At 48.9% G+C, this 549,864-nt stretch overlaps 14 protein-coding genes, 1 long non-coding RNA gene, 1 other non-coding gene and 1 pseudogene across 55 annotated transcripts; 8 read left to right on the top strand and 9 right to left on the bottom strand.

The window, feature by feature from the left end:
* Positions 1–14,389: 14,389 nt before the first annotated feature.
* On the top strand, positions 14,390–34,048 carry LOC102999583 (SEC14-like protein 2). Of its 7 annotated transcripts, XM_057527240.1 has the most exons (14): positions 14,415–14,540; positions 14,942–15,136; positions 16,713–16,788; positions 20,729–20,772; positions 21,175–21,234; positions 21,468–21,656; positions 22,696–22,791; positions 22,947–23,007; positions 23,407–23,490; positions 26,609–26,715; positions 26,798–26,937; positions 27,085–27,254; positions 32,038–32,084; positions 33,893–34,048. In XM_057527240.1, the coding sequence occupies exons 2-14, from the start codon at positions 15,089–15,091 to the stop codon at positions 34,031–34,033; spliced, it is 1,263 nt and encodes a 420-aa protein (XP_057383223.1). In that variant the 5' UTR covers positions 14,415–14,540; positions 14,942–15,088; the 3' UTR covers positions 34,034–34,048. The 7 variants fall into 7 exon arrangements, with proteins under 7 accessions (XP_057383222.1, XP_057383225.1, XP_057383224.1 ...); XM_057527239.1 differs by lacking the exon at positions 14,942–15,136 and having other exon boundaries at positions 14,390–14,540; XM_057527242.1 differs by lacking the exons at positions 14,942–15,136; positions 33,893–34,048 and adding an exon at positions 33,568–33,721 and having other exon boundaries at positions 14,390–14,540.
* Positions 34,049–34,556: 508 nt separating this feature from the next.
* MTFP1 (mitochondrial fission process 1) lies at positions 34,557–38,378 on the top strand. Its single transcript, XM_007170690.3, has 4 exons — positions 34,557–35,039; positions 35,811–35,938; positions 36,312–36,544; positions 37,744–38,378. Exons 1-4 carry the CDS (start codon positions 34,973–34,975, stop codon positions 37,814–37,816), a joined length of 501 nt encoding a protein of 166 aa, XP_007170752.1. The 5' UTR covers positions 34,557–34,972; the 3' UTR covers positions 37,817–38,378.
* Positions 38,379–48,594: 10,216 nt separating this feature from the next.
* On the bottom strand, positions 48,595–57,781 carry LOC102999041 (SEC14-like protein 3). The gene is given in 13 exon segments (XM_057526799.1): positions 48,595–48,716; positions 49,543–49,712; positions 49,812–49,978; positions 50,346–50,452; positions 52,040–52,123; positions 53,316–53,376; positions 54,054–54,149; positions 55,092–55,280; positions 56,259–56,278; positions 56,281–56,317; positions 56,453–56,496; positions 56,782–56,857; positions 57,728–57,781. Coding segments are annotated over 13 exon segments (1,227 nt in total).
* Positions 57,782–70,924: 13,143 nt separating this feature from the next.
* Positions 70,925–76,590, bottom strand: LOC103016101 (putative SEC14-like protein 6). The gene is given in 11 exon segments (XM_007171220.2): positions 70,925–71,144; positions 71,236–71,375; positions 71,451–71,559; positions 71,904–71,946; positions 71,949–71,984; positions 72,091–72,151; positions 73,346–73,441; positions 73,950–74,138; positions 74,228–74,287; positions 75,206–75,249; positions 76,479–76,590. Coding segments are annotated over 11 exon segments (1,110 nt in total).
* Positions 76,591–82,287: 5,697 nt separating this feature from the next.
* GAL3ST1 (galactose-3-O-sulfotransferase 1) lies at positions 82,288–97,399 on the bottom strand. Of its 2 annotated transcripts, none has more exons than XM_057526965.1 (3): positions 97,277–97,399; positions 84,506–84,645; positions 82,288–83,723 (listed from the first exon to the last, which is right to left on the bottom strand). In XM_057526965.1, the coding sequence occupies exons 2-3, from the start codon at positions 84,634–84,636 to the stop codon at positions 82,583–82,585; spliced, it is 1,272 nt and encodes a 423-aa protein (XP_057382948.1). In that variant the 5' UTR covers positions 84,637–84,645; positions 97,277–97,399; the 3' UTR covers positions 82,288–82,582. The 2 variants fall into 2 exon arrangements, with proteins under 2 accessions (XP_057382948.1, XP_007170750.2); XM_007170688.2 differs by lacking the exon at positions 97,277–97,399 and adding an exon at positions 88,522–88,585.
* Positions 97,400–99,704: 2,305 nt separating this feature from the next.
* On the bottom strand, positions 99,705–116,302 carry PES1 (pescadillo ribosomal biogenesis factor 1). 2 transcript variants are annotated; one of them, XM_057527078.1, is made up of 15 exons: positions 116,190–116,302; positions 113,529–113,608; positions 109,919–110,072; positions 108,658–108,767; positions 107,067–107,238; positions 106,892–106,981; positions 104,325–104,441; positions 104,132–104,206; positions 103,843–103,932; positions 103,563–103,690; positions 103,046–103,171; positions 102,730–102,914; positions 102,104–102,270; positions 101,802–101,960; positions 99,705–100,223 (listed from the first exon to the last, which is right to left on the bottom strand). In XM_057527078.1, exons 1-15 carry the CDS (start codon positions 116,211–116,213, stop codon positions 100,140–100,142), a joined length of 1,761 nt encoding a protein of 586 aa, XP_057383061.1. In that variant the 5' UTR covers positions 116,214–116,302; the 3' UTR covers positions 99,705–100,139. The 2 variants fall into 2 exon arrangements, with proteins under 2 accessions (XP_057383061.1, XP_057383060.1); XM_057527077.1 differs by having other exon boundaries at positions 101,802–101,963.
* A 277-nt stretch (positions 116,303–116,579) lies between these two features.
* On the top strand, positions 116,580–165,485 carry TCN2 (transcobalamin 2). 9 transcript variants are annotated; one of them, XM_057526011.1, is made up of 13 exons: positions 116,636–116,709; positions 119,863–119,978; positions 135,746–135,854; positions 151,546–151,751; positions 152,054–152,264; positions 155,260–155,452; positions 156,192–156,349; positions 157,386–157,547; positions 158,769–158,941; positions 159,066–159,252; positions 160,015–160,267; positions 162,658–162,773; positions 164,913–165,485. In XM_057526011.1, the coding sequence occupies exons 5-13, from the start codon at positions 152,201–152,203 to the stop codon at positions 164,972–164,974; spliced, it is 1,368 nt and encodes a 455-aa protein (XP_057381994.1). In that variant the 5' UTR covers positions 116,636–116,709; positions 119,863–119,978; positions 135,746–135,854; positions 151,546–151,751; positions 152,054–152,200; the 3' UTR covers positions 164,975–165,485. The 9 variants fall into 9 exon arrangements, with proteins under 9 accessions (XP_057381996.1, XP_057382002.1, XP_057381997.1 ...); XM_057526012.1 differs by having other exon boundaries at positions 152,057–152,264; XM_007170685.2 differs by having other exon boundaries at positions 116,646–116,709; positions 160,096–160,267.
* TRNAE-CUC (transfer RNA glutamic acid (anticodon CUC)) lies at positions 125,302–125,374 on the bottom strand. The gene has a single exon. It is a non-coding gene; the product is annotated as a tRNA-Glu (tRNA).
* A 109-nt stretch (positions 165,486–165,594) lies between the features above and the next one.
* SLC35E4 (solute carrier family 35 member E4) lies at positions 165,595–176,873 on the top strand. The gene is made up of 2 exons (XM_007170682.2): positions 165,595–171,301; positions 175,871–176,873. The coding sequence occupies exons 1-2, from the start codon at positions 170,686–170,688 to the stop codon at positions 176,302–176,304; spliced, it is 1,050 nt and encodes a 349-aa protein (XP_007170744.2). The 5' UTR covers positions 165,595–170,685; the 3' UTR covers positions 176,305–176,873.
* A 12,624-nt stretch (positions 176,874–189,497) lies between these two features.
* On the bottom strand, positions 189,498–191,039 carry DUSP18 (dual specificity phosphatase 18). The gene has a single exon (XM_057526021.1). It carries the CDS (start codon positions 191,037–191,039, stop codon positions 190,473–190,475), a length of 567 nt encoding a protein of 188 aa, XP_057382004.1. The 3' UTR covers positions 189,498–190,472.
* A 2,684-nt stretch (positions 191,040–193,723) lies between these two features.
* Positions 193,724–374,856, top strand: OSBP2 (oxysterol binding protein 2). 8 transcript variants are annotated; one of them, XM_057526007.1, is made up of 14 exons: positions 193,724–193,799; positions 198,789–198,976; positions 342,424–342,680; positions 356,124–356,316; positions 356,866–356,983; positions 359,964–360,012; positions 360,261–360,407; positions 361,280–361,525; positions 363,883–364,003; positions 364,254–364,357; positions 364,430–364,525; positions 364,611–364,795; positions 373,291–373,517; positions 373,781–374,856. In XM_057526007.1, exons 2-14 carry the CDS (start codon positions 198,904–198,906, stop codon positions 373,924–373,926), a joined length of 1,962 nt encoding a protein of 653 aa, XP_057381990.1. In that variant the 5' UTR covers positions 193,724–193,799; positions 198,789–198,903; the 3' UTR covers positions 373,927–374,856. The 8 variants fall into 8 exon arrangements, with proteins under 8 accessions (XP_057381990.1, XP_057381992.1, XP_007170742.3 ...); XM_007170680.3 differs by lacking the exons at positions 193,724–193,799; positions 198,789–198,976 and adding exons at positions 207,140–207,797; positions 238,840–239,048; XM_057526003.1 differs by lacking the exons at positions 193,724–193,799; positions 198,789–198,976 and adding exons at positions 207,140–207,797; positions 238,840–239,048 and having other exon boundaries at positions 373,784–374,856.
* Positions 374,857–388,956: 14,100 nt separating this feature from the next.
* Positions 388,957–429,525, bottom strand: MORC2 (MORC family CW-type zinc finger 2). 9 transcript variants are annotated; one of them, XM_057525997.1, is made up of 28 exons: positions 427,942–429,525; positions 419,504–419,557; positions 417,272–417,306; positions 414,283–414,453; positions 411,137–411,205; positions 410,532–410,622; positions 407,335–407,443; positions 403,820–403,979; positions 403,604–403,715; positions 403,018–403,143; positions 402,393–402,472; positions 401,715–401,797; positions 401,083–401,168; positions 399,780–399,920; positions 399,531–399,685; positions 399,309–399,437; positions 398,703–398,808; positions 398,276–398,408; positions 397,067–397,141; positions 396,601–396,981; positions 395,918–396,049; positions 395,437–395,491; positions 394,898–395,039; positions 394,569–394,793; positions 394,384–394,477; positions 390,501–390,689; positions 390,315–390,377; positions 388,957–389,220 (listed from the first exon to the last, which is right to left on the bottom strand). In XM_057525997.1, the coding sequence occupies exons 1-28, from the start codon at positions 428,007–428,009 to the stop codon at positions 389,152–389,154; spliced, it is 3,333 nt and encodes a 1,110-aa protein (XP_057381980.1). In that variant the 5' UTR covers positions 428,010–429,525; the 3' UTR covers positions 388,957–389,151. The 9 variants fall into 9 exon arrangements, with proteins under 9 accessions (XP_057381980.1, XP_057381979.1, XP_057381982.1 ...); XM_057525996.1 differs by having other exon boundaries at positions 390,315–390,407; XM_057525995.1 differs by lacking the exon at positions 388,957–389,220 and adding an exon at positions 389,348–389,740.
* LOC103021020 (40S ribosomal protein S27-like) lies at positions 426,688–426,934 on the top strand (annotated as a pseudogene).
* Positions 428,551–439,181, top strand: TUG1 (taurine up-regulated 1). Its single transcript, XM_057526207.1, has 5 exons — positions 428,551–428,572; positions 428,789–429,074; positions 429,175–429,302; positions 429,520–431,901; positions 433,050–439,181. The coding sequence occupies exons 1-4, from the start codon at positions 428,551–428,553 to the stop codon at positions 429,969–429,971; spliced, it is 888 nt and encodes a 295-aa protein (XP_057382190.1). The 3' UTR covers positions 429,972–431,901; positions 433,050–439,181.
* A 59,644-nt stretch (positions 439,182–498,825) lies between these two features.
* LOC103019710 (uncharacterized) lies at positions 498,826–518,171 on the bottom strand. Of its 2 annotated transcripts, none has more exons than XR_450028.2 (3): positions 518,045–518,171; positions 516,554–516,731; positions 498,826–500,732 (listed from the first exon to the last, which is right to left on the bottom strand). It is a non-coding gene; the product is annotated as an uncharacterized LOC103019710 (long non-coding RNA). The 2 variants fall into 2 exon arrangements; XR_009005039.1 differs by lacking the exon at positions 498,826–500,732 and adding an exon at positions 507,599–508,222.
* Positions 518,172–518,324: 153 nt separating this feature from the next.
* SMTN (smoothelin) lies at positions 518,325–540,392 on the top strand. Of its 8 annotated transcripts, XM_007170675.2 has the most exons (21): positions 518,325–518,458; positions 520,172–520,302; positions 524,931–525,079; positions 525,452–525,545; positions 525,632–525,710; positions 525,819–525,916; positions 526,834–527,154; positions 527,243–527,315; positions 527,916–527,987; positions 528,068–528,589; positions 528,784–528,956; positions 532,043–532,195; positions 532,282–532,357; positions 533,435–533,599; positions 533,699–533,761; positions 533,968–534,034; positions 534,931–535,104; positions 535,308–535,425; positions 536,107–536,258; positions 537,217–537,380; positions 540,088–540,226. In XM_007170675.2, the coding sequence occupies exons 2-20, from the start codon at positions 520,252–520,254 to the stop codon at positions 537,359–537,361; spliced, it is 2,745 nt and encodes a 914-aa protein (XP_007170737.2). In that variant the 5' UTR covers positions 518,325–518,458; positions 520,172–520,251; the 3' UTR covers positions 537,362–537,380; positions 540,088–540,226. The 8 variants fall into 8 exon arrangements, with proteins under 8 accessions (XP_007170737.2, XP_007170735.2, XP_057382543.1 ...); XM_007170673.2 differs by lacking the exon at positions 537,217–537,380 and having other exon boundaries at positions 540,088–540,392; XM_057526560.1 differs by lacking the exon at positions 537,217–537,380 and having other exon boundaries at positions 535,311–535,425; positions 540,088–540,392.
* Positions 540,393–540,563: 171 nt separating this feature from the next.
* SELENOM (selenoprotein M) lies at positions 540,564–543,272 on the bottom strand. Its single transcript, XM_007170671.3, has 5 exons — positions 542,916–543,272; positions 541,670–541,705; positions 541,430–541,464; positions 540,990–541,068; positions 540,564–540,906 (listed from the first exon to the last, which is right to left on the bottom strand). Exons 1-5 carry the CDS (start codon positions 543,033–543,035, stop codon positions 540,748–540,750), a joined length of 429 nt encoding a protein of 142 aa, XP_007170733.2. The 5' UTR covers positions 543,036–543,272; the 3' UTR covers positions 540,564–540,747.
* Between the last annotated feature and the right edge of the window lie 6,592 nt (positions 543,273–549,864).

Genomic DNA, 549,864 nt, shown 5'->3' on the forward strand with positions numbered 1-549,864 from the left:
AGCCGGAGGCACGATTGGGGCCCCAGAAGGGCAGCAACGAGGAACTTATGGGGGTCTGGACGCTAGCCCTTGCTCTGGAGCCGCCCGACGGTCACACGGTTGGCCTGGTTCTCCATTTCTCCACCAGACTGAACTCCAGAGACTGGCCTGACAGGCGTTCGGGGGGTGGGGAGGGACGAGATTGAAGCAAGGGTCCTGGAGGGGCAGAGAGAGGGGCCAGGGACGCCCAGCTAACACAGTTCCTCAGTGGGGCCCAGAGGCTGGGTCTTCAGGCCTTGAAACGGGCACGATAGAAGACCAGCACTGCCTCACCCCCAACAAGTCATGTCTGATGCCCACCGGAATGTGAAAGTTCCATGGACGGCCCTAAAACTCGTCCTTCTCTCCCAGGGGTTGCTGCTGCTGGAAGCTGGCTCAGTCTGAAAACTTTAAAAAAATTGTGTCGTGATAAAAGGGCAAAGGCCTGAGGAGCCATGACACTCTTTCCCCCAATATTTTATTATGAAAAATTTCAAGCATGCAGAAAAATTGAAAGAATTTTACAGGGAACACCTGTATAACCACCAACGTTGAACTATCAAGATGCTCCTGGGCTTCCCTGGTGGCGCAGTGGTTGAGAATCTGCCTGCTAATGCAGGAGACACGGGTTCGAGCCCTGGTCTGGGAGGATCCCACATGCCACGGAGCAGCTGGGCCCGTGAGCCACAGCTGCTGAGCCTGCGCGTCTGGAGCCTGTGCCCCGCAACGGGAGGGGCCGCGATAGTGAAAGGCCCGCGCACCGCGATGAAGAGCGGTCCCCGCACCGCGATGAAGAGTGGCCCCCGCTTGCCGCAACTAGAGAAAGCCCTCGCACGAACCGAAGACCCAGCACAGTCAAAAATAAATAAATAAATAAATAAATAAATAATAAATAAAATTTAAAAAAAAAAAAAAAAGATGCTCCTGAAGAATAAGATGGAGAGAATAAGACAGTCTGAGATCAGCCTGAAGTCAGACAAATAGGGCATCAAACGCAGAAGCCAGAAACTGACCCGCACACAAAAGCATGGCTGTGTAAGAAGAAGCGTTGCATTTGAGGAGAGGGGAGGAGGCAGTAGGATGGACTGTTTGATAAATTGTGCTAAGGGAATGGGTTACCATAAGGAAAATAAATGGTATTAGACTCCTACTGCACATCATACACAAAAAATCAATTCCATGTGGATTAAAGACGTAAATATGAAAAGTAATACCCTAAACATTTTTTAGAAAAAAAACATAGGAGAATATCTTGGTTACTTCAAGGTCAAGAGAGATTTTTTTTTTCTTCCAACTTTATGGAGATATAATTGACATACAGCACTGTATAAGTTTAAAGGGCTACAGCATCATGATTTGACTTACGTACATTATGAAATTATCATAAGTTTAGTGAACATCTGTCGTCTCAGACAGATACAAAATTAAAGAAATGGAGGACTTCCCTGGCGGCACAGTGGTTAAGAATCTGCCTGCCAATGCAGGGGACACGGGCTCGAGCCCTGGTCTGGAAGACCCCACATGCCGCGGAGCAACTAAGCCCGTGTGCCACAACTACTGAGCCTGCACTCTAGAGCCTGTGAGCCACAACTACTGAGCCCGTGTGCCACAACTACGGAAGCCCACGCGCCTAGAGCCCGTGCTCCACAGCAAGAGAAGCCACCGCAATGAGAAGCCTGCGCACCGCAACGAAGAGTAGCCCCTGCTCACTGCAACTAGAGAAAGCCCGCACATGGCAACAAAGACCCAACGCAGCCAAAAATAAAAAATAATAATAAATTAAAAAAAAAAAAGAAATGGAAAAAAATTGTGATGATAACTCAGGATTTACTCTGAACAACTTTCATATATAATATTCAGCAGTGTTAATTCTACTTATCATGTTGTACATTATATCCCTAGTACTTATTTATCTTATAACTGGAAGTTTGTAGTACCTTTTGACTGCCTTTATCCAATTCCCCCTCCCCCAGGAGAGATTTCTTACTACATAAAAGCAGATTATAAAGGAAAGTACTGAAAAAAATTCATCCACAATAAAAAATGAAAAACTCTGTTAACCCAAACATTGTAATAAAGCGGCAGGGAAAGCCACCAAATGAGAAAAGGTATTTGCAACCAAATGATTCATATGCAGAATATACAAATACATAGATATGGGCACAAGATACAAATAGGCATTTGCCAAAAGAGGAAACAAGAATGGTCAATAAATATGAAAAGATGCTCAACCTAATCATTAATCAGAGAGATACAAATTAAGGTCTTATGAGAGATCAACTGGCAAAAATTTGAAGTCTGACAATGCCAAGTGCTGGTAGGAATGTGGATCTGTACACTGCTGATGGGCATACAGCCTGGTTGTGCTGGTACAGGACAGCCACGCTGGTAATAATTGTACATCAAATAAAACTGGAGATGCACACTCTCAGGAATTCCACTGCTGGGTATACAGTGCACTCTAGAATAGTGGTTCTCAACACAGACTGAACATTAGAATCATTTAAGGATCTTCTAAAAAATACTGATGCCCAACCTCTACTCCAAATCAACTGAATTGTTATCTCTGGAGTTGGGGCCTTTATTGTTGGAAATGAAAAGAAGCTTGCACACCAGGTGACTCTGCTGGCTGAGAACCATTCCCTGGGCATGTGTAGAACATCCCTATTTGAATAGTAAAAGACTGAAAACAGCCCGACTCACAATCACTAAAGAGATAAATCGTGATATCTTCATGTGTAGCGTACAATGCAATAGAGAAAAATGAATGGACTAGGTATGTGTATCACCATGGATAATTCTAACAGAATGCTTAGCTCAAAAAGCAAGTCTCCAAATAATACATGCTATTTAAGTTCAAAAAAATCGACTTAAGGTCAACATACAAAAATCAGTTGTGTTTCCACACACCAGCAATGAATAATCCTAAAAGGAAATTAAGACAACAATTCTATTTACAATAGTATTCAAAAGAATAAAAATATCTGGGAGGGACTTCCCTGGCAGTCCAGTGGTCAAGACGCCGGGCACGGGTTCCATCCCAGGTTGGGGAACTAAGATTCCCGCATGCTGCGCAGCGCAGCCAAAAAAAAATGAATTACCGTCTGATCCACTTCTGGGTATATCCAAAAGAAGTAAAGGCAGGGACTCAAACAAGTGTTTGTACACCAGCATTCATAGCAGCATTATTCACAATAGCCAAAATATGAAAACAACTGTTACTGAACCAGGTTTGTTTTGCCCGTTGCACAAGCCGAAACGCTGGGACACTGAGGTTTGCAGCAAAGAGAGGGTTTATTCATAAGGCAGCCAAGTTAGGAGATAGGAGAAGTCTCAAATCTGCCTCCCTGAAGGCAAGGGGCTCCGGGGTATTTATGGGATGAAGATAAAGCAAGCAGGGCAGTCTGAGGCATGGGGAGTGTGGGGAGCATAGGGAAAGGCGATTGGAAAAAGGGGCGGTAATCTTCATTCTGCACAGGCGTAACTAAACTACAGGTCTCTGCACGTTCATAGCACAATCTGAGGGTGGAATTTTGGCCCTCTGACATCAAAAGGTCACCAAGCGGGCACTCGAGCATGCCCAGTTGGAGGGTCAATGGTCCTATCCAGTCTTAACCAGCTCACCTCAAATTAGGCACAGCTGACTCTAAGTTTCTGGAAAACAACTCGGGCAAATATCTTATTGTTTAGGCCACTGCTGCTTGGAGGACATGCATCTTAAAATGACCTTGATTAGTGAAGGCAGGTGAAATGGATTTGACTCATTACCCACAGTTTTGCAACCAAAATGTCCACCAGTGGATAAATGGGTAAACAAATTTTGATATGTTCATATGCTGGAATAGTATTTAGTCATAAATAGGAATGAGGTGCCGACACCCATGACAACATGGATGAATCTTGAAAACATTATGCTAAGTGAAAGTAGCCATACACAAAAGGCCATGTATTATTGTATGATGTGTCCAGAATAGGTAAATCCATAGAGATGGAAAGCAGATCGGTGGCTAAAGAGAAGGGGAAATGACAAATGACTGCTTCACAGGTACGGGGTTTCCTTCTGGGGTGACGAAAATGTTTTAGAACTGGATAGAGGTGCTGGTTGCCCAACGTTGTGAATGTACTCAATACCACTGATTTTCTTACTTTAAAATGGTTCATTTTATGTTGTGTGAAACTCACCTCAACGGCAAAAAAAAAAAACTGCAGGACTGTCTGTATTTTTAAGAAATGCATTCACTTGTAACAAAACTCTAAAACAATCAGGCAAACGAGAAACACAAAGTTCAGTTCACCAGTGTGGGATGTAATTGGGGAGGGACACCCTCCCCAGCGGTCTCGGTGTTCTGCTTTTTAAGTCACATGATTGTTCATTATATCATTCTTCTTTGTATAGGTTACTAACATTCTTTTGTATGTTCTAAGTTGCAAAATGCACGGTGGAGGCCCCTTGGTGTCCACGGAGAGTCTTGCTTCTCTGATTCTGTGAATGTCCCAACCCGTCTGTCAGCCCCAATGACAAGGTTGCAAGGACACACCCTGTAATTAGCCAGACCATTGGCTCCACTGTCTCCCTATCCCTGTTCCCACCACTTTCTCCCTACCCCCCCCAGGCAGTGGGTCCTTGCTGCCCCCCAACACACACACACCTACCAGATACAGATCCCAGCTCACACCCGTCCCCCACCTAGAACGCATCTCTTCTTCCCCACAAATGTCCACATCCTAGCCTTCAGTCAGTGGGAGCCTGAGGGCTGCTGTAAACTTGGTGAGTGAACAGTGTTACCCTGAGGTCTGTCCTCCCACGGGGTAACCCTGGTGATCCTGGAAGAGACAAAGGCTTGAGGATACAGTCTCAACGTGGGAGGGTGTAGCCCAGGCCAGGCCCTTCTGCTGCTGGGTGGGGTGGGGTTGGGGTCAGTAGAGGAGCAGTAGAGATCAGCCTTGCTACTGATGGGGGAGTAAGCCCAGGAACAGAGGCAGCAAAGGACCAGAGATTGACTACAGGGAGGTGAATGCTCAGAGAGGCCCTGCTTGGGAACAGAGCATCTAAAGACAAGAGAGGGCTTCCCTGGTGGCGCAGTGGTTGAGAGTCTGCCTGCTAATGCAGGGGACACGGGTTCGAGCCCTGGTCTGGGAGGATCCCACATGCCGCGGAGCGGCTGGGCCCGTGAGCCACAATTGCTGAGCCTGCGCGTCTGGAGCCTGTGCCCCGCGACGGGAGGGGCCGCGATAGGGAGAGGCCCGCGCACCGCGATGAAGGGCGGTCCCCGCACCGCGATGAAGAGTGGCCCCCGCTTGCCGCAGCTGGAGACAGCCCTCGCGCGAACCGAAGACCCAACACAGCCAAAAGTAGATAAATAAATAAATAAATAAATAAGAAAATCCTTTAAAAAAAAAAAAAAATGTTTAAAAAAAAATAAAAAAAAAAAAAAGACAAGAGAGACCAGGGCTTCCCTGGTGGCGCGGTGGTTAAGAATCCGCCTGCCATTGCAGGGGACACAGGCTCGAGCCCTGGTCCGGGAAGATCCCACATGCTGTGGACCAACTAAGCCCGTGCTCCACAACTACTGAGCCCGTGCTCCACAACTACTGAGCCCGTGTGCCACAACTACTGAAGCCCGTGCACCTGGAGCCCATGCTCCTCAACAAGAGAAGCCACTGAAATGAGAAGCCCATGCACCGCAACGAAGAGTAGCCCCTGCTCACTGCAACTAGAGAAAGCCCGCACGCAGCAATGAAGACCCAACGCAGCCAAAGATAAATAAAATAAATAAATTTATAAAAAATAAATTAAATAAATAAATAAAGACAAGAGACCACAGGGTAAGAAGGGATCTCAGAAGGGATCCCAGCTGGGGGAGGAGGCGGGTCACGGGGCCTGGTGCTGACCCTCAGGCCACTCTACTCTCAGGGATGGACGGACAGGATGCTCAGCCCTGCAGGCCCCTCCAGAGGAGCAAAACCCCCAAATCCTGGCTTGCTTCACTTCTGGGGCAGGGTAGGGAGCTGGTAGGGACAGAGCCATCAGTTTCTCAGCCTGTGTCTCCAGGCAAGCCGCTTCCCTTTTCTTGGCCTGTGTCCCCAACTGGGAGTTGGACTAAAAATTTGGGGAGTGGGTCTTTTCACCAGGCATGCTGTGATCCCAAGTGGCTTGTGTCTTGGAGTACAAGGTTTCCTGGCTCTGGGCTGGGCTGTGAACTGCGTGGAGGAGGCCCCCCATCCCCCATCTTTCCTCATCCCCCCTAAAGTTGCAAGGGGACAGAGGAAGAAATGAAGCCATTAATGAAAGTGTGAAGCATGGGGTGCCTTACCCCAAGCACTAATGGGGCAGGGGCAGGGAAATGGTTTAGACTTGGTACCAGGAACGTGATATGTGGTGAGGCTGGCATGAGCCCAGGGCTGCTCTTCCTCTGATGTGAAACGAATTCTTCATTGTGATTCCAGGCTGTGCATAAAATGGTCAAGCACCCCATGAGTCCACGGATGGTGGTGCTGGCAGAAGGATGAAGGGCAGGGAAGGCAAATCCATGTTCAGAATACAAGTCTGCTCCAGTGAGCACGAACCTCGGCCCCTGTGATGGAGGAGCGCCAATGTGACCGAGCTGCCACCAGGTGGCAGGCTAGTCCCCAGGGAATGGGGCCACACTGGGGCCCAATGTTGGTCTCTGCTGTTTTTACAAAGGGGCCTTGAGGAAGGCAATGCCTTGCTCACAGGAATGTACCACCCATGGGGGTGTGAACTAAAAAGGCTGCCTGCCATATCAGTAAACAAAGGATGTCGCAGCCATCAAGCCACCACATTATAGCCACCCCACCAGTGAGCCCTGAGGGAACTCAGGATGAGAATACAAAGGATGCTGGCCCCATGTAGCTGAGGTGCATATCAAAGGAATTATTTCAGTGAGCCCAGACTCTTCCCATACACAGAAAAGCGCCACATTCCTTAACTTAAGATATCTGGTTTTCTTATCTTAACAGGAATCTTCTGATGTTCCAACTACCTGGTCTTTGTTGCAAAAACTCCTATGTATCCTTGCTTCCCCACCTTCCTCTTCGGAACAGTTTCTCAGAATTATCTGAGATGCTGTGTCCCGGGTTTAAGTCATCAGATTTGGCCACTGAATAAAACATAACTTTTAGGTTGTGCATTTTTTTTTCAGTTGACAGGGCTTCAAGCCCAGTTGCAGCAACAGAGGACTAGGCTGGTGGGCGGACTGTATTTCCAGAACTCAGAGGTCCCTGAGATCTCTTCACCTTATAGGCACGAGCCCCAGAACACATAACAAATCATCTTAGAAAAATCTTAGACTGTCCCTTCGTTGCCTGGTTTCATCATCACCCCCCTCTACTCACCCAGATGCCCAGCGAGGGGTGTTGACCCACCTGAGATCACACAGGGCAGGTGCACATAAGGAATGTAACTGTGGTGTGGCAAGAGGAGGGGCTGCAGAGTAGAAGGGGGGTCAGGGTGGTCAGGGTCCAGTCCTAAGGGGACAGAGTGAGTGTTGGGTCATGCCCACAAATGGATGTTGACCACCTACGGGGTTCTAGGCACTGGGCAGGTAGCCATGACTATGACCAGCAATGGCTCCTGCCCTTGAGAATAGATGGTCAACCATAACCATGTATTTCAGACCATGGTAAGTGCCACCTGAAGGAGATAAAAATAGCATTAGAGGGTGACCAGGGCTGGGGGCTGCTTCAGCTTCAGTGCCAGGGAAAGAAGGACTGTCCAAGAGCAGTGTAGTGAGGGTTAAGACCTGAATGGCAAAAATATATGGGGGAAGAAGCAGGAAGTTCAAGTAAAACAGCTGATACATTTACTATGTTCCAGGTACTGTTCAAGTGAATTGCATGAACTAGCTCATTTAATCCCATCAACACCACATGAGGTAGTAAGATTGTCATTGCCATCTGATGGAAGGGAAATTGAGGGACGGAGGTCAAGTAACCCCAGTAAGTGATGGACCCTGGACCTGAATGCAGGTGGTCTGGCTGCAGAGTCGGTGGGCTCACCCTGAGCTGTCACGCTTCTCAAAGGCACTGGCCGGGAATGAACAGTCTGGCTGTAGAATCTGGATTCTGTCTTGGGTGTGGGTAGAAATGACAACCCACTCCTCCCAGGGGAAGCCTCCAGGCTTGTGCCAGTTAGTGGCAGAGCCAGGGCAGAGTCTTCAGCACCCCTCCTGCCCTCCCCTCCCTTCTCCTCCTCAACCCGCCCCTCCAGGAGCCCTGAAATGCCTGCTCCCTGCCCCCAGCCTCTTGGTTCACAGCTAACTGGGCCACCTCACTCTAAAGGGATTTGACTTCTGGAGAGAACTGGAGACTGGTGAGAAAGGGCTTAGGGATTAGACAATGATACCCGGGAAGGTAAGGGACTTAATTAGCGGGGTTCGGGTGTGGGAAGTGGGGCAGGGAGAGGATTTGTGTCTTCGCAAAGCCAGGGTAGACTGTGGAAGCGAGGAGGAAGTGGGCTCCTGGGGAGGAGCCAGGCGGGCTTGGTTTCTCACGTTCTGTTGTGCCTTCAGAAATAACACATAATAGATTATAGTACTGATAATCCGTCTCATTTGTGCACCCACCACATTTCCAGCCATTATTTCGGTTGGAAATCTCACAGCAGCCCTGGGAGAGAGGCAAGGATTATTTTTCTCCCCAGGTGACAGGCACCCAGAGAAGGCAGGTAGGTGACTTTGCCACTGGAGGAGCTGGGGTTTGGCCGCAGGCCTCCTGGCTCCTGGTCCAGGTCTGCTGCCTCTGCTTTCACAACATCAGTGCAGGGGGAGAGGCAAGAGCAGGGGGTCAAGAAGCTGCAGCAGAAGTCATCGGGAACTCAGGCTGCCACCCTCCTAGACGGAAGTCCCTGAACACCCCTGGCCTCCTTATTTGGTGGGGTGGGTGGAGGGTCAGTGGGGAAAGCAGGAGGGAGAACAAACCGTAAGGTAATAGACAGGTTGCCATCCTGTATTCTGGGCACCTGGGCAGGGCTGCAGCTGGAACCCGAGGGGCCTGCAAAGAGGGCTCCTTATCCTGCCCCCTCCCCTAGATATAACCCTCTCCCCAAGGGAGATCCACGTGTGTCCCTTCAACCTACAAAGGCACTCTCGTCCACAGTCTGAACTTACCCTGGTGGATATTCTACTCTTGTTCAACATCAAGGATGCCCAGTTCCGAGAAGAAGAGAGACCACCCCACTAGCTCAAAGATCTCAGACTAGGTTCTCCCCACCACTCAAAGGTCCCTCCTGACGCCCGGCCCTCCTACAGCCACATCCCCCCATGCCCTGACTCTTTATCTGGCCCCCACTGCCCCCTCACTTCTCCACAGCCTGATCTCAGTCTGGGCGTGCCCCCCACCAATACTGTAAGTTCCCCGGGCGCAGTTTTTGACTCCATGATTAGCACAGCGCTCAGTTAAATAAGTGCCGAATGAATGAACAAACGTATGAATGAATGAATGAACGTTTGAATAAATGGATGAATGGTTCCCAGGCCTCCGTCTCCCTCCAATCTGGCCGAATCCTGCTCAGCTATCAGGTCTCTGGGAAACCAAGGACTGGATGGGGACCCTCCCCTCTGCACCCCCTATGGCAGCACTGGCCACTCTGTAACGAATGGCCTTTGGCCTTGGCTGTCCCCCTGTGGACCAGGAACTCCAGGAGGGCAGGGCCTGCTGGCCTCATCCTCTGAGGTGCCCCCGTGCCTGGCCCCATGCCCGCTGCATAAGTGCTGGTGGAGCAAAGGCGTGAAAGGTACACTAGCTTCAAGCTCCACTCAGGAGCGGAAGTCTGGGCTGCCTGGGTGCGGGGGAGGGGCGGGCACAGGAGTGAGTCCCTCACCACTGCTTCCTCATTCTGCTGCTGTCACCTCCACTGTCCGGGCCATGTAGTCCTGGGTGGTGCAGATTTCTTTATTCCTTCCCCACTTTGCTTGAAAAAGACTTGAGGCAGCATGTGGGCAGGGCTGGGAGGAGGCTCAGAGTCAGGGCCTTTCTGCATGGCCACCCACAAGTACAAGGGCTTTCCAGAGTTCCAGCTGCCCCAGCCTCCTGGAAGTAGAGTGTTCCACAAATATTTGTTGAAGGGTTTAAAGGACTGTTCTCTCCGACTCTCAAATCCCCGTGCCAATCTCCGCACCACCCCTTCCCCGTTGGCACCACAGAATCAGAAGGCAGGGCACCCAGGGGCCTCCAACCTCCTGGTCAATGCCCTTGTTTTAGAGAAGAGTCATCCAAGGCCCAGGTCAAGGGCAGATGGCCCCAAGGAGGCCCCCTGCTGAATAGTCACTGCAGCACATTCACTGAAGAATGTGGTCTAGGGACTTCCCTGGTGGTCCGGTGGGTAAAACTCTGCAGTCCCAATGCAGGGGGCCTGGGTTCGATCCCTGGTTGGGGAACTAGATCCCACATGCATGCTGCAAAAAGGATCCTGCATGTCACAACGAAGATCCTGTGTTCCACAACTAGGACCCGGTGCCGACAAAATAAACAAACAAACAAATAAATAAATAGTTTAAAAAAAAAAAAAAAGAATGTGGTCTAAAGTCCAGGCTCTGGACTCCCAGTCCAGTGCTCCTGCCTGTGTTCAGAGCCGCCTCCCAGAGGAATCTCAAGCCCTGGGCACTACCTCCCAAGACTAGAACTGTTACCCAATATGCCTCCTAAATCTCTGGGTTCCAGCAGTCTTCTTTCAGCTGTCCATATGCCATGCCCGGCAGGGTATACTCAGAACAGCACACCCATCACAAAGCTGGCAGGTGGCAGGGCCTGGATCTTGCCTCCGGCCTGCCTGATCTACGAGGCTGGGCTCTTTCTCTTGGGCCAGGCTGTTGCCTGACAGTCACCACTACAACACAAAGCAGTCAGTGTCAAGGCCAGGAGAGAGGGGCTACTGGCTGGCAGAGGTCATGCTGGGTTGGGTGGATCAGGGAGAAGTTCCTGGAAACATCCCTGGATCAGGCTTTGAAGGCCAGGGAGGATCTGGCAGGAGGAAACAGGAGAGGGAAGCAGCTCTGAAGAGGCAGGAGGTCAGAAGTGCATCTGAGGAGCAGCTTGGAGCTTCTCTGACTGAAATTAAAGTGTGCAGTGGGGAGAAGTGGCAGTCGAGGCCACAAGGGATGCTGGGATGAGCTGGGGGTAGGCCTTGAATGCAAGTCAGGGAGGTTGGGCTGACTCCTGAAGGAACTAGGGAGCCATTGCAGATTCTTGAGTAGCGGAGCAACATACCTAACAGGGAGGGAGAATTGCCAGACCAGGACTGGGGGGATAGAGAAAAGGTGGGGATGTGGAGGAGGGAGTTCTCTTAGTAACCAGCCTGGAGGAGTTTAATTATAGATAATAAATATATAATAAATAAATAAATATATAATCCAGATTTTGATTCTAGGATTTATTTGATCAGATTAGCCGCTCCATAGTGGGGCTGGAGATAGGTAAGTTTCAGTGGACAAAGGAGAAGCAGGCAGCCCCAGGGCCTGGGAAGGGCAGACTGGAGGAAGTGTACTTCATTTAGGCCTTTATAGTGGGTAAATCCAGATTCCTTGGGAGAGGGGGCTTGTTTGGGGCTGGGGACTGTTTCCTGTTGGGTGAATGTTTTCCTTGTGCTTTCCTGGGAAGCCTCTCCAGGCAGTTCCCAGGCTAGTCCAAACCCCAGCCCGTGGGCACCGGGGAGCATTTGGCCTAGAAGCCCAAGACTTGGGTTCAAGTCACAACTGCAGGCACTCTCACATGACTGCCTCTCTCCCTCAGAGTCCTCAAGAAGTCACCTGACCTACCTACCTTAGGGGGTCACCATGGGCTTAAATGACAAGCTAGGTCTGAAAGTGTCTTGTAGACTGTAAAGTGCTGAACCAACCTAAGCAGTTGCTCTATTTTCCTTTGAGTAGGTCCTTCACTGAAAAGAACATCTTGCCCCTGCAAGGGTCTAAAAGAAAGATCTCAGCCAGGCACGCAGCAAGGAAGTCGCCTGTGCCCTGCCCTGAGCCAAAGCCGATGAGTCTGTAATCAGGGCAGCACTGCTAGGACTGCCTGAAAATGCTTCACAGGGGTGGGAGCGGGGGCCTCTCAGACACCAGGCTGGACCCAAGACCCTCACTCTGTGCCTGGCTGCAGACCTCCATGGTGGAGGCCTCGCCAGGTGCAGAGCGAAGTCCTCCCAAGTGTCTTTAATGGGCCTGCTGTAGCCTGCCTCTGCCTTCTAACCCAGAGAGCCAGGGGCAGTCTGCTTTCCACTCTCCTGGAGTGCAGAGTACAGAGGTGGCAGGGGTTTTGCTCTGGGAGGTGTGATGCTCACAGGCTCCTAGGCCTCACTCTGCATGAATTCCAGGCAGTAAGAGGAGGGCGCGACTCAGCACCTTCCACGTGCCAGGCACCCCGCGAAGCTCTCTACATCTGTCACGCCACTAACGACTTTGGGCAGGCCATGGCCTCTTTGGGCTTGTTTCCACGACTGTTAAGTGAGGTGAGCTGCTTGATCCCTGAATGATCTATGTTTGAGTCTCTTTCCCAGGGCTCCCCCAGGACCTAGCTCTGTGCCTACGGGAGTGTTTCTTGCATTCATTCATTCATTCGGCATTCATTTATTGAGCAGCCCCTGAGTGCAGGATGCTGTGCTGGGGGGAGGGGCTTGTGGGGATTCAGGGGTGAGTAAACAGGGTCCTGTGCCCAAGGACCTCATGGTCTAGCAGGGCAGATGCTCCTAAGCAGGGCCACGTCAAGGTCCTGCTGGTCCTCCTGGCTCAATCCTTCTCTCCCCTCCTCTCTAGTTGTAGCCATGCTTCCTACCTACCACCAGAACTTTGCTCGTGCCATTGTGCCAGCATGGAATGAATGAATCTCCTTTCCATTTCCTTCCCATCCCAGATTTTTAGGGCCCAGTCCAATGTCGCTTCCTCCATGAAGCCTTCTAGGATTATTCCAACCCAAAGCAAATTCTCCCCCCTTAAGCTCCCAGGTACTTGCCGGCTCTCTTTGGGACATTTGTCTCGTCCTTGTATTCTAGTTGATGGTGCCTGTGTCTTACCTTTGGGAGTGCAGGATGGCATCTGACTCATTTTGGGATCCCCAGAACAGCGCCTAGGGCCTGGCACGCAGTAGGAGGAAAGAATGGCCAAAGCATGTGACCAGCTGCTACCCTGGAGGTAGGATTAGAGTAGGGGAGGGGGGAACCCAGACAGAGAGGGAGGGCTGGTGAGCTCAGAAAGTAGGAAATGGCTTCATTGTATGGGGATGGGGCATGGCAGGTCAGATGGCATCTGTCCCACAAATTAGACTTGCAGCTAGCTACATGGGAACCCACAGCTCCGGCCCCTGGGTGTGAGCGGGGGGAAGCAGATAAGCTGATAGAAGGTCCGCTTTCTTTGGGCCATCGCTTTCGCTGTGGCTTCCTCCACGTCCACCCTGCATCTCCACCCCGAGGCCGAAGCCTGGCCAGGCAGGCAGCAAAGGGAAGCTCTGCAGAGTGGACAAAGGAGTGGTCACATAGGGGAACCCTGTGCTAGGCACTGCCCTGAGTGCAGGGCAAGCTATGTACATTAGCTTGCTTTATCCTCCCATGCTGACTCAAGGTCCAGATCATCCAAATCCATTTAGTGAATGAAGAAGCTTGGATTCAGAGAGGTGAAGTTGCTCCCTGAAGTCTCATAAAAACAACAGGAAGATTTAGGATTCAAACCCAGGTCTTCTGATTCCCAGAGAGGAAGCAATCCTCCATGCCAGCTGAGGGTGCCAGGACCTTATGAGCCTCTCAGAGAGCTGCGAAGGTCAGAAGCAGAGGACAGGGCTCTGGGTGGGGAGATGGGGTCTGGGTTTCCTTACCCCCCCCCCCCTCAGCCTGCCTGCCCCGAAGGGGGAGGGGAAAGGCTGTTAACACTGAAAGGCTCCAAACTGGGTTTGCAGCAGTGGTCCAAAATCCATGGCAGGACAGGAGGAGGGCAGGGGCCCCAGAGAGAAAAGGCCAAGGCCACTGTCCTAGAGGCAGGGCGATGGCTAGACTTAGGGGACCTGGTCCCCTACAGAGGCTTCAGTCAAGCTCCCTCCCGTATTGGAGGGAGATGTCCTGCACCGTGGGGACCTGATCTTAGAAGAGCTCATTAGATAGCACCTAGTTGGGGACACTAAGGCCTAGAGAGTTCAGGTGTCTCCTCCAAGGTCACAGTGTGAGCTAAGGGTAAATTGGGGACTGGAACCCAGACTTCCTGTCCTCATGTCTCCTACCGGCCTCGGCCCGCGTGGGCACTCGGGCTCGCCTCCTGCTCAGGTCTCCGCTTCAGAAGGGCGGAGGGTACCCGCGTCAGACGCTCCTGCGCCCAGCGCATCTCTCCCTACTCCGCCCCTTGGGATCCTTTAAGAGGCGGGGCTTGGCTGCCAACCGCGGCCCCGGCAAAAGGCTGGGACTTTACTCCCGCGGCGGAGAGCGAGTCCGTGCTCCATCTGCTGCCGCAACCGCCGCGCCCGGAGCCTGGGCCACGATGAGCGGCAGAGTCGGCGATCTGAGCCCCAGGCAGAAGGAGGCACTGGCCAAGGTGAGCCCTCACCCCGGCCCGGCCCGGCCCCGCCCCGGGCGCTGGCCCCCATCCTCTGGAGGCAGCGGGCTGGGAAGGGGCTGGGTGGGGGGCGAGCGCGGGTCTGCGGCGGGCGGCGGAAGGAGCGGCAGCTACCGCACCGAGAGGTCCGCGGCCGCCGCCTCCCTCGCTCCCCTCCGTCCGCCGAGGGGACCCCGGGGAAGTTTGGCCGTCCCGGCCCCAGCCGCAAGCGAGCCCTTGGCGCTGCCACCTGGGAAGAAGTGGTTGCTTGGAAGCCCACGGAGGCAGCTGAGGGCACAAAGGCAACGTTCATTCTCGGGACTGGCAGCCGGGCCCTGGGGGCAGGGGCAGGGGCAGGGCCCTAGGTTTCCTCCCATTTCTGGGAGGTTTTCCTCTTGCAGGGGCAGTGGCACGATGGAAAGGGCCGGAGGGCTTCTTAGGAGACTTGGATGGCTCCTGCTCTGGCACCAAGTCTCTCTGCGACCTTGGGCAAAACCGGTCCTTCTCTGTTCGCTCCTTGAGGAAAGGAATTGAGGAGGTTGGACCAGATGATATGGAAAGGAGCAGCTTCAAGTGCAAAGCCTAGGATCCTACCGGTGACTGACTGGGTTGGGGCTAGTTTGAGCTGAGACCAGCCCCCCACCCCGTCCTGCAACCCAGGCCCCTCCCTCAACCCAGGCCCCTCCCGGGCTGGGGACTTGGGCTGATGCTCTTCAGAAGGCAAGGAGGTAAGCCTGGCTTTGCCTCGGCGCCTGGGCAGAGGAGGGGGCAACAGTTCCAGAGCCGGACCCTCTCCCACCAGCTGGATCTCCCCTGCTGCCCTTGGGGAGAGAGGGAAGGTTGGCTGTTCTTGGAGCTGGAGCTGTTTGGGTCCAGTCTTAAGGTCTGGAGGCTCCACAGCAGTTTTCCATTGCTGAGAAAGTGGTGGAGGGGGCGGGTGGCAGGTGTCTTCTGCCATGGTAGTGGGGCAGAGGCTCCAGTCCCATGGAGGCCTTGCCCCAGGCTGGGCCTCCCCATCCCAGGGAGGCCGGGTAGGGAGGTTTCAGATTTTACTGCTGACCTGCAGGGGAAGTCAGGCAGAGAAGGGATTAGGTAGTGATTAAACTAGATATCAGGGGCTGGGTAGTGTCCTTGGTAAGGGGTGGCTTCATGCCAGTCTCCCTGGGGGTCTGGGAGCTGTTTGGGGGATGGGATGGTTTGAGTCCCTGGCTGACCTAGGCAAGGGGCAGAGGTGGCGGGTCCTCATTGGTCCTCTCTGTGGCTGCCCTGTAGGTCAGTGACTAGGGAAAGGTAAGTGGCTGGGAGCAGGAGGCTTGGGGACAGCACAGCACGTGGGGGCATGCTCACCTACAGGGTAATGAGCAGTTGGAGGGGGTGTGGCCATCCTTGGGGTCACGTCCAGCTCTCTTGTTTGGCACTCCCTACACTTTCCCCCTTCCTGGCTTCTGGCTGGAACTGTTCCCTCCACCTGGATTGCCCTCCTTCCTCCTCCTGCTGCCTTTGGAGTCCTTCAAGCCCAGCTCAAATGTCATTTTTTATATGAAGTAGTGTGAGACCACCCTCTTCCTGGCCCCAGTCAGCATCAAACTCTTCCTTCCCTCTGCTCCCTGGACACATTGCTCACCATTCCATTACTAAGGGGACAAGCCATGGTGGAAAGAGTGCATGCTCTGGCCTGGGACAGACCGGGGTTTGCATCCCAGCTCTGCTGATGACTAGCTGTCGACCTTGGGCATGTTACTTGGCCTCTCTGAGCTCTAATTACTTCATCTGTAAAACGGGAGCAGTAATATCTCTAGAAGAATGAATAAGCACCGAGGTCGGTGCTGGGCACACGAGGAATGCTTGGTAAACTGACGCTTTTACTGTGGCACACCCCAGAGTGTCTACTGTGGCGGCTAGCTGGGGGCAGTTCTGCCCAGCCATCACACTGGAGCGTGTAAGTGCACACAGCCAGGCAGGGGCAGTGTCTTACTCCCTTCTCACCTCCTCCTGCTACTCAGCTCCCACCAGCATGACCGACAGAGTGTCCCATGCTGCCCAGGTGCTCAGCCAGTGTCTGCAGAGTTGACCCGTGTCGAGCAGGGGTCCAGCAAAAACCTCTATGGAGAGTCCCGGGCAGAGGGTGGTCAGGGTGGGACCTGCTACTCACCCAGCTGCCTCTCCCTACAGTTTCGGGAGAACGTCCAGGATGTGCTGCCCACTCTGCCGAATCCAGATGACTATTTTCTCCTGCGCTGGCTCCGAGGTGAGGAAAGAGGGGCTGCGGGAGGCTGGGGCAGGGGCTTGGGCTGGGGAACAGAATAGCACCCTCTGGAAACCCTGCCCCAGGCAATCTCAGAATCTGGAGTATTCAACCTTCAGAACCAAAAGCGTTCTTGGCAATGATATAACCTCAACCCTCCTGTTGGATAGATAACGACACTGAGGCTCAGAGAGGTGAAGTAACTTGCCCCAAGTTGCACAGTGTTGAATTGCAGGCAGGGAGAGGACTAGAGCCAGGTCAGCTGACTCCCAGCCCGGTGCCCTTTCCATCCACTCGATGAATCTACTCTGCCGATGGATGTGGGGAAACAGGTTGAGGAAAAGCCAAGAAAGGCCCCAAGCTTGTGGGAAGTTGGAGGCAGAGCCAAGTTTAGAACCAGAGTCTTGGCCCGTGGGAGAGACTGGCCCTCTCTGTGGCAGCTTGAAGGAGGGGCAGAGTGCACGGGGAACACGGGGGGTGGGGTTCAGCCTGACCTAGGTTAACAAAACTCCCCTCAAGCCACCATCTGGCTCCAGGGCCCTGAGATCTAATCCAGCTCTGCCCTGGCCTGGCTCTGGTACCTGGTCCAGGGGTGAACATCTGTCCGAGGCTCCTCTCTGGGAGAGCAGGATGAGACAGGGTGCCCTGCCTATGGCAAGATGGGACATGACAGTGCTATGCCCGTGGTGATGCAGTGTACACGTTTCTACTAGCATCAGGGTCAGACTCAACCCCATGCTCCAACTCCTGAAATCCTTCCGTTCTTTTCTTTCTCCTCCTCTCCTGTGATTCAAGTCATGTGCCACCCTCTCTGGTTCTTGTGACACACTTTTTTTTTGGCTTTGTAGAAACTTTATTGCCAGACATAGAAATAATAGAGAAAATTCCTCTGTGTTAGATTAGCAGAGATTAAATCGTGATAACAGAATCAGAGCCCAAAATATTAAAGTATAAGTCATGGCCAATTACTTATTTATAGACACAGACACACACATGTATACCCTGCGAGTCTTGGGACAGGGGAAGAGATGTATTTTCCTTTTCTGTCCAGAAACCGAATAGAGCTGGCACACTCTTGAGAGGCTGCTAGCTAGCAGGCCACCCAGAGCAGGCCCTGTGTGCCTCTGAAAGTGCCACTTGCCCTTTTCCCCCTAAAAAGCTGTGAACTCCCCCCACCCCACCCACTCAGAGAGGGTGGAGAGGCAGCGAAGGGGCGGCAGTGGAGTCAGTCCAGAGCTGGAGGACATTTTGGCCCAGCCTTTGCTGAAGGGCTGTAGCTAGAAGGGGGCGGGTGGGGAGAGTGGGCAGACAGCACTGCATTAAAGGGCCAGCTGCAAGATGATCAAACAAACTACCCAGCTACTGTGAGGTGGGGGAAGTGTGGTTTCAGAGAGCTGTTGAATTGAACAGCTTCGCAGCTCTCTTTTTATCTGAGAGAAGGCTGGCCTGGGGCCCTGGTTTCCCAGGCACCCCAACTCCCCAGTCCTGGGATAACCCGTCTCTTTGCAGGAATATAGAAGAGTGCAGTTATCCTCATTTGCCAGATGAGAAAACTGAGGCTCAGAGAGGAGAGGGCACTTAGCTGAGGGCACACAGCTAATGCGAAGGGGAATCAGGGCAGAAACCTAGGGCCCCTGATTCCCAGGCCAGCGTCCTCTCCAGTAAGCCACAGCTGCCTCCTGAAACCAAGCTCTGCCTCTTCAAACCGAGGAAGTATCTCCTCTGCACTTTGTGCCTCACATTTCCCTGGGCAGGAGCTCAGGCCTGGTCAGACTCTACTGTGAATTTCAGTTAGGGTTTTTGTCACCTTGCTTTGCTTTTCTTTTCTGTTTTTGCCACGCCGCGCAGCTTGCGGGATTTTAGTTCCCTGACCAGAGACTGAACCTGGGCCCTCGGCAGTCCTAACCACTGGACCACCAGGGAATTCCCCTTTTTTTTTTTTTTTTTAGAGAAACCTTTTCTTTTTCTCCTTTTCATCTAAAGGAAACATTTGCAAGGCAAGTGCCAGCCGAATGTCTTTGTCTAATCTAGGTGTGAGTGAGCTCTGGGTTCCTCCCTTTCTCCCTTCCCCCAACATGGGCTTGGCTTTCTGCAGGCCCCCAGGCCCGAGAGCAGGCACACAAATCACTGCCTCTGCCCGAGTGGGCCTGAGCTCTGGGCACCCCAGCGAGGGGGCTCAGATGGCAAGATAAAACGAGGAAGTGGAGGAAACCTGTGAGCCCGGCAGAGCTCCTTGTTTTCCAGGACAGGAAGAGATCAAATAAGAACCCAGGACAGCTTGCTCCCAGGCCGGCCTCTCTGGCAGTGCCCTAAGCCATGCTTTGAGCTGCCCCTGACCAGGGTGGCAGGAGCCCTGGAGAGGCCTGACCCAGCAGGCCTGGGGAGGCATCAGGCCGGTACTGCCAGGGGCAATGGCAACTCGGGGAGGGCCCTAAAAGACCCTGGATGTTGGACCCCAGCAGCTAAAGGTTAACTGGAGAGCCTCCCTGAGATAAGGGGGCCCAAAGTTCACCACCACTCCTGTTCCCAAGGAAGATGACTCTCCTCACAGTTGGGTGTGTCCCTCCCACGGAGGATTCCCACTTTCAGGTCCAGCTGGGCTCCCCCATCATGATAGCATGGTGCCATGCATCACACGGCATCTTCCAAGTGTTTCTAGCTCACTGGATGATTCGGCCAGAGATGTGCAGTATCTTGTCCAAGGTCAAACAGGAAGAAGGTGGAAGGGCTGAGATGCAAACCCAGATGATATTCCTCTGAAAGCTGCCCCCTGATGCTACAATGGCATGTGAAGGGTGACCATGAGAAGGAACTTCCCAAGAGGGAAGGCTGCTCATTTCTGCAAACATGTGTCTAGCACACATGACTGGGTATGGCATTGGTCAAATCTCTTGTCGCATCCTTGGGTGCAAGAGAGTGGACTGCATTTCAGGGCAGCAGAATCAGGGAATGTGCTCGGCCACTCCCGAAGAGCAGTGATTAAGGGGCCGGTGACAGTCCAGAGGGCAGCCTGTCTGGCCCAGGTTCCAGGGCTGTCAGCAGATCTGGATGTCAATCAGACCCACAGAGGACATACAGCTGGGAGGGACAGTTCATAGGTCAAATGGCAAAATTGGTCAGAATCTGGATCTCAGAAACTCTTTAAAAGATGAAGGGGCTTCCCTGGTGGTGCAGTGGTTAGGAATCCGCCTGCCAAGGCAGGGGACATGGGTTCGAGCCCTGGTCCAAAATCAAATACATAAAAATAAATGAATTTATGTAAAAAAAAAAAAAAAAAAAAAGATGAAATGCAGGGGCTTCCCTGATGGCGCAGTGGTTAAGAGTCTGCCTGCCAATGCAGGGGACACGGGTTCGAGCCCTGGTCTGGGAAGATCCCACATGCCGTGGAGCAACTAAGCCCGTGCACCACAACTACTGAGCCTGCGCTCTAGAGCCCGCGAGCCACAACTACTGAGCCCGTGTGCCACAACTACTGAAGCCCACGCACCTAGAGCCCGTGCTCCGCAACAAGGGAAACCACCGCAGTGAGAAGCCCGCGCACCGCAACGAAGAGTAGCCCCCGCTCGCTGCAACTAGAGAAAAGCCCGCGCGCAGCAACGAAGACCCAACACAGCCAAAAATAAATAATAAATAAAATAAATTAAAAAAAAAAATCTTTAAAAAAAAAAAAAAAAAAGGACCCTTCACCTGATTGCATCCACTAGGGTAAAACTCTTTTGACCCTGAACTTGCGATGCTGCCCCCACCTGCCCTGAAGCTTGACCTGCTCTCCCCACAAGCCCAGGGGCTGTGGTGCTCTAGAAGCAGTGAATGCCCTCACATTAGCTTCTATATGTGGGGTGATCTGAGAGTCAGTGGGCGTTCCAGCACAGGAGCAGGGAAATCTTCCCATTCTTGGCGCCCAGGCTGCTATCCTAACCCTGACCATGTTTCCCTGTTACAGCAAGAAGCTTCGACCTGCAGAAGTCTGAGGCCATGCTCCGGAAGGTGAGACCCATTTGGCTCCAAAGCCCACTGTTGCCTCCATTCCTGCCCATCAGAATCACACCGTGCTTGGACTTCTGTCCACCCCCTCCCACCCCGATCACCGCCTGTGGCTTATGTGACATATCTGAGTATTAGCCGACCCATACTGCCTTATCCTCCAGGGCAAAGTGCATTCCCTTCCCTGGAAACAGAGCTTTCATAGTTCTGGGCCAGCCAAGAATTATAATCTGTTCTGCTGAGACCTCTGAAACAGGCACTTCCTTCTTTCCCATTCCTGCTGGTTGCCTTCTCGTGACTTACCTGTGGTCCGGTGGTCTGTTCGTGCTGTCACCCATTGCTAGATGCCTGTTAAGGACCACCCCCTCCCCGCCCCGCTTTTTTAAAGCCCTCGTGTGTTTGCAGCATGTGGAGGTCCGAAAGCAAAAGGACATTGACAACATCATGAGCTGGCAGCCTCCAGAGGTGAGAACAGATTATCCCGCCCCACACCACGTGAGGTCTGTTAGACCCACGATTTGTATCCTGGGTCTATGGGACTGGGACCCTCAGAGGAAAGGTCTGACAACGCCAAGTCATTGAATGAGTATCCATTGGCACCCAGGGGCGGATGAACCCAGAGGAAGGCCCTGGACACCGGGAAGGTGTGGCCGCCCGGGGCCTGCTGACCAGGCGCCCCCATCTCTGTCTGGGCCCAGGTGGTCCAACAGTATCTCTCAGGGGGCATGTGTGGCTATGACCTGGATGGCTGCCCCATCTGGTACGACATCATTGGACCTCTGGATGCCAAGGGTCTGCTCCTCTCAGCCACCAAACAGGACTTGGTCAAGACCAAGATGCGGGACTGCGAGCTGCTTCTGCGGGAGTGCGCCTGCCAGACCGAAAAGGTGAGGGGACCAGCATGGCTGAAGAGGAGTTACGCCCGGTGGAGGTGGTCACGCAGAAGTGTGGGTGTCACACGTGGCTTTAAGGGCAGCTTTAGGCCCCGACGTTTAGATTTCATAGACCAGTGAAATTGCAAAGTTTTAGGGAGTGATCTATGTTACTGAATTTTTATTTTTCCAATAAGGACTTAGAAAACACTAACCAGCTATAATTGCCATAATTAACCCGCCAAACTATAGGGACAGCATTGTCTCAGAATAAAGGGCCGTCCTTTAATTGAGTAAGGTTTAGCTTCATAGAAAACGTGCTACGTTATCATTACTTTTCTTCTGTTATCTGGGCACCAGGGGAATCCTTGTCAGGGACCACTCTATCCTTGGACAAGTATTTGGGTGCCGCTGGTGTCAGTGAGCTCAGATTCTGTGCTTCCCTAACTCTGAATTCAGACAAATCTAAGGACAGCTGATTCTCTTACTGGAAAAAGACTGAAGAGCAAGGCGGAGCTGCCATGGTCCTCTCCCCTGCCCTCCTCCTCAGCAGTCGTAAAGATCCAGTGAGACCATGTGATACATTTGGGGACATTTCAACAGTGTCATCCACATTCACTGAAAACCTAGTGTGCGCAGAGGCCCTGTGGGGCTGGGCATGCAGAGAAGCGTTAGAGATGCACCTTAAGGGCTTAGATTGGACAGAGAGCATCTGTGCCTGCGAGATGAGTGGCTGCACGGGGTGCAGAGGACGAGGGGGGCCACCAGGTCAAACTGCAGAACAGAAGGGACTTCAGATGTAATCTAAGTTCACCCAGTTGTTTACTGGATGAGAACACGGAGATCTAAACGGGAAGGGTGACTTGTCTAGGCCACAATTCTGGCCTGGGGTAATTACCTCGATTTGGAAAACCCTAGGTACGGCACTGCCGGATCTGGTTGCAGTATGGGCACAGGGTACAATCAGCATTTTCCCTGAACCGGGGTGGGCTTGTGTGTGTGTGTTGTGTGGGGGGCAGCCTGATGCGACTTTCTGTTCCTCTGTCCCCTGCAGACGGGGAAGAAGATAGAGACCATCACCCTGATTTATGACTGTGAGGGGCTTGGCCTCAAACATCTCTGGAAGCCAGCTGTGGAGGCCTATGGAGAGGTGAGGGCCAGGGCTGGGGGGTGGTGGGAGGGTGAGAGGTGAGGGTCGGGGGGTGGGTCCCTCTGCTAGGAGGCCCTGTGGGGTGGGGGAAGCCAGAGGAAGCAGGGCCTCCCTCCCTGGCACAGAGTTCTGAGCCCGCTGGATTCTTTCCACAGTTTCTCTGCATGTTTGAGGAAAATTACCCCGAAACACTGAAGCGTCTTTTTGTTATTAAAGGTAAGTTGGCATCTACCTGTGATGAAGCCCAATGGGAAAGAGGGGCCAAAAATATTACTGGGACAGATTAAGGAGAGTGAAATAGAGTGAGCCGAAGTCGGGGGTGGAGGGTGTGGTCTTAGGACCTGTTCAGAAGACCGACCCCTGATGTATGCAGACCGCTTTATAATTCACAAAGCTTTTAGTATTCGTTACCTCCTTCGAGCCACCCAGCCCACCCCGTGAGAAAGGAAGACCATCCCCCCATACAGACAGGAAAGCCGAGCCTCACACAGGGCTGCCTGTGTGGGCTCCACAGCACCAGGGAGTGTGTGGCCAGACACTGGGGGCTACGGTGGACACTGTTAGGGACAGAGTGGGGACTGCTCCCGGCCTCACGTGGCCTGGTCTCTGTTCCAGCCCCCAAGCTGTTTCCTGTGGCCTATAACCTCATCAAACCCTTCCTGAGTGAGGACACTCGTAAGAAGATCATGGTCCTGGGGGGTGAGTAGCCCAGACTCTCCTCCACTCCATGGCACAGCTGCAGCCCCGCGGGGATGGCGTTAGAGGTACGGCCAGAGCTGCCGGGGCAAAGGCTCCCTCTGCTGGTTTGGGAGCAGTGGGACCCAGGAGCAGGCTGGGCCAGAGCAAGGGGCTTCCTGTCTGTTTTCCTAAGAACTCTTTCTCTCAGACACTCTGGAGAAATTCAAAGATGAATGGAATGCCAGTCCTTGTCCTCAATGAGCTTGCAGTGAAACAGGAGACCTTTAAGAGAAAGCTAGGACACAAACTAGAAAAGGCACTAGATGCGGCAGAGAAGGGAGGTCACAGGAGCAGAGGTTGCTTTCAGTTGAGGGCAAGTACGCATGGCTTCATTGGATGGGTTACCTGCTGTGTGCCTGGCCCTGAACTAGGTAGGTGTCAAGGCCACAAAGGTAAGACAGAGTCCCTTGAAGAGCTTGTGGCCTCTCGGAGAAGGGAGACACAAACAGATGTATATCAGCGCGAGATGTTACATGTAAAAGAGAGGAGTTACATGTAAAAGGAAAAGCCCATGGGAACACTGAGCAGGGGCGCTCACCCCGCCTAGCCTGGGGAGGGGGCGATGCCTCCCTCAGCTGCAAGCTATGGAATGACTAGGGTAGCCAGGTGAAGCAAGGCAGGAAGCTGTTGGGCAGAAAGAAGAACACTGAGCGAAGACCTTACACACCATGGCACGGGCAGCTGAGGAGGGCGCACGACGGGGTGTGCAAGAGATGATGTGGAGAGGGAGCCGGGTGCCAGGAGCTGGGTCGCAGAGAATCCAGGGCACTGTGTCGGGAAGCTGGGACACGACTCTACAGGCCACTGGGCACCAGAGAGGAGTTCCTGAGCCGGGGCAGGGGGTGGGGTACCAGGATCTGATTCTCAGGACAGATACCAGTTTGTACACCACGGCCACAGCCTGCGCACCAGGTGTTGCAAGCCTGAGCCAGGGCGGGGGCTGTAGGGACGGAGAGGAGAGGGTGGATTTCAGACTTCCATAGGAAGTGGAACAGCAGAACTCAATTGACTGGATGTAGGAAGGGAGGAAGAGAAATCTAGAATGGCTCCCTGGTGTCTGGCATGAGTGATAGCATTGCAGTCACTCTGATGCAGTTAGTTCCACTGAGGAATAATACAATCAGAAGGAAAGGCTTGAAGTTGAGTTCTAGGAGTCTGTGAGATGTACACATGTTGGGGATGCCTGGGCCTGAAGCTTAGGGGCAAACTCCAGTCTGGAGATTTCGAGTTTTAGATAGAGACAGCACCTAAAACCTTGAGAGGAGATAAGACTGCCCACAGAACAGAGGCTGAAGCCTGGGGAATATCCAGGCTCAAGGACATGCAGAGAAAGAGGAGCCCACCAGGGAGTGGAGAAGCGATTGTGAGTTTGGTGGGGAAGCGGGCAGACGGACACTGGATAGGCAGGGCAGCAGGAGAACATCAGGGGACAAGGGGAAGCCAGCAAGGAAGACCCATGGGAATCAAGCCAGCCAGGGACAGGCAAGAGTCGAGTTTGGAGCGTGATGTGGAGTGGTGGGAGACAAGCCTAGAAAGGTAGATTGGGACTGGCTCGTGGACGGCTTAATGCCACCTGTGGAGTTGAACTGGGGGTAGGGAATTCTGAAGGTTTCTGAATGTTCACCTTCAGGCACCACATTGAAAGTGGAGGTTTTCCAAATGTGTGCTGAGCCTGGGTGTGGTGCAAAGCAGTCTGGAAAGCACAGGACTTCTGGGTGCTGGTCCTGGCTCTAGTGCAACAAATTCTGTCCTTGTAGCCTCAGTTCCTCTCTGTGAGATGGGAGGAATCCTTCTGGCCTTATTCCAACCCTACAGCTGAACTGGGTGAAGAAACACAAAGTCTGAGGAAAAGGCTCTAATGATTTTTGGCTTTTCTGTGGCTGCCACCCACCATGAGCATGAGACAGTTCGGTTTCCTGGCAGCGGGGCTGCAGAGGAGGTTCAGTCAGTTCCCCCACCCACACCTGAAACCCTTTCAACCAAACCCGCCTCGGGCTGGGAAGGTATAGGATCTTCAATAGAGGAGGGGAGAAATTCACCCTGGGCTGGTCACTGGTACTTAGCACAGATTAAAGCACCCCTGGAGTTGCATGGTCTCAAGTCCCTAGAAATCTGAAGGCTGGGAGACCCTGGACCATCCCTGTGGGTTTACAGGCATCTCCAGCCACAGAGGAAGCTGGGTGGTACCCTGTGACCTGGAGCTGCTCCCTATATCTGGTCTCTCTCATCAGCACGGAAAGGTTTCCAGTATCAAAATATTGTCCTTGGCTGATACTTGTTTAGGAATCTGGCAGAGAAGTGGATCTCAGCCTTGGTTGCGCTTGAGGCAAACTCTCCTAGTCAGGAAAGGGCTTGGTTATTTTAAAAAAAAAAAAAAAAAAACAGCCAAATCACTGGTAGCCAAATAGCCTACAAAACAAGAGCAGAAGTGAAACTGTGGCTGGGGTAAAGCCAAGGGAGCCCATTTAAGGGGTCAGTCTACAGTGATGCATTCATTCAATAAATCACGAGTGAGCACAGTAGGTGACAGTGGTCATGCCCTCACGCTCAGTCTAACTAGGGCAGATCATGTTGACTGCCCTCCTGCCTGCCACATGCGCTGTTCCCTCTGCGTGGAATGCCCTTCCCTCCTTTCTTTGTTCCCTCCCACTTGCACTTCAAATATTTGTATCTCCTTCCTGGGAGTGATAATACACTCTCATACAGGTAGGGCATTCTACAGTTTACAACGAACACCCTCTCAAGTACTTAGTTCACTTCACTCCCACCATAACTTTGCAGGGCAGGAGGAACTAGGCTCAGAATGAAGTGATTTGCCTCAGGTCGCTTCGCTGGCCAGAGGCAGTGGGGACAGGACCTCTGTATCCTGCTTCCTGGTCCAGAACAGGGCAGTCATCTGGGTGACAGCTCCTCTTGAACCCCCTGCAGAGCTGTGCGCACGTCCTGTGCTCCCAATGCCCGTGTTTTGTGTGCAGGGGCAGACGGGTTTTTTCTGCCTCTTTTGTGTAGACTGCCAGGGCTGTGATGAAATCCTGCCTAGTGGTGATCCTATTTTCTCCTTCCTTCCCTCTCCTGCCAGCAAACTGGAAGGAGGTTTTACTGAAACATGTCAGCCCTGACCAGCTGCCTGTGGAGTATGGGGGTACCATGACTGACCCTGATGGAGACCCCAAGTGTAAATCCAAGGTATGGGCTGCCAGGGGCCAGAGGTGACCAGGGACGCCTGGCTCAAATGCACATTCCAGCTCACTCCGTGCTCTGCTTCTAGATCAACTACGGGGGTGACATCCCCAAGAAGTATTACGTGCGAGACCAGGTGAAACAGCAGTACGAACACAGTGTGCAGATTTCCCGGGGCTCCTCCCACCAAGTGGAGTATGAAATTCTCTTCCCAGGCTGTGTCCTCAGGTAGGGTTCTGGACCCTTCCAGGAGACCTGAGCCTTCTGGCCATAGGTGCCGGGGGTGGGCTGGGGTGGGAGAAGCCCTGGTGGCAGGACCCCAGAGAGGGCACATGCACACGGAATCATGTCTAAGTGGGTGGGTGTCCCCTGCAGGTGGCAGTTCATGTCGGATGGTTCGGACATCGGTTTTGGGATTTTCCTGAAGACCAAAATGGGGGAGCGGCAGAGGGCAGGGGAGATGACAGAGGTGCTGGCCAACCAGAGGTACAATGCCCACCTGGTCCCTGAGGATGGGACCCTCACCTGCAGTGATCCTGGCATCTGTAAGTCTCTGTCTTGGCTCGAAGCCCCTGCTCTAGCTGTCTGCCTGGGAGGTCCCTCTTTCTCCATGGATTTAAGGTCTCACACTGTTAGAACTAGAAGTGGAGCTCCATCAGTTTCAACCTCTCTTGCATAGGTGAGGAAACCTAGGCCTGGAGAGGTGAGATGACAGGCTCAAGGTGACCTGGTCCAGGTGTAACTGGGGCTGTGACTGCCATTAGACATTTCCTGGGGATGCGCCTTCCCCAGATATCAGAGAGGCAGAACACGTTACGTAGGTGTAGGGATCACAGGGTGAGCAAAGTGCTGACAAACCTAGCCTTGACTCTGCTGAACTTCACTCATCTCCAAATTGATCAAAAAATGGCCACAGAACATGAACAAGAAGTTCACCCAAGAGGAATAAGAATGGCAAATAGGCATTTGAAAAGGTGTTTAACCTCACTTAGCTTTGCAATATCAATTAAATTCCCTTTGACTCAGCAATTCTACCTCTGGAAATTTATCGTACAGAAATATTTACACAAAGACACAAAGATATAGGTACATGGATGTTCCTAGCAGTTTGGGAAACTGACAATAAACTAAATGGCCTTAAGAAGGTCTTGTTAAATGAATTATGGTCCATCCATATAATGGAATACAATATATGCATTAAAGAGAATAAACTGACATATAAGATGTCTGATACATGTTAAAAAAAAATAAAGCATGAGACTTAGCATATATGGTATATACTCACTTTGGCTAAAAAGGGTCAACGGAATTCTGGGGTTGGCCGCTTTCACCTTCTGAGATGGCCCCACTCCGTCTGTGGAGTATGTTTCTCTAAATAAATTCACTTCTTACCTATCAGAAAAAAAAAAAGAATTTTCAGGACTCTGCTAATGCTAATGGTGGTTATCTCTGGGGTGGTAGGAAGCTTATAGAGGGCTTTCATTTCTTTATACTGGCCCTGCAAATACAGGTTATGTTACAAAGAACATGTACTACATTTATAAGCAGAAAAATCACATACACACACACACAAAACCCCCATCAAATCTCCAGTTTCCTCTCTGTCTGAGCCAAGGGGCCAGGCATGGAAAATCAGTGACAGCAAGGGCTTTGTCATCAAGCTGAGATGGACTTGACCACTGACTAGTCCTTAGGCAAGTGACTTGGCCTCCCTGAGCTTCAGTTTCCTGATTGCTACAATGGGGATCAAATTCTCTACCTCATAGGGACACCTAATGATGAAATGCGATCAGGTCTGTGCAGCACTTAGCGTAATGCCCGCCACGCAGCACTCAGCGCACTGTGGCCACCATTATTATTATTAGGGCAAAACCTGGGGGAGAAGGGCCACTGGGGAGATTGTGCCAGAGATGGGAGAAGCCCTCCTCCCTATTTCCATGGCAGCACTGCCAGAAGTCTGAACTAGCCCCACAGATGTCTTGGCCTCTGTACTTGTCCACACCATTGCCCCAACCTCAGATCCTGTGTCCTCTCCCAGAGCCCAAGCAACCTCAGTCTCCACCGCCCGCTCCTCACATATACTCTGTGGTCTGGCTCCCCAGGGAGGAGAAGTATTCTTGTTAGCGAGCTGCCGGGTCCTGAGGGAGAAGGGGGTATACTGTGTGCTTCATCAAGAACAAGGCTTAGGACCAGCCCAGACACTGTCATCCTCAGAGCATAAAGCATTTCGTACATATAAGCTTGAATTTCTCTTTTAAAGGACAGGGAAGCTGAGGTATAGAGAGGGGATGTTATCTCTCCCACAGTGTAGCCCGCATAGACACCAAGAAACGGAGACAGGAGAGAATCCTAGGGTCCTAGTGCAGGATCTCGTGACCATAAACTACCCTAGAGATGATCATGTGACAGAGGAGAGAGTGGGGTCCCAGACCTGGGAAGTAATTTACCCAAACTCAGTAGCAGAGCCCAAACCGTTTTCCAGCACTGCCCACTACCTCTCTGTAGTACCATGAACCCTTTAACATAATCAGGCTTAGGTTTGCAAATCCCAAATTATAGTTCCCCTTGGATATATTCCCAGATGGAATGTTTATCTGCCTGTGGGGCCTTGACTGGGAGCTACTTATTGTCCATTCTCAGGAGGTGAAAAGGCCGCAGCATCCATGCCCCCTGCCCAGGTATAAAGACAACCAGGTGGGGTCGGCTGTTGCCTGGGCCATGGCTCAGGTTAGAGTTGAGCCCAGTGAGAACCCAGTGTTAGGTTATAAGCTCACCTGTGGGCGGGTGATGCACTTGGAGAACCAGGCGACCCCCTGCAAAGTGGGACATAATCACCCAGTGGAGAAATTAAAACTCTGTGCCAGCTTCCAATGCTGAGAGCACATTAACCCTCCCTGGGCTGCTCTGGTCCTTTCCCAAGCATACTCAGTTACTGAGAACCAAAGTTTAAACTGATTCCACTTTTTTTTCTCCCAACTAATATTTCCTGAGGTCCTGAGTGTAGAGTACTCTTCTAGGAAAGGAAAAGATTCAGAAAAAAAGATCTGGAGCATGCAATGTGGTCTAGAAGAGCTGAAGCACTGTAGGAAGGTTAAACAGCCCCTCTAGGCACCAGAAGACCCGGTTTCTGAGTCCAGCTTTGCCAGTAACTCTCCGAGTGTCTCTAATTAGATTTTGCTCTCTTTTTCCTTAAAATGAGGGGAGTAGGCTAGAACAGATCTTAATCTGGGGTCTATGACTCCCCAGAGCAGTGATTCTAAATCTTTAAAGACCAAACACTTCCCTTTTATAATAAGTGGTGTCTAATGTCCCCTTTACTACTCTGAAATGAAATTCATAGATATTATAACCACCTACACACATAATTAAAAAGTCAATATACTCTCCTATCTGGAATATAAGAGAGAAATAAAAGGACACTAAGAATATATATGTTTTCTCAATACATAAATGAGAGGGCACAGTTACCCCCAGCTCCTCCTCTCTTCAGAATGGTAACTTCCCCATTGGGAACCACTGCCCCAAAGGGTCCATGATGGGCTCCATGGGATCTGAAATTGTATGCTTTCATCAGATTCTCAGGGGGGTCAGTTCCCCAACAAAAGTGAAGGAGCCCTAGCCTGGAGGATCTCTGGGGCCTCTACAAGTCTGTGAGTACATGATTAGTGTCAAAATGAACCACTTCCCTCGGGCCTGGGTGTCACAACAGCCCCTTCCTTGCTTCTGAGGTTAGAACGTCGTGCTAGGCAGAGTCATCTCAATCCTGATGCTTGGTCCAAGGAGCTCAAAGACTTCTTCTCTAGCATGACTGACTGGTTGCTAAGGCTCTGTCATCCAGGTCAGAGAGGAAGCTTCCCTCTTTCCAGAGGCACCATTGGTCCTGAAAGACCTCTGGCTCAGAGAGAAGATCAATGACTAATTACTCACTTCACACCATGAAGAAAAGGGTGAGTGGTGTGTCTACCCTCAGTCTAAAACTATGCATTTTATCCAGGGGCAGAAAAGGGGAAAGATTAAATGCACAGGGTTTTTTTGGCTGGGAAAAGTTAGAGAAGACCAGGATAGGGAAGGGGCAGAGCTAGTGTTTTTGTTTTCCCACTCTGTTCTTTGGAAGGGGTGTTTGACTGGAATGGAAAAATTTCTAAAAAAAAGAAGGGTTAGATTAAAAGCAGTCTGTTCCTTGGCCAAGGGTTGGAAGCCTTTTCTGCCAACTGCATGTCCATTTTCTCTCCCCAGAGGAAACCACTAACAGATCTTGTGTATTATCCTACCAAATATTTTCCATCCCTTTAGAAGCATTATGTGTTTCCATAATATACAGGACATGTGCCCACCCATATACATTCATAGGAATTATATCTGTTATTCAGTGTATATTTGAAGGAATTTTTAAATTGTAAAACTTGTCAATGTAGGTAGACCAAGTAACAAAGCCAAAAAAAATTTTTTTACATATATTAACAAAAATGTTAGAAATGGTTTACAAATTGTTCTGCAACTTGCTCTTTTTAGCCTAAGGATATATTGTCACTAGTTTCCCCAGTCACTTCTATGAAGCTCACCTCTTTCTTTTTATACAGAATAGTATTTCAATAAAAACTTTTAAAGCAATTCTTCTTTGAACATTTTAGTTTTCCTCATCTTTTATTACTACAAATAGGGGTGCATTGAGCATCTTTGTCTATTTATCTTTCTGTGGGATAAGTTTCTGGTTCAAAAAGTTTGCATATTTTACCTTTTGTCAGAAACTGAACAGGATTAGGCTTTCTAGGGCCCAAGTCAGGCAGCAGTGCAGGCCAGAGGGAAATTCCAGCTCCATCCCTTCCTCACTGTGTGACACAGTGACTTTCTTTTTATATAACACAATACTAATGCTGAACTCAAGAGTTATTGTGAATAATATATATAGATTGCCATCCCAGTATTGAGTCACATAAATAGCCATTGTTACCATTATTATTATTATTATAATAATAACTACTGCTGCAACTAATTCTCCTCCCTCCTTTCAAGACCCAGTTCAAGCTCTAACTCCTTTAAAAAGCCTTTCACATGATTTCAGTCTACAGGGCCCCCTCCTTCCAAGCTGTTACAGATGTGACTGTCTCTGCCACTCATCTGGCACTTGGCATGTTCTGTCTTATATATTTTTCTCTTCATGAACATCTTGTAACCCAGCTAGACTAGGTTTCAGAAGGTGAAGGACCATTGCTCATGCTACCTTCATCCTCATTACCTACCACACTGCCTTGCTCAGTCAACCAAAATCACTGTCTCTAAGCTCTTTGTCAGAATTGCCTGAATGTCTGTTTTTTTCCCTCCCCTCAGATGTCCTGCGGTTTGACAACACTTACAGCTTCATTCATGCAAAGAAGGTCAGTTTCACCGTGGAGGTCCTGCTTCCAGACAAAGCCTCAGAAGAGAAAATGAAACAGCTGGGGGCAGTCACCCCAAAGTAACGCCTCCTCCCACAGCAGGCCTGGCTCCCTCAGCGTCTCCCTGTCAGTTTCTATCCCTTGTAGCAGTCATTTTCCCAGCGCTCTGACGCCCAAAGAAACTGGGCTAGAAGAAAGACCTCGGGGCTGGATCTGGGGAGCCTTCATTTCAGAATTAGGAAGAGGGAGACCAGATGGAGTGGGCCTCCTTGCCTCTCAAATTACTAAGAAGTCCCCAGGGGCTGGGCATTGTGACAGCATCTGTCTTAAAAGCTGTGCCAACTTCACCTGTCCAGTGACAGATGAGACAAGAAGAGGGGTACCATGGGGTGGCAGGGAGGAAATTAGGAAAAAGGGGAGAGATTGAGACCTAACACTTTAGCGAAGCTAGCTGCAGGGGAGGAACTTGCTCCCAAATGAACATGTAAGTCTAGATCATAATAAGGAGTAGCAAGGTAGCCGGTTGCTAGAGTTACGGTGGGGGTCTGAGGCTCTTCTGAACTTTCTACCGAGGCTAGGATCTTTTGGCTTTTCCCAGGTCTCGGGAGGGGGCCCGAGTCAGCACAGGTCTTCCGTTTCAAGGGTAGACAGGCAGGCCTCTCCCTCACCTTGAGGAATCCACCAATTCCTGGGTCCCACTGGCTGCCTCTCTAATTACTAATGATTGTCAGTGACTCAGAGCTTCCTGGGACAGTGAGCTTTGGTACCCAGCCATTGTCCTTCAGTGCAAACCAAAGCACAGAGAAGTTACCTCCAGGGATCCCAGCTCCGTGAAGGGCCAGGGAGGCTGGCGGTGGGTGTGAGTCCTGAAGCTTCCACCCCTCAGAAACCCAGGCCCTGACCCATCCTGGGGAGATGGTCTGGCCAAGCTGAGGGAGCAGGAGTCAGGGGCAAGGCTGGCACTGACAGGAGGCCCCGAGGCCGCATGGGTCCCAGCCAGACCCCCCAAGGAGGATATCCCGACCTTGGTTTACAGCGCTCTGTTAGGAAAAGTAACCAATTAATAAAGAACGTTCAGCGCGCAGGGCGTGGAAGTTAGTACCCTCCGCCTCGCTCCTCACAGTTCCTCACACAGGCAAACTTCCGCCTCGGGGTGCCCGCGTCTCCCCGCCAATAAGCGGGGCGCATGCGCAGAAGCCATCTGCTAGTCTTCCGTGCGCTGACGGAGTCCCGACGGCCTGCTCGCCCCCTGATTGGCCCAGCCGGTGGGCTGTCCTCCGCCATCTTTGCTAAGGGCACTAAGGGTGCACCCGACCACCTTCACGGTCAGGACGGAGGCCCCGCCCAACTCGGGCTTCTCTGAGCGCGCCAACTAGTGCGGGTCTGGCGAGCGCGCGCGGCGCCTGCGGTGGGCCTGGATTGGGAGGGTGACGGAGAAGGGACGATCACGTGGTGTTAGGGACCGTCTCCTAATTCCGTGCAGGCATTGGCAGTGTTTCCGGGGTTGAGGATCACTTTGAGTCGCGATCCCAGCTTCCTGCGAGATCACAGCTGACCTGGCTGCCCTACACGATCCTACAATGATGAAGACTCCCAGGGCTGAAATCAGGGACCTCAACAGGGAGGCTGTGACCTTTATTTGATGATAATAAAGCTAATTCTTTAATGAGCGTCTCCTGGGTACCAGGCAACAGCCCTGTGCTTATCGCCTTGTTACAAGGATTCAAGGAAATAATACACTCAGAGCGCTTAGAAAGCCTGGTACAAGTGTACGCTCAGTAAATGTTGGCTACTCTTATTTCTTACAGACGTGGCTGACCGTTCATAGGCGGCACAACTGGCATTTGAACCCAGGACTGCCTGTCTTTAAAGGCTGGGCCTTTGCTCGCTGGTACCCCCAAAGGATTCACAGAGCTTTAGTGAAGTGCACTTACTCCTCACATGGGTAAACTGAGGTGCAGCAGGGGAAGAGTTTCCTCTTCAGTAATCAATAACCCCACGTCCTCTCATTCTGTTCTGCTCATTTCCCTTAAGTCTTGTACCCCAACCCTGTTTCCCTGGCCTCATTCGTTCATTCGTGTTCCTGCCCCGAAGAGGCTCGGTCCAGTTAGACTCCAGTGCTTGATAGATGAGGATGGGGTAGGGACTCTAAGAGTCCAAGCATCCACATCACCAGGGTTCTCACCATTCGCTCACCCAGCCTCATTTACTCAGCTCACCTTAGGAGCATGGGAACCGGAGCTGCACTGCCTGGAGTCAATGCCGGCTTCACTACTCAGCGGTTATATGTCCTGGGAAAGTGACCTATTAATATTTTTCCTGTGTCTCTATTACTCATTGGTAAAACGGGGAGGGGGGGGGGCGGTGTCCCAGGCTGGTGGGAGGGTTTAAAGAAGTAATCCATCTAGAGTCTTTAGCCAATGGTCTGGCCGGTAGTAAACTCAATAAATGACGACTGTATAATTAATCCTCGAAACCGTCCCAGGACTGAACCTGTCCTGTTCCCCACAATTAACAAATGAATAAAGTGAGGCGCAGAGGAGTTACAGGCTCTTGCCCGAGGTCACAGAGCCAAGAAGTGTAGCATCCCGTATTTGAACCTCCGTCTCTCAGGTTCCAATACTACAGCCAGTGCTGGAAGAGGATCGCGCCAACCGCTCGACTCCCGAGAAAACGTGAAGAAAATTAAGCTGTAAAACTCAAACCTGGGAGAGGGGCTCCGGTGCGCGGGGGGAATTTGCAGACGCTCCCTGCTGGCGGGGACTACATGACCTGTGCTTCAGTTGGGGACCTTCGGCTCGGCCCGTCCCGCCGCTGCGAACGGGAGTACTGGTGGAAGCCGAGGCGGTAGTACACGCTGCAGCGACTGAGGCCAAGGAGGAAGCGCCATGTCCGAGCCGCCCCCGCGGGGGGCCGAGTGCGACCTTTTCCGGGACACGTGGGTGCGGTACCTGGGTGAGCGCGGGGCGAGGGGGACAGCGACCCCTACACCACGTGTCTGGGGAAGCAGGGGTTGCCAGACGCCGGTCAGGGACCTGGAGAAGGTGGGAGGATCTTAGTTCTCATTTAGCCAGGGAAGAGACTGGGCTCAGAGAGGGTTCTGAACTTGCTCAAGGTCACACAGCTCTGGTATTCCCAGCCCTGCCCTCGGGGTTTCTGCTGGTCAGATGCCCAGGTGGAAGCTGCAGCTCAGCTAGGAGGATGGACCCGGGTGATCGGATCGCCTTCTCTGGCATGCCTGGCACAGGCTGTGGAGTCAGGGCAGCTGGACTCCCATCTTGGCTCCTCACTGGCTCTGAGCCTGTTTCCTCCTCAGCAAAAAGGGATGAACGCAGGGTCTGTCTCATTGGGTGGTAATTGTAAGGGTAGAATGAGATAAAGTACATAAAGGCCTGGCATATGGTGAGCCCCTGGTCAGTGGGGCTGCCCTTAGTCTCTCTCACTGCCTGTTCACCCATCAGCTCAGATGCTTCTAGAACCCAGGCTGTGAAGGCAAGTGAGTGATGAGAAAGGTGTCTGCACTCAGCTCTTCCACAAGGGGAGAGTTGGGGTGGGCATCATGAGTGCCATTTTATAGGCTGGGAAACTGAGGCTCAGAGGGGTAAAATCACTTGTCTAAGGTCACCCAGCTACTGCTCAGCAGACTGAGATAAGAACCAGCTCACTCCAGTGCTCCCTTGTGAAACAACCCAAAGGCTCAGGAATTAAATATCCCCTCCCCACCAGGCTACGCCAATGAGGTGGGGGAGGCCTTCCGCTCCCTGGTGCCTGCAGCTGTCGTGTGGCTGAGCTATGGTGTGTCCAGCTCCTACGTGCTGGCTGATGCCATTGACAAGGGCAAGAAAGCGAGAGACGTGAGTGTTAACCTGCCCCTCAACCCCCCACCCCCGTCCACTCCCCTTGTGGTCAGTCCACAGCCTTGCATGTGGTTAAGTCCCTCTGGGACAGTCCGATCCCCACAGCCTGGCCTGGTGGACTCCATACCCCGGTACCGTTTGTAGCATAGTGCACCCTGTCCCCAGCGCAGGTGACATAGTCTATATCCTAGTCCTGGATATGAGTGAGTCCACCCTCAGCCCTGAATTGGTGGAGCCCAGAACCCAACACTAGCGTGGCTCTGTCCCCAACCCCCTTCACTTCCCTCTCCCTGGTCCAGCCTCGTGCCCCTTGTCCACAGGGTTTCCCACCTCTGCCCCTGCTGGATTAAATGTCTCTTGTGCCTGCCAGGTGCCGAGCCCTGAGGCAGGCCGCAGCACCAGGGTGACCGTGGCCATGGTGGACACCTTCGTGTGGCAGTCTCTGGCCTCTGTGGCCATCCCAGGCTTCACTATCAACCGTGTGTGTGCTGCCTCTCTCTATATCCTGGGCACTGCTACCCGCTGGCCTCTGGCTGTCCGCAAGTGGACCACCACCGCACTGGGGCTACTGGCCATCCCCATCATCATCCACCCCATCGACAGGTAGGTGCTCCTCCCAGCCCCAGGGATCATCCACCCTACAGGCAGGGATAACCTTTGAGAGGTGTGGGGGTGTATCCACTTTTCACAGAACAGTTGTAGCGGAGGCAGGGCTGGCACTTGGGGCTCCTGAGGTAGAAAGGACAGTCTAGGCCCTTGTCATATGATCTGGCAGGTACTTTGGCTATAAAGGTAGGAGGTGCCATGAGAGTATGGGACACAGGACAAGTAAATTCCCAGAAAGAAAACTCAGTGTTAGAAAACAACCAGAGGTAGGCAGGAACAGGTGCACCCTGGAAGGGATGGGTTTTGAGAAGTTTTGGTGACAGAAGCCCAAGTGAAACTGGGTTAAGTAAAATAGGAATTGATTGTTTCACATAACTGAAAAGTCCAGAGTTATGCTACTTGGAGGCATGACTGGATCCAAGCACTCAACTGATGTTATTAGGGGTCTGGATCTCTCTGCTGGCCTTCTCCCCGCCCCACCCCGTGTTGGCTTCAGTCACTTTCCCTTCATGGGAACAGAGATGGCTCCCAGCAGCTCCCAGCTCCCCTCCTCCCAGCTTAGCAAGCCCCATAAGAAGCTTCTTTTTTTTTTAAATTTTTTTTGATGTGGACCATTTTTAAAGTCTTTATTGAATTTGTTACAATATTGCTTCCGTTTTGCGTTTTTTATGTTTTGGTTTTTGGCCGCGAGGCATGTGGGATCTTAGCTCCCTGACCAGGGATCAAACCTGCATCCCCTGCATTGGAAGGTGAAGTCTTAATCATTGGACTGCCAGAGAAGTTCCCCCATAGGAAGCTTCTTAATAGTGACAGCAAAAATCCCAAGGAAGGCTGTCATTTGTCCATACTGGACTGGGTGCCCATCCCTGAGCCAGTTTCCCTTTTCCGACTGGCCCGGCTTGGGTCATGTGCCTTCCCTTAGAACCAGAGGTGGGGCCAACCCAACTAGACGAACATAGAGTGGGAGGAGGAGTCTTTCCCCTCAGGAACATAGCTGACCTTGAGGTCCTGTGTGAGTCTTTTACCCTCTCTGTGCCTCAGTTTTCCCAACTGAATAAAGAGAGGGTGATGGCTGACACCAGGATGGCACTTGTGTCCTGCATCCAGGAGTCCCTTTCCTAGCCCTGACCTCCTGCCTCCCATTCCCCCATTAGCACCCCTTGGTTGCCTGCTCATGACCCTCCATTGCCCCACAGGTCAGTGGACTTCCTCCTGGACTCCAGCCTGCGCAAGCTCTACCCCTCTGTGGAGAAGCCCAGTTCCTCCTGACCCCACCCCAGTACCTGGCCTGTGGGTTGGCCCACTCCCTGCTCTGTTCCAACTCCCTCCTCCTGCCAGGGGTTGCGGATGCCTAGCTCTCTGGGATCCAAGGCCCTGGCACCTGAATGGTTTTAAGCTGAACGGAAACTGAGAGACAAAGACCTCAGAGCAGCAGCTGCAGTGACTCACAGACAGGACCTGAACCCCGTCTGCTTCCATGGAATCTGTGATACTGAGCCGTACTGGACTGTCAGTGGGCCCAGCCCTGTCTTTTGACAGGACAATAACATACTCCCATGGAGGGTAAGGAGACTAAGGCCCAGACAAGGCAAGGAATATGGCCAAGATCACTTGGCAAGCTGGGGACCTACAGGATTCCCAACGGCTCGGCCAGGTCACCCCATGGCAGTGTGGCTGACGGAGAAGCAGCAGGCAGTTGGAGAAACGCAGGAGTACACTAGTGGGGACCCTGAGGACTGATTCTCTGGCAGCCCCTTCCTGATGGAGGGGCTGCTGGGGCCTGGCTGGAAGGCAGCACAGCCCCCGGTCCAATAAATCCTCAAGAAGTTGAGTTTTCTCCTTTTCTATTGGGGATAAGCAGGGATGTGGTGATGGGGAGCGGGGCTGGGGGCCCTCAGAGGTGGAGGCCTATGTCTCTGGCAATGCATCACTCACAGTGGCTAGCACTGGGCCTGTCTGGTACCTCCCCGCCCATCAATGCCCCCCTGCAGGTGCCTGGGATTCCACCATGGTGCTGCCAGCCTCCTTTGGGGTAGGCATTGCCCTCTTTCTGCAAGCCTCCTAAAACCACACTGTGGTTAGGTCCCTGTTTCCTGGAGTTGGAGTCACTCCAACCCCCACCTCCTCCTTCCCCCCCCAGCCCAGTACTGCTTCCTTGCCTACTGCCTTCCAGCCTATGGCTCTCTACAGAGTCAGAGGCAGAGCTGATTCACAGGCTGTGTGACCTTGGGCAAGTTACCTGACCTCTCTGAGCCTGTTTCCTCACTGTACAGTTGTCTGTAATGACCCTCTGAAGCTGCTGTGAGGGTTACAGGAGAAATGGCTTGCAAAGCAGTTGGCCATAGTGGGGCTCACAGAGTTATTTAACCACTATTATGATTGTGGCAAGAGACATCCATTTCAAGGGCAAATAATTGGTAATTGTGCCATCAGATGACTAATCTAGAGAGAAAGTATGCCAATTTTATGGTTCAGGCATTCCAATCCTAAGAATTTATTCAGAGGAAATAATTGGATGATGATTCGAAGATGTGCATCTGAGGGTGATCATCATGGTTTTATTTTTATAAGCGAGAAAGTCTTGGGCACTCCTTAAAGGTCCAGTGCATAAAGGAACATGCTTCTTTTTTGTTTGTTTTTTTATAAATTTATTTATTTTTTATTTATTTATTTTTGGCTGTGTTGGGTCTTCGTTTCTGTGCGAGGGCTTTCTCTAGTCGCGGCAAGTGGGGGCCACTCTTCATCGCGGTGCGCGGGCCTCTCACTGTCGCGGCCTCTCTTGTTGCGGAGCACAGGCTCCAGACGCGCAGGCTCAGTAGTTGTGGCTCACGGGCCCAGTTGCCCCGCGGCATGTGGGATCTTCCCAGACCAGGGCTCGAACCCGTGTCCCCTGCATTGGCAGGGGGATTCTTAACCACTGCGCCACCAGGGAAGCCCAGGAACATGCTTCTGATCTGATTCTGCTGCTGGCTCAATCTCCCCAAGTCCCTTCTCTGTTCTGATACCTTCCTTGACTCCTGACAGCCTCCAGGATCCAGTCTGAACACCTCAGCCTCGCTTTCAGAGCCTCTGGGCCTACGCAGTCTCATCTCTCACCGTGACGCATCCTGCACCTCTGTTCTGCCTCCCCTGACTCCTGCACATCCAGCCTCTGCGCCTTTGCTTAGGCCATGCCACCTGCCAGGAATGCCCTCCCCGCCCCCATTTCCCTCTGTTCTCAGCCTTCAAGGTCCATCTCTAATGGTACCTGCTCCTTGAACCCTCCCTGGCTTCTGCCCCCCAGACAGAATCATCATCATGCTTCTCCCTCCTCTTGAACAAGAATCATCAGATGACACCCACAGAGAACATGGATGGAGTTCTTACTATGTGCCAGACACTGTGCGAAGCGCTGTGTTACAGAAACTCCATAACGGCCTGTGCGGTAGATGCCACCATTATCATCCTACAGATGAGAAAGTTAAGTCCACTGTGCGGTGAGCCTTCCACCAGCCTTATTAAATCCCACGTGAGTGAGGAGGGCTTCAGAACCTTTTCTAAAATCAGAAGGCATTGCAGTTGGGTGGGGGGCCCCTGGTGGGGGAACGTGGAAGTGCTGGGCCTGGCCTAGCTCAGCCGTGCCCTAGGCTCACGTGTGGGCTCCAGGTGAGGCTTGTTCCTTCTCCAGCCTTCTCTGGGCCAATTTAAGGAGGCTTGTGGGGGGTGGGCAATGTTTCTTCTCATTATGGCTGTCCCCAGGGCGCTTCTGCGTGTTGCTCGGGTCTTGCTTCTCGGTAAGGTCTGGGCAATGGGTCTACCTTGGGAGCTGGAGTGGCGGGTGGTGGGTGGCGGGTGGCGGGTGGCGGGTGGTGGGTGGGGGCCCTCCCCACGCCCTCCCCACCCCTGAGCTGAGCTGAGCCTCCCTCTGCCAGCTGTGTACCTGGGGAGCCCCTGCGAGGATAACTCATCCCCCCATGCCTGGTCTGGGCCACCACAGGAGCTGGACTTGGCATCCTGGGGATACTGGGAGGAGGGGACTTCCCTCCTGATGGCCTGTGAGTCACTCTGTCAGGTGCCCTCCAACACTCAGCCCTACCTCCCAATGCGCCCTGACCTGGGAGTCCCTTGCTGCCTCCTCCACTGGAGAGCCCAGGACACCAGAGCCCCAGGTTACCTCTTCCTCCTCCCTGACCTTCACCCTATGTCTGGGGAGCCAGGCTGAGCAGTAACCTCCAGAGTCCAGGGTCCTCTTCTTAAGGTTTGAGCTGTCCAGCCAGGCCAAAATCAGGGGTAGGGGCCCACCCCCACCCTGCACCCCTGGCCTCTAGGACAGAGCTGGCATGCAGTAGATGCTCAGCAAACACTACACAACTGCCTTAAATTCTTCTCCTTTCTAAAAAACCTTTCAACTCCTTTCTGGTCCTTGGTCTGCTCTAGGTGCTCTGGGTCAAGATAATCCTTCTTCGAAGCAGCATGGCAAGGTGGTCAGGAGCCCAAATGGTAAAAATAATTAACTGGGGACCATTCAGGGATGAGTCTGCTTACACACAGGCCAGCTGCTCACACTGACACAAAGCAAGCAGTTACTGGTAGGGACAGGGTAAAGGTAAACTCAGCTTTTATTTTAATACCATTGGTATCATCCAAATCTTGCCATGTAACTTCAATCTTTAAATAGTTTTGGAAGAGCCCTTCATTGGGAGTTTGAATCTAAGTTCTGCAGCTGATAGCTGCATGTAACTATGGGCAGATGGTAGCAGGACTTCCCAGCCTGCTTCCACATCTGTAAAATAGGGGCAGTTGTGCGGTTCATATGGGGGTATATGGAATAGCCCCTAATGGCAGCTAGGAGGATGCTCAGTGCTGGTCAAGCTTATTTGAGCAGCTTCCCTTCGGTCCTCCCATTCCCATTCCCTCCCCCTAGGGGAACTTGCTCAGGGCTTGCCCTCCAGTCTGACTGTGGGGACCCACTGGACCCCCTTGACCTGTGGTGCCTCTTCATTAGCAGCTCCCCAGCACAGGCTGCTCCTTGGGCGGTAGGCAAACAGCTCGGCTGCAGCTGGCCCATCATGAACCCTGCCTGGCCCCCCTGAAGGACCCCTCCAAGAAGTCCTCAGCCCTCAACACACAGCTCCTGCAGGTGGCCCTCCAGGTACTGCATGGTGAGGCTTGGCCTGGTGCCTATGGAAGGGATGGAGAGTGAACCCCTGAGGGCTGCCCAAGGAGGGCAGAATGTGGGCCATGTGTACCATCCTGTACCTGGCCTCAGCCTTCCACCCCTGGTGGGACAGGTGTGCACCCATTTGGTAGACGAGGCTGGGGTAAGAGAACCGAAGTTCTCTCTGAGCCTCCATCACCCCATCTGTAAAATGGGCATAACACTTCTAGGACCATTCAGGAAAGAATGGAATAATGGCTGTGATTTACCCGGCATGCAGTAGGTGCTTGTTAGGGGGTAGCTCTGGCTACGTACCAGGAATAACCCTCTTCCCTTGGGTGCCTCGCCACTTCCCTTATGTGGAAGGCTTGTGGCTGACCCTCGAAGCCGGCATCCAGCCGGTGCTAAACTGGGCCATGAAGCTCTACATGGACAAGTGTGTGAACCTGAACCGCTCTCAGAGGACATACACCCTCGTCTTCAACTGGGGGTCTGTGGGGTTTTGAGGGGTGGGGAGGGAGATGGGGGCAGATAGCTCATCCCTATCCTGGGGTCTTGCTTAGCTGGGCCACTGGTGTAATCATGTGTAGAAGTCTGTTTTTTGCACTTGGTCATTAGTAACCATTTATGGTGCCTGGCCTGAACTTGCTGGGGTCTGAAGCTGCCCACCTGGGCTGTGAGTAGCTTGGCAGAGGACGGACTGTCCTTCCCAGCCAGGGTGCAGGCCATTGAGTGGTTGCAGGGGCCTTAGAGTCTTGTCACTCGTGGCTGACTTTGTAACTTCTGCCCTTTGCTCAGGCTAAATACATCTGTCCCCAGACTCTAGTAATGGGGTGGACATTCTTTAACGTGGCTTTAGGGAGCAAGAAGGTCCCAGAGTAAGCCTCTCCATGGCTTCCCAGGAAACTTGTTATGGCCAGTCTCCGAGGTGATGGTCCCTTGGGATCCTTGTCTGTCTCCAGACTCTAGTAATGGGGTGGACATTCTTTAACGTGGCTTTAGGGAGCAAGAAGGTCCCACAGAGTAAGCCTCTCCATGGCTTCCCAGGAAACTTGTTACGGCCAGTCTCCGAGGTGATGGTCCCTTGGGATCCCTTGTCTGTCCCCCGGGTGCTTCTCAGTAGGCCCCGGTTCTGCCCCTTGGTCCTGGCAGAATAATGAGACATTGCGGTTCAGCGTGGAGGCCTTCATGCTCAACGATGACGTGCAAGAGGATGAGGTGAGGGCGATGCCCCAGGTCGAGGTGGATCTGGGGATTCTCTTCCTGTCACTGCTTCCCCTCCCAGGGCTATCTTGGGCAGAGTTGGGGGTCAGCCCAGGAAAGGAGTGCTGGATCCCCTGATAGGTTTTCCAGATTTAGCAAATCAAAATTTAGGCCTTGCAGTTAAACATGAATTTCAGATAAACAATGAATTTCTTAGTTTAAATATGTCCCAAATATTACATGAAATATATTTATACTAAAATTTTAAAGAATTAACCAAGCATCCTGTATTATCTGGCAACCCTCACCCTGAGAATGGCAGTGGGATAGGCATCCAGAGCTGGGACTTGGAACCCACAGCCCTGGATTCGGCTGAGCTCTGACCAAAAGGCAAGGCCCTGGGGGTCTCGGATTTGCATGTGCAGGAGCAAGTCTGGGATCAAGCCTGGCCCAAGGATCGCACGGGGGGCTGGGAAGGCCCACTCACCCCAGAGAGATTTTGATAGATGTGATTAGGATGGAGGAACCTGGGAACTGTGGCCTGTCCCAAAGGATGCTGGCAGCCTGGGGCAACTTGAAGCTTCCTTTCTTTACAGTAAGATACTTCCATCACGGGAGATACAGATGCACAAAGGACAATTAACGCTGCTTGGAGATTATCCCAAGATGACACTAGAATTTCCTGTCTGTACGTCTCTTTATAAGAGTCATACGCTACGCTGACTTCTCACTTCCTTTTAAGAGCTGTTCTCAATGTTAACTGTTAAATCATATATAGAACAGAAAATGAAAATCCTGAAACCCTGAGAATCACCAATCCTTGGGCATATACTAAGTTAGTGTTTTATAAAATAGGTCTGCATATGCCACGATAGAATTTGTTTTCCTCCCACTGAATATCCCATTTCTCTGCACGGGAGAATACTTTTTTTTTTGACCATGCCGCATGGCTAGTGGGATCTTAGTTCTCTGACCAGGGATTGAACCCATGCCCCCTGCAATGGAAATGCAGTCCTAACCACTGGACTGCCAGGGAATTCCCAGGAGAATACATTTTTGTATTCTCCCATGAATGTTAACAGCTATGTAGAATTCCAGTCTGGTCGAGTTGTAACTTAACCAGTGCCCTATAGCAGAAACTACCCATGGGTTCCAATCTGCCCCTGTTCTAAACCAGGGTTGCAGTGAGGAAATGCCCATGGGTAAAGGAAAATCAGGAGAAGAATTTTCTCTCCCTCTAAGGACCTATTATGGGCTGGGGCTGTGACAGTCACAGGCTGACCTGGCTTCTCCCTGCAGTGCCCAGTTGGATAAATGAGGCATAACGTAGTTCAACACAGGTGGTTGTGTTGGGGGGCATGGGAGCTCAAGAGGAGCCCTCTCACCTGGGGCTGGGGGCCTAGGTTCTTCCTTAAGTATATACCATCGGGCTTCCCTGGTGGCGCAGTGGTTGAGAATCTGCCTGACAATGCAGAGAACACGGGTTCGAGCCCTGGTCTGGGAAGATCCCACATGCCACGGAGCAACTAGGCCCGTGAGCCACAATTACTGAGCCTGCGCGTCTGGAGCCTGTGCTCCGCAACAAGGGAGGCCGCAATAATGAGAGGCCCGCGCACCGCAATGAAGAGTGGCCCCCACTTGCCGCAACTAGAGAAAGCCCTCGCACAGAAACGAAGACCCAACACAGCCATAAAAAAAAAAAAAATAATAAAAATAAAAATAAAAAAACTGACTCAGTAGAGTCTTTGTAAATTAAAAAAAAAAAAAAAAAGTATATACCATCTGCTGGCTGAGCATCTGGAGTTGGAAGAGACCCTTTGAGCCTGGCCAGAAATCCTGTTTTTACAACACCACCTCCTACAGGTGAGTACTTCCTGTTTCAAGCTGTGGGAACCTGGGCAAACTCCTTCCCCATTTCTCTGAAATGAAAGTGTTGGCCGCCATAATGCACAGGGCTTGGGTTCTGGAAGCTGGGTAATTGGGAGAGATGAAAGGCCTCAGCTAGCTCCGTAGCTGGATGCTTCACCCACATCATGGGAAATCCTTATCCTGGAAATGTAGGTGGCCTCTCCTTGGTACAGGAAAACCAGGAAAAGGACTGAGAAGACAGGTCCCACCACCATCCAGGTTCACAGACACTCGTTTGTGGTCCTGTCCCCTCTGCCCTGTCCCATCTCCAGCTTCCCTGCCTGCTCCTGGCTTTTCTTTTTTTACCTTGATGAGTAACTGTGGGCTCAGGGTCACTTCTAGCTACCCCGCACGGCCTGCCCCACACCACTGGGCAGCCCTGAGGTGCTTCCCAGCCTCCTGTAAGACGTGGAAGGACTTGCTGGCAGTGCTTCTGGCCATCAGCTGCGTCACTCTGCTGTAGATCCCGATCCTGCTGTCCCTGAGGAAGGTGCTGGAGGCTTTCCAGCTGAGCTGCCCTCGAGGTTGGCTGGGGAACACACTGAGGCGGGCCTGGACCAGGCCAGACACCGAGGAGAGGCAGCCTGTGGCCAGGGCAATGGAGAGACTGTCTTTGGAGAAGGAGACTGATGGAGTGTCCCAGACAACCACTGAGGAAATCAGGGAGTCAGGGGGCCCTTCAGAAGACCACTAAATCACCCTTTATATACACACAATAAAGCTTTCTACTTCTCTAGTGCTCTGGTCTTAACTCCCTCTGGTACTTGTGTGTGTGTGTACCATGTGCTGGGGGGCAAAGCTGACCTTAACTGTGTGATGTGAAAGTGGATTCTCTGGAAAGGCTGCAGCAGTGCTGGGTTCCTGGGGAAGAGGATGGGGTCTGGTGCCTAATTAGCATCAGGACAGAAGGTTGCCCTGGACTGGGGTCTACAAGGTTAACTGGCCCAGACTTTCGGCCTCAGCTGCCAAATTTGAACCCCCTCTTTTAAGGGAAACAGGCTGTGGTCACCATCTTTGCCTCCCAAGGGCAGCTGAGGTCTTTCCTTCCCCGTCTCTTCCCTGGCATTTCTGGGCTGTGGGAACTGGGAGTTCACTTCCCTTTGCACACAGTGGGGAGCCTGCAGGCCTCGGTCTTCCTGCCACTATACTGGTTGCTGACTGCTGCTGGAATGAGGGGGCCCATTAGCCAAGGCTAAGTGGGGTCTCCTTCCCTCCCCAGCCACCTCCTGGACACTCAGAACTGGAGCAAAGCATCCTGCCCCTGGGTGAGACTGGAGACCTGGAGGCTGGGAGCTGGAGGGCTGCTTCCCACCGACTGTGGCTACGGAGTAGGAGTGGGTTTGCTGTGGCTGGGCATCCACAGGTACCAAGGGGCACTTTTTGGTTCTTGGCTCCAGTCCTAGCCTAAGCTCCCTGCGCTGCCCCTGCCTCCTGGTAGCAAGTTCCCCCTTTGTTCAAAATGGGGTCTGTGAGCTGCAGTAGAGGAGCTTAGACAAATGCAGATAATCCAACAGAACTGCTCACAGCTGCCTCAGCCTCAAGGGTGCAAAGGGTCCACCCCTTCATCCTCTGCCCCTGCTGCAGCCTGGGGGTGGGGTCTTTACCTCAAGGGGCAAGGGTGAGACCCCCTATCCCTCCACGCTGTATCCCTGGGGCTGAGCCATCCTCCCCCCATGACATCCTTGCCCCAACTGCAGCTGCTGCCACCATCTTCCAAGAGTATGAACCCATCCTCCTCTTCTCTGCCTCCCTGCCTCCCTCTCCTCTCTCTCATTCCTTATTTGTAGGGTGGCCAGATAAAATATAGGACACTCACTTACATTTTAGTTTCAGATAAACAATACATTTTAAGTATGTCCCAAGTATTGCCTTTTTTCTTCTTCTAAATCTGACAACCTTTCTTCTTTTCCTCCTTCCTATCCACACCCCCACCCCAGCCCCCAGCTCAGAGAGTTGGCAGTCTTGTCCTGTTCTGGCAAGTTGCTGCAGTAACGTGAATTAGTGGTGGGAGGAGGGTGCCTTTAGCTCCAGTCCTATTTCTGCCACCCATGGGCTGAAGGAAACAAGGCCAGTGCATTTTGGGAGCTGTTTTTCATCTATAAAATGCGTCCATAAGTGCAGATGGAAAGTACTAGCTGCTGTTGAACATTAGCTTGATTAGTCTGAGAGTCAGGCCTCCTGTTCTGCCCATGGGTGGGCTCACCCCAGCGGGCTCGGCCCTCAGCTCATTCCCAAGGAATCTCAAGTCCTTTGGTTCCCAACCATCCACAGTCTCTGTGTAATTCGATGACTCCTGTCAAGAGATGTGTCAGGACCTGGGGCTCAAGCCAGCCGCTCCATGTCCCTGAGGCCATGTCCCTGGAGCAAGAACGTCCTGGGACCCTGGTGTCTCCTCTAGTCACCCAGGGTCTTGGTGGATGGCAAGAGGCCATGCTTCTCAGAGACCATGCAAACAGTGGACGGGATGCTGGGCTTTGAAGCACAAGCCCTGCCCCCTCTGCTGTGAGTTTCCTTGGAGGAGCTGCTTAATTAGCATTGTGGGTCTCCATTGTTCCAGCTGCCCAATGGGCATAACACCTCCTCTGCCCACAAACTGAGATTGGAGAGGGTGACATCCAAGACACTTCCACTGGACGATCTAGGACAAACAAGTCATTCCTCCTCTCCTTCTCTGTAAAAGTAGGGTCTTAGGAAGCAGTATTATAGGGCAATTAAGAGCAATGTCTTTAGAGTGAAAAAATAAAACAGGTCTTGGATCTGCCACTTAAGAGGGCATGGGTTCGATCCCTGGTCAGGGAACTAAGATCCTGCAAGCTGTGTGGCGCAGCCAAAAAAAGAAAAAGAAAAAAAAAAAAAAAAAAGAGTTGTATGATGTTGGGTGAGTGACTTCACCTCTCTGAGCCTTGGTTTCCTTATGCATAGGTGACCATGATACGTGGCCTCAGGGCAGGCGTGAGAGTGAAATGGGCTAAACTCATAAAGCACTTGGCACTGTGTTTGGTACATAGAGAGCACTCACCGAATGACAGCTGTGGGTTTTTTTTATTATCGCCAGGCAGCAGCTAGAGCCAGATGTGACTTCCTTTGCTTCTAGGAAAGTGCCTTTAATTGCTTAAAACATAAGCTGTGAGTTGCAGCGGAAGGCGGTGAGGGTGGTAGAGATGGGTTGGGGAAGCTGTGTGCTCTGAGTCAGACAAAGCCTTCTCTAGGCAGCTCCTACCTACCCAAGGGGGCAGCCACTGCCATAGATCTGGGGGCTGAGTCACCTGGGTCTCCAAGAGAGTCCACCCCCTCCACGGCTCTGTCCCTGTCCGAGGTGCTGAAATCTCCCCTAGTACTTCTTATCTTGCACACCCATGAATCACTTGCTCCCGACCTCCATTCAACTTCACAAGTATATATTGAGCATATACTATATAAGGAGTAGCAGTAAAAAGAATTTAGATACATCTCCAACCCAGGTTGCTGATAACTCATGGAGAAAAAATTCAAGCACACAAATGCCTCGGAAGTGAGGACAAAGGCTAGGAGACTCGTTTTGCTATTTTTTGGGTTTCAGGGACATCCACTTGTTTTTACCCTTGCTTCTTCCTTTTCTGCAACCTCGGCATTCTCCAAAGCTGTGCCTCTCGTACCTTTCCTGATCTGACCACAGCATATGCATTTTCCCCAAGGCAGCCTTTTCTTTACTTACTAGTGTCACAGAGTCAAGAGGACTACTGAGCAATTTCTGGGGGAAGAGTAGGATATATAGACCGAAAGCAGAGGGTCAGGGGTCTCTGGGAAGTGAGGGAGCTGCCTAGACAGGGGTGAGCTCCTTGTCATATTTCTGCATGCCCTCATCCGGAAGCAGCACCTACACTGTGTAGCTGACCTTCTTGGTGTGGACAAAGCTATAGGTGTTGTCAAAGCGCAGGACATCTGGGGGGACATATGGACAGATGGGTAGTTTGGCCTGGCTTCACACTCCCTGCGCCCTGCCCTGGCCATGGGGGAGAACAGGCTGTGTTCCCACCTGTTGTGTTTGCCAAGCTGGACCAAGTTCCCCCGACTCCTGTTCCCTTCCCCATGGGAACTGCCATTCCTGAGCAGGGCCTGTAAACAGAAACTGACCTCCTCCTGGCATGTGCCCAGCCTGGCTTTAGTTGCACCAACTGGCAATGAGAACAATAGCCACTGCCCCCCATTGTGTCCACACCTGGACAGTCACATGACAGGTGTGCCAGGGGGGCATTTCGGCACATCAGAGGCCTCCCAGGCCCCTTGATGAAGTGGGGTGCAGGGCGAGGCCTGTGCATGCCTTCTGCCTCATTACAGGCACCCGAGAGGTAGGAGTTGTAGCCTGTGCTTCACAGGTGAGCAAACCTGTGCTCAGTAAGACTTTTGCTCAGGGTTATGCAGCTACCACGAGGCTGAAGTGGGACCCTGGTACCACACTAAGCTGTGTGGCTCTGGGCAAGTTGATTTACCTCTCAGAGCCCCAGTTTCCTCCTGGGGAATGTCACTGCCCTATTGTCCCTTGCCTGTGTCCTGCGGCCTGAGTGCTCTCAACCCCTTCTGTCTCTGGCTCTTGGCACCCGATAGGTGCTCTCAAGTGTGGACCGAATGAGTGACTGTATGGATGAATGGCACTGACCTAGGGTGTATGTCCGTGGGGGGTGGTCACTACCCCTCTGTTTCTTCCTATAAACCATGGCATAGGTGGCTCCAACCTTCCAGGTCTGGGGCCCAGCCAGGGCAGACTTACAGACGCCAGCTTCCGTGCAGGTGAGGCTCCCATCCTCGGGCACCAGGTGGGCGTTGTAGCGCTGGCTGCGCTGCACCTCCGTCATCTCCCCAGCCCGTTGCCACTCCCCCACCTTGGTCTTTAGGAAAACCCCGAAGCCGATGTCTGCACTGTCCGATGAGAACTGACACCTGTGTTGGGGGAAGGAGGGGAACAGGTCGCTGCTCAGGCTGAAGGGTCCCTGAGGGGCTAGGGCCCAGCCAGGGGTGGGTCGGTGGCCTGTTCCTTACCTGAGGACACAGCCTGGGAACAGGATCTCGTACTCCACCTGGTGCGAGGAGCTGCGGCTGATCTGCACCAAGTGCTCGTACTGAGTCTTCACCTGGTCCTGCATGTACATGGACTTGGGGATCTCCCCACCATAGTTGATTTGCAGACACAGAGCAAGATGGGCTTGCTCTGCCCCTCTTGCATTGTTCATGCTGTTTCTCCTGCCTGAGGTATTTCCCCATCTCCTGGAAGTATCCTGCTCATCCTGTCCTCCCCTACCCATCCCCCCACCCTGGGAAGCCTCCTGTGTCCCTCCATCCTCAATCAGGGCCTCTTCTGGGAACTTCCCCTTCCAGCTCATCCCTCTGGGTCAAAATTTCCCCATTTCTTGTTTGCCTGCACAGCTGCTGAGAGCTCTGTTAGGGCAGGGCTGGGACTAACTCAATACCTGGCTCACAGGGGTTTCTCCATTGCCATTTGTGGAATGAATGAGTGGGTGAGAAAGGAACCCAGCTCTACTCCTCTACCCTCCCCTGTTCTGGGGCTCTTCATACCTTAGTTAAATATTTGGGGTCCCCATCTGAGTCGGTCAGGGCCCCCCCAGACTGGGCAGGCAGTTCCTCAGGACTGATGAGTTTCAGCAAACCTTCCTTCCAGTTGTCTGTGGGGAGAGGGGTTGAAGGGTGACTATTGAGCATGGAGGGGACCCATCAGCCCCCCTCCTACCAGGAGGACCTGACCTTGGGGAGAAGCCCTACAGGAGCTAGGCTGCCAGGGCCCATTCCCTAGGCCCCCAGGCCTTAGGCTGCAGAAATGTCTTCCAGCATTGTGTTGCTATAGAAACATCTTTTCCCTGGCTGATGGGTTTGCACATTTTTGAGGGTCTCCCAGTCATGAGCAGTCAAGATTAGAGTTGTTTAATTGTTTCAAGGAGCCTAATGAGGTCAAGGACCATGTCAGGGGCCACACTGTGTGCAAGTGGCATACACAAGTCAGACCTCTGGGTGGAGAGGGACAGCCCTGGGTCTTTGAAAGGACCTCCCCCTCTCTGCTGCTTAATCACCACAATCATAATGCCCGTTATTGTTCTTCATGCCCTATGCAAAGCTCTAAGTGTTCTGGATCCTGGGGTGTCACCATGGCCCCAGCCCTATAACCAATTCAAGTTATCCCCTGCTGTGGCCATGGGAGATACCAGTGGGATGAGAAGAAAGACCATAATGCTTGGCATCTCACAGCCAAATGCACAGAACCCTGTGCACCACCAAATGGGGCAGAGGCCTGGATGTGGGTCTGGAGTGTGGCAGTTACCCACACTGCTCCAGGATTTGGGGGCTACCTGTGATCCACCCAGCTCCCTACCCCAGTGGATCTAGGCAGAGGCAGAGACTCAGGTATCAGAAAGGGAGAGAAAACAGGGATTTGTTAGATTCATCCCCATCCCCCTGGATTCTCAGATCTCCTGATTTGATGATCTGATCATTCTGATTATGAGATGTTATCCTCCAAGCTCAGGGTCACCAGTTGAGTTTAAGAACTATTTCTCTTCTCTATTTCTTTTTTTCTATCATTAAAACATTTTTTTGCCCACTTATAAAGGTAATACATGTAATTCTGAAAGTTTAGAAAGTACAGAAATATATTAAAAAATTATAAACCACCTGATTTCTTGCTAACCACAAAATTATTTTGTTGTATTTCCTTCTAGAAATATATTCTTGTTTTTATAAAAATAAGACCATACTATCCACACCACTTTATAATCTATTTTTCTTTTAACTTAATGACATTTCCCATGACATCAAATCACTTTTCATGGCTGCCCAATAATTCATCAAATGGATGCATTGTTATTTACTTATCCAGTCCCTTCTTACTGAGCATTCCTTCTCTGAATCACTTCTCCTCTTCCTGCTCTTCTTCCTCATCCTCTTCAGCCCAAATTGCCTTTAGAAGCACTGAGGCGATGAGTGTTGAAAAGAAACTGATGCCCATAGCCCAGAGGTTGACTAGCAACCAAACTGAAACTGATAAGGAGAAAGATGTGGAGGCTTTAGTCACCAAAGATGCATGGCAGGAAGTAAGACAGAGGTAACAGGATAGACTCTATAGTGTAAGGCCCATTTCATCTTTGAGAAGGAGGAGCCTCTGACTTTAGGTGATGTGTGGATCTCTGGAGAGGGTGATGGACCAAACTTACTCCAAAGTTCATACGTAGAGCTTAGGCGATGGAGCTGGAATTACTTATTTCCCAACACTATAATTTTCCTGTGAGTGTCCTCACTCAAGAAGGGCTTCATGAGGTTGTATCCCACAGGAAACAGTTTGGTGGCTGGAGAGATATAAGCAAGTATAATGGGGAAAAGATAATTCCACTGGGCCACTCTCTCCATAACAGTCATAGCCAACAATGTGGAGGAATCATGAGTTACCTTGGCAAGTTCCAATGCCCTGCATCTGACAAACCATCCAACCAACTGGTCAACTAAAACAACAAGCAGCCAACTAACCAACCACCCAATCAATCATTCAATGTATCAAACAGCCAGCAAACCAGCCAAAAAATAGCCAATCAATTCACCTTCTCACCAACCCATCAATCAGCCTACCAATCAAAGAGCCAACCTACCAAATAGTCAAACAACCAATCAACATGTCAGCCAATCAGTAAACCAATCAGCTAATTAAACAACCAGCTAACTGCCCAACCAACCGCCTTTTCCAGTCAGTCAACCATTCAAATAACCAACCAGCCAACCATTCAAACAACCAGCAATCAACCATCCAAGATACAGCCAAGCAACAAATCAGCCAACCAACCAACCAATCTGCCAACTAGCCACTCACCCACATAGGCAATCAAAATGCTAACTAGTCACTCAGTCAGTCTACCAAGCTAACAGCTATCCAACCAGACAACCAGATATCCAGCTAACCACCAGTCAACCAGCCAGCTAAACAACTGGCCAAATAGACAACAAACTAAGCAATGAATCAACCAGTCAACCATCAAACATACATCCATCTTTCTATCCACCCACCCACCCAAACAACAACCACCCAAATACCTACTGAGTTTCCACCTGGCCCCAGGCCTGTGAGGGATACAACAGAAGTGGAGAATCAGAGGCCCTGCCTTCAAGGAGCAGACAACCCAAGGAAAACAGGATGAATACACACAAGACAACTGGAAGCCCCAGAAAGCAGTTGACAGGAAAGGCCAGACTGGGCTGCACCAGCTGCCAGTGCCAGAGGCAGTTTGAGGAGGGAGAGATCAACATGGGTGGGAAAGGTGAGGGGGGATTCCTGGAAGAACTGAGGTTGGAGCTGCCTCTTCTTGCAGTAAAGCCAACCATAGAAGTTACCATTTATGGAGAAGTTACTCTGTTTCAGGCACTCTGATTTGCATGCAGCCAAGCAACCAACCTGCCTCACTGCTATCCAGGGAAAAAGGTGCTAGTATTGTCCCCAGGGTGCAGATAAGGAACTGGAGGCACAGGGGAGTGAAGTCACCTGCCACACACCTTCCACAATGAGCATGAACTTCAGGGTCTCTGGGTAATTCTCTTCAAGGAGGTCAAAGAACTGTGGAACCAAGAAAGACCCCATGAGAGCCCACACCTCTTCTTCTCCTACCCCCATTCCCTTTGCAACCTCCCCTCTGGAGGATTCAGAGGGCTGTGGAGGGTTTCCCTTCTTTCTATCACCTCTATGGCCCCTGGAGGAAATCTCACCCCAGACTATTGCAACCATACCCTAATAGTAATTACACAACAATAATCATTTTTAGAGCAAATGTTATAGCAACGGTAGTATATAATAATAATTTATGTAATAGTAAATAAAACATTTACTGTTTATTAAACGTTCACTATTTGCCAAGCGCTTGTGTATACACTTTACATAACAACTCACTGAAATATCCCTACATCCCTTTGAAGTGCAATCAGTATCCCCATTTTGTAAGTGAGGAAAATGAAGCATGGAGGGATAAAGTGACTCGCCTGAGTCACAGAGCTAGGCATGACAGGGCTGGGCGGGGTTTGTCTGAAGCTGGCCCCTATGGTCTCAGTACAGTGTTGTCCCTGAGGCCTGTTCTGTGGGATCTTCCAGCGAACATATCTTTGGGTCCTGAGCTGCAGGGATGGGGCCCAGGAAGGCCACCACCTTTTACCAGATCCTGGCTCTGAGTGAGCAGCAAGGTCACAGCAGGCCAAGCTGGTCGTTAAAGCAAGCAGGGGTGCCCAGGGGCCTTTCCCCACCTCCTGGTACACTTCCACCAGGGGTTTCCAGAAGTGCTTCAGCCCCAGGCCTTCACAGTCAAATATCATCACGATGGTCTCAATTTTCCTCCCCAGCTGTGAGGATGAGAGCAAGGATCAGGGTGCAGGCTCAGAACTTGGGAGATGGTGACCCCAGCACATGACCCTTCAGGGCTTCTCCCAGATTCCTACTCTGCCCTCAGATGAATGAGTGGACAAAACAGTGAATCCATTTACCACCCATCCATCCACCATCCATCCATCATCCATCACCCATCATTCATCATCCATCCACCCATCATGTCTATCCATCCATCCATTAATTGACCCACCCACTCATCAGTTCACCCATCCATCCCTTCATACTGCTGTTTATTCAGCCAATCATCCCTCTATTTGTCCAACTAATATTTATTAAGCACCTATTTTGAGCCAGACACTGAAAGTATAGCATGTAGCTCAATAATCCAGAGTTCTTGTCCTTAAAGAGTTCACAGTCTGGTTGGGGAGACTGACAAGCAACCAGATCCCCATGGTCCTGAAGTGAGAGCTGGACAACATGGGAGCTGTGGAAACACACGTTAACCCAGACGGGGGCCTCAGAGAAAGTGACAGTTTGAGACCTGAAAGATAGATAGGAGAGAGCCAAGGAAGTGTAGGAGGGAAGTGTGTATGCTGGAGGTCGGGTTATCCAGACAGAGGAACAACAGGGGCAAAGACTCAGAGGGAATAACAGTAGCTAGCATTCTGAGAAATATGAATTAGGCCCTGTATGCCAGCCATATACTTGCATTATCTAATTTAATCTTTGCGACCATTATTATTGTCCCTGTTCTATAGGTGAGGAAACAGGCTCAGAGAGGTGAGGTAACTTTCCAAGGTGGCAAAGTTACCACCACCAAAGTTACCACTTTCCAAGGTGGCAAACTCTTCCAGCTCGGGGAAGCGGCAGAGCTGGTGTTTGACCACAGAGCCCTCTGACTGTGACAGCAGAGAGCACAGGGGTGTTCCTGGGACCACGTCCCCTGGCAGCCTCACCCGCTCTGTCTGCAGGTCACACTCGCGCAGGATGCACTCACAGTCCCTCATCTTGGTCTTGAGCAGGTCCTGCTTGGTGACGGAGAAAAGCAGGCCCTTGGGGTCAAGTGGCCCGATGATGTCATACCACACAGGGCAGCCGTCATGGTCATAGCCACACAGGGCCCCAGGCATGTACTTCTGGATCACCTGGGCATGGACAAACACACGAAACTTGGCATCATGCACCTCCCAGAGATACCCAGACCAGGCTGCCGTGGGTTGCCTGAGCCAACACACACCGTGGTACAAGCACTGTCTCTCTGCTGGAGGGCGGCACTACTGTCCAGGTGAGAAAACTGAGGGGCTTGCAGGAGGGGGTCTTGCTCACAGCAGGTACATGGCCAAGGCAGGTCTCAGCCGTGCCTGCTTGAGGCCTCTGGGCTCCTTAGTTCTGCCCCCAATGTCTCCCGTGTCCCTTTCCATGGGAAGGAGTTGGGCTTAGTGATGAAGAACATGTATTCTGAAGGTCACAGACCTGGTTCAAAAACAGATGCTACTGCTTCCCTCCTGTGCATCCTTGAGCAAGTGACGCCACCTATCTGAGCCCCATTCCCCCTCCTCTGTTGGGGAAAGTCCCCAAGATCACACAGTGCCTGACTCAGAGCTTGTGCTCCACAAATGAAACTAGGACCACTGCTTTACTAAGACGCCAGTGGTGGGACTCTTCTCCCCAACTTCTTGGTGAGCTAAGTTTCTTTCCCACCTAGACAGGATGCTTTCACCAAGGCCCTAGGAGTGAGAGCTCAGATCCACGAGCTAACTGTGGTGGTGAAGAGCCTGGATTTGGAGGACAGACAAGCTTGAGCTCAAATCCCAGCTCCACCTTGGGGCTGTGGGACTTTGGGTGGGCTGCTTAACCACTGCTGGGCTTCAGTGTCCTCATGTGTACAATGGGGACAACGGTACCCACTTCATGGGGTTGTGAGGATTAAATGAGATCATGCAGATAAAGTCTTAACTCAGGCTTGGACCTCATAAGTCCCCAGGAAATATTCATAATTATTACAGGAGAGGTGCCTGCACACTCATGGTCTTTGCTGCCCTCCACTCATGGTCCCGATGATCCAGAGACTGCTCAGGTGGTAAGTCTGTAAGAGACTGGGGGGTGTGTGGGTGTTGGCTCACCTCGGGGGGCTGCCAATCAGTATGTGGTCAATGTCCATGGTCTTCCGGAACTCCATGTACTGAAAGGGAGTTGAGTGGTAAGATCTCACTGGGCTCCCAGCACCCCTGAGGAGGGGATGGAGGTAGGGGCTGGAGGCCGGGATTGCCCCCACAATGCCCCTTGCCAAATTTCCAGGAAGGGGGATGGGTCTCACCTTGTGGAACATGGCCTCTGATTTCTGCAGGTCAAAATTCTGAGCTGTGAGAAGATGGAAAGAAGGCATGAGGTGGGAAAGAGGTTGCCTTGCAGTCATCTTGCCCTGGTCCTGGGCAGTGGGGGGCTATGGAGGGCAGTGGGGGGCTATGGAAGACACTGAGGGCCTGGGTGGGACCTCCCTTTCCTGTCCCCTCCCCTCTCCTGCATCTGAACATGTGAAGCAAGATGGTGTGGTCAGATCCTGAGAGCTTTGGGTCCTTCTGGAGCAGCTGGGACAAGGACCCTCTCACTGCCCCTTCACCCTGACCTCCCCACCTCTGCCCTCACCTCAGAGCCAGCGCAGAAGGAAATAGTCATCTGGGTTGGGCAGGGCAGGCAACACATCCTGGACATTTTCTCGGAACTGGGAAGAGAGACGTTGATTGAAGAGGTTTTCACACTGAGCCTTGGCCCCAGACTCAGTGATTGTTTTCGTCTTGCCTCCTTCTCTTCCAGTGCAGTCTGGCCCACAGTGATGGAGGATGGGTGGGTGGATGGATGGGTAGGTGAATGGAAGGAAGGATACATGGGTGAGTAAATAGAAAGAAGAAAGAATGGATGGATGGATGGGAAAAAAAGGAAGGACAAATCAATGAATAGTGGATGGACAGAAGGAGAGATGGGTGTGTGAGTAGATAGATGGGTGGGTGGGAGTAGGAGGATGGATGGAAGAAAAGATAAATGGGTGGATGGGTGGGTAAGTAGATTGGAGTATGAATGTATTCTTAGTTCTTTTCATGTGTTAGCCCACCAAGGCTTCTGTCTTTTTTTCCATCCCATTTTCTACAAAAACATGGTTAGTGATTATCCATCCTCTTCCCCATTGACCGTGGGGATGACAACACACTCTACTCCATCTCTCAGCTCTTACAGACAGGTCATCTTTCAGGGTCCTGGGGAGTGAAAGGGAACACAGTCAGAGTGCAGACCATCAGCATCTTCAGCTCCCACCTAAGGGGAGATGGGGAGGGGCATGTCAGGTAAAGGTCTCTGGGTCTGGCTCCTGGATGAGAAGTCAGGCTTGATCTGGCACCCACACTATTGCCCGGAAGTGGTGCTGTTCCCTCAACCTCTGCCCTGGACAGGGCTGATGTCACCGGGCACTGGGAGACCCGACCCTGGGTGAGGTGATGGCAAAGAGACAATGTCAAGGACATGCTGAGCCAACAGAGTGGGGCAGTGTTCCGGCCACCGCCCTCCCTCCTCCTCTCAGCCCTTTTCCCCTGGCTCTCACCTTGGCCAGGGTCTCTGCCTGCTTGGGGCTCAGGTCTCCGACTCGGCCACCCATGGTGCTGGGTGAGGCTGGAGGAGTAGAGGCCACTGCAGGCAGAGGCCAAGCCTGGTCTGTGGTCCTGACCAAGCGGAGCCTTTTGCCCCCCGTCCTGGGCATGGCTCCAGGCACCTCCTCCTTGGCCAACTGTTGGGTTGCACATTACATAATTGGGATTAAGTGAGGTCCCGTGCTTGGCTCTGGGATAGTTTAGGGTGGGGGGAGGCAGGTAGGCATGGGAGGGCGTGTCAGAGGTCCCCTGCCAGGTGGAAGAGGCTGGGAGGAAATGAGGCTGGCTTCCCATGGCATGGGAGTCCAGGCTAGGTACCTGTAGAACCCCCCTCAGTGCTCCCCAGGCCTCCAGGGAAGGGGGGATTTCAGGGGGAGTGAGGACTGCTCCCTGCAGGCACCCCTTCTCTCCGACCCTCAGTCTCCCCATCTCACTAAGGAAGAGACCCCGCACCTACGGTTCTGCAAATGTCACCCTCACCCTGCTCTGATGGCTAGGAGTCAGGGACTTAGTCTAGTAAACAGTTCATTCATTTTGTCGGGGTGGGAGGCTCATGTCTTTTTGCAACAAATGTCCATATTCAAGAGGAGACAGGCTGGGGCAGAAAAATGGAACTCGAAAGGTGTCCTTGCTAAAGGTTTTTTTTTCCCACAGGGCTGATGCTGCTTTTCCTGTCTTTCAAATTCTATCCTGTGGTGCTGGTCCCTCACCTTCAATACGGGGAAGGGTTGAGCTCCCCCAACCCTGCTTCCCTCCCTTCTCATCGCTGAGGTCATGGGGACACAAGGGTCCTTGTCCAGGACCTCGCATCCCCTGGGTCCTAAGGGAGAGGTGGGGCATGTTGATGCCCTTGGGGCGGTAAGGGTGCTTCTTGGGATTTTAAACATCTGATCAGTGAGGGGCGTCCACCACTTGTGCCAGGTGATGAGGGAAGCCCAGAAGGCTTCCCTGTCCTTTGAGATATAGACTGTCAAGGGTCATGCACGTCTAAGGGATTCTCCAGCTGTCAGAAGCTCCAAGAGGGCAGAGGCCACATTGTCAATGACTGTCTATAAGGAAACCAGGAGTGCATCTGTTTGAGACCACAGTACAGCCACATGGCCACATCTTCCAGGCCTTGAGGGGGTTCACATGGGCTGAAAGTTTCCCCTGGTCTAGCCTCGGACCCAACAGCTGGGCTAACTCAAGCCCCTCTTCCCAGTGCTGTCCCAGGTCCCCTAGCCCCAGGGCATTCTTGGTCCTCACCCCTGGGCTGTCTTGGGACCTCTTTACGCTGATGTGGGTTAGTGCTGACACCTCCTTGCTCTGGGCCCGATAGAATTGGGTCCAGAAGGAGAAGGGGGGCCGTCTTTGGCGATCTCCCTCCATCCAGGGTGCCTGCCACGTGCACTCAGGAGCAGTTAGGTACCTCTCCACACCCCAGTCCCGCCCCACTTCACATTCCAGCCTCTTTCTGCAAAGCCCCCAGCTGCCACCTACACCCACTTCCTGCCAGGTGGGCAGCATGCAGAGATTGGGTTCCTCCACTGCCCTCTCATTAGCCTCTAATCCTGCCTGTTTCTCACCAGTCACCTTTCTCACCCTAATCCCTCTAACGTGAGGGGCCCCAGTTACCTCTGGGGACATCAGAGGCTGGGCAGGGAGGGCCAGGAAGAGGAGTTGGGGTCCTCCCAGGAGTTCTGAGCCTTCAGAGATACCCCTAAGTGCTTCTTCTGACCCAGACCACAAATAGACACAGAGCACATACTGTGTGTCCACAGCATCATTATCGTTATCATCATTATCATCATCATCATCATCATCAATAGTGCTATCTAATGGAACTTTTATTTATTTATTTATTTATTTATTTTTGGCTGCATTGGGTCTTCATTGCTGCGTGGGGACTTTCTCTAGTTGTGGTGAGCAGGGGCTACTCTTTGTTGCGGTGCGCGGGCTTCTCATTGCAATGGCTTCTCTTGTGGAGCACAGGCTCTAGGCACGCAGGCTTCAGCAGTTGTGGTGCGTGGGCTTCAGTAGTTGTGGCTCACCGGCTCTAGAGCATAGGCTCAGTAGTTGTAGTGCACGGGCTTAGTTGCTCCGCGGCATGTGGGATCTTCCCAGACCAGGGCTCGAACCTGTGTCCCCTGAATTGGCAGGTGAATTCTTAACCACTGCGCCACCAGGGAAGCCCCATAGAGGAACTTTATGAGGTGATGGAAATGTTCTTATCTGGGCTGTGTCCTATTGAACATCACTGGTAGCCAGTTGTCACATGTGAAATGTGGTTAGTGAGACTGAGGAACTCAAGTTTTAAATAAATTAAATTTTGATTAATTTTATTTTATAATAGATTGCCCCGTGTGGCTTGTGGCTACCGTATTAGCACAGATCTACTGCATTTATTGAAGGCTTATTACATGCCAGGCCCCACTCTAAGTGCATCACCTTGTGGGACTTCCCTGGTGGTTCAATGCTTAAGACTCCCCACTCCCAATGCAGGTGGCACGGGTTCGATCCCTGGTTGAGGAACTAAGATCCTGCATGCCACACAGCATAGCCAAAAAAACAGAAAAGAAAACAATGGGATTTCCCTGGTGGTCCAGTGGTTAAGACTCTGCACTTCCACTGCAGGGGATGCAGGTTCAATCCCTAGTTGGGGAACTAAGATCCCACATGCCTCACCGTGAGGCCAAAAAAAAAAAAAAAAAAAAGCATCACCTCATTTAAACCTCAGAGCCCCCGTGGGATTAGCTACCATTATTAAGCCCATTTTACAGACAAGCAAACTGAGGTAGAGAGAAGTTAAGTATCTTATCCAGAGCTAAGCCCATGCAATTAACCACTCTGCTGTCACACTGGAGGTCATCCCACAGTCTCAGCTCTGGGGGCTTCTACCTTAATTGGGGAGAGGACCCAGGCACAGAAGTCACCCCAATGGGATGTAGGTGGCATTGAGCCAGACCCTGAAGAAAGGGAGGATGTCGATTAGTGGAGATTGGGGTAGAGGAAAAGGCATCCCAAGTGGAGAGGACGGCATGGGCCAAGGTGTGGAGGTGCGCAAGTGAAAAGCACACGGAGGGCAGAGCTGAGGATGTTACAGTAAACAAGATGGATTGGGTCCCTGCCTGCACGGAACTCACAGTCTCCCATTTGTTGAGCATTTCCTCTGTGCTGAGAACATTACATTGTTATCAAACCATTTGGAAACCTGTAGGGGTATCTCCATTTTACAGTCAAAGATATGAAAGGTCAGAGAGATAAAGAAACTTTTCTGAAGTCACACAGCCAGGAAATGGGAAGCCAGGATTTGAACCCAAGCCTGTCTGACTCTGGAACCTGTAGTGGAGCCACTGCCCAGATGTGCCTTCCCCCGGAGGGCTTAACACTGTGCCTAGAAGATAGTAAGTGCTCGATAAAAGGTCTAAGATCATCATCTTGTGTTAGGAAGCCTGGATCCACCCACCTCAGGCTGCAGGGTATTTTGAGGCCAGGAGAATTCATTTCCCTCCCTTGAAACAAAGGCCTCGGCAGAGGAGAACCACCCCCACCCCCACCCACCGTTTTCATCTTCTCCACGTCCTAGTTTGTCAGGCTCTCAGGGGACCATGGCTACAACCAGGACACCAGCAAACAACTGCAGGGGGATAGACGGGGCCACCAAGTCCACACCCAGGAACCCCTCCTTTCTGGGGGTTGGTTGCTAGGAAATGTGAAATGCTGTCCTACCAGAACCAGCTGGGTGAGTACAGAGGGGGCCCCGGGGGTGAGGGAGCCTCACCATGGGGCAAACGTGGCTGGGACGAGGCAAGTGGGAGTGGGGTTCAGGGCACAGTGAGACGAGGTGGGGTGGCCGAGAGGAGAGGGGAATTGCGGGGGTGGGAGGCGGGGAGGGGTGCCTTGCTGGAGCCCCAGTGGTGATCTCAGCAGCGCCCTGGGACGGTCTGCCTTCCCTCTTTTACCCTTGGGCAGTTTCATCTCCTTTTTTAATTAAAATATGGTATAATTCACATACCGTAAGTTCACCATTCTTAAAGTGTACAATTCAGTGATTTTTAGTATATTTACAAAGTTGTGCAACCAACTCCACTGCTTAATTGCAGGACATTTTCATTACCCCCGAAAACCGCTGTACCCTTTAGCAGTCATTCCTCATTTCCTGCACCCCTGCTCTTGCCTCTGGCAACTACTAAGCTATTTTCCAACTCTATAGATTTTCCTATTCTGGATATTTCATAGAAAGCGAATCATACGGTATGTGATCTTTTGTGACTGGCTTCTTTAACTTAGCATAATGTATACAAGGTTCATCCATGTTGTAGCAGGTACCAGTATGTCATTCCTTTTTATGGCTGAATAATATTCTTTTGCATAAATATACCACATTTTGTTTACCCATTCATCAGTTGATGGACATTTGGGTTATTTCCACTTTTTTGGCTATTATGAATAATGCTGCTATGAAAAGTTTTTGTACAAGTTTTTGTAAAAACATGTTTTCACTTCTCTTGGGTGTATCTTTAGGAGTGGAATTACTGGCTCATATAGTAATTCTATGTTCAACCTTTTGAGAAACTGGCAAACTGTTTTCCAAAGTGGCTGCATCATTTTATATACTCCCTAACAATGTGTGAGGGCTCCTTTTCTGTTTTCTTATTTTGCTATTATAGCCATCCTAGTGGGTGTCACGTGGTATCTCATTGTGGTTTTGAATTGCATTTCTCTAATGACTAAAGCTCTTGAGCATCTCTTCATGAGCTTATTGGCCATCTGTATATCTTCTGGGAGAAACATCTATTCGAAATTTTAAAATGTCTTTACCTAATTTTTTTTTTTTTTAAAGATTTTATTTATTTATTTATTTATTTATTTTTTATTGATTAATTGATTGATTGATTGATTGCTATGTTGGGTCTTCGTTTCTGTGCTAGGGCTCTCTCCAGCCGCGGCAAGCGGGGGCCACTCTTCATCACGGTGCGCGGGCCTCCCACCACCGCGGCCTCTCCCGTTGCGGAGCACAGGCTCCAGACGCGCACGCTCAGCAACTGTGGCTCACGGGCCCAGCCGCTCCGCGGCACGTGGGATCCTCCCAGACCAGGGCCCGAACCCGCGTCCCCCGCATTAGCAGGCAGACTCTCAACCACTGCGCCACCAGGGAAGCCCTACCTAATTTTAAATTGGGTTGTCTTTTTATTGTTGACCTGTAAGAATTCTCTATATATTCTGGATTTTAATCCCTTATCAGATATATAATTTGAAAATGTCTTCTTCCATTCTGTGGGTTGTCTTTTCACTTTCTTCAGTGTCCTGTGATACACAAAAGCTCTAAATTTTGATGAAGGCTGACTTACCTACTTTTTCTTTTATTGTTTACACTTTTGGTGTCATATCTAAGAAAGCATTGCCAAATCCAAGGTCATGTAGATTTGAAACCTCACACCTGGTCTCAGATTGGCCGAAACAGCACAACTCAGATCAGATTGGGACTTGAACTCAATCACACCTCAAATAGTATTCAAACCCAGCTAAAACTCAGATTGGGACTTGAACCCATGGGCTGGGACTCAAACCCACTTGTCTTTTAACTGAAATCGCACGCCTGGTCTTAGGACTTAATGAAGCTCAGATTCTCTTTGCCTCGGCGCAGAAGGAATTCAGTGAGAGGCAAAGCAATAGATAAGAAGTAGTTTCATTGAGAGAGACACATGGAGAAAAAGGAACCCTCTTGCACTGTTGGTAGGAATGTAAATTGATACAGCCACTATGGAGAACAGTATGGAGGTTCCTTAAAAAAACTAAAAATAGAATTACCATATGACCCAGCAATCCCACTACTGGGCATATACCCAGAGAAAACCGTAATTCAAAAAGAGACACACAGGGACTTCCCTGGTGGCACAGTGGTTAAGAATCTGCCTGCCAATGCAAGGCACACGGGTTCGAGCCCTGGTCCGGGAATATCCCACATGCCGTGGAGCAACTAAGCCCGTGCGCCACAACTACTGAGCCTGCGCTCTAGAGCCTGTGAGCCACAACTACTGAGCCCGTGTGCCACAACTACTGAAGCCCATGAGCCTAGAGCCCGTGCTCTGCAACAAGAGAAGCCACTGCAATGAGAAGCCTGCGCATCACAACGAAGAGTAACCCCCGCTTGCCACAACTAGAGAAAGCCCGCGTGCAGCAACGAAGACCCAACGCAGCCAAAATAAATAAATAAATTAATTAATTAATTAGGAAAAAAAGAGACACACACTCCACACAGAGTGTGGACCATCTCAGAAGGTGAGTGGCCCTGGGAGATACACATTCCATAGACAGAAAGGATTGAAAGTGGCCCCGAAATATGCAGTGGTTAGTTCTTATGGTCTGGGAAATTTCATAGGCTAATGAGTGGGAGGATTATTCCAATGATTTTGGAGAAGGGGTGGAGATTTCCAGGAATTGGGTCACCATCCACTCTTTGGCCTTGGAACTGTCATGGCACCTGTGAGCATGTTGTTTAGCATATGCTAATGTATTACAATGAGCACATAATGAGGCTCAAGGTCAACTGGAAGTCGAATCTTCTGCCATCTTGGGCCTAGTCGGTTCTAACCAGTTTGTGTCGTATCCACAATGGCTAAGTCATTCTTTTAAAGGTTGTGCCCTGCTCCCTTCCTTCCTGTTTCAGATTTACCTCCATGTTTTCTTTTTAGAGTTTTACGTTTTAGCTCCTACATTTAGGTCTTTGGTTTTTTTAACTTTTTTAAAAATTTTTTAAAAAATATTCCTAACATAAAATTTAACATTTTTAAAAGTACAGTTCAGGGCTTCCCTGGTGGCGCAGTGGTTGAGAATCTGCCTGCCAATGCAGGGGACACGGGTTCGAGCCCTGGTCTGGGAAGATCCCACATGCCGCGGAGCAACTAGGCCCGTGAGCCACAACTACTGAGCCTGCGCGTCTGGAGCCTGTGCTCCGCAACAAGAGAGGCAGCGATAGTGAGAGGCCCGCGCACCGCGATGAAGAGTGGCCCCCACTTGCCGCAACTAGAGAAAGCCCTCGCACAGAAACGAAGACCCAACACAGCCAAAAATAAATAAATAAATAAATAAAAATTAAAAACAAAAAAAAAGTACAGTTCAGTGCCATTAAGTAGATTCACATTGTTGTGCAACCATCTCCAGACTTTTCATCTTGCCAAACAGAAACTCTGTACCCGTTAAACAGTAACTTCCCATTTCTCCCTCCCCCCAAGCCCCTGGTGTCACCGGCAAAGCCCATGAACAATTCTCGGGAAATAAAAATAGAATCTGGGTAATAAAATAAAGTCTAACCTTTTTTCCTCTTTTCCTCTGTGCTTAGTCTAGTTTCACTCGCTCACAGGGGGCCACCTGCAGAGGCCGTGCACCCGGCACTTCAGCCCAGAGTTCCTGGTGCAAAATGGCTGCACGGACACCTCAGCTCGGTGGGCCACGTGCAGAAGTGCTGCACGCAACACTCAATTCAAGATGGCGGCAGGGGGCTGTGTGCACAGATGCTACGCCCAGCACGGCTATCTGGAGCCGTGAGAAACACGCCTGCGCCAGACCCGTGAAAACCCCGCCCCCTTCCCACTGACGAGAGCCCTATAAAGCAGCCCCGCTGAGGGCCTATTGGGGAGGGCCTAATGGAGAGTACTCTAGAGCAAGCTCGCACCTCTCCGTTCTTTGATCAAAGAATGATGCTTTCCTTTGCTTCTGAACCAAACTCGGTCTCAATCTTTTGGCTCAAATGACACCAGGTAGAGGGACCCCTGTTGGGGCCCGACTAGAAAGGGCCAGTAACACTGGCAAGCACCATCCTACTTTCTGTCTCTATGAATTTGACTACTCTAGGTACTTCTTGTAAGTACAATCATGCAACATTTGTCCATTTGCATGTGGCTTATTTTGATTAGTTTAAAGTCATGCAGGTTCATTCATGCTGTAGCACATGTCAGAATTTCCTTCCTTTTTAAGGCTAAATAATATTCCATTGTATGAATAGCCCACATTTTGTTTATCTATTCTTTTTTTTTTTTGGCCTCATCATGTGACATGTGAGATCCTAGTTCCCCGACCAGGGATCGAACCCATGCCCCCTGCCTTGGGAGCATGGAGTCTTAACCACTGGACCACCAGGGAAGTCCGTATCCATTCATTTGTTAATGGATACTTCAGTTGTTTCCATCTTTTAACTATTATGAATAAAACTGTTATGAACATTGGTATACAAATATCTGTTCAAGTCCCTGCTTTCAGTTCTTTTGGGTATATACCCAAAAGTAGAATTTCTGGATCATAAGGTAATTCTATGTTCAATTTTTTTGTGGAACTATCATATTGTTTTACATAGTGGATGCACAATTTTACATTCCCAGTAGCCATGCACAAGGGTTCCAGTTTCTTCACGTCCTCACCAATACTTACTATTTTCTGTTGTTTGATAATAGCCATCCTCAGGGGTGTGAGGTGGTGTCTCATTGTGGGTTTGATTTGATTTCCCTAATAACTAGTAATGTTCAGCATCTTTTCATGTGCTGTTGCCCATTTGTATATCTTCTTTGGAGAAACGTCTATTTAAGTCTTTTACCCATTTTTATTGTTTTTTTTTTATTTTTTATTTTTAAATTTATTTTTGGCTGCATTGGGTCTTCATTGCTGCCCGTGGGCTTTCTCTAGTTGCGGTGAGCGGGGGCTGCTCTTCCTTGCGGTGCACGGGCTTCTCACTGCGGTGGCTTCTCTTGTTGCAGAGCACGGGCTCTAGGCACACGGGCTTCAGTAGTTGTGGCGTGGGCTCTAAGAGTGCAGGCTCAGTAGTTGTGGCCCACGGGCTTAGTTGCTCTGCAGCATGTGGGATCTTCCCGGACCAGGGCTTGAACCCATGTCCGCTGCATTGGCAGGTGGATTCTTAACCACTGCGCCACCCGGGAAGCCCTTTTTTTTTTTTGGCCACACAGTGCAGCACACAGGATCTCAGTTCCCCGACCAGGGATGGAACCTGTGCCCCCTGCAGTGGAAACGTGGAGTCTTAACCACTGGACTGTCAGGGAAGTCCCCTTTACTCATTTTTAAATGAGTTTTTGTTGCTGTTGTTGTTGTTATTATTGACTTGTAGGAGTCCTTTATATATTCTGGATTTTAATCTCATCAGATATATGATTTACAAATATTTTCTCTCATTTTGTGGGTTGCCTTTTCACTCTGTTGATAGGTCCTTTAAATCACAAAAGTTTTAAATTTTGATGAAGTCCAATTCATCTATTGTTTCTTTTGTTATTGTTTCTTGTGTTTGGTGTCATTTTCAAGAAATCATTGCCAAATCCATTGTTATGAAGCTTTCCCCTTATGTTTTCTGCCAAGATGCCCCTGTTGCTTACCATAGGAATGGGTTGCTATGGTGATAAGAGCATGGGGGAGGATTATTAAGGAGGCTGCAAAGTGGAGAAGCTTATACACTGTCCAGGGCTGGAGCTAGCACACCCCTTCTCACAATACCACGGTGTACCCTAAGGGCATGGAGTGTTCCAAGTTCTTCATGCCAAACTGGTCTCTGATTTCATTGCCATTCTTGGGCAACGTGGAGTGCCCAAGACTACTGTGGGGGAGGCTGAGTCTGGGGGTGACTGCAAACAAACTGCCAAGCAGCTGTAATGCCTCTCCCAACGTTGAGAAAATAATTCTCAAATAGTTAAAAAATGTATGGTTCTGAAACACCAGCTTGGGTAGCTGGGTTTGAATCTTGGCTTCCCCTCAAATGTACTATGTGAGCTTGAGTCTCAGATTTCTCATCTGTAAATCGGGGCTAATAACATTCCCTTCTTATAAGGTTACTGGGATGGTTAGAAGAGGCCAATAAGGTACATCACCCACCACCTGGCACATGGTAAGCAATCAGTAGTGTTGGCTTTTATGGTTATTATTGGGCTGCTCACCCAGCCTGCCTTCAACTCCAGGACAAGGGCACGGCTAGGCGAGCCCATCCTTTCTGGTTCCTTGTCTGTTCTGTGGCTGCCCCACCCAACCCTCTCCTTGGGTCTCTCCAGAGTGCTGAGTCACGCTGCCAGCCTCTGCCCTCTGGCTGTGCTTCTGGTATGACCCAGAAGGTGGACGGGTGAGGGGGACTCAGGGCTCTGGAGCCAGACATCCTGAATTCCAATCCTGGCACCACCACTGAGCAAATGACTGTGTCTCTGAGCCATACTTCCCTTACTTTCCAGGGATGACTATATTTATTTCTCAAAGCTGACACAAGATTAAACAAGAGAGTGTAGATGGGGCAGCAGGCCGACACAGGCGCTCAGTAAATGATATCACATTTTTTGCAAGGCTTTATTGAGTGTCTGGGAAGCGCAGTCTGGCCTGGTGGGCAGGGGTGAATAGGAGTCAGACACGAGGCAGATGATGACTCCTCTGCATGATGTGCACTGGTCCAGCTGCTCCGAGAGTGCAGAGAAGACACCTGAATTCTGCTGGGGGCTGGGTGGGGAAGGAGCCTAGGGAAGGCCTCCCAGAAGAGGACTCCAGGAACCTTGAGGGGGCACAGAGCAAGATTGGGGAGGGAGTCCAGGCTGAGGATACAGCATGAGCAAAGGCAGGGAGGCAGGAAGGAGCTTGATGAACTGGTGAGTTCGGGTTGTTGGGTGGACGGGGGTTAAAGTGTATCGTGGTCAGTTCCCAGAGGGCCTTGTCAGCCACCACTGACAATGGTCCCTCTCAGGGGAAAATGGGGAGACAGTGAAGGGCTTATGCAGGGAAGGATGTGATCAGATTTTCATTTCAGAAAGATTTTTCTGGCTGCTCTGTGGAGTTTGGATGGACGGGGGTAGCAATGGGCATAGGGAAACTCATGGGCTCCTTTCTAATAATCCAAGCAAAAGACGACAGAGGCCCCAACTAGGGCAGTGGCTGTGGGGAGGACGAAATCCAGAAGTATTTAGAAAGCAAGCCAGCAAGCGGCAGAGCCAGGATCTGAATCCCGGTCGGACCACCTCTTTCTGCTACTCCAGATGGCCCCACTCAGCCTGGGCCTGGTGAGCTTGGCTTCTTGGGCCTCCACCCGCGCTGCATTCATGAGCAGAATGCTGAGGGGCCATGTTCCTGCTTTCTCGGGGACAGAGGCACTGCTGGCCCAACACCGCCCTCTGATGGCTGAAGGTGAGGTCACCATGGTCACCAGATTGCCCTGCAACCCAGGCCCGTTGCAGCCGTCTCCTCTCTGAAGTCTCCAGTCAAGCTCCCGTGCTGTCTGCACAGATGGACTTGGGTTCACATCTTACCTCCTCCTCTTTATGTTGTGTGACCTGACAAGTCACTTCCTGCCCTGATCCTCACTCTCCTCTTCTGTAAACTGGGATGATGTTTCAGCTCAGGCCTGGTGCACAGTAGGTGTGGAGTGGAATTGGTCCCTTCACGTCCCACTGAGAGGCACAAATGTCCAAGCAGCTTTGTCCAGACTCTGGGCCCCTAACCCCCACCCCAGGAACCCAGCTCCTTGCTCTGTCCCACTGTGTGCCCTGTGCCCCAGGCTGGCCTTCCCTGGCGGGGGCCCACCTGCCCACATTGACCCTCTCCTCCCGCAAGAGGCAGGGCAGGGGCATCACTGGGAGCTCACCCGGGTTTACCTGGCTCCACCTCTGCCATTGCACACGGAGCCTTTGGCAAAGGCTCTCCCCCTCGGTGAGCCTTGGTTACTGGACCTGTAAAATGGGGCTATAATTCCCATCTCCTTCAGGGTTGCATGTAAAGGGGCTGTGCAAACTGTAGAATGCTGTGCCATGGAACTCTGGTGAAGCTGTGACTGTCCCACAGTGGTGTCCCCTCTAACCTGGACTCTTGGAAGGTGAGCTGGACTGGGGTGAAAAGTTGGGGGGCAGGAGAGCCTTTCCGACCTCATTGAAAAAAACCCCTATAGGTCCCTCACCTGCATCCCCCCCCTCCCGCCACCAGAAGATTGTGGGGCTTTCCAGCCAGAAGATGTGCTGGGACCAGGAGGCCCCTTCTCCATTCCTCTGGACAGGTGAGGCCTGGGTATTTCCAACCACCTCATTCTGAGTAAGAGTTTTGATCTGTGGTCTCCTGCCAAGATTCTGCCATTCTTTCCTGACAAACAACATGGCTGTTTTGTAACCTGCCTTATAAAATGGTTTTATTAATAATTATCAAATGTGTACACACAGTAGTTCACAAAGAAATCGTAAACATCAGAGAGCGTCGCCCAAGAGCCCTTCTGGCACCCCTCCAGCCTCAAATACCCCACAGCCACCCTCACCCCATTCCTCAGTCTGGAAGGCTCGTCCGCACCTGGTCACCCTCCCACATCTCTCAGTTCTCCCTTCAAGGGTCCCTTCCTTGGGCAAAGTACATCTGATTCCCCATCAGGCTTCTTTGCTGGGAGCTCCCCTAGAATTTGGCTCCTGCCCCTCCAAGCACACGTGGTGACGACACGCCCACTTGATAATCATTGGAGTCACTTCTGCCTCCCTCAATATAGGCGAGCTTCCTATTAGCAGAGTCGGGTCAGCCCAGTCTCCCCGAGGTCCCCAGGGCCTGCAGTACCTGGTGCTGGGCAGACACTCAATAACCGTTGATGAATGAATGGATGAACAAAGAAACAAGCTTCGGTTAAACAGCTCCTTTCTGGCTACTTCCTTTTTTTTAATTTATTATTTTTTAAATTAAAAAAATTCTTTTTTGGCCTTGCCACGCAGCATGCGGGGTCATGTAGGATCATAGTTCCCTGACCAGGGATCGAACCCGGGCCCTTGGCAGTGAGAGCATGGTGTCCTAACCACTGGACCGCCAGCCTGGGAATGGGGGAACAAAAACCTGGAAGAGTCATCTCCTCAGGATTCCCAGAGTGGGGTGGTCCACACATGTGGACAGGCTGGGAGCCCTGATGCTGAGCCCACGGCTGTTTTCCAGTTGTCTCTTACTTAGCCTGTTGAGTGCAGTGAGGGGGCTTCCCAGGAGCTGAGTCCACGGCTGTGAACCCTGCTCTCCACCATGTGTCTCTGCCCTTGTATCCACACCTGGGGGCCACTCATAAGATCCAACACCTGAAACCAATGTCCCTGGTGCCCGTGGGATCTAGGAGCTAGCACAGACTCCCACACCCTCCCTGAGATCTGGAAATAGGAGCAAACAGAGAGGCCAGACTGGCAAGAGATGTCAGATCATTTCTCCGCCATGAGGAGGAAAATGACTCCAGTGAACCCAATAGATCTTACAGATGCCAGCCTGGAGGTGAGGCTCCCACCCTCGGGCACCAGGTGGGTGTTGTGGCGCTGGCTGGGCAGAACCTCCATCATCTCCCCGGCCCACTACCGCTCCCCTGTCTTGGTCTTCAGGAAAACCCCGAAGCCGATGTCCGCCTCGTCCGATGAGAACTGCCACCTGCAGGGGACAGGGCCCCACTGACAACCACCTGCCTGGGCTCTGGGCCCCTCCCAACCATGCCCAGGTGTGGAGTGGCCGCCATCCCTACCTAAGCACACAGCCCGGGAACAGGATCTCGTTCTCCACCTGCAGGGAGGAGCCTCGGCCCACGGTCACCTGGTGCTCGTACTGCACCCTCACCTGGTTGCACAGGTAGTAGCTCCTGGGCACCTTGCCCCCGTAGTTGATCTGTGGCGAGGGTGGGTGAGTGGGCACTAGACCATGGCCGTCTCCCCTCCCTCCCCATCCTCTGGGCACCTGCACCTTGGTCAGGCACTTGGGGTTGCCATCGGGGTCAGCCATGGTCCCCCCAAACTCCACAGGCAGCTGGTCAGGGCTGATGAACTTGGGCAGCTCTTGCTTCCAGTTGTCTGTGGGGGCAAAAGTGGGGTTCCATGTGGGATCAGGGAGGCTCAACTGAGGGCAGTTGGGCCAAGCCCAGGGCTGTCCTGTGCCATATGGCTCCCTCCCCCTATTTCCCACATCCTCCTGGTGCCCCCGGGGACGGACCCCTCCTGGCCCCTCTGCCCTCTGGCAGGTGGACACATTGGCCTCAACAGTTGATGCCATAACGGAGTGGGTCCTCCAGAGCAGTGGGTCTGGAAGAGTGGGTCCCCGAGCCTGGTGCCCTCGGATGCAGGAGCTGTCAGGTCTGCAGAGGGGCAGCCCCCAGCTCAGACTCTGGCTGCAGAGGAGGCCAGAGCTGCTCACTCATCTCCAGGAATCACCACCTTCCTGCGCATCACCTCAGTTATGTAGGCTTGATCAGGTTGAAGGCCACTGGGAACAGCTTGGAAGCTGAGAAAGGCACTGTTTCAGGGTCTCCTGGGGTCTCAGTTCCCTGCCTTGTTGCCTCCACATCCCCTGCCCCCGACTCATGCATATCCTGGGCTGGTTCACTCACCTCTCACAACAATTACATTCTTCAAAATCTCAGGGTAATTTGCCTCGAGTGCTGTGAGAATCTGTGAGGCCAAACTCAGGTCAGTGCACAAGCTACAGGTGCCTAAATGCTGCCCCCTTAAGGCCCCCAAGGCCCCCCAGACACCCAGAACCCACCCAGAGAAGCCGCTGCTTTCCAGTTTGTTGGGTCCCAGTCACAGACCCTCCTGAAGCCACTAGTGCAAATTCTTGACAGATTTCAAGGGGATGACCCCACCTACTGCAGAGTAAGAAAATCCCCCTCAGGACTCTGGAAGGTTCCCCTCCATGTGGTTTAGACAATAGTTCAGCTTCAGAAACAAAACACTTTTAGTGTAAGAAAGATTCAAAGTTGCAAGACATGCCTTTTTTTTCTTAATTGGGATAGAATTTACACACCATAAATTTTGCCCTTTCAAAGTGTACGATTCAGTAGTCTTCAGTGTATTCACAGAGTGATGCAGCCGTCACCGCTGTCTAGTTTCAGAACGTTCTCACCACCCCAAAAGGAAGCCCATACCCGTTAGCAGTCACCACCCCCACCACTTCCCTCTCCCTGCAGCCCTGGGTAACCCCCAGTCTGCTTTCTGTCTCTATGGATTTACCTATTCTGGATATTTCATATCAATGGAATCACACTATATGTGGCCTTTTGTGTCTGGCTTCCTCAATTTAGTATGTTTTGATGATTGTTAAAATTTTTTAAAGTTTAGGTTCTCTGCTATCCTGGGTTGAGCAGAAAGAAAAGAAAAGGCAGGCTGGCTGCCCCGGGGGCCCAGGTCTTGTCAGGGCCTCCCTTCCCTCCTTAGGGCTCTCAGAGCACACTTGCTTCCAGCCGCCTCCCAGAGGAAGCAGCAAATAGGATGGGGGGAGGGGCTCAAGCCAAGGGCAGGGGGTGGGGCCGGTAGGGAGGAGCGGGGAGGGAGTATGAGAGGGAAGGGCATCCACAGGGACCCTGGCAGGCCTGGGGACCATGTCCAGCAGGTCACCTGTTGTTGTGACCTGCTGGACATGAAATGGTGACATTGGGGTGATGAGTATGACTTAGCACAGCCCCAAGAGATTGTGGGTTTGAAAATATCCCTGCAAACAGCAAGTAAGGAGCTGCAAACGGCAAGTAAGGAGCTGCAAACCTGTGGGCAGAGCGAGGACCCCCCCATACACACTCCACATCAGCAAGCGAGGGGCAGAGGCCCAGGAAGGTGGAGACCCTGCCCCCCTTGGTGGGGTTCCCTCACCTCCTGGGCAAACTCCACTCCTGGCTTCCACAGATGCCTCTGGCTCAGCCCCTCGAAATCAAAAACAGCTATGATTTTCTCTACTTTCTTCCCCAGGTGCAAGGGAATGATGGGAAGTGAGACCCCCATGAGGGTCAGTGGCCCCCACACCCCACCAGAGGTGGGGCCGGGCCTGAGCCCAGGGCACTGGCCTGGCTTATCCCGGCTCCGCCTGGCGTGGAGGTTTCATGCCAAGAAGCCAGGTACAGGGGGATGGGGCCGTCCCAAGGGACACCCTTCCCACATCTGTCCATGGGGAGGCAGGTCGCCATGCCTCAGTTTCCTCCTCTGTCCAGTGGGGCTGAAATACCTGTCTTCCTCCATCAAATGAGGCCACAGAGGGCAGCATGGCCTGGTGGGTGGAGCTGGGCTTTGGGGGCAGTGAGTCCCAGTGTGGACCACTTAGCGGGTTACTGGCCTCTGAACCCTGTGTACGCTCAGAGGTGCTGGGAGGAGCCGAGGAGACCAGGGAGGTGGGTTCTGGGTGCCCAGTGCCGGGGGCTGCCTTGGAGGGTGCCAGGCTGCGGCTGCCTGGGGGGCTGGGAGGGCCCCGTGGGACCCTTACCTCCTGGCTCTGCTGCTCACACTCCTGCAGGAGCAGCTCACAGCTCTGGAACTCGGCCCTGAGCAGCTCTTGTCAGGAGACGGAGAGGAGGAGGCCCCTGAGGTCCAGGCCTCTGATGATGTGGAACCACACGGGGCTGCCCTCGCTGTCGTGGCCGCAGGTGCCGTTGGCGTTGTACAGCCTGACAACCTGGATGCACGAGAGAGAGGGCTGGGGAGGGGGTGTGGGTTTGAGGGAGACCTGGGTTCCGAGGCGGCTGGGGGCGCCGGGGGTCTCACCTCTGGGGGCTGCCACGCAAGGATGTTGTGCAGATCCTGTTGCTTCCTGAACTTCACATGCTACAGAGACACGGGAGGAGCCGAAGACCCCTCCTGAGCCAAAAGCCTCTGCAGGGACCCAGGGACACTAGGCCAGGCCCCTCTGCCTGCAACCACTGAGGGCCTGCCAGGGCATCTGGGGCTCCACGGGCACAGAACTGGGGATGTGGACAGGAGGGGAATGGAGGAGACGTGGGTCTGACATGGATGAGGAGGGAAAAATCTCAGAAAGGAACAGGTGAGGCCTACAGGTGCAGCTGCTTCTCCCTGCATCCTTCCACCTGCTTACCACCCTCCATTCCCCACATGGTCTCCCAGGGAGTTCTGGGAGTCAGACTTCACCCCCCAGCTTCCAGTCCTCCTTAGTCAAAAACCTAGACTCCTACGGTGGCCTGCAGTCCCCCCCCCCGCCCCCACCATGGGCCTGCGCCACCCACGCAGCCGCATCTCTCCCCTTTCTCTCTACAACACAACCTCCTGTGCTCCTGGATTACTCCAGCTTGCCCACACCTCGGGGCCTTTGCACGGCTGTGCCCTCAGCCTCCGATCGTCACCTGCCTGCCTCCTTTCGGGCATTCGTGCCACAGCCAAAATGTCGCCCTTCAGCAAGGAAGGCCTCCCTGACCTCCCTCACTTCCTTCCATCCCACTGTCTTGTTACACTTTCCACTCTCAGGAATCGTCTTGTCTACTTATTTATCTGGTTTCTCTTCTCTCTCTTTCTACCACTGCACTCTCCCCAGTGCCAGCACCAGCTAGACTCACCTTTGGGGCTCAATAAACAGTCATTGCATGAAAGAAAGAAAGAAAAAGAAAGGAAGGAAGGAAGGAAGAGAGGGAGAGAGGGAGGGAGCGAGGAAGGAGGGAAGACAGGAAGAAAGGAAGATCTCAGAAGACTTGGGGTAGGAAACAGGGCCGGGCGGGGTGGTGGTGTCCTCACCTTCCGCAGCATGTCATCGGATTTCTCCAGGTCAAAGCTCCGAGCTGCAACAAGGGGACAGACTATTGGTGTAGAATCCTGGGGGCCTGTTCCAGGTGTCTGAAGAAAGAGGCCCCACTCCACCCTCCCACTCGGCTTTGCCTCCTCTTGCTCAGAGTGTCCCTTTCCTGACATGGGGAACCACAGTGTGGCGGGGTAAGAGCTGAGGTACCCAGAGCCCCAGGAAGACTTGGGTACAGGCCCCCTGAGTCCCTGGGCTGATGGCAGTGGGTGTGCCCCTGGGCAGGCCTTGGTGATGGTGGTAAGTGGAGAGAGAAGCCACCACCCAGGAGGAAGATAGGAAGAGAAAGTGTCCAGAGAAACAGCACATCGAGTCCCTGTCACGCCCAAGGCCACTGCCAAGGCCTTGGGGACCCAGCTGTGCCCGGGGCCCTTTTCCTAATGCTCCAAAAAAGTTGTTAAGAGATCAGACTCTGGGACTTCCCTGGTGGCGCAGTCGGTAAGAATCCACCTGCCAATGCAGGGGAGACAGGGTCGAGCCCTGGTCCGGGAAGATCCCACATGCCGCGGAGCAACTAAGCCCGAGTGCCACAACTACTGAGGCTGTGCTCTAGATCCCGCAAGCCACAACTATTGAGTCCGCATGCTACAACTACTGAAGCCCGAGCGCCTAGAGTCCGTGCTCCGCAACAAGAGAAACCACCACAATGAGAAGCCCACGCACCACAACAAAGAGTAGCCCCCGCTAGCCGCAACTAGAGAAAGCCCGCGCGCAGCAACGAAGACCCAACACAGCCAAAAATAAATAAATAAATAAATTTATTAAAAAAAAAAATAAAGACAGTGCAAAAAAATCTCAGCGATCATTTTTGTATTGATTACATGTTGCAATGATACCAGTTTGGCTCTGTAAGTTTAAATAAAATATATTATCGGGAATTCCCTCGTGGTCCATTTGTTGGTACTCGGCGCTTTCACTGCTGTGGCCAGGATTCAATCCCTGGTTGGGGAACTAAGATCCCGCAAGCCATGCTGCATGGCCAAAAAATAAATAAATAAAATATATTATCAAAATTGATTTTACTTGTTTCTTTTCCCTGTTCTCATGTGGCTACTAGAAAATTTGAAATGACATATGTGGCTTGCATTTGTGGTTTGTGTTATGTTTCTATTGGACAGCGCCAGTGTGGACTCTGGCCACCAAGACCCTCAGAGTTGAGAAGAGACCCAGGAGTGCAGAGCTCAGAAGGACCTCAGGGGCCTTGGGGGCTACCTCTCCTGGAGCAGAAGGAGAAACTGAGGCCGGTGTAGGGCTCTCTCCCCCACCTCACCTGGGCTAGCGTCCTCTCCTGCGATGGGCTCAGCTCACCCTCTTGCCCGCTCATTCCCCCTACAGTGGTGGGTACGGGGTCCAGCTGGCTGGTCCCGAGTGCGGGCCCCACTCTGTGGCTCCCTGCAGAACACCTGTCTTCTGCCCAGCTGGCAGCCCCGCCCATGCCTACCCCTGCCCAGAAGCCCCGCCTCTTCCTGCCAGGCTTCTTGTCCCTACATGGCAGGGTCCATTCCTTGCTGGGTGCCTAAGGCACCAAACCTTGACCTGACTGGCCCAGATTCAAATCCTCATGCGTGAAACGAGGACAGCGATGCTTGCCCCACAGCATGTTGAAAGTGACACCACCTGTTGTCACGCACACAAGGGGCTGCTCTCTACCCTGCCTCTCAGTCCCCACCCTCTACTCCTGCAGTCCCATCAGATGCTTCCTTGAGCCAGGAAGGCCACCACTCACACCCAACAGAGGTCTGAAACCACTGTCACTGTGCCCCGACATGTCCCAGGCTCCAATTACCACCCCACGTATTGGGAGCAACTGCCTATGATTCATCACAGCCTTTAGGGCATGTGGCATCGGGGGTGAGGAGAGACTTCCCAGACCCAGACCCAGCAGGTGGATGTGCAACCCTGAGCTGGGCCACACCTGGCCTTCAGGTGAGGGGTGACAGGAGACTCCTGGCTACAGTCAGCTCCGCCACCCCTGGACAAGCAGAAAGCCAGAGCCCAAGACGAGGATTCGTGGGATCATGCTGCATGAACGGGACCTGCACACAATAGGTACTTGTCTGGGATAAGCACTCCAGTGCAAGGAGCTTATTCCGGAGGTGATCCGGGGAAACACAAATAGGAGAGTGAGGAAGTGAGACAGAGGTGGGGAGGTGGCTGTACAGGGAAGTAATCAAGAAAATAAGGACAAGTCGATCCCAACGGGGATAATGGGAGACAGTGTGGAACGCTCACCTCAGAGTCCCGCCCAGGGTCTGAGGGTCTTTAGACACCTTTGCTTGAGGGCTGCTCCAGAGGCTGACAATCCTGCTGGCACCTGTGGCCCTGGAGGCTGGAGAAAGGCCTCGGGGGGTGGTGAGGTTGAGGGGATAAGGGCAGGGGACACGGGCAGGGCACCAGCAGTTTCAGCTCTAATCTGGGACCATGTGTTGGGCTTTGTGCCTGCTTCTCGGCCAAAGGCATCCCTGCTCTGTGAACCCCTTACTGTTCCTCCTGGAGTCTGGAAGACGGAAGTGGAGTGCCCGAGCCATGCAGCAGTTGGGTGACAATCAGGAGTGTCTGAACTTGGAGGTTACTCAGGACTCTGTCTCTCACATGCCGGCACCAGGCAGAGCACACACCTGGGGCGCCTCGCTGAGCCCGAGATGCTCCCTCCTTGGCCTTGCACGGGGGTAACTGGAGTGGATCTGCCTCTCCTGTAGGGCGAGGTCTCCCTAGAACCCCACAGACCCATAGGCTAGAGCTTTAGCCACAAGGGGCAAGTGTGGGCCACCCTCCCCTGCTCCTTCCTTGGCCCAGGCCCCCATCCCTCTCCCTGGTTCCCCACCCCAGCACCTCTGAAGCCCACCTTTGAGTAGTCCTGTGCCTCCTCCAAAGCCTCCCTTGGCTCCTTGTCACTCTCAGGAGAAACTGCAAACTCCTTAGCCTAGAGCGCAAGAAGATCGTTTGCTGTCCTTGCTGAGTGGATTTCTCCTGCTCTCCTCCTTATTCCAGCCCCCTTGCCTCTCCACTATTACCTGTCCAGCTTTTTCTTATGCTGTTCCCTCTCCCTGGAATGCCCTTCCTTGCAACACCCTGCATCCAATCCCTGCCTCTCTCAAGGCCTATAATCAAAGCCCTCCTCTTCTGCAAGGTCTTTTCTAATTGGTTCTACTTGCTGGGAAGTGAGTCCCAGTCAAGTGAGTGCTGTGGGCACGGGGCTTGCACACAGTAGGCACTTGTCTGAGAAAAGCACTCCCACTGTGGCACGCTGTACACAGTAGGTACTCAATAAGAGTTTGCCAAAGATGTGATGGCAAGGGAAGCTGGGAGCGGCCACCTCTCCTTTTTCAGTTCTTATATGGCTCTCTGTGCTCGCAGGTGCCTAGGTCCACCCACTCTCCAGACTCCCTGCCTCTACCTGCCCCTGTCAAAACTTACCTGACCTGTGTCCCGCCCCAGTGTCATGTGAGCTTTCAGCTAATGAACTCATTCCAGCACTTGTGTGCCTTGGCTAATCTATTATCTTTCCCAGGGACATAGGCCCCAGTCAGTAAGGACAAGTATGAAGAAGGCCCTCAAGGGCAAAATAGCTCCCTTTCTCCCCTCTGCCCTATTTTCACTCTCTCTTTTTTACCTGTTCCCTCCCTCCCTCCTTTCTTCTTTTCTCTCTTCTTTCCTTCTTTCCTTTCTCCCTATTTCCTTTTTTTCTGTCCTCTTTTTTTTTGGCCACACCATGTGTCATGCGGGATCTTAGTTCCCCGACCAGGAATAAGACCAGAGACCCCTGCAGTGGAAGCACAGAGTCCTAATCACCAGACAACCAGAGAATTCCCTTTCCTCTGTCTTTCAACATTTATTAAGAACTGACTGTGTGCCAGGCACTGGTCTGGGCACTGGAGGCCTATTGTTTCCATAAGACCCGGGCCGCATCCTGGAGGGCCTCGCAGACAAGCAAATCCACAGCTCTGGCCCTGGGCGAGCAGAGCTGAGATGGGGAGCCTGGTGGTCCTAAGCTAGCTTGGGGGCTGGGCTGTCAGGGAAGGGCACCCAGAGGAAGAGGCAGAGCTTGCTTTGAAAACACATAGCAGTATTAGGCCTCCAAAAGTAAGGGGGCCTTATCGTAGAGGGAACAGCATGTGCGAAGCCCCAGAGGCATGCAGCTGCCTGGCTTCTCCCCAATGGAAAGGAGGATAGTGGAGGGCTTGGAGCAGAGGACAGCCTCTGGCTACAGGTGGAGGGTGGCTCCTAGGGGAGAGCCTGGGGGAGGGAGGAAAGGAGGGGTTCAGGTGAGGGGGAGATGCCTCACCCAGGAGAGTGTGTTAGTGTCCTGGGGCTGCTGTAACAAAGTACCACAAACTGGGTGGCTTAAAACAACAGGAGTTTATTCTTTCACAGATCTGGAGGCTGGAAGTCTGAAATCAAGGTGTCGACAGTGCCACGTTCCCTCAAACTCTGGATAGACTCCTTCATTGCCTCTTAGCTTCCGGAGGTGGCCGTCACCCTTGGCGTTCCTTGGCTTGTTGCTATATCACGCCAACCTCTGCCTGTCTTCACGTGGTGTTGTCCCTGTGTGTCTGTGTCTTCACATGGCATTTCCATGTCTTATCAGGACACCAGCCATATTGGATTAGGGCCCACTCCAATGACCTTGTCTTCACTTGATTATATGTACAAAGACCCTATATCCAGATAATGTCAGTCATAGGGAACTGAGGGTTAGGACTTCAATGTATCTTTTTAGGGGATACAGTTCAACCCATAACGGAGAGGAACATGTGGTTTCACTGAATTTCTCCCAGGGGGCAGCCTTGATCCCTGCCCTGGCTCTCACGTGTCCGGTCTACAGATGCCTGGTCACCATGGGTGCCCCCAGCTCCCACTGGCCAGGAAGGTCAGAACTAGGCAAGACCGAACTTGGTACCATGGCGCCCTCTGCTGCTCAGGTATAACAAGAGCAGTCTGGTTCCTGAAGGCTACCCCTGAAGAGCCCCTTGGAGACCTCATACTTTTTCAGCCATGGGACAGCCCTCAGTCCTGAGGCTGAGGCAGCCAACTGGAATGGTGCTGAAGGTCTGGAGGCCGCAAGCACCAGCCTCGGCATCTGACTGACCTAGGTTTGCATCCTGCCTCTATGGCTGCTGGCTGGGTGACCCTGGGCTGGTTGCTCTGCCTCTCTGTGTTTCAGTCACCTCCTCGGGGGAGCAAAGGGAATTGTGCATGTTCCCACATGGCACAGGGCTGTTGCTCAGTACCTGGCAACTACTCATTATCAAAGTATTAATTACGTTAATAAAGGAGTTAATAACTATAATGCTTTTAAAACAAACCAGGCAGATAGTAAATGCTAATGAAGTAATTTATGTTCTTAGCATCTACTAACTGCCAGATTTGTTCTCCTTGGACCTCAAAAGGACCTAAAAGGGCCAGTACTAATGATAATAAATAATGTAATCATATATAATATTATTATGGGCATTTCTAGGCCCTTAGGGGTCCAAGGAAATAGAATTATGGGGTTCCACAAACCCAGGAAGTTATCATATTGCACTAAGTCATGTCTCTCTTTGATTAATAAAAGGAGGGAGAATTCTCTAATAAATGTGGGGTCAGTTACATCTTTTCCTGCAAATAGTCTTAGCTATTGTCAGTTTTATTTATTTATTTTTGCTTATTTTTCTCCCTATGAATTAAATAAAGACTCCAAGGTTGTGCTAATTTCTTGCCACAAGGAATATTATGAGGGTGTAGGCAGTGGTCCCAGGGGGTTGCTGGGGTCAACAACCCCATACTGACCAACCGTCTTGGTTGCCCAGGACTGAGGCACTTCCTTCAATGTGGGAACTTTCAGTGCTAAAACCGGCACAGTTCTAGAAAAGTGAAACAGTTGGTCACCCTAACTCCTTCCTACCCTCCTTGGACCAGAAGCTCACTCCCAGGAGGAAGATTGACTCAAGCCCAGGGAGGTTGAGTGATCTGGCTGACTGATCTGGCTTCGAATTCTGACCCTGGCCCTAATTAGCTGTGTGACCTTGGGTAGGTCACTTAACCTCTCTGAGCTTTGATCTATAAAGCTAGGCTGTTGTAGGTATTTGGATAAGATATGTAAGCACTTGGCTTGGAACCTGGCACAAACAGGTCTCCAGTAAAGAATCTCCTGGCTGTGGTTTCTGCCTTTCATATCTGGCTGCTGGCTGCTGGTTAGAGACCTGAGGAAGGGTCTCTGTCCCCCGGGGAGGCTGAGGGAAGCAGATGGTTAGAGCTGACACATTCCTGCCATGGTTGATCATACCCGACATGCCTTGGTTGCTCTCTGGACATGAGCTCCAGGAGGGTCTAAGCCAACTTGCTGACTGCTGTCTGCTCAGGGCCAGCTCAAGGCTGGGGTGCACTATAGACATCTAATGAATATAAAATGTTTTTTGGATTAATTAAACTGAACTCCAGGTTGGAAGGGGAAAACCCAGGACTTAGGTAGGGTTAGAGCGCAAGCAGATGGTGAGGCAGCCTGGAGTGGTCAGTGGGGGAAAGGGGGCAGGCAGGGATGGGGTGAACAGACATTGGCTATGGAAAGGGTTTGGGGTCCCAGGGAGATGGCTTAGTACTGGGTCTGATATATCTTGCAACGTGACCTCAAGCATTTCCCTCTTGCTCTCAGAATGTTAATTCCCACATGGGTAATATGGGATGGTAATTGTGCCTACCTCAAAGGATTATCGTGAGGATTAATGAGATTGCACGAGGAACTGTTAGCCTGGGCCCTGGGCCTGCTGTTCATGGCTCCACCAAGTTCTCCCCGCCTCCCTGTCACACACACACACACACACACACACACACACAGTCTTCCAGGTCTTGGTAGCTCATGGGACCCCTTCAACCACACAGGGCTTCAGCATGTGACACATACACACCAAACCCTGCCATACCACTGGGCTCTGCCCCACAGACACACTCAGGTGCCCACCATGCTCCCTTGGGGTCCCCCAATCCCCACCAGTCACCCCACACACACCAGGGCCCCACCAGTCAGCACCACTGAGGCTGATTAACAAAAACACATCAAATTCTTTTACTTCTGAAGTCTCCCCTTTAAGGGGAGCCAGAAAATAGAACATTCTTTTTTGGAGGGAAGGGGATTTAATTTAAAAAACCAAAAACCCAAAACCAAAAAACTATAATTAGTCAAATACTGATCTCAGGCCCTGTGTGCGGTGGGCCCAGTCCTTGACTGGTTGCACCCCTGCAGCAGCCCCGCCTCACCCCAGGGGCTGGGGTGGCACCAGGAGGGCCGCGGGGGGAGGCCAGCGGGCCCCTGCCCAGCCCTCCTCCACAGGCGGGCGTCACCACTGCAGGAAGTCCCGGATGAGCTTCCAGAGCTTGGTGACCCACAGGTTGACGCCCAGGTCCATCAGGTACTGGATCTCGGGTGTGAGCATGCGCCGACAGAGCTGCGCGTGCCGCCGCCCAATGCTCTTCTTGAGGTTATAGCCCAGGATGGATTTGGTGCCCAGCGGCTGCCAGGGCTGCATGGCCGAGTCCTGGATGGCGGTGGCGTCCACCGCGTGGCCGCCGTCGATGCAGATGCGGCGCATGCGCTCGTTGGCGCGCCGCAGGGCGGCCACCTCGCGGGCCATGCGCTCGCGCCCAAAGGCCTCCACCTTGCACCAGAAGCTGGCGTTGAAGTGGCGGTAGAGGCGGGCGTCCAGCACGTTCCAGGCCGTGGCGCGCCGGTACAGCTCGCCAGAGAGGCGCGGCACTGCCGAGGCGCGGCGGGCATTGAGCTTGAAGTAGAGCACGTCCTCCAGCTCCCAGCACAGCAGGTCCTTGAGCAGCACCAGCGACTCGTCGAAATACTCCTGCAGGAGCACGAGGTGGAAGCGGCGCTCCACCTCCAGGATGTGCTCCTGCACCTGCGGGCTGCGGGGGTCCAGGTCGCTGTCGTAGCCCAGGTCGAAGAAGAGCAGGTTGCGGAGGTAGTGGGCGTTGTAGCCGTGGGGGTCGTAGTAGCGGTCTGGGTCCTGCAGGAACTCGGCCAGCTTGTCGCGGCCCGAGAGTTTCCACGTGAAGGGCACCACGGAGCCGAAGTAGTGGAAGGAGGACTCGAAGAGGCGGGCAGGGTCGCGGAGCACAGTGATGAAGGTGGCGTTGGGCGGCACCAGGCCCCGGACCTCGTCGTAGTGGAAGCGCATGTGGTTGCAGATGATGTTGAAGCAGGCCCCGGGCCGGTAGTCCTGCACCAGGCTGCGTGCGAAAAAGGCCGGGTAGTCGAAGTCGTTGCGGCCGTTGGGGAAGGCGAACTTGAGCCCGTGCTTCTGGCCGAAGCGGAACAGGATGTTGAGCAGCGTGCTGCTGGCCGTCTTGTGCGTCTTCATGAACACGATGTCGCGCCTCGGCTGGCAGCCTCCCGCCGAGCCGTTGGCCGGGGTTGGTGCCTCTGGCTCACTCAGGGCCGGGGAGCAGGGTGCTGCGCCCTCGGGGGTCCTGCCGGGTATGGAGTGGTGGCAGAGCCTCAGGACTTAGCACCCCGGGCCCCGCTACCCCAGGTCTAGAGAGCGGGCTGCTGGGGGTGGGGTGTGTGGCAGGGGAGCCCAGGGACCCAGATGGGCCTGCGTTCAGGCTGCAAGGCCTGGGTCAGTTGTTTGGCTTCTCTGGCCTTTCTTTCCTCATCTGTGAAACGGGGACAATAAGCCTGTTCGTGGTGTTGCTGTGAGGACAATAACACGTCTCATTCATGGCCACTGTGAAGTACATTTATCATGAATTAGCATTAGGTAGGACCACGTGAAACTTTGCAGGCCGAAATGGTCAGTTATTAGCAGTTTCCTCTAGTTCAACTTAATACCTCCAATTAAGGGCACAGGCTGTGCTGCAGCCTGGGCAGAACAGCCCCGTGGGGAGGTGGGGTGGACTCATGGTTAGGAGCCAGGCTTGGAGGCAGACAGACCCCAGTTTGAATCCAGGCCTGTGCCAGCTGTGTGCTCTTGGACAGGTCCTCCCCACCTCCTGGCCCCATTGGAGCCCACCGTGCAGATGGTGTTATTTGATTCTTATGTTCCATGTCAGGCTCTGTTACTATACCCACTTCACAGATGAGGACACTGAGGCCTAGGGTTCCACAGGGTGTCCTGCTCTCAGTGGGATTTCTGCCCAGCACAGCATGATGCAGGGCACAGTGTGGCCAACCAGGAGGTAACCGTGATCACGGGGGCAGGAGCCAACCCTCCCCCACCCCAAGCCCTCGGCTGCCCAGCAGGGCCACTCACGTGGAGGCCAGGCCAGTGTGCAGCGGGGGGACGGCGTAGGAGTACAGCAGTAGCAGGAAGCTGGTGAAGAGTGCTCCCAGCACCAGCCCCTTGGCCATGGACTCCCAGCGCTTCTTCTGCGGCAGCGGCATCTCAGACACCTGTGGGGAGTACAGAGCAGGGAAAGCATTAGGGGGCTGGCCCCAGGGAGCCCCCACCACCATCTCAGGCCTGGCTGGCTTGAGAGGCAGCCTTCAACATTGGGACCTGCCTTTGCCAGCTCTGTGGCCCCCCAGCAGGTCCAGACAGGGACAGAAAGACACTGGGCTGCAGATGGACCCGCTGGGCAAAGCCAATGCAAAGAGAGGCTAGGGAGTGTGGCAGGGAGAAGGTTCTGCTGCCTGGTTCGGTTTTAACTTTTAAGCTGAGTGCTGCGTACGTGGGTGTTCATTAGTTTATTTTTTACACCTTTTGGGGCTTCATAATGAAATCATGTCCTAGGTAAAAAGGAAAAGAAGACCCTTTCCCAGTGCTCTGTCCCCCCAGGCCTGGGGCCAGGTTTGTCTACAGGGAGGGGCCTGGGCCTGAATCCCTCACCTTTCAGAAGGCCCAGCCAGCCCACCTGTCTCCCGTGCCACCCTTCCCAGCTGCCCAGTGAGGGGCCAAGGCTCCTCATCTCTCCTTACTGGCCCCCGTGCCCATGGGGTCTGTAGGGGAGCCAGATGGAGAAACTGAGGCTCAGAGCGAGGAAGGAGAGGGCTCAGATCACACAGCCGGCCTGGCCTCTGTCCACACGCCATTTTTCTCCAACTCCCGGCAGGCAGGATTAACCGGATAAGTATGAATTTCAGATAAACAACAAATAGGGACTTTCCCACATGCCGCGGAGCAACTAAGCCCGTGTTCCACAACTACTGAGCCTGAGCTCTAGAGCCCGTGTGCCACAACTACTGAAGCCCGCGTGCCTGGAGCCCATGCTCCGCAACAAAAGAAGCCACCGCAATGAGAAGCCCGCGCACGGCAATGAAGAGTAGCCCCTGCTCATGCAACTAGAGAAAGCCCGCGTGCAGCAACAAAGACCCAACGCAGCCAAAGATAAATAAATAAATAAAATTTTTAAAAAAACCCACGACAAATAAAACTGTTTTTAGTATACATGTGTCCCAAATATTGCCAGGGATATAGTTATACTAAAGATTATTCAATATGTCTCTGAATATCAAACTTAACTAGGTGTCCTGGTTTTTTTGTTTGTTTTCAGTTTGGGGGGTAGTAGGTTTTAGGTCTAACTGTGGCGACCCTGTCGGCAGGGGGCTGAGGGCTGAGCTGTAATGGGGGCAGTTCAGGCTAAGCCATGGGGGGTCCAGGAGAGAGCTGCGACTTGGGGGCCTTCCCACTGCCCCTTAGCTGCAAAGCCAAGGTCCAAAACTTTCCACTGCTGCTGTGGTGCATGCTGCACTAGGCCCTGGGCCCCAGAGGCCAAGAGAGATCACGCGTGCTGCCCCGTGATCACACGCATGGCCCGTCACCACTGACCCTGCGGCCAGAGGTCAGCCAGTCAGCCTGGAGGAGGACCCCATGTAATTCCCCCTGGAAAAGTGACCGGAGGCACGCACAAACCTTTCCCAGAGAATGGGTACTCCAGGTCTGCCTGACCAGTCCATGAGTTTTCCGCTTCTCATCTACAAAGTTGTCCTCACAGGAAAGGACATGAAGAAGAAATTTGCAGAGGAAGGAACTATATAAGAGGGAATTTGGCTTCCCTGGTGACAATGACATATCTCTGTTCACTCTTAGGTGGGCAAGGTGGACAGGGTCAAGGGTGGACGAGAGTGTGAGAGCGTTTCCGGTACGCCTATCAAAGGAGGAAGGTACAAGCTCTTCCAATTCCAACTATTCTGCAAAAACACTTGGGCAAAGTCACCCATGCCAGGGTGTTCATGGCGGTTTGGTCAGAAAAAAGTTAGAAACAACCTCAGTGTCCATCAGCAGGGCACCTGTTCCACAAACCAAGGCCCCTTCCTAGATGGAGGCATCTGTACCTGCTGAACAAAAAAAAAAAAAAGGAAAAGAAAAAGAAACAAGGTGGAGCTGAGTGGACTGGCTCGAAAACACACCATGATTTACTAATGTGGAAAAAGAAAGTTCTGGAACACTATGCCCCCAAATCCATATAGGCAATAGGTAAATATACATAGGCCCAGAAAGAAACCACTGGAGGGGCATATTCTAAGTTTTAACAGTGGTATTCTCTGCGTAGCTGGGGGAGGGGTATAAAAGGTAATTGCTTTCTATATTATGCATTTCTGTAAGGGTTGCATTTTTTTTAAGGAGCACGTATTACTTTTAATCAGAAAAAGGCAATAACATGTATTTACTATATTTAAATAATAGATAAAGCTTGCGAGGTGGGAAAAGTCAGCTAGCGAAGGTCTGGTCACGAAGAGGCCTCAGGAGAGGGGAGGGGCCAACCTGGAAGCCCCGGGCCTGTGTTTCAATCACAGGAACCCCTTGGACCCTCCGTTTCTCATCTGTTAAGTGGGGAAGCTGGTAGTGCTGGCTTTTCCTGAGATGGGGCTGGCAAAACAACTAGCGCATAGTTATCGCTCAAAGAGCGTGGGGACCTGCTCCGGGTTCCTGTCTTTGTCGCCCTCAGGGTGGGCTCCCCCTGAACAAGGAGTGGCTGCCCCCCACCGCGACCAAGCACAAACCTGCCCCCTGCCTCAAGTGACCCCACCAGCCTCCTGTTCCTCAGCGGTCCCAGCAAATATCAGGACAGAGCCCTGGGCCAGGCCAGAGCCTCAGATGTGAGCCCCAACCCTGAGTGGGGCCCTGGGCCTCGGTTTCTCTGACTTTAAAACGGAGAGGGGTTCAGATTGCTGCCCTCTAAAAAACCCTGGGGCCCACTCCTGCCCCAGGAGCCCCACTCACCAGGGCACTTTCCAGAACTCTGGGAGGCGGCTGGCAAGGCTCTGTGTGCAGGTCAGGCAGCAGGGGGCAGACCAGCCTCCCAGGACCACCAATCAGGCTCTGCCTGGCCCCGCCCAGGACCGCCCCCTTGACCCCCATCACTGCTTCCCTCATTCGTTTGTTCATTCCCCCACTTTGGCTTCCTCAAAACCAGCCGGGCCTTGCCCTGCTAGGTGCCGGGCCCTGGGCCCTTTCCACCCTCTGGTTTCACTTTTGAGCCCTGTTACGAGCCAGGCCCTGGGATGGGGTCTCCTCAGAGCATCTCACTGACTCCACCCAGCTATCCTGGGAGGCAGACCCCACTGTCACACCCATTTTGCAAATGCGGAAACCGAGGCTCTGGGAGGTGACGTGACTTGCCCAGGGTCGCAAGGCAACGGGCAGGCCTGGGATTCGAGTTCAGGTCTGTTGGCCTCCAGTGTGCATCTTCCCGTTTGTCCATGGCGGCCTCTGCCTGGCATGTCCCAGGCCCAGCCCAAGCCCATGGGAAGGAGGGTGTGCACAGCTGGATGTTCCATCACAGAAGGCTGAGGCTTGCAGGCAGCTGACGGTCCCAGGTCTAAGTCCATGGGGTACCAAGGACAATCTCAGCCTGGCCCGAGCCTCACGGCCTGTAGCCTGGAAGACAGTGCAGCAGGGAGGCTGAGGCTCAGAAACGGCAGAGCCACCATCAAGGTCACACAGTGCAGCAGTAGCAAAGACAGGGCCAGAACCTGAGTCTCCTTCCTCTGCTATGGTGGTGACAGTCCCCGGCACTCAGGGCAGACCATACCCCCTCCCTAGCCCACCCTACCTATTCCTCTCCTCTGGGTTACCCTAGCCACATCACCCTCCATCTGTGCCAATGGCTGGCTCCAGGCCAGGCCCAGCAATCCTCCTGTTTGGCTGGACCAGCACACTCCAGGGAACAAAGGAGAAACAGGACTCATCCCCCACAGCATGCACACGGGGAAACCGAGCCCGGGATGGTGAACCTTCTGGCCTAGAGCATCACCACCAGGCAGGCCTCAGTCCCAGTCCTGCTCCCCCCAGGGGCCCGTGCACGGGGCAGAGGAAGACACACTCACCCCCGGCCGTGTCTGGATGCCCCTTTCCTCTCCCTGACTGAGCCACATCTGACTCCCAGGCTGCCTCTGCGGTCACTGGGAAACAGGAACGCTCCAATGACACTCAGGAGTGTGCTGGCTGGCTCCCTCATGCTCTAGTGGGTGTGAATATTCATGAGTTCCCTCCCTGGGGAGAGCAGGTGGCATGTCCCTGTACCCTGCAGGTGCTGCCCTGGCCCTCTGCCCCCTGGGTGGTCCCCAACCCTCTCTGGACCTCAGCAGCCAGGCAGCTCCTTCATCCAAGGGCTCAGCAAGGTCCCTGGCGTCCTTGGGCCAAGGACAAGCAGCCGCAGAGCCCTGCAGAGAGCCTGGGACTGGCTTGAAGGCCACGGGAGGGACAGGGAGGCAGGTGAGTTTGGGGAAGCTAATTTCTCCTCCAATCACATCTCATTTAAGTCTCACAGCTACCCTATGAGTCAAGTACCACTGTTAGCCACTCCCCAGGTAAAGATACCAAGGCTCAGAGAGGTGAACTCACCTGTCCAAGGTCACACAGTTAGCAAAGAGCAGACAGAACCAGAGTCAAAACAGGGACTTAACAAACTCTAGGGCTTAAAGATGCCAAGACACAACCTGAGACCAAGGTTTGTCTAAAATCTGTGAGAGCCCAGAGAGCAAGCAACTCAACCTGGAAGGCCCCCTGGAGGAAGAGTACCTGACCAGGGCTGGGAGGATGAGTCTGATGAGATTCCACCTCTCTGACCTCCAAATCCTTCATCAAAGAAGTACAGTACGGAATCCTGCCTGTCCTGCCTCCACCCTGTGTGAGGGATGGTGGCACAGGACACCCTGGACCAGCCTTGAGGGATTTGGGCTGATCGGAGATGCTGATCCTTCCCAAGGTCTCCGTAGGAAGAAGCAGGTCTGGGGGCCAGAGGCCCTCGGGCTCAGCCCAGGCACTGGACTCTCTCGCATCCTGTTCTTAGCTGGGTTCAGGTCTGTTCTCGCTCAGCCTTGCCCATGGACAGAGGGTGCCCAGAAAAGCCCCCCGCATCCTTCCGTCAGCAATGATGCCCAGAGCCCCCAGCATGGCCCATGCGTGGGGCTCTAGGGACCCAGGTATCACCATCAGTTATTAATAATCACTACTGTGACGGTCATTTATCCCACATCGAGCACTTTCATAGGACGAGCAGCTGCCAGTCCCTCCCAAGGAGCAGCAGGCGTCTGACAGTGTGCTCTGAATGCTCCTTCCCCCAAAGCCCCACCCCGCCGGGGTGCAGCCCGGCAAGCACCCACGAAACAGGGGAGGCCCAGAGTCCTGATCTCCCTGAGCGCTGAACCAGGTCCAGGGCACGGGATAGAGATGTTTTATCTTTTCTGGGCTGAGCTAGCTTGAAGACGGATGCATGGGAGAAAGTTGGGGCAGAGCTGGCATCAAATAGCAGACATGCTGGTTTATGAGCGTGGACCCTGGACCACAGTCCAGTCCTGTGCTCAGGACTTCCCATGCATCATGCACCCTCATAATCTTTGCAGGGAGTCCTTTAGATCCCCCACTTTATTGTAGATGAGGAAGCTGAGGCACAAGGAGGGGAAGTGACAAGCCCAATGTCACACAGGGGTAAGAACCTCGTCCATGTAGGAGTGGAGTGAAAGCTTTTGAGCAAGAGGTGAGATTGTGGGAGGAGTGGGAAGCTAGTAAAGAAGAGCCACGTAAATATTTTATTGACACACATATATATCTGTAACAGTAATATATAGTTTTGAAAAAATTAAACATTGAAATTTTCATATTTCTAAATATTGTTTTTGTCATAGTGGATCAAGGCCAACAATAAGGAAGAATCTGTTTGTTGCTTCTGCTCTTAATATTTCTATTTGGAATTTGATCACTTCCTTTTCTCTTTGATAACAACCCTACTCTAGTAGCCAATGTATACATTGCATTGTATACACTTTATTCAATTAATTTGATTCAACTGATTTTCATACAGTTCTTTATTAGCTGGCCTTTGGGGTTAGACTTCCACAAGCACTAATGGTACAAAAACTTCATTTTAGAATGGCAAATGATCATCTAATGAGAGTTTTGCTAGGAAAATTATTTGAGGAATGCTAGAGGATGCCTAAGGAACATTCTGATCCAGTGACTCTCAAAGTAAGAAGCGGAATATAAGATAAACTGGCAAAGATAGAGGGAAATTTCAGTGTAGCATAACATAGGCTTTTACTTTTTTATTATATATTCATTTACATCCAGAAAAACGAAGATGAAATTCTAAAGATGCAAATGCATACTAATGCTCTAATCCTATTGTCAACACCAATTAATTTTGTATGCAATTTTTGTTCCAGAAATTTACATTTCCTCTCCCATAAAATTAGTCTAGAGGCTGGACAAGTTACTAGTAACTAGTTTTTCAATTATGATAAGTGACCCACAGCCTAAAACTGGCTATAATACACACATAACACTCTGAACAGCTTCCTATACACAACCAGTTGTAAGGCTTTGTATAGATATGCCTTACCATCTTGCAGACATTCAGTTTTAAAATGTAAATGGTACAGGATATTGATAAACCAATTAGTGCTGATGCAGAGCAAATTCCTCTTTTATCTCAATTACATGATAATAGTTCAGGATAGCTTAAATCTGAGACAAGGGCAACTCAATAAAACAACAGCATCTTGACACGGTAAAGAGGAAAATGTGACTCAATTACTGTTTTAAAAAATATCTCAAGAACTTTGGCTCTTTTCATTGCTTTTATCAAAAGCTATGATATAAAACACTACTCTGATTTTTTACATATTTAGTAAGCAGTTTGGGGAAGTATGAAGAAAACACCTCAATAAAAGCATTTTCTAAAGTAAGAAGTGTTTGGGATTAGAAGATGCAAACTATTATATACAGAATGGATAAACAACAAGGTCCTACTGTATAGCACAGGGAACTATATTCAATATCCTGTAATAAACCATAATGGAAAAAGAATATGAAAGGAATATATATATTATATATATATAGATATATGTATAACTGAATCACTTTGCTGTACACCAGAAACTCACACGACATTGTAAATCAACTATACTTCAATAAAATAAATTTAAAAAAAGAAAAGAAGAGACACATGAAGCCAAGCTTTCCAGAGTGGGAGCGTTGATTGCAGAACCTGCACCTCCAGCCCTGCCAGAGGGGTCTCTTCCCCCAGTGTCAGTGACGTCGGCTCCGGCTGGTTCTGCCCCCACCGGAAAAAAATTGTTGTAATTATAAAAGCAGCACATGCTCAATGAAAAAAAGTTCAGACAATTACAGAAAAATATAAAGAGGACAGTGAAAAGAGCTCCATCCCCAGAGGGCAGCACCCTTAAAGCTTCGGCACAAGCCTCCTCACATTTTTTCTGTCTATCCATAGAGGCAATAGGAGGGGTCTCTGTTGGGGAGCACATTTTGTTTTTTTCACATATCAATAGATTGTGGACATCATTTTGTGATCACAATGAGTTTTAAACTGATCTGTTCTGTAGGTATTTACTGAGCACCTGCACTGTGCCCAGCACTGGGGTGCAAGATGCCCGGTGCACGGAGCTCGGGCTCTCAGTGCTGGACATGAGAGAGGAGCAAGCTGACAGCTGCGGATGCTGTGACAGAGGACACACTGGCAGGGCTTCCTGGAGCACGGAGAAAACACCTGATCCAGCCTGGAGGCGGGAGGAGCGTGGCCAGGGAGACTTGCTGGGGTAGGGGGCCCCAGCGGCAGAAGCTACAGTGTGTTTTCCAATTTCCAAAGGCAGTTAGTTCCCTTTCTCCCTGGGTACATGGCTAAACTACATTTCCCATCCTCCCTTGCAGTTCAGTGTCCTCATGTGACTGAATTCTGGCCAGTGGAATATGAGCAGAATGAGAGCTAATGAGGTTAAGTGGTCAGATCTTCTCTGCGGTCTCCTTTCCCACTTGCTGGATGAATGCGGGGGGTCTCTAAGGATCTGGAGGTGGGCGGGGCCATGAGATGGGAGGAACCTGGGTCTCTGCATCCCTGCTCACCAAACACCTGATTGGATTCAGGAAAATGACAACTAAACTGCCATTGTGTTAAGCCTTTTAAAACTTGGGGCTTATCTGTTACAACAGCTAGCATTACCTAACGCACCTGTTACCCTAGAATAAGCAGGCAAAGAGAAAAGCATGTGCAAAGGCCCAGGGCAATTGAAAAACTAACAAATATTCAACCTGGCTGGGAGTGTCCAGTACGTGTGCGTGTCAGAGGTTGGGTGGGCAAAGGAGATTAGCAGTACAGCCAGAAAGGGGGCAGGGGCAGGCAGGACATTCAGGGCCTCAGGAAACATGCTAAGGAATCTGGCTTGGATCCTGTCAGCAGTGGGGAGCCCTGGGAGGGTCTTCAGAAGTAGAGTGAGGAGATGGGCTTCCCATCAGGCTGCCGGATAGAGAATGAACTGCAGGGGTGGGAAGGAGTGGCAGAAGCAGGCACACCTAGATGGTGGCTGTTACAGCTGTCCAGGTGTGAAGGGACCTGGACCAAGGAGAAGTCTGGGAACGGACGGGAACCATCTGTAGGTCATGGCATGGACAGCATTTGGTGGGTGACAGGGTGTGGAGAAGGGGAGGAAAGAATCTCTGCTGGAGTGACTGGCTGGCTGGGAGTGGAGCTAGTTCCTGAGTTAGGGGAGGCTTTGAGAGGGGCAAGTTTAGTATTGGGGTTAGAGGGACAGCGTCGGTTTCAGTTTAGGACACATTGAATCTGGGGGATGTGTGGGATGCCCGTAGAATGTGCAAAGAGCAGGAGGAGCCCCTGCTTAGAGCACAAGAGATCTCGGGGGAGAGAGGTTGGGGGCCATGGGCACAGAGGTGGGAATTGAGGCCAGAGGAGGAGACGGAGTCACCAAGGAAAGGGTGAGGAAGGAGAAGACCCCTGCACTTATGGGAACAGGGAGGGAAAGAGCCCCCCAAGGAGATAAAGGGCCTCCAAAGACATCGGCTGCAGAACATTCTGTGGAACCACTGCTCCTGTGAACCATTCCCTGACTGATGGGCATCCATGCTGTTTGTTCAGTGCGCACACATAGGAACAGGGCTCTGGCAGAGAAGGTGGTGGAGTGAGGGTGTCCTAGGGCTGTTTCCTGTGGCTGGAAGGGAATCTTACGGGGACAATGGAGGAGACTTTAAGAATAGAGCAGAAAGACTCTCCCTACAGTGCTTAGAATGCATATTTGACAGCAACTGTTATAGCTCTAAAAGTGCCCGTCCTCAGACCCAGCACTTCTACCTGTGGGAATTTGTTCAAAGAAGAAAATCTAACAAGAGAGCTGAGACGGAGCACAAAGATGTTCACTGTAGTATTATTTAGCAAAGGGGAAAATTAGAAACAACCTAAGTGTCCAACAAGAGGGGATGGTTAAAAATATGTGACATTCATCCAAATGGTCTAATATGTCCTCATTAAAATGATGCCCATAATAAAAAAAAAAAATGATGCCCATAATATATAATGAAGTAAAAAAACACATATATACACACATATGTGTACACACATACACACACATAAATATATACTTACACACATATAATTTTGTTTTACAAAGAGTCTGTATTACTTTGGAAAAAATTAAAATTAAAAATAGCAACATTTCTATTTTGAAAAATTGCAGTCTGGCTGGAGGAGGAGGGAACCTGGCTAGTCTGAACCATGCCCCACCTTGTTGTGTGACCACGGCAGGCATGCTGCCCTCTCTGAACCTCAGTGTCCTAAAATGGGGAAGAGACAGCAAGGGTCTGGGACAAAGAAGAAGCTGGAAAGTGTGAGCTGCACAGTTGAAGGTGCAGATGGAGAGGTTGGCCCTCCATCCAGGAGTGCTGGGGGACTGACTTGCAAGAATCTGGAAGCTTCCTCCCTCTGAGACCCTCTGGAGGGGGTGCCGGAGTAGAGATGGGGAGGATCTCCCGAGGGGCACTTGTCAAGGAGCCCTGACATCTTGCTCCTACTGCCCCCTTGGCTGGGGGAATGGCTGCAGCTGGGTACCGGGCCTGGCAGCTGATTAAGAAAACTTTTTGATTTTGCGGGGTCAATCACCTATTCCCACGGTTCCAAATGGCAACCACACAGACATGCTTAGTGTCACCTGCTAGCTCATGTGACGGCGGGGAGACCGAGGCTCAGAACTATGAGCAAGCCCACAGGTCTTGCCTCGCTGCTTTGTCCAGGCAAAATCACCACCCCTCCTGATGGCAGATTTAAGTCGCCCCAAAGTAGCTCTAACTGAAGAGTGGCAAAACACACGTTAAGCAAGTAGTCAGTTCCTTCTTTATTAGCTTCAAAATCACCGAGAACCCCTCAGGTGAGTATGTGAGAGTTGGTAGTATCATTCTCCATAACTTCTAGCATGACTGAAATGTTTTTTAAAGGGATGTCATGCACTTGTTTGCATAAAAATATGTAAAATATAAAGGTTTTTAAAAAGGTGCTGAGCACTTGCTATGCACAATGCCCTGGATTTGCCTGCCCGTCTCCCTAATCCTGGAGAGGTTTGCCTATAAATCCCAGCTCCCCAGCTGGGCGACCTTGGGCAGGTGACCTCCCCTCTCTGAGCCTTGGTTTCCTAACAAATGGGGATACTTCAACCTTCTCATGGGTTTGCTGTGAGGATCAAACGGGATGAGGCATAAGGAGCCCTTTGCACACACCTCGGGTTATTATCATGACCCTTCTAGATCCACCTGGCAGGACAGGCAGGACCCGCCAGTACCATCTCCTGGAGGGCCACCCTCCCCATCCAAGCACCCATACTTCCCATGCTCCAGACCCAAGGTACCTGACTCCCAGATTTCACATCTGAGAAAATCAAGGCACAGAGAGGGAAGGACTTGCCTAGGGTCCCATGGCAAGTCTGGGCACCACAGGGATCAGATCTGGGGGTGCCCAAGCCACACCCCATCTCTGCCCTGGGGCTGGCAAGTAGGAAAGCATGTTTCCTCTGGAACCCCACTTCCTCTGAACCATCGCTCCTCACCTGGCTATTCCCTGACCCCAGCCCGCTGACCCCCATGGGCGCTCTGCTCCATCCTGCCCTCCCTGTCTGGAGTAAGACAGGGCTCCTAAACAGGGATGGTCCATATTCCTTGCTCAGTCTGAGGGAAGCAAGAAGCCCTTCACAAGCCTGTTGCCATGCCTGGAATTCCAACATCTGTGTATCGTTCTCCCAGGTTAATCATTGCCTCTTTCACCAGGGTGACACAATTAGTCCCTTAAAGCCTAGAGGGAAGGACACACTCCTCCCTTGCTGGACTGGACCCATGCCCTCAAATATCAGACCCATGCGCATCAGACAAGGGGATGCACAGGAGCAGGCGTGCTTCTTTGTCCACAGGGATTCCTTCAGGCAGGGCTCTGCCCAAGTGAGAAGCAGGGAGGAAGCAGTCCGAGGTGGCAGCTGGGAACAGGGCTCCGTTGTCTCTGCTCCCAGGGTAGCAGCCTGCCCACCCCCCGAGTGTCAGGCAGAGCTGGGAGCTAGGGAGGCAAGGGGGGAGGGGTCCTGAGCTGGGGGCTGGGGGCAGCCGTGGAAGATCTAAGAGGCTAGGACCCCAGAAGGGCAAACAGATCTTCAGCAAGGCTGGGGCCCTGAAATGGGGACTCGGGCAAGTTACTGAATTTGGAGTCAGTTTAGCCACATTTGAATTATGTGACCTTGGGCAAGTCACCGAATCCCCCTGAACCTCAGTTTCCCCCCTTGGATAATAGGGTTAGTAACAATGCCTCCTCTGAGGGGCAAGGGACAATGCAGCAGCATATGGGCTGCTCCAGCTCAGGCCTGCCCATGGCCTTACCCTCTCTGGGCCTTGGGTCACCCTCTTTGTAAAGGCAGAGGTTGGATTCTCCCAACTGCACTGTCCTCCTGAGGATTTCCATGGCACCTGTCACCGGGGCAACCCAGGTGATCAGGTGTCAGGCCTGCCGCCCTCTCTCCCTCCCTCCCACTGGTGTGGGTTACTGCAGCCAGATGTGTGCCCATCACCTCTCCTGCTCTAGGCAGGTGGGAGGGGGTCCCCGCTGGGAAGGAACCACAGCCTTGCTCTGTAATGTTACCAAAGCACCTTGGCTTGGCACCAATGGGCGCAGGCCAAGCTGGACCCCCTTTCTGAGCACTGGTCCAGGGAACAAGGGAACTGTTGGGTTACCTACGGGGCCATTCCTGGATACCAGAGTTCATCCCACTCCCACAAGCCTTTCCTTGGTGGCCTTGCACCCTAACTGGTAGAGGACAGGGCCTTCCCCAGGCAGAGGGGATCCATCTTTTACCCTGATGCCCAGCCCCTGCTCTGACGGCCCCTCTTCTGGGGAGGGCTGGTGGGAAGAGGGAAGATCCCCGCCCCTCCTCCCCCAGGGCTCTGGCACCATGCCCAAGATTAATGATTAATGAACTCCCAGTTCCAGCCCAGCTTCAGCCCCACCCGCCCCAAGTCCAGGGACTGGGTAAACCCTGGAAATGGGACCCTGGGAAAGAAACCAAGGGCCAGGCGAGCACCAACCTGCGCCCCCGCCCCCCAACCCCAGGCCCCAGCCTTCCCACCCTCTGTCAGCCAGGACAGGTGCGTGGACCCTGAAGCGGTAGTGCAGCACTCCCTCACCACTCAGGTCTAGAGTCTGGCGCGCGCAGCCCCAGTTCCGGGCGTGGGCAGCGCGGGCCTGGACCCCAGGGGGTAGACTGAGGCAGGGCGCAATCTGGTGATGGGTGCTGGGCCCCCAGGACGTACCTTGTCCCCGTCCTTCTCGGCCTTGGTGTGCAGGCTCGGCCCCGGGCCGCGCCGCCCGGGCGCTTACTAAGGCGGCGGGGCGTACCCGCCGGGTCCCCCAGCTCGGCCGGGCCTGGACCATGCTCCCGCCCCCGCCGCCGCCGCACCCTCTCCGGCCAGGTGCTGCCGCCAGCCTGGCCCGGCCCCCACCCCCCCCCACCTCCGGCGCCGCGGCCAATGGGCGCCCCGGGCCGGGGCCCCCTCCCCTCCCCTCCGCGCCCGCCCGGGTCGCACAGAAGCCGCATTCAGCGCGCCGGGGCGCAACATCGCGCCCCCGCCGCTGGCCCGACAAGGCGCGTTTGTCTCGGATGTGCCAACGGGGCCATTGTCCTGCCGCCGGACTCTGAGGCTCGGCCGAGCTCCCAGCTCTGTAGAGGATTCGAGGGTGCCTGGGAAACGGGGTGGCGTGGTGATGGTGAGGGCAGCCCAGCTCTGGGAAAAAGGAGGAGGCTACACTAGCTGCTTAACTTTATTCATTGGAAGATATGGCCTCTGGCTCTAGAGTCAGTGCAAACTGGGGACACATTTTTGGCATCTGAAATGTGGATGAGAGAATTAGGGGCGGTCATACCACTGGGAGGTCTCAGCTGACGCCCCCCTCTCCAAGGTGCCCATCACTGAGCACAGTGCCATCAGGATGCAGGTGCCGCATTCAGGATCTGACTCTTTCCAGTCCCAGGCTTCCCTCCTTCACCCCAGAGGAGCAGGCCCAAGGATGGGGATTAGTGCCTGCCTGGAGTTGAGAATGCTCAGCTCTAGCTGTGGGCAGTGCAAAACCAGCTGGCCACCCAGTGGGGCATAAGCCACGTCAGAGCCCCACTGCCCCCGCCATTACTGGGCGACTCCGGAATGGGGAAAATTCCACATCAGCATGACTGCCAGGGATTTTTCCATATCTTTTTTTTTCCTATTTATTTATTTTTGGCTGCGTTGGGTTTTCATTGCTGCGCGCAGGCTTCCTCTAGTTGCGGTGAGCAGGGGCTACTCTTCATTGCAGTGGGCGGACTTCTCATTGCGGTGGCTTCTAACGGAGCACAGGCTCTAGGTACGCGGGCTCCAGTAGTTGTGGCATGAGGGCTCAGTAGTTGTGGCTCGTGGGCTCTAGAGCGCAGGCTGAGTAGTTGTGGCACACAGGCTCAGTTGCTCCGCAGCATGTGGGATCTTCCCGGACCAGGGCTTGAACCCGTGTGCCCCTGCATTGGCAGGCAGATCCTTAACCACTGCGCCACCAGGGAAGTCCAGGATTTTTCCATAACTGATGGGCCCGCTCTCCGGCCTTGCCCTGGCACCCCTGCCATGGCCCTGGGATGTACATGCACCCAGGCAGGACCAAGTTATCCCCTAGGGCTGCAGACTTTGGCTCCAGAGGCCCTGACCCTGTCCCTGACTCTAGAAGACCACCCCCCACACACACCATGAAGAATGTCAGAGTGGAACATAATCTCTCTCTGACACCCACAGCACACCCATGGCGAGGCCCAGTGAGACAGGAGCCCTAGGTTCTCCACTCCCTCAGCCACAGAGCCTGCCCAAGCTCTTGCCTTCCCCCTGCACAGGCTGGGTCTGAAGACACTGCCCAAAAGACTTCTATAGAGCCTGGGCACTTCTACAGAGTGAGAGGCAGAGGGCCAAGGCCCTCAAGTGCCTAGATTTGGCGAAGGAGGAGCCCAGTTCCAAACCCATACTTCCCCATCCTGGGCCCTGCTCCTGAGAACACTCGGCCCACAGGAGCACCCTGGGGGGGGGGCATTCAGAATCTCCCTGCCTGACCTGGGAGGGGTTGAGTGGCCCTGGCTCTGTCATGAGGCACCGGCAGTCCAGGCAAGGGCATGTCCCCTTGGGCTACTGCAAGGGCCCTGCCAGGGTCAAGTGGGAAGCTATAAGGATGGCCCAGCCAGGGTTACAAGTCAGGCTGCTGGCAAAGCCACACTGGGGGTCCTTGGCAGCTCTGCCCATAAGCCCACAAGGTAAAGCTAGGTACCCTCAACTCAGGCCCCACAGATCCTTCAGACACTGGCTTTTACCTCCCGGGCTGACTCCAGCAGGAAGTGATGACAATCACGGTTGGTGTTTGCTGAGTACTTTACCTACCAGACACCTGACACTAGTGACTCTCTGAAACATTATCACTGAACCCTTCACACATGCCTGGGAGGAAGGCTCCAGAATTTCTACGCTTAGCTTACACGTGAGGAAGCAGGATCACAGAGGAATAGTCTCTGGGCTGGAATGTGCGCCTACCTTCTGGCACCCTTGGACCCCAGGGGATCCACGGGTAGCCAGAAAGCTCCGAGCAGTGACCGGCTCCTCTCAGTGAACACCGAGGGCTGGCCAACCTGGAGCACTAGGTGGCCCTTCTCCAAGCCCAGGAAGGCTCATGAACACAGAATTCAACTGGCTGCAGAACTCCAGCCATTTAATAACAAATGCTTCCCCACCCTACCCCCCACCAGAGCACTGGGAAAATCGTGGGTCCAACGGTACGTGTGGGGGAGGGGACACAGAAAGCCCAGGCAAATGGGAGCAGTCAGTGAGGGGCTGGTCGGGTCCCGCCCCGTGTCGCTTGACCCCTGGGAGCATCGTGTCAAGCCAGGCACAGAGGCCTCTCCTCTGCCCAGGCACCAGCAGGGAGCTCCGTCCGAGCGAGGCTGGGGCTGTCCATGGGCCCAGCCAGAGATCGTGAGAGGAGGCCAGGGCCAGCAGAGGGAGGAGAAGGATGAAAACAGAAAAGACGCTGGTCTGTCACCAAGCCCAGGCCCTCTGGGTCCCTGTGCCAAGTCCAGCCTCTGGGAGCTGGCCTCACCCATGGCAAGGCTGCCGCCACTCACTCCGGCCTTGCCTTCTTGGCCTTCTTCTCAGACCTTGCAGCCTCATCGTGGGCTTTCCGCTTCTCCAACAGTTTGTTGGCCTGTGAGGAGGAAGGGGAGGATTACGCTGTGATGGCGGGAGGAGGACGGGGAACGGAACTCCCCCTTCTGCCACTCAAGGCCACCCCTTAAAAGCAGAGCTTCCAGGAAAGCTAATAGGCAAATTACCAAGGGGGAAAAGCAAACCCCTCTGAAGAGCCTCAGGTGAGGAACCGTGCCTTCACCCCTGCCTTTATGACTCTGTGAAGTTATGGGCCCACAGCAAGTCAGGAGGATTGCAGGCTCCCAGAGCTGGAGGCAACTGCCCCACTGACCCCCTTCACCTGGGAAAGCTGGGGGCCATTCAAACCTTCACCAGGAGCTGCTAGGGTGGGGTCAACCTGGAACAGTCCTTCCCCGGGGCCACGTGGCATGATCTATTCCAAAACAGGTGGCCTTTCAACCTGGCAATTACACTCCTAAGAATTTACCCTGCAGAGACACTTGGAGGTAGGAAGAGAGGTGCTCAAGACTGTTCTCTGGGAACAACTATAAAAGGGAGACGGCCTAATTCTGTCAGCAGGGAACAGGCCATGCACTGTACGACACCATGGACAGTTCATGCTATGGTTAAATAACAAATACACCGCAGAACCACCTACAGGCAAACCTCGGAGATATTGTGGGTTGGATTCCACCCACCACCCCAATAAAGCGAATACTGCAATAAAGGGAGTCACGTGAATTTTTTGGTTTCCCAGGGCATATAAATGTTCTGTTTTTGCTATGCTGTTGTCTGTTAAGTGGCAATAGCATTATGTCTAAAAACACCGTGCAGATACGTTAATAAAAAATACGTATTGCTAAAAAAAACTAACCATCGTCTGAGCCTTCAGTGAATTATAGTCTTTTTGCGACAGTAACATCAAAGAACATTGATCACATATCACCATAACAAATATAATAATAATGAAAAAGTCCGAAATATTGTGAGAATTACCGTCACTGGTGACACAGAGACATGAAATGAGCAAATATTGGAAAAATGGTGCTAAACAGACTTGCTCGACATAGAGTCGCCACAAACCTTCCATCTGTAACAAACTCGTTATCTGTGAAGTGCAATAAAGCGAAGTGCCATAAAACAAGCTCTGCCTGTATGTGTAGCACGATGCCCCCCCAATAACATCTGTGTTATTACATGCACAAAAGAAACCTGGGGGGCTATTACTACAGATCACCCCAAGGGCAAGACTGTGAGCCACTTTTGCGTCCATTACAGAGTTCTGGTGTGCACAGAACTCTTAAAATTTTTTTTTCTTTTATATTGAGCATACGTGGCTCTGTGAATGAGAGAAAACAAAACAGAAGCTAAACCAAAACTTCCCACAGTCCCTCCAGCTTCACGCACTTCTGTGAAGTGCAGGCCCCGAGTCTGCTGCAGCAGCTCTGGCCCCCAACCCCAGCAGACTCAGAAACCACCTGGTGCAGGAAGGAGACTGACACCAAGATGCCCAGGGCAGGCAGACAACGTCAGAAAAACGCTAGAAGAGGGCCCAGAGACGGCCTGGGAGAGCCAGCCGGCCTCGAAGCTCAGCTGTGCGGCCCCATCTGGAGCCTCAGGTGGCGGGGAGACTCACCTCGCGGATTTTGCGCCTCTTGCCAAACATGATCTTGTTGTAAAGGTACTTCTCCCGCTTCTTCATCATCATGATGGCCAGGCGCTTGGCCTCACTCTCCTCCTCCTGGGCCAGCCGCTGCTTATCCTCCAGCTTCACTGTGCCCGCCATCACCCTGGGCTTCTAGGGACACAGGGGAGACACTTGTGGATGCAGGTTGACCCCCACCCTCCACCCCCAGCCCCCTGGCTCCCACCCTTCTGGCACCAAGGTGGCCAGCGGGGCTGCTTCCCAGGCCAAGAACCCAATCAACTCCCCGGTACCTTCCGCTCCATCCTCGGCTCCTCCGGGGCCGTCAGTCGGGCCTCTTCCTCCCTTTCCGAACCAGTCTCCTTGTCTTCTTCCTCCTCCTCTTCTTTTCCTCCCTCTTCATCACCATCACCTTCATCATCTTCCTCCTCATCCTCCTCTTCAGATTCATTCAAATTTCCTACAAACAGCCAAGGATTCCGAACACTCGGGAGCCTGCTCTTCCCCTTGCGGCGTGAGAACTGGCGCCAGGCACCACCCTCTTTGGCACAGACGTTCCAAAGGCAGAGCAGGGCCATCCCGACCACAGGCCCTCTGGCGCCTCCTCCACAGGCCCAGCTGCCTTCAGAGCAAACTCCAGGCCCCCAATCCCTCAGCTCTGCTGCCTCCCGCGGAACTTCCGGGCCATTCTGCTCAGTCACTCTAGACATCAAGTAACATTATAAGACACAAACGTTTCCTCCTCCTAAGCCACATTACTCCAACGAGAGTTTAAAGGGCTTTGTACCCCTGCTGCCCTGCTCTCTGGAGCTTGCCACCTTTGTAGCCAAGAAGGGAATCAGCTAGGTGAAGCCCCCGGAGCCGAGGCCAGCCTGGAGGAGCCTGCCCACCCCACCCTGCCCAGCTTCCTTGCACTCACCTGGGTGCTCCCCCCGCTGCAGGGCCAGCAACTTCAGCTTCTCAGGGGGCATGTAATCGCCCTCCTTCTCTGACACGAAGGGCGAGAGGTGTGGAGGCAGCTGCACCCCGGGGAAATAGTCTGCCACAGGAAGGAGGAGCCGGGCGTTCACGGAGTCAAACACCCACTGGGGCTGCACGTAGTACCTGCGCAGGGCGAGGGCAGAGACAGTCGTGGGGCCACCCGAGACCCCACTGCATCTGCAGGGGCCTGGAGACAGACCTCCGCCCCCAGAAACCCAAACAGGCGGAGGAAGACGAGGGCTTTGGGGGCCTACCTGCCGATGACGGGGGTCTGTTGCCCAGGCCGGTCGACAATCTGGTGGGTGATGCCAGAGTCTGTGACGTCGTATGTGGCCCCAATGCACAGAGATTTGTCCCAGGACACGTTCCCCCCAAAACTCCTACAGGCACAGGGGGAGTCCATGAGGGTACTGAGGCATGAGGTGCCCACCCTGGGACCCGCTGGCCCACAAGCTCACCCTCCTAGGACACACCTGTCCCCTCCCCACCCCAGGAATCCCCCCTCCAATTGGCTGACGCCTCCAGTGCTGGCCCAGTGGAGACCTTCTGCCCTAAGCTGGTGAGGAAGTGATGCCAGCTGCCCTCTAATGGGTGCTTTCCATGTGCCTGGGGTGTGCTGAGTTTTCCACACCCATTCTGTTGAATCCTCACAACAGCCCTAAGCAGCGGATACTGACGCCAGCCCATTGTCACCGATGGGCGTCCAGGGCTGCGCTGTCCAGGGCATGACCCAGCCCAGTATGGCACAGCCAGTGCTGTCAGGCTCCCCACCTGATGACAAAGGCCAGGGCCTCCCGGGGCACCTCACGGTTCAGGAAGAACTTCAGGCCCTCGAAGAGCTTCTTGTGCTTTTCCTGCGCCTCCAGCTCCTTTCTGCAGTCCTCCTGCACCACCATCTCCTGCCGAGAAAAGGGGCTGCTCACACTATCAGGCCTGCCTGCACCCCACTGGAGGCAGAGGCTGGAGATGAGCCCCTCCCCAGCTTCCTTCTAAACCCCTCAGTCCGCCCACCTCCCCCACCCCCGCTTCCAGAGGCCAGCGCAGTCCTCACCCCGTCAGCAGGAAACTCATCCACCTCGGCTTCCTCCTCCTCCGCAGGCACCACCACACGGGCCAGACTGGCACTGAGAGAGGCCAGTTTCTGTGGGAAAGCAGCAGGGTTTCAGGGATGCTGCTTGCGGGTGGGGAGGGGTAGGGCTGGCAGTTCTCGGCTGGGTATCAGTGGGTGTGGGTTCTGAGGGAAGGCCTGAGACCACCTATCTAGCCATGACCGCCTCCACCCCCGGGCCAGGAACCACCCTTCTGGGGGATGCAGGGCCAATGCTGGAAGCCACTCTCACCTCCATAGAGCTCTCGGAGTCCAAAGCGTAGGTGTCCTCGCTGGCCTTCGCTTCTGCATGGGCCTGACCCTCGAGCTGAGAGGCAAGGGGAAGGTCAGAGGAAGAGGATGCCCCTACCCCCACCTCCACGTGGGGAGAGAGGCCGTGGCCTCTGCCCGGTGAGGAGAAGGCGCTGCGCTGGGCCGGGGCCTACCTTCGGGGGGTAGTGCAGGTTAAGCGACTGGTAGAGGCGGAAGTTGACGAACCCCAGCAGGGTGGTGTAGAACTCGGTGAAGGTGGCCATGACCCTGTAGTCCACGTCTGTTGGGTGCTGGGTACACAGGAGACGCATCAGCAGTGTCAGTGCAAAGATAGCACCGACAAGCCATGCGGGGTGGGGGCTCCGGATGCCCAAGGACCAGGAGCTCCCCCAGGGTGGCCCTGCCTTCAGAGCTCTGCCCCAGGAGAAGAGGCCGTGTGGTGTGGTCCCACCCAGGAGCATCCTGGGCACCAGTGAGGCTCTGGACAAGGGTCCCAAGGAGTGTCCTGGAGGCCAGTGCCAGATCCCCGTGCCATAGAGGGGATGCTAGGAGTGAGAAAAGGGAAGCCTTTGTCACGAGGTTCCCAGGACAGGCTGGTGTCCCCGCTCCCTGCCCCAGCTCTCCCCCTCACCCTGCAAGGCAGACTTCTGTTCTTGCAGAAGCCGCTCACGCCTGCTCCATTAGCCAACCAGTAATTTCCATTTACCGTCTTTTCTGGGGCCAGCCCATGAGCACCTGGGGGCCTGGCTGGGAAAGGTGGCCCTGGATCAGCCCATCTGCCTGGGTTGGGGTAGTGGGCGGGCGGCACTCAGCGCCTACGAGCCCTGGCAGGAGCCTTCTGACAGATACTCAGAATTCAGCAACCCTGCCTTGGGCCCGAGCCAGAGACAAAGGCACAACCCGAGGACCCAGGACAGGCTGGGCAGCTGCCTGGCTCAGCCCCAGGGAGCGCCTGAGAAATGCTGCCTGCTTAGGGCAAAAACACAGAGCAAGCGGGGGACACGGGAGGGCTCGTCTTAAACCTTGAGGAGTTGATAAAACAAAACAGGGCAAGGATCTGAGACCCAAACCAAAGTGCCTCGACCCTTGAGCAGCACTGCCTGGCACACCAGAGAGGCCAGGCCAGCCTGGCCGACTTCTGAGACCTGGACGGGGGGGATACGCCAAGCGGTGATGAAATCAGTAATGATCACAGCATCCCTTCTGTGCCTGTGCGCCTGTGACGCTGAGCTGTTTCTACATCCTGCCAACAGGCAGTGACTGGGCTGTGGGGGTACAGGGGCCAAGAGGTGCCTCACCTGTCCCCCACTGATACCTCAGTCCTTCCATGAGCATCCACCAGGGCCTTCGACTGGCCTGGGAGCACGTGAGCAGTGACTGCTCCACAGCACAGCAGCCCCCTGGGCCCCGCTACCTGCCTGGGTCCTGCTGCCAGGAGCCCAGCACTGGCTGCACAGGGGCCCCAACCATGACCCAGGACTGGTCCCCCATCCTCTTGCTGAGAGGAAGCAGCGGCAGTGAGCTGGCCAGAGAGGAAGGAGGAAGGGGCGGCCCGTGCCCATCCCCGTTCCTCCAGGGCCAGCTGTGTGGAGGCCGGCCTCCACAGGGCCCTAATTCACCACTGGCAGGACAGACAAAGACCAGTCTGAGCAGTGCGGGGGTGGGACATCAGAGAGAAGGAAGGAGAGGGAGGAGCAGAGAGGAAGGAGGGAAGGCAGGGCAGAGAAGGCAGGAAGGACAGAGGAGAGGAGGGACAGAGAGGGGAAGAAGGAAGAGCACAGACTTGCACACACGCCTGCCCCCAGGGAGTGGGCACAGGGACTGCTGAGGGCCGAGCGCCTCTCACCCACAAAGACCACAGGCTGCCACCAATTGTCACCGCTGCTCTGCGCTCAGCGGGGGTTCCGGCCTGTGGCCTCCAGCCCAAAGTATTCAGCAGCGGCCTAGGGGACCCAGACCACCAGCTCATGCTGGAGCACCCGCTGCCCGGCCAGCAAACCTGCCATCCAGCTGAGTCTCCACTGAAGGCACCAGTTCTCACTCAAGGCACAAGCAGGAAGCAAGGCCAAATGCAGGCCCACAGCAGGATAAGTCAGGCACCAAGCCTGAGACCCTGTGGGAGACTAGAGGCTAACAACCCTCATACGGAGGCCAAACCAAGATTTCTCTCGACGGATCCTGCCAAAAATTCCCCCCGTCTTAAAAAGAAAGATGAGTAAGAAATAGTGCCACTAATAAGTAGTGCTCCTCTTGTGCTCATCCTCCCCAGTCTCACCCAGTCCCCAGCTCTGGGGGGGGGCACAGGAGTGGGGGTGGCAGAGCGGGGTGAGGACCCAGCAGGTTGGAGGGCAGGGCCGTGTATGCAGGCAGTGCTCGGCCCCGGTGGCCGCTCACTGTTCGTTCTGCAACCCCCGAGGGCCAAGCACCAGGCACTTTTAAAGCTTTTTTCCCTCAAATTCTCACGACAAGGCTTAGAAGGTGGAAGCACGTTATTAACTGGGCACAGAGAGGTAAGGGCACATGTCCAAGGACAACCAGCTAGCAGGTACTGGAGTCAGGCTAGCTCGGGCTCTTGTTACAATGCTGTACCACACCTCCGCACCGCCCCGGCCGGCACTCAGGAACCCAGCTGGTTCTGCAGGACAGGAAGAGGCCCCCTTCACCTACACCATTATCTCTGTCTAGGAAGCAGAGAGGGAGCAACGGTCCCTGCACAACCCTTCCCTGTGGGCACACTCACGTCGTGGGAGAAGGTGTAGGGTGTGATCCACACGATGGGCTGGCCCAGCACCTCGGCCTGGTAGTAAATGCCTTTGATGGACAGGAAGACCTGCGGTGGAGGGGGGACAGCGTGGTGAGGACACGGGGGTGGGTGGGGCGGGGGGCTGGGCCCCACTGGGTGGCCCCGGGCTCACCTTGCGCAGGGCACGGGCGGCGATGACGTAGTGCATGAACTCCACGGCCAGCCGGTGGCACAGCTGGATGGTGTGCACGTGGCACTTGCCGGTCCGTGGGAAGGTGGAGAAGAGGAAGCACATGGAGAGGGCGTCGTCCAGGTCCCGCAGGGCATCTATGAATGTGGGGTACCTGCGTGGCCAGGAGGGCGGCGCTCACAGGGTCGTTCAGCCTGGGCTCTGAGGGGCCCCCGATCTCGTTGCCCCACCCCAGGCCCTGAACACGCCATCTCCTAAACAGGGAGCTGGGCAATGCCCTGGGGCCTGGCAGTGCCAACCTCCCCACAGCCTCAGGAAGAACCACAGAACCAGGATGTGCCCACTTGGCTCTGAGGGTCAGAGAAATCTGAGTCAGGAGGGGCCAGCCAGGTCTTCAGACACAGAGCAAAACAGAAGAAAGGTCCGCAGGGACCTCTCAGAACAGGAGAGGCACTTGGTTTCCTGGTTCAGAGGCCAGAGCCTCAATCAGCCCCCTCTTGTGCCTCGAAGTTTCCTCGCTCTGCACCTCACAGACAAACCCAACAACCTGGGTCCTTCCTAGAAACAGCACCGGCTATTCTTTCTTAAGCAAGGGCTGAGGAGAAGGGGGTGACACAGAATGGGAACGCCACCATACTGCCACCTAGTGTGCACATGAATCCAGACACTTGCTTTTTTCTTATGCATTTTTTTTTTTTTTTTCATTTGTTCCACAGAACAGCTGTGTCACACTCGTCATCTCTGTTACAGGAGGACCTGCTCGGAGCAGGAGCAGTTCGCGGACTGCCCAGCTCGTGGCTGTAGGGCTGGGGTGAGAACACCTGCTGTCGAGCTCCCAGGCCAAGGCTGTTGCCCTGCTAGCCCATGGCTGGCCCGACTCAACGAAGCCAAGTCCATCCAGCCTGGAGCTAAGTGTTCCCAGGGCCAACAGCCACCAAGAGAAGGCGGACATTCAGTTAGCCCAGAGTTTCTGCACCTTACCACCACTGACACTGTGGACCAGGTTGTCCCGTGTTGTGGGGGCTGTCCTGTGCACTACAGGGTGTTGAGCAGCATCCCTGGCCTCTACTAATTAAATACTAGTAGACCCCCTGCCATCCAAGTCAGGAGAAGCAGAAGTGTCTCCAGACATTGCCAAGTGTCCCCACTGATTTAGTCAACGAATGACGGGGACTGCTGAGAAGGATGGGCAAGAAACAGTTGAGATCAGAGGTGTCCAGCCACATCTTCCAGGACTGACCATGCACCCCACGCATACCCCCAGGACTCCGGCTCTCTCTCACCACAGGGCCTTTGCACTTGCTGTTTGCTCTGCGTGAACCATGCCTCCCCTGGCTGGCTCAAATGTCTCCCCCCAGAGACCTCCTTTGACAAGCCTGTAACTAACATGCATCCTCCAGCTCCCTTCCTGGAGAGCATCCCTTGTGGCACTCGTGTGGACTTGCAACCATTAGAACAACTTGCCAGTTTGTTTTCTAGTCTGCTTCCTCCAACAGGACACCAGCTCTGTGAGCAGGGTCTCGGCCCCGTTCCCCACTGTACCCCCAGCACCAGGTCAGAGCCCCCGGCTCACCGCTCCTTGACGATGTGGTCGAGCTTGTAGTTGGGCTTGTTGTCCTTCAGCCGCTCCACCGTGTTCCACTCACTCTTCCCGTAGGCTTTCCGCAGCTTCCGGACGAACACCTGGGAGAGAGGAGGAGACTGCTGATGTGGGGCCAACGGCTCCTGGACACCCCTTCCGTGGAGGAGGGATGCTCGGGGCAGGAGGGCTCTCCGACCACGGCTGTCTGCCGGCATGATGTGCCCCCTCGGCCCGGGGTTTGCACAACAGCCACCTCCACGGAGCAGCGAACCTGACCCAGGCTCACGACAGAGCCACCCCACTGCACCCCGCTGACAGATGAACAGGGATAAGCATTCAGACGGGCTGACTCCACATGTTTACGTGAAAGTATAACGTTTTCAGCCCTATTTTCCAACTGAGAAGTGAGACAGACCAGGGCCAGGAGGCTGGGCCAGAAACACCAGTCCGCATGTGTGTGAAACAAGCCTCGGGCCCACGTGTGGGGCTGGGCCACACGAGAAAACGCAGTTGAGGCCAATGGTGGCCCCAGAAAGTCCTCTAAACTGACCAACTGCCTCCCCTGAGCACTTCTTCAGAGGCTCAGAGGCCACCTCCGCTGAGACTGTGAACAGCAGCTCTGAGACAGCCAGTCCCACAAGGGGCCCAGTTCCAATGCAATGAGCTGGGGTGCCTGGAAAACCCAGCAGCAGGACAGGTCCAGCCACCCACCTCGGCCGGCTGTGGCGACAGGGCTGCCAGCAGCTGTATCCCACAGCCTGGCCCTGCTGCTCAGCAAAGGCTACAGTAGCAGCAGTCTACTTTCAATTATTTGCATTTGGTATAATTAGGTTTCTACTTTCCCTGTGGTATTTAGGCATTTAATCATTTCTATTTGAGGAATGAAAAGCTTGGTCTCCTGGGAACAATTCCAGAAAGAACCTGAAGAGGAGTGGTTTATTTGGGCAGAAAACACACCAGAGAGCCCCTGAAAGACCACAATCTTTGCCTCAGAGGCAATACATTTACTCTTTTCCAAAAGAACCAGGGGAAAAGTGTGACAGGTAACGCTTAATCATTGGCCAGGTTCTACGTAAATGATTTCCACACTTAAGATCTCAGTCAATCCCCCCGACACACTTTTGAGGTAGAATTACCTCACCCAATGTACAGGCTTGCTCAGAGAGATCAAACAATTTACCCAAGGTCAGTGTTAGTGGGTCTGCATAGAGCTGGGAAGGGCCCCATCCAGACCCTAGAGCCCAGGCCTCACCTTGTACTCCCGGAACTTGTTGACAATGGGTTCATGGAGGAGGAATCTGATGTCTTTGATAAGGTAAAAGGTTCGGGCTGCCGTGGAGCCCTTGTTGACCTTCTTCTTGTGTTTGGGTTCATGGGGATAAATGCCCTTCAGGATGCACAGCCGCCTGGAAGACAAAGGCCACTCCTTCTATCAGCAAACGTGCTGAGAGCACTGGGCACGCTGGGCCTGGAAAACTGCAGTGAACAGAGAACACAGGAACCCTGCCCTTTGGAAAACTCACATCCTAGTGCAAGAGTCTGACAGTGACAAGTTCCCAACAAACATAGTGCAGACAGTCCCAAGCACCAGAAAGGGAACAATCAGGATACTGACAGGGGCCAACTGGCAGGTACCTCTTTTAGCAAGGAGTCAGGAAAGGCCTTGCTGACAAATCAACATTTCAGCCACATAGAGGTATACCTCATTTTATTGAATTTCACTTTATTGCACTTTGCAGGTAATTGCATTTTCTTTTTTTTTCTTTAAACAAATTGAAGGTTTGTGCAACCCTGCATTGAGCAAGTCTATCGGTGCCATTTTTCCAACATTTGCTCACTTTCATGTCTCTGTGTCACATTTTTGGAATTCTCACAATATTTCAAACTATTTCATCATTATTATGTTTGTTATAGCGATCTGTGATCAGTGATCTTTGATGTTGCTATTGTAATCATTTTGGGGGCCCCACAAATAGCACCCATACAAGATGGTGAACTTAATCAATAAATGTTGTGTGTGTTCTGACTGCTCCACCTGACCTGCCATTCCCCAGTCTCTCTCCCTCTACTTGGGCCTCTCTACTCCCTGGGACACAATATTGATATGAGGTCAACAAATAACCCTACAGTGGCCTCTAAGTGTTCAAATGAAAGGAAGAGTCCCACGTCTCTCACTTTAAATCAAAAGCTAGAAATGATTAAGCTTAGTGAGGAAGGCATGGTGAAAGCCAAGACAGGTAGAAAGCTAGGCTTCTTACACCACAGCCAGCCAAGTTGTGAATGCAAAGGAAAAGCCCTTGAAGGAAATTAAAAAGAGCTACTCCCGTGAACACATAAACGATAAGAAAGCAAAACAGCCTTATTGCTGATATAAAGTTTTAGTGGTCTGGACAGAAGATCAAACCAGCCACAACATTCCCTTAAGCCAAAGCCTAATCCGGAGCAAGACTCTAACTCTCTTCAATTCTATGAAGGCTGACAGAAGTAAGGAAGCTGCAGGATAAAGTCTGAAGCTAGCAGAGGATGGTTCATGCGCTTTAAGGAAAGAAGCCGTCTCCAGGACATAAAAGTACAAGGTGAGGCAGCAAGTGCTGATGTAGAAGCTGCAGCAAGTTATCCAGAAGATCTAGCTAAGATAATTAACTAAACAACAGATTTTCAATGTTGATGAAACAGCCTTATATTGGAAGAAGATGCCTTCTAGGACTTTCATAGCTAGAGAGAAGTCAATGCCTGGCTTCAAAATTTCAAAGGACATGCTGACTCTCTTGTTATGGGATAACACAGCTGATGACTTTAAGGTGAAGCCAATGTTCATTCACCATTCTGAAAATCCTGGGGCCCTTAAGAATTATGCTAAAATCTACTCTGCCTGTGCTCTATAAATGCAACAACAAAGCCTGGATAACAGCACATCTGTTTACAAAAAACAACGTCAGGGGCTTCCCTGGTGGCGCAGTGGTTAAGAATCCACCTGCCAATGCAGGGGACACAGGTTCGAGCCCTGGTCCAGGAAGATCCCACATGCCGTGGAGCAACTAAGCCCATGCGCCACAACTACTGAGCCTGCTCTACAGCCTGCAAGCCACAACTACTGAAGCCCGCACACCTAGAGTCCGTGCTCCGCAACAAGAGAAGCCACCGCAATGAGACGCCCACACACTGCAATAAAGAGTAGCCCCTGCTCGCCGCAACTAGAGAAAGCATGAGCAGCAACGAAGACCCAAAGCAGCCAAAAATAAATAATAAATTAACAAAACAAAACAAAAAACATGGTCAATGACTATTTTAAGCCCACCCTTGAGACCTACTGCTCAGAAAAAAGTTTTTTGTTTTTCCAAAATATTACTGCTCATTGACAATGCACCTGGTCACCCAAGAGCTCTGATGGAGATGTACAAAGAGCTTAATGTTGTTTTCATGCCTGCTAACAAAACATCCATTACGCAGCCAACGGATCAAGGACTAATTCTGACTTTCAGGTCTTATTAATTAAGAAATACATTTCATAAGGCTATAGCCACCACAGACAGTGATTCCTCTGATGGATCTGGGCAAAGTAAATTGAAAACCTTCTGGAAACGATTTACCCTTCGAGATGCCGTTAAGAATTTTCGTGATTCAGAAAAGATAAAAATATCAACATTAACAGGAGTTTGGAAGAAGTTGCTTCCAACTCTCATGGATGACTTTGAGGGGTTCAAGACTTCAGTGGAGGAAGTAACTGCAGATGTGGTGGAAACAGCAAGAGAACTAGAATTAGAAGTGGACCCTGAAGGTGTGACTGGATTGCTGCCATCTCATGATAAAACTTTAACAGATGAGGAGTGCTTCTTATAAATGAGTGAAGACAGTGGTTTCTTGAGATGGAATCTACCGAGGAAATTGCTGCAATGACAACAAAGAATTTAGAATATTACGTAAATTTAGTTGATAAAACAGCAGTAGGGTCTGACAGGATCGACTCCAATTCTGACAGAAGTTCTACTGTGGGTAAAACGCTGTCAAACAGCACTGTGTGCTACAGAGAAATGGTTCATGAAAGGAAGAGTCAATCGACGTGGCAAACCTCACTGCTGTCTTATTTTAAGAAACTGTCACAGCCACCCCAGCCTTCATCAACCACCTCCTTGATCAGTCAGCAGCCGTCAACATCGAGGCAAGACCCTCCACCAGCAAAAAGATTACGACTCACTGAATGCTGAGATGATGATTAGCACTTTTTAGCAATAAAGTATTTTAAATTAATGCATGTTCATTTGTTTTAGACATAAAACTTCTGCACGCTTAATAGAGTACAGTATAGTGTAAACGTAACTTTTATATGCACTGGGAAACCGCTCCATTGTGATATTCACTTTATTCCAATGGTGTGAAACCAAATCCACAATATCTCCAAGGTCTGCCTATAAAGGGCAGAGGAAAGAGAATCTTAAGGACAGAGGCTGTAAGAGTGGGAAGTGCTGGGTGCGTTTGGAAGATGAAAAGTGAGCCAGGCAGCAGGACGCAGGCTGTGGAAGAGTCCGGACTGGACTCTCCAAGGAGCTGAGAACCACAAGCTGCAGGATCAGGGGTCACTACTGCCTGAAGGGAGAGGATGGGTGACAAAGACCCAGATAAGAGAGCAGCAGTGCATTGAACCAGTGGGCCCATTTTGATGACTCAGGGTGGCACGACCCAGTTCTCCGGCTTCCCCATGGACCACACCTGGCAAAGCACAGCTCACTAAAGCAAAGCCAGGCAAGAAAGAGAAGGAATATCAGAATCCCAGACAGAGTTTGCAGCAGTGCAGTTAAGAGAGGGATGTGGCTGAGTTTTCACTGGCCAGGCACCCGAAGTCCCCCTTTCCTCTCCAACCTCACCTGAAGTCGGCCAGGCTCAGCTGCAGCTTCTTCCGGGCTTTGTTTCGGGTGATGTAGTTGGTAGCAGAGCCTCGTTCATACTTGGGGAGGATAAAATCAATTCTCTATTAGCAATGATTACAATGACAGAGATCAACCTCTGGACATTGCTCATGCAAGAGGCGACTATTACTCTGGATAAATGGCCAAGACGCTGTGGGGAGGGAGCGCTCCTGCACTGTCCCTGCAGTTGTCAGCACAGAGGAGGACACATACATGTGCACAATGCAGGACCATGAGGTTGCTGTGGATCAGGTGCTATGCCAAGCACTTAGTAGTGGCTGTAAGTACTGACCGTTATGATTTGCACACATTATTCATTTAATCCCCACAACACTGTGAGGTGGCTGCCATTAAAATTCTCATTTCACAAGGGAGGAAAACAGGCTCAGTAAAATAACCTGCCCAGGTCACATAGTTTTTTAAGAGCTGGGGCTGGATTCAGACCTAGGTCCAAGTCCAGAACCTGAGTGCCTCATCCACTAAGCCAGTGTTCTCAACTTCTTTTTCATTATAACCACCCCTCCACCACCAGAGGCCTTTTTAGACCTTTTCTCCTCTTTAATCGCCCTCTCTCACAGCCCCATAAAATGTTAATACCACAGATATACTGTAGATGTTTCTGTAATGTGGTCCTTCTGAGGGCTACACATCATTGTAATATCTAAGATGTCCCCCAACCAATTTCTGTTCCCTTCGGGATGACACCATCCAGTTGAAAATGCACGCTCTAAGCCACACAGCCTCTCTCCTTCCTCATTCATTCAACAGACAATAACAAGACCTCTACTATGTTCCAAGTGTTTAGCTAGATGCTAGGAGGGTAATAAAGACAAAAGGCCTGGTCTCTACCTGCCCCCAAAGAGCATGTTGTGTTGTGCAACCATCTGGACATCTGTGGTGCTAAGACGCTGCCTCACACTCACACCTCTGTATCCCTGATAGAGCAGCAGTGCACTGCATCAGCTCCGTCCTTCCCAGACGAGGTCTTCCTCTGGATTAAGACAGCATAGGCCTCGATGGCCAGGTCCAGCTCTAAAGGGACAAACCTGTAGCCTCCTGAGGGGTATGTTTATGAATAATCCCACAGTCACGAAACATGCCCTTCATTCATTCTTCCCTTTAGACATTTATTAATTGTCTACTGGGGATCAGGCCCATGCCAAGTTCTGGGGATACAAAGATGACTTTCAGACTGTCTTAGGGAAGTTGCTTTCATTAAAATTGTTTTCTATTGCCTTACACTGTCACCATTCTTATTTTTTCAAACATTAAGGGGATAATTAAAGTCAACTGGGGTGACTTTACTCCCTGGGTGTATGGGGGTGGATCCAGCATTTTGGGCTGTTAGATGCTACTGGCACCTAGCGGGTAAGAGGCCAGAAATGCTGCTAAACATCCCACAACACACAGGACAACCCTCCCCACAACAGTTATCTGGCTCAAAATGTCAAAACGGTTGTGAAACCCTGCTTTAAAAACTGTCATGATTTGTTGGGACTTCCCTGGTGGTCCCTCCAGTGGTTAGGACTCCGAGCTTCCATTGCAGGGGGCCCGGGTTCCATCCCGCAAGCCGCTGGGAGCGGCCAAAACAAAACAAACAACAACGACAAAAACTGTCATGATTTGTTTACATATCTGCACCTGTGTCTCAAAGTCAGGTTTTCAATGTTATATCTTTGTAATTCCAATCACTAGCACTTAGCTCAATAGCGTGCTGGATTAAAAACAGATTGGCAGCAGAAACTTTCCAGCTGATGCAAACAATCGAGGCAACTACATCTTCCTCATCCTCATCCCCATCCCCTCTCTAATCTCTTCATGCCATCAGGGTGATTCTCCATGCAGCAACAAGAACAACTCCTTGAAAAACGGATATTACTCCCCCTTTAGTTAATTCTTACTGCTTTTTAAATAAAATCCAGTCTCCTCACTGTGCCTGACAGGTCTTGCATGACCTGGTCCCTGTCCAATCCCAACTTCACCAGATGCCATTCTCCTCTTGGTTTACTATACCCCAGCCAAGCTGATATCCTTTAATTCCTTGGACACAGCAAGCCTTTTCCACCCGAAAGCCTTGGCACTTAGTTTCCGCTGCCAGGCTTGTTTGTGATTGTTTTATTTGGTTATTTACTTTACTGTCCAACTTCCCCACTAGAAAGTGAGCTCCACGAATGCAGGGACCACAACTGGTTGTTTATGTCTCCATTCCCAATGTCCAGGACAAGGCCTGATTCAGCAGAAAAGGGAGTCACAAGTTTTAGAGATGATGAGCTCGAAATAATGGTGAGCTCTACGTAATGTTCATCACTTTCAGTAAAGCTATCCTCCGGCTCGGCCTGTTTTGGGGTGCAGCTTTGCTTGGTAACCTCAACGCTCTTTCACAGCTCTACTCCAGGGTTCTTTCCCCTATTTTACAGAACAAGTACTGCTGTCCTCGCCCATCCTCGAACCCCTTCTGCCTGCTGTCTCCTGTCGCGTTGATCCCAGCCGGTTCTGCACCCACGAGGATTCAAGGCCGAGGAAAGGCGCAGTCCCCGGGCTCCATCGCTCCCGTCTCCTACCTCCTGGGGCACCCCCGTCCCCCCTGCCCCGGCCCCGACCCGGCCTCTCGCCCATCACCTTCTTCTTCTCCAGGCCTCCCATGGCTCCACGCAGAAGGATCTACAAGCACCGTGCGAACACCACCACTTCCTCCCGCATTTGCCCTGCCTAGGGCCCCGAGGCCCCCACGCCGCCGGCCTGCGCGGTCTGTCCAAGGAGGTGCCTGAGCGAGTCTACTGAAAGATGCAATTTTTCTCCTAGAGATTAAAACTAAATCCTCTGAAAAAAATCTCTAAGACAGCTCTTTCGGGCTCTTTCTCATCGGTGAGCCTGTTACAGACATTTTTAATGTTTAAGCAAGGGCGTATATTCAGGCATTTCTATAATCATCCTGATGACGAGCGCTTGACGTTATGAGCCCCGTTGCATGTTGGGATGGAACGGGGCGGAAGGCTTAGAGGAGGCGCAGCGCCTTCTGGGATGCAGAGGGGAGCTGCACTCCGAGGTGTGGGAGCACGAGTTGCGTTGTCGTGGTAACGGTAACGGTTGCTGGGCGTCGTCGGAACTTATCTCCCTTGTCTGAGAGGCCGCCTTGGCGGTAAGTGAAGCTGGACTCGCTTCGCCGTTGGCCATTGGCTTTTACTTTTGTCCGTTCGCTGTTACCGGGATAAACAGAACAAAAGCAGACTTTTTTCTTCACAGAGGTGGAGAGACTCGAGAGGCCACTTAGATTTTATGAGCCTTAGCGGAGGGTTGAAAAATGACGAAAGACCAAGCAGCATTACAGAACTCGTGGTATATTTAAAATGCACATTTAACACGTTTGAGCTTTTAATATGTATACACAAATTTCGTAGTGTGTTCCTCAAAGAATAATTACAAGATTTATACAAATATTCACACCAAGTGGTGTGGTCTGGGAAGACGGTAAAATTTGTAAAATTTGATGTTTTCTTCTTTCAGGCCTCTAAACTCCATTTGGAGATTGCCTCAAATTTTTATTTATTTATTTATTATTTAATTTATTTTTGACTGCTGCGGCACATGGGATCTTCACTGAGGCATGGGGGATCTTTCGTTGTAGCTCACAGGCTCCCCATCGTGGTGCGTGGGCTTCTCTCTAGTTCCGGCATGAGGGTTTTTCTCTCTCTAGTTGTGGCGCTCTGGTTCCAGAGCGTGTAGGCTCTGTAGTTTGTGGTACATGGGCTCTAGTTGAGGCGCGAGAGCTCCGTAGTTGTGGCGCACCGGCTTAGTTGCCCCCAGCATGTGGGATCTTAATTCTCTGACCAGGGATCGAACCTGTGTCCCCTGCATTGTAAGGTGGACTTTTTACCACTGGACCACCAGGGAAGTCCCAATATTGCCTCAAAATTTTAAATTTGAGGCCCTGTGAATGTGACCTGACCCAAGGTTGTGGTCATAGAACTCGCCCTTTAAAGGTAAATACAGACATTAAGCACTGGCTAGTGCTTGTTTTGAACAATGTGCATTTTACTATGTACTTTCAATTAAAGCTAAAATAAAATAAAAACCTAGTGATTCTACAAACAGCGAAAAATGAAATGAAATGAAAACCGGGTAGGGGAAGGTGAGCTGGCAAAACTTTGAACGAACTTGCCAGAGAGGTGTGAGGAAAACCAGGGTCATGTGGTGCTCACAGCAGAAGACCAAGGAGTGTTCCAGAAAGGGGGCAGTAGAGAAGGAAGGATGGCAAAGATTGGTGCCACCATGAAAGTTATAAAAGGTGCAGAGGTGGTGGTCTCTATCACATCTCTGTTTAATTCATCAGTCTGGTGCCTGCAGAAACTGGATTGATTCTGGAGAATGACTATAGATTACTGTGCACTCAACCAAGTAATAGCCCTGATCACAATTCATGTGCTTGAAATTGTTTCATTGCTAGAGCAGATTAATAAGGCTTGAGATTTGTGGTTTGCTGCCATTGATTTAGCAAGTTCATTCTTTTACATTCCACTTAGAATAGAGGATCAGGACTTTCCTGGCAGTCAAGTGGTTAAGGCTCCATGCTTCCAATGCAGGGGGCGCAGGTTCGATCCCTGGTCTGGTAACTAAGATCCCACATGCTGCGTGGTGCGGCCAAAAAACATAGAGGATCAGAAATACTTCTCATTCTCATGGAACTGACAGTAATATTCATTAGTTTTACGTTGGGGCTATGTTAACTCTCCTGCCCTCTGTCATAATACTAGTCTGAAGAGATCTGGATCATTGGAACAGCCCACAGATGTGACACTGATCTGTTACATTGATATTATGCTGATCAGACAGGACATGTAGAGAGGGCTCTGAAGCAGGTCCTGGCTGCAGAGCAAACCGTGCCCCACTTGGACCATCGGATCCAGCAGACCCTATGGTGTTGGTGGAGTCAGCGGAGGGAAAGATGCAGTATAGAGCTTATGGCAAGCCCCAGTGGGAGAATCACAATGGAGAACTCTGGAATTCTTGGGCAAGGTCATGCCACCTACTGCAGAGAAGTATACACCATTGAAGAAATACCTGCTGGCTTGTTACTGAGCCCCGGTAGAAAACAGCTGGCCATTGGTCATCAAGTGACCAAGTTCAGAACTGCCAAATATGAGTTGGGTTATTTTGGACCCAGTGAGGAATAAAAGTAAATGGGCCCAGCAGAGGTCATTGTAAATATAATCAAGCCCTCCTGGGACCAGATGGCACAAGTAAGCTGCCTGAGCAAGTAGCCTAGGCCTCCTGTTGCACAGAACAGTTGCTCCAAAATCCCTTCCCTGTTTGCACCTAAGCCTGTATGGAGGTCCCACATGACTAGCCGAAAGCGAGGAGGAAAAGACTCAAGCTTGGTTTATGGACAGGTTGACTCAGTGCACAGGTGCAAAGCAAAAATAGACCACAGCTACATAGCAGCCACTTTTCAGGGTTGGTCTTGAAAGACAGTGGAGATGGAAAATCTTTCCAATGGGTGGAGCTGCAAGCAGTCATCCGCTTTTTATGGAAGGAGAAGTGGCCCAAGTTGAAAATACAGATAGGTTCCTGAGCAGTGGTCAGTGGTCTGGCTGTCTGGAAGGGGTTCTGGAAGGGGATCTGGAAGGAAAAGGACTAGAATGTAGAGATAAGGAGGTCTGAGGTAGAGGCATATGGCTGGATGAGAGAAATAGAGAAAACACTGAGCCCCCAATATGCCACTATTCCTTGAGGAGACCAACTGGCCATTTGATAATTCAGCTACAGTGGGCCTTTCTGTCCTGGAAATGTCACCAGTTTGTCCTCAGAGAGAGAGATACCTAACCTGGGCAAGGGTCTGCCTTGTCTGCCTGCAGAGTCTCAGCCAGGCCACTATTCAGCAGCCTATGGAATGCCTGATCTACAAGCATGGAATCCCACGTATCATAGCCTTCAACCAGGGACCCGTTTTACATGCAGGGAGGTGTAGGAGTAGGCCCATGGCCTTGGGATCCCATGGATATACCACCTACTGCACCATCCAGAGACATCCAGCATCACAGAATGCTGGAACAGCCTTCTACAAGCATAGCTGAGGTACCAGCTTGGAGGAAATACTCTGTGATAAGCCAACCCACTTACTCCCAATGACTCACTGGGAGAATATTGTGCTTCCCATTCCTGTAACTCTGAGCTCTGCAATGTTGGAGACCCTGGTCCTCAAAGAGGACATGCTTTTCCCAGGGGACACAGAAAGGGTTCCATTGAATTATAAGTTATGGCTACCACATGGGTACTTTGACCTTCTTGTGCACAGAGACCAGCAGGTTTGAAGAAGAGTCACTGTACTGCCAGCGGTAATTGACCTTGAGCAGCTGGAAGAGGTCACACTGCTCTACACAATGGGGATGGGACAACACGTGCAGAACCCAGGTGAGCTGCTTGGGAGCCTCCTGGTACTCCATTGCCCACTGCAACTGAGAATGGATACATGAATTACCCCTGGCACGAAAAGAGTTAACATACCAAGGGTTCACGACCCTCAGCAATAAGGTTTGGGTTATGCTATCATCAAGACCTGCTGAGGTAAGAGCTGAGACTCAGGTGAGTTTAGGATGGATGGTGGAAGAAGATGAATACCAACTGCAGCCCTGAGCCACTGATCAACCAAAGCAATGGAGGTTGTAGTTTATTCCAGTAGCATCCCTTTTCTTAGGTTCCACTCAGGAAGAGAGGCCCATGGAACTATCCCTGAACCTGTGTGGAGAAGTAAATGTATGTGGTGCAAGGGGTGGACTGTAGTGGCTTCAAAACATGCCTCTCAGGTCTCCTACTGTGGGGAGCACAATTGCCCGATCGCCCCAGCTGTGCTCTGAAATCCATCGAGTGCTAGTGCGAAGGCTGTGCTTCCCATGGGCTCCCAGCCAATGACTGAGCACAGCAAGGATACTGAGGGAGGCCTGGTCCTTGGAGTCACAGGACTCCTCTGCTGGGTGACTGTTTTTTGTCAGTCTCAGCCTATCATCGATAGTGATGCTATAAGCTAGGAGTGCCTGGGGGGCCTGTACTACCAGTGGGAGCCCCCCCCACCCCAGACGTTTCCCCGACTGGAGCCAGTGTCGTGGATGGACCAGTCCTTGTGGTTCTCACTGTGATTGCAAGATACACCTCAGCAACAACCATTAGGGAACTTTGGGGGGAAGAAAAAGGTTTATTACTCACAAGTCCTGGAGGGTACCTGGCACGTCTGGGGCCACACAGCAAGGTCACAGGAAGAGAGAGAGAGAGCATGCACCTGGGGTTTTGCCTTTATTGGGGTTGAGGATGAGGTGCCTAGGGTTTCACAGGTTCACTCTTTATTGGCAAATTTAAAACAGAAGAGCCAGGGCTTCCCTGGTGGCGCAGTGGTTGAGAATCCGCCTGCCAATGCAGGGGACACGGGTTCGAGCCCTGGTCTGGGAGGATCCCACATGCCACGGAGCAACTAGGCCCGTGAGCCACAATTACTGAGCCTGCGCATCTGGAGCCTGTGCTCCGCAACAACAGAGGCCACGATAGTGAGAGGCCCGCGCACCGCGATGAAGAGTGGCCCCCACTTGCCACAACTAGAGAAAGCCCTCGCACAGAAACGAAGACCCAACACAGCCATAAATAAATAAATAAATAAATAAATAAATAAAAAAAAAAAAAAAAAAAAAAAAACAGAAGAGCCAGAATTAGGACACGGGAAGGGAAAAGTGGGGTCACTCAAGCAGTCAGTTATATAGGTTACCCAGGACTTTCTAAAAGGGGAATTTTGGGGAATTCCCTGGGGGTCTAGCAGTTAGGACTCTGCGCTTTCACTGCCGAAGAGGCAGGTCCAATCCCTGGTCAGGGAACTAAGATCTCACAAGCTGCTGGGCTAAAAGAAAAAAGGGGGGGAGGGACTTCATGGGTGGGGGCAGCCTGTCTCCTTATCTATTTGTTTAGCTAGTAACTGTGTCCCGCAAAATGTTTGAGGTGCATGTCTTTGAAATGAACGCCTCAGCAATCGAAAGCTTAATGTCAGGCACTTACAATTAAAAAAAAAAAAGCTTACTGTCAGGCACTTACACTACAGTAACTTTTTTTTTTTTTTAATTTATTTTTATTTTTGGCTGCATTGGGTCTTTGTTGCTGTGCTCAGGCTTTTCTCTAGTTGCGGTGAGCGGGGGCTACTCTTTGTTGCGGTGCGCAGGCTTCTCATTGGGTGACTTCTCTTGTTGCAGAGCACGGGCTCTAGGCATACGGGCTTCAGTAGTTGTGGCACGTGGGCTCAGTAGTTGTGGCTCGCAGGCTCTAGAGCGCAGGCTCAGTAGTTGTGGCGCATGGGCTTAGTTGTTCCGTGGCATGTGGGATCTTCCCAGACCAGGGCTCGAACACGTGTCCCCTGCATTGGCAGGCGGATTCTTAACCACTGCGCCACCAGGGAACCCCCACTACAGTAACTTTGATCCCAGGGCTTGCCGTAGGCCTTGCTGAAAGTTTCTTAAATCTCTACAGCATTAATTATTAGAGAAATGCAAATCAAAACTACAATGAGGGGACTTCCCTGGTGGCACAGTGGTTAAGAATCCGCCTGCCAATGCAGGGGACATGGGTTCGAGCCCTGGTCCGGGAAGATCCCACATGCGGCTGAGCGACTAGGCCTGTGCGCCACAACTGCTGAGCCTGCACTCTGGAGCCTGCGAGCCACAACTAATGAGCCCATGTGCCACAACTGCTGAGGCCTGTGTGCCTAGAGCCCGTGCTCTGCAACAAGTGAAACCACTGCAACGAGAAGCCTGCACACCACAACAAAGAGTAGCCCCTGCTCGCCACAACTGGAGAAAGCCCATGCACAGCAACAAAGACCCAACGCAGCCAAAAATAAATTAAAAAAAAAAAAAAAAGAAAACTACAGTGAGGTATCACCTTACACTGATCAGAATGGCCATTATCAAAAAATCTAGAAACATAACTAATAAGAACCTGCTATATAAAAAATAAAATAAAATTCAAAAATTCAGAAACAAAAATATCTAGAAACAATAAATGCCAGAAAGGGTGTGGTGAAAAGGGAACCCTCCTGCACTGTTGGTGGGAATGTAAATTGATACAGCCACTGTGGAGAACGGTATGGAGTTTCCTTAAAAAACTAAAAATAGAACTACCATATGACCCAGCAATCCCACTACAGGGCATATACCCAGAGAAAACCATAATTCAAAAAGACACATGCACCCCAATGTTCATTGCAGCACTACTTACAATAGCCAGGACATGGAAGCAACCTAAATGCCCATTGACTGACGAATGGATAAAGAAGATGTGATACATATATACAATGAAATATTACTAAGCCATAAGAAGGAACGAAATTGGGTCATTTGTAGAGATGTGGATGGATCTAGAGACTGTCATACAGTGAAGTAAGTCAGAAAGAGAAAAACAAATATCGTATATTAACGCATATATGTGGAACCTAGAAAAATGGTACAGATGAACCGGTTTGCAGGGCAGAAATAGAGACACAGATGTCAAGAACAAACGTATGGACACCAAGGGGGGAAGTGGCAGGGGTGGTGGTGGTGGTGTGATGAATTGGGAGATTGACATATATACACTAATATGTATAAAATAGATAATAAGAACCTGCTGTATAAAAAATAAATTAAATTCAAAAATTCAAAAAAACAAAAACAAAAAGACATGTACCACAATGTTCATTGCAGCACTATTTACAATAACCAGGACATGGAACCAACCTAAATGTCCATCAACAGATGAATGGACAAAGAAGATGTGGCACATATATACAGTGGAATATTACTCGCCATAAAAAGAAACGAAATTGAGTTATTTGTAGTGAGGTGGATGAACCTAGAGTCTGTCATACAGAGTGAAGTAAGTCAGAAAGAGAAAAACAAACACCGTATGCTAACACATATATATGGAATCTAAAAAAAAAAAAAGTACTGATGAACCTAGTTGCAGAGCAGGAATAAAGAGGTAGACATAGAGAATGGACTTGAGGACATGAGGTGGGAGGGCGAAGCTGGGGCGAAGTGAGAGTAGGATTGACATATATACACTACCGAATGTAAAATAGTTAGCTAGTGGGAAGCAGCAGCATAGCACAGGGAGATCGGCTTGGTGCTTTGCGATGACCTAGAGAGGTGGGATAGGGAGGGTGTGAGGGAGGCTCAAGAGGGAGGGGATGTGGGGATATATATATACATATGGCTGATTCACTTTGTTGTACAACAGTAACTAACACAGTATTGTGAAGCAATTATACTCCAGTAAAGATCTATTAAAAAAAAATATCTCTACAGCAGTCTCAGACCTCCCTTACCTATTTCCTTCCTTCCCTCTCTCCTTCACAGGGGTCAGACCTGCACCATAGTCTAACAGGTCTGCTGGCTTCCTCTGGTTCCCTTTCCCTTTACACTCACAGAATTTTCCCCAATCAATCCTATGCACATCTAATACCATCTTGGCATCTGCTCTTGGAGGACCAGGACTAACAAACTAACACAACCAGTCATAGATTTATAGCTTGATTTTTCACAAACCAAATACACCCATATAAGCAGCACCCAGCTCAGGAAACAGAACATGACCAGCACCCAGGAGCCTTCCCTGCAGTGCTCCCTTCCAGTTCCTATCCCTCAAAGAGAATCACTAATCAAATTCCCACATCATACCTTAGTTTTGCCTATTTTTCAACTCTATCTGAACAAAAAAATGTCACCTGCTGTATCAGTAAAAAAAAAAAGGATGTTCCTGCCATCAGGCCATCAGCCACTGCAGCAGCCTCACTGGGCATCCTTGCTGCCAAGTCCAAGCTCATACTGCTCACTGCACGACAGGCCAATAAATTGAGAGATGAGTTGTGGGGGCAAGGAATAGCGACTTTATTCAGAAAGCCAGCAGACCGAGAAAATGGTGGACTCATGTCCCAAAGAACCATCTTGTCTGAGTTAGAATTCAGGCTTCTTTTATACTAAAAGGGGAGGGAGTAAAGTCAAACATTTCCTGGTTCCGGTCAGCCTCAGGAGGGGATGTGTTAGTTTCCTCCTTCCTGTAGTCATTCACAGGTGGGCCTGGTCAGGATGTGAGCTAAACAAAGGGATTTTAGCTTAGTGCTCATAACCTGGGAGGCAGGGGTTCCAGAGGTGGGCCATTATAATTCAAGCTTATAGGCAACATCCCTTTAGTGATTAACTTGTAATAGAATTCCCTATTACACCCTGAGGGGATTCAGAATGGAGAAAAACAGGATACTGGCCCTAGATAGCTAAGGTGCATATCAAAGGAATGATTTCAATGAGCCCAGACTCTTGCATCTTCCCATACATAGAAAAGCACTAAATTCATTAACTTGAGATGTCTGTTTTCTCTTTAATTAACAGTAATCTTTTGATGTTCCAACTACCTGGGCTTTTTGTTGTTTTTCGTTTGTTTGTTGTTTCTTTGTGTGTTTTTTGTTTGTTTATTTTTTTGCAAAAACTCCTCTATGTATCCTGGCTCCTCCCTTACCTCTTCAGAACAGTCCCTTAGAGTTATCTGAGAGGCTGTCTCCTGGGCTTAAGTCCTCAGAAAGTCTGCTAAATAAAACATAATTCTAAACTATTTTTTTAATACTTATTTATTTATTTTATTTATTTTGGCTGTGCCGGGTCTTAGTTGTGGCACGCGGGATCTTCAGTGCGGCATGTGGGATCTTTAGTTGCAGCATGCGTGCGGGATCCAGTTCCCCGACCAGGGGTCGAACCTGGGCCCCCTGCATTGAGAGTGCAGAGTCTTACCCACTGGACCACCAGGGAAGTCCCAATTCTAAACTTTTAGGTTGTGCATTTTTTTCAGTCGACAATTATATCAATTGAATCTCATAGTATGGTTTGTCAAGAACTGTGAAGGGTCTGAGATGTTACTCCACTCACACAGATACGTAACTTTTATATGTGAATACTGCAGAAACATGAGGCTTCTGGGTCAGGGAACAGAGCTCTATCTTGATACTCACAACCAGATTAACAGCCAGGGTAACATTGCAGCATCGTTCCCCACACCTAGACCCACAGGCAGTGCAATGAGAGCTGATGGAAACTTTGTATATGAGTGCCAAGTTACACCCCGTAAATGAAGGATAGAGAACAACAGATTTTCTAATTTCTACCTGCAGGAGAAAAGCAGCTGCCTCTCCTCTGCTTCTTGGAGATTGAATGAAAAGTATCTTAGATACTTACCCTAACCCATTCAAATGTAAATGAATTGCTTCAAGAACTGGATAAGCCCCAGTGTCTGGCTTCTGTGACCTAGAGGTGTTTGGATGTGTGGACTTCATCCCTTTTGACAGGGAGATAGCTCTCTAGTCTTCCTGGTACCTTTGGGAGCTTAACTCTGGGCCTAGTCTGGGCTGTAACCATTTGACTCTCTCAGGGAGATAAGTTCTATTATCGTTTTGTTTCTGTCTCTCCCCCGCCCCCCTGCCCCCGGCCACAGCATGCCGGATTGAACCCGAGCTTCTGCAGTGGAAGAGTGGAGTCTTAGAAATTTCATGTAATGTCTGAAACATTTATATTAACATATTTCCATACATATTTCCATACAAATACAAATATAAGATTTTTAGAAATTTCATGTAATGTCTGAAACATTTATATTAACATATTTCCATACATATTTCCATACAAATACAAATATAAGATTTTTAGAAATTTCATGTAATGTCTGAAACATTTATATTAACATATCTCCATACATATTTCCATACAAATACAAATATAAGATTTTTAGAAATTTCATGTAATGTCTGAAACATTTATATTAACATATTTCCATACATATTTCCATACAAATACAAATATAAGATTTTTAGAAATTTCATGTACTGTCTGAAACATTTATATTAACATATTTCCATACATATTTCCATACAAATACAAATATAAGATTTTTAGAAATTTCATGTAATGTCTGAAACATTTATATTAACATATTTCCATACAAATAACCCAATGAAAGTTTAGTATTAGTTGTTTTGTTTGTTTTTTTATACTGCAGGTTCTTATTAGGCATCAGTTTTATACACATCAGTGTATACATGTCAATCCCAATCGCCCAATTCAGCACATCACCATCCCCACCTCATCGCAGTTTTCCCCCCTTGGTGTCCATATGTCCATTCTCTACATCTGTGTCTCAACTTCTGCCCTGCAAACTGGCTCATCTGTACCATTTTTCTACGTTCCACATACATGCATTAACATACGATATTTGTTTTTCTCTTTCTGACTTACTTCACTCTGTATGACAGTCTCTAGATCCATCCACTTCTCAACAAATGACTCAATTTCGTTCCTTTTTATGGCTGAATAATATTCCATCGTATATATGTACCACAACTTCTTTATCCATTCGTCTGTTGATGGGCATTTAGGTTGCTTCCATGACCTGGCTATTGTAAATAGTGCTGCAATGAACATTCGGGTGCACGTGTCTTTTTGAATTACGGTTTTCTCTGGGTATATGCCCAGTAGTGGGATTGCTGGGTCATATGGTAGTTCTATTTTTAGTTTTTTAAGGAACCTCCATATTGTTCTCCATAGTGGCTGTATCAATTTACATTCCCACCAACAGTGCAAGAGGGTTCCCTTTTCTCCACACCCTCTCCAGCATTTGTTGTTTGTAGATTTTCTGATGATGCCCATTCTAACAGGAGTGAGGTGATACCTCATTGTAGTTTTGATTTGCATTTCTCTAATAATTAGTGATGTTGAGCATCTTTTCATGTGCTTCGTGGCCGTCTGTATGTCTTCTTTGGAGAAATGTCTATTTAGGTCTTCTGCCCATTTTTGGATTGGGGTGTTTGTTTCTTTGATATTGAGCTGAATGAGCTGTTTATATATTTTGGAGATTAATCCTTTGTCCGTTGATTCATTTGCAAATATTTTCTCCCATTCTGAGGGTTGTCTTTTCGTCTTGTTTATGGTTTCCTTTGCTGTGCAAAAGCTTTGAAGTTTCATTAGGTCCCACTTGTTTATTTTTGTTTTTATTTCCATTACTCTAGGAGGTGGATCGAAAAAGATCTTGCTGTGATTTATGTCAAAGAGTGTTCTTCCTATGTTTTCCTCTAAGAGTTTTATAGTGTCCAGTCTTATATTTAGGTCTCTAATCCATTTTGAGTTTATTTTTGTGTATGGTGTTAGGGAGTATTCTAATTTCATTCTTTTACATGTGGCTGTCCAGTTTTCCCAGCACCACTTATTGAAGAGACTGTCTTTTCTCCATTGTATATCTTTGCCTCCTTTGTCATAGATTAGTTGACCATAGGTGCGTGGGTTAATCTCTGGGCTTTCTATCTTGTTCCATTGATCTATGTTTCTGTTTTTGTGCCAGTACCATATTGTCTTGATTACTGTAGCTTTGTAGTATAGTCTGAAGTCAGGGAGTCTGATTCCTCCAGCTCCATTTTTTTGCCTCAAGACTGCTTTGGCTATTCGGGGTCTTTTGTGTCTCCATACAAATTTTAAGATGATTTGTTCTAGCTCCGTAAAAAATGCCATTGGTAATTTGATAGGGATTGCATTGAATCTGTAGATTGCTTTGGGTAGTATACTCATTTTCACAATGTTGATTCTTCCAATCCAAGAACATGGTATATCTCTCCATCTGTTGGTATCATCTTTAATTTCTTTCATCAGTGTCTTATAGTTTTCTGCATACAGGTCTTTTGTCTCCCTAGGTAGGTTTATTCCTAGGTATTTTATTCTTTTTGTTGCAATGGTAAATGGGAGTGTTTCCATAATTTCTCTTTCAGATTTTTCATCATTAGTGTATAGGAATGCAAGAGATTTCTGTGCATTAATTTTGTAACCTGCAACTTTACCATATTCATTAATTAGCTCTAGCAGTTTTCTGGTGGCAGTTTTAGGATTCTCTATGTATAGTATCATGTCATCCGCAAACAGTGACAGTTTTACTTCTTCTTTTCCAATTTGTATTCCTTTTATTTCTTTTTCTTCTCTGATTGCCGTGGCTAGGACTTCCAGAACTATGTTGAATAATAGTGGTGAGAGTGGACATCCTTGTCTCGTTCCTGATCTTAGAGGAAATGCTTTCAGTTTTTCACCATTGAGAATGATGTTTGCTGTGGGTTTGTCATATATGGCCTTTATTATGTTGAGGTAGGTTCCCTCTATGCCCACTTTCTGGAGAGTTTTTATCATAAATGGGTGTTGAATTTTGTCAAAAGCTTTTTCTGCATCTATTGAGATGATCATATGGTTTTTCTTCTTCAATTTGTTAATATGGTGTATCACATTGATTGATTTGCGTATATTGAAGAATCCTTGCATCCCTGGGATAAATCCCACTTGATCGTGGTGTATGATCCTTTTAATGTGTTGTTGGATTCTGTTTGCTAGTATTTTGTTGAGGATTTTTGCATCTATATTCATCAGTGATATTGGTCTGTAATTTTCTTTTTTTGTAGTGTCTTTGTCTGGTTTTGGTATCAGGGTGATGGTGGCCTCATAGAATGAGTTTGGGAGAGTTCCTTCCTCTGCAATTTTTTGGAAGAGTTTGAGAAGGATGGGTGTTAGCTCTTCTCTAAATGTTTGATAGAATTCACCTGTGAAGCCATCTGGTCCTGGACTTTTGTTTGTTGGAAGATTTTTAATCACAGTTTCAATTTCATTACTTGTGATTGGTCTGTTGATATTTTCTGTTTCTTCCTGGTTCAGTCTTGGAAGGTTATACCTTTCTAAGAATTTGTCCATTTCTTCCAGGTTGTCCATTTTATTGGCATAAAGTTGCTTGTAGTAGTCTCTTAGGATGTTTTGTATTTCTGCGGTGTCTGTTGTAACTTCTCCTTTTTCATTTCTGATTTTATTGATTTGAGTCCTCTCCCTCTTTTTCTTGATGAGTCTGGCTAATGGCTTATCAATTTTGTTTATCTTCTCAAAGAACCAACTTTTAGTTTTATTGATCTTTGCTATTGTTTTCTTTGTTTCTATTTCATTTATTTCTGCTCTGATCTTTATGATTTCTTTCCTTCTGCTAACTTTGGGTTTTGTTTGTTCTTCTTTCTCTAGTTTCTTTAGGTGTAAAGTTAGATTGTTTACTTGAGATTTTTCTTGTTTCTTTAGGTAGGCTTGTATAGCTATAAACTTCCCTCTTAGAACCGCTTTTGCTGCATCCCATAGGTTTTGGGTCGTCGTGTTTTCATTGTCATTTGTCTCTAGGTATTTTTTTATTTCCTGTTTGATTTCTTCAGTGATCTCTTGGTTATTTAGTAACGTATTGTTTAGCCTCCATGTGTTTGTCTTTTTTACGTTTTTTTCCCTGTAATTCATTTCTAATCTCATAGCGTTGTGGTCAGAAAAGATGCTTGATATGATTTCAATTTTCTTAAATTTACTGAGGCTTGATTTGTGACCCAAGATGTGATCTATCCTGGAGAATGTTCCGTGTGCACTTGAGAAGAACGTGTAATCTGCCGTTTTTGGATGGAATGTCCTATATATATCAATTAAATCTATCTGGTCTATTGTGTCATTTAAAGCTTCTGTTTCCTTATTTATTTTCATTTTGGATGATCTGTCCATTGGTGTAAGTGAGGTGTTAAAGTCCCCCACTATTATTGTGTTACTGTCGATTTCCTCTTTTATAGCTGTTAGCAGTTGCCTTATGTATTGAGGTGCTCCTATGTTGGGTGCATATATATTTATAATTGTTATATCTTCTTCTTGGATTGATCCCTGGATCATTATGTAGTGTCCTTCCTTGTCTCTTGTAACATTCTTTATTTTAAAGTCTATTTTATCTGATATGAGTATAGCTACTCCAGCTTTCTTTTGATTTCCATTTGCATGGAATATCTTTTTCCATCCCCTCACTTTCAGTCTGTATGTGTCCCTAGGTCTGAAGTGGGTCTCTTGTAGACAGCATATATATAAATCTTATATTTGTATTTGTATGGAAATATGTATGGAAATATGTTAATATAAATGTTTCAGACATTACATGAAATTTCTAAAAATCTTATATTTGTATTTGTATGGAAATATGTATGGAAATATGTTAATATAAATGTTTCAGACATTACATGAAATTTCTAAAAATCTTATATTTGTATTTGTATGGAAATATGTATGGAAATATGTTAATATAAATGTTTCAGACATTACAGGAAATTTCTAAAAATCTTATATTTGTATTTGTATGGAAATATGTATGGAAATATGTTAATATAAATGTTTCAGACATTACAGGAAACGTCTAAAAATCTTATATGTTCTGGTATAATGTTATAAGTAATAATCCTAGTTATTACTTTAAAATGTATATCTCAGAAATAACTAATTTTCTTGTCAACTGCATTATTATGAACTTTCATCAAATCTTTAACCATGGTCATTTTTAAGTCTTTTGTCATTTACAGACAGTTCTGGGTGTACTCTGATGATTTTGCAAATATGTTCCTATAAAAGAGTTTCATCTTCAAGAAATTCATGGAAAAGACTCTGACAAGTACAGGTTTCTGGTAACTGACTGTACTGCTGAACTGAATGAATAAGCATTTTCAGAACTCTAATGAAAAACTGATGAACTCATAAAAGTGCTAACAAAAGATCAAGATGAAAAAAAAGAAATTAATTACATGGGACTGAGTGAACTGATGAGGATGAGTATAATTTTTGTGACTTTCTGTCTGAATTAAAAAAAAAAAATCCCACAAGGACTCAGAGGAAAAGAATATACAAATCAATTTTCACTGCAAAGTAAAGGAGCTGTTACAGTGGAGGATTACTGGACTGAATGTCAATGTTATGACATAGTATAAGTGTGTTTCATGTTTGGTAATTGCAATCATTGTTGCTTTTGTTGTGGTCATCCATGTACAATGCTTGGTGTCAGTCTATCTATCTCTTGTAAAAATAAAATACAGTGTGTGTGTGTGGAAAAAAAAAAAAAAAAAAAAAAAAAAAAAGCTATATGTTAAAAAAAAAAAAAAAAAAAAAGAAAACATTCAAGGTGAAGAGCTCAAAAATTTCAAAGTGTATTTGAAATTATCAAAGGATTGGGTTAGTCTGAAGGACGAACTGCTGAGATTCCTTCTGGCTCTAACATACATTGAACCTATGCTTACCAGATGCTGGCTTTGAACACTTTATCATTTTCCTGTTTTCTCAAGGGCGTCTAAAGAAAGTGCCCAGAACAAAATGAAACTTTTAATATATCCTAATTTGAAAAGTAAAAAAAAAAAAAAAAAAAAGAGTGGAGTCTTAACCACTGGACCACCAGGGAAGTCCCTATTATCCTTTTGGATAAGACCAGTTAACTACACAAATGGCTACAGATTAAAGTCTTATGGTATGTGGAAAGCAAAATGCTTTTAGGGGAAGTTAAAGCAAGCATTTACTCTTTATATTGTATACATTTCCACATCTCAAGAGGCTAGGGCTTTTTACAGGAGGACTGAGACATCCATGGAGATTGTAGTTCCCTACATGCTGTGTTTTCTTTTTTGTCTGGCTTCTTTCAATCAACATTATGTTTGTGAAATTCATCCTTCTTGTTGTGTGAATGTTCACTCATGCTAATTGCCATATAGAATATACCATACTTTATCCATTCTATTCTTGGTGGAGATTAGGTAGTGTAAAAATTCAACCAATTGTGGAGATAGGGAACAGTCCACAAGACTACTCCCACTCTGACACTAGTTGCAAGTGCACGGGTCCCTGAGATCATCCTCAGTTTTGATAATTCACTAGAAGGACCTTCAAAACTCAATGAAAGCTGTTATACCACAGTTAACAGTTTATTACAGGGAAAGATACAGATTAAAATCAGCCAAGGGAAGAGACACTTGGGACAGGGTTTAGGAAAGTACCAAACTTGGAGCTTAGTCATCCGTCCCCTAGAGACTCAGGGCAGTGTTACTTTCCTGGCATCAATGCATGACACTATGCATGGAGTATTGCCAACCGGGGAAGCTCACCAAAGCCTTGGTGTCCAGAGTCTTTACTGGGCTCCATCACTCACGCAGGGTTGACTACCCATGTGGCTGATAACAATTTCCAGCCCTCTGGAGGTCCAAGCTGGTGTCACATGAACCAAAGTGCCCCACCCTAAAAAACCGTTATCTGTCTGGCTCAAGGCCCCCAGTCAAACAAGGACACTCCTATCAGGCATGACATTCCAAGGGCTTAGAGATTACCTCCCAGAAGCTGAGGGCAAAGGCCAGTCCTCCATTTCTCCTTGCGGTTTTATCAGAATTCACCTTTTATTTTGTAGCTATATTATTAGGTTTAGAATGGTTTAAAAAAATCTTAGTGAATTGAGTCTTTTATCAATATGTGGTAACCCTCTGTTCTGGTCATTGTTGTTGTGTAACAAATTATCTCAAAATTTAGTGATTTAAAGCAAGAATCATTTTGTTATCTCATGGTTTCTGTGGGTTAAAAATTCGGCATGGGGGAATTCCCTGGCAGTCCAATGGTTAGGACTCTGTGCTTCCACTGCAGGGGGCACAGGTTCAATCCCTGGTCAGGGAACTAAGATCCCTGTGTGGCACGGCCATAAAAAAATAAATAAATAGAAATTGGGGATGGGGTCAGTTGACTGTTTCTGTCTATAAGTCTTATGCAGTTGAAATCACGAAAGCTGGAATAGTCTGAGGGCTGGAGAAGCTGGGGGCTGGCTGGACATGCTTCTGTCTCTTCAGGTAATCGAAGGGCTTCTTCAGGTAATCATGTGGATTACTTTCCTGGGCCAATTTAGGCTTCCACCCAGGATAGCAGCCTCAGGGCGGTTGGACTGCTTACACAACAGCTCTCAAGTGTTGCCACGAGCAAGGTGGCAGTGCATTTTCTTTTCTGACTTGAAGTCATATATTATCACTTCTCCTATATTCTGCAACTTACAAGCAAGTCACAAATCTGCCCAGATTCAAAGGGAGGGGACTTAAGACTTTGTGGATGAATGACAAAATTATAGAAGACCACAGTGGGACAGGGGGTATTGTTGCAGCCATCTTTGCAAAATACAATCTGATATATGCTCTTTGTCTCTATTAATGCTTTTTGCCTAAGACTATTTGATCTGATAATAATATAGCTAAGCCAACTTTATTTTGGTTGGTATTTTTCTGGTATATCTTTTTCTAACCTTTCACTTTTAATCTTTTTGCATTTTTATGTTATAGGAATTTCTCTTGAAAACAGAATGTAGCTGGGTATTTTAAAAACCAACCTGATAGTCTTCACCCTTAAACTGGATAGTTTAATCCATTTACATGGATTGTGATGGCTGATATATTTGGGTTTCTGTCTTCTGTCTTATTTTTGTTCTACCTATTCACTTTTTCTGGGTTTCTTTTTTCTCCCCCTCCTTTTTGTTTTCTTTTAAATTCTCCCCACAATAATTCTGTTTGCCCTTCTACTAGTTTACATACTCTGTTTCTGTTCTTTAAATGATTATCCAAAATTTTTAACTTACACATTTGAGTTAGCAGATCCTAAAGTTAATCATTATCTTTGTCTTCTTCAGAAATTTTAATAAAAGGATCTTAGTAGACTTTAACTCCAATCTGAACCCTCTAGACTTACATACAATTGTTGAACTTTACCTTAATTTTAAACCCTGTATGTTACACATTATTGGTATTGGTTTATGTACTCAATATTTGTTTACATTTATCTGCAGCCTTGACATTTTCTTTGCTCCCATTCTTACATCTTAGACTTTCCTTCTGGAATCATCTTTTTTTCTCTTCTGGAAGTATGTTAGTCAGGTTCTAGTGCAAGTAAACTCTCAGTTTTTGGGTGTCTTAAAATGTCTTTATTTTACTCTTATTTTTGTTTTTGAGTGATAGTTTCACTGAGTATAGAATTCAAGTGACTAGTACAGTCTCTCAACACAATGAAGATATCATTCTAGTCTGATCTGACTTTCATTGTTATTACTGAGAAGATATCCGTCAGTAGAATTATCATCTCTCTGTAGATAATGTGTCATTTTCTGTCTTCCTATCCAGCTTGAGATTCACTGGGATTCCTCATTCCAAGGACTGATATCTTTCCTCGATTCTGGAAAATCCTCAACCATTATATTTTCAAATATTGCTTCTTCTTTCTCACCATTTTTTTTCCTCCTGTAGTTTCCATTAGACTTATGTTGGACCATCTTACTCTGTCTTCCATGCCTCTTAACAGCTCACATTTTTTTGAAATCACATTTTTATTGATTTAACTTGCAAAAAAGAAGCATGAAATTAGTATGTATGGGCTGATTGAGACAAAATTGAAGTCAATCAACTATGATATTTGATAACCTATCAAAAAGATGATACTAAGATTTTAATTTCTACTAAGAACAATTAAAATCAAGATGTGAGTCTTTGAGCAACTGGTTAAAGTAGCATCACTTTTAACCTAGTCTCCCAAAAGAACCCCCATTCTCCATAAGTTGCTTAAAATCAGTAGACCCGCCAGAACATAGGATTATTTATTTAAGGACACCAGCAAAATACCTTCAAATTCCACAGAAATGATGAGGTGATCATTTTAAGGACTCCTCCTTTTTTTTAAAAAAAAAGTAGACTTTATTTTGGGGACTTCCCTGGTGGTTCAGTGGTTAAGAATCCGCCTTCCAATGCAGGGGACGTGGCTTCGATCCCTGGTCGGGGAACTAAGATCCCACATGCCACGGGGCAACTAAGCCCACGTGCCACAATTACTGAGCCCACGTGCCACAACTAGAGAGAAGCCTATGAGCCGCAACTAAGACCCAATGCAGCCAAATAAATAAATAGATAGATAGATAGATTTTATTTTTAATTTTTTTCCCCCCACGCCACACAGCATGCGGGATCTTAGTTCCCTGACAAGGAATCGAACCTACACCCCCTGCATTGGAAGCGTGGAGTCTTAACCACTGAACTGCCAGGAAAGTCGCCAGGACTTTATTTTTTAGAACAGCTTTAGCTTTACATAAAAATTGAGTAGATGGTGCAGAGAATTCCCATATATCCCACAGTCAGTTTCTCTTATTATTAACATCTAACATTAGTATGGTACATTTGTTACAGTTAATGAACCAATATTAATACTTTATTATTAACATACATTATTCAGATTTCCTTAGTTTTAAACCTAATATCTTTTTTTTTTTTTTTTCTGTTCCAGGACACCACGTTACATTTGTCATGTCTCCTTAGGCTCCTCTTGGCTGTGACAGTTTCTCAGACCTTCCTTATTTGTGATGACCTTGACAGTTTTGAGGAGTCCTGGTCAGGTATCTCGCAGGATGTTTGGAATTTGTTTTTTTACTCATGGTTAAACTGGGGGTTGGAGGGACTTCCCTGGCAGTCCAGTGGGTAAGACTCCACACTCCCAATACAGGGGGCCCAGGTTGGGTCCCTTGTTGGAGAACTAGATCCCACATGCATGCTGCAACTAAGACCCAGCATAGCCAAAATAAATAAATAAAATAAATAATAAATAAATTTTTAAAAAACTGTGGGTTGGAGGAAGAAGACCACAGAGGGGAAGTGCCATTTTCATCACATCCTATCAAGGTTGTATGCTGTCAACATGATTTGTCATTGTTCACCTTGGCTTTGGTCATTTGGTTGACCAATTGCTTGTTGGGCTTCTCGATTGTAAAGATGCTCTTCCTCCCACCCACTTTCCGTACTGTATGTTTTGGAAGGAAGTCACTCTGCACAGCCCACGCTTAGGGAGTGGGGAGTTATGCTCCCCCTCCTTGAAGGCAGAGTATCTACATACATTATTGGGAATTTTTCTGCATGAGAGATTTGTCTCTTATCCATTTGTCTTAGTCTGTCTGGGCTACTATAACAAAATACCATAGACTTGCTATAACAAAATACCATACCATAAGTAGCTTACAAACAACAGAAATTTGTTTCTCACAATTCTGGAGGCTGGAAAGTCCACGACCAAGGTGCCAACAGATTGGGTGTCTGGTGAGGGATTGCTTTCTGGTTCATAGACAACCAACTTTTCACTGTGTCTTCACATGGCTGAAGGAGTGAGGGCTCTCTCCGGGGTCTCTCTTTTTTTAAAAAATTTTATTGAAATATGGTTGTTTTACAATGTGTTAGTTTCAGGTGTATTATAAAGTGATTCAGTTATTTTATTTATATAGATATATTTATAGATATATTTATATATATATATTCTTTTTTTAACATTCTCTTCCATTATAGGTTATTACAAGATATTAAGTATAGTTCCCTGTGCTATACAGTAGGTCCTTGTTAGTTATCTACTGGGGTATGTTTTATAAGGAGTCTAGTCCCATGCATGATGGCTCCTAATTTACCTCCCAAAGACCCCACCTCCAGAAAACATGGCATTGGGGATTAGATTTCAACACATGAATTTGGGGGGACACAAACATTCAGTGTATATCAGTGTTTATTTATTTGTTGAATCATTTATTTATATCAGTATGTAAGCATGGATATTTATTTATTTTTTTATTAAAATTTTATAGCTTTTATTTTTATTTATTTATTTTTTTTATTTTTGGCTGTGCTGGGTCTTCGGTTCGTGCGAGGGCTTTCTCTAGCTGTGGCAAGTGGGGGCCACTCTTCATCGCGGCGCGGGGACCGCTCTTCATCGCGGTGCGCGGGCCTTTCACTATCGCGGCCCCTCCCGCTGCGGGGCGCAGGCTCCAGACGCGCAGGCTCAGTAGTTGTGGCTCACGGGCCCAGCTGCTCCGCGGCATGTGGGATCTTCCCAGACCAGGGCTCGAACCCGTGTCCCCTGCATTAGCAGGCAGATTCTCAACCACTGCGCCACCAGGGAAGCCCTGGATATTTATTTTTTACTTTGGGTTATAGTCTAATATCACTTTTGTTGCTCAAATTATTCCAGCTTTGGCCACTAGGGGCCCCCCTTCAGTTTGCTCCTGTATCCCTTTGGCATACTCCATCAGTGTGGGTGCACATGTGCATGTGTGTACTTCCTTACCTTCTGGCCCTATAAGATGCTCCAGGCTCATCTTGCATATTTCTTGTCCCAGTCCTAGTATCAGTCATATTAGGGGAACGTGGTTCCTTTTATTGGAGAATGGTTATTATAAATCAAAATCTGGGCACTGGGTAATCTTATTGCTACTGTGCTGTCTTTGCTTCTAGACCCTCTGAGCTGACAGCAAAAAATATGTTTGTGTATACTGTTCTGTTGTGTACACACATATCTATAACTATTTCTGGATGTAACCATCTTTGTCTGTATTAAGCTAAACATGAATTCATACCGATGTCTCCACCACTACCGTCGCCACACAGATCATTCTAGCCTCCTCCCCTTGCTTGTCTGTAAACCCCGACTCCAACAGTGAGAAACCTGCCTTCTGTAACCTGCCATCCATTTGCTTAATTGTTCAATTCCAGTATGCATGTCTGCTAGCATCAGAATTATTAACTCTCACCCTCATGATATAGTGCTTATGTGCAGATCTTTTTGCCTTTATTCTACAGACCCCACTCATCATCAAAGTTTCTTAGGTCAGCACCCTTTCCCCCACTCTTTTTTTTTTTAAAATAAATTTATTTATTTATTTATTTGTTTTTGGCTGTGTTGGGTCTTCTTTGCTGTGTGCGGGCTTTTCTCTAGTTGCGGCGAGCGGGGGCTACTCTGTTGCGGTGTGCGGGCTTCTCATTGCGGTGGCTTCTCTTGTTGCAGAGCACGGGCTCTAGGCGCGCGGCCTTCACTAGTTGTGGCTCGTGGACTCTAGAGCACAGGCTCAGTAGCTGTGGCACACGGGCTTATTTGCTCCACGGCATGTGGGATCTTCCCGGACCAGGGCTCGAACCCGTGTCTCCTGCATTGGCAGGCGGATTCTTAACCACTGTGCCACCGGGGAAGTCCTCCCTGACTCTTTTGGTGAGGTTGCTTCATACATTTGTAATACAATTAGATTGTTTGTCGCATTCTGCATTCTATCCTGGGATCCCCTCGTCTCCTGAATAATTTTTTTTTTAATTTGCATGCATTAGGTTCACTCTATTTGCTGTAAAGTTCTATAGGTTTTCACAGATATGTAGTATTATATATCCAGCATTATACTCATACAGTTTTGCCATGCTTGCTTCACCTATTCACCCTCCCTTCCCCTACTCTTTCCCCCCAGCCTCTGGCAACTACTGATCTTCTTACTATTACTATAGTTTTGCCTTTTCCACAATGCTGTGTAGTAGGAATAATTGGAGACCTTTCAGTCTTGCCCCTTTCTTCCCTTGGCAATATGAATGTAAGTTTCACCCTTGTCTTTTTGTGGCTTAATAGCTCATTTCTTTTACTTTTTAATTTTTTTTGGCTGTGCCACTCAGCATGTGGGATCTTAGTTCCCTGACCAGGGGTCAAACCTGCACGTCCCCTGCATTGGAAGTGTGGAGTCTTAACCACTGGACAGCCAGGGAAGTCCAACAGCTCATTTCTTTTAATTGCTATTTTCAGTCATATAATATTTCATAGTATATATGTGCCAGAATGTGTTTATCCATTCACCTATGGAAAGACACCTTGGTTGCTTCCAGTTTTTGGCAATTATGGATAAAGTTGTTATAAACTCTCACATGCAGATTTTTGTGTGGACATAAGTATTCATATCTGTTGGGTAAACAGCTAGGAGCACGATTGTGGAATCTGATAGTGAAACTATGTTTTGCTTTGTAAGCAGCTGCCAACTGTCTTCCAAAGTGGCTGTACCATGTTGCATTCCCACCAGCAGTGAGTGACAGTTCCTGTTGCTCCGCATCCTCGCCAACATTTGGTGATGTCAGTGTTTTGGATTTGAGCTATTCTAATAGGTGTATAGTGGTATCATTGTTGTTTTAATTTGCAATTACCTGGTGACATATGAAATGGAGCATCTTTTCATATGCTTATTTGCCATCTATATATCATCTCTGGTGAGATGTCTGTTCAGGTCTTTGGTCTATTTTTAAATTGGGTTGTTTGTTTTTGTATTGTTAAGTTTTAAGGGTTCTTTGGATAACCATCTTTTATCAGATATATCATTTGCAAATATTTTCTCCCACACTGTGGCTTGTCTTCTCATTCTCTTGACAGTGTCCTTAGCAGAGCAGAAGTGTTTTGTTTTTTTTTAATGAAGTCCAGCTTAGCAATCATTTCTTTTATAGACCATGCCTTTGATGTTATATCTTAAAAGTCATCACCTCTTCCAGAAGTTTTTTTTGTTTTGTCTCTTACATTTAGGTCCACTTTGAATTAGTTTTTTGTGAAAGGTAAAAGGTATATGCCTAGGATTAATTCTTTTTTTTTGATATATCCGATTGCTCCAGCACCTTTTGTTGAAATTACTGTCCTTTCTCTATTGTCAGTTGCCTTTGCTCCTTTGTCAAAATACCGGTTGACTATTTTTGCGGTAGTCTGTATCTGGGCTCTCTGTTCTGTTCTGTTGGTCAGTCTGTTGATTCTTTGACCAATAGTACACCATCTTGATTACTGCAGCTTTATTGTAAATCTGGAAATCAGGTAGTGTCAGTCCTCCAACTTTGTTCTTCTTCAGTGTTTTGTTGGTTATTCTGGTTTGTTTTGCCTTTCCACACGACCTTTAGGATCAATTTGTCAATATACACAAAATACCTTTTTTTTTTTTATTAAAAGATAGTTGATTTACAATGTTGTGTTAATTTCAGGTATACAGCACAGTGATTCAGTTTTATATATATATATATAAAACTGAATATATACGCACACACATATATATATGTGTGTGTGTGTATATATATATATATATTCTTTTTCAAACTCTTTTCCCTTATAGGTTATTACAAAGTATTGAGTATAGTTCCCTGTGCTATACAGTAGTTTCTTGTTGGTTATCTATTTTATATATAATAGTGTGTATCTGTTAATCCCATACTCTTGATTTATCCCTCCCCTTCCTTTGGGATTCTTTGAGGCATAGGTTTGAAGTACATTCTGAAAGAGATATCATTTTTTTCTGCCATGTACCAGGCTGGTTTTTAAAATATTATTTATAATAATAATAATAATAAATCACTTTTAGTCTTCATTATTATTGAAGGTCTTAACAGTGGGAATGGAAGCGCTCCCAGAAAGGCAGGAGCAACAACAGAGGAAGGTCCCTTGGCCACTGCCTGCTGTGACCTCAGTCAATTGTCCCCTCTGAGCCTCAGTTTCTTCATTAACAAACTGGAGGATAATGGAGCAGTTCTGAGGGCTAATTGAAAAAAATGTATGTCCATTGGCACACAGTGGCCACTCAGTTTTTATATCTTGAGTCAGAATCTGTTTCATGAACACAGATTGCGGGCCAGTTTCTTGACCTACTTGAATCTTCATAAAAACTCTCCCATGTGTGGGTATTGTTATGACCCCTTTAGAGATTAAAAAAAGGAGGCTGAGAAATTAACATGCCCAAGTCCACACAGAAGTAAAGGGCATATTTTGCGTCTGAGCTCAGTTGGTCAGATGCCAAGTGTCCTTCTAGCTCAGCTATTGCTGGCCGCACCGTGCAGCATACGGAATCTTAGTTCCCGCGACCGGGAATCGAACCCTTGCCTCCTGCAGTGGAAGCATGGAGTCCTAACCACTGGACCGCCAGGGAAGTCCCTAGCTCTGCCATTTCTGATCACCAGGACCTGGAGGCATTGCCTCTTCCACTGTTTCCCTGCCGATCCTCTTTCCTCGGCTACCTCCAGCCTTTACACATTCTGTTCCCTCTGCCTGGAACACTCTCCTTTGCTGGAGAAGTGGCCAAAGGAAAGGAAGATGAGTCCTATATTAACTTTGAAACTGGACCCAGACCTCTGCAAGAGTCGCCTGTAAATTCAAAACAGTTCCAAGGATCTGTCTGAGCAGCTCTCCTGGGACCTGCAAGTAGGAATCCAGTGTGTCCCTTCCTGAGGTCCTGTCAAGACCGTTAGCCTTTGAGGAGGGAGGGGGAATGCAGGGGAAAGAGGGGAAGGCTGTTGGACAGGATTACTCCAATCCTGCCACAGCATCATTTGATGTTTCCCAGCCTTGTGTTGGGGAGAAAGAATTTTCCTCTACCCTTCAAAGGTTCTTTTGGCTGGTCTGATGATCAAATTGACATGAGACAGAGTAGCAGGGGAAAATCAAATTTAATTTTGTCAGTACGAGAACCCCACACACATGAGAGGTTAAAGTTAGAAGGGTAAAAAGAGGTATTTATGCTATACTGAGCTAAGGAATGGGATAGGGACCTGGGGCTTCAACAGGAAGGAGGGCAATTCACAGGAACAAGACGCAAAAGAGCAGACATTTGGTAATTAGATGTTTGCCCTGCCATACAGATGGGTCACTCAGATAAGATTCATCTCTGGTAATAATTCTCATTTAGGGAGAGACTTCCAATTTAAATTCTTCCAGGTAGTTAAGGGAGGGACAGATGTTTCTCTTGAGCCCACAGGGTCTTGATTTCCTTTAGCTCAAAAGAATCCATATGCCATGGCGTGTCTGGGGGAGGCTGGAGCTGAACCTCTTCAGTTGCATGGCTTAAGATGGTCCAACAGTCTTGTGTTACATGCAAGGCTCTTTTCTCTTACTTAGCTGGAATCCAGATCCTTAGAATTTGGAAACTTGCTAAGTGGACACTGACTGTTCCCTGTAACATTCTTTCCTGGATTTTGACAGGTAGTTATTGATAAGAGCTGAAAGTGTAAGAGCTCGAACCACACACTAGGCACCGTGCTAAGCATTTTATAAGCATTCTCATTTGATCCTCATGAGAAACCTATGAGCACGGTGCCACACGCCCATTTTACAAGAAACAGGCTTAGAAAGGGTGTCTTGCCAAAGGTCACAGAGGCAAGACTAGAGTCCAGGTCTGTGGGATGACCCCTTTTTTGGTGTTGCTGTTGAGATTTAATAATTTTTTTTTTTTTGCCTTATCAAGGACATTTTTTTTTTTAAGGATCACAAATCCTGCTTTCTTTTTTTTTTTAATTAATTAATTTATTTATTTATTTTTGGCTGTGTTGGGTCTTCGTTTCTGTGCGAGGGCTTTCTCTAGTTGCGGCAAGCGGGGGCCACTCTTCATCGCGGTGCACGGGCCTCTCACTATCGTGGCCTCTCTTGTTGCGGAGCACAGGCTCCAGACACACAGGCTCAGTAGTTGTGGCTCACGGGCCTAGTTGCTCCGCAGCATGTGGGATCTTCCCAGACCAGGGCTTGAACCCGTGTCCCCTGCATTAGCAGGCAGATTCTCAACCACTGTGCCACCTGGGAAGCCCAAGGACATTCTTAAGTGAAACCAGCTTTTCCCCACCCCGGAGTGCACAGGGGTAAAGAATACAGTGACTACTAGTACAGTTTGGTGTCACTGCCTTGATTCCTGCTAAGGCACTAGCAGTTTTAGATGCCACTGCTTTACACCATTGCCGCAGACCGGCTGCAGAAAGCTAGAAGTTCCTGGAGGTAAGGGGTAAGGAACTGAAAAGCACCAGTATGGGATCAGAAGGGCCAAGACAACTGATGGTTGCAAGGCAAGTTTATTCAAAGAGCATGAATGTATATATAGGTTTAGTACGGGAACGAATATCAGACAATAAATCAGTAAACCTTGTATTTCCACATAATTCTATCGCCACTATCTATGCGCCACTATCTATGCGTCAGCATGCCTTATGGGCCATTCTTTGGAGATACAGACTTCCCCCTCAGGGCAGCACGTCCTTCTTCTGGGGAACAACCAGGGGCTCTTAGATCCAGAGCAGGCACCTGGAACGAAACTGGCCGCAAGCCATTTTCCTTTTTTACGCTCAATACCGCAGCGTCAGGAGTGCATACCAAGAAAGAGACAAGCAGTTCTCCAGAAAGCAGAAAGCTGAATAAGCTTACAGCTTGGGGGCCACCACATTTCCCCCCTTTTTATTATTTTTTAAAGCTTGATAATGTAGTTTTAAGCCATGAACATCCTGACGCAAGACAGCGAGGCGCCCCATTACAAATCTGACAACACAAGGTAATAAACCGATCACCAATAAAAGTAGTACACCAATTGATATCAGGCCCGAGACCCCTCCATGAATCCATTGTATCGGATTTAGCCATTGTAGTTGATCTAATAATCCTTGAATCAAATTCTGGGGTCCATCTTCGTCCAGGTGGGCCTCTTGAATAGCTTGTATTTCGGCATTTAACTTTTGAATATCAAGGCTAATGTGTCCATCAGTCCATACACTTAATATATGCATTTTAACTTTTTCCCAATCCCATTGTGAATCATTATATAAATGTTGAGTTACACAAATCCAGGTATATTTGGCATGACAGATCAAACGCATTTTTAATTTTAAAGCCATAACTTGATCCCCTATTCCTATTAGAACATTTTTTAATTCATCTACTTCCGTTTTTAGTTGGATATCAATATGACTTTGTAGGGCTAATGCTACACTAGTATTTTTAGATAACTGATTAACATAATGAGCCTGGTGAATAGTTTGTGAAAGAGCAATCCCAGCAGTGGCCGCAGTTAACTTAGCAGTTAAAGCTGCTAAGGCTAGGATTGCACATATTAGAACACCAATAAATCTCTTTGGTCGTTTTAATGCTTTAGGCAATTCCAGCCAGGCTTGCATGCCAGTGTTATGATACCATGGTTCAGACAAATTAACAGGTAACATTATATAAGAAGGTTGCTTCATAATCATAACAGATGCAGATCCTTTAACGGGCAAAACACAACTACTAAAGATACAATTAACACAAGTAATATTATAACCTATAGGATTCATAGTGTTTTCTACAATTAAATCTCCAATCAATAAAGCATAAGGAGGAGCGACGCAAGTAATCACCGGTCTATAAGAAAAGGATAAGGCAAGTTTCCAGAATTCCCATTGCTTGTAAAACACAAGGCTGTTATTATTAACGGGGACAGAAGAAACTAGTATGGTGCCATTATCATAATCTAAAGTACACCAGACAGAGGCTTTAGTCCATGTATCATTACAAACAGGAAAATCAGACTGCGGGAATTCAGAAGCCATAAAAGCAGGAAATTGTAGTCCTGTGACAGTCTTCACGACCGTAATTTGATGTCCAGCTAATAACGTCCCTTGATTACCCATGGTAGTTTCAATACACAAATAATGTCCAGTATCTTTAATCCTCAAGCGATATATGCATAGAGAATGATCCAACGAAGTATTAGAAGCAAGCTTAGTTACTCTAGCATTCGTGTGAATGGGAACGTTATCCTTATACCAAAATACAAAGGTGGATAAATCTCCTCATCTAGAAACAGTCTGTTTGCAAGGAAGACATATTAGATCCCACAGCTTTATAATTTTTACGTAAATGAGTAAAAAATTGAGAATTTACAGTGGTTTGGTAAGAAATAGCATGTTCTAAAGCAACAGCCTTAACACAACCCGAATTGGTACTCATAGGACTTAAACAAACAGGGGGAGTATTAAACCAATTAGAGTAATTAACAGAAGTATTAGTAATAGGCAAATTTCCTAGCACTCTTCCAAAAGTAGAATCATTATAGAAAATTGGAAGGTCAGCTTCAGACCATGTAACAGGTTGTAATAAAGGAGGATCGGGTACATAAGCCCAATAAGATTTAGCCTCTATAGGTGGGGCTGCCAATACAGCTATCATGGCCAAAAAAAAGGTAAGAGGAGAGCGAGGATGAGCACTCTCCTCCATAATCCTACGTGCTTGAAATACTAAACATTGCAATATTGCAATTGATACCAAGTAATTTGATTTCGATCTCCCCTCGCCTCCCTGACAAGTTGTCTCCTACTCCGTCGCCGCATTCTTCTCGTCCGCCGGGGGAACCGGTTGGGGTGTGCTGTGGTCGATTGCGAGAGACTCAGGCGACGCATTCTTCGAGTCAGGGTGTTTATTGGTGATGGCATGATAATGTCGAACCAAGCGCTCCGGGAGCCACCGAGGAGAGTCTGCCTCCCTAGGGAAAACACAAACATGGCCTCGGCCCCATACTAAAACAGGGTCTGGTCCATGCCAAAGGTTAGTCATGGGATCTTTCCATTTAACAAGCGCTTTTTCAGGAGGGGTTCCAGAAAGACCTGTAAACAATCGTTCATAAGGCGTGTGACTAAATGCATCTAAAGTTAAAAAATTTAAAATAAATAAAGCATGATTAAGCATAATCTGAGGAGATCTATCATATTCCCCCTTTTTTATTTTTTGTAATGTAATTTTTAATTGTTGGTTGGCACGTTCTACAATACCTTGACCCTGAGGATTGTAGGGAATGCCTGTTTTATGTGAAATATGGAAAGTTGCACAAAAATTGGCAAAAGCTTTACTCGTATATCCTGGAGCATTATCTGTTTTTAAAGCTTTAGGAATTCCCATAGATGCAAAACAATGAAATAAATGAGTAATTACATATTTAGTAGATTCCCCAGCCAAAGGCGTAGCACATATAAAATTAGAGTAAGTATCAAACAGTTACATGAACAAATTGTAATTTACCAAAAGAGGGAATATGAGTAACATCCATTTGCCAAAGATGATGAGGGAGTAAACCCCGAGGATTGTCTCCAAATTGTGGAACAGGAAGGTGGGGTAAACAGCACCAGTATCTAATAACCCAGAAAAAGGCCTTCCATTTATTTTTAATACCAATTGTGGTCTTTCCCTACCAATTTGTTGAATCCAATAAACTGCATCAGAGGAACCGAAAGCCCCAGTTCCCCTTTTGTTATGTTGTAAAATTTTTCCTTCTGGTATGTATGGAATTAATAGAAGCTGAGCTATTCGCATACCAGGCGTGATAAGAAAAGATCCTTTTGATGTTTGAACCATAACCTTTAATTCCCCTTCATAATCAGCATCAATCACCCCAGGAATAATAGTTAAGCCTTTCATAGGCATACTACTTCTTCCAAGGATTATACCAACTGTTCCCTGGGGTAAAGGCCCAAAATTTCCCATAGGAAGGGCTTGGGGTCCCATATCTGAGGTTAATAAGAATTGGGTGGAGGCACAGAGGTCCAGTCCTGCACTATTTGGCGTGGCCCTTTGAAGGGAGGAGATTCCATTCCCTGAGGAACAAAGGTCTGAGCTGGAGGCGGTGGAGCAGGTTGTGGGGGGGTTATTGACATTGCTCCAATTGTTTGATGGGGCCGGAGCAGGCCCCTCCGGAAGTTTCCCAACAAGGGAGTTCCATCTTTATGAGTCACTGATCGACATTGTTTAGCCCAATGCCAACCTCTTTGACATCGGGGACAAATTGTGGGAGGAGGAGATTTACCTTGAGGCACAGAATTTACGATAGGCATATTAGGAGTATCAACAGTACAATTTTTTGCAAAATGACCTGGCTTCCCACATTTAAAACAGTTTTTACTTTTAGCATTTGGCCCAAATCCTGCCTTAGTTAGGGCTGCAGCTATAGCTGCTCCCTGTAAGATGATCCAATATCAGAACAAACTCGAATATAATCCTCTAAATTTCCTTTCTTTTTCCATGGACGTATAGCTGCCTGACAAATATTATTAGCATTTTCGAAAGCCAATTGTTTGACGATAATTGCTCCAGAAGGACCATCAGAAATAATTCTATTAACAGCCTGTAATAATCTGTCCACAAAATCAGCATAAGGTTCATCTGCCCCTTGCCTTATTTTAGCAAGGTCTTCAGTCCTAGTGGAGGCAGGTAAATGTTTCCATGCATGTAGAGCTATATGATTGATCTGAGCATAAGCCACAAAAGGGAAAGCTAATTGATCCTGTAATAACTGATGTTGTCCTTCCCCAATCAACATCTCATAATTTACTAGCACATTATGTGCAGTATTTCTTTCAGCTTGTTCAGCAGCCTTTTCATAATATTCTGATTTCCAAAGTAAATAGTCGTCATCAGTGAGACAAGCACGAGCAATAGATTTCCAGTCTGCTGGAGGCAATGCTTCTGTTGCAATAGTATCCAACATAGTAATAGTGAAAGGGGCTATAGGCCCATATTGTGCACAGGCTGCTTTTAAATCTTTCAAAACCTTAAAGGAGAGAGGCTGATATTCCCGATTATTTTGTTGTGGATTTTGAGGATTGGGTCGTTCCACCACCGGACAGCAGAATAAAGGATCCTCCCCTCTATTAAGAGCTCCCCGTACTGCTTGTTGTAAAGGACTGAGCTTAGGAGGGATAGGGACAGAGACATGTAATTGCTGTAACCGTGGAAGAATATTTTCATCAGGATATTTTTCAGCCTCATATTTGGCTTCTTCATCTGCTAGATCAAAAGAAAAGTCATCATCATCAAGTGAATTAACACTCTTTATCCTCGGTGGCAATGGAGGAGCAGTAGCTACTGCAGCAATATGTTCTACAGATTTAGCTGTTAATTTTGGAACTGAATCATAAATTGGATTAAAACAATCTCTTATTAAATTCCACAAGCTAAAAATGGAAACTGAAACAGAAGATGGTCCATGTGCTTCGTGATATTTAGATAACTCATCTCCTACACGAGTCCAAATTGCTAAGTCCACTGATCCTCCTTCAGGGAACCAAGGACAAGCATCATATACTAATTGCAAAAATTCCAGAAGTTGTGAGGTAGTTACCTTAATTCCACGGGCTTTTAACATTGAAAGCAAAACCTGAGCAAATAAATCACGCTCCTTAGAGCCCTTTTGTCCCATATTATTTTACTTCTGACTCTTTCTCGAGTTACCGTCTTAAAAACGAAATTATTGGGGCTTCCCAGGTGGCGCAGTGGTTGAGAATCTGCCTGCTAATGCAGGGGACACGGGTTCGGGCCCTGGTCTGGGAAGATCCCACGTGCCGCGGAGCAACTGGGCCCGTGAGCCACAACTGCTGAGCCTGCGCGTCTGGAGCCTGTGCTCCGCAACGGGAGAGGCCGCGGTGGTGAGAGGCCCGCGCACCGCGATGAAGAGAGGCCCCCGCTTGCCGCAACTGGGGAAAGCCCTCGCACAGAAACGAAGACCCAACACAGCCAAAAATAAATTAATTAATTAATTAAAAAAAAAAAAAAAAAACGAAATTATTTCTTGTGGCCACACTATCTCACTCGAGAGTTCTACTTACCTGAAATCTTCCGAAATGCCTCACACACTCAGGTCCCTGTTCGGGTGCCACTTGCCGCAGACCGGCTGCAGAAAGCTAGAAGTTCCTGGCGGTGAGGGGTAAGGAACTGAAAAGCACCAGTATGGGATCAGAAGGGCCAAGACAACTGATGGTTGCAAGGCAAGTTTATTCAAAGAGCATGAATGTATATATAGGTTTAGTACGGGAACGAATATCAGACAATAAATCAGTAAACCTTGTATTTCCACATAATTCTATCGCCACTATCTATGCGCCACTATCTATGCGTCAGCATGCCTTATGGGCCATGCTTTGGAGATACAGACTTCCCCCTCAGGGCAGCACGTCCTTCTTCTGGGGAACAACCAGGGGCTCTTAGATCCAGAGCAGGCACCTGGAACGAAACTGGCCGCAAGCCATTTTCCTTTTTTACGCTCAATACCGCAGCGTCAGGAGTGCATACCAAGAAAGAGACAAGCAGTTCTCCGGAAAGCAGAAAGCTGAATAAGCTTACAGCTTGGGGGCCACCACACACCATGAGTGCAAATACCCAAAAAGCGAACAAGGCAGATAATGTCTTAGTATTTTCTAAAGAAATTTTGAACTCACAGACCCCCTAAAAGGGTCTTGGAGGCCTCCAGGGATCCACAGATCACACTTTGAGAACAATCCTCTGGGTTATGGGACTATCAGGGATTTTCTGGTTTTTCTTTCCCTCTTCTTCCTCTACCTCCTTCTTCTCCCTTAACACGTTTTCTAATTTTTCATGCAATCCACATGTCTTACTTATATAATTTTTAAAATTTAAGATTAATTATGAACATCTTTCTACGTTAGATGGGCTCTAAGATTTTAATATATTTACATTTTTAATTAAGAAAATAAAAAAAAAGAAAATGGATATTCCATATGTAACGATACAGCCATGTATTTATTATATTCATTCTTCTCATGCCACCTTCACACATACAATTTTTTTCACTTCACCTTTCTTTTTTTTTTTAAATTGAAGTATGGTTGACGTACAATGTTATATAAGTTTCAGGTGTACAACATAGGGGTTCAAAATTTTTCAAGGTTATACTCCATTTATAGTTCTTATAAAATATTGGCTATATTCCCCGTGTTGTACCATATATCCTTGTTCATGCATAAAATTTAATTTTTTTCCTATTGGATTCTTTCTTAGGCTGTATCCTAGTCCAGTCATCCTGAGACCACCAAGAACAAATCTTTAGTCTGACAGTCAGCTCAGTTGATCCACTGCAATGAGGGGGAGGAACTGAGGGGGTCTGACTACACAGAGGGCAAGGCGATTACAGGATTTGGGTGAAGAATGGGGTTAGGTTAGGTGAAATGTAAACCAAGCAGTGCTTTTTTTTTTTTTTTTTTTTTTTGGCCATGCTACGTAGCATGTGGGATCTTAGTTCCCTGACCAGGGATCGAACCTGTGCCCCCTGCAGTGGAAATGTGGAGTCTTAACCACTGGACTGCCAGGGAAGTCCCAACCAAGCAGTATTTTGATAGGCTCAACACAGCACAGGGCTGCGTGAGAAGTGTCAGCTTCAGGTTTGGACAGCAAAGTATCCTGTGTAAGTGGAAACTACAAAGTTGAGACAGGCGTGGAACGTTGAGTCCAGGAATTCCATGCTGGGGCAACTTCTCTGTGTCAAAGTGACTTGGCGCCTCCGGGGTTGTTTCTTTCTTACTAACATAATTTCAGACAGCAAATTCCTGATAGTTTGTGATTGTAGGGGAAAAAAAGAAATCCCGGTAAAAAAGTACAAGTAATAGTCACTCACACAGCATGGTTATCAGGACACTTTACAGTTGTAACATGACCTTGGGAGAAATAATGTTTCCTGTTTACATTGCAGCTGGCTTTGTCCGTGCCTGTCTGGACAGGCAAACTTTTACCTGCTCATTCCAAGCTAATAGACCCCCAAACAGAAGTTCTGAACCAAATGATTTAGTCGTTTTTCTTTTTCACTTCCCCTGACCGCATTACCTAAAACAGTCCAGTTCCACCCCCAATCAGTCACTCTGTTTCTAATAGCTATGGAAATGCACCTCGTCCCCACTGGTCACTGCGGTACCTTCGAGTCCTCAGGGATCAGAGGTGACTCTCCCAAGGAAGCTGCTTCTCACCAGAGGCTGCTGTCCTGGAGGTGGCAGGAAACAGAATCATTGCCACCCGCCACAGGCAGAGGGTTGGGGAGCGGGGCAGTCCCATCTCAAACCAAGGCAGCTCCATTGCACACAAATTTCCAAGGCCCCCGTGGAAGTCTGAACCCAAGAATCTGCAGAAGATGGGCCTCTAGCTGGCATCCCTCCTTCCCTGGAACTTCACCTTGATGGGCCATGCCCAGCCTCCTTGCACTAGACGATCTAATTTTATATTTATAAGGTACTTCCGTAAACAGATGCACGTCTCTGTATTTACTTATGTCTGTATTTATTGGCTTGTGATAAGTCAGGCACAAAACAAGATTATCTTGAAAGAATGAACCGTGGCAATTTGCCATAAAATGATTGCAATAAAAATTTTATTTAGAAGTGATTAGAGATGTTTTAAGGTCATAACATCTTCACAAGTTGAGCTGGAAGGGAGCTTAATTAGAATGATCTTCTCCAACCCTTTCAGCTCACACAGGAGAAACTCTTTCAAACTCAGAGAAGTTAAGTCACCTGGCCAAGGTAACACAGCACCTCCAGAGCTAACTCTTGGACATAGATTCTCCTGTGGGGCTAGGCAGGTGGGGAATCCTTTGTTCTCTCTCTTCCTTGAAGAGATTTTTTTTTAGGTTACTTTCCTAGTACTGACAAGTGGCCCTGCTAACCGTGGCTTTGTGTCTCAGATGATTAAGTCTTGTTCGTTAAATGGATTTGTTTTGTCTCCAGGAGGCTCCCAGCTTTCTGGTTGGCTGAGAAAACTGGCCTGTCTGGTCCGGTTCGGCTGCACTCCACACCCCCCCACCCCCACCCCACCGCCGTGCGCGGGCCGGCAGAGAACAGCTGACTCCAGCCGCTGCTCATGTGACCGTCGCAGCTCCCAGTCCCAGGCCAGGGTGGACACTTTCAGGGGCTCCTTCTGGGAGGGGTACCAGGTAGGCACCCCAGCCCTGCCCGTCCACCGCTGGAACAGCCAAGGGGATACAGGACAGGAGTGGTCGGACAGACTTGGGCAGATCAGAAGTCAGACCCCCTGCGCTGGTCCAGGGCTCTTCGGGCAGCGGGGACAGAATGTGGTTGGCCTCGCAATGTCGCACACCACCCCTGCTTGCCCTCCCCCTCCCCCTGTCCCTGACCTCCAGGAAGGCCTGCTCTGCCCTGCCCTTCCTTCCTTTGTTCTTTGGCCTTCCTTTCCCCTCAGCTACAGACCTTTTCCCCTTTCTCTCTGCTGACTTAGCAGCGTGCCGCCGGGCGTGGAAGGATTAATCAGTGACAGGAAGCTGCCTCTTTCGGAGCAGTGACTGCTGTGGTCAGGAGAGCCTCCGCCAGCCCAGCCCTAGGAATCTGTCCTGCTCCCCGCCTGCTGCTTACCCCTGCTCCTGCCATGGGGTGCCTTGGGGCCCTCCTCTTCCTGCTTGGGGGCCTGGGAGCTCTTGCCCAGATCTGCGGTGAGTACCTGGATCTACTCCGTGCCTCTTGCCTGCTGGGTCCTTAGGAGAGAGGACCATCTTGTCCAAGCCCCTCATTATATAGCTGGAGAAACAGGCTCAGATGTGTGTGTGTGGCGGGAATAACTTAGCTGCCCCTCTGGGCTCCCACAGCAGTTTGGACTTAGCTGGACCTCAGCGTTGTAGCACATTGTATTGAGATGAATTGTATGTCTGACTCACCGCCAGACAAGATCACTTCCATCAATTCAGTCATTTGTTCATTTATTCATTCAATACACATTGATTGAGCCTTCTCTGTGCCAGGCACCATGTTAGGCTTTGGGGAAAGAACAAAGAGCAAGACAGGTCCCCCCGCCTCCCTCCTAGAGCTTCCGTTCTAGTGAAGGGGATGGCAGTCAAGAGACAAGTCAGTGCTGTGTCGGGGGCTGTGATGAGTGCCAAAGGAAGCCCAAGGCCTGGAGGGGGTGGGGAATGCCAATTCAGGGAGAAGGGGTGGGAAGGATTTCCAAGGACCAGGGGGTGATGCAGGAACTGAGACCCAAAAGAGGAAAAGGAGCTGGCAAGGAAAGGAGTGAGGGGCGGGCACCCCGGCAGAGGGAAAGCGAGCGTGTGGAGACCCTGGTGGGTCAGGGCGGTGGCAAGGCATTTGCTTTACATTCCATACAGGGGCCTGCCTGCTCTGGTGTCCCCGGAGTATCTCGGGAACTCTTGGGACCTGTCTGGGAGTTGGAGCGCACAAGCTCAGGGCTGCTCGTGCCCCGGAGCCCCATGGGAAGCAGAGGCAGGAAGGGAAGGTGGGCCGCCCGCCTCTCTTCATTCCTCCTCGTCCTCTGCCCACAGCTTTTCACTCTGCCTACACCAGCAGGGTCTCCTGTGACCCTTGGAGAAACCGAGAGGCAGGTTCAGTCGTGTGCAGGTGACACATGAAGCAGTCAAGGGTTGAAGGAGCCAGGTGACCTGCCCAAGGCGCCCCAGCTTTCCAGGGCTTTGCTGGACTCAGTTCTCAGAACTCCAGGTCACGGTCTTCCTTGGGCACCAGGAGCCTCCTGCCCGGCTTGTTCCACAAGTGCCACCAGACCCCTAAGCCCTTGGCTCTTGGTTCCTGTCCAGGCAGTCCCCAGGGGAGACCCGGCACCCTCAGTGGGTGTGAAGCTTTCAGCAGTTGGTCCATAGGCTTGACCCTGGACTGGGTTTGGGGGTGCAGCCCACTGCTGCTGGGCCATTTAGTCACCCCCAGTCTCATTCACTCATTGTAAAATGGGCTAAGAATGCTCCCCTGCCTTCCTCCTTGGTGTGATGCAAGGATCCCACCACCTGCTTTACCAGGTTCAAGCCCTGTGTGGCTGTGAAACTGACACAGATCTGCACTAGTGCCCATGCAGGGTGGGCTCCCGTCCTTCCCCTTGTCAAAGCCAGTCCTCAGCTGGCGGAGCTGGGCGGCCCCGTGAGCTGGAGGCCCTGAGGGGAGGGAGCTCGCCCAGGCTCACCTTTATTACCCCGGGTGAATCTTAGCAGCTCCTTCCTGCTAAGGAGGCTGAACTGTGTTTACCCACCTCTCTTTACAGCACCAGCTCCTCTTCCTATCACGCTAATCCCAGAGCTGACTCACTCGCTGGAGGTCAGAGCCCAGGGTGGGGGCAGGGCTCCCTCTCCAGTTTGAAGAAAAGGGAGAGGAAAAGAGAACTGTGGAGGGAGAGATAAGGAGAGAGACAGGCTGAGAGATGGAGAGAATGAAACAGATCCAGAGAGAGAGAGAGAGGGAAATTCCTACAGAAATGGGGGCAGACACACAGAAAAGCACTGAGAAAGAGAAAGGAAAAGAGAAACAGTCCCCTCCCCAGTTCCTTTGCTCCGTCCCCTGGGAGGGGCGGCCTGCCCAGCAGCTGGAGCCCCACAGCAACTGGGAGGCATTAAATGGGGAAAAGTCTAAAGTGGCTCCAAGGCCACCTACTCGCTCAGGTTCCCTCCCTGAGGGAGGAAAGCGCCAGTCAGCTGGAGCTGGGAAACACCCCTAAGGCTTCTGCTTCCCTCGTGGGTGGGTAAATCCCGAAGCACACAGATAAATGGTCGCAAAGGATGATGGCTTTCTAACAATTCACCTCACAATCTCAGGTCCTTTTCACCTAAACTGAGGGGGCAGGAACAGCGTTATTCTGAGATCTGCCCAGAGGAAGTTCACCAGGCAGCCCCAGTTAGCCAGTGGGCAGGCTGCAGTGTTTTTGTTTTTGTTTTTTTTTAAATTAGAATATAGTTGATTTACAATGTTGTGTTAGTTTCAGGTATACAGCAAAGTGAATCAGTTATACATATATATCCACTTTTTTTGAAGATTCTTTCCCCATATAGGTCATTACAGAGTATTGAGTAGAGTTCCCTGTGCTATACAATAGGTCCTTATTACTTATCTATTCTAGATACAGTAGTGTGTATATGTCAATCCCAGTCTCCTAATTTATCCGCCCCCCTTCACCCCTGGTAACCATAGGTTTGTTTTCTACATCTGTGACTCTATTTCTGTTTTAAAACTGGGTATGTAACTTGTTCCCAGTGTGGGTTGAAGTTTTTGTAAATGGGTGGAACACGCCCACAACTTTGGACTTCTGTTTCCTCTTTTGTGCAATGCAATGATGACAGTACCTACGTCACAGGGCTGGCCTGAGGACCGAGGGAGGTGGGGCGCAGTGCCTGGGGCACCCCACGCCGCTCAGCATCCAGTCTCTCTGTCACTCCTGATGGGCAGAGTGGCTGCCTGGCACCCGCGTCCTCTGCCCTGGGCCCATCACCTCTCCCTGGCCCACTCCGGCTGCTCTTTCAGGATACCGGCTTTTCCCCTGTTACCACTGCCTCTCGTTACAGTCGGACTCCCGCATACGAGTAGGGTGTGTGTCAGGTGACAGTAAGGTGGGGATGTTTATTCCCTGGAGAAGACCCTGGTAAGGTGTCGCTGGTGGCCTGGCCCTGCGACCTCACTTGGCCTGTTCTCTTTCCTAAGAAATAACAGAGGTGGACAGCACGCTGGTGGAGAGGCTGGGCCAGCGCCTCTTGCCCTGGATGGACCGGCTCTCCCCGGAGCAGCTGAACCCCAGTATCTACGTGGGCCTGCGCCTCTCCAGCCTGCAGGCTGGGGCCAAGGAGGCCCACTACCTGCACAGCCTCAAGCTCAGCTACCAGCAGAGCCTCCTGAGGTCTGGCCACGCTCTCTCTCCTCTTTTCCCCATGGCGTGCTCCACATCCTAAGAGACATGAGATCTGCGTTCCGGTTTGGGCCTATCACTGCTTTGTTGGGAGACCTTAGGGCAAGTTTCATCTCCTCTGGGCCTTTCTCCATCTGTGGAATGGGGTTGGTCTGACTAGATTGGAGATGCCAATCCGGGGCCCTTGGGCGGCTACTGTACCCTCCGGTACCTGAGGCAGACATTACTAATCCATGGCTGCACTCTTTCATACTGAGCCCAGCAGCAGTATCGGACTATCTGTGCTCCCTTTCCAGGGGGCATTAAGAGGAAGCCTGTTCTGAGGTCCAGCACTGGAGTCTGAATGAGAGGTGAAGGGTCAGGACCACCATGGAGCATCTCCTGCTTGGACTCCCTCTTGAGAAGTGGATGCAGGGCAGGGAGAGGAAAGAAAGGGGAGAGTGTATGGGTGAAGTGTGACCAAAATGGTGGGGCAAACAGGTCATTTGGATGCAAGAGCCCTCAGAGTTTGTCCTTGAGTTTAATTTCTCATCTTTATGAAATAAGCGTGACATACACAACTTACATAACTGACTACATCTGCTTTTGGCAGGTCTTGGAAACGTTCCAACTGCTAGGATTTTTTTCCGCTTCATAGTGGTGGTGGTGGGGCACCCCAAGCCAGGCTTACCAGGGTGGCACTTTCTCACTGAAGTGTTGTTAACTGGCGTTGTCCTATGTCTGCCTCCAGCAATGACAACAGTGACTCCGAGGCCAAGCCCTCCATGGGCCAGCTGGCCCTCTACCTGCTTGCTCTCCGGGCCAACTGCGAGTTTGTCGGAGGCCGCAAGGGGGGCAGGCTGGTCTCACAGCTGAAGCGGTTCCTGGAGGACGAGAAGGGGGCCATTGGTGAGGAGGCGAGGTCTGCTGGGGCGGGGGAGGGCGCATCAGACAACATTGTCTGGTGAAACGTCTACATCAGAACTTTGAGTTTTCTCCCCAGGCCTCTTTCCTGCCCTCCATTCTGCCTGTCTCCATATCCGCTAGAGGTTTGGGCCTGCCCCGGTAGCCATTCTTGATCAAGCCTTTCCTGCATCCCACATACACTCTGTTGACAAGCCCTGCTGCTCACCCACCAAGACTGGCCTGATTACCCACCTCTGGGACAGCTGCACACACTGTGCAGTACTAAGGAGTACTACTCACTCCTTACCTCTCTCTGCTAACTTTCCTGCCTCCTACCTCAATCTGGCACACACAGAGCGAGTCTTTAAATATAAATCTGATCTTGTTAGTGCTGCTTAAATCCTCCAGCAGCTGCTCCCTGCTGTGTTCACAGCCCTCAGGCCCAGCCTGTCTGCCCTTTTCTCCTCTCCAGGCCCTGCCCACCCACCCTCTGGCTCACCCACTCACCTGCCCCTCCATGGGCCCCGGCCACCCTGGCCTTCTCTCAGCTCACAAACCAGCGTCTTGACATATGTTCCCTCTATCTGGAAGGTTTCCTTCCCCTTCTAGCTCACTCCTACTCCACCTTTACCTCTCCCCCGCCCTTTCTCCCCAGCATCCCTGCCTCAGAGAATCCTTCCCCGACTCCCCAGCTACTCAAAGACCTCTGTTATTTGGCCACATGGACCTCGGTCCACAGTTTAGTTATAATCACAGTCTCGTGAGCGTGGGTTGTGTTATTTCCGGAGGCCCTGGCTGCACTGTGCCTGGCCTGTCATCACTGTTCATACCTCCAAGCACAGCGCCTGACACTTAGTGGGGTTTCAGCAAGTATGAGTCAAGGGAATGAAGGAAAGAAGGATCCCACGACCCAAAGGAGGGTGTCAGGAAGTGCAGGCAATGGGTCCAGTGCTGGCGGTGCTGGTTGCTGGGAGGGGGCAGAGAAGTCACCCCTCAAGCCCAGCATGACAGCCCCACCCTGTGGTTTTCTCCCTCCCAGGGCATAATCACCAGGGCCACCCTCACACCAGCTACTACCAGTACGGCCTGGGCATCCTGGCCCTGTGTGTCCACCAGAAGCGGGTCCATGACAGCGTGGTGGGCAAGCTCCTGTATGCTGTGGAATACGAACAGCATCTCCAGCAGGACCACTTCCCTGTGGGTGAGTGGGCCAGACCCTGAAGGCCAGGCTGGCACTCCTCCAGCCCCCTGCCCCAAATGAAGGCCTCCACCCCTAGTCCCATGCTCACCTTTCCTTGGGACCCCTCCTATCGAGTCCACTAGGAGCACAATGGTGAGGGTTCGTTGTGGTACAGGGGCTGTGAGCCAGCGCTGGGGCTGGACCAGCTTCCTGACCCCATCCTCCATCGCATACTTACTGTAGGTCACCCTGGACAGATCAGCTGGCCTTTCTGGCTCAGCTTCTCTGGTAAAATAACCCCCCAGCAGCATCTCAATAAAAGATGCCTTATATGTAAAGGGCATAGCATGGTACCCAGCATGGAGAAAGTTCTGGATACACAGCTATGATGTTCTCATCAAATGAGCTGAGAGGCCTGAGGCCTGGATTCTGGATCTGCTTCCTCACTGTGTGACCTTGGGTTTCCAGTGCCCTTTCCTGTCATCATGATTGCAAGGTCTCTTCTAGGCCTGGCTGTGTTCTGTGAGTGTGTGTGCCTCACATAGGGCGGGATAGGATGGAGTAGGTTGGAGTTGGGGAGGGTAGGTATCCAGAGAGAAGAAGGCAGCAGGACCCCTGCCAGCAGAGAGCTTGTTCTGCCTCAGAGGCTTATAGAAAACCCACCGTGGACACATTAAATCATCCCGGGGTGGGGAGCTTAAAACCCCCCAGGGCCCAAGCAGCTCCCTGGACCTAATAAACCAGACCACCTGCGGGTGGACCCAGGCACCTGCTCCTTTAAAAGTCTCCTGGTGAGGAATTCCCTGGTGGTCCAGTGGTTGGGACTCCGCGCTTTCACTGCCGAGGGCCCAGGTTCGAGCCCTGGTTGGAGAACTAAGATCCCACAAGCTGTGCAGCACGGCCAGAAAAAAAAAAAGAAAAATCAAACAAACTCCCCTGGTGATTCTAAAGTGCAGGCAGGTTTGGGAACAAGTGTGTAGGCTAAAGTCCTCTTGGCCCTCCCTCCTCCAGTCTCTCTCCCCAACCTCTAACCCCCAGGCAGCAGACAGGGATACGGTGACCACCCATCCCAGTTTGCCATCCTGGAAACTGGGCAGACTGGGCTGTTGGTCCCCCTAGCTGGTGGAAACTTTCTGAAATGCTGCTCTGACCATATTGTCCCCCTACCTCCAGCCCTCCCGTGGCTGCCCGTTGCCCCAAGGTCCTGCCCGGGCTGACCCCACTTGGCTCTGTCCCTTGCAGACACACTGGCCATGGCGGGCTTGGCCTTCTCCTGTCTGGAGCTATCCAACCTCAACCCCAATCAGAGAAACCGGATCACTGTGGCCCTCGGGAGAGTACAAGAGAAGATCCTGAAGGCCCAGACCCCAGAGGGCCACTTTGGGAATGTCTACAGCACCCCTCTGGCACTGCAGGTGGGAAGGAGACTCTGGGCTGGGCTCCACCCTGGTGGCTGGTGGGAGGTGGACCGGTGGGGTGCTGGAAGACCTGGCCCTCCCCGCTGGCTGACCCGTCTCCTCTTCCCCATTCCGTCACCAGTTGCTGATGGCCTCCCTTAGACCCACGGTGGAGCTGGGCACAGCATGCCGCAAGGCCAAGGCTGCTCTGTTGGCCAGCCTACAGCACAAGGCCTTCCAGAACCCTCTCGTGATTTCTCAGCTGCTGCCCATCCTGAACCAGAGGAGCTATGTGGACCTCATCTCCCCAGACTGTCAGGCACCAAGAGGTAGCCAGGCCTTTCATAGAAGCCCTGCTCTTTTCAATCTGCAATGAGGTCTGCCTGTCCCAGGAAGGGAACTTGCTCCATCTTGATTTGCTGAGTCAACAGGGGTTTGCAGGTGTGCGTGGGACACACGGGCAGCTAAGATGCAGTCACAGATGCTAGAAGCTCACAGTGTGGGGAGGGAGATATCAAATGGTGAGCTCTGGGCGGGCCGTGAATCTCCAGCCCCTTGTGTGATACCCAGTACAGAAGTGTTCGAATGAATGAATGGGGAGAGACACATTTTGGTTAGCTCTGATACATCATAATGAGTCCCAGTTAGCTGCTTGAATCAGGGCTTCATCTGGGGAAGGACTGGGGTGGGTGGGTGAGATTTGCCAGTGGAGAAGAGGGGAGGAAAGGCAGAGCAGGGAGGGGGCAGCAAGGGCAAAGGCTCAGAGGTATACAAGACTGGAGTTGGGGGGAAGGGTCTCACTAAAGAGTGGGGTCTGAGAGAATGAGCTGGAGTGGCAGGCAGGAGGGTGAAAAGGAGGGGAGGCCCTCAGAGGTAACATGTATGTTCTAGAAAGAACCCTGGGTGGGGGGTGCTTGTGGCAGAGAGGTGGGAGGGGGATACTGGAGGCAGAAAAACCAGTGAGGGGCCTGACCTTGGGTGGCGAGGGTGGTGGGAGCTGAGGGACAGGGGAGGCTGGAAAGGCAGCCAGGTGGTGGTGGTGTTGACCGGGATGGGACCGAGGGGAAGGAGGAGGTCTCAATGGGCCACAGTGTCTTCCAGGGAAGAAAGGAGGACTAAGGCCTGGCCCCCTGCCCTCAGACCAGCTGCCCCTTCCCCTCTCCCTGGCACAGTCCTGTTGGAACCAGCTACGGAGACCCCTTCACAGACCCAAGTCCCAGAGCTCATCCATGTCACGCTGAAGGTCTCCAGCATCTTTCCTTCGTACAGACACTCCGTCTCTGTCCCTGTCGGCTCCTCTTTGGAAGATGTCCTGAAGAAGGCCCAGGAGCACAGCAGGTTCAGGTGAGACTGCCCCCCCATCTCCCAGCCCTCACCCAACTCGACCCCACATCCCCAAAACGGGACATGAATGGGGCAAGGGATGGAGAGAGGGTTCCCTTGGGAGAGGCCCCGGCTCTCTTCCACCTTCTCCGCCCCCGACTCACCCATGCTGTGGCGGAAACAGGCATCATGATTAGGAGAGCAGGCTCCCGAGGCAGACCCTCCACATCTGGAATCCTAGCTCTGCCGCTCTCCAGCTAGGGACCAGCCAGTTATTTTCCTGCAGCTCATGAGGATGACAGTTGTGCTCCCCCCATCCACCAGAGCCCATGCAGGAGTCCAGGAATTAGTGCACAGAGAGGGCATGGTACATGCTTTTTGTGTGCAGGGTCCCGCACTTAGAAGTGCTCGATACATGTTAGCTTTCAGAAGAATAAGAATTTTTACTATCAAACAATCTTGGTCTAATCCCTGTGATGATTTAATTACCTGGGCAAGCCCTCTGCAGAATGTGGAGGTGGGACAACAGCCTTAAACTTGCTTCTCACCCTGAGATTTGACAGATCTGAGGACAAGCATTTCCAGAGCATTGCTCTGTGCCAGCTGTGTCTGTGCCTAAATAAGATGGGAGGGATCACCAGTGGTGATCTGGCCCGGAGAATGAGTACCTTCCACCAGACCCCACTAGACCCCAGACTTCTCTTCTAGAAAAATGTGCCTCCGTTTGAGAGGGTCCCAATTTCTGTCCCCAACTGGAGCTCCCAAAGGACAGCATCCTGCTGCCAGGGAGGACCCACAGCTGGCACCTTGGGGTCATCTGGGGCAGGGAATTTCAGGCCAGAGATATGCAAAAACCCCTATAAAGGATGAAAATTCCCCCAGACCCCAGGTTAAGTTATTTCTGTAATAATATGACTTATATGTGTACTAATGTTTACTATTTAAAGTCCTTTCTCTTTTTGGCTCTTAGGTGGCTATAAATCCTAAACAGCTTTGCAAATTAAATACAAAGAAAACTGTGAAACCAATAACATTCAAATAGGGACTGTCTGCTGAGGAGCAGGTGTACACACCAGTGCCAGTGAGCCCGACGTGCTCAGCACTTTCTCGGGTTTGAGCTGCCGTCAGGCGGAGTTTGCACAGGCAGCTGCAGCTTGTAGACTCTTCCCTGGCCCCGAACACGCCACTTATTACCAAGCCGACCTCAGTCCTCTGGGGGCCACACACCCTGGGCACCCTTGGGAGGCCTTAGTCCGGCAGGCCCTGGGATTACCTAGAACCTGCTGGTATTCGTGTTTGGATATTGTCATCAAAATGGAAAAAAAAATTGAACTTAACATTTTTATTCAGAACTCCAGGACCTCTGAGAAAACGTCAGGGATACCAATCTGAGAAATGATTCTCTTGGTGGTGGAGGGGGTGTCTGAGACGGGTTCAGGGGCTAGAAGGGAGGCATATTTGAGGCACGTGAGTGCACAGCAGAGAAAGCTGGATTCTAGAAGGAGAGAGAGGAAAAGAGACAGAGACGGAGAGAAAGAGACAGAAAGAGGAGAGAGAGAAACGGAGAGAGGCCGGTACAGAGCGGTTCTCCGGGCAGCCATGTGGCCCCGCACTTAAGGGAGGACTGGGGACGGGCTGCTCCCTAAAACCTTCCCTTTGACCAGGTCACCCTGAGGGTATTTCTGTTTCTTAAAACTATGAAAACGCTCCCTCTCTAAGAACAACACCATTGATAAGGAGACAGGAAGGACAGGGCCATAGTGTTTTAAGAGGATCCCTTTGGGGACTTCCCTGGCGGTATAGTGGTTCAGACTCCAGGCTTCCACTGCAGGGGGCGCGGGTTCGATCCCTGGTCCGGGAACTAGGATCCGGGATCCCTTTGTGTTTGTGGCAGTGGCATCACGGAGGGATGGCATGAAGAAGGAGTCTCTTGGTTGCAAAAGCCAGGAATCTAATCCAAGCCTCTCTGGTAGTGGGGAGCGTGGGGTGTGTACGGTCGGAGAGAAGACTGAGCAACCCAGCCACAAGGATGGGGGTGCCCCTGAGCCACAGAAACTTCTGGAACCAGAGACCCAGAGCCACCACTGGGCGTCTCTGCCTCTGTCTTGCCTGTTCCTGCTTCTTTCTCACGCTGGCCTCACTGTCTCTCGTGGGCCGTTGTCAGCTTCTGATTCCCACCCCCTGCAATGTCAGCCCCAAGAGGGGATGCAGTCCCCCGAGCGGGCGGTGTCCGTGGGGCTGGAGAGGAGGCGTGGAGGAGAGACCCACGGTGAGGTGGCCCAGGAAGGGTTTGGCTAGCGCTGCCCTGGGAGCGAGGGCAGGACTTTCCTTGTGGGGGTGGTTCTACTTCTGCCCTTGGGTCGAGGGGAGCAAAGTCACCTTTTCTCCCTCTTTGCCTGTCCCTTTGGTAGGTATGGAACACAGGCCTCCTTATCAGGCCCCTACCTGACCTCCGTGATGGGGAAGAAAGCTGGGGAACGTGAGTTCTGGCAACTCCTCCGAGCCCCCAACACCCCGCTGCTGCAAGGTGAGTCTGGTGGCCAGCCCCCTCCGGACGTGTCCCCCAGCCCAGCCCTGTCCCAGCACTGAGGCTTTGTCGACTCACGCCAGCTTTCCCCTGGACCTTCCTGGGCCTCAGCCTCAGATAACCACTGATGCTCAAGTTTGCATATAATATATTTAACTGTATTCTGAAGAATTTTTATGTACGTTATTGTGGCAACTCTAGGAAAGCAGATAGGCAAAAAAGAAGAAAATTAAAATTGCCCGTAATCCGCTACCCAGAAATAACTTCTTTTAACTTTTGGTGTATTTTCTTCCAGATAATTTTTTAAATATGTATGTTTGTTTTTTCATAGAAATGAAGCCATACTCTATAGCAGTGCTCTCCGATAGAAATAAAATGTGAGCCACATGTGTAATTCTAAGTTCTGCAGTTGGTGAAACTAATATTAATAATATATCTTATTTAGTCCAATACATCCAAAATATCATTCCAAGATGTAATCAATGTAAAATTATTAATGACATATTTTGCATGCCTGCTTTTTGTACTTTTCAAGTGCTCAGTAGCCACATGTGGCTAATGGCTGGCATATCGAATGGCACAGCTCTATATACTGTTTTGCAATTTATTTTTTTCAGCCTTAACATATTGTAGCCATCTTTCTATGTTGGTATATGTGGATCTTCCCCTTTCTTTGTAATAGCCACATAGGATATCTCATCCAGCAGGGTGCTTTGGGCTGCAAGTAACAGAAATGTAATATAAACTAGCTTCCACGACATCCATTGGCTCATCCATTGGCTCATGTGACCAGATTCCAGTGGGAGCAAGGATTTCAGCCTCAACCCCACCTCCCTGTGACTCTCCTCCTCTCTTTGCTGGCTGCCTACCTCCAGAGAGGCTACTCTGTGTCTTCCTGGGTCTGCTCCCTTTTATGACTTGGGAAACTTGTCTCTGAATCCCCCAGCAAATGTCTCCTGGCATCCTGAAGGCGGACTTGGGACACAGGCGCGTTCCTTGACCCATCCCTGTTGCTAGGAGATGGCCCAGGTTCTGCGCCCATCATTGGCTAGAGGGAAGGGACCATGGCAAGACTGGCTTAGGCCAATTAGGGCCCAGCCCTGGCGTGGAGTGGGATGGGTGGACCACAGCTTATCAACTCCTGCTGGACCTTTAGGGTGTCTCCGGTTTTAACTCTTATGCCCCAAGCTGTCATAAGCATCCCTGAGCATCAGCCCAGTCACCAGACAGACTCTTAAGGGTCATCTGTCCCCACTCCTGCTACCTGGAACTTCTAGTGGGCAATTGCCATAGGCCAGGCATTGGGCCAAGTGCTTTACAGAAGGTGGGACTTGCTGAGGGAGCCCAGTAAAAAGCATTCTCTTTTCCTGCCTGGCTTCTGAACAAATTGAGAAATAAAACCAAGAGGTGACAGATGGAGAGACCAGATCTGGCCTCTATTACTGATGAAGGCTGGACAGAGGAGGTAGCTGACGGGGAGAGCCCAATGGACTCGGCCATGAGGCAGACATGGGTGGTCGTGTCCTCTACCTACCCACCTCGACTCCCACTCCAGCAGGAAGCCCACTCCCATGGGGAAAAAGGAGGGCCCGGTTGTTGATATCACTATTATCCTCATTTTAGAAATGGGAACACCAGCACTCAGAGAGGTTAAATAACCTGCCCAGAGTCACACCCCTAGTGAGTGCAGAGCTGGGGCTTGACCGAGGTGTCGTGCTGGAGCCTGGATTGTCCCTAGTGAGCAAAGGCTGACTTCGCTCATGGTCCCCAGACCACACCGAGCAGGTCCCTCTTCCTGAAGGCCCTTTGGGGGACTATGAAGACAGTGACCCTGCCGGTCAGGTGTTGTCAGGGTCTCTGGTTCCTTTGGCCCCATGTTGGTTATCCGGCGTGCTGTCCCATACCCTCCCACACCCTCTGGGGGTCCTCCACTGCAAAATGAGCCTGTGGGTCTCAGCGACCCTGAGGTTACAACTGAGTTCAGAATCTCCAGACTGGCTCTGGACAGGCCCCCAGTCTCCCACCACCAAGCCCTGAGGCCATCTTACAGACCATGGCCTCAGGGCAGGGGTCCAGAAGGTGAGGTTGGTGGGGGGAACACTCCGCCCTGTTAACTCCCATCCCACAATATTTCTGCAGGTATTGCTGACTACAGACCCAGGGATGGAGAAGCCATCGAGCTGAGGCTGGTTGGCTGGTAGACCCCAGGCTCACCACCCCAGCTGCCTCCCACACTTCCTGGGCTTCTGCACTCCCTTCAGACATCCCTGTAACAGGCACACGCCTGACCCTGCTGCCTCCTCTTGTGCACTTGTCCCTGGATCGCCACAGCCACCACCCCTGCGGGGGTCCTAAACCACCGCCCACCCTGGAGCAGGGAGCCCAGCACCTTCCCCGGCAGGTCTGTCTGCCCAGGTCTGGCCCCACCTGGCCCTGCAGGTGTCCCGTGAAGGCCACTCATAGGCTGGAGAGTGTGAGCATCTCAGACTCCTTGGCACGAGGAGGCCACCGGCCACTGGCGTTGTGAGTACCGCTTGCTCTAGGATGGGGGTCCTGCAAGGAGAGCTCTGTGGCCTTGGCCCTAGCTTTCCACTCTTCACTCCATTGGGGCTGCTGCCCCAGAGCCGACTGCGGCATAGCAGTTGGCGAGGGCTCTGCAGGGCTGCTGTCAGCCCACCTCCAAAATGATTAAAGAATTAACTTGGCACATGCCCCAGGGTCCTGATGCCTCATGCTTGGAGCCAGTGCGGGGGCTGGGAGCAGAGAAGGGGGAGAGAGGCCCGTGGGGAGCAGAGGAGGGGGGTGAGCATTCTCCTGGGTACGGGTGGGGGGTGCACAGGAACGGTGCTGGCGGTGGTGACGCTGATTACTGTTTAGGGAGCGTGTACTTGCTGTTGATGTTTCTATTTTCCTCTCTGCTTTACAGAGGGAGAGTGGTGGGGGGGCGTGGCTTAGGAGACAGACAGACCTGGCCTGGGGAGGCCTCCTGGCTCCTCCACTCAAACACTGAAAATCAGGGGCTTTCATGATTGTGTCGACTTAAAAAAACAAACAAAAAAAAGCATAACGTGAGAGTAGCGAGTTAAGTTTTATTTGGGGCAAAATGAGGACTGTAGCCCAGGAGACAGCATTTCAGATAGCTCTGAGAAACTGCTCTGAAGAGGTAGGGGAGGGGTCAGCACTATATATGATCTTAGCGAAGGGGGTACATGTAGTCAAGCGCACATTTTGGCAGAGACCTGCTGCTCGTCTCGTGAAGGTTACTGCTAGTCTCCAGGAGCAGACGGCTCCATTAATGATTTTAGTGCTTTTCTAGATAAGAGAAGATGCAAGAATTGGGCTCATAAAATCTTCTCCTAAAAATATCTGCCTGTTCTGCCTGTTTTTCCCAGAGCACAGAGTGCCTCATTCCTGATTTCCACCCTGAACTCCTTTCAGGGTGTGTTGAAGGTCAGCGGCTACAGGGGCTAGTGACCTAATCCTTGCAGAGGTAGATGGCAGTTGACAAGTTTTAGTTGGCAATTGTTAGGATTACATGGCAGAGTCCAAATGCAACTGAAGGCCCAGGACCCTAGAGCTTTTCCCCAAGGCACAGTCAGGCGTCACCCCAGGCCTCAGCGGCCAGTGGGGTGGGGACCCTGCCTCTCTGTGGGAGGGCCTGGGCTCTGGGCTGCCCTCTGGGAAGTAGGGTTCAGGCCAGGCGGGCACCCCACAAGCCCCACCCCACCGAGGTTAGGAAGGGGGTCTGCCCTTGGAGGGGCCCTCTGACAGCATGTCAGGTTTCACAGTGACTCTCACAGAGCCGTCCACGCCATGGATTATAAACATGTGCTTCTTCCTCCGATATTTAGGGTCTGGGCAAGTAGGGGAAGTAAGCGATTTAAAAAATGCATTACAGACATCCAAGTACCTGAAAGCCAAATGAAAAAGCCGCCTCCGTTTTGAAGGTGAAATGTCTGTGCCCAGATCCCCAGAGTGCTTGTTCACCTGTCCTTTCTTAATCTCGGCCTTTAGAGAGGGCACTTTAGAGAGGATTCAGGACCTGCCCTGGGACCCTCTCCTCACAGAAGGGTGGAGGCTCAGAGAGACCTGTGGCTTCCCTCAGGTCACACAGCCTGTGGGTGTCAGAGCCAAGGTCCCCACCCACTGACCCCAGCCCTTGCCCCTGCACCGCCTTGCTGCCTCCCCACCTCCCGAGGAAGCCAGGGCCCCTCCCATATAGGCGAGGCCAGCTGTGGCAGGTCCCAGGCCAGGCTAGGGGGAGGGTGGACTTAACTAAAGGGAGCACCCCTGCACTGGGCTTTCAGCGTCCACGGTCTGGATGTGATCCTCCCTCTGGAGGAACTGTCTTAGTCGGGATGTGTTTGGCTCTGAGCAGCAGGGAGCTACTGAATCCTGCTCAAATCAAAGGATATTTGCTGACGGACTTTCCTGGCGGTACAGTGGTTAGGACTCCATGCTTCCACTGCAGGGGTCGCAGGTTTGATCCCTGGTCAGGGAACTAAGATCCCACATGCTGCTCGGGGTGGCAAAAAAAATAAAAATAAAAAATAAACAAGGATATTTGCTGAAAAGACTCAGCCCACCAATTTAAGGGTAGCCGAGGGCAGTAGGGAAATGGAAGTTGGGGCTCAGGGCTCCATCCCTCCACTACCCTCAGGCTCTCTCCTCTCCGTGTCCTCCCCCTCCGTCAGCTTCCTCTGAACGTGGCCCCAGCAGTGACTCTGCTGACTTCCAGTTTAATTCCCCAGGCCCTCTTATCTTCTTAGCCTGTGTCCCAAAGCCTGGAAAGGGGTCTGACCGGCACAGCCCACTTCTGGGCCCTGGGTCATGTGTCTAGTCTGGCTCCATCAGCAGGGACCCCGAGAAGGGGCATGGGTGGGAGGACAGTCATGTCCACAGTAAGAGTCTGACAAGCAGTGGCCCCCCCTGGAATGGGGGCCCAGGTTTGCGTCTGGCCTGCATTTAGAGCTGTGTGACTCCAGACAAGCCGCGTCCCCTCGCGCAGCCTGTTCCTAACTCACAACTGTGGGGTGGCGCCTTGGTTTACGTTCATGCCTGTGAGCTCATCATAGATCACAGATGGGGAGACTGAGGCCCCGCAGTGAAGTGACTGGTCTAGAGACATGCAGTGACATGAGGAGAGACCCGTCCCAAGCCTCTGCAGCTCAGTTGCTGGAAATGGGTTCTTCTTCCCTCCTGGTGCCTCCCAGGGTCCCGCCCTGAATCACCTGCTTCCTGCAGCAGTGGTGGGGGGCGGCAGGTGAAGGGCAGCACTCAGACCCAGACCGGAGGGATATGAGAGCCTGTGGGCAGGGGCAGGCTGCTCGGGGCTGCTCTGGGCTTTCAGGTGGACCCCAAGGGGTGCGAAGGAGCCCCTGCTGCCCTCTATGAAGCTGGGTGCCCACCCCCGCCATTCTCCCACAAGGGAACATCCTGTGGAGAGTCTTGCTGCCTGCAGGTCAAGGCAGGTTAAAAACTGGGGCTCGGGAGCCAGGTAGACCTGGTCTGAATCCCCCACCACCACTCAAGCTGCACAATCCCTGCTTTGGGTTCTGCCCTCAGCCTCCCCCTCGCCCCCCTCCCCCCCCAAGGGTGTACAGCTCTCTCCCTCCCACCAAGGCCAACACAGGCCTCATCTTGGTTAATCCTCATTCCTCATAGCTCACCCCTCACCAGGCCGGGCAGGTGGGAGTGCTTTTTGGCAGTCTTGGAGGAGGTGTATACACTGCCTACCACTCCGCAGTAGCTCAGCTCTTAGAAGATTGGGGGGGTGTTTACTATTTTTTAATTAATTGCTGTTTTTTTAATTAAAGGAAGCTTAACTGGAAAACTGACAAAATCTCAAAAAGAATCTAACCCTTAGAGGTCCTGATTCCTCCTCTTCAGGAAATGTGGGGCTAGGGGGGCTGCCCCCTTGGCTGGCTCAGTTTCCCTCCCACAACCCCTCCTGGAAAAACCCCATCTAAATACCTGCATATTTTGGTCTTTCACCTGGAAATCTCCTGCCCTACAATTTGGACTATTCAGCAGTGATTTGCAGGCTCATGCGGGTGTCAGAATCACCAGAGGCAAGTGAAAAAAAATTCACATCCCTGGGCCCACCAGAGGGTATCTGAATTCAGCAGGTCTGAATCAGTAGTGAGGCTGGGGAATTTTAATCCCAGTCCAAGGATTGTGATGGGGATTAGGGGACACTTGCAGCCATTCTGTGTTCTGACCACCAGAGGGCGCCGTGGACGGAGGTGAGCGGTCTCCCTTTGAGGTCTTGTTTCTCCAGACAGGTTGCTGGTTTCTCCATCAAGGACTTGCTGGTCAGACGACAGGCTAGGGGTGAACCGTGTCCCAGTGGGAAGGAGCTTCCACAGAGAAGGAAGCTGGACGTCAGGAAAGAGGCTCACAGTGGGCAGTGATTCTTGCACACTTGGACTCCTGAGCTCAGAGAGGCCAGGGCCCAGCCTGGAATCCCTATCAGCCTGTCCTGCTCTGGGTTGTGCTGTTTACCCAACACCGATGCAAGGGCAAAGGCTTAGTGGCAGCTGCTCTGGCTCCCAGCCCACCTAGGGCTCTTTGTCCTGCCAGGGATGGGGGCAGAGGGTGGACCCCAGGAATTTCAGCTATGAGTCAGCTCTGAGCGCCCAGGGGATGGGACAGGGGCTGCTGGCCAGGGATAGATGCTGGCCGGCGGGACCCTGCTTCCGCAGCTGTGGGTGGCCTTGGTGATTCAGCTTCCCTCTGCCTGCCTAGAGGGGGCCCGCCCTGGGCTGGGAGAGGGAGGAGGTGTTGGGGTTAGGGAGGGGCGAGCGAGGGGTATTAAGGGGCCCCGTGGTCCAACTCTTCCGGATGCTGAGGACCCATGGGATAACTGTGGCCAGAGATTGGGTGGTTCTGAGACTGGTCCTAGGATGAGGTCTCCTGGGGGGAGGGTGTCCTTGAAAATGTAATCTCCTGAGAGGCTAGGGCTTTTTATCAGGCTCCCTCAGAAAAATACCCCAGGGTCTCCAGCCCTGTGTTCATCTCTATGGAGGGCCTGCCTTGGCGCTGGGTGGGGAGGGGCCTGATTCCCCACCGGTGTGGGTAGTGGGGACGACAGGCTGACCACTCCAGCTAGGAGGAGGTCTGCTGACGGAGGTAACGCTAGGCTGATGGAGGAGGAGCTGCGAGCGGGCGGCGTGGGGGAGGGGCGAGACATCCCTCTCGGCTTCGGGGGCGGAGCCTGGCCGGAGGTGGCGCGTGGGGCTCAGCCCAATTTTCCGGGTGAGGCTCGAGGGGCTGCCGCGGAGGCGGGGCCTAGAGCACAGAGCCTCGCTCTCCGCCAGAACCTGGCGAGAGATCCCGCCGCAGCCTGAGCCGCTGGGAGAAGGAGCTGGCGCGCAGGCCCTGCCCGAGCCGAGCTGAGTCGAGCTCGCCGTCTGACACCGGCCGCAGCGCAGGCCGGCGCGTCAGCCCGCCGCGGGGTCTGGGCACTGTCGGAGGTAGCGAGCCCGACCACCGGGACCACCGGCACCACTGGGCGCGGGAGCCCGGATCGCCCTTGCAGGCCTGTCCTGAGCACGCTGGAGGACCTGGGGTTTGGACTGAAGAGAAGAGGGATGGAGAATTCCATGTAAGCATAACGTGGGCGCTAGGAGGGGAGAAGAGTGGAGACTTTGCCTGGCACGGGGCAGAGGTGCCCGGCGCTTACTAGGCCAGGCTTCAGCACCAGGGAGCCTGGCATCCCAGCAGAAGCGACCTAGGCTCTGCCCTGCCTGAGCCGGGGACACAGCATAGCTCTTGGACCTCGGCTGCCGCAGGCCGGGCACAAGAAACAGTGCCCTCACCTGAGACCGAGCGGGATACAAAGTGGGGCTCTCTGGTGGCCCAGAGCTGGTCGCTGGGGAGCCGGCCTCCTGCCCCGGCCCCACTGGTACGGATGTGCCGCTGCCCGCGGGAGCGCCATGACGGCAGGATGACCTCAGCTGAGGCAGTGGCGGTGGCTGGCGGTGCTTGGTGGGCGTCCCCTCAGTGGCCCCCTGACACCCCGCAGGCCCTACGGCGGCCTGGCCGGGCCTGGGTGGCCGTGGCAGCGCTGGTGTGGCTGCTGGCGGGAGCCAGCATGTCGAGCCTCAACAAGTGGATTTTCACGGTGCACGGCTTCGGGCGTCCCCTGCTGCTCTCGGCGCTGCACATGCTGGCAGCTGCGCTGGCGTGCCACCCGGGGGCACGGCGCCCCATGCCCGGCCGCACCCGCCGCCAAGTGCTGCTGCTCAGCCTCACCTTAGGCGCCTCGTTGGCCTGCGGCAACGTGGGCCTGAGCGCTGTGCCCCTGGACCTGGCGCAGCTGGCCACCACCACCACGCCACTGATTACGCTGGCCCTGTCCGCGCTGCTGCTCGGCCGCCGCCACCACCCACTGCAGTTCGCCGCCATGGGCCCGCTCTGCCTGGGGGCCGCCTGCAGCCTGGCCGGAGAGCTCCGGACACCCCCAGCTGGCTGTGGTTTCCTGCTGGCGGCCACCTGCCTCCGTGGGCTCAAGTCCATTCAGCAGAGTGAGTACCCAGGACACTGGTTGAGGAGGTGGGGTTCGGGGTGGGAGTGTGGCCTGGGTGGCCCTGTGAGGGGCTATGGCCATTATCCAGTTTTACAGATAAAGAAACTGAGGCGCATGGCTTGGGAAGAGTCAGGAACTGAGGCTCAGAAAGGGCCAACCGCTCAGTGAGTTCCAGGCCCCAGACTTAGGCTCTAGAGGCCCAACCAGTGTTTCGTCCAGTTGGCTGCCATAGATCTGTGGTCCATGTTTTGTCAAGCCTGGATCTCCATACCTGATCAAGGAAGTCACTATATTGTCCCCATTTGACAGGTAGAGGGGCTTGCCCTGGGCCATGTGAGCAGCGGAGGCAAGATTTGAACCCAGGCAGGCAGACTTCATGCCATCCGAGTGATGTGGCATAAGGCTGTGGACCCGAGGGAGGCCTGATAGTGGAGACTGGAGAAAGAGAAAGAGGGCAAGGCCATGAGCTGGAATTTGGAAGTCGAGGGCTTTTGCTCAGTCTGGGAAGGGCTGGTGTTTACTGGGAGCTGCAGTGTAACTGGTCTCATGCTAGGTGTTGACCTTGAGTCGTCATGGCAACCACCACCTTCATCCCCATTTTAGAAGATGATGGAACTGAGACCCAGAGAGGTTCATGATTTGCCCACAGTCACACAGCTCCTAAGGACTGGAATCCTAGTCCATGTGGCTCTGGACCTCAGCTCTGATGAAAGGGGGTTGGGGGCTCTGGACAGAGGGTAAGGTGGAGGCTCCAGGCCTAGACCCTGCTAAATCACTCTGCCTGAGGGTGGAGACCACCTTCCTGCCTGTCCTACTGAGGGTCCTTTGAGTCACAGCCTCCACCATCTCTCTGCCTCAACCCAAGGGCGCCCACTCAGGATGGGGAGGCTTGGGTTCCAGCCACACCTGGGCTCGTGCTTCCTGGGCAAACTTGGGCAGAAGGGGAGATCTGGATCCTGTCTGGGCCTCAGTCTCCCCATCTGTTTGGTGGAGGAGGTCAGAACTGATAGTCCCAGGGCTTTCTTGGTCTCCCTCCCTTGCAGCTCTGAGATCCTGTGACCCAGGCCTGGGAGAGAGAAGGGGCTGCTCCAAGGGCCCTGGGCTGGGGTTAGGGCAGCCTGCAGCCAGGGAAGGTTGAAGTCAGAGCTCAGCCCTGCCTTGCAGTCATCGGAGCCAGGACCCAGAGTCCCTGTACCCATCCTCCAGGGCCCTGAGGTGGGACCAAAGCCCAGTTCTATTTTTGCCTTCAGGTTACATGAGAGCTGGGACCTGAGCTCTGGGCATGAGTCAGTGGGAAACTTGACCTTGTACCCTGCCCTGGGCAGGGCCAGAAGGCTGGGAAGGCCCCAGCCTCAAGGCTCACATCACGCCTGCTGAGGCCCAGCGCTTCTCACACAGGAGGAGCCCCAGCCTGCAGGACAGGCTATGGCCGGCCAGGCCTCGGGCACATGGACATGGGGTGGCAGGTGCCTGGCATCAGGCTGCTCCTTGGCTCTGCCAGCTCTCTCCTTGTCTCCTGCCTGCCCCTGAGGCGGGTTGGATGCTTGCTCCAGGCTCCCACAGCATCCTCTGCTTCCTCCATCAGGACTCCACATGCCTTGTATTATAGCCTCTTGTTTACCTGTCTGCCTTCCACCAGACAGGAGCTCTGAGAGGGCATGGCCTGGTTTTGAGGCAGCTCCATGTCCCCAGCACATGGCCTGGGGCCTGGCCCAGGTAAGGTACCCCTTAATGGTGGATTTATTAATGGTCTGATGGCAGACTTGGCAGGCTGGTTAAACTTCTTGGCTCAGCGTGCTAAGGAGGGAGCTTAGGAGGCTGGAGGCCCCACCAACAGAGATGGGAGCCCAGCAGAGGTGGGGAGGAACAGACTGGAGATAAGGGGTGAGATGGGTTTTGGACAAGAAGAGGTTTCTACTGCCAGACTTTCCAGGAAAGTCATCAGGGCCAAATTTAGACTAGAGTGTGAATGGCTGACACCAGCTCCTTCCCTGAGGGCAGACTCCATGGGAGCAGAGGATGAAAGTCCAGAAAGAGGAGTGCCCAGCAGCCATGGGCAGGTCCAGCAGCTTCTCTCCTTCCTGAGCCAGTTGTGGACCTGGGGGGCTACATGGGGAGAGGAGTGATGCCACCTTCCCACTCACAGAAAGGCTGGGAAGTGGGGTGCCAGCGTGCTGAGACTTGTCCTCAGCTACATCCACCCGCATGAGGGAACAGCCTGACCCTGCCCGCTAGCTCTCAGGCTGCTGGGGAGAAGTAGAGATCACAAGGCAGGGGAGAAGTGCTAGAGCCAAGGTGGGCATAGCTGTGGTTGGGTGGCTACTTCTAGGTGAAACCAGAGAAGGCTGCCTGGGGGAGGAGGCAGGCAGTGATGGTGACGATAATGTAATAATAGTGGCGAACACTTGCTGAGCCCTCAATGTGTGCCCACACCATGCCCAGCTCTTCATACAGCCAGAGTAGGAAGGGGTGTTCTGGGAGGGAGAAGCAGGGCTTGCCAGGGCACGGGTGTCAGCCAGCGGGGGCAGCATATGGGGGATGGTGACAGCTGCTGTGGCCAGCACTTGCTGCTGGGCACTAGGCCCTGCGCTCAGCACCTCACAGGCCCCCGTGAGGGGCATGTTGACACCTTGCCCATGCTCCCACGAGGGGACAGGCATAGAGAGAGGGCGACTTGTGTGATATCACACAGCTCGTGACGGAGCAGAGACGGGATAAGCCAGAAGCCAGCGGAATGGGGTCTAGAGAACATTTGTCCACAGGTAACTGAAGCTTGGCGTGTTCAGATGCTGAAACAAAAGTGTCTTTGGAGGAAGAGAGGTTGTTTGTTTTTTGTTTGTTTGTTTTTGGCCACACGTGTGGCATGCGGGATCTTAGTTCCCCAACCCCACGCCCCCTGCATTGGGAGCACAGAGGCTTAACCGCTGGACCTCCAGGGAAGTCCCAGGAGAGGTTGAAATGCAGGGTTTGGTGGGAGCTGGCAGAGGAGGCGTCGCTGAGGAGGCAGGATGACAGGCTGGCATTTTGGGGCCCCGGGTGGGTGGCCTCTGGCAGAGGATCCCTGCTCTTTCCCTGGACTGCAGCAGAGGGAGGCGGAGGGCTGGGTGGGATGCAGAACAGGCGCAAGGGGCAGGGAGAGAAAGTTAGGACCTTCCTGCCTGGCTGCCTCTCAGAGGGTGAAATTTGCCAAAGGTGAAGTTCACCTGAAATCCTAAACACCTTCCAGTGATCGCACCTTTAACACGCAGGCCACGGGCAGCTCGTAATGGTGCTAAATTTGGAGCGGACGAACAGGAGCCATTCCAGTTATCTGTTCATTTCTAGAAATGCTTGACAGAGGGACTGTTGCCTAGAGAACAAAGCCAAAACATCAGAATGAAATCGAGAGAGAAATAAGATTTCCTATTCTAAGCATAGCCTACGAGTAAGCACCTCTGTGGCTCTTTGGAAAGTGTGTGTCAGAAAATGCATGGAGGCTCAGAGAGCCCTGGGAGGGTATGGGGAGCCATGACTCATCTCTCTCCACAAAAACTGTCTCGTTGCCTTCATACAAGTACTATCATCTCATCTGAGCCGGGTGTGATTTTATGATGGGCACCGCTGCTTTTGTGAACCAGCTGTGTGGTAACATGAATACACACACACACAGGCACACATGCACAAGGTGGTAGGATCCCCTCTTTCCTTGCAAAGACTAAGGTTTCCTCTGTGTCCTGGATTCATCTTGACAAGCCCCAGCGTTGGTAGCAAAAGATGCTGATTATCAGTGATAAACAGTGAGTGACAGCCGGGAGCAAACAATGACCTTCTTGTTGTTCCCTGTCATCCCAATGGTCATTGAGTGATCGAACATTTGATTCAAACGGTTTTTATTATTTCAAACTCTCTTTTTTAATCTAAAAGCCACATAGCTAGTAAGTGGCAGAACTGGCCTGCTGGTGGCCTGTCCCTACTCTGGCGTGGGAGCTGCACTGTGGGGCTGAGAGTGCGAGAAGGGCTGAAGCCAAGAAAGCTGGGTCGGGGCCGCTTGGTTCAGGGCCTTCAAAGTTGGTTAAGAGCCCAGGATGTTTTTCTCCAGGGCCTGGGGAGCCCCTGAAGAATTTTTTTTTTTCATGTTTATTGATCAGTGGGACATCACAAGCAGATTATTGTTTCAGCCTGTGGGAGGAGTAGGTGATAACGCTTATTGATCTTATCTTTCTACATTTACTGAGCACTTACCTTCTAAGGGCTTTATGTACATTATCTATTTTAATCTTTACAACAACCCTGCATATTTAAGGTTTTATTATCCTCCGATTTTGCAGGTGAGGAAACCTAGGCATATAGAGGTTAAATGCCAGGTCACAGGTAGTCAGGAGCAGACCCGGGTCACCACGGGTCACCACTCAGGCAGTCTGACTCTGGATTCTTGACCTTCCCGTTACAGAGCGGGAGCCACTAATTCCACCTGAGGGGTTGGGGCAGGCAGGCTTCCTGGAGGATGGGCAGAGGAGGAGGTCGTGCCGGGTTGGCCTCGTGGGGGTTGTCTCGCGCCGGGTGCTGATGGCTGCTGTCCTGGTTGCAGGTGCCCTGCTGCAGGAGGAGAGGCTGGACGCGGTGACCCTGCTGTATGCCACCTCGCTGCCCAGCTTCTGCCTGCTGGCAGGCGCGGCCCTGGTGCTGGAGGCTGGCGTGGCACCGCTGCCCGCCCCCACCGACTCCCGCCTCTGGGCCTGTATCCTGCTCAGCTGCCTCCTGTCTGTGCTCTACAACCTGGCCAGCTTCTCCCTGCTGGCCCTCACCTCGGCCCTCACTGTTCACGTCCTGGGCAACCTCACTGTCGTGGGCAACCTCGTCCTTTCCCGGCTCCTGTTTGGCAGCCACCTCAGCACCCTCAGCTATGTGGGCATTGCGCTCACCCTTTCAGGAATGTTCCTTTACCACAACTGCGAGTTCTTGGCTTCTTGGGCTGCCCACCGGGGCTTCTGGCGGAGGGACCAGCCTGGCAAGGGTCTCTGAGACCTGAGGGAGCACAGGGACCACGCGGGACTGCCTCAGCCTGAATCCAGCCTTGGCCAGTGGCCATGGGAAAACGGGGAGAGTGGGCAGCCGCTGGGGCTGTTGGGGGAGGTGGGTCTTCCTGCAGGGCCACCTTGGAGGCTGGAATGGGGACTCCCAGAGAGACCCACCTCCTGTCCCTGCCTGCCTCTCCTTATCAGAGACCCCACTCACCACTGGATGGTGGGTCCAAGCCCGGCACAGTCACCGTGCTTGTCAGAGTAATTATTACGATTAGTATCAACTACTACGCCGAAAACTGCTGGCCAAACTTTGAAAACCTCACCATGTTCTAATGATGAAGATGATGATGATGGTGATGATGATGATGATGATTCTTGGGGGTCGCACAATCCTTCCTCCAGGAAATGGGGGAGGCAGCTAGGAGGCCCAGGGAAGGGCTTCTTTGCTGCTGGGCTTCCCTAGGGAGTTGGGGTCGTCTGTGCCAACTCCAGGCAGCTGCTGTGGCCTCAGCCCTGGGCCCCCCAATTTTGGGTCTTCCGTCCTCAAATAAACTATTTTTGCTTGTACACCTGTGTCATTCCTCGGGGTGGCAGCCAAGGGCTGATGGCTGCCAGCTGCCCACAAGGAAACGAGGACCCCCTCCCTTACCAACCAGGGCCTGGCCAGGCCCCCACCCCAGCCCTCTGCTCCGGCCCCTGCACGCCATCTTCCCACAGCCCCGGGGGCATCTCCTAAAACACACGCTTTCTGTGGCCCCACACTGCTCTTGGGACAAGGTCAGAGCTTCCTGCCCCAGACCACAGGGCCCTCGGGGCCTGGCCCCACAGCTTCACCAGGCTCCTCTGCCCTCTCCCCTCTCCCCTCCTTGGGCTCCACCTTCCATCTGCACCCGCTTCCTTCAGGTACCACCCCCCCGACACCAAGCCTCCCCACCGGAGCCTCTGCAGGTGCTGGTCCCCTGTCTGCTCTTCACTTCCTACATCTGCTTCTCCCTTTCTCATGGCGAAACCCTTGCCTGGGGGTGAAAACCCAAACATGCAACCCTCCTCTAAAAGAAAAACCAAAAAAGAAGCCTGAGAAAGGAAGGGCCTGGACGAGGGGCTATGCCCAGGGCTGTGGGCGCAGAGGGCAAGGAATCGGGTGGTTCCATGGAAGGAGGAGCACTGGGGGGTGGGGGCACCTGGAGGGCTGGCTGGACTCAGCTGCATCACGTCTCATCCTTCCCTTGGCTGTAAGCACTTAACTCCCGCCACCTACCTGCCTCTGCTGGGGGCCGCCTGTTAAAAACCATAAGGTCCCTGCCTGGGTTAGAGAGACCTGGGGCCTAATCCTGCTCCGCCTGCCTCACTGTGTACCTGGGGTAGGTACCTCCCCTCCCTGAGCCTCAGTTTCCATATCTACAAAATGGGCTGATGATCCCTGTGGAGAGGATTCCAGTGAGGAGCCTGGTAGGCAGGGCCCGGGGAGGAGAGAGAACGATGGGGCCAGTGGGCTTGGTCCCTATCTTGGGCTAGTCATCCACTCTCTCTGAGGCTCTAGGCTCATCTGGAAAATGGGAGGATGGGAGCTAGACCAGGCCGGGGTTGGGGTCTCGGGGGCCTGGGACTCAGGGAGGAATCATGCATTCCTTCACGTAGCCAGAATTCGTGGAGGACTGCTGTGCCAGCCAGTGCTAGACAGGGCTGCATGGAGGGTCGGCCCCAGGCTGGGGGTGGGGGCAGTGAGGGCCTGGGAGGCACCCGGCCGGGGCAGGACAGGCGCAGGGTTTCCTGGCTGTGGCCTCAGCCCAGGCCAGTCTTGCGGAGGGGAAGTGGTCCTAGGCTGAGTCACTCACCACCCACCCTCCCTGTGACTCAGAGATGCTACCGGCCCAGCCCTGTCCTGGTGCAGCCTGGATACCTCCGGGCTCCGCACTGAGGCTTGGCCAGACAGGACAGAGGATGAATGGCTTCAGGTGGATAGGGCCTCCTTGGTCCTCAGGACCCTTCCCCATTCAAGGAGCCCCCTGCCAATAGTAGGAGCCTCCTGCAGCGCCCTGGCCCTGGCTCCTGGGCCCCAGGGAATGCTTGGCTTTAGAGTGAGCCTCCCATCTGATCAGAGCCAGCCCCTGGCGGTTGTGGGGGCAGAGTGGGGGGACTTGGAGCTGTGCTTGACCTGGGGGCCACCCAGCATTGAGGTGATTCCCTCAGGGTCAGAGTTAAAGCCCTCCCTACCACCCCTGCCAGCAGTGGGCACAGTGAGCACTGGCCTGGCAGTCAGAAAGCCTGGGTTTGTGTCCTGGCCCCCTTTCTCACCTGTCTGACCTGTCTGGTCTCTGCCGGCTTCACAGGGATACTCACAGGGAAGGGCTTATCAGGTGATTCCCATTGACAGCCCTCTGGACTCTGCTTCTCACTTGTTCTGTTTCCTCGGGCGAGACACTTCACCTCCCCAGCCTCCCTCCTTGTACCCAGTCCCTGCTGGGAAGCCATCTCTGGATAACAGATGTCACCTTCCTTCGGGGGCATGGGGGGGTCTCTTCCCTACCCTCACCCCTGCCCTGCCCCATGCCAGGCTGGGTTGAAAGCCACAAAGCTCACCCCAGCTCCCTGCACCTCTCCAGGCAGGGCCCTGAGCACATCCCACTCTCAGAACTGCCTGCTCACCGCTGTCTCCCCAGCACCAGCACAGAGCCTGGCGTGGATGGAGTAGGCGGGAGAGAATACCAGTCAAGAGCAGTGTTTGGACCCGGGTTCAAACCCCAGCCCTGGTGTGTCTGAGCTGTGTGACTTTGGGCGGGAGTCTTCCCCTCCTGTGGCTCTGTGTGTTAAGTGGGGGCAGTGGCAGAGCCTCACCCCGTCTGGCTCTGGGAGGCAGCAGGAGCTAACGTACATGCCCAGTGCTTAGTGACAGTGCCTGAAACTTGTGGATGAAAAATTAACCAGTCGATCTAAGAAAGAAACGGAAATTTTATTCGAGCCAATTTGAGGATGATAACCCAGGATGAGCATCTCAGAAAGCTCTGAGGACTGTTCCGCCCGTTAGCAGTCCAGGCACAGTTATGTAAGTTTTTTTTAAGACAGAGGGCTGTACATCAAATGACATATTATTGACAGTTTACATAATCCAGATCTAAGCATCATCGTGGTGGGTCATGTGACCCCTTACAAGATCAGGAAGGGGTGTTATCTTTTAAGGAGTTGCCTGGATGCTGGAAGAATGTTGCTCTTTATGGAGCAGGTATTCCTGCCGATGGGGGAGGTTTGGTCGATGCATAAATGCAGATACACAATGCACAGTGTGGGGAGAGAGGAGGCCAAAAGGCAGAGAAGAATTTTATGTGTTTAGGTTTATCCTGTCTTGCCATTAGATATGAATTTTATTTCACAAACCTAACAGGTCCTCGAGACATGTTAGCGGACTGGCTCACTACAAACGCCTCCCAGTTCCTCTCCCAAGACTTCCCTTGCTGCCCCCACCCCCAGGCTTCCCCTGCACATCGAGGGCCCCAGGGCATGCTCTTGCCCCAGCTCCCACCCCCTCACCCTGCCTTGGAGGAAGCTGGGTCTGTGCTGGGCATCCTGCCATTGTGGATTCAGAACAAAGCTTCTGCCTTGTCTCAGCCCCAGCTGCCAGGGGGCCCCTCCCACCCTCCCCAGGGGAGCCTTGAATTGTCATTCCAGGGGGCCAGGGTAAACAAGGACTCTTGCTCCCAAATCAGCTCAGGGATGCCAGGGACTCCACCATCACACTGTTCCTGCTCAGTTGTAAATACTTCTGAGAAATAACTCAAAATACAGTGGAGAGCCATGGAAGGTTTTGAGCAGACAAGGACCGTGATGGAACAACAAACGTTTTTTGATAACGGCCCTTCAGTTTAGTCTGGATCCTACGTGGAGGAGAAATTGAAGGGGCTTGGGACAAGAGGCAGGGAGACAAGGGAGGAACTATTGTTGTGGTCCATTGAGCAGATGACAGTGGGGCCTGTGTCTTGGGCGTGGTGCAGAGTAGCATCACTTGTACTGATTTGGGGTAACAAGTTATCCCCAAACATTATGGCTGAGAGCAATGAATATAAATTATCTCAGCTTCTGTGGATCAGGCATTTGGGAGTGGTTGAGTGGAATAGTTCTGACTCAGGGTCTCTCATGAGGTTGCAGTCAAATGTCAGCCAGGGCTGCAGTCATATAAAGGCTTGACTGTGGCTGGCAGGTCCACTTCTAAGATGAATCATTCACATGGCTATCGGCAGGAGACCTCAGTTCCTTGCCATGTGGGCCCTTCCACAGGGCTCCTTGAGTGTACTCATGACACGGTAGTTGGTTTCCACCAGAGTGAATGATTCAAGAGAGCAAGAAGCCACAATGTCCTTTTTGATCCAATTTCAAAAGTCACACTCATTTCTCTAATATCTTCATTTATTAATTCAAATTATTGTCATTTCTCTGATGTCTTATTGGTTACAAGTCAACCCTATTCAATATGGGCCCTCCCACCTTGACTACATAAGGGCATGCACCAGGAGGAGGGGATCATTGAGGTCAGTTGAGATCATTGAGGTCACCTCTGAGGCTGGCTACCACATCAGCTTGTTGAGTGAGTGAGTGAGGACACAGCCTGGGGCCATGCGGAATGAGTCTGGGAGCTTCCTGCTCCAGGTGGGATCTCATCAGCTACACTTCTGAATCCTTCCTGACACAGTACTATACAATCCTGGCCCACAGCAGGCACTTGGCAAATGCTTGTCTCTGTGACGGCTGGAGGCTTCTTCCTCTGCTCCCCACTGCAGACAAGGAGAAGGCCTGGGCTCCTGGGTCTGGTAGGTAAAGCTCTGGTTCTCTGATGTTTCCAAGCCTACTCCCCGTGACCTCTCCAGCTATATGAGGCCACCCCTGCTCCCTGTGCCTGATGGAGCCTTCCAGTACCTAGGCCTCCTTCTGCCCCCTCCTGACTGCCACACCCTCATGTGCCCCCTCCCTCCTTCTCCGAATACTGCCAGCATCCCAGTGGGTAGATTCTGGCTCAGCAGTACCTGCTGCCTGAGCTGGGCACTTCTCTTTATATGTTTAAATTTTCTTTGGTGGAAGAACCCTTGTCCATGCTTCTTATGCTGGAGCCCGATATCAAATAAGCCAAAGCAGAGTTGCCCTAGATGAACCAGGAAACCCGCACACCTCTGCCAAGTTTCCCAGGTGAAAACCACAGATCTTGTTCAACCCTTATACACATAGAAAACTGAAGCCCAAAGAGATGGCCTTGGTCCACTGGGCTGCTACAACAAAATGCCACAGACTGGGTGGCTTATAAACAATGGAAATTTATTGCTCACAGTTCTGGAGGCTGGAAGTCTGAGATCAGGGTGCCAGCATGGTCGGGTGAGGGCCCTCTTCTGGGTCACAGGCTTCATTTATAAGGGCTTCATTTATAAGGGCACTAATCCCATTCTTGAGGGCTCCACTCTCATGACCTCATCACCTAATTACCTCCCAAAGGCCCCACCTCCCAATACTATCACCTTGGGCATTAGGTCTCAACATGTGAATTTTAGGGAGACACCAGCTTTCGGACCATAACAGCGATCTTGCACAAAGAGGGAGCAGCAGGGCGAGGTCTTCATCTCCTAATTCTTGGGATTCTGCCGTTCCTTGCTCCCCACTCTGTTGTGAAGAACAGAGCCAGGGTGTGAGGTTATAGGGGTGTGTGGGGTCCGGCCGAGGTTCACAGGGGGTGTCTGCCGGATATTCCCCAGCTCAGTCAGCAAAACATTTTTTTCTTCAGGGGAAAGGCATTACAGATATTTTGCCAAGGGAAGTCTAGAAAGATCTGTGGTAAGAGGCTTTTATGTGTATTTAAATCTTTCTGCTTTTGAGTGTCTCTTGGCACCTGTGAGAGGGGGAGTAGGATGGTGTATTAGTCCAGGTCCTCTGAGAAGTAAGCACCAAGATGGGATTAAAAGTGCAAGGATTTTATGAGGGCAAACATTTGTGAGAGAAAATGGGAAGGGGGCTGGGAAGGCTAGGAGAGCCCATCAGACTGTGATGCAAGTGGAGGAGAGAGGGAAGGAAGTTTGGCGGGAAGCGTTCTTGACCACACAGCTGACAGCAAGGAAGCCAATCAGAAGAATCCATGTCTCCCAGGACCGGACCTGCCTTAGTATCTCTGCTATACTGGGGAATTGGCTAGAGGGAGCCTGAGGGAAGTCTAGTCTCAGCATAAACATGGCGATGGATTTCAGAGTGTCACGGCGGGGCCCTTGTTCGGTATTGCATCCTGTAATCGGAGCCCTGTGGGACACGTTCTTATGGCCACCCCAGATGGCATGGTGACTCCCATTTTACAGGCAGAATTCCAGAAAAATTCCAGGGTCTGCCTGAAGTCACAAAGCAGAATGAGAATCCTCACCTCTCGACTCTCATCCCAAGCTCCTTCCTGTGTGACGTAAGTCCTCAGTCCAGAGGTGGTTGATGGATTCTTAGTGCATCTGGACTTAGCATCCCAGGTAGGTAAGCAGGGCTGTGTGCTTCAGGGTCAAGAGCTACCTGTCCCTAGATTTGTAATGAGATCACCACCTCAACAGAGGCTGTTTAGGAAAATCCTCAGGGCCACCGTTTATCTGGCAGGGTATTATGAACTTCACAGAAACGTCTCACACCAAATTTAATTGACTTTAATTCATCATAAAGAAAGAAAGTGATTCTGTACTTTTGGAGTAGGAAAGTTAAAAGTTCATGAAATCAGAGGCTTGGAATCTCTGCTCCAAGCCAGGCTGTTGGGCTGTGAGGGACATTTCATTTTCCCCTCTTACAGGATTGCGTTAAAACTCCAACATGACAGGAATTCCAATGGTCAGGACTCCGCGCTTCCACTGTAGGGGGGCACAGGTTTGATCCCTGGTCGGGGAACTAAGATCCAGCCTCTCTACTCTGAATCCAGAGGAACAGAGTAGACTGTTTGCAAAAAAGGACTTGGACCCTCTCAAGAGCTTTCAACCTCAACTTCTTCCACTTGGGATGTGAAATGCTGGTCCTGCCATATCCAAATCTGAATATTGAAAGAATAATTTAAAAAAGAGGATCCAAAATTATATTTTCTCAACTATGAACAAAAAAAAATGCATAGAAAGAAGGAAATATATCACAATACCTAAGTGTTGACTTGGTTACTGCTTGAGGATAGTATTGTAGATGGCCCGTATTTATTCTCCTTTTTCCACAAATGAGTATGTAGTTTTAAAAATACATTTCTTAGGGTTCCAGTTCTGACTAAGATGGAGTAAACATAGTCTGTCCTTCCACTGAATGCAAATAAAAACCCTGGACAGAATGCAGGAAGCAGCTCTCTGAGGACTCTGAAAAAGAAATGGTAGCAGGTGGACTGGGAAAGGGAACCAGAACTTGGAGTATAAACAATCTGGTGGCGGTCTCCTGTTTTGCTTTTTGCTCCTGTATCTGCTGGCCTGGTCTCAGAGGCAGCGTGAATCCTGGAACTGTGCAGTAGACATGGAAAGAAAGAATTCCAAGAGCAGCCCTGTCTTTCTGGTCTGAGGAGTAGGAAGGAAGGCCTCTTCAGGACAGAAAGAGTGAGGGAAATCTCTTTTTTTGTTGTTCTTTTCTCATATAGTCCTGTCCCCGGGCAAGCCTCATATTGAAGTTGAAACTGGGCAGCAGAAGTAGCAGTAACAGTGGAAGCCGGGAAAGCACCTAAAGCTCGGAGGGGAATCCTTTTGTCTGACCAAAAGAACTGTGGCTTGAAAGGTGTGTGTGCTGGGGAGGAATCCCCTTGCTTTTTTCTGTTCGTCCTGTCTCCTGTCCCAGAGCAGAACCGGTCACAGAATGTATGCAGGAGAGCAGGGAGACTAAAAGCCCTGATTTCTAGCTGGAGGACCAGGGAAAGGGTGGTCTTGAAACCTGGGGAGTGTGGGAGAAACTGTGGAGAGGAGGAAGCTTGAGAAATGGATCCCATAGGCTCACATGTATGGATCTGACCCTAAACAGTATTCCAATGACTTTGAGAATGAAACTACTATGCAGACCACCCAGATTTCAGACTGGGCCCTGGGTGGCACAAGCTTAGGGCAGATCTGACTTACGTTGCAAAAGTTTTGAAAACTGATAATTGAACTATGGCCCTGTTAAAAAAACAAAATTCAACTGTGTAAATTTTAAAAATCTTATTGGCTTTATTCAGTGATTCATGAATTGGGCAGTATCCAATCTAGCAAACAGAAAGAGCTCTGAGGAGCCGTACAAAATGAAAGACTTTTATAGGCAAAAGGGAGCAGAAACGAGGAAGTTATTCTAGGCAGAAAATCGCATTGGTTATTGCAAGGTTACTTTCCTTTAGGGGATGGCAGGGGTCTATCAGGCAGATTACCTAACTAGTGCTGATCAGGTGATTCCTGTTTGACTGGTTTAATATTCCATTTCTGGGATAGCTGAAACTGTAGTTAAGTCTCAGTTTGGTGATGTGGGGCTTAGCATAAGTGACTCCATTTGGGGCCTGTTGTCTTGTTTTTAACAGACCACAGAAGGCAGACCAGAACTGATCCTAAATGGATCAAATGCCTCCTAAAACAAAGACTCAACATTTTCCATAGGATTTAACCAAGACCTAGAGTCTTACAATATAATATTCAAAATGACCAGGATACAATCCAAAATTACTCTGCATACAAAGAACCAAGAAAGTCTAAACACTGAGATGACCCAAATGTTGGACTTACCAGAAAAAGACCTTAGAAATGAAAATATAGAAAGTCTCAACAGAGAAATAGAAGATATAGAAAATAACCAAATAAAAAATTTTAAACTAAGAAAATACATTAATCAAAATCTGAAAATATATCAGATGGCCTTAGTAGCAGAATGGCAGAGGAAATTCAGCAAATTTGAAGTCAGATCCATAGAAATTATCTGTAATAAGCAGAACATCCACCTCTGCCAAATGCCCTGTTCCCTGGAACATGTGAACGTTACTTTACATGATAAAAGAGAGTTTGCAGATGTAACTGAGGTTATGGACTTTAAAATCCAGACTATCTAGATTATTGGGTGGGCCTAGTCTAATCACATGAATCCTTAAAAGCAGAGATTTTTCTCTGGCTGGATTCGGAGGTGCAGCAGAAGGAAAAGTCAGAGGTATTCAAAGCATGAGAGGGACTCAACCCACTATTTTTGGAGGGGCCACATGGAAAGCATTAAAAGGACTGTGGGCAGCTTCTAGGAGAACAGAGCAGCCCCCAGCTGATAGTTAGTAAGGAAGTGAGGTCTTTTTCAACTACAAGGAACTGAATTCAGTCAACAATCTCAATAAGCTTGGAAGCAGAATCTTCCCCAGAGCCTCCAGTAAAAAACACACATGATTTCAGCCTTAGGAAATGCCTTGATTTTGGCCTTGTGAGACCCTAAGCAGAAGACTCAGTCAAGCCCAGCCAGACTTCTGACCTATAGAAATTGTGAAGTAATAAAAAGGTGCTGTTTTAAGCCACTAAGTTTGTGGTAATTTGTCATAGCAGCAAGAGAAAACTAATACATTTCCCAATATGACTAGCAGTGAGAAGTAGTAAGATATTAATTTAAGTGGATTATGAAAAGTTATATGTATATTATAATCTCTAGTGCAACCTCTAAAAAAAACTATACAAAATTAAAGTGGAATACTTAAAAATATTAATAATTCAAAAGAAGGCAGGAAAAGGGAAATAAAGGGATGAAAAACAGAAAGGACAAATAGAAAACAATAAAATGGTAGACTTAAATCCAAATATCAATATTTTGGGCATAAACACACCAATTAAGAGACAAATTGGATATATTAAAAAAGACCCATCTACATGCTGTCTACAGGAAACACACTTTAGGTTAAAAGTAAATGGATATAAAAAGACGTATCACGCAAACACTACTTAAAACAAAACTGGAGTGGTTATGTTAATGTCAGACAAAATAGACTTCAAAAAATTAAGAAGGATAAAGAGACAGTGCATATTGATAAAAGGGTCAATTCACCATGAAGACATAACAATCCTAGGTACGTATGCACCTAAAAACAAAGCTTCAAAATACATGAAACAAAAATTAATAGAATTGCAAGGAGATGTACACAAATCCACAATTTTAGTTGGATACCTCAACATTCCTCTCTTAGTAATCAATAGAACACGTAAAAAGAAAACCAGGAAGAGTGTAAAAGAATTGAAACCACCATCAATCAACTGGTCCTAACTGACGTTTATTGAACACTCTATCCAAAATAATCTTTTTTCCCCCAAGTGCATATGAAACATTCACTAAGACAGACCATATCCTACATCATTAAGTAAACATTAACAAATTTAGAAGAAATGAAATCATACAACATATGTTCTCTGACGTTGATGGAATTAAACTAGAAACCAATAACAAAGAGATGGTTGTAAAATTTCCAAATACTTAGAAGTTAAATTACACATTTCTAAATAATACATGGGTTAAGGAGGATATTACAAGGGAAATTAGAAAATGTTTTGAAATGGACAAAAATGAAAATGCAGTATACAAAACTTTGTGGGATGCAGGTATCAAATCAATAATCTAAGTTTCCACCTTAGGAAATTAGAAAAAAGAGCAAAATAAACTCAAAGCAAGCAGAACTATGGAAATAGTAAAGAGCAGAAATCAATGAAATAGAAAAGGGAAGAACAATAGAGAAAATTAAAGACACGAGGTAGGTAATTTTTTAAAAAGATTTTTTAAATTGATAAACCTCTAGCCAGACTAACAAAGAAATAGAGAAGACAAATAATCAGTGTGGAGAATGGAAATGTGATGTCACTATAGACCCTGCAGTTAATAAGGATATTAAGGGAATACTATAAACAATTCCACATGCATAAATTTGACAATTAGATGAAATGGACCTATTCCTTGAAAATCACAAACTACCAAAACTCACCAAAGATGAAATAGATAATTTGATTAATCCTTTAACTATTAATGGAATTGAATTCTTTGTTAAATCCTTCTGAAAAAGAAATCTACAGGCCCAAATAGTTTCATTGCTGAAGTCTACCAAACATTCAAAGAAGAAATAACACCAATTCACATATCTCTTCCAGAAAATAGAATAGAGAATACTTTCCAACTCTTCCTTAACCTAATAAAGGGCAACTACAAAAAGACCTATAGCTAACATCATAGTTAATGGTAAAAGACTGAACACCTTCTAAGATTAGGTATAAGGTAAGACTTACTATAAAAGCTACAGTAATCAAGATAGTGTGGTATCGGTAAAGAGAAAGACACGTAAAAAACAGAATGAAGAGTATGCAAAGGTGCAAAGGCAGCTCAATGCACAAAGGACAGCCTTCAACAAACGGAGTTGAAACCATTAGACATCCACATGAAAAAATATGAACCTCAAACTAAACCTCACTCCTTATACAAAAGGATCATGGAAATAAGTGAAAATTTTAAACTCTCAAACATTAGAGAAAATCTTTGTGATATTAGGTTAGGCAAAGTGTTCTCAGACGTGACATCAAAACAACAATCCATAAAAGGAAAAACTGGTAAGTAGCACTTCATCAAAATTTAAAACTTTTGCTCTGCAAAATACACTTTTAAGAGAAATGAAAAGACAAGCTAGACTGAGGAAAAATATTTACAAATCCATATCTGATAAAGGACTTGTATCCAGAATATACAAAGAATTCTCAATATTCAATAGTGAGAAAACAACTCAATTTAAAAACAGGTAAAAAAGTTGAATAGACACTTCACCAAAGAGGGAATGTGTAAGGCAATTAAACACACAAAAATATGCTTAACATCATTAGGGAAATGCAAATTAAAACCACAATAAGCTAATACCACACACCTATCAGAATGGCTGAAATAAAAAATATTGGCAGTTCCAAATACTGGTGAGAAATTGGATCTCTCATAGTGGAAGGCAAAATGGTATTGCCACTCTGGAAATCTGGTAGTTTCTAAAAGTTAAACATAACCTTTACCATACAACTGAGCAATCCCACTCATAAACTTATGTTCACATAAAAACCTATACACAAATATTTGTAGCAGTTTTATTCAAAATCGCCCCAAACTGGAAACAACCCAAATATCCTTCAATGGGTGAAGGTAAAACAAACTGTAGCGCATCCAACAATAGAATACCACTTAGCCATAAAAAGCAACATGTGTGAATCTCAAAGACAGAAAGTAGCCAGTCTCTAGGTGTGACATTCTCTATGATTCTATGTATGTGACAATGTGGAAAAGACAAATCTATAGGGAATGGAGAACAGATAGGTGTTTGCCAGAGGTTGGTGTGGGGCAAAGGTGTGACTGCCAAGGGGCAGCGTAAGGGAATTCTTTGGTTGATGCCCTGTGTCCTGATTGTGGAGGTAGTTACACGAATGTGTTAAAAAACAGAGAACTTTACACAGGAGAAAGTTAATTTTATGGTATGTTAATTAAAAATTTTTAAAAACTGAAACAAAAGATATTCAAATAAATTTCTCTTTAAAAATGTTTTCAAAGAAATTTTCCACCTGGGTTTCTTCCTGATGGGTTTCTTCAGCTTTGGGGGGGCTCTGCCACACCAGCCCTGGTGTTTGTGGTTCTGTTTATTCATCTGTAAAATGAGATCAGTCTCGAGTAGCGATTTTCCTTCTCCCCCGACCCTAAAATTACACCCCTGGGCAGGCCCTTTGCGGAAGTGAGGGTGGGGCAGGTTTGGAGAGAAGGAGCATTTGGCCTCCAGTGGGCTCTGACCCACAGAGCGGTTGTGCTCTTGACTGGCCCATGTACTGTTTGTCTGAAAATCTCTGGATTAGAATTGCTGCTCTTGACCCAGATCCACACACACCTGGGGGGTTTGAACAATCCTGGATTTTAGGGCCCACTCATTTATCCCTTTGGCACATACCCCACTGGACCCCAGCGGTCAGCCAGACCAGGGCACTGACTCTAATGATCAGCAATCTAAACAAGGCCCTTTGGGGGAAGCTGGAAGTGTGCTCCTCGTTCTAGGAGTCCCAGATTGCGCATGGATTAAACATTGTGCTTAATCCAACGGGAAGTCTGAAAAGGCTTCGAGGTCTAGTCCTCCTTAAAGGCAGGGTCTGAAAGGACTGAAACCATTTTTCTTCCACACAGGATGACTTTTTGGAAGAGCACTTTCTAAGCAATAAAGGGCTGTGCGCAGATCGGGGAGCTGCTGTTGTGAAGATGACTTGCTGGCCCGGGCCAGCAGGGCCAGAGTATCATTCTTGATGAGAGCTGCTGGTTACACCGAGCACCAAGCACCTACCATGTGCCAGACACCGTGCTAAGGAAGCACTGAATCTTCACGACAACCCTGTGAGGAAAGGGCTGTCATCGCCTGGACGAGGAAACTGAGGCTCCAAGAGGCCCCAGATCACACAGGCAGGAGGTGACAAGGCTGGGTTCCAGTTCCCAGCTCCAGCCATCTGAGCCGAGGCTTGTGAGAGGAACCTCTGAGCCTGATGTCAGGCCTGCTCTCCACACGTGCCCCGAGATGGAGACCAATACCACCTTTCATCAAAGGCTGGTAGGGGATCTTGCCACGTACAACAGCGCTCAAAAAGAAATGTTTTTAAAGAAATTTTATACAATGGAATGCTTCCTTTGAAAACTATCTTATGCGTAAATCCAATCTAGAAAACCAGAGTTGAAGGTGGAAGCAGGGTTGGCTTGGGGCCCCCAGGGCTCCTGGAGTACCGCTTGAAGGCTACTTATCCAGTAGGTTGGCACTTACTGTGAGAAGCATGGGAGGTGCCATGATGCTTAAGGCTGGCTTCGTGTTCAAAAGAATGAGGCGGGATTGTGGCAGACTCATTCCTGGGTTGGTCGGTCGCGGGGAGGGCTGCAGAATACCAAGCTTGCCATATGCGTTGGGTGCTGGTCCATTTGGTTCACTCTCCCCTCTGGTCAGCAGCTATGAGTTGTCACTCGCAGGGTAGGAAACTTATCTTCACCATCTTACATTTAATAAGCTGAATCTTTAAAGATATGAGTTATAAGATTAAGAGCTGCAGTACCCTTCCTTTTTTCTTGCCCTTAAAAAAGGCATCATCTAGTTTTTCTGTATCAGTGAAAGTAGAATGTTTTAAGTACAGATCTTGGTGTAGGATCAATGGCAGATCTGTACCTCTGACCTGGGGCAGGGGCTGGTGGAATGGCTCACAGTGGAATCATCAGACGGACCTCCTTCTCATAGATGTCGGGGATCACTCCCATGGGGGAGCTGACCATGTGCACAGTGTTCTTGCCAAACAGCTGGAACTCATAGTGGATGAGCTGCTCCCAAAAGCCATTGTTGGGTCGGATGATGGGCCGGCATGACTTGGTCCATGTGTGGGCATCCAGCAGGGACATGGCGTGGTACTTCATGAGATAGGCAAGGCAGAGGGCGGCCGAGCGGCTCACGCCGGCGGCACAGTGCAACAGGGTGCGGCCCTGCTTCACCTCCACGCTGTGGATGTGGTCTGCAATGGGGTCGAAGAAGTCACAGAGACGCGACATGGGTGTGTCAGCCACAGGCACCTGCATGTAGTGGATGTCCTCGTATAAGGTGTTCACCACCTCCACTGAGACGTTGATGACCGTGGTGATGTGGTTGCTGGAGAGCATGAGCTTGTTGTTGGCGGCTACCCCGTTGCTGATATACAGGCTGCTGGTGATCTGTGAGAGGCCGCTGACCGAGGGTTGCCGGAACTGAACTGGGAAGGCACATGGAGATGCTGTCATCGGGCCGGTGGGTCAGCGGCCAGTGAGACATGGACACTGCACCTTCCTGCTAGGCTGTGTCCGTAGAAAACTGCAAGGAGGGAGAAGGGACAAATGAGGAGCCAAAGTTCTGTCCACCCACTTAACATAATTCAGTGGCTGCCCACTGTCACGATGAGATGGAGCCCCTAAGCTTGGCTGTCAAGGCCATTTGTGGCCCAGCTCCTGCCCATCTCTTCAGCCTCCTGTTAACCTTTCCCGCGTCCTGAAGGGCTCGGCTGGGCTGAGCCACTTACAGTTCCGTATGGACACTGGTCCTTTCTGGCCCAGGGCCTTTCCTGCTCTCATCCTAGAACCCCCTTTCCTTACAAGCCTGTCAGGTCCTAATCTGTTCCATTCAGCAGAGGACTGTTGAGCATTGGGATCTTAGCCAAGGGTCACTTCCTGAGGGAAACCTTCCAGAACTACACCCCTCACCCATATATGATCAAGTCCCAGCTCCAGGCAGGCCCTATGTGCCCTGCTTCCTAACATTTCCTGAAGAAGTGCTTTTGCCGTGATCTGTCTGTGAGTTCTCTTGGGATATCACTGTGTCTATCTTCACTCCTACTATATCACCAGTGCCCAGTTGGGTGTCCCCACAAGTAGGTGCTTAAAAATATTTGCTGAATGAAGAAATGACTCCAACAACCACAACTCTGCCTCCTGAGAGGTTTTCTGGAAAAGATGAGGTCTCTGGCCATGTTTCTCTAGAATTTTGGGGAGGAGCTGGGTGGAGGTGAGGGTGGTTCTTAGGCTGCTGGCGAGGAAGGCCAAAGGCTGCATAGACAAATCCTACCTGCCAGTACCCCAGAGTCCAATGCAATAGGCTCACCCCAGGTAGGGCAGATGGGGCTGGTTTGTTCTAAAAGTCTTGTGAGGGTAGGGGAAAAGCCCCACCCCCAACCTCACCCAGTTGGAAGCCTAAATGCTAAGGAATGTTCCGGATCCTCATCATCTGAAAACCTAGAGAGAAATGGACTGAGGGCCCCCAAAACTAGTACCCAGTGGGCAACAGGAATAGGGGAGACTGCTGTTCATCACACGGACAAAAAGTGTGCAGAGGAGATACTGCTCTGCAAGGTGAGGGTAGTAATGAGAGGAAAGTCATTTTCATGCTAGTCAAGAAATATTTATCAGGCACTGTAGTAGGTACTGGGGATACTGAAATGTACAAGTCAGCCATGCCCCCCCCCCCACCAGAGCTCAAAGTCTAGTGGGAGAGACAGACATTAAATAGGCAATTATGGGCGCAACAGAGTTGGAAAATAGGGATAACAGTGCCTACCTTATAAGAATCTTCTGAGGATTAAATGAGGTAACCCGGGTAAAGTGTTTAACAACAGGGCCTGGCACATTTATCTACAAATGATAACTACTGTTGCTGTTGTTAGGGAAGTTAAAATGCAGGGCATTATGGGAATGAAGAATGGTATTTATTTCAGGCTGGGGCTAAGGAGTTGCGAAGATCGCCTGAAGAAATGACACAAAGATCTGAAGAACGTTTAGCGTGAGGGGGAGGGAGAGGGAGAAAGAGCGACTCGGCAGCATCTCAGTTTCACCATTTTATAGCGTACAAAGCCTTTGGTTCGATCTCCAAAACAGCATAACGAGCCGGTGTCTGGAGTTAATATCTACATTTTACACACGGGGAAGGTGAGGCAGAGTGGGGAAAAGGACCTGTCTAGGGTCACAAAGCAAGGTTCAAGAGCCGGTCTTTCTGGCCTCATTATGTGTGGGAAAAGTGGGCAAACACCTCGGAGTTTTCGTTAATACTGGGTTATAAACGTGGAACAAAGTCCAAGGGTTGACGGGAGAAAGGGGCCGCTTCCAGGGCTGAGTCAGGTAGGTTTCCTGGGGAGTTGGCGTTGGAATGGGCTTCTTCGCCCGCTCAGTGTCAAGACCTCGGTGTCTTACCTCTCTCTCGCGGGCGGGAGGGCAGGTTAGTTCAGGAAACAACCTTGGGCGAGGGTCTCCAGGTGAGAGAAGACCGGTCACGACCCAGGAGCCGCAATCCCCGCCGGCCCGGTGCTCCGATTTCCATAGCAATGGTCCCTCGTCGCGGGGAGGAATGGGCCGTGCTGGGTCTCCGGAGAAATCCAGGCCTCGTCTCCCCGTCCCGGAGCTGCCCCGCCCGGATTCACCCGGTTACCCGCCCTGCGATCACGCGGGGACCACAGCAGTCCTAGTCAAGAAGTAGGGTCTGCTCTGCGCGCTGCAACCAGCAGCTTGTCACCCAGCCAGTCTCCATGGCAACGCGCCGGGCCGCACCACGGCGGCCGCCGAGGGACAATCCTGCCGCGTCCGCAGCCTTCCGGGCTTTGCGCACAAGGCCCGCCCACCCCACTCCCCCATCCCCCACCCCGGTCCCGCCTTCCTCTCGCGTCTCCCGGGCAACGCGCGGTGTACGGCGCCTCGCGTCTGCGCAGAGGCTCGCTTCGCGTCTGCGCCAGCCTACAGAGCTTGGGTACCGACCTGGCTCCCGTTCTCCAGTCGCTCCCAAAGGTGGAAGAAGAGAATCCTGCAGTTAGCCAGCAGCCCAGGCCCTCCGTCACATGGAACCTAGGCTCGCCCATTGCCTGTGCGGTGGCCCCCCCAGGCGACCACCAGTTCTGGCACCAGCCCGGCCTCGGCCTTCTTCCGGCGTAGTAGGCTCGGCAGCCGCCCCGACATTCACGTACGGACCAAGCCGCAGATCTGCTTCCTGCGGCCGCGGACCGCTCAGCCGCCGGTACTCTTCAGGTGCGGCCCGGGGGCCCAGAGCGTTCGTCAGAGCCCGGGCCGCCCGGGGGAGCCGAACTCCCTCAGACCCCTGCTCCCTAAGCCGGCCGAGGGGACCTTGGCCCTGGCTCTCCAGAGCCTCGGGCCCCTCAGAGCCCGGCCCTTTCTTAGACCCCAGGAGAGTCTGAATTTCCCAGCCCAGCGCCTCGCCCGCCGTGGAGCCCGAACGCCCTCAGTCCAGACTCCAAGGGAGTCTGGAATTCCCACCTCCAACCCACATATCCTCCGAATCGCCGCGGGCCCGGCCCTCTAGTCTACCAGGTTTGACGTCGTGTATCCCGAGGGTCCCTAGCGCCCTCTGGGCCGAGCCTTGAACTTCCTTAGAGCCTGATGAAGCGCAGGTCCCCTCAGGCCTGACACTCCCCTCCTCAGCCTCTACTTTCCGCAGTGGCCCAGGGAAAGCCCCCAGTTCCCTCAGCCGGGCCCCAATCCCCACAGACCCCCGTTTCCCCTCCCCTCCTCCATTTCACAGCCCCCTCACAGCATCCTCCAGCCTCCCACAGAGGCCTTGCTTTGGAAAGCAATTTGGTTCAAAATGATCATTATTTATTACTTGAAAGGGAATATTTCCATAAAACTGCCTTTTTCCCCCCTTCCCAGGAAGTAATGGTAAATTTGGTGCACCACTGAGTGGGTGAAGACTGTTTCATGTGTCTTTAAGTATTTTAGGTCTTTTTTTTTGTTTTTCTAATGGAATTTGGGAGACTTGTTTTGTGAGCATCTTGATCTCTAAACTAGCCTTTTCCAACCCCTCATGTCTTTGCTGTCAGAAAAAACATAAATGGGAGATAAGGGGTGTTTGTTTCTACTAGTTTGTAAATGTAAAAACATTCATAAAACCACAGTTCCAAACTGGCTGAAAATGAATTAGGAAAAACAAATTTTAATCCTTCAAAATGTTTTATCCTTTAAAAATTGTCCTAGTTTTTGTCCTATCAAAATAATATACACTTATCATAGAAAAATCAGGCAAGGAAAATGAATGGCTAGAGACAATCACTGTTACCATTTTGGTGTATATTGTTCCAGATCTATTCATATATATGTACTGCAACATGCTTACACATTTTTTTTGCGGGGGGGTGGGGGGGTATATGTCACAAAAAAGTTTACTATTTTGTAATCTTTTTTCCCCCACCCAATACACTTTGGATGTCTGTTTTATTCACAACTGCATAATATTTTATTGTATGACCTAACCACAATTTATTCATTTGCTTCCCTATCGTATATTTAGGTAGTTTCCAAATTTTAGAAAGAAAATATTATGAGTAATTATTTTTAAGTGGGCAAAAATATGTATGTAGTTGCAAAACCACTTCACGGTGTCACCAAATTATCAAAAAGTGAAAACTCAAGGCCTGGTATTATCCATTTTTGACCAATTCCTCATTTTGACCAAATTGTTATCTCTAGTTTGTCCTGGAGCACCTGGCTCCATTCCATCACCCCCATCCCATCCCAACTTCTGCCTCTCACTCTCCAGAGTCTCCTCAAGTCCTTGTCCACCCCAAACTTCCTTCACTTTTCTAGACTTTTCCCAAACCCTTTTCCCTTAGAATTCCCCCATCAACCAACCTAACCTCTGTCCAAACACTTTATTCTCTTTTTTCCTGTTTCCTCTGACCTCCCCCACCCAGATCCCCCTTAGACCTAGGCTTGAGCAGTGCCCCCCCATCTCAACCCCCCTCAGATTCATCCCTCTGACTTTGCTTCTTTCATCTAAGACCCTCCCCTCCCATTTCAAACTGCGTTTTCTTAAGATGACTGCTCCTGTGGACAGTTCTGAATCCCTGTTGACACTTCTCTTGTGGATTACTTTGACCTTTCTACATCCTTCTCAGGATGGTTTTCCCTCTCAGCATCCAAGAAACACCCATTTAGTGCACATTTCCTACAAGAAGAAACCTAGGCCTACTCCCTTGCTCCTCTGACAACTATGACAGGGTGGTGCCTCTCCCAAGAAACTTGGGGAAGCCTCAGCCACTACCCCAGGATCCCATCAGATCAGGTCCTGTCCTAGCCCTGGCCTAGCTATCAAGCCTGTACCACCTTCTCCTCCCTCTCCAGCTTAATGAATTCCAGTGAAGCAGCAGTGAAAAAATTTTTACCCAAGAGCCACTTATCTCGGGTGATTATTCGTGACAACCTCAGTGCACAACGAATCTATGAGATGGAGGTAAAGTTGTCACAGGCTTTTGCATTAGAGGGTGTTAGTGGCTTGATCCATGTTCATTTCATTCTCCCCAAAACCTTGCGGGGAGATCACAGATCTTAGAGGTGATAGGAAGCCATCAAAATAATCTAATACAAGCCCATTTTACAGAGGAGGCAGTTGAGACTCAGGGTTACTGATTTGCCCAAGGTGTCACAGCTGTTCCTGGGCTGAGGGAACCAAGGAGGACTCCATGTCTCTTGGCTCCGGTGGCATTTTTTTCCCTCAAAGTACATTAGCTTTCTATTTAGGGACTCCCTGAATGGATTCCTACTATCTCCCATAAAAAGAAGTCTTGGCGCTTGAAGTGGCATTGACACCATTTGGTCATTTTTTTCCTTCAGGGATTATCCCCCACTTTCCACATGAGAACTGAGGCTCTTCTACTTTTTGTTTATGGACAAGAAGGGTTTGACCTGCTTACCCAGAAGCCCTCAGAAGAAGAGGGAAACCGCAGCATCATCATCCCACAGACCCTGATTAATTCATTAAATACATCTTTGGGGCCTGTTTGGGACAGGCACTGTTTTGGGCACTAGGAAGAGGCTAGTGAACACGATGGACTCTGAGAATGTACTTGTTTCTTCCAGCAGAGCAGGCAGCCCAGAGTTGAGCTGCTGTCCCCTTCTTGACTCTGTTGAACCTCCCTCCATGTTCCAGGACCAAATCTGGATGGGCGCATGGGATTCTGACATTGAAAACAGTGGGAAAGATGTAAGAGATGGTGTCAGATCCTCTTAAGGGTCACAGAGACCAAAAGAAGACTGGAGGCCTGGATGTTTCTCCCTCTGCTAAACTTCCAGTGGCGTGGTGTAGTGGAAATAGGGTGGACTTGGACATGGGCAGGCCAGCTTTGTGTGAACTTGGGGAGTCACTTTTCCTCCAGGACTCTTTTCTCATTTGTAAAATAGGATCTGTTGGGATCCTCTCAGTTGCAGGTGACACAAACTGAACTTGAACTCGTTCAAGCAAAATAGAGAATGATGAGTTTACATAATCGAGGGTAGATAGGGCAAGGTCACCAATGTTTGGGATGAGAGATGGCAGGGGCTCCAATGCCATTGGATGTGTTTTCCACTCTCCCTATCAGCTCCCCTTCTGCTTCTTTCTGCATGTTGGCATCGTCATCAGGCTGGCTGTCCCTGGGGAGCATGGCCACAGGAAACCCTGGCCTGTAGCCCAGAAAGGAAGTGGAGTGCTTCCACTGTTGGTCAAGTTAGACAAATCCTGGAGAAGGACTCCAGCTGGCCCAAGTTGGGTCACGGGCTCATCCATGCCCCAGTCACTGTGGTCAGGTAGTGTAGGCTACTCTGACTGGCCCAGGATGGGTTGGGGGCCAACCCCTATAACCAGTGGATTTGGAGATATTGCACCTCTGGTAAGTGGGTTGAGGATCTGTGAGATATAACTGGAAACTCTCTTGAGTTGGCTTTATATGTGCCATCCTCCAGCCATCCAGAAGGTCTCCTTCTGAAGCCGTATTGAGCCCTTACATGTTTTGGGTACACAATGTCCATTATGTATTATTATCCCATTTAATAGTTCAGCAAACCGAGGCTCAGAGATGGAGTAACTTCACTAAGGGCTGTCATTGTGGACTTGTAAACCCAGGTCTGACTGACCATGGTGCAGGATGTTCTCCCTAAGGACAGGGACTGTCTTCTCTGTAGACCCAGTGACTTGCTGAGGGCCCAGCTTGTAGGAACTCAGTAGATTTGAGAGGCTTGAGTGGCAGCGTGGCAGTCTTTCTCTCTCCCCTGCAAAGTGCTCCCAGCTTTGGCTAGCTACTGGCTTCTCAGGGCCTCCAGGAGGGCAGCTAAGAGCTAGTGTCTTGGGAATCCTCTGAGCAACGCTCTGAGAACAGTGGATGATGGCCGGTATCCCTTTATCTATGGCCACAGTTCTCAACCAGGACAGCTTTGCTCCTCAGGGACTCTGGCGCTGTCTGGAGGCCTTTTTGGTAGCATAAGTGAGAGTGGGATGGTGCTACTGGCATTTAGTAGGTGGAGGCCAGGGATGCTAATGCTGCTGAATATCTTACAATGCACAGGCCAGCCCCCCCGCCACAAAGAATTGCCTGGCCCCGTGTCAGTAGTACCAAGGTCAAGAGACCCTGATCCATGGTAAAAGTGCAATCACTCTGTGCCTTGCTTAGAAATATCTGGGCATGTGTCCCACCTTCCTGACTACGTTGTAGTTGCTGTGAAGACCTGCAGCTGATTTTTCATAGTATCCTCTCCACAGCTACCTCATTGGAATAAGTAAATAAGACAAAGGATATGCCTTCCCAAAGCTAGCAGTCTTGTTAGGGACAGGGTAGAAATGGTAGAATAGAATAAATAAGTAGAGTTCAGTGTGACATAGGGGGAGTCACCAACAATATGTGGGGGGCACCAAGTGAGTAATAGGGACTGGGTGATAGGAGTTAAGGAAGGGGGTTTACAAGATGCACCCTTTCTCCTCCTCCCCTCCCCTCTCTTTCTCACCACTCTTCAAATAGAGATGTTAGGTCAAAATCAGGCTCTGAGGCTGCAGACTGTCAGAAGGTTCCATAGGAGTTACCTAGCTCAATGCCCTCACTTTAAAATAGGGAAACTGAGGCTCCCTGTGAGCCAAGTTATTGATGAAATATTGGGTCCAGCTGGCTCCTTTCCCACCCTCATATCCGGAGCACAGATGCCTCTCTTACTGTGAAGTAGCTTCTTCATCCTAACCTCATCTCTGTTTTTTGTAAGACAAGAGCTTCAGACAAGACCAAGAAAAAGATGGGCCACTTGTATGACCACCTGAAAAAAAAATTCATGACAGACCAGCTCAGAAAGCTGGGGCGCTGGCGACGGGAATCCATGAATGTCCGGCAGTACCTGGATAGCATCCGAGTGTACAAGGAGCCTAAGAAGAAAGACCAGCCACCCTAGTCAAGGTAGAGTGATCTGCCCTGGGGCCATGACGACACTAGGCAGACGGGAGAAGAGCTGGAAGGGAGCCAGTCTACACCGTTGTAGAACAACAATAAATGAGACCAGTGGACAGTGGAGCACAAAACCCCTTAGCAATTCTAATATTTCTTGCCCTGTCCTATCCCCTCTTTTCTGGTGAAGGTGATTCTGATAGTCCTGTAGCTGCCCAAGTGGAAACGGCTGAATCGAACCGGCTTCCAAGGTTAAGGCATGACCTTTGGTACCCACATGTCTGTTACAATGCCAGGCCAGGTGCGCTGGGACAGTGGTACCTTGGATGGGAAGGGCTGGGTAATGCTGCTGCCTGGCATTCCAGTGGTAAGGAGTCAGGGTGGGGCATCAGGCAGACCTGGGTTAAGGTCTATTTCTGCCATCCATCAGCTGTGTGACTTTGTAACCTCTCTGAGCCTCTGTTTCCTTATCCTAAAGAATGGGGAAGTAGTGCGGGAACCTACCTCCAAGAACTGGCATGAGGATGTGGAGCGCTTGGCCCGGGGCTTGTCATTCTCAGTGGCTCTCATCACGATGCCTGCAGTTAGCTTCCAGCCTTGTCAGTCCCCACCTCCTGGCCTGCCTGCTGTCCTAGCTACGCCCTGACAGCCCATGACATGCCTTTACTTGCTCAGGCTCCTCATCTAGAATGCCTCTTCAGCTCCCCAGGGCTCTCAGGAAGCTCTCTGCATCCTTCAAGCCTTATCTCAATGCTATCCCCCCCACCCCACAAGCTTCTCTGACTGTCTTCTGCCTCCTGCCTGCCCCTCCCCCACCCTGCCCAAACCACATGGGTTCCCCTCCACTCTGAACTTGGCTTACCTGTGGTGGCTTCACTCTGCCTTCCGTGGTGGATGTTTGGGTATTTGTCCCAGCCCTTGATTAGACTGTACAGTCTTTGACAGCGGGGGCCAAGGATCCCCCAAGATTTAGTTCAGGCCTCTTCCGTGCCATTTCCCCCGCCCAGCCCCACCAGAAAAGGCTGCTTCTTCCTGTGCCAACACATCTGTCTGCACTGAGCATGCGGTTGGCCATTTCTTGTTGCTCCCTGTCTCCCTGACCACGTTGTGAATGTCTTGATGGCCAGGATGCTGACTCGTTCATCTCTGCAACCACAACGCCCAGTAACATTGAGTAGTCACTCTATGTTTTTTGAATAAATGATCATTCCTTTGTTTAATTACAGCTTCAGCACAGTGCACAGAGTAAGGGCCTAGTACATATTTTTTTAAGTTAACTGAGTCCTCTCACTTTACGGATGAGGAAACTGAGGCCCAGAGAGGTGACCTGACTTGCCTAAGGTCATGCAGCAAGTTAGTGGCAGAAAACTAGAAGCAGGTTTCCCGACTGCTGTGGAGTGGTCATTCTGCATCACCACAGTTGCTAGGTAAGGACCTCAGTCCTCTTGGTGGCTTTCAGAAGCCTTCTTCATTCATCCTCGTCCTCATCCTCATCCAGTTGTGGGGAACCAGATGTCCATGATGCTTTTATTTTCCCTTTTTTTTTTTTTGGCCGCACTGCACGGCATGTGGGATCTTATTAGTTCCCCAACCAGGGATCAAACCCACACCCCCCTGCAGTGGAAGTGCCAGATTCTTAACCACTGGACCGCCGGGGAAGTCCCCAATTTTCTCTTTTAATGGTCTTCTTTTGAAAACATGCTACTTTTCAGTGGGAGCCCAAACAGACTTTTTCTAGGTTTTTGTCTGTTTTCTTGGCTAAGCACAACTGATTAGAATAATTGACTTTAAATATTAAAATTTTATTATGCAAGCAATATGACCACATTTGCCCAAAACAAAAATTCTTCTATTAGATCAACCACTGCTAGCATTTTGATTTGTTTCTTATATTTTGTGTATTCATTTCATTTCAACAACAGTCTTTTTCCTTGGCACTGTACCTAGAGAAGGGGAAAGGGAGGCTTTGGGGATCCTGGTGTCTTCAGAGGGCCCACAGAGCAGCCCCAGCCCCTCTTTTCTCCAGAGTATCCCCAGGAATTCTCCACCTACTAGATCTTCCCTAATGCAGCCTCTCTGAGCTGCACCCCAGTCTAGCCCCTGGCCACATGCACCCTTCTTCCCTAGACGGCTGGCCTTGGCAGAGGGTCTTTGCATCCTCATGCTGTGGCCCAACGGACTGGGGGACCCCTGGGGGTGGGGCGGGTGGGGGAGTTGGGATGTGAACCTAATAAGTCAATTTATAAGCCACTAACTCATCTCAGACTGTGTGGACTTAGTCTTCCCATTTTTGCATGAAAAAAACCAGAGGATGTTGCATTTAAGTAAGGAACAAGAAGTGATGAAATTCTGGAGAAGCCGCCTAATTGTTGAGAGAAAAAAAAAATAAAAGGGAAGGAAAATCAGTGAAGGAAGAATGGAGGAGTGTTGGATGGGAAGATATTATTTGAGAAAAAGAATCTTGAAGCTAAGGAGGGCCTTAGGGATTCTTTAGTCCAGAGGACACACACACACACACGGAACTCTTAGTTCAAATGAAGTCTCACCTGGAAGCCCATTCCAGTAAAACCACTGACATATTCACATTTATTGAGCACTCATATTCCAGGCACAAGGCTCAGCTCTTTTCAAACATGAGTCATTGATTCCTCCCAACAACAAAGTAAGTAATTTTCTTAGCCCTGTTTTATAGATGAGAAACTGAGGCTCAGAGAGCAAGAATCCCGCCTAAGATTGGGCAGCTAGTAAGTGACAAAACCCACCTCAAGCCTGTCTCATCCAAAGACCATCTCCTAAGTGCCATGTGATAAGCTCCCAATCTTTATCACTCTAGTTGGAAGTGGAGGCTGGGGACCCTGAGCCCTCGGGAGCATGAGTTCACAGACGCTGATGTGGCGCCTCAGCTGTGTCGTCAGCTACCTGAGGTTGGCTGTTTCACAGACAGCTGGACCAAACTCCAGGTCCCCCTTCTACCGGGTAGCTAAGGGGAACTTGTCACCCATTCTGGGATGGACAGACTGTTAGGGAGAGTTAGGCTACGTTAGCTGTGGACGAGGCACATGCCCACCCAGGAAGTGGAAGAACAGAACACAGGAGTCCTGACCATTGCCCATTAGCTATGTAAAGATGTTTTCAGTTTTGTCCTCAGGAAACCTTTGAGGAATATCCTTTGTGTCTGAAGAACCGTGCTGATGGCAGGGGGCAGATGAATGATACTCTTTTAATGGGATTGAGTGTTTTGGATGTACCTTTAGTTCTTGCTGAAGACACATTTCCTTCCCTCCTCCCCTTTCACCACATGCACGTCACTCCTTTAGGGTACTTGAAAAGCCTTCCCAGTTTAAAAATCTTGCTAGGTGCACAGTGAACCTAGTTCCTTCTCCAGAGTTTCTCCATAACCTGGAACAAAAGGAGGGAACTTCTGTTTACCAAGCACCTGTTACACGCAAGGCATTTTATATCCTACCTCACTGAGTCCTCACAACTGTACTCTTCAGGTATCACGCCCACTTTTAAGGTGAGGAAACCAAGGCACAGAGAGGCTAAGGAACTTGCTTGGAGTCGCTAGGTTTGAACCAGGGTGTGAGACGCATAAGGCGTGCTCTTTCCACGCCACCCAGCCGCCCCAGTGATGCTCGGCTTCATTGCATGCACCGCCCTCAATTTCAGCCATTGTCAGCTGCAGGAACTGCTCTGTGAGGGATGCCCATTCATGGCCCTGGACCCTGACTTTCCTCCTAGGCTACCACTGTTGGCCATGTGGTCAGTGACACGGCAGGGAGGAATTCTTGGGTGAGGACTTGTTTTCTTCATGGCATGTCCCAGCTCCAGGCTGTCAGGCAGGGGCAGTGGCTTCAGATCCCAGCAGGTGGATGTGGAGCAGCCTACCAAGGGGCTAGGCAGCTAGAATTATAGGGGCAGTTAGGGAGCAGGGGAGGCAGTTGCAGCTAAGAGTGATCCCAAAGTTCTTACATATCCACCCCATCCATCTATCCACATACCCATCCACCCATCCACTCACTTATCCATCTGTCCATGTGGCACTTCACCCCACAATCAGAACACAAAGGTGGAGAAACTGATTTTCTTGTTTGCTGTGACACCTCTCACTTCTCCCAATCATTGTGGGGAAGTGGGGTGACCTGCCAACTGGGAGTGCCTCTGCCCTGATTCACTCCAACCTTGGGCAAGTCACATCTCCACGCTGAGAGTTTGGGGAGCTGGAAAAACCTCAGAGCTGCCTCATGCAGGCCATTTCTCTTATTTCATCAATGGGTGACAGAGGCAGAGAGTGGGGAACTGACTGGCCAAGGTCAGATAAGGAATTAGTGTTGGATTTGGGACTGGATGCCAGGGTGCTGCCACTCATTTGTAAAGTGGGAATGGGAATCCTGGCTCTCCTCACTTCCTGGGATTGTAGGGAGGACCCCACAAGATAAGTGGTGGGAAAGCGCTTTGAGAAGTGAGGTCACCAGGGCAGAAAGTCCCAGAGATGCAACCAAGGCCCCAACTGCTGGGCCAGCACAGATCCCACAATGACCACAAGGGGTCAGCAGACGCATGTGCACTCAGCTGGGATCTGCTGGAAGGCACATACCTGTGAGCCAGGGCCTGGGAGGGAGACCAAATCATTTAATTCCTGGCGACCCCTAGCACAAACAAGAGGATGGATGCATCCCAGCCCAGCCCATTGTTGAATCGGGAAGTGTTACTTGGGTATTACAATTCAGAGCCTCGTCCAGCCGCTGACTCGGGAACTCTGCAGGGCTTTGAGGGCTGAGCCAGGAGCAGGCCTTGACTGGGACGCCCTGTCTCCCCCAGTAACCTTTCTCTGGGCTTCAGCTCTCTCACCTGCAACTGTTCCAAGGGGGGTGGTGCTGGTGGCTGATGTCTGCACTTCCTTCTGTTCTCAAGCCTGGGATGTGGCACAGAGCTTTGCACACATAATGCTCCATAAATGTCTGCTGAGTAACATTTACTCAGGAGCAACTCCTGCCCCGAGCAAAGCCAGAAAAATCCAGGTCAGCTTGTGGCCACAGATACAAATGTAGATGCTGGTTTGTGTCTCCTTTACCCAGGAAAAGAGATGCACAAGCTAAGAGGGAGGCAGGGCAGCATGTAGCTAAGAGCACAAATTTGGAAGGAAGGCCTCAGTTCAAATCCCAGGTCAGCTGCTTTGCAGCTCTATGCCCCTTAACAAGTGCCCTGTAAAATAAGTCGGTGTAGATTTCCTCTGCTGTTATGCAATTAGATCTGGCTTACCTCTTGTCCCTTTGCCAAATGAGAATATCTGGCTGGAAGCTCTGCGTAGGGCAGAATGTGAAATAGCAGAGTCAGGAGGGTTGTGTTCTGTGGTGCCGACATCCACTCTGCCACCCCTTGCTGACCTCAGGTGTTTCATTCAGTTTCTTTAGAGAAGAGACATACTGTTTTCCGCCTGGGAGAAATGTTACCTGCACATTGCAAACTTCAATGTAGAGAGGGGTAGAGCAGTGGGTTGGAGCAGTTATCCTCCCACCAACCCCGCCCCCACCCCCGCCGTCCCTGCTCCAGGTTGTACGTGAGTCTATGTTTATTATACACTGAGCAGATATAAAAGGATATTGGAAAATATGTGTACGGCACACAAATAATACAAGAGACCCATGGGCTCACAAACCTGTTTGAGGAATAAAATCCCCCATTTTAGTTCCCTGTTCTCGCTCCTACCCTCTGTCATAACCTGTTGACTTTGAGCCCAAAGCCTCCCTGGATTCTCTCAAGTCAGCTGGCTCCTACCTCCCCTTTAGCTGGCTTAGACAGTGTTCTCAGCTGCTGCTTCCACCTGTTTTGCTCATAAGAGCTCTCATCCTCTTTCCATATTCTAAGCACTTGTTGAAATCTCTCATTCATCAGTGATCCATCTTTCTTTCTACCTTTCTTTCTTTTTTTTTTTTGGCCATGCCACACGGCATGCGGGATCTTAGTTCCCCGATTAGGAATCAAACCCGTGCTCCCTGCAGTGGAAGCTCGGAGTCCTAACCACTGGGCTGCCAGGGAATTCCCTCAGTGATCCATCTTTATTTAAAATTGAAACACCCCCAACATGGCCTTCCCAAGCCCTCTTGACTGTTCTCTTTTTCTCCATGGCATGTCACCTTCTAAATGATTTATTTGGTATATTTCTGTCTCTTCTTACTAGAATGTAAGCTCCAGGATGGCAGGAATTTTTGTCAGATTTCTTTCACTGCTCATTCATCAGGGCCTAGAAGAAGACTTGGCATATGATATGAATTCAATGAACATTTGTTAAATAAAGTCTTCTTTCTATCTCTATTGCTGTTGAATGCTTAGTACTTCTGGAATTTTTTATACTTTTGTTTCAGTGGGGTCTCTTTGGGTCTCAAGAAAGATGGAAGGCAAACATGGGTTCTTGTTAGATACCCTGAGCTAAAAGTCTCAGTGTCAGTGGTCCTTAATGTGGAGGGATCATGGACCCCTTTAAGATTATGATGAAACCTACCACAAATCGGCACTTACACTTAAAATTTACACATAATTTATGAAAACCATACACTTCATCTTAAGGACCTGTTCTCTTAGACCATTTCTGGAAAGATGTGTAGAAACTATCAACACACTAGCCCCAGAGAGGAGGAAGAGGGGAGTTCTTCTTTCATTATGTATCCTGTATACTTCAGTTTTATATAGTGCAAGCATTAAAACTAAAAATTTCAAAGTTTTAGAAACCAGTTAAATATTTTAAAGAAACCTATGTTCTAACCCCTTGAGGTGATCACAAGCTCACATGTGTTCAGGGGCCAGGGAGGTCAGTGCACGTGGCTTTAGGACAATAGGCAGAGGTGGGAGCTGTGGTTAAATGGAGCTTGCACACCCCACCCCAAGATGCTTAAATGCAATGGCATGAAAAACATGGTGTTGATCAAACTTTTCTGGCCTGTTCTTTTTTTAAAATATATTTATTTATTTTTATTTTTGCCTGCGTTGGGTCTTCATTGCTGCCTGCGGGCTTTCTCTAGTTGTGGTGAGTGGGGGCTACTCTTTGTTGCTGTGCACGGGCTTCTCATTGCGGTGGCTTCTCTTGTTGCGGAGCACGGGCTCTAGGCGCGCGGGCTTCAGTAGTTGTGGCACACAGGCTCCAGAGTAGTTGTGGCGCACAGGCTTAGTTGCTCTGCAACATGTGGGATCTTCCCAGACCAGGGCTCTAACCCGTGTTCCCTGTATTGGCAGGTGGATTCTTAACCACTGCACCACCAGGGAAGCCCGGGATAGATTCTTTAAAATCAGTGATGTTAACCTTTCTGGGATCACAGACTCCTTTGGGAATCCCATGGAAACTAGGGACCTTCCCCCTAGGAAAGTGCACAGACAGGTAAAACTCCATAGGCTACTGCAGCATCTTCACAGACCGCCAGCTAAGATTACCCAGGGATGTCCAGGAGCTCCAAGAACTTCGCTTTTGGATGCGTTCCTTGTACTAAAACGCTCGGCTTACTAAACTCTTTCTCTATTCCTTTAGAGAGCCTGAACTATGTTGCCACTTGCGGCGAAGTGCCCTGGCCGAAGCAGAGGCCAGCTGGCCCCGGCGGTGGTGGGGCGGTGGCTTCGGGCCCCTGAGCCTGGTGGCAGCGGGAGGGACCCATAGACAGGTTATGGCTGCCATGGGGGGCGGTGGGCGTCCTCCTCAGCTTTTAGCATCATCCGGCTGGGCCCCTGCGCTTCGGGCGCTTGTTCTGGGTTTCGGGGAGCGAACCTGCCCGGGTCAGAGGCGGGGAGCTCCGGCGCGGGGCCCGCGAACAGAGCTGCGCTGGGAGCCGGCGGGCTCCGCATTCATCATTGTTCCCACAGCGCCTGGCACGGGTTGGGGCGCAGGCAGGGATGGTGGTTCGAAGCGCGCCGTCCCTTCCGCGTCGCCCGCTCGCCGAGCTCTCGCCCCACAAGCATTTCCTGGGCGCCTTCCAAGGGCCAGCCCCGGAGCCGGGAGCTGGCGACGCAAGGGAGGGACGAGGGTCCAAGTCCAGCCCGCTGACGAAGACGGCGCGGGGCGCACGGGCAGCAGAGGGACCCGCGCGCGCCCCCGCCGCGCGCTCGTGACGGCGCCCCCGGCCCCGCCCCAGGCCTCCGCCTCTCGCTTCCCCCCTCCCCCCGGCTCGGCCGCGCTCCGGTCGGCGAGCTCCATGGGGAAAGCGGCCGCTCTGTGCCGAGGCGGTGGCTGTAGCGGCCGCTCCCGCGGGCTCTCGTCGTTCTTCACGGTTGTCCCCTGCCTGTCCTGCCACACGGCGGCGCCGAGCATGAGCGCTTCCACGCCCGGCTCCGAGCCGGAGCCCAAGCCTCGGCACCAGCCGGTGCCCCAGCCCAAACGGGATCTGGTGTCAGAACAGGAGTCGGAGCCAGTTTTTGAGACGGTGCCAGGATCGGAGCCTGAGTCCAGGAAGATGTCTGAGCCAAGGCCAGGGTTCAAACAGGAATTGGAACTGCTACAGGGGTTGGGGACCGGGTCAGGGCCCCGGGAAGAGTTGGGCTCAAGCCTGGGGGCTGGGCCCTTCACCAAGACCCCATCCGAGCAGGTGCTGACGCTGGGGCCAGTAGTGGGGAGCGTGCCCTTGACCAAACTCGAGTCCGGGTTGTTGCCGGCGTCAAAGGCCCCGCGACCAGGGCAGGTGAAGACACATCTTGGGGCTCCAGTGCCAGGGAGTGGCACGCCCTCCGCTCTCCCGATGGTCTCACTTCCTCTGGACAGCTTCAAGGGCTGGCTTCTCAAGTGGACCAACTACCTGAAGGGCTACCAGCGCCGCTGGTTCGTGCTCAGCAACGGCCTCCTGTCTTACTACAGGTATGGAAGTGTCAGGGTGGGTTGGCTGAGTTGGGAGGGTGGTGATGCTGCAGCCATGGTGACAGAGGGCATCCAGAGTTGGAGGGCACTGCCATTGGCCTAGGGATGTTTGGGAACGAGCACTCCAGCAGGAGAAATAATGCCTCTGGCCAACCTTCAAGGGCTGGGGCCCTGACCTCAGGCAGGGGAGCCCCTGTGGACATGACCTCTGGCAAGCTTGGGTCTAGGGAGTGAGCAGTGATGCTGGAGTGAGGGAGTGATTTGGGACCTCGGGACCCCTCTGGTCCTGTTAGTTGTGGGACCTGGGGCAGCCAGCCAGAGTCAGCCCCCAACGTCCTTGATTCAGGAGCTTTCTGGTTCAGGAGCTAAGATCACTGTATTAGGGACTGAGGGGGACAGTAACCTTGTTCAGTCCTTGGGACCCACTCACGGGAAGGGCTCCTGCTCCCTCCTCAGTTGGTCAGACTATTTCCCACTTTTCCTGGTGCCTGCTGGTTGCTGGGCCTTGGCCTGGGGGCACAGCAGACTCACAGACGCATCAGACGTGGCTTCTGCCCTTCAGGAGCCCATCTTGGCATTCAGTGGAGAACCAGGAAGCGTCCCACCGTGGCCTTTCTTATTCTAGAAGCAACGTGGGATTCAACAGTGAAGTCCAGTGGTGAGATAGCTAACACTGTGTTCCACTGAAATGGATTGAAAGGGGGAAAGATCCTGAAGGCCGTCTAGGTATATTTCCTGGGGATGGTCGGTTTAAACTTTGAGATCTCTGATCACTCTATACTATCAATTCTCAAACCTGAGCGAGCACTGGAATTCCCTGAAGGGCTTATTGAAATATCAAGTGCTCAGCCCCGCTGCTGAGTTTCTGCTGCAGTGGGTGTAGGAGGGGCCTGAGATTCAGCTTTTCTAACAAGTTCCCAGGTGATGCTGCTCTGGGCCACAGTTTGAGAAGCACAGCTCCATTGTCATTGCAGACAGGAGGGCCCTGCCATTCTGTTTGCTGAAGCTCGGGTCACTTTGCTCACTTCACTCAGCTGGGCAGTATCTCTTCAGGTCAACCACCGGAGCATTTATATGGTCCTTCCTCGCCTTTTTGGAACACAGCTTCTAGAGGATAGTTGAGTCTGTGATGCCACTGAGAATTTGGGAGCTCCACTGAACTTAAGTGATGGTTCCCACTCAAAGTGGGGATCACTGTCTTTAATTCCTGGCAGGGGAGAAAGCTGACCTGTATTTCTATAAATTTATTTATTTTATTTATTTTATTTTTGTGTTGAGTCTTCATTGCTGCACGCAGGCTTTCCCTAGTTGCGGCGAGCGGGGGCTACTCTTTGTTGTGGTGTGCGGGCTTCTCATTGCGGTGGCTTCCCTTGTTTCGGAGCACAGGCTCTAGGCGTGAGGGCTTCAGTAGTTGCAGCACGAGGGCTCAATAGTTGTGGCTCACGGGCTCTAGAGCACAGGCTCAGTAGTTGTGGCGCACGGGCTTAGTTGCTCCGCGGCATGTGGGATCTTCCCGGACCAGGGCTCGAACCCATGTCCCCTGCATTGGCAGGTGGATTCCTAACCACTGCGCCACCAGGGAAGCCCTGACCTGTGTTTCTAATATGTTCATCTCATGTGGTGTCATTGGTCCCCCTCGGCCCACTCGGCTGCACCATACAGATCACAGGACAGAGTGTTCTTAGAATTTGGCAACTGAGCAAAAAGAGATCCTTTTCCAAATGGTGTTTTTATCCCACTTCCCGTACTCCGTCAGGTGTGTAAACATTTTACCAAGGCATACAATGATAGGGATCATCAGTGATTTGCTATAAATGTCACTCTGTCTTCTTATAGGCAAGGGACATAACACATAGGGCATGTCGACTGTGCACCACACTCTCTGTTTTATGTTATGTTCCATTTATTGCATCATTGAAATCACACTGTGAGGTGGGTTCCAGGATTGTACAAATGAGGAGTTCTGAGGTTTGCCAGAGGGATGTGGCTTGTCCAAAGTCACTGGGCAGGGTAGGCAGTAGAGAGAGATTCTGACCCAGGCCCTTTGCACTCCAAAGTCTGTGCCTGTCCCAGATGTGTGTCCTAATGCCTGTTCATCCTTGAGTTCAGCATTTCTGAGTTATGTGCATTTTACCAGCTACTAGTAGGGGTCAGTATTTGAGGTCAAGGTAATGTTTATGAGTCTAGGGTCCCACAGTGGCAGGAAGGCCTAGTTCTAGTGGAAGTAACATCTGACCTTATGTATTTTTATTTTATTTTAATTGGAAGAGCAAAAAAGTCCCTCTTTTTTTCTTAAGATAACTATGTATAGACAGTTAGCATTTCAAGATTATCTCAAAAGTACAGATTCTCTGGGTAATTAAGAAAAATTCTTCTTGCTTGCTGATAAGGTTGTGGGGACAAATACTGGTTTTGGGGGGAGAAGGGGGTGGGGACAAGTTTTCTTGTTGTGTGCTTGCACAGTCCAGCTCTGTAGTTTCATTTGTGGACACTTCTAGATTCCAAGGTGGGCAGAATTGTTGCTCGACTCACTTGGGTAGGATGAATGATCCCTGACATTTGTACAGCCCTCTCCCTCCTTTAGCCCCACGTGAGGCTGGCCACGAAGGTGTCTTCATTCCCATTTTAGAGGAAGGGAAACTGAGGCCGAAGGAGCAAACTTTAGTGGTGTATCCTGAGGCACCCAGCTTGCGGGCTGTGCCTCCAGTGCCACAGGAGATGAGTCAGTCTCCAAGTGCAGAAAAGGCCTGTCCGAGGTGGAGCTGGAATCACCACTTCTCTCTGCACTCCAGTTCTGCCTTCTGGAAGACGGCTTTGGTCTGCTCTTCCTCGGGCCTCGCAGCACTTCAGATGTTTGACACCACTCTCCTGTCCCTGCTTCTGGTCTGAATCCTGCCTTCCAGACCAGGCCTGGCTGTCGTGCCTGCTGGCTCAAGGACTGAGCGCCCTTTGGGCCTGCCGCTCACAGTCCTGACAGCGCAGGTTATCCAGGGCTCCATTTGCACCCAGTGCCGGGCATGGGTCACCTCCTCCAACCTGCCCCAGAACCCCAGTTCTCAGTAGTTCTCCAAGTGTGTGTGGTTGGAATAGAGGCAAATTCAAGTGCTCGGAGCTGCAAACAGAATGAGAGAACTTTTATTCATGATCTCCTTTCCTTAGGGGTCAGGTAGAGTCGGCTTTAGTCCTGGGATGACAGCTGGGGAAGGAATCAGAGCTGCTTCTCTTGCTAGCTTCCCTTTTGGAAAGACCACTCTCTAAATTTTTTCTTTTAATTAAGCGAAGCCTGGTGTTTGGAGAAAATGTGGGCACGTGTCTTGTCCTCCCTCCCTGATCCCATCTTCCAGCCTTCCCCCCTCCAAGATAACCATCATCCAAATCCTGGTCACCATCCACTTTCTTTTCTTTTTATTTAGTTTTATTTAACCTATATGCAATTTTTTTAAAAAAACACATTTTTCATTTCAACCATTTGAAACTTTATAAAAAAGCATATTGTACAGCATATGATTTTGGGGGACTAGTATTTTTTTTTAATTTATTTATTTTATTATTATCATTATTTTTAAGCTGGTGGTTTTTTGTTTTTTTAAAAATTTATTTATTTATTTATTTATGGCTGTGTTGGGTCTTCGTTTCTGCGCGAGGGCTTTCTCTAGTTGCGGCAAGTGGGGGCCACTCTTCATCGCAGTGCGCAGGCCTCTCACTGTCATGGCCTCTCTTGTTGCGGAGCACAAGCTCCAGACGCGCAGGCTCAGTAGTTGTGGCTCATGGGCCTAGTTGCTCCGTGGCATGTGGGATCTTCCCAGACCAGGGCTCAAACCCGTGTCCCCTGCATTGGCAGGCAGATTCTCAACCACTGCGCCACCAGGGAAGCCCTGGGGGACTAATTTTGACTGCTTTATAACAGCCCAGGATGTGAGCGCACTTTTTACTTATTCATGCTCCTCTTGATGGGTGACTACAAAAATGTTTGTACACGTGCGGGCGTTCCTCTTGGGTGAAATCACTGGGTTGTGGAGAATGTGAACGCCAAACTCTTTTCCAAAGCAGTTGTGTCAATTTATAGTCCCACTGGCAAGAAATAAAGAGATTTTTGTGGATCTCTATCCTTTGCTGAACTTGGTATTGTCAGCATTGATTTTGCCAATTAAATGGTTATTGCACTGTAGTCTTGACCTGCATTTCAATCCCCATTATTTTTACTTTGATAGAAAATCAGTGGGGGTTTGGATTAGAATTTCTCCACTAAGTATCGCTTCCTCGAGTGCTTCTGCCCTAGATTTTGCTGGAAAAGCTCATTCTATTGCTCAAGTTTATTCTAAGGGAGAAAGTACATAGTGCCAACAGCTGGGCTTAGTAAATTTATATTATCAAGAATAAAAAGATGCTCTTTGTAAATAGTGTCACATATAGAAAGTATTTCTGGGAGGTCTGGGTTATTGTTGGCAGGTTTTTACTTCTTTCCAACAATGTGCTAGGAATATTAATACAGGAGACGAGGTTCTTATTCCATTGCCTGGCACTCTTAATCCCATATCTATTTGAATATTCGAATATCAATAAGGGGAATATGGTTTTGTGCTCTTTTTTTTTTTCTTTTTTGGTTGTTAGTTCCCATTTAAAAAATTTCATCCCCAGTTCTCATCTCCCAGGGAACATGGAAGAATTCATAAATGATGCAGAATTTTCAAAGGTATTAGCCCCAGCAAATCCTTACGGAAAGAGTGTTTTGAACATAAGTTTTATCCACATTAATGACAAAATTGATTTGATTAAACAAAATTTTGTTTTGTTGTATACAAGTTGCCTGTTTGGTGACATTATAAATGACATCTGTTTCCCAGGAAATGATTTCAAACAAAATATGAAACGAAAATGTTTTGTTTTAATTTATTATTGTTCAGACTGATGTATGGGTAGGAATGGCAAAGCCAGTTAGCAAGGAAGGGCTCAAAGAAATTAGTCTGGGTCTGTAAGAAAGAAGGCTACAGCCAAGTGAAAGTAAGTTTTGAAAGTCCTCTGGCTGAGGAAGCCCACTGAACATATGGTGAGCTGGGCCCACTTTGGGGTGGTGGCCAAGACATCTTTGCCTCTAGGATGGATCAAGTACTCCTTCCTCCAGTGGGGCCAACTCTCAAAGGCAAACTCTCATGGAGACTATTTTTTTTAAAATAAAGTTTTATTGGAACACAGTCATGCCCATTCATTTTGTCTGTGGCTGCTTTTTTTTTTTTTGGCCGCGTGGCTTGTGGGATCTTAGTTCCCTGACCAGGGATCGAACCTGGACCCCCAGCAGTGAAAGCGCAGCGTCTTAACCAGTGGACCACCAGGGCGTATTTTTTTTTTAATTAATTAATTAATTTATTTATGGCTGTGTTGGGTCTTCGTTTCTGTGCGAGGGCTTTCTCTAGTTGCGGCAAGCGGGGGCCACTCTTCTTCGCGGTGCGCGGGCCTCTCACTATTGCGGCCTCTCTTGCTGCGGAGCACAGGCTCCAGACGCGCAGGCTCAGTAGTTGTGGCTCACGGGCCTAGTTGCTCCGCGGCATGTGGGATCTTCCCAGACCAGGGCTCGAACCCGTGTGCCCTGCATTGGCAAGCAGATTCTCAACCACTGCGCCACCAGGGAAGCCCCCTACCAGGGCGTATTTTTAATATCAGTTTAGGTGATGCTTGAAGGATGGAGATGGAAAAGACTATCCAGTTGCAAAGTGTCCCTGAAAACATGAAGTTGAAGGTGCAAGTCTTCAGGTTAAGCCGCTGGGGTTTCCACCTCAGAAGGCGGCCTTATTATATTGGATTCAGCCTTAATTTGAAACATCATCCAGTGTTTCATACTATGAGGCCAGGTAGGAGGCTGAAAAGGAATGCCCAAGTTGATAATGTGTAAACATTGGTTTGAAGTCCGTTTCTTTAACGTTTAGCACGAGGGTGTTGCAAAGAGCCTGCGAGTGGACTGGCAGAGTGTTTTGGAGAAGCACAGTGCATTCTTAGCAAGGTCTAGTGACACGAATTATGACTTCCCCCCACAACCCGCTCCCCTTCCTGACCTTCCTCTTTCTATGAATAGCTGAAAACCTCTGAGTCACGCTTGCTGCCTCCTACCTGCCTCACCCCACATCAGATGGAACTGCTGAGCCCTACCTGTCTCCTTCCTTTCATCCATCCTTCCTCCCCATTCCTAGCACCACATCCTGGCTCAGGTCTGCCTTCTGCTGAGCTGGTGCCCCAGCCCCCAGCTGTTGCCCTGGACAGGGTCCCCGGTGTGGTGCCACCTCCCTCCCCGAGGGCCCTGGATTTGCCTGTCTTCTCCAGGCATCTCTTTCAACAGTTCCAACCCCTGTGTTAGCAGTCCTCCACTTTGGGTTTTTCCCATTTGAAATATCCATAGTAGCCCCAGACTGACCTAAGGACCACATCTTCCTCCTTTGGGAGTTTACAGGGTTTGTGTATGGGCATCTCTGCAGACAGCTTTGTGCCAAAGGAACACCGTGGCCAAGTTTGGCATCTTCTTCATGTTCTACATGAAGCCTAGCATGGTGCTTTGCCACTGATACGCCCTCAGTAGCTTGGTTAATCTGAATGGATGAGTGAGTGAATGAATGAGAATTGCCTGCAATTTTATGGGGTTTCAGAAAGCAAGTATGTTAGTGCCAAACTTGGACTTTTCTTAATTTGTTTTCAATTTTGAAAACTTGTTTGCTGAAATAAGATTGGGAAGATGAATTGGAGGTTGCCGGCTTAGCCAGGAGTGCTGGAAAAGTGATAGTTATGAACTGCAGATTATTTGGATATGTTATGTTGACAGATTTGAATGTGTTGAAATAGGCTCCTCCATGAACCAACAGCCTTGTATCTGTGGTCCTCATTTGTATTTCCATAGGGTTACAAGGGTTTGTGCATGTTGTCTCTGTGTCCCTAGGATGATTTGTCACTTCATAAAGTGTGGCAGTGACTGGATGAGTGGCGAGTAAAGATAAAGCTTTTAAAAGGGCTTTTCACAATCCCAGAGCTCTTTAAACTAGTTTCATGTGCACCTGATGGTTTGCTTTGCATGTGTTATATGTGCAGGACCCTGTGGGAAGCAGGCTGTGTGTCAGAGGTGAGGCCTCTGCCCTAAAATGTTAGATCTAACTGGATAACAGGCCCTCACAAACATGGGGTTCTCTGTGGTGTCAGAGCGATTTCCAGTTCACGCTTGTGGTGAGGAGTGCAGCCTCTTCCTTATTGTCCTGTTAAATGGGGGAAGAAGTGGGAACTCGTGGGCAGCACCAGCCTGCTGACTCAGCCGGTGCTAAGGCGCCCACCCACCTCACATCGGGGAGACTCCTTGCTGGGGTGCCATGTTGGGGTCTCCAAGACTAACCCAGATTCAATGACCCACTGGGAGGACTCCCAGCACTCGGTTTGAGGTGTGCTCGCAGCCTGCTTTATTACAGTGAAGGGAAGCAAAGCACAAGCAGAAAGCGAAGAGGGGCATGGGATGAAATCTGGGGAAGCAAGGCACAGGCTTCCAGGGCTCCTTTCCCAGTGGAGTCATGCAGGACATGCTAATTCCTTCAGCAGCTGGTTGTGACACACGTGTGAAAGGTTGCCAAGCAGGGATGTTCGGTAAAGACTCAGCGCTCAGGGATTTTATGGGGGGTCTGGTCACGTGGGTACCCTCTGCCTGGCATGGTCCCAGAGTCCAGGCTCCCAGAAGGAAAGCAGGTGTGCAGCACGGACCACACATTGTTTGCACAAGCAGTTTGGTTGTAGTCAGTCACGCTTACCAGTTAGGGGAACCCCGAGGTGTTGCAGGAGCTTGCCAAATCCAGACTCTTAGGGCCAGCTTTGGATGCAGGCCTTTCAAAGGATGAGCAGTCTCGGGCTCACCTCCTTCCTCCCTGCAGACTTCCGTGATGTCAGTCAGGTCAGGACCGGCGCTCTCTGGTTCAAGGAGAGCAAGTGCTTACACTTGGCTCTGAGTGGAGAGGGGCTTCTTGTTTCCTGCCAGGCTTGCAGGGCGTCTCACACAACTCGTGGTCCGCTGCTCTGTGTGCTGAGGGCCTTCTCTTTGGGGCCTCCGCCCACGTGGTTGGCCCTTGATTGCTTCTCAGGCACTTTTCTGACCTAGACCTCCCCTGAGGCCCTTTGGTGGCTCAGGTTTGCAAGTGACAAGGGTACACTTGCCACATGGACCTCCTTCCTCCGCAGGACCTTCCCTTTTGTGCCTTTGGTGGAGTGTCTGGTGTGAGTTCTTCAGCTCCTGCTGACCCTTTTACCTTCTTCAGGGAGGGTCTGTTATTCTAAGATTGGGGCCGGCGAGCAGTCTAGAACATTGTGACAGCAAGCGTGCAGCTTTGGTTGTATCAGTCATTGAGGGCCACAAGGCAGCATGGGAGAGAAGCACATGTACTGTCATCAACCCACTGGGGGGGGGGGGGAGGAGGAGGAGGAGGAGGAGGAGGAGGGGGAGGGGGAGGGGGAGGGGGAGGGGGAGGGGGAGGAGGAGGAGGAGGAGGAGGAGGAGGAGGAGGAGGAGGAGGAGGAGGAGGAGGAGGAGGACCTGCATCCATCTTGGCCAGTCAGTAAGAGCCAGCGGGTTCAGGCGCAGTGCCGTGGGGCCTCCCAGTGGGCTTTATATTCAAGCCTGCGGCTTTTACACCTCCTGTAATCTTCTGGGATGCAGTTGGCAAATGATGTCAATAAAGAAAGACAGGCCTGTGAAAAGGATGTGAGGTTCCTTAAACCAAGATCAATATCTCCTTATCCCAGGGAGGAAATGGCCCTGTTTCCTGGAAGACTACTCTGGATACTGACATGTGGAGAGGAGGAGATGGTAGGAAACACCCCTGAACTAAATTGAAATTGGCAGCTTCATGTGCGGTGAGTCATGTGCCAGGTGTCACCACACAGATGTGGCTTTAGGAGGCTCATCACACACATGAAGCAAACTGTCATTGAGTTTTAGGGTCATGCTGGGTGCTGTATGCTTTTCTTCTTTTACAAGCGACTCTTTCCCGCGTCCGTTTCCGTTTTTAAGTGTTCTCGGAGGTCTGATCACTTAGCTTCACTCCTCTCAGCACCTCGTCATGTGCTTAGCCACAGCTCTGCACCTCAAATGCTGATTTAACAATCTCGACTCACACCATTTGATCTACATTGCTGGGCCGTTGCCTAAACCAAGAAGAGGGCAGGTGGCATTGCTGTGCTTGCATCGCAACCTGCCAGATTGTGTGGTCCTTTGAAGCAGCAGTAGGTGCTGTCTTCCTGAAGTATAAATTATAGTTTGTGGCTTCCCTGGGCTCACCACTCACTGCCCTTCCCAGTTGGCTCCCCCCACCCTCCTTCCTCTAGCCTTGACTCTTCATCTGCCCAACTCGCCTTATTCCTGCTCTGCAAACCACATGCCTTTCACTCTCTCCTCCAGATCCCTGCACCTGCCACCCCCTGCAGCAAGGAGAACCCTCCTCATTGCTGCAGACATCCTAGCCGAGCAGTCTGATTCCAGGTCATCTCAGCCTGGACCTGCCTGGATTCCCCTGCCGTGAGCTGGGCTGGAAGAACCATCCTTCCTCTGATGCCCCTTTGTGTGTTGTGTCATTTGGCCGTGTACCCCTGTTAGCTGGATGTTGGTCTGTCTCCTCCCCACCAGAGCATAGGGCTGTGTCTTCCCACTGTAGTGTCCCCTGGGGGGCTGGGCATAGTGCCTTGTACTTGTAGATTCTCAAATTTCAGTGAAGTTTTTTTTTTTCCATAGAAGACACTTTGTAATTTTAATCTTTCTGCATGTTATAAAGACCATGAACATGCAGCCTGGACTATAGCTGTAGCTCAGGGGGAGTCACTGAATTGCCAGGAAAATGGAGTGACCACCGGGGGCTACACATGGCCCAGCTTTTCAGCTCCTTTCTGAGGTTTATCCTGATGTAATGACATTGAGAGCTCACTGTTTTCATTTACATTTAAAACTCTGTTATAAAGAATTTAAAACATATATAAGGGCTTCCCTGGTGGCGCAGTGGTTGAGAATCTGCCTGCTAATGCAGGGGACACGGGTTCGAGCCCTGGTCTGGGAGGATCCCACATGCCGCGGAGCAGCTGGGCCCGTGAGCCACAACTACTGAGCCTGCGCGTCTGGAGCCTGTGCCCCGCAACGGGAGGGGCCGCGATAGTGAAAGGCCCGCGCACCGCGATGAAGAGCGGTCCCCGCACCGCGATGAAGAGTGGCCCCCACTTGCCGTAACTAGAGAAAGCCCTCGCACGAACCGAAGACCCAACACAGCCAAAAATAAATAAATAAATAAATAAAGTAGCTATAAAAAAATTAAAAAAAAAACATATATAAGAGTAGCCAATAGTATAATGAACCCCCGTGCACCCATTATCCAGTTTCAACAATTATTAACTTCCTGGCCAATCTTGCTTCATCTCAGTGCCCCCACCCCACACCATTTTGAAGTGAACCGCAAATATCACACATCACCTGTAAATATTTCAGTATGTATCTCTAAAGGATGAGGATTTTAAAAAACATATCCACAACACCGTTGTTACAACTAAAACAAATTAGCAATAATTCCTTGTTATCATCAAATATCCAGTTAGTGTTCAAAGTTTCAATGGTCTCAATTGTCATAAATTTTTTAAAAATGTTTTATTTTATATTGGAGTACAGTTGATTAACAATGTTGTGTTAGTTTCAGGTGTACAGTAAAGTGATTCAGTTATACATATACAAGTATCTATTCTTTTTCAGATTCTTTTCCCATTTAGGTTATTACAGAATATTGAGCAGAGTTCCCTGTGCTATACAGTAGGTCCTTGTTGGTTATCTATTTTAGATATAGTAGTGTGTACAGTACATGTCAATCTCAAACTCCCAGTCTATCCCTACCTCCACCATAAATGGTTTTTTGATACATTTGTTTGTATCAGGACCTAAATAAGGTCTACCTATAGAATGTCCCACAGTCTAGGTTTTGCTGATTGCATCCTCCTGGTGTAGGTTAACGTGTTCCTGTGTCCTCTGTAGTTCCTTAATTTGGTAGATAGATCTAGAAACTTGATCAGGTGGTGATGTGTTCTTCCATCAGGAGCTCATAATGTCTGGTGACTTCTAGGTCTATGACATTAGCAGGTGGTAACAATCAGTCTTAGATTAACCTAATTCTATCATTCTTCCTCATTTATTAGAAGGAATACTTCTATAAAGAGAAACTTACCCTCATCTACTACTCATTGGTTACTCAGGGATACAGTTCACACAGGAAAGGCAGGATAAATGCCATTTAGCCCTTAATGATGCTCGTATCATCCTGCCTTAACTTTGCTTAGTGGGGGCGTCTTCAGTTGGCTCTGGAGTCCTCTGGAAAGGACCCTGATGGTATTGATAGCTTCCCATGTCCCGCTTGAAAAGATGTTCTAGGCTCTTCTTGAACTTGTCTTGGCTCAGCCCTGGAGTCAGCCATTTCTGACTATACTCTGACTGGGAGGCTGGCTGGTGCTAGGATGAAGCATATGGAAACAGGAATTGGCCTTGACACCAGCCTCCTTTGACTTGCAGGAATCTTTGAAAAGAGGGGAGACAGAGGTATGAAACCTCGCTGTTCTATTTGCCCCATGTCCTCATGAGCTGGGCAGAGGCTGTCCTATCTGTATTTAAGGTCTTTGGTTCAACAAAGAAAAATTCAATGCATGAGATGAAAATGGTGATGGAGACCATACCCTGTATTTTTTCTCTGTTCTATCTTAGATTCTAATAATGACCACATTTGAACACTGCTTAATGGTGTATAAGGTGCTTATGCGTGTGTCATCCCACTTGATGACAACCCAGGGAGAAAGGTAGTTATTATGTCCTGATGACAATTGAGAAAGCCAGGGTTTGTCCCACTGCAGTGGCATCGCTTAGTGGGTGGCCTAACTGAGATCTGAATCCAGCACTTTCTGGAATTCCACACCACCGGAGCCTGTCCTCTTAGTGTCAGAAGCTCTGACTGTCTTCCCACCCAAACAAGCCATCCCTCCAGCTCTCCCTGGGGTAGATATGTCCCTGGTCCACTTGGAGACCTGTGAGTGGGCAGCCTCCCTCAAGAAGGGATGGTTGGGGGGCCTTTGCCCCCTCTTGGTTCCCCACCTGTTACCTTCATTCAGGAGATACCCTGTCTGGCTCGCCTGTTTTCAGGATTGGGCCCTGCATGTGACCACACAGCAGGAGTGCTGGCTCTGGAGGCCTCATGAAAAGCTAGTCTCGTCCCATTGTGATCAGGTACTTGCTAAACAGTGAAACTGTTGGCAAGGACAGCTGCGCCTGTGCACTAGGCTTATCTGTTATCTATTGCTGCATAACTTGGAGGCTTAAAACAACAACAATGGTTTTATTATCACTCACAGTTTCTCTCAGTTGGGAATTCAGAAAGGGCTTGGCTGTACAATTCTGGCTTGGGCCCTCTCATGGGGCTGCAGTCAGCTGGTGGCTGGGGTTGGAATGGCAGGTTCTGGAGCATCTGGAGGCTGGCCGGGCATCTCTCTCAATCCATAGAGTCTCAGGGCTTCTCCTTGTGCTCTGTCCACATGGCTGGTTTGGGCTTCCTTGCTGCATGGTGACTTCAGAGCAGCCAGACTGCTTCCCTGGAGGCTGGCTTGCCTCAGAGGGAGCGTCCCAAGAAAACGGGGCAGGCATGCACGGACCAGACCTGATCCAGAGACTACATTTTAAGCAGTACCGCTTTGATCACTGGACCCAGAATTGAGGTCAAAGTGGCTTCCTAGTAATTTTTACCCTTCAAATCAATAACATGGGACATATTGAGCCTAGGAATTAAGTCTTCAATTGTCTTGATTTCTTAGGCTTTTTGATTGCAAGTAGCAAAAGCTTTCCAGAGCAACTAGAGCGATGTATGTGTGTGTCTAAAAAAGGCTTTCTTGTGAGACCACAGAATGGTTTTACAAAGGCTGCCTGGCAGTTTGCACACTTTTCTCATTTCTGATGTCTGATTTACTTCTTATTTTCCTCCCTGTAGTCCAGTCTGTTTTGTTTTTTTGCTCCTTGGGCCATGTGGCAGAAGGTGGCTGCTGCCTACAGCTCCTGAGTTCATGAGTTACAGGTATAACCGTCAATACAGCAGAGGCTGTCAAACTACCTTAACCCAATTTCTATGAAGGAAAACTGGATTGGTTCCATTTTAGTCAAGTTTAATCAACTGGAGTCTGGGAACAGGTCTGGGTCAAAAATGACTGCTCAGGCCACCTGGGAGTGGGGCTGGGGCAAAGTTCCAAGTAGGTTTGTCAGATTTAGCAAATAAAAATATAGAATACCCAGTTAAATATGAATTTCAGATAAATATCAAATTTCAGAATAAATAAATAAAATTTCAGTATAGGTATATCCCATGCAATATTTGGGATATACTTATACTAAAAATTATTTGTTGTTTATTTAAAATTCAAATTTAACTGGGCCTCCCATGTTTTTTTAATTGTACTATGTATTTTAGCTTAGGACTTTGTTTTTTTCATCCTATATTTTATCTGTCAACCCTATTCTTTCTTTTTTTTTAAAATTAATTTATTTATTTTTGGTTATGTTGGGTCTTCCTTGCTCCGTGCGGGCTCTCTCTAGTTGCGGCGAGCGGGGGCTACTCTTCGTTGCGGTGTGCAGGCTTCTTATTGCAGTGGCGTCTCTTGCTGCAGAGCACGGACTCTAGGCGCGTGGGCTTCAGTAGTTGTGGCGCACAGGCTTAGTTGCTCCGCAGCATGTGGGATCTTCGTGGACGAGGGCTCGAACCCATGTCCACTGCATTGGCAGGCGGATTCTTACCCACTGCGCCACCAGGGAAGTCCCTGGCAACCCGATTCTAAGGAGGACAAGGTAAATGCCACATAGTGTCTGCTACAGCCCTTCCTTGCCTGTTCAGAAGCTGTCAACAGTGTAATCTTAAATATGTATCCTTAGAGGGCTTTATTTCTCATAATAACATTTGTCATATTTAATATGTGTCAGGCCCTGTGCTAAGCACTCTGCATGGATTATTTCATTTTATCCTTTGAGCGAGCCTAGGGGTTGTTGGTTCTATTATTATTGTTCCTGTTTTACAGATGGAGAAATGAGTCTAGAGAGGTTGAAAAGACTTGAAGATTTCACGACTAGTAAGTTGCATAGCCAGATTCGAGTCCAGGCCAAGCTAAGTCCAGAGCAATTGTTCTTAGTTACTACACTGTCCTGATCCCCTTTTTCCCCAAAAGTTTTGAAAATAGATGTGTTTGAATTAGAGGTCCATGTAGTTTACCCTTTGTCTGTTCTAAGGATCCAGTTGTCTAGCTGCTGGATAGAAAGTGAGAGGAAACACATGAAAGACCTACTAGGACTCCTCCTGGGTCCCAGGAGTTCTCTCAGTCCCAAATTGTCCAATTCTTAAGTATTGTGTTAAAATATTTCCATCAGATCACGTATGGAACCATATCTTTCATAATCAGGGTCTAGCCATTGTTAGATCTGATCATCTATAGGCTGTAAAGACAGGGGGAAATCAAGCTCACCCCCAGCCCTGCTGCCTTTTTTGGTCATTAATTAGCAGTGTAATTTTTAAAATTATGGTAAAAACACATAACATAAAATTTACTATCTTCACCAATTTTAAGTATACAGTTCAGTAGTGTTAAGTATATTCACATTGTTGTGAAACAGATCATCAGAGCTTTTTCATCTTGTAAAAATGAAACTCTTTACCTGTTAAACAACTCCCCTTTTCCCCTTCTCCCCAGCCCCTTGTAACCACTATTCTACTTTCTGTTTCTATGAATTTGACTACTTTAGATTCCTCATGAAAGTGGAATAATCACAGTATTTGTTGTTTTGTGACTGGCTTAATTCACTTAGCATAATTTCCTCAAGGTTCATCTATGCTGTAGTATGTGACAGGATTTCCTTGCTTTTTAAGGAAATATTCCATTGTATGTATAGACCACATTTTGCTTATCCATTCATCTGTCAATGGACATTTGGGTTGCTTCTACCTCTTGGCTATTGTGAATAGAACATGGGTGTGCATCTCTTTGAGACCCTGCTTTCACATCTTTTGGATATATCCCCAGAAGTGGGATTGCTGGATCATATGGCAGTTCTATTTTTAATTTTTGAGGAACCTCCATACTGTTTTCCATCGTGGTTGCACCATTTTACAGTCCTACCAACAATGCACAAAAGTTCCAGTGTCTTCATATCCTTGCCAACACTTTGTGTTTTTTTAATATTTATTTATTTTATTTATTTATTTTCTTTATTTCTTGGCTGCGTTGGGTCTTTGTTGCGGTGCGCGGGCTTTTCTCTAGTTGTGGCGTGCAGGCTCCAGAGCACGTGGGCTCTCTCATTGAGGCACTGGAGCTCAGTAGTTGGAGCATGCGGACTTAGTTGCCCTGTGGCATGTGGGATCTTAGTTCCCCAACCAAGGATTGAACCCAGGTCCCCTGCATTAGAAGGCGGATTCTTTACCACTGGACCACCAGGGAAGTCCCTGTTTTTTGTTTTGTTTGTTTTTTTAATAATGGCCATCCTAATGGGAGTGAATTGATATCTCCTTGTGGTTTTGATTTGCATTTCTCTGATGATTAGTGATGTTGAGCGCATTTTCATGTGCTTGTTGGCCATTTGTATATTATCTTTGGAGAAATGTCTATTCAAGTCATTTGTCCATTTTTTAATCTACTTGATTTTTTTGTTGTTGAATTGTAGGAGTTCTCCATATATTCTCATTATTAATCCTTTATCAAATATATGATTTGGAAATATTTTTCTCTCATTCCATAGGTTGCCTTTTTGCTCTTTTGATTGTGTCATTTTATGTACAAACATTTAAAATTTGACGTAGTCCCAATTGCCAAGTCCAGGGTCATGAAGCTTTTCACCTGTTTTCTTCTAGGAGTTGTATACTTTTAGGTCTTAACGTTGAGGTCTTTAATCTATTTTGAGTTAATTTTTGTATACAGTGTAAGTTAAGGGTCCGATTTCATTCATTTGCACGCAGATATCGAGTTTTCCCAGCACCATTTGTTGAAGAGAACTGTCCTTTCCCCATTGAGTGGTCTTGGTACCCCTCTCAAAGATCATTTGACCATATATGTGAAGGTGAAAACCAAACCCTTTTGAAAAACACGGACACTCATTGAATATGACAGCGTGTCATCTTCAAGGTCCAGCTGCAACTCTGTCATCTGGGACCATGGGAAGTTAAATCTAAGAAGGCAGACCGCTAAGGTCCCTTCTCACATCTCTAGGCTTCTGTGACTAGCTACAGAGTCCTCTACTCACAGAAAGAGTGTTTGCCATAGCCTAAGAGGAGGTGGGTGGAGATCAAGAGCAGACACTTAGGTTGCCAAACAGGACTGCTGACAGCCCTCTGCGTTTCGACACTGGAGCCTCCTTTTCCACCTTCCCTTCATCCCATACCCGTACAACCCACCCACCCTCAGGACCAGCCTCATCTCTGCCTCTCCAGGATCATGTCACCTCTTCCTCCACGGTCACACTCTGATGACAGTGGGCTCTGTGACCATCCTGACAGGAGAGGAAGTTAGAACTGGGTCCTCAGCTCACTCTCCTCCTGGATCAGGCAGCTCCAAAACAAATCACCCCCAAACCCAGAGGTTTAAAGCAAGGGGGGGTTTATTCTTGCTTGCATATCTGCAGGTGGCCGGGACAGCTCTGCCTCAGGCAGAGGCACCTGGGACCCTCCTCCACTTTGAACAAGTGGGCTGAGTGATATGTCATCTGTGGGCATGTGCAGCTGCTTGAGGGCAGGACCAGTAGATCATATTTCAGTTGTTTCCTCCTAGAAGGCCCATTGCACGTTAGATCAGTGTTCAGTAACTCTTAGCTGGCCACACACTGGACAGACCTGTCATCGGTGCCTGGGAAGCTAGTGGTGGGAGAATGTCTAGGTAGGAAAGGAACTTAAAGGTCATCTGGTCCAACCATCTGTCTGTTCATTGACTTCTTCCTATAGCATTTCTAGCCCCTCAGCACGAGCCTTGGGCAAACCTCTCAGGTGACAGAGGATAAAGCTTTATCTCCAGGACAAACTGGTATTCCTGAGATAATTCTGAATGTTAGAAAATTCTTCCTCTGTTGAGCTGAGGTGGGTTTCCAGGCAGCATTTGTCCTCATTGGGGTGTTTTTCTGTCCTGCACAGCTGGACTTATCGCTTCCATGTGGCCATACTCTTCATCTTCAGAGAGGCTGGCTCGGTGTCCCTGTGTATTATCTATTGCTGCATGACAAATCACCCAACATTTAGTGGCTTAAAACAATAATAACCATCTCACTGTTCCTGTGCATCAAGAATTCAAGAGTGAGGGACTTCCCTGGTGGTCCAGTGGTTGTGACTCCACGCTCCCAATGCAGGGGGCCCAGGTTCGTTCCCTGGTCAGGCAACTAGATCCGCATGCTGCAACTAAAGATCCCACATGTCGCAACGAGGATCTGTGTGCCGCAACTAGACCCAGCGCAGCCAAATAAATAAATAAATAAATAAATAAATATTAATTAAAAAAAAGAATTCTTGAGCAGATGGAGTTGGAGGGCTTCTGGCTGGGGATGATTTCATGAGGGCGACACTCATCTGAAGGCTTGACTGGGCCTGGAGGCTCCACTTCTAAGGCAGGCAGCTCCCTCACTTGCCTGGCCAAGTGGTGCTGGCTGTTGACCGGAGGCCTCCATTCCTAGCTCTGTGGACCTGTCCAAAGTGTCCTCACAATATGGCAGCTGGCTTTCCCCAGGGGGAGTGATCCAAGAGAGAGCAGGCAGGAACCACAATGTCTTTTCTGACCTACCCTCGAAGTCACACTCTGTCATTTCCACTGTATCCTCTTAGTTATACAAGTCACCTCTGCCCAGTGGGGGAGGAAGGCTCCAAACCTTTGTGACCTTCACTTTCCTCATCCGTAAACGGCCCTACTTGGCTGTCTGAAATAAACCGTGAAGAAGCACTTGGTAAACTCTTTCGTAAGTGAAGGGGATGTTCTGAATGTCAGGGTTTTTCTAACAGTGAATGCATAACGAGTGAAAACCTCCTGTTGAACCCCACACTCCTGTTTAACCGGTCCAGTCAAGGAAAGCAGGGCTGGATTTGCCAGAGGATGAAGAAGACATACTTGAGGTTTCTTTCGGGGGTAGTCATGCCGGGGACTATCTTTCTAGAGTTGAGGAACCGTGTTGGGGGGAGACCCCTCTCTGCTGACAGGGCCCTTCCCTTGTTCAGTCCAAACGTTGGAGGGGAGACAGAAGGCACACTCTTGCTGGATGCTGTGAAGGCCCAGGAGATAGACTATCCCACAGAGGCCCCGACCTCATCTGTCTTGCTCACTGATCTGACCCCAGGGCCTGCCCTGCCACTTTGACTGAACGAAAGAATGAACGTTCCCCGCAGGGGTGATGGTTGTTTTAAACTCAGCCTCCATTTGGGAGTCTGTGCCTGTGCTGTGGGGACTTTGGTTTTGCAGGCTGCTGTCACGGTTTGACAGGAGCTGAGCTGCTGTTTCTGCTTCCATTGAAGCTTGGTGGGAGTCACTTTTACGTAAGATTATTTCATCTAATATTAACATCAATGCCTATAATACCGGAGCCCGTGAAGGGAAGAAGTAGAATTCCTGAATAAATTAAGTCTCACCATCAGCTCTATAAACTCGTATAGTAATATGTGCATTTAAATTTGTAATTGTCCTTAGTGTGTTAAATTTCGACTTCAGTGTCTCCTTAATTGACTTCTAATCCCTGGCATTTCAGTCTTTCTCTTGTCTTGGTAACTGATTTTCTTTTTTAGAGCCTCCTTTGCTTGGTGTAACATTATTAGGGGGTATGTTTTAGTGCTGCTGAACATTTAAGCTCACAGATCACTTGTAAAAGGAAGACTCTAGGTTGCTGGGACACCCTGTAGCTTGTGGCTGCAGCTACAGAGATTGTGTGCTGATTTAAAAAAATCAAATCCGTTCAAGTATCCTGAATGTGTAGGCGCAGGACTGTGCTCAAAATAGATCTCGCCCTGTGCCCTAGGGACCCGTCATCGCGTTCCTTGATTCCCGAGACACTCAGCGCATAGCCTTGTGCGCTGGCTCACGGGGGCTTGTCACCAAAGTCCTTCATCGCTGCTGTTGGCCGTTGCTGTACACAGGGAAGAATTTAAAATGCAATAGATTTTAGATGGATTTTATTTTTTACTATGGAAATTTTCAAATGCATAAAAGTAGATGATGGCCCATCACCCAGTGTTAGCAAGTCTCACTGTAAGGTCAGTCTATGGCCTCCCCACCCTCAGTTAACTTGAAGTAAGTTGCAGACATCTTTTACTTAATTCTAAGAATTAAGTTAAAAAATAATTTTAATAATAATGAATATTTGTAAATATTTCATTATGTATCTCTTTAGAGATGAAAGTTTCTTTAAAAATTAACCTAAATGACATTAACATGCCTAAAAATTTAACAATAATTCCTTAATATTATCAAATATCCAGTCAATATTAAAATTTCTCCATTGATTTCTCTTTAATTAAAAAAAATTTTGTAGGCATTCAATAGATATTTATTGAATGAAAGTTTCTTTAAATCCTATAGTGCTTTGCAATTTTCAAAATTTTTACACACATGATTTCATATAATCCTGTAATAAAGTTTCCCCATTAGTTTAAAATTTTTTTAGAGTTTCCAGAAATCAGGATCCAAATAGAGTCCATTCATTGCAATTGTTGATATTTCTCCTCAGATTTTAAAAAATATTTTGTTTTGAAATAATTTCAAACTTAGAGGAAAGTTATGAAAGAACTCCAATGTACCCACCCCTCAGGTCCTCCAATTGTTAATATACTACGTTTACCTTATGATTCTCTCTATATATTATATTTATACATATTATTTTTAATTCTTTTTTTTTTTTTTTTTTAAAGATTTATTGATTGATTGATTGATTGATTGTTATGTTGGGTCTTCGTTTCTGTGCTAGGGCTTTCTCTAGTTGCGGCAAGTGGGGGCCACTCTTCATTGCGGTGCGCGGGCCTCTCACTATCGTGGCCTCTCTTGTTGCGGAGCACAGGCTCCAGACGCGCAGGCTCAGCAGCTGTGGCTCACGGGCCTAGTCGCTCCGCGGCATGTGGGATCTTCCCAGACCAGGGCTCGAACCCGTGTCCCCTGCATTGGCAGGCAGATTCTCAACCACTGCGCCACCAGGGAAGCCCTAATTCTTTTTTTTTAAGATTTTTTTTTTTGATGTGGATCATCTTTAAAGTCTTTATTGAATTTGTTACAATATTGCTTCTGTTTTGGTTTTTTGGCTGCGAGACATGTGGTATCTTAGCTCCCCGACCAGGGATGGAATCTGCACCCCCTGTATTGGAAGGCGAAGTCTTAACCACTGGACCGCCAAGGAGGTCCCTTTTAACTCTTTAAGAGTAAGTTTCAGACATGATGCCAGGGATCACTTAATATGTCAGCGTGTATTCCTAAAACAAGGACATTCTCCTATATATTCACAGTGTAAACACTGATACAAAGCTACCATCCAATCCGTGGACCTTGTTCATATTTTGCCAGTTGTCCCAATAATGTCCTTTCGAGGTAGAAGATCCACTCCAGGATCATAGATTGCATTTGGTTGTTGTGTCTTGTCACTTTAGTTTCAGTCTGGAACAGTCTTCCATTTTCCCTTGTCTTTCATGACCTAAACGTTTTTGATAAATTCAGGCCAGTTACTGTGTAGAATCTGCCTCAATTTGGGATTGCCCGGTGTTCCCTTATGTTTAGATTCAAGTCCTGCATTTGTGGCAGAAATACCACAGGATGCATACTGTGTCCTTCACCGTGCATCATATCAGGAGGCACACGATGTTGATTTGTCCTACCACTAGTGATCATCATTTGGTTAAGATGGTGTTTGCCAGGTTTCTCCACTGTAAAGTTAATTTTATAATTACTAATTAATGACTAATTAGAAAGTATTTTTATGGGGAGACACCTTAAGGCTATGTAAGACCCTGTTCGTCAACAAATCTCCCCACTGAGTTTTTAAAAAATATTTATTTATTTATTTATTTGTTTGCACTGGGTCTTAGTTGCTGCAGGCAGGCTCCTTAGTTGTGGCATGCATATGGGATCTAGTTCCCTGACCAGGGATCGAACCCGGGCCCCCTTAATTGGGAGCTCGGAGTCTTATCCACTGCACCACCAGGGAAGTCCCTTCCAACTGATTTTTAACACCCTTTGGTGATTCTTGCCTGAATCCGTTATTACTTTGTTGGTTGCCAATTGGTGATGGTTGCCAATTGGTGATTTTCTAATAACATCATTCCTTCCATATTTATTAGTAGGCATTGTACTATAAAGAAGAGCTTTTAATTTATCCATTTATTTATATCAGTGTGAACCCATGGATTTCTAGATTATCCAATGGGTTGTTATCTGTAATTATCATTTATTTTGACACTCAAATTGTCCTGGTTTTGGGTAAGAGGAGTCCTTTTAAACTGGCTCCTGTGTCCTTTTGACATTCCCTATTTGAACACCTCCTTCCTTTTTTTGTACAACAGAATGATCCTGGTTCTTCTGTACTGGAATCTGCCATTTCTCCAATGAGCCCTGGTTCCTTTTAGTGGAAAATGGTATCTAGAAGCCAAACACTGGGTGCTAGGTGTGCTCATTGTCATTGGGACGTTATTGCTTCTAGGCTCTCTTTGTGGATATAGTTTTTTCTTACCTTTCTCTTCCATGTTTCCAACTTCAGACTCTGACAGTAAGAGATCTGGCTCCCATTATCCTCAATATATTTACTTATTTGCTCAGTCCCTTGTATGAAAACACCCTCCTGGTCACGCTGGCCAAATCTCCTCTGTTCCTGCTCAACCAGTCGTGCTGGCTGAGTTATCTCGATGCTGGTATTGCTGATCTTGGTGGCGGTCTTGGCCAAACCCCTCTGCCACAGGGCCTGGCTGCACTGTCTGAATCCCCACAGCTTAGTTTCTCCTGGGAAAGGGGAAGGGGCTCCCCAGTCTCTCTTGATTTATGGGTTCTTCTTCTCTCTTTCTCTTTTTCCCCTTGCAATTTATTTGTTGAAGAAACGGGGTCATTTATTCTGTAGTTTCACACAAACTGGATTTTGCTGATTGCATCTCCATAATGTTATTTATCATACTCTTCATTTCCTGTAAACTGATAGCTAGGGATTCCATCAGAGTAAGATTAAATTATACTGGCAGAATGATTCATGGGTATATTGAAAAGGGGCATGTATTGGCTGGTTCTTTCTTTCTTTCCCCCTTCCTTCTTTCCTTCCTCCCTCCCTCTCTCCCTTCCTTCCTTTCTTTCCCTCCCCTTCCCTGTCTCCCTCCTTCTCTCTCTCTCTCTCTCTTTCACACACACATATGCACACAAATATCAGAGGCCATTGTTGACAATTTTCTAGACCCATTAGTTTATTACAGTTTGCAAAATGCTGATATTCTATTATTGCCTTTTTCAGTTATTAGAGGCAATAGTTCTATAAAGAGAAACTTCCCGTCATCAACCATTAGGTTACCCAATGGTTTAGTTAATATGGAAATGGTAGGAAAATGCCCCATGCTTTCTTTTATTCACCAATTATCACACAAATAAATGGGTCCCTAGCATCCCTCCAAGGTTACTGATGACTTACTTTTTCAGCTTCATTATGAACTTGACTTGATGTCTTTTAATGTATTACAGCTGTTATTCTTGTTCTAATCTTTGAGAGATAATTCACATACCATGCAAATAATCCATTTAAAGTGTACAACTTAATGGTTTTTAATATATTCACAGATATGTACAACCATCACTAAAGTCAATTTTAGAAGGTCTTCATCATCTTCAAAAGAAACCCCATACCCTTTAGCTACCACTTCCGTGCGCCCCCAGCCATCTGCTCCCAGCCCTAAACAACCACTCAAATCCTTTCTGTCTCTCTGTATTTCCCTATTCTGGACTTTAATATGGATGGAATCATACAATATGTGGAATTTTGTGCCTGGCTTCTTTCACTTAGCATAATGTTCAAGGTTCAATCAAGTTGGACCCCATTGTATGAATCTTTTTTTGTCCATTCATTCATTGATGGTATTGTTTCTACCTTTTAGCTGTTATGCATAATGCTGTTATAAATGTTTGTGTACAAGTTTCTGTGTGGGCATATGTTTTCATTTCTCTTGGGTGTATACCTCAGAGTGGAATTGTTGGGTCATGTGGTCACCCTATGTTTAATCATTCTTTAGTGTTTTTGAGTATGTCTCTTTGGATAACTTTTTTAGTGGTTCTTCTATATATTACATTACATATACATGACTTATCACAGTCTACTGATGTCATTTTACCAGTTTTAGTGAAGTATAGAGACCTTACCTCCTCATAAGTTCCTTTACACTCCCCCATTTACAGCATAATTGTCTTAAATATTTCCTCTACACACATGTAGAACCACATCAGACAGTGTTTTAATTTTTGCTTCAGCCATTAAAACATTCATCCATTTTCTACTTGACAAGACCTTTTTAGTCTAAATTTGAGATCTAAAGCATTTGCGTAATATTCTGTGACAGGCTTTCCACTTAATAATCTGAAGAACCACCTTAGGTGTCACTGAGTAGTTCATGATATTCTGATATTTTGATGGAACCACAAAAAGCATCTAATGGATTTTCAGTCAGTGATGTTGACGGAGTGGGGTGGTGTTACCCCCATTACTCCACCTTTAGCATGTGAGGTCGGCAGAACTTCCGGTGTGGGCCGAGCCTGGATCATCTCCCTGGGTTTGTTCCTCTGCATGTAACACACATGCATTAATTCACTCTGCCAGCCCATCATCTCTGAGCTCCCACCATGTGTCACATGTGTAGGGACAAGACAGGCCAGGTCTGTGGCTCACGGAACTTATGTTCTATCTTGTAAGTGGCAAATACAAACAATGACCGGGTAAAGCAGAACATTTTTTCTGGATGGAAACCCCAGTTTTCTCCTTGAGAAGAGCCCTGTGCTGGTGGCAGAGAAACTGAGTTCTGGTGCTGGCTTTGTTGTTTACCAGCTCTATGGATGGGGGCACATGATTTACCTTTCCCTGGCCTCCTCTCCTTTCTTGGATATAAAATGAGGCTAATTTCCTCCTACAGGTGCCTGCCATATAGAATATACTTGATAAATATTTGCTGAACAAATCAATGTCTGCTTTGCCCACTTTCTGGGCCCTTGCAAGGATCAAAAGACTCATGTTTGTGACAGACTCTTACAGAAAGTGAGGTACTACCTGGATATAAGTTGTCTTGATAAGTGTGCTGTCTTTTATAAATTACTGTCATCCTCCATTTGTGTAAAAATGTAGCCTCGTGAATTTCAGTAACTGGAGGATGGATCCTGAGTCTCCTGTTTAGTTTTTATTCTAAAAATTACATTAGAAATATCCTTCCTGTAGAACTTGTAGCAGTATTTATTTAACATTTCTCAAGGGAAACTCTAAATGGCGAAGAATGAGGCCAGAAGCAAAATGAAATGGGGTCAGGTCTCGTAGTGATGGTCTCATCTCCAGAAGCAAACACGGCACTGTAGATGCTTCTGTTTGATGGGCCACGTCTGACACTTGCCATGTCGAGCATTTTCTAAATAGAGCCATCCCACCAGCTTCGGTGACTTTTGAGAGCACTCGTGAAGCCTGGCGGACAAGTCTGTGTGGCCCTGTGGGTAAGAGGCAGGGCTATGGGTGGGTGGGCCTCGCTCTAGTGGCGCGGTCCCCTTTGGGAGCCCCACTGAGCTGCCCACATCTCCGAGGCTCACCCTCCGCATCTGGAACAGAGAGGTGACATTCCTGCCTTTCTTGTCACACCTTAAATGACTAACCTGTGTGAGACACTTCTAAGGTAATCCCTCGGGATGGGGTAGTTAGAACAAACAGCTGAGCTTCATTACTTAGACCTGGAAGGGTGCTAACAGCATCCCCTTGGCCCGAGAGACAGAAGAACCGAACTCTGCTGTTTTCTCCTGCCCGCGTCTCTTACAACCTTCCTCACTGCCCTCCCCACCTTCCGACATCCCTTCTGTGGCTGCTGCTCACGTGTACCAGCAGGTTCTTAGTTGAGAATAACAGTAAACCAGCTCTGGATATGTTAAACCAAAAAAAAAAAGTATTTACTGGAAGGATCTTCAGTTGCTCACAGGATCCCTGGAAAGGCAGAACAGAGATCTCAGAGGAGAGGTGAGAAGAAGGCAGGCTGGGTAGCCGGATCCAGGCTTAAAGTCGTGTCACAGAACCATCCCGGCAAGGACATTGCCACCGGGGCCCTGCTACCTCTACTGCCGCTGAGAACCAATTGTTGCTGCTGCCACCACTGCCAGCAGAGAATTCTCCCCATTCCTGTTCTTTTTTTTTGGCCACACGACTTGCGGGATCTTAGTTCCCAGACCACAGACTGAACCCGGGCCTTCGGCAGTGAGAGCACGGAGTCCTAACCACTGGACACCAGGAAATTCCCCCCATCCCTGTACTTTTTTTTTTTTTTTTGATTACAGTTTTATTGTAAAGAACACAAATCAGAACCAGCCAAAAGGAGAGATACATAGGGCAAAGTCTGGGAGGATCCCAAATGCAAAGCTTCCCTTTTCCTCTTTCCGTGGAGGTAGGATGTGTTCCCTGTACTTTTAAATGTAAACTTTTAATAAAGTACAATATACAGAAAGGAAAGTGGGCAAATCACAAAATGAACACACTGAATAAGCTCTGCCCCGCTGAAGAAATAAAACATGACCAGCCCTCCAGGAGTCCCCCCATGTCCCCTTCCAGTCACTGCTCCCCCAAGGGTAACTGCCATCTGGACTTCCCACCTCAGAGCTTTCTTTTGCCTGTTACTGTACTTTTTATCAGTGGAATCACACAATACGTCCTCTTGGTGTCTGACTTCTGCTCAACATTATGTTTGTGAGGTTCTTGCAGGTTGTTATGTGCAGTTCTAATGCTTTTATTCTCATTGCTATATAATAATATACCACCATTGGATAAACCACCAAACAAATAAACCACCATTTGTTTATCCAGTCTAGTGTGGACAAATGTGTGTGTTGTTTTCAGTTCTCGGTTATTAGGAAGATGCTGTGGAAGTTCTAGAACATGTACACGTGTGCACATCCCGAGTCGGGAGTTCTGTAGGAGCAGAATTGCTGGATCGTGGGGCATGTGTATATTTACTGATAACTGATGACAATGAGCACTGCTTTGTACGTTCATGAGCCGTTTGGATATCCTCTTTTGGGAAGTGCCTGCTTAAATCTTTTGCCCATTTTTAAATTGGATTGCTGGCCTCTTTATTACTGATTTTAGGAGTTCTTTATATTTTCTTGACGCAAGTTCTTTGTTGGATACATTTTTTGCGAATAACTCTCCCAATCAGTGACTTGCATTTTCCGAGTGTACATTTTGCATCTCTAGATCCAGATTTTAATTATTATTTATTTATTTATTTATTTATTTGGCTGTGTTGGGTCTTCGTTTCTGTGCGAGGGCTTTCTCTAGTTGCGGCAAGCGGGGGCCACTCTTCATCGCGGTGCGCGGGCCTCTCACCATCGCGGCCCCTCCCGTTGCGGAGCACAGGCTCCAGACGCGCAGGCTCAGCAGTTGTGGCTCACGGGCCTAGTTGCTCCGCGGCATGTGGGATCTTCCCAGACCAGGGCTCGAACCCGTGTCCCCTGCATTAGCAGGCAGATTCTCAACCACTGCGCCACCAGGGAAGCCCCTAGATCCAGATTTTAAAACCTCTGCAAACACACAGGATTCGCCTGGTTGCTAGGGATCCCAGACAGCAAACATCACACCTTGTTTGCAGTCACAGGATTGCATTCCAAGATGATGTAGCCTCTGGGGAGGTGCCTGGGTCAGGACTCAGCCACGCACAGCAGACATGACTCTGGCTAGTGCGAGCAGAAGGCTGTGCGGCCAGGGGCGGGGTCACTTCCCACTCGCTGGGAGGGCTGGAGGAGCGGGCTGGAAGGAGTCAGGAGCAGTCTGGGCCCCCAGACTCTCACCACCTCTGCTGTGATGGGGCGAACCGCTGACACCACTGCAGGGAGCCCTGGAATCTGGGGCTACCAGAGCACGCGCCCTCTGTCGCAGTTCCTGCCACCACGATGGATGCCTTTCCTCTTGCTCACTTCCACATTTAGGTTTTGTGTGAATGCATGTCGTCGGTGGAAACTGATTTCTTGGACTCTTTGATGCAGGTCGTTTTTGGCTGTCTAGCCACTATGGTGTCGGAAGAGGGGAAAGCTCGAGCGGGACGGGCAGCTTTGGGGCAGGGCTGCTCCAGTAAGGAGAGGAGCCGTGTGGGTGCCGTGGTGCTGAGTATTCTCGGCGGGAGCTGTGTGGAGGGCGAGGTGCAGCCCTGTGGTTGGTGTGCTTAGCTGATGAACAGGCTCAGCTGCATGTGAGGTTCCAGAAGGTCATTCCTCCACCCATCTGTTCAGCCATTGTGTTTAGTGTCTTAGGCTGCCGTGATAAAGCACGAAAAACTGGGTGGCTTAAAACAAAGGAAATGTATAGTCTCACACTTGTGGAGGCTAGAAGTCCAAAGTGAAGGTGTCAGCAGGGCTGTGCTCTCTCTGAAGGCCCTGGAGGAGAGTCTGTCCCAGGCCCGCCTGGCCTCTGATGTTGGCTGGTGATCCTTGGCATTCCTTGGCTTGTAGATGCATCACTCCCATCTCTGCCTCCCTCCTGTTGCTGTGTCTGTTCCTCTTCTTATAAGGACACCAGTCTTATTGGACTAGGGCCCACCCTAATGACCTCATCTTAACTTGATTATATCTTCAAAAACCATATTTCCAAATAAGGCCACATTCACAGGTGCTGGGGGTTGGGACTTCAATAAATCTCCCTGGGGGACACAGTTTAGTTCACTTTTATGCCCATCATCAACTCGGGCCTTGGCTGGACCCTCTCCTTTGGCTGCTCCCCCATGCCGCTGCTCTGGGTTAGCCTGACCCTCCTCCTAGTCTGTGCTTGGGCAGAGTCCCTCACTGTTTGAGACACTGCTCCAGTGTACGCCTTGACCCCTCTAGGACAAGAAAGGGTCATTCTGTTTCCTGAGATCCAACCACCGGCAGTTTATCCTTTCATTTTTGATTTTAAAGCCAACTTTTAACTGACAACTGATATGTATGTAGCATGCAATATATTGTATGTGTGTAGCAGACACATAGAAAAATAGGTAAATTACAAGAGTGTAACTCAGTGAATTTTTATAAAGCGAACACCCCCTTTGTTTTGAATTTATTTCCCTCTGCTTATTAAATAGTACCTTGCAATTTATGGGCCTGTCTCTTTCACAAAGCGGAATGTTCTTTGAGACCAGAAAATGTGTCTTATTTACCTTTATATCTACCACCTCTCCAGTTTCTAGCACAATTCCTGTATATGGTAACCCACAGGAAGTACTTGCCAAATTAGAATTTAGAAGATCGGAAGGGAATTTACCAAGTGAATCAGAGTCAGCTTGAGCAAGCGTTAAACAGAAGTCTCATACAAGGCTGAGTGCTTTGCTCCAAATTAGTAGCCTTTGTCTTTCTATGGGTCTGAGTTAAAACTTGCTGCCTGTCAATTTTTTTTCTTGCCTGTGGACATTTTTTTGTGTGTGTGAAGGTCCTCCAGAATGCATAGCCCAAGGCAGGGATTAAAGAGTTGACACTTTCCATCGAAAGATGAATGGGTAAAGAAGATGTGGCACATATATACAATGGAATATTACTCAGCCATAAAAAGAAACGAAACTGAGTTATTTGTAGTGAGGTGGTTGGACCTAGAGTCTGTCATACAGAGTGAATTAAGTCAGAAAGAGAAAAACAAATACCGTATGCTAACACATATATATGGAATCTAAAAAAAAAAAAGTGGTTCTGAAGAACCTAGGGGCAGGACAGGAATAAGGACACAGATGTAGAGAATAGACTTGAGGACACAAGGAGGGGGAAGGGTAGGCTGGGATGAAGTGAGAGAGTGGCATGGACTTATATACACTACCAAATGTAAAATAGATAGCTTGTGGGAAGCAGCCGCATAGCACAGGGAGATCAGCTCGGTGCTTTGTGACCACCTAGAAGGGTGGGATAGGGAGGGTGAGAGGGAGACGCAAGAGGGAGGAGATATGGGGATATATGTATATGTATAGCTGATTCACTTTGTTATAAAGCAGAAACTAACACACCATTGTAAAGCAATTAGACTCCAATAAAGATGTTAAAAAAAAAAGAGTTGACACTTTGAGAGATGCAGTCGAAGGGCAGTGAAGCAGAAATGGGGAGTGGGAAGATGGAAGTGACAATGATGCAGTGCGTTTCCTTTGCTGGATGTCGCTTCACAGGGAGCGGCAGAGACACAGCGGGCCTGGCGCACATACTCCTTCAGAAGACACACGAGGAGAAAACACACCACTCAGCAGTCCGCAGAGGCGCAAGTGGAGGGAGGATGTATCTGCCCCATTCACTCCCATCTCCCGTTTCCCACTGTCATTTTACGAGAGTCCAGAAGTGGAGGGACAGTTGGGCAAGGAGGAGGCACCGACTGAGAGACAGAGGAGGCGGTCGAGGGAATCTGGGGAGGTGCACAAAGTTTGTGTCCAGCACGCTCCACACCTTGCGCTACTCAGGTCCGCGCATGCCTTCATTGGTATCTGCTCTCCCACTGCAATGGGGGGACCACCACCCTCCGAGAGAACAAAGACACGTTGACCCCTTCCCCGGGAGGGGACGTGGCAAGTCCAGTCAGCGACAGGTGACACCTTCCTGGTGGCCAGCTGGGGTCGCCTGGAAGACTGAAGCAAGAAGGTTGTGAAACAGGCTCCTTCGGTGCTGCTGTGGCTGGTCCTGATGCTGTGGTCGACATTCATCCTCTTCTTCCTCCACCGCCCCTTCTGAACCCTCTTCACTCTCTGCTAGCACCATGCAGATTTTCAACTGCACAGGGGGTTGGGTGCTTCTAACCCCAGGCATTGTTCAAGGGTCAGCTGCATATCATCTTCCCTAAGGAATGTAACCAAAGCAGGAGAGAATCAGAAACAGTAGTTCAAATGAAAGATAAATGTCTTACTGAGTGTCAAGTCATCTGACTTTGGAACTGGTAGAAGAGTCAAGGAAGTAACAGATGATGAACAGCCAGGGAGTGTAAGTGAGCATTAAAGAGCAGCAGGAGTGCCACATGATCTCTGGCACCGGCAGGGTCACGTGCTGACCAGTTGCTCTTCCTTTTCCCACATCCTCTGTGGAAAGAGCTTTGGTACGTCAAGGGGGAGGCGGGGGAAGAGTGGTGTCTGAATTTCCTTTGAGTGTCTAAAGGAGTGAGTTAAGTAGATCCAGTCATGATAGTTGGATCTCACTTTTCAGACACTGGTCACAGTTGGAAATGGCCCACACTTTAGTCACCTCCGCTTCCCCTTACTTTGGTACCATTAGCTCCATGACCTTGTAACCAGCCAAGGGTCAGTCCCTTGTCGCAAGGGGTACTGTGTCAGCCCAGCCATTGCCTTCATCTCCTGGGGCCAGAGGAGAATGGTGGCATCCTTGCTCTGCAGATCTCAGTTCCCAGGTCACTCCTGGTGGTGTGGTGCGGGGGGCCTCCAAGTCTACCCCCTGGGGTTCCGGGTCTCTAGTCTCAGTTTGAGTGGCAGGTGCCCACCCTGCTCCATCTCTGTGGTTCTGAGACTTGGTGGAAAGAGCCTGGGATGGAGTCAGGGATCTGTGCTGCCTAGTAGGATGCTGGCAGTCACCCCTCTCCATTTCCTGATGTCTGCAAGGGCTCAGACCACAGCAGGCATGCCCTGTATGTGGCACTGACACAGGCCCTCCTCCCTCTGCCACTCTCCCCACTGAGACCCCCCCCAACACAAGCCAAATCCCTACCAGTCAATCCCGAGAGGCCTTATTTCCCATCGCCCGTGCCAGCTCCAAGGGTCTGAGATTCCAAGGATGTGCCTTGAGGCTTTTTTTCAGTCTAGGACTATTGAGTTTGGGAGCCTCACCCCATCCCTTCTCTTGCATCCCACAGAAATCAGGGTGAAATGGCCCACACCTGCCGTGGCACCATCAACCTGTTCACTGCGCACTTTGACACGGAGGACTCTTGCGGTATCGTGCTGACCAGTGGGGGCAGGACCTACCACCTCAAGGCCGGCTCAGAGGTGGAGCGGCAGCAGTGGATCGCCGCCCTGGAGCTGGCCAAGGCCAAGGCTGTCCGCTTGATGGGCAGCCAGTCAGGTAGCGAGTGCTTGGTGCGGCGGGAGTACGTGCAGTGTCGTGGGTCTGGAGAGAGTGGGAACTGAAAGTGTTTGGAGGCCATTGGTGACCAGGCTAGTTCAGACCAACCTCGGAAGGTCAGGCTGCCTGTTTGCCCTTCCCGCTCAGCTCCGTGCGTCCTCAACAGTGGGATGTTAGGTGGTCAGGGTGGCTGGCAGTTCTCGGGATGGAAATGTTGAGGTGGGCAGGGCTGTGTGTGTCTTTCTTTGGACAAGTCTGGCTCCTGGGCTTCAGCAGAACTTTCGGATGCTGCAGTGGGTCAGTTCCAGAAGCAGAGTCGGGGTGGGAGACCAGGATGGTGCACTTGTGCCTCAGGCCAGACTTTTTTCGAGGTCCATTTTGGAGATTGAAAACCATTTAGCCAGAGATGCTGTCTTTGCCAAGATGGAGGGTCGGCTCAGAAGTCCTGAGCAAGACATTTTACTTTTTACTTTAATACATTTTTTAAAATATGTATTGTCTTTATAAGATTCATAAACCAGTGGTTTCAAAGCATGTGCAGTGCAGTCTGCCCTTGACTCTTATCCCCAGCTACCCACCCTGTTCTCCCACCCAGGGGCAACCAGAGCTACCAGTATCTTATGTCTTTACATGTGTATTCAAATAAGTACTTATTTTATAGTAAATTCAGTCCCCCATCTTGCTTTTTTTCCATTTAGCAATAGTATATCTTGGAATTTTTTCCTATAAATACATAAAAAGCTTCCTCCTTGTTTTTACAACAGTACAGTACTTCATTGTACGAATGTACCCTAGTTTATGTAACCTATAGCCTGTTGATGAACATTTAGGTTGTTTCTTTAATTTGCTATGACCCGCCATGCTTCAGTGAGTAACCTTGCATTTCATTTCATGTGTGTACAAGAATAAATGAAACGTACGTCTCAGGAAGGGGGGTTGCTGGGTTGGTGGGACTGTGCATTTGTAATTCTGAGACACTGTCACGCTGCCTCCCACCTGGGTCGTACCAGTAGATGCCTGCAGCCCTGTGTAAGAATGCTGGCCTTAGAGCCTTGCCCGCCCAGAGCAATAGCAGGTTTCTGATGGGTGAAAACTGGGTCCACACATAGGGAGGGGAGGACTGGGAAGCTGTGATCTTTTTGAAGTTATAAGCACAAGGTGTGTGTTTATATAGACCTGTGTGGTTTTTTTAACATAAATTTATTTATTTTATACATTTATTTTTGGCTGTGTTAGGTCTTCATTGCACGCGGGCTTTCTCTAGTTGCAGCGAGCGGGGGCTACTCTTCGTTGCGGTGCGCGGGCTTCTCATTGTGGTGGCTTTTTGTTGCAGAACATGGGCTCTAGGCCCTCGGGCTTCAGTACTTGTGGCACGTGGGCTCAGTAGTTGTGGTGCATGGGCTTAGTTGCTCCGCGGCATGTGGGATCTTCCTGGACCAGGGATTGAACCCGTGTCCCCTGCATTGGCAGGCAGACTCTTAACCACTGTGCCACCAGGGAAGTCCCATAGTAGCATTATTTTTAATAGCAAAGTACTGGAAACTTCTCAGATGTCCTTCAGTGGATTGAACAAACCCTGGTACATCCATTGAATGGAATGCTACTTGGCAGTCACAATGAGTGAACTATTGATGCGTACAATAACTTGGACGGATCTCAGAGGCATTATGCTGAGTGAAAGAAGCCATTCTCAAAAAGTTGTATGATTCCATTTATATGACATTCTGGAAAAGGCAGAAACTAGAGATGTAGAGCAGTTCAGTGGTTGCCAAGGGTGAGGGGTGAAGGGAGGGAGTGATACAAAGTTGTAGTATGAGGAAGTGTTTTGGGGGTGATGGAATTGTTCTGTGTCCTATCGTGAAGCTGTGTCATGAATCTATACATGCGTTAAAATGCATAGAACTGGGGAATTCCCTGGCGGTCCAGTGGTTAGGACTCGGTGCTTTCACTGCCCTGACCTGAGTTCAATCCCTGGTCGGAAAACTAAGATCCCAAAAGACGAGAAAAAAAAAAAAAAAGCATAGAACTGTGCAGCAACAAAAAAATTGCTGTGTGTTCATTTGAAAATAAAATGCAGTTTTGACTTCTGTCTCTTCTTGGTTCTCCCCGCCCTACAGACCTGTCCAGCTTTCCCTCTCTTCATTGACACACCGTCTTGCTGCCACGCCGGCTTGCAAGCTGAGCCTCCTGCTTACAAACCCTCTTCGTTAGCACCCAGCCCCTTCCCACACCCTGCTTCCCCTTAGGTCTGCTTCCCCTTCAAGGAGAGGCCATTCTGGAAACCCTCCCTGAGCTGGCCCCCTGCATGGGCTAGATGCTTGCTCTCTGCCACCGGGCTCAGCCCCTCATGCGCATGCGCAGTGGCGTGCTGGTTAGTGTGAGCATGAGTTCCCGGAGCCTCAGATTCCCTGTCGGTCGGTCAGTCCACCAGAGGCTTTGACCGGGTGCCTCCCAACGTCCTTCCAATTCAAAGATTTCTAAGTCAGTGGGAGCCACCTTTCCTGGGTTCAAACCATGGCTTAGTAACTGTGTGACCTTGGGTGAAGTGCTTGCTGTCTGTTGCCTCTTTCTGTCCTCTGTAAAGCAGGCTTAATCATAGAACCACCCCTTAGAGGTGCTGTGAGGACTATCTTAGACAGTGCATGAAACGAACTTAGCACATGGCTTGTCAAATGCTCAAGAAAAGTCAGCAGTAGTTATTGATAATAGTCACCTTGGCAGCTTTAAAATAATACAGGTTCCCAGGTCCCCCTGCAGGGATAAATCTGAATGAATGAGAGCATTGGGGATGGCGGGGTGGGGGGCGGGGGGCGGGGGGCGGGCCCCGGGGCGGGCCCCTGCATTAAAAAAAACTCTTCCTGGATAGGATTGCCAGATTTAGCAAATAAAAGGTCAGGTCACCAACTTTCATTTGAACTTCAAACATACACAGATGTTTTAGTGTAAATGTGTCCCATGCAATGGTTGGGACATACTTACACTGAAATTCATTTATTGTAATTCAGTGTAAAGGGCGTCCTACATTTCATCTACCTGCATTTAGCCGCATCCTGGGGGACTTTGATGCTCAGCCCACTTGGGTGGGTGTGGTCCAAAGTGGAACTTCTCAGTCAGAAAATAGAGAGTATCCTTTCACTTGACACAGGGGGGAGCTAGAGGGTAGTTTGTTTGCTTTCCTTGCTCCTAAATCAGTGCATAAGGAAGCACCAGAAGTTCGGCTGGCTTGCAACCTACCTCTCAGAATCATTTTCATATCTTCAGGTCCGCCTCCCAGTGGGGGCTTCAGGAGGCTGTGAGCAGTGAACCCAGAGCCGGACACCTCTCTCTCTTGGGCCTTACCTCCAGGGGGGCTAATCCAGCCCCTCAGGGGCTCTCTCTCTCTCCTGCCCTGCTCCCCCAGGCTGACCTGCCCCCACCTTGATGTCATAGCCCTATTCTGATATCACAGCCCAGCACTTGGAATTATCCCAGGCAGCCCAGATTCTGCCCTTAGGGCAACCAGGGCGGCGTTTGAGCAGGGGGTGAGGGGGCCGTTTGTGGGTGGTGGCCCTAGGGGCTGACCCTAAAGAACATCTGGGCACCCTGCCATCCTATTGCTTCAAGATGAAAATCCTCTAAAAGTTAGGACTTGGAAGGCTTTCCTGCTGTCCCTATTGGCCATGGTCCCCCAAGGTAGAAATAAGTCCCTGGGGAGTGGTGGTGGGGGGGTAATCTGGCTCTGGATCAGCTCCTGGAAAACCTTCTGCCTTTGTGCCTCGGCAGGCAAGTGGCCTGGAGAAATGGTGGTCTCGCCTTGGTCCACTCAGCACTGTTCCCATTTGAAGGAATGGCTTCCTAAACTGGGGGTTTCTGACTTGTTGGGGAGAGCTGTTCCTTAGTGCTCAGAAAATTCCTGCAAGCACGGAGCCATGGCTTCTCCTGTGGCCACCCCCAGAGGCTGGGTGGGGACAGGGGTGTGCTTGTCTCAGGACAAAGGGAAAACATAGCCACATTCAAGCTATTAACCCTTGGACCCCTTAGTCCCAAGGAAGAGGAGCCCCATCCACTTAGCTGGGCAGAAGGTGTAATGAGGTCTCTTGTGAGCTCATTAAGTTAGTAAAATATTGAGTGGCATGGATTAAACAACACACACACACAAACCCTGAAAAACTTCTCTCTAACTTTGGTGGGCACAAAGGCTGCTGGGGTGAGTGCATTAAAATTCTTAGGGGAGGACCACCAAGATTCTGATGAGATGATCAGATGGTGCCCAGGAACCCCCATTTTTAATATGCATTCCATGCAGCGCTCCTGCTGGCCCCCCATGGATCTCATTTTGAGAAACACGGTCTGCTCAGACTCCTGGATGGCTTGCTGCAGCTGCCTTGCTTCCCGCATTTCCAAATTCCGTGTTTTCCATGGAGTGGGTTTTTAAAAATTTTTTTATTGAAATATAGTTTACATTTACAATGTTGTTTTAGTTGGAATGGGGGTTTAATTCTGTTTTACTACCATGTATTTTTTTGGCTGCTTTGGGTCTTCGTTGCTGCACGTGGGCTTTTTCTCTAGTTGCGGCAAGCGGGAGCTACTCTTTGTTACAATGTGTGAGCTTCTCATTGTGGTGGCTTCTCTTGTTGCGGAGCACGGGCTCTAGGCGCATAGGCTTCAGTAGTTGTGGCTCGCGGGGTCTAGAGCACAGACTCAGTAGTTGTGGCGCACGGGCTTAGTTGCTCCCTGGCATGTGGGATCTTCCCGGACCAGGGATCGAACCCGTGTCCCCTGCATTGGCAGGCGGATTCTTAACCACTGCGCCACCAAGGAAGTCCCTACCACGTATTTTTTTTTAATTCACTGGAACCACAGAGACAAAGGGGATGGTGTGGGGTGTTCACCAGGTGCACTTGTATCCGAATTCTTGTCCCCTTTCTTCTAGGTGTAGGTGCAGCCTTTTTCTCCACCTAAGAAGAGGGATTATGTCCGTATTGGGAGTACTATACGCTTCACTCATCAGAGACTCTCTCTTCATCGTCCTCACCTTGACTGAGAGAGTGGGACAGTGGGTGTGAACTGTTGGTCATTGAAACTGATAGTGGTGAAGGGTGTTGCTGACCAGAGGGGTTGGCTTTTGTTTCTGTGGTGGCCCCGGGATGAACATTTAACGGTACCCCAGGAGGGGAGCCATTGCTCATTGATGGGTCAGCAGCTCAAGGTGGGAATTCCCTGCTTGCTTTGGCTGTGAATTCGGGGCTCCAAGAGCATGAATGCCACACAGCCCTCTGAACAGATAAACAGATCTATGTCTAGTTTGGAGGGGAAGTCGGTTTCTGGTTTCGAGTCCTTTGGATTAGGCAGTGTCCAGCCTTCAGGTGTTCAGGCCTAGAGCCCCTTGTGATCTCAGCACTTCCCTCCAAGCTTCTGGCCCAGGTGGGAGGCATGACGTGTCCTGGCCCTTGGTCCTTGGCTCTCAGGTTGCAGGACAGAGGGGTTGACCTCACCCTACCCCTCCAAAACATGGATGGGTCAGCCTCTCTTCCCCTCAAACTCTACTCTGCCTTGACTCAGACCTGGGCCACCTCATCCAGACCAAGGGAGGAATGAGGGGCAGTTAAGATTTCCCCTCAGCGATGCCAGGACAGGAAGCTGAGCTCACTCCATTCCGCATGCCCACCCTGGTGTTTGGAGAGAGAAAAACCTGTGCCCAATTTGAGAAATGAGGCTTTGGGGATTTTGTCAAAATAGAGGACCAGCCTCTGCATCTCGAGAGCTTGTTGCAGGCAGGCCAGTGGCTTTTACTTTGCAGCTTCAGCAGCACGTTGTGTAGAGTTGTTGCTCACTAAACGTGTCAGTTGAAAGAGGTCCAGGTAAAATCCTCAGGTAGGACAGTTGGACTCAGGGATGTTGCAGAACCCCAGGGATGGGATTTTTAAAAATCCTTTTGTTGTTATGGAAAATTTATGACATAAACAGAAGCAGACAGAAGTCTCAGGAACCGGCACATACTTGTCACCAGCTATCAACTCAGTCTTGTTTCTGTGCCTCTACCCTCTTCCCTAATCCCGTGTCATTTTGAATATTTGTCAATATTTCAGGATGCATCTTTAAAAGATAAGGATTCCTTTTTTAAACATTTAATATTTAATTCAAGGTACTGTTATCGAATCTGCAAAATTAACAATGCAGTGGACTGAAGTTTGTTTAAAGGAACCTTTACTCTCCCTGGTGACTTTGAGGGTGTGAGGGAACTAGAAAAGGGGGTGCAGTGCCTGAGAAAGGGGGATACACATGTGCTTCCAGCAGAGAAGACTGGGCTTTATTCAGAGTCTGAAGGAACCCAGGGGAAAGTTAGCGTCCCTCAGCTGGGAGAGAATTCTGGCCCTTCCCGAAGAAGCGGGGCTTGGCACAGAGCAGGAGGTCCTGGAAGGATGGAGACCTCTGATGGCTCGGCCTTGCCAGGGAGCCTGCAGGGTGAGGGGGGTGGGGTATGAGTTGGAGTCAATTCTCAAGAGTCCACATTAGCAAAGGCAAGAGCCACCAGAAAGGAACTTAGCAAAAGGATGGTATTTTGTTGTGCAAGAGGTGTTGACAGTTTGGATTTAGATGTGATCCTGTGACCCATACAGATGGCAGCGGCTACCCCCGAGGGACTCGTGTAAATCGGTGCTAGCTGAAGAGGCTCAGGGTAACTGGGTCACCAGCAAGTTCAAATGTATGTGCACAATTCGAGCAGACTGACGCTCAGTTCTCAGAGAAACTGAGTTGGATTTTTGCAGCAAGGGCATTGTTTGTTCTTACCTCGCCTCTTCCCACAAGGCCCTCTGCCGGCCATCCCAGAGGTGGCCCCCCTATTTCAGTAGAAAAATAGGCATTCTGAAATGTTTGTATTGGAGGTGGTCTTCATAAGAGGATTAGTAGGTCAGAGTCACTTGACCAAAAAAGTAGACAAAAAAGTCACTTGTCTACATTTGATACATTCTTACCATTAAGATGCTTTAAGCAAGAGGGAGGAGATACGGATATATGTATATGTATAGCTGATTCACTTTGTTATAAAGCAGAAACTAACACACCATTGTAAAGGAATTATACTCCAATAAAGATGTTAAAAAAAAAAATGCTTGAAGCATCATTTTCCTGCCAGGGCAATTATCCTGATTACTAACTGCTTCCTTTGTAACTATAGCACTTGCCTTTGTAATTACCAGATTCAGAAGGCTTATGCTTTGTTGCCATTTAGATGTTAACCTGCTGGAGGATCTGTGGACATGAGTGCCAAGCCTCTGATGCAGATGGGGCTGGCAGCTCATTGTGTCACTGGTTCCAAAATACAGCATGTGTCCTGAACCCAAGGTGAGTAGGGCTAGGATATCTTCCTGGGATCCTCCTGCACTTTACTTTGCCAGCTTGAGCTTTGATTTGGAGGTAAACTTTGAAAGGTCAAGGCTAGGTATTCTGGGCTATGGAACTGGAAGGCGGGGCTCTGTTCCCCTCCCCCCCACAACCCTGCTGCCCTGGGCAGTTGCTGAGTCTCATTTGCATGATGGTGTGAAGGGGCGTGGCTTAGTAAAAACAGTGCAAAATTTGGGATCCTGGCTTTGCTTTGAGTCATTGTGTAACTTTTTTTTTTTTTTTTTTTAAGGATTTTCTTATTTATTTATTTATTTATTTATTTATTTTTTTGGCTGTGTTGGGTCTTCGGTTCGTGCGAGGGCTTTCTCCAGTTGCGGCAAGCGGGGGCCACTCTTCATCGCGGTGCGGGGACCGCTCTTCATCGCGGTGCGCGGGCCTTTCTCTATCGCGGCCCCTCCCGTCGCGGGGCACAGGCTCCAGACGCGCAGGCTCAGCAATTGTGGCTCACGGGCCCAGCTGCTCCGTGGCATGTGGGATCTTCCCCGACCAGGGCTCGAACCCGTGTCCCCTGCATTAGCAGGCAGATTCTCAACCACTGCGCCACCAGGGAAGCCCCATTGTGTAACTTTTTAAAAAAATGTTTTTATTGAAGTATAGTTGATTTACAATGTTGTGTTAGTTTCAGGTGTACAGCAAAGTGATTCAGTTATATATATGTATCTATCTATATATATCTGTATATATATAGATGTATATGTTCTATTTCAGATTCTTTTCCATTATATATTATTATAAGATATTGAATGTAGTTCCCTGTCCTGTACAGTAGGCCCTTATTATTTATCTATTTTATATATAGTAGTGTGTATCCGCTAATCCCAGACTCCTAATTTATCCCTCTCCCCCCCCCATTTGCCCTTTGGTAACCATAATATTGTTTTCTATGTCTATTTCTGTTTTGTAAATAAATTCATTTATATCTTTTTTTTAGATTACACAAATAAGTGATATCATATGATATTTGTCTTTTTCCATCTGACTTACTTCACTTAGTATGATAATCTCTAGCTAGGTCCATGCATGTTGCTGCAAATGGCATTATTTCACTTCTTCATGGCTGAGTAATATTCCATTGCATATGTATTCCACATATTCTTTATCCATTCCTCTGTCAGTGGACACTTAGGTTGCTTCCATGTCTTGGCTATTGTAAATAGTGCTGCTGTGAACATTGGGGTGCATGCATCTTTTTGAATTAGAGTTTTTGTCTTTTCCATTGTGTGACTTCGGACGAGGCCCTCAACCGCTCTAAGCCTTAATTTCTTTGCTTCTCAAAGGGAGGAATAATGCCTATATCCTGAGATGGTGGTGAGGGTAAATAATAACAGCAACAACAACAATAATATAATAAAAAAACCCAGACCCTGTCCCCACCCCCCACCCATACCTGAAGGGACTGGGGCAGGGCTGGCTACCTGCTCCAAGCTGCTCTGGGAGAGGGACTGTGCGGCACAGCTGACTGATACCAGTCGTTATTACCACCCACCGACCCTGGCTCTTCAGCTGGCTCCTTAATCCAGTACTGGTTCGTGGCCTGTTAGGAACTGGGCGGTGAGCGGCGGGCGGGCGAGCGAGCGAAGCTTCATCTGTATTTATAGCTGCTCCCCATCGCTCGCATTACTGCCTGAGCTCTGCCTCCTGTCAGATCAGTGGTGGCATTAGATTCTAATAGGAGCGCAAACCCTACTGTGAACTACGCATGCGAGAGATCTAGCTTGTGTGCTCCTTGCGAGAATCTAATGCCTGATGATCTGAGGTGGAGCTGAGGCGGTGATGCTAGCGCTGGGGAGCAGCTGCAAATACAGATGATCATTAGCAGAGAGGTTTCACTGCACAGAGACCATAATAAATCAATTGCTCGCAGATTCATATCAAAACCCTATCAGTGAGTGGCAAGTGAAAACAAGCTCAGGGCTCCCACTGATTCTGCATTATGGTGAGTTGTATGATTATTTCATTATATATTACAATGTAATAATAATAGAAATAAAGTGCACAATAAATGTAATGCGCTTGAATCATCCCGAAACCATCCCCCCACCTCCACCCCGGCCTGTGGAAAAATTGTCTTCCATGAAACCGGTCCCTGGTGCCAAAAAGGTTGGGGACTGCTGCCTTAGTCGACAGTAGGTCTGCATGCAGTGGTATCATGCCTATGGGGATGTCTCCTCACTGCGCTGGAAACACCTTTATAGACAGGGACCTGTTTACTACTTCTTTTCTTTTTTTCATGATCTTCTATTCAGGGTCAGTTGGTGGCAGGGAACAAAAACCCACTCAGAGTGTCCTCAGTAAAAGTAGGGCTTATGCAGCACCCTACAGGGACTCTCCCATGTCCCCTCTGTTTCCTTTCCTTCTGTGGACTGGCTTCTTTGTTCCTCTATATCTTCGTTCTCCCGGGAGCTCTGACCTGCCCTGGCTGAGCTCGGCCTCGTGGCTGCTGTCTGTGCCCCAGATTCAAATTCTTGGGCAAGGGAACCCGGAGAAGCTTGGAGCAGGTCCCCAGCCCTGCTCACATGAGGTGCAGCTCAGGGGGGGTCATGGCCACACCTGAGGGGCGACCTGAACGTGTTTAATGAGGGAGTGTGAAATCCTGCCCACTCTTCTGGGTCCCCCTGAGATGTGACCTCTTCCCTGAGCACCTCCAGCCTCCGTGGAGTGGTCCCTCACTTCCACCCCCAGGAGTTGGCTCAGGAGGGAGAAGGTGAGGGCACGCAGCAGCTGGACGGGCTGTTTGTGCTCCGCGTGCTCTGTGACTGCCCTCTCCCGTGCCCAGCCCAGGCCAGGGAGCTGTGGAGAGCCAGGACCCAGCTCTGAGGGAGGTCAGGCGGGCAGGCTGGTGTAACAGCCACAGATTGTGGAAGGGAATCCTTGGGGGATAAGACACGTCCCCCGGAGGCAGGGGCAGGAAGCACAGAAGCTTCAGAGGCCCCTCACAGGTAGGCGGGGTTGCCAGGGAGGCCCTGTGAGCATAGGAAGAGCTGGGCCCAATGGAGGCTGGTGCCCCGTCCACACACAGCACACCGGGCACAGAGCACCAGCCACGCAGGGCCTCGGTGTGATGCCTGCACCTGGGGCCAGGCGAGCTGCCACCCTGCTCAGGAGAGGGTGCCGGTGGGTTGGGCTCCGGGCTGGCCTCCTCCCACCGTGTCTGCCCCGGTAGCTTCCCTTGTCCTGTGTCTGCTGGTCTCTTTCAAATAGGTTTGTAGAGAAACCTGTACAAAAGGTTTGAAAACCATTGGTGCAGAGCTTTCACCTGAGATCGGGATTGGCTTTGAAATGGAGGCTGACCTGAGGGTGGCAAGGGCTCGGGCCAAGGCAAGGGTCAGGGCCTGGCCCTTTTTACGATCTCCCTGCCTCCCCCCACCCCCAACCCCAGACACACACACAAAAGGAAGCCAGTGGGGACAGCTCCCTGGAAGGCTTCCCAGACCTCAGCCTGGGTTTGCACTTGACCATGTTTAGCTGGCATTGCTCTCCAGGGGCCACCACATCCTGGGTCCCTTCTCCTCCCACAGAAAGGACTGAGGCTGTGCCCGCGCACAGGCCCTCTGTGCCTGGAGGCAGAAGGAATATTCCGTCCAGTCCCCACATGTTTGGTGTGCACAGAGCCACACACTTGTGAGCCACCTCAGTCCAGGTGAGAGCGGGTTAGAGCAAAGCTGGGCCAGCAGGTAGCCACATGCCGAGAGAGCCGGACCCAGTGCAGCCGCCCAGGCAGGAGTCGGCCTTGGACACCGCCCTCTAGAGCAAGAGGAAATGGTTGTAATGGGTTCGTGTGGGACCAGGGCCGAGACTGCAAGCTGGGCTTCCAGTGGGCGAGTTCTGGTTTTAGGTGAAAGTGGTGGGTTTTTCTCTCCCACTGGCACCCACCTTACATTTCTCTTTTCTCTGGAAGACAGTCGGAAACACTGGGTTGCTCAGAGATGAGGTAGCCTCTCCTGAGGAATGGAATTTCCATTTTAATGAGGCCCCTGAGTCAGGGCCCTCTGCCTGCCTGGGGAGAAGTGCCACTACTGTGAGCCCATCTTTCCTCATCTCCGTTAAAACACCAGGAGTGGAGAGGTCACACTGGCCCACGGGACGTCTTGTCACTGATGAGGCAGCTGTGTTCGCAGAGAACTCCTCTTCATAGAGGTTTTGTGAGCGCAGCCAGAAGCCAGAATCCTTACCTTCAGGACTTGGCCACAGAAACCCTCGAGCCCAGACATCCCGGAGGCAGCCCTGCTGGCTCCGGGCACACCTGTGACTGGTTAGGCCTGGCTTTGAGGCCGTTGTGAGGTCTGGCTCTCCCTCTCTTCGGCTGAGTGATATCCTCTCCAGCCTCAGGTTCCTGTCTGCAGAGGGGAAACGACAAGAGCCCCTGGGCAGGTGGACAGCGGCGTGAGCTCTGTGCACTGTGGGGTCTCCCACACTCGATGGCTGTTCTATGTCATGAAGGCTTTTCTCCAGGACCCCCTCCTGACTCCCCAGTCCAGGTCTGCTTCCCACCCGCCGTGGGTGCCCTCCTGGCCCCTGGTGCCTCTCCTTTGAGCATTCACCATCGTGTGGGTATTATTCATGGTGCTCTCATCTGTTTAACGTCTGACTTCCCTGGTCATCCCGCTGCCCAGGCCGGGCTCATCTCAAAGTAGACGCACAGAACTGTTGGGTGGATGAAGGAAGGGATGGAGGGAGGGAGGGAGGGAGAATGAGTGAGAGAATGAGTGTGAGGAGTGGGTGCCTGGTGCTTTGGGCAGTCCTGGTGGCTCCTTTGGTCCGTATGCTCTGGGTGCAGGTAAATTGTGGGGGTCCTCGCAGAGCCAAGTTTGAAGAGTGTCCTTCCAAAGGGCATTACCAGGAGCGTGAGAGGTCAGGAGGGACTTCGTGTGACTCCAGGCAGCTCAGCCAGAGACACCACAGTGGGAGCAGCTGTGTCCTTCTCAGTGGGCTGTCCAGCAGCAGTCACTGTAGTTATCCCTCCTCCGGCTGATGTTCACGCGATCTGGGTGGGAGCTGGAGACGTTTGGCTGTGTGTGATAATGCAGGGGTCTGAGTTGCACCTGTGCAAGATTATGTGTAGTGGTCTTCATCTCCCGAGTGGAGGGCCAGCCCCAGGCCCCAGCGCCTGGGTCCTGACCCCCAACAAGGGGTGGCTCCTGGGAGAAGGAAGGGTCCCCTTGGGCTGGTCCTGCCTCGGCTGCTCAGCTGTGTGGTGTAGGCAGTCCCCCGGCTTTCACTTCCTCGTCTGTGAAGTAGGGACGGTCCCAGTCCTGGCCCAGGCGACTTCACAGGGTGGCTGAGAGAGGCTGGATGAACCTGTGCAGGAGAAAGGGTTGCAGGTGTCATTGTTGGGGTTGTCATCATTGACAGGGGTGTCCAGCTGTGAAGGTGGGCCCTCCTCAGCCCCTGCATGGGGAGATGTCCACTGCGGAGGGCGTTGCCACTGATCAAGTACACAGGTGTCAAGCTAGCCAGGTGGCTTTTGTTAGGAATCTGCCATTTTCCAGGACCATTCTGTGAGAATGCTGGAGGTAAAAAGGGTGTTCTTAAACATTTCTGCCTTTTAAGAAAAAATTTTTTATTGTTTTGTAAAAAGACTGAATGGAAAAAGAAAAGTGCAAACCATACTGGAAAATGGACCAAAGGGAGAAAAATCTCAAATCTACTAACCTAGAAATGATCATTGTTAAACCTTTACTGAACAGCATTCCAAACATTTATTTATGCGTATGTATGCATTTGGATCTAGATATGTAATTTCACACCACTGGGAAAATTCCCAATATGCAGTTTTGTAACTGGCTCATTAAATTCAACATGTTGTGGACATTCCATGCTAATAAATATGCATCTGTGGCATCACTTTTTATTATGGAAACTTTCTAATGAGCTACATACTTGTGTATATAACATACTTGTACACATGTAGAGTCCCATGTTCTTATCACTTGCCTTTCAACAATTATCAATTTATGGCCAATCTTATTTCATCCCACTCCGTCATCTGGTTCCCCCATTATTATTTTTTTATTGTGGTAAATACACATAACATAAATTCACCATTAGTGACATTTAGCACATTCATAATGTTGTGCAACCATCTCCTCTATCTAGTTCTAGAACATTTTCATCACCCCAAAGGAAACCCCATGCCCATTAGCAGCTACTCCCTATTCCCCCCTCCCCTCTGCTCCTGGCGACCACTAATCTGCTTCCCCCCACCATTATTTTAAACCAAACCCCATCTGCAAACATTTTATGTGTATCTCTAAAAAACAAGGACTCTTTTAAAAGCATCAATTTGAGACCACTATCACACCTGAAATAATAATTCTTTAATGTTATCACCTGTTTGAATATCTAATTATAATGTCATTTTTAATGGTGCATGATATTCCATCAAATGGATATAGCATAATTTAATGAAACATTTTTTAGCCATTCAGGTTGCTTGCAGTGTTTCCCTATTATCTAAAAAAGAACTGGACAAGCATTTCTGTGCTCATTTTTTTCTTTCTTCTTCTTCTCCTCTTCCCCCTTCTCCTCCTCCTCCTTCCTCTTCTTCCTTTTTTTTTTTTTGCCCTGGTGTGATTATTTCCTAACAGTAAATTCTTAGAGTAAGGATAACTGGGTCAAGTGCATGCTTTCCATTTTGATACTGTTGGCGAGTTATAAAGGTTGTTCCAGTTAACACTCCCTTAGCAGAAAATGCACGGCATGGTTAAGGTACGCCCACAAATACTCTCCTGTGAGCCTTCGCCATAACTTATCCAGAAGTGCTGCTGCTCTTCCATTTCTGCAGAAATGCCCCCGTTCATTGGGCTCAGGGTCTCCCAGATGCGATCACAGCTCAAGGCCATCAACTGATAACTGAATTCGGGAGAAAAACGCCGTGGCACCTACAGTGAGAGCCCACGTGGCCCTTCTGCTGAAGGAGGGCGTGGAGCTGTCGGGGAGAGTGATGACCGCAGCCTCGTGAGCAGGAAGACGGAAGGCCCCGTCAGTGGAGCCAGGCTGGTTCGCAGACACACTCATCAGTCTGGAAACTGGGGAAGCTGTGGGAGGAGATCCATACTGTCTCTCGGAGGAGAGGGAGGAAGAGGGAACCAGTGAGAAAAATCATCCGCCGCCCGTACTTAAACTTGACTTTCTATGCTATTAAAACATTACAGCGATAGCAAAGGCAATTTAAAAGAAGAAATGAAAACATTGCCATGATCCAGCCATTGCCATTCCTTCCCCGCTCACACCGCACACACCCACACACAGCGGAGAGCTCACCTTCCACTCGGCTTTACAGCATCAGTATTCCGAATGAATGTTCTGCAGCCTCGCTTGTCACTTTTTATGCTTGGCTTCTGTTCTGTGGAGAGCCTGTGGCCCCAGTGTTCTTACCCTGTCGTCCTTTGGCTGGACGCTCGGGCAGCTTCCAGTTGTGGCCTGTTACAAATGTCACGCCTCATGGACCATGTCATGCATGTAGCTCCCTCTCTTCTCTAGTACCTTCCTAGGAAAAGTTGCATTGGGTAGGGGTGCGATGGTGTTGTGGCTCTTGATTCCACTCTCCTCTAGCCTTGTTGTTTCCAAGAAGGGGATGAGTGCCGCCGCCTCACCCGGAGGGCACATGATCATAAAGCATAAGTCAAGTAGCAGTAGCACAGCATGTGTATAATCTAGAAATAATTATTCATATACTGGCGGCGCATGATCAAACTTTTTTTCACATGGGGTGCATGATCATAACCGCTTGGTGGTCTGGCTTGTGGGTTCTTTGAGGGCCAGCATGACCTTCTACTCACTCTCTGTGCCCACCACCAGCACATCCCACAGACGTTTGACAGATGCTTCCAAAAGGTGGTCCCAGACAGCTCTGCCACCTTCCTGCCTCAGCCACCTGGGCCTCCCTGCGCTTCCAGGGCTGCACTTGTTGCTGTGGGAGCTGGACAGATGTGACTCCAAGTAACGGGAGCACACATACTGCCCTTTCCTGGGAGAGCTGCGGAAAGACAGGCAACACTTTTTTTTTTTTTTTTAATTTTTTTATTAATTAATTAATTTATTTTTATTTTTGGCTGTGTTGGGTCTTCTTTTCTGTGCAAGGGCTTTCTCCAGTTGTGGCAAGTGGGGGCCACTCTTCATCGCGGTGCGTGGGCCTCTCACCATCATGGCCTCTCTTGTTGCGGAGCACAGGCTCCAGACGCGCAGGCTCAGTAGTTGTGGCTCACGGGCCCAGTTGCTCCGTGGCATGTGGGATCTTCCCAGACCAGGGCTCGAACCCGTGCCCCCTGCATTAGCAAGCAGATTCTCAACCACTGCGCCACCAGGGAAGCCCCGGCAGCACTTTTTTTAAAAAAGCGTATCCAGTTTCCTTCCAGAATGAAGTAGCAATAGAGCCGAGGGGACAGAGGAGGGTTCAGTCTTGTGCTTGGGCGTTGGGGGCCCTAAGGCAGAAGGACCGCGGCCCCATTGGTGGTCGGGTACCCTGCCCCGGCCCCCCTGCGCAGTCCTGCCCTTTGCTCCTGATCCACCTCGCGTTCCCGCCCAGCTCTGTTACGCAGACACCAGCTCGTCCCCACGCTTCAGATGTGCCTCTTGCTCTTCAGTATCCCTTGGCTCATTATTTTTCCTCTTACATGTGTATTTCACGTGTGCCAGTCAGATTCTCATTTAATACGAAGCAAAAACCCTTAATCTATGTGCAGTCTATTTAAAACCAAATGAAGGTGCCTGAACTGAATGATGGCTCAGGCTGAGCACTCAGTCCTTATGGGGCTCATGGCCACTCACAGTGAGCAGAAAGGTGCGGTTATTTAGTGTTATTTAAAAACTGCGAGTCGCCCAGTTTCGGTTTTTCTGGATTCCAGTGCCACTGCTTTGGCAGTAAACATGCCTCAATGATCCGTCTCCTCTCAGAAAATGGCCAAGTGATTATCCATTAACTGGTCCTGGGGACACATTCAGTCACCAGTGGGTGTTATAGCTGCTGAAACTCTCATCAGTGCGTTTTCCTCAGCTCAGCCCCTATCGCGTAACAACCCCATCACTTGTGAGATGGGGACAAATGCCACAGGGTTGTGACTGCCATTTTCCACATTCCGCTGCAGTGCACCCAGGCCACTAAAATACCGTTAAACCCTTTTAATTTAATCCCTTTGGTATTTATGGATCTAACTTCTGTCACATCACCACGTTTCAAGCAACTGCAAAGTAAATGCCATGTACCAATTTTATTTTAATATTAAAAATGGATTTTTTTTTGTCCCACTAATACACACACGTATAGGAAAGGAGGAGTGAAAATAGTGCTAATAATGGAAAACAGTGCCCCACTCTCCCTCACCTCCCACCCCCTGCCTTCCATGGTCCTGTGTTTAGTTAATGCCGTGGTCCCTACCACACACTGAGTCATTTGTCCTTGGGCTCAGACCCCAACTTGAGTTGTGGGTGTGGAGAGGCGGGTCCTGGGGGGTCTCTCGGCCAGGGTACCCACCGTCCACCTCTCCACTGGAGCCTGCACTTTCCAGACACATGCTAACTCTTGGTTTCTTTGTGTAAGATGACTGACTGCAAGTGGGTTGAAGCATTCTGACCGGGCCCACTTGGAGGGAAGGAGACCCATTAAGGAACAGACCCCATTTCCTTTCCCCGCACCCAGCTGCTGAGGATGACCCTGGGCGGTCTGGGTCCGGTGCAGGCACGGCTAAGGCACAGGCTCAATGAGTTGTGAACGGTCCGCTGAGAGGAAGGCACGGACACAGGGGCAACCTCAGCGCCTTGCCCGAGATCACTGTTAGGAAGTGGTGATGCTTTGATCAACATCTGTCCGCTCAACTAGACTGTCGGCTCCGAGCAGCGTGCAGAGTGCAGGGCCTGCCACACAGTAGGTGCGCAGGAAATGAATGAGTGAATGAATAGCGGTGCCGAAATTCAAATGTAGACTTTTGCAGCTTCAAAGCTGTGCCTTGCTGCATCCCCTGGATGAGAACACAGTGAAGAGCAAAAACAGGCAAGGATCGTTTTGTTTGTTATCTGGTGGGGGCATCCAGGAACAGGGAGCTTTGCTTAGAATCTGACCCTGGAGCATGAAAGAGTTATTGCAGCTTCCCCAGAGCCCAGGCACGGGCCTGCCTTCTTAGAACAGCCTCGGTTTTACTGCATTGAACCTCAGGGAGCGGGAAATAGAGCATGTGAGTGGGATTTTTATTGGCTGTAGTGCTGGTGTCTCTTTGCCTAAAAGCAGCTAAAGAAGATAATCTGCAATCACAAATTGAATTCTGTCTAAAGAACACCTCTGCCTCACGCAACGTTCAGTCCTGGCTGGTTGGGGTGGGGATTCTCTGGGGAACGTGAATGTTGGCCATGTGTGGCCGTGACCAACGTGGCTGGTACACTGGCCTTGTGTGGGCTGACGGGGGGGGCAGGGTCTGCCCAGTGAGAGAAGGTGGGGCCCAGGGGACAGCTGGGCCTTCAGCAGTGGTATGTGGGAGGTCTGACCACACGGAGGTGACAGGTCTCGTGGCCTTGGTGGCTTGCAGTAGCTGCCCCACCTGGAGGGTGTGGAGCACAGGGTTTCTCAATGGACAGCCTCTCTCTCTCTCTCTCTCTCTTTTTTTAAATATTTATTTATTTATTCATTCATTTATTTGGCTGCACCGCATCTTAGTTGCGGCATGCTGGATCTTTGTTGCGGCGTGAGGGATCTAGCTCCCTGACCGGGGATCGAACCCGGGCCCTCTGCATTGGGAGCGCAGGGTCTTAGCCACTGGACCACCAGGGAAGTCCCTCACTTTTTTAAAATTAGCTTTCCTTTTTAAAAATTGAGATATAATTAACATATAACATTGTGTAAGTTTAAGATGTACAATGTGTTGATTTGACACATTCATTTATTTTATTTTTTCTTCTAGTTTTATTGAGCTATCATTGACATACAGCACTTTATAAGTTTAAGGTGTACAGCATCACGGTTTGACCGACAACCGTTCTTTATTGTCTTCAGTGTGTGTGTGTGTGTGTGTGTTTTTTAAAAACATTGTTACTGAGCATAACTGACATGCAGTAAACTGCCTATATTTAAAGTGTACAAATTGATAAGGGTTGGCATATGTATGTACCTGTGAAACCACCACCACGGTCAAGATTAAGGACAGTATCCATCATCCCTGTGCCTTTTTGTAAATCCTCTTGAGCTCTTCCCACCTCTACCTCCCCAGGCCCCACTAACCTGCTTTCAGGCACAACAGAGTTTGCATTTTCTGGAATTGTACACAAGTGGACTTGTCTAGTGTATTTCCTTTCCATTTGACTTCTTTCACCCAGTATAACTGTTTTGAAATCCCCTCATGCTGTGCACACATCACTAGTTTTTTCCTTTCATGGTATTCTATCATGGGATGTGCCACAGTTTATCCGTTGCCTGTTGTTGGACATTTGGGGTGTTGCCGGGTTTTGACTCTTGCAGATAGAGCTGCTATGAACATTTACATCCAAGCATTTGCATAGACATGTGCTTTCTTTTCTCATGGGTAAATAGCTAGGGGTGGAATGCCTGGGTCATAGGGTAGATGGATGTTTAACTTTTTAAATTAAAAATTTTTTTTAATTTATTTTTTTTTTTTGGCTGCGTCAGGTCTTAGTTGCGGCATGTGGGATTTTTCACTGCGGCACAGGCTTCTTTCTAGTTGTGGCGTGCGGGTTTTTTTTCCTCTCTCCAGTCGTGGCGCAAGGGCTCCAGGGTGCGTGGACTCTGTAGTTTGTGGCATGCGGGCTCTCTGGTTGAGGCACGCGGGCTCAGTAGTTGCGGCAGGCTTAGTTGCCCTGCGGCATATGGGATCTTAGTTCCCTGACCAGGGATCAAGCCCGCGTCCCCTGCATTGGAAGGCGGATTCTTTACCACTGGACCACCAGGGAAGTCCCGATGTTTAACTTTTTAAGCAACTGCCAAATTGTCTTCTAAAGCGATTGCACCATTTTATACCACCACAAGGAGTGTGAGAGAGTCCAGGCTCGGAGAGGCTGAGTCAGCCACCCAGGACAACCTGAGGAAGTGTTGAACACAGGTTTTCTTGGTGAACACACTCATTTTGCATTTTAAAAATGATTGCGTGTTTTCTCAGGCATTACAGCGTCTTATATGTCCTCTTTGCTTTAAAGAACAGGGGACCTGTGTACAGGTCGTATTCATCAGTACCCCTGGCATGGGGGGTGGACCACTGAAGGCAGCTCACTGTAGCTACAGGTTCTGCCTCTTTTCATTCCCCCGGGGCCTGAAATACCACATCTCAGTGGCAGGGAGGCTTGTTCAGAGATCATATTTCCATCTAAAGGTAAACGAATAACTCTGCAGTACTGCTAATACTGTAGCTCCCAAAATACGACTGATCATGTAAAATCTTTGCCTTTGGGAATGTTTGGAAAAGAATGCAATTTATGGAGATTCGTTATTTTTGGAAATATATAGAAAAAACGTGGCACCTTGATGCAAAATGTGCCTTTTCTCAACCTGGTGTTCCTTGCCAACATCGCCCCTGGGGCCCAGAAGCTTCCCAGAGCCCTGCCTACTTGGGTCAGCCAGGCAGTGATAGAGCGGAAAGCTCTGTCTGAGAAATGACCGCCATAATCACTCAGGACTGCATTAATTGAAAGTGATCCTCAGAGTGTGAGATCTGCAGAATGACTGTTTCCTCCCATGAAGCTGCCTCAGAAGCAGGGACAGCATTTTTAGAATTTGGGTCTGTGGTTGCTTATTTAAATGCTATAGGTGAAAAGCCTTGGTTTTCATTCTAAAAACTGGAATGCTGTCTCCAGAAATAGATTTATGTACCTATGGGAATTCACTTAGTGATAAAGGTGCCATTCCAATCACTTGGAAAAGAAGAGACTGTTAGCAAGCGTGTTTTAAATTATATCCTCTGGAATTTGTTTTTGTGCAAGGTGTGAGGTAGGCATCTAATTTTGTTTTCCAAAAGTATATCTAATGTTCTCAACAGAATTTATTCTGTTTCTGAACACTCTGGTCTCCACTGATCTCTTTGTCAATTCCTGCACCCGTATCCCACAGTTTACTCCCCGTAGCTTTATAGTCTAGTTTGACAGCTGATAGGATAAATCCTTCCTCGTTGTTCTTTAATTTCAAAAATTTATTGGGATTTTCCCCTTCTATGTAAATTTTAGAATCAGCTTAAGTTTTTTTTTTTAATGTTTTATTTATTTATTTTTGTCTGTGTTGGGTCTTCGTTGCTGCACACAGGCTTTCTCTAGTTGCGGCGAGCGGGGGCTACTCTTCATTGCGGTGCGCGGGCTTCTCATTGCCGTGGCTTCTCTTGTTGTGGAGCACGGGCTCTAGGCGCACGCCTTCAGTAGTTGTGGCTCACGGGCTCTAGAGCGCAGGCTCAGTAGTTGTGATGCACGGGCTTGGTTGCTCTGTGGTATGTGGGATCTTCCCGGACCAGGGATCGAACCTGTGTCCCCTGCCTTGGCAGGCAGATTCTTAACCACTGCACCACTAGGGAAGTCCCTTTGAATAGCTTCAATCATAGATCTGGAGCAGCCAGTGCCTTCCACATATTAGTGTTTAATATTTCTGAGTTAGAAAACTTGCTTTCATGCTAAATTTTATGGAGGTTATTATATTTTATTATACAATAAATCCTTACTGCACATCTCTCTGTGCCAGACAGTGTTAGGAGATAAAGATACAGTGGAGGGGCTTCCCTGGTGACGCAGTGGTTAAAAATCTGCCTGCCAACGCAGGGGACACAGGTTCCAGCCCTGGTCCGAGAAGATCCCACATGCCGCGGAGCAACTAAGCCCGTGCATCACAACTACTGAGCCTGTGCCGTAGAGCCCGTGAAGCACAACTACTGAGCCCACGTGCCACAACTACTGAAGCCCGCATGCCTAGAGCCCTTGCTCTGCAACAAGAGAAGCCACCGCAATGAGAAGGCTGCACACCGCAACGAAGAGGAGCCCCCGGTCAGCGCAACGAAGACCCAACACAGCCAAAAATAAGTTTATTAAAAAAAAGAAAAAAAGATTCAGTGGAAAACAAAACGAGTCTCTGCAGCCAGGGACATCACTGCCTGCTGGGGGGAGGCAGACAGATCCACAGAAAATCATGGTGCATTGTGTCTGATGCTTCACCCTGGCAAAGGAAGCATGAGGCGGGGAACCTAACCCAGTCTGGCTGGTCAGGGAAGGCTCCCTGGAGGAGGTGATACATAAGCCGAGACCCAAAGGGCAAGGAGGAATTATCCTGGTGAAGGTGAGTGGAGTACAGTGAAAGTGAGGCCCAGAGCTGGAGGAGAGTGTGGCCGTCCTGAGCTGAAGACAGTTCTCAGGTGGCAGGAGCAGGGAGGGGTGGTGGCGGGAAGGGATGTCCCAAGATGAGACTGGAGAGACCAGCAGGGAGCAGATCATGGATTGTGAAAGGCCTTCCCAGCCGGAATCCCGGCTGGGTCCCAAGGGCTGCCGGCTGGAGTCTGGCACTCTCAGCTCTGTTCCTCTGGCTGCAGGGTGCAAAATGTGTCAGAACGACGCTGGACGGTGGCAGAGGGGCCAGCGGATCCAGGTGGCAGGTGGTGCTGGCCAGAGGTGGTGGCAGTGGGGAAGGAGAGGAGTACTGGGATCTGAGAGAGCTTCAGGGGGCAGAGCCAGGCTCTGGGTCCTGTTTGTTCCTCATGGTGTCTGTAGTACTAGAACCCAACCAAGCTGGGTTCCCAGCCATGTCACTTTCTAGCCACATGACCTGGGACAAATGATCTAACCCAACCCCCCTTCCCACTCAGCCTGTTCCTTTATTTGAAGAATTGGGCTGTTGTGAGGCTGTGTACAGTGTCAGCACTGTGTGTGGCCCGTGTGGCACCAATACAGGTGACAGTGGTGATGGTGATAGTGGGGACAGTTTGATCAGCCGCAAAGTGTCCTGCGGGTTAGGAAAGGGGAGGGAAAGGAGTGACGCTGGCCCCTTCGATCCTCTGTTTCCCCAGTGCCTCGTCAATCCCTCTGAAATTGCTGCCAAGGCACAAGGTGCAGAATCCCACCCAGTTCCCAGGAAGCCTTTTCCTCCAAGGACTACCTTCAGTAGGGAGCCCCCAGCCCTCTGCAGCATGGTGAGCAGGTGGTGGATGGTGTGCTCAGAGCCGGGCCCTGGCCTCTAGGCCACATTCTGCCCCTTTCACTTGGGGGGCCCTCCGTCCGAAGGCCGAATGTGCTCTGTGGTGGCTGACAAACCAGCCAAGGCCTTTGGTATGATTGACTCTGACAGACTCAAAGGGGAGCATAAAATGATTTTGCTGTGGCTCAGACTTGCAGAGCTCCTGCAATTACACGTACCCTTTCATGTAAAATTAGATTAGCACTGCAGCTCCAGTATAATGAGTCTCTAATGCCAGGGACCATGGTAATTAATAAGTTGTAAGTGTTGACTTTTGATTCGAGGCTTCTTGCGGGGTGAGTAATTAATTTTTAATCGCTTTGGATGAATCTACATGCAATATCATGAAAGGGCGAAAAAATGGCTTGGCATCAGCCCATTTATGGGTATGGAACTGTCTGCTGGCCATCTCTGAGTCTGCACCATAAAGGAAAAGTGAACGTGAAGGGTGTGCTCCTGGTGTTGAGTGGTGACACATCAGCTTCTGATTGTTGCAGCCTCTTGAAAGAGCTGCATTGTTTTTAAACATGAAAGGAGGCTCTTGGAGGGTTTACTGTGCCATCTCTGAGATGCATCCTGGAGGTTGCAGGGAGAGGTTCTGGAAGGAAGCCCAACCCTGACCAGAGTGGGCGGGCCTGAGTCTGGCAAGCAGGTGGGGACCACATCCTCTGCAGACGCAAAAGCCTGGATTTCTGGGCAGTGAGGTCGGCCCTCTCTTAGAAATGATCTGGCCCATCCTCTTTCCAGGTTGCACATCTTCCACTGTTTCCGGGAGCCAGTAGCTAACACAGGTGTATGAGGTTTCCTTTCCATTGACCCAACCAACTCAGCTTAGATAATTGCAGAGAGGAAAAAATCAGTCTACAGAGTACGCAAAAGTCAGGAAAAAATGGTGAAAGAGCCCTGGGACAACCCAGTGCCGCTCCGGGGGATTCACCACATAGAACAGGCATTTGCTTGGGCTCCTGAGTCCATTGGAGACCCTAAGGGGAGAGAAATGGTGTGAATGGAGGTGGTTTGGGTGCAGCCCTTCTGGGAGGCAGCCCCAAAGGACCGGAAGGTGGGACAGACCTCAGTTCTGGCCCCAAGAGCCCAAGGCAGAGTGAAATTTTCTCTCCTTGAGATTCTTTCTCTGTAACAGCTTTGCCTCCTCCTCCAGTGGAAACTGTGTTCCCATTTTAGACTGTAGCTTAATTTGCTTTTGTGCCATGTTGCTTGGGGGTAGGAGGGATGTGAATCTCGGTGAGAATGCGTGTTTCTTGTACACCTCTCCATACATGGCGACACTGGCTGTCATCCGAAAGAAACAGAGGTGGCGAGGGTGACTCTGTCTCCCTGTTCCCAGGCGATCGGGCCCCTGGGGTTGACAGACATGTAGTTTTGTTGTAGCCAATGTTGTTTTTGTCCATTGGCTGTGGGCTCCTTGGGCTGGAGGCAGAGGTTGGCTGGGTGACACCCAGGGCTTGTTCTCAAGTTTCAGCCTCAGCCTGCAGGCATTCCTGGGTCAGGAAAGACTTTGGTTATGTAGCCCCACGTGACACTGTTGTTGACCCCCCCCACCCCCTCTTTTTAGGGAGGGAGAAAAAGAAGGGATAGAAAAGATTTGACAACTTGAAATGGTGTCACCCACTTTTTAGAGGTTTTGGCTGCTTGTCTAGTTTGCACACACATGTGATCCGTGTGGATGGATTTGGAGGGAGACAGGAAAGAACAAAGCCAGAGGCCCCCTGTTAGTCCTGAGAATTCAAGATCTCAGTTTGGGAGCTGGATTTGGAGTGTGTGTGTGTGTGTGTGTGTGTGTGTGTGTGTGTGTTTCCTTCAGTTTCCACTGCTGCTTGTTCTCATAACCTGTGTGCCTGTAGCTTTCAGGCAATATAAAATAGCAAGATTCCAGGCGAAATGCAAAAAGCAACCCTGAAGGGATGCAGCAAAGTGCATTTTTACCAAAGAGAGAGGGAGAGAATTGGGGGAAGACTTGATAGGTTAAACTTTTTTTGTTTTTGTTTTTGTTTTGTTTGAGATGTAGTAATTTTCTGAGAATCCACTGGCAAATGCGGTTAAGGGTCTTTTCAAGACCGATAAACTTTTGGATAAGCCATTTAAAAATCAGTTAAGGGGTGTTTCTTCTGTTATCTCTGTGCTTGCCTTATTGCATCACATGGCTACCCTGAAACTAAAGGGAATAGGATCTGATAATTGGTTTTTTTTTTTTTTTTTTTTTTTTTTTTTTTTTTTTTTTTAATGTCTGAAACATTTATATTAACATATTTCCATACATATTTCCATACAAATACAAATATAAGATTTTTAGAAATTTCATGTAATGTCTGAAACATTTATATTAACATATTTCCATACATATTTCCATACAAATACAAATATAAGATTTTTAGAAATTTCATGTAATGTCTGAAACATTTATATTAACATATTTCCATACATATTTCCATACAAATACAAATATAAGATTTTTAGAAATTTCATGTAATGTCTGAAACATTTATATTAACATATTTCCGTACATATTTCCATACAAATACAAATATAAGATTTTTAGAAATTTCATGTACTGTCTGAAACATTTATATTAACATATTTCCATACATATTTCCATACAAATACAAATATAAGATTTTTAGAAATTTCATGTAATGTCTGAAACATTTATATTAACATATTTCCATACAAATAACCCAATGAAAGTTTAGTATTAGTTGTTTTGTTTGTTTTTTTTATACTGCAGGTTCTTATTAGGCATCAGTTTTATACACATCAGTGTATACATGTCAATCCCAATCGCCCAATTCAGCATATCACCATCCCCACCTCATCGCAGTTTTCCCCCCTTGGTGTCCATATGTCCATTCTCTACATCTGTGTCTCAACTTCTGCCCTGCAAACTGGCTCATCTGTACCATTTTTCTACGTTCCACATACATGCATTAACATACGATATTTGTTTTTCTCTTTCTGACTTACTTCACTCTGTATGACAGTCTCTAGATCCATCCACTTCTCAACAAATGACTCAATTTCGTTCCTTTTTATGGCTGAATAATATTCCATCGTATATATGTACCACAACTTCTTTATCAATTCGTCTGTTGATGGGCATTTAGGTTGCTTCCATGACCTGGCTATTGTAAATAGTGCTGCAATGAACATTCGGGTGCACGTGTCTTTTTGAATTACGGTTTTCTCTGGGTATATGCCCAGTAGTGGGATTGCTGGGTCATATGGTAATTCTATTTTTAGTTTTTTAAGGAACCTCCATATTGTTCTCCATAGTGGCTGTATCAATTTACATTCCCACCAACAGTGCAAGAGGGTTCCCTTTTCTCCACACCCTCTCCAGCATTTGTTGTTTGTAGATTTTCTGATGATGCCCATTCTAACAGGAGTGAGGTGATACCTCATTGTAGTTTTGATTTGCATTTCTCTAATAATTAGTGATGTTGAGCATCTTTTCATGTGCTTCGTGGCCGTCTGTATGTCTTCTTTGGAGAAATGTCTATTTAGGTCTTCTGCCCATTTTTGGATTGGGGTGTTTGTTTCTTTGATATTGAGCTGAATGAGCTGTTTATATATTTTGGAGATTAATCCTTTGTCCGTTGATTCATTTGCAAATATTTTCTCCCATTCTGAGGGTTGTCTTTTCGTCTTGTTTATGGTTTCCTTTGCTGTGCAAAAGCTTTGAAGTTTCATTAGGTCCCACTTGTTTATTTTTGTTTTTATTTCCATTACTCTAGGAGGTGGATCGAAAAAGATCTTGCTGTGATTTATGTCAAAGAGTGTTCTTCCTATGTTTTCCTCTAAGAGTTTTATAGTGTCCAGTCTTATATTTAGGTCTCTAATCCATTTTGAGTTTATTTTTGTGTATGGTGTTAGGGAGTATTCTAATTTCATTCTTTCACATGTGGCTGTCCAGTTTTCCCAGCACCACTTATTGAAGAGACTGTCTTTTCTCCATTGTATATCTTTGCCTCCTTTGTCATAGATTAGTTGACCATAGGTGCGTGGGTTAATCTCTGGGCTTTCTATCTTGTTCCATTGATCTATGTTTCTGTTTTTGTGCCAGTACCATATTGTCTTGATTACTGTAGCTTTGTAGTATAGTCTGAAGTCAGGGAGTCTGATTCCTCCAGCTCCATTTTTTTGCCTCAAGACTGCTTTGGCTATTCGGGGTCTTTTGTGTCTCCATACAAATTTTAAGATGATTTGTTCTAGCTCCGTAAAAAATGCCATTGGTAATTTGATAGGGATTGCATTGAATCTGTAGATTGCTTTGGGTAGTATACTCATTTTCACAATGTTGATTCTTCCAATCCAAGAACATGGTATATCTCTCCATCTGTTGGTATCATCTTTAATTTCTTTCATCAGTGTCTTATAGTTTTCTGCATACAGGTCTTTTGTCTCCCTAGGTAGGTTTATTCCTAGGTATTTTATTCTTTTTGTTGCAATGGTAAATGGGAGTGTTTCCATAATTTCTCTTTCAGATTTTTCATCATTAGTGTATAGGAATGCAAGAGATTTCTGTGCATTAATTTTGTAACCTGCAACTTTACCATATTCATTAATTAGCTCTAGCAGTTTTCTGGTGGCAGTTTTAGGATTCTCTATGTATAGTATCATGTCATCCGCAAACAGTGACAGTTTTACTTCTTCTTTTCCAATTTGTATTCCTTTTATTTCTTTTTCTTCTCTGATTGCCGTGGCTAGGACTTCCAGAACTATGTTGAATAATAGTGGTGAGAGTGGACATCCTTGTCTCGTTCCTGATCTTAGAGGAAATGCTTTCAGTTTTTCACCATTGAGAATGATGTTTGCTGTGGGTTTGTCATATATGGCCTTTATTATGTTGAGGTAGGTTCCCTCTATGCCCACTTTCTGGAGAGTTTTTATCATAAATGGGTGTTGAATTTTGTCAAAAGCTTTTTCTGCATCTATTGAGATGATCATATGGTTTTTATTCTTCAATTTGTTAATATGGTGTATCACATTGATTGATTTGCGTATATTGAAGAATCCTTGCATCCCTGGGATAAATCCCACTTGATCGTGGTGTATGATCCTTTTAATGTGTTGTTGGATTCTGTTTGCTAGTATTTTGTTGAGGATTTTTGCATCTATATTCATCAGTGATATTGGTCTGTAATTTTCTTTTTTTGTAGTGTCTTTGTCTGGTTTTGGTATCAGGGTGATGGTGGCCTCATAGAATGAGTTTGGGAGAGTTCCTTCCTCTGCAATTTTTTGGAAGAGTTTGAGAAGGATGGGTGTTAGCTCTTCTCTAAATGTTTGATAGAATTCACCTGTGAAGCCATCTGGTCCTGGACTTTTGTTTGTTGGAAGATTTTTAATCACAGTTTCAATTTCATTACTTGTGATTGGTCTGTTGATATTTTCTGTTTCTTCCTGGTTCAGTCTTGGAAGGTTATACCTTTCTAAGAATTTGTCCATTTCTTCCAGGTTGTCCATTTTATTGGCATAGAGTTGCTTGTAGTAGCCTCTTAGGATGTTTTGTATTTCTGCGGTGTCTGTTGTAACTTCTCCTTTTTCATTTCTGATTTTATTGATTTGAGTCCTCTCCCTCTTTTTCTTGATGAGTCTGGCTAATGGCTTATCAATTTTGTTTATCTTCTCAAAGAACCAACTTTTAGTTTTATTGATCTTTGCTATTGTTTTCTTTGTTTCTATTTCATTTATTTCTGCTCTGATCTTTATGATTTCTTTCCTTCTGCTAACTTTGGGTTTTGTTTGTTCTTCTTTCTCTAGTTTCTTTAGGTGTAAAGTTAGATTGTTTACTTGAGATTTTTCTTGTTTCTTTAGGTAGGCTTGTATAGCTATAAACTTCCCTCTTAGAACCGCTTTTGCTGCATCCCATAGGTTTTGGGTCGTCGTGTTTTCATTGTCATTTGTCTCTAGGTATTTTTTTATTTCCTGTTTGATTTCTTCAGTGATCTCTTGGTTATTTAGTAACGTATTGTTTAGCCTCCATGTGTTTGTCTTTTTTACGTTTTTTTCCCTGTAATTCATTTCTAATCTCATAGCGTTGTGGTCAGAAAAGATGCTTGATATGATTTCAATTTTCTTAAATTTACTGAGGCTTGATTTGTGACCCAAGATGTGATCTATCCTGGAGAATGTTCCGTGTGCACTTGAGAAGAACGTGTAATCTGCCGTTTTTGGATGGAATGTCCTATATATATCAATTAAATCTATCTGGTCTATTGTGTCATTTAAAGCTTCTGTTTCCTTATTTATTTTCATTTTGGATGATCTGTCCATTGGTGTAAGTGAGGTGTTAAAGTCCCCCACTATTATTGTGTTACTGTCGATTTCCTCTTTTATAGCTGTTAGCAGTTGCCTTATGTATTGAGGTGCTCCTATGTTGGGTGCATATATATTTATAATTGTTATATCTTCTTCTTGGATTGATCCCTGGATCATTATGTAGTGTCCTTCCTTGTCTCTTGTAACATTCTTTATTTTAAAGTCTATTTTATCTGATATGAGTATAGCTACTCCAGCTTTCTTTTGATTTCCATTTGCATGGAATATCTTTTTCCATCCCCTCACTTTCAGTCTGTATGTGTCCCTAGGTCTGAAGTGGGTCTCTTGTAGACAGCATATATATGGGTCTTGTTTTTGTATCCATTCAGCCAGTCTATGTCTTTTGGTTGGGGCATTTAATCCATTCACGTTTAAGGTAATTATCGATATGTATGTTCCTATGACCATTTTCTTAATTGTTTTGGGTTTGTTTTTGTAGGTCCTTTTCTTCTCTTGTGTTTCCCACTTAGAGAAGTTCCTTTAGCATTTGTTGTAGAGCTGGTTTGGTGGTGCTGAATTCTCTTAGCTTTTGCTTGTCTGTAAAGCTTTTGATTTCTCCATCAAATCTAAATGAGATCCTTGCTGGGTAGAGTAATCTTGGTTGTAGGTTCTTCCCTTTCATCACTTTAAGTATTTCATGCCACTCCCTTCTGGCTTGCAGCGTTTCTGCTGAGAAATCAGCTGTTAACCTTATGGGGGTTCCCTTGTATGTTATTTGTCGTTTTTCCCTTGCTGCTTTCAATAATTTTTCTTTGTCTTTAATTTTTGCCACTTTGATTACTATGTGTCTCGGCGTGTTTCTCCTTGGGTTTATTCTGTATGGGACTCTCTGCGCTTCCTGGACTTGGGTGGCTATTTCCTTTCCCATGTTAGGGAAGTTTTCGATTATAATCTCTTCAAATATTTTCTCTGGTCCTTTCTCTCTCTCTTCTCCTTCTGGGACCCCTATAATGCGAATGTTGTTGCGTTTAATGTTGTCCCAGAGGTCTCTTAGGCTGTCTTCATTTCTTTTTATTCTTTTTTCTTTAGTCTGTTCCGCAGCAGTGAATTCCACCATTCTGTCTTCCAGGTCACTTATCCGTTCTTCTGCCTCAGTTATTCTGCTATTGATTCCTTCTAGTGTAGTTTTCATTTCAGTTATTGTATTGGTCATCTCTGTTTGTTTGTTCTTTAATTCTTCTAGGTCTTTGTTAATCATTTCTTGCATCTTCTCAATCTTTGCCTCCATTCTTATTCCGAGGTCCTGGATCATCTTCACTATCATTATTCTGAATTCTTTTTCTGGAAGGTTGCCTATCTCCACTTCATTTAGTTGTTTTTCTGGGGTTTTTTCTTGTTCCTTCATCTGGTACATAGCCCTCTGCCTTTTCATCTTCTCTGTCTTTCTGTAACTGTGGTTTTTGGTCCACAGGCTGCAGGATTGTAGTTTTTCTTGCTTCTGTTGTCTGCCCTCTGGTGGTTGAGGCTATCTAAGAGGCTTGATGGGAGGCTCTGGTGGTGGGTAGAGCTGACTCTGATAATTGGTTTTTAAATTCCATTGCTTGGAAGGACTTTTTGACGGTCAAGGCCAGTATGATCCCTGTTCCAAATACTGCCCTTACCCGTGTTGCGGGAGCTTACATATATTGGGGGATTCTACATACAATCAGTCCTGTGTCTTTACGATATCTGTTCCAAAGTCTTGTGAAATATGTTGTCAATTTTAATTCTACTTTGTGGATAGAGAAAAATGTATGGAATGGCAGAGGGCCTTAGCTAGCCCAGAACAGCGAGACGGAGAGGGTCACAGTCATCTCCCAGGGCTGGTTGCAGGTCAGTGGGGATTTCAGGAGCCTTTGCAGTAAATGGTTCAATTCAGAACCCAGGTAGCCTCCTACTCTGTCCCCAAGTCAATGGGTATATAGATAGATATCGCCAAAGTACAGCAAAAGAGTCAGAGGGCTGACGATTAAAAAAAATCCATAAGCATTTATCAAAACAGCAAGAAATTAAGTGTTTAAGAACCATGTACAGAAGCTTCAATCACCATGGTTTTCATGATAAGAAATAGTTTATGAATACAAGTATTTTTTTCATCCACCATCTGCAGTATCGTTTACTGAAGAAACTGAGGTTATAAACCTTCCTGCAATTGCTTCCTGCAGACATCTACTTGCAAGCCCAGGGATAAAAAAGTTTGCATTTGTATTTTTTAATGAATGGTCTCTCTGCGATTTAATTAGTCATTGTGTCTATGCATGAATCATTCATAATCTGGGTTTGTCACTAGCACATGCAGTTAAAGTCAGATGAATAGAAACAGTATTTTCAAGCAAAATGTAAAATACTCTTTGGCCAATTATGATTGGTTGACAACATGTTTTATAGAGATAAAAGTTGATTGGTAGCTGTTATAAGTTTTGGTTTGTCTTCTTGTCTGTTGGGGAGAAAACCAATACATAAACCTCAAGGATCTTCTTCACGGCACTTTGAGGACCCAGAGTCTCTAATGCTCCCCAGCCCGCCTGACATCAGAGAGACACCCCGAGCTCGTGAGAGTAACGTTAATAATCGCTGCCACGTTCGCCTGCTGTGTGCCTGGCATTTCTACATCCTTTACGTGTAATCCTCCAAGTAGCTTGCCCACACTAGTGGGCACTGAGCTAGTACGTGGCAGAGCCTGGCTTTTGGACCCAGGTCTAGCTGACTGCAGACTTTCTGCTCCATCCTGTCTACCATGTTGTCTGAAAGCTGAAGGTAAGAGTGATTGAGATTGTTATTTCAGCTAAAAGGATGATTTAAAAAGTGATTAAAGTTGTACACCAGTATTCGCAGAAGCGTTATTCACAATCACCAAAAGGTGGAAGCAATCCTAGTGTCCATCAACGATGAGTGGATAAACAAAATGTGATATAGTCACACAATGGAATATTATTCAGTCTTAAAAAAGAAAGAAATTCTTTTTTTTTTTTTTTTTTGGCTGAGCCACATGGCATGCAGGATCTTAGTTCCCCAACCAGGGATCAAACCCCTGCCCCTTGCATTGGGAGTGCAGAGTCTTTAACCACTGGACCACCAGGGAAGTCCCAAAAGGAAGGACACATGCTACAACACAGATGGTCCTTCTCTCTCATTTAAAAATTCTTAATCAAGCCTTTTTTATGATTTCGTTCTTTACTCTCATTCTTATTTGTACCTTTTTTCATTCTTTTAATAAAAGAGATTATAATATGAATCTTTGACGTATTATAGTCTACTTTATTATTTTTTTTTAAACATCTTTATTGAAGTATAATTGCCTTACAATAGTGCGTTAGCATCCGCTTTATAACAAAGTGAATCAGTTATACATATACAATATGTTCCCATTTCTCTTCCCTCTTGTATCTCCCTCCCTCCCACCCTCCCCATCCCACCCCTCTAGGTGGTCACAAAGCACCGAGCTGATCTCCCTGTGCTATGCAGCTGCTTCCCACTAGCTATCTATTTTACATTTGGTAGTGTATATATGTCCATGACACTCTCTTACCCTGTCACATCTCACCCCACCCCCTCCCCATATCCTCAAGTCCATTCTCTAGTAGGTCTGTGTCTTTATTCCCGTCTTGCCACTAGGTTCTTCATGGCCTTTTTTTTTTTTTTTTCCCTTAGATTCCACATATATGTGTTAGCATGCAGTATTTGTTTTTCTCTTTCTGACTTACTTCACTCTGTATGACAGACTCTAGGTCCATCCACCTCGTTACAAATACCTCCATTTCATTTCTTTTTATGGCTGAGTAATAGTCCATTGTATATCTGTGCCACATCTTCTTTATCCATTCATCTGTCGATGGACATTTAGGTTGCTTCCATGTCCTGGCTATTGTAAATAGAGCTGCAATGAACATTTTGGTACATGTATAGTCTACTTTAAATTAGTACATTTACCACTTCCCAAACAATTTAAGAACCTCACAAGTTAAATTCCATTTATCCACTCCCACGCTTCATATTCTTGTTTTTTTCCAATATACAGTCATGTTTATTGACAAAGCAGTAATTCCTTTAAATAATTTGTCAACATAAATATGTCAAATGGGTTTTAAAATCATTTCTCTCTCTGTTCCCCAACAAGAATTACTCTACTGATATGATATTGCTGTTCACTTACTGCTAAACCTAAACTAGTGAAATGATAATGGGTAACTGTTATATGGCACATGACAACTAATTTGAGTGGTAATAATGAATGTTTAATGATCCTCCTTTCAGGCATGAACATAAAACTTTTCACGTATACCTTAACAAAATTATAACCATTAACCTAAAAATTATAGTTGCAACTGAAATAGTAGCCAGGAATTATAGATTATAGCCAAGTCAGAATATTGCATAAATATTCCATATGAACACAGATACAGGGGGCACACAGGAAGCACCAGCGTCCTGTTTTCATTCAATCCAAATCCTTGTTTTGAAATTTATGAAAGTTGTGATTAGTAGAGAAGATATTTGAATCCAGATATTAAAAGGCTGTTATTTCTATCAAATAAGTACAATAGTCAAGGTCATTTTCACTTTTCGCTAGCTCACAATTTCTAAACACAAATAACATGTATATAAAAATGTGTCCCCTATATGGGTAATATTTTTAGAATACTCTATTTAGATCAAGGAAAGAGTGAACGTAACATTTATCAGAATTGCAGAATTTTTATACCTTAAATTTCATTTTTTATATGTAGATGATTTTCCAGTTGTGTCCCTCTATCAGACTATAAATGTGACGTTGGGAAAAGGAAGAAAGAGATCTGAAAAATGAATAAAGTGTTTTAAAATGGTCTTTTTTCACTGACGGAAAATATCTTTGGTTACATTTCCAAGTTACATCATTCTTGGTATTCAATTAAGAGCCTCATTTCATATGCCTGCGATGTTGCAAAGAAACACCTCTGCCTCCTTTCGGGTTGGGTTTGCTTTCCTTGTTACAGGGTAGTTGAAAACCAGTGCCACTGCAGTCACAAATATGCAATTTTACACCAAATCCCAGGGCTCTCTATTATTTTTTAATTGTTTTAAAATACACATTGTGCTTATAAAATTCAAGAGAGAAAAAACCCTAATAACATAAAAAAGAGTAGCCAGTAAAATCTGCAGTTTTTCCCAGTTATGATCCTCTTTATCAGAAATTAATGTCCAGTTGAATGGTGCATCATACTGGCACCAGCTCATCAATATGATTCTGCCTCTTTAAAACTCCCGTTTACAGGCCAAGGTGGCATGTGTTGGGTCACATTCTCCAGCTGTGTACATACTCACTGAACACATTTCTAACTGAGCAGGCATTCTTGACTAAAGCTAAGGCAAGATCAAATGAGAAAAGGAATTCCAAACGTCCTTTGTAAACTATAAAGTGCTTCAGAAATATAAGATGGCAGAGTCCCTCTCATCAGGAAACTTGCACAAACCTCTTAGATAGCCTCATCCACCAGAGGGCAGACAGCAGAAGCAAGAACTATAATCCTGCAGCCTGTGGAACAAAAACCACATTCACAGAAAGATAGACAAGATGAAAAGGCAGAGGGCTAGGTACCAGATGAAGGAACAAGATAAAGCCCCAGAAAAACAACTAAATGAAGTGGAGATAGGCAACCTTCCAGAAAAAGAATTCAGAGTAATGATAGTGAAGATGATCCAGGACCTCGGAAAAAGAATGGAAGCAAAGATCGAGAAGATGCAAGAAATGTTTAACAGAGACCTAGAAGAATTAAAGAACAAACAAACAGAGATGAACAATACAGTAACTGAAATGAAAAATACGCTAGGAGGAATCAATAGCAGAATAACTGAGGCAGAAGAACGGATAAGTGACCTGGAAGACAGAATGGTGGAATTCACTGCTGCGGAACAGAATAAAGAAAAAAGAATGAAAAGAAATGAAGACAGCCTAAGAGACCTCTGGGACAACATTAAATGCAACAACATTCGCCTTATAGGGGTCCCAGAAGGAGAAGAGAGAGAGAAAGAACCCGAGAAAATATTTGAAGAGATTATAGTCAAAAACTTCCCTAACATGGGAAAGGAAATAGCCACCCAAGTCCAGGAAGCACAGAGAGTCCCATACAGGATAAACCCAAGGAGAAACATGCCGAGACACATAGTAATCAAATTGGCAAAAATTGAAGACAAAGAAAAACTATTGAAAGAAACAAGGGAAAAAAGACAAATAACATACAAGGGAACTCCCATAAGGTTAACAGCTGATTTCTCAGCAGAAGCTCTACAAGCCAGAAGGGAGTGGCATGACATATTTAAAGTGATGAAAGGGAAGAACCTACAACCAAGATTACTGTACCCGGCAAGGATCTCATTCAGATTCGATGGAGAAATCAAAAGCTTTACAGACAAGCAAAAGCTAAGAGAATACAGCACCACCAAACCAGCTCTACAACAAATGCTAAAGGAACTTCTCTAAGTGGGAAACACAAGAGAAGAAAAGGACCTACAAAAACAAGCCCAAAACAATTAAGAAAATGGTCATAGGAACATACATATCGATAATTACCTTAAACATGACTGGATTAAATGCTCCAACCAAAAGACACAGGCTTGCTGAATGGATACAAAAACAAGACCCATATATATGCTGTCTACAAGAGACCTACTTCAGTCCTAGGGACACATACAGACTGAAAGTGAGGGGATGGAAAAGATATTCCATGCAAATGGAAAACAAAAGAAAGCTGGAGTAACAATACTCATATCAGATAAAATAGACTTTAAAATAAAGAATGTTACAAGAGACAAGGAAGGACACTACATAATGATCAAGGGATCAATCCAAGAAGAAAATATAACAATTATAAATTTACATGCACCCAACATAGGAGCACCTCAATACATAAGGCAACTGCTAACAGCTATAAAAGAGGAAATCGACAGTAACACAATAATAGTGGGGGACTTTAACACCTCACTTACACCAATGGACAGATCATCCAAACAGAAAATAAATAAGGAAACAGAAGCTTTAAATGACACAATAGACCAGATAGATTTAATTGATATATATAGGACATTCCATCCAAAAACAGCAGATTACACTTTCTTCTCAAGTGCGCACGGAACATTCTCCAGGATAGATCACATCTTGGGTCACAAATCAAGCCTCAGTAAATTTAAGAAAATTGAAATCATATCAAGCATCTTTTCTGACCACAACGCTATGAGATTAGAAATGAATTACAGGGGAAAAAAACGTAAAAAACACAAACACATGGAGGCTAAACAATACATTACTAAATAACCAAGAGATCACTGAAGAAATCAAAGAGGAAATCAAAAAATACCTAGAGACAAATGACAATGAAAACACGACGATCCAAAACCTGTAATGAAAGTTACAGTAATGAAATTGAAACTGTGATTAAAAATCTTCCAACAAACAAAAGTCCAGGATCAGATGGCTTCACAGGTGAATTCTATCAAACATGTAGAGAAGAGCTAACACCCATCCTTCTCAAACTCTTCCAAAAAATTGCAGAGGAAGGAACACTCCCAAACTCATTCCGTGAGGCCACCATCACCCTGATACCAAAACCAGACAAAGATACTACAAAAAAAGAAAATTACAGACCAGTATCACTGATGAATATAGATGCAAAAATCCTCAACAAAATACTAGCAGACAGAATCCAACAACACATTAAAAGGATCATACACCATGATCAAGTGGGATTTATCCCAGGGATGCAAGGATTCTTCAATATACGCAAATCAATCAATGTGATACACCCTATTAACAAATTGAAGAAGAAAAACCATATGATCATCTCAATAGATGCAGAATCAACACCCATTTATGATAAAAACTCTCTAGAAAGTGGGCATAGAGGGAACCTACCTCAACGTAATAAAGGCCATATACGACAAACCCACAGCAAACATCATTCTCAGTGGTGAAAAACTGAAAGCGTTTTCCTCTAAGATCAGGAACAAGACAAGGATGTCCACTCTCGCCACTATTATTCAACATAGTTTTGGAAGTCCTAGCCACGGCAATCAGAGAAGAAAAAGAAATAAAAGGAATACAAATTGGAAAAGAAGAAGTAAAACTGTCACTGTTTGCGGATGACATGATACTATACATAGAGAATCCTAAAGGTGCCACCAGAAAACTACTAGAGCTAATCAATGAATTTGGTAAAGTTGCAGGATACAAAATTAATGTGTAGAAATCTCTTACATTCCTATACACTAATGATGAAAGATCTGAAAGAGAAATTAAGGAAACACTCCCATTTACCACTGCAACAAAAAGAATTAAATGCCTAGGAATAAACCTACCTAGGGAGACAAAAGACCTGTATGCAGAAAACTATAAGACATTGATGAAAGAAATTAAAGATGATACAAATAGATGGAGAGATATACCATGTTCTTGGACTAGAAGAATCAATATTGTGAAAATGACTATATTACCCAAAGCAATCTACAGATTCAATGCAATCCCTATCAAATTACCAATGCCATTTTTTACAGAACTAGAACAAAAAATCTTAAACTTTGTAAGGAGACCCAAAAGACCCTGAATAGCCAAAGTGGTCTTGAGGGGAAAAAACGGAGCTGGAGGAATCAGACTCCCTGACTCCAGACTATACCACAAAGCTACAGTAATCAAGACAATATGGTACTGGCACAAAAACAGAAATATAGATCAATGTAACAAGATAGAAAGCCCAGAGATAAACCCACGCACCTATGGTCAACTAATCTATGACAAAGGAGGCAAGGATATACAATGGAGAAAAGACAGTCTCTTCAATAAGTGGTGCTGGGAAAACTGGACAGCTACATGTAAAAGAATGAAATTAGAACACTCCCTAACACCATACACAAAAATAAACTCAAAATGGATTAGAGACCTAAATGTAAGACCAGACACTATAAACCTCTTAGAGGAAAACATAGGAAGAGCACTCTTTGACATAAATCACAGCAAGATCTTTTTTCTGATCCACCTCCTAGAGTAATGGAAATAAAAACAAAAATAAACAAATGGGACCTAATGAAACTTAAAAGCTTTTGCACAGCAAAGGAAACTACAAATAAGACGAAAAGACAACCCTCAGAATGGGAGAAAATATTTGCAAACGAATCAACGGACAAAGGATTAATCTCCAAAATATATAAACAGCTCATGCAGCTCAATATTAAAAAAACAAATAACCCAATGCAAAAATGGGCAGAAGACCTAAATAGACATTTCTCCAAAGAAGACATACAGATGGCCAAGAAGCACATGAAAACCTGCTCAACATCACTAATTATTAGAGAAATGCAAATCAAAACTACAATGAGGTATCACCTCACACCAGTTAGAATGGGCATCATCAGAAAATCTACAAACAACAAATGCTGGAGAGGGTGTGGAGAAAAGGAAACCCTCTTGCACTGTTGGTGGGAATGTAAATTGATACAGCCACTATGGAGAACAGTATGGTGGTTCCTTAAAAACCTAAAAATAGAATTACCATATGACCCAGCAATCCCACTACTGGGCATATACCCAAGGAAAACCATAATTCAAAAAGACATGCACCCCAATGTTCTTGCAGCACTATTTACAATAGCCAAGACATGGAAGCAACCTAAATGCCCATCAACAGATGAATGGATAAAGAAGATGTGGTACATATATACAGTGGAATATTACTCAGCCATAAAAAGGAACAAAATTGGGTCATTTGTAGAGATGTGGATGGATCTAGAGACTGTCATACAGAGTGAAGTAAGTCAGACAGAGAAAAAAAATATCGTATATTAACGCATATATGTGGAACCTAGAAAAACAGTTCAGATGAACCGGTTTGCAGGGCAGAAATTGAGACACAGATGTAGAGAACAAACGTATGGACACCAAGGGGGGAAGTTGGCGCGGGGGTGGGGTGGTGGTGGTGTGATGAATTGGGAGATTGGGATTGACATATATACACTAATATGTATAAAATGGATAACTAATAAACACCTGCTGTATAAAAAAATAAGTAAAAGAAAATTTAAAAATAATAATAGAAGAAATATAAGATGGCAGCATTCTTAGGTAATAGTACAGAAGGATACTAAACTCCTGATGAAGCTCCGTTTGTTCACCTCATTGACCGTGCTGTTGCCCCTACACAGACATGGCATTTAGTCAATAAAGTCTTTGTCTCTCCTGGGTTCTTTCTAGCCTTCCATTCCAGGTTTCTTCTGATGGAGAAGAATTCCTATTAAAGCATGTACACCAATTAATTATATTTTACCAGGCTTATTTTGCTATGCACATATACATTGACACTACATACAGTATGTTAAAGAACATGTTAAGAAATATCTGGAAGTTTATGTATCTTTTTCATTTACCCTGTGTTTTATGGCCTTGTTTATCACCTCCTTGTACCAGCTCACCAAACTTCCCTGGAGGAGCTGCAGACCAAATTCCTTAGCACCCAGTGGCTCTGAGCAAACATAGAATATAGTAGCAAGATGCAAAAGTAATGAGACAGACCAAAGGCACACATCAGAGGGACAATTTGTGAGTGGGGAAAGGGTTTTTTTTTTGTTTTGTTTTGCTTTTTGTGGGATAGGGAAACACCTACTTTGGACAGTGGGAGAGAAAAAAGCTGCAATTGGTCTTTTTAACACACACAGAACAGGTTACTATTGTGCTAAAAATATGTTTATGTGTTAGGTTGGTTGAATAACGTGAAGGGTGGGCACCCAGAAGGAAGACATGGAACCTAATGGGCTCAAATATCCTCTCTTATTGTTTGAAAAGTTGTCTGGAAAGCAGTGCAAAGCCTCTTCTTCCTCTCGGGCCTGACTAGTCTGCTGCCATGCTGTCCCCAGCAACGCCATGGGGTGGTGACTAATTGCCCCTGTAAGTCACCACACCACTGTGCTAGTCCGTTTATTTTTCTGACAGTAATTTAGTGTTTGCTCTTTCCCACACTTGTCATTCCATGTTTTCCCTCACATTAGAAGCCCAGGGCACTTCTGTGAGGGCAGGCAAATAGCAGGTAAGGGAAAGGAGATACAACACTGCGCCTGGCCGCACCGCTCAGGGACCTCGCCGGGAAGGACGCGTGGGCTCGCGCCGGGGAGGGAGCCCCATCAAGTAGCACCCGCCTCATGTTATTGTTTATATATTTTACTCACATACGTTATAAATTCCACAGAGCATTGTAATTGTTATTATTGTTTTTTTAATTAATTTATTTTTGGCTGCGTTGGGTTTTTGTTGCTGCGCGCGGGCTCTCTCTAGTTGCGGCAAGCGGGGGCTACTCTTTGTTGCAGTGCGCAGGCTTCTCATTGCGGTGGCTTCTCTTGTTGCAGAGCACGGGCTCTAGGCACGTGGGCTTTGGTAGTTGCGGCACTCAGGCTCAGTAGTTGCAGCACACAGGCCCTAGAGCGCACAGGCTTCAGTAGTTGTGGCGCACGGGCTTAGTTGCTCTGAGGCATGTGGGATCTTCCCGGACCAGGGCTCGAACCTGTGTCGCCTGCATTGGCAGGCGGATTCTTAACCACTGCGCCGCGAGGGAAGTCCTGTTATTGTTGTTTTAAACAATATTTATTCATAAATAAGTACATTTTAAAGAACAGTTCTGATGTTCTTTATGCCTTTCTGCATTTCTTTGCTTCCATCTGGGACCATTTTCTTCAATCTAAAGAACTCCTTTAGTATTTCTTGTGATGAATGTCGGCTGGTGGAGAATTCTTTGCTTTTTGTTTTTTATTTTTCCTGAAAACATCTTTATCTCATCTTAATTTTTGAAGGATCTTTTCACTGGGCATAGAATTCTAGATTCCTTCCTTCCATCCTTCCCTCCCTTCTCCCTCCCTCCCACTTTTTTTAAGCTTTAAAGATCCTATTGTCTCCTTTCTTCTATATTTTAGAGTAAAAAGACAACAATCAGTCTTATTGCTCCTTTGAAAATAATATATCTTTTTTCCTCTAGCTGCTTTTTTTTTTTTTTTTTTGGCGCGTTTTTTATTTTTTGGCCACACAGCACAGCACGTGGGATCTTAGTTCCACGACCAGGGATCAAACTCACGTCCCCTGCACTGGAAGCGCAGAGTCTTAACCACTGGACCACCAGGGAAGTCCCTTCTGTAGCTGCTTTTAAGGTTTTTCTCTGTATCTGATTTTCAGAACTGCCTATGATGTGCCTGGGTAAGGTTTGGTTTAGATTACTTCTCCTTCCTGGGGCTCACTGAGCTTCTTGAATCTGTGGGTCTTTGGCCAGATTTGGGAAAATTCATGGCCAGTATTTCTTCCCTGACTGCTTCTGACCTATTCTCTCTTCTCTTCCTTTTGTGGGACTTGAATTACATGTATTGGGTTGGCCAAAAAGTTCGTACAGAAAAACCCAAACGAACTTTTTGGCCAACCCAATATTTTAGACCTTTTGGCCATCTCCCACATGTCTTTTATGCTCTGTTCTGTCTTTTCCACTTTATTCTCTCTGGATATTTTCGATTAACCAGGCTTTGGGTTCATGAATTCTACTTTCTGCTTTACCCATTCTGCTGTGGAACCTAGTCAATGAATTCTTAATTTCAGGTATTATATTTTTAAATCCTAGAATATCCATTAGATTATTTTTATAGATTTCCAATTCTGTTGAAATTCTCCATTTATGTATCTGTCTTGTCCTTTTCTCTTTTTTTGACTTATTAATCATAGTTATTTTGAAGTTAGCTTCTTGCCAGTCAAGCTGCTTATTAGGGCACAGTAGACATGCCAAGTGGCTCTTCTCACTGGCTCTTGACATTTCAGCCATTTGTATTTTTGAAAGTCTACTTTTCTCTTCTGTAAGTCTTTGAGAACTTCCCAGGGGTTGTGAGGACACAAATCCCCACATTTATGGAGGTTAGCTGCTTGGTGACGGCTGAGGGAAATGCTGGTCCCCTGGGCTTGGAGCCACCTAACTGAGAGCCCGTTGGTCAGTCAAGGCTATAAGGATGGTATTCAGGGTTGAATTTATTTGTTGTTCCTGTTTTACTCCTTGTATATCACAAGTTTTTAAACATTATAAACATATTTACAAGGGAAATAACTGATATTAAGCTCAACTATCTACCTAATGTTTTTTTAAATTCTTTTCCATTCTTTGTTAATATATATATTTCAGATAAGATATACACACACCCAAAACATACGCACACACACATATACACATATTAGGTTGGCCAAAATGTTCATTCGGTTAATGAATACATTGTTCAATAAAGTTCTTCATGAACATGAAAAATGTCTTTCATTTTTACTTAAAACCGAACAAGCTTTTTGGCCAACCCGATATATACCCACATATATATTTGGGGGTTAAAATTGTTTATTGTGGTAAAAATATCCATAACAAAATTTGCAGTCTTAACCATTTTTAAGTGTACAATTCAGGGATATGAAGTACATTCATATTGTTGTGCAACCATCAATGCCATCCATTTTACAACTCCGTCTTGCAAAACTGAAATGCTATACCCATTAAACAATAACTCTATTTGCCCCTCGCCTCAGCCCCTGATAACCACCAAATACTTTCTATGATTTTGACTGCTCTAAGTACCTCGTATAAGTAGAATCATACAGTGTATGTCCTTTTGTGACTGGCTTAGTTCACTTAGCATATGCCCTCAAGGTTCATCCATATTGCAGCATGTGTCAGAATTTCCTTCCTTTTTAAGGCTGAATAATATAGTCCATTGTCTGTATAAACCACATTTAATTCTCCATTCATCTGTCAATGCACACTTGGGTTGCTTCCACCTTTGGGCTATTGTAAATAATGCTGCTATGAACATGGGTATACAAATATCTCTTTGAGACCCCACTTTACATTCTTTTAAGTGTATACCCAGAAGTGGAATTGCTGGACCATATGATAATTCTGTTTTTAATTTTTTGAAGAACTTCCATACTGTTTTCCATAGCGACTGCACCATATTACATTCCCACCAACAGTTTTGCCACATCTCCCCCAACACTTGTTATTGTCTGTTGTTTTTTTTTTTTAATATTAGCCATCCTAATGGGTATGAGGCGATTTCTCACATGTTGATTTGCATTTCTCTAATGATTAGAGATATTGAGCATCTTTTTATGTTGTTATTGGCCATTTGTATATCTTCTTTGGAGAGATGTCTACTCAAGTCTATTGTCAATTTTTAAAAATTTTTTATTTTTAAAAAATATTTATTTAGGCTGCGCCGGGTCTTAGTTGCAGCGCACAGGATCTTTGTTGCAGCATGTGGACTTCTTAGTTGTGACATGCATGCCAGATCTAGTTCCCTGACCAGGGATCGAACCCGGGCCTCTTGCATTGGGAGCTCGGAGTCTTACCCACTGGGCCACCAGGGAAGTCCCTACTGTCAATTTTTAAATCAGGATTTTTTGAGTGGTCTTGGCACCCTTATCGAAATACCTTTGACTATACATGCAAGGATTTATTTCTGAAAAGCCATTGGGTTTCTAGTGCTAAAAATTGTTCTGTGGATTCTCTGGCAGCCTAGAGCCTCTTTCTCTCCTGCCTGCCATCCCAAGGTCGTCTTGACAGGATGTGGCTTGGGGGTGAAGAGGGAGGTGGCAGCGGAGTGGGGGAGAGAGGGAGGGAAAATGTATATGTATTAGCTCAACTTCTAAAGCACATGTAAAATTATGCCATTCTTGGTATTACCTGTGATGGGTTTGCTCATTCAAGAACTATTGAGCACCTCTCAAGAGTATATGAACATTGTGCTAGAAACTGACAGGCTCCCACAAAAACAGAAGACAAAGACTCTTGTAGGCTGCCTGGAGAGGAAGGATACCTGGGCTTGGAGCGGGAGGTGGCAGTGTAGGTGGTTGGAATGATTAAGTGTCTGGTGCATGGTACTGGTAGGGAGTGCTCTGGAGGCTCAAGGAGGTGGAGGCAGAGGCCACGGTGCAGAGCCATGCCCCAGGACAGCAGGCTTCTGCTTCTCATGCACCAGATCCAGCACTGGCCACTGAAGCACTTGGGAGCACTTCTGGATTAAGGGCTCTGCAGCTGCAGTGGGTGGACAAGGAACCTGGGTTCCAGGTGAGGGATAGTGGAGCAGAGGCTCAGAGTTGACAAGGGACAGTCAAGGTCATGAGACAAAGACTTGAGATATCATGGCCAGAGAGCAGAGCTATCACTAGAGGGGCCTGGGAGTTGAGATAAAGAGGGGGTATCTGCCTGGGACCTACAGGGTTAGGCTTGGAAGTTGAACCTTACTTGGTCAGAAGCAGGGCAGTGGCATTTCAGGTTCATAACAGGGGCAGTGACAGTCCGTACTGGGTGTCTTTGGAAGAGTCATGTGGCCAGAGAGGAGGCAGGGCCCGGGCAGGAGGCTGCTGTGGTGGACTGGGGACAGAGGAGGAGGGCTAGGACCGGGTCCCTAGTAGGGTCAGAAGGAAGGAATGGGCCAAGGGCTGGAGGAGCTGGGGCAGGCTGGTCGTGGGCGAGGAGGAGGGGCTGCACCATGGAAGTGCTTGTGTTTTCAACGCACAACAGAAGGAGCAGAGCACAGCTGGACTGGGAGGGCAGAGGGTGGCTCTGGTTGGGATTTAACAGCAACATCAGTAGTAACGGTGGCATTCCAGGCAGGTCAGGGGTGGTTTACTAGTCACAAGCAACAGTGGCCGTCAGTTTGCCCACCAGGATGAGAGTATGTAGTGAGAAGGTCAAAGAGCGAGGCCTGAGCCATGGGGCAGAGGGAGGAAGAAGATCTGGGGCAGAAGTGTCTTCCTGCCTTTGTGGATGAGCATCAGTGGAATGTGTTCCAGTTTTTAGGCTTTTCCAGAACCTGAATAGAAAGTTAAAATCTTGCTGTATGGCTTGGATTGTTTCTGTTAGTTCCAAATCCTGAATCTTTTGGGGTCTTCAGTATAAATAAATGTTGGCATGTCATGTCAGTAGAAATTCTGGGCTTTGTGCTAGTGTGTGTGTGTGTGTGTGTGTGTGTGTGTGTGTAAATGGCCTTCCCTAGGTATCCTTCACTGGCCTCCCAGAGGGTGAGGACGCAGACATGCTGGTGATTGCTGAATGTGCCATAAGTTAGACAAAGGAATTAAATGGAAGGAATCATTTGTCGCAAATTGCTCAAGAAATTCCATTCCAAACAAGGAAATGTACAAAGACTTGAGACTCTCCTCATAAGTGTCAACATGTCCACTCAGCAAATGTTGGGTGTTTGGAAGGCAGCCGGGCACCCCATCCCCCTCATCTGTTGCCTGTGACCATCGCAGCAGGAAGCCCACACAACCCAGTGCTCCTGGAGCCTGACCTGTTTCTTATCTTTGGATTCTGATGGTATGCTACCTTAAGAAAACAACAAACAAAAAAAAGCTCTTGGAAGTAATTTTCAAAGGAGAAAAAAAGATGTTAAGTTAAAAGACTGTATAGGTAGTGGTTTTGCTTATTTTTTTAAGGCACCACATGTGGATTGTGATTCTTCTTCCTTGATGTGAAAACAGAAGGAGCCCCTCTCCGCCCTCCCCCCCTTTCCTGAATGGCGGATGTCCACTCCTGTTCCCACCGTGCCCTTTGTGAATGTGTCAGCTCCGTGCTGTCTGTGTAGCAGCCATGGTCCATGTATGTTTGAGCAAAGTCCCTCATGCCTGCTTGGACAGCATTTATTAACCGTGACTTGAACTCATTCCATTTGGATTTCCCCCTTTAAACTGGGGTCTCAACCAAATAGTAAAAATGAAGTTGTCTTTGGACTTGAATTAATGCGCCATAAAAAGTTGTTGTTCTAAAAAGAATTAAGGGGCTTCCCTGGTGGTGCAGTGGTTAAGAATCTGCCTGCCAATGCAGGGGACACGAGTTCGAGCCATGGTCCGGGAAGATCCCACATGCCGTGGAGCAACTAAGCCCGTGCGCCACAACTACTGAGCCTGTGCTCTAGAACCTGTGAGCCACAACTACTGAGCCCGTGTGCCACAACTACTGAAGCCCGTGTGCCTAGAGCCCGTGCTCCGCAACAAGAGAAGCCACCGCAATGAGAAGCCCGCCCACCACAATGAATAGTCCCTGCTCACCGCAACTAGAGAAAGCCCGTGTGCAACAAAAGACCCAACGCAGCTAAAATAAATAAATAATAAAATAAATAAATTTATATATTAAAAAAAAGAAACCCCTAGCAAAATAATAATAAAATAAAAAGAATTAAGGCAGGAGTTGCCAGTTTCGTCCAGTGAAGAAAAGGGTCGCCTCATCTTTGACTCCAGAAAGGCCTGAGGGAGGCCATAAAGTGGGCAGGGCCTGGGGTGACTGTCCAATCTGTGGCGTCCCTTCTGCTTGGCCAGACAGGCGCAGTTATCTCAGACTTGGAACCAGAAGGAACCCCACCCCACCCCCACGTCCCATAGGGAAGCTGAGGCTCACTGAGGGCAGAGGGGAGGGTGGCCGTATGGTGGTGATGTTTCTGGTCTGCGGCAGAGGCAAAGTCAGAACCAGGGCTCCTCCATCGAAGTCTGGGACTTTCCTGGCTGGGGGCGAGGAGCAGTGGGAGGGATTTGAACAGAAATGAAAAAACGTGGAAGCGGCTCTGTGTGATGTCACCAGGCTCCAAGCAGCCCCATCTGTTGGTTGATTGACATTCTGGCACCAAGGATGTGGGGGAGGGAATTGAATTCCAGGTGGGATGGGACCCCAACAGCCCTCCCTCCCCAGGTTCTGAAACAGGCTCTAATTGGTTAACTCCTTGCAACCCCAGGGTATATGACAGTGGAGAAATGAGGACTTGAGCCAAGGCTCCCCCGCCCCACCCCCCCGGGCCCGGTGAAGGGCCAGCCTTCTTTGGCCTCGATCGGACCCAGATAGCGCTCTCAGTGCCGGCTCGGGTTCCGGGCCATGTGCTCGCGCATTTTAAGAGGCTGAGCTGCGCTTTCCGCCGCCCGCCCGCGTCCCGCCACGGAGAGCTAGCCTTTGTCTAGACTGCTGGGCTGGAGGAGAGCTAATCCCTGCTTGGGACGGGGCTGGAAGAGGCGCGTCCAGTCCTCCGGGGACTGGCGGGTGGCCTCGCGGGGCGCCCTTCGCTCTTGGAGCGGGGCCTGGGGGGGCAGAGGTGGCCTCCTAAGGCTGGTGGGGAGGAGGCTGGAGGAATGAGGACGCGCCGCGCCGCTCCCCTGCTGCGCTCAGGCTGACCGACCGGCGGGCGGAGCGGGGTCTCGGCTTGACTGCGCTCGGAGCGCGCGGACTGGCCGCTGTCCGCGGTGCTGAAGAGGCGGCCGCGGCGGGGAGGCGGGCCCGGGGCCGCCGGGCAGCATACACCCAACCCGGGGACCGCCCTCCTTCTCCCGTTCTTGGCGCGGCGGTAGAAGCCGGCACTGCACCGAGATGGACTGAGAGCGCGGCAACGGAAAAGCGGCGGCGGCGGCAGCAGCTGCAAGAGCCCCCGCAGCCTCGGGGCCAGACCCACTTCCACACCCAGGAGCCCCTCCCTGGGGTGAGTTGGGGCAGACAGAGCAGGGATGGGGTGGATGGGTCCTGGGGGCATGGGAATCTCTTGGGCTTTAAAATTTTCCTTCCCCACTGTAAATTTCTTCCAGCCCTGATCTTGAGTAGCTACAGGGCTGAGGGCTCAGATCTCTGCCCTGGTACTCCCCCAGTCCTGGGATAGAGGGCAGGGACGTCTGCCCTCACAAGCCAGGGGACAAAGGGTTCATCCAGAAGTCTAAGGACAGTCACAAGGCATGTCCTCCTCCCAACCCTGGGTGCAGCTCACTGCATGGCACTGGGAAGGGCTGTTTGTCCAGGCTATTGTCAGAGGAACAACACCTTCCCCTCCCTCTCTGTGCAGGGGGCTGGGTCTGGGCAGCCTGGCCACTGGAATTCAGCCCAGACAGAGGCCAGCCATCTTTTAGCAGGGAAGACAGGCTTGAGCCTTCACTGGGGCTACAAGTGAGAGGTAAAGTCCTTTCCCTGCCTTCCTCCAGTCTCCTTAGGCACCTGAGCTGCCATGACCAGGGCTTCAGGGGCCAGTGTCACAGTGCACCTGGCTGTTGTGAGTGAACTGGACTCAGGCAGAGGCGCTCTGGAGTGGATACTGGGCAGCACTTCCTGCTAGAGTGTGTGTGTGTGTTTTCCCAGCACACGAAGGGGATTTTAAACTGGTGGTGCCTGTCACAGGAAAAGCCCTTCTCCAGCTGGCCTGTGCCTCTCAGTAAGCAGTCTGAGGTCACGCTGGGCAACTACCTAGTCAGAGGAGCCCTGGGCTTCCTCCGTCGCTAAAGCTGCCCCCCTCCTGCCTCAGCCATCTGCTGAAGGGGGAGATGTGCTTAAACTTGATGGGTCACCTCTGCCTTCGATCCCACCAGCATTCGGTTCCCATCTCCATCACCTGGCAAGGTCAGACAGATAGACCTCTTGATTCCTAAAACCTGATGGGCGGGCTGTTGGGGGGCTTTATGGCCTCAACAAAGGACTTTTGGTGTGTTGGGGAGGTGAGGGGCTGGAAGGAAGGGGACCATGTAGAAGTCTAGTTGTGCTGGATTCCAAGCTGTGTGAGGTGCCTGTTCTAACCTGGTGGATGTAAATGAAGCTTCTAAATCTCGACAGACTCATGCTGGAGGACTGAGGTCTGTGTTTTGTTCCGTCTGTCTAGCCTAAGCTGTGGGCATCAGAAATGACTCTGGTGGGCAGCTTCCTTGGACCATCGGGTGCCTCACAGTGCCGATGAAATGAAAGAGAGGTGAAAAAGATGTGTGAGATGATGTGCTGATTTTAGGGTCACTGTGAGCTGCAGTGGTGCTGCAGTGCTGATGGAAATGCATGCCAAGGAGGTGCTAGCATTACTTGCGTAAGGCAGACCACCCAAGTAACATTTGTCTCTGGCCAGTGTTCTGTAGAGAGGAAAGGTCATAAGGGGGAAAGTATGGTAACTGCACATCTGACATATACTCGACTTACATTATTCTTGATCGCTTTTTTCCACCCAGAAGCACTTTTGTTTTGGGTAGCTAGGTTTTTTCCTATCATGTAAACACTTTGTATTTTGGCCAGATGAATAAACCTTGGTAGAGTGTAATTGTCTGGAAGGATGGCTGACTCATAACTGTACTTTGACATCCTTGTTGACATCCTTGTTTCATTAAAATATGAAGTCCAAAACATATAATGGCAGGCCAGCTAAGCAGCAGACCATTGCTTCTGTTTTGGGAAAACAGTGTATTTGAGCTTTGCATGTTGTTTGTTTTGAAAATACAGTTATAGCCCCAAAGTTTTCCGTAACTAGATCAAGTTGGGGTGTATGTATATTTTTAGCATGCTCCACACCTGTAATGCAATCAGGCTACCTATTTTTATTCATAGTTTGAACAACTTAAAACCTCTTCAATAATTAAGGTGGCCTCAAGTTCTCTGTAACTGAAGAAGATAACATTTGAGGGTTGACTGGATGATGCACAGTCCTAGATTCAGCTCACAGTCTCTGCTCAGAAGTCCTGCACTTGGTTGAACACGTGCAAGCCTGCATCTATGCACAATTGTAAAATGGGCATGAAAAGTAGGAACCAAACCTTTCTGACTGGATTTCTCAAGGTCAAGGCAGAAAGTAAAGATATAGTGATGAATATTTAGCAATAGATCAAATTTTATTTTGTTGAAAGCAGTTGATCTCGGTTTCCAGGTAAAATGGTGTTAGGGATGGTGTAAGAGCTGTGTTGTGTAAAGAAGTGAAAAGAGTCCCAGCTTTGTAGATTAAGAGACCTGGGTTCAAATTCCCATTTTCCCTCTTATTAACTGTATGCCATGATGTGGTCTCTCTGAGCCTCAGTTCTATTATTTGTGAAATAGAGAAAGTAACAGCTCCCTGGTATGTAAACTTAGCACGGGACTATAGGTGCTCCGTGTTATCCTGAACATCTCTTGCCGTAGTCTGCCACCACCGGTTATTAGGAGAATGTGAGTGTGTTGAGACAAAATCTCCACACAGTGGTGTTCAGTCTCAAACCATGAGGGCCATGAAAGGACTCAGTAGTTTGCCTTGGGGTAGCCTGGTCCTGCTGGAGGTGGTGTTCCCGAGGTGGTGTTCCCAAGTTGGGGACTGTCCCTGGGTCTGCTGTCATCCAGGGACATTGGCTGGGCAGTGGTGGAGCTTGGGCAAAAGGAGTGTTCTCTCCTGGAGGAATGGAGCCTAAATGCCAAAGTCCGTGAGGGCTCTCTGTTCAGAGAAACCCCTTCCAGGAAAGGGTTTGTGGTTGCTGCTGTTCCCCCCGAGGTTCTCTCTCTCTGAGACGCGGTTTTCCTCCAACAACGTGTGTCTTCTCCTCCTGCGTCTGTGCCCCAGGCCCCGTGGTTATAGCAGCTAACACTGGGTGGGAGCTCACTCCAGGCCAGGCTTTCCTGTCCATCCTCCATCCTCATGACAGCCCTGTGAGGTATGAACCATTACCACGCCTGTGATACAGATGAGGAAACCGAGGCCAGGAAAGGTTAGATCACAGGTGCCCAGGGTCTGACTGTGTGGCCCCTGTCTCTCCAGCAGGAGGAGAGGGCCGCGGGTGAGCTGATGGCACAGAAAGGGCAGTCACCCTGATCTCCAGGCTCACAATCCAGTGCTCCCTCCTCACACTGTGGCGACAGCACCCATTGCTGGGCAGCAGGAGGAGGAATGATGAGCAGGGGTTAGGGTCAGCCGGACAGAGTCCCAGCAGGGAGGGGTTAGTGTCCGAGACTTCCCTTCCAGGCCTGCCAGGTTGGCTCATCCTCACACGGAGGCGGGGCTTGGGATCTGGCAACAGGGACAGCAGCAGACCTCGGCTGTGAGCAGAGGTGGAAGGTGAAGGGTCCTTGGAAATCAACAAGGCTGAGGCCGACCTGTTAGGTTATGAAGAGCCTGAGGCCCTGAGAGGGAATGACTCATCCATGGGGGGGGGGGGGTGTGGGTGTGTGGGTGTGTGGGGGGGTGTGTGTGTGTGTGTGTGTGTCTTTATTCCATTTCCCAGGGCAAGGGCCCCCCCTAATGGACCGCTCCAGCACTGCTTCTCTGGGGAGCCTGGGATTTGCTGGTGGCTCTGTCAGAAAGGGCTTCCTACAACCAGGGACCTCTCCGATCCCAGAGATGACCCTGAAGTGGGCAGCTCCCTTGGCCCCTGGCTCCCCTGACCGGGAAGCAGCTCCATCTGGCCTCTGCTGGCACATGGGTGCATTTGCAGACTGCACTGATTTCCATTTCCTCGGGTGATGAGGTAATTTAAAGGTTATTCAGTTGAGTTTCTAGTTCCCTTGGCTTGAGGCTCTAAAAACACCTGCTGCTAACAGCCTGGGCACCAGGCATTGATATAAAAAGACATGCTTGTCGCCCATAAACTTGAATTATTTAACGAAGCGCGTGGGTCTCTTATAGCTGCTTTGCACACATGCCCCGTCTCAGTGGTTTCTTAATGAGTGTACCTGTGAGCTTGCTTTTTTAATTGAACGGCACTTCATGAGGCTAAACCGATCGCAGCCCCTGCGAGCACGCTGCTCTTCCTAGGCTGCCATTTGCAGTCACTGGCCCCCAACCTCTTAAGTCTTCCACCTTGAACCTCAGCCCCCATGAGCTTCGACTCCTTCCTCTCCTTGCTGTCTCAGGCCATTCTCTGTCTGTTCTTCTACCACACTTTCTCTGGATTCTGTCCCTTCCCTCCGGCCATGCTGCCACCGCTCTGATTCAGTTCCTCATTATCCGCTGACTTTTTGCCAGGTCCTTTGACCAGCTGCTTCCCTGCTTCAGGCAGCCCCTTTTAGACTTGCCCCAGTGTGCTTCAGGCAGATTAACCTTTCAGGAACTGGTTCTGCTCTTGTCACTGCTCTCCTGACAAACTTGCCCTGGCCACTTCCTGCCTCCGGCATGAGGGCCGATGCCTCAGCTCGGCCTCAGACTGACCCAGCTCCCTGCACTGCGAGCGCAGAGCCAAGGCCTCTTGTGCAGCCCGGCCCTCCTTCCTCTCCTGGGCAGTGCTCCTACCAACGCCTGGACATGTCCCTTCACTCTCCCACCTCCTCCAGGCCCAGCTTCAGAGCTGCCCTCCTCCAAGATGCCCTCCCGCTCAGACTTTTCCTCCCCTACCTGGACCCAGAGCACACTGGCTCAGTCATCCATTCACAGGGGTCAGAAGAGCCTTGCCACAGGTGAGGTTCAGCGCTGGGCACCAGGAATGCCAAAGTGAGTGGGTTGTGGGTTGTATTGTGTCCCCCCGCCCCAAAAGATATGTTGAAGTCCTAACCCCCAATACCTGTGAATGTGACGTTATTTGGAAATAGGGTCTTTGCAGATGTCATCAAGATGAGGTCAAGAGGGTGGTCCCTAATCCAATGTGACTAGTGTCCTTACAAAAAGAGGAAAATGTGGACACACACACACACACACACACACACACACAGAAGGTCATGTGAAGGCAGACACACAGGGAAAGGCCATGTAAATATGGAGTTATGCTGCCACAAGCCAAAGAACACCCGAAGAGACAAGGGGCTCCCAGAAGCCAGAAGAGACAAGGAAGGAACCTTCCCTACAGCCTTCGGAGGGGCATGGCTCTACCAACACCTTGGTTGTGGACTTCTAGCCTCCAGAATTGTGAGACAATACATTTCTGTTGTTTGAAGCCTCCCAGTAGAAAAATAATACAGTGAGAATAAGCCCTTCCTGGCCCTAGAGGTGCTGACCATCTGCAGGGAGACAGACAAGATCCTTCTGAGTCAGTGTGATGAGTGCACAAGAGAGGTGCGCGGATGTGATGGGAACCCTGAGGAAGGGCCCTCCCCCAAGCAGCCTTCCATCTCCTCTCTGGGGTGACAGTAGTCAGTAAGGTTCCCTTAGCAGGGCCCACACCCCAGTGTCCAGAGATGACAGGAGCCAGCCAAGGTGGGGGACAGGCAGGGCATCCCGGGCCAGGCGAGCAAAAGCATGGGAGGGAAGAGCAGCTGGTGGAGCCGAGGAGTGGGAAGTAGGGGGCTGCTGAGGCCTGCAAGGCTTCACTCCTGGTGGGCTGTGGTTTGCCGAGGAGTTTGAACTTAAACTTGCTGCTGTGGGTATCAGGGAGCCATGGAAAGGAGGTGACAGGGAGCAGATGGTGTTTTCAGTAAATGGTTTCATGGCGGCATGAAGGATGGATCCGAAGGGATAAAAGAAAAAGCTGAGACCTTGGAAGTGAGCCAAGGTGTGGAGAAGAGGGTATGGATTTGCAAATTAAGCTGAATTTAACATCATCAGGACCTGGGGGCCCTTTGAATGTAGGGACTTAAGGAGAGGGAGAGACACCAGGAGCTGACCCTCAGGTCTCTAGCCTGGTGCCTGAGGGCAGAAAGAAATGTCTGGAGAGGGAAAGGTTGTCATGAGGGAGCAAAGGAGAGATGCTGGGCTCAGCTGGGGACAGGTTGAGTGTGGGGGACATCCAGGTGGCCATGGAGGTCTGGAGCTTGGAGGGGAGGCCTATTCTGATGGTACAGATGGGGAAACATGAACAGGGAGATGGGACACGGCACCCTGGCCATGGACACCATCACCTGGGCCCCAGCATGGAGCGGGAAGAAGATAGGGGTGAGGACTGACTCCTGCCTGGGAGCTGGGACAGAGGAGGCTGGAGGATAACGGGTGTGTGGCAGCAGGACCAGGAAGCAGGGGGCGGTTGGTGTGACTGGGACCTGCCGCAGTAAGGGCCCCAGGAAGGCCTCAGACAGGGCTGCTGTGTTCAGGGATGACTCTTCTGAGCAGCAGTGCATCCGTCACTTCTTGCCTTCCCTGCATCTTCTGTCTACACTGCCTACCACATCCCTCTCCCAGAGCAGGTCTGGCGAGGTGAGCGCAGGTGGGTGCCTGGACACCTACCTGGTGGCCTCTTCTGGGCCTCATCCCTGAGCCACAGCTGGTGTCTGTGGCAGCCTGGTAGCTGGGGTGGGGGGGCGAGGCCTGCAGCCTGGCTGGATGACGGGTGCCTGAGCCCCCTGCCCCCCCACGCCTGGTTGCAGCTGTGTCCGTTCTTTGCAGGGCCCGTCACCATGGGCGGCTCTGCTCCTCCGCCTCATGCGGATCATGCCACGGGTGCGGCAAATGCTCCAGCCCCTCTCTGATTGCTGCCTGCCAGGTTGGTCTGTGTGCACTGATGTGGTGGTTTCTCTGATGTGACTTCTGGGCCCTCCTGCCCCCAGGAGGTACCTCCTTCGTGCCTGACCTTCCACCATTAGAGAGTCTTCTGTAGGGTCCCATAAGTTTCGACATGAGCAGGAGTTGATTCTGGTGTACCGTTTCCAATGGTAATTTGTTGAGAGATTACTTTAGGTTAGGAAACATAAAATTGTAAAACATTTAAATGATTCTAAAATATATGACAAAATGTAGTCATCTTTCATTACCTCCCTCCATCTCACGCCCTGCTAGAGATAGACACACCCATCTGTTAAGAGTGGTTCTTTCCCAGATTTCCCCACGCATTTACAAAGCCATGTAAGTCCACAGGCACCCATGCATACATACTTACATGTATATGTGAGATCATTTCATGCATATTGATAAGCAGCTTGCTTTTTCCCTTACCAATATATTTTGGAGATCTTTACATGTCAGTACAAATAAGCGTATCTCATTTCTAAAATAACAGCATGGAATTCTGTAGTGTATCATACTATGTTCAATCATTTTCCTCTTCATGGATAGTTTCTTTACCTTTTATTACTATTTCAGGGATGCTGTAGTGAACCTTTTGGTATATGCATCTTTGTGAATGTGTGTAAATTTTTCCAAAGCATAGATTGCTAGGAGTGGAATTGCTAAGTTACAAGGTCTTGACCATGATAAATATCAACAGACACTATCAAATTGTCAGCCCAAAAAAATGCATAGATTTACATTTCCCAACAGTGTGGGTTGTCAACAAAGGCTACCCTATCATTCTTTTTACTCTTTGTTACTCTGATGGGTGAATGAAAAGGCATTTCCTTGCTCTGTTTTGCATTTCCCTTATTACCAATGAGACTGAGTATACTTTTTTCTGTTTATTGACCAATCATACACATTTTGTGACTTGTATATTCATATTCTTTGCCATTTTACTGTTTTGATGTGTGTATTTTTTTATGCTGATATGTAGGAGCTCATTTTAAGTTATGGTTATCTCTCCTTTGTTGGTTATATATTTTGCAAGTATTTTCTCTTTGTTGCTTATCTGTTTATGGTGCCTGTGGTGCTATGGAATTTCTAAACTTTTATGTTGTAACATCTGTCAATCAGAGGCTTGTTTTTTAGTAGTGGGGAAAAAGGAGCTTGGAGGTTTAAAATGTTGCCTTCTTGACCCTTCTCTGGTCTGTGCTTGCTCTTTGACTTTGAACAAAACCCCTTAATGTCACTAAACTTCGTTTTGCCAGCTGTGACCCAGTGCTGTCTGTCCTGCCCGACCTCACCCCAGCTGCTGTGAGGATCATGGGAGAAGCTGTCTTCAGGGCTTCACAGCCATTCTGAACTTCAGTTAAACCAATTCATTGATGGACACTGAGAGCCAGTCTTCTGACACAGGCCTCATCTGGGTCAGAGGTTTTCAGGGTGCCAGGACCCTGCCTCTGACTTTTCCCAGGTGTTTTTTGAGTGCCTGCCCTACGTTGGTGATGTCACCCTCATGACTCTGCAGAGGGAAGTGTATTAGTTTGCTCAGGCTGCCATAACCAAATACCACAGACTGGGGGGCTTAAACCACAGAAATGAACTTTCTCACCATTCTGGAGGCCAGAGTCCAAGGTCAGGGTGTCAGCAAGGTTGGTTTCATCCTGAGGCCTCTCTCCTTGGCTGTCTTCTCATTGTCTCCTCACATGGTCATCCCTTGATCTGTGTCCTAATCTCGTCTTCTTTTAAGGACACTGGTCATATTGGATCAGGGCCCAATGTGTGACCTTATTGTACCTTAATCACCTCTTTAAAGGCCCTGTCTCCAAACATACTCACATTCTGAGGTACTGAAGGTTTGAGCTTCAACGTATGAATCTGGGGGCACAATTCAGCCCCTAACAGGAAGACAGCCCCGTGTCTGGATGAGAATCATGGAGGTGAGGCTCGGAGAGGCTCCTGTACTTGTTTCCAGTCACCCAGTGAGCCAGTTGCAGATCCGAACTCAGGCCCATGAATTAGACCCCTAAGCCCACGCCTCCCCAGGCAGCTTGACTGATGTTAGGACTGTTTTGGCTTTCACTGCCTTGACTTCCTGCCCACTGGTCACTGGCCTGTGTCCCCGCCATCCTGTGGCCTCAAAACTCATGCTCCCTGGGCAGGGCACCTACTCCCAGCCAACTCTTCTGCACCGCCTTTGTCCCCTCAGGAAAGGTTTCAAATAATAATTAAAATTTTTGAATATAGCTTGTTCAGTTTTTGTTGTTGTTGTGGGAAAGATCGCACAGTGAGATAAAGAGCATTTGGAATACAGGAAACTCCCCAGTAACCTCACACCCTCACAAAACTGTTTTTGATTTTTGCACTTTCCCTTCCCTTCCCCTCTCTGCACATACAGTTGTATTTCACGGCTTTGGTATCACATTAAAGAGGGCCCTTCATGCTCTGCTCTTTTCCCCCCACATTATCGCTAACAGTTTCCCTGTCTAAAGCGATCACTTTAATGGCTGTGTAATATTCCATTGAGTTGAGGTACTCTAATGATTTGAAGCATCCTCCAATTGTTGAGCGTTTGAGTTTCCCATTTGCACTATTATAGATAACAATGCAATGAATGTCTTTGTACTGAAAGCTTTTTGCTTCTCTTGAATTGTTTCCTGAGGGAAAATTCCCAGGAGTTGGATTACCGAGTTAAGGGCAGCGGTATCATCATGGCGCGTTGATGAGCTAGAATGTCTCTTTCTGCTAAGAACCTGCGATGCTCCACGCCACCAACAACGAGTGAGCACGCCAGCTTCACTGTACTCTCGCTGGCATTAGGTGTTAATTAAATTCATTTCTGACCATTTTAATATACTTAAAAGAGTACCTATCTCAAGGCGGCTTTAATTTGTACTCCTTAAATAATCAACAAAGAAGGAGGAACATTCTGCAATGGATTTGTATTTTCAATTCTTTTTGTTGTCACTTTCTTTTTTTTTTTTTTTTTAAAGGAATAATTGGAGACTAGACAAATGGATATTAATCCCTTGGGAATCCCAGCTCTTCTGTGGTTGTCTTGAGGGATTTGTTGGTAAAAGTAGTCTTTAGACTTTGACAAGCAAAAGGCCTTTTGGCCAATAACGGACATAAGCAATGGAGCGGGGCCAGATGGGCCGGCCGCTCCGGGGAGCAGAAGGGTCTGAGAAGAGGCCACGTCCTCAGAGCGACCTGGTGGGACCTGACCCTAATTCTCTGGCTGGTCCGAGGGCAGGCCACCCCTTCCTAGCACGTGTGCAAGGATGCAGCATACCCCTTCGCTTGCCCCAGGGCAAAGCCCGGCAGGCTCAGCTCCCAGAGAGGGCCCCCATCTCTTCGGCTGCCCCTCACAGCAGAGGGCACGTGTGGGCAGAGTCAGGCCGAGGCAACGTCCCTGGTGGAATCTGTCTCATCTTTACCTTCTTTCAAACTGACTTGAGTGGTGCACTCTCCCCCATTCCCTTTTTCTGATCTAAAATAATCAGTGATAAACTGAAAAATTTTTTCCCCTCGAAAGTTTATTTTAATTGCCTAGCAACACATTATCATAAATTTCTCTCAAATTAATTCTTTGGCTTCATTGCAGGATCATTTATTAATGATGACGGCAGTCAGCATCTATGCATGGCTATTCTTAGAACACTGCTGTCTTAAAGGGCTTCATTCATAAGACATCCCCGCAAGGAATGTGTGTGCTAGACTCACCCTTGGAGAACTTGATCCTCCAGACAACACAGAGAAGGTCAGCACCTCTCTTCTGTGGGCCCGAGCCCCTCATCAGTGGTGAGCCTGAGGCCCAGAAGGGGAACCAGAGGTCCACGTTGGTTTAAAGCAGTGGCCAACTCATGTCAGGTTAGATTTTGCCCCTGCAGGACTCCCAAGCCTGTGCTCACCTCTGCGAGGTCCATTCAAGGTCCAGACAAGGGCAGAGGTGCAGAGGGGAAGGGGCTGCATGGTGTTGTGCATTAGAAATGCCCTGTGTGGGGTCAGGGAGCGGGGTCAGCGGTGGAAGGCTTGGGAGGCCAGAAGATGGTGTGGGTGTGTAGATTGAGCCAAATAGGGCTTCCTATGAGTGATAAAGTTGCTTTCATCTATTGATTCATTGATCAGTTGATTGATCTGTTTATTCCTGGGCTCACTCATTCAGTGCACGTCTACTATGTGCTGAGCCCCGCTGGAGGCTGAGAATAGTGAGAAAAGACCACAGTCTTTGCCCTCAGGAGTTCACAGTCTGGTGTGGGAAATAGACAAATAAACAGGAACCCACAGCAGAGCATGCTAGGTCCTGGGAAGGAAAGAAGCAGCCCTGGGCATTCTGGGAGCCCAGACTTGAGAAAATTCCCTGTGATCATATTATTTTAACATTTCCGTATATGCCTAGCTTTCACACAATTATTAACTATATTGCATGGTTTGCCTTTTTCCTCTCAGCATTTTGTGTTTAAGCACAGTTTCTTACTTCTGCAAAGTCATCACCTACATACTATGTGGTTCCAAATGGTTCCGTGATATTCCATGAAGTTGATGAATTAAGCATTCACCTGCCGTTAGGCTCCTTGGCTGCTTCTAGGGTTTTGCAACAAATGGCATTGGATGCAGAGCCTTGTACTCCTTTCCCCTTGTTCTGTTCACACTGGGTGGGAGGTGTAGACGTGCTTATGGTTCTTATAGACCACGGCCACGTGCCCCTCCCCTCCAGTGCCTCACGCCAGTTTCTGGGCGCCTGTTCCTCTATTGCCTTCAGTACTGGGATGAGCAACAGTTGCACCCACCCACCAACACACACGGATACGTGTGTATGGATTTTAGTTGAGTGGGTGTGCGCACCATATCATTGAGCAAAGGAGGAAACATGTTGGAACTAGAGTCTGATGAACAGTGTTCTGGTAACAAGTGGAAGAGGGGAGGCCGGCTTCTATAGGGAGACTTGCTGCAGCTGTCACCCAGGCGGGACGTGACGAGGTAAGTGGTCACCACCAACGTGAGAGCAAACCAAACACTTTATTTATTTATTTTTTTAAATATTTATTTATTTGGCTGCACCAGGTCTTAGTTGCGGCAGGCAGGATCTTCGTTGCAGCATGCGGGATCTTTTAGTTGCAGCATGCGGGATCTAGTTCCCTGACCAGAGATAGAACCCGGGCCCCCTGCACTGGGAGCATGGAGTTTTAACCACTGGATCACCAGGGAAGTCCCAAACCAAAGTCTTTAAAGTGACCAAATCAACTGGTCTTGATGTGGGGTCGGATAGAGCTTAGAGGGAAGGTTGCAGCTGCCTCCAAGGGTTGCCAGAACAGGGTATTTGGGGTGAGCGGACCTCAGGAAGGTCACAGAGTTAGTGGCTTGGTTTTAGAAGGTCACATTTAGAGTGTTGGGGACCATACACCTGGAGCTGTTCAGGAGATGCCCTCAATGGGTTAAGTGCAGAGCTGGGGTTCAGCCTCACCTGCACGTGGTCAGGAGGGAAACTTGTATGGGGCCCAGGGCAGCCAGCAGAATGTATGGAATTACCCACCGGTCATCGTTTGCTTGGTCTCTTGGCCTTCTCACTCCTGGGTCAACTAAGACTTTTCAGCTCATGTATTTCCTTCTTTAAGGACAAATTGGCACCCTCTGAGTACTTGTGAAGCTAGGCTGTAGATTTTTAAGTATTTTACATGAGCAGAATCTGGTCATTGTTTGATGTGACTTATAGTGTAAAAGAACTATGTAGAAAGGAGAAATAGCGCGTGTGTTTGCCTTAGTAGGAGTGCATGATTTTCTTCTGTATTTTCCTTTACTATTTTAGTTTCCTCCCCGGGTATGCTTTGTTCCCTGTCTTCTCCTGTCGGCCAGGTGTGGCTTTAGGTGAAGGTGGGCGGACAAAGCAAACAGGGTCACTGACCCCAGTGCTCACTCGCTGTGAAGGCAACGCGAGGCCCTCAGCCACTCTGCCTCCTCCTTTCTCAGCTCTGAGACAGAGGGCAAGGCTCTGCATTCGAAAGATTCTTCCAGCTTCCAGAGTTCATGACACTGTGTCTGGTTCAGTATCCTGGGTCTACTGCACATGCCCATCCTGTAAAAGTCACCTGTATGTTCATGATGCTCCTGTCTCACCTCATCTTTCCCCATGAGGCCCCTGGGGACCAGGAGCAGCATTCTGCTTAAGGGACCCTGCAGAGCACAGTTCAGGGTGTGGCCTCCAAGGTCAGCCAGAACAGGTCGGCTCCAAGCATGTTGATCCTGCACAAGTCATGGTACGTCAGAGCCTTAGTTTCCGCATCTGTAAAAAGGGTGTTTGAGGAACCTATCCTTGGGGTTAAATGCAGAAACTCAGGGAATGCAGGTAAAGCTCACAGCCCAGCGCTTGGCACTGGTCAGCACTCCGTCACAGGTGGCCATTTGCACCATTGTTATGCTCTTCATTTTGTAGCCAAAAAACCAAGGCCCAGAGTGATTTAGCCACTCCCCTGGGGCCTTATCCTCCCCAGGCCAGTGAATCTGACACAATCGCTAAGGATTCATTCTTTAGGTGGAAGAAGTACCAGTTGCTTCAAAGGTCCAGAAGGGAAGTGTAATGACCCCGCACCACCTTCCCTGAGTCTATTACATGTTATAACAGGAACTTTGTTGTATATTTGAAAACCTTTAAATTGGTGAAAATTGATTGATTTGGTTTCAGTAAATTACACTTGATAAATTCCATGGACTGAGTTCCCAAGAGGTGGCAGTGTTGAGGAGGGCTTGGTTGGGGGTGGGGGAAAATGGTTAGAACGCAGTCCTAGGGCTCAGTCCAGTGGGAGAAACAAGACGTAGGGCACAGTGAGGTTGGGGCAGAGGCCAACGAGTGGGGCTGGTCCCAGCTTGGACTGCTTTACTGTGTGTTCAAGCCAAGATGTCAGTGTGGCCAGAGCAGAGGGAGGGAGGGGAACAGGATGGGCCTGCTTGGGGACTTGGAGACCTCTGAGGGGAAGAGTGACAGAGTCTGACATATATTGGAACAGGTGTTCTTGGGATGTTACGCTGAGCGTAGACGGTGGAGGCCAGAGTGGAAGTGGGAGACCCTCTGGGAGGCTCTGGAAGAGTTCACAGGCAGGATGAGGGTAAGTTAGGCCCAGGTGGCAGCAGCGCAGTGGTGAGAAGGGACAGGATCCTGGCTGTTATCTAAGGGCAGAGTTGTGGGGATGTGCTGACCACGTGGAGGTGGGTCTAAGGTACAGAAGAGTCAAGGATGACTCCAGGGTGTCTGTCCAGAGCAACTAGGAGGATGGTGCTGCCACTAGCTGAGGTGGGGAGATGGGGAAGGGTGGGGGCACAGGTCTAGGGGTGCCATGGGGAGCTCAGATTTGGACAATTAGGTTTATGATGCCCATCAGACATCCCATGGAGAGGTCCTGCAGGCAGCTGGACAGGCGAGTTGTGTTCAGAGAGGTCTGGGTGGAGACAGACATTTGTCCCCAGATACCCACAGCCCTGTGGTAGTAGCACCAAGGGGGCCGGGATCCCTGGGGCCCAGCCTGTTGCGTTCCTCCCTGACACTAGACAGGTGGCTGCAGGTGGCGGGATACAGGTGCACCAGCCTCCACAGCAGGTCTTAGAGGTGACCCCGATTGCCTGGAATCACCATCAGGCCCTGGGCGGGTCATCCCCATTTCCCACTTGACCCTTGTCTCTCAAGGGCATCTTTACCTTTGAAATAAAGCAACGCCGAGCCTGCTGCTGCAGGGGACGGCACCTTCGCTCGGGTTTTTGTATTAGACGTTTAAATGGGGGGCCTGCCCTGGCGCCTAGGTCCCAGGTGGCCTGGGACGGTCGCACGGGCGAGCAGGCGGCGTGCGGGCGGAGATCGTGCTCCCGGGGGAGGAGAAGGGGCGGGCGGCCCCCGCACTGCTCGCGCTGTGCCCGGCTCCCGCGGCGCCGACGGGGTTAACGGGCTCAACGGGCTCGTGCACCGGGCGGCGGTCGGGCGGCAGTGGTGCATTGTGGTAACGCGGAGCCGGGACCCGCGAGCGTCCGCCGCCTCCGCCGGGCGGCCCGCCGAGCTGTGCGCGCGTCCCTGCGAGCCCACAGGGCGCGGCGCCATGTAGCGCCCGGCTGCTCGGAGGCCGCCCTGCCGCGGGGATGAAGGGACGTGGCTGCTGGGAGACGGCCTCCGTGCGCTCCTTCTGCAGCTCCGGCTGCCTGAATAAACTTAAGAAGGGTTAGTGCTGCCCGGCTTCCGCCCGGAGGCCCGGCTCCCCGCTCACGCCCGCCGGGCGCCCGGCTTGCTGCATGATCAGTCCACGCGAGCCTCTGATGTCACTCCCTCGCGGCGTGGGGAGCGCGGGGAACTTCGGGGAACCCTAGTCCCCGTACCCCGCCGGCGTGAGCTCCGAACTCGCTTTACGCGCGGGGTATTTTGGAGACGGGGCTTCGGCTAGAGACCTATCCGTCTGATTAACCTCTGCAAAAACGAACCAAAATATAATCCAGAGCTTTCTGGAAAGAAGGGGGAAGTGGCGGCCTTGTTTAATCCACCCACCTACCTCTCCTGCTCCAGGGTCGGCTTGGGGCCCGCATGCCCTGGCGCCTAGGTAGAATTGCTGCTTTGCCCGCAAGGGCTTCTTCCCTTCCCGGGGCCACCCTGGGTGTTGGCTGTGCTCAGTGCATGACCCAACCCCCTCCCCTTTGCCCTCTGAGCAAGCTGCAACAGATCAGGAGAGTCACTGTAAGTGGCCGCCTGGGTTTGAGCAAGCACCAGCCCTGAAGCTGCTGCCCCCAGGGATGGTGGTCCTGAATGACAGCTCCAGGCTGTGCAGGCGCAACCGCCTGAGAGCCCTTTGTCAGCAGTGGGGGAAAAAATCTTAGCTGTCTTATAGGCTAAAGCCTTGCAAACTCTTTAAGCTCCTTTGTGCAATTTCTGATGCTTGAACATCATTTTTGGAGATTTTGCATGAGTGAAACTTGCTGCGTTTTCCTTAATGAATGTTTATGTTATAATTTGAAACTGGAGAAAAATTAGGATTTTTTGTCCCTGTAGACCTGAAAGACACAGAGGGAGTTAATTTCACTTAACACCAATTTATTAGAAACTGGCTCCTTTTAGGAATTAACACCCTCTGATCTGTAATAAACCTTGTCATTAACTTTGCCTGCTGACTGGTCCCACTAATGGCTTCCGAAGGCCCTGGCCCAGCACCGACTCCAAGTCTCAGTGCCCGAGCCACATTTAACATTGCAGGCTCACCTGAAAACAGCATCAAAGTCTTTGTACACGTTTTAAATTTATTTCATGGGGAACTGATACTACAGCTCTGTCTTAAGAATTCTTTAAAGACACTTGCAAGTGAATTTTGTCCAAAATATGTCTTCTGGTTTTAGAAGATTGGTCTTAATTTCCAGTTTTTATTTTGGATATAGTGTCATTTCTAATGCAATTATGTTCTTTATGCAAAGTTTAAATGATGTTCCTGTTATCAATTTGGATGGATTTATTCTGAGGGTGAATTTTGGAGTTAGGAAAAAAAAAGAAAAGTTAGGTGTTAAAATTGAATTTTGTCTACCGGCCTGCCTGATGACCTTCTTGGTTGCTGTTCTCCAGAAGATTTGCTGCTAACAGGAACACTGGGCCTGGTATCCACTTGCTTTTTGCTTGGTTGTAGGAGGGATGTTCACCTTTGTCTGGAAGCTCAGGTGACCAGAGCAGCTGTACTTCGAGAGTGGTGACAAGGTAGCCTCTTTGGTTGCCAGAGCCCTGCAGGCCAGGCCTTCCTACTCCTGTCAGTGATCCACTCTGCACGGTGGGTCTGGGGACGAGGAACTCAGCAGGTACAGTGTGGTACAGTCTGGTACAGTGCTTAGAACAGAGCCTGGAGCGGGACTCGCTGTGCTGGCCAGAGGAGGCCCAGGAGCCCGCACAGCATGCAAGAGCAGCCAGGACTCAGCTCAGCGTCAGACGCCCCACGGGCAGACTGCAGAGTGTCTCCCTTGGGCGCCCTGTGTGAAGGTGGGCCTAGGAAGGCCAGAATGGAGTTTTCAGGAGAAACTGGATATCTCTCAGTTTTTAAATGTTGGCCAAAAAACATTTTTTACATACTCTTCAAAGCCAAACAGTATTTCTGTAGGCAGGAAAATGCCTATGAACCTTGCTGGCTAAAGAGAGAGGAGCAAGAGAGGCAGAGATGGGGGCATTGGGAGGCCTGCTTAGCTGTCAGCCCTGGGAGGTGGGAGCCTCCTGGCCCCTCACACCATGGGCATGGCAGACATGGACAGAGGCCCCTCGTCCCCAGCTTGCAGACAGGGTGAGACTGGTCTCGCGCCTCCTTTCAGACACATTGAAGGATACTGAAATGAGAAGTCACTTCAGACAAATTTCCGCTAGAAAAGGGTTCCAGTGAAATTGCATCCCTCCCCTGAGCCCATCTTTGTGCAAGCTGAAGGGGAGCTGGGCTTGCTGCCTGCCCCGGGGAACTAGGGACTGAGGTCCAGGCAATGATCATTTCAGTGGCAGGACAGCATCTGGGCTCATGGAGGTTTTTCACATGGGTTGTTGTTCTAGGGGTCCCACAGTGTAGCCGGGGGGCCAGGGGACCTGGGTTATTGGCCTGACTCTGCTGCTGGGCTTTGTGACCACAGGCAAGTGCCTGCCCCTCTGTGAGCCTCAGTTGTCCCCACCCCTGTCAATGACAGCAGGAGTGGGTTGACAAGGACCTGGGCGTGGGAGGAGGAGCCGGAGAGTCCGTTGACAGGAGGCTGCTCATCAGCAGGCAGTGTCGTGTTCAAACCCCACCACTTGCCTGACCTTCAACTAGCTTCTGAGCCGTTTTGATTCTCAATTTCTTCATCTAAAGGATGGCATTAAACCGACTTACCTGGCAAGGTGGCTGGGAGGTTGAAATGAGATAATATGTGTCTATACCTACTAATCGGTCAGTCTGTCTATCTATTTATCTGTGTCCCTCTCTCTGTGCTTCAAACAGAGCCAGGTGCCTCAAATGCAGAAATGCCCTTTCAGGATGTCTCGTAACCTCTGAATTCAGCCCTTGGCGGCTTACTCCTTCACTTTTGTGTGTGTACGTGTCTGTGTGCAGATGTGTGTAGGATTTCTGCATCTCTTCTGGTCGGAACGCAAAGCTCTGACATTGCAGAAAACAGGGACCCCTCGCCCTGGCAAGGTAGACTTAGCAGAGGTCAGGGCCAGGTGGCCTTGTGCGGCCCTGCTCATGACACTGCTGAGGGGGCCCCACTTTCTCACTTGGGACCTCAGGGAGCCCCTGGGTGCCCACCAGCCAGCCTCCATCTTCTGATCGGCTGCACTTTTTGCAGAAAGCTGAACTGAGCTTGGCAAAGACTGGCTGATGTGTCAGGGAAACAGGAAGGGATGGGGGATGAGTGCCAGATACTAGATGGAGAATCTGGACTCCCCAGGAACCTGGCCTGAGTGGAGGCTGCAGCGGGTGGGGCTGGGGGCTCAATTTCTGGGGCAGAACCCGGTGATTGTAGAATGTGGTGATTTGGGGGGATTCCTTCTTGAAAGAGGCTAAATGCCAGGGGGAAGTTCCAAATGTGTGGTTGCTTTTGAGTCAGAGTGAAGAGCAGTAAATGGTAAGAGAAGACAGAAGCATTTGTCTTTTCTATTTAGCAGAAAATCTGGCCAGTCTTTCACTCTGTGCGAAGAAATAGCCCAGCAGCTGTGCAGGAGCCACAGTGTCCACAGCCAGGCGACAGGAGTTGAGCCCGGAGGGGCCGGGCGTGCTGGAACCCAGCCAGCGTCCTTCTGATCCCTCACACCCGTGCCCCCCCGGGAAGGGACAGACGGTGGGGGACAGCCCTGGCTGGCCAAACTCAGCACAGGAGGAGCCGGAATGCCGTGTAGAGGAGATCTGAGCATATTCACACAGGCTGAGGCACACAGGAGTCCTTGGGCTCCGAGGGAAGGTGCTGTTGGGGGCAGAGAGGTGGGCAGGGCACCCAGCACAGAAGGCCCTCTGTGGGTAGGTAGCTAAGGGGTGGGCTGCATGCAGGCTGGCCCCGGGTGGAGGGAGCGTAAGTGTTTGATTCTCTCCTGTTTGGGGGAGAATCAAACACTTGTGCATGTAGGTGTCACTGTGTTGCGGGGGCAGGCGGACAGGTACGGAGGGTGGAGAGCTACGGGCAGGGGGAGGGGAGGAGAGGAGGGAAGGGTAGGGAAGGCTATGCCGGGCTGTGAGTGCTCTAGAGGAAAGAGGGCCGCGATCAGGAGTGACCTCTGCCTTGGGGAGGCAGAGAGTAGGAGCTGGTCGTCCACTTGCGCCGTTCCCTCGGGTAGCAGGCTGCCAGCGAGGAGGACATTGGCAGTGTGGGGGTGATGAGTCTGTGACAGACCCCAGGCTGCCCCGGCCAGGGTTCTGTTGCCATCGGTGGCCCCATGGAATCTGGGGGATGACGTTGTCTCTCTGGGAAGCTGGTTCGTTTGTCATTCATGGGTGGGTATGCAGGGCTGTGATGGCCCACTTTTGGCGCCCATCTTTAGAAAAAGGCACCCTTTTTTCCTCAAGACCCTTTGCTTCCATGTATCCTGAGATATGTGGAAGAATCAGAATATGTTGTCATATTCTGATTTGTCAGAGCAATACTCTTTTCTTTAATTTGCTGGATGTGTGTTAAATAAAAACCAATTCCCAGTGTCTGTGGTGAATGGTGCCTCCTAGAGTTGTGCAGTGCACAACCTGCTCAACCATATGCAACAGCTCTGTTTATATAAACATATATTAGGAGCAATGTTTGGCTGGTTCTGAGGATAACACAGTGACCTTTGTCGCCTCCAGGTGAAGAGAGAATGAATGGGCTGCCTGGGTGCCAGGCCAAGCCAGGTGACCCTGCATGAGGCCTGGAGGAGGCCAAAGTGGGAGCCAGACTCAGAGTGGCCCTCGGAAGCTGAGTGGGGAGCAAAATGGCGAGAGGGGCCTCCAAGCCACTGTGGAGAGAGGGGCAGCCTGAGACTGGCCGCACGGGGTCAGGCTTGAGCCCCAAGGCCCCTCCTGCCCAAGATTGAGAGGTCTGCTGTGGGTACATCGTCCTCTGACCTCATCCAGGAGCGTCCTAAATCTTGCAGCACCGCCCTCTGTGGACACGAGTCAGTCCCCCGACACCTGGTTTTCCTGTAAAGTGCCAGTCAGCTTTTCCTGTAAAGTGCCAGTCAGCTTAGACCGGCAGCTGCATCTGATCAAATAGATGAGCAATATGAATAAAGAGGAAGTTATGGGCCTCGGGCTGCCAAAGATAAATTTCCTTTTTTGTCCTGTTTCCCTCTGACGTGTGTGTTGATTTACGCCTGACGCACATCTTCAGGAATAGTAGTTGCTCAGGCTAGGCGGTGTGGCAAGGCCGGAGGATGGAACCCCACCTGGGCAGCCCTCTGCGTCCTGGCCTGGCGTGCCCTGCATCCTTGTGGCCATAGGTGGGAGCTGGTTAGAGGACAAATGTTTTTCCTGAGAGGGCAGAACTAACAGCTGGCCAAGCCCCTGGGTACATTCCTCTGCCTGGGATATTTTTACATTAGAAGCAGCACAGTTCCTACGGGGTGGGGTCCCTGGAGCTCGGCTCTTAGCTCATTAACCATTTGGCAGCTGCTCAGCTGCTTCATGAAATCCCCTCCCCAACCTCGCCTCCCCCGCCCCCAACACACACACACACTTTGTTCTTGGCCAAACTCTGAGTTTCATCTGGGCCAGTCCTCTGCATCCTGTACATTCAGTGTTTTTAAGGGTTATTTACCGTTAAGGCAGCAATTCCAGATGTTCAAGATCATGGTGTTTCCATAACTTCATTACCCCTCATGTCACTGTTTTTAGGTCTCTATTTTTAGTCAGTGTTTTTCCTTTATGTGAACATCCTTTTTCCATCATTGAGATAAAAAAACATCACCGTTGTCACATGGCTGTACATCATAAGCTCTTTCCCATGTTTTCACAGACTTAATGTGTATCCGCTGAATGGCTGTGGAAAGCCTTTTCCTTCTGTTAGACATTTCGGTTCTTCCCAGATTGTCACCAGAGCCAAACTGCCGCCTGAGCGTCTTGCGGCATGTAAAAATTTTCTCTGCTGTTTCTTTCCGGGACACACACCCAGGAGTGCGATCGCTGAGTCAAGGAGTGTGACTGCTTCCCTCTGGCACCCCATCACCCTCGGCCAAAGTGTTCTGGTCCATGATGCTCTCAGGGCTGGGTGTGGAGATCTGCTTCTCTCCACCTCCCCTGCATTCGTATTTTTCTGAGAGTATTTGTTGACCAGGCATAAAATTGTGCCTTGTTAGTCTTTCAACTTGCAATGGACTAACCAAAAAAGGATGAATTTTCCCCATAAGTTTGGTTATTATTTGTGTCTACCCCTCTGCAGCTTGTCAGCTGCATCTTCTCCTGCCCTTGTGTGGAAACCCAAAGGGAAGCATTGTAAATCTTGTTGGTTTATGTCGGATATGGCTGGAACCCAAGCCAGACAGGACTTCTTGGGACCCTGGCACTGCTCTGCTTTCTTTGGTGGGTGGGATTCAGAAAAATGGTCCCTGGAACTGTCATCCCCTAGCAGGCTCTGCTGTGTAAGCAATGGGGCCCCCTGTTCAAAAATTATTAAGTTTCAAGACAGAGACAGCTGAGCATTAAACCAAGGGAGGGACCTTCTGACTTGGGGCCTTATTGTGACTGCATAGGTCATATGCCTGTGACGGCTACCCTGCCCCATGCTCTGGAGTCATCTAGTTGGAAGTGGACAGAGTTTGGAAGTGGCTTGCTTGACTGAGCTGAATCCACCTGTTAGGTTTCCCAAGGGCCACTCTAGATGCAGATCCAGGTATGGGTGGGCTTCTGACATGGGGCCACTTGTGGCCACCTGCAGCCCCTGCTCCTGACCGACACTGGCCATGCACACCCCCCAACCCCTGGCCCCATCCTGGTCTACTTAGCCCTGGAGTTAGTTGTCCTTTTCTCAGTGGTCATTTTTTTAAAAATTAATTTATTTATTTGGCTGCATTGGGTCTTCATTGCTGCGCGCGGGCTTTCTCTAGTTGCGGCGAGCGGGAGCTACTCTTTGTTGCAGTGCGTGGGCTTCTCATTGCGGTGGCTTCTCTTGTTGCGGAGCACGGGCTCTAGGGCGCACAGGCTTCAGTAGTTGTGGCATGTGGGCTTCAGTAGTTGTGGTTCACGGGCTCTAGAGCGCAGGCTCGGTAGTTGTGGTGCATGGGCTTAGTTGCTCCACAGCATGTGGGATCTTCCCGTACCAGGGCTCGAACCTGTGTCCCCCGCATTGGTAGGCAGATTCCCAGCCACTGTGCCACCAGAAAAGCCCCCTGTGGTCATTTTTGTGCCCACTTTCACCTCACCCTGACCCCTGGTGGCTGTTTCTGGTGGAGAGCTGGCCCTTCTGCTCATCTTTGCCTGCTTTGGTCATCTCACTGCCCTGAATATTTAACATTTCGTGCTGTTTTTCCAGCTAGAGCTTTCACTTCTGCCTTACCCACTTCTCTCTTACCTTACCTCCGGAGCCTTCTCCTTGCCAGCCTGGGGCTAGGAGGAGCTGCTGCTTATATAGTGAGAAACTGGTAATCCCTGTGGCTGCAGATAACTGCTGATAATCAGTGAGGCTGGTTGCACTTGCTGTTAATTGGAAATGCCAGGCTGTCCCCCAGGTCACAGTCCTCATGCTCCCGCCCAGAGAGCAGCAGTTCCTCGGTGGGTGTTAACTCTGCAGGGGACGCTGGGTCTCCATAGGAGGGGAAATGATCCTGTGGGTCATCTGGGAAGTGGCATTCCTTGGGCGACGGGCACCTGGGGCTGGCTGCCCAGCCGGCTGCAACAGCAGAAGTATCACTCCAGGAGTTACTCCGCCATGAATTGCATAGAGTTTGGAGCTTTCTTAAATGGCCCTTGGCTTGATTTAGCTCTTACTCTCGTGGGAAATGTGGCCTTATACTTGTGGGGTTTTTCCACATTTTTCAGTGATTGAATCAGGAAGGTGTCGATGTGAGAGTTCTCACATTGAGCTGAGAAACATTCAGTTACCCACACAAAGGAAAATCATGTAGCCATAGAATCCCCGACTGTCGCAGTTGGATGAGATTATTGCCATTTGGTGGTTAAAATAATTTTTGACATTTTTTCCAGATTACGAAGATAATTCATCCTCATTGCAGAAAATTTAGTAAAGAAAAAGCATTTAGAAGAAAATTAAAAGTGCCTGTAATTCCATTGCACAAAAATAACCCCAAATGACAACCACGGCGCATTGAGAACCTGTGCCATATGCCCACGTGTCTGGGTGATCTTCTCTGTCAGTCTCTTTGGTCTCTTTCACCCAGAGCCCCAGGTGGCTTGAGATCCCCCCCCACCCCAGTTTTACAAGTGTGAGAGCTGAGACACAGAGACAGACAGAATTTGCCTGGTCACACAGCCTTAGTAAATACTCAAACCCAGCGCTAGTCTCACCACACACCCGCATCAGCATTTAATAGCATTTTGAAACCTGCTGAGAGTTGGAAATGGCATCTCATTCTTTAATGGGCATCTCTTTGATTTCTAAGGGGGTTGAATCTTTTTCATCAATTTATTAGCCTCTTGCAAGTCAGTGACTTCTTTGTCATGTGCTAGTTTTATCTAGTGTTGCATCTGAACCACATTGATATGATTATTGTAGTTGGAAAGTATGTTTCCTGTGGTAGGTCGAGTCTTCCCTTATCAGTGTTTCCCCCCACCAACACTTTATTATGAAAAATGGCAAACATAGAGGAAGGTTGAAAGAACTGTGTAGTCAACACCTATATTCCCACTACCTAGATTCTACCATTAACATTCTATTATATTTACTTTATCACCTATGTATCCTTCTGTCCATCCCTCTATCCATCAGCCCATCTTAATTTTTTAAATGCTTTTCAAAGTAAATTGCAGACATCAGTACTCTTTCCCCTCCCAAACACTTCAGCATGTATATCATTAACCAGAGTTCAATATTTCATATCGTGGATTTCACTAATCATCGTTTGAGTTCTGATAAGTGTGTGCACGCACCTTTGCGACCCAGACCCTGTCAAGATACAGGACATGTCCGTCACCCCAGGGTTTCCTCAGGCCCCTTCCCAGGCAGTCCACACCCCACTCCCAGAAGAACTGCTGCTCTGATTTATTTTACCACGGATTCATTTGGCCTGTCTTAGAACTTCACATAAATTGAATTATGCAATATGTACTCTTCTATGCAAGGCTTCTTTCACTCAGCTTAATGTTTTTGAGGTTCATCCATGTTGTCATGTGCATCATAAGTTTGCTCTTTTTCATTGCTTAGTATTTATTTTACTGTATGAATATACCATAGTTGATCCATACTCCCGTTGATGGCCACTTGAGCTCTTTCCAGTTTGTGAGCTGTTACAAACATCTCTTAACACTAGAACTTGTCACCATCCCTCATGTGACACCAAGCTGTCCAGTTTAGACAGTCCCAGGAACAGCCTCATGCAGAGCCAGAGCACTCAGTGTGGTCCTCAGCTGTGGCACAAGGTGACTGAAAGGTTAAACGTGCCTCTCTTCCAACTTGTATTCCAGTGTTAGGGGTCCCTGGGGGTGTGATCATAAAACACTGAATTCCCTGCGAATAAGAATTAGGTCTGACTCACATCTACAGAATAATTGAAAAATACAGCAAAACATGAGGAAATAAAAATGCATAAACCCACAAATATACATTTTGATGTACATTTGGTGTACATTAAGTGTAAGTTTTTTGCAGATCTCTTATCATGTTGGGGAAATTCCCTTTTATTCCTAGTTTGCTGAGAAATTTTATGATGAATGGATGTTGAATTCTGTCAAATACTTTTCCTGCATCTGTTGAAATTATTATCGCATGGATTTTTTTATGATGAATTATATTGGTTTTTTATATTTTGGCCCTCCCCCCAGATTCTTCTGATTCAGTAGGTCCGGGGTAGGGCTTGAAGATTTGCATTTCTAACAAGTTCTCAGATGTTGTAGCATGTATCAGTACTTTATTCCTTTTTGTTGCCAAATAATAATTCCATTGCATGCATATATGGACATTTGGGTTATTTTCACTTTGGGGCCACTAGGAATAATGCTGCTGTGCTATGAACATTCATGTGCAAGTTTTTGTATGGACATATGTTTTCATTTTTCTTGGGTATATACCCAGGATGGGATTGCTGGGTTATATAATAACTGCCAAACTGTTTTCTAAAGCAGCTGTATCATTTTTTATTACCATCAGTAGGAAGGTTCCAGTTTTTCTGCATCCTTACCAACATATTTTCTGCTTTTTTTTTTTTTGGCTGCATTAGGTCTTAGTTGAGGCACGCAGGATCTTCGTTGCAGCGCGCGGGCTTCTCTCTAGTTGTGGCATGAGGGTTTTTCTCTCTCTAGTTGCGGCATGCAGGCTCCAGAGCTTGTGGGCTCTGTAGTTTGCGGCACGTGGGCTCTCTAGTTGAGGCGCAGTCTCAGTAGTTGTGGTGCACGGGCTCAGTAGTTGTGGTGCGTGGGCTTAGTTGCCCTGCGGCATGTGGAATCTTAGTTCCTCGACCAGGGATCGAACCTGCGTCCTCTGTGTTGGAAGGTGGATTCATTATCACTGGATCACCGGGGAAGTCCCTATTTTCTGCTTTTTAATGACTAATTATACTAAGCATTTTTTCATGTGCTTATTGGCCATGTGTATATCTTCTTTGGAGGAATGTCTATTCAAATCCCATTTTTTAATTGGGTTGTCTTTCATTGATTGATATTTAAATGTTGAGCCAACCTTGCATTTCTGGGATAAACTTCACTTAATCAGATGTATTACCCTTTTTATGTACTGCTGGATTATATTAATACTTTTCTGAGGATTTTTATGTCTCTATTCATGAAGGATATTGGTCTATAGTTTTTGTTGTTGTTGTTTAGTTTTTGTTTTTTTGTAATGTCCTTGTCTGGTTCTGTTATCAAATAATACTGGCCTCATAAAATGAATTGGAAAGTATTCCCTCCTCTTTAATTTTCTGACAGAGTCTATGTAGGATCGGTATTGCTTCTTTAAATGTTCAGTAGAATTTGTCAGCGGAGCTGCTTTTTTTTTTTAATTGAAGTATAGCTGATTTACAATGTTGTATTAGTTTCTGGTGTACAGCAAAGTGATTCAGTTATACACGCACACGTATATTCTTTTTCATTTTCTTTTCCATTATAGGTTATTACAAGATACTGAATATAGTTCCCTGCGCTATGCAGTAGGACCTTGTTGTTTATTTTATATATAGTAGTTTGTATCTGCTAATCCCAAACTGCTAATTTATCCTCCCCCCACCACTTCCCCCTTTGGTAACCATAAGTTTGTTTTCTACATCTGTGAGTCTGTTTCTGTTTTGTGAATAAGTTCATTTGTATCATATTTTAGATTCCACATATAAGTGATATCATATGATAATTGTCTTTCTCTGTCTGACTTACTTCACTTAATATGATAATCTCTAAATCCATCCATATTGCTGCAAATGACATTATTTCATTCATTTTTATGGCTGTATTTTTATGGTAATATTCCATTGTATACATATACCACATCTTTATCGATTTATCTGTCAATGGACATTTAGGTTGCTTCCATGTCTTGGCTGTTGTAAATAGTTGTCAGCAGAGCTTCTGAGCCCTAAGTTTTCTTCTTTGTGAGATTTTTAACTAAAAAAATCAATTTTTTAATAGACTACTCAGGTTATTTTTGTTCACTGAATGAGTTGTGGTAGTTTTGTATTTCAAGAATTTATTTCATCTAAGTTATCAAATTTGTGAGCACAAAGTTTTTAGTGATATTTTCTTATTATCCTTTAATGTCTGTAAGATCTGTAGTGATGTCCCCTCTTTCATTGATGTTATTGGCTATTGATCATATTGATATTTTCAAAGAATAAGATTTTGGTTTTATTGGTTTTATCCACTGTTTTTCTTATCTGCTCTTTAAAAACATATGTAATATAGATATCCTTCAAAAGGCAAATTGAATCATACTGTACATACTGTCTACACCTCGATCTTTTTCATTGACTATGTCTTAAATTTTTTTTCATATCACACAAGTCACATACCTGCGTGTCAGTAGGATACATTACTAGAACTGAATCAGTAGATGGTTATCCTCTTTTTTCTTTTAAATCAACTTTATGTATAATTTTAATTTGATAAAATGAACTGATTTTAACTGTTCTGTTTTTACAAATGTATACACCTGTATATCCACCAATCCAAATAAGATATAGAATATTTTTGTCATCCCCAAAAGTTTCATCATGCCCCTTTTCAGTCACTGCCCCCCATACCTAGCCCCAGACAACCACTGATCTCCTTTTGGCGCTATAGTTTTAATTGTTCTAGAATTTCATATAATGAAATCAAACAGTAGTATGTGTGGCTTTTTCGTTCAGTATAATGTTTTCAAGGTTCCTTCTGTGTGAATACATAATTTGTTCCTTTTTATTGCTGACTTTTTTCCATAGTGTGAATATGCCACAAGTATTCATTCACTTGTTAATGGACATTTGGGCAGTTTCCAGTTTGGGGCTACTATGAGCTGTGAAGCTGCTATGAGCATTCAAAATTAATGCATTTAAATGCTATGAGCATTTAAAATTAATGTATTTTTGTGGACATAAGTTTTTATTTCTCTTAGGTATATCTAGAAGTGGAATTGTAGGTCGTGTCGTGTTGTAAGTATGTTTATCTTTATAAGAAACTGCCAAACTGTCTTCCAGAGTGGCTTTACCATGCTATGTCCCACCAGCAATGTTTGAGAGTTCATTGCCCCACATCCTGTCAACCCTTGCTATTGTTAGCCTTTTAAAATTCCCCTATTCTTCTGGGCATGTAATAGTATCTCACTGTAGTTTTAATTTATACTTTTCTAAATACTAATGATGTTGAGCATCTTTTCATGTACTTATTAGCCATTTGTATATATTCTTTTGTAAAGTGCCTTTTCAAATCCTTGTCCTATTTGGTGTAGGGGTAGGAGGTGTATTGTTTACCTTATTAATGAGTTTCAAGTGTTCTTTATATATTCTGAATACAAGTTCTTTTTCAAGAATATGTATTGAGAAAAAATTCTCCTAATCTGTGGTTTACCTTTTCATTTTTAATGGTATCTTTTTTTTTTTTTTTCCACACACACACACTGTATTTTATTTTTACAAGAGATAGATAGACTGACACCAAGCATTGTACATGGATGACCACAACAAAAGCAACAATGATTGCAATTACCAAACATGAAACACACTTATACTATGTCATAATATTGACATTCAGTCCAGTAATCCTCCACTGTAACAGCTCCTTTACTTTGCAGTGAAAATTGATTTGTATATTCTTTTCCTCTGAGTCCTTGTGGGATTTTTTTTTTTTAATTCAGACAGAAAGTCACAAAAATTATACTCATCCTCATCAGTTCACTCAGTCCCATGTAATTAATTTCTTTTTTTTCATCTTGATCTTTTGTTAGCAGTTTTATGAGTTCATCAGTTTTTCATTAGAGTTCTGAAAATGCTTATTCATTCAGTTCAGCAGTACAGTCAGTTACCAGAAACCTGTACTTGTCAGAGTCTTTTCCATGAATTTCTTGAAGATGAAACTCTTTTATAGGAACATATTTGCAAAATCATCAGAGTACACCCAGAACTGTCTGTAAATGACAAAAGACTTAAAAATGACCATGGTTAAAGATTTGATGAAAGTTCATAATAATGCAGTTGACAAGAAAATTAGTTATTTCTGAGATATACATTTTAAAGTAATAACTAGGATTATTACTTATAACATTATACCAGAACATATAAGATTTTTAGAAGTTTCCTGTAATGTCTGAAACATTTATATTAACATATTTCCATACATATTTCCATACAAATACAAATATAAGATTTTTAGAAATTTCATGTAATGTCTGAAACATTTATATTAACATATTTCCATACATATTTCCATACAAATACAAATATAAGATTTTTAGAAATTTCATGTAATGTCTGAAACATTTATATTAACATATTTCCATACATATTTCCATACAAATACAAATATAAGATTTTTAGAAATTTCATGTAATGTCTGAAACATTTATATTAACATATTTTCATACATATTTCCATACAAATACAAGATTTTTAGAAATTTCATGTAATGTCTGAAACATTTATATTAACATATTTCCATACATATTTCCATACAAATACAAATATAAGATTTTTAGAAATTTCATGTAATGTCTGAAACATTTATATTAACATATTTCCATACAAATAACCCAATGAAAGTTTAGTATTAGTTGTTTTGTTTGTTTTTTTATACTGCAGGTTCTTATTAGGCATCAGTTTTATACACATCAGTGTATACATGTCAATCCCAATCGCCCAATTCAGCACATCACCATCCCCACCTCATCGCAGTTTTCCCCCCTTGGTGTCCATATGTCCATTCTCTACATCTGTGTCTCAACTTCTGCCCTGCAAACTGGCTCATCTGTACCATTTTTCTACGTTCCACATACATGCATTAACATACGATATTTGTTTTTCTCTTTCTGACTTACTTCACTCTGTATGACAGTCTCTAGATCCATCCACTTCTCAACAAATGACTCAATTTCGTTCCTTTTTATGGCTGAATAATATTCCATCGTATATATGTACCACAACTTCTTTATCCATTCGTCTGTTGATGGGCATTTAGGTTGCTTCCATGACCTGGCTATTGTAAATAGTGCTGCAATGAACATTCGGGTGCACGTGTCTTTTTGAATTACGGTTTTCTCTGGGTATATGCCCAGTAGTGGGATTGCTGGGTCATATGGTAATTCTATTTTTAGTTTTTTAAGGAACCTCCATATTGTTCTCCATAGTGGCTGTATCAATTTACATTCCCACCAACAGTGCAAGAGGGTTCCCTTTTCTCCACACCCTCTCCAGCATTTGTTGTTTGTAGATTTTCTGATGATGCCCATTCTAACAGGAGTGAGGTGATACCTCATTGTAGTTTTGATTTGCATTTCTCTAATAATTAGTGATGTTGAGCATCTTTTCATGTGCTTCGTGGCCGTCTGTATGTCTTCTTTGGAGAAATGTCTATTTAGGTCTTCTGCCCATTTTTGGATTGGGGTGTTTGTTTCTTTGATATTGAGCTGAATGAGCTGTTTATATATTTTGGAGATTAATCCTTTGTCCGTTGATTCATTTGCAAATATTTTCTCCCATTCTGAGGGTTGTCTTTTCGTCTTGTTTATGGTTTCCTTTGCTGTGCAAAAGCTTTGAAGTTTCATTAGGTCCCACTTGTTTATTTTTGTTTTTATTTCCATTACTCTAGGAGGTGGATCGAAAAAGATCTTGCTGTGATTTATGTCAAAGAGTGTTCTTCCTATGTTTTCCTCTAAGAGTTTTATAGTGTCCAGTCTTATATTTAGGTCTCTAATCCATTTTGAGTTTATTTTTGTGTATGGTGTTAGGGAGTATTCTAATTTCATTCTTTTACATGTGGCTGTCCAGTTTTCCCAGCACCACTTATTGAAGAGACTGTCTTTTCTCCATTGTATATCTTTGCCTCCTTTGTCATAGATTAGTTGACCATAGGTGCGTGGGTTAATCTCTGGGCTTTCTATCTTGTTCCATTGATCTATGTTTCTGTTTTTGTGCCAGTACCATATTGTCTTGATTACTGTAGCTTTGTAGTATAGTCTGAAGTCAGGGAATCTGATTCCTCCAGCTCCATTTTTTTGCCTCAAGACTGCTTTGGCTATTCGGGGTCTTTTGTGTCTCCATACAAAATTTTTTTTTTTTTTTTAAAGGATTTTCTTATTTATTTATTTATTTATTTATTTTTGGCTGTATTGGGTCTTCGGTTCGTGCGAGGGCTTTCTCCAGCTGCGGCAAGCGGGGGCCACTCTTCATCGCGGTGCGGGGACCGCTCTTCATCGCGGTGCGCGGGCCTTTCTCTATCGCGGCCCCTCCCGTCGCGGGGCACAGGCTCCAGACGCGCAGGCTCAGCAATTGTGGCTCACGGGCCCAGCTGCTCCGCGGCATGTGGGATCTTCCCAGACCAGGGCTCGAACCCGTGTCCCCTGCATTAGCAGGCAGATTCTCAACCACTGCGCCACCAGGGAAGCCCCTCCATACAAATTTTAAGATGATTTGTTCTAGCTCCGTAAAAAATGCCATTGGTAATTTGATAGGGATTGCATTGAATCTGTAGATTGCTTTGGGTAGTATACTCATTTTCACAATGTTGATTCTTCCAATCCAAGAACATGGTATATCTCTCCATCTGTTGGTATCATCTTTAATTTCTTTCATCAGTGTCTTATAGTTTTCTGCATACAGGTCTTTTGTCTCCCTAGGTAGGTTTATTCCTAGGTATTTTATTCTTTTTGTTGCAATGGTAAATGGGAGTGTTTCCATAATTTCTCTTTCAGATTTTTCATCATTAGTGTATAGGAATGCAAGAGATTTCTGTGCATTAATTTTGTAACCTGCAACTTTACCATATTCATTAATTAGCTCTAGCAGTTTTCTGGTGGCAGTTTTAGGATTCTCTATGTATAGTATCATGTCATCCGCAAACAGTGACAGTTTTACTTCTTCTTTTCCAATTTGTATTCCTTTTATTTCTTTTTCTTCTCTGATTGCCGTGGCTAGGACTTCCAGAACTATGTTGAATAATAGTGGTGAGAGTGGACATCCTTGTCTCGTTCCTGATCTTAGAGGAAATGCTTTCAGTTTTTCACCATTGAGAATGATGTTTGCTGTGGGTTTGTCATATATGGCCTTTATTATGTTGAGGTAGGTTCCCTCTATGCCCACTTTCTGGAGAGTTTTTATCATAAATGGGTGTTGAATTTTGTCAAAAGCTTTTTCTGCATCTATTGAGATGATCATATGGTTTTTATTCTTCAATTTGTTAATATGGTGTATCACATTGATTGATTTGCGTATATTGAAGAATCCTTGCATCCCTGGGATAAATCCCACTTGATCGTGGTGTATGATCCTTTTAATGTGTTGTTGGATTCTGTTTGCTAGTATTTTGTTGAGGATTTTTGCATCTATATTCATCAGTGATATTGGTCTGTAATTTTCTTTTTTTGTAGTGTCTTTGTCTGGTTTTGGTATCAGGGTGATTGTGGCCTCATAGAATGAGTTTGGGAGAGTTCCTTCCTCTGCAATTTTTTGGAAGAGTTTGAGAAGGATGGGTGTTAGCTCTTCTCTAAATGTTTGATAGAATTCACCTGTGAAGCCATCTGGTCCTGGACTTTTGTTTGTTGGAAGATTTTTAACCACAGTTTCAATTTCATTACTTGTGATTGGTCTGTTGATATTTTCTGTTTCTTCCTGATTCAGTCTTGGAAGGTTATACCTTTCTAAGAATTTGTCCATTTCTTCCAGGTTGTCCATTTTATTGGCATAAAGTTGCTTGTAGTAGTCTCTTAGGATGTTTTGTATTTCTGCAGTGTCTGTTGTAACTTCTCCTTTTTCATTTCTGATTTTATTGATTTGAGTCCTCTCCCTCTTTTTCTTGATGAGTCTGGCTAATGGCTTATCAATTTTGTTTATCTTCTCAAAGAACCAACTTTTAGTTTTATTGATCTTTGCTATTGTTTTCTTTGTTTCTATTTCATTTATTTCTGCTCTGATCTTTATGATTTCTTTCCTTCTGCTAACTTTGGGTTTTGTTTGTTCTTCTTTCTCTAGTTTCTTTAGGTGTAAAGTTAGATTGTTTACTTGAGATTTTTCTTATTTCTTTAGGTAGGCTTGTATAGCTATAAACTTCCCTCTTAGAACCGCTTTTGCTGCATCCCATAGGTTTTGGGTCGTCGTGTTTTCATTGTCATTTGTCTCTAGGTATTTTTTTATTTCCTGTTTGATTCCTTCAGTGATCTCTTGGTTATTTAGTAACGTATTGTTTAGCCTCCATGTGTTTGTCTTTTTTACGTTTTTTTCCCTGTGATTCATTTCTAATCTCATAGCGTTGTGGTCAGAAAAGATGCTTGATATGATTTCAATTTTCTTAAATTTACTGAGGCTTGATTTGTGACCCAAGATGTGATCTATCCTGGAGAATGTTCCGTGTGCACTTGAGAAGAATGTGTAATCTGCCGTTTTTGGATGGAATGTCCTATATATATCAATTAAATCTATCTGGTCTATTGTGTCATTTAAAGCTTCTGTTTCCTTATTTATTTTCATTTTGGATGATCTGTCCATTGGTGTAAGTGAGGTGTTAAAGTCCCCCACTATTATTGTGTTACTGTCGATTTCCTCTTTTATAGCTGTTAGCAGTTGCCTTATGTATTGAGGTGCTCCTATGTTGGGTGCATATATATTTATAATTGTTATATCTTCTTCTTGGATTGATCCCTGGATCATTATGTAGTGTCCTTCCTTGTCTCTTGTAACATTCTTTATTTTAAAGTCTATTTTATCTGATATGAGTATTGTTACTCCAGCTTTTGTTTTCCATTTGCATGGAATATCTTTTTCCATCCCCTCACTTTCAGTCTGTATGTGTCCCTAGGTCTGAAGTGGGTCTCTTGTAGACAGCATATATATGGGTCTTGTTTTTGTATCCATTCAGCCAGTCTATGTCTTTTGGTTGGGGCATTTAATCCATTCACGTTTAAGGTAATTATCGATATGTATGTTCCTATGACCATTTTCTTAATTGTTTTGGGTTTGTTTTTGTAGGTCCTTTTCTTCTCTTGTGTTTCCCACTTAGAGAAGTTCCTTTAGCATTTGTTGTAGAGCTGGTTTGGTGGTGCTGAATTCTCTTAGCTTTTGCTTGTCTGTAAAGCTTTTGATTTCTCCATCAAATCTAAATGAGATCCTTGCTGGGTAGAGTAATCTTGGTTGTAGGTTCTTCCCTTTCATCACTTTAAGTATTTCATGCCACTCCCTTCTGGCTTGCAGAGTTTCTGCTGAGAAATCAGCTGTTAACCTTATGGGGGTTCCCTTGTATGTTATTTGTCGTTTTTCCCTTGCTGCTTTCAATAATTTTTCTTTGTCTTTAATTTTTGCCACTTTGATTACTATGTGTCTCGGCGTGTTTCTCCTTGGGTTTATTCTGTATGGGACTCTCTGCGCTTCCTGGACTTGGGTGGCTATTTCCTTTCCCATGTTAGGGAAGTTTTCGATTATAATCTCTTCAAATATTTTCTCTGGTCCTTTCTCTCTCTCTTCTCCTTCTGGGACCCCTATAATGCGAATGTTGTTGCGTTTAATGTTGTCCCAGAGGTCTCTTAGGCTGTCTTCATTTCTTTTTAGTCTTTTTTCTTTAGTCTGTTCCGCAGCAGTGAATTCCACCATTCTGTCTTCCAGGTCACTTATCCGTTCTTCTGCCTCAGTTATTCTGCTATTGATTCCTTCTAGTGTAGTTTTCATTTCAGTTATTGTATTGGTCGTCTCTGTTTGTTTGTTCTTTAATTCTTCTAGGTCTTTGTTAATCATTTCTTGCATCTTCTCAATCTTTGCCTCCATTCTTATTCCGAGGTCCTGGATCATCTTCACCATCAATATTCTGAATTCTTTTTCTGGAAGGTTGCCTATCTCCACTTCATTTAGTTGTTTTTCTGGGGTTTTTTCTTGTTCCTTCATCTGGTACATAGCCCTCTGCCTTTTCATCTTCTCTGTCTTTCTGTAACTGTGGTTTTTGGTCCACAGGCTGCAGGATTGTAGTTTTTCTTGCTTCTGTTGTCTGCCCTCTGGTGGTTGAGGCTATCTAAGAGGCTTGATGGGAGGCTCTGGTGGTGGGTAGAGCTGACTGTTGCTGTGGTGGTCAGAGCTCAGTAAAACCTTAATCCACTTGACTGTTGATGGGTGGGGCTGGGTTCCCTCCCTGTTGGTTGTTTTGCCTGAGGCAACCCAACACTGGAGCCTACCCGTGCTCTTTGGTGGGGTTAATGGCAGACTCTGGGAGGGCTCACGCCAAGGAGAACTTCCCAGGACCTCTGCTGCCAGTGTCCTTATCCCCACGGTGAAACAGAGCCACCACTCGCCTCTGCAGGAGACCCCCCAACACCAGCAGGTACGTCTGGTTCAGTCTCCCCCAGGGTCACTGCTCCTTCCCCTGGGTCCCGATGCACACATTACTTTGTGTGTGCCCTCCAAGAGTGGGGTCTCTGTTTCCCCCAGTCCTGTCACAGTCCTGCAATCAATTCCCACTAGACTTCAAAGTCTGATTCTCTAGGAATTCCTCCTCCCTTTGCCGGACCCCCAGGTTGGGAAGCCTGAGGTGGGGCTCAGAACCTTCACTCCAGTGGGTGGACTTCTGTGGTATAAGTGTTCACCAGTCTGTGAGTCACCCACCCAGCAGTTATGGGATTTGATTTTACTCTGATTGCGCCCCTCCTACCGTCTCACTGTGGCTTCTCCTCTTTCCTTGGACGTGGGGTGTCCTCCTTGGTGAAGTCCAGGGTCTTCCTGTCAATGATTGTCCAGCAGCCAGTTGTGATTCTGGTGCTCTCGCAAGAGGGAGTGAGAGCACGTCCTTCTACTCCGCCATCTTGGTTAATCTCCTTAATGGTATCTTTTTAAGAGCATATAATTTTAATTTCGTTTAGATCTCTTATTAAGTTCTTCTATGATTAGTGTTTTCTGTGTTCTAAGACATTTTTGGCCACCTCAGGATAGTGCTGATTTCTTCTAGATGTTTTATAGTTTTAGCTTTTACATTTAGATTTAAGATCCATTTTCAGTTAATTTTGTGTATGGTGTGAGGTAGTTGTCAAGGTTATTTTTTTCCTCCATGTGGATATTCAGTTGTTTAAGCACCATTTTCTTAAAAAAATAAATTTTTTCCCTTATTGACTTACCTTGACACCTTTGTTGAAAATCAGTTGATCATACATGTCAGGTCTGTTTCTGAACTCTCTATTATGTTTCATTATAAATCTATACTTATGCCAACACTATACTCTCTTGATTATTATAGCTATATGGTAGATCATGATAACAGGTTGTATAAGTCCTCCAGCTTTATTCTTCTTTTCCAGAACTGTTTGGCTTGCTTTTCCATATAAAATTTATAATTGGTTTGTCAGTTCCTACAAAAATGTCTGCTGGGATATTGGCAGGATTGCATTGAATCTATAGATCGATTTGTGGAGAATTGATAGCTTAACAGTATTGAAGTTTCCAATCCATGAATATGGTTATTTATTTTTGTTTTCTTTAATTTCTCTTAGCTATGTGTTTTCATGCACATATTTTACTAAATTTACCTGACAATATTTACTGGTTTTGATGCTATTTTAAATGGTATTATTTGTTAAAATTTTTATTTTCTAATTGTTCATTGCTAATATTATAGAAATACAGTTGATTGTTGTATACAACCTTTTATCTTGATATATTCACTTGCTAGTTCTAGTGGCTTTTCTTTAGATTCCTTAGGATTTTCTGTGTTTGCTATCATGTTGTCTATAAATAAAGGCTTTTTCCTTCTTCCTTTTAACTTGTGTGCTTTTGATTTCTTTTTCTTGCCTTGTTGCACTGGCTAGGACCTCCAGTATAATAATGAATAGAAGTGGTGAGAGCAGACATGCCTTCTTCCTGATATTAGGGCAAAAAGTTCAACTTTTCATTGTTAAGTATGAAGATAGCTGTAGGATTTTTTTTTTTTTTTTTTTTTTTTTGGCTGCGTTGGGTCTTTGTTGCTGTGCACGGGCTTTCTCTAGTTGCAGCGAGCAGGGGCTACTCTTTGTTGCGGTGAGTGGGCTTCTCATTGCGGTGGCTTCTCTTGTTGTGGAGCACAGGCTCTAGGCGCGCGGGCTTCAGTAGTTGCAGCATGCGGGGTCAGTAGTTGCGGCATGCGGGGTCAGTAGTTGCGGCATGTGGGCTCTAGAGTGCGTGGGCTTCAATAGTTGTGGCATGCAGGCTCTAGAGCGCAGGCTCAGTAGTTGTGGTGCATGGGCTTAGTTGCTCTGCAGAATGTGGGATCTTCCTGGACCAGGGATCAAACCTGTGTCCCCTGCATTGGCAGGCAGATTCTTAGCCACTGAACCACCAGGGAAGTCCCTAGGATTTTTATAGATGCATTTTTTTTTAAATTTATTTATGGCTGTGTTGGGTCTTCGTTTCTGTGCGAGGGCTTTCTCTAGTTGTGGCAAGCGGGGGCCACTCCTCATCGCGGTGCACGGGCCTCATTATCGCGGCCTCTCTTGTTGCGGAGCACAAGCTCCAGATGAGCAGGCTCAGTAATTGTGGCTCACGGGCCCAGCCGCTCCACAGCATGTGGGATCTTCCCAGACCAGGGCTCGAACCTGTGTCGCCTGCATTGGCAGGCAGATTCTCAATCACTGCGCCACCAGGGAAGCCCTAGATGCATTTTATAATAACAAGAAAGTTCCTTTTCTTCCACGTTTTCTGAGTTTTTATCTTGAATGGGTGTTTTGTCAAATGCTTTTTCAGTACTTATTGAGTTGATTATGTTTTTTCTTTATACTGTTAATATGAATTGTATTAATTTCAAATGTTAAACCTTGCATTCCTGAGATAAACCCCACTTGTTCATGATGTATTATCCTTTTTAGCTGAATTTTATTGGCTAATATTTTGTCAAGGAATTTTGCATCTATATTTATGAGTGATCTTGGACTATAGTTTTGTTTTCTTGTAATGTCTTTGCCTGCTTTTGTTATCAGTGTAATACTGGTACCTCTTATGATGAGATAATACTGCCTCATAAGATGATTGTGAATTGTTTCCCCTTCTTCTATTTTTTGACAAAGTTTGTATAAGAATTGTGTTATTTCTTCCCTAAATATTTGGTAGAATTCACCAGTGCAGACATTTTGACCTGACCATTTTCTTTGAGGAAAAGGTCTTTAATTTTAAATTCACTTTCATTATAAAGGACTTTTATTTTTTTCTTGTGTAATTTTTGGTCATTTGTTCTTTCAAGGAGTGTTCCAGTTCATCAAAGTTGTCAAACTTATTGGCATAACATTGTACATAATATTTTTTAAATATCCCTTTAATGTCAATAGAGCTGTATGATGTTCCTTTCATTCCTATTATTGGTAATTTGTATTTTCTTTATTTCTTGATTATTCTAGCTAGAGGCTTATCAATTTCATTGATCTTTTCAAAGAAAATCTTTTCAAAGCTTTTACTTTAATTTTCCCATTGTTACTGTTCTCTATTTCATTGGTTTTTGCTCTTTTTTTAAACCATTTTATTCCTTCTACTCACTTTGATTATAATTTGCTCTTCTTTTTCTATTTTCTTAATGTGGAAGCTTAGATCACTCATTTTAAACCTCTGTTCTTTTTCATAATAAGCTTTAAAGCTGTGCATTTCCCTCCAAGCACTGCTTTAGCTGCATCCTATAAATTTTTGATATGTTGTACTTTATCATTCATTTAAAAATATTTTCTAATTTTCCTTGTGGTTTTTATTTGACCCATTAGTTATTTTAAAGTGTGTAGTTTAATTTTCATGTATTTGGGTATTTTCCAGGTACCTTTTTGTTATTGCTTTCTAATTTAATTCTGTAGTAGCCAGAGAACATATGCTTTATCATTTTAAATTTGAGACTTGTTTTATGGCTTAGCATTGCTCTGTCTTGGTGAATACTTCATGTACTGTTTTAAAGAATGCGTATTCTACCATTGTAGGATGTGGTGTTCTATAAATGTCATTTAGGTCAAGTTGATTGATAAAGGGTACTTGAAGATTCACATCTTCTAAATCTTTGTTTTGTCTCTACCTTCTAGCAATTGCTAAGACAGTAGTATTGAAATCTCTAACTATAATTGTACATTCCATTTCTGGCTTTGCTTCATATACTTTCAAGCTCTCTCATGAGGTACATGCATAATCAGGAGTTTGTATCTTCTTAATGAATTGACTTCTTTTGTTGTTATGAAATTTCCCTCTTTATCTCTGTCCTCAAGCCTCTTTTCAGATGTTTTTAAGGCCATACAGTTTTCTTGTAATTGCTGTTTGCCTGGTGTTTCTTTTTCTAGTATCTTACTTTTAGCCCATCAATGTCTTTATATTTAAAGTGCGTTTCTTATAGAAAGCATATGGTTGGTTATTTTATCTATGGTTTTTATATTTAGAGGGGTTTTATATAGATAGCATATAATGAGTCTTGCTTTTTTATCCAGTCTGATAAAGCCTCTGACTTTTAGAGTGTTAAGACTGTTTTAATTTAATGTAGTTATTGATATGGTTGGGCTTAAATCTACTATTTTGCTGTTTGTTTGGTCTCATCTATTTTGTTCTTTTTTTCTCTTTTCCTGCCATCTGTGGTATTATTTTTAGTATTCATTTTTTTCCTTTTATTAGCTCACAACTGTACATCTCTCTTCTCAGTGGCCGCTCTAGGGTTTACATTGTGATCTTTAACTTATCACAGTCTTCCTTCAAATCATATACCATTTCAGCTATAAGTAAGAACCTTGCAACAATATATTTACTTCCATGGGCCCCACCCTTTTTGCTGTGTCCTATTTTACTTTTGAAGATACACTTTTTTTACTTGCTCTATACAGTTATCTTTAAATGAAATTTAAAAATGAGAAAACCAACATCTTTTATGTTCACTCACATATGTATTTTTTCTGTTACCAAACCGAACTTGGGTCCGCTCACCCACCGCACAGCAAAGCCAATCTACTGACACTGGTTTGTGGTGAAGGAAAGTTTGGTGCTTATTTGCAGGGCACCAAGCAAGGAGAACAGTGGCTTATGCTCAAAGACCCAAACAAGAGACAGATGGCTTTCAGGGAATGGTTTTAATTTAAAGGCAACATTTGGGGTGAGGGCTGCAGGGTGCATGACCTTCTTCGGATTGGTTGGTGGTGAGGTAACAAGGTGATGTTTCCAGAATCTTAATCATCAACCTCCTGGTTCCAACCATTCTGGGGTCTGCATCCTTGTGCTCAGCATATAGCTACCATCTTCCACCTGGGTGAGGGTCACCATCCTGCAGAACTCAAAGATATGTGTCAGATTGTTATGTATATCCCTTGAGGAGGAACTAGGACTCTGTTTTTTTTTTCTTTTTCCTTAAATTTATTTATTTATTTATTTTTATATTTGGCTGCGTTGGGTCTTCGTTGCTGCACGCAGGCTTTCTCTAGTTGCAGTGAGTGGGGGCCGCTCCTCGCTGTGGTGCTCAGGCTTCTCATTGCAGTGGCTTCTCTTGTTGCGGAGCATGGGCTCTAGGTGCACAGGCTTCAGTAGTTGTGGCATGTGGGCTCAGTAGTTGTGGCTCCTGGGCTCTAGAGCGCAGGCTCAGTAGTTGTGGCGCACGGGCTTAGTTGCTCCACGGCATGTGGGATCTTCCTGGACCAGGGCTCGAACCCATGTCCCCTGCATTGGCAGACAGAGTTTTAACCACTGCACCACCAGGGAAGTCCCAGGGCTCTGTTTTATGCTGAATATTGTCATTACTTTTCTTGCTTAACTGCTTTTCCTTTGTTTTTACATTCCCCCACCTCCCTAACTAGTAAATGCTTGTGCTGCTCTTTGGAACTTAGGGAAGGTCTGGGGGACTAAAGCCTTTTTCCTACAAACAAGACTCAGAGGGGCTTTCGTACCTGGAAGTCCCCGCAGGGTCCTGCCCGGTGTCATTTCTAGCCGTCTTCACTCCCTTGTCTGGATCTGAGTTTCCATTTGGTATCATTTCCTCTCAGCTTGAAGAATTTCCTTTAACATTTATTGTAGGTCAGGGAGCCACAAATTCTCTCAGGTTTTATTTGTCTGAACATATCTTTACTTCATCTTTATTTTTGGAGGACATTTTTATGAACTACAAAATTCCAGGGTTTTTTCTTCTCTCTCAGCTCTGTAAGGAAGCTGTTCCTTCTTTGTCTTCTGGCTCATGTGCCCACTGCCCTGGCACATCCCCGTTCATGGCCCCAGCATCCAAATCCCAGAATCAAGCTGCCCCTCAGATGACCGGGGGCAGCACCTCGTCTCACAGATCCCCAGCACCCCTGGCACTTAAGGAGGCCAGAAGTGGAGCCCACAGCACAGGGGTGTGGTGACCTGCGAAGTGCATGACCTTGGAAACATCTGGATGTGCATGTCTGGAAGTGCATGTCTGGAAACATCACCTTGTTACCTCACCACCAACCAATCCGAAGAAGGTCATGCACTGCGGAGTGACTTTGTGTTGCCAGCAAGCAGTGACCCTCTGTTGTTGCCTGGGTCTCTGCCTCAGGCTCACCTGCTCCAGAAAAGGGGCCTTTTGTAGGACACAGCCATTCCATGGCCCCAAGTCCTCCGGCCCTAAACGGCCTGAATATTCCTCAGCTCAGCATAGCCCAAAGGCCTCACGGCCCCCCACTACCTGTTCCATCAGTCCCTCCCCCTTCCAGCCAGGGTGGGCCTAGGACAAGGACACCAGAAAGTTGTCAGCCACAGTGACCTATTTAAGGGGAGCCCCGCCAGGCCAACGTGGAGCCAATGGAAATGGGTCTCGGGTGGAAACTTGGCCCAAAGATGTTGGATCTCTGCAGACCGTCTGGTTGTAATTCAAGCCCGCCTGGCTGTGGGGTTTCAGATTGTGCAGGACTGTGTTCTGATGCCCTTGCTGACTGCATGGTACCTTTGGGTGGGTCCAGGTTTCTCCCTCAGCCCCGTGGCCTAAGTGAGAAGCCCCTGGGCTCTGCAGTTGAGGGGAAGGTCTCAGCCAGGCTCTGGGGACCTTGCGTTGCCCGGGCTGTGAGGAGCCTCCCTGCAGGCTCAGGCAGCAGCTGCTGAGCAGGGGTCCCCAGGACTCAGGTAGAGAGCCCGCCGGCACAGCCCCAGGTGGGCAGGTGGCCCTCCTCTAGGGCTTTGCTCTGAGACAAGGTTCTTCCTTCCCCGCTCCCTCCCCCTCTTCCCTTGTCTCTGCTGGCTTTTCCCTCGCCTGGCCTCACAGTGGCTGTCACTTCCACCATGTCACCCTCCCCACGGTTCCCTGTGGCAGTATTCCCTGCCCAGGCACCAGCTCCTAGTCACTAAGACTTGGCAGTTGGAAACAGCCCCCTTCTATTTTTAGGGACAATCACTTGCAGTTTTCTTCACAAATACCATCACACGTTGGAATTTCTAATTTCCATTTCTTTTAGAAAACAGAAAACCAATTTCTTGATTTACAGTAAGCAATGTATCAGCCAAGAGCCTGAGAATGATGCTTGCTGGCCCGGCAGAAAATAGTTCTCCCCTGACAGAGGCTGGGCGAGCAGATGGTCAGAGCCAGGGGCCGCTGGGGAGGCGGGGGCCATGCCTTCATCCCTGCCCTCGGGAGCAAACAGCCAGCGAAATCCCACCTCGTTAGTCTTTGGCCAAGCTCCTCACAAGCAGGTTCCTTCCCGAATGTGGACTTTTCTGGGGCCTCACTATTTTCAGATTGATTTTCCTCCTTAGCAATCACTGCTCAAGTAGCTTTTCCCCCTGAGCCAAGCCTTGGAAGCCACCTGCCCACAGTGGTGTCTGCACGGTCCTGCTGGTAGGGCCCCTCGGAGCTGTGAGGGGTGGCTGCCCTCCTCGTCCAGCAGTTGCGGGGACGGGGCTGGGGAGGCGACGGTGGACCTGGGCAGGGGCACAGCTGACTAATGGAGGAACGAGCTGTGCAGAGGGCAGGGGCGCTGGTGACTGACGCCCTCGAGCCTTTTCCACTGCAGGCCTTTCATCAGCCCTGTTTCCTTCCCCTGCCTCTGGATCTGAGCCCCGCTTCTGACTCCCAGATCTGGGCTCTGCCTGCCTGGCTGGGATGCAGTTACTCTCACAATCAGCATTCTGCTCCATCTCACGGTGGCAGGGCCTCCATGGATCCGGGCCTCTGGCCTGGCTCCCAAGGCTTCTTCATAAATGACCAGTTCTGCTGAATCATCAAATCTGGGGTGGGGTTGGGGTAGCTTGCTTGGTCACAGGGTTGTTTCTTCCCCCTGCCCCTCCCAGATCACAACTAGCAGAGAAGTCCCCAGGCCCAGGGTCAAGTGCACGTCCGCATTAAGGCCCGCATTAACCGTAGCTGGTGGACCTTCTCCGCAGAGCAGTGGGTCTGCCCGGTAGAGGCCCTTCCTTACAGGAGCAAACACTGGGGCCCAGAGAAGGGAGAGACCTGCTCAAAGTCACACAGTCTGTTGGTGGCCAAACCAACACTCAAGCTGAGGACCTGCCCACCCAGCAGTCTCCCTAGCGACCTGGGAACATAGGAAACACAAAACAGAAGGCTAGACTGGGAACTGGAAAGCCTTGATGTCTTTCGGGTGCAGGAATGCCTTCTTCGGCTGCACTGACCCTCATCCCCAGCCTCCCCCTGTCAGTTCTGGGTCGGGGCTCCCAAGGATGTGGGTCACGAAGAGGACTGTCCACTGCCCTCCGTGTCCTCCAGGAGGAGTGTTCAGATGCCTGCGAACACAGGGCCTGTGCCAGGCTCCTAGCTGCATGGACAGTGACCCAGAACTAGGAGAGGAACAAAAGGGCCTTTGGAGGAGCCAGACAGCCTCCAAAAATATCCCTACCTCCTGCCCCTTTCTCTCGGCCTCACTCTGAGCCGGGTCACTTTAAACACATTCTGCCAAGTGTACTCTTCTGGTGTTGCCATCAGAGACTGGCGGCCTTCCCTTCAGGTGACCCTTCAGGTGGCCGCCTCTGCCCACCTGGACCTCAGACCGGCAGGGAGCAGGCAGTCATGGTAACCTGGCTCCAGGTGTGCCTGGATCGCAGGGCACACGCCTTTCAAGTGACGAGAGTTCCCATCCACCCTCCTGGCCCCTGAGAGGTCCCTTGCTTGGGTGTTCTTGGTCGCTGGCAGTCATGGAATTGGAACAAGGGACGGTCCCCATTATGGGTAGCATGTGGGAGCGGGCGGGAAGAGATGCCACTGGCATCAGACAGGTTGATGAGGTTATCTTGAGGAGGATTGCTGGTGATTGTTTCTTTGCTACTTTATGCTTTTCTCTACAGGGCTTTTTGACTTTTCTACCTTCAGCATGGCTCTTTTTTATAGCCAGGTAATAATGGCTGATGTTCGTGGCCTCACTGTGGCAGACACTGTGTTAAGCACGTTACAGGCATTGACCCATTTTACAGATGAGGAACTGAAGGTAAAGAAGTTAAGTAGCTGCAAGGTCTCAGGGGTGATAAACAGCAAACTGGGACTTGCAGGTCTGCTTGACTCCTAAAGGGGAGAGCGTCTTACGTGGGCATTTAAATGAAAGGGGTGGCTCTGTCCCCTTTCTGTTTAAGACACAACTTGGCCTGTCCACCCTGCATAGAGTGGACTATGAGACTCCACCCCCCAGGCAGGGCCTGTGGGTCTCCTTCTCACCCTCCCCACAGAGCTTGGCCCAGGGCCAGGCCCCCACTCACCACCCACAGCCAGAAGAAGCAGGAGGACTCTCTGAGGTCTGCAGGGCGGGAAAGAGGAACTTTGCAGGGACTGGGCAGCTAAGGGGGGTGGGTCATAGGGTGAGCGGGTTGTGATTGCTGCGTTCTCTCAAGAGCCAGGGGAAAACCCTGAACCCGTCACCGCTCACCTGCACACTGCCCTGGGGTTCACAAAACGCTTCCCACCATCGTCCCTTGTGGCATCCGTTCATTCAACAGGTTTCTGTTTGGCACCTCCTGCATGCAGGCCCAGGAGGTGGAGATCAGCCAGGCAGACACAGCCCCTGTCCTTCCAGGGCCCGTCGGGCTCCTAGGTGGCGGGACCCCTCTCCCAGCCCCCCGCCTCCTCCCCGACCCAGTCACTCTCTGTCATTGATGCCTGGAGGCGGCCGCACATGGAAAGCTCTTTAGCGTGATTACGTGGGCGTCCGATGATTTCCAAGGATAAGCAGCTGTGGCTGTCTTCGGGCCAGGAAAATGTAATCTGGCAGTTTCCAGTGAGCGGCTCAACTACGCTGGCGCAGTTGGGAGTGGATCAGTGGGTTCTCGTGTGGGTCGGCAGACCTTGCTTCAGTTCAGTCCCACTTGCTTTGGCTGTGAGACAGGTGTTTGTGCTGAGCAAGATTAAACACTGTCACAGGTGGGGCTCCTTGTTGTTCATTAAAGGATCCTTCTCATTGGTCAGGGATCGCTGGACCCACAACAGGAAGCGGAGGGGGTGGGACCAGGGGGTGGGCGCTCTTCTCTGGTGGGGAGAAGTGTGAGGTGGGCTCAGTGGCCTCTGAGGAGTTGTGCTCACGGTTGGGCCAAGGGCAGTGCTTCCCCCCTGCCCGCGAGGGCAGAAAGAAGCCGTTCCGTGGTGTTCCCGCCACGGCCCCAGCAGCTGGCGCCACGGGGAGGCCACGGCTCGTAACCTGATGGGATCTGGGGCAGCTGCTAACAAGTAACGACGTCGTGGAGAAACAGGACCAGAGGTGAGACAGCAACACCCAAACTGAAATTGTGTTATGTGGACAAAGGCTGGATTTCAACAGGGAAACAAGGACGTTGTTTAATTTCCTGAGCTGGCAAGCCGAGAGGACTTTTTTCCTTTTCTTTGGTTACCCAGAAGGCAGTGTAGGGCCCTGGAGAGAGGGGAGCCCCAGGAGCCAGGTGCCTGGAGGCCACGTGAGCCCCTCGGCCTTGGTTCCCCGGTCTGCAGAGCTGGGAGGCAGCACCTGGAGGTGGGGTGCAGGGTGCGGAGGACAGATATGGGGCACTGAGGAAACGTGTGGCTGGAGCCTCGGATTATGAGGTGTTAAAGCTGGTGAGGCCTCGCCAGCATCTAACCCAGCAGTTCTCACCCGGCTGCGGTGTGAAATCTCCTGGAGAAACTTTTTTAAAAAACTGATGCCCTTCCTGCCACCAAGGCACCAGGCGGTCCCCCTGACCTGGAGGCCGGGCCTGCAGGGGGCTTTCTGTGAGCCAGGAGTGAGCAGACAGGTGGGATGGAGTTTAGAGGCTTGCAGTGGAGGCTGGGGGGAGCACGGCAGCCCCCCGAGGAGGCTCACTGTTGTCTGGGTGGGGCGGGCGCCTCGGGGAGGATCCACCGTGCTGCGACGCAGGTGGGTTCCTGTCTCGACATCAGCAGGGTGGAGGAAGAGGAGCGTCCGTGCTCCAGCTGCCCCTCTCTTGCCCCTTAAACAAGGGCTCAGGTGAGAGCAGCAGCGCCTCGCCCCCAGTCAGCTGGCACCGGCAGGGGGTGGGCTGCAGTTTCTCCGCCCAAACCCAGCTGGCGTGGGGTCCGGCCCTCACGCACCTGCCTCAGGTTGGCTGAGGGGCGGCCCACCTCTGCACCTTGGGACCTTGGGGTGAGACTCAAACCAGGACAGGGCAGATGAGTGAGTCTGGAGCGGGGTGGTGGGTAGGACACCAGCACTCTGCAGTGCTGGATCTGGGACGGCCCCCCGTTCCTTTAGGAGACCCCGTGGAAACCCTGGTTAGGGTGGAAGCTCTGGGTGGGCTGGGCGCTCTGCGGGCCGGAGGGGGCTGTGGGTGGCAGGTTGGCTTCAGCATCTCAGAAGATGCCATAATTGGAGCCTGTGCCTCTGTTTTTAGGCTCCATCTTTGCACCAGTGTTTATTTCCCTGGAGGTGGGCCCTGCTCCCAGAGCCGTCCATCATCCTGAGGATGCTGTGTGGCCCCAGGTCACAGCCCTCTGCTGAGGAGGAAGGCACCTGGTTCTGTGGGCGTCCTAGCCGTCACTTGCATACACTTATTTTTCACCCATCGTTGTGGCTCATGGCTCTGACCCTGTGCCCTAGCCCCCTCCAGTGAGAGGAAAGGGGGTTTGTTTCTTTGCTCTCTGAGATTTTTGCCCAGCCTTCCGCTGCTTGCTGGCCTCTACAGCCAGCCCAGGGGTCCCTGGGGGTGTTTTCCCCTGGGAAGATCAGAGATTCAGTCACCACAGATACTGGCCTGCAGCTTCGTGTTTGTGGGTGAGGTTCCTGCCCCTGCATCCCTGGTGCACTGGAAGCAAAGCCTGACTTTTGTGCCAGCCCGGGGCACCCATCCCTGGGGCCTCACCCCAGCCTTGTTGATAGCTGTCCAGGTTGGGGTGCCACCCCTGCACCCCTCTCCAGTGGAAGCTGCTGGAGAGCCTGAATGTGGTCTCACCCTGTTCCTGGTGCCCTCAACACACCCCATGCTGATCACCAGAGAGAGCGGCGGGGAGATGGGCCACAGAGGGCCCACAAAGATCATATGATGCCGGTGCTCTGGCTTGTGTTTTCCATCTGCCTACCAGGGTTTCATGATTTATTATTTATTATTATCTGATTTTTCCATCAGATTAGATCCCTACATGCCTTCCAGTATCCTCAAGGCCAAGCTTCTCAGAGCTTTCAGTCACCTACCTCCTTGGCTGGGAGGGACGTCATTCATCCTATTTTTGGAAGTTTGTTTTTTTTTTTTTTTAAATCACTGGTTCCTTTTTCTGCAGAAGCCCCTGCAGGACTAGTGTCCCACAGAATCTACTTTGGGAAAGACAAACCTGCTTTCCTTCTGGATTTCCCAGTCAGGAAGGACTGGCAGTACCTTGGTGAGGGGGCACTCCCGTTCCCAGGGGCCCCCAGTGGCTCTCTGTCTCGTCTGACCTGGTTCCCGTGCCTCACTCTGCAGCGCGGAGGCCTCCGACCTGCCTCAGGGACTGCACCTCAGAGGTGCTCATCCTCAGGGCTCCGGCCTGTCCCACCACCAGCCCGGTGCCCCTGCTCCCTCATCTCCCTGGAGCAGCACCCTCCTCCTGTGTCACCCTCCTGCACGGTGCGCCTGTAAGGCAGCCGCCTCCTCCCACGGCCTCTTGGGACCCCACCCCGGGGCTCCTGTCTGAGCCCTTCTCTGTCAAGACTAGGAGACCTCTCAGCCCCCCTCTCCCCATTGCCTGAGTGGGGCCCTCCTCCAGGGCGAAGGACCACAGGAGCAGCGTCACCCCAGGCAGGGCTCACCTCCCCACTCGCCCGGTCCAGGCCAGGTGGAGGTCACTGGCCAGCGCAGGCTTCACCTCGGGCTGGGTGGAGTGAGCTGCTGCAGTCTCTCAGCCTCAGGGCCATGGGGGTGGCAGGTGCCATCAGACTCTTTGTAAAGACCACTCTGCCAGTCCCAGCTCCACCACTCAGGAGCCTTGGGGTCTTGGGCACAGTCCATAACTCTCCACGCCACCCATTCCTCTCCTGGGTGTGGTTCGTGTAGCAGACTGTGTCATAACGTGGCGAAGTCATGACCCAAGGAAGCACAGGATAGGCTGTCACTGAGCAACAGGGGTGTAGGGTCTCAGACCCACCAAAGTCACTTGACCTCGTGGACCTGCCTCAAGGCCTGTTTCTGTTGTCAGCATCCAGCTGATTGGATTCTGCAATTGAATTTGGGCAGCTTAACAAACCTCCGGAAATCTAAATAACCGTCAGCAAACCTGCTGTAATTGAATTTTTGAGATGCTAACACTGCAGATTGGAAATGGCTGTTCTCTGCTGAGAGTGCAGGGCCCCGCGGTTCTCACTTGAAACCAACGTCCGCTGGCTGTGCTTGTCTCCTCAGAGGCCCTGCGGTGGGGTCTCTGCACAGCCAGACTGCAGGAAAGTTCTTAGTGTTCAGGCGAGATGAAAGCCCCCCATGGGGTCCTGGGGGCCCCAGGTAGGTGTGGCCACTCAGGGTCCCAGAAGGACCCTGCAGGGCTGGAAGGCTGCAGGGCTCGGGGGTTAGGCCTTGTCCCCTCCCTGTCGTGCGGAGAGGGAGGGGAGCAGCGCCTGTCCCCATTAATCCATTAACCATGCTGCTGGGTCAGGGAGCACCGCTGGGTTAGGGCATGATGTCAGCATCGTCAGCTGCCGTTCTAAGTTGGGTCTCAGGCCATGGGCACAGCGGGGCCCACGCTGCACTGATGCAGGCTCCCTGCCACGGTGGAGCGGGGAGCAGGGATCCTTCCCCACCCTCCCTGTGCCCTCTCTTCTGTGGAGTGGCAGGGGGCTGGGACGGGGCCAGCCTGGGATGAGCAGGTACTCAGACAGCATGTGTCCTGTCCCCCCGCCCCTTCCCCACACCAGCCAGTGGCACTCCTTGGCTGTCTGCTGGCCTCCACCTGCCTTGCGCCACCCACCCATGGATGGCTGTGGGTCCCCTTGTGTGGCTGCCTCCTCCCGTGACTCCTGGCCAATGGGACAAGGCTTCTCTCTTATCTCCCTGACCCCTCTGGGCCCTGCCCGGTCAGTGGCTTAGTGCCTGGCTAGCAAGTTTTGTACCTTGTCATCCAAGAAGCCATCACCTTCTTTTTACATTTTTGGATGTTACTCCCATCAGCCGGAGGCGGGTCCAGGGGCAAGTGCTGGGGAGCCCGAGGGAGGGAGCCCGAGGGCTCAGGGCAGTGCTCAGGTGAAGCGATGGGTACTGGGCCTTGGGGAGCAGCCATCTTTTTTTAAAAAATAAATTTATTTTATTTATTTATTATTTTTGGCTGTGTTGGGTCTTCGTTGCTGCGTGTGAGCTTTCTCTAGTTACGGCGAGCGGGAGCTACTCTTCGTTGCAGTGCGCGGGCTTCTCATTGCAGTGGTTTCTCTTGTTGTGGAGCACGGGCTCTAGGTGCACGGGCTTCAGTAGTTGTGGCGCGCGGGCTCTAGAGCGCAGGCTCGGTAGTTGTGGCGCATGGGCTTAGTTGCTCCGCGGCATGTGGGATCTTCCCGGATCAGGGCTCGAACCCGTGTCCCCTGCATTGGCAGGCGGATTCTTAACCACTGGGCCACCAGGGAAGCCCCGGGAGCAGCCATCTGCAGACGGAGGAGAGGAGGAAAGATATCTGGGGAGTGGCAAGGAGGTGAGAAAGCCACGGGGTCTCCCTGGTACTGGATGGGCTGAAGAGCCAAGAGGAAGCAAGGGCGTGGAGCGCAGGCAGAGCATGGCCTGGCTGGGCGAGGGCAGGGGTCCCTGGCTTCCTGGCACCTAGAGGTGGATGAGCCATCTGAATGTCCCTCCCTGTTCAGAACCCTGCTGGTGTCCCTGGACTTGTCTTCCCACCTCCATAGGCCTGTCCCCTTCCACTGCAGTCCTGTCCCTCTGCCAGGACCCATCTAAGCACCACCTCCCCCCGAATGTTGTCCTGCCCAGTGCTGGGTGGAGGTGCAGAGGGAGGCGTGAGTGCTGGGCTTCCCCAGCCTTCACCTCACCTGTCCTGAGGCCCCTCCTCAGCCAGGGCTGCTGTCACTCATCTCCAGCCACAGTGTGTGAGGGGAGGGGGCCCTGGTCATCCTGTGCCTTGACCCCGAGGAGCTTGTGGGCAGGCAAGGGCAAAGCCAGATTCCCCAGAGAAACAAGCAAGAGACAGTGCAAAATGGGGCAGCCACAGGGCCCCTGGCTCCCACGTCCCCACCATGTCACCTCCCCCACCTTCCAGACCAATCTGTGCAGCCTTTTGGTTTCTTGGTTTCAAAGAGCTGCCTCCCCACCCAGAAACTTGATACATTTTCCTCAAAGATGGGGAAAAAAAGCTCCACTTCTAAAAATAGCCCACCTGGCTCTGCTCTGCTGGCTGTTTCCATGGCAACCCACTCCTTCCCAGGAGTTCCAGGTGAGAGGGTCCCGGCCCTGGTGCGGGTGCCCAGTGGCTCCTCAGCTGCAGCCGGCTACTGAGGGGTTCAGGGAGACCCCCGAGTAGGGGTGGGGGCACAGCAGAAACACCGGGGCTCCCTCTGGCTCCAAGCCTCTATGATTTGAAGTAAACTCAAGACTGGTTATGTGCAAAAAGTGAGCTGTGCTGATGAGGGTGACAGGGATATTGGTGGGTGGGGGGCCAGGAAGTCCCAGCTCTGCCCTGGCTGCACGCTGGGGACTTAAATCCTTTTCCAGAGGAGGTATGAATATCCCCAGAGTATGGACGAGCACCCTTAGCCAAGGCCACGTGGGGTTGAAGCAGGACTGCTTGCCTCAGAACCGGGCTCCTCCGCTGTCCCAGGCCACCTCCCTGAGCAGTCAGGGAGGCATGTGTGCCAGGCTTGAGGGGAGAACAGAGAGACCTGTGAGGTCTCTGTGCCCAGGTGGGAGTCTCAGTGCTTATCTAGGGAGCATCCAGGGACCACCCCTCAGGGCAGTAAGTCAGAGTACCGATCAGCTTCTGGTGTTGCTGGCAATCCTTGGCTTGCAGATGCTTCACTCTAGTCTCTGTGTCATCACGAGTGTTTCTGTGTCTTTGCTCCTCTTCCTATAAGGAGGTCAGTCATATTAGATTAAGGACCCGCCCTATTCCAATATGACCTCATCTTAACTAATTATACCTGCATCAGCCCAAATAAGGTCACATTCTGAAGTTCCAGGAAGGGCATGATTTTGGGGGGACACTAGCCAACCCAGGATAGTCCCTAAGGGTTGGAAGCTCATGCACTTGGGAAGCTTGCCATGGATGGGAGGCCACTGCCGTACTCTGCTGGCCTGGCCGGGATGGACTGAGAAGTTGTGACTGCTGCCTTGTAAACACGTTGGTAACCCGAGTTTTATGGATTTATTCTCATCTAACAAAAAGGAGAATTCATTCTTGCATTTAGCTGGTGAAAATCAGTGGGTATTTCAGGAGTCGGTGCTTTTCTAGAAATGGTCGTGTCTGAGAACAGGCTGGAGCCCTTTATTCCACGGTCATTTGCTGCACGTGATCCCGCCATCCCCAGAGCTGCCTTCACCTTACCTAGAACCCTGCCCCTGGCTTGGAGGCTGGATTGGTTGTTCTTTCCATGTTCCACAGTCTGGAGCTGCTGTTTGCTTTTGTCACTTTAGCCAGGGAGGCTCGGGGTGCCACTGGCTGAGGAATGTCAGGCCTGAGTTCCCCAGGAAGTCTTTCTCATTAGAAGGTGCAGGCTCGTTGGCGCAGAGTTGCCTGGGGAAGAAGAGCAGAGTCACCTTCCCCATCTGCCAGGCCCGCTTCCTGGTCTCAGAAGGTACAGCCTTTGCAGCTGGTGGAGCAACTCACTGGGCTCCTGCTGAGTCGCTTTTCTGTGGAGGTTTGATCTGAACATTAGAAGCACACCCGGAGCAGCAGCGCAAGACAGGCAGGCAGAGCAAGGCCTGGGGAAGCAGGGGTTCAGCACAATGGCCCTGGCAGCTGGGGCCGGGAGGATGGGAGGGCAGAAGCCCCTGCCGCCTGCCCCCTGCCTGGGCCTCCCCTTTGCCCCCTCCAGCTCTCCAGTCCTTCCTCTGTCACAGACCCTCCAGTTTGGCTCCCTGGGGTCACTGTCCTTGGAGGCTGGCCGTGCAGGGATGTGGGCTCCTGTTCTCTGGCTGCTGGTGGTCTTGGCCAGATGCTTCCTGCCCTGAACCTCAGCCCTCCCGCTGAGATGAGGGTGTGGGTGGCAGGGTCTGCAGTCCCCCCGCCACCCCCAGGGCAGACATTCTGGCTCTGTCCTCTTCCTGGTGAGGCTGACAGTCTCGGGAGGGGTGGGGGAGGAGGGTGAGATGATGTAGGCTAGCAGGGAGAGGGCAGGGCGAGATGCTCCCGTTAGTGACCCCCTCAGTGTGGCCTGTGCTGAGAGACCGGGGGAGGGACCCCAGCCCCACCACTTACTCTCCGTAGGACCCGTCCTGCTCTGAGGCTCTGCTTTCTCACCTGTAAAATGAGGATGCTAAGGGTGCAAAGATTAAGTGAGTTATTTGTCCAGTGCTTTAAGAAGTGCCGGCACCTTGTGTATGCCCTGGCCACTACTGTCACTGTCCATTGCTGCCACCGTCCATTGCTGTGGCTGTTTGCTGCCGGACGCCGCCTTCCCACCCAGCCCTTCATGGCTGAGCAGTAGGAAGCTGCCTCTTCCAGACCTTGCTTCCCGAGCTGCCGAGACTGGGCTGGGTCTGAGTGCAACTCATGCAGCATTTCCCAGGGCGCACCAGCTGGTGCAGAGCCAGCCAGAGGCCAGCATGAGTGGAGCAAGGCAACTGACCGCAGGGAGCTCGGTGGGGGCAGGTGAGGGGCCCTGCAGGCCAGCGTGTCCCGGGGAGAGCGGGAGAGACGGGCCTCGGGCGCAGGGGTTGAGATTCGGCGTGGAGGATGGCAAACGATTCTCGCCAGGCAGAGGGCAGGTGCCATGTGCACTTTGGGCTCCCCTAACCGGCCCCTTGCTCACACCCACTGCCCGGTGAAGGGGGTCTCCTGTCCAGTCCTGCCCCCTCCACCCTCGGCCCCGTGCTGGTACCTGAGCAGACCTGAGTGTCCCTCCCCACCGCGCAGGGACAGCAGGCTCCTCATGTCAGCGGCTGGGGCAGACGTGTGAGCGCCCCTGCCTGGCGAGGTGCCCCGGAGCTCAAGCTTCTGCTCTCCGACCACCTCATTTTTCCTACGCTGGGGGCAGCCTGGAAGCTCCTCCTCATAGCTGCTCTGTGCTGAGTCCTGACCTTCACGTGAGCTTTGAGGCAGGCCAGGGCTCCCCTGTGGGTGGATGTGTGGCTTCGATGTGGTCCTAGATTCCAGTTGCTGCTATTCTTGTATTTATATAGTTGCAGAATTCCTGTAGGATTTTAAGTCCGTGGATAGTTCAGTGTCTGCTGTGTTGTTGAGATGTGGATTGTTACTTTGTTCCTCTCAGATGCTCACTGTGCCTGAGTTTTATTCCCAGTGGGAGTGGGGACAATGAAGATGTGTGGGGTCAGAAAAGCCTGAGAACCCCCAAGGCCACAAGCTTGAGAACCACAGCCTAAGCGACTTTGCACGTATGAGTGTCTTCCTTCCTTGGACGACATGCCCCACCAGCAGAGCTCCCGTCCGGGGGGCAGGTGGGGGTGTGGGGGGCAGTGGAAGCCAAGGAGCCCTTTTCATGGCTCTTGATGGGTAACTGCCAGTTCATCCTTCAAAAAGCACAAGATGAGTTAATGCCATCTATTCTTTTTGCTACTTTGAGGAATGTCACATTGAGCGGTTTCATTTGCATCTCTGATGTTGAGCTTCATCTGTGTGTCCCACATGGATTTACTCCTTGCAAAGACCCCTGACCCTGAACTGAGACCTGGGACTCAGCCTGGCCACAGTTCACCATTTGGGGGCCAGGGTCCCCTTCATTGTTCAGCTCTGCCCTTCAGTCTGTCACCAGCCTCCTCTTATCCATGGACCTCTGCTCAAATGCCCACATACTCCGTTTTGCCAAGGGATGAAAGCCCAGGCTCCTTAGCTGTGCCCTCTACCCTCTCCAGCTAGCTCCTCTGTGCCCCAACCCTACTGCTCACATCCTTCTCCAGACCCTGCCCTTCTGTGTGTGACCTGCCGCTTCCATGCAGGCCTCCTGGGATGCACCCAAGATCATTCATCCAGTCGCTCCTCCTCTCGCCCCTCCACCCCCACCCTCCCTCATTCTGATCACACTGTCCCTCTGAGAGGTACTCTGCCTGCGCATCCCCATAGAACAGACTTTGCTGGTCAGGTGTCTTCCCATCCCTCCCCCAGCAACACAGCCAGCAACTTGGGAGCAGAACAAGCACTTTCCTGTGTCCCTGGCAGCTGGACCTGAACTCGGACCCTAAGAGCTGCTTGCTAAGGTGCGATTACCCACCCTCTGCCCGTCCTGCAGGAAGACGCTCCGAGTTAGGTTGGTCAGTTCTTTCTCAGAACACAGGGAGTCACTTTCAGGCTGACCCGCAGTCAGCATGCCCCCGTGCGCCCCTCCCAGTGCCCAGCAGCAGCCGTGCTGACTGGTTGGTGGCCATTCTGGTTGTTTGACACATTGAACCTGGAAAGTGAGAGGAGGTTGTGTTGTAACTAAGAGCCTAGGCTCTGAAGCCGGATAGGCCTGGAGGCTCCAGAATTTCCCCGCCTGTGGCCCTGGGCAATTTCAAAGCACCTTTCTGCCCCTCAAACCTACCTCACTGGGTCATCAACGTGCATTAACCAAGGCAGCGCCTTGCCCAGTGCCTGTAACCCAGGAAGGCAAGATACGCATCAGCCATTGGAGCCTTTCTAAGGTGATCCAGAGAGAGGAAACACCCCTGTGCAGACCCCCCTGGGTTCAGATCCAGCACCGCCCCCTTGATAGCAGGGCCCTAAACCGGTGGCTTGGTGTCTCAGAAGCTGCGTTTTCGTGCCTGCAGAGTGGGAACAGCTGCTGTCTGCCGGCCACTGAGGCTCAGCGTTCATGCTGGTCAAGCGAGTGGCCCAGGGCCTGGCCTGGCACGTGTGGTCTCCAGACACTGGGTCATTTCGGGGCTGCAGTTGGGCTGGATGGGGTGGGCAAGCCCTGCCCCCAGCCTGGATGCTGCCCCCTGCCGCCTCCTTGCTCCGGGCACCCCTACGAGGCTGGCCAGGCCCCTGCCCCCAGCTCAGGGCGTGTGCGGAGCAGTGTCTCAGCTGTGGCCACCCCCATGCACCCTGTCTGCCATGGGAGGAAATCTGTTCTCTCACAATGCGTCCTCTTTTCAAAAATTTCTATCTTGGGTTACAGATTTCCTTCACCAAAAAAAAAAAAAAAAGTTTCTTGCTGATTATTTCTGAATCAAGGCATCTCAGACACCGCTTGGCAATTACAGCCTCTGGTACTCACAGGCCAGTGTCAAAGTAGCAGCAGGGCCCAGGCCAGCTCCCCACCCCACCCCACTCGCTGCAGAGCACCCTGGAGGCTCCCACAGCCCTGTGCCCCTTTGGACACAAGCTGGGCTGGCAGCGGGCCAGGCTGCAAGGTACCTCAGACTCCCAGGATGGGGTGCCGAGGGCACCTGGGGTCGAGTAAGCAGGGAGGGGGTGGGGCGTGAGCACCTGCCTGGCCCCTCATGGAGGCCCCGAGGTGTGAAGAGGGTGGCTCTGGAGGCAGACAGACTAGCCAGGGGGCCTGGGCCAGGGCTTCACCTACCTGAGCCTCATCACCTGTCTGTCCCCTGGGAGCGGTACAGTCCCTACCCTGACAAGGCCATTGAGAGGCCACAGCCAGTGTCTCCACACAAAAGACACCCATAGGTGAGCGTGGCCTTGCTCCTCAGGGGAGACCTGCAGGAGGGGGTCACCGCTCAGCAGCGGGGAGGGAGCTTTGACTGCGGCCTGGGGGGTCTTCAGGCCGCCTCTGAAGATGGGGCGGCATTGGGCTGGGCAGGGGTGAGACCTCTGAGGAGCTGGGGGTGGTGAGGAGGTTCCAGGCAGTGGGGACACAGTGGGGACACAGAGGGAAAGGCCCGAAGCACGAGCGCTCGTTGTTTGCAGGGACTGGGGGTGGGCGGACAGCGGAGGGCAAGGTCAGGTTGGCGGGGGAAGCATGGGTCAGCCCGGGCTGGGCCTGTGACGCGGGGACAGTGTCCGGGCTTCATTCAGGGTCTGTGGGGTCTGGGATGGGAGCCGCTCCCGCACAGCCATCTCCACCTCTTCACCCAGACAGCCCACCCCTGCCTGCACATCAGCTTAGGGGGTGCTGGTGCCCTCTGCAAAGCACAGCCCAGGCCCTGTCATTCAAGCTGGGCCCCTCTTCCATCCCCCCCTCTGACTCCAGAGGGGCTGTGCAGACACCTCACCCTGGCCAGGAGCCGGGAGCAGGAGCCGGCACCGCCTGGGCCTCTGGGTGTGTGTTGCTCCGTAAGAACCACGGCGACGCCGCGTGTCTCGACAGATGACTCTGGGGACGACGAGGACGGGACTGCCTCCCCAGCTGACAAGAGCGAGCTACACGACACCATCAAGAAGCTCTCCCTGAAGCTGGACGACCTCAGCACGTGCAATGAGCTCGTGGCCAAGCATGGCGTGGCACTGCAGCGCTCCCTGAGCGAGCTGGACGGCCTCAGAATCCCCTGCGAGAGCGGCGAGAAGCTGAAGGCGGTCAACGAGCGGGCCACCCTCTTCCGCATCACTTCAAATGCTATGATCAACGTGAGTGCCCGCCTGCCCGCCAGCGCGGCCCAGGGCCCCAAGGGGGAGGTGGCTCCCTGGTCCCCGGGTGGGTGGCCAGGGTGAGGGACAGGCCAGGGCTCCCTCTTGCTCCCGTCATCCTCCGTGTCATCTCATCCACGCGCCGTCACGGGGTGAGGACACTGGTTTTCATTGTTGGGTGGAGCTCGGAGTTGGGTGTGAGATCTGGCTGAGCCCGCAGGTGGTTCAGGCCTGGGCGAGGAAGGCAGCGCCCAACCTGAGCAGCCGGCTCAGCACACACAGTAGGGATGCGGCTGCCGCATTTTTCCGCAACAGCTGCTGCTGCTCTTTCCCCCAGTACGTGGCCCAGATGCAGCAGGATTGGGACCTGTAACCATGGGGGGCTTGCACGTGTGGTGGGGGTCCCTCAGTCAGAAGAGCTTTTGAGTTGAGGCCACCGCAGTCGTGCCAACCTGATAGTAAGTAGCTGAATGAGGACCCACGTCTGTGGACTGAGGGGTTCAGCCCCAGGAGTTTCCCCTTTTCCACCGGTTCTGGGAGCCACACAGCTGTGACCGTGAACCGGGAGGGTCTCTCCGTGGTGGCAGAGAGTACAAGGCTGAACCGAGCTTCTGGGCCCTTCCTCTTTCTGCCTGATGAGTGTTCCCCAGAGGTGCATGTGCTCCCTCTGGACACAGGTCTGATGGGCACAGCCTCCTCCCAAGGACAGCCCCCAGGATGAGCACATCCCAGCCAGGATGGCACCGTGGGAGCTGGGGGCCAGAGCACAGAGGTGTGGGGAGATGGAGGCCGCCGCAGAGGAGGTGGGTCCAGAGAACGCGGTTCAGGCAGGCCGGTCAGGCTGGCCGCAGAGACAGTGGGCAGTACCAGTGCCCAGGTGAGCCCCAGGTGGGGGACTCAGCCTCCAAAGCAGGGGGGTCAGAGCGGAGACTAGGCTTTCCGTCCAACACCAGGAAACCTGAGGGCAGGGTGGGAAGGTGGAGGCTGGAGCCAACTGCAGGCCAAGATCCTGTCCCCTCTTCCCAGACTCCAGGGAAACACGCACAGGTGCCCGCAGGTGTGGACTTTGTCCATGGCACTCAGGGGTGCAGTGGCGCCCATGTGCCGAGAGGCCGCTGGGCCGCAGCTCTGTGGCTGCCCTGCTGTTTGGCCCTGTCGCTGGTCTTCTCTCTCCTTTTCCCACGTCCACCCTCTCGGCCCTCTGGCCTCCTTACAGCCCCCAGACTCTAGGGGCCTGGGTCACTGTACTTCTTCCGGTGACAGGCACCGATATCGAGCATTTAAGGCATAGTGATGCATTTGTGTTTCCCCGCGGTTTCCCTGGCATGGCCTCCCCACATGCGGAGACTAAAGCCACACCGTCTTGAGTAAGCGGTTTTGGTTTTTCCCAGATAATGTGCTGCTCAGCTGGCGTCTCTAGCGAAAGTATTTTATCAGGCATCAGAGGCTCATCTGTGTTTATGAAGCCATAAAAACAGCTCACCACCTAAGTGCGTAATGAATTGTTTGATGGGAAGCTCAGGCGTTGATTAGGAAGCCTGTTAGCAGTTCTGGCACCAGGAGAGCCGGACCCAAGTGATGGAGCCTGCACCCTGGGCCGGGATCTGCGCCCCCCGCAAACATGAACCTGACGTGAGGGCCTCTCCCCATCCACCTCCACTGTGGGGGCACAGAAGTGAGGTGCTGGGAGCCCAGGCTAGTGCAGAGTGCCGCGTTTCTTCCAGGGACGCTTCCTGACAGCTGCTCCTCACCCGGCAAGAGCCGGCTCAGTTCTGGGAGGCTGTCAGACCCTGAACGCCCAAACCCCCGCTGTGTGCAGAGGGGCCACCTAGGTAAAGCGTCCCCACTCCTGGCCAGGCCTTGGCCTCCACCCCTGTTACTAGGAGGGGTTTGGACCAGGGAGCTGTAACTAAGGCGTCCATGTGGTTCCCACCCCCGAGCCCCGAGGGGAGCCCACTCCCGCCCAGGACCACTTACCCCTCCCCACAGCCTCACTAGTACCGCTAATATCCACGTGGAGACAGAGGCGCAGAGAACTCCCTGAGCTGCCCAGGGTCACCAGCTGCTAAGTGGCCAAACTGGACGCAAACCCAAGTCTGTGTAGCGCGCTGCTGGAGTCACGGCCCTCATGACGGTGAGGGTAAGACCCTCAAGGGCTGCAGAGGCCCCCTTCCACTCTGAGGTCAGCACATGGAGGGTGGCCTCGCATCCACCTGGGGCAAACCCCCATTCTCAGGGACCTGAGTCCTTGGTGTGCCTTTTACCTTTAGGCTGCAGCCCTACCAGGGTCTTTCCTGGGAAGGTGGGGACCCAGGATGGGTGGAAGCCACCCCCAGCTGTCCCCAGAAGGCACAAATCCTCATCCCTCAGATCCCCCCAGATCTCACTGTAGGAAGAGGAAGCTGCTTCCCCAACACTGGCTTCCTACTGCCTCTCCACCATCCCCTCTCTGCCCCCCGCCCTGACTGACAGGAGCCCCTCCTGGGGAACTCAGAGAATCTCTCCTCCCACCCGCCGCACAGCCAGGGCAGCCCCCTCCTGTGGATGGTGAATGGCTCTGGGTTTTCCACCTCGTGGGCGCCAATTAAGCCTGGGTCATGGAAGTGGAGCAGAAAATGGGGGACGGCAGGCCACACAAAGCCCGCAGGCAAACACATCCTGTGGAGGGCCCTGGGCAGGCTGCACTCTCCCCACACAGGGAGATGGACTGCTGCTTCTTCACTTTTCCCCAAGACGGCCAAGAGTCTGAGGTTGTTCAGCCTTCAAGAGAGAAGTAGAGGGAGATTTCTAAACCTCCTTCAGATTCAGGAGAAGGCATCAGTATCATTAGCCTTTAGATCCTGAGCTCCCAGCAGGGCAGGGAGGGAGGCTCTCTGGACAGTTTCCAAGATCCCAGGAACCGTGGCTACTGAGGCAGGCCTGTCCCTGTGGCCCTGCTCCCCAAGGGGGCATCTGGCCCTCCCCTTGAGGATGGCCCCTTTTGTGCGTGTTCGAGGGAACAGGATGTCTGGGGGAGGTTCTGGATCAGGAATATTGAACTGTATTGCCCTTGCCTGTGCTGTACCCTCTAGAATACCCCTTCCCCACCCTTCAGATGCCTGGCAGATCCCTTTTTATCCTTCAGAACCCCACGTGGACGTCACCACGGCCGGGAGCCTCTCCGAGTTCCCCATCAGGAAGCCGTTCCTCCTGGTTAGATCCCCCAGTGGTCCCAGCCCACTGAGCAGTGTTTAGCCCATTATTTCAATGTCTGATCCCCCACCAGGCTTTGTGCCCCTTGAGGTCAAGCTCAGGTCTTACTCACCTGTGGCCCCAACAGTAGCCCAGTGGGAGTGCCTGATACACTCTGTCTCAATCAAAGTGAGTCTTGTATCTCAGGGAAAAAAGTTCTAACTGGCCCACATCTCACTTACCTGCTAAGTGACCATTTACAAAGCCATTCTAGCCCCGTTTGCTCACCTGGACAAGGTCAGTGAGAAAGTGCAGGCTCTGAGCAGGGTGCAGAGCTGCTGGTCACCACCCCTCGCCACCCTGGTCACCTGGCCTTGCAGAGAAATGACCCAGCCTGGTTGCTGAGACATAGGAACAGAGCTTTATGAAATCAAGTCATAAACGTGTTTTTTTCCACGGGAACGTCGTACTGAGCCCCGGCCTCCTTCCCTCCTTTTGTGGTTTTGGTTGGCAGGGTTCTTTCTAGCAGGCCTGGGAGGGTGGTGCCTGGTGGACCTTCAGGAGGCCTCGGGGGGCAGCAGCTGAGCAGGTCAGAGGCCCCATAGTGAACTTGGGGCTCATGCAGTTAGGAAGGTCCTGCCTGATGGGATTTGAACCCAGACCTGAGTGGCTTCCCACTGAGCCTGCCCCAGGCCTGTGCCAGGTAAGGACTCGGCGAGGACCAGGCAGACCCGTCCGGCCCCTGAGCCCATGGTGCAGGGATCTTCCTTGTGATGCTGAGTCTCACGTGGGCTCAGCAGTACAGCCTTTGGGAGGAGTAGCTAAGCAGGGCAGCAGCTCACACACCCACCGGTGAAGGCCAAGTGTGTAGAGGGCCGTGGAAGGGCTGGGGAGCGACCCTCGGTGCCAGGGCGGGGCCTGCAGAGGGGGAGGTAGTGGCCACAGAGTGGGGCCAGAAAGGGTCACGAGGATTTCTCCCAGGCAGGGAAGGAAAACACTAGCACTGGCCACTTGCTGTGCGCAGGGGGTGCCGAGCTTTTTACACATGGTTCCCTGTAAGCGTTGCACTGGGACGGCACCCACGCCATCAGGCTCTAAAGCTCCCCCACCCTTTTACCCTTCCTGGGCCTCTGCGGACCGTTCCCCGGTCGTGGTGGCCCCTTGGGCAGGACCTGGTCTTTGGGTGAAGCTCGCTGGCTGTGTGGATGACGGCCTTACCACCCGCTGCCCTGGAGATGAGAGCAGACACATCCCTTCTCACCTGGGAGGAACAGGTGTGGGGTTCACATGACCCCTGACCGTCCCTGGGGGCCCAGCAGCCCCTCCCAGCCTCCTCTCCCACCTGTTCCCCGTCTGCCTCCCATCCCCTGCCAGCATTGGCCACTCACCTAACCTGGGGAGGCCACAGCCTCTCAGCCCCTCCCCACCTATCACCCCTCAGAAGTACATTACCTCTCCTGGGAAGCCCACCCGCAAGCCCACGGCTACTCCCAGGGCCCATCTCACAGTCCACCTGGCTGGGTTGGCCCTGGGTGCCAGGGGCTGGTGGAGCCCTGGCCAGCAGGGAGCCAGGACAGGAGAGAGAATCAACTACCCATGGTCACGTCGCCTGCAAGGCGTTCTGCATGCACAATCTCCCCCCACCCACTCAGCTGCTTATAGTGGGGAAACTGAGGCAGCTGCTAAGGATAAGAGCCCAGGTCTTCAGGCTCCAGAGCCTTCCGCCTCGTAGGAGGGAAATAAACCCATCCCTCCCTTGAGCGGGGGCAGGAGGGTCAGGAACCCCTCCTCTGCCCACCTTTACCCCACTCCCAGCTCCACATCCCTGCCCCACTCTGCTGACCGTCTCCCTGTCTGCGGGTCCACGAGTCTCGTGGGCTTTTCTTTCTTTTTTAAATAACTTATTTGTTTAATTGAAGTATAGTTGACTTACAATGTTGTGTTAATTTCTGCTGTACAGCAGAGTGACTCAGTTATATACATGTATACATTACTTTTTGTATTCTTTTCCATTATGGTTTATCCCAGGATGTTGAATATAGTTCCCTGTGCTATACAGTAGGACCTTGTTGTTTCATGGGCTTTTCTACCGCAGCAGTGTGCAGAGACAGGACACGGTCTCCCTGGTGATGCTGGGAGCCCTGGAGCTTCCACGCCTGGCACAGTGTCCAGCATATGGGAGCCTCAGTGAATGAGAGAGAGAGAGTTGGTTGTGAAAGAATGTGGGAGTGACTGAGTGAATTGCTTAGTGTCTGGCAAGATTCCCTAGTGGGTGATTTTGTGAGTCTGATCAAAGGCAGTGCAGCAGGTCCATGCTTGGTTCACCGTCTGGGTAACTGCGTTTGCTGCCATTTAGAAGGAACTTCACAGCACAGTGAACAGCCGTGGTTCAGAGACTGAGCCTCGAAGCACTGCACGTGTGCAGGGCTCCCCCGGCCTGGGTGTGGGGACCGCAAGCGGCACCTCCCTCCCCGAGAACCAGGGTGCATGCGGTGTTACAGCATCACGAGGTTTGAGGTAGAGAATGGCAGAATTAATACATGTTACCAGCTCAGGCTTTGGGTATTTGTTTCCACAACGTGAAAAGAACGAACTCCCATTTTCTTCTTTTTTCCCGCAAGTTTGTCTTTGTGGGAAAGCAGAGCACCCTGGTTTGGAGGCAGGCCTCTGGGATGGTGGCAGTGTGATAGCAGGCGCCCGCCCCAGTTTCTTCCCGTTACTTTGTTTGCTCCTCACAATGGCCACGTGAGGTTGGTGTCATTATAGCTTCCTTGTCATCGTTGTCGTTTGTATTATTCACGTGCTACCCCCGAGGCCCAGAGCGGTCATTTTGCCCAAGGGTGGCGGGCCCGGCGGCTGCATGAGCAGAGAGGGTCACAGCTGTTGGCCCTGGGCTGTCCCCACTGCTGCCATGGGGCTCTTTGCAGAGGGCCAGGGCTGTGTCATCTGTCACTAGGCCCAGCATACCTGGGCTCCGCTGTGGGTTGGCCTTGGGCCCCTGCCCTGGGCAGAAGAGCCCCACAGTAGTGCCACGGTCATTCTGGGGCGAGCCTGCCCTGGGCTGGTGGGGTGCACGCTCCCCTCCCTGTGGCGGAAGCAGGGTCTGTCCGCAGGCCAGGGCAGTGGAGCCTGGCAGGGAGAGAGCCGCTTCTGTGACTCTCAGGCAGGCCCGGAGGCAGCCACAGTCCCAGCGTGAAGGCCGAGGGTGGTGCCCACCAGACCCCCCTCCGAGGGCCCAGTGGGACGGACCCGGCATGCTTTTACCAAGGAAGGTAGTGGCCCACGAGGGACGCACGCTGGTGCCCGCAGTAGAGCCGGCCGGGTGGGATGGGGCGCAGATCCTGACGGCAGGGGCACGGGGAAGTGGTGGAGGACGCATGCCCAACACAGCTGGGCCTGGAGGGAGGAGGCTTCAGCTCCAGTTGGAGGAGCTGTGAGAGGACGATGAGGGGGGGAGCAGAGGCACTGGGGGCTGGGGGAGGCGGCCGGTGGGAGTGGGAACAGGGACACAGATGAGGATAGGTGGGGGAGGTGGGGGGTACATAGACACAAAGGCAGCAACTCAGGGCACTTGGCTGGGACCTTGGATTTGGGGCATCATAGAAACCGACCAGATCAGAAGGGGCTGTTTACCGCTGGAAACGCTCTGAGGCTTCGCTGAGCCCTGTTTGGAGATCACGAGGGGCTCCTCACACCCACTCAAGCAGATTGGTGGTGAGAGGCCCCAGAGCTGCCCTCCTCGTCCTTCCGGGGCCCATGGGCAGGTTCCCGTCCAGCGGACCTCTGTTCTGCTCCTGACAGCTTGCTCACTTGGGGCTTGGGGAGATGAGTAAAAATAGATTCCAGGACGGTCTAAAATCGGTTGGCAAACTGGCAGCCAGATGGTGCTGGTTCCTGTGCACGAGGGGTAAACTATTTTGAATGTGGAAAGGGCTATTTTAAAGTTTGAACTGAAGTGAGAAGCTGACTCCCCAGTGCTGTGAGTGAGTCACATTAAGGAGAAGCCGTGACCATCCCCTCCACGTCCGAGAAGGGCTGGCCCCTGTATGCGGGGCAGCCCGAGCCGAGGGCCACGTGAGAAGGGGGTCCGGCCCTGGGAGCCGCCCAGCCTCCAGGGGCCGGGAGGGTGGTGGATGCGGAGCATGGCGGCGTGGCTGAGCCTGAGCCAGAGGGACCCCCGGGAGAGCCTGGCACCCCCATCGCAGCTCCTGGGGGACCCGCTCTTGGTCTTGGAGCCTGAAATGGCTCTGCTTCATCCGGCATGGCTGCCTCCGAGCCAGACAGTCCCAGCCTGAATCTCAGCCCTTTCCCACCGTCGGGAGGTAATGTGCTGAGGCCAGCCTGTTGCTCCTCAGTGGGAGGGGAAGGAGAGACTCTGTTGACCCTGATGTGTCCCTAGTGTGAGCTGCTGGCCATGCAGAGGGGCCCAGGGAACCCGTGACTCTGCACATTTTTCTCCTGTTCGCCACCTTTATTATTACTACAGACCACTGAGAGGCGGGTCCATAGTGACACTGGCCGTGTGAGGATCGATGTGGTGGGGTAGATGGTGGGGCAGCCTCGGCCCTGGCCACCCACTGACCTGGGAGCCCTGCGCCTGAGAGCCACGGCAGGCCAGTCACGTGGCTGTCAGCCACAGGGCAGGTCCTGGCTGGCTGCAGGTGGAAACGTGGCCCTTTCTCCCTTCCTCCCTGCAAGCAGGGTGACCGGAACCTGCTGTGTGCCAACAGCTGGGGACAGTCACCGAGCTGGCCCTGTCGGCCCAGGGCACCCGCCCAGCCTGGTACCACCAGGCATTTGGCCCTTGTCCCCACCTCCTCTGTGGCTCCGAGGGCCGCCCACCCGACATCCAGCGACTCTCCGGCACCCTCCTCATGGCCCAGCTAGGACGGCAGTGACCGTGCAGGAGACTGATGGTTTCCACGCGGCCACTGAAGGCTGGGCCCGAGCGGGGTCCCGGCTCTGCAGACCCTCCTAGAGCTTGAGAGGCTCCTCGGGCCATACACAGGGCGGGCATGAGACCCAGGCCACTGCCCACATGCCCTGCTCGCCCGCCTGCATTTGAGGAGCAGCGAGGTTGTGGTCGGGATTAGGATTAGGAACAGCAAAAGCGATTAGTGTTCGTCCTTCTTCCTCCTGGGCACAGCTGGGCAAGGTTTCCGGCTCAGACACTCTGCATCTGTCCTGCGCAACACCTGTCGGGGTGACCGGTAGCCACTCCCCTTGGGCCCTGACACGCTTCCCCGGGCAGGCAGCCCTCACAACCCCCTTCACAGGCCCGGCTTCTGGGAAGGGAGAGTCCCCGGTGGGTGCCTCCGTGCAGGGGCATGGGGGAGGTGCCGCCATTTCCTTTCTGGGCTTTTGGTTCTCACTTTGCTTTGGGCTTGTCCCTCCCCACAGAGGTAGAATCGCATTGCCCACAGGACCCTGCACCTCTTCATCTCAGGGACCCTCTCGACGGCCGTGGGGGTGGGAGGAAGGGGCAGGCCTGGGAGACTGGAACCCAGTTCCCGTCCAGAGGACGATCTCCCCAGTGGGTCACAGAATCAGGGACTCTGCAGGGGTCCTAGGGTTCAGCCCTCTGTTCACGAGAACACTGAGGTCCAGGAAGTTATGGGCCTGCCCCAGAGTAGGCAGCAAGGCGATGCCGTGAGGGGCCTGGATGCTGGCCCAGTGTGTGTGAGTCGGGGGCTTTGGGGTGGCCTGTGGCTCTGCTCCTGGTCAGGGCAGCGCGTGAGCTCTGAGAGTTGTGGCGGGGCCTCAGGGGAAGTGTGACCGTGTTCAGGGCCAGGGTCAGCCAGGCCCTTCCTGGGCCCCTGGGAGCCACCCCCAGCCGCCCGCCCATCGCCGGGCCCCAGGCCTAATCCAGCTTAGCGAGCACACGGCGCACAGCCCAGCTCAGCATTCCAGGGCGGCGGGGCCAGACCAGCACCTGCCTCCGTTCGCGGCTGGCTGGGATGGGGCCTGGAGAAGGTCAGCAGCATCAGAGGAAACCGGCGCAGTTGGGGATGGACACCAGGTAGGCACCTCAGGGCAGAGGGGGCAGGCGGGCTCTCCACAGCCCGCAGGGTGACCAGGGCAGCTCATCAGCTGCAGATGACCCCCGCACCCCGGAGTCAGTGGAAAGGCCCTGGTCCAGCCACATGAGCCCCTCGATATTGGGGTACAGCAGCCTCCACCGTGCCCCCCTCTTCAGGCAACCCTGACATGCTCTGATCTTCATCGCCCAGCCCAGCTGCATGTGGCCCCCATGAGGCCCCCGCTGTCCTGGGGATCTGACTTCCTGTCCCTCTGCTGCTCCACGTCAGCCTGTCCTGCAGGGGCAGCAAGGTGGAGGGCACCCCGGTTCTCAGCCGGCAGCCCTGGCTGTGTGGGCAGCAGCCTCCGCTGCAGGGACCAGGCAGGGCTGGGTCCTGTTGCTTGAACAGGGTTATTCCCCGACATCCTTGTTAGCGAGCATCTTCAGGAGCCCAACCCCACTCCGGGAAGGCCCTGGGACCCCACATTGCCTCAAGGGGCATCCGGATGGGGGTAAGGATCCAGCTTGACAAAATAAACAGCGACAGCGCTGGTTCCACGCCCTGGGAGACTTGGACCCTGGTCCTACACGCATGGCCTGTGGCCTTGAGCAAGTCCCTTGGTCTCCCTGAGCCTCTATGTCTTCCTCGGTCACGCTGTTAAAACGGCCACCTCAGTGCTTGTGAGAGTACGCCACCCCTCCCGGCACCGACAGCCCTGACCCACAGCGGGTGGGGGCTCTGAGGGAGGTGGGGCCGGAGAAGGGGAGGAAGGCCTCCTGGTCACACAGGAGGGAGCGCGTGGGGCAGGACGGGGCCCCAGGAGCTGAGTGTGGAGAGGGTCTGGGACCAAGTCTGTGAGAGGCTGTTGGCTGTCTCAGAAAATGAAACCGACACTCTGTTTTCCCTTCCATATCATTCCTATAGTATTGAGAGCTTCACGAACATCAAGGGCAGGAGGAAGGGAACCTAATTCATCTTTGCAGCACGATCATCTTTCCCTCTTTGCTTTTTTAAATTTAATTTTATTTTTTATTGAAGTTGATTTACAACGTTGTGTTAGTTTCAGGTGTACAGCAAAGTGATTCAGTTATTTATTTATTCTTCAGATTCTTTTTCCTTATAGGTTATTACAAGATACTGAGTATAGTTCCCTGTGCTATACAGGGAACTAAAAACTTGTTGGTTATCTTTCCTTCTTTGCTTTTGCTGCTAGGAAGGTCAGAGGCCATGTAGAGCTCTCTGACATGAGTTTGTAGGAATTATTTACCATGACATTTGGCTATTTTATACTGTTATTTGTGGCTCTTTTATAAGGCTTGTTTTATTTTTTTTTTATAAACTGATTTATTTATTTTTGGCTGCATTGGTCTTTGTTGCTGCGTGCGGGCTTTCTCTAGTTGCGGCGAGCAGGGACTACTCTTCATTGCAGTGCGTGGGCTTCTTATTGCGGTGCGCGGGCTTCTCATTGCGGTGGCTTCTCTTGTTGCAGAGCATGGGCTCTAGGTGCGTGGGCTTCAGTAGTTGCGGCTCATGGGCTGTAGAGCGCAGGCTCAGTAGTTGTGGCTCACGGGTTTAGTTGTTCCACAGAATGTGAGATCTTCCCAGACCAGGGATTGAACCTGTGTCCCCTGCATTGGCAGGCGGATTCTTAACCACTGTGCCAACAGGGAAGTCCAATAAGCGTTGTTTTAAATGCTGTGAATTATATGAAAAGAAAGTGTCCGTGTTAAAACTCAGAGAGATGATTTCAGGAGCTGTAGAGGGTTGGCGGGGAGTGACAGCGGCAGGTACGACGAAGCAGCGCTAAGGAAAGGCGAGGGCAGAGTCCAGAGGCCCTTGTGCAGCTGCCAAGCTAGTCTGATGGGGCAGGCAACCTGCCACCGGGCAGGGCATCCACAGACCCTAAGAACCAGAAAATATGAAGCACCCATCGTGTGTCTCACCTCTAACAAGGCTCCGTGCATGACACAGCCCGGGCCCCTGCACCTTCTCCCCAAGACAGCCAGGCAAGGGGACCGTGCCTCGTGTGGCCTGGGGTCCTGTCCTGTTCGCCCATTGTTGACCTGGGCAGCCCCTCCTCCCTGGGCCTCAGTCTCAGGGGGACAGGAGGATCCAGCAGGGGGCTTAGCGGTGGGCCCGGCGTTGCCCAGGGAGACAAGGGCACCCCCGCCAGAGCCAGGCCTCTGGGGTGCGTTTCTGACAGCACCACACACCTGGCTCGGTGGTCTGAGAGCTGCCGGGGCAGCGGCAGAGTGACGGCGCCCCTGCAGTTAGGACTCCTTCCTTGGTCAGCAAACGGGTGGCTGGAGCCCAGACTAACCTGACTGGGCAGTGGGGCCGAGCTTAGGGTCAGGGAAGCAAGGATGAAGTGGACACAGGCCACTCAGGAGCCCAGCTTGGGGGTCCCCCAATTGCATGGTAGTCAGTGACTGCAGCTCTACACCAGTGGGCGAGCCTTATAGACCCAGAATAGCCCCAGACCTGCAACAGCCCTGGATGCAGCTCTCTCACCTCCAGAGCCTGCTAAGTGCATAAGGAGATTTCTTTCCTTCCCCACTGAAGTCTCCCTCCCCCTAACCTGTGCCAGGACACCTGTCAGCACAAATCCCTGCCCCTTCTGGAGAAGCGGGTTACAGTGGCATGTGGCTGGGCAGGGATCAGACCTGCCAGGGAGGGCGGGAGGCCCTTGAAGTGCCCCCTCCCCAGAGCCTTGCTGGGGAGCTGCTGGGAACTGAGCCTCAGTTTCCTCATCTGTCAAATAGGGACGATCCCTCTCCTCCCACCTCAAGGATTTTGCTGGGTGAGCTGAGACCGGGGGGTGGGGTGTGCTGCGAATGCAGGGTCTGTGGGGCTTTACCATTGTGGCTCATGGACAGGACATGGGCTCCGTGGGGCTGAGTGACCCATGCGGGAACTGGGCCTTCCCAGTCCTGATCATGCGACCTTTTCCACTACACTTTGCTGGTTGCCTTGGGCCTCCGTTTCCACATCTTCAGAAAGGCGGGGTGGGGGAGCCCCTGCCCTGCCCACTCTGCATGGTGCTGGGGGTGAGGTGAGATGGGATGACGGAAGGAAGGTGCCCAGGGAGGGCTTGTTAAGGAGTGACGTGCGGGGCCAGATGAGTGGCCAGCCTTCTGGAGCCCCAGGCTGGGGCCCTTTCCACCAGCCAGGCCGCCACTGGGGCTTGGCTCCCTATGGGGTGGGAGAGCCAGCCGAGCCCAGGCAGGGTGAAGGCATGTGCTCGGGCGCCAGCTGTGATGAAGGGGGTGTCCATTGAGTGCCCCTTGGCCCCGAGCTCTGCGTCACCTCCCTGGCTCCTCCCAACAGCCCTTCAGGTAGTGCTGTGCGGTCCCTGTCACACAGGAGGGGCACCGTGTCTCTCTCCCTCCAGGAATCAAGTCTCTAACCCTCAGTGTCAGACCTCATGTGATGTGCGTGGAGCCCAGTGGCTGGTGGGAAGGGGGTGGTGGGGAGTGGCGGCCTGAGATCACTGACGCAGGTTGGGCCGGGAACCATGTCCCTTCCGACCACGTTAGAGGAGTCCAGAAAGGGCAAGTCCAGCGGTGCCCTCCAGGGACAGCTGAGGCCCAGACCCTCTTCTCTACTGTGATGACAGGGGCAGAACAACCATCCTGTTTCCTAAGAGTGTGCTGGAACCACCTATGGACCTGGGAAGCTGAAAAGAATCTGGGTGTCATAGTAGGCCACAAGTTTGAAGGGGGAACCTTAAAAGCAGAGTTTATGTGATACAGACTTTGAGGTAACTTGGTAGAAAGTTCGAGTCCCAGTTCCTCTGTCAGACAAGACCCTTTAGCTCTGAGCCAGGCGGTGTAGCAGAAAGGTGGCTTTCCTTCCTTCTGTGCCAAAGCCAGGGTCTGGCCTGAGCTGCTGTGTTGGTTCCAGTGGGAACAGGGGTTGTGACAAACCTAGGCCCAGCCCACAGTGAGGATGCAGCAGCTGAGAGCTGGGGCCCCTGCCACCAGGAACACCCAGCACCCCAGCTGATACTAACGAGGCAGCATGACCAGCAACACCGGGTTTAGTGCTCTCAAATGGCATCTTGACTGTGGGGCACCGACCAGGGCAGATGCCAGGCTGGTTCTGAGAAAGCCGGGGTCCCCATGACCCCACGGAAGCCACAGGGGGCAGCAAAGGTGTTTCTGACCCACCTGCAAAGGGAGGGGGAGGGGCCACGGCACCCCCGGGCCTTCCTCTCTGCCCTGCCTGGCTCACAGGCCACGCCCCCTCGCAGGCCTGCAGGGACTTCCTGGAACTAGCGGAGACGCACAGCCGGAAATGGCAGCGGGCTCTGCAATATGAGCAGGAGCAGCGCGTCCATCTGGAGGAGACCATCGAGCAGCTGGCCAAGCAGCACAACAGCCTCGAGCGCGCTTTCCGCAGCGCCCCCGGCCGGGCCGCCAACCCCACCAAGAGCTTCAGCGAGGGTGAGCGGGCGTCTGTCCATCCATCCGGTCCACCCTCAGTGTCCCCTCTGTCAGCTGGCTCGGCTTACACAGCCCCCCCAGGACACATACCCCTCAACGCGCCTACGTCTGGGCCCGCTTGGCCGACGTGCCCGTGTGCCTCTGTATCCCCCCCCACCCTCACAGTGGGCACAGTCTCCCCATGTCTAGCCTCCCAATCTCCAGAGAAGAGCTCAGTGAGCCCAACTGTCCCCTCTGTGGCAGGGCTGCCTGGGTGCCAGGTGGCTGCCCACCTAACCTGGGGCTCAGGGTCACGGGTGCCCTGGGAAGGGGGTCCATCAGAAAGGGAGGCTGGGCCACAGAGAGACTGACCAGCACGTTTAGAGATCAGGGAAAGCTTCCGGAAGGAGGGAGGCTCTGAGCAAGAGGGTGAAAGTGCGTTCCAGGAAAGGGAGCGCAGGCACCACAGCCGGGTGACAGAGGTGGGGAGGGGCCGAGGGCTCTAGACCTCCCTGGGCAGGCACGACTGTTGAAGTCGCAAACTGAGGCAGTGGCTCTGTGTGTCTCTAGGAAGCCTCTTAACCACCAAAGGCGAGGACAGTGAAGAAGATGAAGATACCGAGTACTTCGACGCCATGGAAGACTCCACGTCCTTCATCACAGTGATCACTGAGCCCAAGGAGGACAGGTGGGCCCGGGGCTGGGCGGCCACCTGGAAGGAACCTCTCCCGGCTCAGCCGCGCCGGCCTGTTCTCGTGCTCCACCTGTTCTTCGCACTTGGGGTTTTCTTTAAGTCTTGCTCCAGATGGTATTTTTGCTTAGATTGGTTCTGTTCTTCCTTAAATCAAAAATACCCAAATAGAGTTTGTATTGGGATTTCATTTTAAATGGACAACAGGGTATTGGCTGCATCCAGTTCCTGCCCCAGAGCCGCACAAGGTCCCAGTCACTCCACCCACTGTGTCAGCATTCCAGAGCAGACTGGAGACACAGAAAGCCTCTTTTATTTTCTATTTCAAAGCCTTTGTTTCATTTTTCATAAGAGCTTGCTCTTTCAGGATCTTTCTAAATACACACTAATAGTAAATGAGACAGTTACTAGCACTGAAAGCCACGTTGCCACACTCCCTGGGACCCTCGGGAAGCGCCTGTGCTTGTGGACCGAGCTGGCAGGACACATGCGGAGGGAAGCGCGTGAGCTGGGTGGGAGGCAGGGCTGTGGTCAGGGGAGCATGCGGGGCTTGAGCACAGATTTTAATATGATTCGGGGTTCAGTCCTCACCAGGGTTGCTATTCTCATCAGGTTGCCTTAGGTCCTGACCCTAGAAGGGTTGGTGGGTATGGCAGCATTCGGGGACACAGAAGTGGCCGACGAGCCCCACAGGAGAAAGAACTGACCGCAGCCCGTGCTGCCCACTGACACCCTCACCACAGGTGTGTCAGGACCACGTGCTCCACTGCTCGCCCTCAGGAACTGCAGACTTCCCAGCGGCCTCACTCTTACATATGTGCTGTTGCCTGCCCACCCCATGCTGCCTTCCCTGACCCCCCTGAAGCCCAGCCGGGCCGGGAGGAGGCCGGTGAAAACCTGTGGCTGCTCCTTTTTTGCCTCTGTGGACCAGCGTGTTTCACCACTTCCCTGTCCTGGTTTCTTCCAGGGAAAAGGCATGGTTTGGATTCCTCTTACCCCTCAGGGAGTTTCTGGTCCTATCAGTGGTATATTTCCATTTCCCAATCATATTTTTTATACATATATTTATTTTATTTATTTATCATCATCATCATTTTTGGCTGCGTTGCGTCGAGCAGGGGCTACTCTTTGTTGTGGAGCACAGGCTTCTCATAGCGGTGGCTTCTCGTTGCGGAGCACGGGCTCTAGGCGTGCGGGCTTCAGTAGTTGTGGCACGTGGGCTCAGTAGTTGTCGCTGGCAGGCTCTAGAGCACAGGCTCAGTAGTTGTGGCGCACGGGCTTAGCTGCTCCGCAGCACGTGGGATCTTCCCAGACTAGGGATCGAACCCATGTCCCCTGCACTCGCAGGCGGATTCTTAACCACTGCGCCACCAGGGAAGTCCCCCCAATAATATTCTAAAAAATTTTTTAATTGAAGTTACTGGGTTGGCCAAAAGGTTCGTTCAGGTTTTTCTGTAACATCTTTTTGGCCAACCCAATACATATATTCTTTTCCATTATGGTTTACTACAGGATATTGAATATAGTTCCCTGTGCTATACAGTAGGACCTTGTTGTTTATCTGTTTTATATATAGTAGTTTCTATCTGCTAATCCAAAACTGCTAATTTATCCCTCTTCCCCCTTTCATAACCATAAGTTTGTCTCCTATGTCTGTGAGTCTGTTTCATAAACAAGTTCATTTGTGTCATGTTTTAGATTCCACATATAAGTGATATCATATGATACTTGTCTTTCTCTGTCTGACTTACTTCACTTAGTATGATAATCTCTAGGTCCATCCACGTTGCTGCAAATGGCAATATTTCATTCTTTTTCATGGCTGAGTAATATTCCATTGTATATATGTACCACATCTTCTTTATCCATTCCTGTCAGTGGACATTTAGGTTGCTTCCATGTCTTGGCTATTGTAAATAGTGCTGCTATGAACGCTGCATTTCCCAATAATATTTAAAAATCGCTTATATTGCTCTCAAAATTAGCACAGCTTAGCTGTTCTGAAATTCCATTATCGCCTAGTAGTGTCACCCTTTGGGCTGTGAGGCCAGGGGGGTCCTGCTCAGGTTCCCTCTGGCTCCCAGTCCACTCCCCTATTATACCTGGAGCCCCCAGGGCCTGGACTTGCCTCCTGCATGCCCCGCCCTGGCCTCCTTCCATACCTCAGCAACAGCCCAGGCCCCTCTGCTCCCATCTGACCAGCAAGCAGGTGACCCTGTGCTCAGTACTCTTCCTCGGCTCCCCTGGCTCCTGGCACAGCCCCCAGTGCTCACGCAGCCCCCCAACTCGTGCTGCAGCTGCACTGGGCAGTGGGCAGATCCTCTGCCGGGTGCTGCCGTGTCTGCAGTGCTTTCCCCCTCTCCCCAGGGACCTGGGTGGGTTCTTCCCATCCGAGGAGGCCCTAACTGCCTAGTGCCCGTCCCCTGACAGGGCTGGCCTAGGTCACCCCTCTTGGGAGCTCCCTCAGAGCCTGGGCCCCTCAGCCAGAGTGTCCCCTGCTGCTCTGGCCACCATCTCACCACAAGTATTCCTGGGCACAGAGATCCATCCGACCCACTTCCTTCCCTTCCTGAATCCAAGTCGAATGCGGGAATCAGACCAGCACAGTGAGGACACAGTGGGGTCTGTCCATGCCAGAGGGGACCCACGGGGCTCCCGGGGGCTCTCCCAGAGGTGCCCACCCCTTGGCTTCTCTAGGTCCTGGTCAGCCAGTCCCCAGGAGAGGCCTGTGTGCAGGGACCCCTGGTGAGAACTTGGCTGGGCGGCTGCTGCCACAGGGCACCAGTGGGTGGGAGCCCCTCCAAACTGCTGCCCCAGGTCCCTCAGCCCCACCTGAGTCCTGAACTGGAGACACTCCCATTGGAGATGCAGGCTGCCCCTCGGACCTCACTGAGGGGACTGGATAGAAGGGGGGCCGGGTCCCCAGGAGGCCTCAGGATTTGTAAATAACTTGCCTTCCCTTTTGTGTTTCCTGCAGAAAAGCTGAGAATAGGACTACAGGCTCCGTGGAATGGACCTCAGACAATGTGAGTGAGGTGGGACCCCGAAGGGGGGGTGAAGTGGGGAGGCCAGCACTTTGAACTCGGGCCCCCCAGGGGCGGGCCCTGTGCCTGGTGCCTTCATCTGAGCTCAGGCAGAGCCTTCCCCTCCCGCCAGCAATGTCCCAGTGCGGGCCTGGTCCTCAGACCGCCCTGGGCCAGAAGCGAGGGCGAGGCCTGGGGGCAGAGGAGGCGACCTGGCCTCTGCTGACGGGCGCACTCTGCTTCTCTGGTAGGTGCTAGACAGCACCTCGCTTGTGCCCCAGGGCCCCCCCAAAGTCAAGAGGCGTGTCCGCATCCCCGACAAGCCCAGCTACAGCCTTAATCTTTGGAGCATCATGAAGAACTGCATCGGCCGGGAGCTCTCCAAGATCCCCATGCCGGTAGGGGCCGGCCAGGGGGGCCCTGGGGGCTGTTTTCTTGTGCGGGGACGGGAAGTAATGGCCTTTGGAAGTATACACAGCCCTGGGTGTCATTTTCTTAATGAAACTTGAGGAGCATGTAACGTGTTATTGAATCGTGTTCCATCCGCACTGCTGAAATTCCCCCAGGGCAGAGGTCTCATGCTTGGAGGTAAGGAGCCAGGAAGGGGCTCTGCATTGATCAGACAGGGGGCCCTCAAAGTGCCTCCCACCCTGGTGGATGGGGAGTGGCAACATTGGGCTGTGTATGGGGCTGGGTGGACCCTCCTCCTCCATGCTGGGCTGCCCCTGGTCCCCACCCCAGCGAGGTCACCAGCAGGCCAAGGGCAGGGCTGGCGTCCTTGTGCTGCCAGACCACAGTGGCATCTCCATGGAGCGGGAGCTGGGGGCTCCTGGCCAGACTTGGTTTCACTGTGTGACCCAGGACAGAAGACTTGCATAATACCTCAGAATACGAGGTAGACCCACTTCATCCATTCATTCACCTATTCATTCATTCACTCATTCACTGATTCCTATGATTCACTGCCCTGGCATTTACATCCTAGGAGGGGAGACTGACAGTAAATGTAACAGAATTCTGCCAGATGCAGCGGGTCAGAACGTGGTGAGGGCTGTGGAGAAAACTGAGGCAGGAGGGGTAGGGAGGCAGGCCAGTGAGTGGGGCTGTGGCTTTAGACAGGTCCTCAGATGAGCCTCTCTGTGAAGGTGGTCTGAGCAGTGATGTCCCTGAACATCTGAGAAAAGCAAGGCTGCTGTGCCGACAACCCCAGGTCTGTGCTGGGAGCAGTGGACGGTCTGTGCAGACCCCCGACCTGACACCCCGCCTGCAGGTCAACTTTAACGAGCCCCTGTCCATGCTCCAGCGGCTGACGGAGGACCTGGAGTACCACCACCTGCTGGACAAGGCAGTGCACTGCACCAGCTCCGTGGAGCAGATGTGCCTGGTGGCGGCCTTCTCCGTGTCCTCCTACTCCACCACCGTGCACCGCATCGCCAAGCCCTTCAACCCCATGCTGGGCGAGACCTTCGAGCTGGACCGTCTCGATGACATGGGCCTGCGCTCCCTCTGCGAGCAGGTGAGACCCGCGCACGCTTCAGCCAGGCCTGGGGGTCAGAGCCAGACAAACGGGACGCAGCCTCTGACCGAAGGGGCCATCAAGCCAAGGTCCGGTCAGGCAGCTGGGCCTCATGCGGCGGGGGCAGCTCAGGGGCGCCCCACGGAGCAGGCCTCCTGGGGACAGTGTGGGCCGCGTGGGAGGAGAGCTAGGTGAGGACAGTCGGGCCTGGTGGGGGAGGGGAGGACGCCTCTCTCGGCCAGAAGGCATGGAGCAGTGGGGGAGGGGTGTTTGCTGGACGCCATCAGGGATTCGGGTGGGCTAGAGCATGGGGTCACCACTGAGCTGAAAGGGAGCAGCCTGCGCCCCACGGGGCCGCAGTCAGTGATGGTGGAGGACCTGTCCTGGGCCAGGGCTCAGCTCACTTCCATCCTCTCCATCCCTTCTCCAGGCCTTCCCCGCAGGTACTGGTGTCCCCAAGGGGCGGAACCAAAACTGGGCACCTCAGCCCAGCTCTGGCATCCTTGTCTGAAGGGGGCCAATTCTGTTGGTGCTTCACTGGGTGCCAGGAGAACCCAGGCAGGGGCTACATGAAGGCGCCCAGGATAGATTCGGGTCGGGCTGCCACTGAGTGTCTACCATGCGCCAGCTGCTGCTGTGGGCCCAGGGGTTGAGCTCAGAAAGCAGACAGTTTGCAATCCGGTGGCTGGTTTCAAAGGCTTGCTCTGCCTGCTGTGCGGGCCTGTAGGAGGCCAGACCAGGGGAGGTAGGAGGTTGAGCACAGGCACCTTTAAAAAGAAGAGCTAGGGGTTTGCCTTGGATATGGGTAGGGAGGCTGGGGAAGGCGGCAAGGATGACCCAGGGTTCCTGGCCTGAACTACTGCTGAGTACATTTCTTCGTTGAGCATAGCTGATCAAGTAACACCCTCAGGAGTTGAGGGTGCAGCCAGCTGGGAAGTGGCCTGTTCTCGTGGGCAGGGGGGTGGGGAGCAGGTACTGTGGATGTGGATGGTTCTGGCTCTTTTAGGAAGGCCCGAGAGCAGTTTGGCAACACAGAGTGAGGGAGAGAGAAGGAGCCGAGGTCAGAGAGAAGGGGGCAGGCGGCAGAAGGCTCTTTGTGTGGGAAGAGTCACAGGAGGGCAGAGGAGGCAGTTTTATGAGGAACCGCCCCCCTCACCGGCTGCTGTGGGGAGAGTACAGCGCAGGGATAAGGGTGGAGCAGGGAGGCTGGGGAGGCTGGAGGCGGGGTGGGGGAAAGGCAGATTCTGGATGCTGTTTTGAAGAAAGAACAGCCAGGATTTGCTAAGGATTTAGATGGGGAGCATGAGAAAATGGGGCCAGCCACGACTCCAGAGCATTTGGTGTGAGCAGCTGGACCGACTGGATCGTCTTCCCGAGAAGGTGGTGCTGACACTGAGCTCCAGGGCCAGGTCGCTGGGGTCACGTCCCTGAATTTGCTGGTGGGTGGGCTTCAGTGGGGGCCCTGGCCACAGGCATCGGGCAGGCTTGGGGACGGCTCACTCATCACCCAGTTGCTGGCAGGTTTGGCCGGTGCTTCTGAGACGTAGGAAGGATGGGGGTGCCTCCTATGGGGACTGTCAGGAGCTCTGGGCCGTCTGCACGGAGGGGTGCAGGGAGGCTGGAGCCCACGGCTGCAGTTCCGGGGCGAGGCTGGGAGACGGGAGGCTGGGAGAGGCTTTGCCCTAACCCTGTGACCAAAGGAGCCACAGAAATGAGGAGGGACAGATGAGGAAAAGATGGCAGTGTCCTGGTGGTGAAACCGTAGTCAGGGTGCCCAGTGCTGGAGGGTGCTGGAGAGGACGGGGTGGAGGCACCGGGTGGGCAGAGGAGGCTGCACTGCCATCCAGGCTGGGACAGGACACCAGCTGGACTCCAGCTCTGGAGCCGGGCTGGCCGGGAGGCTTCCCATCCTGGGCCTCCTCAGTGCAATACAGCACGGCAGACGCAGCCTCTGCAGGCGATGGGCAGGTTAACTAGAAAGTGGGCCTGAAGCCCCTGGTAGAGCCTAATGCCCTCACTTTATTCACCCTCAGCACAGCCTGTCACAGTGTCATCACCCTCATTCCACAGCCCAAGTCAGGCGTGAAAACGCCCTGGCCACCAGCTCAGGCCCACAGTGGTTGGGGCGCCCCGGCCCTGCCCCCCTCCAGCGCCACCCAGGCTGCTCCCCCGGGCATGCCCTTGCTTTCCCACTGGAGCACTGTCCTTCCTGGGGGGCCTAGGCCCTGCCATGTGTCCTGGTTCCCAGGGCCACAGAGCCGTTCATACTGGGCACGGGGCAGGCTGTCCGCCGGCCGGTTGGGGGCAGGCCCGGGCCACGCCCAGCAGACGCTCACGGCCTGTGGGTCTGGTCTCAGGTGAGCCACCACCCGCCATCGGCCGCACACTATGTGTTCTCCAAACACGGCTGGAGCCTCTGGCAGGAGATCACCATCTCCAGCAAGTTCCGGGGGAAATACCTCTCCATCATGCCGCTAGGTGAGCGGGGGCAGAAGGACACTCTGGATGAGGGGGAGGGTTTGCCAACCCAGAAGCCAGCTTGGTGCCTCCAGGGGTGACGTTAGTCCCCCCGTAGACTTCCTGGATGTCCCCCTGACCTGTACCCTATCCCCAGTCTGCACAAATACTGCTTCTGGTTCTCAGGACCCTGGGACCTTGGGCGGTGGGTCAGGCTGGCTGGGACCCAGCATGGCAGGCCATGACCTCTGACCCTATATCTGGCCTCCAGGTGCCATCCACTTAGAATTCCAGGCCAGCGGGAATCACTACGTGTGGAGGAAAAGCACCTCGACTGTGCATAACATCATCGTGGGCAAGCTCTGGATCGACCAGGTCAGGGGATGCCCTCGGGGAGGGGCCGTGTGGCCCAGGGATCGGCCGCTGACCACTCCCCTCCCTTACCAGACAGGGGACGTCGAGATTGTGAACCACAAGACAAAGGACCGGTGCCAGCTAAAGTTCTTACCCTACAGCTATTTCTCCAAAGAGGTGGCCCGGAAGGTAAGCAAGGCCACCTCTCGGAGCCTGTCAGGGGGGAACCCCAGAGAGGGGCATGTGCCTACGCTGGCCCTGCCAATGTCCCCAGGTGACAGGAGTGGTGAGTGACAGCCAGGGCAAGGCCCACTACGTGCTGTCAGGCTCGTGGGATGAACAGATGGAGTGCGCCAAGATCGTGCAAAGCAGCCCCAGCAGCCCCAGCTTGGACGGGAAACAGAAAACGGTGTACCAGACGCTACCGGCCAAGCTGATGTGGAAGAAGTATCCGCTGCCGTGAGTGGGGCTGCGGGGGGAAGAGCAGGCAGGGAGCAGGGAGGGGACAAGGAGGTGAGTGGGCAGTGGACAAGTAGGCGTCCCCGCCCGGCCAGCCAGGAAGCAAGCGGCGGGCACGGGAGGGTTCAGGCCACGCATGAGGGGAGCCAGACACCCGACTGTAAATAAGCGTGACACCATCAGGTGGCAGCACGTCCTATGCAGAGACTTTAAACAGGCTGATTGATAGGACAAGTCCCCATAGTCCAAGGAATGAAAACCAAACATGAAAATAAGTGCAGGAAACTATAAAAAGTGGCGCAGCTGATTCCAAAGAGAATGAAACAGAAATTCTACAAAGGAAACATAAAGTAACTGAAATTGAGAACTCCATGGGAAGGTTTAATAGAGAGAACCCTTTGACCGAATATAGGTCAGAAGAAATAATCAAAATCTTCAGATAGACAAAACCTGGAAAAGCCAAACACCTAGAAAGAGAAGGCTGGCCACCTGGTGACCCAGGGTGAGTCCCTGGAGCAGCCCCACAGGCTTCCCCGGAGCCTGGGAGGGTGCAGCGTCAGGACGCGTAGGGCACGTTGAGTTTGAGAGCAGGGTCCAGCAGGCTTCTGGTCAGAGTCCAGAAGCAAGAGACCATCTCACGAGTCTTATCTGAGGAGAAAACAGCAGAGATTTTCCACATCTAAATCTATACAGTGAAACTGTTGAATCTAGATCAGAGAAAATATTAAGCAGCCAGATTTTTAAAAAGATGTACTTTCTGAGGAACGGCAGACGGACAGCCATCTCCTCATCATCAATAACGGGAGCCTGAAGACAGTCAAATGAAATCTTACACGTGCAGAAAGACTCACTGCCAGGTGAGAATTAATTACACACCCAGCAAGAACATCTTTACAGAGTAAAGTTGAAATAGACATTTTCAAGCCACTCATTTTGCCACCAGCAGACCAGCACTAAGGATGGAGCTCCCAGATAGAAGAACCAAGATGTGTGAAATGAGGAACAAAACCTATGTGAACAGTGAATAAATAAGAACAATAATGTCTCGTGGGGTTTAAAATCTAAATATTAAGTGCAACTGCACAATCAGGTAAGTCAGAAAACTGGAAACTTTTCAAAGGCCCTTGTGCTACCCAAGAGGAGGGTCAAGATGCACACTAATTTCTGACTATGTGAACTATGCATATTGTAATTCCTAGAGTAGCTACTAAATTAGTATGTTTAATTGGAATCCCAGAAGGAAAGGAAAGGAAAGAAAAAATAGAAAGGAGAGAGAAATAGTTAAAGAAATGATGGAAATAAATTTCCCCAAATAAAAATAAACAGATGAAAGACCTTGGGTTGAAAGGGCCCACTGCAGTTCCAGAGACAAGAAACAAAGAAAAACTTCTGCCTAGACCACAATGTACTGAAAATTAAGGACACCAAGGAGAAAATTCTAATAGCTTCCAGAGAGAAAAGATTTCAGTAGAGAATGAAGAATCAGATTGACATCAGATTTTTGGAGTAATATTTCAAAGTAATGAAGAAAATGAAATTAGAAGGTAAAAGTTTCTGTCCAGCTGAGCTATCATTCAAATATGAGGCTGTGATAAAAAAAACAAAATGGTCTCAGGTGAACAGCCTCAGAAGGTTTGCCACACAAAAACCCACAATGAAAACAGTAGTTTAAAAGGGGGAGGGAAAAAATCCAGAAGGTGCTACAGTAGGTATATGAAATAAAAGGTTGTGTGCAGGAGGGATTTTTAAAATAATTACTAAGACCAAAGAAAAACAGAAAATGTTCCCACAATAGTCCAGAATTAAAAGTGTAGATGATGTTAACACAGTGGAGTCTAGGGAGACAGAGGACACCAAGGGATGTGAAGGTAGAGACCAACAGAAGATTTTTAAATCAGTAAAAAATATTAAAAAGACAAATAATAACAGCAAGTTAACACAGTAGAAATAAGTCCAGGCATAATAATATAAACAGATGAAACTCACTAGTTAAAAAAGCAAAATATTGGGTTGGCCCAAAAGTTTGTTCAGGTTTTCCCTACCATTTATGGAAAAACCTGAACGATCTTTTTGGCCCACCCAATACTAACTGACTGGATTTTTAAAAATCCAGATGCATGCACCTTCTAAGAAAGATCCAAAGCCTAAAGATGGGCAAAGGTTGAAAGTAAAAGATAGACATATCATGAAAATACTAACCAAAAAGCTATAACAGCTATATTAATATAAGGTAAAAACAGACTTTAAGACAAAAGCATTATTAGGAATGAAAGAGTTGCTACATGATAAAATGTTGAGTTCTTCGAGAAGATATGAACAGTATGCATGATACAAACATTATGCATGTAATGAAAGAGCCTCAAAAATACACAAAGCACATATGGAGAGTAAAGGGAGAAATGGATAAATCCATCACTACACTGGAAGACTGAGAGATTTCAACACACCCTTCTCACTTGTTGAGAGTCAAATGGGGAAAAGCAACCCAGCAAGATGGAGAGCGAAAAAACACAGGATATACATATACTTATGGCTGCAATAGAGAACATGCTTTTTCTCAAGTATACGTGGAATTTATGCAAAAATCAATCGTGTACTAAACCCTAAAGAAAGCCTCAACAAATGTACAGAGGGTAGCACACAGACCACAGCCCATGATAAGACAAATTAGAAGTTATGAACAAGATGTCAAAAAGTCCCCACATATTTGGAAAAAAATTTAAGTTGCTAAATAGTTCATGGACAAAATAATAAATTAGAATGGAAATTTTAAAATGCCTAGAACTGAATGAGAAGAAAAAGATATCAAAACTGGCTGGATATACCAAAGGCAAAGTTTCAAAGGAAATGTATTGCCTTAAATAGGTATATAAGCTTATTAAAGCTTTTTCATTCTAAGAAATTGGAGAAAGTGCAACATACAAACTGAAAGAAAGAAGAAAATATACCTTAAAAATAAAAGCAGGGCTTCCCTGGTGGCGCAGTGGTTGAGAGTCTGCCTGCCAATGCAGGGGACACGGGTTCGAGCCCTGGTCTGGGAAGATCCCACATGCCACGGAGCAACTAAGCCTGTGAGCCACAATTGCTGAGCCCGCGCGTCTGGAGCTTGTGCTCCGCAACAAGAGAGGCCGCGATAGTGAGAGGCCCGCGCACCGCGATGAGGAGTGGCCCCCACTTGCCGTAACTAGAGAAAGCCCTCACACAGAAACAAAGACACAACACAGCCATAAATAAATAAATAAATGGATCATCACATTAAAAAAATAAAATAAAAATAAATAAATAAATAAATAAATAAAAGCAGAGGGACTTCCCTAGTGGCACAGTGGTTAAGAATCCACCTGCCAATGCAGGGGACACGGGTTCAAGCCCTGGTCCAGGAAGATCCCACATGCTGCGGAGCAACTAAGCCCGTGCACCACAACTACTGAGCCTGCGCTCTAGAGCCCACGAGCCACAACTATTGGGCCCGCGTGCCACAAGTACTAAAGCCCGTGCGCCTAGAGGCCGTGCTCCGCAACAAGAGAAGCCACTGCAATGAGAAGCCCATGCACTGCAATGAAGAGTAGCCCCCACTCGCCACATCTAGAGAAAGCCCATGCACAGCAATGAAGACCCAACGCAGCCAAAAATAAATAAATAAATGTATTAAAAAAAAAAAAAGTTTAAAAAGTCAGAAGTTGATCTTTGAGGGAAAAAAGCAGAAAACTACTGGCAAGACTGATCAAGAGAGAATATAGAAATAAATATTATTAATGTTTTCATTATGTTTATTATATTTAAAGTATAAAGAGATTATTAAAATTCTGATTGGAAGGACAAATTTTTAGAAAAATATAAACAAGAACTGAGTCTAGAAGAAAAAAAAAAAAAGCATGACTAGTCCTATAATTAAAGATACTGAAGCAGTATTTTAAAAATTTCCACAGGGAAAACACAAAGCCCAGGTAGTTTTATAGGTGAATTCTACCAAGTTTTCAAGAAACATATATCCCAATTTTATAGAAAATCTTCCAGACCACAGAAAAAGAAATACTTTCCTTTCTTATACTGTGAGGCCAGTATAAGATACCTGATACCAAACCAGGCTAAAAGAGTAGTAGGAAAGTAAAAGTTCTACCCTCTTTCACTCATGGATAAGCACAATTCCAAAACAAGGCATCAGAAAATCCAACAGTATATAAAAAAGATAACATTCTTCAGTCATGTTGAGTTTATCCTGGGTACACAAGGATGAGTCTGTACTAGAAAATCCATAAATTTGTTACATTAACAGATCTGAACAAAAGGCATCTTAGGTGCCTCAATATAAGATTAATATGCAAAAGTCAGTTGCATTTCTATACACTAAAAGAAAACAACTAGAAAATACAGTTTAAGAGAAGACACCAATTATCATATCAGAGAATATCAAGGACCTTGTAATAAATCTTATCATATATGTAAGACCTTTACAGACAAAATTATAAAACTTTGCTGAGATATCAAGGAAGAGCTAAATGAATGGAGAAAGATACCACGTTCGTGGGTAGAAAGACTAAGTACTATTAATATGTCATGATCTAAAGAGTCGGTAAATCAAACAAAATCCCAATAGTGATTTTCATGGAACTTGATATTATGATTTCTTAATTTATATTGAAGAATAAAGGGCCAGGATATTTCTAAAAAAAAGAGGACTTGCCCTGTTAGATACTTATTTTGAAGCTATAGTGAAATAGAATAGTAAGCCTGGAAAGTATGCCCTGGATGTGTATATATCTTTGGTATATAACAAAGGTGCCGCATCATATCACATGGAAAGATGGCACCATCCACTAAAAGGATCTGGGGAAAATGGTTACCCATATAGAAGAAGATTAAGTGAATCTTTCCCTTACATTATAACAAAAATCAACTCCAAATAAAGGTCTTACAGTAAGTATTAAGTTTGACTTACTGTTAAACACTAAGTTAAACTCTAAGTAGAGGGACTTCCCTGGTGGCGCAGTGGTTAAGAATCCACTTGCCAACGCAGGGGACAGGGGTTCAATCCTTGGTCCGGGGAGATCCCACATGCTGCGGAGCAACTAAGCCCGTGCACCACAACTACTGAGCCTGCGCTCTAGAGCCCACAAGGCACAACTACTGAAGCCCGTGCGCCTAGAGCCCGTGCTCTGCAACCAGAGAAGCCACCACAATGAGAAGCCCATGCACTGCAACGAAGAGTAGCCCCCACTTGCTGCTACTAGAGAAAGCCCACATGCAGCAACAAAGACCCAATGCAGCCAAAAAATAAATAAATGTTCCTTTAAAAAATAAATAAATAAAAAATAAATTCTAGTCTTTCTGTATCCATATACTATTAAAAAAACCCAAAAAAACCCTAAGTAGAAAATATAGATGAGTATCATCTAGAACTTAAGGAAATATATCTTAAATAAGACAAAAACACTTATGTATTCAATTCTATTAAAATGCTTCTGTTCATTAAAAGAAATTTTGCTGGGGCTTCTCTCGTGGCTCAGTGGTTAAGAATCCACCTGCCAATGCAGGGGACATGGCTTCAATCCCTGGTCTGGGAAGATCCCACATACTGCAGAGCATCTAAGCCCGTGCGCCACAACTACTGAGCCCCCGTGCCACAACTACTGAAGCCCGGGTGCCTAGAGCCCGTGCTGTGCAACAAGAGAAGCCACCACAATGAGAAGAATGAGAAGCCCATGCAACTGCAGCGAAGAGTAGCCCCTGCTCGCTGCAACTAGATAAAGCCTGTGCACAGCAACGAAGACACAACGCAGCCAAAAATAGATAAATAAATAAATAGGAACAAAAAGAATACATACAGACCTTCTAATGAATAAATAAAGCAAAAACAATCCAATGGGAAAGTGCAATTCATGAACAAGAATTTCACACAAGAAGAAATATATGGCCAATCACCATATGAAAATGATAACATCACTGGTAATCAGGGAAATGCAAATCAGAACCACAATAAGATGCAGTTTTACCTTCATTTGATTTGGAAAAATGAACAGTCTGGTAATATCAAGTGTTGAAGAAGATATGGATCCACAGTATCCCTTATACATCACTGGTGGGAATGTGAGCTGGTATGACCATGCTGGAAAGCAGTGTGGCCTTACCTCCTAAAGAAGAACATCACAGACTCTGCAGCCCAGTAATCCCACTTCTAGGTGTATACTCAAGAGAAATTCCTATAAATGTACAACAGGAAACATGAATAAGATTACTCAAAGCAAAACTTGGAAACAACTCAAACTTATTGGATGAATAACTAGTATATTCACACAGGCAATATTTACAGTAGTTGAGACAAATGAACCACAGCAACATACAATACAGATAAATCTTAGTAATATAATATTAAGTTTAAAAAAAGCAAATCCCAGAAGATTACATACATCATGATATTCTTTTTACACAGTTAAAAACAAGTATCTAAAATATATGTATATGAACACACACACAGACATACACACACACTTAAGACTACTTAAAGATGCAATAAAATTATATTAAAAGGAAAGCAAAGGACTGATGAACCCAGGAGTCCTGCCAGTGGCTACCTGAGAGGAGGATGGATTGGTGAGTTTTCCCTATGGTTAGATGTAGATTTTGTCAGGATTCTACCTTTTGTTTAGGTGGCAAGGTCGCATTAATACAAGCAGGCCGGGGCTTCCTTCGTGGCGCAGTGGTTAAGAATCCACCTGCCAATGCAGGGGACATGGGTTCGAGCCCTGGTCCAGGAAGATCCCACATGCCGCGGAGCAACTAAGCCCATGCACCACAACTACTGAGCCTGCGCTCTAGAGCCTGCGAGCCACAACTACTGAAGCCTGTGTGCCACAACTACTGAAGCCCACACACCTAGAGCCAGCGCTCCGCAACAAGAGAAGCCACCGCAATGAGAAGCCCACGCACGGCAACGAAGAGTAGCCCCTGCTCCCTGCAACTAAGGAAAGCCCATGCGTAGCAACAAAGGCCCAATGCAGCCAGAAATAATTAATTAATTAATTGATTGATTGAAAAAAAAATACAAGCAGGCCATGTAAGGACCAACGTACCAAGTATTATGACTAATTCAAAACTTTCACCGTATCAAAGCAGTATAAAAAGAAAAAAACGAAATAAGATAGATTTAAATCCAACATATTAGTAATTACATTAAGTGTTCCCATAAGCTTTCAGACAAATTTTTAAAAATCAAACTTTATGTGGTTTACAAAAAATACATCTAAATAAAATAAAGATTGGAATAAAAGGATGGAAAAAGATATGTATACATAGAAATACTAACCAAACAAAAGCTGCCTTCAGCTATAGTAATATCACAAAACAGACATTAAAACAAAAGACCAAAGAGTGACAAAATGATAAAGGTTCAATTTGCCAGGAAGATTTTAAATTTGAATATACCCTGTACCTAATAACAGCCCCAAAATATACACAGCAAAAGTTGATAAAAATATAAGGAGAAATGGACTAGTTTACAACCAAAGTGGGAGATTTTAACATACTTCTTTTAGTAATGGATAGCAGAAGAAAAAGTCTGGAGGACAAGTTTGAACAATAGAACCTTCAGGACAGCTGTAGAACACTGCACTCAACAACTGTGGGAAATGCAATTTCTTTGATTACATGTGGAACATTTGCAAAAAGTGACCATATACTGGGCCATAAAACAAATTTCAAAGAGATGAAATTATACGAAGTATACTGTTTGACTCCAGAGCAAGTGTGCTAGATATAAAGATGACTAGAAAAATTACCATATATTCATAAACTTAAGAAATGTACTAAAAAAAAAAAAAAAGAAAGAAATGTACTGCCAACTAATCCATAGGACAAAGAAAGTATAATGAAAATTAGAAAATATAACTGCATGATAATGAAAATAATACGTAACAAAAATGGTAGAATGCAGCTAAAGCAGTAGTTGGAGTGAAATGTGTAGCCTTGAAATGCACATATTAGAAAAGAAGAGACATGGGAAAATATCGAGCTAAGCATCCATCCCAGGAAGTTAGAAAAGGAGCAGCAAAAGAAACCCCAACAAAGTAGAAGGAAGACTATACAAGCAAAATCAGTAAAGCAGAAAAACCTAAAATAGGATCAACAAAGTTTCATCTTCCACCAACGAAGAAAACGGACAAACCTCTGACATGACTGGGTAGAGAGAAGGTGCATAGCACCAACATTACAGATGCGAAAGAGGACACTGCTGTCACACACATTAAAGGAATAATAATGAGGACATTATGAAACACTTCGGGCTGATATATATGAAAAATTGGACAAGATGGGCAAGTTCCCAGAGAAGTACAATGTGGCAAAACAGATGCAGGTCGGTGGAGCCTGCAAGGTGCAGGGAGGAAAGGGCGAGGTGGACGCAAGGCCAGGTTGGGGGGGTTCATGGGGTGGACATGCAGGAGGGGAAGCAGAGGGGGGGCCGAGTGCGTCCTGGCAGCTCACCCCATGGGGCCCCGCAGGGACAACGCAGAGAACATGTACTACTTCTCGGAGCTGGCCCTGACCCTCAACGAGCACGAGGAGGGCGTGGCACCCACCGACAGCCGCTTGCGGCCCGACCAGCGGCTGATGGAGAAGGGCCACTGGGATGAAGCCAACATGGAGAAGCAGCGGCTGGAGGAGAAGCAGCGCGTGAATCGGCGCCGGAGGCTGGAGGCCTGCTCGCGGGGCTGCGGTGCAGAGGAAGGTGAGGCCGGTGGGGAGGGGGACCCCCGGGAGCGAGGCCAGCGGGAGAGGGGACGGGGGTCTCCCAGGAACTGGGAGGAGATGAGGGGACTGGAAGAAGCTGAGGGGGAGAGAGGGGGTTCCCTGGGGGCAGGGAGGGGTGCTGGAGAAGGCGGGCACCCCAGGGGCGAGGAGGAGGGCCAGCAGGAGAGGGGACAGGGAGTGGTTTCCTGGGGCGCTGGGAGGAGGCAGGCTGCCCGCCCGCCTGCCCACTGTGCCGCCCAGCAGAGAAGGAGGCTGAAGTGTACGTGCCGCTGTGGTTTGAGAAGAGGCTGGACCCGGTGACTGGGGAGACGGCCTGCGTGTACAAGGGTGGCTACTGGGAGGCCAAGGAGAAGCAGGACTGGCACATGTGCCCCAACATCTTCTGAGCGCCACCCCCCTCCTGCAAATACAGGCGGCTGCACAGCCTGGTCCACCTTCTATTTAATGCACTCAATTTAGTACTCAACTGCCCTCCCCACCTTTTCCTTCTTCTGTTTTTTAATAACACTTTTTTTGGGCTCCCACCTTGGAAGGAGGAAGTGCTGACCCGGGTTCTCTCCAGCCTCCAGGTGCCCCGGGTCTCCTATGACCCTTCATCATGGACTTGAGCCCCATCAGGACCCCCAGCTCCAGTTTCCACACCTCAGGCAGGCTGGCCCGGGCCCTGGGCTGCTCCAGTCACTAGCCCCCCAGGGAGGAACTGGCCCCCTCCCAGGGAGCCGCTTTTGACTTTTTTAGAAAAAAAAATGATCTCCATTTCTTTCCAGCCAAGATATTTAGTAAGTATTTTTAGTACAGCACTTGGTGGACAACTTTCTAAGTGTGCTTTCTTGCCACAGAAGTGTCCTGGCAAGAGCCCCTTCTTTTTAAGACATTGGGTAGCCAGACGGACCCCTTTGAGTCGGGAGCATTTTGTAGCTCAAACAGCAAGGCCGTCTGTATGTGAGCTGCCCGCCCCCCAGGAGCCCAGGACCCCCCAGAGAAGGGAACCAAGGGCCACCAGGCCCAGGAGAGCACAAGTCAGTTGTCTCTGGAGCTAGAGCCCCACGCATGGTGGGGAAGGGGGCACTGAGGGGCCGCCATGTGGATTTGAGGGCAACAGCCCCTGCCTAGCCCTGGCCATGCTGGGGCTGCTCCCCAGCCCCACAGAGGCCGGGCCTGCGGCGCTCCTGCCACAGAACCCGGCCCCAAATCAGCAATAAGAACCAACCCTCGGCTCAGCCTGGGTTGGTGTCCTGGGCACCAGAGAACCCAGAGTCCCGTCTCTGGGGTGCCCCATCTCAGCACCCCTGAACTCTTTATTTGCCTGATATATATATATATATATATATATATATATATATATATATATATATATATATATATATGAATATATATATATATATATAAAATAGCTATTTTGCTTAAATTTTTATGGTATGTAGAAGTGAGAAAATGATGACGACAGGGTGCTCCTGTCTGAGTTTGGCCCTCCTGTCAGCTGTGCCCTGCCCTCTCCTCAGATTCCCTTCCAGTGGCTTCTGCCAACTGTGGGGGGGCCTGGGCCACTGTGGCCACTGTCCCAGCCCCTCAGAACTCCTACTCAACCTTTCACACTTCAATTTGGTCCTGAAAGTTCATCACAAAGTTTTACTTTCTACTCCAGGACTGGTTTTGTTTTTATAAAAAAAAAACAAAAGTGAAAACACCAACGTGTGAAATGCCTTAGGGTGCCCACTGGAGGGCGGGTGGGCAGGCAGGCAGCCCCATGAGGCCTGCGGCAGAACTGTTCAATGTTCTTTTTCTCAGAACTGTGAGTGAGCACCTTCTGACCAGTAATAAAAATCTTGGAGTTTTCCACGGCCCCATCCCTGAGTCTGTCTGTGACTGGGAGGAGCGGGGCTGACACGGGAGAGCAGGTGACAGCCCACAGGTGGCATGGGGGAGGAGTGTGGGGCTCTGTTCTGCTCAGCGCCAGAAGCAGGCAGTGGGAGGTCGGTCTGGATGGGGAGGGCCGGGGATGGAAGACCTGGTGGGACAGGGTCTGGGCCAAGAAGGCTGCAGAGGGCTGAGGTGGCACCTACTGGAGGGTCACAGTTTGGCCTGGGGCCAGGCCAAGGCCCTCACCACTCTCCACAGAGAACACTGGCCCTGGTGAGGTCTAGGGTTGCTCAGTGACCATGACCTGACCTCAAGCAACTTGGATCACTAGCTCCCGGGACCCGAACAAGGGTGGCTGGTCTGGCCCAGTGGGTCCTCCTCCCACTGCCAGCACTTCCAGGTGACAGGATGGAGTGGGGCAGGGCACCACAGGGGCATCAGAGCCAGGCTCTAGCCACCTGTCCCAACACCCCAATGCTGTGGGATCCAAGGCTGGTACCGTACAACTCCTTCCTTTCCAGGGCCTTAACTTTCCCATCTGTGGGGAGGCAGGCACCGGTGAGTCCCTGCCGAGGTGCTGGAGGGGCAGCCCTCACTGGAGAGAAGGGCATGCAGTGAGGCAACCCCAGGATAGCCCTGACCCAGGAGGCAGTGGAGGATCTGCCAGGGGAGGGAATGGAATATAAGAATAGAATTTTCATATATCCAAATATGACAACAGCAAATAGAATCCAGCCACATACAAAAAACTGATACCCCAAATTGGTAAACATATGCCCAAGCTGGTTTTACACAGTAATGCAAGAATGTGTCAAAACTGGGAAGCTTTTAGTTGTAAATCATTCATTGTACCAACTAGTTCAAGAGAGACTTCTGCTTCTGGATGGTAGACTAAATGCCTGGATTATCCTTCTTTGTGGAAAACTAGACATGTTGGATAAAATTTTAAAACACCTTAAATGCATCCATGAGCTGGAATGGATATAAGGAATCCTCAGGCCAAAAATTAAGTGGGTGTGGAAACCTGGGGAGATAAGAGCTCTGAAGTCTGCTTCTCACTGGCATTTACTGAGCCCACTGAGCCTAACTAAGTTTTCACTGCCTCAAATGACCTGCCTGATATAGGGCATCCAGTTTGAGATAATCTCCCTCAAGCTGGGCCCCCCAAGGGCTATACCTTCAATATAATGGTGAATCAAGAATAATAATATACAAGGAAAATTGCTTGTCTTAAAGGTTAGTCATAAGCAGAGCAGAAAAAAAAAAATCCCCTAAGAATCTGTTATCAGGAGCAGACCCTCACTTGGCTTCACAGCACAAATACATGCTATCAGGATGATCCAATAAAACCTCTAGTAGAGAATACAGCATGGTCCCAAATTGGCAATGTCCCCAGTCACATGAGAGAAACAAATCCTCTCTAGAGGTTCTCCCCTTCATTCCAGACCTTATGGAACCCCAGATGTGAAGGTGAAAGGAAAACGAGCAGCTCACAGTATAACATCTCCAAACACACAAGGAAATACAACACACATTGGCATAAGCAATGGCCGACAGAAATAACAGCAGAATCAGACGTAACAAAACTACTCAATATAGCAAAATTAACAGACACAATATAAAATAAGCATGTTTAATATATTACTAGAAACAGAAAGGTGGCTTGAAAATGAGTAAAAAGCATTCAAAAATACTAAAGAACTTGCAGAAATTGAAAAAAATCACTAAAAACAATGAATAATTTTATAGCAGATTACACATGAAGAGAGTATTGGTGACATGGAAGTGAGATCTGTGGAAATTTTCCGGAAAGCAACACAGACACACAAAGAGGTGAGAAGTGTAAAAAAGAAATTAAGAGACATGGAGGATAAAGTGAGAAGATCCCACGTGTGTCTAATCAAAATGGAACAGAAGCAATCTTTGACGAGTTAATGACTAAAAAATTAACTTTTGAAAAGAAACACCAATATACAAAGTCAATTCCAACAAATCCTAATCAGGGTAAATAAAAAGACATCCACAGCTAAATACAATATAGTGAGATCGCAAGACCTTTAAAACAAAATTTTAAAAGGAGCCAAACTTGGGTGGGGGATACCTTGAAAGAGCATTGATTAGAGAGTTCACTGTCTTCTGACCACCAAAGAAAGTCAGAAGACAATGAAGCGATATCTCCAAAGTAGAAGAGAAAATGTTAGTGTTCCTAGTGAAAATATCTTTCAGGGACCAAAGGAAAATACATTAACAAAATGTCTTATTAAAACAATACTGGGACTTCCCTGGTGGTCCAATGGCTAAGACTCCATGCTCCCAATGCAGTGGGCCTGGGTTTGATCCCTGGGCAGGGATCTAGATCCCACATGCATGCCACAACTAAGAGTCCACAGGCCGCAACTAAGAGACCACATGCTGCAACCAAAAGATCCCACATGCCACAACGAAGATCCTGCAGATGGCAACGAAGATCCCACGTGAAGCAACTAAGACCTGGCACAGCCAAACAAATAAATAAATATTTTTAAAAAAATTAAATGGCTCATGGAGTTAGACTTTGATGAGTTAAGTATTGGACTGGCCAAAAAGTTCATTCGGATTTTTCCACAACATCTTACTGAAAAACCCAAACGAACTTTTTGGCCAACCCAATATTATGTAAAACATATAGAGGAATAGGAATACTAAATTTCCAAAACAGAGGAAAAACACTGTATGTGGGGGAGAAATTTTCAGTCAATCTAAAAGAAAGTAGGAAAGGAGAGGAAAAAGGAATGCAGATAAGCTGGAATAAAAATTAAAAAATAAGAAGATGGAAATAACCAATATATCAATAATTACACAAAATTTAAATAAGTTAAATGCTTTGGGTAAGAACAAAAAATATCAAATAAAAACAAAATCCCACTATACGCTAGTTACAAGAAAACACCTAAGACATAAGTACACAGACAAGACAGACTTTGAGGCAAAAAATATTACTAGATGTCAACTTTCAGAAAATAAAAAAAGCAATCACTTCTTGGCCTTTTGGCTAAGATCAAGTGTAGAAAATTTAAAAAGCCACTTTATAATAATAAAAAGTAAAATTCATAGAGTTCTAAAACTCACAGGCACCTAGTAATATCTCAAAATAAAGTAAAATGGACACAATCAGAAGGAGAAATAGATAAATCCACAATCATAATGGAGGATGTTAACATCTCTCTCCCAGTAATGAGAGCTCAGACAGACCAAAAATATCAGCAAGGGTTCAAACAACACAATTAACACCTGGTAACAGGCACATACAGGGAATTACACATAACTGCAAAATACATATTTTTGAAATGCACACAGGACATTTATGAATATTAGCCACATACTTGGGCCGGTTGTCAAGCCTCAGCAAATTTCAAAGGATTGGCATACAGACCACATTCTCAGATCACAATGAAGACAGTTCAAAATCAGTAACGAAAAGGTAATTAGAAAAAGCAACCATGTCTGAACATTAAGAAATATGCTTTTAAAATAACTCATGGATCAAAGAAGAAATCAAAAATCAGAAAATACAATTAAAAATTAAAATATTATATACCTAAACTTATAGGACATAGATAAAGCTGTACTTAGAGGGAAATTTATAGCCTAAAAGCTCATGTTGTAAAAGAATAAAGGCTAAATAATGAGCTAAACATCCAATTTGAGTAGGAAAATGAACATGAGGATAAACCCAAAGGACACATAAGGAAATGAAGATCAGAAATTAATGAAAGCGAAAACAAACATAATAGAAAAGGGACCAAGAAAGCTGAGGTTGATTCTTAGAAAAACTAAAACTGACAAACTTTAATGATAAGGAAAATGGAAGGAGAAAATGGATGAACCCAAAAAACAATATTTGGAATGAAAAGAGGACATAGATAGAGATGCTACAGATATTTTAAGGGTATTGTGAATAACTCTGTAACAACATCTTTGAAAACTGAGATAAAATTCTAGAAAAATAAAACTTAAAACTGACTCAAAAATTAGAAAAACGTGAATAGTATTATAACCTTTTAAAAATTCAATCAGTTAAAAAAATCTCCCCACACATATACACACAAAACTCCAGACACAGCTGACCAAGGACTAACCAACCTTACAGAAACTATCCCAAGAGGGATACTCCCCAACTCATTTCTTGAGGCTAGTATAACCTGGTCACCAAAACCTAACAAGGACAGTGCAAGAAAGGAAAATCACAAACTAGTGTCACTCACATGCTGGTACAATTCAAAACAAAATATTAACAAATCTAGCAATATAGAAAAATTATAATCATTCCAGAAGTGCAAGGTTTAGCCTATGAAAAACTAACCAATGTAATTCACCATGTTAACAAATTAAAGGAGAACACTGAATGGTCATCTCAATGGATGCAGAAAACACTTGAGAAAAAATTCAACATGCATCAATGATATTTAAAAGGAAAAAAACGCTTAAAAATAGGAATAGAAAGAAACTTCCTTAATCTGATGAATGATATCTACCAAAGGGGAAAAAAGCTTTCTCTCTGAGATGGGGAACAAAAGGTACCCATTTTACCCTTTACATTCAACACTGTATTGGCAGTCCTAGCCAATGCAACAAGGCAAGAAAAATACATGAGGTATGAGAATTGGCAAAATTATCATTGCTCCCAGATGATGTATCATAGAAAATCCAAAAGAATCTAAAGATAAAATAGAATCATCAATATATAAAAATCAATTACATTTTTATTTACTAGCAACAAACTGTCAGGAAATAAAGTTTTAAAAAATATTATTTACAGTAGCATCAAAAATCCTCAGATACCTAGGATACATAGGTACATACATAGTAACAAAGGACATACAAGACTTCTAAAGGGAAAATCACAATACTTTCTTGAAAAACACTAAAGAAAGATCTAAATTAATGGAGAGTTATACCATCTTCATGGTTTGGAAGGCTTATAAAGATATCAATTCTTCTCAAACTGATGACATACAATCAATTCCAATGAAACCCCTATAGCTTTTCTCATGGAGCTTGATAAAATGATTCTAAAATTTATATGGAAATGCAAAGGACCAAGAATAGTCAAGACACTCTTGAAGCAGAAGAAGTGGCAAGACCAGCTCTACTAGACATCAAAACTTATTGTAAAACTATAATAAATAAATCAGTGTGGTACTGGCATAGAGAAACAACAAATGTAACTGAATAAAAATCCAGAAACAGATTCATACATATATGAACATTCGATATACAAGAGAGGTTGCGCTGTAGATTAATGAGAAAGGTAAGACTCTTCAATAAGGGGTGTAAGGACAATCAGGAAGAAGGAAGGAACTGGAGCTCTACCTCATACCATACACAAAAGGCAATTTCAGGTGGATTAAAGGTCTATATGTGAAAGACAAAACTATAAACACTTTAGAAGACAATACAAAACAGTATCTTCATGACCTCAGGATAGGGAAGGATTTCTTAAATAAGTTACAAAAAATGCAAACAGTAAAAGAAAAGACTGATAAATTAGTCTATATTAAAATTAAGAGGGACTTCCCTGGTGGCACAGTGGGTAAGACTCTGTGCTCCAGGGGCCCGGGTTCGATCCCTGCTCAGAGAACTAGATCCCACATGCATGCTGAAACTAAGAGTTCGCATGCCACAACTAAGGAGCCAGCGAGCCTCAACTAAGGAGCCCACATGTCACAACTAAGGAGCCCACAAGCTGCAACTAAGGAGCTCGCCTGCCACAACTAAGACCTCATTCAAGAAAATTAAAAAAAAAAAATTAAGAACGTCTCATCAAAAGACTATAAAAATAGAGTTAAAAAAAAGTATGCCAAAGAGTGGAAGATTTTTGCAACACAGACAACTTATAAAGAACCTGTATCTAGAATATACAAAAATACAAATCAATAAAAAGAAGACAAAAGAATAGAAAAATGGGAAAAAGTCTTGAGCAAACACTTTATCAAAGAAGAAATTCAAATAGTCAATAGACATGAAAAGATGCTCAACCACATTAGACATCAGGTAAATGCAAATTAAACCATAATGAGATAATACTACACACCCTTCAGACTGGCAAAAAACAAATCAAGTCTAGCAATATCAAGTGTAGGTGAGGGTAGAGGAATGAAGCACTTAGTGCCAATGGGCATGTAAATTGATACAACTGCTTCTGAAAAGAATTTGGCATTATCTAGTAAAGTTGAAATGGGCATGGCCTATGATGCAGCAAGTCTCCAAGGATTATGCATGCAACAGGAGACATAAACATGAATGTCCACAGATGTACTGTAATAGCAAAAAGCTAGAAACAACCCAAATGCCAGTCATAGAGACATGGATTTTTAAAACTGTGGTATGTTCCATTGTAGGTGTAATTTGTTTTTATTACTGTATAATATTCAGCACTATGATACAGTAGTGAAGATGAATAAATTACAGCTACACTCAACAACATGTGTAAATTTCTGGAACATAATATTGAAAAGAAAACAAATTGCAGAATAGTAAATAAAATGTTATGTCCGGGACTTCCCGGTGGCACAGTGGTAACGAATCCGCCTGCCAATGCAGGGGACACGGGTTGGAGCCCTGGTCCGGGAAAATCCCACATGCCGCGGAGCAACTAAGCCCGTGCGCCACAACTTCTGAACCTGTGCTCTAGAGCTCACGAGCCACAACTACTGAGCCCCCGCGTGCCACAACTATTGAAGCCTGCGTGCCTAGAGCCTGTGCTCCACAACAAAGACAAGCCATCGCCATGAGAAGCCCGCTCACTGCAACTAGAGAAAGCCCACGTGCAACAACAAAGATGCAATGCAGCCAAAACTAAATAAATAAATGTATTTTTTTTAAAAAGTTATGTCCATTTAAGTTCAAAAACAGGCAAAACAAAGCAATTATTTAGAAATACAAGCCAACATGGTAAAAGTATAAGAAGAGCAAAGAAAAGATAAACACAGAATTCAGGTTTGTAGTTACCGCTGAGCAAGGAAGAAAGGGGAAAGGACCCAGGAGGGGCACACAGGGATTATAAAGTAATAACAATGTGTGTTTTCTTAAACCAGGTGATGGATGTACACTGCATATTCTTCTTACCTTATAAATATCTTATACAGTATTCTTTTGTAGCTGCTCAATGTCTAATAAGAATAATCGCTAAAACAGTAGCTTAAAGGAGAAAAACCCCATACAATTTTATCAATAGATGCTGAAAAGGCATTTGACAATGGGGGATGGGGATGGGGGCCTCACAACCCACATTTCATTCTGTGTAACTGGTGCCCCCTGGTGCTCAACTCAGACAAGATTGGCAGCCACGGCTTCGTCCCAGAAGCCCCAAGTTTAAAAAACAAGACAACAGCATCAACAAAAACAGAAAAAACTCTTTCCACACTTTAAAGACCAGTCACCAAAACCAACAGACAATATTCTGCTCAACCCTAACATGTGGATTTCCATCCTCATCAGAAAAAAGACTGGATAATTAATTATTCAACACTGTTTCAGGGGTTCGGCAATTACAACTGGCATACTGGCAAATTTGCACATTTTATCTAAAAATACAAGTTTATTTTGAAAACTACCAGAGTTTATAAAATAGAAAATAAATTATATTAAACAATTTGCTTTTCTATATATTAATAATCAGGAATAGAGATGGGGGGAAAATTCCATTCACAATAGTGACAAATACCATAAAACAGGAATAAAATGAGAACGTTACACAACCCATATGAAGAAATAAAATCTTATTGGAAGATCTAAAAGGAGTCAAACAAATGGAAAACCATTTCGTATCGTCTAGGGAGATTTAAAATCATAAAAATGTCAACTCTCCCATAACTTACATCTAAATTTAATGCAATTATAATTTAAATCCCAATGGAACTTGTTGCGGGGGCGGGCAGGGACGGGAGAGAACTGGATTACGTGATTTTAAATTTCATGAGAGAAGAAATGCTAAGAATAGCCTGGAAAACTATTTTAATAAGAAAAACAGCGAGGGAGAGTGATCCATCTAGATGCTAATGACGCCCCCAAAGCTAGTTTCAGGTAGGACCTCACCCCTCTCGTCGGAATCGCCTGTCCAGCTGGTAACAGGCTGTCTCCATTGACATATGTAAGGGTCACCTCAAGCCCAACAGGTCCAAAACCAAATAGAATGAATATAAATAATGACCTAGGTGGTTCGTTTAATAAATGGGGGTGGCATAAGTGAATTTCCATCTGGAAAAACCAAAACCAAAGTCTGACTCCTGCCTAACCGCAGATACTAAAATATTTCCCACAGGGAGTGGAGGTTGACACAAAAAACTTTAATACAGTGCAACAAAATGCAGGAGAATGTTTGCGGGTGGGTAGAGGGGGAAGGACTTTCTTAAACACGATAGGAAACCCCAAAACCTTTCAAGAAACACCATAAACCAGGCCAAGGACAGACAAACCAGCAGAAAAGAAAGTTGTGAGCCGAGGTCGTGAAACCCAAGAGGCCTCAGGTCCCGAGAGTCAGCGAGCTGGACCTTCAGGGGAAATTACCTGGAAAGGGTATTTCAAAATGTAAAACATGCAGCTTCCTTCCCAGGTCCTCTGTCTTGCAGACGTAAAAGCACCACACACACCATCAAGGACATTTATACCAAAAAGTTTTCTGTAGTGACCACAAAAAGTTGGAAAACAACCGGGTAAAACGTTTCACCTGTGCCCGGGCTTAATACGCAGACTCCAGCGTAAAAAATTACCCATTTCTCTGCTTGGGGTCTGAGCCGGACACTGGAACCCCAAGGCCTTCCTTCCGCTGGCCCTAGAATGTGGGACCCTCGAGGCCTCCGCCCCCAAGCTGGGCCCTGGGCGGGCCTTGTACACCCGGATTTGCTCACGACGCCCTACTCTCACCCCGTCTGAGGCTCGGACGCCCGCCCACACGGGCTCGGGCACGTAGGCGGGCTCGCGACGTTCCCAGGGCGCATGCGCTGGGCACAGACCACGTGCCAGGCCGCTGCACCGCGCAGGCGCCGTTGCGCGCCTGCCTTGAGGGTCTGGAGGAGGTTGGGATGGGCGACCTGGGAGAAGGCAGGCGCCCGGATGGGACTGAGCATTGGACACCCCCAAAGCCTCTGGAGATAGATGGCCGAGGGCCGGGTCCTGGACGTGTCCTCTGGGCCAGGTGAGAGTTTGCAGCCAGTCCCCGGGCTTGTGCTGTGTTATGGTAGCTGATGATTTAGCGTGAGGAACTCAAAACTCTTCCTTCTGACAACTAGGGGTTCTCCTCGCATCGCAGCACCCCCAAACCCAGCTAGTGCCAGACTGGCTTAAATGGTGGGGAAATGGGGAGGGGAGTGAGAACCCAGAGCTTCAACAGAGTAGTGGGGAAGAAAGGACCGTAAATTCAAAGTTGTGGGTTAGAGCCGCCCACAGCTTCCCGAGAACTGCAGTTGCTCGGGCAGGAAGTGGCCCCAGAGAGTCCCATGGAAGCATCTCAGCAGAGTCCAGAGGGGACAAGAAAGGAGGGATGTGTCCGTCAGACCCTCCCCCTGTCCCTGGTCCAGGTTAGCCTCAGTGGCATGGGCTCCCCTATCTCCAGGCCCTGACTGGAAGCTGCTGAGAAAGCCCGAGCCCCGGGAAGTAGCAGGGGCAACCTGCTTTGCGGACCGAAGGCGGCTGGATGGAAGACCCGCCCTCCTCACCTCGGAATACTGAAGTGGGCCGACGGTTAGAAGGCCAGAAGGCCATAGGGTAACACCCCACGAGGGCCAATGAGTAGGCTGTGGAAGGCCTACAGGTAGCAGGTGGGGCCAGTGAATCTTGGAAGCAAAGATAAGGGGTCAGGGCAGCAAGGGCTTTGGGGCCCCATTCCAACCGTCGGTATGGGCCTCTGGATAAATTTCTGGTGGAGAACTACGACTTACTAAGCCAGAAAACCTCTACTGTCATCCAATGCCTTTTAGAGGAGGAAAAGGGGACCCAGGATGGGCAGTGATTTGTCCGAGGCCTTGTGAGCTGAAAGAAGGAAATTTCTGCAGGATCCACCAGGGGTCCTAGTTGGGCCTGGCATATTCCAAGTTACTGCCATGAAAACTGCCAGACTAAAAAACAGGCTTGGCAACATTTGGGCTCATTGCTGAGTGGGATTGTCCCTCGCCAGGCCCTTCCTCTGTCCAGTCTGTGTCTTGCTCACTATGGAGAGGGTGCCCCCAGCAGTGCTGAGGACAGTTGGAGGCCTCAAACATGGCAGCAGAGAACGCATGTTCTTTTGTAGCTCTGCCTCCTGTGGCCAAGCTGGCTGTCCACCTGCTCAGGAACCAAGAGCAATGTGGCCGTTCCAAAGGAAGCCTCAGAGGTTCCATCTCCAGCAAAGGGCAGAATCCTCCAGTGGAATTTTGAGGATGTTTCAGGCATCTAGGCAACTGCCAACAGGTCCCTTACAGCCTGGCCCAGATGCAGGACAGCCTTACATCGGGGACGAGTTGCCAGTGGAGGCACAGCCCGCTCAGACCAAATCTTGTGTTCTGTGTAAAAGGGAAAGAAGTTTGAGCTCTATCAGTCTTAACACGGATTGGTCTGTAGAGCTGTGGATGCTTGCCCAGGGCTGCTTGAACCACGGGTCTAAAAGACAGTCATGTCTTTCAAGGGGAACTGGACCTAACAAGAGGAGCCAAAAAGCAGTGCCACTCACACAGGAGGAACCAGAGAAGTTTCTCTCAGCCTATTAACCTATGCCTTCCTTTGGTAAACAATGTCAAACCCTTGTCCTGACGTAGTAATACAGTATTGATGTGGGGTTTGTAATGCTAAATCCATGGGACACTTAGGGGCTGAGGGGTGATATAAGGTGAACATTTCCCTGAGGACTTGCCCCTTGTTTTTCATCTGATTTACAAAGTCCCTACCCCAAGACTCAGAACTACAGCTGTGTCCCAGAGAGAAACACAACCGGCCAACAAAGATGTTCTATCTCACGTAAATTAACTCAAACCAACTCAAAAATCCGTCACTTTTCACCTTTCAGATTAGTAAACAGTTCAGATGGAACAGACTACAGACAGGCAAGTGGGGGTGAGGGGCAAGGTAAATACCGTTGGTGGGAGTTGAAATTGGGAAGTCTTTTCTGAAATGTATCTTAGAATTTTTAATGCATCCACTGTCCGACAGCCATTTCTCTCTTTGGAACTTAACCCTGTATAAACCCAGATCTGAGTTAACGATTAAGTACACATGTATACACACACACACACTCATCACAGCACTTTTCGTAAACCTTAAAAACCAAAATCTCTATAAATGGGACCACTAAATGAAAGTACATCCAAGACGATGAAATGCTATGTGGTTGTTCAGAAGAATAAAGTAGATCCATGTGAGCTCTTCAGAAACAAGTCCCAAGATCTACTAAGTGAGAAACAGGCAGAAACAGAACAGTAGATGTGTAGTTGTGTGCTCAGGACGGATACTCTTTCCAGGGAGAATGAGCATTGGGGGGCGGGGGGGTGGGGAGGAGGGAGCCTTGCTTTTCATGGTCCAGTCTTTCGTACTGTTTGAATTTTTACCATGTGCATGTGTCACTTGAAAAAAAAACAAAAAGCACCAAAGTCCCCATCCCTCCCACTCCTTAAAAACAAGGGTCGCTGCACTCATTCACCTTCTTGCCGCCTTGAACTCAGGACCTTCCTGCCACAGACCCGCCAGACCATCTTCTTCTCCCAAGTTTTAGACAATTCCAAGCAGGTTAGTTATCCAGGACAAGGAAGGGGGAGGAACCCCTGCATCTTATCTTCCCACCCAGAATGGAAGGAGCTCTGCCTAGAAGGAGGCTGCATTCAGCACCGCTGTGGTTGGATTTAAACAGCAAAGTGGGAACACCCAGAAGTTGAAACTAAAATGTTTAAGAAATTCAATATTTCAGTTTCTATGGGTGTCCAGGAGGGTGAAGACATAAGACAAGATGGTGGAGATGAGGAAGAATCTGAAGACAGTTTAAAGCCACAGTGGTGGAAAGAATGAAGAGGAGGAAGGTGCTGGATTTTACTAAGAGAAGAAAACGGACTGAGTTCAGGAGTCTCACCAGTGAAAGTTTATAGTATTGCATTTTGATTACAGGTATGTAAATTAAAAACTTCAGTATTACCCTCTGGTAAAAATGCAGAACCAGCTTGCACTTAGATTAAAACAGCAGGTTTGGGGACAAAAATGGACCGTATGCTGCCTGTGATGAAGAGAGCGAGCTGGACAGGAGAGGAACCACCAGCTCAAGAAGCCCTAAGACTCTTAGCAAATCTTCCAGAGGAAGAGGTCAGGGCCGCTCTGACTGATATTTCCCCCAAAGAGCCCTTGCCCAGGGATGTGGTTTGGAAAAGTCCCAAACCCACAAGTCACAAGTGCTTCTGGCCACGTGCACAAGTGGGTAAAGACCTCCGATTCCCATGGGGCCTGCCTCCCTCGCCAGCGCTTCCCAGCCTACTGGAGTCTTCACGGGGCAGCACGTGGCCACTGCTGACCAGAGGTGGGTAGATGCTGGAAACACACCGAGAGGTCTGAATCGCAGACCAGTGGTACAAGACCATAGTTCTTGTGCCTTCAGAAAACCCAAAGTCCCCAAATAAAGGGGGAAGAAGAGAGTCGGGAGAAATCAAACCAGAATTTTTCCAATGGCCCTTAAAGAGAAAATTCAGCAACTCTTGCCTTTGTCTTTGACCCTGAGAAGTTGAGAGACACAGCTGTTATGAGGCTGTGACCAGGCGGGAAGGAAGGCATGGTGTGCTTCCTACAGAGCCACCTCTGGAGTCCCTGTGGTTCAGTGACCCCCTCCTCCCATCTGCCCCAAAGCAGGGACCTTGACTGGGCCTGGTGGGGCCAGACAGGGGGGACGCAGTAAGAGAAAAGGCAGTGCCAGGCTCTCCAGATGGCCGGGACCATTGAGGAAGATGCGCTCCCTAGGACCCTGCCACACCCACAGACGAGGCTGCCACCAACCAGCACAGGGGCTCCTTCACACACATGGTCCTTTCCTAAAGGGAATCCTTTGGAATTCAAACATTCAGTGTGTTACCCAGGTCAGCAGTCTGACCAGAGTCGGATCTGTCCACGCCACAACCTGGACTCAAGTGTTTGAGGCAGGAAACCTCACTGTCCACTGTGAGTTCTCCAGCAGGGAGAACTTAGGTGGTGAATGGGGAAGTTGAACAGGAGGATCTTTCTTCCCCAAGCTGTCTGGACGGTGCCACAGCCAAGACCGACCACTTGGGCCACCACTCACATCCCCGACCTGAGGCAGGAGCCACGAGACAGGGAGCTGCTCAGCGCTGAGCCTCCTCCTGACCGTGGCCCTGTGGGGATCCCCTGGATTGGAGCTCCTGGGGGAGCACCAGCCTGGGGGGCCCTGTCCCTCCCCCAGCCCTGCCCCTGGAGCCTCCCCAACTTCCAAACGGCACTGGATTCACCACACCTTGAGGAGCCAGGAGCCAAGAGAAGCAGCTCAGACTTGGCGTCCTGCTGCTGTTCTCTGCGCAAGAGTCACCAAAAGAATGTATGGTCTCACAGCAGGCAGAGCATCTTGTTTCTTTTAAAAAATAAATATTTATAAACTTAGAGAGGACGATTCAAAGAATCAGAGTCTCTTTCCCTCCAAAAGCACAAATATCCCATGTGAGTCAAACCAAGGTAAGTCCATCAACCCATAAATGAAACTCCACCCCCAGGAGCTCTGCCTTGAGGGGCAGGGGAGCTGATCTCTGGCTCCAGGCCTCTTAGTCCCCCTTGGTGATCAGGTCCTCGATGTAGGCATCCAGCTCGTCATCTGTGTTAATGTCTATGTCCTGGAACAGAGCAGGGCAGGGTCAGCCGGGGTCCACAAGGTGGTGGGGGGCCCGCCTCCCCCCACTTCTTGCAGCCCGTGCCCCTTCCTCTCACCCCTCCACCCTGGCTGTCAGGCCTGTCCCTTCTTGATCATCCGCCCCCTCCCTCCTCGGTGCACAGATGGCGCCCAGATTTCTTGCTCCTGCCCTGCCTCTACCCCAAGTTCCCAGCTTGCCTTAGCCATGCTGCAGGCTTCTCAGACTCAAAACATCCAACAGCTCAACGGCACCACCACCCCGAGTTGCTCCATCTTGGTACAGGCCACCACCGCCTGCCCTCCACCCAGGGGCTCAGACAAACCAGAACCATCACCCTTGTTTCCTCCCCTTCCCTCAAAGACATTACAACAAATCTGCCCACTTCTCTCCCTCCTCACTGTCACCATCCAAGGTTCAGGCTGCCAGAATCTCTCACCCAGACAACTGTGGGAACCTCCTCACTGGAGTCCCGGATTCTAACCTCCGCCCCCTCCAGGCCCTCCTACAACCAACCAGAGTAAATGTCTTAGATTGCAAACGTCTTAGTGCCACACCCTCCAGGGACTTCCCACCTGGTACAGGGCCCTGCTTCTTCTATCGCCCACATCTCCCTGCCTTAGGCCTCGGGCCCTGCTCTTCCCTCTCCCCAGAGCTCTCACATCCCACTCCTGCGTGACTGGGTTCTGCCCTCAGCTCAAGGACCTCCTCAGAGAGGCTTCGCCTGAACACCCTAGTAAAGTGGCATCCCTGTTTTCTGTCTCTCTCGTATTTACTTCACAGCACTTCCCGCCAACAGTAGTTCTGTCTCCTCCACTTGTTGGGCTATGAGAGCAGGACCCCTATCTTGCCTGTCTGCTTCACCAAGGGTCCACAGGACAGGCACAGAGCAGTTGTCCTCAATGATTACTGCCTGGATAAAGGGCTGAGACCCTACAGGGCGCTCCCTGCTTCTGGGCTACCTAATCCCATCTGGGCGTCATCTGGAAAAGTGAGAATGTCTTTCTGTTTTATGACTTGGAGGGTTCTCAAACCAGGTTGTATATCAGAATGTCTAAACAAGGGCAAAAGTCTGATACCGTGGGTCTGGCTGGGATGAGGCCCAGGCAGCCGCACCACCTCCAGCCCTCCTGGTCAGGATGCTGTGCAGCCAGGGGTGGAACCACAGATTCCTGTGAGTGGGGAGAAGGGAGCAGGAGGTGCCCAAGCCCCCCCTCCCTGAGACACCAGGTGGTCCGCTACAATGAGAGGGCTGCCTGGCTCACCTCCTGCACCTTTTGCAGGAGCGCCACGATGTTGGTCCTCAGCTTCTGCAGCTTCTCCTCTGTCTCGCGGAGCTTTCTCTCGGAGGTACGCAGGCTCTCCTCAGAAGCCTTGGCCCGCGAGTCGGCGCGGCTCTGGTAGGAATGGCACAGGTTCTGGAGCCCCACTTCATACTGCTTGAAGTACTCTTTCTGTTGGGAGAGGAGCTGGAGGGTGAGTGCATGAGCTCACGAGGGTCCCTAGTGCCCTTCTAGATGGGCACTGGTGTCCCCAACTGGCTCAGCACAAGGAAGCTCAGTCTGAAGGGATGCCGGACCCAGAAGCAAGTGATCTCTCTAGCTCCAGAGAAGAAAGACCTCGACATCCACCTCACAGGGCTGCCACGAGGATGAAGACGGGATCACACATGAAGCACATACCAAAGTGCTCTGGCAGACTGCCAGCCGTGAGTAAATGTGAGGGATGATTCTCACCATTCACCTTTCTAAGTGCACAACAGCACTTTGAGCAAACCACTTCCAAGTCACAACCAACAATGTCAAGATCAAAAGTTCTCTTCCACAAGTATTTATCAAGCACCTATCAACAACAGATTCCTCCAGGTTTGTGTAGTATGTTTATACAGCATCAGAGCTTTTCACCATCTTCCCTGAGTACCTGAAACTTCCCGGGGGTGGGGCAGTAATGTTAATTAGCACTTTCTCTAGACATGGGGCTTTATCAAACTTTTAGAAAGCAGCAGAACACTTGTTTCAAATGAAAGTTACATGGAATCTCAGTATAAAAAACAATTTGGGTAATAACTCTTTATGTTTAATTTCAGAGTTATAACATTATGATTTACTCATAAATCACCAACGTGAATGATGAGGCCATTCTGATGAACACAAATCCATGACCAGCAGGTCCTGGCTGACAACTGCAGTCTCGCCAACTCTAGCATTTATTTACTTCTGTGAAGATGTATGAACTACCTAGCACTGAACAGCTAAAAACTGCTGTTTTTAAAACGTGTTAGAGGGCTTCCCTGGTGGCACAGTGGTTGAGAGTCTGCCTGCCAATGCAGGGGACACGGGTTCGAGCCCTGGTCTGGGAAGATCCCACATGCCACGGAGCAACTAGGCCCATGAGCCACAACTACTGAGTCTGCGCATCTGAGCCTGTGCTCCGCAACAAGAGAGGCCGCGACAGTGAGAGGCCCGCGCACCGCGATGAAGAGTGGCCCCCGCTCGCCACAACTAGAGAAAGCCCTCACGCAGAAACGAAGACCCAACACAGCCAAAAAAAAAAAAAAAAAAAAAAAAAAAACGTGTTAGAACTATTTAATTGTTTACAATCTAGAATACTATCCCAGTAAATCAAGATGGCAACAGAAACTTCAAATTCTGCACAAAAAATAATTATCACTTGGCAGCGCAAAAATAAATGTTCAAGCAGGTGCCAAAAGTATTAAAATGTAATACACAATGTCTTAAGCCTAACTATGATTTGTATTCATTTTAATTTTTTTTCCATTAAAGATTCACATGCAGTTATGTTACTTTTAAAGTATATATATATATATATATATATATATATATATATATATATATATATATATATATATTTGAATCTAGTATTTGCAGGACCCCTGACGGTCTGGAACTCCTAGTCCAGCATGATGAGCAAAAGGACGGTCATTTACAAACTGACAAGGATACAATGAACATTAGACTCTTGTTGTGTCCCTAACGTTAAAAAAATTAAAGTTTGAGTTATTTTACGCATTTCACTCAGGTGGCTATAATATTGATGCATTAGTGGTACACCTCCCTTTACAAGCATAAGCCAACAGACTATTTTAGGCTCAGATGCTCCTATTGATTATGCTTTGGTCTGAGTGGTCAGGCCCACTGCAGAGATCCCACTGCACCCAGGCTTTGCTCTGAATTTGGCAACAACTTTAAGCCAAAAGCAACGAACATGCCAGGCCGACCTAGCTGGCCTATCAGCTGTTTGTTCCTGGGATCTGCAGAGGATGCCTGCAGCCTGAACAAGGGTAAGCGTTGAGGTGTAGCAGCTTTCTGTGAAGCCACTATGAGTTCTGCACCTTCTAGCTTCCCCAGCGTGCAGTGCCCCCTCATCTCGCAGGGGAGCAAGACCCTTGTCCTAACGAGTTGTTCCGGTTCAAATCTGGGCTCTATTAAGACAAACTGTTCACCTCTCTGCCCCTGAGTTTCTTCAGCTCCTAGCCTCATTTCCCTTTTTTAAAGTAGAATGAAGACAAAACTCCATGTTTTCCTCTCTGGCAAACTTTACCAAGCACACAGCTGCCCCACGAGGGCCTGCCATCTTAAACATATTAACCCTGCAGTTTCAATTCCAGTTGTCCTCTCCAGAAACTCCTCCCTAGAAAACTTAAGTTATTCCTACAGCAGAAACATCCTCTTGATGTGGATGACTCCCAATCCCCATCTCCAGCCCTGGCCTTCCCGCCCCTCCCAAGTGCCAGCCCCAATCTCCAGTGTCCTGTCCACTGGACATCACCAGAAATGAAGTGCTGGTACTTCCAGCCCAAGTCAAATCACAACTCATCTTCCTCACCCTCACCCTGTTTCTCTCCCAGTTAACAGCTTTGTCATCAACCTCCAATTCCCACAGGCCTGAGAGACAGGGAAGCACGTGACCTCTGCCTCCTCTCCATCATCTGCCTTCAGTCAAAGAAGGACCCCTGACACGGCCCCTTCACCTGTCAGAGCTCCCATCCCCACTCCCTAACCTATCACCATTAGACCAGCTTCCCTGTCCCTGCGTCTCCCATCCACCCTCCTACCCAGAACCAGAGTTACCCTCTTAGGGGCAGGGTCAGCCGACTACTCACTGCCTGTGACCAAATCAGCCTGCCACCTGTTTTTGTAAACAAAGCATTACTAGACCTCAGCCACATCCATTCCTTTGCATATGGTCTTATGGCAGCTTCCACACTGTAACGGCAGAGCTGAATAGTTGCCACAGAGACCTTACAGCCCATAAAGCTGAAAATATTTGCTAACTGGCCTCTACAGAAAAAGCCTCTTGACCCCTACCCTGGACATGGTTCAAGTCGACAATTCCATCCACTCAAACCTTTAGCTGGGCCTCCATTTCATACAAAGTTTAAGCCACTGCACCTCAGAGGGGTGCCCCCGATGCCTCCTATCCTGGCTCTGAGGGCCCTTCTCCCTGAGTGCTCACCACAGAGACTGCTGCCCTGGCCCCCACCTGCCCTTGCATCCCTGAGCCTTTGTTCACAACAGTCCCTCTGCCTCAAACACTTCCCGTCACTTCTAAAAACAGTCGCCCAAACCCACGTTTTCTTTAGCCCTGGTCGCTCTCTCCCCCTCCCAGAGGCTGCCCCAGCCCTCCCACCCACCTTGCAGAGCACTTACTGCTCTCAGCCTCATGTCTAGGTACCTGCTAAAAATTCAGTCTCTACTGACTCTTAAGCCACTTGGAGGCTCCAGCACTGAGGCACTGCATCTGCATTTGCTAAATAAGATCCCATGCTTATCTCCACACACCACGAGCTTCCCTATACCTCCCAGAGTCACGTTTTCGGCACTTTGAACCTAAGCTCTTTACTGTTTCCTGCCTTGGCAGAGGAAAAGGGACGTACTCCACACAAGTCACACCGGGCCTGTCCCTAAGCGAGGATTCCACTCCACCCCAGCACCTCACCAGCTGCACACCAGTTATCCAGCTGAGCAGCTTCTTTTTCCACAATGTAAAGTCCCCTCTTCCCTTCCCTCAACAGATGAAAGGGAAGCTGGCCAAGCGGGGAAGGGGGCACACAGCTGAGAGCTGACAATCACAACAAGCACCAAGGGGGGCGTGCACAGTCAAAAACCAAAGGCTGGGCAGACTCACCAGAGGAAACGATATTAGCTCATCTGAATTCATAGCACTCAGCTCCTTCTTAGAGATGGGGAAACTCGGAGGCAGGAAGTACCGTAAACAATTCCTAAACAAGAAAGAAGGTGGAGACTGGAAATCAGAATGGCACAGAGCTAGTGGAGAACCAGTGCTGACCCTGGAGCAGGACGACAACGCACCGAAGGATCTGGACGAGGAGGTCAATGGTCTCATGGTTGGTGCTCGGGGCGGTGGTGTCGGGCTCAATGCGAACGCAGTCCGAGGTGGAGGGTTCGGCCATGGCTACAGCCTGCTGAGCCACTGCCGCCTCCTCCTCCTCCCCGCCCTCCTGCTGCGTGTCCGGGCTCTGATACTCCGGGGAAGGGGGCTTCATCAACCGCACATCCTCACTGCCTTTCTCCACCCTAGGGAGGACCCAGTGTTTGTGTCACATGTGTCCCAGGCTCCCAGGATGGGCTGCCTGCCCCTGCCCAACTCTGTCAACCCAGCCTCCTAGAAGGGGCATTACCAGCGGTCTCTTGGTGTCGTGTCCGTGGGCACATAGTCAAATTTCACCTTCCACCGCACCACGTTCTTGCCCAACTCCACGGCTGTGACACGGCCTGTGTACCACTCCCTGTTCACACGCACCTCCACGTGCAGCCCTTTATCTGAGAGTGGGAATGGAGTTAGAAAACTAGACTAGAGCCCCCCACCCAGCCAGGGCCACCGCGAGAAAGGTCATCCCAGGTTCACAGGGACAAGAACCCCTAGGAGCTTGACGCCACTATGCCAGGGACATGGAGCCCAGCCACCCTGGTCTCCCTCCCCATCTGTCATGAGGGTGCCACAGAGCGGCATGATAACTGCCAGAGGTGAACACCAAGGAACTGATGCTAAAAATAAACACGAGGGCGTGCCAGCCTCAGCATTCTTCTCGGAATTAGACCATTGTTGCTTGAGAGCCTGGAGCCAGGAAAGCCTCCATAAGCCTTCGGAATACGGTGCTGCTGGCAAGGGGCCCCCTTCCCACTTCCCCACAGGCTCTGGGCACCTCCCTGAACTCACCTTTCTGAGCGCTCTTGAGGTCAGCTGGGTCCTCTTCCCCAGCACTGTCTGAGAGCTGCAAGAACAGAGTCTGTGAGAGGCACCGCCAGTGCCCCTGAAGAACAGACTGTCCGCCCAGGGTCATAAGCCATCACCTCATGTCGTCTCGTGTGGCCGTTTAAATCCCCAGGCCTCACTGAGAGCCACTCTCGCAACCATTATCTCAGTATCTACACACCTGCCTCCAAAAACTTCAGTAAACAAGAGAGTAGGCATAGGGGCAGAATGTCACAGACACGGAAGCAGATCTGCGTCGGTGTCACCTCAAGCCTGTGAGTAGAGCCACAAGCCAGTCTCACTCAAGATCCTACCAGGCACCGTGTTTCTAGTCATCTGTGTGACCGAGTGTCCTTCAGAGATGGACTAGGCTTCTGAAAGGCTCGTGTCACAGACTGCAGGTGGCGGATGGAGACCCTGGGGAGGGAGAATGCTGAGAACCTACCTCATTCAAGTCCTTTTTTTCCTCCTTCACGGCAAACTTGCCCCGCTTGGACCTCTCTTTCCTCCTCTCAGCCTCTTCCTCGGCTTCTTCCTCATCAGAGACCCCAAGACTCCGCTTCCGACCAGGAATGGCCTACAGCAAGAGGAGTGGGAACATGAGGGACCCTGGCAGCCCCTCAGGTGCTGAAGATCCCATCTGGCCTAAAGGAGCCATTCAGAGAGGGGTCTGTGGGTCTCAGTCCCCACCAGGGCTGGGCTCCCAACAGTACTAGGGACACAGCAACCCCCGGCCTCTACGCCCACGAGGACCTTTGCTCAAAGCTGTCACAGGGGAGCCTCTCAGTTCACTCCCCACTGAGCCACGCCAACCACTGCTGTAGCCCACCAAGGCTGTCACCAGGCTGCAACCTCTGCCCACCACGTGAGAAGCCAGTGAAGGCGACTCAAGTCTGTGCAGGACCAAACCTTGGAGGGGGCACCAAAGAGCTCCCTGGACAGGGAACCAGCAAGCTCTGTGCCCCCCACGAGTGCCTTCAGCTATCAGACTCCTCCTCTGCAGGGGCAGCACGGAAGGCTGATCTCCACTGAGGCTTCTCCACCCCCCACCGCCCCCCATGCAGTCAACACTGCCCCCTCCATTCCTACACCACTGTAGGCAGGGCTGGAGAAGGAGGAGCATCTCACCAGGGAGAGTTTACTGGGCGGCTCCGGCTTCTTGACCACTGGAGTCTTGATGGCTCGGGGGGCGGGGACCTCCCGAGGGCTCTTGGAGTTGGGCAGCAGAGATGGTGACGGTGGCTGCACGGGAGGGGCGGGCCGGGACGCAGTCTTGACTGGAGTGTTGGCAGGCTTTCGGGGCACCTCAGGAGGCTGGAGCAGCCTGGAAGTACTGGCCTCCTCCCGCGCTGTCAGGGCAGGAGGCTTTGGGACGCTGCCGATGACAGGAGCCTTCCGGGGCTGGCTGGCTGGTCTGGGAGCCTGCAGGGAAGGGGGTCTGCTCGGGGCATTCTTGATCACAGCAGGTAAAGGAGGTGACCGAGGACGCTGAGGTCTACGTGCAGGTTCCTGAAAGAGGCCCAGAGAGAGTGACAACATGGATCTCAGCACGAGATACCTGAGGAAAAGCCCTGCCCCTATCCCTGGGCTTTACCTCAGTGGAAGGTCTGGTGGTCACTTCCAAGGGCAATTTCTTCAGGTCAGCTTGGGAGCGGATGGGTGTGGTTTTCTGCAGGGTAAACATGATGAGGAGGTCGTTTGCGTATCTGGTACATTCAAGCAAACTCTTTTTGGAGCCCCACTGTCTGGGACATTGGGCAAATAAAAAAGAACACCTGGGCCACAGTCCTACTATTACAAGCCTCCCATTCTCACTGAGAAGACAAAAATTCACAGACACTCAACTACCAGCAAATTACAGGATTCCATATGATTAATCCAGCAATTGAGAGACTGGGGAAAAGTGTCAGTGGACTAAATTCCTATTAAAACAAGCCAAAAAGGTTGGAGATCCCTAAAGGCCAAAGCTGGAAAGGACAGGTGGGATTTGGCAGACAGGGAGGTATGCACACAATGAGAGCATCTGCCTGTGCAGAAGTCAGATAGGGAAAGGCTTTTGTAATAAATACGATAAACGGTTGATACCACACATATATCTAAAAAACCTGACTAGTCAATTAAGGAAAAAATTTAAAACAACAGTAATATAAGAGAACAATAAGCAGTTCTAAAAGAAACACACGAAAAAAGTGTTCAATTTTAGAAATATGAAATTCAAATTTAAGATGTGTATCTTCGCTTATCAAATTTGCAAAAACATTTAAAAATAAATGCACTGCTGGTAAAAAACAAAACATAATACATCTTCTGGAGAATAATTTGGAAATAGTTATTTAAAGCAAACATAGAATTTTAAAAATCCTTTTACTCTTTCAAATTCACTTCTGGAAAACTATCCCAAGAAAATAATTACGCACTAATAAAAAAAAGTATGTGTGTGTGATATGACACAAGTAAGTTGTGATCTCTATTTCTAATAAAAAATATATGTATTTATTTGTGTGTAGAGGTCATAAAAAGTTGGAAGGATATGCAGTTAATGGTGGTTACCTCTAAGACAGGATATGTACTTTCTGGAGTTTCACAACATTCTAAATGAATTGGACCTCTTTGTAATATATAAACAAAATTGTTTTTTTTTAAAGAATGATCAAGGCATACTGGAGAACCAGTGTGCCTGGAGGTTGGGGTTGGGAAGCTTGGGCAGCACTCATGGGTGACAGAAGGGTGAAACTGAGCCTGAGGGAACAGAGGAGCCACTGAGGGGTCCTGCCCATGTGCCCACTGCCCATGACCCACACACCTGCAGGGCCTCCAGCTTCTCCTGCTGCTGGCGAATTTTCTCTGTCAGTTGCTTCTGCTTCTCTTCCTGTGTCTTCAGATCCTTTCTGAACGTCCCCAGGGGAACCTTCTGCTTCTGTTCAGAAGCCTCACACCTGTAGAGAGAAACTGCTAGGAAGGGTGTGGCAAGATAGCTCCAGGTAGGGCAGGGTCCTTCCTCCTCAGCCAACCCATGCTCTCTCTCACCAGAGCAACCTCAGACTTCCCAAATACACAGAATTAATACTCATTGCAGGACACACTTCTATTATTTCCAGGCACTTATTATACACAGCAAGACAGAGATGTAAGGATATGAGCACTGACCTCAAGAAGCATAGTGGAAGAGTGGAAAAAGCACGGGGGGAGGCGGGGATGCCCACAAACTCCTTGTTAGAAAAAGTGCTCACCGGTCCTGCTCAGGATCAGGGTTCATGGAGCAAACCCAGGTGTCAGGGTAATCTTTTTCCACAGAACTCAGCTGGAAGGGGAGGGTCCGCCACTTCAGACACAAATCTGTGACACAGAACATACCCCCACAAAACATCAGCCATGCCCGCCAACAATAATCAGGCTCCTCCCAGCCAGGCCCAAGGCAGAGATGCCCCCGACTTTCCATGCAAAGATCCTCAGTCTGGCTCCAACTCTGCCTTCGTTACAGAACAGTCACTCTTCTCAGGGACAGTGATTCCAGCAAGCATGGAAACATTATACCACAGACCCTCAGCAGCCCCAACCCCTCTCCCTCCTCCAGCAGAATCCTGACTCATCATCACTCACACTTCTACCGATGTGGTACCAAACCTTGTGAGACCCGGCAGGGTAGACGACCTCCTGCCTCATTTAGAAGGGACAGGTGGGCACAGCACAGCCCCAAGACTGAGCTCCCAGGGCCATCACCAAACAGACTCGTATCCCTAGTGGGACATACATCCCTGAATGTCACTGAAGTCAGGAGGCCAGCACGGCGACTATGATGGAAAGGAGTCAGGAGGAGGTGCCGACCCCCAGCTCACCACACTGGATGGTGGTTGGGATTTCCATAGCTCTCCGCCGTTTGTAACGCAGCTCACTGGATGGAGGCTGGTTCCAGTTGGCAGAGAGGTAGCCGAACTCATCCCAGAACTTGATGATTCCCCGCTGGGCTGGAAGACAAGCACCCACACATCGCGTGAGGAGTCAGCCCCCTGAGGCAGCGAGAGGATCTCAAGGCTGGAGGTGAAGCGAAAGGGCATTACCAATGGCGATGTCCTTCCAGTACTGCGCCAGGTGCTCCCCCATCGCCCGCAGCAGGTGCCGGTACTCCTTGGCATCAGCAAAGTCCTGCTTGTTGTGTGTAGGCTCCAGGACCAGGTAGGGCACATCTACAACCCCAACGACCCCGCCACATGCCCTGCAGGAGGAGGTAGACACGGCTCTGTCACCCCACTGACCAAATCTCTCCCGCCAACCATCCTGGGCTGAAGCTCTCCTCAGGCAGCACTCACATGCCCCCTTCCAGCTGTGGGCCCACTTTCTCATACATCTTGATCAGGCGGCTACAGTTGTAGATGAACATGCCGTCCAGGTCCCGGTGTTCAATGTTGACCCCAAAAACAAAGTTCAGTTCCTTGGGTTCTTTAAGCGCTCTGAGAAGACAAAAGATAAATTCAAGCAGATCAACCCATTAACACACAAACACCATGGTGTTTAAGATGCATTAAGCTTAAGCTGAAACTTGAGACACTTAAGTTTTGCCTTTGCATTCAATATGCAACCTGTAGACTTGACAGGGACACTCACTGTGCAGTCACTCTAAGCTCCCTAATTAAAAGCATGACTTTAGCTTTTGGCATCAAACAGGGATGTATTTAAGTATGAATGGGATTCTGTGAAGCTGTTGCAAATCTCTGCAAACATGCTTATTTAGTGGAATAAACACAAGGTCATCCGCATAACCATTCCACTAATGTGACAGTAATTAATTTTAAAAAGACAAAAATTCACAAGAACAATAAACACGTGAGAGAAGAAACGATCATGGGATAAACGTCAACAAAATCGTGGAAACTGAAAAGCATATGGATGATCAGTGGACAGACTCACGGCGCAGATACCCGAAACCTAGGCCTGTGGTGAGGAGGCCAAGAAGTAAGCAGGGACTCAGGCCCAGAGCCTGCAGAGGCTCCAGACGTGGAGGGGGACACGGAGATCATGTAATGAGCCAGGACAAATGCCCAGTCTAGATAAAAAGGAACAAACTCAATCTATAGCATTATTCCACACTTGTAACCAGGGATACAAAATTAAGAGTACATATCACCAGGTGGGAGAAGTATAAGGGAGTTCACAACTTATTTCTTAAACGTTCTGTATTTTACAAGTTGTATACAACGAGCATTTTATACATCCTTTAAATGAAAAGAAAAAAAAAAGGAAAAGGGAAAGGAAGAGGGAAAGGATGGGCAAGGTGGGGAGAGAATGGAGGAAAGAGAAAAGGGGACAAAGGAAGGGAGGGAGGGGGGAGGGAAGGTGAGAGAGCTGCCAGTGAGGACAGGCTGGTATTCAACTCAAGGTGCTGGCTCTGCCCACCTTGTCCTGGCTCAGGGGAGAACTGAGCTGGGGAACCTCTCCTGCGGTGGCCATGTGACAAACATCTGGGAATCACAACATTAATGGCTTTCTCAAAGCAATCTGCATGTGACAGAATGGCAACCTTGTGGGGTGGAGAGGGATTCCTCAAGCTCTTTGTCAATAATCCATACAAAAGCTACATAATTTTAAAAGACCCAAGGCCAGCTGGGCACTCACCGCTGCTTGGCCTCCTTGATGCGCTTCTTGACATCAGCTTCTCTGCGAAGGGTAATGGCCATGTTCTGGACCTGTCGCAACATCACCTGGAAACACACGCCAGCACCAAGTAAGGAGAGGAAGTGCTCTGGGCCACAGCCGGTAATATCATTAACAACACATCTGAAACTTCTCATTTTAAATCACATGGACACAAAACCAGACCTGGAAATTTACTTCCTTTCCACAGAAAAGGGCCCTCACTAGGGACAAACATAAAAGCTGTGCTTCACTTGACCAGACTTGCTGACACGGAGGAGGAAATACCCCCATCCGAAACAACAGTCTGCAGAGGTATGTGTCGCAGGGGAGGGGTGGAGAACTGCTCTGACCCTTACTGCTGTGTGTGACCTGCAGCAAGTGACCCTCTTCCATTTCTTTCTATAAACTGAGGATACTAACAGTGTCCACCTCACATGGTTGCCAAGATCCTGCCATACAGTGTGTTCAATAGTGACTACGGAAACATCATCACATCCCATTTTGCAGCTCTAGGGCAAGGGATTCATGACTGGCGGGAGACAGAGCCAGGCCAGCTCTGGGATCCTAAGGGCAGCAACACTGGAGAAGAGCTGCTGGGTCTGGGGCCTCACCCTGGAGTCCCGAGTGAGGTCTCCGCCCAGGCGCACTTCTAATGTCCGAGCTTTGCTCTCCGCCTCCCTTGCCTTCTCTTCAGCTGAAACCCAGAAGAAACCATGATAAGAATTCAAAAGGTCAAAACTCTTAGCTATCCCTCCTAGACCCCATAGTGCAGTCCCCGCCGTATGAGACGTTCATACACTGTCAGGGAACAGGTGAGCTGGGAGAGCAGCCTCCTTGCTTGGAAAGTCAAGGAGGCCCCAAGGAAAACAGACACCTTTTCCAACTTTACAAATGAATCAGAACAGGTCAAGCACTGCCCAAGGCAACCAGAGTTAAACCCTCAGCAGGAGCTGGAAGTTACCAACAGTCCTCAGCCAATCACTCTCCTTGAGCAGCCAAGAAGCTTTGTCAGCAAGAGAGACCTTGAGATTTTTGCCCTGGAATCAAGAAAACCAATTTCACAAGTATTTGTGCCAGAGGACAGCGTGGGACTCTTCACTCTGGGCAGGTAAGCATTAGGTAACAGCCTGTAAATGGCTGAAGGAGTAGCCTGGAAAGAAAAACTGCTGAGGGAGAGATGGGAGAGAAACTGGACCAGTGGTTCATGAAAGCCCACCCCTGGGTGTTGCACGGAGCTTTTGCCACAAGCAACGTCCCCCAGATGACCCTCCTGCCCAGGGGGTCATTACCAATCCGTGCCACGTGCTCAGCTTTCTTCACCTCCTGCTCCGCGCGGGTCTTGAACCGGCTTGATGTGTACTTGTACATCCTGGGGGGGTGGGGGGGAGTAACCAGAGGGCCTGAGCACCAGAGGTGCAGGGCAGCAACTATCTTGGCCCCCTGATGAGTCAAAGCCAAGCTTATTTTAGCAAAAAGACTCAATTCCCTACTCCACTTGCCCCTTGCCATCCTGCTCCATCTTTGAAAAGCAACCTCACTACTCTCCGAGTGTGTCATTCATTAATCCCACAGCAGAAACCAACCTCAGCAACCAGCAGGGCCTCTGCTTCCCTGTGTACTGTCTAAAGGGCCATCGGCCCTGCAAGCAAGAGGCTCAGACAGCTCACCGTGTCAGGCTGAACACCCTCCACCTCACAGAAGGCACACTCAACAAGCCTCACCAGCCACCTCTGCCCCTCCCTCAGGACCCAGTAGTTTGTCTGCAGTTAATCACAAGCAGCTTAAAGACCCAAACACAGTCAACACTGTCAGAGCCGCTCATCCACCATCACTCCAAAGATGCCCCAGAGACACGTGGCCAGGCCCCATCCTTGGCCCAAAGGAAACAGCAGGCCAGGGTGGGCAGGCCCCTACCTGGGCTTGTAGAGGCAGCAGGAGAGCCTCTTGGTCTGCACCTTGTGCCCGTGGATGAAGATCCGCATCCGGGGATCAATGTAGAGCACGGCAGCATAGGCGCGGAAGGAGCGGCGCTCTGGCTTCCTGGAGGTGGCGGAATGGAGGGTGCTGTCACCCTCCCACCACCAGCCCAACCGAAGGCCTGGGCGGACAGCCTCTCTGCAGGCTCTCCACCTCCCATCTCAGCTTCTCTTGCTGCCCTGAGGGGTGCTTCCTCTTGTGGGCACCACATCCCACCTCCTCTCACGTCCCTGGCACAGACACCTAAACTGGTCCCACCACCCCACCACGGACCTGGCAATTCCTCTCCCCTCTCTAGGCCTCGGTCTCTTCCTCATTCAAGTTAAGGAGCTGGGGCAAGGATCTGGATTAGCTGAGGACCTGCTGTCCTTCTATTCATCCCTTCTGCCTTGTGGCAGGAAGACATTGAGTTCTCAGCTTTACCAAACTGAGTACTTTACTAAAACTGGGGAATTCAAGGAACAAGCTCACCCCTCTCTCCCTCAAGTCACCTCCCTTTTCCTCCCTACCCAGCCATACTCACGTGCCCTCCGGGGAAGTCTCTGCCATCTGGATATCTCTTGGATTTGAGATTATGTCCAGCTCCGGCTCTCCGTTATCCATAAGTTTGAGATTGAAGATGATCACCAGCGTTCCTAGGGAATAGAAATCCTGTGGTTCTACCAGGCACCGCCAGCCAATCCCCATACTGCTCCTGGCTCTGGAGCTCCCTGATGCTAGAGGCCGCAGGCCTACTTACCACTGTCCCCAGGAATCTTCATGAACTGAGTCATCACTTCCTCTTCATTGCGGAAGGGAGAATACTTATAGATGAGTTCCGTCTCGATGGCAAACTTCTCCACGTTGTCTGTGACAGGTTCCCGGGTCCGAGCATTCCAGGTGGGCAATGGGACTATCACCTTTGGAGGAAGCACAAGCAGACGCTTGAAGGAAGCCCCGGAACAGCCTTCCCCCCGCAAATGTGCGTCCATCTTGTCCCTCCCCACAGTAGCTCCACACTGCCCCAAGGTGAGGCCCAAGACCCCCAGCCTGGCACCAGTGGCTCTAGCTTCTGCCCCTTCCCAAGACTCTGCCTCACACTGCTAGGTCCTCTGGGGTATACTGGCTTATGGCCTGGGGGCCTCTGCATGAGCAGTTCCCTGCTTGGGATGTCCCTGGTCATTTTCCCTATTTGGTAATAAGTCTATTATTTCCACTAAGCAAAACATATTTGCAATGATCTAGTGAATCTAAAGACACACACAAACATAACTTATAACTCAGCAATTCTACTCCCAGGTATATATCCTAGGAGAAATAAAATATAAACACAAAACCCTACAGTATGAGTCCATTTATATAAAATTCATAAATAGGCAAAAAATAAACTATTATTCAAGAATGCATACACAGGTGACAAAATTATAAAGAAAAACAAGGAAATGACTGATCATCACCAAGGCAGTTCCTTAAGAGGTGCGATAAGGAATATGATTGGTGAGGGGCACGTGGGGACTTCCAGCATCAGTCTATGGTGGTGGCTACGTGGGTATTTGCTTTATAATTACTCTCAACTGTAGGTAGGTTATTTTTTTAAATTTTATTGAAGTCTAGTTGATTTACAATGTTGTGTTAATTTCTGCTGTATAGCAAAGTGATTCAGTTATACAAATATATACATAGATTTTAATACACTCTTCCATAGGTATAAAATTTAATCTTACATCTACATAATCTTCTAGAAAATCCGACCCTTGTCAATTATACCTGAATAAAGCTGGGAGAAAAATCCTACTCATTCTTCAAAAACCCTACCTCAAACACCACTTCCCCAGAGGCATCAACGTGCACCTCTCCCTCCCCCTACCCCTCTCCCAGGTGCCGGGGAGCCCTGTAGCCTGGGATTCCCTCTGCAGAGCAAACCACTCCAGGCACCTCAGAGGTTCAAAACAGATGGCCCACCCTGCGGAAAAGGGGATTCTGAATTTTAACTAGCTCTGTGGTGATTAACTGTTAAGAGTTCTGAGGCACTTTACTGGTTTCTAAGAAGCTATAGTATTCAGCCCTGGGGCTGGTCTGGACACATTCCCACCCAGCTAAAAGTGATCTTATTTTGAAATCTTGGCTGAGTTCACACTAGGGTACAATCCAAAACAGTGATGACCTTCTAGCACCAAGTAAGGAAAAAATTTCAACCTAGCTTTTTCACCAGGGGAATTGAGTTCCATTTGTGTTCTGTGAATTGGTGCCTCCTTTACACCTCCCAATCTTCACAGCAGTCCCAGGTGACAACGGCATTACTTTAACCTCTGGGCAATCACCTCATTTGACACCCACCCACCATCGGAATATTCCTCCTTTACTTTCAGGGTCACCACTCCCCTGGCTTTCCTCCTACCCCTCTGGCCGCTCCTGCCTCCTTTGCTGCTTTCCCCTTCTCCCTGGCCTTTACATGTGGGCGGGCACGCCTAAGACCCCAGGCCCTCTTCTCCACACGCTCTTTTAGGTGAGCCCATTCACTACGAAGATTCCCGGGAGTCTAAGCCTCCCCCGAGCTCCAGACCCAGACTTGACTTTGCGTGTCCAGGACAAAAGGTACACGTTTTCCCTCCAAACTGCCCCTCTTCCATCCTTCCCCAGCTCCAGACAGCCCACCCCCAAGTGCGACACCAGGACCTCAGCCAACTACAACCCCTGCTTCCCATTTCCCCTTTCCAACTGATTAAACACCAAATCTGCGGCCACTCCTATTTCTCTCACCTCCCTGCTGGAGTCCTATAGACAGCCAGGGCCTCTGACACCAACACCCCAATCTTTCCAATCCAGCCACCACACAATAACCAAACTGATCTTTTCAAAGAGGATCTAATACGTTGCTTAGATTCCCTTTCGTGGCTGCTTTTAATGAAGTCCCACACACTCCCCAAGGCCCAGAGGTCAGGCCCGACCTGCCCTCTCTGCTCTCCAGAGGCCACCACCTCTCGGCAGGTGGCCCCTCTGCCCTTCCCACAGCCCCCACCAGCTCTCAGGCCAGGAACAGACCGTTTCTATTGACGCGCAGCCCCTGCTCGCACCACCCTCAGTCCAGCAGGAAGCAGTCCTGAAAAGCCCAGCTGGGGCCAAATCCTCTGGCCCCACCTTTCCCGGGAGTGCTTGCCAGCTGCAGCACTTCTCTCACTCACCAAAAAGGCAAACAAACCCAGTGGCTCACGAAGTAAAGATGGCAGAAAAAGAGCCTTTCGTTCCCAGCATGAACTGATTTGCTATGATTTAGGCTCACATCTAAACAAGGCCAGTACCAATTTACTCACAGCCAACCAACACAGATGAGTTAGATTGACACTTTGACCGCATTTCACCTGTTTAAGTGACAGGAATGGATTTCTCTCTGCAGACCCTCTTGGCCCCCTCTCAAGCTCTGGCCTCCATTTCTCACACAGGAAAGGAGTTAAGAGTCCAGTCTGAGGCTAGGCACGCCAAGGCCTTCCCTGATCCTCCCATGAGCGGGCGTAGACCTCACCAAACCAGCTCTGCAGATATGAGCCACCAGGCCCAAAGAGAATCAGCTGTGCATGTGTTTAACTTACACAGTTAATTACCAAAAGGTTTCAAAATCAGAATATTCTAGAGTCATTAGGCCTTCCTTCCAGCATAACAATAATCAGCTGAGGCTGAGTGTCAGCTGCCACTTACTGAAAAACTTAAATGATTTTCCATGTGTTCACCTGCTTCACTACCTGCCCAGGCCCTGCAGGTATCAGACTTGTAGCTTCTGATATAAATGGTTAGAGCAACACATTTCCTCGAAAGGAAAATGCTCTCACAGCACATTCCACAAAATCACCATCGTATGGGAAAGACAGTGCTGTTCCTATTATTATCACCAGCTGTGGTCTCCACCCATAGTCAGGGAAGCCCCAAATACTCCCCCTGATAAAACAGCTCTCCCAGTGACACCCCCCACCCCAGGACTGAATTCAAGCTGCAGATCTAGGAGACCTACAAATCCAACTCTTGGTTCCTGACACTTGATGGCCTCATTCTCAGAACCGGGACAACTCTTCTCTGAAGTTGTGAGATTTTACTTCCCCTCACATTAAGACACCTGCCTTAATCCCTCAACCAATTCATCCAACCAACCAGCTAATCCCGTAACAGGGGATGTGGCTGCAATCCTGCAACCCCAATAAGCCCAGCATGCAAATGACCTATGAAAACAGCCTGGGCAGAACTAGGAAGTGGAACAGTGACTGGGAGCACGAGGATAGGACCTACTTCATCAATGCCTTCCTCCTCGTGAAAGGTACGCGACAGGAAGAGGCAGGTCATGGTCTCTTCCTTCTTGGTGAAGAGGATAAAATCCTTTCCAATGCGCATCGAGCCCCTGAAAGGGAAGCAGAAATGGGTTATTCTCCTAGGGATTCAAAAGCTCATCTGAGGAAAGAGCAAATCCCCCCTCTGGACGTGATGAAACTGCCTTCAGAGGGCTCCCCTAAAGGCCTCCCTGGGACCCAGGACCCTGAGCTGAGCTCCACAGCCCTCGCTCCCTCTCCTCCCCGCCCCCCACTCCCGACACTCCTCCTCCTGCTCTTCCGTGGGCCTCAGTTTCTCCTCATCACCTTCTCGACCACATCTACCCAGCACGCAGGATTCTCTCACCACCAAGCATCAGCCCCGGGGGGGTCTCACCCCAGCCTGTCACTGCCTGTGCTCTGGTTTCTTCCCAGCCACACAGGGCTGCTGTGGCCTGACTGTGAGCCACCAGGTTTCACTCCAGTAACACCTCCAACACACACATCATCTTCCACACTGAACACATCCAGGTCTCACCCTGTCCTTCCTTCAATGACACAAACTCCCCTCCCATCCACTCATCAAACAGCAGCACCATCAAGGGAACAGCCTACTGCCTATGCTCACAAGTCCTCAAAAAACCAGGATGACCCCAAGGCTCAGCCAAACACAGGGCTAACCAAAGTATCGCTGTTGAACACAGTTCAAAGGAGGCCTACAATTGGCTCATGTCCTGTAACCACAACCATCTTGTGTCTTGAATTGTTTTGCCACTTCAACTCATTAAGCCACAGGTCCCTGCTTTAGGAAGCAACTGGTTTCTGAAAAATGTGCCTCCAGGCTGACTTCCACAGGGCAAAAGTCTGAACGGAATCAACTGCTCCTTCCTCTATTTGGCTGAGTTAATCCTTCTGAGGAGCAGGCAAGGACAGGCCTTTCCGGGAAACACTGAACAGGGCAAAAGCGTGAAGCACCAATGGGAGCAGGACCCACTGACCTGTCTTCTGAGCAGCTTCTGGCTTTATGGCTATTACCTCATTAGTCCTCCTAATACCCCAGGGAGGTGACGGTGGCGGGAAGCCTTATTACTCCCTTCTATGTAAATACAAATACAAACTGGGCCAGTGTGCCAAGTACGCAAATGAACGCCATGCCCCATTTCCCCAAATGTTCAGGAAAACTCCAGGACACTATCCAGAGACGCCCTGGTGGCTGCCAAGTTGTTTTTCTCCTCCTCCAGTTCCCGAGGTGCTGGCAATGCTCCCTCCCCAGACAATCTCACAGTCCTCCTCCTGCCTCTCTGAAACTTACTGGTGGCAAAACGAGGCGCATTAGCTTGCCTCCTGCCAAAGCTTGCTCTTACCCCAATTTGGCAAAACCTCTCACTTTGTGCCTCTTCCCTGTCTTTGATCCTGACCTTGGAGGGTAAATAGCAACAACCCAGAAATGCCACTTCTCTGTTGGCTTCTCTGCTTCACAGCCCTATTCTCACCACAAATCACTTCCTCCTGAAACTCTTTCAACTTCTACACTGGTTTCAAAATGAATTCACTCTGAACACTAGATGGCTCCATCTCAATGGCGCCTTCTCAAAAGTCGTTCTACCAAAATACGCTGATGACAACACTCTCAACTTCGGTATGCTTTCCTTCCTGGTCTTCTAAGCACTTCCAGAATCACATTTCATTTGCTCCTGAAACTTCCTCAGTAAGGAAGAATGTCAGAGTTTAGAAGCCCATTTTCTACAGTAGGAAACAGATACTCAGAGAAGGTGAAACGGCTTGTCTTAAGTCACAGAGCTGATAAAACCAGAAGGGGGTTTTATCTACAATCCAGAAGGGAAGTCAGGGTTTCTTACATCTGACTCTAGGAGACCTCAGTTGTTGGAAACTTAGATCACCACACCAGAATAACCTGGGCCCTACCCCAGACCCACCAAATCAGGCCAAAAATCTACCATGGGAAGATCAAAGGAGAGATACAGTAAGAAGGGAGAAACTAGGCTAGGGTTCTCACAGTAATGATAGCATTTAATTCTTAACCTACTCGTATGTGTTACAATCTCAATTTACAAAGGAGGAGGCTGAGGCTCACAGAAGCAATTAAGCGGCTGATGTCAGATTTGAACTTTGGTTTGACTGAAGTGAGATGGACAGCAGCTCCGGCCTTGCAGTCAGAAAGACGTGGTGCATATCTCAGCTCTACACCTGGGCATTTTCACACCTTTGGGCAAGTCACTTCACCCCTATAAACCTCAATTTTCTCATTTTTCACATGGTAAGTGCTTGTTATTGAGAGACAAGTGGGAGATCCAGGTACCAGGTCCTTGCCATCATGGGAAGCACCCTCTCTCTTCCCCATACACCCAAGCCGGCTGCGTGGAGGGACAACTGATGCTGCTGCCCAACCAAACACCACCCTCAAATAAAACAACACATTTCCACAGCAAGACTACAAACGTGACTCAGAATTCCATTTGTACAAACTCCAATCCCACTAAATCTTATTCCATCCAAAGGTATGTACAGCTGGAAGTGAGCATTTCAGAAATAGAAATCTTTCTCTTGGGGCTTCACTCAAAACCAGAACACCACATTCCAAATGCCAAACAAGTGGGAACCAAGGGCTGAGAAAGAAGTCCCAAGGGATAGGGAGACATTAGGTAGGTCCTTGCTACAGGGTCTGGCAGGACATGTGAGTAGCAACCAGGTCCTTTGGTGGTGGTGGTGGGGTTTCGGGTCTCTCACTCACTCACCCTGGATCCCCAGTGCCTGGCACAAAGCGTGACAGGTGCTCAGGGGACACGCTGCACCACGGAGTGACCCCCTCACCATCTCATAACCAACCCAAGCCCACAAAACAGCCACTTGCATCTTCAACCACAGGGTAAAAATAAGAATTTTCAGTAGGAGGAGAGGTGCTGTTCCAGAGCACAGTGCCAAGAGAAACCTACAACTTCTCCCACCTCAATGATTTTGGATGTCCATACTCTTTGATCTGTGATGTAGGCTGGACATCAGCTGCTAAGTCCCCAAACCACAACTCTTTCCCGACTCTCCTCCTGTTCCAGAATTACAGTGATGGAGGGACAAGGACGAGGAACATTTTCATTGGACAGAAGCAGGAGGGAATTGCTCGATTTTGTTTCAAGTCCTGGGACAGGCTTCTAGTATACTTACGATTTTAACCCATTCCCGTACTGCCCAATCTGGGTGGACTCAGGCGTTCGCTTGGCTGACTTCCCAAACTGGATCACACTGGCAGCATCACCTGAAGTGGCGGACACAAGAGAAAATGAAAAGTTTGCTCTTCTTTCCCAGACTCTCAAAAATCAAAGGTCTGAGCCTTGTTAAATCCAAGCAGGGCTGTCTGTCTACTGAAAGCCTCTGTCCAAGGAAATTCACAACCATGAGGCAAATGGAGGAAACCTCTGACTGGCCTGTCAGTACCGCCATCACTAGGCCCTTGTTCTGTTACCAGAACGTGGTAACAAGGCTGGGGGAGGCCACCACAGTTCCAGCTCCAGGATGTTACACAAGCTGATAAATACAATGTCAAGAGACAGGTAATCTGACGGACTTCAGGCTGCCATTCAGATCCTATCTCCCATGCTAGAACAAGACCCAGCAAATCCGTGAGTGGAACTAAGCCTGAGATGTTGCAAGAGACCTCCCTCTCCCTTCTAGTCACAAGAGTGAGCAAACAGAAAAACAAGTTAACACAATAAGCATTTTGTAAAAATGGTTACATCCTCCCCAAAAGAAGCAATCAGCCCAACACTTACTTGGATCCATTCCTGCTCCATCATCCAAAAAACAAAGCATAAATCCTCCGCGAAGGTCCTCTCGCCTTTCTGTAAAAGAAGGAGCTGCCATTACTGGGCAGTTACCCACCAGACGGTGGCAACTTGTGTGTGATCGGAAGGTGGATCAATGTGAAGCTTAGTCCAAAAAGGCCTTCTCCTTCTAACAGTCCTAGCTAGTGTGAGTTAAATGTCAGGGCCCTTGATGGTAGGAACTTCCATCAAAGGCTCTCCAATGCATTCTAGTTCACGACAAAGCATGAGAGAATCTATAAGGAGGGGACAGAGTATACCTAGTCCAGCATCTAGCCACAGCCAGGGCCACTGAACATGCACGGATTTCATACACACCTTAACCATCCTTCTGCCTCTCTGCACCTGGATTTTTTCCACCTCTGCCTCCTGCTGTGGACACTAAAGTACTCCAACTACTACATACTGTACCTTATCAACAGTGCTCAAATTCAACAGGGCACCTCGTTTGTGGGTTAAGTTTGGGGTAGCCTTCAGATAAAGTGATCGAGCCAGACATGCTACGGACACAGTGGTGGCAGCTGCTATCTAGAAGGTGAATTACTGAGTCAGTATGTGACTATCCCCAGGCCAACCATAGTTTCTGAGCCATCAGTATTCATCGTCACATCCCCTCCTTGCTATGGGTCCTTCAAATAGCTCCCCATCCCAGAAGTGAGATGGCACAGAGTGTAGTGAGAGCTGCCTGGTTTCCAACTGGACCTGCTCGACTGGAGGGAGGAACAGTCCTTCAACAGTAAGAGACAGAGCAGCTGTGGCAGGGTGTCCTGGCCGACAGGAAGGAAATGCATGAGACTAAGGGTGCCATTCCAGTGGCTAGAAGAACCCCTTCCTTCAGCAGCTGTCTCTACAGCAGCAAGTGGTCACTCAGAGCAGTCTGGGTCCAAGCACGTCAGAAACACTGGAGAAGAGATTCCCAAATAGGGAAGGGGACCAAACTAGAGTTGCCAAGGTGACTTTTGACCCCAGTGATGAGGACTAGGCAGGCAAAGGAGGAAGAGCACAGGCCTTGGAATCAGGAGAGCGTTTTTACTAAAAAGGAAGAAGGTCAGTTTAAGGTACTATAGGGATAAGCCCAAGGCTGCCTTGGAGTCTATTCCCTAATTGAGGACATTTTTGTCTCCCCCAAGCTGCAGTTCACCAACTTCACCCAACTACCTAAGCAGTGGAACCTCAGTTTAAAATGCTCTTTGTCCTCCCCTCAAGCTAAATATTCAAGTAAGTCATAACCACCTCTGTTAAATGGACCAATCCGTGCCAAATTAGTTAATGTAATTTAAATTAGTTAATGTAATTTAAAATGCTATTTCAGAAGTACTATAAGCCACAGAGATTTTCAAGTATCATTCGATGTTCAGGAAGCTGAACTTTGCTGAAACATTAATCACAGGTGCTTCCCGAAAGTTCAAGAATAAGGACCTTCTTGGAAGTACTACTGGTAGATAAGAAAATTTTTCCCATGGCAGTGCCTTTTATCAGTCTGGAGAACCCAAATAAGATCTAATAAGCAGAAGCAAGTGCAAAAAAGGTGCAAAAATTCCTCAAAGTTTTCTTCTGGAGGAAGCAAAGTGTCATATGGAGACTCAAACTGGGTCAGGAACAGAGCGTGGTAAAGGAAGTGTTCTAAATCTAGCCAAGAGCCATTTGCTGTATGCTTTAGCCATAAAACGTACATGAAGACTCTGCTTTGGAATCTAGAAATTGGTTCAAGCCAAGTGTATCTGAAAAATCTCCAAGGACTGATTACTGGCATTTCTTGAACACTACCTAGGAATTACTTCTAGGTCCTTATGTTTGGTAGAACAGGACTCATGGGCTGTTTTTCTTTTTTTTTAATTTTGATGCTTTTTTTTTTTTTTAATTTATTCATGTCTGGCTGTGTTGGGTCTTCGTTGCTGCGCGCGGGCCTTCTCTAGTTGCAGCAAGCGGGGGCTACTCTTCGCTGCGGTGTGCAGGCTCCTCATTGCAGTGGCTTCTCTTGTTGTGGAGCATGGGCTCAAGGCGCACGGGCTTCAGTAGTTGTGGCACACGGGCTCGGTAGTTGTGGCTCGCAGGCTCTAGAGCGCAGGCTCAGTAGTTGTGGTGCACGGGCTCAGTTGCTCCACGGCATGTGGGATCTTCCCAGACCAGAGCTTGAACCCGTGTGCCCTGCATTGGCAGGCGGATTCTTAACCACTGTGCCACCAGGGAAGTCCACACAGGCTGTTTTAACACACAATCATCACTTAACAGTGGGTCTGAGAACCCTTTCGTGCCCAAGGACTTCTTTTTAAAGCTTTTTCATATGTTTATGAGAGTAAGAGACCCACCTATGGAGGGTCCTCCTGGCCACACAGTGACCAACAGCCTGTAAGCAGCTAGCAGTGCTCAGGTCCACGGTCACGTGTGGCACTGCCTCAGGGCCAAAACAGACTAGCTGACACAGCAGTAACTCCTTCAACTCTGTAAGGAGGCAGTATGGCATCTTCACTTGGCTAAAATGCTTATCCCAATCACTCAGTTATTCGGGTGTGCCTGGCTCTGTGATGAAGATAATAGCCAAGAACAATGCGGATGTGATCACTGCCTTCAGGGAGCTTACAGTCCATAGGATGCTACTCCCTGTAGCAGATCAGTAAGCAGGAGGGTTTAAGCAGAAGGAAACTGAGTGTCAGCTAGAGCAAAGGCAGTGTGCATAAGGATCACCTGAAGAGCCTGTTAAAATACAGATTCGGGGCTCCACCCTGCAGAGTCTAGTAGTGTGGGTCGGAGGTGGTACCTGAGAATTTGCATTTCTAACAAGCTCCCAGGTGATGCCAATACTGTCCACCACTGGACCACTCTTTTAGAAGCAGAGAGCTAGAGCTAGCAAGAACTAGAAGGCCTCTCTGCTCGAACCTATCTCCCCAGACATTCCAGCAGTTAGAGATGCATTCCTAACACATTCTATTCACTTTAGTCAGTCAATTGAGTGCTATCTAAAGCCTCTAAGCAAAGGATTTTTATGAAGATGGGGGAGTTCTGGACAGAGGGGAGTCTAGGCAGCTGGAGGTTGTCTGCCTCCCCGTCCCAGCATGCATCTCAGAAGCAAGACAAGGAGGGCAAAGCCAAACTACCTTCTTTGCAGTTGTGCTTCAGGCCCTGGTAGCAGCTATGTACAATCACAGACCCAGTGTGGAAGGCTGCACATCTAAGTTTCCCCCAACATGACCAAGTCTGGCTTCTCCAAGTTAGCCCAACGTTCCACCATCCAACTCCCATTGGGGAGAACAGGAAAAAGAAAGAAGCTGGAAAGGAGATGTGAGATGGAGCTATAAGTCAAAAGTCAGAGGTGATAAAATGATGTTGTCCTCAGCAGAGGCTGTAACAGAACGACACTCAAGTTCCTCGTACTTTGTAATGTGTTTGAGCAGTATTCGTTTCAGCTCCATTTGCTCTAATTTTCTATTTACTAACCATTGACCTGGCATCATAAAAGGGATCTTTCTTTGAGGCATGGCAGTCCCTATCCAAGAAGTCTAGAAAATCAATAAAAACACAGTCTACTTCTGACAGGCACGTTATGGTCTGGCCCCGTCTAACAGGAATGCTTTGGGTACGGGAGTCTGGTTCCTTTCTCACCCTTCTTTAAATTACAATGTGAATGTGTGGCGAATTCAAACTACATCTGATGTTTGGGGAGATTTCCGAGTTCAGTTATCAATCTAGTTTCAGAATGGGAGACAGGAAGATACTTTCCCCGATATAGTAAGAACAAAAACTTTATATTACTAATTCTATTATTCTACTTGTAAAATGAGGTTGCTTTTATTCCTCCTGTTGAATGTGTTAATATGGCACTGAGGTAGAAAAGTGTGAAGTTAGGGGCACCTCAGTCAAGATTCCCAATCTCAAGGTACTTGAGAGTAAATCAAGTCTTTTTCCAAAATGCTATAGTGCTTAGTGCTTCTATCACACCATTTAATCCTTAACTACCTTGACAGTTCCCTCAAGATCAAGTTATTGTTCTCTAATCATCTGTAGAGTGCTAACTGTCTCTCCAATTAGCGACTAAGTTCTCTAATGAGAATTTAGCAAAGGCCCCATCTCATGCTCTCTGGACTCCTCCCAAAACACAACAGCAGTAACACTGAGCACAGAATAAATGCACACTGGGCCCTTTTCATTTAAATTGAAATCCAACTGTTTGTTCTGCTGCATTCTAAGTGTAAAGCACTAAATTTCCTTGCTGAAATTCACCCACCAAAGGTGGTAAGAAGGAGCAGGGATGATCTCTTTTTTTTTTTTTTTTTTAAATTTATTTATTTAATTTATTTATTTATTTATTTTTGGCTGTGCTGGGTCTTCGGTTCGTGCGAGGGCGTTCTCTAGTTGCGGCAAGTGGGGGCCACTCTTCATCGCGGTGCGGGGACCGCTCTTCATCGCGGTGCGCGGGCCTTTCACTATCGCGGCCCCTCCCGTTGCGGGGCACAGGCTCCAGACGCGCAGGCTCAGCAGCTGTGGCTCACGGGCCCAGCCGCTCCGTGGCATGTGGGATCTTCCCAGACCAGGGCTCGAACCCGTGTCTCCTGCATTAGCAGGCAGATTCTCAACCACTGCGCCACCAGGGAAGCCCCGGGATGATCTCTTTTAAAAAGCTTCTTCCAGTAATTCCCTGGTGGTCCAGTGGTTAGGCGCTCTCACTGCTGGGGCCTCCGATTCGATCCCTGGTCTGGGAACTAAACTCCCATAGGCTGCGTGGCTCGGCCAAAATAAAAAAAAGCTTCTTCCAAATAGATTAGGCTATGATGATTTGTCCCTTCAACATCACTTGGAGTGGAGGCCCATTCTCTGCTTTGCCATCTGTGCAATGATTAAAACAGCCACCATTTCTTTCAGAGGTAGTGGTTACTACTCCTCACTAAAGCACATTGGGATGTAAGACATACTGTGGCTTGGGAATGATGCCTCCATCTGGCCTGAGGGTTTAGTAACCATCTTCTAACATTCTGCTGCTATGCCCCCTTTTCCTGTTATTTTCTTCTAAAAATAAAAGTAGTCTTATTTTCACCACTTTGGCAGAGCCTTCTGAACAGAAGGCTTTTAGAATTTAAGCAGTATAGCTGACTTTTTAGCTGTTCTGAATATTTTCTTTGCTCCAAAGAAAGGCATAAGAAATTCATATCTGGGGAGATTCTTTATAATTATATGGCATTGGAAATTCTAAGAATTACTTCCTATTGTGTGATTATCCCCATTTATCAAACAGGTCTGTGAAGAAAAAGAGGGATTATTTGATAACCATATATTCCCATAAAAACACTCAAGTTTTCTCAAAGGCTAGACAATGCTACCCAAATTGGATTTAAAAGCCGTCTTCCTCTGTTCCACTTCCAAATTTTTAGCACTCAAATGACCAAAAAATGTGCTGGTACAAACACTGAACAGGCAAAAAGCAAGCTACTTATCAAATAATAAATACATAAATAATAATGACTAAGATTTCTTCCACTGTTGTACCCACTCCATTAAAAAAAAAAGGATCTTACTGCCGAAGAGCAGAGCCAATTAGGCAAAAATAGTAGACGCTGTCAATATCTTTAAATTCGAAGCAAAGCAGCCCTTCTTCCTACATGACTTCTCTGCCTGAGAACATCTCTGCAGACCTCAGTGTCAACCTGGTTACACAACTGTTTTATACAACTAACACCAGCAACTCTCCAAGTTGGGACTTGTCCTCACCAAGGCTGCAGAGGGAGAAGATGGCCTTCAACAAGATCTCTCTTTGGCTGCAGGTACCACAAACCTGGTCACCTGCTAACTCCAATCAGGACAATCAGTGGTACTTGGTCATTTCACTCCCCATCACCCCCATAAATCTCCTAGTGGATTTATTTAAATAGATCTATAGATCTGGGCACCCCGTGTTAGTTCCTTTACACCAATATCCTTGATTTCTATTACATGCCTGACCAGGGCTGCCCTGTTTCTCCCTAAGACCTGGAGTAATCAGGCTGTCTACCCACGCTCCAAAAACCAGTTTTTTCCCACTCATTTCTTCTTAGGCACAGCAATAAATGCTTTCGGGAACTGGGCATTAGAAGAAAGGACTGATGTCTGTCTTACCTGCATAAATATCGATTCTGGTGGCATCAGCATCTCTGCAAAGTTAAAAGAAAAAAAAAATCAAGATTCAAATGAGAATATGAAAATATCAACCATCAAGATGCACAATATTTTGAGGGGGATACATACTATATTGAATCTATCTTCAGGAAGTCATAAAGAAATTCTATATACATTAAAGATATACTTTTACATTTGGTAACACAATTTTCCTTACATGTCTATGAAACACTTCTGGAGCTCCAAATTATTTAAAATAATCACAGGATACATAGGACCTAGACACACTTTTTTAATAAAAATTTCACAGTGAAAACATCTAAAAAGAACATTTTTTAGATGTTTAAAAACATCTTTAGAGGATAAAAAAGAACATTTCTTTTACACACTAGGAAATGACTCCAATCACTCATTTGATTGCAATCATAAACAATGTTCCAATAACTTGTCCATTTTTTCTTCTCACCAAGATTTAAGGAAAAAAGAAAACAATAACCTGCCACAAAGCCTAAGAAAAATCAGGTCTCATGGTATACACACTATAGTCAGCAGACTGATTCATGAGCCCATAATCTTATCCTCCCTAAACTTGAAAGGAAGTTGGGACAGCCCACTAGACTCCAGCCATCAGCTGAAATAAAAGTTCAGTCATCAATGAAGTCTTCCATAAAGGCTTGAAAGTAATCTAGTCCAATTCTGCCAACTGTAGACAAGGAAAATGAGGCACAGAGTTTCATTGGTTTTAAATGTGAAAAATCCACTCAAATCCATATAACTCTACATGTGCCTATTCTCAAAGACATAAAAACATTTTCAAAAATAAAAGAGATTGGCAAAATGTGTGCATGAGCAGGAACATACACTCCCAGACAATCTCCAGTTCACCGTATGATATACAAAAAAGCAGTCTGACAAAACACACTACAGTCTCACTAAACTAACAAGTGAGAAATTCAAACACAGTTCCATTAAGCTACAACATTTTTTAATTGAATATAAAAATTATAAGTCAACCAGGATTAAAATAATTGAAAACACTGAAAATGGGAGCTTTCTAGTTAAACAACTTGTTAACCAGCACACCTCCATGAGCAGTCCAGTGAATAATAACAATAAAAGTAATAATAGTATAGGTTTATAGCATGGACATAGGCAGACATAATTATCATTATGTCATTAACTGGAGGTCTGTTTAGAAAGTACTTCTGTCCACTCTTATCCTCTTCTTCCTTCATTAGTCATCAACACTTGGTCAATAAACGCCGTGTCTGAATTTTATGTTTGCGTTCAGAAACAAGACTGAGATAATATTTTAGTGATATAATTATAAACAGACTTTTGATTTGGACTTTGCTATTTATCTCTGAACCAACCCAAACTTTTCAGTCTTGCTCAGTAACATTTATAGGCTTCTATCACTAAGAGTTCAGTATAACACAGTGCTAAAGAATGATTTCTTCTAAGCACAGTTGCTAACAATGGAAGATGCTTTGATCAACCTGAGTCATCTGACAATAAAATACAGTCACTCCACAGTATCTGCAGGGGATTGGTTCCAGGACCACCCAGGAATACCAAAATCTGCAGATGCTCAACTCCCTTATATAAAATAGTATAGTACTTGCATATAACCTATGCACATCCTCACGTCTACTTAAAATCATCTCTAGGCTACTTATGATAACTAATACAATGTAAATGCTATGTAAATAGTTGCCAGCATGCAACAAATTCAAGTTTTGCTTTTTTGGAACTTTCTGGAACTTTCAAATACTTTCAATCATGGTTCATTGAATCACAGATGCAGAACTTGCAGATACAGAGAGCTGATTATACATTTTGGGAAGACACAGAACTCTGACATAATTTTAAAGACATTAGACAGTGTACTGTCCTGGTAGCACAAATTAAAACAGAGCTTGTCTGTCCTAGTAATTAGACAACTAATTTTTTATCTTAATTCCCTGTGTTTCACTACAATTATCTTGCTCTAATACACAAGGGAAGGTAGCTTTGGAGGTCATAAATTCACTATTTTTAGGCTGGAGCACAGCAATGAATGAATTAAGGTATCAACTAATGTGCTATTAAAAATACTTTTTGGGTAAGAGGCTTCTTAGGAATGAGTCGCGCTTGCAACAGAATTTGCCTTTCTCCCAAGTATTCAGAGAGCAAAGGTCACACGACCCAAAAAGTTTTCAAGCAGAGACTATATGCCTGAAGACTACATACCTTGCATTATCAACTAGTTCAGCAAGAGCACCAAACAAGAATTCATGAGTGGTTCTGAAATGATAAATATTGAGAGTCAGGAAAAGAATTATGGAATTAAACTATGATTCCTAATAAAAAGTCAAGGTTATAAAATATTTAAAAGTTTTTGGAAAAAAAACACCTAAAATTGTCATTTGCATCATCAATTTACATTATTGAAGTTTAAATTTCCCCACAATTCAAGTCTTTCCAGAGCTCACTAGTAGTCCTCAAGTGTTAACCTGTCAAGTCCTGCTATCTACTCAAAAATGTTTATTCTTACTATTTTGAGTAGGGGAACCCACTCTAAAACATTCAAAGATTCCTATGTGTACTACTGCTAAAACAGTGTTTTTCACTATTTGTATTCTACCCTGAAAAATGCCTGTATTTCATTTTTCATTGCCTTAACCAGCTGTCAGTTTCTGCATATCTTTTAAGAATTCTCAATGGACAAATTGCTAGCATTCAGCTTTACCAATACCTTTGTGTGATTTACTGGTGAAAACCCATTCAGTTTTGTGCAATTTATAAGCAAAAATACTCCATTTGAAAGTGGGGAGAAAGAAAATAATCCATTTCTTGACATTCCCTGATTTTGGCCAAAAACAAAACTTTCTCCACATTAAAGAAAGGAATCCAAGACCCTCTTAAATAATTCCTCCTTATCCTAAGAGGATAAGGGCTTGGTGTGGTCTCCTAGGGCCCTTGTTCAAGTTAGCCCTTTCAAGGAGGGTAGCCAATGGTCATCTCCTCCTCTAGGAGGCTGCTCAAAATGTGAGTGGGATAAATTCACAATTACCATGTTATTCAGAACTCAATAAAGATGATATTTATGTGTAAGATGTCTCCTTACATTTCTTCCTCCATTTACACCTTCTTTAATTTGTGCTATTTCCCATAATAGTCCTCGTTAGATATAAAAGTAGATGTGTCTACCTAGAACCACCTAGAAACTCTGACATTTTTTTTCTTTGGCCGCACCTTGTGGCATGTGGGACCCTAGTTCCTTGACCAGGGATGGAACCTGTGCCCCCTGCAGTGGAAGTGCAGAGACTTAACCACTGGACCGCCAGGGGAGTCCTGAAACTCTGACTTTTGATTAAAGAAAATATAAAAGCATTAACCCACATATTACTATCATCAATTTTTCAAAAATAACCAACCATGTTATTCCAGTTGATTTTTTTTGTATGTAAAGTTTCAGCCAATAGATAAAGTGAAAATTTCTAAAAATTGAGAATGAAATATACCAATACTAAATAAGCAGTGTCTAGGATCTATGAGCACTTACTACATTGTTCAAAACAAATTGTAAAACGCTTGTTTATAAAATAAATACCCAAATTTCAAGTGTCCAGGAACACTGGTTTTTTCTCAAGTAAATCTTCAAATTTTTACAAATGCAAATTTTTAATTAAAACTACCAGTTCTTGGAATTTTAGGAAGAACTTTTTCCCATGAGATCAGTGAATATATCTGTTGCTGATCCAAAGGCAGTACCATGATGTATTAACAAAATGTAGAAATTTTATCTCCAAGTCCCCTAACAGAGCTCAAATTCTTCTGACTAAAATCCAATTCTTAATTATTTTACATGAAAAAAAACCCCACAATTTTGCAAGGAAAAACACCTGCAAGAAACATCCATATCTTTATTTATTTTAAAAATTTGTCTCCAAGGGCTTCTCTGGTGGCGCAGTGGTTAAGAATCCACCTGCCAGAACACTCTATGACATAAATCACAGCAAGATCCTTTTTGACCCACCTCCTACAGAAATGGAAATAAAAACAAAAATAAACAAATGGGACCTAATGAAACTCAAAAGCTTTTGCACAGCAAAGGAAACCATAAACAAGACGAAAAGACAACCCTCAGAATGGGAGAAAATATTTGCAAATGAAGCAACTGACAAAGGATTAATCTCCAAAATTTACAAGCAGCTCATGCAGCTCAATATCAAAAAAACAAACAACCCAATCCAAAAATGGGCAGAAGACCTAAACAGACATTTCTCCAAAGACGATATACAGATTACCAACAAACACATGAAAGGATGCTCAACATCATTAATCATTAGAGAAATGCAAATCAAAATTACAATGAAGTATCACCTCACACCAGTGAGAATGGCCGTCATCCAAAAATCTACAAACAATAAATGCTGGAGAGGGTGTGGAGAAAAGGGAACCCTCTTGCACTGTTGGTGGGAATGTAAATTGATACAGCCACTACGGAGAACAGTATGGAGGTTCCTTAAAAAACTAAAAATAGAACTACCATACGACCCAGCAATCCCACTACTGGGCATATACCCTGAGAAAACCATAATTCAAAGAGAGTCATGTACCACAATGTTCACTGCAGCTCTATTTACAACAGCCAGGACACGGAAGCAACCTAAGTGTCCATCGACAGATGAATGGATAAAGAAGATGTGGCACATACATACAGTGGAATATTACTCAGCCATAAAAAGAAATGAAACTGAGTTATTTGTAGTGAGGTGGATGGACCTGAAGTCTGTCATACAGAGTGAAGTCAGTCAGAAAGAGAAAAACAAATACCGTATGCTAACACATATATACAGAATCTAAAAAAAAAAAAAAAAAAGGGTCATGAAGAACCTAGGGGCAGGACGGGACTAAAGACACAGACCTACAGAGAATGGACTTGAACACGGGGAGGGGGAAGGGTAAGCTGGGACAAACTGAGAGAGTGGCATGGACATATATACACTACCAAATGTAAAACCAATAGCTGGCAGGAAGCAGCCGCATAGCACAGGGAAATCAGCTCGGTGCTTTGTGACCACCTAGAGGGATGGGATAGGGAGGGTGGGAGGGAGGGAGACACAAGAGGGAAGAGATATGGGGATATATGTATATGTATAACTGATTCACTTTGTTATACAGCAGAAACTAACTCACCATTACAAAGCAATTATACTCCAATAAAGATGTTAAAAAATAAATAAATAAAATTAAAAATAATTTTTAAAATATTAAAAAAAAAAAGAATCCACCTGCCAATGCAGGGGACACAGGTTCGAGCCCTGGTCCAGGAAGATCCCACGTCGCAAATAAGCCCATGCGCCACAACTACTGAGCCTGCACTCTAGAGCCCGCAAGCCAGAAATACTGAAACCCACGTGCCTAGAATCCATGCTCCACAACAAGAGAAGCCACTACGATGAGAAACCCGCACACCACAACCAGGAGTAACCACCGCTCGCCACAACTAGAGAAAGCCTGTGCGCAGCAACGAAGACCCAACGCAGCCAAAAATAAATAAATTAATTTAAATAAATAAATAAAAGACCAAACTCATTAAAAAAAATGTCTCCAAAATCATCACCTTAAATTCTTCAAATTATCAATTGAAGAAACAAAAATATATTCTGCTTATTACTTCAACTAATTACATAGGGAAAAATAAGCTGGAAAATTAAAGTGATTTGATGATGGTAATATAAGTTAAAAGTAAATCTTTGTTCTCAAGGTTTCAACCAATCGTTTTCCTGTCTAAGAAACTTATAAAGTGAATTAGTTTTCTATACTCTAAATTTTCTTTTTAATTTTGAAGGCTAAAATGTAAAGTAACAAATTCTACTGCAATATTTCTCATTTCAAAAAGAATTTGTACTTGAAGTCAAGGAATATCAGAAATACAGCTCCTGGAAAAAAAAAACAAGAGTACAATCTTAGTAAGAATGAGACTACAATTTGTATGCAGAAATCTTTGGGATTATCTGGCCTTTGGTAGTGACAATGGTGAATATCAATAATCTGGAAAACTAATTCTGATACCTTTGCCATCAGGGCAAAGAAATCACAAACAGAAACAGCAATTGCTTCTCACCAATACATATTTCTGATTGTTTCACATGAAAATTAAAGACATTTAGAATTCAATAAGATCTCGAAAGGGCAAGCACAAAGAGCACTTCTGGCTAAGTTTTTACTGCTTTCTACACAATGTTTAGAAAAGTGTCTTGTACATTTAGAATCCAAAGAAAACATTCCAAATGTCTTCGTTGTTCCACACAGTATCAATGCTGTTCCACAATACATATTTCAGATAAGTTAACAGATACTTTAAAATGTAGCTAAGGGGTGCTTTTGTGATGTGTACTGACACATCATAAAAGGAGCCTTTTGCGACAACTGTTGGTAAGGTCAGAGACAACACTCGGATTCTTCTCCAAACCTCCAAGTGAATAATTGATCCTACTAACAAATGCTAAAGCCAAATTTCTAAGTATCTCTTAAATTCATAAGAACCTAAAACGTACCAACTGTGTAAGCTCTCCCCTTTTTTTCAAATAACATTCAAAGAGGTGCACTCATTGCTAGCTGGCAGTTGAGATAGAGATATCTGTATAAATATCAAAGGAAATTATTTTCTTCACAGACCTAAAGATTCTTTGCACGTGATCCAAGAAAGATCAACCATCTGGAAAAAGACAAAGATTTTTAACAACTTCTTTCACTTTCAACTGATTGTGGCTTTTATACCATTTGTGCTACGATCAAAATAGCTTTGCAGCTCAGCATTTCCAGTGACAAATTCAAGTGTAAATCTACTCATTATGTAAGGAAAATGGTCTATTTATATTCAGCCTGAATTTAAAGCCATAGATTATCCATAACCCCATCACACAGTGATAGCTTCTGCTTAGTTCTTGGATATGCTGTCAAGAGTTAATTGCCTTAACTGCTAGAAAATAAAGCTAAAAATTCTAGGGCAACCATTCTACATTCTAATGGCTTTAATATAGTTAGAGTGTGAACCCACATTTCAACAGGATTATAAATCATAAGATATATGGTCTCTAGAGTTGAAAGGTTCCTTTACATTCACTTCACATACCAATAAAACAACCCAAAAATATCATATGCTCAAGATAATAAGTTATTAAATGTGCAGACAGGAAGAGACATAGAAAGCAGGCATCTTATACTTAAGCACCCTGCTCTATCAGAGCACTTCGCAATACTGCATACAGAGTGATTTAAGATATGCCCCTTATGCCAAAGGAACATCACTACCATCGCTACATCTGGTATCTGGCCCTTGACTACTTGTGAACATTTTAGTACCAGTCACAAAATCTACCACCAAAGAGCAGTAAGAGCATAAAACTACTTTTATTTAAAAATCCTAACTTCAATCATTTCATATGAGCAACATGCAATATTAAAACAAATTAGCCTAAGACCTTCATGTTAGAATTTCCCAGGCCTGCTTCAAACCTTAATGCTGATATAATCAAGAGAAAAACCATCAGCAGTTACTGTAGACCTAACACACACACAAAAAAAAATTTAAGGCAGGGGTTTATCATCTCCAACAGATGCTCCAGAATTTATTAAAAATTCATCTGCCTAATGACTACCACCAAACAGCAAGTTGCTACCACACTGACCAACTTTTGGTTTATATGAGGTAATATTATAAATAAAACAAATAATTGTCACCATCTATTCAATATTTACTGTGAACCATGTGTGATCTAATTACCTTATAAACATTATTTTACATAATTCTCATAAACATTGTCAGATTAGCCCCATTTTGTAGATGAAAAAACTGAGGCTCAGATAAGTTGACCTACCCAAGGGCACAGCCAGGAAGCAGTCAAACATAAGCTTGGCTGGCTCCCAAGCCCATGCTCTTTACTGCACCGCACTGATTTCTACTTTTCTATCCTGGACTCTGCTAAATGGGAGATAAAGGGTCACTTCTTTCACAATTCAATATGGCAATATTGTAGATGTCAGACACCTTAAAATGGTCTTGTTTTTTTTTTAATTAGAACAAAGCAGAAGGCAAATCCTCCCTTCTCCAAAGGTAACACTGCACCATTTAACCCAGAGGAGATGTATCTACCACCATTACGATTAACAAGTCACATTTTATGAAAATTAAAAATTTGTTTCCTCTAGAAATGAACTTCCAGTCGAGTCACAATAAAGAAAGGTCCTGAAATTGGCTACAAACCAAAAACTTCTCTAGGTGTTCTGGGGTTCATATTTTCTTCTGGCAGGACTGGACACATTCAGACGTAAACAACTTCTAAGGTGTGATCCAGGTAATAAATTCCAGAGCTTCCAAAATGATACATTCAACCCTCAAAATGCTTATGCAAGCAAGTGGTTCCAATTCAACACGGTAAGTCAAATTCCCAGAAAATTCTCCAATTGCAAACAAGTGGCTCAACTGAGGTTCAATTCTTTGCCTTTGCTCTGTTCTATTAAAAAACCATAAAATAGCAAAAGAAATAGAAATATCCCAGAATCCTCAAATAAAAGGTTCATCGAGATAAACTAAAATTGAAGACTTTTAAAGTAAGTAAACCTTCTGCTGTATAGACAAGGAAACAAGGTAAAACTGACTACAGTAGGAGGTCTTGCCTAATGGTTAAAAGCACTAACCATGTGGCCAGATAAATCTTACTGCCTTCAGTCTTGGTGCCTTACATCTGCCACTTAGCAGCTGTGTAACCTTTCGCATGTAACTTAATCTCTTTGAGCCTCAGTCTCCTCAAATGCAAGATAGGAATAACCCTTATTCCAGTAGGGCTGCTATAAAGATTACTTTAGACCATGTTTAAAAGTGACTGGCATGAAGCAATTAACTGTTGTTACTATCATTTCATGATCAAATAAATTCTTTGGGGAAGCTGGAACAAGAACCCAGTTTCTGAACTCTCATTATGGTCTTCCAAGAATATCAGTCTGTTTTGGCCCCTCATTCCAAAATTCAGAACTGAATTTAACAAACACAATCATCTGTGAACATCTAAGTGGCCTTCGACTGCTTGTTCTTAACGTGGCAGTTCAAATATACAAAAGGATACTAAAGGATACTACTGCCCTTGGCTATGCTATGAGCTAGATGGGTATAACCTTTGATCAGAGACCTTATCTAGCTGGATTTCAGATTCATTATCCACAGCTTGAGAATTCAACTAGGTGACTCTGCAATACCTACTTAAACACTCTAGTTCAGTAAGAATCTTCCCAAACAAAACAAAATCAGGTTCTCATTTGGCAATTCACTTCACTACTCAAAAAATTTTTATTTCCTTGATAGGAAAAACAGCAAACAAAAAAATTACAGATGTCCTTTCCAACAGTGATGGCCTCCCCACGAGATCATGCCTCTCACAAAGGATCTCCTTCATCCCTCTCCAGAAGAGGAAAGACAAGCAGCAGCACCTGGTGCAGAGCCCCAATTCCTATTTCATGGATGTGAAATGCCCAGGATGCTATAAAATCACCACCATCTTTAGCCATGCACAAACAGTAGTTTTGTGTGTTGGCTGCTCTACTGTCCTCTGCCAGCCTACAGGAGGAAAAGCAAGGCTTACGGAAGAATGCTCCTTCAGACGGAAGCGGCACTAAAAGCCCCCAGGATCAAGATGAATGGGAAACCATCCCAATAAACATATTTTGGATTAAAAAAAAAAATTACAGACGTTATCAAAAATATATGGTTCTTTCCTGTAAAAGGCTAAGTTATTGTACTATTACTAGATAACTGAAGTCTATGTTCTCAACCCTGAAGGTGGTTCTTCTGAACTCTGGGCCATTCATTTAACTGCTCGCCACCTCTCCAGGTACCAAAATGAGAAAATACTTACCTTCATCTGAAAAGTGCCAAATGAATGTACTAAAGAACTAAATAGTTATACCCCCACTGCATCACTTCCAAAAGAGTGGGCATAAGGTTTAACCCTAAAACATTCCAGACCAATGTGGAGTGATGGTAATCTCCTCACAAACTCAAGAACTATGAACACAGTATGTGTTCAATGATTTGCATACATTTTGGGGAAAGGTTATTTAAATCACGGGTTTAACCAAGTTATCACTTTCTGCTTAGCATATAAAAACTATATTGGATGAGGATGAATTTCCCAGAAAAATAAAACCAACTGTTTTCTGGGGAAAAAATTTCTTCTCACAAGTTGCCATTTAAACGTCTTCATTTGTTTTTTTTTTCTTTTTTCCTTCTTAGAAAGAAAAGACTTGTTATAACCCAACTGTTTTGGCTGTTGTCACCAAAGAGAAGAAGGAGTTGATACTAGAATAGTCCAACTTTTGGCGATCCAAAGAACAGTACTTGTTGGATTCCTATTAAACACTTGAATGAAACAACTCAATATACTGACTTCAAAGAACTAGCTTGCATTTGACCAAATAAATTTTGATCCAATAAAGGAAGATCATATTCTTCTGGATTAGCAACAAACATTTCACTGATCTCAGTTCTTCCATACAGAGCTCAAGACTCATCCAGTGACATATCCCAAAAAGTAAAAATGCAAAATTTTCTGGGAAAAAGATTTCCATATTAGTATCAAGCAACGAGTTATCAGTGACCTCAGTAGCACCTATAGGATACTTACGAATTTGTGTGTAGATAGTCAAAGGTTAGCTGAGCTCGATTCAGACTGCTGTAATTTGTGAAAGCCATGAGTGCAGTGAGGTCTCCAGTTCTTTACCCACTAACTGGGAACTATAAGCTTACAATGGAACAGATTTTTCAGGATTCCTTCCAGTAAAGGTTTCGTAAATCTGTGCTCCTTAGTTAAACAAGGTTATCTAGTATCTAACCAAGATATATTCAGAAAGATGTCTAAAACAAAACTCAATTTCTCCTTTCATATTTTTTTAATCTTCTCAATGACTATGATGTAATATTTTGGAAGGAACTACGTCATAAACATGTAGTCTTAAGGAGCTTCAGCGTTAATTTGCGACAGTTCACGGAGTGGAATGTGGTTGGTCCTAGAGTAGATGATACTGGAGTTGGCGATTTAATTACTGCTCCATCTTCATGATCTTCGAGCCTTTTTTGTTGTTATTCCTCTAAATTTCCTGTGAGGATATTTACCAATCCGGAAACTTACCAATCCGGAAATTTAGCAACTTCAGTCATAAAACTGGACAACCACCCATCTCTTCGCCATCAATGATCCCAGGATCCTTAAATTAGCCCCAGACTGGTGACCACGATGTTGATGAAGTGCATATGGCGTTAGTTCCGGCTTCACCACCTCCCAACTGAAAGATCTCCTAAGCGCTGAAGACCGATTTCTGTTTTCAAAGCCCGGACCAAACCTAGCTTGCTGTGTGCCCCAATTTCGTCAAGGTAGTGGGTCAAATTACCTCACAATGACCCACTAAGTAGCCACAGAATTGACCCGCCCAAATTAACTCAGGCGGGCCGCGCCCCTCCCCCACTTCCCTCAGACACCGGCCTCAGCCTCTCAGGCCCTGACTGGGCCTCGGTCCCGTGGTCTCCTCCTCACGAAGAGGAGTTAGTCCCAGCTTTCAAGGCCCGGATCGAGGACAGTGGCGAGCGCACCACCCGACCGGGCGTTGCCCGGCGCTCACAGCTGCCTTTGTCCCTCCCCACGGAATTGGAACCCAACGACCGCAGAGCGCTCTTGGAACCATGTGCTGCCGCCGCCTCCGCCTCCGCCGCTGCCGCCGCCGCCGCGAGAACAGCCGCCCGCGCGCCGCGCTGGATGAGATGGTGACCGGACTCAGCACCACAAACTTCGGCGTTTAGGGCTCCTCCGCCGCCACTGCCGCTGCAGCCACTGCCACCTCAGCCACCGCTTTGTCTCCGCCAGTGCACACAAGCCAGGCCGCCTCGCGCACTCCCCGACGCCCCAAGCCCCCGAGGCCTCCGCGGCGCACTCGGCCAATCACAGAGCCGCCCCTCCTCCCGCCCCCGCCCTGATGCGAAGCCTCCTGATTGGTGGGTAGCGTGTCTCCACGTGACCGGATTTTGTTAGCCGGGCACTCCCCTGTCACGTGAGTGCGCGCGCCTCTCTTCCTGCTTTCTTGACCCTCTCCGCCATTTAAAGAAACAGTACCGGGGGCGGGCCGAGCGACGCAGCCGGGACGGCAGCAGCGGCACGGACCGGAGGAGCCATCTTGTCTCGTCGCCGGGGAGTCAGGCCCCTAACTCGAAGAAGCCCTGGCGCGCCCTCCCCCCCTCCCCGGTCTGGTAGGGCGAAGGAGCGGGCGCGCGGTCGATCGAGCGATCGGTTGGCGGCTCTTTCTCCTGCTCTGGCATCCAGCTCTTGGGGCGCAGGCCCGGCCGCCGCGGCGCGCGCCCGGTGGCCGTTGGCGCTCGCGCCGCGTCTTTCTTCTCGTACGCAGAACTCGGGCGGCGGCCTATGCGTTTGCGATTCGACGAGGAGTCGTCCGGGTGGTCGGCGGCGGCGGGCAGCTGCTCCGCCCCGCTCCCGGGGAGGCGGCGGGATTTGGCGCGGCCGGGGAAGCTGGGGTGGCCGGGGCCGGCCTGGAGGCCTGGCGCCACCCTTCGGGGCCTGCAAGGACCCAGTTGGGCGGGCAGGAGGGGGCCGGGGGATGGTTGGTGGTGGGCTTCCTACTTTGTCTTTTTCTTCTTATGCCGCCCTAGTGAGGGGCGGGATCTCTGGCGGCAGCTCCGGGGTGGAGAGACAAGCTCCGGAGTCGGAAGAGCTGGGTTTGCTTCCGGGCCTAGCCACCAGTTGGCCGAGTGACCTTAGGCAAGTCACTTGGTAATTTGTCTGCGCCTCAGTTTCCTCCTCTATCAACGTTTGTGGGATTGAAAGCGCTTTGTAAACTATAAAGCGTCGGTGAATGTAAGGGATGATTATTGTTCGTAATGGTTGGCTTTATTTTTTTTTTTTTTTTGAGTTGTAAGAAGACTTATCAATTGTCCAATCCTTGGATTTTGAACCTGGGAACCTTGGATTGGAGTTGGATAGTCCCAAATTCCCTGAAATTGTGTGCAAAAATTAGTGGGAATATGCATTTTAGGGGAATGAGGATCCATCGCCAGCAAGTTTTCAGAGGGGGCTGTGACCCAGAAGAGTTAAGAACCACAATTCCTTTGCCACAAGGAGGAAACTGAGGCCTAGATGTCATTTGGGACCCGTCACAACCAATTTGAAGCCCCTGTTGAATCCCTGGGATATGTGAGCTGTTCTATGCATAGTGGGTATTCGGGGTAACAACACTCCACTGCTTGGCTTCTATTCTGAGTCTTTTCACCATGGGTTGCCTGAAAGGTGGCTGACGCATATGGTACAGTGGCACCCAATATAAAGCAGCTAAAAGTAGGAGTGGATGTGTTCTCTAGTATCAACAAGCCTGTTTAATCTTTGGCCCAACAACTTTTTATTTTCTGGTGCCTGACTACCTTTCTGTTTCACTGACCATTTTCTATGACCATGGCTGCCATCCGTTACTTGCTTCTATTTTATATTCTTAGTTTGTGTGATTGGTAGTGAGCAGGCTTATTTTTAAATGGTGCTGCCAAGTCCAGCTAATTAATGGTGCAGGTGAATTTTTAGGAAGCTGGCTGACTGGAACAAACTGAACCAGGCATGGAATTCCTGAAGATGTTTGGGGGTTTGTCTTTATTAATTGAAGGTTAACATTCTCTGAAAAGTTTTGTTAGAACGTCTACTGAACCTCAAAATCAGTAGACTGCAAGTGTTTCAAACCTTAACTTTCCACCCCACCCCCCCCACCGGCCTGCTTTGTATTCTCTTTGCTTGCAAGTGTGTTACTAAAATGGCCAAAATGCCAGTTTTTGCTTCTTTGTTAATTGTCAGCTGCTTTTATCAAATTCCAGGCCATTATCCAGCAAACACTATAGAAATGTTTGAACACTTGGATTTCAAACATTTTCAATTTGTGGAGTGGTGCTTACCAGTGGTACAGTTCTAAGCAAGCAAACACAAACCCACTTAAGTGTTTTGTTTGTTAGGTGTTAGCCGGTTCTGCTATTTCATACAAACATCTGGGAAAAATCAATTGACTATTCCCTTTACCTAGAGAGCAGAGACAAAGGATCTCAATTCCAGAGAAGTGACTGTTTTGGAGAAAGATGTGTTGGTCTTTTAGCTCTTTTGTAATTAAATCTGGATGTACCTCAAAAGAACCTTAAGACTGTGGTGATAAGATGCTTTCCTCAGGAGAAAGGAGGAAAAAAACAACTGGAACTCAAAGCTTGAAATTCTGTGACAAAACATGAGCTGTCCGGGATAGGAGGTTGAAAGTGTTTCACTACAGCGTTCTGCTCTCCAGATGTCCTTCAGTGTAGTCACGGCGTGGACTCCAGATTTCCAGATTTTCAAGAACTGGATCTGGGACCTGGAAGAGATTATCAAGATGTGACAGGAACTTGGGAGCTGGATTTTTTTATTTTTGAATTTGGGGACTGTTTTCCTCGCTTTGAGAAAAGAGACAATGACTGAGCAAACACTGCCACCAGCGCTATTACTGGGAATTCGGAGACCTGAATTTTCGCCACACTCTCAGTGCAAACTCTGGCGATGCTCCACCCACAGTGAACTACGGTACTTGCCATTTTCCAAAATGCCTTATTCTTTACCATCTCTGCACTTTTGTTTGTGCTCTCTTCTCTACCCTGGAATGCCTTCCTCTGCTTCTTCACCTATCAAAACTGCCATTTACTCAATACCCAACTCAGATGCTCTTCATGAATTTCCTAACTTTAGCCAGAAATTATCTTTTTTAAGTTTTATAATGTGTTGTTATATATCTTTTATCTATCTTTGTATACAAGTAGCTTGTAAAGTCCTTCTTTGCATGCATTAGCTCTTTCCAGATAGCAAGCCCCATGAAAGCAAGGGCTTTGTCTTGGGAATCTTTGCCCAGACATATTACCACATATGAAGCATTAGAAGAAAGAAGGAATTTTGAGAACAGGCGATCTCAGAATAAGCACTCAATAAATGTTTGCTTAGTTGCTGTGTGATAACCTAATTACTCCTGATTAGGGAAAAAGTCACTAGTTTTGGGCCATGTCTCTTCCTTTATTTCATGCTTTATTATTTTTTAATTCTAACTTTAAAAAGATTTAGGGAGCCCTCAAGTATAAAGAGAAACTGCTGTGCTGCATAGGGTATTACAGAGGGTTGCAAGGGCCAGGGCCTTATTCCCTGCGTACCTTATTCTCTCGCACTCAAGATGGAATCTTATGAAAATGTAATTAAGGATAGCTTTTACAAGTACAAGACCATAAGACAATTTGTGAAAGGCATTGGAAAAGGAAGAACAACAGTATCTCCTTTGCTTTGCTTTGGTGTTGGTATATAAAATTAAATCCAGTTCTCATACCACCTTTGGAGCCACTTCTTTCTCCACCAACCACTGCCCAGCAACCTGAATATAATCAAATTACTCCCCCAAAGTATGAGACTTGGGGCAGTTCCTATTTGCTCCTTCCCTAAGACAGTTTGTCCTCAAGAGTCAGGAAACAGTCTTTACCAGAGAACTCTTTCTGTTCTTATCATCACTGATCATTAATCATAAGGCTTTTTTCCCCCATTTATTATCTGTCAGCTTCTAAACCGTGCTTGTCAAGAATTAGTATCCGTCAAGCAGCTCATGTGCTGGCAGCAGCCCCACCCCAGTGTTAGAGTCCTTTGTTTGTCATTCCAAGCATTTGTTATCTTATATGTTTTGTCCCTCTCCCCTCCAGTCCTGTGCCTCCTGGTTGCCAAGTGTTCACCTGGACCGTCTGACCACCTTTGTGCTATTCCATCAGCCTACAGATCTGGTACCTGGATTTTTGCCCATGGTGATTCTACCACCTTACTACTGAAGAAGACATCATTCCAGTGGACCACTGTGACCCAGGAGGCATCCAGCGAATCATCATGATGTGGCCTTCACCTCCACTCCTGTCCTGTTCTACCGAGATTCAACACAGCCTTTTGTAGTGAAGTCAAACTCCTCAAGCCAAATAGCTGAAGCTATTTTATCACAACAAAGGCTGTTTGTTCCATGAGTGTGCATTTCGTTTCTTCAGTTAAAGCCTTCAGAGACACGTAATAAATTTGGACCAGGGGATTTTTAGTTATCAGCACTGTCTGAAGAATGGCAACATCTTTTTGAGAACCACATGGACCATGCCCCACTATCTTAAATGATTGAAATTCAGGAAGTATCTAATCTGGACCCCATTCTTTTTCCATGTCAAATCTGTAGTAACCTACTGAATGAGCAAGCAGATATTCTGACCCATTGGGATTAAAACAAAGGCACAGTGAACTCTCAGCATCTTCTTTGGGATTACTCAGGAACCAGAACTTTTCACACAAATGTAAGAAATTCTACCAAGGAATCCCTTTACCTAACAGCATCTCACAAAGCTCCAATCAGATTCCAGAAAAGGCCTCTTGATACATCCAGGTAGAACCTATATGGTAATCCCTTATGTTTATATAGCACTTTACAGTTTCAAAGCACTTTTACATGCATTAATCTCAATTATCAAATAACACAAATTATAATCCCTTTTTGCAAATGAGGAAATGGAAATTTAAAAGGTTATCCAAGGTGACACAGCTACAAAGTGGTAGAGGCCAGGCCTTCTGACTCCTAGTCCAGTTCTCTCCTTGGAATTAACTTAGCCTCTATTTTACCCAGTGTTAAAATAACTGGAGAGTGGGAACCCCAGAAAAGTTTCCAACTTCCTGATCTGGTGCCCTCGATCAGTCAGGATGTCATACATGTAATCTTGTGATAGCTGTACCTAGACCAGAATTCCATTACAGCATCTCTGACATTTAGGAGTAGACTGTCCAGTCAACAAAACAAATGTTCATTTGACAGCAAGATTACCCATTATGAAACACAAAGCTGCTTTTAGATCTTTCATCTATCTTCATGGTCTTCCCAAAGATGGCCTAGTTGATTGGAGATCCCTGTTCATATCATGTCTTTTTTTTTTTTCTTTTAATTCTTACTAATATTCCTGGACACCAAGATCTACCTGTGGTCCTCTATCCCCAAACTAATATTTACATAGAATGAGCCATCAATTTTTTTAGAACAGTACTGTTCATATATATATGTGTGTGTGTATGTATATATTTGATATACACATATAATATATATCATAGAGCTTCTGTAGTCCAGTAAGGTGGTAAAATACTGTAAATGTGTCCCCTTCCCTGATTCATAATGCAGTGTAGTGTATTAAAGGATCTCAGAAGGCTTGCGGTAAAGAGCCTCATTTAGCTGTTTGGTCCAGTGTGTCCTAAGTTTAATCAAGCACAGAAAGTTATTTTTGCAGCATTCCTTTTAATGGAATGGGAAAACTGCTCTAAAGCAGTATAGCCAGTGCTTCCTGGTTGCCAACAGATTACCCTGGAGACCCAGGAATAAACAGCATCTTTGAAACGCCCCCTTTTTTTACCTTGTCAATAACTACTTGAATTAGTATGTCTTCCTCATCTGAGAGCCCCACATCTTGACAGTTACCTTTATTTTCTGTCAAAGAAACCTCTAGAAGATTTGTGGGGATACATGGGATGGGGATGGGGGGAGTTAATTCTGCCACAAAATTAGATGAATTCCATGACATTTAGCAATATACTTTTCTGTCCGTAGAATTGTGCTGTAAATCTAGTTTAAGGGAATTGCATCTCAGGTGGGTGAGGAGACTGGGAAGGGAAGGGAGGAGGAGAATAGAGAAGAGGGGGAGGAGGGGTGAGAAGGAGATATTTTCTTAGGATTTGAGTTGTGGCCCACTGAGATCTTATTAATACTTGAAGAGAAGTCATCCAGCCAGGGAATTTTTGAAATAATATTAACAAAGAAATGAATGCATTTTGCAGCTGTATGCTGACTGCAAAAACCCCAGCACTATTGTCACTTAAAACCAATAGCCTTGTTCTCTGATAGTCACTTACAAGCCCAATTTCAGGCAATCTGCATTTGTAGCAGACTTGAATGTTAACTTCATCATTTTGTAACGTGGCCCACATTAGGGAAAGAATAAATAGGAAAACACCTTGGCTTACCACAGGCTTTGCTCACACAGTTTCTGGTTTCTGTGACCTATTTTTTGTATTTCAGCATTTTGTGAACAACTTATTCTTAGATCATTGGTTTTCCAAAGTCTTTGTGGCCATGAAGCCCTTTGAATGAAAACTTTATGGAAGCCCAGAGTAAAAGTGAAGCTGCTCTGGAGGAAGCAGAAGTGGGGGGCCTGAAACCTGCCACAAGCATCTTACTTTACCACCATGGTGACACCTAAGGAGACTTCTTTACAACAACTAGAACTCTTCAGAACACAGTTTGAAAACCACTGCCCTAGACAACAGTATGTTCGACCTGAATGGCATTCTATTCTGTACCTCTACCCAACACCATCCATGTTCAGTTGATGCTGAATGTTCTTAGGAATACTTACTGTGGGCAAACTCAGAAAAGTACAAGAAGATGGGCATATCTTTGCCCCCCAGAGTAGTCATATGGGCCGAAAGTGGTATCAAATGGACCTAGAGTAATAGCCCTCTACCTACAGATGGACTTCCAGTGATTCCTGGATTTGATATAGCCAGAGAGCAATTCATACATACTCTACACTGACAAACCCCCTTACCCAGCTTCTTTCACAAACACCAGATGCTCTAGTGGTACTTGAAATACATGACCTTGAAGTCTTGATCCTCCTTGGATACATTAATCGCCAGGTATTGAAGCTGATGCTGAAGTTGATGTCTCATTGAGGCCACATTAGAGCAACTGTACATTGGACCACCCATTCTCAGCCATGGTACTCTACTTCGTGTGCAAGGGATAACTATAAACTGAAAGCAGAATTCAAAGACTGGCAACATTATCTAAAAGGGTACCTGGTTGTTATTCATATTCTCAGACTATGTCACTATCACTCAACCAGTGGCAGTTACACTACTTCTTGGTTTTTATTCAGTTTAACTGCTGTTTCTAGAATAAATGAGCTAATAACCTTTGAAAAATCGCTGAAACAATTCCTCAGTCGCTGGCACATCTGCCTAGTCTCCAAAATTATGAATACTCAGCTCTAACTGCATGTAATACCTGATCCACAAGAGACAGTCTCTGAACATCCTTTCTCGTCTGTGTGATTTAAAATGTGACCATTTCGAAAATTTTCTTCCAGCCAAGAGAGATTTTAAGATGGGTGTTTTGATGTCTGGTACCATCAGCTGTTGATGTTAATGATGTTTGGAGGTAGGCCTTTTGACCAGGCCATGATAGCTTACTTGGTGGGCATCTCAAATTGCATATCATCTACCTTTTTGCTGGAAATGTAGACTGACTGGAAATCTACAAAGCCTGCAGCTAAAGATTTTATCAGTAGACTCAAGAGCTTCCTGCTGCTTCTTCCTAATGTCACAAGACCACAGTCCCCTGTCCTTGTGGATGTTTTCATGGAATTTCATCTGTCTCAGTACTATTGTTTTACACTGAATCAGAGTGGCTGACTTCATTCCTTGTCATGAAATACTCTCAGGCATTAAGACAACTTACCTGTTCAGGAGGGATTTGATTCATGAACTCCTCCCAGACCAGATCATGTAGAACAAGTAGACTTTGATTTGTGCCATGAGAAAAGTCTCATTTCTTCAGAGTCAACTTAAGGGCCCGCTGTCCTCAGCTACTTTAACGAATGCACTGGTTAAATGTTGGAAATGTTTCTTTATATCTTTTGTCTCTTATCCTCTAGACTAATTGTGATTATATGAGTCAGTCTACAAATCATCAAACAAGGCCTAAGTCTGGTTACTCTATACTGCTCACCCTCAACAAATAAAATCTGATGACTGGCCTGCTTGTATGTACAACTGTTATTTGTAAAGAAGAAATTATCTACAAGCTTAGTTTTTCTATTGCCTTCAAAATGTCAGCTCGATTTTCTCTTTCTCCTGTACTTGACCGAAAAAGACATTGATCTACACTGGCAGTCATTCCCTTTAATCCTGTCAAAATGAGGGACTAAAGGTAAAGATGATCATCTGTTCAAGAGTCTGATGTACACTGTGTATAAGAATTGATGGTGGAAAAAGCATAAAACTCAAACCTAGTATCTTACTATCTCCATGCCTCAGATCTCATCTTTCAGCAGTACCATTCAACCAGTCTGAGGCCTTGACTTGTTGATAAGATGATTCTCAGAGATGGGCTGAGTTACAGAAGATGGAGACTTGATTACCAAAGAAAGTAGGGCCAACCTTGATGAACCTGGCTCTCCCAACCCTATCACTCCCAGATGTAGCATAGACTCCTAAATGGAACCTCAAGTCTGGATTAAGGAGATCGCCTTCTCCTGAGCTGAAAGTTCTTGGGCAGATGAGCAGGAAAATGAAAGTTGCTGTACCTGACTGGCCCTTTAAGATCAGAAAATTTTATCCAGAATAAACGCTGTGGATTAACCCTGGAGTACTCAGGGTTAAAACTAATGTACAGAGTTTCGATATTAAACTGCCTGTTCTTCTAGATCATAGCCTGGCTATTGATATGGCTGGCCCTGCTGAAAGTACCTTACTTACTTGCCTATTTACCTGACACAGCCCTTGCCTGCTTTTTTGACATATTGCTGCAATCAGACTGGCTGTCCTTGAGAAGACTATAGCTGATCTTTGTCTATCTTATACCCAGTTCCACCAAGGGGTTTTGAACAGAAGCAGCCTGCACCTCACCCACCAGGACTTAACGTTCACAACAGGAAGGACCGTGCTGTATACTCCTTGACCAGCAGCTTTTTTTTTTTTTAACTGCAGAGTAAGCCTCTATGCCTATATATATTAGCTCATTTTCAGCACTTGGGACCCTTTCTACCAGATCTGAAGGAGCAGAGCAGATTGAAGTCACTGTCCATTCCTCTGTTCTATGGTAATACAGAGATGAATCTGATTTGCCAGTACTCAACAGAAATGTACCAGTTCAACCTGGCAAAAGACTTAAAGGAACATAAGAAAACTTTTCCGCTGAGCTTAAAATTTACCACTGACTTGATGAGCGTCACAGAACTATTTGCCAGTGGGAGGCTGCTTGTCCTGCTTCATGTCAGCAAGACAGTTGGGCTCTCAAACTCACGACCACTGAGTTTACTTACATTGAAACTCTGTTGTATCATCCAGAGTATGCTATTGGACATGATTATTCTATTCAAATGGATTACAAGCCTCCTGAGTAGAAGACAAACTTACTCCTCATGATTTTTTCCAGAATACATTTATTGTCAAGGAAGGAACAATGCCAGCTGTTACCATTCAACTTTATGAGCAGAGATTAAACTTTTTCAATATCTGGTCTTACCACTGACATCAGTTGTTTTTGATTGACCAGCATCAATTCCATCCCTTTGCAACAACTCCCTGATGTTTCTTGGAACCTCCTCTCCTTCTTTTCAGTCCATGTGGTTCAATCTGACCTAATCTTAGGTTTCATGGGTGGACATGTAATTCAGACCTGATCAATCAGCACAGTCCATCTCCTTGACCATAGTGATTGGTTCAGGAATGGTCATGTGATTCAAGCTGGTCCAGTGATACTCAACCCTAAGAGTTTAGTGAACTGTGGAGGAGAAGCTCAGAAGCTCTACTGAGGTTGCTTAGCTCTGTAGGATGAAAAGCTCAGACCAACAGGGCCCACCATATCAAATGAGCCAGTCAAAGAATGAAGCCAGTACAGAGGAAAGCAGAGCCAAATGTTGGAGAGACTTGAGTCCTGATGACAATGTTTGTGCCCCTGGATCCAACCGTGCCTGAAGCTAGTATATCCCCTGGACTTTTCAGTTATGTGAACCAATAAATACCCTTCTTTGCTTAAGTTACTTTGAGTTGGGTTTCTATTACTTGAAATTGAGTCCTAATATTACTATCTACCAATAGCAAAACTTGACAGATCCAAATACTAAACTAGAGGTCAAGGCCACACTGAAATTATTTTCCAATCCAGAATATAAAATCGAACAGGAACTGACAATGTTTAGGTTATTACAGAAGCATAAAAATTAATTACATGGTAGAAAAATATACCAAAAAAACCCTAAATATTTATCAGCAAAGAATTGGTTACATAATACATGGTTCAGCCATATAAGAAAATCTACATGTCTGTTAAAATGAATAAAATACATTTATTGTGTATGGGCATGGAAAAATGGCCATGATTATTAAATGAAACAAACCATTGCTAGAAAAATGTGTACTATGAACTCATTTAAAAATTTATGTGTTTATGTTCATAATGCATAGAAAAATCTATTAATGGGTTTCTTTGAACAGTGTAGATTACATGAGACTTTCAACTTTATACATTTCTGTATTTGAATATTTTACACTACTCACATTAAACTTTATTTTAAACTTTAAACTTTTTTTTAAAATAAAGAGTTTTTAAAATTAAATTTAGTGCTTACTGTTTGACCTTGGCAAGTTGCTCAACACTGAGCCTGTTTTGTTAAATAATTTTAAAGACCTGCCTTTATATTTGTGAATATTTAGATAAATATATTCATCCATTACTCAAACTGATAGACTGTTGCATCTTTCAGAGCTCAGTAATTTTTCCTTACTTTTTAATGTCTGAGCGTATTTAGCTTATGAACTTTATAGTTTCAGTGTTCATGAAAGATTATTCCAGTTCTCAACCAACATTAATCTCTTTAAGACCTCTACTGCAGGTTCACACTAGGCAGAGAGAAGGAAAAAGTCTCATTTTCTTCGAAATCTTTGAGTATTCTGATCTCGCTGCAGTCAAGGTCAATAATGGCCTTTTATTGTTAAGTCCATTACATAAACATCATATCTGAACTTTCAGCAGCACAAACAACTGCCACCAGCATCTTGGCATACTCTTCAAGTGTCATTTTCTTCCTACCTTCCTGGCTGTTGCTCCATTGTAGGTTTAGTTCTTCTCGTCATTTAAATATTGGCATAGCAGACATCCATTCATTTTTGTCTCCCCCCCAAAATCATTTCCCCATTTTTTAGTGATCTTCACTTTTCCTTTGGAATGCTACTCCTTCCCATTCTGTGGGAATACCGTAAATGACAGTATTCTTGCATCATGCTCCCTGGCTGACTGAGGTTGGATTGTGTGATCCAAGCTTGTACAGTCTAAATTCCCCTCCCACCAGGACTTTGAGTCTTGAGAGAGGTGACACAAAATTATAGGAGCTGAGTCCTTCTGATGGTAGTGTCCCAAGGAAACCATATAAGAGTTCATCCGATGACATCCCCAAAGGTGCCCTGGTTTCTATTGTCAAGGCCTAGCTATCCAGATTTTCCTTTGTTTCTCAGACCACCATATATCTTCGTTGTGTTCCCTTTTTATTTGTCAGCCAAAGTGGGTTTCTCTTGCTTGCAACCAAATGACTGGTTTCTGTTGCTTTAACAGTTAAATAGTAGGCTTCAAACCCTCAGGAACATGGGGGATCTGGAATTGATTACTGCACTGAGACTGAAAGGCAGCAGGAACACTTCCTCTGTGTGTGCTGCAGTGGGGGTAGGAGGACAATGAGCAATTTGCAATGGCAAAACAGCTAGTAAAGATGCTCCCCCTTGTCATTTGGAATCATGTACCTATTGAGGCAACATTTGGATAACCAGTTAGCTGTTGACAATAGGACAATTTGAAGTGGATAAGGAAGGCCAAAACCATTGAGTTAGGAGTGTATAATTGTAAATTATTGCAATAGAACTTGGAGATTGATTCCACAAGTTGCAGAATTATGATGCTGATTGAATTTGCTGCATTGGTAAGATCTTTTGTGAAAATTAAGGCAATCAGAAAAGAGACTGACTTATGGAGTACTGGTATCTGGGAAGATTCAAAAGACTTGGAAAATTTCAACCCCCAAATACCTTAGGAATAAAAGTTTGGGTGTTCCCATTAGTCAAAAACCTTTGGCTAAAGAAAACAGAGAGTGTATAGTGAAGGAGGAAGAGATAAGCACAGTCGGCTCTCCATAACCACAGGTTCTGCACCTGGATTCAACCAACGTGGATCAAAATCCACAGCTGAATCTGGGGATGTGGAACCCACAGATACAGGGGGCCAACTGTAGTATGCCATTTTATATAAGGGACTTCAGCATCCGCAGATTTTGGTATCCACTGGGGTCCTAGAGCCAGTCCCCCATGCATACCAAGGGACAACTACCAGCTCCAGCCCCATGACTTGTGGAAATAAGATCTATATAGCCTCTACCCATATTTCCTAGCTTACCTTTTTATCCCTCTCCTCTCTCTCCATTTCAGTACTTTGCCTCTCATATTTCCTGGCTGAAGTTTGAGCATGATCCAAGTTAGCCCAGTCAGACTTCCCCTCCATTGGAACTGAGCTATTCTGCTGGCAGTGTCCCCAGACTAATATATATGGGTGTGTTGGTAAATCCAACAGTAAATCCATAAGTTGTAGATTGTCAAGACAGGGTTAAGATCTAGAGAAGAATGACTATCACCCAGAAATCTAGACTTGACACTGGGTGTGATAACTGGAAATTATTTTAGGTTATCTCGCCTGGGGAGAAGAAGAATTCATTTTCTACAGTATGTTGAATGGAGTCATTTATAAAATTGTTCCTAAAGAATGCGTGTACTGGGCAGCCAAGGGATAGAACAGCAGACAGCTGCATTTGCCTACTCTGTAGTTTTCCCCCTTTTTTGAGAATAGCACCCCACCTTTCCTTCGGGAAGCTAGCCCTCTCCCATGCTACCAGAAGGTAATACGTAAGAGGCATGTAAGTTCCTGTTACTGAGATTTCCTCAGTTGCCCAGGTTCCTGATTTTCTTGAATGTTAAGATTCTCTAATTTTTGTGAGCTTCCTCATATCCTTCCAGTAAATTACTTATGGCTGCACAAGGTATCCCCTGTACAACTATATGCAGAGGCCCAGTAGCCAGAGTTGATTTTTTTTGCTTACAGTCAGAGCACCCCAACTGAATCAGTGTCCCTCCTATGTCTTAGGCCTTCTTGCCCTATAGACGCTCTAAAAAATCTCATCCAGTTCCATGGCTTTGTGGTTTCCAACTGTATGTTGATAACTTCCAGATTCCTATCTTAAGCCCAGGCATATATCCTGAGCTCCAGATCTGAATGACCACCTGTCATCTGGATATTCCCCCACTTAATTAACACACAGATAACACTAACCCCACCATTTTCCCCTCAAATCTGCTCTTCTTCCACTGTTTCCTTTTCTTGATAAATGGCACTATCCTCCACCCTGTTTCTCAAACCAGAACATGGGCGTTATTCTTGACACTTCCCTCTCTTCTTTCTCACCCCAGACATCTCTATTAATCATTAAATTCTCTTAGTGTGTCATGTAAATATACCCCAAAACCATCTCCATTTCCGTCACCCTTGTCCAAGGGAACAGTATCTGTTGCTAGGACTTGTGTGATGCCCTTCTAGTGGTGTTTCTGCCTCCGCTGTTGTCATACTTCAGTCCATTCTTTGCAGAACTGATTGTGTCACTCCTCTGTCTAAAATCTTTTAATCGTTCCCCCCATTATTTCAGAATAAAATCTAAACTTTTATTATAAAACTTTATCCTTGTTTACAAGGCTCTTCATTATCTTACTCCTCAACTTTGTTATCTTTCACCATGTCAAACAGTAATAGCCAATTTTGTATGTTGGAGTTTCCTGTAATATTTCATGTGAAAAATGAAGGGGAAGAGTCCATTAAGAGAAAAAAATCAAAACTCATTAATATTCAGAACTACCCAGTTACTTACTGCTATAAATACTATATTTTCTTCCAAATTTCTCTTTTCATGAAGTTTCTAAATTAAATCTGACGTGTAACTACTACATAAATAGAGCTCCAGTAAGGTGCATAGAGAACAATCAAATCCCTACCTCACATCATACACACACACACACACACACACACACACACACACACACACACACAAAATACCAGAAGGACTACAAATTTAAATGTTAAAATGAAATACTGGAAGAATTTTTAGGAGACTATTTTTATAATCTTATGATGGGAGATCATAAGCAAAACAGGAAACCTATAAACTCTAAAGGAAATTACAGACATATTTGACTACATAAACAGAAATTTTGGGAAAACAAATCTTGTATCTATAAAAGACACATGATAGACTGGGGAAATATTTCCAACGTAAGTGACAGATTGAGATTAATATGGATAATATACAAAGAGTTCCCACAAACTGATCACTACAAAACAATCACACCAGTAGAGAACACCCAATAGGTAAGAAATCAAAAAGGTCAACAGTAATAGTCACTAACCATTTATTTAGTACTTGCTATGTGCTGGATAGAGTTTCAGGTACTTTACAAGTACTATGTCTTTTAATCCTCACAACTTACTTACCTTATGAAATAGATAATATCCTGTTTTTCAGCTAAGGAAACGGGCTCAGAGGAATGAAGTAACTTGCCCAAGTCATACAATAGGTCGTCACACATCTTGAGCCAGGACACAAACTCAGGTGGAATGACTCCAGAGTCTTTAAACCATTATGGTTTTCTGCTTTTCAATAAGCATATGAAAGAAGATCACGTGTACATGTGGTCAGTAAGATGTAAATCAAAGCAACAAGATACCATTGGTCAACTATCAATCAGACAGCAATGACATACCAATCAGAAGAGTAATGACCTTTGGTACTGGCAAGAATTAGGGTAAATGAAAACTCATACATTGTGGGTGGGAATGTGGATTGTTCCAATCTTTTTTAGAAGGTAATCTGGCCATATTGATTACAAATTTTAAATGTACCTTTTAACCCAACAGTCCTGCTTCAAAGACCCCATCTCAAAGAACTAAGAGCACTGAGATATAAGGACATCAGTACAAGAGGTTTACTGCAACATGGCCTGTGGTCACAGAAAAATGGAAATGACTTGAAAGCCCATCAAAGGGAATGGTTGAGGGCTTCCCTGGTGGCGCAGTGGTTGAGAATCTGCCTGCCGGTGCCGGGAACACAGGTTCGAGCCCTGGTCTGGGAAAGATCCCACATGCCGCGGAGCAACTGGGCCCGTGAGCCACAACTACTGAGCCTGCGTGTCTGGGGCCTGTGCTCCACAACAAGAGAGGCCACGATAGTGAGAGGCCCGCGCACCGCGATGAAGAGTGGCCCCCGCTTGCCGCAACTAGAGAAAGCCCTCGCACAGAAACAAAGACCCAACACAGCCAAAAAGAAATAAATAAATAAAAAGAGGGCAACAAAGATTAACAGTTGCTTACATCTTAGATATTTAGGGTTGCCTTTGGAAGATGCTTGGGTTCCAGGTGACTGGTCTTCAACCATTGGTTAGGCCAGTCTGTAGCCTAGAAGGGGCTGTCTGTTAGGGTACCCTTCTGACAAAGACCTGTGCTCTCCCTGTATCTGTTCTTCCCAGAATAAACACATTTCCCAGCCTCCCTTGCAGATAGGTATAACCTGCTGACTAAATTTTTGCCAATGGGGCATGAGCAACTTATGGGATTGTCCTTGAAAGAGTGTGTGCCCATCTCCTCCTCCTTCCATTCTGCTGGCTAGAATGTGGGCTCAATGGCTGGAACTTGAACGCATCACTTGGACTGTGAAGGAGAAGGAGCTATGTGTGAATGGTGATGGAGCTACAAGTGAGAAGGAGCCTGGGTGCGTGATAAACATGGAGCCACCATACCAAGCCTGACCTGTTTACCGCTGGGCTTGCTTTACAGGATAAATAAACTTCTCTCCTCTTTATATAATTGGTATTTAAGGCTTTCTCTTCCTTGCAATTGAACCTGTTTGCCCACAAATAGTTTGATGGAAGTATTTCTTGGAAACATGTAATTCGATTTGTTCTAATTTTATACTACTGAAGCAACCTGCCCCTAGCTGGACTTACTGACAAGAGGGCAGTGCCCTAAGTGGGTGTCCAGTTGGGTCATGAACCAGGCATATATTTCCCATCATAAATTAATAAGTTAGCCCCTTGCTTTATTAGCTAAGTGCCCCTTCTTTATGTTCCCAGAACCCCCCACTGCTGCTTTTGTCTCCCCAGTATCCATCCCCACTTTTTTTGATAACTGCACATCAATTGCCCTCTGGGTTTTCAGCCCTCTTCCACTTCCTGTCCATACGCTAACTACCCGTGGCTCCAGGGTGAGCACATAACCCAGATTGACCTACCAGAGCCCTGTAGCCCCTTGGCCAGGGTATTTGGAAAGGAATGAGTATATGATCCAAGCCAAACCAATCTTATACAAACAGCTAATTTTGAGAGGTTGGTGGGCGAAGGGTGTTTAAACAACAGAGAAAGGCATTTCCTTCTGTTTTTAATCCTCTGAATTTAGATCTGTAAGGTTGCAAGGCTGGCACTGTTGGCAACCATCTTGTCACCACAGGATTGCCCATCTGAGAATGGAACCTACACAGGGAACTAAGAAAGAGAATCTCAAAGACATTTTTGTCTGCTGGATCCAGCCGTGCCTGAAGCAAAACTAACCCTGAACATTTTTTGCAAGCCAATAAATCCACTTTCTGCCTATTCAGTTTGAGTTGTCATCTCTTCACGAAGTGGGCAGAGTCCTGACTAAACCATTCCAATTCAACTTATTACCACCACCTGACACATAGTAAGTGTTTAGGAAATATGAGATCATTTTGTAAGACGCAGGCTAGAACCTGTTAACTCCAGTAGACTGAGCTACAGAAGTTTCTGCATTGGCAAAGCTGAGGACTCTGGCAAGTTACTTAACCTCTCTGAGCCTGCTTCTTTATTCATAAAAAGAGGAGTAGCAACAGTCCCTAACTCAAAGATTGTGAGGATTAGGAGAGATGATGCACACACAGTGCTGAGCACAGTGCCTGGTACCTAGTAAGTTCTCAGTAAATGTTAATGTTATTAAGGCAACAATTCCCTGGAAGCCTCTCGGCTCAGCCAGACAGCCATTCTCTTGCCATCCTTTTAACCTCAACTTGTCAGTGTCCATGAAACACACACACGCTATTATTCAGTCTCTTTTATAAGGAAAATCAATTCCTTATTTGTCCCATCACCCTTGGGAGTGCTGGTGGCAGCAAAACATGTCACATTCCATTCCTCTCGTGGGCTGAGGTCCTTGGATGCCACCTGTGCCAGTTGGCCTGTTAGCAAATGCGGTAGGAAGCCTGGATTAAAGAGGTCCAATTCCCGTTAATAGAAATATGTCCTTCTTCATCTGTATCAGAGAAGACAGCCAGTCTGGAGCCTGAGCACGTTCCAGAGGGTTGATCAGATCAAGGCCTAGGACTCCCCACTGTTCCTTGTGTTAAAAAAAAAAAAAAAAAATATATATATATATATATATATATATATAAATAGGTTTAATATACAGAGTTAAGAACCCTGGTCATTCACATAAACAAAAATAAAAGATATTTTTCTGCTCAAGTCTAATTCTGAATAGCCCAGAAGACCTTATGGCTTTATCCCAGGTTGCCATCCTGAACTGCCTTCAAGTCTTAGGGAAAGTAACTGACATCAGACCTAGTTGTTAGGTCTGAGAAATGGGCCAAAGCCAACTGCATCAAGTGGCAAGCGCTGAGGGCCTTGGGGAGGCCTGAGCTCATCCTTGTCATTTGCTGAGGCAACAGCAGCAGAACAGAAACACACCAGTCATGTGTGCTTGACTCAATGCCTGGCCTCTTTGGACAGGAGCTCTGACTTCTCAAGTTTGGAAGATGCCTGGGAGACTGTTTTGAATTGGGGAGAAAGCCCAGAGAAAGTATTCAAGTCCAGATGCTGTTTTAGGTGGTCTAGGTCTTCGGAGACATACACAGATCAGGGCTTCAAAGCCTTCAGAGTTGAGGTGGGGATAGGATGGGGGGGAGGGAAGGAGGAACATGATGACCAGTGAGCCCAGACTTTGCTCCAATCACAAAGATTTGCTGACATGCTCAAAACACAGTGACAACAGTCCTCAAAATGGCGTTCAACTTGCGTCCCATCTTCAGAACACATCGTTTGTAGTGTACTATGAATTAACATTTTAAGATAAATTCTCTGCTTCTCTCATGACCAGCACAATTATACTGCAGTATATTCTGTGTATTTTACAATATACGCTGCAAATGTACAGCGTGATCGTTTGCGTTATACCACAAGTTTTGAAGAGTACATGACAAAGCAAGCATGAAATCAGAGTAGTCCAGGGCCACACACACACACACACCACCGCTGAGCTGAGACAGCCCAGGGAGCCAGCCCCAGAGCGGGGGTCTAGCTGGGGTCTCCAAGGAAGGTGGGAGAGGATCAGACCTCCTCAAGGATCCTACAGAGGAACTGCGTAGTTACAGTTTCTTCCCATCACTTCCTGGCCCAAAACAAGCCCTTCAGCCACTTTGGGTTGTTTCATTATCTCTAACGATGGGAAAACTTGCAATAATCAAAAGTGACTGTGGAAAAGTTTCAGGAAACCTCAAGTCTATAATAACAGGCCTCCTTGGCTTTAGCCGAAAAGCAAATCGATACCAAGTTGTTCTTAGCACTTTGCCAAATAGAATGCACTTTCCTTGTGCCTGGGGCACCCAAAAAGGGAACAAGGGCTCAGGCTGTGTTTATGGCTCTTTGCCTGGATACCTCTCCCAGTTCCCTCTTTTTAGGCAAAGAGCCCTGCTCTAATAGCATTCTGTCCCCCAGAGCCTGGCCTCGCCTGTGTGGACCTGTTTTATGATAACTAGATACCCTTGGCTTCGCTTTCTGTACTTGTCCTTGGGCCTAATAGCGTAAGAAGAAGCAGAACTTGCTCATTCCCCTCCTTCCTTGCTTCTCCCCCAGTATCTTGCTTCTCTTATTCCATGCTCTGTCTTCCACTTAGAAAATTCGAGTCAAGCCTCCCTGTGCCTCACACATGGGCCTTACAGAAAACCACATGCTATTACACAGCTGCAGGTGCCAGGTCTATACAAAGGGGATCCTCAACACTCTCCCCAGCTCTGGCTCCTTCCCCTTTTTCTAATCCTCAAGTGTCCACCTTCTCCTACCCCTGCCTTCTGAAATTTCATATAGAGGAAGGCACTCAAGATATATCAAGACTCGTACAAGATAAAGAGCTATAAGAACTTTAGAAATTTCACATGCAGATGGCTCCTAAGAACTTAAGTCAAGATGTAGTATGATGGGACCAGCTACATAATTGCGGGGCCCAGTGCAAAATGAAAATACAGGGGCCTTGTTCAAAAAGTATGAAGAATTTCAAAATGGTGACACCAGAGCATTAAACCAAATGCGAGGCCCTCCTGAGCATGGGGCTCTTCAAAGTATGGGGCCCTTGTGACTGCACAGGCCATATACCCAGGAATCTGGCCCTGGTAGTATATTTCACTCAAATATCCTTTGATTCACAGACTAAAACATGTCCCTGCCACCTAGTCTGCCAGCATTTGATATCATTATTACAATACAGGGTAATAACTAACATTTACTAGGTCTAGGAATGGAGCTAAGCCCTCTGCCTTTATTATATCAGTTAATACTCAGAGTACTCCAGTCACCACAGAGGAGGAAAACGAGGGTCCCTCCGTTTGTAGAGAGCAAAGCCTCATCCTCCAAGCCACAGATCTCACAGCCTAGAAAACAATAGGACCCATGATGGTGGATAAATAAGAACAAAGGCATTATAGGCATTCAAACTAGGAGATTTTGACATAATAGAAAAATAACTTTTGGTTAGTAAACGCTTAGTATGTACCAGGCACGGGGCTCTGCAATTTACATGCATCCTCTCATTTGACATGTTTCTGGTGTGAATTTTATTTCATAGACCTAGTTCAAGAAGTTTCCCATACTTTATAGGTCACTTAATACTGTCCTGAGTCAACTTGCCCACACACAGCCCTACCCCCTAGCCAAGCACTCTTTGTGATGCCAGAAAACTGAGGCCCCTGCCTGGCAGTCACCACACAGAGGCTGCTCTACCCGCTCGTGCACAGCATGGCCGAAGACTGCTTTTCTTTCTGGTGTCCAGTAACACTGGCCCTTATCTGCATCCCCCAGCTGACCTCAGATCTACACCTGGACCCTCACCTTCTCCAGGCCCCCATGGTATATTTCAGCATCCTCCAGAAGGAGCCATAAGGAGACGCAAGACCCAGGTCACCTCCATGTTTGAACAGCCCCCAAACCCTGTCCCCCTACTGATTTCAAACTTTTCCATGGCCTAGGGGAATGGGGAGAGGGACATGAGGCAATTCCAGGCTCCTTTGCTGGGGCTGGACTGGAAAGAGGAGCTGCTAATACCAGAGGGTGTTTTTGTTTGTTGGTTTGGTTTTTGGTTTTTGGGTTTTATTTTTGTTTTTAATTTGTTTTTTTTAATTAAATTTAATTTATTTATTTTTTATACAGCAGGTTCTTATTAGTTATCTATTTTATACATATTAGTGTATGTATGTCAATCCCAACCTCCCAATTCATCCCACCTTTGTTTTTGTTTTTGCTGTGCTGTGCGGCTTACAGGATCTTAGTTCCCCAACCAGGGATCGAACCCAGGCCCACAGCAGTGAAAGTGCCGGGTCCTAACCACTGGACCACGAGGGAATTCCCCAGAGGGTGTTTTTTATTTTCTTTTAATAACTTGTCATGTTTCAGCAGATGAAGAAACGTTAGCTGGAAGGAGAAGTGCCTGATCTAAGGTCCTATAGCTAGGAAGTGGCAGGGCTGGAATTTGAAGCTGTTGGACTCTACTCCTCAAACACGGATGACCTGCTCCAACACCGGAATCACCTTGGGAGGACTATTGGAACTTCTCAGGCCCCACACTGGCCTACAGACTGATGATCTCTGGAGAAAATCCGCATTTAAAAAAAATATCCCACATGTTACCTAGAAGCTTCTGGAATTTCTGTGTGGAATTTCTGTTTGGAATTCCAGCCACCCTCACAATGTTAAGTGTGGCAGACAGACTCTAAGGTGCCCCCACCATGATCAGTGCCCCCCGCATTCACACTTGTCCAAGTCAGCTCAGGCTGCCATAACAGAATGCCACAGACTGGATGGCTCAAACAACAAAAATGTATTCTCTCAAAATTTTGGAGGCTAGGACTTCCCTGGTGGTGCAGTGGTTGAGAATCTGCCTGCCAATGCAGGGGACAAAGGTTCAATCCCTGGTCCAGGAAGATCCCACATGCCACAGAGCAACTAAGCCCATGCGCCACAACTACTGAGCCTCTGCTCTAGAGCCCGTGAGCCACAACTACTGAGCCCATGCGCCACAACCACTGAAGCCCGTGCACCCTAGAGCCCACACACCGCAACTACTGAGCCCATGTGCCACAACTACTGAAGCCCGCGCACTCTAGGGCCCGCATGCCGCAACTATTGAGCCCACGTGCTGCAGCTACTGAAGCCTGCACGCCTAGAGCCTATGCTTCGCAATAAGAGAAGCCACCGCAGTGAGAAACCCACGCACTGCAACGAAGAGTAGCCCCCGCTCGCTGCAACTACAGAAAGCCTGTGCACAGCAATGAAGACCCAACGCAGCCAAAAAAAACCCAAAAAGTTCTGGAGGCTGGAAGCCCCAGATCAGGGTGACCAGCCAATTTGGTTTCTAGGGAGGCTCTCTTCCTGGCTTACAGGCGGCTACCTTCTCCCTCTGTCCTTCTGTGGCCTTTTCTCAGTGTGTGTGTGAGGCGAGAGAAGTCTCTGGTGCCTCTTCTTACAAGGATACTGATCCTATCAGATCAGGACCCCCACCTTTATAACCTCGTTTAACTTTAATTACTACCTTAGAGGCCCCATCTCCAAATACAACCACACCGGAGGTTAGGTCTTCAACATGAATTCTGGGGGGATGCGAATATTCAGTCCATAACAACACCTTTGTGTAATCCCTTCCCCTCAAGTCAGACATCCCCCTGAGGTGGGACTTGCAATTTGCTGCTAACCAATGGCATGTGGCAAAGGTGATAGGATGTCATTCTGTAACTACATTACATGGTATAAGACATCATCTTACTAGCAAACTTGCTCTAGAGGCCCTTCTTGCTGGTCTGTTGAAGGAAGTGGCCGTATTGGGAAAGCCTGTGGGGAAAGAAACTACAGTTAGCCTCTAGGAGCTGAGGGCAGCTTCCAACCAAAGGAAGAGCAAGAAGCTGGGGCCCTCAGTCCTATAGCCACAAGGAACAAAAGTCTGCCAACATCCTGAGTGACCTTGGAAACAGGCTTTCCCCATTCATGCCTCCAGATGAGAATGCGGCCTGGCTAACACCTTGATTGTTGCCTTGTGGGCCCCAGAGAAGAGGAGTCATTTAAGGCACTCCTGGCCTCCCAACCCACAGAAACCGTGAGATCATAAATGTGTGCTGCTATAAACCACTAACCCAGTGGTCACTTGTTACACAGCAATGGAAAACAAATACATTAGACAATCTGACTATCTCCACTAACAAGGCTGCATGGATGGTTCCTCTTTTTATTCTATCTAGAAGCAAGTTGTGGACTTACCAAGCAGGACAAAGGGCATGTATCAAACTGCCTGGTTTTTAAACAATTTTTTTAAGATTTCTTGATTATGAAAAGTAATAGGGCTTCCCTGGGGGTGCAGTGGTTAAGAATCTGCCTGCCAGTGCAGGGGACATGGGTTCAAGCCCTGGTCCTGGAAGGTCCCACATGCCGCAGATCAACTAAGCCTGTGCACCACAACTACTGAGCCTGCGCTCTAGAGCCTGCGAGCCACAACTACTGAGCCCGCATGCCACAACTACTGAAGCCTGCGCGCCTAGAGCCCGTGCTCCACAACAAGAGAAGCCACCACAATGAGAAGCCTGCACACCGCAACAAAGGGTAACCCCCACTCCCTGCAACTAGAGAAAGTCTGCGTGCAGCAACAAAGACCCAACACAGCCAAAAATAAATAAATAACTTTAAAAAAAAAAGGAAAGTAATAGATGTTCATTGTAGAAATTTTGGAGGCACACCAAAAAGAAAATAAAAATTACCGGAATAATTTCCTCCCACCCCCTCAGATAACCACAGATAACACATTGGCAAACAGCCTTCCCCAACATGGTTTTATGCAGAGAAACTGAATAAAGTTACAAACAGAGAAAGCTCTGTACGCTCTGTACAGACTGTTCTGTAACTTGCCCTTTCCACAGTGTCAGACCATATTTTCTAAAGAATTTGAAGAATCAGAGGGATGAATTTGTTCCTGGCATTTTGGGATGTTGCCAGATACCAATTTTAATGACCTCAGGTTTTTCCCAGGCTGGGCTTTGGCAAAGGAGACTCATAAAGGAAACTGAGGCCAGGCAAGGAATGACACCTCCGAGGCCAGATAGCCTGTTGTCACCCAGAAATTTCTGCCCCTCCAAACTCCTCATAACATTGTAGTTGAGCTGCTGTATCCCCAAAGCAGTTACCTTTGGGATTATTGTCAGAGTTCAGTTCATGTAAGCCACAGCCTCACCCCTAATGAGAGGGGCTTAGAATAGGGGGAACCCAGTACCCCTCTGCCTGAAACCTGGCCAGCCCACCACCCATGGAGCCTGATTCTCTCCGGGCCCCCATAGCAGCTGAAACTCGATTCCTGGAGCACCATTCTAGAACTTTTAGGGTTTGACCTTCTTTTAAATGTGAGTGGGAAGGTAGTAAGTGAGGAGATGGGAAAAGGAAGCAGGAATCATTCATTCATTCACTCATTCAGTAAACTTTATCAAGCCTCTGGAAGTCCAGGCCCCGTTGTAGGGTACTGGAGCTATGGAGATAAGTACAACAGGGTCTCAACCCTAAACAATACTTCTGTATTTGAATGTGATACAATGAACAGGTGTTACTTTTGCAATGAAAAAAATAATGTTCAGTGAAGATTTTTTTTAAAGAATGCCTGAGTTATTTTAACATTTATAAACTGTGTGATTGTTCCATTGGTCAACAACAAATGTGGAGAAAAGGGAACCCTTCTACACTGTTGGTTGGAATGTAAACTGGTACAGCCACTATGGAAAACAGTATGGAGGTTCCTTAAAAAACTAAAAATAGGGGCTTCCCTGGTGGCACAGTGGTTGAGAATCTGCCTGCCAATGCAGGGGACACAGGTTCGAGCCCTGGTCTGGGAAGATCCCACATGCCGCGGAGCGACTAGGCCCATGAGCCAAAATTGCTGAGCCTGCGCGTCTGGAGCCTCTGCTCCACAACAAGAGAGGCCGCCATAGTGAGAGGCCCGCGCACTGCGATGAAGAGCGGCCCCCACTTGCCGCAACTAGAGAAAGCTCTCACACAGAAACGAAGACCCAACACAACCATAAATAAATAAAAATTTTTTAAAAAACAGCTAAAAATAGAGCTACCATATGATCCAGCAATCTCACTCCTGGGCTTATATCCCGAGAAAACCATAATTCGAAAAGATACATACACCCCAATGTTCACTGCAGCACTATTTACAATAGCCAAGACATGGAAGCAACCTAAATGTCCATCCACAGAGGAATGGATAAAGAAGATGTGGTACATATATACAATGGAATATTACTCAGCCATAAAAAAGAACGAAATAATGCCATTTGCAGCAACATGGATGGACCTAGAGATTATAAGTCAGACAGAGAAAGACAAATATCATATGATATCACTTATATGTGGAATCTAAAAAAAAACCAATGCAAATGAACTTATTTCCAAAACAGAAACAGACTCACAGACATAGAAAACAAACTTATGGTTACCAAAAGGGAAAGGGTGGGTGGGAGGGATAAATTAGGAGTATAGCATTAACAGATACAAACTACTATACATTAAATAGATAAGCAACAAGGATTTGCTGTATAGCACAAGGGACTATTTTCAATATTTTGTAATAACCTATAGTGGAAAATAATCTGAAAAAAAAATATATATATATAAAAGAATCACTTTGCTCTAAACTTTAACACAATATTGTAAATCATCTATATTTCAATTTTAAAAAAAAGATGGAAGCCACAGCGCCTTTTATGACCTAGTCTTCAAAGTCATACACTATTACTTCTGCTTTATTCTATTCATTAGAAGCAGGTCACTGAGTCCAGCCCACACTCAGGGGAAGGGGAATTAAACTCTATCTCTTGAAGAGAGGAGGATCAAAGAATTTGTGGACACATTTTTTTTCAAAAGCACCATCACAGCAACATATTCCAGTTCACATTGGGCATCAGACCCCCTTTCCAGCGCTCTGCTCTCTTGGAACCAGTACAAGCTCCCCATCTTGTCTCATAATGAGAAGTGTAGCTGATTTCCTTTTTCTCCTGGTCTCTCCCACACACTCTTATCCCTTTTTTCTACCCATGAGAGCTTATCAGTATATTTTTCCCACCCCTCACAGTCCCCTTCCTTAAATGAATTCTAGTGTCAGTTGTTAAATAATGAAATTTCTGGGTTTTACATGAAGCTTTTATTTATTTATTTATTTATTTATTTATTTATTTATTTATGGTTGTGTTGGGTCTTCGTTGCTGCACACGGGCTTTCTCTAGTTGTGGCAAGTGGGGTTGTTGTGGTATGAGGGCTTCTCATTGCAGTGACTTCTCTTGTTTCAGAACACAGGCTCTAGGTGTGTGGGCTTCAGTAGTTGTGGCACGCGGCCTCAGTAGTTGTGGTTCCCGGGCTCTAGAGCATAGGCTCAGTAGTTGTGGCTCACGGGCTTATTTGCCCTGTGGCATGTGGGATCTTCCAGGACCAGGGCTCGAACCCGTGTCCCCTGCATTGGCAGGCGGATTCTTAACCACTGCGCCACTAGGGAAGTCCCTACATGAAGCTTTGTATGGAGAAAATTATTTCAAATGAAAAGCCCATATCCAGCCATATGAAGAAAAGCAGGGACTCTGAAACTTTCTCTTGTGCACCCTCTCTGCAAAAAATTACTTGAGGATGTACTCCAACAAACTGATAAGGGAGTCCAGGAAAAAGACCTGGGAAACAAGAAACAGTGGAGGGCTTCCCTGGTGGCACAGTGGTTAAGAATCCGCCTGCCAATGCAGGGGACACGGGTTCGAGCCCTGGTCCTGGAAGATCCCACATGCCGCAGAGCAACTAAGCCATGCGCCACAACTACTGATCCTGCACTCTGGAGCCCACAGGCCACAACTACTGAGGCCCACGCGCCCAGAGCCCGTGCTCCACAACAAGAGAAGCCATCGCAATGAGAAGCCCATGCACTGCAACGAAGAGTAGCCCCCGCTTGCCAGAACTAGAGAAAGCTCACGTGCAGCAATGAAGACCCAAGTCAAGGAAGGGAGGAAGAGAGGGAGGGAGGAAGGAAGGGAGGAAGAGAGGGAGGGAGGGAGGAAGGGAGGGAGGGAGGGAGGAAGAGAGGGAGGGAGGGAGGAAGAGAGGGAGGGAGGGAGGAAGGGAGGAAGGAAAGAAAAAAGAGTGGAAATAAAAGAGAAGTTTTGAAAGAATCCCAATCTGACAGCTATGAAGACAACCTAAAATACAATGTGTCAAAACTAGAATTGGAAGTTACAAGTCTCTGGGACAAAAACTTCAAGAATAAAAATAGATGTCATTGTGCAAATTGAACATGTGAAAATCTAGACATTCTTAAAGATGAAGTGAAGACAAGAGACTCTTTGACTACCAAAAGGGAAGAGTGCAGTTAGAAACTTGGTGGGGGCGGGGGGTGCGGTATAAGCCTTGCTAGAAATTCACAATCAAGCTAAAATGAACATGATTTGGGACAACTGATAGTGAGTTATCAGTAACCAGTAGGAAACAAAGACGACCAAATAACAGTCATAAACAAAGTTGAATTTATTGCCTTCCTGGCAAGAGAGTCATGTCACTCAAACGCAAGTTCCACAGGGCTCTCTGAGCAAAAATTAAAGTAAATAGATGAGGTGGGGGGGGCGGGGCAAGAGAGGAAGTGCACCAAATAAGGCAAGATTCTGAGTATGGTCTCTAGATGACTCACAGAGCAGACTGTAAAGTCATTTTTGCAAGTGCTCACCTCTAAGTTCTATATCACTGACACTAGGAACCCAGTTTGGAAAAAAAAAAATTGAGGGAAGAGTAAGATTAATATTCTGAATTCATGATTAATTTTGTTGGGCTTAGAATAGATAGCAGGTGTAACTGTTTTCCTAAGATGTCTTTTTTTCTTTTCCAACAAGCAATTTGTCACTTTTATTGAATATTTTCTTGGCAATCAGGCTTTCTCAATTACTGTCTTCTAGAGGGTTCAGGTTTTAAATTTTGTTCCTTTCAATAAAATTTTTAAATTTTATTGTGTGTTTATTATCTATTTAGCCATCATAGTTGTTTTCTGATTTTTATTCCACAAGTGACAAAGTTTTATTACATGGAAATTTAAAGTTATACATACCAAGATAAAGTTTAACCCAACACACAATGTTCCCATTCTCTTACTATTTCACAATCTCTTTTTAAATATAGAGGAATTGGGGGCAGGGAGTGAAGGAAGACTTTGGTTTACTTCAATTCTTTTTATTCTATTAAATTCTAGTAAAATAAATTAAAATATTTTGAGAAACTGAGACTCAGTATCTCATGGTGATGAATTAAGGATGATTTTTAAATTTTCACCTTTATGCATATGCTTTTCTGTAAATTTCTTTAAAAATTTAACCACGCATATGCATTTTTAAAATAAATCTATTGGGGGCTTCTCTGGTGGCGCAGTGGTTGAGAGTCCGCCTGACAATGCAGGGGACACGGGTTCGAGCCCTGGTCTGGGAAGATCCCACATGCCGCAGAGCAACTAGGCCCGTGAGCCACAATTACTGAGCCTACGCGTCTGGAGCCTGTGCTCCGCAACAAGAGAGGCCGCGACAGTGGGAGGCCCGCACACCGCGATGAAGAGTGGCCCCCGCTTGCCGCAATTAGAGAAAGCCCTCGCACAGAAACGAAGACCCAACACAGCCATAAATAAATAAATAAAATAAAAGTAAAATAAATTTATTTATCTTTGGCTGCATTGGGTCTTTCTTGCTGCGTGCGGGCTTTCTCTAGTTGCGACGAGTCGGGGCTACTGTTCATTGCAGTGCACAGGCTTCTCCTTGCAGTGGCTTCTCTTGTTGTGGAGCACGGGCTCTAGGCACACGGACTTCAGTAGTTGTGGCACATAGGCTTAGTAGTTGTGGCTCACGGGCTCAGTAGTTGTGGCTTATGGGCTCTAGAGCGCAGGCTCAGTAGTTGTGGCGCACGGGATTAGTTGCTCCGTGGCATGCGGGATCTTCCCGGACCAGGGCTCAAACCCGTGTCCCCTGCATTGACAGGCGGATTCTTAACCACTGTGCCACCAGGGAAGCCCCTGCATTATTTTTAAACCATAAAAAGTTATTTTAGAAAAGAAAGCCAAATATATATGTAAAAGGATATTTATGACAACATTGTTCATTATAAGAAACAATGACAAACAACTAAAATGTCTGTCAACAAGGGAATGGAGTAAATGATAATACCCCCATAAACAATGATGTAGCTATTGAAAAGATTAAGGTAGAGTTATGTGAAGGGACTTGGACAAATATTAAGGAAAGCAAGTGGCAGAAAAATATGTTCTCGGGGACTTCCCTGGTGGTCCAATGGTAAAGAATCCACCTTACAATGAAGGGGACGCGGGTTCAGTCCATGGTCAGGGAACTAAGATGCCACGTGCCACAACTACGGAGCTCGCCTGCCTCAACTAGAGCCCATGTGCGCTGGAGCCTGTGTGCCACAACTAGAGAGAGAAAACCCACATGCCGCAACTAGAGAGAAGCCCGCGCGTGGCAACAAAAGATCCCGCATGCCTCAGTGAAAGTCCTGCATGCCACAACTAAGACCCAACGCAGCCAAAAATAAATTAAATAAATAACAAATCTTTAAAAAAGAAAAAGAAAAGTATGGTCTCATTTTTGTGTGGGGGGGGTGGGCGTGGGGGTGGGGGGAAAGTGTTTAAATTACCCAAATATAATTCGAAGGGCTTGGAGATAAAAAGAGAGAGAAAGAGTGACATAGAGACAGAGATACATGTGTATGTGTGCATACGAATGTGTAACTATTTCAACTTGACCCCTAAATGCAAACTGATTCTCAACTGAAAAACAGGGATCTGTTACCTGATGTGAGAAAACTAGGTGGACTTACTAAAGAAAGTATACTGACGATAATAAAATTTTACAGTATGAGCTGACTTTAGAAACCATCACCTCACACCCCTTAAGACATTACTTCACTATTTTTGGACCAGAGATTCTAAGAGGATGGAAGCTGTCACCAGCAAAGGCCATTAAAAATTCCCAGGGAAATAAAAACAGTTTCCGGGTAATAAAATAAAGTCTAACCTTTTATTTTTTTTTTTCCTTTGTGCTTAGTCTAGTTTCACTCGCTCCTAGAGGGCCGCGTGCAGAGGACCCACATCCGGTGCTTCCGGACAGAGCTCCCGCCGGGTGCGAAATGGCTGCGTCAACACCTCAGCTCAGCAGAAGCGCTGCTTACACCATGCAATTCAAGATGGCGGCAGCGGGCCACGGGCAGAGATGCTGAACCCGGCCCTGCGGTCTAGAGCCCTGAGCAGCACAGCTGTGCGCGACCCATAAGAACTCCGCCCTTCCCCGTCCCCACCCCACACGCGCGCGCGCGCACACACACACACACACACACACACACACACAGGAACCCTATAAAGCAGCCCCACCCACAGCCTGAGAAGGAGGGGGAGTGTGTACTCTAGAGCCCTAGCTCACAACTCTCCATTCTCTGATTAAAGAATAAAGCTTTCCTTTGCTTCTGAACAGAATTCGGTCTCATTCTATTGGCTCCAACCACAAGGGCAGAAGGACCTTGCTGGGGACTGACTCAGGAGGGTCAGTAATAAAAGTCCATCAGTTAACAGATGCTGGGGGACAGGCTGTTACTTTTAATGCTTGCCCACATAGTTCTATATTGTTTGAATTTGTTAAGTTTATAAATAATTTATAATATTTTTAATTATAAAGATTTATGTCTTTATATGATGCATATTATCTTTCTATATATATTCACATAACACTTTTCTTTTTTTGGCTGTGCTACACCACTTGTAAGATCTTACTTCCCTGACGAGGGATTGAACCTGGGGCCACTGCCGTGAAAGCACAGAGGCCTAACCACTGGACCGCCAGGGAACTCCCACATAACACTATTTTTTTTTTTTTTTTTTACTTTTTAAATTGGTTTATTTAGTCCATTTGCATTTAATGTAATTTTTTTTAACATCTTTATTGGAGTATAATTGCTTTACAATGGTGTGTTAGTTTCTGCTGTATAACAAACTGAATCAGCTATACATATACATACATCCCCATATCTCCTCACTCTTGCACCTCCCTCCCACCCTCCCTATCCCGCCCCTCTAGGTGCACACAAAGCATCGAGCTGATCTCCCTGTGCTATGTGGCTGCTTCCCACTAGCTATCTGTTTTACATTTGGTAGTGTATGTATATCGATGCTACTCTCTCACTTCGTCCCAGCTTACCCTTCCCCCTCCCCATGTCAAGTATTCTCTATGTCTGCGTCTTTATTCCTGTCCTGCCCCTAGGTTCTTCAGAACAATTTTTTGTTTTTATTTTTAGATTCCATATATATGTGTTCGAATACAGTATTTGTTTTTCTCTTTCTAACTTACTTCACTCTGTATGACAGCCTCTAGGTCCATCCACCTCACTACAAATAACTCAATTTCGTTTCTTTTTATGGCTGAGTAATATTCTATTGTATATATGTGCCACATCTTCTTTATCCATTCATCTGTCAATGGACACTTAGGTTGCTTCCATGTCCTGGCTATTGTAAATAGAGCTGCAATGAACATTGTGGTACATGACTCTTTCTGAATTATGGTTTTCTCAGGGTATATGCCCAGGAGTGGGATTGCTGGGTCGTATGGTAGTTCTATTTTTAGTTTTTTAAGGAACCTCCATACTGTTTTCCATAGTGGCTGTATCAATTTACATTCCCACCAACAGTGCAAGAGGGTTCCCTTTTCTCCACACCCTCTCCAGCATTTATTGTTTGTAGATTTTTTTAAAAAATAAATTTATTTATTTATTTATTTATTTATTTTGGCTGCATTGGGTCCTCGTTGCTACCGGTGGGCTTCTCATTGCATTGGCTTCTCTTGTTGTGGAGCATGGGCTCCAGATGTGCGGGCCTCAGCAGTTGTGGCACACGGGCTCAGTAGTTGTGGTGCACGGGCTTAGTTGCTCCACGGCATGTGGGATCCTCCTGGAGCAGGGATCGAACCCGTGTCCCCTGCATTGGCAGGCAGACCCCTAACCACTGCACCACCAGGGAAGCCCTGTTTGTAGATTTTTTGATGATGGCCATTCTGGCCTGTGTGAGGTGATACCTCATTGTAGCTTTGATTTGCATTTCTCTAATGATTAGTGATGTTGAGCATCCTTTCATGTGTTTGTTGGCAATCCGTGTATCTCCTCTGGAGAAATGTCTGTTTAGGTCTTCTGCACATTTTTGCATTGGGTTGTTTGTTTTTTTGATATTGAGCTGCATAAGCTGCTTGTATATTTTGGAGATTAATCCTCTGTCACTTGTTTCGTTTGCAAATATTTTCTCCCATTCTCAGGGTTGTCTTTTCGTCTGTTTATGGTTTCCTTTGCTGTGCAAAAGCTTTTAAGTTTCATTAGGTCCCATTTGTTTATTTTTTTTTTTATTTCCATTTCTCTAGGAGGTGGGTCAAAAAGGATCTTGCTGTGATTTATGTCATGGAGTGCTCTGCCTATGTTTTCCTCTAAGAGTTTTATAGTGTCTGGCCTTACATTTAGGGCTTTAATCTATTTTGAGTTTATTTTTGTGTATGGTGTTAGGGAGTGTTCTAATTTCATTCTTTTACATGTAGCTGTCCAGTTTTCCCAGCACCACTTATTGAAAAGGCTGTCTTTTCTCCATTGTATATTCTTGCCTCCTTTATCAAAGATAAGGTGACCATATGTGTGTGGGTTTACCTCTGGCTTTCTATCCTGTAAGATAGAAAGTATCATACTGTCTTGTTACTGTCGCTTTGTAGTATAGTCTGAAGTCAGGGAGCCTGATTCCTCCAGCTCTGTTTTTCTTTCTCAAGATTGCTTTGGCTATTTGGGGTCTTTTGTGTTTCCATACAAATTGTGAAATTTTTTGTTCTAGTTCTGTGAAAAATGCCACTGGTAGTTTGATAGGGATTGCATTGAATCTGTAGATTGCTTTGGGTAATATAGTCATTTTCAATGTTGATTCTTCCAATCCAAAAACATGGTATATCTCTCCATCTGTTTGAATCATCTTTAATTTCTTTCATCAGTGTCTCATAGTTTTCTGCATACAGGTCTTTTGTCTCCTTAGGTAGGTTTATTCCTGGTTTTTTATTCTTTTTGTTGCAATGGTAAATGGGAGTGTTTTCTTAATTTCTCTTTCAGATTTTTCATCATTAGTGTATAGGAATGCAAGAGATTTCTGTGCATTAATTTTGTATCCTGCTGCTTTACCAAATTCATTGATTAGCTCTAGTAGTTTTCTGGTAGCATCCATAGGATTCTCTCTATATAGTATCATATCACCTGCAAACAGTGACAGTTTTACTTCTTCTTTTCCAATTTTGATTCCTTTTATTTCCCTTTCTTCTCTGATTGCTGTGGCTAAAACTTCCAAAACTCTGTTGAACAGTAGTGGTGAGAGTGGGCAACCCTGTCTTGCTCCTGATCTTACTGGAAATGGTTTCAGTTTTTCACCACTGAGAATGATGTTGGCTGTGGGTTTGTCATATATGGCCTTTATTATGTTGAGGTAAGTTCCCTCTATGCCTACTTTCTGGAGGGTTCTTATCATAAATGGGTGTTGAATTTTGTCAAAAGGTTCTTCTGCATCTATTGAGATGATCATATGGTTTTTCTCCTTCAATTTGTTACTATGGTTTATCACATTGATTGATTTGCATATATTGAAGAATCCTTGCATTCCTGGGATAAACCCCACTTGATCATGTTGTATGATCCTTTTAATGTGCTGTTGGATTCTGTTTGCTAGTATTTTGTTGAGGATTTTTGCACCTATGTTCATCAGTGATATTAGAATATAGTTTTCTTTTTTTGTGGCATCTTTGTCTGGTTTTGGTATCAATGGTGGCCTCATAGAATGAGTTGGGGAGTGTTCCTCCCTCTGCTATATTTTGGAAGAGTTTGAGGATAGGTGTTAGCTCTTCTCTAAATGTTTGATAGAATTCACCTGTGAAGCTATCTGGCCCTGGGCTTTTGTTTGTTGGAAGATTTTTAATGACAGTTTCAATTACAGTGCTTGTGATTGGTCTGTTTATATTTTCTATTTCTTCCTGGTTCAGTCTCGGAATGTTGTGCTTTTCTAAGAATTTGTCCATTTCTTCCAGGTTGTGCATTTTATTGGCATATAGTTGCTTGTAGTAATCTCTTATGATCCTTTGTATTTCTGCAGTGTCAGTTGTTACTTCTCCTTTTTCATTTCTAATTCTATTGATTTGAGTCTTCTCCCTTTTTTCTTGATGAGTCTGGCTAATGGTTTATCAGTTTTGTTTATCTTCTCAAAGAACCGGCTTTTAGTTTTATTTATCTTTGCTATCGTTTCCTTCATTTCTTTTTCATTTATTTCTTTTTTTTTTATTATGTTTTATTTTTTTGGCTGTGTTGGGTCTTCGTTTTTGTGTGAGGGCTTTCTCCAGTTGCGGCGAGTGGGGGCCACTCTTCATCGCGGTGCGCGGGCCTGTCACTATCGCGGCCTCTCTTGTTGTGGAGCAGAGGCTCCAGACGCTCAGGCTCAGTAGTTGTGGCTCACGGGCCCAGTTGCTCCACGGCATGTGGGATCTTCCCAGACCAGGGCTCGAACCCGTGTCCCCTGCATTGGCAGGCAGATTCTCAACCACTGCGCCACCAGGGAAGCCCTTTCATTTATTCCTGATCTGATCTTTATGATTTCTTTCCTTCTGCTAACTTTGGGGATTTTTTGTTCTTCTTTCTCTAATTGCTTTAGGTTGTTTATTTGAGATGTTTCTTGTTCCTTGAGGTAGGATTTTATTGCTATAAACTTCCCTCTTAGAACTGCTTTTGCTGCATCCCATAGGTTTGGGGTCATTCTGTTTTCATTGTCATTTGTTTCTAGGTATTTTTTGATTTCCTCTTTGATTTCTTCAGTGATCTCTTGGTTATTTAGTAGTGTATTGTTTAGCCTCCATGTGTTTGTATTTTTTACAGATTTTTTTCCTGTAATCGATATCTTTTCTTATAGTGTTGCTGTTGGAAAAGATACTTGATATGATTTCAATTTTCTTAAATTTACCAAGGCTTGATTTGTGACCCAAGATATGATCTATCCTGGAGAATGTTCCATGAGCACTTGAGAAGAAAGTGTAATCTGCTGTTTTTGGATGGAATATCCTATAAATATCAATTAAGTCCATCTTGTTTAACATATTTAAAGCTTGTGTTTCCTTATTTATTTTCATTTTGGATGATCAGTCCACTGGTGAAAGTGGGGTGTTAAAGTCCCCTACTATTATTGTGTTACTGTCGATTTCCCCTTTTATGACTGTTAGCATTTGCCTTATGTATTGAGGTGCTCCTCAGTTGGGTGCATAAATATTTACAATTGTTATATCTTCTTCTTGGATTGATCCCTTGATCATTATGTAGTGTCCTTCTCTGTCTCTTGTAATAGTCTTTATTTTAAAGTCTATTTTGTCTGATATGAGAATTGCTACTCCAGCTTTCTTTTGATTTCCATTTGCATGGAATATCTTTTTCCATCCCCTCACTTACAGTCTGTATGTGCCCCTAGGTCTGAAGTGGGTCTCTTGTAGATAGTATATGTACAGGTCTTGTTTTTGTATCCATTCAGCCAGTCTATGTCTTTTGGTTGGAGCATTTAATCCATTTACATTTAAGGTAGTTATCGATATGTATGTTCCTATTACCATTTTCTTAATTGTTTTGGGTTTGTTATTGTGTTTCCTGCCTAGAGAAGTTCCTACAGCATTTGTTGTAGAGCTGGTTTGGTGGTGCTGAATTCTCTTACCTTTTGCTTGTCTGTAAAGGTTTTAATTTCTCTGTCGAATCTGAATGAGATCCTTGCTGGGTAGAGTAATCTTGGTTGTAGGTTTTTCCCTTTCATCACTTTAAATATGTCAGGCCACTCCCTTCTGGCTTGCAGAGTTTCTGCTGAAAGATCAGCTGTTAACCTTATGGGGATTCCCTTGTATGTTAACTGTGCTTCTCCCTTGCTGCTTTTAATATTTTTTCTTTGTATTTAATTTTTGATAGTTTGATTAATATGTGTCTTGGCATGTTTCTCCTTGGATTTATCCTGTATGGGACTCTCTGCGCTTCCTGGACTTGACTATTTCCTTACCCATGGAAGTTTTCAACTATAATCTCTTCAAGTATTTTCTCAGTCCCTTTTTTTTTTCCTCTTCTTCTGGCACCTCTATAATTCGAATGTTGTTGCGGTTAATGTTGTCCCAAAGGTCTCTGAGATTGTCCTCAATTCTTTTCATTCTTTTTTCTTTATTCTGCTCTGTGGTAGTTATTTCCACTATTTTATCTTCCAGGTCACTTATCCGTTCTTCTGCCTCAGTTATTCTGCTATTGATTCCTTCTAGAGAATTTTTAATTTCATTTCTTGTGTTGTTATCATTGTTTGTTTACTCTTTAGTTCTTCTAGGTCCTTGTTAAACGTTTCTTGTATTTTCTCCATTCTATTTCCAAGATTTTGGATCATCTTTACTATCATTACTCTGAATTGTTTTTCAGGTAGACTGCCTATTTCCTCTTCATTTGTTTGGTCTGGTGGGTTTTTACCTTGCTCCTTCATCTGCTGCATATTTCTCTGTCTTCTCATTTTGCTTAACGTACTGTGTTTGGGGTCTCCCTTTCGCAGGCTGCATGTTTGTAGTTCCCGTTGTTTTTGGTGTCTGCTCCCAGTGAGTAAGGTTGGTTCAGTGGGTTGCGTAGGCTTCCCGGTGGAGGGGACTGGTGCCTGTGTTCTGGTGGATGAGGCTGGATTTTGTCTTTCTGGCAGGCAGGACCACATCCGATGGTGTGTTTTGGGGTGTATGCGAACTTATTGTGATTTTAGGCAGCCTCTCTGCTAATGGGTGGGGTTGTGTTCCTGTCTTGCTAGTTGTTTGGCATAGGGTGTCCAGCACTGTAGCTTGCTTGTCGTTGAGTGGAGCTGGGTCTTAGCATTGAGATGGAGAGCTCTGGGAGCACTTTCACCATTTGATACTACGTGGGGCCGGGAGGTCTCTGGTGGACCAATGTCCTGAACTCAGCTCTCCCACCTCAGAGGCTCAGGCCTGACACCTGGCCAGAGCACCAAGACCCTGTCAGCCACACGGCTCAGAAGAAAAGGGAGAAAAAGAAAGAAAGAAAGAAAAAATACATAAATAAAATAAAGTTATTAAAGTAGAAAAAAATTATTAAAAATTAAAAAGTAATAAAAAAAGAAAGAGAAAGAAAGAAGAGAGCAACCAAACCAAAAAACAAATCCACCAATGACAACAAGCACTAAAAACTATACAAAAAAAACCCAAAAAAACGGACAGTCAGAACCCTAGGACAAATGGCAAAAGCAAAGCTATACAGACAAAATCACACAAAGAAGCATACACATACACATTCACAAAAAGAGAAAAAGGAAAAAATATACATATTTTTAAAAATAGGAAGAGAGCAACCAAATCAATAAACAAGTCTACCAATGATAATAAGCTCTAAATACTGAACTAAGATAAACATAAAACCAGAAACAAATTAGATGCAGAAAGCAAACCCCAAGTCTAAAGCTGCTCCCAAAGTCCACCGCCTCAATTTTGGGATGATTTGTTGTCTATTCAGGTATTCCGCAGATGCAGGGTACATCAATTTGATTGTGGAGATTTAATCCACTGCTCCTGGGGCTGCTGGGAGAAATTTCCCTTTCTTTTCTTTGTTCACACAGCTCCCAGGGTTCAGATTTGGATTTGGCCCCGCCTCTGTGTGTAGGTCGCCTGAGGGCATCTTTTTGGGAAGTCTGAGGTCTTCTGCCAGCGTTCAGTAAGTGTTCTGTAGGAGTTGTTCCACATGTAGATGTAGTTTTGATGTATTTGTGGGGAGGAAATTGATCTCCACGTCTTACTCCTCCACCATCTTGAAGGCGCCCCATGTATTCAAACAAAACAAGCTGTACAGTGCTGCATGCAGAGATTCACAATAGATTGTATCAAATGGTGCCAGCTCAGGATGACTCAGCGGTGGGAAGTGGCTGCCAGACTCACAGGGGTAGGAGATAAGAAATAGTTAAGTGGCTGACTGCTGCATCTTCTCCTCGGCAGAAAGCCCTCATTTTTCAACACTTTAAAGGACTTGCCTCAACTAAAGAGACCTGCATTGCCCAAAGTACAGTCGCCCCTCTGTATCCACAGGGGATTGGTTGCAGGACTCCTGCCCCAGCCCATACCAGAATCCACGGATACCAAGTCCAGGGATGCTCCATAACACTATCTTTAACGGCTGCATAAAGTTGGACAATTAAGTCTTTTCTAATTTTTTATAATGATAAACATTCTTGTACGTTAACCCTTGTTCATTTTTCCATTTGATTCTTCTATGAATTCATCCTAAGGGAAAAAAAGAGGGGGGAGAGGTATGCATTGTTTAATAATATATTTTTTAATTAATTAATTTACTTATTTATTTGGTTGCACTGTGTCTTTTTTTGCAGCAGGCAGGCTCCTTAGTTGTGGCTCATGGGCTCCTTAGTTGTGGCATGCGAACTCTTATTTGTGGCATGCATGTGGGATCTTGTTCCCAGACCAGGGATCAAACCCCAGCCCCCTGCACTGGGAGTACGGAGTCTTATCCACTGAGCCACCAGGGAAGTCCCTGTTTGATAATATTTTTGTGAGGATAAAGTAAAATAATATTCGAAAAGAACCTCACTTCTGTAATTCTTTTTGCCACTGGGCTCACACCCAGGTCTGAAAAACCCTGAGGGTTCAAAAGACATATCATTTGCCACAGCCTGGACTGGCTCCTGAATGGGGCATGAACCCTGACCCTGAGCCTGACCTCAGGGAACTCACAGTCTTGAGGGGAAAACAGACACAAATAATTACAAAAAAATGCAACTCACAATAGAAGCGCAGTGTCAGAAGTGGTATGTAACATTTCTCAAACTTCAACTTGCACATGAATCACCTGTGCGTCTTTTAAAATGCAGATCTGGATTCAGAAGGTCTGAAATAGAACTTGATACTGCATTCCTACTGGTTCCCAGGTGATGTCCGAAGAGTGGTCATTCACAGACCACATTTTTAGTAGCAAGAGCATAAAGAGAAGATAAGCAAAGTTTTCCAGATGCCCAAGCAGAGTTTTGAAAGATAATTATGAATTTCCCAGGAAGTTAATGAGAGGAAGGGTATACTCTGGCAGAGAGAACAGTTTATGTAAAGGTGCAGAGGCATGAAATAGCATGGTCTGTCTGAAGCACCAAGTTCAAAGTGTGGGAGGCAGATGAGGAAGATCCCCCCACCTAAGGAGCAGCAATGGTGATGGAACCAAGGAGGAAGAGAATCCACAGAGTGAATCCACAGGCTGGATAACTGACCAGAAAAGGGGGGAAGCAGAGGAGGACATGCACGGCAAGGGGAAGGGTGCCCCCTCCAAAGGAGTGAATAAAGATCCTAGTGTAGGTTTGAGGGAGAAAGTAATGTGTTCAGTTTGAGGTTCAAGGAGTTGGAGGTGGAGGAGTACGGAGTAGTGGAACATTAGTGGAGCCCTCTGGGGAAAGGTTGGAGCAGGAACGGGCAAGTGGTCAATGTGTTGGGCAGTCAAGACCATGCTCTGGGAATGGAGAAGGAGTCTCCAAGCCAGAAGGATAGTCTCTCCTCAAACCTCAGAACCACCACTATAAAGCTGCAGACCTGTGAATGATGTTTCTCATCTACATTTGAGAATGTTGATCATTAGAGGCAAAAACAGGATCCCAAGGCCCCCTTAAATTATCAACATCATACACAAAAACCTGTATGGAAATGTTCATAGCAGGTTTATTCATAATCACCCCAAACTGAAAGCAACCAAGACGTCTTTCAGTAGATGAATGGTAAGCAAACCATGATACACCCATCCAATCAATGGACTATTATACAGCAATATAAAGAAATGAACTATCAAGCTATGAAAAGACATGGAAGAACCTTAAATGCATAATGCAAAGTGAAAGAAGCCTGTATGAAAAGGCTATGTATTATATGGTTCCAAATGGAAAAGACATAACTATAGAGATAGTAAAATAATCAGTGGATGCCAGGTGTGATATCATGATTTATAATAAGAATTTTATATTTGGTCTTCATCTCTGTTCTGGCACAAAGCTCCTAAAACCCTTGGAATTTCCTGTGATAAGAGCAATAAAGGTGTGTTTTGTTATGTTAATGAGGTGACTTTCGAGAAGCCGCTGGATAACCTTAGGATGGGGGCTGGTTGCCAAGGGAATGAGCCAGCCATGTGATTAGAGGGTTGGAACTTTTAGTCCCTCCCACCCCCACCTCCTCTGCTGAGGGAAGAGAAGCTGGAGATTGTGTTCAATCGCCAATGGCCACTGATTTAATCTATCATACCTGTGTAATGAAGCCTCCATAAAACCCCAAAAGGACAGGAGAGCTTCCTTACTGATGAACACACGGAAATTTGGAGAGAGCGGCACACCCAGAGGGCATGGACGCTCTGGGCCTCTTCCCACATACTTTGCCCTATGAATCTCTCCCATCTGGCTGTTCCTGAGTTATATCCTTTTATAATAAACCAGTAGTCTAGTAAGTAAAACATTTCTCTGAGTTCTGTGAGCTGCTCTAGCAAATTAATTGAAATCAAGGATGGGGTCATGGGAACCTCTGATCTATAGCCAGTTCATCAGAAGCACAGGAGAAAACCTAGATTTGAAATTGGTGTATAAGGGTGTGGAGGGCAGTCTTGTAGGACTGAGCCCTTAACCTATGGGCTCTGATGCTATCTCCAGGTAGTTAGTGTCAGAATTGAGTTAATTGCTTGGCAGTGTTGGAAAAAGCACACACACATCAGACCAGGGGTTCAGGGAGAGGGATAAATAATGAAGCAGAGAGGATTTTAAGGCAATAAAATTCTGTATGATACTGTAACGCTAGACACAATTCATTATTGCATTTCTCAAAACTCATAGAACTGTACAGGGGAGGGTGGGAAAAAAGTACTGTACCGCACAGACGGAAACCTAACATATGCAAATGAGAAAAATAATAATTTAGGAGGTTGGGACATCCTAGGAAGGAATGAAGGCTGTGATAAGAGAATTTAACTATATGAATGTATGAATATATGAAATAACTTCACTGAAGGGGATGGAGGTGCTAATCTAAGCAAATCTTTGGACTAAGTGGGGTCTATAAGATTAAAGGCAAAAGGAACTGCACACAAACACTGTACTCTAGTTGAAAATGTTGTTTCCTATGTGGTTACAAGTTAACAACTCTGATACTGCTATACGTGGATTAACCAAAACTTCAGAAATGGAGACCTGATTGAAATTAAAAGGTTTGCTAGGACTGCAGCCTGAGAGACACAGGTTCAAGAAGCACTTGAACTGTGTTGCACTGAACTACAAAATGGCTTATAAAGGCAAAAACCTCAAGGTTACATTTAGTTGCATGAGTTGTTTATCAAGAATTATAATTGAAGCTGGCAAGAAGTAAAGGTGCTTCTTAAGTAAGGATTGGTTGGGGTCCAAACTGGTTGCATAGTTACAAGGGGAGAACTTGAGGCCATAAGGTTTCAGCTGGCAGGTGTTCTGAATAAGCCTGGTGGTATCCTTGGGTCTGGTACAATTCAAAGAAAGTTTTTCTCAGTGGTACAGAGAAGTGTCTGAGACCAGATCCTCAGTGACTGCCCGACTCCATTTTTGTACACCTGAACAGTGATCACACCATTACAATTTCAATTTGTCATCACATGTATACTGGAATGGAACAATTAAGTAAATGGATGTCAGCAGGAGTCAGTTTTCTCACTGTTGGAACAGAAGTTTACAGATAAGCAAGGGAAAGAAGCTAGAATGATCCACAAGGTAATGGATTAGAATTGGATACATCAGCATGAGCTCATGTTCAGCTTAATATAGATATAGATGGTTACATATACACAAATTTATATATATATACAAATTTTAATATGTATGTGTTATATAAAATATATATGTGTGTGTTTAATATATATATATATACATATAGTTGTATATATGGAAAACACTTTTTTTTTTGCTCTGTCTGCTGAGAGAGCCTAAAAGAAATGACACCGCAGAAGCCATAAGAATGCCTAATGCCCAGATTTTGGTTTCTGATGCTATTCCCCAAGGAAAGGAACCAGTGCTCCTTAGAGAAATGACTGGTTCTAGGACTGCAACAGGAAATATACAAGATGAGCCTGGAGCATCTTGTAGGGCCAGAGAGTAAGGAAGTGCTCAAAAAATAATAACAACAACAACAATAATAATAAGACTATGTCACAGGAACCAACTGAAAGAGCTTCTTTTTTTTTTTAAATTTATTTTATTTATTTCTTTATTTGGATGTGTTGGGTCTTTGTTTCTGTGCGAGGGCTTTCTCTAGTTGCGGCGAGCGGGGGCCACTCTTCATCGCGGTGCGCGGGCCTCTCACCGTCGCGGCCTCTCTTGTTGCGGAGCACAGGCTTCAGACGCGCAGGCTCAGTAGTTGTGGCTCACGGGCGCAGCTGCTCCGCAGCATGTGGGACCTTCCCAGACCAGGGCTCGAACCCGTGTCCCCTGCATTGGCAGGCAGATTCTCAACCACTGCGCCACCAAGGAAGCCCGAAAGAGCTTCTAATAGCCAAAACTGAAACAATTTAAGCAAAAAGTTAAAGTAGCATTGGATTATGACTCAAAGTAAAAAAATAAATATCCATTAGTTCATAATGATAAAAATGATTGAATAAATTAGTGAAGGGCAGAGAAGAGACAAATGTCTCACGCTGGATGGAGTGGGCTGAAGAGCGTGCCCCCAAAACTCGGGTCCACTGGAAACTCTGAATGTGACTTTATTCAAAAATAGGGTCTTTGCAAATGTAACTAGTTAAGGACCTCAAGATATCATACTGGGGTGGGGGTGGGGGTGGTGGGATGAATTGGGTGATTGGGATTGACATATGTACACTAATATGTATAAAATAGATAACTAATAAGAACCTGCTGTATAAAATAAATAAATTAATTAAATTAAAAGAAAAAAAAGATATCATGCTGGATTCAGAGTGAGCCCTTAATCCAATGACTGGTGTCCTTATACGAAGGACATACAGATACACAGAGAAGAAGGCCAGGTGAAGGTGGAGGCAGAGATTAGAGTCATCCTGCCACAAGCCAAGTAATGCTTGTGGCCACCAGAAGCAGGAAGAGGCAAGGAACAATTCTTCCCCAGACCCCTCAGAGGGAATACGGCCCTGCTGACACCTTGACTTCAGGCTTCTAGCCTCCAGAACTCTGAGAGAATAAATGTCTGTTGTTTTAAGCCATCTAGTCCGTGGTAATTTATTATGACAGCTTTAGGAAACTAATACACAAAAGAATTCCAAATAATTCATGTATAGATACTCTACCCTCAAGGAGGGGGAGCATAACTCTCCCCTTATTAGGCATAGGCTGTACATAGCAACTTCCTTCCAAAACGTACATTATGGAAAGAAGAACAAAGAGTAACTTGACAGTGGAAAAACCTAAAAAACACTACGTCAGCCAGGTGATCAAGGCCAACATCAACAGTCATCAATCACGTTGATAGCATGTCTGCTTGATATGATGTAATGGAAATGGAGAGCTCTGTGGTCTCCTTCCCCATAACCCGGTCTTATGAGAAAAACATTGGACAAATCCAATAGTGGAGCAGCCTACAAAATATTTGACCGCTTCTTCTCAAAACTATCAAGGTCGGGGATTCCCTGGCGATCCAGTGGTTAGGACTCCACGTTCTCACTGCCGACGGCCTGGGTTCGATCCCTGGTCAGGGAAGTAAGATCCCGCAAGCTGCATGCAGCAACAAAAAAATAATAATAAAGAAAGAGAGAGAGAGAGAGAAAGGAAGGAAGGGAGGAAGGGAGGGAGGGAGGGAGGAAGGAAGGAAGGAAGGAGAAAGAAAGGAAGGAAGAAAGAAAGAAATTCTTGCACCTAGCAACAGTATTTTAAAATAAAAATAATGATAGCTTGCATCTACTAGTTCCTAGTTGGATTACAGTAACCAGGCTTAGCATTTGACATACTCTGTCCCATTTAATCCTTTAATGGCCCCATGAATTAAGAACTGATACCCATGAAGAAACCAAGGCTCTCAGAGAGTTTGAGTATCTAGCCCAAAGTTAAATACTGTTTAACTTGAGAGCTGAGTTTTGAATCCAGGTCTGTCTAATTCCAGGGTCCACTCTTTTGAGCAGTTGATACAGACCTTTCAAAACAACTCGTGGGTTATGGAGGAAGAGAGAAAGAACACATGCAAACTCTTTGCCTCAGTTTCCTCATGTGTAAAAAAAAAAAATTCCTCGTAAACAATAGCTACCTCAAGATGACTAAGTGAAATACAACCTATAAAATGCCTTCATAGTGTTTGACATATACTAGACACTTAAGAAACCCGTATTCTCAGTGTTATTTGAGGATCAGATCCAAACAGCACACACACACACACACACACACACACACACACGCTGTTGCCATGTTCTTGCTTCAAAAAGTCACACAAGTATTTAAGATTTTTGAATTAGTTACAAAAATATCAAATTCATAAGATGGCACAGAAAAATGTGGATTCCCAGTTTCTTTTGACAAATCAGAAGCCCTGGCATCCCCGGGTGCATATTCCACAGTGCCACAATCACAGGAGCTTTAGACAGAGCCTGTGCCTTCTGTAGGCATGTGCCACAATCTCCACCACTCCCCAGTGTCCCCTAACCTGGAGGCCACTGAGTTGACCTGCAATATTTTTTTTAACATTTTATTATGAAAAATTTCAACCATACAGAAAAGTAGAAGTGATAGTGTAATGAACCCTGTATTCATTTCTTAGGGCTGCCATAACAAATTACCACAGATTGGAAGGTTTAAAACAGAAATTTATTCTCTCAGTGTTTTCCCCAGCTTTATTGAGGTATTTATACCATAAAATTCATCAATGATAAACATATAGTAATTCAATGATTCTTAGTAACTTTATAGAGTTATGCAACCATCACCACAATTATTTCAGAATATTGCCATTGGGACTTCCCTGGTGGCGCAGTAGTTAAGAATCCGCCTGCCAATGCAGGGGACTCAGGTCTGATCCCTGGTCAGGGAAGATCCCACATACTGCGGAGCAACCAGGCCCATGTGCCACAACTACTGAGCCCGCACGCCACAACCAAGAGTAGCCCCCACTCGCCGCAACTAGAGAAAGCCCACACGCAGCAATGCAGACCCAACACAGCCAAAAATAAATAAATCAATTTATTTAAAAAAAAAAAAGAATATTGCCATTACCCTACCAAGTTCACCTGTGATCATCCACAGTCATCTCAACTTCCAACCTCAGCCGTGGGCAAACATTGACCTGCTTTCTGTTTCTATAAATATGCTTTTTCAGGGCATTCTGTATAAGTGGAATCATACAATATGTGACCATTTATGTCTGACTACTTTCACTTAGCATAATGTTTTCGAGGTTTATCCATGTTGTATCAGTACTTCATTACTTTTTAAATTGCTGAATAATATTCTATTGTTACCATATTCTGCTTATCATTCATCAATTGATGGACATTTGAATTGTTCACAGTTTGGGGCTATTAGGTATAATGCTGTTATGAACATTCATGTACAAGTTTTTATGTGGACATATGTTTTCATTTCTGTTGGGTAGATACCTAGGAGTGTAATTTCTGGGTATGTGGTAATTCTGTGTTTAGTGTCTACTGTTTTCCAAAGGGGCACATTCTTTTACATTCCTATCAGCAATGTATAAGGGTTCCGATTTCTTCACATCCTCACCAACACTTGTTTTTTTTTTTTTTTTTTTTTTTTTTTTTTTATTTTTTTTTTTTTAACTATTCTTTTTTTTTTTTTTTTAAAGATTTATTTATTGATTGATTGATTGCTATGTTGGGTCTTCGTTTCTGTGCTAGGGCTTCCTGTAGTTGCGGCAAGCGGGGGCTACTCTTCATCGCGGTGCGCGGGCCTCTCACTATTGTGGCCTCTCTTGTTGCGGAGCACAGGCTCCAGACGCGCAGGCTCAGTAGTTGTGGCTCACGGGCCTAGTTGCTCCGCGGCATGTGGGATCCTCCCAGACCAGGGCGCGAACCCGTGTCCCCTGCATTAGTAGGCAGATTCTCAACCACTGCGCCACCAGGGAAGCCCCCAACACTTGTTTTTATTTGAATTTTTTTTTTTTTTTTTTTTTGGCCATGCCACACAACTTGAAGGATCTTAGTTCCCTGACCAGGGAATGAACCCAGGACTACGGCAGTGAGAGCGCCGAGTCCTAACCACTGGACCGCCAGGGAATTCCCTTATAGCTGTAGTTCTTAAATTTATATCTGTGATCCATTTTCAGTTTATTTTTCTGTATTGTGTGAGGAAGGATATAAATTCATCCTTTTGTATATTGATATCCAATTGTCCCAGAACTATTTGTTGAAAAAACTACCTTTTCCTTATCAAATTGCCTTGATACTTTGTTGAAAATCAATTGACCACAAATGTAAGGGTCTATTTCTGGACTCTTGATTCTGTTCCATTGATCTATGTTCAGCCTTTTGCCAGTTAAGTTTGAACTTAGGAAGTACAAGTCCTCCAACTGTTCTTCATTTTACAAATTCTTTTGACTATTTTATGTCCTTGCATTTCCAAATGAATTTTAGGATCATGTTAAATGATCCTGTTAGCATGCTAAATCCTGTTAGTATTTTGTAGAGATTATATGGAATCTAGAGACCAATTTGGGAACAACTGTCATCTTAATTGAGTCCATGAACATGAATCTCTCTCCATATATTTAGATATTCTTAAATTCCTCTCATCAATGTTTTATAATTTTCCATGTACAAGTCTTGCACTCCTTTTGATAGATTTATTCCTGAGTATTTTTTTTAATGCTACAGTGAATGGAGTTAGTTTCCTAATTTCTTTTTGCTGTTGTTGTTGTTGCTAGTGTGGAGAAGTACAATTGACGTTTTTCATTATATTGACCTTGCATCCTGTGACTTTACTGAACTTATTTATTAGTTCTAGCAGCTTTTGTTCATGGTAGGAGGGGAGGTCTTTAGGATTTTCTACATACATGATCATGTTATCTGTAAATAAAGAGTTTTACCTCTTTTCTTCCCAAATAGGTGCCTTTATTTTCATTTTTATCTTGTTGCCTGTCCAGAGCCTATAGTACAATGTTGAATACAAGTGGCAAAAGTGGACAGCCTTGGCTTGTTTTTTATCTTAGTTCCCCGACCAGGGATCGAACACGCCCCTCGGCAGTGAAAGCTCAGAGTCCTAACCACTGGACCACCAGGAAATTCCCTAGATAGTATACAGTTGGATCATAATTTTTTAACCATTCTGCCAGTCTTCTGTCTTTTATTTGGTATATTTACACCATTTACATTTAAAGTAACTGTTGATATGTTAAGGCTTAAGTCTGCCATTTTATTATGTATTTCTATCTTTTCCTTCTATTTCTCATCCTCTGTTGCTTTTTACTGCCTTCATGTGGATTACCTAAGCACTTAGGTAATATTTTTAGAGTTCCAATTTGATTTATTTGTAATATTTTTGAGTATATTGCTTTGTATAGTAAATGTACATGTAAATATATATATTTACATTTATATACACATGTATGTATAAATAGATAGTTTTTTTCTAGTACTTGTTCTAGGTATTACTGTGTAATTATGTAATTCATCACAGCCCACTGATGTCAACATTTACCACATTGAGTGAAATGTAGAAACCATACTTTCCATTTAGATCCCTTTACCTTCCCACTTTTTCAATATAATTGTCTTAAGTATTTCTTCTACATACATTGTCCACCTGTGTGGCAGAACCACACTGACTCCATTTTGTCAGCTCCATCGTAGACCCACATTTTATCAGCTCACCTTTCCGTGTGACTGAGCTTTAGCCTAACTCACCAAGGAATGTGCCCAAACCAGAAGAGTTCTCCATCAACTTTTACCCTTGCTTTCATCTGACATGAAACCTGGAAGAATGCCTTTCGTTGACACAGATGGTTAATGGTCATGAGCCCCCCGAGGGTAGGAAAAACCCCTTGGTTCCCATTGGTGTGGACGTGCTTCTCCCTAGTAGTCATATTCTATTTTTAGCTTTAGCCCCTTCAGATTCCCCTGAACCCCTTCAGTGGCATGCAATACAGGTGCAAATGCCTCTGGATCATCCATTTGCCCAATCCTTCCTGCCTCTATGCAAGTTACCCACAATAAACTTCATAATTGCACTTTACGCAGTTGCCCGCTTCATTTTTCGGTCTCAAAGTTCCTTCTCAGTTTGGAGGATATTATTCAATATCTCTGCCTCCCAATACCACCGCATCAGATGGTATTATAAATTTTTTTCAATCATAAAATATGATTTAAAATCATGAGGTGAAGGATAGGTTACTTCTATTTTTACCCATTCCACTGTTCTTTCATTTCTAATGGCTTCAGCCTTCTTCTGTGATTATTTTCTTTCTGATGAGAGAACATTCTTTAGTAGCAAGTCTACTAGCAAAAAATTCTCTTAGTTTCCATTCATCTGAGAATATCTTTATTTTTCCCTTCACTCCTGAAAGATAGTTTCACCGGGTACTGTTCATTTTCTTGCAGCACTGGAAAAATGTTGTGCCACTTCCTGCCTGCCTCCATGGTTTCAGATGAGAAATCTGCTGTGATCCAAGGTGGTATTCCTTTATAAGTATGTGTCATTTCTCTCTGCTGCTTTTATTTATTTATTTTTTTACAAGTTTTCTTTTTTGAATTAATTTATTTTTGGCTGCATTGGGTCTTCGTTGCTGCGCACAGGCTTTCTCTAGTTGCGGCGAGCAGGGGCTACTCTTCGTTTTGGTGCATGGGCTTCTCATTGCGGTGGCTTCTCTTGTTGCAGAGCACGGACTCCAGGGCACATGGGCTCAGTAGTTGCAGGGCGCGGTCTCTAGAGCGCAGGCTTGGTAGGTGTGGCGCACGGGCTTAGTTGCTCCGCGGCATGTGGGATCTTTCCGGACCAGGGCTTGAACTCATGTCCCCTGCATTGGCAGGCAGATTCTTAACCACTGCACCAACAGTGAAATCCCTCTGCTGCTTTTAATATATTTTTTCTTTGTCTTTGGTTTTTACAAATTTAAATATGTTGTATCTTGCCGTGGCTCTTTTTGAATTTATCCTAGTTGGGATTCACTTGGCTTCTTGTATCCATATTTTTATGTCTTTCACCAAATTTGGGACATTTCCAAATATTATTTCTTTGAACACTTTTTTAGTCCCACACTCTTTCTCCTCTACTTCTGGAACTCCAGTGATACGAAGGTGAGATCTTTTGTTATTGTCCCACAGATCTGTCAGGTTCTATTCATTTTTTTTCAATCTTTTTTTTTTTAAGAGCAGTTTTAGCTTCAAAGCCAAACCGAGATGAAGGAACAGAGATTTCCCATATACTCCATGCCCCTACACGTGCATAGCCTCCCCCATCATCAACATTCCCCACAGAATGGTACATTTGTTACAACTAATGAATCTACATTGACATATCACAATCACCCAAAGTACATAGTCACTCTTTGTTTTGTACATTCCATGGGTTTGGACAAGTGTATAATGACATATATCCAAACTATAGTATCATACGGAGTATTTTCATTGCGATAAAAATCCTTTGTGCTCTGCCTATTCATCCCTCCCATCCTCTAACTCCTCATAACCACTGATATTTTTACTGTCTCCATAGTTTTGCCTTTTCCAGAATGTCATATAGTTGGAATCATACAGTATATAGCCTTTTCAGATTGGCCTCTTTCGCTTAATGTTACGCATTTAAGTTCCCTCCATGTCTTTTCCTGGCTTGATAGCTCATTTCTTTTTAGCAGTGCATAATATTCCATTGTCTGGATGTACCATATTTATTTATCCATTCTCTATAAAAGGACATCCTGGTCATTTCCAAGTTTTGGCAATTATGAATAAATCGCTACAAAAATCTTTGTATAGGTTTTTGTGTGTACATAACTTTTCATTTCCTTTAGGTAAATACCTAGTAGTGTGATTGCTGGATTGTATAGCAAGAGTATGTTTAGTTTTGTAAGAAACTGCCAAGCTGTCTTCCAAAGTGGCTGTACCATTTTGCATTCCCACCAGCAATGAATGAGGGTTCCTGTTGCTTCACATCCAGCATTTGGTGCTGTCCATGTTCTGGATTTTGGACATTGTAATAAGTGTGTAGTGATATCTAATTGTTGTTTTAACATGCATTATATGTAGACATATGTTGTAGAGCATCTTTTCATATGCTTATTTGCCATCTTTATATCTTCTTTGGTGAGGTGTCTGTTAAAATCTTTGGCCCAGGGCTTCCCTGGTGGCTCAGTGGTTGAGAATCTGCCTGCCAATGCAGGGGACACGGGTTCGAGCCCTGGTCTGGGAAGATCCCACATGCCGCGGAGCAACTAGGCCCGTGAGCCACAATTACTGAGCCTGCACATCTGGAGCCTGTGCTCCGCAACAAGAGAGGCCGCGATAGTGAGAGGCCCGTGCACCGCGATGAAGAGTGGCCCCCGCTTGCCGCAACTAGAGAAAGCCCTCGCACAGAAACGAAGACCCAACACAGCCATAAATAAATAAATTTAAAACCAAACAAACAAAAAGAAATACAACCAAATTAATTTTAAAAAAAAAATCTTTGGCCCATTTTTTTAACCAGGTTTTTTTTGGTTGGTTTTTTTTGTTTTTTTGTTTTTGGCTGCAGCATGTGTCATCTTAGTTCCCTGACCAGGAATCGAACCTGGGCCCCCTGCAGTGGAAGAGCAGAGTCCTAACTACTGGACCACCAGAGAATTCCCAATCAGGTTGTTTTCTTATTGTTGAGTTTTAAGTGTTCCTTCTATGTATTGGATAAGAGTCATTTATCAGATATGTCTTTTGCATACAGTTTCAGTCTTCTTTCTCTCTTTTGTGCAGATTGAGTAAATTCTATAGACACATCTTTAATTCACTAATTCTATTCTCTGTCACCTCCACTCCACTGAGTCCATCGAGCAACGTTTTTATTTTGATTACTGTATTTTTCAGTTCTATAAATGCTATTTGGTTCTTTTTATAATTTCTATTTCTTTGTTGAGATTTTCTATTTTTAAATTTGTCTCCAGAAAATTTGTTATTATTGTTGAAGCATTTTTATGATGGCTGCTTCAAAATCCTTGTCAAATAGTTCCAGCATCTACTCCATCTTGATATTAGCATCTGTTGATTTTCTTTCCTTATTCAAATTGTAATTTCCCTAGTTCTTGGTATAATTGATAATTTTTTTATTACATCCTAGACATTTTGGTTATTACGTTAGGAGATTCTTGAGCCTATTCAAATCCTGTATTTTGGAAATTACTCTTTTTTTTTTTTTTTTAAAGGATTTTCTTATTTATTTATTTATTTATTTATTTATTTTTGGCTGTGTTGGGTCTTCGGTTCGTGCGAGGGCTTTCTCCAGTTGCGGCAAGCGGGGGCCACTCTTCATCGCGGTGCGGGGACCGCTCTTCATCGCGGTGCGCGGGCCTTTCTCTATCGCGGCCCCTCCCGTCACGGGGCACAGGCTCCAGACGCGCAGGCTCAGCAATTGTGGCTCACGGGCCCAGCTGCTCCGTGGCATGTGGGATCTTCCCAGACCAGGGCTCGAACCCGTGTCCCCTGCATTAGCAGGCAGATTCTCAACCACTGCGCCACCAGGGAAGCCCCGGAAATTACTCTTTTTAGGTGTAGGTTCTGGACTATTCCTGTAGTCTTGTGTTCCAATGACAGCTTAATTTTTCTGAGCCCTTGCAATGTTATTATTATCTGCTTCGTTCTTCTTGTGATGCTGAGCCTCCCGCTCAATTCCTTTTGGTGCCATATGTGGGGGACGAAGTGCTATTCTGGGTCACCTGCTGTCACTGAGGACCTTCTGGCAGAGGTGGGGTGGGCAGAAGCTGCTGGGCCTAGGTATCCCTATGCCACAGGGTAGAGAGCAGGGAAACACAAGATTCTGCTGCTGTTGCTGCTGCTGCTGTCACTATGATGGATGGGACCACCCATTAGTGCCCTGGTTGTGGAATGAAAGCTATGGTAGCCTGGGGCTTTGCTGCTGCTACCGCTGCTGGCAAATCAGGCTGTCCATAGACCCCAGTTGTGGAGTGGATTTAACTCACTTTTTCAAAACTCAAACACATCTATTATCAATTTAAGTTCATCCTAGGAACTCCCTGGCCGTCCAGTGGTTAGGACTCTGCACTTTCACTGCCAAGGGCTCGGGTTCAATCCCTGGTCAGGAGCTAAGATCCTGCAAGCCGCATGGTGCGGCCAAAAATAAATAAATAAAATAATAATAATTATAATAAACAACTCATCCTAAGAACCAATGGCCATGATGAAATCATGAGTTTGGAGGGCCAGTTTTCAATTTTCCTCTAGGACACATGTAATGATTGACAGGAAAATAATGTTTAGCCTTGTGCCACCTGAAATCATTTCATGGACACCTGAGGCCACTTTGGGGAATCATCCCTTCAGCACACTGACACACTTAGGCTCTGTATGCCCTGCCTAAATGCGGTGAGTAGAATTACTCTCCCAAATAGCCGGAGGCTATTTTGTGCTCAGAATACTCTAGAATGGGTCTTAGATGTTGTCACCTCACCCTATCACAGGCCAAAACCATGATCAGGTTGAAATTTTGAAAACAGCCTTGGTACATGTCAGGACAGTATGTGGAAGCTGCACGCCTCACGTGGAGCACAGGCAAATGCTGCTATGCTCACACATGTAGCCGCTTACATGCTGAACGCCTGCACGATTGCCTGCTTGCATGTTTGCTTATTTACAGACTTTCTGCCCATACAACTACATGCTTACTCCCTGACCTAGTTACTCAATTACACACTTATACACTTACCTGCTTACGTGTTTACCTCCTTACATGCTGCATGCGTACCTCCTTGCACATGTATATTTTACATGCTTACACTCTCAGGTGCTAACACAGTGACACGCTTACTTGCTCATCTGCTCACGCTCCCTTTTACCCGCTTAGCCCCTTTACACAATTACACACTTACCATTTACACACTCTGACACAATTACATGCTTATGACCCACTTACACAGCTCCAACTCCAGACCTGGTGGGGTCCCAGCTGCAAAGACACCCAGCTAACAAGGAAAGGGAGTTGGATTTCAAGGAAGAAAGGCTCTTAGTCATGCTCGCAGCAGTCAGGCCTGCTCTCGTCCCCGGCGCCGGCCTCACCAGCCTGTTCTTGCAAGAGCTCCTGTCCACACCTCCAACAGCTGCCAGCATATTTCCTGCGGCCTGAACATTTTTGCGTGTGTCAAGTTGGAAGGAAAACAAGCAGCATTCGGGGCACTTGCGCGTTCCCAGCCTTACACGTAGCGCCTTGTGTATAATCTCCTCCTCAGCCTTTTGGCTCCTGGCCTGCTCGGCTTCATGCAGCTCCGTCTGGTGTGAGTCAGAGCTGATTTTCAAATCAGTGGACGCTGGCTTCACAGATGGCATGTAAGGTATCTCCTCCAGGGAAGAAGAGCCTGAGTGTGGCTGGTGGAAGGGGAAGAGCACTGGACTAGGAGTGCTGGATAGGCCTGAATTCAGCGTCCAGATGGGCCTCTTCTGAGCTGTGTGACCTTGGGGGAGTCACTTATCCCCTCTAAGTTTCTGTTTCCTGATATGAGAGAAGAGGGTAACTGGGGGCATTAGAAAGGCAGAAACTGGATCCTTCTGCCTTTCTCTTCTCTTCCCTTGGTCCTGGTACACAATAGACCAGTGAATGCTTTCCACCTGGAATAAGACTTCTCAAGACATTCATACTCCACTGAGCACTAGAAAAGTGGCACAAAAGCCACGTAGCACCATTCTCAAACTGGGGTTCTCCCCACCTGCATCAGAATCATTACAATGCTGGTTGAATACAGATTCCTGGGCCCCAGCACCTCTGGGCATAGGACCCAGGAGTCAGCAATTTAACAACTTGCATAGAAAGAATCACTTGCATAAGGTGCAGAAAACAATTTCCGCCATTCCTTTTCTACGCATAATAGGTTCTTATTCATCCTTCAAGTGAGCTCCCAAGTCACCTGCACCAAGAAGCCTTCCTAGACTCACCGCAGTTAAAATTAATTTCCTCATCCTCTGTGGGCTCACAAGTAAACTACCTTATTCACATTTGTGTCCCCAGCACCAGCCCAGGAGCACATAGCAGATGCTCATATTTAAAAATAAAATCTAACATCCCTCCCCGGGCTGAGAGGCCCTCAATGCTCTGATCTTCCCCATTTCTACCTGCCTTCTGCACCCCATTCAGCTCATCTCTCACTCCTCTGCCCCTCATCCTCGATGTTCCTGCCACACTGGCCTTCGTTCTGTTCCATAAGCCAAGTTCCATCCAACCTCTCACCCTTTGCTCTTGCTGTTCCTCTGACCGAACAACTATTCCTTCAGATCTTTGCGTGACTGGCTCCTTCCCACTGGACGTCAAGTTCCAGATCAAATATCACCTTCTCAGACACACTGTCTCTGCTCACCCAACCTGAAGAAGTGCCCCAGTAACACCTGTCTCATCACCTCATTTTAGTTTTATCATACATTGATCATGCTATGATAGTTTTTCTTTTCTTTTCTTTTTTTTTTCTTGGCCGCACCACACAGCTTGTGGAATTTTAGTTCCCCAAACAGGGATTGAACCCAGGCCGCGACAGTGAAAGCACCAAGTCCTAACCACTGGACCACCTGGGAATTCCCGATAATTTCTTTTTTAAAAAAAATACGTTTGGGGACTTCCCCGGTGGTCCAGTGGTTAAGACTCCGCGCTTCCAATGCAGGGGGCTCGGGGTTCAATCCCTGGTCGGGGAACTAAGATCCCACATGCCAATGTCTGGAAACATCTTGGGCTGTCACAACTGGGCAGGTGCTCCTGGCATCTAGTGAGTAGGTGCCAGGAATGCTGCTAAACATTCGACAATGCACAGGAAAAAACAAAGAATGATGCAGCCCCTAATGTCAGTAGATCCTCGGAGGAGACGCCCTTTCTAACTCATCTCTGATGTCCCAGTGCCTGGACCAGTGCCTGGCAGATCTTACGCAGCTCAAGCATTTTTGCAGTGTGAACGAATAAAATGTTTAAATTAAATGTTGGATTTAATTTTAAAGCCTAAAATTTCCCTAGAGAGTCATTAAACCACAGGTTTTCACACTGCTTCTAGAAGCCTCAGGCTACGGGGCAGAGTTTCGGGAATTCTGCATGCAATGAAGAGTTTTCAGCTCAACCCTGAAGATGTAAATTTCCTGGTCTGTTTTATATATTGGGGTCCCAATTGTCTGACAAGTTCTACCACTTAAAAAAATGGGGAAACCACTGCTCCAAACCAGCTCCTTCATTTCACCGAGCTGCAAGCCAGGACCCAGAGAAGCTGGGGGCCCCTCAATATTATTCCACAGAGAGCCAGGTCTGAGTCTCCTGAGTGCCCGGCTGGCCTTGGTCATAGAACTGGTCACAGTGCTGTGATTTGCGAAAGACACAAGTTAGGAGCAAGACAATGTGATGTAACAGTTAGGAGCACCAGAGCCGTATTGGGTGGGGTTTCATCCTGCCTCTGCCTCCAGTCAGCTGTGTAGTCTTGGAAAAGCCACTTAACCTCTCTGAGCTTTAGTTTCCCCTGAGGATCTGTAAAAATGGAGACATTAATATTACCTACTTTATAGGGTTGTGATGCAGATTAAAAGAGTTAAAATGTGAAAAACGTTTAGAATAGTGTCTGGCACAGAGTAACTGCTGTTACTGTGCTGTAGGGTAGGTGACAACTCATCCCGGTTTGCCTGAGACAATCTTAGTTTTAGTACTGAAAGTCCTGTGTCTCAAGAAACCCCTCGGGACTCCCCTGGCGGTCCAGTGGTTAAGACTCTGCACTTCCACCGCAACAGGGGCAGGTTCGATCCCTGGTCAGGGGAATAAGATCCCACATGTCGCCTGGCACGGCCAAAAAAATAAAAAAGAAATTAAAAAAGAAAAAAGAAACCCCTCAGTCTGAGCAAAGCAGAACACTTGGTTTTCCCAACTGTATGTGTATGTTTGATTTTTTTAAAACCATCTGCATTACTGTTCAGTAACTGTCTCTATTAATGTTCAGTTTGACTTTTCATTACTAAGTACTTTTTTACTTAGTATGTTACATATACTAAGCATGAGGGAAGGGTTACTGACGAATTGATTACACAGATGGGATAGCACGGGACATCTTTAGTCTACTTTTTTTTTTCTAGAGTGTTCCTCTCACTGGATACAGTAATACATTAGTGACTTTTTGGCATTGATTTATGGGAGTGATATTTCTTGAGTAGTATTTTTTTTTTACATTTTAATATTATTCCCCTTTTCCCCCCAGTTTTATTGAGATATGTTGACATACAGCACTATATAATTTTAAGGTGTACAGCATAATGATTCGACTTTACCTGCTTTCTAATAATGAAGTAAATGAAGCTATTGGTCATTTTCTATCAATTCGTGAAAGGAGGCCCACAGCACCTCTACTTCGAAAACACTTTTGTAGCAGTTGGTTTGTTACTGGATCTCCTCAAACAAGAGAACGCTGTTTCTTTTTTCAAAAAGTCTATATTCCAACAGTTCACCACTTCAGACTAAATATTCCCCAGTCACACAGAATCTTTGAACTGGAAAGTTTAGGAACTCTTTAGTACAACTGTGCCATCTCTCAGATGGGAAAACTGAGTTCAGAGAAGCCCACTCCCTCCCATGAAATCACATGCTAGTAAAGGATGACCCTGGGGCTCAGGCCCAAGATTCCAACTCCTGGGTCAGGGCACTCTCAGAGGTTCTCAAACTGGGTTCCACACCCAGAGGCAAGTTTCAGAGAGAAGTGGGAGGCTAGGGAGTAAGAAGGAACCATGTCACTGTGCAAACTCCACCCCTCCTTCTATCCCAGCAGCTCCACTTTAACCATTTGGACATTGAACTTCAGTTTAAGTACCCTCTGCAAAAGAGTTCATGCTGAAAAATTATTTTTTGAAAGCCGCTCAATTATATCATAAGATTGACATATTTTCTTCCCTGGAAAATTTGCTCCCATGGAGATAACTATTTCTTTGACATTTTTTCCCCTTTCTAATAGATTTTCTGTGGTTGGAAAAACAGATGCATGGGTCCTTTAAAAGGCAGCAGTTAAAATGAAAGGCACATTCACTCACAGGAATGGGCTGGGTGAGTCAGGACACTGGTAACAACCAACCCAAATGTATAATCTCATGCCCATCACTTAGAAAAATGTCACTTAGGAAAATGCTGCCATTTGGGGCCACTTGATAGTGAGAGCTCAGGAGGGCCCCAAGGTGGACGGTCACCAGGAAGCAAGAAGGAGGGGGCAAATGGCAGTGAGACCATCTAGAACCCAGGGCCAGGGTGTTGGACACAGGCAGAGGGAGATGCTGGCAAGTTATGCCTCTTCCTACCCCTTCAATATTATTTTAAGCTGAAACAGACAAACCTGGCTTTGGAGCCAGGAAAACATCCTGGATTGAACCCCAAGAGGGAGATAGACAACAAGAAATGGCAAAGCAAAGTGTCCCGCCTTTGTCCATGACGACCGTGGGCTCTCCCTTGAGTGGGTCAAAGCTAAAAGGAAGGGCGAGGAGCTATGAGGTGATTGCGCATAACAGAGAAGTGAAAGTTCAGACCTGATACTCAACAGGCCTGTGTTTGAACCCCAGCTCAGACACTCACCAGCTGTAAAACCTCAGGAGAGTTGCATCACCTCTCTGAGCATCCTTTCCTCATTGGTAAAATGGAATGGTACCTACCTTACAAGGCCAGTAAAGGATGAGAAAAGAGGAGGGCTCTCCTCCTTACAAGGCTCTCATGCCAGTGCCAAGGAAGTAGTTGCAGCTACTGTTTATTAAGTACCTATTAAGTGCCCATCTGTGGGTGCCAGAGCCCGAGCTCCTCACCACTGGACTATGTGGCCTCTGTCTACCGGGGATTCTCCCCAATGCTGGAGGAGTTCAGAGTAGGGCTGTCACCATTGTAATTTGGTGCCAAAATAGTTTTGGGTGAGAGAACATCGTGGGAGACTCAGAGTTCATCAGTCTTTGCCATGAATGATTGTATTTAGCCAGCCCTCCCTATATAGTAGGGGGTCAAAAAATATTTGTTGAATGAGTGACTCACTGATGGAAGAAATTAATGAAATACCAAATGTTGATGAATGTCTCCTTCTGGATGGAGGGAGATAAAAAACAAAACAAAACTCAGGAGGTCATAACATAATGTTGAATGAAATAAGCCAGATACAAGAGAATGTTCTGTGTGATGACATGTGTATAAAGTTCTAGAACAGGCAAGATAAATCTATGGTGACAGGAGCTGGAATAATGGTTCCCTGGGGGCTGGAGGAAACAAAGCTGTTCCCTGTCTCCCCTATATCTGTTCCCCTCTCCCTTGCAGCTAGTATAGCTACTTGATAAAGTTCTGGCCAGTGAGACATAAGTGGAACTCTCAGGTGACAGCTGGGGAAATCTTTAAGGACTGGTTCATACTCTTTGCCCTCTTGCCCCCTCTTCCTCCATGCTCCTTTCTGAATACAGATGTAATGGCTGGATCTCTGGCTGTCCTGTTGTATTATGAGGATTACAGCCACATACTAAGATTGGAAGAGCTGAGAACTAGATCCCTAACTACTCCATGGAGCTGTCACACCAGTCCTAGACTGCTCGCCTGCTAACCTCTAGAGGTGAGAGAAATAATTCTTGGGTAAGCCACTGTTATTTTGGGGTTTTCTGTCACATGAAGTTTAACCTATTCTCCCTGCCCAACAGCCCTATGAGGTTGGTACTGTTACTGTTGTGCAGATGAGGACATTGAGTTACAGATTACATCCTTGCCCAAGGTCACATGGCTGGAAGAGGGACAGCCAAGCTTTGAGGGCTGTTGAGGGCATTCCTTCTCTGGAGGCTACTGGGCACACATCACAGTCCTCCAATGCCCAGTTCCTGGGGTCCCAGGCAGAACAGCCCATGACCACAGGATCAAGAGAGTCATAATCATAAACCCAAAAATTGAGCCCCACCCACTTGATGTCACTGACACCCCACTGACTATGGGACACAGAGTTACATCCCCATTTTACAGCCGAGAGAACTGAGGCTGGGGGCACTGAATTTACTCTCTCAGCATCACAGAGCTAGGAAATGGCAGAGCTGGGGTTTGAACCAAGGGTCCCTACCAGCAAAAGCCACATTCTTAACCCCTGAGACACTGCTGTCTCAGAAGCCATACAGCCCAGTCTCCCATCAGATTTTGAGAGCTCCTTTATAGCCCCTGCCACATGGCTGGCCAGCCTCCATTTGCATACTCCAGCGATTGAGAGCTCTTTACCTACAGCCCTGCAAAAGAGAGTCTTGGGAGGAAGGGTTCTAGTCCCTATATGAGCCTCTGCTTCCTCCTGTCTGGACTTGGCCATCCTGTGACTGCCCTGTCCTGGGGACTTTTCTCCAGAAGCTATCTTTTTCCTCCTTGTCCAGTCCCTCAACCTCAATGGGTGGGGTGCGGGTGGGGGTGATATCTTCACTGTGGATTCTCTCTCTCTTTCATCATTTCCTGTTCATTTGAAGAGAAGACAACAGTTCAACAAATGTAAACTGTACATACTCTGTGACCCAGCTCTCTCTCTCCCTGCACATGTGCCCAAAGATGGATGTGTGAAACAGCTCAGAGCAGCGAGGTTTGTGAGAGTGAAACCTTGGAAACAACCTAAGTGTCCACGGATGGGGGACTGGTTATGACATCAGAGTGTGCCCTGCCAATGGAGGATGCCATAGCAGTTTAAAAGGTTGGGATTAACGTGTCCATCCAAGAGAAATGAGAACACACGCCCACACAAAGAGAGGTGCAAACATTTAGAGCAGTATTATTCCTAATAGCTCCAAACTGGAATCATTCCAAGTGTCCATCAACTGGTAAACAATAAGCAAAATGTAGTGTATCTATAAAATGGAAGAGTAGCAAAAAAAAAAAAGATGATACACTCTACAGCATGGATGAACCTCCAAATAGTTATGCTAATAAAAGTAGTCAGAGGCAAAAGACAATGTATTGTTTGATTCCATTTACATGAAATGTCCAGAAAAGGCAAACCTACAGAAAGATCAGTGGGCACCTGTGGCCAGGGGTGAGAGCAGGGATTGACTCACAAATGAGCATAAGGGCACTTGTTGGGGGGCTGGAAATACTCTAAAACTGGATTGTGATGATGGATGCACAGCTCCATAAATTTACTAAAAATCTTTGAGCTCTACATTCACAACAGGTGAATTTTATAGTATGTAAGTCATACCTCATTCAAACTTTTTTAAGAAAGCGGCTGATATGGAAAAAGGGATAAGACATTAAGTGAAAAAAGAAAGATGCTGAACAAAAAATACAACTCCCATTTATGTAAAAAATAAATGGAATAAAAACCCTCCCATATGAACATGAATGCATGTATAAATAAATGCAGAGAATCATGTCTTGAAAGCTCCACTCCACACTTTTGACAATCGTTATTTCTGAGAAGGAGAGTAGGAATGGGGGCTGGGGAGGGCTACTTTTATTTTTCCATGAAAGTATATTCCTTGGGTAATTTTTTTAATTAAAAAAAATCAAGCAGAAAAAAAGAAAGAAAAGAAGCAATGCAGGGAATTTTCTGGTGGTCCAGTCGTTAGGGCTCTGCACTTCCACTGCAGGGGGCATGGGTTCAATCCCTGGTCAGGGAACTAAGATCCTGCATGACACGTGGCATGGCCAAAAAAAAAAGAAAGAAAGAAAAGCAATGCAAAGTAGAGAGGCTAGAGGCTGCATGCAGTCCATCCTCTAGCACCTCCTTTTACAATTATTGGGGTCATGGATTTAGGGAATTGGCAGTTGTAAGCAGTAAGTTGGATGTGTCTAGACTTAGGAAGGGTTTAAGGAATGATCTAGTCCAGTTCCTTTGCTCTGTAGGTGGAGAAACTGAGGCCCAGGGAGGGTCTGGGACCCATCCAACGCCAGAGCTCATTGGGCCTGGGCCCGGGCTGAAGTCCAGGCCTCGGACGAAGCTCCCAGCTCTGCCCCCGCACTGCACTCTGCACAAATTGTTTCGTGTCTCTGGGAAGGGGGAGTTTACAAATTTGGCCACATTTTGGAACAACAGAGCCATAAATGGACATGCCCGCGGGAGGCTGGGAGGTACCTGACCTTTGAGGCTTGGAGCGGGGAGGGGAAGGGAGCACAGGGCGGGTAGACCCAGCCACGGCCCAGATTCTCACATTCAGGGGAAAGTAAAACTGGAGAAAGGAGCTTGTCCAGAGGAGGCTGCAGATAAAGTGAGTAAATGTGGAGGGCCAGACGGACCTGGTTCAAAATGCCCCCTTTGCCACTGTCTGGCTGGGTGACCTTGGGCAAATGCCTTTACCTCTCTGAGCCTCACTAGTCACCAAACCCCGTGAATGATGAGAACATGTGAAAAGGTTGGGAAAATGCAAATGACCAGGCCCCAACTCTGACTTACAGAGAATCAGACTCTTCCAGGATGGGGCCCTGGCAACTGTATTTTCTAGAAGCATCCTGTGGGGGGAGGGGGTCTGCATTGCTAGAAAACTAGAGTTCAGGAGCCAAGGACATCCAGGCTCTCGAAACAGCCTTTTCAAAATGATTATTTTTATTAGACTCTGTTGCCTATGGATGAAAAGCCAGACCGCTCAACATGGCATTCAAGGCCTCCAGGGCCACAGAACAGCTTCGTCTCTCACCTCAGCCAGGCACATCCATCTCTTTATTGCTTAAACAAGGTGGAGTGTCCCCCCACCCTGCTGCCCCAGACAAAAATCAGGTCCCTGCCTTCCCTGAGCAGCCGAAGTGGGAATAAATTAAACTCCACACTCCACGGTTCACGGTTCTCTTCCTTTTCCAAACACATTCACTTTCAACTTCCAAACTTCCGCACTTCCTTCCAGTTGGACAACCTCCTCCACCCCACCTGGCTTCCCTTTTGATGGAAAGCCCACCTCAAATCCCCTCTTCTGTGAAGCTTTCTTGGGTCTCTGCACACCCCAGACTGAATCACTATTCACTCAGGGCTGTCCCCTCCAAATGAACGAATGAATGAATGAGCAGAATTCCTGATTGATTTGCCTCCCGCCCTGGCACACAATTTGTAGCCAATAATGTTGGTTGAAATACAATAAAATCTGGATTCTCTCAGCCAACTCTGATCTGAATGCAACAACCACTGAAAAACATTCAGTCGGTCAGTAAACATTTGTTGAGTGCCTACTATGCGCCTGGCACATGTAAAGAAACCAGGGCATTCCAGATGGGGTTCAGCGCTATGAGAGATTACCATTGAGAGGTGCTGTTTCACAGACAGTGTCCAGGAAGGCCCTTGGAGGAGGTGGCATTAGAGGTGACACCTGAAGAATGAGACAGGGCCAGCCTGCAGAGCACCAGAAGTGCTGAGCTGATTTGAGTTTGAGAAGAGCTCTCTGGATTCTAGGTGGTGAGTGGAGATGGGGTGGGGGACAGTGGCCAGAGGCACGTGACGTGATTAACAGCGGTGTGGAGAGGTGGGTCACAGCCACATGAAGACAGATGCCACAGGGGGCCTGCTGCTTGGGTGGGATGGCTGACCTTCCAAACCTTAGATTCTTTGATTCTGAGTCTTGTTTATGTTTTAAACACACACACACATCACATACGCAAATAAAGAAAACAAAACCCCTCAGAGCCTCAGAAGTTGGCTAAAGCCCACAGGAGTGTTTGTTCGTTTTCTTAAAAATATATTTTCCCACTGAATCTTCAGTTTTGTGTTTCCAGCAGCTGGCATGCCCCCAAAGGGACAAGTTAGCTGGGACAAGCAGGCTTCCGTCCCTCTGTCATTGTCCTCTGGATCACAGCTTGTGGCTGCTAAGAGGGTCATTTCCTGCGGCCTCAGCAGGGCCGGGAGGGCAAGGTGCGGGGGCCAGGCCTTCCCACGGATGCAGCTGGGTCGGCTGCATTTCCCGAGAGGACACTGCTCTAGGGGAGAGGGTGGGGCAGGCAAAAGGCAGCCCCTGAGGTCAAGCAAGCAGCTCTGGCCCCACAGTTCATTATTAAGTCAGTTACTCAAGGTTTAACAAAACAATGTGGTGAGGTTCCCAGGCTAGCCCATAAGAGGAGCCTGAAGCATTGATATTGGAGTCATTTTGGTAGGATAAGAGGAATCCAGCTCAGGAGAGAGCCTGGGCCACCTGATTTCAAGACTCACCATGGGACTTCCCTGGTGGTCCAGAGGTTAAGACTCCGCAGGGGTCTTAATGCAGGGGGCCTGGGTTCAATCCCTGGTCAGGGAACTAGATCCCGCATGCCACAGCTAAGACCTGGCGCAGCCAAATAAATAAATATTAAAAAAAAAAGACTCACCAAAGGCAGGCCATGTGACCCAGAAACGATCCTCTGAGGTGACAGAAAAGCCCTTCCACCACCGCAGACCCAGCAGGGGGCCATGACTCTGGGACAGGGGACTCCAGACACGGGGCTCTCTGAACCCCATGACTATCCAAGCTACACATACACCCAGATTCTGAGGTTCTAGATTCAGCCCCTCCTGGACAATCTGTTTTTTTAAACTGATGCTCTACCCCCAGGGAGAGTGGGCAGGCTGCCAATGCTGTGTCCAGGCCATACCCACCAAATTCCTCCCACAAACCCATGAATCTTGTATCAGGATCATGCACCTTCCTCTCATGCCACTCTCCCTTGCTCATTACCTCCAGTCACCCTAGCTCACTTTGGGTTCCTTCTTCCCGCCTCAGGGCCTTTGCCCATGCTGTGTTCTCTGCCTGGATCAGGCAAAGTGCTCAAGGCACCTTAACCGTTTCCTTCTTAGAGCTAACTAACAATAGTGATTTGTGTAGTAATTTGTGAGATGTCATCTTCCTTCCAAGACCACTGAAGACAGCCCACCACCTCTGTCACGTGGTCTCCAAGGTCACCATGAAAAGGAAAGTGAAAAGAGTACCTAGGTTTCTGCGGCCTAAGCCTATAAGAAATGCACGTCCCTTCTACTCACATTTCATTGGCTGGAATCAGTCACATGACCCCTTCTAACTGCAAGGGAGGCTGGGAGATGTGGTCTAGCTGAGTGTCCAAGAGGAAGACGTGGATGTTCGTGCAGGCCAGATAACTGTATCACAGTAGGCAACGTGGTTCCCCAGCATGAGAAGATAGTGGTGACGGGGGCCTGGAGAGGCAAAAGCCCCCACTATTGCCTTGTATAAACCCTCCACATCCTCACACAGGGAGGAGGAGGCAGGTCTCCTGGGCCTGTGACTGCCTTTTCCTGTAAATGTAAAACCAATTAGTGGTCAGCCCCTGGAGCAGACACTGCCCATATCCCCCTGACAATTGCCACGACTCCCCAAAGGCTGCTTACGTTGTTCTGGCCTCAGGAGCACTCTTGGGTCTGCACGCAGGCAAGCCGGAAGTGCGGAGAGTTGGCGCCCGCCCCCCACCTCCGCGCCACCCCCTGCCCCACCCTCTGCCCCACCCCAGTCCTCAACCAACAGAGGATGAGTATCCCAGCTCCCTTGCCCCTTGGTTGGGATGAGTGAGGCTTACTCTACCCTGTCTCTCAGAGTTCCTTAGCAGGGTTGAGCTCTGGTTTCCCACCATGGTAACTGCCTTGATAATGCTTCCTTTACTGGAGGCCTTCCCTTCCCTCCCCTACAGGAATGCCCTGGGATCACCTCCAAATTAGATTATTTGCACTTAAATACTTGTCTTAGAGTCTGCTTCTGGGAGGACTCAAACCAAGGTTGCTCCCAAGGGCAGGGACAATGACCCATGCTCTTCTCCCTGCGATGTCCAGCCTTGTGCTTCATGGGTGCAGGGTCATCCTTTTTTTTTGATTACTTTTAGAAACATGCAAAACACGTCAGTGTGTTGGTCCTCTTGGCCAGGGCTGCTGCAGACTCACGAAGGGGAAGCCTTCACGCACTTGAAAATAAGCCTTGGAGGATTTATCTGCTCATCCTGTTTCTTTCCCACACGCAGGAAATCCTGAGCAGGCAGAGCTTCCTGACCCTGGGGGAGCTCGCGGCACTGGGTCAAGGCTCTGCTCCCCATGGGAGGAAATGTTTGAGTGGTTTGATGGAATCGGCGTTGCCTTCCTCACTGCCTGGAGAAAGGGAAAGTACAGAGTCCTGGGTTCTAGTCCTCACTGTGCCACTAGTTGGGTCACTCTGAGCTGTTCCTTCCTCTCCCCTGGACCTTAGATTCTATGAAGTCTAGAGGTAGAATAATCATGCTTCGGGATATCTTAGAGCTGCTGCATTCTGCGTCTCCTCAGAACTCAGATCCAGGCCTGGCACATTATTTCACTTCTGAAAACTTTTAAGGGGTTCAGGAGGTCAAAGCTGACAAGTATTTTGGAAACCAGTATTAGCAACAATGAAGAAGAGTTAGAGTGACTTGTCCTGTAGGTGGAATTTTCCATGGGAAATAATTTTAAATATATATTTTCTTAATAAATTGACACTCCACTAGAAAATTTTCTCTTTTCCTTTTTCCAGGCTTGCTCCAATCTCTACATTGTAGCCCAAGTTACCTGGCCAATTGGATCATGTTGCTCTTCCGCTTGAAACTCATCTGTGCATACCTGGTGCCTAGCAGGGCCTCCCACGGTGCTTTGCACATAGCAGATGATTGATTATGGAATTGAATTTGATTTCCAAGCTATGGCCTGGGAAGATGCCCTAGAAAAGCTTGTTAGGAGGAATTCCCTGGTGGTCCAGTGGTTAAGACTCTGAGCTTTTCCACTGCAGGGGGTGCAGATTTGATCCCTGGTCAGGGAACTAAGATAACATCTCACATGCCACATGGTGCAACCAAAAAAAGAAAAAAAAGGAAAAAGAAAAGCTTGTTAGAATTGTATGTAAAGTAAGAGTAAAAAGGCTATGAGTTAAGGCCAGGAAAGCTTACCTAAGAATAAGGTGCTTGGTATGGATGTTGTGGTGCTGCTTTTGTCCTTTTAGCTCAGTTGTCCTTTTAGCTTCATTTCAGATTCTAGATAAGTGAAGTCATTGCATAGAGTTACTCCAGTTAAGTGAGACGCTATTGTGTATGCTGATTCTATCAGTTAGGGATGCATTAAGCTGCAAGTTGCATGACACAGTGGCTCAAACCACAAAGATATTTATTGTTTGCTTGTCTACAAACCTGGATGCAGGAGACCACAGAGTTGTTCCACCAGCTTAACGATGTCATAAAAGACCCAGTTTCCTCCTACTTTTTCACTCCTTCATCCTTATATTTCAGCACCTCATGGTCCCAGGATGGCTATCACTTCTGTAACTTACATCATCCTTGTAACAATTCCCATGAGCTCTTCTCTCCTTTCTGATCCTTTTATCAAGAAAGCTTCATTAGCCAGAACTAGGTCACACGACCATCTGTATCAGTTATCCATTGCTGTAAAACAAATTACCCAAAACCTAGCTGCTGCAATAAACCTCTACTATCTCTAGAATTTTCTGTGAGTCAAGTATCCAGGAATGGCTTAGTTAGGTGGTTCTAGATCAGGATCTCTCAGGAGTGATCTGTGCCTGACTCAATTTATAAAGGTGACTGTGTGACAATATGGGGAAGTCAATGCCATTGAAAGAAAAGTTTAATGTTACTTACAGTTCCCCTAGAAACAGGAGGCATACTGTGCCATGCAGGGCCACAGGGGAAAGCACCAGTGTCAGTCAAGAGGCAGAAAGGAAAGACAGAAGTCCAAGAGCATAGCCTTTATTGGGGTTTCTGCAGAAGGGGCAAGGCAGGGCAGGGTAAACAGCTTAGAGCTGGCTAGTTTGAATAATTCCAGTGAGCTTTGGGGCACAGGGGCTGTCCCTAGTTGTCCAGTGCCTGGCCCTGGGTTGATTTATGGCAGAGGAAATATTGGCTTGTTGTGTGAGAGTTAGATAAGGAGGTGGTTGGGGGTATAGACACAGGGTTGGTTGGTTTGTACATGAAAGGCGGGCTCACTGACAAGTTGTTTACTGTCTCTAGGAACTAGCTAGCCCTGGGAGGGGCAGTGTCTTCCCAGACACCAAGGCTCCCAAAGACGTTGAAACATCATAAAATATAGAAAATAAAAAATATGATTAATACGAGTATGTCCCTGGCTCATGCTACAGTCAAAATGTTGGACCACACTGTAGTCATCCATAGGCTTGACTGGGGGTGGAGCCACTTCCAAGGGGGCTCACCTACAAGCCTGGCATGTTGGTGCTGGCTGTTAGTTCCTCCCACGTGGGCCTCTCCACAGGGCTGTTGAGTGTTCTCACAACATGGCAGCTAACTTCCCCCAGAATGAGTAATTGAAGAGAGCAGGGCAGAAGCAACAATGTTTTATATGACCTAGCCTTGGAAGTCACTCTTTGAAATGAGTCAGTAAGTCCAGCCTGCATTCAAGGTGGGGGGTGGTGGTGAGCTTCTACTTTTTGAAAAGGAGGGTGTCAAAAAATTTGCAGCCACCAGATCATCCCTGACTGCAGGGGAGTTTGGGAAAGCAAAGGAGAACAGAGTTGTCAGGACTAGCTTATACTAATCATGATTCATTGCCTGGGACACAATGCCACCCCAGACAAAATCAGGGTTCATTTCTTGAGGAAGGAGAAGGAAGGCTGATGGGAAGACAGACGAGAGTGTCTGCCACAGTAATGATGACACAGATGAAGGAGAATAGGGCTGCCAGATAACTCTATGTCTCAACATTGCATGGGACAGGGAATTCCCTGGTGGTCCAGTGGTTAGGACTCCACGCTTTCACTGCTGAGGGTACAGGTTCAATCCCTGGTTGGGGAACTAAGATCCCACCAGCCATGCAGTGTGGCCAAAAAAAAAAAAAAAAAATTACATGGGACATATTTATATGAAAACACTATTTGGTTTTTATCTGAAAGTCATACTTAACTGGGTGCCTTCTATTTTCATTTGCTAAAAATCTAGCACCCCTCGGTGGGAAGTAAGTCTTCAATAGTCATGGAAGGAGGCCAGTGAGGGGGTAGTATTTCTTGAGAAGAGGCAGCAAAAGGAGGCTGGGGTTGTCTGGAGGAGGAACAGATGTTTCAAAGCCTAGGGGAGGTTTTGTTGGGGAGGTAGGTGGGTGAGGTTGAGGTCTCCTGTGGGCTCAATCACTCTTCTCTGTTCCCATCACCACCATCACCACCCCACCATCACCTCCACTCTGATCTCAAACACAGCCAGGAAGCTCTAGCCAGAAGCATCTCTCTTTTCAATACCCTGAAAAACCAACTCACAAAACCAAAGTGGGGGCTGAGGGCAGTGCTGTAAAATGTATGTAAGGGGTGTGGGAACATGGAGCCTTGCTGTGTGACCTCAGAGAAGGCCCTGTCCTCTCTGGGCCTCCCTTTCCTTGGCTATATAATGAAAGATTGGTCTAAATGGTTTCCAAGTGCCCTTTCACTTGGCCTACGTGTCTCCCTCCCAAAGGAAAAACTAGAGGGAACAAAAAGACATGGGTTGTTTCTCTGGTCCCGTCTTCAAGCCAAATTCAGACGAAAATGTCCAGTGTGACAGAGATTTAATATAAACAGTGGTGCATTAATACTCACAAATACCCCAAAAGGAGTCCCAGATGGGCTATTTTTATCCCTTAAAACACACACACACACTCCAACCCCCATCACCTCCACCCATGAGAGTTTCTCCAGTTGGTTTTTATAAGAAGACAAGAGTTCCAGTTAAGAGTGCTAATTAAACAGCTTTGACTGTGGGCAAGAGGAGGCTGGCAAAACCCTCCTCTCTGGGCATGATGTCACCACAACTGTGCATTTCTCATGACCCAAGAATGTGAGTGTGTTTGCACAGCACGTCGAAGCCGGTGATGCAAGCGTGGCCTGGTAAACAGGCCCCAGACAGGCAGGCCCTGCAAGGAGACTCGGTGCAGAGGCCTGGCGGAGGCCCAGGTGGTGCTTAACTCCTTCCTGGCAGAACTGGCTGCTGGGCCTCTGAGGCTTGACCAAGGAGCCTTCTCTACTCAGCTTCTCTCGCAGGCAGGGTTCCTGGTGGTGGCAAGCCCTAAATTAGAGTCACTGAGACCTGCATTCTCACCCACCACTTGCTTGCTCCAGGGACTTGGGTATGTGATTCCTCTACCCGGAGTCTCAGTTTTCTCATCTGTATAACGGGGAGAGGAATCAGGTCCCCAATACCCACCTTCAACACCATAGTCCAGAACACCTAGACAACCAAGGGCTTTTCTGTATACTCAAAGAAAACTCATTTGGAGGCAAAATCTGACCCAAATGGACTGAAGCTGTGCCAAACTTTTATTCATCCCACTTAGAGTCAACACTCACACTTCTCACTATAGCAATATCTATAAGTTTGATTGGAGACGGGTGGGCCCAGACTCCACCCAATCACTTTTTAAGATCCCCCAAAATTCTGAATTCTGAAAACCATCCAGCCCCAAGAGTATTGATCTAGGGTTGTGGGCCTGGGCCACCGGCCTCTGGCTCTTTGGGAGACTTACTGAGAGACTGCTTTCTGCTGGAAAGTCAACCCCGGAGGACAGGGCTTAGCTCTGTCCCTGCTATGCCCTAAGCAGGCAGTGCCTGGCACACAGCAGGCATCCAACCAATATTTGTTGAATCAATAGCTGAAGTTATTTATACCGCATAAATGCTGTGGTGGTGATTATGGGGAAACTGAGGCCGAAGCCTCTGAGCTGGCCTGCCCTGGATCCTTTCCCACAGAGGGAGTCATGGCTTTCCCCAAAAAAGGTAGCTGCCCTTATTTCTCTGCTGGCCTGCTCATAAACAGCTTGGTGACCCCCTCCAACATTCCAGGGCAGCCTTCTCCCTGGCTGGCTGGTTGTGGGCATCAACGAGTTTTCTTTGGCCAAAGGTTTCAGCTGATTTTTTTTAAAAAGGGGGGGCCCATGCAGAAAGCTGGGGGTGGGGAAGGGGTGGTCGTGGGGTGTCTGGGGAAGACAGGATCTGGGGTCAGCCTGAGACTGTGGACTAGATCCCCAGACCCTTCTGAAGACTGTGAATGTATCACTCTTAATCCTAGGGCTGGAGAATTATCCAGACCCGTGTGGAGCTGCCAGGATGCAAATGTCCTCCCCAGCGTGGTCTGACCCACCCCCAACTGCTGTGAGGCCCCGAGTAACTCCTTTTCCCTCTCTGGGCCTTAGCATGATGGAGATGGAGAATCCAGCACAGTGGATCAGAGCTGAATTATAGACATAGACTTGAGTCCAAGCCTGGGCTCTTCCCCTTGCTGGGCAGGGAGTTAGGGCAAGTCATTTTCCCTCTCTGAGCCTCAGTTACCCCAGCTGTAAAATGGCACAATTATAGAGACGTTGTTCTGATGAACGAGCCTGGTACACAGCAGTGATAAAGGAATGTTAGGGGCTATTACCCTTGGCCTGGATGAGCCTCCTGATCTGATGTTCTGTGTTAGGCACTTAGAACAATAATAACCTCATTGTCTGAGCACCCACTATGTTCCAGGCTAAGTGCTTCACAAGCATTAGTTCATTTCATCCTCCCAACATCACTCAGATGGGTACTAGCACTGTCCCCATATTTCAGAGGAGGAGACTGAGGTTCAGAGAGGTGAAGGGACTCCCACAAGGCTGCACAGCTGGTGGGTAGCAGAGCTGGAATCTGTCAGACTCATAAGTACCTCATACCATGGCTCCGTTCCTTGAAACGAGAGATTCCAGGCCCAGCTGGGCCACCCCCTGATGTGGCATATGACCAGTGCTGGGGCTGTAGGTCCCCCATCAGAACTATGAGGAAAAGCCTCCCTGCCCTGCCTCCCCTGCAGGGCTGAGGTGAGGAAGCTGGTGACCTTGAAAAGTACTTTGTAGGCCCTGAGACGGGACAGGCATTCTCAAAGTCTCAGTCAGGGGAAGGCAAGGGAAAAAATTAATGCTCTCCCAGCCACCCTGGCAAGTGTCAGACCAGCTCTGGTCACAGAGGTGCGGAATAGGAAGGTAGGCGAGGTACAGCTTCCTCAGGCTGTGTTAAGGGGACTACTCGGGGAGCCAAGAACTGAAGGAGAAGTGGTCTCCCAGGACCTGACTCTCACCACCAACTCCCTCCATTAGGAGTTGGGCAGTACTGCCTAGTGGTTAGGAACTTGGCCTCCAGAGTCCAACAGATCAGGGTTCAAGTCTCAACTCCACTCATCTCTGCTGAGTCCCTTGTACTTCCCCTATCTGAGTACAGTCTTCCCAACTGTGAAAAGGGGGTGATAATGATAAGAGCCTCGCCAGGACTGTAGTAAGGACAGGACTTGGCCCATGGATATTAGTTGAACAATTATCTTCTACACTTGGTCTGCAATCCTTAAGGAGCTTCTAGTCTGAAAGGAGAGACTATATGTAAAATGCCTGGCACAGGTAGGTGCCCACTGGATGGAAGGATGGATGGATGGATAGATGGACGGACCGACAGACAAACGGATAGGATGAGAGATTTACTCCAGGTCATACAGTCAGGAGGTAACCCTTCCTGATAGCTCACATTGGGCCCCAAAGAATGCATAAGAGTGGGTTAGAGAGGGAGAGGAAGTCCAGGTGGAGGGGACTGCATGAGCAAAGGCTTGGAGTTGGGAATTACTGCAGCACGGAAGAGATACTGGTCTCACGTGTTCTCCTTCAGTAACTTGCTCAACAAGATCCTATGAGGAGGGGCCTCTGGATGGAGGCTCTCCCAGAGTCCCCTGGGGCAGAGCCAGGGGGTTGCACAGGGAGTAGGGCCCCACAGCACAGAGGAGCAGGCAAGAGCAAGACCAGCCTTGGAGTCGGGCCTTTGAGGGCCTGGTCTGGCCATATTTGGTTTTCAAGGAACTGGGAGGCTTCTCACTGGCTCTGCTGCCCATGCACCGGAGCAAGGCCACCCACAGTTGCTGAGTCAGGATGGCAGCTGGGGTCGAGAGCAGAGGCCCCAGAATGGGGTGACTGTAACACAGTGGTTCAGAGCCTGGCCTCTAGAGTCAGAAGATGTGGGTTCAAATCCTGCTCGACTACTGATGGCTGTGTGACTGGGCCGGCTGCATCACCTCTTGGAGGCTCTGTTTTCTTTATCTGTAAAATAAAACAAGAGCAGTAAGGACAAGCACCATTACTGAGTTTGCTATGTGCCAGTCTGTGCTAAGTGCTCTACCTGCATTTCTTGTTTAATTCTCATCACGATAGAGAAATATTATTATTGTCCCCATGAAACAAAACACGTGAGACCAGTGTTTCTCATCCATGCTGCAGTAATTCCTAACTCCAAGCCTTTGCTCATGCACACCCCTCCACCTGGAGTGCCTCTCTCTCTCTCCCAGCTCTAGGTATACTTTGACGCCCAGCGTGAGGTAACAGGAAGAGTTACTTCCTGACTGTGGGACCTGGGTTTCCGGATAAAGAAACTGAGGCACAGAGAGGTGAGGTCACATGCAAGTAATAGACAGAGCCAGGACTAGCTAGAAGCACCTCGCCACTCCCCTGCACTTTCTTACGTTCCCATTTCTATTTCTTAATCATTTCCCCACCCAAGGCCCCCCAACAGCTCCTGTAAAACAATACTTGGCACCTGTTCCCTCCACGTCCAATTTCCAAACTGCTGCCAAAGCCTTATTCAGCCCCTCATAATAGTCCTGTGCAGAAGGTAGGCTAGATATCATCCCCATTGCACAGATGGGGACACCAAGGCTCAGAGAAATGAAGCAAGTTGCCTGAGACCTTGCAACCAGCCCGAGGGGAAGCCAGAGTTGGACTGCAGTGCTGTATGACCCCCATTCCAGTGCTCTCTCCCCACCACAGTGAGCTGACCACTTTCTGAGACAGGTGCCCTCACCTTTCCTCCCAGCCAAGCCATTCCTAGACAATTAGGATAAAAGGGAAAATTAATCTGAGGTCTGCATGAAAGGGAAAGTCAGGCAGGGCTAGTGGGACATTATGCAAATATATAAAGAAATTAGGTTTCCTTTGAAAAATCATAAAAGAATGAATGAACAAGCTGCAATAGTTTTAAATCAGATCATCTCCTCGTGACAGGCAGGAGACCAGAACGACTCTCTAAACCCGTTACCTCATCTCACTCATTTTTGGAGGCATCTCCTGCCTTACCCCATTCCAGGAGCTGTACTGGGAGCCAGACAAGGGCCCTGCCAGAGGAATCAATACCTGGACAGCGCTCCCCAGACTCCGCGATTTCACATTCCAGTAAAGTGTTCTCCCCAAATGAGGCACACAGTTGCCAACATTTTGTTATTTGTCAAAGAGCATTTAAGAAAAGGAAAAATAAAGCATTACTTTCTGTCACCATAAAATTTAATAAGGACTAATCTCAGAATTTAGCAATTTTTGAAAATTATCTTTATAAGTAATGGTCCTAGTTTTCTCACTAGTTGCAGGCCAGGGAGAACTGTATCTAAGATGGGCATTTGGCAATCTCCAGATGAATGGGAGAGAGAAAACATTTATGCATATAACTCAGAATAGTTATATTCAATGAGTATCTTTTGGTTGAAAGCCGCAGAAAACTATTCTGGCTACCTTAATAAAGAAAGATTTATTGGAAGGGGATTTTATTGGAAGATTGGATTCTGGGGGTTACGTAGTAGACAGCAGGGCCAACCAACCAACCACTCCTGGCAAGGACAGAAAACTTCAAGAACAGATGGAATCAGAGTCCTCTCTCTGCTCTTCACCAAGTGAGGACAGTGAGAAAGCAGCTGTCTACAACCCAGGAAGTGGGCCCTCACCAAAACTCGACAAGGCTGGCACCCTGATCTCAAATTTCCCAGTCTCCAAAATTGTGAGAAATAAATCTGTTGTTTACACCAAAAAAACCCCCAAAAATAAAAACAAACAAAAGAACAAAACAGATGGAATCAGCTCTCTCTCTCTTTCTCTCCTTCTTGCTGTGTTTGCTATCTTCTCTCTAGCTGCAGACAGGGTTCCTCCATGTGTCAGAGAACACAATGGCTAACAGCTTCCACATTCATATCTCATGGCTCCAACTTCATATCTCATGGCTCCAGCAACCAGAGACAGACCAATTAACTTCTCAGTTCCAGTGGGGGGAACCTGGAAGGTGTCTGATTGGCCCAACAGAGTCAGATGTGTACCCCTGGACCAATCAACTGTGGCTTGGGGTGGGGTCTGTAACAACATGGCAGCTCCTGTGAGAACATCATGGTTGGAGTCAGGAGCAGGAGGAAAAAGAGCTGGGCAGGTAGGCTGGGTGGATGATACCATAGATGTCCACCATGGAGGTGATAAATGCCCTAACAGAGGTGCAAATAAGGTGTTGTGGGAGTTCAGGGGAGGAAGGCACAACTTCTAGCTGTAGAGATCAAGTAGAGCTTCTTGGAAGAGGTGGCATTTGAGCTAAGAATAATCTGGAATATACAGAGATTCAAAATGTTATCTCAAATTAGAAGAGAAAAGTGAGCACTGGTAGAGGTGTCATCCAAAGGAGCTATATATTAATGCCTTACTTTGTCAAGATTTTTAGAGTTTATCTAATTTTTTAAAAATTTTTATACAATTTTAAAGGTTATATTTACAGTTATTACAAAACATTGGCTATATTCTCCCTGTTGTACAGTATATCCTTGAGCCTATCTCACACCCAATAGTTTGTACTTCCCACTCCCCCAACCTTATAATGCCCCCCACGACTGGTAACCACTAGTTTGTTCTCTATGTCAGTGAGTGAGTCGGCTTCTTTTTTGTAATATTCACTAGTTGTTGTATTTTTAGATTCCACATATAAATGATATCATACAGTATTTATCTTTCTCTGCCCGACTTATTTCACTTAGTGTATTGTCTTCCAAGTCCTTTGTTCTTTTTTATGACTGAATAGTATTCCATTATATATATATATATATATATATATATATATATATATATATATACCACATGTTTATCCATTCATCTGTTGATGGACACAGGTTGCTTCCATATTTTGGCAATTGTAAATAATGCTGCTATAAAAAAAATAATAATGCTACTATGAACATTGGGGTGCATGTATAGTTTTTTAAATTTAGAATTCACATATAAAATTTACCTTATAGTTTAATTTTTTTTTATTTTGAAATAATTTGACTTACAGAAAAGTTGGAAAAATAGTTCAGAGAGCTCTCCTAAACTCTTCACCTCCTATATCCCTCACCTAGCTTCCCCTAATATTAACATCTTACCTAATCTTGGTACAGTTATCAAAGCCAGGAAATCAACACTAATACAATGCTATTAACTAACCTACAGACCTATTTGAATTTTGACAGTTTTCCTTGTAATCAAATCCAGCATCCCACTTTGTATTTAGTTGTTATGTCTTCTTAGCCTCCTCCAATCTGTGACAGTTCCTCAGTCTCTCTTATCTCTTATGACCTTGACACTGAAGAGTACTGGTCAGTCATTTTACAGAATATCCCTCAATTTGGATGTCTCGTGGTTTTCGCTTGATCAGATCGAGATTATGCATTTTTGGCAAGAATAGCACAGAGTAATGTTGTGCCCTTCTTAGTACAGCATACAAGGGCTTCATCTTGTCAACGTGATTTATTACTAGTGAAGTTAACATTGATCACCTGGTTTAAGGAGGTGCCTGCCAAGTTTCTCTTATAAAGGGTTCCTTTGTAATTAGTAAGTATCTTGTGGGGAGATACTTAAGACTATGCAAAAAATGTAAACTTCTCATCATTTACAGTTCTTTTTAAAGGTGCTATGCAATGCACACTTTCTACTTTTATTCAACAAACATCAACTATTCACCCACTATGAACCAAGCACTGGTCTAAGATGCATGGCTCAGCTTTGTGTAGCTTGATGACCTTTCAGGACCTTAGGATCCTCATCTATGAACTGGGTATAATTAAATTTTACCACTCAGGGCTTCTGAGGGTCGTGGAGGACCATGTTTATGAAAGTGTTCTGTAAAGCTAACTGGGATTGTTCATTCTCTGTCCAAGGCACTCAGCTCTGTCCTCACCTCCACCTATTACCAGTCTCCATTTCTGTTCTGCCTGCATCCATACCCACAGGCTTCTGTCTGTCCTCACTGGCCAGACTCCCTCATCCTATTTGCCAAGCCTTACTTATGATGTCACTTAATAAGTTTTGGAGACACAAGGTGAGCCTTGTAGAGGCTGACAGTTTCCTTCTGGAGCATCTGAATGCAATTTTGGGAGCTGCCTCGAGATGCCGTGTGATGCCTGGGACCTGTGGGTGGCAGGCGGGAGATCCTTTCTCCAATGGGAGAAATAGTGAGAGAAGTAGGAATTGCCTTCTTTCAATAATGCTTTGGCCCTAAAAGGGAAACTCTTGAGCTCCAGAGAGTACTGAATAAGCCTGCATGGATACTTGTGTCTTGCTGAGAGATCTACATAGGCACACTTTATTTTTTTTATTATTATTTATTTATTTATTTGGCTGCACTGGGTCTCAGTTGCCGCACACGGGATCTTTAGTTGGGACATGCGGGATCTTATTCCCTGACCAGGGATCGAACCCAGGCCCCCTGCATTGGGAGCACCGAGTCTTAACCACTGGACCACCAGGGAATCCCAATATAGGCACACTTTAAATGAACAACTTCATAATGTGAGAGGATGAGCTCACCCACGATCCAACCTCCTAACCCAACAGCACCTTAATTTGAGAACAGGATTTTAACAAACCAAGAGGGAGGTACAAGTTAAGTAGCAACACTCCTTGGGTTGCACTTAACCCTTTTTAAAGGCAGGAAACTCTTATGCTTCACTGGTGGTTTTGTTTTTCTGTTTGTTTACATCCTTTGTACAAGATCATTAGGAAGATCAAATACGATAAGAGGTGAAGGTGCTTTGGAACTCCTACTGGGCAGAGTCAATACGGCTATTTCCATTCCATGCCCTGAGGGCAGCTTTTTAGGAACTGCTTGCCAGGATCAGAGCAGGCAGATTGAAAGTCCCAGCTCCAACATCAGCCCAGGCCATCCTCTGCCTTCCTTCAGCCAAGCAGATGAGCCCTTCAAAATAGAGTCCCCTAAGTAGGAATCCAGCAGCATACAGGGCATTCCCTCCAGGGTCCCGAGTAGTTTCCTCCTTGGCAAGTCACAGGCCTGGGTTCCCCAGGACCATCTCCTACCTGAGGAGCAGGCTGCTGTGGGCTGGACTCCCGCCCAGCTAGCACCCGAGCAAGAATCGGTAACAGCAGCTCAAGATTGCCGATTTTACTGCCCTCTCTCCAGTGGACCCTGGGGAACAACCATCCCATGGAGACCACCAAGGCAGCAGCTCTCCTAGGAACCTTCAGGTTTAAGAGACACCGTCCCCACCATTACCCAGTTGATTCCTGTGGCCATGCACCCAAACTATAATGTGCACATGAATCCCCTGAGAATCTTGTTAAAATACAGATCCTGATGCAGTAGGTCTGGGGCAAGGCCTGAGACTCTGCATTTCCAACAAGCTCCTAGAAGATGCCAAAGCTGCTGCTCCACAGACCACACTTTGAATGCAAAGCTCCAGACCACAGGCTGATCAGAAGGTTCTGGAAACCAGAAAACAATGTTGAGTAAACGGAAACAACATGAGTTGTTGGGCCCCCTCTTTCTACCTTGAAATTTTTATAATCTTGATACCCCTTCTGATGGGCTCCCAATAAAGTTCCCTTTTAACTCAGGTTAGTCTAGGAGGTTTCTGGTATTTGCAAACAAAAGAACCTTTCCTAATATCCAAAGGTAAATCCCCCAAGTAGGAAAGGGTGACTCTTCCTCATCCCATCGCTTATTTTACAGGCCAGTTCTTCCAGCCCCATCACCAGAGCCTGGCTAGACCCACCTGCTTCTTAAAGGGACCAAGTCCCCTTTTGGGGGGCTTCTGACCATTTAAATCTCCTTCAACAACACAGAAGCGGTTTTCAAACATTACCCCGGGGATTCCTCATTGCCCTCTCTCAATATTTTCCCAGAGACCTGAGGTTCCTTTGTGGGCTTCAGTCCCTTGATTGCCTCCCAGCCCCTAAGCTGTCTTGTGCATTAATTAGCTGGTGACTAATTGCTTCCTAATTGCCAACCGGCTCCCACCCACACTTGTATCAAGGAGTCATGGGCATCCTCCAGGGAAAGGTCTTTTGTGAGTCCAGTGGTTCACTTTTCCACAAACATGGGCTGAACCTCTTCTGTGGTGCCATGTCACATTCGCAGCCCTAGGGACTTGGTGATGAGCAAGACAGACTTGGTCCTTGCCTTCACAGAGCTCACATCTAGTGGGAGCCAAATAGCAACACAGGGACTTCCCTGGTGGCGTAGTGGTTAAGAATCCGCCTGCCAATGCAGGGGACATGGGTTTGAGCCCTGGTCCAGGAAGATCCCACATGCTGCGGTGCAACTAAGTACGTGTGCCACAACTACTGAGCCTGAGCTCTAGAGACCATGAGCCACAACTACTGAGCCCATGTGCCACAAGTATCGAAGCCTGCGTGCCTAGAGCCCAAGCTCCAAAACAAGAGAAGCCACTGCAATGAGAAGCCCGTGCACTGCAACGAAGAGTAGCCCCCACTCGGGCTTCCCTGGTGGCACAGTGGTTAAGAATCCTCCTGCCAATGCAGGGGACACGGGTTCGAGCCCTGGTCCGGGAAGATCCCACATGCTGCGGAGCAACTAAGCCCGTGTGCCCCAACTACTGAGCCTGTGCTCCAGAGCCCATGAGCCACAACTCCTGAAGCCTGGGCACCTAGAGCCGTGCTCTGCAACAAGAGAAGCCACCGCAATGACAAGCCCACGCACCACAACAAAGAGTAGCCCCCAGTCAACGCAACTAGAGAAAGCCCGCGCACAGCAACAAAGACGCAACACATCCAAAAATAAATAAATAGAATTTAAAAAAAAAAAGAGTAGCCCCCACTTACGGCAACTAGAGAAAGCCCAAGCGCAGCAACGAAGACCCAACAATGAAGGCCTGACGCAGCCAAAAATAAATGAATTTATTTTTAAAAATAAAAAAAAAACAAACAGCAACACATAAATTTCAGGTAATAACTGCTATGATTTAACAAATAATAAAAATACAAAAGGATAATACAATACAGAGTAATGCCTGGAGCTTCAGATAGGTGCGCTGGGAAGGCCTTGCTAAGGAGGTGACTTTTGAGTTGAGACCTGAATGGTACTCAGGAGCCAGCCAGAGTGATGATGAGGAGAAAGAGCTGTCCAAGCAGAAAGCACGGGCAAGATCAAAGGCTGGGTGGGAGGGACCAGCTTGGCCCATCTGAGGAACACTCACTGCATCCTTTCAGCCCCCAGGGATTCGGGAGTCAACCAGCAGGTTGGAGCTGGTTGTAAGAACTGGAGCAAAACCTTTCCTCTCCTCTTTTGCAGAGGCTGGGAGTGAGGCTTACTCCACATGGCCCTGCCGCCAATCATCTGATTGGTCAGATTTCAGGATCCTGATTGGCCTTTGGTGGTAACTAGGGTGCTCTTTCTTCAAGGTTCCAAACTCCACAGTCTTACTTCGGACTTAGGGCGGAACCCCTCAGAGGGTCCAGTTAAGGAGCACGCGGCTTCCCCTGGGGAATCCAGGCCCAGGACTCTGCAGGGAAACAACAATGCAGATTGCCATGTGAAATTTCTTGATTTTTAAACATTAATGATGAGTTGGAAAAGCTTTTTAAAAGCTGTGCAGGCCAAACACGTGTCTATAGGCAGGACCCGGCCCCCGCACCTCAACCCCCACCCCCAGCTGCCCAGGGCGGTGCAGTGGGGCTTGGTGAATGCCTAGAGATAGAGGTGATGGAGAGAAGGAGTCAGGAAGGACACTAACTACATCCTGGATTCTGAAATACCCTGCCCTGGAGGAGGAACTCGCTGCCACAGACACAGACTGAGCACCTATTGGTGCAAGTCTCTGTGCTAGGTTGGGGGGTACAAAGCACATTGTGAGGCTGCACCCTCCTCCAGGGCAGGGGGTTGCCTACCGCAGAAGACCTGGGTTCCGGTCCTGCCTTGCCTCCTGTAATTACCATGAGTCCTTGGGTTAGTTCATCAGCTCTGGGATTCGGCACATAGCCTTATGTTGATAGCAGGTTAATTAAATCAGGTAACGGCAGATTATGAAAGGCCTTGAATGTCTAGGTAGGGAGTTTGGGCCGGATCTGATAAGGGGGTGGGAGCCACTGCAGGTTCTTGATCAGGAGAGTGAGATTCCAAGTAAAATATTTTAGGAAAATGAATCAGGCCACCTGTGCAGAGAGGAGAGGGTCACATACCATCCAGGTGTGGTATAGTGAGACAGCACCTGGGTTTATGCAAATCAGATCTTACCACCCCTAGCTCAGAAGCCTTCGGTGGCTCCCTGCAGCCCTCACAGCAAAGTCCTTCCTTCTTACAATGGTCCAAGTGCAGGACCATCATCCTGGGTGTATGACCTGTGCAGTTGCACAGGGCCCCATGCTTAGTTTAATGATTTACTGTCACCATCTTGAAATTCTTAAAGGGGTCTCATGTTTTTGCTTTGCATCAGGCCCCACAAATTATGTAGACAATCCTGCCCACAGGGACTGGCCCCTGCTCCCCTCTCTCTTCTCATTTGCACCCCGCTTCTCCCTAACCCTTCAAACACCAGTTGCTTTAGTCTTCCATCAGTTCCTGGAGGTTGTTCCTTCCTGCCTCAGGGCATTTGCACAACCTGTTCCTTACCTGGAACACCACCCCTCATCCCAAGACCAACTCTTTGTTCAGCAAATTTCTTCTTATCCTCCAGATCTGAGCATAATTACCTCCTGAGAGATACCTTCTCTGACCTCCCAGGATTATCTCTTCAAAAACAAAAGTTTAAAAATAATTTAAAGTAGGCCCCCAGTACAAGCTCCCATAGTGCCATGTGGCTCCCACTTCACAGAAATGACCCTAATCTGTAATGAAAACTTTATATGGTGCTCTGTTCGCTGAATCTGTCTCTACCTCCAGACTGTGAGCGCCATGATGCTCACGAACCTGTCTGCCTGGCTTCAAAGGGAGGCTCAGAGATGGGTTAAATGGGGTGAAAGGAGGGGAAGCCATATCTCACCCATCTTGGACCTTTCCTTCGGGCTGGGCAGAAATTTTCATAAGGCCCAGACCACACACCCAGCAGGGTCTGCTCTGGCCCTGGCCCTGGCCTTTCCCCAGCTGGAGCCCATTAGCTGCAGACCCTCTTGCCCCGTTCCCAGGGATGGGACAATCCTAGGGGTGGGTTGGGAAGGGGATGCATTTTACAGAGCCAAGCTTTAGTCTAAAGGAAGCAATAATGAAATCATTTCAGACCTCTGTCAGCAGAACAGCCATGGGTGTTTGGGGGCTTTGTGCTTGTAAAGGCTTGTGTAACTAATATCCAATTGGGGGAAATTTTCCTTCTCTTAACCAAGTAAATAAAACCATTCATACCACAAGAGGTAGGAGGAAGGGACAGAATTTGCACAAAACATAAAAATTTGTTGACCCTGGCAAGATGAGAAAGAGCATCATGCCTGCCCAGGTGGCTCACATTTATTAAGTAGGTCCCATGTACCAGGATCTGAGCTAAGCTCTTGACACACATAAGCTCCTGAATGCTCACCCTAACCCTGTGAAGTTGGAACTATTCCCCTCCCCATTTTGTGGATGAGGAAACTGAAATGCAGAGAAACTGGGTAACTAGCCTAATGTCACACAGCAAGGAAACGACAGAGTTGGGATTTGCACCCAGATCTGTCCAACTCCAGATCTGTTCTGAGCCCTTCACTACCACAAAACAGCTACTCATTTGACTTGTTGTGTGGTTTTGGGCAAATTTGTCAACCTCTCTGAGCCCCATAATCTTTTTTTTCTTTTTTTTGAACCCGTGCCCCCTGCAGTAGAAGCACAGTCTTTTTTTAAAAAAATAAATTTATTTATTTTATTTACTTATTTTTGGCTGCGTTGGGTCTTCGTTGCTGTGTGCGGGCTTTCTCTAGTTGTGGCGAGTGGGGGCTACTCTTCTTTGCGGTGCGTGGCCTTCTCATTGCTGTGGCTTCTCTTGTTGCAGAGCACGGGCTCTAGGGTGCACGGGCTTCAGTAGTTGCAGCACGCAGGCTCAGTAGTTGTGGCTCGCAGACTCTAGAGCGCAGGCTCAGTAGTTGTGGCACATGAGCTTAGTTGCTCCGTTGCATGTGGGATCTTCCGGGACCAGGGCTCAAACCCGTGTCCCCTGCATTGGCAGGCGGATTCTTAACCACTGTGCCACCAGGGAAGCCCGAAGCACGGAGTCTTAATCCCTGGACCGCCAGGGAAGTCCCAAGCCTCAGATTCTTCACCTATAAATTGCCCCTTATTTAAGCCACTCTGTGCTAGGTACTGTCTGACTCCTCATGGTGCCTGGTGAGGGAGGGAATGTGGCAGAGCCAATGATTTGTGTTCTTCAACCTGTTTCCTCTTCCTGGGCCCTACAGTTAGCAGAGTCATGTGACTACATTCTGGCCAGTGAAAATTACATGTCATCCCTGGGCCAAGGCAATTAAGAATGGGTGAGTCTCTTTTGATTTTTAGTCTCCCTTTCCACATGCAGAGGATTCAGGAATGGATTCCAGGGAGGGCCTTGGGGAGTCACTGCCTGGAAGAGAGGTGCCTTCCAAGGCAGATGGGTTAGGAGACTCCTGACCTATATCAGACTTTGCATGAGTGAGGAATAAACTATCATTGGGTTAAGCCACTGAGATTTTTGTTTTGTTACAGCAGTTACCATTAATTGCACTGAATGAAACTGTATCAGTTATTAATTTCCATAATAATGCTGCATAACAAATCACCCCAAAACTTAGTGCCTTAAAACAGCAACCAGGGACTTCTGTAGTGGTCCAGTGGTTAGGACTCCATGCTTCCACTGCAGGGGGTACAGGTTCGATCCCTGGTCAGGGAACTAAGATCTCGCATGCTGCGCGGCGCGGCCAAAAAAAACAAAACAAAAAAACCCCACAAAAAACAGCAACCATTTAGTTAGCTCATGATATCATGGATTGGCAATTTGGTCTGGGCTCAGCTAAAGGTTCTTCTGGTCTTAACTGGCTGATTAGCACAGCCTCAGCCAGGACAGCTCATTCCTGTTCCAGTGGTCTCTCATCCCTGAGCAGGATAGCCCAGGCCTGTTCACATGACAGCTGGGAGGGTTCCAAGAGAATGGGCAGAGGCTACAAGACTTCTTACAGTCCAGACTCAGAACAGGCAATGTCACCTCTGCTGTATTCTATTGGCCAAAATAGGCCATATGGCTGAGCCCAGGTTTAAGGAATGAGGAAATAGGCTCTATCTCCTGATGGGAGGAGTTCCAAAGTCACACTGCAAAGGGGCTTGCATACAGGGAAGCAAAGCACTGAAGTTATTTTGCAAACAAACCACTACAGGAGGTATTAGTGCCCCCATTTGAAACTTCCTTCCCAGGTTCAGGAAGATGAAGTGGCTAGTGAATGGAAGAATCAGGATTTAAGCAAAACCTGAAGCTCTCTTCATGCCCCAAGCTTCCCGTATGACTCCGAAGACTGGTCCTCTTTGGCCAGAAGGAACCTCCCCACCTCTGCTAGCTGAACCAGGAATCCAGCACCCTGGCCTCCCAGGGAAGGGGCCCCCAAATGTGGATCTCACTCCGGCCTTTGGAAGAACAGGGCATCTTTTCAGATATTTGAGTCTAGGAAACACCTTGAGCGTCAAGCCTGGAAAAGCTGTGACTGCAGTGACCTGGGGCTGGTGGAAAGGCCTTCCCCTCCTGGCCTTTACACATCAGATGGCCCTAGAGACCTACTTCGCTCTGTGACGCAGGCAGAGCCCACACCCTCTCTGTGCCTCAGTATAAGGATGCAAAGTGTAGAGAGAAAAGTGCTCAGCCTCTGGAATCAGAGCACTGGGCTCAAATCCTGACTCACTTGCTGTCGGTCCTGGGCAAGGCCCTTCCACCCTCTGAGCCTCACATTCTCTTCTATAAAACAGGTGTGAGAGAAGAGGAGTCCCCATCTTGGGGGCTGTTGTGAGAACTGAATGAGAGAATGCACAACATAAATGCATGATGTAAATGACCTACTACCCCCAAGGTGGACTTAATAGCTGGCAGGTGGTGTTAGCATCATGTCAACCAAACCCCCATTTTACAGAGGAGAAAACAGAAGCTCAGGCAGGTGATGTGACTTGCCAAGGCCACACAGCTAAGGAGCAGTGATGTCACCAGTGATGTACTCAGGTCTATCTGATTCCAGAAGCCAAGGTCTTACCCTCTCTAGAGTCCTGGGTTTGAGTCACCTCTTGCAGCCATGTGACCTTGGGCAAGCCCCTTTTCTCTCTCGGTCGCATTTTTTTCATCATCTAAATAAATGATGATCTGCCTATGATGCCTTGTGCATTTTCCTCAAATGGGAAAATACATGGAAAGTGCTTAGCACAGGGCCTGGGACAGACGTGTGTGCTCAGCAATGAGAGGCTGCTATAACAGTCAGGGATAAGTTGCTTAACTCTCTGTGCCTCGGTTTCTCTATCTGTCAAATAGAGCTAATGACAGACTTATCTCATTGGGTTGTTGTGAGGAATAAATGAGTTACTGTGGGCTAACCTCAGCACAATGCCTGGCACATGTATGCACTTCATAAGCACTTGCTATTATTTTAGAAGTTCAGAAACCTGTTCCAAGCCAGCATGAGATGATGGGGATCCCAGCCCCCCACTGGCTGAGGCTCCAGGCACTGCCTTTGCTACCATTCAGCTATTATTAGGCCCAGCGTCCTCATCTCAAATCCAGATGGGGAGCTAGAAGGGCGGGCAGGGCTGGGCCTGGCTGGCGGATGGCTGGGAACACTGCTGGGAGGCCGGTTTGGGTTTGGGCCCCACCCCGCCTGCCCTCCCTCGCCTGCAGTGGGTCCAGCCGCCACGTCTACACTTGGCTCTGAGGTCTGCACCAAACACTCCCTCCCACCGTGGCCGCCTCCTCTGGGAAGGTTCAGAGCATTTCGCGGCCTCAGCACTTTTCTGCCCGCCCCGGGAAGGCCAGGCCTGCGTAAAAACTATGAATTGGACACTGCTTGCCTCTGGAGACTGCAAAGGGGTCAACCATCCTCCTGTCTAGAGGTCTTCATACCTACAGTGAGGCCTATTGGGTCCACCAAGGGGAAAGGGTACACACAACTGGGTTCAAATCCCAGCCCTACCACCAATATGCAGTGTCAACGTGGACAAGTGACTTCCCCCTGAGCCTCAGTTTCTTTATCTATAAAATGGGTATAATCTTAGCACCTACCTCACATGGCTGTGGTGATGTATAAATGAATGAATGGCACATAGTAGGGACTCAGTATGTGCTAGTTATTGTTATTTCATGCTTGAGTGTGCCAGGCCCTGAGGGGGAAACAAGGATTTGGGGAGGCTGGGGATCTGGGGTACCAAGTGGCTCCACCTCCAATTGCTATGTGACCTGAAGCCTGTTCCTTGCCCTCTCTGGAACTCAGATTACCACGAGGTGGGCATCTAGGACTCTATGATGCCACAATTCAGCTGCTGTGCTCACAAGTAGTTAAGAAATATGACAAGGCCCCATGTGGGCAGAGATCCCAAATGGCAGGGTACCATGGTTAGGAGCAAGGGTTCTGGGGAATTCCCTGGCAGTCCAGTGGTTAGGACTCCACGCTTTCACTGCTGGGGTCCGGGTTCAATCCCTGGTAGGGGAACTAAGATCCTGCAAGCCATGCCATGCAGCCAAAAAAAAAAAAAAAATCAAGAGTTCTGGGTTCTAACCCTGTGTAAGGTGCTGGTGTGGCTTGGCCTTGTTGAGCCTGTCTCCTCTTCTGTATAATGATGGTTCTACCTCACAACGTTCAAGCTGTGAGGTTCATGATAATAACAAAACTGCCACTCATGTGTTTTTATGGTTCCAACCCACTGGGCAGCAATTATACAGGGCCGCTGCCATAAGCCTAGATTACGCCAGGCATCAGGGAACTCCCAGAAGTGATAAGAAGTCCAGGCCGGCCCATCCAGAACCCTCCTTTTTCCATGAGGCTGGTCTCCTGGGGTTCATCACAGCCCATTGGGCATCTCAGATCCCCTTCTCCTTCCCAGGGCTCCCTTGCCTCCAAGTTTCCTACATTGAAGAGTCACTCCTTTCCCATCCTTCAGCACCTGGGGCCGGGCCCCCTTTTCTTCCAAGGCCGGAAGTTTATCTGACACTGTCTCTCAGAGAACACAGCAGCTGGATGACATCATGGAGGAGACAGCCTTGCCAAACTGGTTTGCCAAACAGATCCCAAGCCCCACTCCTGTGGCTGCTGACCTTGGGGGCCTCCAGTTCTGCCCACGAGGGAGAGGGTCACAGCCCTTGGATCCAGCCAAACCCAGCAAGAACCAGTTCTTCTCCTCCAGGGTCCCCATGCTCCAGCCTCGCCTACCTGACTTTTCCCCAGCAAAGTCCTCAGAGTCCTACCTGACTTCCTTTGCTCTCATGCTGTGCCCTCTCCAGGTTGCCTTTCCCCACCCCTTCCACATGCCAAACAGCAAGTGAGGGCTTTTTCTCCACAACTTTTAGAGTCCAGATACCATCTCTCCCCCTACTCTCACCAGGCTGTGAGACCCCAACAGCAGGCCCAACTCTGATCCAGCTCTAACCCCTCTACCCCTCCCACTGACCAGCAGGCTCTGGACCCCTCATAGGCCCAAGGTCTTGGCCTTGGCTGGCCTCACAGCCACTTGTGAGCACATCCCAAGGTGGGGTCTCCCTGAAAGTCTTGGAATTTTATGTTGTCTAGTCTGGTGGGGAGAGGGCTTAGAAAGCTCAGGCCACAACTCCCCCATCTTGCAGATGAGGAAACTGAGGCTCCAAGGGGAACAAAACTTTGCCTGGGCTGGAGCCAGGCCTAAGACACATCACTCCTCTTGCCTCCTGACCCCAGGACTGGGCTTTCTCTGCAGGACCCCAGGGAGGGGGAGGGGAAGCCAGGGAGATTCAGGGATCTGGCACTGCCAGCTTGGTAAAAATATTTATTCTCAGACTGAGAGACTGGAGCAAAATATTACCCTTGGCCCCTGAGCTGCTCCAGCCACTCCCCACTCTGCCAGTCCAGGGTTGGACCTGGAGGAATCTGGACACTTTCTGGGAGGGCCTGAAGTGAGCCAGTCCAAGCTCCTCATTTTAAAAATGAACAGACTGAGGCCCAGGCCTCCCCAGTGCCCATAAGACATGTTCACCCTACTCACCTGTCACTCAGGGTCTTTCACAGATGGAAGGTCTTCCATCCCCATTTCCTCTCCATCCACAGCCCATCTCTCCTCCTTTTCCCACTTACAAACCTCCTGGCCTTTATTCACACTGTCCCCCTGCCACTAATACTCTTTCATGTCTTTCCCCTTCTTCTCTGTGGGACGGATTTCTTTGCACCCTTCCTCAAGGATCAGTTTGCTCCTCCTCTAAGAAGTCTTCCAGGATTTCCTCCATCCTAGAGGCAGCAAGGTGGAGGAAAGGGGCTTTGGCATGGGGCAGAATTCCACTCAAGTTTGAATGCCATTACCAGCCAAGGTGCCTTCACCTCCCTGAGCTTCAGCTTCCACCTCTGTAGAATCCGGGTAATACTTATCTTGCACAGTGGTCAATTTGCAACAGGGCAAACCCCGTGTCAGGCATGCAACTGGTGCTCAGTAAACACCAGGACCCTCCTCATGGGACGTTTACTCCTTCCTGTGCTGTGGCTGCAAGCTTCTCCAGAACCGCACCGGGCTGCCCTTTGATCTTTGTTTCACCACCATCTCGTCCCACCCCTTTCAGATAGGAAGGGAAAGCAAGTAGGTCTGGAGGAGGACCCCAGCCCTGAGGGCTTGATGGAGGGGCGGGACCCATGCTTATCTTCAGTACTACCAGGAACTAGTGAGCGCGTGTGTGACACAAAGTTCGCTCTCAGAAACTCACCTGTGCCGTTCCTCCCTCCTGGGGGGTGGGGTCAGAGCTAGCACGAAGCAGGCCATTCACTGGAGCCAAGAGCCGCCACTCAGGTGGCCTACGTATGCCCCGCCCCAGGGGGCTGTTCCAATGGGCGCGCGAGGTTTGAATAGGACCGAGTTGGCTTTGGAGGGCGCTGAACCTTGTTCTGGAGAATAAGATGACATCTAAGTTGGGAATTCCCTGGCGGTCCAATGGTTAGGACTCTGAGCTCTCATGCCAAGTGCCCAGGTTTAATCCCTGGTCGGGGAACTAAGATCCCACAAGCCACGTGGCCAAAAATAAAAATAAATAAAAAATAAAAAAATAAAGTTTATTAAAAAAAAAATGACATCTAGGTTAACCAGAGAGGGCCTACATGGGGCCTGCTCAGGAGAAGGGGACCTCGAACTAAAGCCCCAAATTGGGCTCTGTTTGCTCATCCTCCCGTGTGACCTTAACAAGCCTCTTCCCTCTCAGAGCCGTGGTTTTCCCATGTGTAAAACGGGACCACCTCTCAGGGATGTGGGGATGCAGTAAGATGACACCTTTAAAAGAGTCTCAGAGTAGATACTGGCCCTCACTCTAGATGGGGGCAAGGTGTGGTAGTGGGTGGCCACAGAGGAGCTGGACAGTGGGGCTGAGGGGCTCTGCTGGAGCAACAGGCTGAAACCACTTCCCCACAACCCCGTATCACAGTGGTTAAAAGCACAGATTCTATACTCAGAAGGTGCTGGTAGGAACCACAGTTCCACTACCTATCAGCTGTTGTCCTCAACTGTAAAATGGACAGTGATCCTGGACTCAAATGGTCGTTATAGGGACTATATGCCTGGTACATGGCAAGTACAAAAAAATGAGTCTATATTATTATTGTTATTATTTGACAGACAGGATTCCAGACCCCACCTCCCAGGCTCCAACTCCCTTTGATGTCCACGGAGACCTGTGGGAGGCACCCTGACCTCTATCACAGGGGACAGAGTGGTTTTCCCCAGTGGGTCTGAGCTCTTGGGTCCCCTGGCTGATTCCTTATGTTGTCTTGGGCATGTTGGCTCTCTCTGGGTCTCAGTTTCCTCCATTTGTTGAATTCTGGCCTTCGTGTTCCCTATTTAACTCCACAGCGCTGCAAGAGGCCGACGCTGAGGGGCTTGGAAGCGAGAAGCATGACAGATAAGGTCAACGTCTGTGCAAAGGTGTGTCGGCTGGGGAAAGGGAGTTTTGTGATTGACCCTGCTCCATCTGAGGTGGTCCCCGAGGTACTTCAACGTAGGGTCAAGGTGCTGCCGGGCACTTAGTCCCTGCTCTGAGGTGACCCGGACCAGGTGTCCCTAAAGCAGCCTGGGGGCAGCGGCCAAGCCAGGGCACTGAAGCGAGGAGGGGGCGGAGTCGAGGGAGGGGACAGGGTCTCACAAACAAAGAGGAGGGCGGAGAGGGACAGTCCTGAAGGCTCCGCGAATAGTACAATCCCGGGCCACTTACCGCGGCTTTGGGCGCCCTCCCTGACTTTGGCGCAAAGCTGCATCCTCCTGGCGACACCCACCCGACCAGCGAAGGCCTCTTGAACAGTCGCCCGAAGACTGCAAACCCGTACAACCTAGGCCCGTGATGGGCCGGGCCTCTACTAGGGGCGAGGCCGACAAATTGAATTTCCCCAATGGGGCACGAGGGTGGGCGGGACCCTCCCCAGGATTGGTTGGCGCCGTGGCGCGGGGCGGAGCCGGCGGGGCTGCTGGCGCGGCTGGACGGGCGGCGCTTGCAGAATCCCGGGGACGGTTGCTGAGCGGGCTTGGTATCCCGGTCGCGGCGCCTTCCGCCTGACCGCTCCTAGTCCATCTGTTGGATCCCGAACGACCTAAGCTGAGCCCGTGCCGGACGGGCGGGCCGGACTAAGAGGTGGGTGTGTGGACCTCCGGGCGGCAGCAGGACCCCCGACGGGTCCGAGGGTGGAACCCGGATAGGTGGACTCCCAGGGTTCTGGGACGCCTGAACCTGCGAGCCCCCACCCATCCACAGGGGCTCTAACCCATGCGATAAAGTTCTGAGACCTGGGGGAAGGACGCTCACGGACCTCCAGGAGGCTCTACGACCCCCAGGGATGCTAGTCTGTGGGGGCAGAAACCCTGAGGAAGCTCCTACGTTCCTCTGAGACCCCTCGGAATCTTCGGGGACCTCACACTGTGTGACGGGGGGCCATAGAACTGGAGTGGAGCAACGGCGGGAATCCCTGAGGAGAAAGAGACTTCCCTGGGAGTCCTAGATTCTGCATTAGGGACCCCTGCCCCTCAGAAGACATGGGAGAACTCAGAGTGTCCACAGAACCCAAGTCTGGCGATTGCTAAGTGAAGGACCCCAGCAGAGGGCGGCTGGGAGGTTGCTACCTGTCCGAGCCTACAGGGATGGGAAAAGCAAGCAGCGACTTGAACAGGCAGAGTCCGAAGAACCCCAACTGTGTGGACTAGGACCTCCCCCAGACCCATTCACCGGATGGGATGACTCGACAAGTGACTGTTCTGGGGAGGGGGAAGGGATGACTGAGTGATGAATCAACAGAAGCGGGGGCAATCCAGGGGCCATTTCAGTCACCATACATTAACTAAGCACCTACGGTGTGTCATGCTGTGGGCCCTCAAATTCCAGAAAGACATTAGGGCTGCAGGGGGAAGGAAAGAGCTACACTGGGAGGCTGGGCCAGGATTTAGGGGGCCATTTTGATAGGCAGTGATAGAGCAAGAGGGAGTGTCCTGAGCCCCTGAGGGCACTTTGGAAGGGGACTTCAGAAGCTAGAGGTGGCCAAGATTAAATCCATTCCCTGCCCTCTGGGTCTTTGGGATCCTCCTTCCCCCATGACAATCCTCTGGTCCTCTCCAATCCTGTTTGCCTAAGTCCAGAAGCTGGACGGATCAGTTTCTGAAGGCTCTTCCAGCTGGGGAACTGAATTCTAAGTGTGTGAACTGGCAGGAGGAGTGGGGTGCCTGGACACCTGGCTTCATTAGGTCAGGGCAGTTGGCATCAGGGGGAGGGTGGGAAAGGGAGGAGTGGAGAGGGGTGTGTACAGAGGGTTGTCCTCAAGAATTAGAAGACAGAATGTTACCTCCAATGGCTTAAGTTACCTGGGAATGAGAGTGGCAAAGGCAGCAAGGACTTGGATATAGGTTTAGCCCATAGCCAGAGGCTGAGCTTTTGGGGTGAGTGGGGGCTGGGCAGGCCCTGGGGATGGGTGGTTGGGGCAGGAAGCTGTGGAGTGTGATGGGCACCCCCTGGTGGTGAGCACAGCTTGGGTGGGCCTTGCTGGGCCCTAGCTTCACAATCCAGGTCCCTACCCTCCCTGTTTGATGCTTAGGTATGGCAAGGGCCCAGCTTAAGCCACACAGCAAGCTAGCAGTCCAGCTGGCTGGATGGAACCAGGGACTCCTACTCTTGGTTTGTTGAGTTTTCCAGCACACTACCCTAGGGCAGAGGGCACCTCCCAGCCAGGAGTCACATCACGTATAAGGATCAGACACCAATGGATAATCACGGGTTAGAGGGGGAAACTGAGGCACAAAGCCCAAGTGTCTGTGGTTTCTAGAGGCCCCAGAAGGCCTGATTCATGTCTGTCCCCTGCAGAATTCCCTGAGCTGGTGTCAGCTTCCAAAGGCACTGGGGAACTCACCAGGAGGGGACGGACGGAGCTAGGGGCCAGCAAGATGGCGGACGAAACATTAGCTGGGCTGGATGAGGGAGCCTTGCGGAAGCTGGTAAGTGGTTCCATTATCCCTACTATGAGGACAGACAAGACAGGCCAGAGAGGCAGGGCCTGTCCAGGATACCTCTCAGCTGACAAGAGGAGGTGATGGGGGAGGGCGCAGGAGAAGGGCTCCGGGGAACAGGGCTAGGCCTGTTCCGCGTGGCCGATGCAGAGGCCCTGGTGGCATGTGCTTGTCCATGCCAGGTACTGAGGCCTTGTTCCTCCCAGCCCCCCACTGCCACCACCTGTTTAAATAGTAACTGGTGAGGACTCACCCATGTGCAGTCACAGGTGTGGGGAGGCTGGATTTGCCTCTCTCAAGCAACAGCCTGGGCAGTACCCACCCCTGTAGGCTGGCCCAATGATAACAGTAGCAGCAATGATTAATAAGCCAGGGCACAGCAGGGAGCAGTCTGGGCGCTAAGCACACCATCTCACAGAATGGTTACAGTAGCTCCAAGAGCCAGGAGGACACTGTGGCTCAGAGAGGTGAAGTCACCTGCCCAAGGGCACTCAGCTCGGAAAAGGGTGTGCCAGGATCCAAACAAACCCCAAAAGGGGTCATGGGGGACCAAGAGACCTGGATAAGTCAAGTCCAGAAGAGCCCATAGAGACAGGGCTTGGGGACCCTTATGAAGACTGTGACTTCTAATCTGTCATTTTTCCCACTCGGAGCCTCAGTTTCTTTATCTGTAAAATAGGAGGTGGGGGGAATGTGTGTGAACATAATATCTAGGCCCTACAGTTGGCATGGGGATGGAATGAGGCATAGGCCCAGATCCTGGCATGGAAGAAGGATGGGCCCACTCTATCCCCTTTCCCCAGCTTCTTCTTGAAGCCCGCCCTCCCCGCCAACACACATACCGTGCACAGAGAGGATGTGGGGCAATATAGCAGGGCAGGCATGTGCCCACCAGCAAGGGCAGGGCGCACTGGAACTGGAAGAGGGGCCAGAGCTCCACCCCCCAGCCCCTGACCCTTGTCCAGGGGGTAAATTAAAGATTTACCTTCCCTGGGAGAAGGCAAATGACCCACCCCACCCCCATACCATTCCTCTGGAGGCAGGGGCTGGAGCCAGCTAGCTAGTGCCCAGCCACTGCCATCATCTACCCAAGGCACTCGGCCTCTGTGTCCTCGGACAGCACCTTAGACTTTGGGTGTCTGCCACCGCCACAGGCGCTGTGTGCAGCCTGAGGGAGACGGGTTTCCAAAGGGTCCCACCACGTCAGCTCGACCTCCCATCAGGAAGTCAGAATCCTAACGTGGTAGTGGAGAGAAAGCCAGGTCTTTGCTCATCCCCTTCTCTAGGGGTCCACTCTGAGGCTCAGGGTTCTCCAGCTGCCACCCCCCACCCCATGCGGGTTTGGGTGCTGGAAAAGGGTTTCAGAGAAGCCGGAGCATTGGCTGTAGTCCGCCCCCCCAACCCCGGCCCCCTCCCTGGGAAAGGACTAGCAAGACCCCGCCCCTCGTCACCGGACCCCGGAGGTCTTTCCCATTCCGGGACCGGGGTCCTCCACCGCCGGGCGCCCGCCATTACTGCGCCCCAGCGCTGCCGAGGGTCCCGCCCCGCGCGCCGGCCTCCTGGCAGGAACGGGGGCGTCCGGAGCCGGGCTCCTCCCCGCGGGGCCGGGCCTTATAAGGGAAAGCTGACCAGCGCCCCAGCGTCCGGCCGATTTGGGGACCCGCTCCCAACCTCGGCTCCTGCACATTCCTGCGAACAGGGAGGGGGGCTGTGCGGGATGGGGACACCTGGGGACACGAGCACCACGTGCTCCTCCGCCACATATCGGGATGCCCTCCGCCTCGGTCCCGGGTTCGAGATCGGGCTCCGACACTCACTAGCTGGGTGACCTGCGGAAGCTGCTTAAGTCTGTGAACCTGGGTTTCCTCTCTGTAGCTGGGGATATTAAAGCAGGCGGAACCTGCGCGGCTTCCTGTCCTGCTGGCTCCGGGCTGGGCGCCTTGCACGGGGCTGCGTGGGAGAGGCGTGGGCGGTGCAGGCGGCTACGGTGGCGGGGCCCGCGGGCCTTCAGCGCCCCCTGGCTAGGCTTCACTGCCGGCCGGTCCCCCATCGGTCAACTGGAGGAGCTGGGACTGAGCGAATGCCTGGAAAGTCTCCTCCGTAGTGCTGGTGGGGAGACTGAGGCCCAGGAAGACGCCGGGGCCTGTCAGACGCCCCCAGCAGCGAGGGTACAAAGTACCCGGAGGCCCGGCCCCCCCGGGAAGAGGAAGCACCCTCTTTCCTCCCAGGAGAATTTCACTGGGCAGTTTCGGAAACCCCCCCATCTCCTTCCCTTTCCCCCAGTGGACAATGGCGCTTTGTACTTCCTTCCCTCCCAACAACAGCCCCCTCCACTCAGGATGGTGGGGCCTGAGAGGACGGGGAACGCAGGACACACATCAGGGACACTGTGGGCGGACCTTTGTCTCCAGGCCCAAAAGGAAGGGTCGTGCGGGAGGGTGACCAGAGGGATGAGGTTCTTCATTCCCCAACCCTGCCCCACCCACTCGGGGGATCAGACAGAGGCTCCCATTTTCCAGAGGGGGACACTGAGGCTCCCAGGGGTTGCAGAAGTGACCAAGTTCCCACATCAAGCTTTTTTCAGGGAGGAGAACCCCATCTCTGGAGCCCAGGGGGTTGGGAAGGGACACACAGGAGACAAAGGGCTAGTCATTGCATCTCTGAGACTCTTTACCCTCTGCACAGGAGGGGCTGGACCAGCTGTCCCCTCAGGCCCGGAATCTCCTAGTGTACCACGGAGGGCTCGGGGCCTGAGTCAAGGCCAGGACTGAGGGTGGGAAGGTGAGCCTTCTCCACCCCCGCACATGATAGGCCCCCTTAAGCCCCAGGGCATCTCTAGTCCAGGCTGGAAGGGTCCCCGATATAGTACAAGGATCTTCAAGGTACCCACCATAGCAGACAGACCCCAGCCACAGAGATATCCTCAGCCCAGGGAAGGCCCCGGAGTCATGGAAACCTGGGTTCAAATCCTGGCTCAGGTCACTTGACCATAAGCAAATCACTTCCCCCTGAGCCTCAGTTTCCTCATCTGTCAAATGGGGATAATAAATTGCCTAGGGTTTCTGTGAAGTTAGGACAAGTAAGGTGCTCAGCACAGGATCCGGCACATGATTTCCCAGTAAATGTTACAGATGCCTCTGGGTATCTTGCCCTCACTTGCCCTCACTTCTCTCTCTCCCCTCCTGACTGGCTGGAACCAACCATACATAGCTCCGCAAGGCGGGGGGGACCCCAAGTCACTGCTCCCATCCTCACCCACTACCCTAAAGGGAGGCCATTGTCCCGTCTGACAAATGAGACGTTAACCAAGACCAGGGATGTTAAGGATATGATCCTGACCACCCAGCCAGGACTGGATTGGGGCTGGAGCCAGCTGGGGGTCCTGGCTTGAGCCTTCCGGGGGCCCTCCCATATCTCCTCAGGAATGTGAAGACTGAAGGCTCCCTGGAGGGCTCTGTCACTTGTCTCTACCCTCTTCAGACTGGGACAAGTGAGCTCATGGCTAAGCTGGGCCAGCCCACGCTCCCTGCTGAAACCTTTCCCCCTCCCACCAGGCTCCCCCGTGGAGCAGGAAGGAATGATGGGAGAGGAGGCTAAAAAGGAAGGGAGTAGAGGGTTCCTGGGCCTACCCCTGAATGATTTGGGGGTGGGGGCAGAGGAAATCACTTTGCCTATACTTGCTCCCACCTGGCGCACACCCACACTGGAGGCTTATTTCTGCCATTATCTTCCTGGGGGCCCTGGGCCTGTCCTCTCTCCCTTGAGCCACAGAGGCTCTGTAGGGGGTAGAGGAGTGAGGGGGGCAACAGGATTGGCTGACTGCCCAGAGAACGTGCCCTTTCCTGGACCTGGTTAGACCAGCCACCCCCAATTTCCCAGGGAGTGACAGGCTAAGAAGCTGGTGGGAGCACCTGTCCTCCATGGACACCCTCTCTAGGGCCCTGGGTGGACCCTAGTGCAGCTGCCTTATCTGTCTGGGGTGTTGGCCCTCCCACTCTGAGCCCCGGCCCCTTTGCCCCTTCAGTGGTGGCTAGAGCAGGACCAGTGCAGGGAGAACAATAGCCCCCAGCCAGGCGGGGAGCTATGACTCCTGAGGGCCTGCCCCTGCCTCAGTTTCCCCATCTGTCCAATGTGGACAAGGCTGCTACCCATCAGCAGGGCTGTGGTACTTTGGGAGTCTCTCGTGCTCACAGCTGGATTCCAGCAGCCCAATCACCCTTCCCTCCCCAGGGACACTGTTAGGGGCCCATAGGATGGCCTGCCTCCTCCTGCCACAACTCTCTGGCTCTTGGGGGTTTGATGAAGGGCTCTGAGAGGCAGGAGTTGAGTCACAGGAATGAGCGCCTGACTTGGCACCTGGCACAGGTGGGTGGTTGCTGGCTGCCCACTCTGTGAATCTTAGTCCACGGTGGGCTGTCCAGAAGCCCTCGCTGCATGATCTGAGTCTCCCCCTGAGACCAAGTTTGGGTGGGCAGGCAGGCACATGACAGGCTTGGGGCAGAGGGAGTGGAGACAGACCACTCATTGTGCCCCAGGCCGAGCCGTGGGCGGCCAGTGCCCGCCCTCCCTCCCTGGCAGCCAAAATGACCTGCCCCTCACCACCCCTTGCCCTGCAGCTGGAGGTCACAGCAGATCTGGCAGAGCGGCGGCGCATCCGCTCAGCCATCCGGGAGCTGCAGCGGCAGGAGCTGGAGCGCGAGGAGGAGGCCCTGGCATCCAAGCGCTTCCGTGCCGAGCGGCAGGACAACAAGGAGAACTGGCTGCAGTGAGTGGCGAGGGGTTGGACATGCAGGTGGGGCTGAATGTGCCAGGGCTCAGCTCGTGTTGTACAGGCAGGCATGAGCCAGGTGTCTGCTGCCCATCTGGGTGTGCAAATGGCAGCACAGGCATGCATTTGGAGTACACAGGGATGTTGGTGGGCACGGACCACGTGCCGGTCATGGTGTCCTGGCCACGCCCATGTGAATTAGCGCTCAGGTCCATGGGCGTGCATGTGCCAGTGTGTAGCCAGAGGGTGTGCACAGCTACCTGCCCCTCTGCCAAGGTTCCAGGTACCCTGTCCTGGCCTCCGCCCTCAGCCCACATCCTCCATGACCTGGCCCTGGCAATGGAGGTTATAGTCATGGTGTCCCTGTAGCTCTCAGCAGCGGGAGGCTGAGCAGCGGGCTGCTCTGGCACGGCTGGCAGGACGGCTGGAGTCCATGAGTGATGTGGAGGAGCTGACCACACTGGTGAGGCCTGGGCCAGGGCAGGGGATGGGGGCAGGGCAGGTGAAGACCTGCACTCCACACACCCGTGGCCCACCCCTCACCTACAGCTGCGAGGCGCTGCTGAGTACGAGGAACGCAAGCTGATCCGAGCTGCTATCCGCCGCGTACGGGCCCAGGAGATTGAGGGTACGTGCCCTGCCCTGGCCCCACCCCTGCCCTGCTGCATGCTGCCCCCAGCAACCCCCCCACACTGACCCCCTGCCACTCACCTGACACTTTTCCCTTTCCCTCCAGCCGCCATATTGGCTGGAAGGTTGTGCAGCGGGCGTCCCAACAGTGGCTCAAGAGAGGACAGCAAGGGGCGGGCAGCACACAGGCTGAACCGGTGTGAGGTAAGGGGTGTGGGCAAGGTCCTGTGCCCATGGATGCCAACAGCACAGAGCGCCTGTGTGTCTTTGCTAGATGGGTACTTAACTGAGGGGTCCCCCAGCTTGTGTTTGGGGGACAGTGGGACTCTATGTCAGGCCTCTGCCCACTCTCCCAGGCAACTTCTGGTCACATGTCTCCACTCCAGAGTTTGTCTCTACCCAGGCCTCCCCCGCAAAGCCAGCTTGTCTACACTGCTCCCAGGTTCCTGACTGTCTCTCATTACCACCCTGTTGACCTCCCTGCTGGCCTCCCCGCTTCCACGCCTACCTTCTACCCCCACGCTGGCCATCCAGCCTCCACTCAGCAGACAGAGGGATCTCCCTGAAATGAAAATCAGACCCTGGTACTTGCCCAGCTTAAACCATCCGAGGCTGCCCCTCCCCTTCCGGACAACCCACATCCTTACCTTGGCTTATCAGGTCCTGCTGTCAGGGGCCAGTGTCAGCTCTGTTCTCCAGGGAGTGTGGGTGAGAGGTCGGGTCGTGCAGGTTCCCTAAGTGGCCAGCAGAGGCCGCTGGGTTCCTGGTCCTGGCAGGACTAGACTACCCACTAACCCCGTAATTAACCAGGCAGAGGCCAGGGGTCAGGGGCCTCCACGCCAGAAATCAATTAAGTCTGGGAGTCCCCAGCAGGTCTCCTGCTGTCCCCAACCCCTGCCATTAGGATCTGGTCATCTCTGAACTGCCCTTGACTAGGCAGTGCCAAGAGGTTGGGAAGTGGGGATCAAAGACCGCCCATGGTGTGCCAGTGACCGTGCTTGTGCAGGTGTGCCTGCAGGAAACCGTGTCCAGCCCCTCTGCTTTGCATGCCCTGCCCTGGGTGCCTGCCAGCCTGGAGAGCCTTGGCCACATCCTGTGGGTCTCCCACGGGTCTCCCGCAGGTGCCGAAGCCAGAGGAACAGGAGCAGCAGGCAGAGGTCCCAGAGCCAACCCCGACCCCCAGTGGCACCAGCTATGACGTGACCACAGTGACACTACTGCTTCGGGCCCCACCTGGGGGCACACCCAGCTCACCTGCCTCAGCCGACAGTTCACCCACCACTACCTCTCCTGAGCCTCCACTGGAGCCTGCCGAGGCCCCATGCCCTGCCACTGAGGCTCTGGGCAGCCCCGAGCCACCTCCCAGCCCGCCCAGGGCTGCCAGCCCTGAGCCCCAGGAGCCTCCAGCCACCCCCAGCACGGAGGGGCAGGTGGTCAACAAGGTGAGTCTAGATGAGGGGCAGGGATGCCAGGCGGGTGAGCTCCCCAGTCTGGGAGTCAGGCCCTGCCCATGCCGTGTCTCCCCTGCAGCTTCTGCGTGGCCCCACAGAGCCCCCTGCTGCCCACGGCCCTACCAAAGGTCCCTCCGACACAAAGAGAGCAGGTAGGGTTCCAGCAGAGATGGCTAGGGGCATCTGCCTCCCTGGGCCTCCCCTTCCCTGCCTGGAAAATGGGTTCTCATGCCTAGATGGCTCCAGTGCCCTCAGGTCCAGGCAGGCTCTGACACGCCTCCCACTGCTCCTGAGGTGTCCCCGCCCCCGCCCACTCCCCCACCCATGGCCAGAGGCCTCCCTGCAGCCTTGAAAGGCAATAGGCCTCAGGCACATTCTTTTCCCCAATAAGGGAGTGCGCCCATCTCCCAGCTGGAGCCGTGGGCAGTGCTGGCCAGGGGGGTGTCCACCATCCCCATCAGCAGGGAGAATCTGGGCACCCTTCCTCCAGCCCAAGCCTAGCCCCAGCCCCCAGGACTGTCCAAGTTATCCCGGGGTCGGGGAATGAGGGGCCTGTAAGAGAGACGCAGCTGAGTGGGGAGGCCAGGAGCTGTGGGAGGTGCAGGATGGGCTGGGGAGGCTGGGGAGGTTGAGGTGCAGGAAGGGGTTGGGAGGCTGAGGAGGTGTGGAAGAGAGGACTATGAGAGGTGGACCCCACCATCCACTCCTCTCTCTGCTCCCACATGGCCGCCACCGCCTTCCCATGCTGCCAGACCTAGCTGGCCCTCGCCCCTGCCAACGCTCCCTGTCTGTGCTGAGCCCCCGCCAGCCAGTCCAGAACCGAGGTACTGCCAGTTCCCACAACCCCGGGCTCTGGGCAGTCCCTGTCCCATCCAACCACTGACAGCCCTCCTGTCCCTTCTAGAGCCCACCCCCCTTGCCAGTGGACCTTCCCCGTTCCAGCGGGCTGGCTCCGTACGGGACCGTGTGCGCAAGTTCACATCCGATTCTCCTATGGCTGCTGGGCTCCAGGAAGGCCCACTCCGGGCAGCCCTAGGTCCCTCGACCCCTGCAAGGCTCCCAGGCTCCTCCCACATCAGCACCACCCCTGCCTCCTCCTCCAGTGGCCCCTCCTCACGGGGCCCCAGTGACACCTCCTCCCAGTTCAACAAGGATCAGCGAGGAACAGCCCGGCCCCTGGCCCAGCTTCAGAGCTGCCCCAGGGAGGAGGGCCCCAGGGGGCGGGGCTTGGCTGTCAGGTCCCTTGAAAACAGAGCAGGGGGGCCCATGGCCCGCTCAGAGGCACCCAGTGCCCCGCTAGCCGTGGCCGTGGGCACTGCTGAGCCAGGGGCCAGTATGAAGACCACATTCACCATCGAGATCAAGGATGGCCGGGGCCAGGCCTCCACGGGCCGGGTGCTGCTGCCCACAGGCAACCAGAGGGCAGGTAGGCCTCCCCACTGCCTCCCCACTGCTGGGGATGACTGCCTGCAGCCACCCAGCTCTGCACATAGGACAAGTGCTGTGGTCAGGGCTCAGGGTGTCTCCAAAGGGTGCACTGGGAGCGACGGGCGCCATCAACCTGGACTGGCATTACCCTCACCCCACCTGATCCTGACCGTAGTCCTTCTCCCTATCCAGAACTGACGCTGGGGCTGCGGGCGCCCCCCACCCTCCTTAGCACCAGCAGTGGGGGCAAGAGCACCATCACCCATATCAGCAGCCCTGGGAACCTGGCTCGGCTGGGCAGTGTCACTCACGTCACCAGCTTCAGCCATGCCTCCCCTGGTAGCCGAGGAGGCTGCAGCATTAAGGTGAGCCCTTCCTCACCCCACCAGCCTCACCATCAGCCACCTCATGTAGACTGCTTCAGGGTGCAGGGCTCTCAGGGCTCCTCTGCTCTGCTCTTCCCCTACTGCACACACGGGAAACTGAGGCCCACAGAGAGAAGGTGACCACAGTCCACAGCCAGTTGGTGGCAGAGCTAGGGCCAGACCCTCGCCTATCAGCCACTAGACATGTCAGAAGCTCACTCTGTACTGGCCTTAAGCTTCCCACATGATGATCTCTGGTCCTTACTCCGGAATTGGTCGGTTCATTCCTCGTGAACAGGTGGGAAAACTGAGGCTCAGAGAAGGGTAATAAGGGCTTGCCCCCTCTTCCTGTAGCAGCCCCAGTGGCCCTGCTCCCAGCCTATACTGAACCTCAGCCCCAAGGTGCAGAGCCTCTCATCTGCTCATCCAAGATCAGCCTGGCCCGTTAGGAGATTGGAGATTAGTGATTACCATCTGCGTCAACATCTCGGGGTGGGGGGGGGGGCTCGGCAGAAGCACTGAGGGGGGACAGTCAGGTGAGGCAGCAGCCTAGCAGGTGCCACGGGAACTGAATCTGCCGCACCCTTCCATTATTCATTCTGGAGCCCGGGATCAGCTGGCTGGGAGCTCAGCCTGGGAAGGGATCCCCAGCGGGCCGCCCAGCTGCCCAGGTAATGGCCTCTGTGCTGTTCCAGGGGCTGAATGGGACTTTGAGGTGAAAGGGCTAGAGCCAGCTTTGGGCTTTCTCAAGGGTGACAGGGAGAGGGTGGGGGCAGGAAAGCACCCTTCCGCTCACAGAGCAGGACCTAACTGCTCTCTGCCAAGGGAGTGAGGAGAGGGTGGCTGAGGCCCTTGGGGTGGATGGGAGGTGCCACAGGGAGTGCCGGGTATTACCACCTACTTGCCTCAGTTTCCCCAACCAGAACCAAGGGGAGGCAGATCGTGTGCCTGTAATGCACTTGCTCAGAGTCTGTGGTTGGATCTGAGCACCAGAGGCAGGCAGAGGACATTTATCTCAGGGACAAGGCACTTGCTACTGCAGATTGCTTGAAGTCCCGCCTCTCTGTGCCTCCATTGCCCCCATCGGTTCAAGGCTTTCTAAAACAGCATGGCATGACGACAGAGGACGCAGGCTCTGGAGTCTGGCAGATTGGGTCCTCACGGCTAATGCACATGGTGGCCCAGACAGGCCCATGCCTTGCTCCCTGCCTCAGTTTTCCCACCTATGGGGCATGGGGCCCCGGCCTCGGCAGTCCTTCAGAACCTGTGCAGACTTGCTGTACTGCCAGTCTGTGATTTCTGCAGGGCCAGGGCCAGGCCTGGCGGTCCGCCTGCTTGGGCAGGCCACCCCTCCCCCACTGCCCCCTCCAGAGGGAGCCCAGAATAGGTTTCTATTTGGGCTACAGCCCCAGCTGGCAGGTGGCGGGCTGGGAGGCCAGCAGGGGCGGGGCAGGCCCACTGCCCTTGCCTTCGCCCTCAGGCCAGCTGCAAAGACTGACTCTGCCAGACAGAAGCAGCAGTCCCTACCACTGCCCCCTTCGTCACCCCACCGTAGAGCCCCCACCATCACCATGCCGGGGGTACCGGGGCCCATGTCTGAGCTGGCCGCAGCCCTCGAGGAGAGATTGGGCCGGGCGTTGGAGGAGCTGCAGGCAGTGGCGGAGGCAGGCCGGGCGGCAGTGACCCAGGCAGCTGAGGCAGCTGCCTCGGCTGTGGAGCCGGTGGCCCGGGCAGCTGAAGAGCTGCGGGCGGAGACAGCAGCGCTGAGCCGGCGGCTGGATGCGCTGGGCAGGCAGGTGGAGGTGCTGAGCCTGCGGCTGGGGGTCCCACTTGTGCCTGACCTTGAGCCCGAGCTGGAGCCCAGTGAGCTGCTCCTGGCTGCTGCCAACCCTGAGGCCCTCTTCCAGGCGGCCGAGGATGCTGGGACCCCTGTGGCCCACCCGCCTGCCTTCAGCACCCGCCGCCGCTCCTCTACAAGCCCTGCCCACAGCAGCAGTCTCGTAAGTCCTTACGGGCTGCAGGGAGGTGGGTGGTTTTGAGCCAGGCTCTGCCTCTGCTCAGTGACCCTAGGTGGCCTACCACCTTCTCTGAGCCTCAGTTTACCTATCTGTACAGGGGACTGGGGCACTAGCGCTCCAAGACTGAGGCGAGATGGTGCCAGGCTCCTGGCCCTGAGGCACACGTGGCGGCTGCCCTGGCAGCCCCTGGCCGGGGCCCAGCCTCCAGCCCCACCCCCACTCCCTGCCCCTGCCAGGCCGAGCCTCCCTGAAGCAGCTGCCACCTCGGCTCTCCTTACCCTTACAGCAAATAGAGAGGCCCTGCCAGGAGGGAAGGGGCTCTGATAGTTGGGCTGGGGGCTTGTCTGCAAGGGGCTGGGAAGATGCCCTGGGAGGGGTGGGGGGCTAGGTTGGGGTTGGAGGCCCCTTAGTGGGTGATTCATGCTAGGGGGTGTGGGGAGCAGGGGCGAGCTTCAGAGAGGACTTGGCTCTGGGCAGCCCTGGTCAGACACCTGGTCAGGAGCCTATGGGCCCTGGTCCAGCTCCCTCGGTGTGTTGAGGGCGGGCATGTGCTGCCTGGGCACTGGCCCAGGAGGACCCAGGCTTTGGGAACAGGCAGGACAGAGAACAGCCTGCCTGGGAGGGGACTGGGAATGAAGCCGCAGAAGGAACTCAGATTCAGGAGTTAGGCTAGCTTCAGCTCAGATCCCAGTCTGCATCACACTTATAGAAGGACTGTGGGCAAGTCATGCAGCTACCCTGAGCCTCAGTTTTCCCTTCTGTTAAATAGGGACAGTAAAATACCTAGTGTTCATACAGTGCTCACCACTGAATGGAAATCACCATTATTGCCTCCCTTAATTGTATTAAGACAGTTGTGGGTACATGGGAAGCCCTACAACAAGGCTCTCAGCGCCTCTTCTGTGAGCCTGACATCAACATGGTCATCCTTGGGCAGGCAGTCCAGCTGGCTAGTGGTATTTCAAAGGCTGTGCCAGAAGCCCCAGGGCCTGGCCCCCTGTCCTTTGGGGCATGGTTGGTTTCATTTACACCCCTGCTTAAAGTCCATGCCCTCTCCCCACCACACAGATGGAGCCAGAACCAGCAGAGCCCCCCTCTGCAGCAGTGGAGGTGGCCAATGGCGCTGAGCAGACACGCGTGGACAAAGCACCAGAGAGGCGGAGCCCTCTGAGCGCCGAGGAGCTGATGGTCATTGAGGATGAGAGTGTCCTGGACAAGATGGTATGGCCAGATCTGGTGGACTGGGGGTTGGCAGGGGCCGGGGCCAGCAGACACCAGATAGGCAATGACAGGGACTCTGTCTGCAGCTGGATCAGACTACGAACTTTGAGGAGCGGAAGCTCATCCGGGCTGCGCTACGTGAGCTCCGACAAAGGAAGAGAGGTAGAGAGCCCGATGCCCTGCCCCTAGATCCAGCTGCTCCCCTCACTGGGGTCCATTCGTGGACACTCCGGCTCAGTAACGCCCTCCCCAGCTTCTTCTCTAGACTCAGCGTCTCCTTTTCTAGACCCAGCTCTTCCCTTGCCTCCTTCCCCCAGATCCAGCTGCTCCGTTCCCTAGCTGCTTCTCTCCCGCTTCCTAGACCCAGAACCAGCTTCTCTTCTCCTTCCTAGACCCAGTTACTCTCTCCCCCAGCTACTCCTCCTTGCTTCTCCAACTTCTGTCAAGTACTCCTTCCCTGAATCCAGATACTCCTTCTCCCAGCTGCTTCTCTCTCCTCAAGGTCCACTGATGACCACCTTAGCCTCTGCTTCCTCCCTGCTTCCCCTTCCCTGAACACAGCTACTTCCTCCCCGGACCCAGCTATTCCTTCTTCCAGATTCTAGATTCATTTGCTTCTCCAGATACTCTCAATTACTCCCACTCTGGATCTAGCTGCTTCCTGCAGGGCCCATGGATGGCCACCCAGCCTCTATGCCCACCCACCTGCTTCTTCTTTAGGCCCAGTTACCCCCTTTGTCAGCTTCTCTCCCAACTACCCTTTCCCTGGATCGAACTGCTTCTCAGATACCTACAATCACTCCGTCCGTGGATTTAGATATTTCTTCCTCTAGCTGCTCTTCTCCCTGCTAAGACCTATCTGAAGGCCCGCTCAGCTACTGCCCTGACTCAGCTTCTCCTTCCCTGGCCTCTGCTGCTTCCTCCCTAGATGGAGATACTCCCTCTGGACTCAGCTACTCATTCCCACAGAAACTCCCTTCTTGGATCCAAATACTCTCTCTTTGAGTTCAACTATTCCATGTCCCCTTGTTTCTGAGTGCACCACACCCCGCCATTCCCTCCCAAGTTATAGCTACCCCCTCACCCCCAGCTACTCCTAGAGAGGGCCGTTGTCCCCTGTGTCTTCAGTATTGCTAACAAGTTGCCCTCCACCCCATCTATGTGCCCCGTGTGCCCGTGCATATGTGCTTTGTGGGCGATGGTGGCCTTCTGGGCATGCGTGGGGCATTCCCCGCCCAGACCAGCGGGACAAGGAACGGGAACGGCGGCTGCAAGAGACACGGGCCCGGCCAGGGGAGGGCCGTGGCAACACGGCCACCAAGACCACCACGCGACACAGCCAACAGACAGCCGACGGCTCAGCTGTCAGCACTGTCACCAAGACCGAGCGGCTCGTCCACTCCAGTAAGGGGCCGAGCAGGGCTCAGGGCTCAGGGTGGGAACATGTCTACCTTGCTGGGCCCTGTGCTCCTCACACCCTTCCTCTCATCCCTGCCCCCGCAGATGATGGCAGACGGACGGCCCGCACCACCACGGTGGAGTCGAGTTTTGTGAGGCGCTCAGAGAGTAAGGCCGCCCGGCGTCTTCTCATGCCTGCCTGCCAGCCCACCTTCCTCAAACTCTCTCTTCGAACTTCCATCTGTGTGTCTCTCTGTCCAGCCATCACTTTCTCTTCTCTGCCTGTGGCTGCCTCCATCCCTCTACCAGCCTCCTGCCCCATCTCCCACATCCAGCCCAGGACCTCACCCTGCTCCCCTTCCCCTTTCTTGCAGATGGTGGTGGCAGCACCATGATGCAAACTAAGACCTTTTCCTCTTCATCATCCAAGAAGATGGGCAGGTGAGCACAGGTACCCACTCCCAGACCACGGAGAGTGTCTCAGGGGACCTCACTGCACACCCATTCTACAAGAGGGGGCACAGCCAGGGAGGGGCAGACTGGGAGTCAAACCACTCCTGCTTGCCTTGCCATCTCACCTAATTCTCAACCGCACCATGGGGGAGGCCAGAGATTTGCTCGGGGTCTTAGAGAAGCCTCCCCACCACACTGAGCTGCTGGTGGCACTGCCACTTCCCAGTGTCTGCAGACCACGTCCCATGTCACAGAGCATCTTTACATCTTAGCCCCATGAAGGTGGGATACACCCTATGTTATAGAGCATTTTGGGGCAGGTAGGATCAGAATTCAGGCTGGGAACCAGAGGGGTCCAGGAACTCTGAGTCAGAGACTTATGTTCAAGTCCTTGCGCTGCCCCCCATGCTCTCTGAAATCTAAGGCCAAAGGCCTCTGTTTCCTCATCTTCAGTGGAAGTGGTAAGAGTCCCTCCATACTCTTGTGAAGTTTAAAATGACACATAGAAAAGGCTCAATAGACACGAGCTATTATTATTATTACCATTACTGTTATCACATTGGTTGTCATTATTAGTTGATAGGGCCCAGAATCTAAGCTCACCTGTAACCTGACGATACAATGAGCCTTCGCAGAAAACTCCCCAGGGTCCAAGTCTGTTGAAAAGAGCTTGGCTCCCATTTTCTTGTCGTTTGAGCCTCAGTCTACTCTTCTGTAAAATGGGTGTGATGAGAGCACCTCCCTTGCTGGCCAGCGTTGCCGGTGGTGAAGATACCGCAAGAGTGTAGGGTCTGGAGTGTGACAAGACCCCTCCCATGACTCGTGGAGATCGAGGCTCAGGAGCGGCCCTCCTCGGCCCTAACAGTGGCATACCCACCCCTCAGTATCTTCGACCGAGAGGATGAGGCCAGCCCGCGGCCCGGCAGCCTAGCGGCGCTGGAGAAACGCCAAGCAGAGAAGAAGAAAGAGCTGATGAAGGCGCAGAGCCTGCCCAAGACCTCGGCCTCCCAGGCGCGCAAGGCCATGATTGAGAAGCTGGAGAAGGAAGGCGCCGCGTGGTGAGCAGCAGTGGGCGGTGCGGGGCCTAATGACCTCACGGGGCGGGGTCTGGACTGTGGTGGGCGGGGCCAGAGACGAGAAGGGAGCGGCTGGAGCTGTGGGGGGCGGGGCCTGAAGGTAAAGAAGGCGGGGCTGGGGCCTACTCGGTGGGCTGATGGAAGAGGCGCCCCTTGTAACCCGGCTCCCGACACCGCCCCCGCAGCAGCTCTGGCGGACCCCGCGCAGCTGTGCAGCGCTCCACCAGCTTCGGCGTCCCCAATGCCAACAGCATCAAGCAGATGTTGCTGGACTGGTGCCGAGCCAAGACGCGTGGCTACGAGGTGAGCTTTGTGAGACCAGGTGGCCAGGCGAGGGCCTCCTCACCCTCACAAGGCCCCAACTGCAGCTGTACCCTTGACAGCCACCATGTCTGGCAGGGAAGATGGGAATTCCTCTTCTGGGATGAAACAGGCTCAAAGAGGACACATAACATGCCCTAGATTCCAGGATAAGTGATTAAGTGGCAGGGCCTAATGACAGCCCTTGGATGGTGGGCACAGTTCAGGGCCAGACCCCACCCTTAGAGTCCCCTCCTCATTGCTCTGTCGGAGGCACTGGGTAAATTTCTGTACATAAGGGAAGGAGTGTTGAGGGCATGACCATGGCCTTAGCTGGGCGGTGCTGGGCCTCTTGGTCACTCTGTCCCCCTAAGCAGCAGACATGGGAGTTAACAAACTGAGTTGGAGGAGGCTACCTACTGTGCAACCTTGAGCAAGCTACAGGGCCTCTCTGAGCTCAGTTGCCCTAGATCTGGATTACCAAAACACTGGAGGGTCAGGACTTCCCCAGTGGTCCAGTGGTTAAGACTCCACACTTCCACTGCAGGGGGCATGGGTTTGATCCCTGATTGGGGAAGTTCTGCATGCATGCTGCATGGTGTGCTTAAAAAACAAAACAAAACAAACAAAACACTGGAAGGTGGAGGACATAGGGGAGCTGACCGGTCTTCCCACTACCCATAGCATGTGGACATCCAGAACTTCTCCTCGAGTTGGAGTGACGGGATGGCCTTCTGTGCCCTGGTGCACAACTTCTTCCCTGAGGCCTTCGATTATGGGCAGCTCAGCCCACAGAACCGGCGCCAGAACTTCGAGGTGGCCTTCTCATCTGCCGAGTAAGTGTGGGTCCCAGCCCTGCTGGTGTCAGCTGGGCGTCTGGGGCTGGGCATCTGGGCCGGGCCCAGCTGCCCCGAGGCCCCCTGGAGCTGGTCAGCTGCACTGTCATTCAGCAGCTGAGACCCCCTTCCCCAGAAAGCCCCCGTCCTCTTCCACCCCACCCACCTGTTGCTGAGCGTGCCAGGTGCCCGCCGGAACGAAGGAGCCAGAGGCCCGCCTACCAGCCCGGGCCAAGGCCCATCAGGTGGCCCTGTCCATATCCCCTCCATCCTCCCTCTGTCCCCTTCTCCCTCTATCTCTCCCTTTCTCTGTCCTGCTCTCCTCCCACTATCACCAGAGCTTCCTGCTCCCACGGGATCCCGGCTGGAGATTCCAAAAGGAGGATCCTGGCCCGGGCACCGTGCCCGCCCAGCCTATATAGGTGTTGCCAGAGGCTTATATAGGACATCAGCAAGCCCTCCACTTTGGAATCGTTGCCCCATCTGCTCACCTCACCCTCAGCACCCTCCTCCATTTGTCTTTCTCTATCTTTCTCTTTCTGGTTTCCCCCCGGATTTCTCCCTCTTTCTCCTCCCTCCACCTCCTCTCACGCCTCCCTCACCCCCCTCCCTGGGGCACAGCCCTCCTCTCCAACCTCAGCGCCAATGCCATCGCCCCCACCCCTTGTTCCCTCCCGCTTGCCCCGAGAGTTCTCTGCACCTGTGACTGATCTGGCCCCCCACCCCTGTCTGCATTGCACACCATTAGTGATGGGTAGTGAGCGGCACGTCCACAATGGGGAGGGGGCATGCGGGGGGCTGACAGACTGCAGCACTGAGAACGTAACTGAACTCATGTCTCTGTGTGTGTATGTGTGTGTCTCTCTGTTCTCCTCCCCTCTCTCTTCTCTGCCTCTTCCCCTACTGCCCCACTCGGGCCCCGCCCCCCTGCCCCTTCCCGGCCCCCTACCCTCCCCAGGACCCATGCGGACTGCCCGCAGCTCCTGGACACAGAGGACATGGTGCGGCTTCGAGAGCCTGACTGGAAGTGCGTGTACACGTACATCCAGGAGTTCTACCGCTGTCTGGTCCAGAAGGGGCTGGTAAAAACCAAAAAGTCCTAACCCCTGCTGGGGTCCCACGGTGAGGAATGCCGCCTTGCTCCCCTGTCCCATTACGCTGCCCCGCCGGAATCTGCTCAGTGGGGCACAAAGAAAAGCTGGGGAAATGGCGGGAGTGGGGGTGGGGAAGTAGGGGGACCCTGAGAAGAGCTAGAAGGAGCCAGGCATGACCTTAACTTCTGTTCAGGACCTCACAGTCAAGACTATTCTCCTCAATGGGCAGTGATGAGCCAGGTGGGCAGGACTGAGATGGAGGAAGCCCAGGAGGCCATGGGATCCCCGGGGAGATACCCGATCCAGCTGGCAGGTCCAGGACAGCTCTCAAAAAAGTGCAAACTAAGCTGGCATCTGAATGACAAGTTCAGGCTAAAAGAGGGAGAGGGAGTTCCAGGCAGAGGGATCAGCCAGTGCACAGGGGTGGGGTCGAGGGAGGTGGAGGGCATGGCACACCCAGGAAGGGAAGGAAGTTTATTTAGTCTGGATGTGAGGGGGAGGAAGGGGTCACAGTCAGGAGTCTGAACTTCCTTCTGAGGACAAGAGTCATAAAAGGTTTGCAAACAGAGAAGGGATGTATGTGGTCTGGTAGCATTGAAGAACAATCCTTGAGTGAGGCCTGGATGAGGGATGGGGAGGGAGGGGACAGACTAGACAGCTAGAGAAGCTTAAGCAGAGGGATGGGCTTTTTGATGGACCCATTGGGGAGGGAGAAGGAGGGTCAGGGAAGCCTCCCAGGCCTCCAGTTTGTGCACTGGGAAGTTGGGGGTGCCATGCTCCAAGCTGAGGAGCTCAGGAGCGAGGCCAGTTTAACAGGAAGTTATTTCTGGTGGGGGTCCTGGATCCCCAAGCCAGCTGTGGCATTTCCTGTCTGGTCATCTCACCTCAGGGCCACAGTAGAGAATTCAGATCCTGAGCTAACTGCCCATTACAGACCAGGAGCTCAGAGGAGAGAGGTGGGCTCAGAGTGTGCCAGGGGTTGTTAGGTCAGAGCTAGGGCCAAAAACTGGAACTCCAGACTCCCTACCTTGTGGCTGTTTTCCTTGCCCCATCACTTTTCCCACCCATTTTGTAGGGAGAAGAAAAGACGAAGGCCCAGAGGGAGAAAGGGGATTGCCTAAAGTAATGTGAATCAGGGACAGAGCTAGCAGTGCACTCAGATGCCCCTTGGGGCCTGGAGCCATTGTGGGGGGCCGCCCACTCGTGCACACATATACTCAAAGAAGCTGTCCAGGTGAGGGAAAGATGGGCATGGTGCTGTCTCCAGGTCATATATGGACTTAGGAGCTGCTGCCCAGCAGGCCAGCCTGGAGGGAGAGGGGCCCAGTCCGGCCCTGTTCCAGTTGGAAAGTGTGACTCAGCCGTGCTGTTGCTCGAATTGCCTGGTGTTTGGCCTGTCACTGGGGCAGCTGGAGCCCTGAGCCGTGAGCCCCGGTGTAAACAATGGCTTTATAAGGTCTCCAGGGAAGACACCAGGGATGGGAGGGAGCTCCACTTTGGGAGAGGCCAGGATCCCTGGGGAGATAGCCACAGCTGGAAGAAGCTGCAGAGAGAGGCCGCCTCTTCACCATAGTACAGCTGAAACAAGCTGGGGCAGAGACAACCTCAAGGGCACATAGCACGTCAACAAGAGAGTCAGAAACCTCTCACTCATCCTAGGTGCTTCCAAGGACTCAAATGAAGCAAAGAATGACTATTCTATTGCGGAAAAATGGGGAAACTGAGTCACAGGGCAGGGTTTTCTCTAGCTTCCACAGCTGGCCAGGAGTAGATCCTTGACAGAAACAGGTCTCCTGCTTCCCAGGTTTCTTCCCCAAAGGAGTCCTGGTGAGCTGAGAGTAGGCCCCAGCCCTTACATTGTCTGACCTTGAAGGTCTGACCTTGAAGGCACAAGATGGAAGGTAGTCCTGGGCCCTTGGGTGTCTTGGGAACAGGAGCAATTCCTGCCCTCATGCCTTCCCTGCCAAAGGAAACTCAACAACATTGACAGTGCTAACTATATGCCAGGCATGGCACATAGGAGGGAGCAAGTCCTGCCCCTGAATGTGATGTAGTTGGTCCAGTTTGTACTGATTGGGACACTCATCTGCTTCCCCTGCTCTACCCAAGCGGGTAATAAGGGTTAAAGAACTGTCTCTCAGATATACACACACACCTCCCTGGCCACCATCTCACACAGCAGGGATGTCCCTTGAGGCAGATGGGGGTTCTCAGACTGCTCTACAGGAGGTACCAAGCCAGGGAGCTGGCAGATAATCCTGGGCCCAGAGGGTCACTGGAGTGGGTCCTGGGTGCAGGGAAAGATTTGAGGCCCCTTGGGTACAACAGCCCAAGTGAGAGGCTTGTGCCAGCTGGAGTGTGCCATTGAGGGTGAGAAGGAGGCGGCCCTCCAGAGAGAAGTGGGCGGGGTCTGGAGTGAGGACCTCCTCAGGGCTAGGGGTTGAGACCCCAACCCTGCGCTGGGTCTGCTGCGCCTGGGCGCTGGGATGGGGCAGGGACCTCCTCCTTCACCTCCACATGCCTTGGCCTTGCTCCCCACAGAGGTGCCTCCAGGCTTGGGTGGGTGGGGCCTGGGGCTTCTGCCTTCCTAGAAGGCTTTCCCCTCATTCAGTCGATCAGGAGTCGAGTTTATGGAAGACCAGCGGGCTGCGGCGTTGTAAAGACCTCTGGGTAGAGGGTCGCCGCAAGAGTCAGGGCCGGCACTGACAACCACCCCCGTGCCTCCCTCCCCGCAGGATGCTGGTGGACTGCGTACCCCTCGTGGAGGTGGAGGACATGATGATCATGGGCAAGAAGCCCGACCCCAAGTGCGTTTTCACCTACGTGCAGTCGCTCTACAACCACCTGCGGCGCCACGAGCTGCGCCTGCACGGCAAGAATGTCTAGCTTCCCCGCCGCCCGCAAGGCCGCAGCGGCAAGCTGCCCCCACCATCCAGGCACCGTCCCCTCCCTGTGCGCCTGCCCACCGCTGCCCTGTCTGTCGCGACACCTTCCCACGCATACACACGCAGCGTTTTGATAAATTATTGGTTTTCAACGACCCTGATTCCTCTCTGCTTCCCTTGGGGGGGCTGAATGGAGGGCAGCTGGGCAAGGTGTGCCCACGTCCCCACTCTGGCAGCCAGGCAGCTGGGGATGCAGGGTCTCCCATGGGTATTCGGGGAGCTCTTATTCCTCACCCGCCCGCAGCAAAGAAGGAGTCGAGTCTCACTGAAGGCGGAAGGGGATTTAGTGGAGCTGGGGAGGGAAGAAAGAGGGTTAGGAGGGACCCCCCAACTCCATCCCTGTTGGCTCGGGGACTGGGCGTCGGCCCTCAGCGAGGGTGGTGCTCCCGGGCCGCTGAGCGCTTCATTCTGTCCCCAGGGCTCAGGCAGGGTGGTGCCGCCTCCCCAGACCTACAGGTCAGCGCGGTCAGGAGCGCCTTCGGCGGGCCTAGCGGGCGCCCGCAGGTACTCTGGGGGCACAGGCTCGTCGGGCGACGCCTTGCGGTAGAAGCCGAGCTCCTGCACCAGCGCGTTGATCTCCTCGCGGGTCATGTCGCTGAGTGGGATTCGCTGAAGCAGAAGAGGGGCGGGGTCAGCGCGCCGGGCCCCGCCTCTCGCCCCGCCTCCCCCCTGTCCACCTCCCCAGGCCTCACCTCCAGTTCCTCAAAGCGCTGGCCCAGTAGCACGAGCTCCGGGTCGGCCCCCGGGAGGTGTTTCATTACCAGGTTGTGGCTGGAGATGGTGTTAAGGTGGGTAGTGGTGGGCGGAGGCAGGTGGGGTCTCCCGGGGACTTGTCGATGTGAACACTACCTCGTCTGCCCAAGCAGGGCAGGGATACCCATTTACACGTGAGGAAATTAGGGTTCGAAGAAGTAAGGGGGCCTCCTCTCTGTGCTGGTGTCTGTGACAGTCATCACTAGTCAACTTCTCTTGCCAATCCAAGACCGCCTCAGAATTCGCTGGGCAGCCACTATCAATCAATCCCACTTGTCAGTTGAAGACCATTTGTCGTCCCTATCTGTGAAGTTAAGTGGAAGGAGATTCTTGTAGATACCTTCTCCTTTCTCCCTCCCCCAGAACAGAAGGAGGATACTAGAGTGGGATGTCCTGGGTGACGAAGGCCTTCACCTGGGGAGGAACCAGAGCATCAGACCCCAACCATCTCCAGGTACCAACAGGAAACTGAAACCCAGTGAGGTCACACAGCAAGTCAGGTGCAGGCTCCTGACTCCCAGCCCAGGGAACCTCCCCCACCCGGTCATTGGGATCATGTTGCCCACCCCCAAAGAGGCTCAGGGAGGACCGAACTGGGGATCCCTTCCTTCAAACTCACCTCCTTCAGGCGATTAAGCTGTCATCCCCCACATGTCTGGAGGGGAACAAAATGGCATAGGTCAGGAGTCACACATCTACCCTCACCCTCATTCCCCAGCTGGGCATTGGATTGAGCTGTGAATTACTCCCTGGAACAGCAGTTCCTAAGATGTGGAAATGGAGGCCCCTTGTGGGTAGAAGGAGGAATTCTGTACAGATGGGGAAGCCGAGGCCCACCCACACCAGAGGAAAAGAGGAGCAAGACCAGAAACCCAAAGGGTACTTACCAGCCTTGGGGCTCTTGCCTGCACAACTTACTGACTGTTGAGCCACGCCCAATGCCCAAGAGAAATGATCACCCTACCCCCTCAGGCCATAGAGACCTGGACCTGGTCTTTGGTCCCTAGAACCTCAGGGTGGAGGCAGACCAGAAGGAAACAGCTCAGAACTTCCCTGAGATGCCCTATTAGAGACACCTACCACCTACCATCTGGTCCCTACCTCATCCGGTGCAGAGCTGGCTCTCCCTGCCACCTGCAGCCTAGCCCTACAGACCATCTGGTTGCTTCCCCAACAAAGGAGGCTGGGAGGGCCCCTCCCTGTACTCCCTGAAGGGGAGTCCAGACCCGAGGATTACCCATTCTAGTCCTCCCTCCTCCCCGCCCCCGCCCACCCCCCAACTTTTTTCAGGCAGAAAACTAAGGCCCAGAGAGGGTCTGTGATGATCCAAGTCACACAGGGACTTTGGTGGGGCATTTCATGGCAGGGGAGGTTGGGGGGATTGCTGCGGAGTAAGAGTTGGTAAGGCAGTTCCCAGCCCCCTTCCCCAGGTGGCAGGGAGGCTCCCAGAAATTCTTCTGTCCCCCAGGCAAAGGGAGTGAGACCAACCGGAACTGGGGTGGGGAGGAATTCCAGGAAAAAGAGAAGTGATGGGGGGATGGGAGGTTGGGCTCCAGAGGACAGATTTGGGAAAGTCATAGGCCGGAAGAAGTTAGGGGACAGGCCCAATGTGTCTGGGGCCCGATGTCCGGCCGGATGGGGAACTGGGGAGGGGTTCAGATTTCCAGGCCTCAAGATCGGTTGTCTCGGGCTTCCACGGTGGGTGCTGGGGCGTTCTGGGGCTGGGGAGTGGGAGGGACAGTCCTGGTGCCGAGGGGGACATGGGGGTCGGGAGGGTCCTGGGTCAGAACGGGCGGTGATTCCAAAGCCAAGGGGCTACGGGGTTAGGGGTCGGTGGTCCCTAGCCTGGGGGCCACCGCACTCACCTCTACCCGGCCTCGGGCCAGGCCGTGTAGACGGTTCCAGTCAGGCCGGAAGGTGGTGGTGGCGGCCGCGACTGCCGCGAGGAGCAGCAGCAGGGGCGGCGAAAGCAGCGGGAGGCGCATTAAAACCCGGCCGAAGATGATCCGCAAGCTAGAGGTGAACCGTCCGGCCACTGCGCCACGTCTGGGCCCGCGAGCTGGCCAGGTCCCTGCTCAAGGTCCCACCCCGCTAGGGACCACGCCCCCAGCTCTCGGTCTCCGCCCAGGGCCTGCGTGGGGGCCGCCCGCGCTCTCCCGGCGGGGTTTGGGCTCCTCTCCGGCTCTCAGCCCTTTACTTTCCCAGCCCCGAGAGTGTCCACCCTCCCTCTGCTGACCGAGAGCATGGACGCTCCGACAGGATGCGGCCAGGCAGTGCCCCCTCATGCCGGCAGGGGGCGCGGGCGGGATGCGGACGGACACGCGAGTTTCTGGGTCAGACACCCGATTTGAAGATGGGGAAACTGAGGCCTAGGGAATCCTTTTTTGTGTTTTTTTATTTCTCTGGATGAAATTCCAATCTGGATTTCAATTTCCTGAGCACACGTGTGGCGATGGGAATATTTAGTCGGGGCTGGAAGGATAAAAGGGTTAATACACGTTAGAAAGCTCTTTAGAACGGTACCTGGCACAGTACCTCAGAAAGGCCCCATGAACTCCGTTTTACAAGTTAGGTAACAGACTTAGAAAGGTAAAACAATTAAGTTGTGGATCTGGGATTTGAACCCAAAACATGCCTGTGTTCATCTCACCAAGACAAAGATGACTAGATCAGGATGCTACTTCCCCTCTTCAAGCCTAAGACAGACACAGCACATTGATCACAATGCTCTTTCCCACCGAATCTAGCCTGGGACTCAGAATCCTCCTCAACCTCAAACCAAGGCTGCATTATGACCAGTTTTGCCTTCCTGGGCCCCTTCCTTTATTAAAAAAACATATATTAAAAATTGGATTTTACAACTGCTTTGGTTTAAAAAAATGAATGTAATCCAGGCTGGATTCATGATTATTTATTCATTTTTTTCTTCCGATTTTAAAAGAAGTTAAAATTAAAATATTTTTGTGGACCCCTAAAAGTATGATGGGCCCTAGACACTGAGCCTAATGGAAAAGTCAGTTCTGCCCTTTGTTCATACACTGCTACCTCGCATTCACTGACTTGATTGTGAAGGTATAATAATAATAGGCTTAGGGCTGTTATTTAATATTCATTCTCTATAAATACATGAGGACACAGTAAATATAATTGGTTCTATCCAGATTATTGAAATGACAGGCTATGTCTAACACTCTATTTACTGCTGTGGAAGTGGGAATTCATCCAAGCTTTCTGAAAGGCAACTTGACACAGTAAATCAAAACCCTAAAAATATTTCTTCTACCCAGTATTCCACTTCTCAGAATTTGACCCAAAGTAATCTTCAGAGAGGGAATCAATTGTTAGGTCAAGATGTTTATCAAGACACTGTTTATCATGGTGAAAAACTGGAGAGAGGACAGAAGCATGTCACAGCAGGGGATGAGTTAAATAAATGATGATACCTCCTTAGAGTAGAGAACCAAGCAATTGTTTAAAATGATGCAGCATACTGTTGAATGACATGGAGAATGTTCAAGTTATAGTATTAAATTTTTTTTTAAAGCTATGAAACAGTAATATCAGCTGGGAGTTGCGATGCTCTGGGCTGCAAGTCACAGAAACCTCAAGTTTAACTGGCTTAAACAATGAAAGGAATCTGTTGGCTCAAATAACAAAATAGTCCAGGCAGGGAGGGCTTCAGGTGAGGTTTGACCTGGTTGGTAAAGTCACCAAGACCTGATCTCTTTCCATTCTGCTTCCATAACATCAGCTTATCATTAGCCCAATTACCTGCATGGTGTCAAGATGGCTGCCAGTAGTAACCAGTACCACCACAGACTTCTTCATTCATATCTAACCAAGGGAAAATTTTTTTTTTTTTTTTTTGTAAACTTCTCAGGAGAGAAAACAAGCTTTCTTTCCCAAAACCCCCAGCAAAAGTCTCCTTATATCTCACTAGGTCCATCCATGATCTAATCAAGTGGCTGGGGAAATGCAAATGCTCCCTGGCTTAACCAGTTGGGACCCATTCCTGAAGATTGTCAAGGATATGAGCTGCAATGGATGTGTGGCGGCAACAGAGTAGCCAATGGATTTTATAAAATATGTATATGTAAATACATATGCCTTCACCAAAAACCATAATCTAGAAGGAAACAACCCAAGAAGTCAAAATGGTCATCTCTTGGTAGATGAAATTATAGGTGAATTTTTTTCTCCTTTACAATATTTTTCTGTGTTTTCTATAATAAACATGTATTACCTAAACACAAACAGTAACATTTGTTTACAAAAAGAATGGGTCATATGCCATGGGTTCCCTCTACCCCACCCCACACCCCAGCAAGGGCCTCAGACTGGCTGAAGCCAGAGGCCCCGTGGAGCCCGTGGCTTTTCTCCTGACAGAGCCAAACCTCAGCACCCCATGGGCCCACGCTGTTCACTGGACAGGTGCCACCAAACCACCCTCATTGCATTAACCTGGACTCTGTGTTCTGGAGGGGCCATAGCCTGGGCTGCTGAGTGTTGACTAGCCAGCTAGTGGAACTGATGGTAGAGACTGGCCACAACAGTACCAGGAGCATTCCAGCATCAGCAGTCATGGGAGGCCCAGGATCTCCCAGAACAGATCTCTGCTCGTAATCCATGCCCTTATGGGGCAGTTTGTAATCTAGGCCAGCAGCCCTCCTCAGGTGGGGCTGGGTTTGGGGTTTAGTCTGTGATAAAGCCAGGCTCAGACAAGGTCAGGGTCAGTCCTTAGCCTATGACCAGGTTTAGAACTGAGTCTGGGGCTGGAGTCAGGGCTCAGTCAGTGATTGGGATTTGGTCTCCATCTGTGACTACGTTCAGGGCTCAGACTTTGACCAGATTCAGTGCACAGTCTGAGATCAGGGACTGGTATGTGACCAGAGTTGTGTGACCCAGGGTCAGAGCTCAGTTTGAGACCAGCGTTCAGTCAATGATTAGACTCAGGGCTCAGTCTGTGACCAAGATCAGGGCTCAGTCTGCCACCAGGTTCAGTTAATGACCAGACTTGGATCTCAGTCTAGACCTGGGCTTCAGGCTCAGACTAAAATCAAGGGTTAGTCCAAACCAGGGTTAAAGTTCAGTCTGTGACTGCAGTTCAGTCTTAAGCTAGGATCAGGGCTCGATCTAGGTCCAGAATTGAGGTCTCCAGTTGGAATCAGGCTTAGTCAGGCTTGGATCAGGCTCAGTACCTGACCAGAACCAAGGCTCAATCTAGAGCTGGGGTAGAGGCTCAGTTTTAGTGTGGGATCGGGGCTCAGTTAACACCAAGATTAGGGCTCAAGTTGGATCTGGGATCAGGACTAGGGTTTAGTCTGGCTCTGTGCTCTGTTCTGAGCTCCAATATAGAAGTTTCTGAGACCTGGGCGTCAAGGGCAGGTCAGCATGCAAGAAAGGAGAGCCCCCAGGCAAGCTTCTGTCCCCACAGTAAACTTCTCTTTGCCTGCTGAAGCCAGTTGTCCTAGAGCCTTCTAACCTACATGGCTCCGCTGCCCGAGATCCCCTCAAACCAGAATAAAAATAGCCATTCACTTCAGAGCAGCTGACAGCGGGTGCCAGGCTGCCTGGGAGGAGGGGGAGCTGAGGAGAGGAAGGAAGGATGTTTGAGCTCAGGCCCCAGCTGTGTGACCTTGGGAAAGTCACTCCTCCTCCTTGAACCCATTCCTGAGGAGCAGAATGGGAGGTGAGGATGACACCTGCCCCAGAGGGTGAGAACGAGGGGAGAGTGATAATAACATGTGGCAGTTGGTACCAATAAGGAACTCTGGAGTGAAGCCTTGGGAGGAGAAATGCTCCTCCAGGCCCTGTATACTTTCTCCTCCAGGAAGCCCTCCCTGATGCTTACCTCTTCCACCTTCCCACACTACCCTGTAGCACCCTCTATGTCTCAAGACATTTCTCAACTAGTGGCCACAGTGTGGCCTCCCTCACAGGTGACCAGCGAGCAAAACGAAGGAGGACAGACCCTTCTGTACCATTACCATCCTCAAGTGCCCCTGGGAGGTGGATCGAGGAAGAGGAAGAGGAAAGAGGAAGAAGCACGTCTCTCTCTCCCTTCCCTACTTCTGGGGGATTTACTCTGAGCCAAAGGGCCATGAGGGCACGTGTCCGGAGTTTGTGTCCTTTCACAGCCGGAACCTTTCATACTCCATACCTTTGCACCTGCTGCTCCCTCTGCTTCCCAGGGTGTTTCTTCTCTTTTCAGTTTGGCAATACAGACTCTCCTTCAAAGAATAGGTTCAACAGGAACCTCTGTTGGGGAGAATTATCCACCATCTCCCTGGGAACCCCATGCTCTGTCCCCTGCTGGCTGGGTAATCCCTAGGCCTCAGTTTCTTCCTCTGTCAAATGGGGATCTTATTACCAACATCACAGGGTTACTATGGAGAGTAACTGAGATAATCCATCAACCACCTCCTTTCCTATCCCTGACCCAAACAGCCTGGAGGGTAGCACTAAGATTTCTAGGATGGGGTAGGACAAGATGTACTCTCTGCCTCAGTACCCCACCCCCTACCCCCAGGAGCGAGGGAAGGGAGGGAGCCAGGAGGTGTCTCCGGAGACAGCCGTCTCCAGGGGGGCGGTTCTCCCACGCAGCTGCCCCCAGCCTGCCACCCTGAGCCCCAGAGCCTGTTATCAACCTCCTTAGTCATCACACCAGGAGCCCAAATATAGCTCTTACCCTGTTCTCTTCTCAGCCGAGGTCTGCCCCCTGCCCCTTTCCCCTAGCAAGGCCATGTCTGGGTCTCAGAGCCCCTTTTCTTTCCCCCCGACCTGGGAATTCAACTATGCTGGGCCTCAGTTTCAGCATCCTCCAAATGGGCAGATTGGAATAGATGATGATGATGGGGATGATGATGATGATGATGATTGTGGTGGTGGTGGTGGTGGTGATGGTGGTAACTCCAGGGCAGATGCCCTTACTGAAAGCTTGCTTGTGCCAGGCTCTGTGCTAAACTCTTCAGATGTATTATCTTGTTGAATTCTCACAGCAATCGTAGGAGGTATCTACTGTTTTTATCTGCCTTACACAGACCAGGAATCTGAGTGACTCTCCAAGTTAAGTCAGTGGCAGAGACAGAAACAAAGTCCCCTGAAGGATCTGAGCTCAGGGAGGGGACATGGTGGAGATCCTGGCTGCCCCAATGGGGCAGAGGAGCCCTTTGCACACTTATTTGCATGACATTTGCCTGGTTTCTCAAGGGCATTGATGCCCTTGTCTCAGCCCAGATGGTTGAGCCCTAGGACTGGTTCCAGGGACCTGGATCTGTCCCCCATCACTTCCAGGATTGCAACAGAAGCCAGGTACTGTTGGGGGCCTCAGTTTTCTCATCTGTAAAATAGGAGTCAGAGGGCTAGGCAGGGTAAGTTCAAAATTTCCTTCCATCTCTGGTGGCCTGAGCGCCACCACCATCTTCACGCTCACTTCCTCCCTCACCACCACCCACATCTTCACCTCCAACTCCACCACCACCTCTTCTTCTGTCAGCATAACACCCCCACCACCTCGTCTGTCCCCATCTCTCCTCCACTGTTACTATAACCCTCATCTCTTCATTCTACCACCTCCACCATCACCAACCTCTGTTATCATCTCTACTATTGCCATCACCATTACCTCCACTACCTCTTCTATCACATCCATCCCACCACTATCACCTCCACTTTGCCAGCACTGTCACCTTACCACCACCACCAGCACTGTCAGTCCTCACTTCCATTATCATAATTACATACATTATCATCTCCACCCCTTCAATCACCACTGTCATTACCTCCCCCATCACCAACGTCATTACTTCCACCATCACCACCTTTCTACCCCAGGACCCTAATATGGCCTGGGTCTCTGCCCGTGAAAATTCCAGCCTCCCAGAGGTGCTAGCCCAGAAACACAGACTAGACACAGAGACAGTCAAGCAGAGGTGGGAAGCCCATCCAGGAGAGGGAATGAGGTATCTGTCCACGTGACTTTCATGCAGGGGACCACACCGGTCCATGAGGATACAGAGGTGACTGTTGATCAGCAGGGAGCTCTGGGCACAAAACTCTGATCATTTTCTGCCTAAACTGAGTGAGATCACTCCTCTGTAAGCAATCAAGCAGCTCTGGAGGAATCAGGGTTTCAGGGACTGCTTAGCAGATAAGAGTGAGAGTGGGGAAGAGGCAGAAGCAGAGCCCACAGCCATCTCCAGCCGTATCTGAACCTGTCACTCATTCACTCTTCTCACTGATTGATTGATTCATTCAACAAACACTTCCCCAGGTCTGTTGGAGACCAGGCCCTACGCTGGGTCCTGGCCAAAGAAGTTCCCAGACCTGTTTTTGACCCTCCTGCCAGTCTGTTCCCCCACTGCTGGGCCTTTCTCCACCCCAGCTCCCTTCCCCCAGACATCCCAGTTGACTCTTGTGGTTCCTGGGTCACTGAGGCAGCTCCCTTTCCTCACTGAGACTCAGGGAACCTCCCCAGCTCACCAGGTGACCTTGAGCAAGTCCCTCTCCCAAGCTACACCCAGTGAGTCTTGGAGGAGGAAAGCTGGGAGGAGCTGGGCTGGACCTGGCTGTGGGGACATCCAAGGGCAGGCGCGAGGTGTCTGCAGAAGAGGAGGGGCCAGTGCTGAGGTTGAGATGGGAAAGACTCCAGTTGCTGGAGCCTGAGTGTCTGGCTCTGGGATGGGAAGGATAGAGCCAGGCGAGGGGCGGGCACCAAGGCCTGAAAATGGGGCAAGGGTGGGGGCCAAGGCAAGCCCTGAGCTGGCAGGGAGTCAAGAAGGTCACAGGATCAGAGCAGGGACTCAGGTGTCTCTG

Source organism: Balaenoptera acutorostrata, chromosome 13 (genome assembly GCF_949987535.1).
Source record: "Balaenoptera acutorostrata chromosome 13, mBalAcu1.1, whole genome shotgun sequence".
Lineage (NCBI taxonomy): Eukaryota > Metazoa > Chordata > Mammalia > Artiodactyla > Balaenopteridae > Balaenoptera > Balaenoptera acutorostrata.

Excerpts from the sequence above, each read along its gene's own strand:
- PES1 (XM_057527077.1), bottom strand. The coding sequence starts at position 116,213 with ATGGGAGGCCTGGAGAAGAAGAAG. Across the intron at positions 110,073-113,528 it reads CTGAGCCTGGCCGACTTCAG|GCGGCTGTGCATCCTGAAGG; the intron begins GTGAGGTTGGAG and ends TTTGTCTTCCAG. Across the intron at positions 106,982-107,066 it reads CCGCCCGTGCCCTGCGCAAG|GTCTTCCTGTCCATCAAAGG; the intron begins GTGAGCCCGGGG and ends CCTCCACCGCAG.
- TUG1 (XM_057526207.1), top strand. The coding sequence starts at position 428,551 with ATGTTGATGAAGTGCATATGGC. Across the intron at positions 428,573-428,788 it reads GTTGATGAAGTGCATATGGC|ACACCGGCCTCAGCCTCTCA; the intron begins GTTAGTTCCGGC and ends CACTTCCCTCAG. Across the intron at positions 429,075-429,174 it reads GCGCCGCGCTGGATGAGATG|TGCACACAAGCCAGGCCGCC; the intron begins GTGACCGGACTC and ends TGTCTCCGCCAG.
- MTFP1 (XM_007170690.3), top strand. The coding sequence starts at position 34,973 with ATGTCCGAGCCGCCCCCGCGGGGGGCCGAGTGCGACCTTTTCCGGGAC. Across the intron at positions 35,040-35,810 it reads CACGTGGGTGCGGTACCTGG|GCTACGCCAATGAGGTGGGG; the intron begins GTGAGCGCGGGG and ends CCTCCCCACCAG. Across the intron at positions 36,545-37,743 it reads ATCATCCACCCCATCGACAG|GTCAGTGGACTTCCTCCTGG; the intron begins GTAGGTGCTCCT and ends ATTGCCCCACAG.
- SLC35E4 (XM_007170682.2), top strand. The coding sequence starts at position 170,686 with ATGTGCCGCTGCCCGCGGGAGCGCCATGACGGCAGGATGACCTCAGCT. Across the intron at positions 171,302-175,870 it reads GCTCAAGTCCATTCAGCAGA|GTGCCCTGCTGCAGGAGGAG; the intron begins GTGAGTACCCAG and ends TCCTGGTTGCAG.
- TCN2 (XM_057526013.1), top strand. The coding sequence starts at position 152,201 with ATGGGGTGCCTTGGGGCCCTCCTCTTCCTGCTTGGGGGCCTGGGAGCT. Across the intron at positions 152,265-155,259 it reads AGCTCTTGCCCAGATCTGCG|AAATAACAGAGGTGGACAGC; the intron begins GTGAGTACCTGG and ends CTCTTTCCTAAG. Across the intron at positions 162,774-164,912 it reads CAACACCCCGCTGCTGCAAG|GTATTGCTGACTACAGACCC; the intron begins GTGAGTCTGGTG and ends ATATTTCTGCAG.
- DUSP18 (XM_057526021.1), bottom strand. The coding sequence starts at position 191,039 with ATGACAGCATCTCCATGTGCCTTCCCAGTTCAGTTCCGGCAACCCTCG.
- MORC2 (XM_057525994.1), bottom strand. The coding sequence starts at position 428,009 with ATGGCTTTCACAAATTACAGCAGTCTGAATCGAGCTCAGCTAACCTTT. Across the intron at positions 396,050-396,600 it reads CGCCCAGTAAACTCTCCCTG|GCCATTCCTGGTCGGAAGCG; the intron begins GTGAGATGCTCC and ends CTCTTGCTGTAG. Across the intron at positions 395,492-395,917 it reads AAAAAAAGGACTTGAATGAG|CTCTCAGACAGTGCTGGGGA; the intron begins GTAGGTTCTCAG and ends CTGTTCTTGCAG.
- OSBP2 (XM_007170680.3), top strand. The coding sequence starts at position 207,142 with ATGGGGAAAGCGGCCGCTCTGTGCCGAGGCGGTGGCTGTAGCGGCCGC. Across the intron at positions 364,004-364,253 it reads CCTCTCCATCATGCCGCTAG|GTGCCATCCACTTAGAATTC; the intron begins GTGAGCGGGGGC and ends TCTGGCCTCCAG. Across the intron at positions 364,796-373,290 it reads TGGAAGAAGTATCCGCTGCC|GGACAACGCAGAGAACATGT; the intron begins GTGAGTGGGGCT and ends GGGGCCCCGCAG.
- SMTN (XM_057526566.1), top strand. The coding sequence starts at position 520,252 with ATGGCGGACGAAACATTAGCTGGGCTGGATGAGGGAGCCTTGCGGAAG. Across the intron at positions 527,155-527,242 it reads AGGGGCAGGTGGTCAACAAG|CTTCTGCGTGGCCCCACAGA; the intron begins GTGAGTCTAGAT and ends TCTCCCCTGCAG. Across the intron at positions 535,426-536,106 it reads CCAAGACGCGTGGCTACGAG|CATGTGGACATCCAGAACTT; the intron begins GTGAGCTTTGTG and ends CACTACCCATAG.
- LOC102999583 (XM_057527239.1), top strand. The coding sequence starts at position 14,487 with ATGAGCGGCAGAGTCGGCGATCTGAGCCCCAGGCAGAAGGAGGCACTG. Across the intron at positions 20,773-21,174 it reads CTGAGGCCATGCTCCGGAAG|CATGTGGAGGTCCGAAAGCA; the intron begins GTGAGACCCATT and ends GTGTGTTTGCAG. Across the intron at positions 23,491-26,608 it reads GAAGATCATGGTCCTGGGGG|CAAACTGGAAGGAGGTTTTA; the intron begins GTGAGTAGCCCA and ends CTCTCCTGCCAG.
- GAL3ST1 (XM_007170688.2), bottom strand. The coding sequence starts at position 88,569 with ATGTGGCTCAGTCAGGGAGAGGAAAGGGGCATCCAGACACGGCCGGGG. Across the intron at positions 84,646-88,521 it reads GCATCCAGACACGGCCGGGG|GTGTCTGAGATGCCGCTGCC; the intron begins GTGAGTGTGTCT and ends TACTCCCCACAG. Across the intron at positions 83,724-84,505 it reads CACACTGGCCTGGCCTCCAC|GACCCCCGAGGGCGCAGCAC; the intron begins GTGAGTGGCCCT and ends CATACCCGGCAG.